The sequence below is a fragment of the Camelus ferus genome, chromosome 1 (assembly GCF_009834535.1).
Source record: "Camelus ferus isolate YT-003-E chromosome 1, BCGSAC_Cfer_1.0, whole genome shotgun sequence".
In the NCBI taxonomy this organism is placed as follows: domain Eukaryota; kingdom Metazoa; phylum Chordata; class Mammalia; order Artiodactyla; family Camelidae; genus Camelus; species Camelus ferus.
Window position 1 is genome coordinate 61,702,902 of NC_045696.1, and position 576,716 is coordinate 62,279,617.

Genomic DNA, 576,716 nt, shown 5'->3' on the forward strand with positions numbered 1-576,716 from the left:
TGTGAAGTACTAGCTCATTGTAGTTTTAATTTACATTTCCCTAGTGGCTGAGATGTTGAGCATCTTTTCATTGCTTATTAACATTTGCAAGGGGGAGGGTATATAGCTCAGTGGTAAGAGTGTGTACTTAGTATGCACAAGGTCCTGAGTTCAATCCCCAGTACCTCCACTTACAAAAAAAATACATAAATAAAACCTAACACCCCCCCACTAAAATTTGCATATCTTCTTTAGTGAAATGTCTGTGCAAATGTTTTGCTCATTTAAAAACGGGTTGCTTCTCTTGTTATTGAGTTGTTAAGGGTTCTTTATATATACTGGATACAAGTCCTTTATCAGATATATGATTTGATGTTTTTTTCTCAGTCTGTGGATTGTCCTTTTATGTTCTCAATGTTGTCTTTGAAGTACAAAATTTTAAAAATTTTTATGAAGTCCAATATATATCAATTTTTTTTCTTTTATAGATCATGCTTTTGGTGTCAATTCGAAGAACTCTTTGCCTAACCCAACTGTTATGGGCTGAATATTTCTGTATTTCCAAAATTAATTTGTTGAAACCCTACTCCCCAATGTGGTATTAGGAGGTGGGACTTTTGGGACGTGATTAGGATGAAATCATAGGGGTAGGGCTCTCATGAATGGGATTAGTGCCCTTAAAGGAGTCAGGAGAGAGTTTGCTTGCTCTGCTCTGCTCTCTACCACGTGAAGATACAACTAGAAGTCCATAGTCTGCACCTTTGAAGAAGGTTCTCACCAGAAACTGACCATGCTGTCACTCCGATCTCAGACTTTCAGTCCCCAGAACCGTGAGAAATAAAATTCTGATTTTTATAGGCCATCCAGTTTATAGCATTTTGTTATAGCAGCCTGAGCTGGCTGTCTTAACCAAGGTCATGAAGATTTTCTCTTTTATTTTCTTCTAAAAGTTGTATAGTTTTAGCTTCTTCATTTAAACAAAGGAGATAGATCTGATGAACCTCTCAGGACATAATGTTTAACATGACTACTCATAGTCTTTCAACCTAGAGGGTGCTTGATACATACTTGCTTAATGGGTAAATAGGAAAAAACCCTTTAGCTCAATTCTTGGGCTGATCCAGAGTTTCATATACAATCTTTAGTCAAGAATACAGTACACTAAGAGGTCCAAAATGAATTGCATTTCTAGGCTCACGTGTGAACAAACCTTCACCCTCAATGAGCCAGAGATTCTTAGGGATTCAGCAGAAACAGAGGATAACCTAGAGCCAAATGAACTTTCAGGGCAGCTCTTGAAGTATTTAGCTTCATAGTCTGAACATACATCTCTACAATTGGATTAGAGCTAGATCAGTTCTAAAGGGGACTGGAGGGTTAGATTTATCTAACAAACTAAATGAGCTAAAATTTGGTTAGATATAGTATTAGGTAAAGAAAGACAAAGCAATGTATTTTCTTGTTTTAATGCGGAAGTCTTACTAAGTTTACAGACTGCAGAGAAAGCCAGCAGAGAATGTAGCTGAAAATGAGAAAGACAGGGGCAGAGAGAGAGCAAGAATAATTGATGAAGTCGAGTCACAAGAGAATCCAGAACCCTCTAGGGAAGCCAATTACTCTGCAGAGAGGGAATCAAGAGAAGGGGAGGGAAGAATATTCCCATTTCACTTTTATAACCTGGTATTTATCTAAAATTTTAAGGTAACAAATAGGTATTAACTTTATAATGCAAAAACTTTTAAAAGAGCCCAGCAGAATTAGCGAATTAGCTTTGACATGATACATGGAAGGAAAAACTCCATTAACTGTTCAGCTCACATGATCTCCCCCTTCTGCTCTAGACTGTGAACCTTGAAAGGAAAGGACTGGTGCACACTGCCATATCCCAGACTCTACAGCAGTACAGGCTCAGCATGCAGTAGGTGCTTGTTAATATATTACTGAAGGAATGAATGAATAAATGAAACTCTTTGGAGGCCAATCCCGCAGTATCTATTAAAATTCACAATGCACATACCTCGCAGTTCCCCTCCAGGCTTCGTTTATAGTCCTGCACACGTGCAAAATAGGGAATGTACAAGGTTTACCGTGGCCCTGTTTGTAATAGTGAAAGGGGAAAACCACCTAAGGTCAACCTTTAAAATATATCATCTATATTTATACAATGAAATACTATGTAGTTATGGAAGGATCTTTCATTCTGAAAATTCTTTTGCTACCTTTGGCAAATACACATATGAGACATGACTATCTTAATTCCTTGGTAATATCACTAGAAGAATGATCTCTTTAATGAGGCTTTTTTTCCCCAGCTCTGAACCTTCTGCTTTTTCTTTCTTTAAGAAAATTACTTTATTGCGTGTGTTAAAATATTACTGAATTCTTATAGGCAGCTTTCTAAGGGGTTTTGAAATGTTTTACCCCTATTTCTCTTACAGTGCTTCACCTCACTTTCCATGTTTGTACCTGTGTATTTATTTGTGTTGATCTGCTCAGCAGCTGTCTGTCCCTTCTGACTGTCCAGGTGACATTTTGAAAGTTCACTATTTTGCACCTAGTCTCAAAATAGTGTGTCTTGGCAAAGATGTGAAACGATGAAGATGCTCATACACGATTGGTGAGAGTGTCAGTGGACAGCATCTCTCCTTTTTATCTAATAAAGTTAAAATGTGCATCATGGGCAGTGACTCCACCTCAGATTATCAGCCCCAGAGGAATCTTAAAAGATATATTTAGCCACTGCATACATCTTAGCAGAGTCATGGCAGAGCGATACCTTTCTTAGCCCTGGGGAGCTGTGAACCTTCTGCTTTAATTTTTTTTTTATTGAAGTATTGTTAATTTACAATGTGTTAGTTTCTGGTGTACAGCAAAGTGATTCAGTTATATATATACACATATTTTCCTTTTCATATTTTTTCATTTTAGGTTATTACAAGATATTGAATATAATTTCCTGTGCTGTACTGTAGGACCTTCTTGTTTATCTATTTTATATATAGTTAGTACCTACAAATCTCTAACTCCCAGTTTATCCCTTGCTACCCTCTTCCCCACAGATTCACAGACACAGAAAACAAACTTTAATGAGGCTTCTGATGGTAAAGAGAGTAGGGATTGACAGGTAGAAAGAATGAATAGCTTTTACAGTTTTATTTAATGAGTATTAATTTCCTTGCAGGAAAAGAGGATTTCTAGCAATTAAATAATATTCTAATATGAAGAAAGATGTATCTGTACACACATAACCTTGTTTAATATAGATCTTCTCTTTGTAGATACCAATTCATGAATAGGCCTAAACTGATAGTACCTATTTCATTTATTACGGGTAGAGATTTCCCATTTTACAAACAAACCTTAGTTATAGGAAGAGGTTCAGGTTTTCAGAATGTCTTTAGTATACGTCTGCTGCTACTGGAGGGGCAGAATTCCCTTGCCATCCGTCAGGTGACACCCACTTGCAGCTGCAGGGCACTCTGCAGGAGTACTCTTCTACGCTAGATTTAAGTACAAACAGCGGGGAGGGAAATAGCTCAGTGGTAGAGCATGAGGTCCTAGGTTCAATCCCAGTACCTCCATTAAAAAAAAAAGCATATAAAGATGATGTATACGGGATAATCCCCTGGTAACTATATATGCCCTCTGTTCTTATCAAACTATAATTTGCTTATTTTTCCTCAAATAAAATTTTCTCATTCCTATCTCTTTACCAGTCTCCCCCACCATCACCACCACCACCTTTTTTTCTCCCAGTTTCTCTAATCTGGAATCCTATATAAGCTTCTATGCAAATATAACGTTTTCAAGGGTCAAAGTACTATCTTGCCCTTAAAGGACTTAGATTAAAGACTTAGGAAGATTAAAGTCTTCCCTGCCTATTCTACCCTACAGTAATCTAGGTAGGTTCTGACCTTTTTTAGTCTTTATCAAACATTTGGATCTAGTATTTTTGCTACCTAATACCACTAATTAGCTCTTCACAAACTTTTTTACCTTCCAATTAGATTGTAAGCTCCTTCAAGGCAGATTCCTATCTTCTGTTTTTCCTGTATTCCACACGCACCTACATAGTAGATGCTCTACATATCCTGGTTTTGAAAAGTAACATGGTCAACCCCAACATGACTCAACATAGTGTTCTTTACAGATTTTTCTAGAGCCAAAATATGTTCTTTGTATAAACATGGATTTTCTGCTACCCAATCTTTTTCTCTTTTTTTTAGTTTTTGGTATCAGAATTCGTCAGCTGACTCTGTGTCCCAGCCACAGGACTGCAGTTGTTCATCCTGTGGGAAATCAACTTCAATGTCATAAACAAAATTTGGATCATCCTTCTTCTTCTGATTTTTCTCAAAAAGTTCATCCATGATGCTCTTCCTTTTGGCAAGTTCCTTGTCATCTAGTTTGTTCAGGTCTTCCTCAGGATCAATGGTTGTTTCCCGCTGAATTTGTTCCATTGTTTCTGCCAAACTCTGCCCCAACAAGTAACCTCGTAAAAAACTGAATAACTTCTCTAGCTGCCTCAGGGATACTTGTTCCAGGTAGCCCTTGTGTCGCGGATTATTCTTTAGTTGTTCAGCAGCTCTGCCACAATCTAGGAGGGAGGAATAAAACTATCATACCACACACACCACCACAAACTACTGAGGCACCACAATTACTGAAAGCATTGCCAGCCATTAAAGTCAAGTAGCTATTTGGCTTTTGGGGAATGAATTATTTTGCAGAACTATTTCTTTATCTCAAGCTTTGAGTGCAGTGAGGGAAGGAGGGATATATTTTTTATTTCCTTAACTTAAAATTACTTTGAGGAGATGTTAAATGCTTTTAACTGGAGAAAAGGTATGAGAAGAAATAGTATTACAGCTTTAGATATTAGTATTGGTACTAAGAAAATATCAGGACTATAAATAAAAAACACATTTGGAGGGAGAGAAGAGAGTTAATATTATTTGAAAAATGTTATCTCATTTAATTCACACTGCAGTTCTGAAAGGTTGGGTTTATCAATTTACTTTTACAGATTAGGAAACTCATGCTCACTGAGTAATTTAGCCAAGATCATACACCTACCCTGACTGTCATGACTTGAACCTAGGCCTATTTAACTATGAAGGCCACGTCACTCCATTACCTGAGACTCTAATCGTTCTTATTAAGTGGCTCAGAGAATATTTAAGGTAGGAGGCAAGATAAAACAAGGTACCTGAAAACTTTGAAAAGTTTCGGACTGGCATGATGCGCTGGCGATTTTTCCCCTTCATTTCATTCTCATAGATTAAGATAATAGCCGGAGGCTGGAACCTAACTCCACATTTCTTGGCAGTGCACATCATTCTCACATACACTTCAGGGTAAATCAGAGGAAGTCTGATGAAAATGTGTTAGTCACACAATGACTTCCTGCTAAAGGGGAAAAAAAATTAAGTGTTGGATAAACCACATTCCCTCCTACTCTTCCTCCCCAGCAGATCTGGCTCTAGTCCAGTCTAGAGATGCATGTGCTGTCTGTCAAGCTCTGTATTTCAAGGGCTACCTTGAAAGTTCAATTTGGCCCTGGGTTATCCTTAGTCTGTAGAATCTCTGGTTCACTGAGGAGTGTAGGTTTGTTCACAAGTGAGCCTAGAAATGCAGTTCAGTTTGGATCTCTTAGTGTATTGTACTCTTAACTAAAGATTGTATATGAACCCCTGCGTCAGCCTAAGAATCAACTTACAGAATCTTTTTTATTCACCAATTAAATAAGTGTGTATAAGCTCCCTCTATGTCAAAGTACTAAGAGTTTTTTAACCTTATACATTATGTCCTGAGAGGTTCACCAGACATCTCCTTTGTACTTTCCCAATCATTTTACTCATTGAAATTTTTTGTAATTACTTATTTAATTAAAAAACTTACCTTCCCTTCTATTCTTTATGCTCCACAAGGTCAGGGAATATATTCATTGTTCACCACAATATGCCCAGCACAGTAACTGCACTGTAGCAGGCATTCCATTGTTTAAGTCAATGTATTAATATAAGACACAGTCCCTGTACATCCTCTAAGTATTGACAGTCTAGAATTCTGATCAAAAAGACAGACTCAACACAGAATCAGCCACTATATATACAAGGCAATAAAGCTTACATGGCTTTTATTCCAATTTATGTCTCATTACATGATGTTTTTCAGTTACAAGAAACAGCCATTTTGCAGGTTAATACTTTTTTACTCCCCCTTCGTTTCCCTGCTCTCAGTGCCAAAATACATTTAATTATAGGAACTGCTTTAGATGTGACTTATATTCCCGGGAAGATTTGCAAATGTCAAAGCACCTAGAGGTAAAGCAGCATAGGGATGATATCTTCATAAACACAGTTCTGTTACAGAATCACTATAAGAACATAGTTATTTAACACATGTTTATTGTAGAAAACTGGGGTGGGGTGGGGGAGGGGGAGAAGAAACATAAAATTATCACCCTTGATTCCTTCCAGTCTTTTCTCTAGTATGTTTCATCTTTTTAAACTATAGTATGTTTCTTGTATTATACATACTATTTCCTGCCTTTTAAATTTAACAACCTATGTAATTTTGTCATTAAATGTCTTTCTAAAAATGCAAATTTTTATGACTGCAAATGTTTTGTCCTGTGGATATACCACAATCTGTATTATCTACCCCTTACTGTTGAATGTGAGAATTTTTACTCTTAGGAAATGAATCATTTATTAAAAAATGCTTTTTCAAATTATTGTGCTCTGCCTCTGATCTGATGCAATGACCCCACCCCAGCCCTTCTTTGTTCTTTTCCCTCTTTTTTTTTTTTTAAACAAATATCCTTGCAGTTCACCTCATTAAAATTTGTTAACACAGTTCTTAACTGCATGCTTATACTGCTATTTTCAGTTTCAGGTAGTATCTTCTGACATTTTTCCTCTTTAGGACATCCGTCCTAGAGCCCTCTGTTCTGCTCTAATTTGCATTTAATACTCTCTAAGTTTGCTTACAGATTCAATTCATAAAGACTGAGGACACATTTACCTAGCTCTTCTTCCTACACATTTAAATTTTTCTCCGCAGGGATCAGTGACCAGCGAAATCTTGCCAAGCATCCCCACAGCACCTAAAAGTGTACGGATTTGATCATCAGGTAGACGATCCTTTCCCTACTTAAGTCAGGACACGGCTGACTAGATGGGGCTGTGGTTTCTTACCCATAGAGAAGTACAGAAAGAGCATCTTCTGCAGGCCAATGTCTAAAGCTTCCGTGAGGCGGCTGTTTCCAGCAGTGCACAGAGGAACACAACTTGACTTTGAGGCCGGGCAGAGCCTGGCGCTGCATAAAGAGGCGACAGCTACAGGCCCGCAGACGTGACTGAATGAATTCCCCGGTAGGAGGCCCGCATTGGCAAATACCTGGAAGTGGAGGTGGACACTGGGAGTTCAGCCAGCCGTATCCCAGGACAGCTTACGGAGCTCAGGGTCAGGCTGGGGGCCCAGGGACCCGTCCCCAGGGACCCGTCCCCAGAGTAACAGCCCCTGCATACGCCACGCGCTTGCGCACTCCTCGCCCCGCCCCCGACCGGGCCGGTGAGGGGCTAGGCGCTGCGGCGAAGGGGTGGGACTGTTTCCCGCGACGCCGGAACCTTTGGGGGCCGGGACTGTGGGGAGCCGGGAACGGCAGGACCGCAGGCATGCGCACAGCCATTCTTCCGTCCCGGTCGCTAACTCCGTGACAGTGCTCTCTAAGAGCGGTGTGAGGCGTGTGCAGGTTCCTCCGACCGCATTTTGTCCCCGCGCGCTCTTCTCGGGCGCGCGTTCTCTGGCGTCCTGGCTGCCCGGGCCGTGGCTTGGCTGCTCCTCTGGGGGGCAGCTGGGCTTGCCTGCTTACCAGTTACAGCCTTTGACACCTCCGGGACCCACGCCGGTAAAGGGAGGGGCGGGGCTTCGGCGGTGGGGGCGGGGTTTAGAGTCGAGGGGCTGGGGAGCAGGTCCCGGGTCCTCCCCGTCCTGCGTTTTGCGAAGGTACTTCACAGTACCTTGGCGCGCGACTCTAAACCTGTAAGGTGAGCTAGAGGAGGTTAAACACAAAGGCCACAAGCCTCCGGCCCCCATTCCCCCAGCCTTCGCAGCTTTGTGGCCGCTCCTGGTTATCTGGGGAGTCGGGCTTTGTCGTTCTGAGGCGAGACTGGCCGCACTATTACTAAAATATTGCAAAGGAAATACAGCAGTGAAGCGTTTTGGGATGCTCTTAAGATGCATGAAACTTCGGACTACCAAGGAGCTAACAAAGCCTAAGCACCCTGTGAGAACCCTAATCTAGAATACAGCGACTTTGTGGGAGTGGGAAGAGGAAGACGACTGGTTTTATTTACAAACATTTTTGATAATAGACTAGATTCGGCTGTGGTTTCTTTATGACTGTGGGCTGGGCAAGTGAGTTGATTCATTTCTTTGGGCCAGAGTCCGTGGGCTGGAGTTCTGTGCTAGATGCTGTGGATCCAACCCTCGTTGAGCTTGCAGTGTAGTAGGACAGAGGGATACGTCAGTAGTAATTAGAACAAAGTGATAATGTTTGAGAGGGAAAGGAAGGCCAGTACAAACCAGGTGAGTTTCTCCATCTGTAAAACGAGGATATTAGATTACTATCAGTGCAGTTCTGCTTTTGTGTGTTTACATATTAGCTTCTCAAATTTATTTGAGGAAAGGATTATTAGGCCAAGAAGAATTTTAAAATAGACTAATTGTTATCTGAAGAGTTCTCCAGCCCTGGCATTTTACGATTAAAAAGGGGCCAATTTCCAGAGCCATTTCAGGCCACAGTAACCAAGTAAAGTAATATTTAAGAGGAAAAATCTCGGTGAATTCAGATACAACAAATTCGTTTTAAAAATGGTACTTTTGCTTTAAAAACCATAATAATCTAGTATTTGCTATACTGTTTGTAAATTAGCCTTTCTACCATCTCAAGATGAATGGGATTTACTGTTCTCTGGTGTATATCTCAATAGAATTTAAGCCTATTAATCTGGCCTTTTTTCTAATTTAATTTATTGGTAGACATAAACCCTTACTCCCTACCTCCATTAGAATTAAACATTGAAGAAACATCTGGATTTATACAAGACATATTCTATAAGTTATTTGGGAAAAGATGACATAGGCTTTTCCAAAGCAATTAAGGATTTCTTTAAATAGCTGGGAGAGTGGAAATACCTTAGGCTTTAAAAGTTAGGCAAATCTTGCTTCTAATAACTTACTTAGTTGTATGACCTAGACAGTAACTGTTTATAAGTCAGAGTTTCCTTCTGTGTACAAATGGCATTAATTGTGTTTGTCTATTTTGATGGTTGTGAAAGTTAAAATATATGTGAAAGCCCCAAGTAGAGGATCTGTCATATAGATATTATTAACAAATGTTATTTTTTCCATACTTTTTTCCTTCCTTCCCTTGTATTTTTCAGATGTTTCCATCAACACTCATATTTTTTTTTAATCTCCTCCGGATTACGTCTAATGGACTTAACAACATAAGGCAGTATATGGTTTTCTGTGTGTTTGTTTTAATATTCTTCCCACACATTTTCAGTCTTTGAAATGAAGTAAAATTCCATTGCAAGGTGCCTGGACAGAGTTGGTGATCATTAGGAGCTGAATTTTTAACTTTAGAAGGCAAACATCAAGTAATAGTTTTAATGTCTGAATTCTGCATGAAGTCAGTATAGTCAGATTTCTGGTTATTCTAAGTTTATAAAGGAACCCTTTGAACGTTTGAAAAGCCTCCAGTTCTTGTTTTTTCTTTAAACTCTCCCAGCGTCTCCACAAGGTATAAATGTACCATCTTTTCAGTTTTCTATGTGTGGATGGTAGAATATAGAAGTTGCCAGTTTGTATCTGATACTCAGTTTCAGTGAGCTAGGATTAAAACAGATTTCCTGGCTCTTTGGCCATTCTGGTTTTCTTTGTGTCCTAGGATCACCTGAATAAAGTAATATAAATAACCATTTATATAGAGTGCTTGCTCTGTGGTATGCCCTCTTCTAAGTGCTTCTACATATATTAAATTCTCATGACAACTAGCAGAGAGATAAACTATCTTGCCCAAAGTCACACAGCTGTTAAGTGACAGACTGGGATTTGAAACTAGCCGATCTAACTCCAAAGTCAGTGTTTTTAACCCTAATGCTCTTCTAGGAGTAGATTTATGTGTAGCTCAAATTGCTTAACTTTTAAAAGTTTTTGTTTTGTTTTTGGGTTGGTTAGATTTTCCAGGTAAATAAAGCCTTTTCAAACAATTATTTTATAATTATTTAAATATTCTTTCATTGAATACTTATTTTATTTAAAAAAATCTTTTGCTTGTTATAGGCATAAGGGCCACTTGTTCTGAAATTATTTTGAGGCAAGAAGTTTTGAAAGATGGTTTCCACAGGTAAGTTTCCCATTGACTTATGCTTAAATCAGACTACTGTTTAATATAATTTAGAGCAAAAAAATAGAGCAACTGTTGAGCTGAAAAATGGATAAACTGAAAAAGTCACTTGTTTTCTTAAAGTTATAAGTGACAGATGTGTGGTTCATAGTTTGAAATACTGATTAAAATAACAGTGGAGAAAAGAAGGAGAAAACCAACATTTATTATTTATTATGCATATTTACTATGCATATATTTACATAGCTAGGGGCTATATATACAGCATTCCATTTAATCTTCACAATGGTTGTGAGATAGATGATACTTTTCTTGTATTTCCGATGAAGGAACTAGTGTTCAGAGAATTTAAATAATTTGGTATAGGGTAGGGTGGTAGAGCTCTGAATCAAATTTAGGACTATCATATCCCAAAGCCACACTCTCAAGTACTGAGATATTATACCACCCAAACTCACTATTTCTGATTTACAGGACTTGGTTCCAAAGACCAAGCTGTTTCCAAAATAGAAATTATCCTCAAAAATGAATATTTGCCAGTATTGAAGGTATTAAAAAGACTGATAAAAAGTTGTGTTAACTGTTCTATAAGAAGTTCCCAAACTTTAAAGCTTCTCAAGGTGATGACTTTGAAATTATTCTCAGATGTTTGATTTATGAGTTCTAATACATTTATTTTTTAAATCCTTTCATTTTATAAGTCACCTTAAACTAAAATAACTCACTTTCCTTCCTCTTCAAGGTTAGCCTATGTGTGAATGGCTAGGAGGTATTGTAGAAAGAACTTTGGGTTTTTTTTGTTTGTTTTTAATTTAGATCAATTTGGGCTCAAAGTGTAGCTCTATTATTTAGTATCTGTGTGGCCTTAGTCAAGTTACTTAAGTCTTTGCTACCCTTACTGGTACAATTAAACCATGATTGTATTTCTTTATTAGGGTTGTGAGGATTAAATTGGAGAATATAAGGAAAGCTCCTTAATGTAGTGCTTGTCACACAGTACATACCCAGGAAATGTTAGCTATTATTAATAATGAGATAGGTGATCAATCTGCGCAGTGCAGTTTCAAAGAGGAGATGTGACTGTAAAGTAATAAAACTGATTTGGGGAGGGAAGGCACTTCTGAAGGGAGTTTTTGACAGAGTTCCAGACACATTTTAAGCAATATCAGGGTAATTATGCCAGTTATGTAGCTTCTCTCTTTAACGTTAATTGGAATGTATTTTTAAGAGGAATGGGAGATAACTGATTCCAATAAAGAAGAAAGAAGTGCCCAAAGAGGCTTTTGTGACAACAAAAGTGGCTCAAAACTTGTCCAATTGCAAGTACTGAGGATAAAAAGCAGGACATAAAACCAAAAATGAAGAGTTGCAGAATCCACAAGAATAGCTTCACAAACTAGAAATGTCAGAGTTACTTGAGACCTTCAGAAAATGCCAACAGTAATTTTTTTTTTCAGGCTTCCTAGTTATATTTGGAGCAGGTGTAGTCTTGCTGAGAGGGTGGATGAGAAAATACTAGCATATTATAGAATGTAGAATTTGTTAGCTCCTCTTATTTCTATCTTCTTAGTCAAGAATTACTTCCACTCTCGAAAGGGCCAAGCAGTTGCGGGTAGTAGGAAACTGTGAAGTGCAGGAAAGGTAAGGGAATTGTACTAAAGGGCCTTAGTACTGTAAATGAGTTTAGAGTCTCCCCTCTCTGATGAACTATATCTCACTGCAGTAGGAGAACTTGCTTAAACGATTGCTGAACTTTTGTTGGTAATCTTTGGATAATCTGGAAGCTAGTTAGTTGATGTCGATTTTGGGCAAAATTCTGGACCGATTATTAAAAGGGTGCTTGTGAACACAGAAAAGGAATTGTTGGCCTCTAGGAATTAGCATGAATTTATTACAAGCTTATTTCTTTTATAGAGCTACTAGATAAATGAAGCAGAGAAATGCTATAGCTTTAGTATATCGGATTTTCTGCAAGACTTTTGATAAAATTTTATGTCATGTTTGTGAACAAGATGAATAATGTGAACTGGAGGGTAATACAGGTGAATAACTTCAGAAAGATGAACAAATACATCCAACATGTTCTGATTAATTGATTGTCATCTCCAAGAGATGTCCTGTCTTTTTAGAAGGGTCTCTGTCTCTGTCTGTGTTTTTTCTGATGATAAAATATTGCATGTTCATAAATACTTAGATAGTACCCAGAAGAAAAAAGATGATTGATATATTCCACTTTTGTAGAGGCAGAATGAAATGGTAGCTAAGAATTTGGGTTTTAGAGTAAAACTACAGAGTTTGAATCTTGGCTCTTGGATGATTTATTTAGTCTCTTTGTGCTTTCCTTTCCTTTCTTTTTTCTTTTTTGAAAAAGGGAAAATATTTTTGTTTACTCATATGTGTATAGAGAACTTTTGGATTTAATTGATTTCCTTATTGTGTGATTAGCTTTTACATTACTAGAAATGATATTTGGGGGCAAAAATAGACTAGAACAATGCTACAGATATATTCAAAATTCTTTCAATGAATGCAAATTATTAGGAAAATGAAATGCTATATGTAAAATTACATCAGACTACTTTAAAGAATAAAAGCTAATATATATAGATAGATAGCTGCTCTTGATATTTAATTCTTGAAATTTCTGCTGTGTTCCTGGAGCAATGAGTTCATATAAATTTATTGATTATCTGTAAACAAAAAACTATCATACGTTTATGTAAAGGCTGAAAGTGTTTCCCCATACTTTTTGAGTTGGAGGTGACAATTTTTCTATGAAGAGGGTGACATGGATATTTTAACCCCAGTGCTTTGTTTTCTTACAGGTAAAAATAGGAAGTATAATAGTACTATTTCATAGTGTTTTTTTAATCAGCTTCATTGAGTTTGGCAATTATATACACCCATGTAACCACTACCCCAATCAAAATATAGAACATTTCCATCATCTCCAAAAATACTCATACGCTAGTTGCAGTTATTCTCCTTATCCATACCCACACTCAGCCAACCAATAATCTACTTTCTATCATTCAATAGATTTTCTAGAATTTTATATAAATGAAATCGCATGGTATGTACTTCTTGATATCTGGCTCCTTTCATTCAGCATTATATCAATAAGATTCAACCATGTTTTGTGTGGCGTTAATTTGTTCTTTTTGTTGCAGAGTATTGAAATTTGTTTATTCATTCATGTATCTAAGGCATTGGAGTCATTTCTAGGCTTGGGGTTGTGATAAGTAAAACTGTAATGAACATTTGTGTACAAGTCTTTGTGTGGACATATTTTCATTAATTTTGGGTAAATATCGATAGACAGAATTTCTGGATATATGGTAGATAAATGCTGAATTTTTTAAGAAACTGCCAGACTCTTTTCCAAAGCATTCATACTGTTTCACATTCAGCATCAACATCTCATACACCAAAAATGTATGAGAGTTCTATTTCTGTCACATCCTTACCAACACATGGTATGGTTAGTCTTCTTAATTTTAGACATTCTGGTGGAGATGTAGTGGTATCTCGTAGTTTTAATTTGTATTTCCCTGATGACCGATGACATCGAGCATCTTTTCATGTGCTTATGGGCTGCTGGTGTATCTTCCTTTGTGAAGTGTCTTAGTGTTTTGTCCATTTTTAAACTGGGTTGTTTGTCATTTTATTATTGCGTTTTAAGAATTCTAATTTTGATGGAGTATAGTTTATCAATTTTTTTTTGTTTGTAGTTCATGGGTTTTGTGTCCTGTGAAAGAAATCCTTGCCTATTCCAGGATAGTGGAAATTTTCTTTTAGAAGTGTTATATGGGATATGATCCTTTTTTTTTTTTGTATGGAGGTACTGGGGATTGAACTCAGGAGCTTGTGCATGCGAAGCACATGCTCTGCCACTGAGCCATACCCACCCCCTACCCTGTGTATGGTCCATTTTGAATTAATTTTTGTGTATACTGTTAGGTAAGGGTTAAGGTTAATTTTCCATAAGGATAGCCAGTTGATCCAGCATCATTTGGTGAAAAGTCTGTTCTTTCCTCATCAAATTACTTCTACACCTTTGTTAAAAATTTGATTACCTTGTATGTGAACATCTGTTTGTATATTGTATTCAGACTGTGGCCCATGGGCCAAATCCTGCTCATTTTGTATTGCCCTTGAGCTAAAGATGATTTTTACAATTTTAAAGGTTGTTTTAAAAAAAAAGCAAAGAAAAATATTCAACAGAAACTTTATGTGGCTCACAAAGCCTCAATTATTTTACTATTAGGGCCTTCACAGAAAAAGTTTGCCAACCCCTGATCTGTATGTCCATCCATATGTCAGTAATGTACTCTTTTGATAACCGTAACTTGATATTACATCTTCAAATCACAGTCCTTCACCTTTTTTTTTTTCAAAGTTGTTTTGGTTATTCTAGATGTTTTGCATTTTCATATAACTTTTACAATCAGCTTGTAGATTTTTTCAAAAAAGCTTCAGGAAATTTTGATTGGGATTCTATTAAAGAACTTCAGAGGCAAGTTCTTTGACTCAGATTTTCGTTCTTGCAAAGGACTCCTCATTTGTGGTATCATATGCAACTAATGGCTGCCTGTACTCCTCTGTAGTACATTGCTGCTAAGATACCGTTCTTGACCAGCTGTATCACATATCCCAAATTTCACATGGCTTTAAAAAACAGCCCCAGTGGTACTCTCATGAAATTGGCTCCTCACAAAGAGAAACACTAGGTTTCATTTGCTAATAGCAGGCTCTCCCAGAAGTATTAGTTTGAACTGGCATATTTTATTTCCAGTGTTTGGCCGTTTGGATCTTGTTACTCGTTGATTAGCCATGTTCAAATTTGAAAGAAGTCCTTAATTTTAGTCTCTTAGATGAATTTCAAGGATGCAAGGGGTCAATTTTTCTCTTTCTGGAGGTGAGGAAACCTGAGACCACACATGGAAGGCTGTGAGGCTGAATCTTTCTGGCAGCAGATCCCAGGCATAGTCTGAAGAACAAGGCAGTCTGAGGCTGTGGCTTTGGTGGAGGCAGTCTCCTCCTCCTGTTGATTTCCAATTTAATTTCATGTGGTTGGAGACCATATTCTGCATGATTTCAGTTCTTTTAAACTTCTAGAGACTTCTTTTATTGCCCACCATATAGTTTTTCTTATGTACTTAAAAATGTGCTTTTGTTTGGTAGAATGTTCTATAATTCTCAGATCAAGTAAATTGAAGGTTGTTCATGCCTTCTATATCTTTCCTGATTTTCTATTTGTTCTATCCATTACTGAGAAAAGAGGATCAAAATCTTTTGTTGTAATTGTGGATTTGTCTGTTTATCCTTGTAGTTCTACCAGTTTTTGCTATTAAGTAAACTAAATGAACACTTTGAAGCTGCTTTTCAGGGCATATAGTACATTTAGAATTGCTAAATTTTCCTGATGAATTGATCCATTTATTTTTGTGTAATGTCCTTCTTTATCCCTGACAATGCTCCTTGTCCTGAAGTCTACTTTTTAAATCGTAGTATAGCTACTCCATATTTATTGTTATTAATATTTGCATATATTTTCTATCCTTTTACTTTTAACTTATCTGTGTGTTTATATTTAATGTGTTTCTTGTAGACAGCATGTAGTTAAGCGTTGCTATTTTATCCATTTTGTCAGTCCCTATATTCTATTTGGAGTCATTAGACCATTTACTTTTAATGTAAATATTGACTTGATTGGTTTGTTTTAAGTCTATCCATCTTGCTACTTTTTTTTCTGTATTTTTTTCTATTTGTTCCGTGGAATCTTTTCTCTCTTTTCTTGCCTTGCTTTGGACTAAATGGAGTATTTTTTAAGCACTTCCATTTTATCTCCATTTTTGGCTTATTAACTATACTTCTCTCTCTCTTTTTAATTGGTTACTTTTAGAGTTTGCAATTTTAACTTATCACAGTCTACCTTCATATAATATTATTCCAACCATGAATAATGTATGACTCTTATATCAGAATAGTTCATTTACTTCTCCTCCTTTTTATGCTATTCTTACCATACATTTATTAACTATGTATTTTTTACTTATGTTTAAAACCTCACCATATATTTTTTATTTTTGCTTTGAACAGTCATTTTTTTTGCATTGTTTACTTTAATTATGGTAAAATATCCATAACGTAAAATTTGCCATCTTAACCATTTTTAACTGTATACTTCAGTGGCATTAAGGACATTCACATTGTTGTGTTACCATGACCACCATCCACCCACAGAACTCTCTTCATCTTGCAAAACTGAAACACTGTACCTTTTAAACAATAACTCCTCACTCATCCCTTCCCCCAGTCCCTGGCAACCACCATTCTACTTTCTATCTCTTTGGGAATCTCCACTGAACACTGGTCTGTAGGCTTTGGTTGGTTGGAATGCAGATGTCTCCCAACCCTATGTAAAATTTCAGAATTTCTCATCTTTCAGTTCCCAGGTCATTCTTTGTCCAGTATTGTGGAGTTACACCTTACTCATACTTATCTTAGTATTCAACAAAAACTTAAGGGGACTCCAATTCAGACCTCTAGAACTCTTTCTACAAAGTTCTCTCCTCTCTGGAACTTAGTGCTGTGATTTCTAGCTGCTTAAGCCTCCCTTATCTTCTATCTCTATTTTCTCACTTAAGCAAAACCACTGTGCTTTGGACTGCCTTCCCTGCACTTGGTCCAAAATGGGCCTTCAGATAGAAAGCTGGGACAATTATACATTTAGGTTTATAATCTACTTCAAATTAATATTTGTATATACTATGATGTAGAGGTCAAAGTTTAATTTTTTCTATATAGATATACAGTTGTTTGAGTACTATTTGCTGAAAAGATGACCCTTTCCCCCATCAAATTATATTGGCACCTTTCTTTTAAAAAAGTGTGTGCCCATTTCTGGACTCTATTCCTTTCCACTGATCTTTGTTTTCACACTAATACTATTATGAAAGAGCTAATGAGTGATGTGATATAAATATTTTTTATAATCTAATTTTGAAAAGCTAATTTGAAATGTAGTATTTCTACTAATTTGAATGTAATGTTATACTATCTCATTTAACAATTGAATGAAGAGATTTACTTTAAGCATACTTGTTTTGCAGAGAACTGTTAATAAAAGTGAAATTTGGAGAGAGCATTGAGGACTTACAGACTTGCCGACTCTTACTTAGACAGTACATCCCGACAGGACTTTTTGTGGATCCTTATGAGTTGGCTTCATTACAAGAGAGAAACATAACAGAGGTACAACTGTTAGAGGATGTTTTTGAGAGAGAAGTTATCTTAGGAATGCTATAATTTGGATTAAGACAAAATAGTAGATAAGATAACATTGTAGTATTTTTTATTCATTTTTGTTTAAGTGTGTAAAAGTAATTATTCTTAGATAGGATGGGACTATTCTTTAAAAAGTAAGTGACACTTGTCATACTTGTCAGTAATAAGCCAACTAAACTGAATTAGTTAAAGCTTGTCTTTGAGAAGATTAATGATTAATACTGCTTCAACAGAAACTTTGTTAAATTGATGTATAACCCAACATGTGTATCACTTGGGTATGGGAGGAAATGAAATGAATATTGGATATCTATATACCAGATATCTTCATATTTTTTAAAGGAAACAAGGTGAAATTAAGCATTCTAAGAAAGATTATGTCCCACACCCTTTACATAAATTAATCTTTATAACAACCTTGGAAGTATTCCATTTTGTAGATAAAGATACAGGCACAAAGAATCTAAATAGTTTATCTAAGAACTTACAGGTAAATAGAAGAGCCAAGAAATGAATGAAGGATTGTCTAATTGCAAAGTTGTTGTTCTTTCTGGAAATGAATCATGCTTCTTAGTTAGTTTCTCTAACTTTGATAAGAATCATCTGGGAACACTTTTTGTACAGATCATTGTCTTCTTGAGAGAGCTTAACTCAGCAGGTCATATTGGACCCAAAAATCTGTTAATGACTCAGTGATTCCTATAAAGAAATTTTGGGAAACATGGTCTTAGTTCATAATTCTATATATGAATTTTAAAAAGGCAAAATGGATACACTTGGAGTCCATGATGGCAGTTTATTTCTAATTGTGGTTTAGGCCAGTTTCTTCACCTGTTTTATTTGTTCACATTTCGTTTTGACTAGGTAATTACATTCTCATGGTTGAAAATTCAGGAGGTATAAAAAGGTATACAATGATAAGCTTTCACCTATTTTAACTCCCAGTCACCAAGTTTCTTTCTGTGTTTTGTTTTTTTGTGTGTACATATGACAGTTTAGATACATATGTTCACATATATAGAGTTTAGATACGTTTACACATGTGGGAAGATGCCATTGCTTTTTTTTCTCATTTGTTTCTTTTTTTCACTGAGCCATGAATTCAGAATGAGGGTTTTTAATTTTTAAATAATATGTTTCAAATTTGGCTTGTAGTGACATGGATTAGAAACATACTTAAACCTACTTAATAAAATTGCTTACCATGTTTTAATAAAATTGAATTTTTTTGCATTATGAGTACCCAAAAAGAGGTCATATACTCACACCTTTGACTGGGATGAGGTAAGGATATATGCAGGTAGATTGTAACAAAAAAATAGAGTGGGTAAAGGGTATGACTATAGATTGATTGACAAGTTTATCTTGATTTTCTGCTTCCTAATTGTCTAATCCCTAATTATAATCTCTGAAGTACATTTACTCTTTCATTTTGGAAGTTTCTAGAAAAGTAGGTGTCTCATTTGTATAACTGGAAGTTGATTGCTTAATGTACTAGATGTTATTTCCTTCTGCCTACCTGAATTGACACTGTGGCCCAGTTCTTTCTGAGGAGAAGTGATATTCTATGGTGAGTTTAACTAGATAGAAGGGAATTTATACATAGGGAATGATTATTGGTTATGTATTTAGATTGATATCTTGACTATGTTAGATGAGATAAAATTTTTGGCTGTAGTACATATGGGTCCAAATTAAGTGGGGAGTAAGGCAGCAAAATATTTTGTAGGGAATTCGTGTTGGCTTGTGAGCAATTTGAAAATAAAAACAAGTCTTAAATAGGTTCAACATGGCACCTCAAATGAACTTCATTTCATTTTTAGGTAGGACGGATAAATTTAATCAAAATATCTCACATTCTTTGGAAACAGCATAATGTTAGGTTGAAACATATGAAATTGCTGTTTTGTAGGTCAGAATGGAAATGTGTTTGAAATCATAAGTTTCACTCAATTAAAATGTGTAGTCTAAGGATTTCTACTTTGGTCAAGTTGGAGAACAGGGACCAGATTTACTTTCCCACTTAAAACAACCAAGAAATAGACAAAATATATTAATAATGGAAAAAATAAGTGAATATCAGGCAGCGAAGGCAGTGATATCTGAGACGTGGGAAATAGATAAGGTGAACCTTTTGATTGTCCCAGCTTACTGCATGAGAGAGTTTTCAGGCTGTAATGCAGGAAGAGGGAACCTAAGCAGAGCCAGGTGGATTTCATGAGTTGAGGAGATGAAAGTGAGATTTTGGGAGGACCATGGTCTCTAGAATTCATGAGACAGTGTACCAGAGCGGGGAGAACTGCACAGAGAGAAACTTCAGAGATCCATGCAAGATTCTTCTTAAGCATGTAGTTAAGTATTGATTAATGCATGCATGTGAGCAAAGTGCTTGATGCTAGGAAAAGAACCATATGAAAAAATTAGAGGTGACAGTATCTCACACAGGCCCAGTAGTAGTGCCTGTTCCCACCAGCCAGACTAGGAAATCCGTGTAATTCACTGGGAATTGGATAGAGTCAACAGAAGAACTTTTACTCAGTAGTGGGGAATACTCAGTCCTAGACTGAACATTGCTTCAGTCCTACTTAACACATTTTAAAACCAAGAACTTCCAAAAATCAGACTGTTTGCAAGTACCTTTACTGCATTCCAAACAAAGCTCAAGAATATTTATAGGAATACAGAAATATCTAGCACCCAACAAGATGAAAATCACAATGTCTTGACTGTAATAAAAAATTAACAGGTATGCAAGGATGTGGGAAAATATAACCTGTAATGAGGAGATAAATGGACCAATCAAAACTAATCCAGACTGACCCAGATACCAAAATAAACAGGCTAAGAAAACAGTATGACTGTATTCCATATGTTCAAAAAGTTAAGTACAGAAATAGAAGATATGTAAAAGAACAATTGAACTTTTAAAGTTTAAGATACGAAGTGTGAGGTAGAAAATATTCTGGATGAAACTCGTGGCAGATAAACGCAGAAGAAAAGATCAATGAACTTGAAATCATAGCAACAGAAACTACCAAAAATGTAAAATAGATAAGATAAAAAAAGAAATGTAAGAAGTGAGTGGAGCATTAATGAGTTGTGGGACAACTTCAATTGGCCTACCATATGTATAACTGGGCTATTTCTAAGAGATAGGTGCACCCCCATGTTCATCACAGCATTATTAACAATAGCCAGGGTATGGAAACAACCTAAGTGTCCATTGATGGATGAGTAGACAAGAAAACAGAGCAGCACCATCTTTAAAGTATTGAAAGAAAAAAACCCAGAATTTAGAATTCCGTATCCAGTGAAAATACCTTTCAAAGTGAAGGTGAAATAAAAGACTTTTTCAGACATACAGGCTGAAAGAATTCATCACCATCAGACCTTCAATATAAGAAATGTTAAAAGAGGCCCTTCAGGCAGAAAGAAAATGATAATATCTCTCAATATTTGATATAAAAAGTAGACAAAATTGGTATGGATATGGAAGATTTGAACAAAACTATCATCCAACTTGACCTAATTGGCATTTATAGAACACTCCATCCAACAACAGCAGAATACACATTCTTTTACGGTGTAAATGGAACATTTACAAAAATAGATCATTCTAGGCCATAAAACAAGCCTCAATAAATTTAGAAGAATTCATGTCTTACAAAGAATATTCTCACACTACAAAGGAATTGTATTAGAAATCAAAAACAAAAAGATCTCTAGAAAAGCAATTAAATTAGAATTTAAGTTAAAAATCAAGGACAGAAAGATCTCCAGAAAAGCGTCAAACATTTGGGAACTAATTTACATACTTCTAAGTAATCCATGGATCAAAAAAGAAATAAAAAAGGAAATAAAGTATTTCAAACTGACTAAAAATGAAAACACAATATATCAAAATCGGGTACTGCTAAGGCTGTGTTTAGGGGGAAATTTGTAGTTCTAAAATGCATGTTTTAGAAACAAGAAAAGTCTCAATCAGTATTCTCAGCTAAGCCTCCATAACCTATGAAAAGAAGAGCACATGAAACCAAAGTAGAAGAATGGAAAAACGTGAAGATTGTAGCAGAAATCAATTAACTAGAAAACAGAAACACAGTAGGGAAAATCAGTGAAACCAAAAGCTGGTTTTTTAGATGAATAAAATTGATAAACCCTTAGCCAGACTGATTATAAAAAAAAAAATGTACTATTAGAATCAATACCCCAATGCTAGAAAAGTATTATATATTTCATTTTTATAAAGATTTACATTTTTAGATTATACAAGTTATTCAGACACCAATTACTATGTCTTAATTGGGGAGTGTTTTTTTTTTTTTTTTTTTTTAAGAGCTCTAGTCTATATGAGAAAGACCTGTCGAATGTTACAGATATGGTACAAAAATTTCATAGTTTAATTCATTTAACTTTGCTGTGGTAGTTTATGACATGTGTAGTTGAATATTGTCAAGAAACAGTATAGATCCTTGTCTGTTTACCAGTGCATGTTGCTTTAGGAATAATTTTTGATGCATAATTTCAATTTCTTGGTAACATTCATTGCTATTGTTTTATCATAGTAAAAATGGAATAATGAAATAATGAATTATGATTTTTGCAAATCAGCATACAATCACTGGACTTTTAGGAGTTGCATTGACAGTTTGGCACATGTTTGGAAGATTTGCCAGCAGCCAGCTATTGTCTAGACCACTTTTGATTGTCAGGTTATGATTTTCAAAACTGTTTTTCTATTGTTTTGAATCAAAGTGATACCCATACCTCCAACTATCTTGAGATTATGATCACTTGTCAATTGGTGTGGCTACTTGTACATTTTTGCCCTTCCCTATTGTAGCTAGGTTTCAAGAAATTTATAACCGAAACTCCTGAGTCATCTCTAGGATCTCAGACTGTTGTTTATGGGCTCGCTTCTGCTAGTTCTTATTTGATCTTGCTTTAAAGTAGATTTGGGTCTCTGTTGAGGTTCATTTTTAAAAATTACCCTCATTTTAAAAATTGAGGTATAATTCATAAGTCACCCTTTTGAAATGTATAATTTAGTAGTTTTTAGCATATTCATAAAGTTATACAACCATCACCACTATCTAATTCCAGAATATTCTCATCACCTGCAAAAGAAAACTCCTGTAATGCTGATTTTTGAGATTCAGATACCCAGAATAAAAATTTTTGAACCATCACCAAATAATCCTTTGACCAACAGAGCCCTTTCTGAAGGCCAAAATTCCATTTACAGCAGTCTGCCTCATTTTCATTATATCCCAATTTAAATTCATATTTTAAATATTCTCAATTTTGGGAAGTTGCCATATTTTTATTTCTATAGAAAAAATAAACAAAACAACTCAATAATTAGAGAAGCTGAAGATCATAGTACCATCATAAATTCTAAATAGCAGAATTAGGAATATACTTTATACTTAATTTTCAACTAGATAAATATTGGCTATTTTATATTATTTAACCTAATTGAATAGGGGAGTCAGTTTGATCTGGCTTTGACTCTTGGCTCCTCTACTTACTGGCTGTAGTATATTGTTTATCCACCCTGATACTTTGTTTGCTCATTTATATAATGGAGCTAAGAGTTCCTACTTGATAGTGTTCTTGTGAAAATTAAAGGAAACAATGTATATAAACCACTTAGTGAAATACCTAGCTACATAGTAAGTACTCAAAGAAAGTTATCTTTATTATTATCGGGTCATTATATACGTCCTTGTTGACAAGATAGAAAATTTGGGTTACATGTTATTTTGATTTGTTATCTAGTTGTACCCAAAGAGAATTAGTTCATTAATAAATTTCTAGCAGGAGTTCTTTAGTAAAATTCCTTACGGCTTTGCTCTTGTGAGCCTTCTGATTAACATTTTTATCCTTAGATAAAAATACAGAAGACATTCATAACATTCATAAATGTTACATATATGTTGGTTAACAGATTGGGATTTCAATTAAATCTCAACAGCCTAGAAAAAGATGGATTATAGCCAGAAAGATAAAATTTAATAGAGATAAATCTAAAGTCAGCTACTTGAAAAAATAGGATAGGGGTTACTTAAAGTTTTCTGCAAAAAGTTCCAATGAAAAATGTAGGGATGAATAGGTGGAGCACAGGGTCAGTGAAACTATTCTGTATGATGCTGTAATGGTGGATACATATCATTTTACATTTGTCAAAATCCATAGAATGTACAACATGAAGAGTGAACCTTAACTTAAGCTTGGACTTTAGTTAGTAATGTATCAACATTGGCTTATCAATTGTAACAAATGTAGGACACTGATGTTAATGATAGAGAAAAATATGAGAGGTGTGTGGGGGTGTCTGTGGGAATGCTGTGTATTCTGCTCAGTTTTTCTGTAAACCTAAAACAGCTCTAAAAAATGAAGTCTATTAATTTTTAAAAATAACATATAGTTAGAGAGATAGATATGTATCACACTGAAATGAGGCTGCTAAAAAGCGAATGCAATTTTTGCCAAAGAAGGTAATATTGCTCCTATTTTCTGAGTATTTCAAAAGGCAACTGATATGGTGAATGGTTTGGAAACCATGTCATGAGAAACTGGGAAAACTGTGAATATTTCTTTGAAGAGGAGAAAACTTCGTGGAGGCAGCATGGTGAAATAAAGAACATATTTATCGCAGATATTGTAAGCAAGGACAATTGGTGAATTGTTATGGGTCAGAGCATTAAGTTTCTACTCATAAAAAAGGAATAATTTTAACAGTACATAAAGTGAGATGACTCAAAGTAATGAACTCCTTTCCAGTCACAGAAAGTATTAAAGCAGTGGCTGGATACCTGAAAAATACCCTCAATGGCACAGTGGTTTAATTTGATCACCTCTGAGGTTCCTTATGACTCATAAGATGATATAATTCCTCGACCTTTGCCAATGAGTTCTGTTACTCTTATAATGAATATGTGAAAATACAGCACTTGGTCACTATCAAATAGGAGAATTAGGATGCTTGCTGTGGTGGGTAGAAGTTAATGCTGGTTTTTTCTCTGAGATACCTTAGGGCTTTGCATAGAGAATCTAGAGAAAACTTGTGTATGTATATTCACCATACACACACACACACACACACACGCACACACACAGATTATGTATATGTCGATATACATGTGTATATGTATGTGTATGCGTGTGTAAATTTGGTTTCATAGATAAATATGTACATATTTATACAGATATATTATGTATACACATGCACACGTTATAATTTAGGACTGATTTCTGCCACATGTGCATTTTTACTTTTGGTGTAGAATACTTACTTTAAAATGTTTTTTTACCATATTATTTTTTAAAAGAATCATTTACCATTTTTTCCATTAACTTTTTATACCCAGTATAGAAAGAGTGCTGACCTTTGCTTTGACTTCCTGACCACAATGCTCTATCTTATTCACTACCGTCTTACTTGCTTCTCTGAAGAACAGGAAATTACCAGAAAGATACCAATCATTTTAACCTAATACTGAGTTAACTGTTTTTGTCATAGTTTTCATACTTGTTGAATAATGCTATATTATTCACAAAATTTCTTTTCTTGGTACCTGTTTTTTTACCTAAACAAAGGTTGAAAAGAAAATTACAGAGAAGTCTTTATTATGGGGAAATTTCACACTCCAGTGTGTAATTTTCTCAGTTTACTTTTGGTAAACTTTTATTAAACACAGATCACATCTTGTGTTTTCTACATAAAACTGAAGATGAAAGGGCAATGGAAATTGTTTATAAGGGGAGTGTGTTTGACATTGTTGTTCATCTGTATAGCGTTCTTCTGGTTTTATTTTTGTTTTTTAAATGTTCCTTATTCATTTCTTCTTTTGGATTAATGTTTGTTTTCCTTTTGACAGGCAATGATGGTTTCAGAAAATTTTAATATAGAGGCACCCAACTATTTGTCCAAAGAATCTGAAGTTCTCATTTATGTGAGACAAGATTCACAGTGCATTGATTGTTTCCAAGCTTTTTTGCCTGTGCACTATCGCTATCATCGGCCACATAGTAAAGATGGAGAAACCTTTATTGTGGTCAATAACCCTGAGTTATTGATGTATTGTGACCAAGGTAAGGGTTGCAAGTCTTTTTGGAGGGTTGAAAATAAAAATAAAGGTATAGTGGTAAGTCTGAAAGTCAAGGACAGTACTAACAAAATCGTATTTCTTTTTTTTTCTTTTTAACTCTGTAACATAAAGCACAGATATAGAAAAACTTTACAAATACATAGGCTAGTGAATTATTAGAAGGCAAATACTCTTGTAGCTACCACCCAGGTCAAGAAACAGGACTTTGCCAGCCACCGTAGCAGCAGCCCTGTGTGTCCTGTCCAAATCATAGCCCCCTCCCTTCCTCTAAGAGTAACCCACTCTGCTGACTTTTAATCACATCCTTATGTTTCTTTATACTTTTGTCACCAAAGTGAGCATTCTTAGACACTATAGCTTAGTCTTGCCCATTAAAAAAATTATTTCCATTAAGTGTCTTAATTTACAGGTTTCCCCTCTATCTCTTTTAAAAAAATTATCTGTTGAAGAACTTGGGTCATTTGACCTGCAGTTTGTCATTGTTGGGGTTTGGGTAATTACACTCATGCAGTTCATCTGAGTTCTTTATTACCTGGAAATTGGTAACTGGTTCCAGAGGTGTGATCAGATTCAGGTTTGATTCTTTTGGCAAGACTATAGGTGGTGCTGTCTTCTTTTATGAGTGGGTGTGTAATGTCTGGTGCGTTTCTTTTTTCAGCCATTGATCCTCATTGCCCCTTTGCTGCTTTCTGTTTTTTCATATTGATATTGTAGCATTTTAACTATTAGTGTTTTATCTCTACTTGCATGTATTTTGGGGTTTAAGGGGATACTTTATCACCTAGTTTTGTTGTAAAAGTTGTCTAATGAGTTTTTGGTTTTGTGTGTAATTGTTCTTTCTGTTTTATGTGTGGATTTAACTATATTAAAAAACTATGCTTTCACCATTTTCAGTCTTCCTAGAATCAAGACTTTAAGAAGCCCCCTTCAGATTCAGATCTTTTTGTCTCTAAATTTGGGGAAATTAAAATGTTTACAAAAGTCAATAGCACTGTTACTAAAGACTGGCAGATAGGAAGTTTTTAACTATACATTTGCTACTGTCATATATTTTATGATGAGAAAATAAAAAAGTATTCAACCATGTGGGGTTTGTTTATCTAACCTAGTTTTCTGTTTCTTTTAGTGGTAGCTTTTACTTACCCTATATAAAGTTTGGAAAAGTGCCCCATCCTGAGAGAGCAAATGGGGTTCTGGAATTGTTTGTTTTTTTGGTCTGAGAGTTCTTTACTTGGGTGTGTTTTCTCTATGGAAACTTACTGAGTTATAGGCTTAGGATCTGTTCAGTTTTCTGAGTATATATTATAGTTTTAAAAAGTTTAAATTTAAAAAAAAAAAGGTCCCTGGAGTAATGGGATTTGTTAAGAAGTCATGCTCAACTTCTGTACAGTTTTTATAACTTTATAATTTCTTAAGCATCCACTTGGAACAAGCTGTTAAAATAAAACAGCATGTGATAGATGGGTCCAAATCACGTACATTGTGTATTAAAATGTTTTGAATATTCATATCCCAACATGAGAGATGGCCTAGACTCTAGTCCAGATATAGCTTTTCTGATATGATGTTCTACCACTTTTTCTCAGAGTTTCCAATTTTGAAATGCTGGGCTCAGTCAGAAGTGACAGCTGCTTGTGCTTTGAACAGTAAGGATATCTGCCAGTGGAACAATATGAAATATAAATCAGTAAGTTAACATTTTATGTTGTTTTCGGTCATGCAGCCTCATTTAAAACTCTTTTTAATGGTATCACTTATATGTGGAATCTGAAACAAAAGACAAATAAACTTATCTGCAAAACAGAAACAGTCTCTCATAGAGGACAAACTTGTAGTTATAGGTTGGGGGAGCGTGGAGAGGGGATAAATTGGGAGCTAGAGATTTGCAGATACTAACTGATATATATAGAATAGATAAATAACAAGTTCATGCTGTATAGTGCAGGGAACTATGTTCTATATCTTATAGTAACTTATGGTGAAAAAGAATATGAAAATGAATATATGTACATCCATGTATGACAGGCATTGTGCTGTACACCAGAAATTGACACATTGTAAACTGACTATACTTCAATAAAAAAAAATATATAAACACAAAAAAACCTCTTTTTGTAATGTTTCTGCCACATTTAAGGGATTAGCGTTTTATATTCTACCATAGGAAGCTGTCTTTTGTTTGCTTTTAATGTTGTTTCTCTGTCACTAATGGCAATAGTGGTTTCGCATTTATATAGAGTCATAGAATCATTTAATTTGGGGGGTGAAGATTTAAAGTTAGTCCCATGCTTCATTGATCCAGAGCTTGAGTATAGCTGATACACTTTTTTTAAAAAACTGATTTTACTGAATAAAACTTCAATTTGTTTAGAACTTTTTATTCATTTTCAAACAACAAATTAGTTTACTTATATTACACAGAATAAGTGAAAGAAGGGAAATAAAACTCTATAAAGTTGTATCATTTCAACTGTGATGAAGTTTCTAGGCAGTTGTATTCTTATTATAATTCTAAATCTAGGCTATGTCAGGACATTTGTATAGTTTGTACCTCCCAACTTGTTTTCAGTTATTAAATAGATAAGTGTTAGTACTTCATTAACACTGGCTTTGTCTGAGAAGTCTACACTTTTCTACTTACCTTCTTTAGTTAACATGGTCTACCTCTTTCTTCTCTTCAGAGTGGTAAGTCTTTGTACAACACATTTCTTTTCTTTCCCTCTTTTTTTCTGTCCTTTTTTCCTCTTTTAAGAGCTGCCTTTTAAGTGATGCTTGTAGTATCTGAGTTTCTCTTTGTTCCTAATTCTATTTAAGGCCTGCTTTCTTTGGTTGAATGGCACAATCTGTGTCATTATTTTTACAATTTATTTTTACAAGGAGTCAAATGAGTTTGCAACAAAAGTAAAATAAATTTAAAAAGTAGCAGACAACATAACTGTTTATCAGATAAACATAAAGCAGATTTATTCATATGTACTAATGTGAATAGATAGATTTGAACTGTTTTCCTCATAGTTACTTAGAAGTCTGTCTATCAGCTAGCTCAGGAAACTACTACTGATGGTAAAGGCTTACTACAAAGCACTACTATTTTGTAGAGGAGAACCTACTTTGAACTGATAGTTGGAAAGATGTATGATTACTTTATGCAACATAGAATTGCTTTTGAGATTTCCATTGCCATAGGGTACCTGAATTTTTTTCAAACTCTAAAATACATCTGGAGAATTGCATTTGATTTTCTTATGTGAATGAAGAGTGTGATTAGTGTTTGTTCATGATTTATTGGTTTAAAAAATTGGTGGTATATGTTGCTACAAAATAAATCACCATATTAAAACATTTTAATTCAGTTCTCTTTAAGACCATGTAAATTGAAGTAAGCGGTCATAATTAAGTACTTTGATTTATTTCTTTGTTACATTTCTTGTGTGTGTACATGTATATATACATACATACACATACATACATACCAGAAAAATAGGTGACCATTACTAAGATGGTAATCTGTATACTAAGGCTCATTTTGTTTGAGATGCCATTATTTGAAAGATAGTTTCAGATGGCACTTTGTTACAGATTGTGTCAGTAACACTTTTGTGGGGGGAGGGATGTGAAAGTAGAATCCATGCATTTATAAAAAGAAACCAAAAATAAAAGTATTCCCAAGTTACCTAAATTCTAATGTTTTTAAAAATCTATTTTTAAACAATAAAATTTCCCAAAGTTTCTAATTTCTCAAAGTTTCTAAATTTCCCAGAGTTTCTAGGTCTAATTGAAACCCTTTATCTTCAAAACTGAATAGAAAATAGGAAGAAAATTGAACATAGGAAAACTTTTGCATTGCTAGTCAGTATCACAACTAATTGATGTTGTAATAACAGTAAAGGACACATTCAGTTGTGTAATTTGTGAATAACAAACTTTTAAAAAGCTGAGGAGAGAAACAGCAGAATAGGAATGAATGGATGCTTTAGTTTTATTGTTGTTTTAGGGCTTCAACTTATAGAGAATTCTGTATTCTAATATGAAACATAGTAAGAGGAAATAAATGTTTCTATTGATTACAGAAGTGACAGAATATAGTTAGAATTTTTTTTAACAGTATACTCAACTCTATGTAAGAAGCAGAAAATGTCAAAAGTAATGAGAATTTAAGAATTATTGTGGGAATTGAGTCTGATTCTGTTACATTAACTGATATACTGAATCTAAAAGAATCATTTAAACAGTAATGTTACAGGTAGTGTAGCATTGGCTGAGAGATATTTAGAAGAAAAAGTTAAATTAAAAATCAAAGAAGTAGTGGTCTCACCTTAGAACATTGATCTTAGATGTCTCTAACTTCTCTATCCATTTCTCTCCATAGGTTTATAAGAATGTGACTCTACAGGCTCCAGTGGGACTGACCATACATACCTCTTTAGTATGTTCTGTGACTCTGCTCATTACCATCTTGTGTTCTACTCTGATCCTTGTGGCTGTTTTCAAATATGGCCATTTTTCCCTCTAAGTTTTATGCAGTTAAATGCGTTCCAGAAACCTAAGTAAGACCTATTCATTTGCGACTAGAAGCGTTCTTCTAGAATTACATCATTACTTTTGTCTTTTGTCTTCATTTATGGCTAATATTATGTTTACTAGAGGAAATTCTGGATCATTCTCAACTAATTTCAAAATTCAGTGTTCTGTAGTATAGACCTTTGATAATCCTCAAGCATCAAGTGCCAACAGAGGAAACTTAATTCTGTTAAATTAATATTTATTTTGTGAGAAGTGACTTTATCTTCATTTAGGTTATAAGTGAGTACTTTAGTAGAGACAAATTATTGCTAAAAATTGAGAAAATTGTTTTGAGTAAGAATAATTTGGATGAATCAGACTTTATTTAACTGTTTATCTTAACGAGAATATTAGAGTAATTTATCCAGGATTTCAAAGAAAATCATTAAAGTAGGACAGCTAAGAAGTTATGAAAATTGGTTATTTCTTAAAGCATTTCCATTCTCCTTTTATAGTTTATAGTACTTCTTTTGAATATATGAATTGGCAAAGGGCTTATGAAATTACGTACTAAGATTTAGTTCTGATTTAATTCTGAATTTGTCAGGAACACAATTCAGATTGTCATTTTAAAGAGTATATTTTATTAAGTTGTACAGCTACAAAACTTTTTTTGTATTTTCAGGTGATTTTAAAAAAAAAAAAAGGTCTGATTGACTCTTTTTCTTTGGAAAAAATTAGAAAATAAAGTAAGTGCCATAAGCTAATTAAAAAATAAAAGGATAAGCATGTTTCAAAACAGAAACCAATGAACTGGGGTATGTTTGACACTGTTTGTTTTGTATGGCATAATGGGATATGATATACTTTATACATACTATCATTCTTAATTTCCTAAAACTTTCTGGTGTTTTTATGGGAATAAATCTTTTATAATTTGCCATGTACAGCTTGACCTAGTAAAAAGAGTTCTTTTTAAGGTGTGTTTGAGAACATTTATTTTGGAAAAGGCAAGCCAGTGCCATAAAGCATAAATATTAGAGATCTTTAAAATGATGAAAATTTCAGCCTAGTCTTGTTTCATAGCTGTTTATTGTTTTCTTATAAGAAAGAATTCCACGTTTTCCAGGCATTTTTTTTTCACAATAGGATTAAGTATAGTGGCACTGAAATAGAATTATATGCCAGTTAAAATTCAGTAACATCAACAACCTTTTGGAATATGGCTAGACTAGGTGGAGGAATACAGTACTGTTTAACCTCTGAAGAGCTTTGGGATGTGTGTGTGTGTGTGTGAGAGTGTGAGTGTGATCTTTATTTTCTTTTGTACATCAAAGCCAAGATTCATCAGTATTTAAATGTTTTCAAGTTAATATTCAAGATTGTGGCTTGGAACATGATTCAGCCATTTTCTCATTTATACAGGTGTTCAGAAGTGTAATAAAAATGTGAACGTGACTAAAGATACTTTGATATGACTTTTCTTGCCTGATAAATGTTGCAGATGACATTACTATTGGTATAACAGAACATTTCTGGTTTTGAATCTTTACATTATCTTCTTTGGATACTTAAAAAGTGAATAAGCACTTTATTTTTTAAAAACTTTAAATTTTTTAAAGTTTCATAATTCTGTGTATGGTCTTTTTTGTTTATAGCCAAGAAAATGGGTACTGTTCTCCTGGTCATTGTATTCCAGTATTTGTTCCACTTTTATGGTTTATTTTTCTCAAAGTATTCTGTAATTTTTTTGGAAAATAAAAGAGACACAGGTTACCTCAACTAAGGGTGGAGGTGGGGCAGAGATTGTTGTGTGTGTATCTCAGCCATTCTACCAGGAACTTAGATTATTCAGCCAGATCTCCTGGAGGGTGGTGCATACATGGCTTAGGAACTGGGAAGATATATTTCCACTCTAGTGATTTCAGAATATAATGAGTATAAGGATTATTCTAGTCAGGTAGTCTACTCATTTTGTGCTACTCATCTATATTTTGATGATTGATGTTAATTGACATGATATGGAGATAAAGAACTTAGGGTGAAGTGACTATCCTTTCAGGCCTGGGCTGAGAGTCAATCTGTTCAATGAGGATTTGTATTTGTTCCTTCTAGGCCCCCCAGCACCACCAGCCTGGGACATTTTCTTGACTTGAGGTTTCCTGGACAGTGTAGGTATTATAATTTGAACTTTCAAACCCACATGAGGGAAAGTGTGTGTTCATGAATTCTAAAGGGAATGTTTTTTCCCCCTCAATGCCAAGTCCAGGCTAAAACATGCAAATATCTTCATGTCTCCCTGGGCTGGTACAGGTGATTTTTATTTTTCCAGGCTGTTTTTGGAGGGTATAGCCTTTTGAGTTTTCCAGCCTTGTACAGGATTACAGTCCCAACCTCTTTTACAGGCCCAAGGCCTTGTGTTTGGTCTCTTGCCTCCTGTGCAGCCAGTAAAACCACAGATTTCTGAAATAAGTAGCTTTTCTCAGTACAAGTATGGCTTCATTGACCTGTTTACCACTCTGGTTTCTTGCTCCCTCTTTGGGTTAGTGTGGAGTTTGGAAGACTATCAGAGGTATTCCTCTTTCTTTCTTGAAAGCTTAGTTATGCCTTTGAAAGGATGTTCTTTTTTATCGAGCAGACTGTGTGTTTAAGAGCTGACAGTTTTTCAAGTTATCTAATACTGTGCCATATTGCTCCTTGAATCCTTTCTCTTGTAATCATACCAATTGAATTTTTTGCTCTACATCTATCAATAAGAACAATCTGGCTACCCAGATCTACTTCCCCTGCTGCCTCCCTAGTATCAATCATGATTACTGCCTCCCTAGTTCGTTCCCTTTAGAAAGAGGGGACAGGGAGGGGGAGAGAGGGAGAGGGAGAGGGAGAGGTTGTACACATTTCAAAACTACAGTTCCCAGCAGCCACCGCGTGGGCCCGCCCTCTGGGAGGTGGTGCCCGTCTCCGCCCAGTGGAGCTCCCGGCTTCGGCCCCGCCCCTCCCCGCTCCCTGCCGTCGCCCTCCCCTAGGGTTGTGGCCACGCGCGGCGGCGGCGGTTGTTCCGCTTCCCCTCTGGCCTGGGCCGTCGCCATTGCCGAAGGCTCTCTGCCCTCCCCTCCCGGCGCCCACGGGGCTCGGCTGCCGCTCGGCCTAGCAGTAGCAGCGGCTGCGCTCCAGCGCGGCTCCTCTTCCCGCCCCGCTTCCCCTTCCCTCCCCTCCCCGTCCCGCGTCGCGCGCTTGCTCGGGGCGGCTCCTGAGCCCGCTGGGAGCTCGGCCGGAGGCTCCTCGCTGGGGCGGGGACCTTTCCTCGCCTGGGGTAAGTGTGCAGACAGGCCGGGACGCGGGCCGTCGCTTTCCTTCCTCCTTCCTTCTCCGCGGCCTGGCCGGCGCGAGCGACCCGGGGCAGCCGACCTGGCCCGCGCAGGGCCGGGAAGCCGCCACCTGCGTGCCTCGAGCCGCAGCTCTTGGGGCGGTGGCTCATTGTCTGCGCCCGTGGGCTGTTTTCTTCTCCAGCTTTAGCCTGAAATGGGAAGCTTGCTGGGCTGGTGAGATCTAACTCTTCCTGGACCCGGCCCTGCCCTGAACCTTGTCGCGCCACAGCCTCTGCCCTCTGTTGGTCTCCCTTCCCTCACGTTTCAAACCTCCTTGTTTTCTCCATTTACCTCACTGTTCGACAAAACGTTTCGGGTTTTGTTCCTCGATTTTTCGCCTCTTACCGAGTCCCAGCCCCTCCTTGCTACCTCTCTGGTCATCCCAGTTTCATTGCTTAGGCAAGTTGTCTGGAGTCACTTTACTCTTTTCTAAACTGCAACCTGTGATCTCTTCCATATTCCTCATTAGTAGAAACGTATCGTTTCCCGAGGGTTTGAGGGCCTCCGCTTAAGAACAGAACTTTCGGATCTTCTCGTGATTCTTGTTTGATCTTCAGCCAGAAGGTGAATATTTGCTTCTTTAGGTAATTCGGGTGAAGATTGGCTTTTCACCATGTTTGACTTCCTTTAAAATAACAGACACTAAACGTTGCCGAAAATTCCTCAGTGGACTCAAACTTTTGACTAATTCTTTAAAGATAGAGTCATCCAAGAACTGAAGAGTGGGAAGTAATTGCCATTATCGTCGATTGTGGGGTTGGTATCCGTCCTTGTCTCTTATCTTTAATGGGAATACTCTGAGCAGTGTGAGCGTGATTTCTGCCCTCCTAGGTAAACAACTCCCATTGGTATAATTATCTCAACTCTGTTTTACAAGTGATTTATAGTTTTTTGTCGTCTTTTTTAACCTTTGTAAAAAAGACAATCAAAGTGGTTAGGCCTAAAATTAGACTACGACGAGCAGTGTTTTGGATCAAGGTTGTGCACGTCACGTTTTTTCCCCTGCTCTGTTTGACTCTTCCGCTCTTATAAGTAGGCAGGATATTGAAATGTAGAAGAATTTGCTCTGGGGGTTTTGTTTTCTTGGGGTTATTCAAAGAATAACATTAAATAAAGTTAGATTGGAATGAAGGCAGTGAGTAGTAATTTTTAAAAGCAGGTTAGAACTTGTCAACTTTGCAAGAAACTGGCATTTATAGAAAACTCATAATCACTTCTGTATATAATATATGTATGAAAAAAATATGTAAAAATGAAAAGCTTTGTTCATGTTCTCCTGTTAAAGGTGTTAATTTAAGGCAGCTCCTTCATCCTTGGCTTTTATTTTTATTCATTTATTTATCGAAAGTATAGTCAATTACAATGTGTCAATTTCTGGTATACAACACAATGTCCCAGTCATACATATACATACATATATTCATTTTCATATTCTTTTTCATTAAAGGTTATTGCAAGATGTTGAATCTAGTTCCCTATGCTATACAGAATAAATCTGGTTTTTAAAATCTATTTTTACATCCTTGGCTTTTAAATCTGGTTATTAATTAGCCAAGAACACTGACTTACATTTTGAAAAATGAACCTTAAAATGTTTCTGACCTGTAATATATATGGGTCTTAAACCCACTTTTTAGGTTTTGGTGAAAGAGTTTGACCTAAATTCAGTGAATTTTATATTTTCACTAAATAGTTTATCGTTACCTAAATGACTTAGTACTGAGCTTCAATACCGTCATTTTTGTAGTGTGAGTTGTCCTTAATTCAGTGAGATGTCTACTTTGCCTAAGGGGTTAAGGTATAGAAATGCTTGAGTGTGAAACTAAGTCTGTTGATGTCAGCTTCTCTGCCAGTTCTTTCTATAAGCAGATACTTTTATTGAGGAAAAGTTCTAGGTGTTCTGCTTCCCTTAGGGCCTTAATTCCTGGTTTACAGTTATTCAAAGAGAGAATTATTCTTCTGGACTTTGTGACATTAAATACTAACCTTGCAAACCCAAATTCATAAAGTAAGTTTGTAGTTGAGTCTATCTACTAAACAAATGAATAGAGGTTCCTATGATTCTCTATCTTTAGATAGGCAGGTTTCCAAGTAGACATGGTTAACAGTGGCTGTATATATCTTTTCAGTTGTAGTTTTTTAAAGAGAAAACTTAGAACTTGCTCAGGTAGCTAAGGATTAAACATTCTTTTTAAAAGAGAGACCTTGTTCAAATAGCTAGGGATGAAATAAGTAGGTATTGTTAAATACTTCCTATGTTTAATCTGTCAATATTGATTATTCTGATATTTGAGTATAACATTTCTCTTGGCTTTTTAAATTTTCCACCTTTGAATAAAATGTGAAACTTCACCTTGTTCAAGTCTTTAAGGCTTTGGCGTTCTGATCAGTTTTCAAAAGCCCTTCCAGTTATTTAGAGGGCTAATTCCAGACTAGTCAGAGGGAGGGTATTAAGTTACTTGCAAATCTGAGTTGTCCTTTATATCCTTCTTGTACCTTGGTAGAAGCAGAAAGAGATGGAACAAAATAGCCCCTGTTGCCTTGAAGAAATACGTATTGTTTTCCTCTGTGATCAGAATTGAGTTTCACTACTTCTTCATTTTAGGATCACTAACCTGAATATGATAGTCAGTCTGGACATTCATGCTGGATTTCAGACGTCTAGCCTATTATCTCTGGGGTACATTAGTACTTATCATTCCATGTATCACAAGTGGTTAGGAGCTGAAGACCTGGGTTTGAATCCTGCCTCTTCTGCTTCACCCTGGGCAAGATACGCATTCTTCTCAAGACTTGTTTTTTTCATCTGTAAAATGAGAATTAATAATAATAACAATATAATACAAATTTCATAGGGGTATTTAGAGCAAATGAAATAATGCAGCACAAGTACTTAGCAAATTCAGTGTCCACATGCTTAATAAGTGTTAGTTAATATTCCATTCTAAAATAGGTTTTATATTTAATTGCTTCTACAGCAGATGTTATACTTCCAAACTTAGACTGCTTTCTGAAAGTGGTTGGAATTTCAGAGCCAATTTTCAGGGACCATAATTGTTAAATTAAAATTTACTTTTCAGGGAAGAAAAAATAGTTTCACCACTGAAAGAAAATACAGGTTTTTTTGAATACACATTTCTCAGATTTTAAAATATGCATACTTCTCATAGAAAATTTAGAAAGTAGTGACAGTTATTAAGAAACAGGACAAAAATTACTGTACAAAAATCACTCAGCCCCAAAGATAACCATCATAACTAGAATAGAAGTGTGTTTTTCCTTATTTTTAAATTACATTCCAAAAGCAGTCAGTACATGCTTATTACAAAAGAGTCTAGCAAGTCAGTTATATAGAGTGAAAAGTGAAAATTACTTTCCTTACCTTCTAGTCGCTTTCCTTACAGATATCCACTGTTAACAATTTTGTTTTCTCTATGCAATTAGAAATGAGCACTGTGTGGGTGTAGTTTTACCTTTTTTTTTTTTAATGAAAAAAATCTAATTATAAATTTTTTTCCATCTCAGTATGTATAGTTCTGCTTCATCTTTTTCATGGTTGTACTTTACTTAATTATTCATGGTTGTTATTTCCACTTTTGAGCAACTAAAACTGGAGCTTTAATGAAGTTTCTTATACCTTTGTGCCCATGCATATGTATACAAGTATTTCCATAAAAAGGATTTTTAAGTGTATATTTTAAGTGTTTTTTTTTAATTGAAATATAGTCAGTTACAGTGTGTCAGTTTCTGGTGTACAGCACAGTGTCTCAGTCGTACACATAAATACATATATTCAGTTTCATATTCTTTTTCACTAAAGGTTATTACAAGATATTGAGTCTGGTTCCCTGTGCTAAACAGAAGAAATTCGGGGTTTTTTAAATTCTGTTTTTATATATAGTGGCGAACATTTGCAAATCTCAAACTCCCAGATTTATCCCTTCCCACTCCCTGGTAACCATAAGATTGTTTACTATGTCTGCGAGTCTGTTTCTGTTTTGTAGATGAGTTCATTAGGTTCTCTTACTAAGTTTTGATAGATGCCAAATTGCTTCCTAAAAGGCTATATTAACCTGTATTTCCTTACTGAATTGTAGAAGCTCTTTACATATAGTAGATATTAATCCTTTCCTTTCTGTTTAAGAAGATCTTTCCCATTTTACCTTTATCAAAAAAACGATCTTCTATATTTTCTTCTGGTACTTTAATTCTTGTTCTAGTTGAATCTTAAACTTCTGTTTTGTGTGTGTGTGTGTGTATGTGTGGTGGAGTAAGAGTTTTTGAAGTATGAAGTAGTTTGGCTACTGAAATAAAATATAGGTATAAAAATATTGCAGGAGTTTGAGGTTTGTTTGAAAATCAGTCACATTATAGAGATTCAGAGAGGAATATTTTCATGGTTTTATTGTAAGCAGCACACCTGTAAATGGGGGAGAAATACCCCTTGTTGGCCCCTATTTCTTGTCATCTACCTAATTCATCCTCATCCTTCAAATTTCAGCTTTTGAGTATAGCTTTGGGAGTCTTTTTTGATCTCCACTATGACTCAGGTATTCTTACTGCTCTTATATATTTTCTTAACATGTTGATCCATAATCTCTATTTGCAGTGTGCTGAAAGAATGAGTTATTCATCTGGAAATGAGAATTATTTCTCAATTTTTGTCAGTTGAAACTAATCAAAAGGGAGATGAAAGGAAGAACTTAGTGATGTTGGTTAAAAGAGACACACATATATACATTTGCATACAGGGCCCTTTTAACCTGGATTACTGAGTTCTTCCTTACATCTTTCTGATCCAGCTGTTCTGTTACCTTGCAGGTAATATTTTTTCATGGGAATATTTAATAGGTTCTGGAAAAATAGAAGGTTTTATTTTGATCTTGCATTTATTTTGTAAGACTAAGGTGTATTTTAAGGTATAATCTCAGGTTTAAAAAATTAATTCCTGCATTAGTTTTGAGATTATTTAGTAATTTATAGGCTTATGAAGCAAAATTTTTATATAATAAACACATGAATTTCAAGAATTGAGGTAAAACTTTTAGACACAATTTCAGTTACTATAAAGAGCAAATTACTAAAGGATAAAAAGTCACAATGGCAGATATAATAGTAGAAATATAGCCAGATGTTTAAGTATTTCTGTTGTAAATTCTTCCTGAACTTTTTTCACTTTCCTGATTAAATATTTGAAAAGAATGAAGTTTAAAAAAAAACCTTATTTCAGTACCTATGAGTAACTACGGTTAGTATTTTGATATGTTTCTTTGTGTATGTACATACTTTACCCTTCTAAAATTGGAATCATGTTCTATATAATTTGCTATCTTGCTTTTTTTTTTTACTTAGCATTAAGTCTTGAAAGTTTCCCTGTGTTCTCCTTAAAAATTCTTTTAAAAAATGATTTTTTAATGTTTGCCTAACATTTCATTGTACAGTTATACCTTAGTTTCACTATTTTCCTATTGGTGAATATGTAACTTATTTTCAGTATTTTATATAAATAATGCTATAGCAAATATCTTTTTATTCATTCCTGATTATTACTTTAGAATATTTTCCCAGAAGTGGAATTACTGAATGAAAGGGTATAAGCATTTAAAAGTGTTAAATTACCCTTCAGAAAGTTTTGATGTGTACCATCACTAGCATTGTGAATCTCACTTTGTTGCTATTCTCATTGAAGTAACCATCATTCTTAATGAAATTATTAATTTTGTATATTGCTAGGCAAATAAAAATACAGTTTAATTTGCATTTCTTGTTTAAATTATAACAAATTTTGTTTTTGTGAACTTGATTTTGTTCCATTGTTTCTGATAAATATACAGAAGTAACTAGAATTTTTTTTAGTAAGTTCACTTTTCTCCCCTTCTAAACTTTTTATACAATTTTAAAAGTTACTTTCCATTTACAGTTATTACAAAATATTAGCTATATTCCTCATGTTGTACAGTACGTCCTTGGGCTTATTTTACACCCAATAGTTTGTGTCTCTAGAAGTAACCAGATTTTTGTGTTCACTATTATTTTTATTGTCTTACTGCACTTCAGTAAAATTTTATTTACTTTTGTTGTCCAGGTTCATCTTCTTATCTGAAAATAATAGTAACTTTTACTTCCTTACCAATAGTTATAATATTTGTTTTTTATTTTAGGTCTTTATCACATTGGTAAGAATCTCAGAGACAGTTAAATAAGAGAAGTGATAATTGTCTTGGAATGTCTCTGGTATTTTTACAATTAAAGATGAATTCAGCTTTTAGTTTAAGAGAGAAATTCTTTATTATTTTATTCTTTTTTTTTAATTAAAAAAAGGAATGACTTCTGAATTTTATCAGATGTTTTTGTAACACTTATTTAGGGGGTGATAGGGTTTTTCTTCTTTTAACTACTGATAAGAGTATATAAATAAATTATTGCTGATAACCCAAAGGTACCCTAAGGCATATATTACGAGGAACCAAAACCTCACTCGTGTTAGTTAAGTGTACAGGATTTATTGAAAGGATAAAAGAGAATCTCATAGAAATTTAATAAGAGTATGTACTCTGTATAGTAACTTCTCTAGTTCCTTCTGTAGTCTGTTGAGAAGTCCTTACTTACTCATGAGTCAGTTTTGATAAATTTATATTTCCCAGATTCTGTTTTTTAAATTTTTCAAATTTATTATTATACTGGTGTATATGATTTTTTTTAAAGCAAATCACTTTATAATCACTTAATTCATATACAGCTTATGGTTTTCCTCCATTTCTGAGGTCCAAAGGAATTGTCCCTATTAGCAAATATGCCCTGGCTATACCAGCATTTTCCAGTGGCTTTTCTTCTTCACCATGCCATCTTAGTCCCAAGAAAAGAAAAACCAAAATGAACAGATAGGAGAAGCTGGGATTTCTACTTTCTCTCACATAGTCACAGCTAACATGTGTTTTTTTTTTTATAATTAAAACCTGTTGTGTTCATTCCATCTTTTATTAGTGATTTCATTATTTTTCTTGATTTGATTTGCCAACTGTTTATGTTTGTCTACTTAGTGGTTTTCAATAAGCAGCTTTGAGATTTATTTTGTTGGTTTTCTGTTTTCTGATTTCCTAATTTCTACTTTTCTCTTAATTTTTTTCTTTCTTTTCTTCTCCTTTTTTGTTATACTTTTCTTAACTCAGTAAATTCTTTGTTCCCCACCCTTTTTTAAAAAATGAAAACACTCAGTGGCCTTAATTTGCCTCTGAGTACAGCTTTGGCTGCACTCTAAAATTTATATGAATGATATTCTTATAGTTATTGCTTTCCAAATAGTTGGTACTTCTAGTTTGATTACCTCTTTGACTTAGAAGCTTAGTATAGTTCTATTCACTCAATTTTCTTTCATTGTTAGTGACTGTGGTCTTTTAAAATATCTTTTAAATTTATTGAGTTTCTTTGTGACTTAAAGCATAATCCAATTAGCTAAATGTTCTGTGAAAACTTAAAAAGAATATTGTTTGCATGTACAGTTTTATATACACATGTATGTCTGTTAATTAAACTTTATTCAAATATTTTATTTGATTTATTATTCCTTATGAATAGTTTTTATTAACTATAAGATTTAGTTCCTATTAATTTTTTAATCTTAACCTGTCAAAGACTGAGAGGTAGCATTGTTACTGAGAAGCTTGTTCTTACACTGGGGACTTTACATTTTTGTTTCTTCTGCCTGAATCCTGTCTTCCTTTCGTATTTCACTGTTTTAAAGAGGCCTTTCCTGATCAGTCATCTAAAATAGCCTCCACCTAACCCCACTCACTATCTCACTTCTGTGTTTTTCTTTATAGCACTTCTGTCTGAAATTATTTTTTTTATTTACTAGTTACTTTATTTCTTTGCTATTATTCTGTTCAGAACTTAGAACAAGTAGGTATGCAGTAAGTACTGTGTTTACTGAGTAGAGTGTCTTTTTTAATGTCTAATGATTTTTATTTTTCTTTAATTAATAGACTTTATTTTGTACTATTTTAGATTCACAGCAAAATTGAGCAAAAAGTACAGAATTCTGATATACCCTGATTTCACTCCTCCCCCACCTTCCCCTACGGTCAACTTTCTGTGGTGTGTGGTACATTTGTTGTGATTGATGAACCAACACTGACACATCATTATCAAAGTCCATGGTTTACATTAGGGCTCACTCTTGATATTATACACCGTATGGGTGTGGACAAATGGTGGATAGTGACATGTATCCACCATCACAGTATTGTACACAATAGTTTCTCAGCCCCAAAATTCCCTGTGCTCCACTTATTCATCCCTCCCTTCTCCCTAATGCCTGGCAACCAACCGCTGGTACTTCAACTGTCTCCATAGTTTTGTCTTTTCCAGAATGCCATATAGTTGGGATTATACAGTATGTAATCTTTTAAACTTGACTTCTTTCACTTAGGAATATGTATTTGAGTTTCCTTCTTACCTTTTCATGGCTTGATATCTCATTGCTTTTTTGTGCTGAATAATATTCTATTGTTGGGATACACCATTTACCCTCTGCAGGACATCTTGGTTGCGTCCACGTTTGACACTTACGAATAAAGCTTCTATAAATATCCATGTTTGGGTTTTGTATGGACATAAGTTTTCAGCTGATTTGAGTAAATAGCAAAAAATATGGTTGCTGGGAATTTATGCTAAGAATATATTTAGTTTTGTAAGAATCTGCTAAAACTCTCTTTCAAAGTGGTTGAACCATTTTGCTTTCCCAACAGCAATGAATGAGAGTCACTCAAATCCTCATCAGCATTTGATGTTGTTAGTGTTTTGGATTTTAGCCATTCTGGTAGGAGTGTAGTGGTATCTCATTGTTTTGATTTGCAGTTCCCCAATGAAGTATGATGCTAAGAATCTCATTTCTCTTTGCCATCTGTATATCATCTTTGGTGAGGTATCTCTTCAAATCTTATGCTCATAATTTTTTTTTAATGGAGGCTAGGTACTGCACCCAGGATCCTCATGCATGCTAAGCATGAGCTCTACCATCAAACTATACCCACCTCCCCTCTTATTTTTCAATTGGGTTCTTTATTTTCCTATTGTTGAGTTTTAAGAGTTCTTTGTATATTTTGTATCTTTATATTAGATACCTCTTTTGCAAATATTTCTCTCGCCCTGTGGCTTGTCTTCTTGTTCTCTCCACTCTAATTATTTTTATCATGTTTTTGCTGCAATATTATGGATGCATGTGTAAATTCTGTACTGCTAAAGATCTACATTATACCTAATCAATAAAAATAATTGTCATATTTAATCTTGAGTCTTACATTTTACTTACCTTAGATTTATATCTGTACTATACTTTGTTCAGTAAATTTTATCCAACTTTGTCTTTACATACCATTTTTCGTTGTCTCTTAAATTACATATAGCTTATTTTTGTTTTAATCCAAAATGAATACTGAAAACATTTATGTGTATTGTCATAATTAATTTTGTTAGGAATGTTTCTGTCATTTTATTTAATGCTTTTGGGTTTTTAATGATTTATTGCTACTATTTTTACATTTTTGTAAGATATACATAATGTAAAGTTACCATCTTAACCATTTTTAAATAGAGTTGACCTTTGAACAACCCAGGTTTGAACTGCACAGGTCCACTTATATGTGGGTTTTTTCAATAGTAAATACTATAGTACTACACTACTTGAGGTTGATTGAATTCTGGGATGCAGAGCCATACATACAGAGGAACTTTGGACTTGGAGGAACCATCTATACAGAGGGCCAGACTATAAATTATACTCAGATTTTTTACTGTGTGAAGGGTTGCATCCCTAACCCCTAAGCTGTTCAGTGTCAGCTGCATACAGTTCTTTACCATTAGGTACATTTACATTGTTGTACAACCATCATCACCACCCATCTCTAGAATTTTTCATCTTCCTCAGCTGAACCTCTGCACTCATTAAACACTAACTCCCTATTCCTCCCTACTCACAAAGCGTAGTGACTGTCTCTAATCTACTTTTCTCTATTTTGCCTATTGCTAGATGATTAATATAAGTGGAATCATGCAGTATCTTGTCCTTTTGTGTCTGGCTTATTTCATGTAGCATGTTTTCAAGGTTTGTCCATGTTATAGCATGTATTAGTACTTAATTCCTTTTTTAAGGCTGAGTAATATTCCATACTATACACATTTTGTTTATCCTGCTATCTGTCTGTTTTCTGTTTTAAAGCTCACTTATCTATAATTTAAATGTGTTTAACTGTAAATCTAAAATTTAAAAAAAATTTGATTTGTCAGTTAAAAAAGACAATCATACTTTGACTTCCCCTATGTTTGAAGACTGGCTTATTCTCTTCACTCATCCTCACTTTAGTCCTTGTCATTTTCTCAATCTTACATTTAAATTGATTAATCACGTGTGTCAGCTAACGTACATTTTCAGCTAATATATTTAGTAGGAGTAACTAGAAGGCATATTTAATAATTATTAGGTCACTAATAGTCTCAGAAATTCTGTAGATATATTGTGTCATCTTGTAGCAGTCATTTTGTTTCGGAGCATCCTGTGCCTGATGGTGGTAGGAATTTTCCCTTTTCTTGAAATATTTTGACAGACTGTGTCTTGTCCATGTTAATTAATGTTGCCTGGTACACTGACTCCTTATGATCTTCACACTTGGGGTTTTTTTCATTTCCAAAAATATTTTTGTTTATTTTTAGTTGTTTTCTTCCTACAGAATGCTTGTAATAATTAGATTGGCTTATGATTTCTGTCTTTTGTATGAGCTTCTCAAATGTTTGTCCTTATCGCTCATTTGATTTTCCTTTATCACCTTCAGTGTAGGCTTTACTTCTGCCATTGAAATTTTAGTGTCTTTGCATCCTTTAAAAATTTACTCCACGCCTAGGAAACTAGTAAAGAGACCAGAGATAGAAAGAAACCAATTTCCTAGAAATTTGTATGTTTTGCATCCTACTGGCTGTGAACTCCAGAAAAAGTGTCAACCCTGAGGTATAGAGTTTATTATCTTTCTTTCTACCTCATTATTTTTTTCCCAGTATTTTTAATCAGTATATCAAAATAATTTTAAAATGTTAAAAATTATTGACAATATTGTCAAGAAAAGTAAAAGTAGCTACTAGTAGGATATAAATATATGGCAGTTTCCATTTTATGAAAGGAAAAAAAGAAACAAGAAAAATCATCAGTTCACCAAATGTAAAGAAAGGAACCAAGAAAGCATAATAACCATAAAGCATTAAATAACCAGAAGAAAGCTTGATACGTGTATAACAACAAATGTAAACAGGTTGACTTTATCTATTAAAAAACAAAAACAGTAAAAAGAAATTTTTTTTTTTACTTCACTCCCTTTTCTTCTTAAATTACTCTCATTTCATCTTGGTCTTTTCTCTCCATGTATGCCTGTTTTAGGGAGTTTGCCAAACAGTGTTTGGAAGTTAATTCTGTGTTCTTGAAGCAATTCACCTTCGAAGTTAGACTTTGCTTCCATGTGAAGGTAATTTTCTCTCTTCCCTATGCTGCATTATTTTTTTGTTGGGATCTATGCTTGATTTTTTTCTGCTTATTCATCTTTAAATGGTAACTGTTATCTGTTATCTAATATGCATTTGTGAGGAACGTTTCTGGGATTGATTGCCCTTGCCTCTACAGTTGATTGGGATTCTGGTTGAAACCTTTTCTTCTAAATACCCAGCTCCTAGCCTGAGTTCCAGTGATTAATTGGCATTCATCTAAAAAGACAGTTCTAGACTAGGATGATGGGATCTTACCCTACCCTGGTTTCTAGCATGTGCTGCTGTTAGGGCACTTCCTGATTCTAACCTTGTACCCACAACACAGCAGTTGGCTTGTATGACTACACCTCCCAGGAAGTCACGTGCCAGTCCAGGTTTTGCTGCCCTTTCACAGCTTCACCTGCATCTTATGTATGCACAGGCATATGGAAAGACACTTGCTTGTTCTCTGGAACTTACCTGGTAGTCTTCTATGTACCAAGAGGGTAGTCTGTATGTACAAAGAGCAGAAAAGAAGATAAGGAGCTCTAGCTGCCACAGATCTGCCTCTATATAGCAAGAAATCAGTTACCGAGGATAACTGACTAGCTTGTTTCTTTGAGGCGGACTTTGGGTCTCCAAATAAAAGGATGGCTAGCAGAGAGGGACAAGCTATCTTTATATCTTCTTTTAGGTAGATGGTTGAACTTTCTTGTATGAAGCAGATAAGAATGGTGGGAATCTTTTCTCTTGAGTGACCTTGTAGCTAATGGAAAGCCTTCAGAGATTTGATAAAATTGTCTTCATGGAAATTTGGGATAGATTACATGGTGACTTCTGATTTGATACTATTTTTTACTAGAATAAACGGGTTCCAGTTTTTGTTTAACCTATGTCACCACCTAAGGAATCAAGTAATCAGTCTGCAGTTGACCTTCATTTTTCATTGTAAAGCCTTAGGTTGATTTACACTTTGATTGTAGGAAGATGGTGCCCTGTTTCAGTTTGCATCTTTTTGATGTCTAGTTGAACAGTTTTCATATACGTACAGTCCCCCTACTTATGATTTTTTTTGACTTTACTAGGGTGCAAAAGTGATATGCATTTAGTAGAAACCATACTTTGAATTTTGACCTTTTCCTGGACTAGCTATACAGGGTTCCATAGTCTGGTGGTGCTGGACACAGGTAGCAAGCTGCAGCTCCCAGTCAAGCCACACGATCACAAGGGTATAACCAATACACTTAACAACTATTCTGTTTTTCACTTTAAGTACAGTATTCAGTAAATTACATGAGATATTCAGTGCTTTATTAGAAGATAGGCTTTGTGTTAGATGATTTTGCCCAACTGTCAGCAAATGTGTTTTGAGCATGTTTAAGGTATGCTAGGCTAAGCTATGATGTTCTTTGATAGGTTTATGTGTATTAAATGCATTTCAATTCAAGAATATTTTTAACGTACAATGGATTTATGGGTATGTAACCCCATCTTAAGTCAAGAAAGATCTGTGTTTGTTCCCCCTCCCCTCTTTTTCATTTTGAATTGCTGTTTGGAGTTTTTGGCCAAACTTGAGAAAAGCTTGACTTCATACTGTTGAGTAGCCTTCTTCTTAACTACTTTTTTATATTTTTAATTTGTTATTGTTACTTCCCCATTCACTACCTTATAGGCAATTTTGAAGCATTTTCTGTCTCACCTCTTTACTTCTTTCATGCTTAGTCATAGTTTCACTTTTTTAGTGTAGTGATTGGGTGAAGGCTAAGGGGAAGTAAAAAAAAAAAAAAGGAATCACATTTAAATTACAAAGTTTCTTTAACATACTGCTTCCTCTGTTTATGGAGACCTTCTCTTTTTGCTTGGCAGATTCTCGTCCTTCAAAAGCCAGTTCTGATTTCTTTGCCTGATTACTCTCATATAAGTAGGAGCCTCTTTTCTATTGCATTCCACTCATCTGTATCAGCTCTTATCTCATTGCACAGTAGTTATTAGTTACTTTTTTTCCACTGATGGTGAGCTCAAAACTGAGACTAAATCTTAGTTTTTGATTTCTAGCATCTGACATATTGTAGACACAAAATAAATACTTAAATGACCTAGAAAAGACTTACTAAGAGTTTTCCTTTTTTTCCCCCCCTTCAGCCATGTCATTTCCTTGCTTCTAGATTAAAATATAAAAAACAGGTCTTTCTGGGAAGTGTGATTGTGAATATTCTGTTTTTCTTAAGCTTTTATCCTGGTTTGGATTTCTTTGTAATGACCTTGTACTACTTTTATTATGAGAATAAAAAAAACATAACCAGACCTCTCAAATATCCAGGTTCTCCCCATTGCCCAGCCCCTGCCACTTTCTGGCCCACTCAACAGTCTTATTTCCCACTACTTGCTGCTGTATGTCCTTTTGTCTCCTTCTGTCTTCTGTCTTCTGAACCAGATCATTCGTATAGTTCCCACTGCCTAGACTCCCATCTTCTGGGTAGGAAATTGTTGTAAATTGAGAAGTGCTTGTGATAGGGATTAAATATTAATGTCTTGCTGACTTTATCCTGAATATGTGGTGGTTAAAGTGAGGTTCTTGGATAAGTTTTATCAGTTGTAAGGATCAGGATAAATGGAGCATTTAATTGCCTTAGCTTTGTGGAGTGGTGACCTTAAAGAAGATAGTATGGTGAAAGTGTCTTCAAATTTTCCTGGGTCTCCCCTAGCCTAAAAGAGAAAAACAAAACAAAACAAAACTTTTCTTGACTCTGATGCCATCACGGACACACCTTTCTTTGATTGATTTATTCTTTCAACAAGTACTTATCTCCAAGACACATGAACTAGACACAGTGCTCTGCATTAGTGATATAATGGTCAACAGAATACTCACTGGATTCATGCTTCTGGAGTTTATAATGTAGTTAGGGTAGACAGATATTTAAAAAGCAAATCCAGTGTGATGAATGTTAAGACAGAATAAACTAATGAGTATCGGATGGCAGTGAGGAGGCATCAGAGGTTTCCTGAATACTTGAAGTAGGTGTTTGACAGGTGGAGGTGGTGGACAGAAAGTAGGGTGGCTGACTCAATCCCAGTTTGCCCAGGACTTTCCTGGGTTTAGCACTGAAAGTCTTGTGTCCCAGGATAACTCTCTCAGTTTCAGGAAAACTGAATGATTGATCACTGAACAGAAAATCTTCCAGAAAGGTCATGTGTGAAGGCCTGAGATGGCTAATAGTGACAAAACTTAAAGGCTGTATAGGGAAAGTCTACAGAGAGATGAGTCTGGTAAAGTAGGAGTCTGATCACGCATGGACTATGGGATGGGGCTTCATCGTAAATACTCTACTTAAAGGCTTTAAGTAGGGAACTGAAGTGATAAAGTTTAATATATTTTAAAGTTGCTCTCTGTGGTGTGAAGAATAGACTGGAAGGACTGAGAATGGATTTAGGACAGTAAATAACAATGGTTAAGTTATAAGCTACAGCCACATAGAAATTGAGGAAACTGTTTTGGGAAGCATGGATACTTTTCAGAATTAGGTTATGATAGAGGTGTGAAAGCTTGAAGCAAATGATTTTCAAAAATCGCTTTCCTCCAAGACTGCTAATTTCTTAAAAATGGAAAACCTAACATTTTTACTTCTTTCTAGATAAAAACTTTACTAGCAGAGTAAATTCAGACAGCAGTTTTTTTTTTTAAACTGTCAGCCTTTTTTTTTTTTCTCTAAATTTGAAGAACAGCAGTATAGAATGTAGGAGACATGAAGTTTGAAAGTGATTATTTTCCTGAATACGGCAAAAAATGTAACTTTAAATAGTTTTGTCAACTTCAAAGTAGTCCTGTTGAAAGACGGTGTGATTATTCCAGTGATGTGTGTGTTCTTCAGATCATTTTTTAGAGCTGTTCTCTTTGAAATACTCTAGGAGACTGCCACCTAGTCTTTAGAGTATCTTCTTCACTAGAGGCAAACCCCTCCATCTTTGCCTGTTCCTATTTCCATCTGTCCCTCTTGCCTTCTCCATCTCCATCTGCCCCATCATGGTTTCTTCCTTTTCCCTTAAATTAAAAAAAAAAAAAAGATATAATTCGTATATGATAAAACCTACCCTTTAAAAGATCTACAGTTAAGTGGGGTTTTGTCATTGTTTTTTTATTGTATTCACAGGTTGTACAACCATCACCACTGTCTAATTCCAGAATATTTGCATTACTGTATGGAGAAATCTTGCATCCAGTAACAGTCACTCATTTTACCCTAAACTGTACCCTTGCCTCAGGCAGCTAATCTATTTTCTGTCTATAAATTAGTCTATTCTGTACATATAAGCAGATTTATATAATACACATAATACACATGGTCTTTTGTGATTGGTTTCTTTCATTTAGCACAAGGTTTTCAAGGTTCATCCATATTGTAGCATGTTTGAGTACTTCATATCTTTTTATGACTGAATAACATTCCATTTTATGGATAAACCACATTTTATTTGTCCATTCATGAGTTAATGGAAATCTGGGTTGCTTTCACTTTTTGACTTCTATGAATAGTGCTTCTGTGAACGTTTGTATATAGGTTTCTGTGGGGACATATTTTCACTTATTTTGAGTTTATACATAGGAGTAGAATTGCTGAGTCATATAGTAACTCTATGTTTGACCTTTTGAGGAGCCACCAGACTGTTTTGCAAAGCAGCTGCACCATTTTGCAATCCTGCCAGCAGTGTATGGGGATTCCAGTTTCTCTACTTCCTCACTAACACTTGCAATTTTCTGTCTTTTGAGTATAGCCACCCTAATGGGTGTGAAATGTTATTTCATGTGGTTTTAATTTGCATTTCTCTGGTCACTAATGATGTTGAGTATCTTTCCATGTGCTTATTGCCCATTTGTGTATTTTCAAATCCTTTGGGAAAACATTTTATGTTCAGAATTGAGTGCCTTAGATCAGTGCTTCTTAGGAACTTTCTGTAATGGACTAATTGTAAAATATCATAAAATGGAAATGAAAGGAAAGCCAGACGTGTAAAATGTAAATGTAAGTCCCGTTTGTTGTTGTTGTTTTTAGAGTCAATAGCAAATTATTCTGTCAGATTGCTCTAAAAGTTTCTAAACACTTATTCTCAAATTTTTGTATTTCATTGAGTAACAGTAATAAATAGCCAGCCCACATAACACTCTTCCTGGGGCATTGCTTTAAATGACTAAAAGGCATTTGAAAAGTAGTTCAACTTTTCCCATTTTTAAACTCAAAGCAATTGCTTGGTTCTTGTATTTTCTCACTTCTGACTATGGCTACCAATTCTAATTTGCTGTTGAATTAATCCTACAGACAGCTGGTTTTGAGGCTTGTAAACAAGCACTTTATTACAGATTTTATACAAGCTAGTTACATTTTGTTGGGATAAGTCGGAGGGGACAGTTTTAGCAAAAGATAACAAGGCAAGTTGGGTTTGGGGCCAATGAGGGTAGCTTTCTCACCCTCTCCTAGTTTTCCTCATGAGAGATGCCCTTGGTGCTGATGATGTTCTTGTTGAAGGGGTTTCTGCTATAGGTTCAGAAGTGCTGAGGAGAAGCTTACCTTAAAGCCTCTTAGACTTCCAGCCATGACCCCCTAAAATCCCAACATCATTACCTTGTTTGTAAATAATTTCTCACTTGGCTGTAACATCCTCATTCTGAGTAATTTTTTACCTTATTGTTCACATTTATATAAAAATAAGCATTAGTCATGCTCAGCCCTTTTATTACCCTGTAGCCATGAACAGTCTGTGAGCAAGAGCAGTTCATTATCTCATGTCTTACAAGGTCTAAAAATTCTTAAGTCCACAGAACAAAACGTTATAGTCTAGGAACACTGAGGGATGTATTCCTATACTATCTGAATTACTTATGCTTTTGGTGGTGAAAATTCTTGAAAAAAGTGGGTTATTAGAACATTTTTTTTATAAAGGCCTTAAACTAATGAAGGGGTATAGAGTATTTATGAATCATTTGAAGTGTGTGGGGGTTTTTTCCAATTTTTTATTTTATTTATTTTTGGGGAAAAGCAATTAGGTTTGTTTGTTTGTTTGTTTGTTTGTTTTTAATGGAGGGACTGGGGATTGAACCCAGGACCTCGTGCATGCTAAGCATGCTCTCTGCCACTGAGCTATACCCTCCCCGCTGAAGTGTGATTTTAAACATCTGTTGGTGCCTTTGTATTAAAAAGTGTTGTGTTACACAATGTCAGATTGGTACAGAGAAGTATGAAAGGTGTTCCTTGGCAGCCAGGAATTTATAATCATGTAGAAAGAAAAAAAGTTAGAAGTCAGTTGGCTGAAATTCAAGGAAGTGTGTAAGTGTCAAATTAATGAAAGGACTGTATCACTCTGGGTCCAATCAAGAGAGAAGCCACAGTAATTTGAACATGGAAAGAATTATTAACTAACAGGAGAATGGAGTAATGAGGGATTAGCTAGTAATAAGTAAATAGAATTCTAAAGAACATAAGAATAACAGAAATAAGGAGCAGCTGCTACCCCTAGCACAGCACCTAGGGAAGAGCCCTCCTCCCCCCCAGAAGGTGGAGGTTCAGCCTTGCTGGAGAGAGCATAGCTGTGGCTCATCGAATGGCAGAGAAGCTGAAGTGGTGCTGTGTTGGTGGAATGTGCTGGACATCTGCTCTTTAGGGTGCTAGGGAAGCTGCTCATGGGGAGGTGTTAACTGCACTGCAAACCTCCTAAGAAGGAAGCGTGAGGAAGCTGCTGGCTGCTGGGTATGCTACTGGCCACCTTGCCATATAGGAGCCTGATAAGCAAGCACACCAGATCCAGGAAGCAAAACTTTTCTCCTGCAGTATCTCTCCTGCGCCCTCTACTGATAAAGCTCAACACCATGCCAGATGGCCATGGAAAAATACCTAAAGATCCCAGATCATTTTCAGAGTAGACAAAAAGGATGAATTTGGAATTGAGAGACACTGTATCAGTAATCAGCATGGGAGTGGCATTAGTGCTGTTGGAGTTCAGAGGAGTAGAGATCATGTGACAGTTAAGGAAGAAGTACTATTTGAAAGAGCTCTTGTAGCATGAGTAGAGTTTTTTTTAAGTTGAAAGTGACATTGTTTTTTCCTCATTGCAAGAACAGTACATACTCATTTCTAAAAATCAGAATATAGACAAGTATTTTTTGTCTGTAGTCTATGAAGAAGGGGAAAGCACTCAGCTCTCTTACCCATAAAGAGAACCAGTGTTAAGTGCTTGATAAAATATGGCTAGGTAGTGGATATAGTAGGGAAGAAAAGCTTTCTATGATGGTGCTTGGTGCTGCTTTTGTATCTTTGTTTACAGGGGATAAAATTGGCTTTGAGATATAATAATGCCAAATTATATAAACTAACATTTTGAGGAACTTTCTATATTTGGTGTTTATGTGAGATTTATTTATGTAACTTCTTTAAGAAGTTTTCAAATAGACAATCACTAGACAACACTTTCTTGCTCTTTAAGTGACTATTAGGAAGAAGGGATTTTTTGTTGTAATCACACTGAATGTTGTGTCTTAGAAGTCCATTGTGCTTTTCTCTCCTCTTTGCTCAAAGATTGTCATGTGAATGCTCATCTTTGGAACAGGGTTCTAGCAGATTTAATCTGAGAAGACAAATTGAAAACTGAATCTTGCCCTCACTGAGATATGGGGATTAATCCCCCCCCAGATAGCAAAGACTGTAAGATTCTCATGAAAGAGAAAGACTTTATATCACTATTTATTAACATTTGTACTTTAAAAGTTAGAAAGTAATTCTAGAGAATGAAAACAAAGTTCCTGTGTATTATTAACAACCAGCTCATGAGTGATTAGAATATATAATGTTAGGCCTGTTTTCAGAAAAATATGCTACTAAATTCAGACTAGTTCGTGTTGACTTAGTCTTTTAACCAAGTTGGTATAAAAGTGAACTGTTTGCTTTCCTATTTTTCATAAAATTAAGAAAATATTAAAGCTCTAGTATAAGTTTAGTTTTTAAACCTTTCAGTTACAATATTTGACTTAGAAATATGTGACTTAAAAATAACCACTTGTCCTCTGTGAGCAGTTGAATAGAAAGATTTAGAACTGTCCAGTTTGAACTTGTTGCAGTGATAGATATGTTCTGTATCTGTGGTATCCAGTATGGCTAGTGTGACTAAGAAACAATTTTGTTTTTATTTCATTTAAATTTAAATAGCCATATATGGCTAGTATGGCCCTCTCATATTGGTTAGCACAGATTACAGAATGGTGTGTTCACAGGGGAAAAAATTTTAAAGGCAAATAATTTGAAGATGATTTTAAGAGCAAATTCCCATCGGTGAAAAGTAAGAAGCAGAAATTAGCAGAGCCTAGCCAAAGCATAGTGTTGGGTAGAGTGCTGACCTCAGTATGAGGATTAGCCTTTAACTTGTATACCAAGATGTGCAAGTTAAAAAATCCCATAGGAGCCTAGAGGGTAAAATAAACTAACTCTGTTCTCTACCTGGCAACCACTTGTTCATCTTTCAAGGGCATCTCTAAAAAAATCTGTGCTCACTTCTGTATCACCCAAGGTACTGCTCCCTGTTTCCTTAGAAAATGGGAACAAAGCTTCCCTGTAATCCCAGCTCTCATTTTGTTTCTCAAAAAAACTTCGCATATAGCTAGATTAATGAATAGAACAAGGCCAAATGTATTAAAGAGTATTTTGATGCAAAGAACAAACATGGGATCCTAGGTGACCATCTGTAAGAGCCTTACAGTAAGAAAAATGGACCAATAGAGATGATTTATTTTAAAATAAAATATGTAAGTTTCATTGAAAAAAATTCCCTTTCAGGGTTGGCCTGTCTACATAACAGCACGTCATTTTCCTCATTTGGGACTTTGATTAGAATTGCTTTGACTACACACCAGAAATTGACACACAACATTATAAACTGACCATACTTCAATAAAATATATATATATATATATATATATATGTATATGTAGTTTAAAAAAAGAATTGCTTTGAATCTATAGATTAGTTTGAGGAAATTTGGCATTTGTAGATTTTTGAGTCTTCAAATTCATGAACATTAGTATCTCTCCATTTATTTAGGTCTTTTTAATGTTTTTCAGTATATTTTTCCCTGATGTAAAGATTCTAGTCCATAGTTCTCGAACTGCCATAGCATCCTGGAGTACCCCATTGAGCTCAAAGGCACCATGGGACATTTTAAATTTTAAAGAGAAACAGTGGCATAGATGGAATTAGTGGACATCTGTTAGACACCATGTGGACTTCTAGCTCTAGGAAGTTCCACAGTTTCAGCATTAGGTTGTGATACATTTGATAAAATCTGTCTTTGTGAAGTGATTGCTGAAATTAGAAGTATGGAAATCAATGTGGAATAGGAAATGAGGGTGGGTGGGGTCTGAAGTTTCAGAGACTGCAGTACCCATCAGGTACATGTTTCCCTATGTACGTGATTAAGAAAGAAATAGAAAAGGTTTGGTTTTTCTTCCAGTTGATGGGTATTGCTTTTTCAAATAGTTACTGAGTTTTTAGGATATGAATACTAATGAAGTTGTGTGGACCTAACTGCTAAATAAATGAAACTCTTACGAATTTCTTTTGACCTAAGGCACTGAAATGATTACTGAGGCACTGTGGACTGAGCAGGTTTGGGAACTACTGTCCTAGGAACTTCAGTTTTTATGATACTATTAATGGTATCCTTTCCCGTCCCATTTCATTTTCTGTTTAGTATACAAAAATGCAGTTGAATTTTGTATGGTCCTCTTTATCCTGCAAATTTGCTAAAGTTATGTTTATCCTAATTCATCATAGTTTTGTTTGCATTTTGTAGACAGTCTTATCATTTGCAGTTAATGACACTTGTTTCTTCTAGTATAGGAGAACATTGGGAAAAAAAGAATAAATGATAATAAAAAATTGGGGTAAATTTTTTTTCAAGCACTTTTTACATCCTGCAGTTTCCCATTCCCACTCACTGTGAGAATAGTAATTCAGGTGTGAGTCCATTCTACAGGTGATTGATTTGAGGGACTAAAAATTAAAAGATAAATTATTTGGCTTTCAGTATACAACTTGATTAGTGGCAGTACTTTATTTGCCTTAACTGGCTAACATTTTTTATTTGAAAAACACATTTTGAGTTTCTGTGCACTTTGCTAGATGCTATTAGGGAATAAAAGGAGATATAAAATTAGTACCTTCTCACAATGAGTAGAGTTCAGTAGAGGAAATTGATATATTATAATAGGTAATATTAGAGGCAATGTCATAATGTAGTTGAGTACTTGCTAAATATGTAATACATATAATAATGTAGAAAGTTCACATTGTAGATGTCTCATTCCCTGAAGATGTCAGAAAGAAGAAAATGTGAATTTTCAATCACTGCCAGTTTACATTTAATTCTGTTCAGTATTTTGGCCTCTGTTTAGTTTAATTGTAAAGCTAAATAAATTTCATGTGTTGTCTGCAAAGTGAAAATCAAGGATATTCTTAGTGTGCAGTGTATTGTTAGATTAGGTCTCTGTGGTGTCTTATTGTATTATTCTACTTCTGCTGGTGATTTTATATAATTAACAAAATTCCCAAATCAAACATAGAAAGCAAGATATATTCAGAGAAGTCTGGCTTTTATTTTGGTCTCTTCCATTTTTTTCTTTCCCTTTCCCAAAAGAAGATTTAAAGAATTAATGGTTTATCCTTCCATTAAAAATAATAATAAGCATGTGTGTGTGTATATGTGTTTTTTTTCTCCCCTTAGGTAAATAATAGCATACCATAATATTTTTTTCCTTCATCTTGCATTTTCATCAGTAGTATATCCTGAGATTACTCCGGGGCAGAATATACATTGATTTCCTCCTTCATTTTTATAGCTTCATAATACTTTAGTGTGTGATGTACCATAGTTAGTTCAATCAGTCCCCTTTTTGTGGCCATTTGAGATGCTTCTGGTCTTTTGCTGTTATAGATAATGCTACAGTAACAGCCTAGTGTATATATTTACTTGTATTTTTGCCAGTGTGTCTTTGGGATAGATTCCTAGAAATGGAATATCCGGGTCTATACTTTTTAAACACTGTTTCACTGTTTTCTTACAAAGTAAAAGTCATAGATTATTTAACATATCCTCTTTTCAGGGGAAAAATTAGCATAATGCCCTAACTCAATTCCAAAAATCAATTTTGGGAGGAAAATTAATATATAATGGAAAAAATAAGAACTAAAAGAACTCTAATAAAATATGTACTTCAATTTATAAATACTTAATCACAGCAACTTGAAATGTACAAAATGATCGTAGGCCTGTATCTAATATACATGGGCTCAGCCATAGTGCAGTCTCTTGCAGGAGTGCTGCTCTGGTGATTTAACTAACATGAGTGCATTGCTTTCAGTGACACAGTGTTCCAAATGATGAGTGGATTTAGTAAAACTAAGCAAGGCAAAGATAAGCTCTTGATTTCATAGTGGTTGCATACGTGGAAAATTCAGTGTGTATTAAAACTGTAAAAAGTATCTTTTATATGTAAAATAGAACTATGCTCTAGGTTCACATAATTATATGTAAATTTTAAGAAATTATAAGCCAGTAAATAGTAAAACAACTCTTGAACGTTCAAGTAAAAATTCAGAACTGTAAGTGTCCTTAAGTGCTTTAATCATACCCTGCAAGGGTTTTTGTGTGTGTGTTAAAATATACATAATATAAAATTTATCATTTTTTAAGGTGTACAGTTCATTGGCATTAAGTACATTGGCATTAAGTTGAGCAACCATTACCATCATCAATTTCCAAAATATTTCATCATCCCAAACACAAACCCTGTACCCCTTAAACGGTAACTCCCTATTTCACAATCCCCTGCCCCAGGCCCTGGTTATCTCTATTCTATTTTCTGTCTCTATTGAATTTGACCACTCTAAATACCTTATATAAGTGAAATTCCCCTTTTGTCTGTCTTATTTCACTTAATGTTTTCATAGTTCATCCTTGTTAGAGCATGTACCAAATTTAATTTCTTAAAGCTATATAATACTCTATGGTATATATACACCACATTTTATTTATCATAATCCTGCAAGTTTTGATACATAGTTTTTTCATTCTCACTTAATTCTAAGTATCTTCTAATTTCCATTATGATATCTTTGTTTAACCATAGGTTTTTTAGAGGTGTTTTAAAATTTCCAAACTCATGGAGTTTTTTCCTAGTTACCTTTTTGTTGTTGATTTCCAACTTAATTGATTATGGTTGAGTATGTAGTGATTCCAGTCTTTTGGAAATTTTTTTTCTCTCAAAACGTCTTTATTTTGACCTTATTCTTAAAAGATAGTTTTGTTAAATCTGTGCTTTATGTTGGCAGCTTTTTCTTCCAGTACATTGAGGATATTCCAATGTCTTCTTGCTTTCATTGATGGTATCAGAAGGTAAGCTCAGAGTCCAACTGGCACTTCTGTGAAGTTTATCCCTTTTTTCTCCTTTGGCTGATATTAAGAACTCTTTGATCTTACTTTCACTATGATGTGCCTTCACTTTGATGTGCATAGATTACATTTTATCCTGCTTTTGATTTCTTTAACTTACAGATTTGTGTCCTTCATTGGTTCTAGAAATTTTCTCAGCCCTAATTTATCTAGTGAATGAGTCCTTCATTCTATCATCATCTTCTGGAACTCCACATAGTTGTATCTTAGATCATCTGGCCTACTCATCTTACTATTGTTTTATATTTTCTCTTTGTCATTCTGTGCTGCATTCTAGGTACTTCCTTCACATATATCTTCCAGTTCACTAATTCTCTCTTCTGCTGAGTCCATGCTGCTCTTTACTTCAAATATTGAGTTTTGATTTTCAGGTATTGTATTTTTTTCTTACTGAAAGTTCTGTATGGCTGTTTTTCATATTTTTTTCTGCTTTTATATTTGAGATTCTTACACATGTTCTATATCAGATTATTTCACATCTGTTTCACCAGCCTGTTTTGATTAGTTCTCAATTATGGTGCATTGTTTGTTTTCTTTCTTTCTTTTCTTTTCTTTTTTTTTTTTTTTGTAGCAGCTTTATTCATAATTGTCAAAACTTAGAAGCAACCAAGATGTCCTTCATTTTTTTTTAACTTTTTTTATTGAGTTATAATCATTTTACAATGTTGTGCATTGTTTGTTTTCTGAACTTTCCCTATGAGCTGTTCTTTTTCCTTAGAATTTGATCTTTGGTTATTTTTTGAGACCTGTGTTGAATTTGTTTTGTCCCAGGGAGGCTTTGTATTTATATTTGATTCTGTCATTCACTAGGGAATGCTACCAACGTGGCCACATTCGATAAACCTGTTTAGGAATTGGGGGGAACCTGATAGATGGGATGAATTCAGACCACAAACATGCTTTCTGTTGTTAGTATTTCTCAGAGGTTCCCTGCTGCCCTGCACCCATTGTTATTAGTGGGCTCAAAATACTTAAGGGAAAGGTTTTATTTTTCCCCTTCTGCACAGAGGTATTTATTTCTGATTTACTCTTATACAGATTATAGCTTTTAGATCCTAGCCTTATATGGGAGGGACTTCAATTTAGGCAGACCCTGGGTTTTATCACCTGTCCCCTGTGACAGCCATCAAAGTACAAGTTTAAGGTCTACAGGGTTTAGTCAAAAATCCCTCGAGAATAACTGGATTACTAAATTGCTTACTCTCTTGTTCCTGGTTTCACTTTGCTTTGCACTTTATGGAAACATCCCTTTTATCTTAACTAGCTTATCCATGCATATTTAAAGATTTGATATGCTTTCCAATCCTTTATTTATTTGTGTTCAAAGCAAAATTTTTTATTTTCCTTTATTCTTTACCAGTGCCTCAGTTGTTTTCTACATCTCTTTTCTTCCTCATTTGCCTCTTTTCCTTTCTGGCTTTGCTACAGTAGGCCTGATATTATAGCCATTGCTTCCAAATGAACACACTCCTTTCTTTCTGATTTGTGAACTTTCCTTTCATAGTGTGTGTTTTCCATCTAAGGTGATCTGGGATATTTTCATTGATGCTTTTGCTCTCAGGGGCATTTGAAGCTTTTTTAGAGGGGGATGGGATAAAAAAAGCCAGTGATGTTGGGGCTCTTAGACCTTATTGAGAGATTGTTAGATGTCTTATCAGATAGTGATGTATTATTATATTCATAAGGTACTAAAAAATTAAGGTATGTTATGTATAAAACGTAAGTAAAAATACAAAGCAAAATTGTGCTTTTAAAATCATGTTTTTCAGTAGTATATGGTTTTTACTTGCAGTAACTTAAATGGTCTGAGTAAATTATAATAAATTTAGTAATTTCTCCTAGTTGGACTGACTGGTTCCAGACACCACTTCTTTTTTTATTTCTGTTGTGTATTTAGCCTTCCCCTCATCTCCTTCAGTGGACAATTGATGAATTGTTTGTCTTTGAGTTGTGTCACAATTAAACAATGGTCCTGTTAGAAAAGTACAGTGTGTTTTGGGCATGCTTTTTATTTAGCCTACTTGTTTTTCACTGAAAAGTAGCAAAAAGTGTTTAAACAGATTTGGAGAGAGGCATTACTTACCATTTTGCCCTTTCTTATAAAACATTTTTGAGTAATGGTGGAGCAAAATATTGGTAAATCAGTATTTTATAATGAATTGTTCTTATATTCTTTGTTTCTCCTAAAATATAAGATGTAAAGAACCTTATCACATATTCATTTGGCATGTTTTAGGCATTTGACACCATCAGTAGAAGCAGTAAACAAAAAACTACACTGCTTCATGGAAAAGGACTGAAGACTAAGGCCATGAGTCAGCTGTTGGGGGGAAAGTATAAAACTTTCCAAAGATATTTTTCATATAGGGTAGTTTATATGTTGTCTTGTGAAATCCTGTTTGATTCAGGAAGAACAATATTTCATCCAGGGACAGAGTGTAGTGCCATAAATCAGTGAACTTTATTGTTAGATAAACACAATGATCTGTGTTGAGGTAGTAAAATAATGTAGTAGCAGTAGTAGTAGTATAATTCCTGCTTTTGAATTGTTTGAAGTCTTGGGCAGGAGAAACACCTAAAATAATAATTACTCATCCACAGTTATAATTCATTGCCAAAGAATGGTCTGATATATTAATATAATTAAGAAAAAAACATGAGATGAAGAGTTGTTAGTAAACTTGAATTCTGGTCCTAGTTCTGTTAGTAATTAGATTTGTGTGACTTTAGGCAAAACTGCTTACTCTTTGGTAAGTCAGATTCTTCACAAATCAAGTAAGGAAGGTGGACCAGATGAATTCTAGTCCAATTTTAATACTCTCTGTATTTATTTTCCTATATAACTCACGTTCAGAGGGTATGAAGGATCATTTTGAACAGGGACAGACGGGCATGACCTTACATAGGAAATAAGTTTTACTAAGCATTGAAAGATTTGGTTGGGCAGAGAAACGGATAAAGAAAATTTGAGAATGGAGACATGTATACCCAAAGATGGTTTAGGCCAGGAAAGTCTTTGGTATATTTGTGGAACATGAAGCACAGGATTTATGTGGTGTGTTCATGTGAGATCAGTTTGATTTAGTAGTAAATGGCCCTAAATGGCAGAGTTTAGTAGCTGCTGAGGAAAGTATAGCCAGGGAGATTGTTATCATGTATTATTTTTAGTCAATCAATTCTAATTTCTTTCTCTAAACAAAAATTGAATGTATAGAAACTCTTTGAGAAGCTAATGGGCTTCTTCTAACCTCTTTTTCTGAACAGCAGCTGAAAACATTTCATTATAGAAATCCTGAAAGGAAGTGAGCAAGTCCCCGGCTAAGCTGGTGGCAGAGTCATCAATGTTGTATCAAGGGTCATGCTTATATTCACTGCGAGCAATTGCTTATGAGTCATATTACTTAGAATTATTGCCATCATATTTGTCATCTTGAGTAATTTCATTAGGGACATCTGTGACTCATAAAATTTGAGTTTTTTTAGACGTGTGTTGCCTAACAGTACTTCATGTTAACTGGGATTTCCTTGAGACAAAGCTAATTTAACTTTATAATGTAGAAAAAGAAGAAAGTTCTGAAACAGTGTATTCGCTCCTCTTTAGTTTTATTGGGCTGAATTTGTGCAGAAAATTTAAAAAGTTGCTACATGGTATATTAAAATAGAGCTGAAAAGAAATTTTTTTTGAATAACCTAAGTATAAGGAAAGGCTATGTTCTGAAGATTGCCTTGTTAATGTTGTTTGCTTTAGAATTTGGTGGTGGTATTTTCATATAAATAAATGACAGTCTCTCTGGCTAACGCATTAAAGTTACTGATCTTTCTGGGCTTTGTTACAAAAAACAGTATAGTAAATCTCATTGCATATGTATAGATTTTGAACTATATTCAAGATTTGATTAGGTTTCTGTGCCCTAGCTTAGAAATCTAGCCAATGATTACCTTTTCCTATGTTAAAATGTGTTCTGTAGAGTATAGGAGGAAATACAGGTCTTCTGCCTCCTCAGTAACACATCAGAAAGAATTGGGGATATGAGAGTGAAGTACAGAGCTGGGGTACACACTAAAGCAGCAGTTCTCAAAGAGTGTTCGGTGGTACCCTTAGAGTCCATGAGTCAAAACCTATTTTCATAATAATGCTAAGACATTCTTTGCCTTTTACACTGTGTTGACATTTGCATTGAAGATGCAAAAGCAATGGTGAATAATACTAACTACTATATATAAAATAGATAAACAACAAGTTCATACTATGTAGCACAGGTAACTATATTCAGTATCTTATAGTAACTTATGGTGAAAAAGAATATGAAAACAAATATATGTATGTTCATGGGTGACTGAAGCATTATGCTGTGCACCAGAAATTGACACAACATTGTAAACTGACTATACTTGAATAAAAATAATATATATACAAAAACAAAAAAGCAATGGTGGGTAAAATTGCCTGTACTTTAACACAATTCAAGGCAGTAGCTATGTTTTTTTTAAAAGCCAGTTTCACTTAAGAATGTATTTGATGAAAAAATAAAATTATTAATCTTACTATATCTCTCCTTTTGAGTTTACTTTTAAAGTATTTTATATAGAAAAATGAGAAGTACTCATAAGGTACCGAGGAAGTGTGAAATGGTTGTCTTACAAAAACCATTTATGTGACTGAACTTGAAAAGGCCTTTCTTCCTGGATCCATTTATTTGAAACGACGACTGGCTCACTGAAAAACTCTGATTGTTGAGACTTAGGTATTTGGCAGATGTTTTCTTGAAAATGAATGAATGAAAGAATTGGTTGTTAATTGATTAAATTTTCAAATGAAAATTAGAATTTTAGAAAACTTATATCCACTTTCTTGAGTTTGATGATTTCCTAATACTTAGACTTTTCTGATGAGATTAGTGGTGATATTGAATGTGATTTTATTTTTATTCTATAATAAAATATGTCAATGTTGGAATATCTTAATATTTGAACAAGGCAGTAATTTCCAAGTAATGAATTCATGACATTATAAAATTCATGCATAGGTAAAAGATCGATTCAAAGTACAAAAGAAATCAATGGGTTTAATGTAACAGAGTACAAAAGATGTATTGCTCTGGTTTCAGATTCCATAGCTAACCTTATGAAGGTTGAGTTTGGTGTAGTATCAAAGAACAATATCCACAATTATCTGAAAGCTGTTAAAATACTCCTTTCAGCTACATATGTGTATAAGACCAGATTTTCTTCATACACTTTAACCAAAACAGAACACAATAAATTGAATGCAGAAGCAGATATGAGAATCCAACTGTCTTCTACTAAGCCAGACATTTAAAAGATTTGCAGAAATATAAAATAATGCCACTCTTCTCACTATACTCTGTTTTGAAAAATATTATTTTTCATAAAAATGTAATTTATACTAACATGTAATGGGTTTATTATTTTTTAATGAAATAAATATTTAAATAACTTATTTAAATTTCTTATAGTGAATATAGATAGATATAACTCACATAAACAAAAATTGAGATCCTTGGTAATTTTTAAGCATGTGAAGGAATCTTGAGGCCAAAATGTTTTGCATGTGTTGAGAACAGTTGTTGATAAAGGGCATAACCTAACTTAAACACATATGTGTTGGTCTCTCCCAGTAGATTATGAACTCTTGGAGAAGAATTAAGTCCTTGTATTCTCCAACTTCTAGCATAGAATCTTATGAATAATAATACTGTGATAGTAATAGCAGCAGCATTCAGTTACTAGCTCATTTAATCTTTATTCTATGAGGTAAATGTTATTAATTCCTTTTTTAAATTGAGATATAATTCACATAGCTGAAATTTACCATTTTAAAGCATGCAACTCAGTGGTTTTAATATATTCACAAGATTGTACAACCATTACTGATGTCTAATACCAGAACATTTTTATTCCCCACAAAGCATCAGCAGTCACATGTCATTCATCTCATCCACTAGCAACCTCTAATCTACTCTACTCTCAGTCTCTGTGGATTTGCCTGTTCTGGACATTTCATATAAATGGAGTCATATAATTTGTTGTCTTTTAGTATCTTGACTGTTTTCACCTGTGTTTTCAAGGTTTATTTCATGTTGTAGCATGTGTCAGTACTTCACTCCTTTTTGTAGTCAAACAATATTCCATTGTATAGATATGACATAATTTGTCTATCTGTTCATCCATTGATATTTTGATTTTCATTTTTTGACTATGAATAATGATGCTGTGAGCATTCATATGCAAGTTTTGGTGCAAACATTTTCAATTCTTTTAGGCATATACTGGAAGTGGAATTGCTAGGTCATATGGTAGGTTACTCTGTACTTAACTTTTTGAGGAACTTATTTATTCCTTTTTTTTTAATAGACTTTTATTTTGGAATAGTTTTAGATTAATAGAGAAGTTTCAGATACAGTAGATTTCCTGTATAACTGTCACCCCTCTTCAAAATGGAAGAGAATAGAGAGCCCAGAAATAAATCCACAAACTTTTGGTCAATTAATCTTTGACAAAGGAGACAAGAACATACAATGGAATAAAGACAGTCTCTTCAGCAAATGGTGTTGGGAAAACTGGACAGCTGCATATAAATCAATGAAGTTAGAAAACTCCTTCACACTATACACAAAAATAAACTCAAAATGGCTTAAAGACTTAAATATAAGATAAGACACAATAAACCTCCTAGAAGAAAACATAGGCAAAACATAAGACAAGACACTATAAACCTCTTAGAAGAAAATGTAGACAAAACATTCTCTGACAGAAATCTCAGCAATGGGCAGTCTACCCGGGCAATAGAAATAAAAGCAAAAATAAGAAAATGGGACCTAATAAGCTTTTGCACAGCGAAGGAAACCATAAGCAAAACAAAAACACAACCTATGGAATGGGAGAAAATATTTGCAAAAGATGAGACTGAGAAGGGGTGAATCTCCAGAATATATAAACAACTCATACAGCTTAATAAGAAAAAAAAACCCATTCCAAAAATGGGCAGAAGACCTAAACAAGCAATTCTCCAATGAAGACATACAAATGGCCAACAGGCACATGAAGAAATGCTCAGTATCGCTAATTATCAGAGAAATGCAAATCGAAACTACAATAAGGTATCATCTCACACCACTCAGAATGGCCATCATTGAAAAGTCCACAAATGATAAATGCTGGAGAGGGTGTGGAGAAAAGGAAACCCTCTTACACTGCTGGTGGGAATGCAGTTTGGCGCAGCCTAGTATGGAGATTCCCCAGAAAAGTAAAAATAGACTTACCATATGATCCAGCAATCCCACTCCTGGGCATATATCGAGAGGGAACCTTAATTCAAAAAGATACATGCACCCCAATGTTCATAGCAGCATTGTACACAATAGCCAAGACATGGAAACAATGTAACTGTCCACTGACAGATGAATGGATAAAGAAGCTGTGGTATATTTATACAGTGGAATACTACTCAGCCATAAAAAATAATAATGTCATTTGCAGCAACATGGATGGACCTGGAGACTGTCATTCTAAGTGAAGTAAGCCATAAAGGGAAAAAAAAATACCATATAATATCACTTATATGTGGAATCTAAAAAAAGAAAAAGATAAACAAGCTTATTTGCAAAACAGAAATCACTTATATGTGGGATCTAAAAAAAAAAAAGACAAACTAATTTATTTGCAAAACAGAAAAAGACTCTCAGAAAACAAACTTGTGGTTACCAGAGGGGAAAGGGATGGGAGGGGATAAATTGGGAGTTAACAGATTTGCAGATACTAACTTATACATATATAATAGATAAACAAGAAGTTCATGCTGTATAGTGCAGGAAACTATATATTCAATATCTTGTAGTAACTTACGGTGAAAAAGAATATGAAAAGGAATGTATGTATGTTCATATAGAACTGAAGCATTGTGGTGTACACCAGAAATTGACACAACATTGTAAACTGACTATACTTCAATAAAAATATGCATATTAAAAAAAAAACCTGGACGTTCACCAAGGCAGCCCTCAAGTGTTCAGTGGCAGTTGCGCAGCTGGAGCCTGCTGGAAGTGGAAGTGCAGAGGATCTGAGCATCTTACATTAAACTGCATGGCTGCATTCAAGATTGTAACAGGGCTGTGGAACTTCATCTGTTCTCAGTCAAGCCTCTTCTTCAATGAGCAATGGCCTATGAAACTTCAGAGCAGTATGAGAAAGCTTATGTGGATTATAAAACCGTGTTGCACACAGACTGCAGAATCCAGATAGCAAATGACAGTATTAACAGAATAACAAGAATTTTAATGGCTCTGGGTGGACCAAGCTAGCAGGAGAAACTGCTGCGCAGTTGCGAGCCTGGCAGCCTGCAGCAGAGTCGCCCCTAGAACAAGTGGGAAACTGCTGCAGCCATCACCAGCCAGGCATCACAGATGAAAATCATGTTTAAAACCCTTAAAGAAGAAGGAAATCAATGTGTAAAGGACAAAAACTATAAAGATGCCCTTCACAAATACAGTGAATGCTTAAAGATTAACAAGGAATGTGCTATTTATACCAACAGAGCTCTGTGTTACTTGAAGCTGTGTCGATTCGAAGAGGCAAAGCAGGACTGTTAATCAGGCGCTTCGGACAGATAACAAGAATGTGAAAGTGTGCTGTAGATGAGCCCTTGCTTGTAAAGGATTCAAGAATTATCAAAAAAGTTTAAACGATCTCAGTAAAGTTCTCCTGCTAGACCCAAGTTTGTTGAGGCAAAGATGGAACTGGACACGGTAACTAGAATCCTTAATATTCAGGATAATGCAGCATCATTCAACAAAGAAAAGAAGAGAAGGAAAATTGAAATTCAAGAAGTGAATGAAGGCCATAAGGAAGAGCCTGAAAGGACCTCGGAGGAGATCTCTACTGACTGCCTTGCTTCTGAGAAGGGGAACACGAGCAGAGGGGCTGAGAATTCCCATGAACAACTGCTGATCATCAAGCCTAACAACGCCTACGCATTTGGTCAGGTTATAAATGCCATCAGTATTCGGAAAGATAAGCCTGTGCACACCTTTTAGCCATCATGGAACCAAAAGATTTGCCAATGTTGTTGAGTAACAAACATGAAGGGGATACCTTCCTACTCCTCATTTAGTCTCTGAAAAATAGTCTTATTGATAAAGATCTCTCTTTGGTGTATCAGCATCTTTTGTATCTGAATAAAGTAGAAAGGTTTAAGATGATGTTAACACTGATTAGCATGGGTCAAAAGGAACAAATTAAACAGCTCTTTGATGACCTCTCATACACCAAGCAAAAATTTTACTTTAGGAGATGTACAGGCCCTCAAAAGGCAGTATGAACTTAAAATTGAGATTATTGTTAGATTTCTTCCATGCATCTATGTGTTCCAGTAATGCTAATGAGACAGTATTATAATAGTGTAATAGTGTTGCATGGATAAAACCTGACTAAGAAAAGAAAAAAAGAAGATAAACATCTGTCTTGATTTATCACTTCATGAAGTAATACACATGATGTGACCAGCTGGTTTGGAAGAATCATCTGACTATATGTCTTCTGCACCACCTTCTTAGATCCCACCCCCATTCCTTTTTTTGACCACCAGTAGTTTTTTCACTTCAGGCAGTCTTTCTCATACACACATAATGAACTTTTTTTACACTCTTCTCCAACTAGGTGCCCCCCAAAATGTTTATTTTCCCCCTTTACCTTCTCTCATTCTTCCTCTTTTGTAGGTTGAAAAATAAATCGTGGGATATAAAATATACAGTAGTGCTGTGACATACTCCCATCAAGGAAGACAAAAAGCTGTAAGATTTAGAATGGAATTTGATAAAATTCTTTACTCCTCAAGTCTTCTCAAATTATACCTACTTTTCTTCAACTACTATCATTCTAAATAAATTTTTTAAGTTATTTTTAATTTTATCTAAAAACAGTTGCCATTCTTTCCATTGTACATATGCAAAGTTTTATTCACTTACATGTATTAAATAACTTCATAATCAAATCAGGATCTAATTACCAATCAAAACTTTGTTTAGTGAGGTGTTATTTCCTAACATATATACTTCTTTTTTAATTGAAGTATAGTCAGTTACAATGTGTCAGTTTCCTGTATACAGCATAATGTTTCAGTCATGCATATACATACATATATTCCTTTTCATATTTTTCATTATAGGTTACTACAAGATATTAAATATAGTTCCCTGTGCTATACGGAAGAAATTTATTTTTTTATCTATTTTATATATAGTAGTTAATATTTGCAAATCTCAAACTCCCATAGTCTTCGTCTTAGAATTCTCTTTTTTAAGACCATGTTGTCTGTTTACTGGAACATTTACTCCTAGAATCAATTGATTCAGTGGATATACTTTGATATGTTAGTGTTACCATGCTTTCCAAAATGTACCATAGTCCTCTTAATAGGATGTGACTTTTCAAAGATGCCCTCAGCTAGCCATTTACCAACTTTGTTAGGGAAGGTTGCCTATATTGGTAACCAATTTTGTCTCTTTAAGTTTTACAAATTTCGCAGATTTAACTTTATCATCTGCAAAATTTGTAACGTTTTCTAATTTGAAGTTGGAGAGGGGATTATTACTGTTTTGTACTTGTCCATACTATGTTTTACTTTGTTATTAACGCTATGTTTTTGTCTATTTCAGGCCATATCATAATTCAGAATCATGTCTGATAACGGAGAACTGGAAGACAAGCCTCCAGCGCCCCCTGTGCGAATGAGCAGTACCATTTTTAGCACTGGAGGCAAAGACCCTCTGTCGGCCAATCACAGTTTGAAACCGTTGCCCTCTGTTCCAGAGGAAAAAAAGCCCAGGAATAAAATCATCTCTATATTCTCAAGCACAGAGAAAGGTAATTAGCTACTGTGGTTTCAGGAGTCTCAATTATTATTTTGTATTACTGGTTTTGATATCTTTTTAATTAAAGTATAAGAAGTTATCTTTTACGGTGATAAACATACAATTGGTGATATATAAACACTATTAGAAAGGCTAATTTATTTTAAACTGTGGTAGAAAAGAATAAAGTTGTTGCTCATCCTACTCTTGTTACATCCAATGAATTTCTGTACTTCTTTCCTTCATTTTCTAAGACTTGGGCCATAATTTATGACTTCCCAACATTAATGACATTTGTGATATTTGAGAGAGACTATTAAAGTATGGTAATATAGTCTACAGTATCTTGAATGAAATCTCTGAAGCCAGCTGTGTTTTGGAATTAAGAGTTTTTCTGACTTTTGAGTAGTAGTAATACTATCTTTTTATCATGTATTCTGTAATCTCCTCAGATTCATCTGAGGCAACACTCAGTAATCAACACATTAATGTATCTTCTATAAGCAAGAGTCTAGTCCAGGGTTTATCAACCTCAGTAAGAATGACATTTGAGGGCCAAATAATGTCTTGTTGCAGGGATCTGTCCCAAGCACTATAGGATGTTAAGCATCATTCCTAGCTTTTACCTGCTAGATATTAGTGGCACCTCCTACCCAGTTGTGACAATTGAAAATGTCTTCAAACGTTGCTAGATGTTCCCAGAGCAAAATTGCCTCCAGTTGAGAACCACTGATCTAATTACACAAAGTGGGGTAAAGACTGTAAATAGTCTTAACGTTAGTTGAATTCACATTTGTTTTGGTGCCAAACCTAAGGAAAGAACTTTTGTTTTTCGGAGCTTTATAGATTTTAGAATTGGATAAGGGATTATGGACTGTAATGGATTTTAGAATAAAGGCTAGGGGTTGATTTATTTTATTATGTTAAGCATGGTAGTATGGCTCTGATAGCTAGTAATAGATAAAAGTGGAGATAAAGATATATTTCCACTTAGATATCTAAGTTTACATGGAGAGGTAAACCCAAGTGGAAGAAAACAGTGCTTTGTATATAACAACAAATACACATTTAATTTGAGAGTTAAAAATACATAATCAGTAAAAATTTGAAGGAGGTAATAGTATAGTTAATACTAATAGAGAATCTAGATTTGCAGACAGGATATAATTATTGAACAGTTGAAAACCTGGGCATTTTAATCTGTATCTCTTATTTCTAATTTTCCTTTTATTTTTAAAATTTCATATTAGGTTGTAACTGAAAAGCCCCCTGGAAGTATGTTTTTTAAGTTTATTAACAGAAGTGGTAGCATGTGTATTTGGCATGTTTGAGAATGAAAAATGTATGTGCTTAGACAGGATTAAGCAAAAGATAAAGGGGGAAATTAGGAAATGAACCTAAAAGTATGTGTGTAAAGAAGGCAAATAAAGTTTATACGTTGTAGAGCACTAAATCCTCATCTTTCCTCATCATAGTAGTAAGTCAGTGTATTGTAAACCTAAAAAATGTCAGTGTAAACATGGTATTTGTAATTATGAAAGCCAGAAAAAAAATTTATGGAGGTTAATACCAGAAGAAATTGCTCAAAGGGTAGAAATTATTTGCCTGTGGAGAGCAGAATGCAAAATGGGGTAAGGGAATGCCCAAGATAGGATAAAATGTACTTGGGGACAGCCTTGGAAAGAGGAAAAGAAGAGCACAAAAGAGAAAGTACGGACAGTCCAGTACTTTGGGTAAATTGGTGGGGTTTGTGAGCAATTTGAACATGCTTTTCCGTAGATGCAGAAAAGCATGCCTGCCTCTCTGATCATAATTGAGAATCTTCCAGTTTTACCCTCCTTCATTAACTTCCTTTTCTTTTCCTTTCTCCCAGAAATACTTATCAGCTGTAACTAACTCATGGTCACCCCCAACAAAGGGAAACTGAGGGTCCTGGAGTCCTAGGGATGGCTTTGATTACCTTTAGTTTTATCAGCTTTTGAGGGCTGTAATTGACATCCATTAAAATTTTTTTTGGAGATTTGTTTTCTTGTGCTTCTTGTATTCAATACATAATAACTTTTTAGTGCTAGTCTTAAAAATTTACAAGCTCTTAAAAAAAAAAAACTTTGCCTTTCTTATCCAATACCTTTTCTTCTTTCTCTTAAAAAGTAGAAAATGTCGAACATATACAAAGTATAACAGTCTAACAAACCTTGTAACCCAGATTCAACAATTATTCTTTCTCCACTTACTCTTTAGGTAAAATTTACCTATGTTGAAATACAATTTTGACAAATGGATACACCTGTGTAAGCCATTACCATTCTCCCCATATCACATCATGCACCATATCCATCTCCCCAGAAAGCTCTTTCACATCCTGTCCCAAACAGTCTACTCCTCCCCCCTCTTTAGGCAACCTCTGTCTGACTTTTTACCTTTGATCAGTTTAGCCTGTTATAGAATTTTGTATAAATAGAATTTTTCCTTAATTTTTTAGTTTTGTAGTAACATCATACACATGGGAGTATAGTGTACATAATGTATATATTTTAATAAACACTCTTGTAGTGACCACCCAGCCTAGAATTTTTATCAGTATGCCCTGAAATCCCCATCTGCCGTGTCCCGTCTTTTCCTTCCCCTCCTCCTCTTCTGCAATATCCACCACCCTGAATTTTGCATTTTTAATTTCTTGCTTCTTACTATAATCTTATGACATAATATCCCCAAATAATTATGACTTAAGTTTGCCTATTTGGGAACATTTTATAAATGGAGTTATACTACAGCATATGCATATTTTCAGGATGTATGTTTTCCATTGAACTTTATGTTTTTGAGATTTATGTTGATATTTATAACTGTAGTTCACTTTCACTGGTGATGTTGACATATGTAGCTGTAGTTTGTTCATTTTCACTGCTTATACTAGTACGCTGTATAAATATATGGCAATTTATTTACCTGGTCTCCTATCAATAGACATTTGGATTGTTTTCATGAACAATGCTGCTATGTGTACTTTTGAACATATCTCTTGGTGGCTATGTGCAAGTATTCTTCTAGGGCAGTGTTTTTCAAACCTCAGGTTGTTTTGATTCTAATTGCTTATTAGAATCTCTTGGGAAGCTTAATTAAATAAATCTGTGTCCATGCTCGTCGCAGACCAATTGTATCAGTCTTCAGAAGCTTACCTGGGCATCAGTTTTGGTTTTACTTTTGATTTTTTTTTAATACCTCAGGTGATTCTAATGTGCGTCTAATGTTAAAAACCACTGCATTGTGGTTTATGAAATCTATATAGTGGATAACACTAAATGAAATAGAACATAAATAAGAGTATATAGAACACAGTGAGTCTTGTTTCAGTTGTATGTGTGTGGTTGGGTCAGGATATAAAATGTATTGATGTGGATCCTGGCCAAAGACTTAAAGGTTGCTATGAGGTATATACTTAGTAGTAAAATTGTTGGGTTACAGGGTATTCCCATGTTTGACTTGACAAGGTTTATCAAATTGCTTTCTAAAGCGTTTGTTTGTTTGTTTGTTTGTTTGTTTGTTTCAATGTTCATTCTCACCCACAGAACATGTTCCCACTGCTGAACATCCTTGCAAATTCTTGTATTATGGGACTTTAATGTTTGCCAATTTGAGAGTTGTGAAATGATATCTCTTTGCAGTTTTAATTCCAGTTTCCCTGATGACTTGGGATTAGATGTCTTTTCACATGTTAATTTACTATTCATTTGTGTTTTCTGTGACAAATCTGTTTTTTAATCCATTTTTCTATTCAGTTGTTTTTCCTTGTCTGTTATTAATAAACATTCCTTATAGTCTATATACTAATCCTTTGTCAGCTGTATGTTATTAAATACAGTTTTCCAGGTTGCACTATACCTTTTCACCCTTTTAGTGGTATCTGTTGATGAATAAAAGTTACTAATTTTGGTGTAGTTGAGTTGATCAGTTCCTTTCCTTTGTCTAAAGTTTGAGCTTTTTGTAATTTAAGAAATTTTTGCCAAACTAGGGATCAAAGATATTGTCTTACGTTTTTCTAAAAGTTTTACGGTTTGGGTTTTACAGTTTAAACCTTTAACTATCTGGATTTGGTTTTTGTGTATTTGTTAAGAGAGATTCATTTTCACCTTTTAAAAAAAATACCTTTATTGTGGTATGGGTCCTGTACAGTAAACCACACATGTTTCCAATGTACAGTTTGATCATTTTCACCTTTTTTTTAAACCAATGTTCCAGACCATTTATTGAAACTTTTATCATTTCACCACTGACCTGCAAATACTAGCTATTATCTGTCAGGTTTCTGTGTGTGCCAGGATCCGTTTCTGTGTTTTCTGTTTTATTGTGTTGGCTTACTTGTCTGTACCTGCACTAATACTATACTGCCTTAATTGTTATAGCTTCTAATTCTTAATAACTAATAGAGCAAATCTGGGGCCCGGTGGTTCTTCAGGATCTTTCAACCTTTGCTCTTCTCTGTAAATTTTAGAATTTGTTTCTCGTGTACTTTTTTTTTATTATTGAAGTACAGTCAATTACAATGTGTCAATCTCTAGTACACAGCACAGTGTCCCAGTCATACATATTGTTTCTCACGTACTTAAAAAAGAAACCAACCTGTAGATGCTTTGATTAGAATTGCACTGAATTTGTAAGTTGGTAAGTTGGGGAGAATTGCATTCAACTTTGTAGTTGAGAGTAGAACATTGGCAGAGTCTATGTAATCTGCTTGGAGGGAGATATTTAGGAGTGTGCAATTTTCATTTGGACTGAGAGAAAAAGATGGAATGTTTGGAGGGTAGGCTGCTGTTTAATTCCCCCTATTCCTGGGGCTCTTCTCTCTCTTTCCAACCCATTCTCCCACTCTTAACAGTTCCTTTCTGAAAGCTAACACCTCTCACAAGACCTGAACCTTAAGGGTTAGGAATGAGGTTTAGGAATGTGGATGTATGTGCACATTCATGCTTATATGAATACAGAAATATACCTGCAGTTGCATTCTCCTGCCTGCATCCTGAGCTGCTGTTTCTCTCTCTAGTTTTATCCTAATGGCTTTTCATCTTTGGGCGTTCCTTACAGATTTATGATGAATAAAGAGGTTTGGTGTAGAAGGGGAGGGCTACATTATATGCTTGCTCTATCATCTTGAAACAGAAGTATAAAAGGGAAAAAATTCTATTTTTAAAAAATTATCATGACCCTAAGATCTTTGCCATCTCTAATGTAATGATCTAGAGATATTAATTTTATTGTACTCAACCTTATATCCCTTATTGTTGTCCTTACTAATAGACAGCTCATATTTTCATTAAAAAAGAGAAAGACTCTAGAGTATCTTTAGTTACTCATTATTGGTTTTAATCAATGTCATTGGAAAATAAATAAATAAATCTTTTTCACATTTCTGCTAACTATGTATCATGTGCACTCTGTGAGTCATCAGAGATTCCATGACAAGCAAAGCAGATAGTATCCCTACCCTCATGGCACTAATCAAAAACTACAGCATGTAATTACAAACTGTGAAAAGTGATAGTAGAGATAGAGTAAGATGTCTGTTGTATCTGGGAAGGCTTCCTAAAAAACTAACATTAGAGCTGAAGACTAAAGAATTAGTAAGTGAAAACAGGATTTTGATAGTTAAAAATTATGTTCCATGCCTGGAAAAGAGTTTCAGTGGCCCTGCTGCAGGAGGGCTCAAAGCACATTCGTGGAGCTGAGTACGGTCCAGTGTGATTTGAAAGCAGAGAGGAGAAGAGAATAATAGTGTATGATGCATGTAGAAAGCTACAGACAGCAGAAGAGGCTAAAGAGGTAGGCAGGGAGCAGGTCACAAAGGGCCTTGTATTCCATGCTACAGAGCTCAGATTTTACCCTGTTTCCTGGGAAACCATTACAGAATTTTACTCAGGGGAAAGACCTGGTTACGTTTCTGTCTTAAATAGGCAAGACTGGTAGCTGTATAGAAAATAGGTTTTGTTGGAGGTCTAAGACTGAAGTTGGAAACTAGTTAGGAGGATTTTGCAGTAGTCCAGGTGAGAAGTGGGCTTAACAAGTCTAGTAGTGTTGATAATGAAAATGGCAATAAGCCATTGTCTTGGCTTATTTTTAAAAGCTATTCAGTTAGCTAGTGTTGAGTGGTGTGTGTTTATAAACTAAAGCAATTTTCACATCTAATTATTCAACCTATATGCACCTTCACCTATGAAGATGATAGAATTAGAACTGTAAATATCCCTTCAGGTCTAAAAATCTAATTCTGAAATTAATAATAGTAGCCCAGACTCCACTGCCTGTTTCCTAGAGAATACTCTTCTGTGTGATGGAACAAGTTTAGTTCACCCAATTTGAAGCTGTTTTTGGTCAGAAGAACAAAGGAGTAATCACTGATTCTATTAAACCAAAAGAAAAGTGTTCCTTTGAAAGATATAGGGGCTTTTTTTAGCCTTAGACTCTAACTCAAATGCAGTCTAAAAGGTGGTGGTCTTAAAGAATGTGGTAGTGGCATACTTAGGATTCTTTTAAGTACCTTTTGTGTAGCACATCACTCAGGGTCCCCACTTCTTAGCTGTTGCTGTCTGCCTGCTTGTTTTGTTGTGTCATGAAGTTGAAAAATAACTAAGAATCTTTTATTCCCCCTGTACACGAACGAAAGTAAACTATTAGTTTTGTGCATTTTTATTAAAAGAAGTTTCTTCCCCTAGTCCATTACTTCCCATCAAGTGATCCAGTTGCTGTGTGGACATCCTGTAGAAAGATGATTGTGGTTTTTTTGTTGTTATTGGTCCTTGTAGTTCTTGGATTCCAGAGTTATAAAGCAGTGATTCTGTTTACATAGCAATATCCTTCCAGCACATTGTTTGATTTGAGACATGCTTCAGTATCTTTTTGTTTTAGATACCATTTTTAATATCGCTTTCTCCTACTACCAGAACTACTGAAATACAGGGAATATTTGTGTGTGTGTGTGTTATATAAAACAAATGAAATTAAACAGATTTTTAGGGTATTGTGTCTCAAGTTCTGCTTAATCGTTTTCACTTCTTTCCTTTAACTTTTTATTCTATACTCCTAAGATATATGAAACTTTCTATTAAATGTCTGTAAATTTTTCAGCATTTCCAAGTTCAAAAATATGACAGGGCCTTAGACACAGCAGGGACCAGGAATTCTCTTGCTGTGTGTCTTGTTTTCCCCCTTTCTGTGTATCTCATCATATTTCTTTCTTATATCAGACTGATTTTTTTTTTCTCTATGTGTTAGGAAATATAGCCCTCAACAGTTCCTGGACTTTGTTCCTTATAACTTCATTCACTGGTGAGAGACTGAGTCTCGATGCTAAGTCTGGCTTAGTTTAGGTATTCACTCCTGAGCCAGTCTAATTGGGAGTGTGTGGATAACTATGGTTGATGTGGCTTGAATTAGATGCATACCTAGGACCAGTCCATCTATAATCAGGGTCTTAGAAGAAAATAGCATCTTTTCCAACTAGATACATATCAGAAGTGAATGCTGAGTAGATTTTTTAAAAAGATGAAACAAGTACTTTTATATAGTACATGAAATTGTATGTTTTTCTGTTAGCAGTTCAGAGCCATGTAAAAAGTAAGCTATTAGTTTATAGTTGATTAATAAATATTTCCTCCTATATGCAAGATACCAAGCACAAGTGCCTGTGTGCATGCACACACACATATAGCAGTGGGAGTTGCGTGTAGTACGCAAGCTGAAAAGAGGGGGAATTAGTTGAAAATCTATATATAGGATGTGTTGAAAGCCCTCAGGGCCCCTCCTTTATCCCATAGCCGTGCAAATATAATTCCCATCCTTTGGGAGAACAAAAGAAAAAAAATGTTATTTATGTTTATTTCAGGAGAACTAAATCTGAGAAGCTCCTTATTCTTGTCAGGGGAGTCAGAAAAAGGTGTAGCACCATAATAAAACAAGGCAGATTAAAAAAAGTTAACATACTGAACTCCTTTCTAATGTCCTGCTTTTAGAGCACTTGTACCTTGGGTCAAAGCCCTCAGACAAGTGATTGAAAGGTTTTTCTCTGGATAAACAGAATGTCCTGGGAAAAAATATCTTAGATACCCCACACCCTATCCCCATCTTTAATGACAAGGCTGACTTATCTCCCAGTTAACTTTTTAATACTTTTCTGTATGAGTAGACAGCAAAGGATCACCGGATGTTTGAGAAAAACCTTTAACATTAGAGAGTCTGAAACAACAGAGGATAAAAAAGGAATGAAGAAGAAATAGGGGATAAAACCCAGCCACTACACACACATAAACTATATAATTTTCAAAGAGAGGCGATAAAGTGCATCCATGAAACAAGAAAAGTATTCTCAGAGGAAAAATGATCAGACAACAATGAGAAATAATTATTAGAATATCAGCATTTAAGATTACCAACAAAAACAAGAGATTTCAATAGGCAAAGGATTGGAAGACAGTTAAGAAAATTTCCCTAGACTGTTAAAAATACAAAGATGGAAAATATGAGAGAAAAAGTTAACTGTTACAAGATCAGACCAAAACGAATTGATCTAACTGATAAGAACAAAGAAAAATAATCAAATAATAGGAAAAAAACCTCCCAGATCTGAAGAATATGATTTCCAGGTGGAAGGAGCTCACAGAGTACTCAACACAGTGAATCACATCATCCTGAAATTTCATTATACCAGAGATAAGACAGCAAAATCTATTATACTTCCAATCAGGATGGAGTAACAGGGAACAGATTTACTTCCCCACTTAAGAAAACTAAAGCACTGGGGAAAAAATATGCAAAACAGCGGTTTTCAGGATGTTGGACATCAGACTAAAGGAAAGTGATCCCTAAGAGATGGGAAACAAATGAGATGAGTCCTACAGTTGATCCTACTGTTGCTTGCAGAGTTTCCAGCATAGGAAGGGACAATTGAGTGGTCTCCTAAAGTTGAAAAACAGGGCTGGGAATTGGGGGATGCCAAGGCTGCTAGTTTGTAGTCAGAGTACCAGAGAGTGAAGAGCTGAATGGAAAGAGAGAGAAAGATCTGCAGAGAGTCCCCTTTGAGTCTTCAGTAGCACATCCATGTGAGGAAACTTCCCAAAGCTGGAGGAAAAAAAAAACAACACTGGAAATTATTAGAGGGAACAGCCCTTAGAGCTTACACAAGGCCCAGAATATTTCCTGTTCCCAGCATTAAGAGAAGAAAACATTGGATAGAGGTCTTGCCTCACTAGTGGGACAGAATTAGCCCTAGATTAAATGCTACTTCAGTCTTGCCTAACAAAAAAAAATTTTTTTTTAGAAAATTTAAAAAATAATACGTAAAAGGATCAACTGTTTCTAAAATTGTTTCTCTCCTATATGAGTAGACAGCTGAGAATCACCTTTCTATGTCCCAGAAGTTCACAAATATTTTTAGGAATACAAAAATTTCAGTGCCTGGTATCCAGTCAATATCATCCAGGCATTCAAAGACCCATAATGAGTAAAATCCATCAACTGGAATCAATCCGAAAGTGACACAGATGATAGAATTAGTAGGCACGGACATTAAAATAGTTAAATGACTGTATCCCGCATGTTGAAGACCCCAAAGGAAAGATTCAGCACATTAAGAAGAAGGGAAGGAAGATATAAAAAGGAAATAAAATAAAAATTCTGGAGTTGGAAAATACAATGGACAGCACTAACAGTAGATTAGACATTGCAGAATAAAAGATCAGTGAATTTGAAGACCATGGCAATAGAAACCATCCAAAATGAATCTTAGAAAAAAAAAGGCTTAAACAAAAGTGAACAGACATATAAAACAAACTTATGGTTACCAGGGGAGGAAGGGGCTGAGAAGGGATAAATTGGGAGTTCGAGATTTGCAGATACTAATATATATAAAATAGCTGAACAACAAGTTCATACTGTATAGCACAGGGAACTATATTCAATATCTTATAGTAACATATAGTGAAAAAGAATATGAAAACAAATATATGTATGTTCCTGTATGACTGAAGCATTATGCTGTACACCAGAAACTGACACAACATTGTAAACTGACTGTACTTCAATAAATAAATATATATATATATACACATACACACACAAAAAAAGTAAACAGCTGTGGGACAACTTCAGGCAGACTAATGTAAGTGTAACTGAAGTCTCCAAAGGAAGGGATGGAAGACACTAAAAAAATACTTTAAAAGAAAAAAACAACCTTTAAAAAAATGGCTGATTTTTTTTCCCGAAATTTAATGGAAACTATAAACCCACAGATTGAAGAAATTTAATGGGTTCTGAGCATAGGAAACATGATGAACACTACACCAAAGCACATAATCAAAACCAATGATAGAGAGAAAATCTTAAAAATGTCCAGATCTTACACTCAATTTTCTGTGAACCTAAAACTGCTCTAAAAAATAGTCTGTTTTAAAAAAATACTTAGTGTTATAAACCAAAAAATAAAAAAAAAAGCTGTCAGAAAGAAAAGACACATTACATATAGAGGAAAAAAATGACAAGACTTTATGTAAGCGACAATGCAGCCAGAAAACAAGGATCAACATCTTTAAAGTACTTAAATTTAAAAAATTTTTTTTCAAAAAATAAAAACTTTAAATTAAAAAGAAAATTGTCAGGTTAAAATTCTATATCCTTTGAAAATATGCTTCAAAAATGAAGGGAAAACAGAACTTTTTTTTAACATAAGCTGGAAGAAGTTACACCAGCACAGCTGCATTATAAGAAATGGTTAAACTAAATCCTTCAGGCTGAAAGGAAATGATGTCAGATGGAGGTGTGGATCTACATAAAGAAATGAAAATCACTGGAAATGGTAAATGTTTTTTCTTACCTAAATCTCTTAAATGATAATTTAGTTTTTTAAGAAATGAAGCACTGATACGTGCTCTCACATGGATAAACCTCAAAAACTAAACTAAGTGAAAAGAGCCATTTACAAAAGACCACATGTTATATGATACCATTTATGTGAAATGGCCAGATTAAGCAAATCTGTGGAGACAGAAAGTAGATTAGTAGTTGTTTAGAGCTGAGGGAGGAGCAGAGGGAGCAACTGGAAGTGATTGCTAATGGGTACAAGGAGGTTTCTTTTGGGAATGATGAAAATGTCCCAGAGTTATGTTGTAGTGACTCTGTAAATGTACTAAATGCGTAATTCTATAAATGTACTAAAACCCATTGGATTGTCCAATTTAAAACAGGTGAACTTTATGGTATGCAGAGAGGTAGTTAATACATAGTTAAGAAAAAAAAAGGGAAGCAGAAATGAAGAATAGATGTCATTAGAAAACAAATGTAAGTAGGATGATCGGTTTAAACCCAACTGTATCAATCAGATTGCTAAAGCAGACCTAAATATATACTTCCTGTAAGAAATCCACTTAACAAATATAAAGCCGTAAAATAGGTTAAAATAAAATACTTTTTAGAAGTATGCTAAAAAAGACACCTGGACTGGCTAGGTTATTATCAGAAAAAGTAGATTTTAGAGCAAGAAGTTCTCCTCTAAATAGTTAAGGGATAAGGAATAAGTTATTTCATATACCAGACGGTATAGCAGAACTAAATATTTATGCACTTAATAGCAAAGCTTCAAGATACACAAAGCAAAAACAGAATTTCAAGAAGAAATATACAATGATAGTTGCAGATTGCGGTACACTGGTTGCAATAATTGTTAGAACAAGTAGACAAAAAATTGCTAAAACTAACAACCAACTTGATCAATTGACATTTATAGAAGAATACTCTATTCTTTTTAAGTGAACACGAAATGTTTACTAAGACATCATATTCTGGGACGATTTTTTAAAGTCTCAATGAATTTTAGGAAGATTCAAGTCACAAAGTATATATTCTGTGACAACAATGTAATTAAGTTAGAAATCAGTGGAAAGATCTCTGGAAATATTTGGAAAATAAATAAAAACACTTCCAAATAAATGAAGAAATTAAGAGGATATTTGGGAAGTACAGTAAACTGAATGAAAATGAAAATTCAGGACATCAGTATCTATGATGCTGCTAACACAGTACTTAGAGGAACTTTACAGTTTTAAATGTCCATATTAGAAAAGAAAAGAGAGATCAAATCCATGATTTTAGCTAAGCTATTTTACTACACTAGAAGAGAAGAGCAGGCGAGATCCAACGTAAGCAGATGAAAAGAAAAAAATAATTCAAAGTGAAAAATCAGTGAAATTTTTTAAAAATACAGAAAAATCAATGAAACCAAAAGCTGATTTGTTGCGAGTATCAGTAAAATAGACAAACCTTTACCAAGACTGATGGGATGGTAGGGAGGCAGAGAAGACACAAATTGCCAATGTTGAGAGTGACAGAGATGGCATCTCTGTAGATTTTACAGATATTAAAAAGATACGGTAATATTAAGAACAAATACATACAAATAAGTTCAACAAATTAGATAAACTGGAAAAATTTCTTGAAAGACTCAAAGAAAAATAGGTAACCTGAAAACCCTAAATTAGGAAAGTTTAGTTTATAGTTACTAGCCTTCCCACAAAGAAAATAGCAGACTCAGATGGCTTCATCAGTGAATTTTACCAAACATTTGAGGAAGAAATATTACCAATTCTATATAAAATTCTAGAAAATTGAATAGGAAGGAATAATTCTCAAGTCACTTTTATGAGGCCAGCATTACTCATGTACCAAAGACATTACAAGAGGAGAAGGGTATATTTACTAATCTTTATTTAAATAATCTTGTTTAAATAGGCTCTTTTTTTAATGCCCTCTAGGAAGTAAGAAGAAAGAGAAGGAAAGGCCAGAAATTTCTCCTCCATCTGATTTTGAGCACACCATCCATGTTGGCTTTGATGCTGTTACTGGAGAATTCACTGTAAGTTTACCGATTTGGGACTCATTTATAAAGCGGCATTCAGACCTCCTTTCAGTATTAAGTTTGAAGTTAACTTTTGTATCCACATACTACCTGTGAATTCTTAGTGCTTTTCTCTTCTTATAAAAGTGTTTGTGGCTGAATGTATTCTTTTCCGAGGGAGCTGGGCCTATTGCTTATAATTATGCAAAATAGATTCAGAAAACTAGACTTTTTAGAATTTACAATTGTGTAGATTGATTTATTTATATATTTTGTCACTTAGCTCTGGAAATTGATCTTATTGGAGCAATTCAAAACAACTAATTTCTGAATATCTTTTTGTTAGGGCATGCCAGAACAGTGGGCTCGATTATTACAGACCTCCAATATCACCAAACTAGAGCAAAAGAAGAATCCTCAGGCCGTGCTGGATGTCTTAAAGTTCTATGACTCCAACACAGTGAAGCAGAAATATCTGAGCTTTACTCCTCCTGGTAAGATATCAGACCGTGGTAAAAGATTGACTTAAAGAGGACTGCAGAGTTGTGGAGCACTTCTAGATAAAAAGATTGCTTAAATAAAAAGCTGAGCTATGGTAGTTGTCTCTGCTTTTCCCCCTGCATAGATTTACCTTTTGTAAACTGATTGGAGCAGCTCTTATGCATAATTTGGAGTTTGGGGATTATATTAATCTCTTAGTTTTGCCCAAATAGATTTTTTCTGCCTTTTATTTGTTTTCCCTCTTCACAGGTTTTGGATGAGTTCCAGCAATAGAAGGGAAAGAGCCTAATTTATAGGCATGCTCATACTAGAAACGTTATTTATTGTTAGTGGGACAGGAGGAGGGATGTTTTGGATGTTTTACTGTATATAAACACAGACTTTGAAGTAAAAAAAAGTTTTTGTCTCCTCAAAAATTGAAGCTCATCTAATATAAAAACATAAAATAAGCATTAGAACTAAAAGAATTGGAATATCATTAGGTAAGAATTGGAGAATAGTGGGTTTTTTAAGTTTACTCGTTCAAGTAAGGATCAGAATAAAGTCCACACATTACAGTGGAGTACTGTATGTCTTGAACCTCTTTGGATATTTAGGCTTCCCCTCCCTCACACTGATTCTCAGGCCTCTTTTTCTTGCAACTTATTTGTTGAGGAAACAGGATCATTTGTCCTGTCTCCCTCAGGGTGGATTTTGCTAATTACATACCAGATTGTCATTTTATGTTTCTCTGTCCCCTCAAGTCATACATGTAGTTCTTAAAAAACAATATGATTGAGCTAAAATTATACATGTAGTTTTAATTAGTTGTACTTACTTGGTTGCATCCTTGCAGAAATAAAAGGTGTGTCAAAGGAAGAAATAGAGACCACTTGGCAAATGATCTTGACCTTTTTTATGTAATCTGGTACATCTTTAGCAAAAGGTCAGATTTGTCCCTAGAAATTTTGTCAACTACTCAAGTGTGTAAATTAGTAATCTTTTTTAAAGTCAAATGTTTAAACAGAAAATGGTATATTTATATATATGTTCATATATGTGTTGAGATGGGGGCATTTTAAAAAGTAAAACAACAAAACTTGCTCTTCTAAACTCCAGAATGAATATGTTCATATTTAGTCTTCATGAACTGTGTTTTGCCTTCAGGGGTTTGCTTTCATATTGATCAAAATTTTTGTCAATAATTTTCCTTTTACATAGTTACTTGGTCCAAATGATCAGTTGCTTTAAGTTCTTCGATTAGCAGTTTGGTGGAGAAAATATCGTTGTGAATAAACTTCTGATTTATTTTAATAAATGCAGATTGACAGGTACATTTTCAAGTAAACTTTTAACAGCTATAAAATTCACCCACTTGAAGTGTACAATTCAGTGATTTTTAGCAAGAGTTCCATTAAGATTTGAGGCTTGTTAGCTCAATCTTACATAAATTTTTATTTGAATACTGATACTATTTTTCTCAAAATGTAATTCAACTTAAAATGAAATCAGTCTAAGAACATTTTACTTGCTCTGCTTTATCTTTTCTTTCTTTCGTTGTATAGAAATTGTTTTATTTTTTTGAATTGTTAACTTAGCATTATTTTCTGTTTTGTATTCAGAGAAAGATGGCTTCACTTCTGGAACACCAGCAGTAAGTTAATATGTTGTCTTATAGCTCTTGTTCTAATTTATTAGTTACCCAAACAAATCTAGTTTTTATTTTACTTTCTAAAATAAATTACAGCCATCAGAAATAACCACTTAATGTTTGTTTTTAGCTAGCCACTTGATTAGTTGAGGAAGCTATATTAAACAAATAGAATTTCCTCAGATGATGCTTAAAGTAACTAAAACTTATGATCTTTAGAGCAGTTTAGCTACTTTTAATAATATTTCCATATATAAACATGAATGCAAAGAACTAGCCAGCATTTTCCTCTGGCCCCATTCTACTGAATATAGACTGTGGAAATATACTGAACAGTAGAAGTCTGTCAGAATCTTCAGAGTTGTTTGAAACTCTTATGTTTTCATGTAAGCACAAATACCTCCTGCAGTCACTGTTTTATTTTCAATTCCTCAATTAGGAGAACATGATCTCCTGAATTTATTTGAAGACTAAATGTAATAACATATAAAGTACACAGCTAGCACACACCTGGCATATAATAAGCTTGGTATAAAGGATAATGCCTTCCTCTTTTGCTTCACTAGCCGCCACTTTTTCTGGTGAATCTGAGTGTTTTAAATAACTGAAAGTGGGGAGGGAGGTTATAGCTCAGTGGTAGAGTGCGTGCTTAGCATGCACAAGGTCCTGGGTTCAATCCCCAGTACCTCCATCAAAATAAATAATAAAGTAAATAAAAACCTAATTACCTTACCCACACCCCACTCCCTCCAACAAAATAATAACTGAAAATGACTCTGACTTACACAAAGCCCAGAGGATTTTTGGTTTTGGTCTTAACAAATGAAGGGATTGTCTACTTTGGGGGCTTGTTTAAAGGGTATACAATTCTCTATAAAGTGTATAAATTCCCTCTTAAAGAATACTTGGTATTTACTGTATACATTTATTTTATGAATTTACTTTTCTATAGTGTATAGAGTCACCTTTACTTTTTCAAGTGTTTATATTAGAACCTGTGAGGTTTTACCATTTTAAAATGAGCTACTAAAGAAATACTTTTTCAAGTATGTTTTAAAAAAAAGAAAGTCATATTTTAATGTATTGTTATATTTGACTTGTCTTCCTTACTTCGGTCATGTGATAAATGCAGCTGAACACCAAGGGATCGGAGACGTCAGCAGTAGTAGCAGAGGAAGATGACGATGATGAAGAGACCGCTCCTCCTGTTATTGCCCCACGACCAGATCATACAAAATCAGTGAGTTTCTGATTAGTGAATTGGGTTGTGTGTGTATGCATTTATGTTTTTAAAAACAGAGGTCTTTATTTTACTTCCAGTGATTAATTTTAAAAACCTTCAGGCTTAAAATATTTTAGAATGGGAAGTTTGATTTTTACCTAAACACCACTCATCAAAAATCTAGTGTTTTGAAAATTAAAATCAAATGGCTTCTTTAAAAGTTAAAATACCTATCTCATTGTTTTTTCTTTCTCTATTATACCATCTCTTCCAGAGAATTCATCTGTTTATCTGCCTTTTCTCTGTTTGTCTCAGTGCAGATAACTACTATATCTAAAACTGTATCTTACCTCTTTCCCAAAGTATGTATTTTATCTTCGATTGTACATTTCTCTCAAAGCCTTGGTGTCATTCAGGAGGCTGCTAAGAGTGAAGTTTCTAACAGATATGGGAAATTTTAATAATAACTTTAGATAGGGACAGAAAGAGTCCTGTCCCTCTCCCTGTACTAATACGAATAAAGTCAGTGGAGTATGACGAAGTGTTGGCACGGTAGGCAGGGGAGGCTCTAAGGACTGCCGTTGGCTCCTCACCTAATGATAGAGAGCTCTGTCTTTTTTACCACCTAGAACTGGCTGTTTGCAATGAAATGGTGGAAATTATATTTGTGTGAATATTTTGTGGGAATTAATAATAGTTATTTCAACATCAAGGTTTCCACTATTTTTGCTCTTTATTTCTCTCTTGTAGAGAAAACATGATTTTTAAACTTGTACTTCTTTTTGCTTCATTGTTATTTTATAATTTTAGATCTGGTTAACACTATCATTTCGTTCAAGAATCTGCTGTTTTGTTAGACAGATTTTTAAAATATATACATGATGTGCCAAAGAAAAATGTCTCACATTTATTCCTTAGTTACCAGTCTTTTATAAGACAAGTCTGAAAATATTATTCTCATTCTTTATAATACCAGAGACAACTTAGTTTTTGTCAAAAATGAGAGAACTGAATGGTGTGCAAGTAAGAATACCTAAAAATATTTTTTCCTCAAGCCTCAGTAATTAACTGTTTCTCTGCAGATTTATACACGGTCTGTTATTGATCCTATTCCTGCACCAGTTGGCGATTCTAATGTTGATAGTGGTGCCAAGTCTTCAGACAAACAGAAAAAGAAGGCCAAAATGACAGATGAAGAGATTATGGAGAAATTAAGTATGTTACCTACATTTCACATCATTCTTAAATTGCTAACATCTCTTGAGACATTGGGCCCAGATGGATTTTAATTTATATCTTAGATTTTGGCTTATAAATTATGAATTATTTTCTTCTAGGAACAACAGCTTTAATTAAAATGTAGTAAAGCTAAAATAATACTCTTCTTTGCTTGTTTATTATTATATGCTGACTGGTAAGCAGCATCTTTGCAAGTCATTACTTTGGGGAGTAATACTTTTTCCCAAAGGGCCAAATTTAAAGGTCATAGTTGGAAACTTTATCAAAGGAATATTTATGCACACCCATAGTTCTCAATATGAGAATACAAAATGGCCTATATAGATATATGCGTGAGCATAAAATGTTTTTTTCCCCTCTTCTCCCTTTTCATCCGTCAGCTATTATTGCCTGGATCAAGCACTGGAAACAATACACACAGTGCAAAGAAAAGGAGCAATAATGTCTCTTTACAACTATACAGCAACTATAGTCACAAAGGACACTGACGTAGAGGGATCAAGGAAAAATACTATGTATTGGTTGTAGGCTTGAGGTTGGGTACTTACGTAAAATTGGATTATTTCTGTGAATTTCTGAAATATGCTCCTCTCTCCTTTCACCTTGTAAAAGTTTAAGTGAAAATTTAGTGTGGTTTTCTCATGTTTTGACCTACTAGTAATAAGAATATAAGCTATACTTCTATGTACAACAACATAATTTTAAAACCTTTCTTAGTTGCGACTTTGTGAACTTTCCTAAAATAGATATATGATTGGTTTGTGCGTGTTTCACATTAGAGTAACCATTATAGTAATAAGTTGTTTCCTAAATATGTTGGACAATAGAAGGTATATAAGAAGAGTTAGAAAAGCTATTTAGGGTTTTTCATTTGGATATTGTATATATTTATTTTTTCATAGTAAGTAGTTTCATAACTTATCATTAGTTTAATACATTTCAATGGAGTCTAAAAAGTAAGATGCCAAACTTGTCATTTCCCCAGGAATTTCCCAATTTTAAGACTGAACATGCCACATCCTGAAAACCCCCTTAGTCTCTGGAAAACTAGTACAATTGGTCAGTCTAAAAAGGGGTCATTTTTAAGAAAATGATAATCAAGACATTAGTTAGGAGGTCTAGCCTTATGGAAATAATTTATCCTCTTGTTTCTGATACTTTTTTACTTATATTACTTGTTTCTTTAGTGTTTGTGTTTGAAACATATATTACTTTTGAAACTTAGTGTTGTGTTTGAAAACTACTGTTCTAAAATCAGTGGAGTTTATTAAAAGAAATAGTTACCAGAAATTGTTTACAGTTTTAAAATTCTTGACTTAGATTCTAACTTTTTGTTGTTTTTTATTTGAAATAGGAACTATTGTAAGCATAGGTGACCCTAAGAAAAAATATACAAGATATGAAAAAATTGGGCAAGGGTAAGTATTTGTGACTATATTCCCAGAATATTCATTCTTTCCTAGGTGTCCAGCATGACATCTTGTTTGCCTGACATTGAGCACTTATGATATTCAAGAGTGGTTTCCCTGGATTTGTGTAAATAAGCAATGCATTTATTTCTAGATGCTATTAAAATACTGTACTGCTTTGCAATGATTATACATCATTTCTTCTTAAGTGTTATTTTCCACTGGTGGTAAGAGATTAGATGGGTGGGGAAATTGTCCAGCAAATATTTAAAAAACAGAAAGAAAATTTACAACAAGATCACACTTAAAAAAAAAAAAATACAACCCTGCATTTTAATCACATCACTGAGTATGGATCTTTAGTTCTACTGATCTGATTTTTTTCAGAAATTTGTATTTTTAAACTATACTAACTGAACTCTTTTTTCCTGGTACTTGGGGGCAAATAAACATCTTGAGTTTTTAATGTTACTAACCTCTGGAAAGTGTTCTGTGAGTTTAGAAAGTGAGCTTAAGTCTTTTTTTAAAAACTTACTTAATGAATTTTTTTTTTAAAAACCAAATTCAATTACAATGCTAGTTTCAATAATAAAAAATTGAAAATCATGTTAATAATCTTGAGCATGATAATAGATAAACTACAGTATACTGAGCAATGTATACAATAATTATGAATGAACAAGAATAACACCTGTTCATATGGATGACCATCTGAAATCAGTGTTGAGTTAAAAAACAAATAACAGGAAAATATATAAAATGAAACCATTTCTATGAAATTGTAAATTATGTTAAATATCTTCTGTAGTAGTACATACCTATGTCCTTGATAGTTAAAATATAGAGAAATACATGGAAATGATGCACATCAAATACAGAATTAATACCCAATACAGATTACTTTTGGGATGAGGGAGGATGCTTTTGGAAAGGGTAGACAAGAACCTTCAAATTTATTTGTAGTTTTTTGTTTCTTAAGTAGGGAAGTGGATCCATGAGTATATGTTACTGTTTTTTTTCTTTTCTTTATCTTTTTCTTGTATTTTTAGAGGTCTGAAATTTATGACAAATTTTTAACATAAGTTTTGGCCACAGAGATTGCCTCTTTTTCTCATTTTTCCCCCCTTTACTTTTACTTCTTTTAAAGATGTTCAGTTTTAAATGTTCTTTAATCCCTTTTCAGTTGTTCTAAGTATAAAATCTTTGAATGCCATTAATGAGTGATTTAGAAACCCTAAATCTGGTTGTGTCTTTTTTCCCTAGGGCTTCCGGCACAGTTTTCACTGCTACTGATGTAGCATTGGGACAAGAGGTAGCTACTTTCTCATTCTTCTGGATGTTACCATTAGCTTTTTTTTTTTTTTTTTTTTAACCATTAGCTTTTAATATAGGGAGAAACTAGATATGTCTGTGAATAATCAGTAGGAATCTCTTTTTCACTTGACTATGTTGAAAGAATTAGCCTACACAATGTTATAGCACTTCCCTTAGTAGAGGGAAAAAAAGAAGTAATTATGTGTTTAGTTTCATATGTTAAAAAATATTTTAAAAATTATTTTCCCAGATTAGGATGAAAAGATTAATTCCTGGCACTGGGCTGACCTTGGGTTGGTTAATCAGCTTCAAGAGAAATCTAAAAATATTTAGGCTCTTTGTACTACAAAGCATTGTGCATAGGCAGTGTGGAAGTAAAAGTACTGCCTGTGAGTAAATTGTAATCTTATTGTATAATATGTATATAATAAATTAAATGATTAACTGATTGGTGTTTGTAAATTTTCTAAGAGAATTGGGAAACTGGTTCTCATTTTTTTTTTTCTGTTTCCATCATAGGTTGCTATCAAACAGATTAATTTACAGAAGCAGCCAAAGAAAGAATTGATCATTAATGAGATCCTGGTGATGAAAGAATTGAAGAATCCTAACATAGTTAACTTCCTGGACAGGTAAATATAAATATTTCTTAAACACTGGGAGGAGAAGTAGAAATTTTACATCTCATGGGTTTGGGGACTAGCCACTTTAGTTAGGCTAGAGTCGAATGTCAATACTGAAAAATAAACTTGAAGATGGAGGAGAGGTAAAATAGCATATTACAGTTTGGAAGGTCCTTTTTCTACATAGATATCACTTGGCAAGCAAGAGGAGGCAGTTAAATGAAGGACATTGCTGTTGATGGTCATATTAATTACAAATGATCAGAAGCAGAAACATTAAGGGAAGGTTGGCTGTGATTCATGCCTTGAATGACAAAGGTGACTGGCCACACAGTTTTTAAACTTTCAGGCCAATTTTTATTTCACATTTTGTCTTTCATGGGCAAGTAGTATGTCTATCTAAACCTCATTTAATTTAGGAATTGATGTTAAATAGCAAAACAAAAAACAGAATAGATAATTATGTATCTTACAACTTTTTTTAAGCAGTTACATGTATATGAATGAAAGAAGAATAGTAGAAAAATAAATGAAAATTATGGTAGTGATTGTATTGGAGATAGAGGATTATAGATGGTTTATTTATTTCCCATATTTAAATTTATTTTGAATGGGTTAAAATAAAACACAGTTTTAGACTTTAATGCTAACTCTGGGGACCATGTTCATAGAATTAAACTTTCCAGATACATTTCCCCACTTTTTAAAATAGTGTTTCAAGTCAGTAAAACATGGTGGTTAAGATAAGCCATAAGCTTTGGAATCAGCTAAACCTGGCTTCAGATTCTAGTTCTGTCACCTAATGGCCACGTGACCTTGAATGAGTTACTTAGCCTTACCAAGCCTCTATCTCTTCATCTGTAAAAGAGGACGGATAGTTCCTACCTTATGGGATTATTTTAATTGAAATAATCTATGTACACACTCAAGTTACAATTATGGGCAAACTTTAAAGTGATTCAGGAAAATCATAATGACTTTCGGTTATTTTTCTGTGCTGTTACATAGAAGCTTTTCAGTTTTTTTCCTAGCTATCAAAGCTACCAGCTTTCTGGTTTTTTAATTAGGGTGCCTAGTATTTAAGTTCTTCAACACAGAGTGACATGTGTTTTAAAAAAAGTAAAAATGTGGATGTATTTTGTATGTTCTTTTTTTAGTTACCTGGTGGGAGATGAATTGTTTGTGGTAATGGAGTACCTCGCTGGGGGATCACTAACTGATGTTGTAACAGAAACCTGCATGGATGAGGCACAGATAGCTGCTGTATGCAGAGAGGTGAGTGTGTTCACTTTTTGATAAGTTATGGTAATATATGGTTAACAGGAGGTGAAGGAAAAAGGGAAAGTTTTTTTGTGCAGGTTACTTTCATTGTATGAGATACTTTGTACAAACCTTCTACAAGTTATTTTCATATCAGTTCATGCTACAGGAGAGTTTCAATCCTTTCCTTCATTTATAGGATAATTCTGGAATGAATCATGCACCTTTGAAAAGCCCAGCTCACCAGTAAATTTCAGTGGGATGATCACTATAATTTATTATCTAAGCAGGGTACTTTTCAAGAGTGAGAAGGGGGGTGCCATTAAAAATATACCACTCAACAGTGGACACAAGAACAGGGTGGTAAATATCTTTACCTTAAGTATTAATTAGTCTATTTATGGCTTTATTGAGCTCATTGAAGGTGATCAGTGAGATGATATTCGTTAAATGAATTTCTAGACCTACTGTTTGTTTAAACCAGTAGAATTCTGCCAAATTGCCTGTCCTTCTTCCATCTAATCTTTTCCTACAGATTAGACTTAGGTTAATGACTTGCTTATTGTCATTAAAATTGTGACACTACTTTCTTCAAATATCCTAGGAACCATTGTCACAAGGGACAAAATTATAGAAGTTCTTACAATTATTATGTTCCCTATGATCTGTCTTTGAATTTTTACAGTGAATTATAAGTAAATTATGAACTTTGTTTATATAGGAACAGTATATATGATTTTTTCTCTTTTTCAGCTTTTATTAGGTATTTCTTGAAAAAGTTTCTTTGAAAATTTTAACTCTAGGATAATTATGCTCTACCTCCTGGTTGTTTCAGGAGAAAAGGAAATAACTTTTTAATAGTTATGAATATGATAGTTTAATAATATCCCTTAACAAAGAATGTCTGGTCACTTAAAAGCTAATAAAAACTTAGTAAGAATTATCTATTTATACTTAATTTGTTTTTCATTTTTTTTCATAGTTCATGTAAAATTATTTTAGGAGTTCCTCTAATTGTGATAGTTTTTTTTTTTAATTCAATTATTTTTCTGGGGTTTCTTCTTTTTGGGAATCTGCTTAAATGCTTGGTAAATGTAGTACAGTAATACACTGTTAATCTGATTTTTTTTCTTTGAATATTGGAGTATTTTGAATGAGATTTTTTAGTTGTTATTTAGTTGTACAGACTATGTGTTCTACTTTAATGGGGTAAGAAATAAAAACACAACTTTTTCCAGCTTCCAGTTTATACTCAGGTTACATTAAAAACATAGCAAGCAGATTTTTAAAATTTAATCTCATACTCGTTTGTAAGGAAGTAAGAATAGTTTTGCTGCACTTTTGACTCAGTGCTTTTTAAAATATGGCATAAGAGGAAAGTTATTCTTTCATCACTGGTGTCTAGGGTGTGTATGTAGCTTTATGTAAAACCTACCATAAGAAAAAAGGAAGAAAACATTGTACGTCACATTCAGTAACTGGAGAGAACCAGACCACCCAATGGCTTGCATTGATTAGATTTCTGAGTATCTTAAATTCAAATGGGAATGGTCAAAAGTTTATCCTTTACTGAATGATTTCTAAAAGGCCTTGCGTATGTTTACCAAGTGCTCTATACCTTTAGGTGTTTAAACCTAATAGGCCTAGAAATCATGTAAACCCACCCATCATTTCATGAATGACACATTGAAGATTGAATGATATTCTTACGGTTTTCAATAATCTGTGTCTGACATAGGACTAAATATGACATTAATAATTATCTCTGGGTAAGATCAGAGGATGGGAAGAGGAGATTCTGATTAAGGAATTTTATTTTGATAACTTTGCTCATGAGAGAGTTGTTTTCTTTGTAAATGTATGTATTAAAGTGTCTTCTGCTGGATACTAGAGGCAGTGCCCAGACCATAAGTAGTGTATGTGAACTTCCCTTAGACTTTTCAGGGACTGTTTCATTGATAGGTGTTTTTCTCCTGCTCAGTGTTTACAGGCATTGGAGTTTTTACATGCTAATCAAGTGATCCACAGAGACATCAAAAGTGACAATGTGCTTTTGGGCATGGAAGGATCAGTTAAACTCAGTGAGTAACAAATGAACAAATAACATTTATGTGTTACTTATAATTTTCTACCTTTTGTTTAAGTAAAATCCCTCTTCTGCTGTTAATATTTTTATGACAGTAAATGGATGGAGGAGAGAGAACAGTGGTTAAAAAAAATATGAACTCTCAGCTGGACAGCTTGATTCTAAATATCAGATCCACTACAACTTGCTGAATAATTTTGAATGAGTTCCATAATCTTTGTGTTCATTTTCTCATTTGTGTGATAAGGAAAATAATACTACCTATCTTAGAGAATTCTTCTGAGGATTAAAAATGTAAAAAACTGAAAACAGCCCCGGGACTGTTGTAATGTTGGTGCTGTCTTCTAACATAAACTTGGATTTGTCCCTGCCACTATTGGGGTAGATTTTTCTCATTATGCTGTTCTTCTTTCTTTGCTGGTAGCATGTGGCCTGATTGGGGGAGGCTGTATGACCCTGCATCAGAGATGATACGTTTTAAAAAAATAAATGTGTAAACGTCTTTCCCTAATTATCTTCTGTATCAGATATGGTGGAGTCAGGGGGAAAAAAACCCTTTCTCTCTGCTGGCTCTAATCTCAGTTCCAACCATGCCCTCTAGAGGATTCAAAAAGAGCTACTACTGAGGTTTCTCCAACTGTGCAGAATTCAAGGCATTTCTTTGATCAGGAGACCAAAAACTTTTTCTTGTTTGCCTAGAGAGTTTGGCTCCTTTTTCAACTTTTTTTTTTTTTTTTAAGATAGATCCTCCAAAGGTTATTCAATCACAAAAAAGGAGATTTAAGTTCTATCAGATGGTCAATATATATGATTACTATTTGTAAATTTAGTGAGAAAGCTAGAAATTAACATTCTCAGACATTTTTGGTGGATACACAGATAAACTAAATTTGACTTTTTTGAATAATATTTTATCCTGGCCCTGCCACTTACTGGATGAATGATCTTGGGTAAGTTATCTAAAAATATGTATGCCAGTTTCCCCACTTGTAAAATGGGAATTATAATAATAATAAACATACCTGTCTCATAAAGTTATCACGAGGTATGTTAATTCTTATGAGGTACTTGAACCAGTTATAAATACTCGTTTTAGCTATAAATGTTATGATCTGGACTAACTGTTGCTCTTCTAGGACTCTCTCTTGTAGAATTACTGAACATAAATGCACCACAATAAGTACAAAGCTGTTCTCTGCAGAGAAAACCCAACAATATCTTAAATGTCTAGTAGTACAGAAATGGTTAAATAAATTACAGTGTTTTTATGTTCTGTAAAGTTGTGTAGTTTGAATAATTCTTCTAATTACAGAGATCTCTAAAAATAAATTAGGTTTTAAAAAGCAGCTTACAGAATATCCTAATTAGGTTAAATAAACCAGGCAGTTCATGGATATTATTTGTAAATGCATAACAGAAAGTGTAAACCTTACAAACCTGAATGTTAAGAGTGTTATGTATGGAGTAGAATGGGTTTAACAGTAGAAGGAAGGAAAAAATTCTAGATTCTCAGCTTGACTTTTCCACTAAATTAACACTGAGTACTAAATTAGGCATTCTGTCCCACATTTACAAAATGAGGTGGACGGACTAGAGTAATGCTGGCTGAGACCTTGTAGGTACAGTTGCAGCTAATTGTGTTCTTTTCCTAGGCTCTCTGCTGAGTCAGAGTTATTGATTCTAACTTCTGTTTATTTCCTTCAGAAGTAGTTCCCACTCTCTGACCTTTGCCTGATCCACAGTTGACACAGTTTGCTGTCCACTTTTGGTGACTTTTTCTTTTAGAACTTTTTTAACTTTATTAAAACTTTTAGGGTAGATTTGTTTAGGATAAAAGGCCTCCTGATAATCTCCCCTCTACTTGTGGGAAGTAAAAGTTGAAAAGTGAGAATACATAACATCATCAGAATATTCTTAAGCCCATTTAGGTTTACTTTATTAATGCATTCTTTAAAAATAAGAGGCCGAAAAAAAAAAATAAGAGGCCGAATTTATAAATGTAATTAGTTAAGTCATATGAAGTGAACTCTTAGATAAAACAATCCATGGGCACCATTAACTTAAGATGTTTTGTTTTGTTTTATAGCTGACTTTGGTTTCTGTGCTCAGATCACCCCTGAGCAGAGCAAGCGAAGTACTATGGTTGGAACGCCATACTGGATGGCACCAGAGGTGGTTACACGGAAAGCTTATGGCCCTAAAGTGGACATATGGTCTCTGGGTATTATGGCTATTGAGATGGTAGAAGGAGAGCCTCCATACCTCAATGAAAATCCCTTGAGGGTAAGACCAATTAAACAGCAGCCTTATTTTATGAAAAATAATTTTCTTTAAAACATTTATTTATAACCTGCTTGTGCCAGGCACTGGCCAAGTATTTAGGATACAAAGTTGATAAAATCTAGTCTCTGTCCACACTCTGCATCTAAAAATCATTTGCTTCTGGGTTATGGGTTGAATGTGTTAGGTAAAGAATTTGTATTGAAAATGGCACTCTTAATTCTGATCTTCTTCCCCAAAACCCATAATGTCAGTCTAATCATAGAAAAAAATCATAAAAATTCCAATAGAGAGGCATTGTACAATATAATACCTGACCATTACTCCTCCAAACTATCAATTTCATCAAAAGGAAAGGAAAGTCTGAAAAATTGTTATAGCCGAGAGGAGCCTTAGAAGACATGACAACTAAATGTCCTGGAGCAGAAACAGGAGCCAGTGAAATAGGGAAATCTACTGTGAATGCTGGAAGCCTGAAGGGCCCCTGTGAGGTTAGGGATGCCAGTCAGCAGGGATGTATCTTCTTCTTCCACAATACTTAGCTGCACAGGTAGAGAGGCAAAGAGTAGACAAATGAGTGCTATGAAGGGTAAAAGGATCAAAGAAGTGATTATGTGAAAGGAATGCTCGACACTTGAGATCAGTCAGGATTTACTTAGATTCATTGGTGTCAAAGGATTGCTGGCATTGGGGTACTAGGAGTGAAAAGATAGGAAGTGGAGCACAACTGAGATTTAAGAGTTGCAGTTATTGGTATTGATAAAGGCATAGGATATGACCTTGGGTGTGTGTGGCTGAGGTAGGCCAAAGGACAAGAAGTGTAACCAAATGTTGAAGGGGAAGGGGGAGTGGTTGTATGAAGAAATTCAGGCCAGAAGGGGGAATGTGCCGAACCACATGGGTGTTTGAATGGAGGAGCTGAGGGAATGACCAGGAGTCCTCGGCTCCTTAAGTCACTAACATAAATGAAGATAAACAGTATAATAAGATTTATCCCCAAGTAGAGAAAAGGTTATTAAGTGCTTAGAGAGGAGGAGTACTTGGCACACGTGTTTGTCTTTATGGGCTTCCCCCCTAATCCCTTTTGATGGAAGTGTGGAAACTCAGAACAATCTTATGATCTTAAATTGATACTAATTGCTATGTCAGAGATAATTTTTTAGAATAGAATTTTTAAATGAAAATTTGGGAGAAAATGTCATGTAAAGAGAAGTGAACTTAGGTGACAAGGAAATAGGCACAATAATATACTGATGATTTGAGTGTCAATTGGTAGCCTTTTTTGATGGCATTATGGTAATGTGGCAGAACCTTTAAATAATTCAGTAAAATATCTAGGTGACCTAGGGGTCAGCAGTGTTTTTAGATACATTATCAAAAGCATTATCCATGAAATAATAATCTGGGCTTCATTAAAATTGGACTCACTTTCTCTAGGAAAACATTATTAAGAGAATGAAATGACAAGTCACATATCAGGAGAAATTATTTCCAAAACACCTATCTGATAAAGAAATGTTATTCAAAATATGCAAAGAACTCTTAAAATTCAACAATAAGAAAGATAACTTAATGTAAAAATGGCAAAAGATTTGAACGGACAGCTCACCAAAGAAGATACACAGATGGCAAATAAGCACATAAAAAGATGTTCAACATCGTGTCACTAGGGAATTGCTAAAGTAAAACAGCAATGAAATGCCACTGCAGGGGGAGGATATAGCTCAATGGTACAGTGCATGCTCAGCATGCATGAAGTCCTGGGTTCCGTCCCCAGTACCTCCATTTAAATAAACAAACAAACTTAATCCCACTCAAAAAAATTTTTTTAATGAGTTTGGCTTTAAAAAAAAGAAAGAAAGCCACTACGTATCTATTAGAATGGCCTAAAATCCAGAAAAGCTGAAATACCAAATGCTAGTGAGGATGTGGAGCTCTCATTCATGCTGATGAGAATACAAAATGGTACAGCTACTTTGGAAGACAATTTGGCACTTTCCTACAAAACTAGACATGTTCTTATCATACAGTCTAGGATTGTGTTCTTATTAAAGTTGAAAACTTATGTCTGCGTAAAAACCTGCACACAATGTTTATAGCATCTTTATTCATAATTTCCCAAAATTGGAAGCAGCCAAGATGTGAAATATATAAATATACTGTCTTTTTAATGGAGGTACTGGGGATTGAACCCAAGACCTCATGCATGTTAAGCATGCACTCTACCACTAAGCTATACTCCTCCCCAATATATTGTACTTTTTAAAGTGAATGAAATAGACTAGAAATAGTGCATCCATATGATGGAATATTATTCCATAACATTAAAAAGATAAAAAGGTATGAGCTATCAAACCACAAAAGATGTGGAAGAACCTTAAATGCATACTTCTTAGGAAAGAATCTATCTGAAAAGGGTACATAATGTATGATTCCAACTGTGGAGACTAAAAAAAGATCATTGGTTGCTAGGGGCTTAGTGGGGTAGTGAGGATGAATAGGTGGAGCGCAGGGAATTTTAGGACAGTGAAATTATTCTGTATAATACTATAATGGAGGTAGATACATGACAATAAACATTTGTCTAACTAAACCCATAGACCTGCACAATACAAAGCGTGAACCCTAATGTAAACTAATAGACTTCTAGGGTTGGTTTTTTTTTTTTTTTTTGCGAGGGTGGAGGAATTAGGTTTATATTTATTTTTAGAGGATGTAGTGGGGATTGAATCCAGGACCTTGTGAATGCCAAGCATGCACTCTACTACTTGAGCTATACAGTCCCCCTATAGACTTCTGTTTAATGAAAGTGTACCAGTATTGGCTGATCACTTATAACAAGTGTACCATACTAATATAAGATTTTAATAATAGGGGAAACTGCGTGTGTTGGAGAGGTTCGGTATATGGGAGCTCTGTACTATTTGCTCAATTTTCTGTATGTCTAAAACGTCTAGAAAAGTCTATTGAGTGCTTTTTTAAAAATTATTTAATTTCTAGGAATTTAAAATCAGAGAAGTACATGAAGAATACTAAAGAATGCAAGGATTTTCCAAAAGGGATTAACTAAATTATGACACATCCATATAATAAGGCACTATTCAATTCAGCCATTAAAATAATTTAGTGGATCTAATCTGTTATTAGTAATGACGAGGCTAGCTTTGTTTGGGGTTTTTAAGACTTTGGTTTTTTTAAAAAGCAGTTTTACGTTCACAGCAAAATTGAGAGGAAGGTACAGAGATTTCCCATATACCCTCTTCCCCCACATGTGCATAACCTCCCCAATTACCAACATTCCTAACCAGAGGGTACATTTCTTGGAATCAGTGAACCTACATTGACACATCATTATCATCCAGAGTCCATAGTTAACATTAGAGTTCACTTTTTTTTCTCCTACCCCTATATTACCCTTCTCCCCTTTACTCTCCCCACTGGTAAACCTCTAGTTTGTTCTTTATATCTGTGAGTCTGCTTCTTTTTTGTTTTATTCACTAGTTTGTTGTATTATTTAGATTCCACATAGAAGTGACATCATACAGTATTTGTCTTTCTCTGTCTGACTTACTTCACTTAGCATAATGCCCTCCAAGTCAGTCCATGTTGCTGCAAATAGCAACATTTTATTCCTTTTTATGGCTGAGTAGTATTGATGTCATATAGTCTATGGGTTTGGACAAATGTATAATGAATAACATGTGTCCCATTATTAAAGTATATTAAAAAGTATTTGCACTGCCTTAAAGATCCTGTATGCTCATCTTTTTCATCTGTAGATATATAGATATAGCTAATTTAATTTTTTTTAAAAAGGGTTTCAACAAATCCCATTGTTCTGAAATGTGATATGACTTGAAAGAAATCTAAGAAAGATAAATGGGATACTGTATGTTGATGGTGGGGTTGTGGTCATTTTTCTTTATACTCTTATGTATTATAGTAGTTTTTGTATCAGTATGTATTGCATTTATAATCCAAAAAACCAAGTAAAATTAATTTTGAAAAAGAAGTCAGGGAAATGTAACATCTAAAAATAAAGGGAAAAATATTTAATCAAAGTGGGTAGAAATAAGAACCTCTCTTAAGTATGTATGGCAATTACCTTTAAAGAAGTGGGAAAAAAAATCCATAAAGTTTAAAGTGCTCTCTCACTTTGTTGAGCTACCTTAAGTATGTGAAAGTTGTTCTTCTATTTTTAGGCCTTATACCTGATAGCAACTAATGGAACCCCAGAACTTCAGAATCCAGAAAAACTTTCCCCAATATTTCGGGATTTCTTAAATCGATGTTTGGAGATGGATGTGGAGAAAAGAGGTTCAGCCAAAGAATTGTTACAGGTGAATCTGGAAATGATACTATTTCTGGAAAAAGTTGACTTTGTTGAGTAACCAACAAAAAATTTACATAGTGTTAATAATTACATTTCACTGTTCATTCATTACCAGCAGCATGGCAGCTGCTGCAGTTTAGGATTTTCTCTGCTGGGAATAAAATACCCACAATGCTGTAATACATAAGTAGGTGAATTTTTGCTTATGATCAGTTCTCACACCAGTTCATTGCTGGCATAGTTATCTGGGTCATTTAACTGAGATTTTACAGTATTAAAAAAACTAAAAAAGACTATGCTTTCAACCATAAAAGTTATATATCAATTATGTTGATTTTACATAGGTATTGAAATATGTGTTTATTAAATAAGTTGTGATCCGTAAAGTAGTCTTTAGGGCTTAATTGAAAGGAAATATTTAGCTTCTAAATTGGTGACATTTACACATTTTATTTTTCACCCCTCTTTCTGGCAGCATCCCTTCCTGAAACTGGCCAAACCATTATCCAGCTTGACACCACTGATCATGGCAGCTAAAGAAGCAATGAAGAGTAACCGTTAACATCATTGCCGTGGCCTCAATTCTTTTTTCCATTTTCTAAAAGAAGTCTTTTAATATATGAAAATTATTACTCTTTGGGGGTTTAAAGAAATGGTCTGCATAACATGGAGGAATAAAAGCAAACTACTACTTTCTGAAGACAACCAAGAGAAAAATGGCAAAACCAAATGACAACTTTCTATTGAATCCCTTCTTTAGGGTCCAAAAGGACTTGTGGACTGAATCACTAGCCTTACGTCTTTCAGCAGAAAGCCCATCAGGGCCATGTATCATGCTTGAGATTTGCATTTTAATTTGCTGACTTCATTAAAATAGAGCCCATTCATTGTCCCTTTGAGGGTATTTTCAATACTTGAATGGCAGATTTGAGTTTTTCAGAGTATTTGTTTCATCTGCTAGTCTTCTTTCCTCTCTTCATAGCTTCCTTTTTCCTTGACTTGCTCCTTTTGAGTTGTTTTGAGAAATCTTTCTTATGCCTAAACTAGAGGCAAGTGTGATAGAAATTATGTAGCTCCTTATATTGGCAAAGGAGCCCTATAATAGGTTTAACTTTGTATAGAAGTTAGGACCAGCTATTGTTACATGTACTATTTCAGTTCAGAATTTGAACTGAAGGAAGGGAAGAAAAGTATGTGATTTTTACCTTTTTTAACAAATGTGAAAGAGTCAATTTTAGAAATTTCATGGTAGTGAGCTGTTTGGCATTTGTTACATGTATAGAGAGAAGACTAATAATCTATATTTATAACTAAATCATTGAGGCAGAAAAAGAATCCCATTGATTATACCTTCTTACAGTTTTGTTTTCCCTTCTGACTATGTCCTCTTCAGATTTGGCTTCAGGACTTTGTGCCGCTACTTTCCCCTTCCCTCTTTTTTCCCTTCATTTTGGAAATAAGTTTCTGTATATGTTGTAATTTTAGCTAGTTTGTTTTTTAATTAACCCTCTCTCACTCTACTCCTCCCCCCTTCCCATGGTAAATAATATAATAACCATTGAATTTTCAGAATAAAGTTAACCTTTTTTTTCCATTTAAAGGAGAAAAATATTTGGAGCTAGCAGAGACAAAGAGGGAGACTTAAATCTTGGTGAGCTCTAAAATAATTAGATAAGATTATATTCATGAAAGAGAAATGTCAGTTATATAGATACGCAGCTTCTGACCAGTAAACTGTAGAGATTTGTTATAAATGTTGTTTCCCACCCATTACCAAAAAATTACTGTCTATGAGAACTTAAGTGACAAAATACATTTTGATAAATTCATGGGTCATTTGAAATGTTGAGTTACTTTAGATTTTTTCAAATAAGTAAATAATATTCATGTAAAAAACTGGGGAAAGGAAGAAAAATGAAATGTACTTGTTGATGGCAATACTTTTTATTTTAAAGATTTTAAAAAGGTCTGTGACCTATAGCATTATTAGAGTGCCCTCTCTTCTCCCCTCTCCTCCTCTCCTCTTCAAGACTTTCTCTCTTTTTCTCTCATTTTTTTAAATTGTTTTGACTGATGGAGGCAGCATTGTCTGTTCTGACATGCCAGGAGCCATGTAAAAGAGTCTGTGGTTTGGTTCTGGCAGTTGTTCCCACCGTTCACTTCTAGTTGACTTCACACCTACCTGCCATCCTGCAATAGTACAAATCATCAATAGAAATAGTTTTGATGTTTTGGAGTACATTAGGAGAACTAATAGAGTTTTATTTCCTGTCATTCCCATCATATCTGTGTTAGGATATAGGTATAAGGGTAGAAGTGGCTGGTTTTTTATTGATAATGCAGGAAGATTTTCACAAAAATGAGTAAAATAATTAATGAAACTTAAATCTAGAGCACTTAATGGTCTCTTTTCAGTTTGATTATTGACTTCATTTTTCTCTGGATTACATTGGCCTTCTACAGCTGTTACTAAATTACAGAAACAAGCTGGTTTATTTCTGGTGGAAAGCTACAGTGTCTCTTGAGTTCCAGATTTGAACATTCTTTGTAAATAGTTGTCTGGATGGATTATGATGAAGAAGATGCAACCAATGAAATAGAAAATCAACTAGATGATGTAAGACTGATCATTATGACCACTCTAGAAGGCACTTCCATACATAAGTCATAAAGACTGTATTCATTTAATGCAGTGCCAGTGCTCCATTTTTATGCCTGTGACTCATCAAAGGTCTTTTCAGTTTATAGAAGCAGTTTGGAATTTGTATTTACAGCTTCTTTGATGGTTACTGTATGTCCATTGCTGGCAACGGACTTTTGTCATTAAAACCTGACTCCTAGGTTAAGGGAGCTACACTGTGGTTTATTCTTTACTTACTTGGATAAACTAACTTGTAATAGAAATATGCTTCGGTTAATACTGAAATGTGTCAGTTTTTAATAATCTTAATCTTAAAAGCAATACAGAATTGTGATTTATTAATTTTAAATTAAAATGGTCAGATCTTGTTGCAAGAAAAATTATATTTGAATCAAAATTCATGTTTTTTTAAATAACTACCTTTTCTATTCACCCTTTTTGTCATTACTTGAGAATGAAAATTCCTGTTGAAATCTAAGTTACCTTAGTAGTCCTCTGGTATTATTAGGACAGTATTACTTACAGTATTTATTGTATTTCAGACTCTCTGGCAGTCTAAAAGTTTCCTTCGCCTCTTGTTCCTTTTGCTGCTTTTAGGGACAGTTAAAACTGGGAAACCATGAAACTATCGAACATTTTATCCCACCTAGAATAGTGAACGAGTAGAGGGATTGTACTAGCATAAGAAACCAAGGCTACCACAACTCTGTCTTCATGAGTGCATGGCATGTAGTATCAATTCTCTTTCCCTCAACATATAAATATTAAGCTGCTTAAAATGTGTCTAGTTACCACCAGTCCTGAATGAACCGGTGCTTTTAATATGCAATTTAAAACTACCTATGAGTATTTCTTTGTAGGGCTCACATAAATACATGTTTGTTTATATATTACTGTATTCTAGCCAGAATAATTTTAGATCTGATCAGGCAGTAGCTATAATTAGAAAAAAAATGGGTGCTTTAAAAATGTGTATGAGTTTTTTAATCTGAAAGTAAAAGTTTAAAAATATACTGAGATCCATATCCAGTGAACTGTCCAAATCATTTATAGAATATAGTAAAATACAGATTAATACTCGGGGTTTTTTAATAGTGAAATTTCATAGTAATATAAAAAGCAGATTGTCTTCCTTATCTCAACTGCTCCCACAATAGATAAACAATTAAAGTCAGTTTTTCCACAGTGCGTGTACATGAGTATGTGTAAGAAAGGAAAAAATACACACACACAGATTTTATTCTTCACTAACACGTTTATTGACCACTTGGGCAGAGACACTGTGGTGGTAGATATTGTGGGAATTACAGAGGAGAACCAAGCACTGGCCTGGCTTTGAGTGAACTGAAGTCTTTCTCATTCACCATTCTAGAATGTTGCCAAATGAGAGAAAAAGAAATTATGATAATTCTGTCAAACACATTTCCATTCTATATTAAACAGAGAACTATATTTGGAATTGAACATCTTTGGTAGGACTATCTTGCTTTTTTTTTTTTTGGTAGATGGAATTAAGTGAAAGTAACTTGTCTTTTCTGTTTTGTCTTCAAATTTTATATTGACTTTTATTTTTAATTTAATCCCATTCAATTATTTAATTGTTACATTGACATTAACTGCTGTATTTGATGACCTTGTTCAATAATTTTGTTCTTTCAGGGCTAGAAATAAACTTTTTTTTAATGTTCATTTTTTCTTTTCCTAAACTTTAATTCTTCCTTTAGATCAGAATAGCTTAAAAAGTAAATGCAATAGGTTTTCAGAGAACATTCTAGTATTTTTAAAGATAAATGTTTTTTAAACATGTCATGGCACCATTTTGAATGTATTACAAAGCTCCAAATTGGAAAGATTTTCAGAAATTTATGAGTAATAAGCATGAGCCTTCCCTCTTTTAATCAGGTTCAGAAAGTTTATTCAAAATGTTCTGGCTTTCAGACCCAGGACAATACTTCTGATCTGTTGGAATACCTTCAGTAACTTGGCCTGAAACTGTTAATGCTTACTTAACTGAAGTAGTAAGAATCTTACTAGAATTTCTGTGTTAAATGCACTAAATATCTTTGAAAGTGCAATACTTTAAGGCATTACTTTATTATATGCATTTAATTTGAATACTGGATATCCTGACATGAAGAACAGCTGAATTATATAGAGTTCACCATGAAAAAACAAAATTTGACATTTATAGCCTGGGGTGCAGTCTGTAGACAATGACTGCTTAAAGTATATTTGTTACACTATAAAACTGTTCAGTGCTATTCTAACATTTATATTTCTTTGAACTAAAGCAAATGCTCAAAACATTTGCCTAAGAAAAGTTCAGAAATTCCTGGACAATTGATTTGAAAAGCACTATTTGTAGGAGATTAATACATGCTTTACTACTACTTTGATATTTGTGGCTTTTTTTAGACTAGGGAATTATTTTTTATGCAAATTATTTAACAAATTTTATCTTTCAAAAGAGGAGGAGGAGTAGAACAATGAAGGGAAAGGCCTTTTTTAAGCCTAGTTGTTTAAGGTTTTTAACAATGTAATGTACATAGATTAAAAATTCAAATAATCTTAAAAGAGTCACAATAAAGGGTGCCAGTCCCCAGCTGTAAACTTCCTCACCACAGAGTTCTGCTCCACAGAGGCATCTGCTTCTAACTTGGAGCTGTTTTTAGCATGCATTAATCTTCACATTTCTAAATTATGTATGTACACAGGTATTTCTTAACAGTTCAATATTTTACTTTATCTAGAAACTTCATATTATAACAGTTGAGAATTTGGTTACTGTTAAACCATCCCGTTCTCCCATTTCTACTTCCTCTAGTCTCCCAATTAAGAAAAGTGGCAATGTTTTATTCCATTAGTGGTCAGTTTTTACCTTACAACTTTCGGGGAGTGTTGTTCACTTGAGTCAAGTAATTTATTATCATTACATGTCACGTCTTATACAACTCTTTGCTTTTCCTGTTGTTAACTTTTGTCTTTTTGTTTCGTTTGAAACTTTCTATGTTCCTATCACTGAGTTATTCCAAACTCACCACAAAGGCCCTGTGAAGACTATTTTCTATAGAATTATTGTCTTAGATTATGACAGTTCCTTCTTCTTTCCTGGAACTTGATTGGGCTACAGTTTGGATTCTTTCTCTCGAGGCCTTCTGCCACTCTGACACCTGAAACTCAATTTCACTTTCCTTGTGAGTTAGATCCTTTGTTTCTTCCTCATTTTGGAGAAGAACATCTTTCATGAGTGTCCTGAGAGGGGTGCATTATAGGTAAGATTTTTAAGAACTTACATCTGAAAATGTCTCATTTAATTGATAATGAAGGATTTTAGGTTGGAAATCATTTTCCTTGAGAATTCTGAAGTCCCCGCTTCGCTGTCTTAAAACTTGCCATTTCTGATAACACCTTTATATGTAACCCATTTTTCTGCCTCTCTAGAGCTTTTGTGCTGAAAGTTTACCATGAAATGCCTTGGTGAGGATCTCTGTTTAGCTTTTGACAGCCCTTCGTGGTAACAGACTAATTTTCTTCAGTTCTGGTAAATTCTTATATTATTTCTGTAATAATTGCCACTTTTCCCCCTGTTATTTATTTCTGGAATTTTAACATTGGTCTTCTGTTTTTCTTATCTTTCTCTCCTGTTTTCTATCTCTTTGCCTTTTAACTTTCTAGGAGAATTTCCTCAATTTTATCTCTGGCACTTCTCTGAACATGTATCAACAATCACATTTTTAATTTCCAAAAGGTCATTCTTGTTTTCCGATCTCCCTTTTTATAGCCTTCCATTCTTGTTTCGTAAATTCATTCTCTTTCCTAGTGTATTAATTGTGAGAGTTTTTTTCTTAGCCCAATGCCATAACAAAATACCATAGACTGAGTGGTTTAAACAACAGAAGTTTATTTCTCACAGTCACGGAAGGCTTGAAAGTCCAAGATCAAGATGCTGGCAAAGTAGTTTTCATTCTGAGGACTTTTGGTTTGTAGGGGGCGGCCACCATCTTGGCTTTCACATAAAGACTTTTTTACAGATGTCTGGTGAATACCTGCAGATCAGTGCTGTTTCTGTAACACTAGTCTAGCACTGTCTGGCAGTGCACTGAACAAATACTCACGTACATGCTGGTTATTCTCAGTTCTCAGCAGAGCTTAGTGCTCTCCACCACTCATTCATTTCACTCCTAGATCTCTTTCCTCTCTCTTTTTCTCCAGACTTTCTCATGACTCCCAAGCCCTTTATTCCACCATCTCAACACTTTCTTGAACCTTACTGCCAGAATTTTCTGGCTTTTAGTCTTTGTCGCCTTTTGGTCCAAGTGAAAGATATTCTTCCCATCAATGGCTAACTTCACCAAGGACCCGTTCTCTGTATTTTACCACCTCCTAGGTCTTCTGGCCGCTCTGACATATCCTGACTCTCCTAGACCTTTTGGCTGTCCCTCCACTCTTTCTAACCCTCAGCAAAACAAGCATACTCACCTATCTTTTTTTTTTTTTTTTAACTATTTCCTTTGACTTTTCTCAGGTAAACTTGTGGAAAGAGGAGACCAAACTTCCTGTTTTTCTCTTCATTATCATATTGCGTCTACCCTCAGCATGTCATCGAAACTACCCCTATCAACATCTCCCAATCAGAGTTTCCAGGAGAGCCTCAAAACATCAAAAAGATGACTTCCCTCGACTATTTACTAGTGTGTTCACTAGTTTGTTTGAGAATTCCTAAGATTCTACTTGTTATCAGACTTCCTTGGTGTGAAATAGAGGACTTTTATTCCTAACTTTTTTAAAATGCTATGACCAGATATTTATTTTGGGCAAAGGTCTAGAATGTGACGTAGGTGTGGATTTGGTCAGACTTTAGTCGGTAGGATTCTGTTTTCACCATTGCAGATAAAATATACAAGCAGCTCTTGGCAATTGAGAGGGAAGAGTGGTGAGGATTAATAAAGCAAATTCTTGAAAATTTCTTAAGAACTTAATTTGTAATGTACGTTATTTGAATAACAGATTTGCCTTCCTGATAATTTTGTTTAGTCTTACAATGTGTTTTCGTTCGTTAAGTATGTTAATGTGGGCACCCAGAGGAGAAAGTCTTGTCTAAGTATGTGCAGAGTGGCGGAGGAAGGCCACCCCAGCCTTAATTGTAGATTCTTGGTCAGAAATTAAGAGTTGATGAGTACCTATGTCTTTATAATGAGATTTTTATGGCCTCTATATTTCTGATTAAAACTTATTATCCATGCATTTTAGTTTTTATTTAGGGAAAAAGGTAAAAATACTGATTTTCCAGAAGACAAAATATGTTCAGTATATGGTGGCGGGATTTCTATAAATTTGTAACTCAAGAAGTTGATTATTTTGAAAGCAACAATACTCATGTGGATGTCTAATTTCTTGTGTACTTGTTAAAAGGTATCTGTCACATTAACTTTTATCCACAGATCCCAGTTTGTGTTCTGTAACAGGTGAAAATATCTCACACTGTGCCGCCTTTTTTTTTTTTTAAGCAAACAAAATGGAGTAACAGTGCCACATACATTCCTGTCTTTCATTCTTAGATCTGTAGGTATATACAGAGTTGCCATGGATACATTGCCAAAAAATGTTTTTCTCTATTTCTTAATGAATTACTTTGCTTTGACTTCTCCTATATTTAAAAACAGAAATGCACCATTTTCAAAAACTATTTGATCTGGGCCATAAGATTCAGGAATGTCTAACAGTACAATCTGATTCTGATTGCTTTAATATATTGTCATTAAAATCTTTAAGGAGTTTTGTGGTTGAAGCTAGAAGACATCTAAATCACATTCAGTATTCTTTACACTTTAGAATACTTTAAGTTTTGCTGCTAGTAACTTTGTTGAAGAGCTCTGTTTTTCAATAAATTCTAAAAAAAAAAAAAAAACTTAACCATGTGAGTTTTTACTATAGACATTGCCACTATTTTGATCACACTCTTCTTGGTGATATGAGAAGTGTTTAAATGTTTTACCTTTTTTGTTGTTGTTGTTCATCTATAGATCTTTTGGAGTATGTTCCTAAGACCAGGGCGTCATTGAAAAAATAAGTGTAAGCCATGGGCTGTGACTATATGGACAACTGCTTTCATATGACTTGCACTGTCAGCCTAGCAAATACTTTTCTACTTCCTTTCATCTATGCATATTTTACTACTAATAGTCTCCACTGTGTGCCCACTATGTCCTGTTTGAGTTTTGTTTTAATGACAAAGCACAGTTGACCATGGTATTGACACAAGAAGTCTAAGTACTTGAGTAGTTATTGATGCACATGTTTTCATCACTAAGCACTGTAAAAACAGCTTTATTAAACCTTTTTTTTTTTTTTGGCTCGGTTTCATCATATAGTCATGTTTGAACTTGTAAGTTTCTTCTGAATAAAAAATAGTGTAAATTTTGCTGGCAGTGAGAGAACCAGTTATGCTTTTAGTTAGTAACAATATTATTCTAGTAGACCGTGCACTAAAATTTGTTACTGTGAATTGGTTTTTTGTTTATTTGTTCTGTTTTGGGTGATAATAAAAATGCCTACATTGTAGGGGTTTTTTTTTAGGGTCAGATGAGTTAATTTCACATAAAATGCTTAGAATGGTGCCTAGCACATAGTAAGCATTTGATAAATATGATCTTCTATCGTTGCTTTTTTAAAAACTATAATCATTGGACAGTGCTTTATGATAATGCAGTAGCAGATGGGGGCCTAATTCACTGAGAATGCTGCACAGAGCTATTTGCCCTTTTCCCCTACCTCATCTTTTGAAAAATATATGCATGGGGGCAGGGTATAGCTCAAGTGGTAGAGCATAGGCTTAGCATGCATGAGGTCCTGGGTTCAAACCCCCATACCTCCTCTAAAAATATAAACCTAAATACCTCCTCCCCCTTCCAAAAAAAGTATGCATAATATAGCTTAAGGAATTATATTGCATATATACAAAGTCAGCCCCAAACATCCTTGTTTGGTAACATACTATGAAGTTACATATTTTATTTTATAGTATTGCAATATGAGACACTGTATTATAGTTTAGAAAGTCATTTTCTTGAAGGGGATTAAATAGGAAAAATATAAACCAATTTCCAAAGTACATTTTTCTATCTATTTTTAATAAGTTTGACTTTTAAGTCACAGGTACCCAAGAATGACTGTAAACAAGCAAGACTTATTTAAGTTGCACAAAAGAAGTCCCCTGGTAGTTAGTTTGGGGTTGTCATGGAGTCCAGCGATGCCACCAGGAAGCTTTGTCCATATTTTCACTACACCATTCTTAACATGGGGGCCTGTATCCTTATGCTTGTTGCCACATGGATACGAACTGGCTGCTCCACCTCCAGCTTCATGTCGGGCAGGAGGGAGAGAGGATGGGCAAAAGGCAACGAGAAGAAAGATGGAAGGAATAGTCCCTTTATCAATAAAGTATAAATTTTCCCAGAAACCTTCAGCTTCTGTCCCATTGGCCATGACTGTCATTTGATACTTCATAGCTGCAAGAGATTCTAGGGAAGAGTGTTTTTAAAAACCACACATTGCTTCCCCAGACGAATAGTTAGTAGTTGTTAGTAGAGAAGGGAGGATGGATGTGGGATACCGCAGTGGACACCATAGCTTGCAGGTGAAAACTGCACAATTTCAACTTTTCATAGTTCCTCCCCTGTCTTAGTATGTTCAGGCTGCTGTAATGGAATATCATACACCATGTGGCTTATAAACAAAGGGAACATTTTTCACAGTGTGGAGGCTAGGAAGTCCAAGATCAAGGCACCAGCAGATTGGATATCTGGTGAGGGCCCATTTCCTGGCTCCACAGATATCACATAACTGATTAATTGATACACTCATTTTCAGACAGGAGGAAAAGGGCCAGAGAGGCTTAATTGCTCAATATTACCCAACTAGAATTTCAGCGTTTCCACTACCCATCAATTCAGAGTTAATTGGAAGCAACTTTCAGCTCTCTAGGTCTCACCTCAGCTGTATAGCTGATTTTGAAGGAATATAATTTACATAGCTTATGAAAACATAAATGCAATTTTAATGCAATTTAAATATAGTTGCAGTGTTACACATTTAGTAATTGATCAGTGGGAAGGGACCACAAATAGCTGCTACACATTTTTGATGGAGTGAGTGATGTAGCTTAACTGAGGAAAGGCAGCCGCCCAGAACAGGAGCGGAGATGACCCGCTTGCTGAAAGCAAATGGTCTTTCTCTGCTTGCCTTGCTCCTGGATATCCTCTAGGGGGCGCTGCTGCCACTGACAGTCTCAAAGATTCTACTACACGTGAAAAAAAAAATCCAATGCCTCTCACTGCCGTGCTATACTCAAGTTTACACCACTATCCTGGAAGAATTTGGATGTAACAATTTGACTGTTTAGAAGAAAGGGACCCTCTTGGTTCTTGAGTCAAAATCGGTATCAGCAAAGCCACATTCTTGTGGGGAGAAAACTAATCATCTCCAACTCCCCAGTGCTCCAGAAAGCCCATTTCCTGTAATCATATTTATTCTTTAAAAAACATTTAACTACATAAGTAATACAGGAGTACATTATCGTTTTGTAAGTTCCAGCATAAAGGGAAGGCTTCCCAACCCCTACCAAGTACCTTTCCCAAAGGAAATCTTACTGGTTTCTGTCTTTTCAGACCTTTCTCTATGCATTACCTCTAGATATTTACAGTTATGTAGACCAAGCAGTTCTTGAAGGGTGCAATCAAAGAACATTTGTTTTTGTTTCTCTCTCTTCTAGTCCATTTTATGAGGCTAGCTCTTCCCCATTCCCTAGATGAAATTTACAGCAAAGACCCAGACAGTTTACCACCAAGTTCTACAAAACATTCAAGGAGAAATAATTCCGATCCTGCAGGACCTAGTCCAAGATGTAAAAAACACCTCCCAAATTCTATTATGAGGATAGCATAAAAGTGATACCAAAATATGTGAAAGGGAAAATTACAAGGCAGTCTCATTCATGAAAAAGCAAAGCTAGTGATGTGTAACAAAGTACATCCTAATCAGGTAGTTATGCAAGGTTAGTAAAACTTCAAATCAATTTAATACACCATATTAGTATATTAAGTGAACATCTCAATAGATGAAAAAGCACTTAGTAAAATTCAATATCAACTCAAAAAATCAATCAACTCAATAAAAAATATATTTTAGCAAATTTGTAGTGAACTTCTTTAACCTGAAAGAATATGCATGCAAAAAATCTGCAGCAAGAAATCATACTCAGTGGTGGAGCACTGAAGGCATTCTTTAAGGATCAGAATAAGACGAGATTTCACCACTTTGATTTAAATTTGAAGTTGAAGATCCTAGTTAGTGCACTAAGAAAAAGAAAAGATGTAAGTAAGAATTGGAAAGTAAGATAAGCAACCATCATTGGCAGATAAGGTTGACAATGCCCAAAAGAATATGGGATAAATTATTAGGATTAATAAGAAATTTAGCAAGTTTACTGGAGATGAAACCTGTGTGTAAAAGTCAATTGTATTGCTAAACACTCGCAACAAACAGAAAATGTAATCTTAAAAATCATCATTTATAATAGATAAAAAACAAAGTACCTAGTAATAAGTAATACCACAAAAAAGTATAAGAATTTTTTAAAGAAAATGTGAAGATTCTATTGAAAGATTTAAATTTTTGGATTGGGAACCGCTTTATGGATAGGATAGTTTGAATTGTGCATGTTGAAAAGAAAATTCAGATTGTGAAACAATTCCATTTAACCCAGATAAATGAAACATTGGTTCAAAATAAGAAGTATATAGTCCCTTGAATTTTGGTATGAGGAGGCACTCCCTAGAGGCCATGACGTGGCTTATGTACTAATCTAGCCCCTTTGGGTAGTTTTTGTTTGTATGAGCCATACAGCCAACAGGAGTGTACCACCCACTTGCTATTCCCAGTTCTTTGGGGGAACTGGTTTCTACAGAGCTACATCTTCTTGTTGGCTGCTAACCATCCTGCCAGTCAAGAAGCTTCTTTAAATTCTAGAAGCCTCTTCTCACTTGTAATTAAAGTTTTGTTGTGAAAGTTAAAATTTTATGATGCCCATAAAATGTTTAGCGCCTGGTAAGAGCTCAATAAATAGCTATTTGTTTAATTTTTAAAATCTTCCAGAGGACAAATTTAGGGCAACCAAATGATAACTGGAAAAATTATGGAAAAAAAGGTTTTCAGTGAGCAATGGATCTAAATATAATTTAACTATAATTCTGATATAAATGTCAGAATTATAGTTAAACAGAAAGTATCATTTATACACTTGGGTATTGTAACATGATGACAGAAGTGAGTTTTACAAGTCACTTTTCTTCCAAATAGGATGTAGTAGACTGCAGCAGGACACTGTTCTTGCCACAACCGCCTAAAAAATGCAGAATAAGTTAAAAACATCATATTTTAAAATATACTAGAGGGCTGTCAAGTGACTAGAACTTGTCACCTTATTTTAGGTAAACAAAAATTTCAGAGAGAGGGCCCTTTATAGGTGAATTGACAATCACTAGCTGTTTTCTTTTGTGGAAACATTTGCTGATTCTAGTTATAGGCTGAGGATCGGTGTTAATCTAGGCAGAGGGAATCTACTGGGGCAAAGAAAACCCAGAGGAACTTCTGGTGGTCATTTGGGAGTACTGGGACAGATTGGAAACCAGGAGAGCCTCAATGCATGGCTGATTTTCCATGTGCGGCATTTGGTTGCTCAAGACCTGCTTGGGAGGCTTTGGGGATGGACGAAAACTTTTTAAAAGTCATGGTACTTAGGAAACCATGTCCCATGAGAGAAAAATGGCCTCCTCAAACACATGGCTAACCTCTCCCTGGAAACATTTCTCATATTTTGAAGCTGAATAACTGGAGGCAAAAAAGCAAAACTCAAAGTCTCTAAAGAAACAAACTGAAAGTATTCTAGTCTTTCAGGGGTGAGGAGAAAAGTTTTCTACCAAAAGCCTGGGCTACCCCTGAGGAACAGGGATGAACCAGAGATGGAATGATTCTAAGTAAGAGAACAACCTTGCCAAGACCCAGCTCAATTTGATTATGACAATTAGACCCTCACTCTATCAGCCTAATGGAGGGAAAGGGGAACTCTCACTGAAACATATCATGTGGTGGCTCTACAGTTCTTTTATACACACTGTCTGGCATAGATGAAAACATTACCAAGCATATGAAGAGGCAGGAAAATGTGACTGATAATCAAAAGAGAAAAATGAACCATTGAGCCAGACCAACAAATAATCAAACGTTGAAGTTAGCAAGCAAAGACTAAAAAAAAAAAACAAAAACAAAAAAACCCCAAAAACTATGATAAATAAGATAAAGAAAGTAGAGGGAAAGATAAAATAGATGAAAAGATGGAGACTTTTTATGGAAAACTGGAATCTATAAAAAAAAACATTAAATTCTAAAACTAAAAATACAGTATTAAAAATTAAGAACACTGCATAGATTTGACAGCAGACTGGACGTCATGAAAGAGAATTAGTAAAGTCAAAAACAGGTCCATAGGCACAGCAAAGGAAACCATAAGCCAAACAAAACAACAACCTACGGAATGGGAGAAAATTTTTGCAAACGATGAAACCAACAAAGGCTTGATCTCCAGAATATATAAGCAGCTCATATGACTTAATAAGAAAAAAACAAACAACCCAATCCAAAAATGGGCAGAAGACCTAAACAAGCAATTCTCCAAGGAAGACATACAAATGATCAATAGGCACATGAAAAAATGCTCAGTATCACTAATTATCAGAGAAATGCAAATCAAAACTACAATGAGGTACAACCTCACACCAGTCAGAATGGCCATCCTTCAAAAGTCCACAAATGACAAGTGCTGGGGAGGCTGTAGAGAAAAGGAAACTCTCCTACACTGCTGGTGGGAATGCAGTTTGGTGTAGTCACTGTGGAAAACAGTACGAAGATTCCTCAAAAGACTAGGAATAGACTTATCATATGACCCAGGAATCCCACTCCCGGGCATATATCAAGAAGGAACCCTACTTCAAAATGACATCTGTGCCCCAATGTTCATAGCAGTACTATTTACAATAGCCAAGACATGGAAACAGCTTAAATTTCCATCAACAGATGACTGGATAAAGAAGCTGTGGTATATTTATACAATGGAATACTACACAGCCATAAAAATGACAGCATAATGCCATTTGCAGCAACATGGATGCTCCTGGAGAATGTCATTCTAAGTGAAGTAAGCCAGAAAGAGAAAGAAAAATACCGTATGAGATTGCTCATATGTGGAAGAAGAAGAAGAAGAAGAAGAAGAAGAAGAAGAAGAAGAAGAAGAAGAAGAAGGAGAAGGAGAAGGAGAAGGAGAAGGAGAAGGAGAAGGAGAAGGAGAAGGAGAAGGAGAAGGAGAAGGAGAAGAAGAAGAAGAAGAAGAAGAAGAAGAAGAAGAAGAAGAAGAAGAAGAAGAAGAAGAAGAAGAAGAAGAAGAAGAAGAAGAAGAAGAAGAAAAATACAAAACAGAAACAGACTCAGAGACATAGAATACAAACTTGTGGTTGCCAAGGGGGAGGGGGGTGGAAAGGGACAGACTGGGAGTTCGAAATTTGTAGATACTGACAGGAATGTGTAGAATAGATAAACAAGATTATACTGTATAGCACAGGGTAATATATACAAGATCTTGTAGTAGCTCACAGTGAAAAAAAAAGTGACAATGAATATATGTATGTTCATGTATAACTGAAAAATTGTGCTCTACACTGGAAATTGACACAACTATTGTAAACTGACTATAACTCAAGAAAAAAATGTTAAAAAAAACAGGTCAATAGAGGGAGGGTGTAGTTCAGTGACAGAGTGTGTGCTTAGCATGTACGAGGTCCTCGGTTCAGTCCACAGTACTTCCATTAAAAAAAAATTTAAATAAACCTAATTACCTACCCCCCCCCAAAAAAAAACAGATCAATAAAAAAACATTCAAACTGAAGCATCAAGAGAGAGAAAAAAAAAAAGATGATACAAAGTGTAAAGCACATAGTGAACAAGTTCAACTAATCTTACACATGTACTCGGACTCCCAGAGGAACAGAGACAAGACAATGGAGCAAAAATAATACTTGAAGAAACAATGGCTGATTATTTCCCAAAACTGATAAAAGACATCAGTCTATACATCAGAGAAATTTAGTGAAATCCAGGCCTAATAAATACAAAGAAAACCACAGTAGGGCACAAAATAGTCAAATGTCTATTTCATGTCAAATGTCAAATTCAAATCAACAACAAAGAAAAAACACTTAAAAGCAGCTAGAGCTTTCTCTTCAGCAGCTCCCTCTTCATGGGAGACTCTCTCCTGTGAACTCTGTGTGCTTTGGACTTCCCAGTCTCCCTCCTTTTTCCCCCTCTACTCAGGGAGACCAGGATCCTCCTGGTTTCCCTACCTGTGATTGTCCTGGAGACTCTTGCTGGGCAGTAAACTGGTGCATTTGAGGGTCTCATCCCATTTATTGTCTATCTCTTTGGGATCAGTATTCTTCCTGTGCCTTATGTCAAATGTCTTTAACTATTGTTTCATATTTTTGTCTGGTTTTTTAGTTGTTTCAGTTGGAAGGGTAAATCTGATCTCGTTATTCACTCTTGACTGGAAGCGGAAATCTTTAAGATTCAAGATTTACTTTTAAACTGAAGAAATATTCCAATCTGAGCTTACAGATCTATTATTAAAACTCAGTAATAACTACAGCAATTGTTTATAAAGAAGACTAAGAAAAGCTTTTGTTTGGGAAGGAGTGTCAGTGACATTGGTTAGGATTTGCTGACACGCGTATTAAAAGCAAACCACATTATAGTCGGTTTTACTATTTTTAAAATCGCTGCAGTCAATACACACCCTTATTGCTGGTACCTGGGGCACAAGTCTCCCAGCACCCCACCCTTGGTGTTCCATTGTATCCATCTGCACTCTATTTCAAATCGAATATGGCCAAAATTGAATTCATCTTCCACCATAAATCTATTATTTTATTTTCTACCTATCAGGATATTGCATTATAATTACTTATATCTCTTCCCCCCAATTAGATTGAGGGCTTGCAAGAGAAAGACTACTTCATGTTCATATTCAAATAAATGCTTGTTGAAAGAAGGGCGCTTCAACTTATCAGGCTGAAGTCAATTTTCCTCTCTTCAGAAAGAGAATGACACATTTACTGCAGACTTACTAAGCACTTGTAGGCCTGTCACTATTTGGTGGGGGCTGGGGCTACAGCGGTGAGTAAGACCGGGCTCTTGCCCTCCTGGGGAAGTGTTCTCAGTTGAGGAGAGGCGGGAAAAGGCATATCACAATTCTTAGGATTAAGATCATCATGGGAAAACCAGAGAAGAAAAACCCGGGCCAGGCCTCAAAGTGCATCCAGAACAGGAAGGTCGTCTTTCGCTTTTGGAAGCGAAAAGAGAAAAAGGATTAGTGGAGGGAAGCTCCATATAGTAGCTGTGGTCTGCCTTAGACCTTTGTGGGTTAAAAGATTGAGAGCAGGCGGAAAAGAAGTCTCAAACCCACTTTGCAATTTCTCGATCACTGTTTCTACCATCCTCACGTGCTCGGAGCAGGGCGCGAGGTGGGGGCTGCTGGAGTGGACCAAGTGCTACCCCCGACGCGGGCGCCGCGACGCGTCAGAAAGACGTCCAGGGACTGGAGAAGAGCGCGCCGCCGGAAGCGGAGGGAAGGCGGAGCCACTCCCCTAGACCCGGGCCTCGGCTCACTCTCCCGCCCCCTGCACGGGGCGCGGGTGGGGCTAAGGCGGAAGGGTTCGGAAGGAGATGACGATGTAAGTGAGCGCCGGCGTCGCGGCAGCGGCTCCAGAGGAAGCTCGGCGGCCGTGGCCGCTGTGAGCAGGCCGGACGCCGCCTGGCCAACGGGACTTACCCTAAAGCTGGCGAAGGCGGGGCCGCAGTCCAAGCTGCCGCAGTATCTGGACCCACAGTCGGGCAGGTGCCGGCAGCGAGGGACGTAGGTAAGCTGGAGCCCGAGTGTCAGATCCGGCGAATGCCTTACGGAGCGGGGTGGCTGGCCATTCCCGCGCCAGTGCGCGCCAGCTCAGCACCCGGGCCTGGAGGCCTCGAGGGCTGCTTTCCCCTCACGCTCGTACCAGAGGCAGCGGATTTCTCCCCGGGCGCTGCTGGGCCTTTCTGGGGGCGGGAGGGAGCTCGTTCTGAGGGACCGCTGTCCTCCCCTCTTTCTCTCTAATCTGAGCTGTACGACGTAGAAGCGGAGAGGGCTAGCGCCCCCGCCTCTCCTGCTGAAGCCGGGGGAAGCTTTGAGAGGAAGCGCTGTCGGTAGAGGTCCTCCAGCTTCTGCTGTATTGGTAGTGAAGGGGTTTTACTTGTTCGGTTAGTTCTGCTTCCTTCGTGCCTTTGGTTCTTTCTTCCACACTCCTGGGACCCTGTTCTAGTGAATAGGTCTTGCACAATTGAACATTACGGTGGTGGCAAGTCTGTTTTTCTGTTGTCTGTGCTAGACAGTGTCAACCCAGGCTAGACTGTTTGACCACTCTTTTGGAAGAGGAGGGATGCGAAGAGGATATGGGAGATAAGGGTTTTGGACTTGGAGTCAGAGGAGCTGAGTTTAAATCTAGCCTGCCATTTGGTAGTGGCTTTAAATCTCGTGTAGACATTGTTAACCCATGTAAAATGGAGCTTTCTTTTACTTATAAAAGTTGGGGGAATTAAATGAAATGAAGAAAGCAGAACATTAATCATGATATGTTTGGGGAATCCGGTTAAACTCGACTTCAGAATATCCAGGACACTTACTAGTAGGTTCTTAACTAATTCCGGTTTTTTACCCGAAATAACTAAGCTCGGTATGGAGAAGGGTGCCAGAGGAGATAGTGGAATCTTGCGTGGTTAAAACCTAACTGCAGTCTCTGCTTTGAGTTGGGCAGCATTAGGAAAAAACCAGCCTCTTCCTACTCACCCAGATGTCTCATGCTGATTGATAACACATTTTTGGTATTCGAGGGATGCTCTAAATTAGTTTTGCTCTTATTTGACGTAGTTAGTGGACCCTTTCTAGGAGGAAAGCTGGAAGGCGCCTTCCTTACACGTTGGCCCACTTTAGAAGGAATTCTCTGCCCAATTTTGAGGACTCCTCACTCTGCCTCTAAAACATTTCATGTTAATTGAAAATGTGCGGAGAATAAATACAGGAATTTGAATCCTTTGAGTGGCTGGACATTACCATTCTAAATTAATCCGAGGGGATGACTTTCTCTGTATTGGAGGAAGAAGAACATTCACCACTCTGAAGTTTGTGGGGTTTTTTTTTTTTAGTATTTTATTTTATTTATTTGTTATTATTTAATTATTTTATTTTGGTAGTGGTGGGTCATTAGGTTTATTTATTTTTAGAGGAGGTACTGGGAATTGAACCCAGGACCTCATGCTAAGCATGCTCTCTACCACTGAGCTATACCCTCCCCCCACTCTGAAGTTTAATAGACCCTAAGTTAGAGAAGTGTTTAGGGAGGAGGAAGAGGGATGCAATCAGTGACTTGAGTGAGTAGCACCTGTTCTTAAAATTGCTTGTTCAGACAAATTAAGGATACTTTCCTCATTGGAGCATGATGATGTCAGTGGAGCCTGATGAAGTGCAGTCTTCAGTTCCTTTGACACAGAATTGTCAGTTTGGAATTTTAAGTCATGAATATGAACGAGACCTTGAAGGTCATCTAATCCAATGGTTCCAAAACCTTGGGGGACATTAGAATCATTTGGAGAATTAAAACAAAACCCCAAATGCCCACACACTACCTTAATAGATCTAAAGTGGGACCTGGGTATTTGAGGTTTTTAAAAAGCTTCTCAGGTGATACTCATGGTTTGAGAACGCAGATGTAGATCTTAATTTATAAACAGGCTCAGAGAGAGAGTGTCGTGCTTATCTAGTTGCCTTCTATGCCTTCTCATTTTTTTTTCTCTTCCTTTCCTTAACAAATAACATTACTTGAATCAATAGTACTGTTTCAGGTTTTGTAGTGCCTTGAGCCCAGAAGGGAAAAAAAAATTTGTCAGTAGCTCTGTGTAATTCTGTTTTCAGTTTCCTCTGCAGTTAGACTCCTTAATGCTCTTTGATGGAAGTATTAGATTTTACAGTAAAATTTCTTACTGAATGTTGCTTAGGTTTTTGTTGTTGCTTGCAGAATTATATAGAGATCATATCACTTTATAAATCAGTTTTTAGTAGGCTATAAAAGCATAAAGTCAAGTCTTCATAAACCAGGGGGAAATTTCAATTTAAGAATATTTAGCTTTTGTTCAAACTGGCTTGTCATAAACCCACTGTACTATACACAGGCTCCCCCCGACCCTTCCTCCATCCTGGTATGCATAACCTCTTACTTTGTATCAACTAGCCAGCTTACTATGGAACTTAGTTTAGGAACTGTTAGAGTTCTATGTCTCTAATTGCCTTATAAACACCTGATTGAACTAGAGGCTCTCAGCATTTGCTTTAAGCTTGTCCTTGAATTTTTAGCCCCTTTTTCTTTCTTAGTTAAATTGTACTATGCTACTAACTTAAAAGAATTTGGTAGCTACCTAGAAAGGATCAACTGATGGAGCAATAACAGTGCCTCATGTATCTTTCTTACCCATTTTAGTGAAAATGTCCTGACTTTTTTTTTTTTTTCCCTTAACGAAGGCACTGGGGATTGAACCTAGGACCTTGTGCATGCAAAGCATGTGCTCTGCCACTGAGCTACAGCCCCCAAACCCCGTGACTCTTTTTTGGGGGAGTAATATTTTCAGAATTATTAAGGTAATTACAGGCCATCAGGCAGAGTTGAACATTCTCTTTTTTGAGAGATATATTCATTATCAAATAATTCTTTGATAGCCTTTTCATTGCTTCAGTCATTCTCTTTTTTTTTTTAAGATATCACACTTCAGTGATTATTATTTTGTGTTAGTAGTAGAGCCTGAAATGGACCCTACATCACAGATTCTTTAAAGGAAGATGCTGAATTATTTTCTTTTAAAAATGACCCTATTTATAGCATGTTAACTTCCTACAACCAGATGACAAAAGGTATTCTGAATTTGCTGATTTAAAAAGCCATGTTAACAGAGAAGCAGTCTATAAATTCAGAATCTAGAGAGATACATAGTAGGTGTATGAAATGAAAAAAACAAGTTGCTGAGTCTCGTTTTTTATTTTTGTCTGAAATAGCTTAATTTTGAAGTTTAAAAATTATTGAATTTCAGATTCTGACAGAGCGCAGTTTTCAAGTAGAGGTATTTAGAAAGATAAATATGAACCCAGGGTCACAATTTTAGTCTAAACTGGTACATGTTAAACATAGAAACCAAGTCAGGGTGGGATAGGAACAACTTGAAGACCAGTGAAAAGTGGAGTTTAGAAGTCACTTGCTCATTCTTGAGGCAGTCTTCTCTGTCTATAAGGACTTAGACCAGGGTTGTATACTTAACTAAATCCACTTTATATCTGGTGGCTGAGTGTGGTGAGACTATCATGAGAGGTACCATAAATGTGCAAGTCTCCAGTTCTCAGTCAGTCTTTTTATGGTTCTTTCATACCCTCTGATACCAGTGGGCAAATTTTCTTTTAATTTTTATTTTGTTTTTAATCTTGTTTCTTACTACAAACTATTGTCTCATTTTTCTGGGGTGGGTAACCCCTCCCCTGTTTATTTACTACACAACGGCTATTCTCATTACTGTCTTATTACCTCCAGGAGAAAGAACTTTTTCATAGTGTTGCTTGAGTTAACCTGTACAGTGGCAGCATGCAAACTTTTACCCAAATATTGGGCCTCTTAAGGATTGTTCAGAGTTCAGGCTGTCCCAGGGTCAGTGAGTATCTAATCTAGTAAGAGTTGAAAGCCCAGTTCTGTTTCCCTTGTGTGTATGTTTTATCTTTGAAGGAATATTGGTATTTGGTGAACATGAGCACACAACAGCATGATGGAGAATACAGGGGCAGAAATGTAAAAGGACCCCATGTGGAGGTTGCTTTTAATTTTAATCACTTGTACTCTGAGTTGATGCTTGGGATTTATTGATTTTAGGGTACACTGGCTAGACTTTTACTGGAGAGCCTTCAATGGTAGTATCTTTATCTTTTTTCTTGGGCTAGTTGGATTTCCCAAAGAAGAGTCTTTAAGTCTCCTGCTTGGAGTTTATAAGCTGGGCTATCAACAATCTGGTAGCTAAACTGAGGAAAATGGTAGAGGTCTTAGAATTCAGTATATAAACAGTCATTTATGTACACTTAACTATTTTCAGTATGATACCCTCATTCTCAACTGGACCGGATGTTTTCCAGTCTCATAATCCTTTGTTTTATCCTTTAGATCTGTGCTACCAATATGTAGCCACTAGCCATGTGTAACAACTTAAAAAATTAAAATTAAATAAAATTAAAGATTTGGTTCCTCTGTTGCACTAGACACATTTCAAGTGGTTGGTAACCACATGTGTCCGGAGGCTACCAAATGGAACAGAGCAGATACAGAATATTTCTATCATTGCATAAGTTTTGTTGACCAGTGCTGTTCTACTCTAGGAAAGAACACACCAGGCTTCTGCACAGATGGGGAAGGGGCAGTTGGCTGGATTTTGTGGAGAGTAGGAGGGTATCTAAATGATTGACCTATCCTCTTGTTTTTTAGCATCATGTTCACATCACTCGTATAGAACCTGCTGTTGCCAATTCCTGACCTGTTTTGAGGCACTGTTGTATAAATTGGATTGCTTTCCTCGTTGCAAGCTTGACATTTTACTTTCTTACGTCTTTAAGTCAATCCACATTCCAGCTTCCTCTCTTCTCTCTTACATATGCTTAAAAAAGAAAACCCCTGAAGATTTCTGCTTTTCATTGTATGTATATTATATTTTAGAAAAAACTTTAAATTTATTTTAAAAAATAATTTACTTATTTTGTTTTTTGTTGGGGGAGGTAATTAGGTTTATTTATTTATTTAATGGAGGTACTGGGTATAGAACTCAGAACCTCATGCCTGCTAAGCATGTGCTCTACCACTTGAGCTAAGCCTCCTCACTCCCAAAAATTCTTTATTCTCATCTTAATAAGGTTTTAGGAGGGAGTGAAAGTAAAATGTCTCTTCAGTCTGCTGTCTTTTTTTTTTTTTAATTTTTTTTGACACAGTGTGTCAATTTCTGGTCTACAGCATAATGCTTTAGTCATACATGAATATACACATTCGTTTTCATATTTTTTCACCATAAGTTACTGAGATATTGAATATAGTTCCCTGTGCTGTATAGTATGAACTTCTTGTTTATTGGGTTTTGTGAGAATCCTCCTGTATTTCAAAACAAGACACTGCCAGAGTTCAGTAGGTGTTCTGTGCGATTCAGTGAATTTGTAGATGTAATTCTTGGTGTATTTGTGGGAGAGGGTGAGTTGTGAGTCTCTACTCCACCATCTTGGCACCTCCCTCCCAGTCTGCCGTCTTTATCCATAAATAAAGTACTCCCTCAGCATTTAAACATGTACAGATATCTCTGTTTAAAAAAAGTCCGCCCTCTCTCATTTACTCAGGCTTCTTGAGCAGTTTTACATATTGTCTTCTGTACTCCTTCTTGGGTTTTGTCCTCTCCATTCTACTAAAATTTCTTTTGCAAATGTTGTAAGAATCAGATGGACACTTTTTAATTCTTACCTTGCTTGACCTCTCAGCAGCCTTTGACTGACCATTTCCCTCCTTCTAGAAACTTTCCCTAGCTTTCCTAACACCACACTTACCTGATTTTCCACTTTATTTCCCGGTCATTCCTTTTCTTTACCTTACTTTTACATGCTAGAGTTCCTCAGGACACTGTCCTCAGGTGCATTCCCTTCTACCATTTACAAATTGTCCCGAGGTGAGCTTATCATTTTCTGTAGCTTTGGTTACTATAATCTGATGACTTAAACTGGGATTTCTGTGCTATCTTCTTTTCAGAGTTCCTGACCTGTATGTCCAACAATATGCATCCACTTGGATTTCTTACAGTCACCTCACATCTAACATGTCTAAAACTAAAGAGATAGCCAGTATAATCTTCCTCCCATCTTTCTCCATTGTTCTGTATAAACTATACCACCATCTCCCCAGTAACTCATACTGAAATTCTTACCCTCTCACCCCCACAGGCTTTCTCTCAGTCTTGACATTTCTGACCTGAAAAATCTCAAGGTCGATTCACTTTGCTACTTCTCCCAGTTTTCCTTTAATCCAAGCAGCTATTGCACTTTGCCAGCATTTACCTGTAATAGCCTCCTAACAGGTTTCCTTTGCTGTGGCTTTCTTCCTACTGTTCTGCACACTGCAGACAAAATTATCTTTTTAGCCATACTAATCAGATCTTATACACCTCTTTGTCTTTCAGTGGCTTCACACTACCTTTATGTTAAGTAGCAGCATTATTAATTTAGCTTTTCTATTCCTTGCCTACCTCTCCAGCTCCTCCTTTAAGTGATATTGAAGTTTTTTTAGTTCCTTGGCATACTACATTCCCCCTCCTGGGCTTCTGTTTATCTGTTCCCTTTGCCTAGGTACGTTCTCATCCTTTGTCTCAGCTTAAATATCTTATTGATGATTTCTCAGCAATTATATTACCTTTAAGTATTATGAAGAGTAAATTCCAAATCTCCTTTTATATTGGTAGTATACAAAGAGAACATGTTTGAATTTCATATTAAGAAGTTTATTTGTGGGGGAGGGTATAGCTCAGTGGTAGAATGCATGCTTAGCATACAAGAGGTCCTGGGTTCAATCCCCAGTACTGCCACTTAAAAAACAAATAAATACATAGCCTAATTACTCCCCCCAAAAAAAGTTTGTTTATTTTTAAGTGTTTTTTTCCCATTAATAAAGAAATAGACTAAAATACAATACTCTAAAGCAGAGGTTCCCAAACTTTCTCTGTTCACAAACCCTTAATGTCTTTTTCGTAGTGCCTTTAGGCTTAACAGTTTAATTTATTCAGTAATTAGGTCTAAATAACTTATTAAGTACTTATGATCTAGCAACTTAATAGTTGGTTTTTAAAAAAAATACATAAATTGAAAGACAAAATAGTAGTATTATTTCATTCTTAAATAATAAATAACCACGGTTACTTACTGTATGCACTTATTGGGTACTATAAACTTCACAAACCTTGGAATCGTTAGACACCACCCACATTTCCTGTTCCAAATTGATTTTTGCACAGTATTTTTTTTAAATCATAGCAATCAGCAAAAAGCCAGCTTTGCAAAGATATGTCATCAAAAGGAAGATAGCATATATAGCATGATCTGATTTGAAACTGAACTGTCTTGAACTGGCAGTTTGCAGGGTGTTTGACAGAATATCACTTTCCCCCTCTAATTTAAACAATTATGACATCCTTGTGAATTCACTGCAGAAGCCAGGTGCTCAGTTTAGGAACTGTGGGCCTAAACTGTTGATAGCTTGGTATAAATTTTTTCAAACATTTTTTCCTCTGTAAATTTTCAAAATATACATACATTTTTTCCTTTTAACAAAAGTGGGTTCATACATATTGTTGAGCAACTTTTTTTTATTCAACAATATATTATGGTAAAGCTATTGGGTTGAATATACACATTTTTAAAAAATTAAAGTATAGTTGGTTATATATATTCTTTTTTATTATAGGTTATTACCAGCTATTGAATACAGTTCCCTGTGCTGTACAGTGGGACTTGTTATGTATCAGTTCTGTGTATAGTAGTGTGTATCTGCTAATCCCAAACTCCTAATTTATCCCTCCCCACTGACCTTTCCCCTTTGGTAGCCATAAATTTATTTTCTAGAGTATACACATCTAATTCCAATCCAGCCTGAAAACTCCATTAAAACAGTAGAGAAGTCTTTTTTTTTTTTTTTTTTAAATCAAATGACTAAGAACAAGAGCAGTGAGAATAGCAACAATATTCTGGAAGCTGAAAAGCAGAAAAGGTGAGCAGTAACTGATTAGCAGACTAGAGAAAGCTGAATCCTAAACCAGCAAGTGGAGAAAGCCAACAAATAGTCATATTTGTGTTTCATAACCTTTTGAAAGTTTCAAGATTTAGTGGTGTCATGTACTGTGGAAATGGAGATGAAGGTAGGACCAAAAAAAATGTGATTGTGTGAAAGTCTGTTCAAGAAAATTACCTCCAAATCTGACTTTGTTCCCATACATATAAACAGAATTAACTAGAGACTTAGTATCTGGAGTGGAGAGGATAAAACAGTCCCTGGACTGGGGGATACCTGCATAATTAAGGGTGGGGTACAGTGATTTATAAGGGGACTAAGTGGAAATTTACATACTGAAGGCAGAAACCTCTAGCCTTTTTTCCCCAACTTAGTTCCCAGAATCCTGCCCCTTTCCAGCATTGCCCGTTACCCAAAGACTGCCTCTTTTTCTTTGTCTTTGAGCTTTTCTTTTGGTATAAACAGCATGTCTCTAAATGCCTTCTTATAATGTTACTTTTGATTTCCTAGTTTTAGGCTTTATCTGTTAACTGTAGAAGATGAAGATTTAGTTCTTTCACATCTGCTCCTCACTTCTATATATGTGTGCACTTTTTATCTACCCTCCCACCTATCCTAATATAGCAATACCATAATTTTGACTAGAATCAGTTTTTCTCAATAGGGGCACTACTGTCATTTTGAATGAGGCAGTTCTTCATTATCATGTCCATTACATGATGTTTAGTATTACTGGTCCTGAGGCACTAAGTATCAATACCAGCCTGAATTCATTGCTATAACCAGCAATTTCCCATACATTTCCAAATGTTGGGCTGGAATGACTGGTGGAGAACCATTGGGTTAGATCAGTGTTTACTTTATTACAATTAAGTGGTAGTCACAGCTAAAGCTGTGTAGTATACAGTGATTTACAGTGACCTTTTCCTTTCTTATACAACTCTTTGTTTCCTCTGAAATTAATTATCCTTTTTGTTTAGTGTTCTATGTACTAATTAATCTTCCGGCTCTCTTCCAGTTGTCTATATCTCCTGTCTTTTCATTCAGACACTTTAGAAATTCTGTCAATTTCACATTTTCAGAGACTTCTCTTCTAGAGCCTTCTGACCTCTTCCTTCTGGATTGGTGGCCCTCTCAGTCTGAGGCACAGTTGTCACTGTTATCTTTCTTTAGTATTCTTTAGTATTCCTCTTGCCTGTCTCTTGTTTTGTTTTGTAAAAGTTTAGTGTATTTTAAAAGAATAATATTGCCATCTAAGAATTTTGATTAACATAAAGCTTTAGGAGAGTCCATTGCATACAGCAGGCAAGTGTATTTTGTTTCCAGTTCCCAATTCTAATATATTTTGTCCTCATTTTTCTCTGTTGCAGAAATATAGATCATGTTGCCTATATTTTGCTACTTGAATACGTTTTTCTTCCATCAGAAAGGCAGTTATTGATTGGGCCTGTCTCTAGTTTTAGATCTCATTTCCTGGATCTCATGACTTCTTTCTTGATTTTCTCCTTCATTCTGAGTACCTCATGCGGCTCCCTGAAAAAGGGATACATGGTGGTGTATATTTAGATAAACTTTTTTGTATCCTCAATTTTGATAGTTTGGCTAAGTCTTAAATTCTGTGTTGAAAATAATTTTCCCTCAGAACTTTGAAAGCATTAGTATATTTTCTTCTTTCAGTCTTGCTGTTTAAGAAGTTTATTGCCATTCTTATTTCTGATTTTATTTGTATATGTAATATGACATATATAAATTACACAAATATAGTTATATAAATCTCCATTTTACATATAAATGTTTTTATATATTTTGTTTTTATGTTATGGATCCTTTTTTTATTACCTGCCTACCCCCACCCTCAAGCTTATAGCGTTGTTTTGCTCCCAGTGTTCTGAAATTTCATAATTGATATGTCTTGGTATGAGTCTGTTTTCATTCGTTAGCAGATTCTTTCCTTGTACAAAATCAGATGTCTTTTAATTCTGAGAATTTTCTTGAATCTTATTTGACACCTCCCTCCTTTTGTAATTTCTTAGTTTATTTTCTGTAACTTTTATTTGGATATTTGATATCCTGACCTGATCCTTTAATTTTCTTATCTTTCTTCATGATTTTCCAATCTGTCATTTTATGGTACTTTCTGGGAGATTTCCTAAAGTTTTTAAATGTTTAAGAAAAATTTTAACTTTGTACTTTGAAATAACTTCAGATTTATAATTTTTAAAAACTTCACCCAACTTTTCCCCAATGTTACATTATGTAACTATAGTATATTATCAAAACTGGGAAATTAAGATAATACTATTAACTGATCTAAAAACCTTATTCAGATTTTGTCATTGTCCCACCAGTTTCCTTTTCCTGGACTAAAACCCAATCCAGGATTACATGTTGTTTGTCTTCTTAGTCTTCTAATCTGGGACAGTTCCTCAGTCTGTTTTATCTTTTATGACCTTGACACTTTTGAAGAGTATTAGCCAGTTATCCTATAGAGTGTCCCTCAATGTGGGTCTGTCTGTTGTTTCCTTAGGATTAAATTCAGGTTGTTTTTAACAAGCATACCACATAAGTGATGGTGCCACATCAGGAAGCATACAATGTCCACATGTCTCATTACTAGTGATAGTAACCTCAGTCACCTGATTAAGGTGATGTGTGCTGGGTTTTTCCATTGAAAAGCACAATTTTTCCCTTTGTAATCTGAAGTATCTTGTGGGAGATACTTTGAGACTATTAAATACCTTGTTTCTTATTATACTTTTACTCTCTAATTTTAGCATCCATTGATGATTCTTGCCTGAGTCATTTCTGAGAGGAGTTGCAAATTGTAACTTTCTATTTCCATCATTCCTTCTGTATTTATTAATTTGAAATTCTCTATAAGGAAGAGCTATCCCTTCTCCCATTTATTTATTTAATCAGTTGTTTATATCACTATAGACTCAGGATGTTTTATTCTTGAGTTATAATCCATTACTATCATTATATATTCAGTTGCTCAGGTTTTTTGGCTGTTGTGAGTCCCTTCAGGTTGGCTTCTGTGTCCTTTTGACATGTCTTTTTTTTTTTTTTTTTTTTTTGAGCACTTGTCTACTTTTTGGCGCTACACTGATGTTTTAGGCTCCACCTTCTACTTCTGCTCCATCTCTGGAATCAGCTATTTCTTTTAAGTGGACAGTAATATTTAGAAACCAAGATCTGAGTGCTAGTGGTGCTCATTGCTACTGGGATGTAATTACTTCAAGGCCCTCTAAGCAGACAGAGCTAGGAAGTAAATGTCTTGTGTATGTGATCTCTAGATCTGTATTTGTGTGTGTGTATAAAACACACGATGAGTTCATATGGATACCACCAGTTTCATTCTGTCACTACAGATTTAAAGCTATCTCACTGTCTTTTTCATTATGTGTAATTCCTTTCACCAACAGTGTGAAATCTAGCTCTAATTATCTATAGCATATTTACTTATTTGCTCAATTTTGGATAATTTACAGAGTAGTTTCAGAATTAACTCATTCCTCTGTGAAAAATAAATTTGCTAACTAAAGAACAATATTTGTATACAGTCCTTTTGTTTCTAGTCTTACTCAGTCAAAATAATGTTTTCCAAAGTTGCTTTGGCTAATTCTTCTCTGCTCTAGTCCTTTTGGTGCAATTATGTTCTTTGTAATATAGTCATGTTCATCTGTTATTGTTTGTATTTCATTTTAATTATTTGTATATTTTTAAAGTATATGAAGCATTGACATAGGCCATAAAAGTCAGAATTTTACAAAAGCATCTTCTGAGAAGTGCCATTCCCCTCTCATCCCTTCTACCATTTTCCTATTCCTCATTCTTTTCACCCCATTCCCTACCATGCCCTAGGTAACTATTCTCATTAGTTTCTGGTTTATCCTTCCTGTGTTTTGATTTTTCTATTATGAGTTTATTTTATGGGGTGCACAAAGAGGCAGAAAATGTGTATTTTCTTATTTTTTTATTTTATGAAATATGGCTATAGTAAAGAATTTAACCTTGTCTCAAAAGAAAGCCTTTATCCTTGGCTTTTAGGAGGTGACCTCTAAACACTTGGAATGTCATGCCTGATTGGGGTATCTTTATTTGCCTGGGAGCCTTGGGTCACCCTCAGTATAACAGTATGATTTAGGATGGGGGTTGGCCACACCAGAAAAAACAACAGCATGATTTAGGGTGATGACTTTGGTATCAGTGGATCTCCAGAGGGGCTGAAGACTGAGCTCAGTCTATGTGGTCCATCAGTTAGGCCTATAAGCCCCAATAAAACCTCTGGACATCGAAGCTCAGGTGAGCTTCCTTGGCTGGCAGTCCTTGTCACAAATTGTCACACATTGGTGTTGGGAGAATAATCTGTCTTGGCTCCATGGGGACAGGACAGCAGGAAGCTCCTCATTTATTACCTCTTCTGGACTCTGCACTGTGTACTTCTTCACTTGCCTGATTTTAATCCATATTCTTAAGCTATAATAAACCATAGCTATTAATTTAATAGCTTTCAGTGAGTTCTGTGAGTCTTTCTGACAAATTATCAAACCTAAGGTTGATTTTGGAAACTCCTCGACCTTGCAGTTGTTGTCGGAGGTGAGAGTGATCTTGGGTGGACTGTTCTAACTGTATGCTTGGCTGAATTATACCATACCATTGATACTCACTTGAACTTTGTGTTTTTCACTTAATCTGGGAATCACTCCATTTTAATTCATAGACCACATCCTTATGCTTTTATAGCTTCATTCATTGTGCAGATGAATCATAGTTTATGTAACCACTATCCTATGTATGGGCATTTAGGTTGTTTCCAGTGTTTTGTGATTACAAACAGTGTTGCAGTGAATAACCTTGTACTATGTATTTTCATTATTACTGAAAGTATATCTTCAAGGTAAATTTCTAAAAGTTGAGTTGCTGGATTAATACTTCTATAGTTTTGTTAAATATTGACATATTTCCCTGAAATGATTTTATCAATTTATGTTTCCACCAGCAAAGAATGAAAGTTCCTTTTCTCCCACCAACAGAATGTGTTGCATAATTTTTGCCGATTTTTTTTTTTTACTGAGGTAAAATTGACATATAATATTATATTAGTTCCAGGTGTACAACATAATGATTTAATATTTGTACAATTGAGAAATGATTACACAGTAAGTCTAGTTAAATCCATCACCATACACAGTTCTAGTTCCCTCTAATAGTTTTTTTTTTTTTTTGTGATGAGGACTTTTAAGATTTACATTCTTAGCATCTTCTAAATATACAATAGAGTGCTGTTAATGATAGTCACCATGCTGCACATTTACATCCCACAACTGACTTATTTATGGAAGTTTGTACCTTTTGACCCCCTTCACCCATTCTATCCACCCCCTCAAGCCCCCTTGACGGTTTTTTAATGAGTGAGATTGAACATCTTTTCTTATGTTTAAGGGCTATTTAAAAATCTTTATTTGTGAATTATCTTCTTATGTCTTTTCTCCATTTTTCCATCAGCCTTTTTGTTCTTTATCCCTTAATTTAAGATATTAAATATTAGAGATATTAGCCCTTTACTTTCTATTGAGTTTTTCATTTTTGCTATTTTTAATTTCCAAGGCCTCCTTATAATTTTTTATTGTTCATTTAAAAAAAAATAATAACATCCTATTTTTTTCCACCCAATGGATGTAATATTTTCTTCTTAGAGGATAGTGTTAGTTTTTTTTTTCCTTCCCTCTTTTGTTTCATTGTGGTAAAATATACATAACATAAAATTTACCATTTTAATCATTTTTAGGTATAAAGTTCAGTGGCATTAAATATAATCACATTGTTGTGCAACCATCACCACCATCCATCTCCCAGATCCTTTTTTATCTTCCTAAACTGAAGCTCTACTCATTAAACAATAACTTTCCTTCTCTCCCCTCTTCAGTATTTTAAAATTGACTTCTCTAAATAAGCTTTTGCTTTAATCTGTTTTAGTCTACTTTTTACCTTTAGAAATCTAGTGATTCTTAGTTATCCAGTCATTTTAAAGGATGACCACTAAGAAGTTGCTTGAAAATTCTGAGCATGTGGTGTGACTTGTTAACTGTGGGTCATGCTGGGCCATTTTGGGGGGGATATCTGTCTTTTTTTTGTGGACGAATCAGATTCTTAGGGAAGAATCTTCCAAGCTCCTACTTGGCTGGGTAAGACAGATTGCCAGGGTTTGAGGAGATGAGTGGGAAGGTGTTAGGGGTCTTGTATTCAATATATTATTTCATCTTCAAACTGTGCTTGGGACCCCCTGTCTGCAGAACTTCCGTTTTATTCTTTCTAAAGGAGAACTTTCCAGTCTTGGGTAGGGGAGGGACAATTAATTAACTGCTGTGTAGAGTTAAAGAGAGGTTTGGGGTCTGATTGCTTCTTAAATTTGGGAGTAATTATTATGGCCTGTTTAATTGAGGCATCCCCTAATATCAGTATCTGTTGGTCTTTTCTCTTTGAATTATCTGTCCCTACTCCCAGGACTGATCTTCCCCTTAGGGGTATAAACCTTTCTGGGAGCTGAGTGGGGAAAGAGGTTAGGGAGGAATTCCCTATGTAAACTAATTTATCCTCCTACTGTGCCCCTGCCCTGAGTTGTGCATGATGTGCTTGACTGTTCTGATTCATCCTCCTCAGAAAGCGAAACTTTGGTTATCTGTTTTGTCACGGTAGGAGAAGGGATCTTGCTTCTGTTTCAGACTTCCAACCAGTCCTTACTTTTTCAGTCTCCTCATACCCTGACCTTCATAAGTGTTGCTGCTTCTGCTTCCAGAGCCTTGCCAAAGTCCTGTAACTTGCTTCTTGGCTTCCCCTGCTGCTGGCTTAGATTTCAGCTCTTTTGACCTTCTAAGTCTGTTATCACTCATTCATCTGCTTTCTTCTTTCAAAATTTTTATTGCTCTAGTCTACTTTTTGGTTGTCTTTGCCCTTGAGAGTTTTTGCCTTTTTAAAAACTCTTGTTTCTGAATTCTTAATGGGTTTGGGAGAGGGAACAGAGGTAAACACGTGTACAGTCCTCTTCCCACTCCCCACCCCCCTGCAGAGGAAACCGATGCACAGAAAGGTAGTACAACTTTTCTTAGTATATTATTAGTAAGCTGAAATTAGAATATTGAATTTTTGATTCATAGTTTTGCATTTCTTCTGCTCCACCTGCAGTGGCTCATGCCTTTCTTTCTAGGCTAAAGAACCTTCAGTAGTGTTAGATCTCATTAAATCTGAGGGGAAATCATGTTTGGTTTTTGACTATCATTTTCATCTACCATTTCTTGTAAGTGTGTTCCTGAAGTTTATATTTGTATGTATGTATGTGTGTGTGTGTGTGTGTGTGTGTGTGTATATATATATATATATATACACATATATATATATATGAAATTTGTGTTGGTTCTTTTATCTTATATTCACTTGAGAGCCAGACTACAACTGGATGAGAGCACCTGATAGAGTCCTGAGTCCTGTCTCCACATAGTCACTCAAAAAGTTTTTGACCGATGGACAGAGGGGAGACTGGTCCCCCTTTTGAGATACTGATATTTCATGAATGTATTGAATTTATGCCTGTGGATGACTAGACAGAGCAAAAGTACTTGCCCACCCTTTCTAAAATTTGCTGTATGGAACAAATTGTTTTCATATGGACTCAGTCTTAAATGGTGTCTAGTCCCCTGTCCTTTCTCTTTCATTTTACAAATGAGAACACAGAATTTGAGTGCCTCACTTAAAGTCACTTAGCTATTGAGAAGCAAGGCCAACACTTAAAAATTCTCTCCTGATCCGTGCCCTGCCTACGACATCAGAAACTGGCTGCATATTGGAAAATGATCCTTGAAACTTACTTCTGTCAGAGGCAGGTACAGTAAATGCAGTCATGTTGGAATACTCATGTCTTCCCTCTTTAATTTTCACTGTGAGGAAATCTTGATCAGGTGGAATCTCACTAGGTCTGATAGTGTAAATTGGACTTCATGTGCTTTTCTCCAATTTTCTAACTCATACTGTGGTGAATAATATGACCTTATTTTTAGGGTAGAAATGTAACTTTTCTTTCTCTTCTTTCCAGCTGCTTCCAGGTCTCATTATGCATCAGAAAAATGAAAAAACAGAAGAAAAGTCTATGGAGGAAAAGAATCCACTTAGCCTTTTCTGAGAAATGGAATACTGGGTTTGGAGGCTTTAAGAAGTTCTACTTTCACCAACACTTGTGCATTCTGAAAGCTAAGTTGCGAAGGCCAGTTACTTGGAGCAGGCAGTTGAGGCATTTCCAGTGCAGAAAGAGGGCCCTTCAAAACCAGAAAACGTGGAACCAGGATGAACCCCTTATTGCTAAGGCAAAGTCCAGTGTGGCTGCTCAGAATCTTAGTACTTTGTCCTCTAAAGTGAAGAGAAAAGACACTAAACACTTCATTTCCTCCTCAAGGACACTCCTGAAATTTCAAGCAGAGAAGTTGCTGTCATCAGCAAAGAATTCTGACCATGAATACTGCGGAGAGAAAAATCTCTTGAAGGCAGTTGCTGACTTACCAGCAAATTGTGTGTTAAGTCAGGCCAATGGTCACAGACCTAGGACGGAGTCACAGGCTTCTGACTTTCCTATGAAGTTCAATGGGGAGAGCCAAAGTCCAGGTGAGAGCGGCACAGTTGTGGTCACCTTGAGCAACCATAAGAGAAAGCGCTTTTATTACGGCTGCTGCCAAGGGCTGGAGCGCCACAGGAATGGGGGACCCCTGATTCCAAAAAATTTCCAACTTAAGCAACATAGAAGAATAAAAGTATCTCTTCATATGATGTATGAGAAATTATCGATGATTAGATTTCGGTACAGGATTCTCAGATCCCAGCACTTCAGAACAAAAAGCAAAGTTTGCAAGCTAAAAAAAGCTCAGCGAAGCTGGGTGCAGGTCACTGGGGACCATCAAGAGACCCTTAGGGAGAACCGTGAGGGTGGCAGTTGCAGCCCATTCCCTTCCCCAGAACCTAAAGACCTTTCTTGTCAGCATCAACCATACCTTTCAGATATGGACAGCAATGCTGTGGTGAAGGGAAAGAACTCTCATGTGCCTGATGGCCACGCTAAAGGAAGCCCTCTCGTGGGCAAGGAGCTTAGTTTAGACGAAGCATTCCCTGACCAGCAGAATGGCAGTGCCACATATACCTGGGAACAGTCACCCTGTTCCTCTCCTAAGTGGGAGTGTGCAGAGCTGATTCATGATTTCCCCTTACCAGAACATCGTTCTAGTAGTGTGTTTATCTCGGAAACTGAGAGAGAAGCTATGGCTCTGGGTCAGGAAAATCGGACAAGTACTGTCAATGATGACAGAATAAAACTGTCAGAGTCTGGGGCAGATCAGTCTGTAAGTAGTGTAGATGGGCCTGTGTCTGAAGAGACTGTTCAAAATGAGAGCTCATGCCAGATGGATGAGGATGGATCATTCAAGCAGAACATTCTTAGTTCTAAGTTGCTGGACCACCCTTACTGTAAAAGTCCACTGGAGGCTCCTCTGACGTGCAGTGGACTCAAACTAGAAAATCAAGTGGGAGGTGGGAAGAACAGTCAAAAAGCCTCTCCAGTGGATGATGAACAGCTGTCAATCTGCCTTTCTGGTATGCACTCTTCCTTTATTCTCCCCAGTCTCCAGCCACACTTGCTGTCCATTGTCCTATCTAGGAGAGTCCTGTTGTTTCCTTCCACACATGGATTTCCCTTTAAGCAAGTAGACATTCTTTTTGAAGCCTTTGATATTGCTGTATTATATAGATGTTCCATAACTTACTTAATTCTTGACTGACGGACACTTGTGTTGCTTCCAGTTGTTTCCTTCTATAAACAATGGTGCAGTGAAATTACTTCTTTATACTTATACAGTTGTTTCTGTAAGTTAAATTCCTAGTAGTAGAATTGATGGTAAAAGAATACTCACACTTAAATTTTTAAGTTAATTGCTAAGTTACCCTCCGAAAAGTTAAACGAGTTTGCACTTGTTAAACTTTGCTAGTCTCATAGATTGCATGAGAATTCTTTGTTTTAATTCTTTGTGTTTTTAGGTTTAAAGTTTGAACATCTTTTTCTATGTTGGCCATTTTTTATTTGTACATAATTTTCCTTTGCCTATTTTTCTGTTGAATTGTTTATATTTTATTTAATATATAAAAAGCTCCTATGTACCAGGCACTGTACTAGTTCTAAGAATGTAGCAACAAACAGGATACACTGATTCCTACCTTCATGTTCCTTAGCATCATTATAGTTTTAAAGATGTTAAATTAAATTTTGGTAAAAGCCTTCAGTATCCTGACTTTGTAACTGATATTTTTGCTCAACAGAAAACTTCAGTTCTTACATAGTACAATTTATATGTCTTTACTTTATGGTTTCAAGTTTCTACATCATGCTTTCAAGTCTTCTTGTCAAAATCTACCTCCATGAAGTCAGTTAGTATAAACATTCTTGGAAGACAGTAGAGCAGTATCAGTCTTCAGCTCATTCCTTTCCTTGTAATTTGTCCAAGATATAAAAGAGTACAAATATATTTGTACAGGGACATTACGTATAGTATAGTCTTGGTAGTAAAAACTGAAGACAGCAACAAGTGTTTCTATGGACATATAAATTACAGCACATCCAGACACTAGTATACCATGAAACTGTTAAAGAAAAAATTCAATCTTTATTTTGATACTAACCATTGTCTATGTAAAGTCAAAAAAGCAAGTTGCAAAACAGAAGGATGCCGTTTTGTTAAAAGATATATGTGGACATATGTAGGATGAGTACATATATGTACGTGTGATGTGCATTTGTATAGGACAAATCTGGACAGATATATCAAAGTGTTATAAATGTCTTATTCTGGGGAGTTAGGAGAGTTCTTAGTGGTTTAAACAATTCTAACACTTTGTTTTCTTAACTATTAAGTATGTATAAAAAAGCTTTTCCCACAAAAAAGACAATACAGAGTCCTAGGAAATCTTTAAAAAGATAATTTGTTGTTTATTCTGTCCTAGAATGAAGATAGATTTTCCTACTATGAGGTTAGCAGAACCATGATTCATAAACCTGAAAAAGTTAACATTTACCCACAAATACCAGTTAACTTATAAATATAGATGTAGCACTTCCAAAAACAGTTATTAAATTGAATATATCCTATAGTAAAACTGCAGCATGACATGAAGACATAGGAATTGTCATAGAATTCGTAGTTCATGATCTGTACTGTAATTATTTTAATAGGCTAAGGGAGAAAAACCATGGCACCTCAGCAAGTACTGTAGGCTTGTTTCCCTTATGTTTAAATCTCTTAGAAAACTAGAAATAAAGAAAACTTCCTTCACTTGGTAAAGAATATCTGTCAGAAACCAATAGCAGTTCCAGGTTTAAGAGGATGAAATAAGCCCATGGAATCTTTTCCTCTCCTATGAAATCTATAAAATTGTAGAAAATATGTTAAAAACATGTGTGTCTCTGTAGTCAAAAACAAGAAGAGTTTTGGTGGATCACAAACAGAAACTCCTACATGGCAGCAAGTAGAGACAGGGTCCAGAGAGGAACCCCAGCAGCAGAAGGAAGATTAGTGCAGGAAAATGGTGCAACACTGGGAGTGTCCCATTTCTGGAGATAGTGGAGGTGAGGAGGAAAGGGGAGACTTATTGTAAAAGGTTGAGGAGTTGGAGAATCTCCACAAAAGCATCTCTCCCTGCCTGTGCCACATCCCAGCAGAGAGGATATCTCTTATCAAGCTGAAATCCCTCCCCTCAATTTTACTGAAATATAATTGACATACAGCGCTGAAATTCTAAGGATAGGTGGGGAGACACAGGACATTTCCCTCTCCCCCTGCTCCATTACTTGTAACACCTGACAAGAATGAAGAACAACCCTTTCCAGAACAGTGTTGGAGGTTCTTAGCATCCCCACATTGAAAACAGTTCCAAGACATAGCAAAAGCTCCTGTCCATTACAGCCCTCCCTCCACCCAGCAAGTTACTCAAGTAGTGATGAGCCTACATCTACCACCAGACATCTGAGGAAAGCCAACACAATGGACGAGACAAAACAAATAAGAGAACTAAACCTGAGTAATAAGAATGAATAGAGCAATCAGAATAAGAATCAATATAGGACAATCAGTATGGTAGATACTCCTTTGACTGACTGACAGCATTGTTGCATGGTATGCTGAATGCTGGCTCTTCTCTAATATAACTGCATGTTATGCTCATTTTGTATTTATATATTTATTAAGATCCCATTTTACTTATTAAAATTTACTTTTTGTTTCATGTTTTTATCAAATACTGCATCAGCTGATGAAATATGAATTCAGAAAGTTACTCCCTTCAAATCAAGTTGAATGCTTTGCAGTGACAGTAAGTTGCAGAAAAATAATACTGGGTTATATTTGTACAAGACAACTTTAAAAGATTTGAGGGAGGATAGAAAAATCTAGATTGTATTCAGATTAGCTATCTGTTTTGGAAGGATAAGAAATAGATTCCTATATCACAATATATTCCAGATGGATTAAAAATTTAGTTAGAAACAGACACAAAAACTTGAACACAAATGTTCGTAGCATTGTTATTCATAATAGCCAAAAAGGGGAAACTACCTAAGTGTCCACCGAAGAATAGATAAATAAAATTTGGTATATCTATACAATGGGATATTATTCTGCCATAAAAAGGAGTGAAGAACTGATATGTTTCAGTGTGGGTGAACCTTGAAAACATGCCAAGTGAAAGAAATCAGACATAAAATGTTACATACTATATGATTCTGTTGATTTGAAATGTTCAGAGTAGGCATATAGAAAAGTAGATTAATGGTTGCCTGGGGGTGGGGAGAGCAAGGAATGAGGAGTGACTGCTAACAGGTGCAGAGATTCTTTGTGGGGTAATGCAGATGTTCTGAAATTAGATAGTGGTGATGGTTGTACAACTCAAAATATACAAAGAAATCTCTGAACTGTAAACTTTAAAAGGGTGAATTTTGTGGTACATGAATCATAGCTCAAGCTGTTAAAAAGCAACACAAGAGACCATTTTTTTAAATCTCATGTTGATAAGACATTTTAAGCATGGTGGGAAACTCAAAAGTAATAAAAATGTACTAATTTGATTCCATAAATGTTAAATGAATTAAAGGTCATCAGTAGGGAATTGATTAAAATGTGGCAAATCAACTTAATGGACTACTAGATTGTTTTGAATTGACTTAGGAAAAATAAAATTCATGTATTGAATGGAAAAAAGTGGCTTCAAGAAGAGTGAGTATAGTTTGCTGTTTACATGTTTCAGACATACATGTTCATAAGGGCAAAAAATTTCTAAAGGAATTACGGATTGACTGCCATTTTATTTTAAAATGTTTATGGTCCTATGTTAGGAAAAAAACTACTTAAAGCTTGTTCCCATTTCAAGTTTATAAGAGTATTCAATCCTATTTTCTTCTCGACTGTTAATGTGTTATTTTTACATTTAGCTGTTTGGTAAAAGGAAAGACGGATCCTCACCTCATTCTTTACACCAAGATGAATTTCAACTGTGAATAAAATGTTTAGTCAGTAATTCTAATACTGTTTACTGATTAATTCATCTTTTCCCCATGATTGCCGCTTGCCATTTGGATCCCTTTCTAGTTGGTTTCTCTCCATAATAACACTGTTGTGCTTTAATTACTGTAGTTGGTTTTATAGTTCAACGGACTTGGCCCTCCTCCTCTTCTCTCTTGCTCCTATTCACCTCTTTCCTTAAAATCCTTACCAAAAATTTCTAGGAATTTCCTACATTTTTGTTGCACAATGAATTTGGGGTTTATTTTTAAATTAAACGAACAATGGTGTTTGATTTATTGCATTATATTAATAGATTAATCTAGGGAAAATTGCATTCATTTCAATCTGGAGTTTTCCTGTTCAAAAAACAATTACTCCATTTATTGACCTATGTCCCTTACTAAAATTTGGTAGTGTTTTACACATTCCTTAAGTTTATTCTTCGATATCTTACACCTTTGTCATTTGTGGTGGGACCTTTCTGATGTGTATTGTATGTTTTAGGAGAACCAAATGGCTGCATTTCTTGTGTGCACAACACAATGAACACCTTTCCACTTATAGGGTGGGATGTGACCCAAGTCAGTTGTCTAAAGAAAAAACTGTCCACTACAGTTGATTTAACATGATGAGTAATTTAACTTCTAAAATAACATCTCAGTTTTTGTTTTTCATATTATTACTTTTTGTACTTTCAGGATAGAATATAATTCAAACTCTAGTTGTTGTTTTGTTTTTTCCTAACATTTTATCCTTTGTTTCTTGGTCATATTGAAATTTTAGTACTTTTGGAGTAAAAGAAATTGTGTGTTCCAAATGTTTTTTCCTTTTTGGTTCCTTGGTTTGGTAAAAGCAAGTGGATAAAGAATAATGAATTTAACTCTTTTTAAGAAGTCTGTGTTCTGGCCCACGGATATTAAAAGGGAAAGGTAAAGTGAAGAACTAAGTTGTTTATGTAGAGAAAAGATAATAGGTATTTCCTGCTTAGGAGGTGGCACAGCATAGTAGTTAATGGCTCAGTTTCTGTTGTCGCATAACCTACAATCATCTTAGTTCTGCCGTGTGTTCGTTAAGGGTCCTTGGGGAAGTTACTTAACCTCCTGTCTCCATTTGTAAAGTAGGGATGCTTTCTAACACATAGGATAGTTAAAAGGATGAAATGAGATATGCTAGTGCTCGTCTTATGAGTGCTTTTTAACTGTTGTTTTACTTCTGGTCCTAGTGAGATAATGGTGTGCATCAGAGAGACGTCGTTAGGGTTCTCTTTGAAGATCAGGTAGGGTCTTTCTACTGCGTTAGGAGTCCATGTTTATCATCTGAAAATGAAAACAAAAATATAGATTAAGAGGAAAAATATAACAACTTAACCCCCTCCCCTCCCCCAGATACTACCATCCAGAAATAACATTGTTAGTGAGGACACTCTTGTTACATGTTTGGAATTGGAGTCCATGTCCCTTTGATAGAGGAGACTGCTTTCATATTTGGAGGGTCTCAATTAAGGTTGCTGGACCTAAAGTTTAATTTTTTGTTATTAGGGGCATTACTTTTTATAAAATTTATTCCTTAAATGCAGTTTCTCAAATGTTAGGATTCCTTATCGTCTGTTGAGGTCCATTCTCCCATGTAGACACAAGGCTCTGCTTGGATAACTATAAGGTATGATACAGTAAACACTACACGGAAACATAGGCTCTGTTCCTAGTTTGGAAGTCCCAAATCTTCACCTCCTACTCTGGCTAAACTGGAGCACAGAACTCCCTTTCTGTTTTCCTTATGCGTAAAGCCTAGACCAGAACCATACATAAGCAAGCACCTTTTTCCTGCTTACTACATCCTACCTTTGCTCTTGTCTTAAGCCTTTCAAATTGAGAGCCACTCTGGTGGGAGACTGACAGGAGGAAAAAAAGGTTTTTCACACTTTTCTCTGTCCTCTCCCTTAACAAAACACTCCATTCCCAGTCACTCTGTTGTGATTATTCCTGTTCATTCTGTATTGATGCATAGCAGGGGCCATTCTTCAAGTTAGAAAGGGGGCTGGATGTGAATATATGTGTATATATATGCATGACTGGGACATTGTGCTGTACACCAGAAATGGACACATTTTAACTGACTGTACTTTAATAAAAAAATTTTTTTAAAGGGAAGGCAGATAAAATAAGTGGCTAACAGTCTTTATTTTTTCCATCTTAACTCAGTGGACTTAAATGTGGGACTGATGGTTAGCCAGACTGTTGCTCTCCCCACTCAGCATCAGTGAACAGCCTAAGTCATACACTTCTCTGAACCTCTAAGCCTTCCCTCAGCTTCTTTATATTTACTTAGAAGTAATGGCCTGGTTTTATTTCCTAGGGTATTTTTAGGTATATTTCTTCAGTGGATCCTCTTGGAAGCCATTAAAATGCATATACATATTTAAATTGACCTGAAGACTATCCTATATACTGACCAAGAAGTCATCCTTTAATTCTGTTTCCTCTTTTAAAATGTGCCTCACCAGCTGTTATCCAGTTAAGTTCACCTCACAGGGTTACGCAGTATCATGAGTATAATAACTGTCAAATTGTATGTTACTAAAAATGCTTTAGAATTTGTCCCTTGTTATTAATAAGATGTGAAATTACACACCTTTGTCAAATAATACAGTGACAGTGATCTCAATTAATTCCCTTGTTATTTTTAAAAAGATAACTTCTTTCGTTACTAAATGTGATAGACATATTTAACCAGGTGATTAAGCCCTTTAGATTTTACTCTTTAGGAGAAAGGATTCTTCTCCAAGGTTAAGCTACTAAAAAATGTCAATCTTTAGTTTCAGGTAGCCATTCTCTTTCTAACAATGCATCAGTAACTTAAAACTCCAATGTGAAATCATGACCTAGAGTATTTCTAGATTGGAATGGTGAGGGCCTGATCCATTTCCTTTTTTTAAAAAAGATAACTTTAAAAATTTTTTATACAGTATAATACATGTAGCAGTGCTGGTTAAATGTATATTAAGTGTTGTGTATAGGTTAAGTATAGAGAGAATGACTTTACTGAAAATGGCTTTTCCATCTTAATTTTTCTTCCTTCCTTTATTTAAGGATTCCTAGATGAGGTTATGAAGAAGTATGGCAGTTTGGTCCCACTCAGTGAAAAAGATGTCCTTGGAAGATTAAAAGATGTCTTTAATGAAGACTTTTCAAATAGGTTTGTTAATGATGCTTAAGTTAAGCCCTTGAAAATAAAATTGTTGACATATATGACTTTTCTCTTGATTAAAGAAAAAGATACTTAGCAATAAATCGAGTTGAACTTATGTGTTTTTTTTTTTTTTCCTTTTCTTTCAAAATATTTGTTTCAGAAAACCATTTATCAATAGGGAAATAACAAACTATAGGGCCAGACATCAAAAGTGCAACTTCCGCATCTTCTACAATAAACACATGCTGGATATGGATGATCTGGCAACCCTGGATGGTCAGAATTGGCTGAATGACCAGGTTAGTGTATTGTAGATTCTCAAAGTGGAAAAGTTGCAGAGGATGTTGGACAATAAAATATAATTGATAACCTCTGGGTTGGTCTCACAATTATCTTTTGGAATCAAGGATTCTTTATTGCTTACTGAAGTGACTTATTCATTAATCCCAGTATCCAAAAGGCTTGATTACTATTAGCAGTATCAATATGTTATTCATTCTGAATGGGGCATTCTGAATTGGATAGGGGTTAGTGAGCTGGTTTTATGTTGACTTTTTGTAGGTCATTAATATGTACGGTGAGCTGATAATGGATGCAGTCCCAGAAAAAGTAAGTGAAAATTTTCTCTTAATTCAGGAGGGTCCTTGTATATTAAAGGACTTTTGTTTTGTTTTGTTTTTTAACTATATAATTATTTGATATTTCTTAGATTTTTAGAAAACATTAGGTTTTGTCTTTGTCTTGTGCTAGGGTTGGGCATAAGTTCTGTAAAGTCATGTCAGCATAAGAAAGTCATGATCCCAGTGTTTTCCTGCTTATTTGTTTCGGAGTGGATTTTTTTTGATATCTTGAGGAGGCTTTTTTTTTAAGTAGGGAGATGCACAAAAGGGATTATTTGATTTACGGTTTTAAATTTAGCTTAATGTCTTACTCCCTTTAAAAATGTAGTAAAGTAGTATTCATTTTCATTTTTTCTTGGATTAGTCTTTGATAGTTCAAATACAGACCACCCCCCTTAAACTCTAAAATTCCCTTAAGACCTTAATTACGCATCAGAACTTTTAAAAAATTTAATATGTTAATTTTTCTTTCTGAGTGTTTAAATTCCCTGATGGGCAGCCTTTGATTTCAACAAGCAAAACCTTTCAAGTTCTTCCTTTTTCAAGGTCTGTCTTCCCTCGATCCCTCCCTCCCTCCCTCGCTTCCTCCTCCCCCCACCACCTTCCCTTCTTGTAGGTACTGGGGATTGAACCCAGGACCTTGTGCATGCAGAGCACGTGCTCTGCCACTGAGCTATACCCTCCTCCCTCCAAGTACTTTATAAACTTTTATAAATCTAATAATTTAGACAGGCAAATATAATGAATCTCAGATTCCAACACTACTTTATGAATATAGACAAAATGTCTGACATTCCACTTAAAAATCACAAATTTGTTATGCATTTTAAATTGAAATGAGGGTAGTCTGTCAGATTCTTTAATATGTCTAATTCTCTTAATCATCAGTTTAAATCTAAACACATACAGATGATTTTTAATATAAAGTATTAATTTCAGGGGTATAATTTCCCTTCATAACTGCTACATTTAATTCTAAACCTTCATTGGATTAAAAGGACACTTAATAAGGCAGTGGTTTTCCAAGTGTAGTCCCCAGACCAGCAGCATCAGTATTACCTGGGAATTTACTAGGGATGCAGATTTTTGGACTCTAGCCCACATCTACTGAATCAGAAACTGGAGGTAGGGCCCAGCAATCTATGTTTTGACAAGCCTTTCAGATTCTGAAGCCCTCGAAGTTTGAGAATCACTGCTCTAGAGATAGCCAGAATCACTACACCCTTTTTATTGATATGTAGAGGTGCGTGGTTCTCAAAACAAATGTGTAACAGAATCGTCAGAAACCAGATTGCTGAGCCTCACTTCAGCCTCACCTCAGAGTTTCTGCTTTATTAGGTCTGGAGTGGAGCCTGAGAATTACATTTTAACATGTTCCCAGGTGATGCTGATACTGCTGGTCTGGTGACACATCCTGAGCACCTCAGCACTAAGGGATCAGTTTTACCATCTCAAGAGAGTCAGTTACTGAGTGAATACTTTAAGACCACAGTATGTTTACTCTCAGGTGAGCTGATACTAATTTATAAGTCAGAAGTTTGAAAAAGCCAAGGATGCAGGCTGTGATGCCGTATGACCAAGTAATTCTTTCAGTGCTAGAAATGATCACGCTAAGGCCTTTTTATAGTTGTGACTACAGAGTCTCCAAATCCACATCCTTCAGTTGGGGTTAGTTTTGGAATCCACATCCCTTGAGTTCAAGGTATTATTACCTCATTCTTTCATAGCCTCTTTCAAATTTATCACCTAATTTGAAGAGATTTATCAGGTTGCTTTTTTACATGATTGGATTCAGGTAATCTATTTACTTCCCCATTCCACTTCTGACTACACCCCACAGCTGTAAGGTCATTCTAATGAAAATTTGAAAGTCTTCTGTGAACTGAGTAATACATTTTGGTCATTATTCTTAAGAAGAAGCTTTTCCTCATTTTTATGTTTATCTTACATTGAGAGATTTTTAAAATTTCCGTTTCTTTTGACGTTAAATCTGGGTACAGCTTAATCTGAGTGCTTGTATTTGATATCTCTTCTAGGTTCACTTCTTCAACAGCTTTTTTCATAGACAGCTGGTAACCAAAGGATATAATGGAGTAAAAAGATGGACTAAAAAGGTATTCTATTTCTTTTTTATTCTAAATTTGAAATGCAGATGATAAGCCACTTTGAGTGGAAGGACAACTTTAATGCCAATATGATGTTAATTAGAAACAGACTCTAATGTAAGTTTTTTATTGTTTCTTTTAAATCTTTTTGTTTGAAAGACAAGACACTTGAGTCTTGAGCCTACCCAGTTGACTGGAATATGCTATAACAGAAAGCCTGGGCTGGAAGTAAATAGTTCTGACAATGCTATTAGCTTGCTGTGCAACTTGGAAAAGACACTTAATTTGGGCTTTAGATTGCTTATTTATAAAACAAAATGATAAATCACAGTAATCCCTAAGGTTCCTTCCAACCTTAATTTCTCTCTATATTCATTGATTTGTCAGAGACATTTTAAAAGCCACCTTATATTCTGTTTTTGATATTTTGGAAAAAATTACCAGCAGATTCAAATTCCACAATCATTGTTCTAGAGATATTGTAACTTCGCCTTTTACACTGAATGGGTTAGTGAAATTAAGAGTAAGTCTTGGGGCAGGGGAAATAGCTCAGGGATAGAGTGCCTGCTTAGCATGCACAAGGTCCTGGGTTCAATCCCCTGCACCTTCATTTAAAAAAAGAAAAAGGAAAAAAAAGAGTAAGACTTACATTGTGGGTGGAAATAATTTTTTGCAAAGTTCGAATACCTGATTGAGCATTGCTTTGTAGCTAATATGTGCAAGGTGTCATCAGTAGTGCCAAGATAAATGAAATGTGGTTTAAGGGCGCAAATCTGGGGAAATAGATATAATGAACTCAGGAGTCAGACCTGGTTCAGAGCCTAGTTCAGCTACTTACCAGTTGTAAGACCTTGGGCAAATTACTTAATTTCTTTAAGCTTCAGTTTCCTCATCTTTAAAATAGGAATATTAATGGTATTTACCTTGTTATGGGAATTAAATGAGATAATGCATGTAAACTACTAAGCACATGGTAAACAGTAAGTGGTGATCTTTTTCATATTATGATGGTAGAAGCATGGGAGACTAGTGTAGCTGGAATGCAGAGAGCAAAGAAGAGAGTGGCATGAAGTAGTCTGATTGAGACATGTAGGGCCTTAAGGTCTATGTGTTGAATTTTATCCTAAATGTGTAAGAATCTCTTGAAGGGTTCTAGGTAACAATAGCCAACTTGTAGTCTGCTCTAGCGGCACTGAAGATGATGGATGACTGTGGAAGCAAAGTTGTTGTGGGTAGAATAGGAGGCCACTGAAGATTTTAGAATGGTAGCAGGAGAGATGAGTGATGTACACAATTATGAGTGTGATCTAGGAAGTAAAACTAACAGGCTTGGTGGAGTTTGTTATGAGGATGAAGGAAAAAGAAGTGTCAAAGATGACTTCCAGTTATGGGTTTGTGCCACTGGATGGGCTGTGGTGGTGTTTATATTAGAAAAATTGAGGACAACTAATTAGTAGGGGACTGGTCAAATTAAGATTATACACTCATATAGTAGTATGTAGCTGAGGAAAGATAAATACATATAGTATGGAGTAGAGAAAAGAAATATTATTATGGGTTTGGTTCCAGACCACCACAATAAAGTAAGTCACCGAATTTTTTGATTTCCCAGTGCATGTAAAAGTTATATTTATACTGTATTGTATTAAGTTTGCAATAGCATTATGTCTGAAAAAATAACATACATACCTTAATTAAGAAGTATTTTATTGCTGAAAAATGCTAACCATCATCTGAGCCTTTGGTGAGTTATAGTAGTAGTATCAAAGATCACTGATCCAGATCACCATAACAAATATAATAATAATGAAAAAATTTGAAATATTGTGAGATCTACCAAAATGTGACACAGATATGAAATAAAGAAATGTTGGAAAAATGGCACCAATAGACTTGCTCAGTGCAGGGTTGCCAAAAACCTTCAATTTGTAAAATAAAAACACAATATCTGCAAAGTGCAGTAAAACAAAGTATGTCCTGTAAATAGCATGGAAAAATATATACTCATGGAATAATATCTGAATAATAAACATAAGAATGAAGGAATAAAGTCAAGTATAAATTTATGAGTCATTTCATTAAATAGAATTAAATTGTTCCATTCTCTGGATCCTCTCAGACTGGATTAAATCACAAAATCCAACTATATGCTGTATATAAGAAATAAACATAAGATAATATAAAAAAGAAAGCTTGAAAACAAGGTGACAGGTGAAGAGGTACAAGGCAAATACAAACTAAAAGAAAGAAGTGGCAGACAGAAAAAGGAATAGCAGTATTAACAGCAGATGAGGTAGAATTTAAGGTGAAAAGTACACTGATAAAACTTCTGTACATAGAAGATATAACAGTATTAAAGAAACAAGGAGACCTTGATAAACAGGTCTTGATAGTGGAAGGCCTCTCATAGTTGAACAATCTAGTAGACAAAAAATAAGATCATAAATAAAAATTATACAACTAACATATTTGGATTAATAGATATTTACTAGATCTCTATACCCCTCAAAAAGAGAATAAATATACATTTATACCTGCATCTAAGGAACATTTGTAAAAATTGATCATGTAAGCTGGCCACAAAGAAAATTACACACACACTTTCTTGAGCACAATTAAGTCAAATTAAAAATAAATAATAAAAGATGACTAAAAAACCTTAACTGCAAAATTTTACATATGATATAACCCTTGGACCTAAAAGAAAATAAAAAAGGAAATTATATACAAACTTTCTAGGAAGGGATGGAAAGGGGAACACATCTTACCAAACAACTATGGAACGTAATAAAGCTGTTTTGAGGAAAAAATAATGGCCATAAATGCCATTATTATTAAAAGATGAAAAATAGAAGAATTAAGTACTCACTAAATTAGATTACATTGAGATAAATTACAGAATGACCAAGGATTTGAATGCAACAAAACTTACACAATGAAAGTACTAAGAAAATCCATAACAAACTTTTAGAAACTACTCTGAGAGTAGCAAATTCCATTCTAAGTATAGCTTAAAACTCAGATGGTATAAAAGAAAAACAAATTAATTCAAATTTACATAAAAAGACAAACAGGAAACTAGGGAAAATATTTACAGCTCATATATTTCTTAATATATAAAGGGCTTCTACAATCAATAAGAAAAAGACCTCACCAACTCAATAGAATAATGGGTTAAATGACATGAATGAAAAATTTGAGGGTGGGGGGTGTAGCACAGAGGTAGAACGCATGCTTGGCATACATGAGGTCCTGGGTTCAACCCCCAGTGTCTCTGTTAATGAGGAAAAAAATAAAAGTAAAAAAATTAATAAATAAAAAAGTTTGTAGTAAAGAAAGGCTTATTATTGAGTTGTTCTGGATATAAGTCCTTTGTCAGATCTGTGTTTTGTGATTATTTTCTCTGTCTGTGGCTTTTCTTATTTCTTAAACATGCCTTCTGATGGAGATTTTTAATTTTGATGGAATCTAATTTACCATACTTTTTTTTTTAATAGTTCTTTCTTTCCATATCCAGTCTAAAAATATTTGCCCTATATGTTTTCTTCTAATAGCTTTATAATTCTAGGTTTACATCTCGGCTACATCTCAATTTTTGTGTAAGACATAAAGTAGGGATCAAGGTTCTTTTTTTTTTTTTTTCTTCCTCCTCCATATGGATATCCAGTGTCATTTGTTGAAAAAGCTTCTCTTTCCCAGTTTAATTGTTTTGGCATCTTTGTAGAAAGTCGATTGACCATATATGTGTTGGTCTATTTCTGAACTTTATGTTCTCTTACACTGATCTCTTTGTTTTTACCATACTGGCTTGATAACTGTATTTTTATAGTATGTCTTAAAATCGGTGTAAGTGGCCAGCTTTAACCTTTTTCCAGATTGCTTTGGCAATTCTTGGCCCTTTGTATTTTCATATTCATTTTAGAATCAGCTTGTCAATCTGTGTTTTTAAAAAACTTGCTGGATTATGATTGGGATTGTGTTTAATCTATATATTCATTTGGGGAGAATGGACATTTTAACAATATGAAGCCTTCCAGTCCACAAATTTAGTATATTTTCCATTTATTGTGTCTTTAATTTTTCTCCGCAACGTGTCATAATTCCTAGTGTACAGATCTTGCATGTATTTTTAAAAGTGTATCCCTAAGAATTTTCTACTTCTGAAGCTGCTATAAACAGAATTTTTAAAATACTATCTTCCAGTTGTTTGCTGTTAGTATATAAAAATACAATAGATTTCTGTATATTGACCTTGTATTCTGTGACTTGCCAAACTCACTCACTGGCTCTAGCTAGTGAGTTTTAATTCTTCCTTTCTAAACTGTATGCCATTTTTTTCTTGGCTTACTGCACTGGGTAGGACTGGCTAGTACATTGTTGAATAAAAGTAATGAGAGAGGACACCTTTGCCTTGTTCTTAATCTTAGGAGGAAAGCATTCAGTTTTTCACTATTATTTATGAGGTCAGCAGTAGGTTTTTTGTAGATGTTCTTTATCAGGTTAAGGAAGTTCCTTCCCATATATGGTTTGCTGAGAGTTTTTAATCATAGATGGATGTCGTTTTACCAAATACTCTTCCTGTGTCTAAGGAGATGATCGTATGTTTTTTTCCTCTTTATTCCTTTAATGGGACCCAGACTGAAGGAGCAGCACCTAATCTAGAGACATGCCAGTCTCAGGGCCACATGATGGCTCTTGAAGCTTCAGCTTGGTCTTGACATAACTTCATTTCTCTTTACATTGCATTGGTTAAAGCAAATCATATGACTGCTTTTCTCCCCACCGCGAGGGGCAGTAGGCAGTTGTGTATAATTCTTTTATAGGGAGGACAGACAGCAAATAATTGGGGTCAGTAATACAGTCAATCACACACATCATTCTTAATTATATGGATACGGTTGTGTGAGTGTTTGTGTGTGTGTGTGTGTGTGTGTGTGAAAATATATTAAAAAGAAGAAAAAGATCTGGAAAGATACATACTTAACTGTATCTTTTCATCTGTATTTTCTAATTTTTATTTTTAAATTGTTTTTATAATTTAAGTTTCTTTTTGAGGAAAATATAAATTTGTTCTCATTTAATACTGTATTTTAAACATGATTCTTGGTTTAGATACTCAGAATTTTTGAGTTGGAAAGGACCAATTGTCTGTCCTATTTAATATTTCCTTCTGTTTACCTCACCTCCCAGGTTTATGGATGCTGAAACCAAAAAACAGAAGTGCTAATGTGCTTTGTACCAAAGCCATGTAGACTAGTAGAAGGTTCATCTAGAGCAGGACATTATCTGAATGTAAGAAAGCAAGGAAAGCTTGAGAAATAGTTTCTAAGAATCTGTTATAGTTTAAAATAGCCTTGTAATTGTTTTAACCCAAAGAATCACCAAGATACAAAAAACATCTGAAAAAAAGAAATCCATTCACTCTTTTATGAATGTTTATTGAGTACCTACTACTTCATATCCAATCCACAACTTGGTTTTTGACTGGTACAGTGAATATTTCTAGATTTTAAAGAATATGTATTAGGATATGAAGGATGAGTTAGGATGTAAAGGATGTATAAAGAATTAAGTATACTCAACATCTGAGAGACCCATGGTAGTAATAATGATCTAAGATTTATTGGCTACAAATAATGCACCAAGCACACTTTTGTGCATTTTACATGTATTATCACTCTCACCAACTTCATAAGCTGGGTACTATTGTTATCTATATTTTATAGTTGAGGAAATCAAGCACAAAGAAGCTATGAAAAATGCTAAAGTTATCTAGTCAATAACTGAAAGAGCCACAATTTGAACTTGACCAGACTCACTTCAGAACCCATGATCTTAACTACTACACCACATCTGTGGAAAGATAGAAGGCGAATAGATGGCTGTGCTGTTTTCTAATACCATGATTCCTTCCTAATTAAGAATTGATTCTAGGTCAAATATGTATGTAAGAAAATTAGTTAAGCTTAAAAATAAGGGGCTAGATCATATTATGTAATTGATAAGCACAGGTTTAGCGGGTTAAATGAAAAACAGTGCTTTCTGTATCTTCAGTTTTCTTATTGTTATGTGTTACAGCTTAGTAGTTATAAACAGGGCTTTAGACTAAGATCTGGGCTCATATTCTGGCTTCATCACTTCCTAGTTTTATGACTGAGTAGGTCAAAGGTCAGTAAATGTAAGCTGCTGTTTATTGTTACTGGTTTTGAAAACCTGTGGTGATGACTCCATTTTTTCCCCTTTTCTTGATCAGGTGGATTTGTTTAAAAAGAGTCTTCTGTTGATTCCTATTCACCTGGAAGTCCACTGGTCTCTCATTACTGTGACACTCTCCAATCGAATTATTTCATTTTATGATTCCCAAGGCATTCATTTTAAGTTTTGTGTAGAGGTAAGTTAATATACTGCACTTTTTTTCCATTTATCTTGTGATTAACCAAATGGTATCTTAGCTCTGGACAGAACAGCATAAGTCAGTACCATGGATGATCAGTTTCTGTCATGTCATGCCAAAATGTTGGCAGAGAAAAGGACTACAAGAGGAATCTCCAGGTGGGAAGAGGTAGTGGTCTATGATCTGGATCCTTCTCTGAGATACATGCTGTTTGGATTCTGTCAGATTTTTGTTCTTTTCTTTCCCTTAAAACTACATTTTGAACGTGGATAGAAGTCATTTTCTTTGGTTTCTCTTAGAGCCAAAATTGGCTTGTATCTTCAAAATAACTTCTGTAGAATGAGAATCAGCTGGCAGTATTAGAATTCAACTAAAAGAGTTCAACAAGATGGTGGGATATAAAGCAAAAAAAATCAGTATATGTTTCCTGATTTTCCTGCACTAGCAAGAACCAGTTAGAAAATGTAACTGAAAACAGAAAGATTCCATTTTCAAAAGCAACCAAGATGTGAATTATCCAGGAATATACCCTAGCAAAATTGGGGACATTCTTTGAGATGAAAACTCTTGAAGTATTTAAAGGAAATCTGAATAGATGGAAAGATAGGCAGACTCAATATTGGAAGGACATTAATTCTCCCCAAACTAATATAAACCAATTTCTGTCCTAATCAATTTCCCAACAGGATTTTGAATGAAACCTGATAAGCTCATTCTAGAATTCAAATTGCAGAATTCATGTGAATGAACAGCTAAAATAGTTTTAAAGTAGAATAAAACTAAAGGAATACTTGTCAAACCATATCACAAAGTTTTAATAATTGAAACTATTATACTTGTATTGGCTTTGGAATAGACATGTAGATTGGTGGAAAAGCATAGAGAATCTAGAAGTAATTCATGTATATGTAGGAACTTTGTATATGATAAAGTTGGGAAAGTACAGGCTATTCAATATATGCCATTGGGAAAATCAGCTATTTGGAAAAGTTAGATATAGATCCTACTTCATACTGTTTATAAGAACAAATTCCAGATAGAATAATGACCTAAATATAATACACAAAACTATAAAATTAGACTAAAATATAGATTTTATGCTTTAAGAGTAGGGAAGGCCTTCTTATACAGAACCAAAAAGCAAAAGACAAAGGGACAGACTGATAAATTTGACCATCTCATAATTTAAAGCTTCTGTTATGTCATAAAGTTAAAAGGGACAGACTTGGAGAAAATGTTTGTGACATATATAATAGATAGTCCCTATCAAAAATATATAAAGAACACCTACAAATGAATAAGAAAAATAAGGATCTAATAGAAATGGACAGAGGATAAAATAAGTAATTTTTAGGAAAAATGCATATATCTGTTAAACACATGGAGGGATGCTCAGCCTCACCAGAATTAAGGGAAATGCAAATGAATACTTCCTCAGAATTTTTTTAGGAAAAGTTTGATGGTATTAAAGTGGGTATAAGGAAAAGTTTGCAAAAGTTTGATGATATTAAGGTGGGTATAAGGAAATAGTTATTCTTGTATTTTCTGGTGGAGTATATACATTAATACAGCCACTTGGGGAACAGCTGCAATTCCTAATCAGTTTTAAGTGCCTTATAAAGTAAAAAGATGCATATCCTTTTACATTCTAGTTCTGTTTCTTGGTATCCACTCAATGAAAATGCTTGTATTTGCAGCACAGGGATGGGGCACACAGCAGGATGTTCATTGCAGCATTACTGATAATAGTGAAAAATCAAAACCACCTAAATTTAACTCTACCAGCAGAATAGCTAAATACATACACTGTAGTATATTCACACTGTTGAACCAACCATAGCAGTTAAAAAGAATATAGATCTACATGTCCTAACATGGAGGGATCTCCAAGACTACTGATTTTGAAAAAGAAAGTTGCAGAATGATACGGTACGTGGAAAGAAAATAATATATGCAGACATATATATGTATGAATGTACATACCCATACAAACCCATGTGTATATACACGTACATACATCTACTCCACCTTCAGAGGAGTTAATTTCATTCATGTGACCTTTGACATAACCCTTAGAAAAGATAGGCAGAGAAGGATATGCACAAAGAGGTAGAAGGCATAAAGGAAATTTTGAAACTCTAATAGGCTTTAGTTACCTTGGTAGAGGTTCCAGCAGTGGACTTGACTGTATTTAGTATCCAGAATGGGTTAAGTGTAACTTACTAGAAACTGAATAATACTTTTAACCTGCAGCCCTCACAAATATAGACTATATCTAAGGCTACAGTGTTTTTTTTTTTTTAACTTAGTTTTCATTATTAATGATTTCTGCCATGGGTTCCTTCCCTCTGTTGAGCATTGGCAGTAGTTAAGACTTTTTGTTTTGCCAGTATTTATTTAAGCTTCAAATTCAGCAACTTGACTTACTGCTACAAAAAGCCGACCATCTCATAAAAAGTTCTAATTAAACCATATACCATTGTCTACAGTCTGAGTGCATACCTGAGTACAGGAGGTCTGAGTCCTTCACACTATAAAGTGTAAAGGTCTGAAATCAAGTTCTAGCTTTAAACTCTTTAATGCATTCTCTGCCCAATGGTGGGGCCACAGCCTCCTCCTTTGCTTCTGTCTGCTGTGGGCAGGTTCCATTTTTCACCAACTGATGGAACACAGCATCTGTGTTGTGGTTTCTTTTTAACCAGAATATAAGAAAGTATTTGCTGACTGAAGCCAGAGAAAAAAATAGACCTGAATTTCTTCAGGGTTGGCAGACTGCTGTTACAAAGGTAAGTATGTGATAAAAATGAAAACCCAGGCATGTCAAGGGGATGGAATTATCTAAGGGGTGGGTGTCTTTAAAAGCATTTGAAGAGTGGTCACGAAGATGCCAACAGAGAGTCTGGAGGCTGCAGGGAGGTAGCTCAGAATAAATCTCAGTTCAGTATTCATCATCTGGCTGCCCAATTTCTCACTGCTTGCTGGAAACAAGTAAATTCAGTCATTTCATCCCAAGGGCAGCTGCTAATGATATGGCTGCCCTATTGAAAAAAAAAAAAAAAAAGAAAAATTTTTTGTTGGTACCTGCCTCTTGCCTCATGGCTCTTTATTTCTGAATGACTCATACAGACCCAGAGAAATACTGTAATGAGTCTTTGGATTCACTAAGGGAGCAAGTGCTCTGGGCTACTTTCCAGGCATTTGGGGAAGACAGTGGTATGAGTGCTTCAGTCTGAACACAGTCTAGAAGCAACACTGTGTTTGGCTATAGATATTAAATAAGCTGTATGTGGGGCAGAGCAGCAGACCTAGCCTCTCAACCTTGTCGCAAATACCAGTGTCTTACATTATGGTCACTACTTTGTTTTCAAAATGTTTTTGCATGTATTATCTCATTTGATCCTTACAGTCTATGAGGCAGGCAAGTCATTCAGGGATAAGAATCCTCTTTATTCTACTATAGATGAGAAAACTGCAGTCTAGGTGTGACCTTCCTCAAAGGCCATCAAAACTACTGGCAGTCGGGTCCTTGAACTTAGATCTATCTGGATCATTGACACAGCGTTAAAGAGGCAGAGTCTTGAAATAAACCTTTAACCCAGACCCAAAGGGACAAGGTTTATTTGTTCATCCTTGAACTGAACTAAACGCTAACTTTTAAACTTTGGTTTTGTGTTTTAAATAACCTGCCATGTTAGTTCAAAGCAGAATTGAACTTGTAAATTTTCTGAATTTACCCACCTGTCATATTCAGGTTTTCTCCTAAATTCAGTCAGGATCTGTCATATCCCAATATGCCTACCACCTGAGGCAGAATGCAGTAACCAGTACTTTGGAAAATGTAACTGCTTACCTTTACGATTTCTTTAAAAGAACAGGACAGAGTTGTGTCACGTGTGATAAAAAGTGAAGACTGCCAAGCAGGATTGTTACTGTCTTGAGTATTCAGAGTCTGGGCGTGCATTCTCTCATCCACAAATCCATTTTGATTCCATTGTCAGTAAGTTGATAGCAAAACTGATTATTCAAATGGAAGTTTTAAAATAGGATTTTGATTTCCCATTTCTCATATTTAGACAAAATGTTCTGTAAGTTGTGGTCTTTTCATGTGGTCAGATGCCTCAAACACTTTAAATACCAGAAGTATCCACCAGCTGTCCTGGATACAGATGGGTTTCCCGTCTCTTGCTCATTTTTCCATAAAAACAGCTTTTCTTATCTGAAGAGGAATACTTGGACTTACTTTAATGATCATTTTGTTTTTCCCTTTAGTGTATTCCACAACAGAAAAATGACAGTGACTGTGGAGTATTTGTGCTCCAGGTAAAGAAATACCCTTTTCACTATTTATAATGTGTAAATTAAATTTGTTGGGCTTAGAAGTGAAATCCCTGTGATGTGTACATGGTACTAGGTACAAGTAACCGAGTATGTTTCCTCCCTCTCTTCCTTTGTTGCTGGGAAGCAGTCATTTCTGCATTTTCAAATATTACCACTAGGAAGAACAATCTTCTAAGGCTGAAGATGAATAATTGGTATCATCTGTGTCTTAGAGGTTATTAGTAAGCCACATTGGAGACTGACTGAATTTGACCATATCATAGACCCTTGGCATCTGCAGAATTAACTTTTTTTTCTAGCCATTAGCAGGTGGTCTTTAACCACAGAGTAAAAACTAATTAGATTTTAAACAAGTGCCACATTCAGATACTGTGCTTTTCTCATGCTGTAGGTTCCCTTAGTAGTCCCAAAGGGCTACTGAAAAATGTGTTACACATTACATTTATGAAGGGAATTAGTTTGTCATCCATGAATTTAGAGACTGCAAAGATCTTGGAAGATGTGCTTATTCATATGACTAATGAATATCTGGGGTTTGTGAACAAATTCAAGTTTAAATGGCCATGTTAAGTCTAGCTGCATTCTCAGCAGATTGCATCTTGAGAAAAATCAGAGCCCCCTTTTCACAATATTGAGTGAGGAGGGAGGGAGAATCCCAGGCCATTTCCTTGCCTGGAAATAGACCAAAATTTGGAGGTAAATGTTTTAAAACAATGTGAATTACAACAAGTTTAAACAGACTTTGACATTCACCTAAGAGCCTATTCTATGAGATCTGCATCTGGTAAAGTACACTGGGCTGGTACTAACTCCACATGCCACTTAAGTGTTTCTGGGACCTTTGCAGTACTGCAAGTGCCTCGCCTTAGAGCAGCCTTTCCAGTTTTCTCAAGAAGACATGCCCCGAGTGCGGAAGAGGATTTACAAGGAGCTGTGTGAGTGCCGGCTCATGGACTGAAACTCAGCAGGGACTCTGGGAAGTCTGACCAAGTTGGAGCAGATGGTTTGTTACTTGAATCTCCAAACACTTATTTGAATTTTTACAGATATTTCAGATCAGTGGTGTTGGGCCACTCTTGTTACCTCAAATTTATTTTTTGCCCTTATTCATTTCTCCAGCTACCATGTACTATTTTTTAATGTTCAGTTTGGTTTCATTTTTAATTTTATGGATTCTGTGTGTCTCTCCCCTCCCCCATATTTAATATTTATTATCCAAACGCATGCATATAGACAGAGCATGCAGTGCAGAGTATTAAAAAAAAAAACAACAAAAAAAAACGCCTAGTAGATTTGGTGCAGCTTTTGAAACTTAGCTAGATGTGAACTGAATACAGGTTCAAATTTTAATTCCAGAACCTAAAAATGCAGGATGTTTTTGATACAACATAACTGAGAATAGTAGATGTTCCCTGGGGCATAAAGAGTAGCTAGGAGGGGTTTTGACAAAGCCAGTCGTTTTGTCTTTACCAGCAGGACCTTTCACTGACTTCCCTCTCCAGGAGAGTCGCTTTCCTTTTGAAGGGTGAAAAGGAAGTGGCCATAAACTGACTGGAGTGTTTACGTAGGCACACTTGTAAGCGCAGTACCTGCTGTGGGAAGAGTTGATTAAGGTATGAGAAAAAGACAGTGACCTTGGGGGTCCAGTCAATCTTCACACAAGAGAGATTTCAATCCTGGTTTTAAAAAGAACAATAATAAATGCTTTAATCTTATAAAGGCTTTTGCTGGAAGGCTGAATTCCGTGGATTTCTTGTTTTTGACCCATTAAAAAAAAAATCTGTCAAACTAGTGGTCAAACAAATGAGAACCCAGCCTTTCTAAGAGTAATTTACAAGTTGTCACTTTCCTTGTATTGTTTCCTTTATGGAAGAAATTAAGATTTGCCAAATATCTTTCTATTTCAAGGATATTTAAAATATAGACATTCAAAACCGAAGATTGACTTCATGTCTTTTGCAGGTGGATGGGAAGGGGAAAACAAGAAAGGTAATTAGGAAGACTTGATTCTGCCAGGAGTACAGCAAATGTTTTGACTTTTTCCCCCTCTTATTTCTTTAGTGATCTCAGAGACGTGCAGGGCTCATTTGGCCTCCACTTGACCAACCCTGAGATTCCAGCACAGGGGTCCTTTTTTTTTTTTTTTGCTTCCATGAACCTCATCTTCTGGGGAAAGGCATTAGTGGCCCTGTCCTCAACCTTAATTGCCTTAGGATTAAAGTAATGGATCTTGCATCTTTAGCTTTTTGTAGTATTGGAAAATATAAATAAGGAAAGATGCATGTTAAACTAACCAATTATCTTTTCTGAACTAGGACAGTTTTGAAAAACAAATATAAGAAACTCAGTAGCTTATACAGAAAAATACCAAGTAAATGGCAGAAGATACTTGGATTTATGCCTAGTTAGGTGTGGGGTGTTGAAACTAAAAAGCTCTAATTAAGGGTGGCGTCAGAACATGTTTACATGCAGGGTTCCTTCCCCAGACATTCCAAGCACCAGTACCAGTGTTTACATTGTAAACAGCCCAGCACTTTTCTAGTCCCCTAGACTAAAACTCCTTAGTACAAAACCAGGTCAGTATTTATTGTGCTTCAACTCATTAAAAAGACTGAGATTAGAGGCATTTTGTGCTGCTACAGGTAGGTTTGTGTCAGCATTAGTCAAGGTGACAAAGTGAGTTGGGTGTCTTCTTGAGGTTTTCAGGCATAGTTATGCAAACATGAGATTTTTCAAATCTGTATGCAAGATATTTGCCTAGTTTTCTTTCTTGGTAACTAAGCTATCAATTAAAAATGTCTTATACTTTAGAGCTCCGTATCTCACTTCCTGACAGAACCACGCATGCAGAAGAGACAGAATTATGTTCTGGCAAGAATCTTAAGGCCCAAAGCTCGACTTAACCATTTCCTGTAATCTGAGAGTGGTCATGCTGTCAGCAGGGAGGCATGCAAGGATGAGCAGAACCTACAGTGAGCTGTCCCAACTCTAGGGTCTCTCTCTATGTCCAGTTTCACAGGGCACCTTGAGGTGCACCGTCCAGCATGCTTCAGCCTAAATGTCAAATATTTTAAGTCTGGTTCAAATGTTTCTGTTCATAAAACTTGGTTTTAGCACACATAGTTGGTTTTCCTCCTTCTTGTAATTAGGTATAAAACTTCTATTTAGGCCAAGTCCTACGTTAGAATAGCATTTGTCCTGATGTTTGCAATAATTGCTTCCTTGCAACGTTTTTGAAATTATAGTCTGGGCTGTTGGTATAGACAGTTATTGTTTTACTGTCACTAGCTTGGCACTGAATTGTCTTGAGTGCCCACAAGGTGGGCAGACCTTATGCTTTTGGGGTTGAGGGCAGGCCTTGTACAAACTGAAAGCTGCTTATGATGTGCCTTCAACAAGCTGCTCAGTCCTCTCCGTCAGCAAACTTACTAGTCTAGTTGCTTTTTTCCTTTTGTTAAATCTTTAGCAGTGAGTGTAGATTTTAGTTCAACTTTTAGTTAAATTCTCTCAAAAATCATAGAGAACCAACCTTCTCTTAAGGAAGGGAGCCTCTTAAGGAAAGGAAAAGCAGCAGTTGCTGCCAGTAGTCCCTGAATCTTTTTTTTTTTTTTGGGCTTTGCATTTTATTTTCTACTTATCATTGAATATTATTAACACTGGTCATCTTGAATTCATAATTGGAACAAAACAATAACAGACCTAACAGGGACACAGCCAGCACTAGCCTAAGTTGAGCTGCCCTTTCTCTCTGTAGTTGTGGTTCATGACTTCCCTGGGTTAGAAGAAATAACTGGGAGCTCTGGGTGGATCAGACCCTTCAGGCGAGAACCAGTGTGTTAATAGTGTGAATTAGATATACTGACTACCTGCTCTGCTTGTTATGAAACTGAACTAATCAGCAGTTATAAAGCGCATACTTTATGTGCTAGGCTCTGCCTCCCAGCCTGTAGATAATTAAGATGACCTAGGGAATACCACCAGAAGTGCTAAATGTATTTGGACTTTAAGCAGACCTAGACAAGCTGTCCACTTAAATGGTACCTTTTGGTCAGAAAAAGAATTTATTTAAAGATTGTGATCATGTAAAATTACTCAAACCTTCTAGCAAAAATATTTTTTTGAAAAATAAACTAAACACCTTTATAAATGTGTGTTCTCTCGTGTTGAATAACATGAACTGTTTGGTGAGTAACAATTTTTTCCCAGTGACATTCTAGTCATGACAAGGCTTATCTATGAACAGTGACCAGTGTAGGCTGTAAGCAGCCTGCCCTAAAACAACAGTGTCCAGTAGCATTCTCTGCAGGGATGGAGATGGTCTACATTTGCACCTATTACAACAGCCATTAATCCCAGGTGGCTGTTGAGCATTTGAATAATGTGATTGAGGAACTGAGTGTTTTATTTAACTAGCTACATGTGGCTGGTGGCTACCATATTAGGTAACTGTCAAATCCAAATGGACATACAAATTCTGCACATTATTCATAGATTTCCCAAAAAAGAGTGCATTATTATTCCACAGTAGGAGCATTTCAATGTCTTATTGGTGAGGAAACACAGGCAATGATAAGTTGGTCCAATTTTATTGAAATCTGTTACAGAAGACAATTCAAATAGGAACCACTGTCTGGTTTTAAGGCCTATAGAAATCTGAGTTATATTTTAGTGCAAAAGAATATAAAATACATTACTTTAAACTACAGTGTAAAAAGATTTTAAAAATGAATTTATGTCCTCATTAAATATTTGCAAATGGTTTGTTCCTAAGTACTTACAACTAATTTATAGATAGCACTTTTAAAGTTCAAATAGCCAGTTTAAATTTGAGAAAATATACACTTACTGTAACATGAAAGAGGTTCACATTGAGATACTTCAGCCCCAACTTCAAACTACTGGAAATTAGGAGATACTTAGTTGCTGGATGAAAAAATTTCACTTTTATCAGGGAAAATTATACAGATTAGCAGTCTAAAATGAGCATAATATATTAGAAAAATTGTCTCTTGCTTACAAATGCAAAATAAATCCTCTAGACTCCCTCATCTGTAGAGATCATCAGTTCACTAGCAAGGCTCTGAAACTTAGCACAATTAGAGAAAAAAAGACTTCAAATGAGAATTGGCCAAAACATTTCCAGAGGGAAGCATTTCTGATTGTTTTTGTGAAGCTTTCTCCCGTATCTTCAATCTTTTTTAAAAAACCCACTCTCTCCCAAGATCAGTCCGAAAATGGAGGGGAAAAAAAAATCTGAGGGCTGTCACAGCGACCTTTATCATATCAAGGCAGTGTTTTAACTCACAGCTCCTGATATTTCATCTGTTTCTTATTGACAGTGTCCCCCTGCCCTCAGACTTAAGGTTCCCTATAATACAGACCCTTGGTTTTTTATAGGTAAAACACATCTTTTGAAAAATATGTTTAGTAAATACCCTCCAATTCCTGTACCTAATTTCCTGATACATCTAAAGCATGTAAGCAGCGGTGTCCCCTAGGACTGTCTGAGGCTTACTTTTGTAACAACTATTTAGGAGGTTCCCTTGACTCTTGTTTGTAGTGATTAGAATTCCACATAGAAAGAAATTCAGTTGTCAAACATCTGTTTCTAATTTACAGCAGAGCTATAGAGCAAAACTCCATTTATTAAACTTCAGCTCATGCAGACTTAAAATTTTTTAAACAATAATTCCAGGCCCCGATGTAGACCATGAACATACTTAGATGTAAAACATGGTACACTCTTTAAAACTTTTTTCCAACTGTTTAAAAAGAAGTGTGCAGTTTTTGGCTGATAGATCAACATTATACATTAAATCTGCTGCTAAGGAGCACAATTTTTGACCTGGTAACAAATCATTCTGATAATCTGACACACAGCCAAGATTCTAAGACTACAGAATTAAAGGCATTCTTTCGGATTCTGTCCTTTTAATAATTTTAAGAGGAAGACCAGGAAGAAGCTTCCACCTCAGTAGAGACATTGATTAAAGCTTGGTAAAAATGGGCAGGTTTGCAGACCTTGGGTAACGCACGTCAAATTCAAAAGGCCAAAGGAGTGAGTTTTTCATGATGGGGCTCTCACCACTCACTGGTTTTGGGCCAGTTTTCCGTAGCCGCCTCTCCCAGCATCATAGTCCTGCCGGTACTCATCTCGTACCTTAATTGAGAAGAACACATTACAGTATAGAGAAGACTGATGTAATAGATATGCCCCCCACAAATATGTCAGCCAGCTGAGCTTTTTCAGGTGTCATAATGTGAACATTGAAGCAGAGCATAATTTTTGAGCAACTGATATAAAGCTCAACTGTTCTGCAAAATTATTTAAGACTATCTCATGGTTTTTTAACCAGACACCAGGCTCATACCAGCATTCAAAAATAGCACATTCCAAAGAATATTAACATACTTAAAATAAAAATGTAAAAGTCATTTCAGTGTATTTTTGCTTTTGTTCTAGATACTCTTGCAGGTGGGGATATTAGCCCCTAGCAGAAGTCCAATAATGGTTGTATGGATCATACTATTTAATGGTTTTAAAAAATAATTTACCAGCCCCAGTGGGTGGCTTTCAGATTCACTTCAAGCCAAGGTTATAGCCACAAAGTCATTTTCAAAAGAGCAAATGCAAACTGACAAAACACTTGTCATTTAGGACCAGAATCCCAGGTAAAGGCTGAGCCCGGAGAACCTTCCTGCATACCTGGCCCCCAGATCGCCCACGGCCATACTGCCTGCCCTCTTTAAAGCCCGCATCCCAGTCTGTGCGAATGATCCGGTCATCCAGACGAGTTCCATTTATGTACCGCATGGCATTTTCCGCATCTGCTCTTGAATAGTATCTTAAGTATAATTATTAAGGAATTAGCATTTCTCCAGACGTTTTTATAAACAGAGGAAAAAACATCGAAATGAAACTGAGTTAAGAAAAAGTACAAAAACCAATCCAACCTGATGGAGTTCAAAGACAATAATGTGGCTTGCACAGGCCTGTTTGAGGTTGGTCCAGGAGCACTTAGTCAGATATGACATTTATCCATGGCTACACTGATCATGATTTTCTGGATAATCCTATTAATTATCTGGTCCTATATTTTGGTTTGCAGAATATAAAATATGTTCAGTGCAGGCTTAAACCACGGACTATTATCCAAGGAAACAGTAGCATCCAAATTAGGAGCTATATATTCAAGAACAACCTTAAAAAGAGGTCACAGTACCTACGAGTTGCCATTATATTTCATTAGAAGGGAAGTATCACTCAGATTAATGGTTCCAAACCTATTTCATCAGATCTACTAAATCTATGGGGTGGTATTCAAGAAAAAAATCTCTATGCAATTATGTTTATTAACTGGGTTTAGAAAATACTGATCTGGGCTTTTTCCCCTTGTCTTTAATTACACAGGTAGGGAAACACTTGTTGAAATCCCAATGTCCAGTATCTACACAATGCCTAGCACATAGAGGGCATTCAATAATTTTTTGTTGAATAAAATGAATGCTAAAGGGCACACAGAAAAAAACACTAGCAGTGAATGGCAGCCTCTTTCTGGTATTTGCCTTTAAGATCGTTGATCTTTGAACTTCAAGGCAAATGCAAAAACACCCCAGTTCTTAGAGCCTGGTTATTATCTAAGAGTTTCTTTGCCTTTTTGTCCCCTGTGAACTATTTTACACTATTGTCACCATCGGTGAAACTCATACCTTGTGGAAGAGGCTTGCAGAACCCAGAAATCAGATTCCAAAATCAAAAGTGCAAAACAGGTTCAAAGTGGGTCTTCTGGTTTAAGTTGATAGAATGAGCACACTTTTCCTTCGTTCCTTCTCAAGGCCCCCATTAAAACAACAGAAAAGAAACACAGACTCAAAGAGTAGAAGAGGCCATCAGCAGACTAGAGATTGGGTAAAAGCTGAAGAGTGCTAATGGATGAAGTAGTCACAGTACAAAGTACTCTTGAAGGGCCTTAAAGAAGAGACAGCAAATTCAGGAGGCTTTTAATTCAAAGTTGAATAAGGAGTGAGGCTGCAAATAGGGTCTAATTAAAGGTTTTTATGTGGGAAGACGACCTGCTGGCAGGAAGGCATTTAATCCAAGGCAAATAAAAATAAAATGACAGGGTTCTGAACTAACTGTCTGGAGGAACTAGGGCATTGTCTTTGATGTTAGCATGCCAAAATAAAATCCCTTTTCAAGCTAGCATTTGAGAAACCCGTATGTCCCAAAGGCAAGGCAGCAACTTAAGCAGCCCTACCTGGTTCCACTAAGTCAGCCTTCTTTCCCCTGATTATGACCAGAAACCCAGGGATCACCAGAATAAAGAGATTTACAGCATAAACACAACCGAAAGAAACGATTCAGGGTACAGTAAAGAAAACTCAAAAGACATGTTATGTCTGATCAGGTCTAGGAAATTTCTCACACAAAATGACCAAAAATAAAAATATTAGTTAAAAAACAAAACATCAGGATAAATCCAGACGGTCCAGTATTTGGAGAGTTTCCAGGGAGAGAACAGTCACACATAAATACAGTTTTGATTTTGACTTATAAGATCAAACTACATACATCTACATAATAAAATACTACGTAGCTACCTTAAAAAGAGGTAGATCTATGTGAACATGGAGCAATCTCTAAGATGAGTGGGGAAAAAAAAAGTCCATGCAGTACACTACCACACATCCATAGGATTACTTCTGGAAAGAACCATGAGACTCGTAACTGATTGTTTCTGGGCTTAAAAGAGTTCTTTTTGAAACACCATGAACATATACATTCTCAAAAGCCTTTTTCTTAATCAACTACAAACGAAGTGTGGATTTCAGAACAGGATGTAAATGTTACCAGCTTTCCCAGTGTAGGTGTAGACGACAGGACGGTACAGCTCAGTGGTAGAGCATGTGCTTAGTATGCATGAGGTCCTAGGTTCAATCCCCAGTACCTCCATTACAAGAAAACTTTTTCAATTAAAAAAAAAAAAAGATTAAGGAAGGAGAGGTAGTAAGTGTAAGGACACTCATGAGCGAATAGCCTCAGTCATTTTTCAAAACAGGTAACCAGCCACTCTCAGCCCCACCCTTCGCCAACAGCTGCATCAGACAAGGATACTCCACAAAGCAGAACCCACATGCTGTTTTCTTCATCTTATCCAGGCCCATAATGATTTTCTTTATGTCACCACTTTTGCTGAAGAGTTCATAGATTTGTTCTTCAGTTGTATAAAAGGAAAGATTTCCAACATACAATGTACAGCTTTTCTTTAGTAATTTTTCCTGTTCTTCATTGTCACCCTAGAGTTTCAAATAGAGAAAAAATCTAAGCAACACAATCTTAAAAGCTGTGCTTAAATAGAATCCCTAAGTATGGGAAAAACTTTCATTAATTCTGACCTAGGAATTAGTTTCTCTAATCATCCCAATCCACCACAAACCCCTTGCCAAGAGAGGTGTTCAGATTCTATGAAGAATTTATACAAGGACCAGACTCCTTTTAGTAGAGGGCAGAGAAAGGGATACAGTGATATCCAAACGCCCTTTCAGCATCCATTCCTCTGCAGGCACCGAGGCCTCCCTAAGAGTTTCGGGAAACCAGACAATGCAAGACGACACAATGAGACAAGAGCAAACCGATTCTTGGCGTTCTGGCCCGGGGCCTCCCCTTCTCGTGGCCCTGCTTTTCTCACCCGGAAGTGCTGGTCCCGGTACTGGCTCAGCTCGACGTAGGAGTCGCTACGCAGCGCCTTCAGGAGGCCACCCGACATACCGCAGAGAAGTGGCCGAGGATGCCTCCACTCTAGGAATAACGAGGCCACCCAGGCGCTGCCGGAACCGGAAACGCGGAGGCAGCTGCTGAAAGTGGCTATCTCTCGGTCCAATCCCAGCGCGGCTGTGTCGTCACCGGGCGGCGCCGGCGCAAACGTGGTCCGTAGTCGGGAAGTCGCCGATCAGAAGCGAGAGCTGCGTGCTACGGGTTCCGGGTCGCTTCAAGGATGGTTCTGCGGCGGCTATTAGCCGCATTGCTGCACAGTCCGCAGTTGGTGGAGCGTCTATCCGAGTCGCGGCCCATCCGGCGTGCGGCGCAGCTCACTGCCTTCGCACTGCTGCAGGCCCAGCTGCGCGGCCAAGACGCGGCCCGGCGCCTGCGAGCCCTTGCAGCTGGGCCCGGGGCCTCCCTGGGCCGCCGCGCTGCCCGCTTCAGAGACACTTTTACTCGAGAGCTACGCCGCGGACTCCAGGAACGCCCGCGGCCACCACCAGGTAGCCAGAAGGGCCCGGATGCCAATCCCTAAACCCAGGCTGGGCGGGGCCGAGGTCGCCTGCTTTCGTTCTGGGCTCGACCCCGACCTCCGCGCTACGGAGTCATCCAGGACACTGGGCACGGCTTCGAATCCTGACTCAGATTGTCCGCCTACAGTCCCACCCATCAGAGAGCCCAGGTCTAACCGACATCCCTGGTGAAGTTCTGCAACTGGACAGAGCACAGTGTGTGAAGAAAACCCCCGAAGCCTGACGGAAGTAAAAGCAGTCTGGGCCCTGGTACACCATGAGCAGAGATCCATGGACCAAAGTACAGCCAGAAAGAGAGTCTGCCCTCTGCGAATAGGACTAAAACTGGTAACAGATGATACTGCCTCCGAACTGATGTCGCAGGGGCTACTTCCAGGGGAGATCCTGGATAGAAAGACAATCTTGCAGTTGCCAAAGTCCTGTGATTAAATGTGTGAGCTGAGTAATGGGTATTGTTACTGGACCAGATTCTTTTCCCCACTTATCAAGCCAAATGCTGCGATGCAGAGGTTTACAGCAAAGAGAGTTTATTCACAAGGCAGCCGAGCAAGGAGAGGGGAGAACTAATCTCAGACTCTTCCCCAAGGCAAGGTTATTTATAAAGAAGCAAGGCCGTCTGAGGGGGTGGGGGGTGTGGGGAAAGGTAATTGGAGAAAGGTGTGGTTATCTAGTTCTACACAGTTGTAACTAAGCTACAGGCTTCTGCACATTGAAAATGGAGACTCAGCACCAGCTGAGGGTGGAGTTTTCAGCCCTCTGATGTCAAAAGGTCAGAGCAGACTCTGGCGCATGCCTAGTTGGAGGGTCAGTGGTCCTATCCAGTCTTAACTAGTTCAGCTTGAATTAGACACAGCTGACTGCAAGTTCCTGGAAAACAACTCCAGCAAACATTGTTTAGGCTTCATGCTGCTTGAAGGACGTGCAAGTCTTAAAATGACCTTGATTGGTGGAGGCAGGTAAAATGGATGGGACTCATTACCCATGGTTTCAGTATGAGTGGAACTTAGCGGGCAAGGTGGATTATGATTCTGGGGACTGTAGGCCTCTGATAATACTAGTTTAACACATATTGAGTACTTCTGTGCTGGCATTTGCTAATTGCACTTTGTGTGGGTTATCTCACTGCTTCCAACCACTTTCACATGAGGAAGTGCAGGCTACTTCTTAAGTTTCCCAAGGCCTTACCGAGTGGGATATGATACAGGTTTAACTCCAGAGCCCAAGTCCTTAATCATAGCTCGCTGCAGCATTTACCCTGGCCTTCACTGCCTCCTTTCCCTGCCACTGGGCGTTAGGACTATTGCCTAACCTGGAACAAGCTACCTGGATTCCTAGTCCCTATTTTAGAGGGTCTGGGATCCAATCTAAAGACTGGTACAGCTAATAGACCCATGATTAGGAAATCCATTGTATACAAATGCTGTCATTTGAGGCTTCCTCCTGAATTTCTGATCCCCTTTAATCAGGCTACACAATCATGCAGTCTAGAAAGCTCAAAGCCACAGGAGAAGCTTTTAGGCTGGTGAGCATTAGAACTTATACTCTAACTTCTCCACCAGTCACAGAGGGAGCCGGATAGAGCCAGAGACACCCCCTCCCCAGGGATAGAAAAGTAAAAGTAGCTTTTCTTCCACTTTCCTAACGGTGAAAGTTCTGATTTGATAGCCCGTTCTCCAGTCTTCCCATCAGAGGTGCTTCTATTTAATATCCTCTTTGAGGCCAGTGTCCTACTCTTCTCATGACCAAAGTTCTAGTTTAGTATCCTCCCTCTCCCAGACCAAAGGCAATTCCCTGGATTCTCTTGTGAGCTTGGCAGTGAGGAGCCCTAGGAGCTTGTTCATTCTACTGCCTTGTTTGCCTCATTGGTGTCAATCTGACTCTCTGGAACTGGGTGTCAGCGGCAGAATGTTCACAGTCCCCAGCCAGACCCCCTACCCTCAATATAAACAGTGCAGGAAATAATGAAGCTTCTAGACAAACTGACCATTTGGTAAGAAAGGAAGGAAAGCAGGAGATGGAGGCAGTTGTTTATATTTTTGTGGAAGAAGTAAGGACTAAGTTCTCTCCATTTTTGTAGAAGTCTGAGAGCAGAGACAGAAAACTGGGCATTTTCTGCTCCAGCTAGAGGTGATTTGGATGCCTCCCTGCTTCATTGGGGAAGCCTCCACTGTAGTCACTGGCTTGTCATCTCAGCAGTTACCCTGTTATCAAAGAAACAGGACAAATTCTTCCCACCATCCCCAGTGGCAGCAATCTCCCAGCATGCCTTTCAAGCTCTTCTAAGCTTTGCCAGAAAGTGAAGCAGAGAAGCAACAAACTCCGCTACCCTGCAGGGCAATTCTAAATCACCCCTTAATGCCACACAAATCTAGATATCAACACTTTATAGATCAATTTGATAGAGCTCAGACCACTGCAATCTATGTGGACTGCTATGCCAGCTGTTCCTCCAGGGAATTCTGAGGCTGTGAACCCAGCTTGGGGAGGGAAGAGACAGAAGTCCCAAGAATCCCAGAGGAATTTGGGACTTTTAGAGTCTAGGATGTCTCCAAGTGGCACTTGGTTTTTAAGTGTTAGTCAGAAAAGCCATCTTTGGCTTCAAAGTAAACAAGTAAGTGCTTATCAGGTGCCCAGTAGCAGTAGGAAGACAATCTAAGGGTCAAAACAGAAACATAAACCACAAGAACAAGGAACTACCATGAACGGGTACTAGAGAGTCTAAAAGAGGGAACTCTCCAGAGTGTGCTACAGCCAGCTTACACTGACTCAGGAGAGAGGCCCTTGGCATCTCCTCCCAACTCAGAGTTCGGTAATATAATTTTAGTAGTTTGAAAGTGGCCATGGTGAGGGTATTGACAGCACAGAAACTGACAAGTGCTACAAATTGGGGCTGTTCTGCCCCAGAGAAGGGGCTGCTAAACATTTACCAGCATACCACTGACTCCTCTCCCTAGGGGCTGGAGTCCTGAGGAACGTGTGGCACTAAGACCCCAGCAGCAGCATCAGGGCAGCTTACTTGTGGGAGTGGAACTTTCAGGTGACACAGGCTTCAGGCAGCAGAAGTAAGGGCTAGAAAAGTGCTCAGGTTTGGTCATTCGTACAGGTTTGGTCTCCTGCTCTGTGCTGACCTCCAGCACACTACTGTCTGGCCTGGGCATCTCTTCTCACGAGATGTCAAGGCTGTGAGGAGGCAGAATGAGGACAGGCTTGGTGCCACAGTCCCTGAGGGTCCCAGTTGGGGTGCCCTGTGTCAGAGGGAGCAGCGTGCCCAGGTGTGATGGCTTCCACCAGGGCAGCAGGGGTTGTTTGCTCTCCATCTTATGAAGAGGAGCTTCAGACAGGGGCTTGGAAAGTAACAAGACCACACTTAAGGATTTGTGCTCAAGGGCCACCGATGCTGACTGAGCCTGGTGTCTCCATTTCCCCTGGGGCTGGCAGAGGAGGGAGAACATCTGGGTTCCCCGATCTCTGAAAGGTGAGATGGAGAAGTGTTCCACTACTTCTCTCAGGACAGGAGTAGAGGAGACTGGGTGTGGAGAAAAGTTCCAGAGACAGCGATGAGACAGCAGGCACAGAAGTGCCATAAAATACACCACCACACCTACTTCTATACTTAAAGAGCTTTGAGAGAGACATGCCTTTCTAGCCAGGGGACACATGCTGCAGGCTAAGGAACGACACAGTGTTCCTGTGCTGGCAGACACTTCAGAGACGCTCTGATCCATCCTACAGATTGGAAGACTAAGGCTGGGTGAAGGAAAGGGGCTTTCTTAAGCTCACATAACCAGTGTAAGCAGACCAGGGACTAGAAGTAGGTGCCCTGAATCTGAGCTACCTGCTCTTTCTACGTCACTACACTGCCTCCTTCCAGTTACCTAGGAGGCCTAAGGGTTGTCATGCCAGCAAGAGGTAAGGCATCCTGGAAGGTATGGGAGAGGTCGTTCAGGAATGTCATTAGGAGATCATTGTCTCCTTTCACACCCAGGTACTATTTATATATTTAAAACATCACAGTGGCTGGAAGGAATAGGGCAGGGACAGACATTTGGCATTGTTGATTATATCAATTCTTTGGGGACCTTGGCATCAGGACTGTGGTTGGTCAGATCTTTGGTCTTTGAGGGAAAATGGGTGTCAGTTTACTCAGAAGGTGAAGCAGCTGAAGACTGTGCACAGGAGAGACAGCGGTGGGAATTCTGGAAAGGAAAAGAGTCAGGGCTCTGTCCTCATCCAGCTACCCATGTAGACAGAGTGGTACCTTCACCTATGGCTGAATCTTGGGCAGTGGACTTCCTGTCATATTGTCAGGCTTCTCCCCCAGCTCCAGGATGTGAAGGCTGAGAAGGTCCCTCCAAGCCCCACTCAGCAGGGAGGACAGGGATGGTGGGTCCTCAAGGGTCACGTGAGGAAAGATGAGTGTCTCATTCTTGAGGGGGAAGCTGCACTTCTTCACAGCGGGCCTGGCGGTGCCAGGGGTCACCACAAAAAGACGGCAGAGCCATGGCCCACCAGCCACCTGGCAGGCCGGCTGTCTGATGAAGCTGTTCAGGGCTTGGCACAGGACCCGGTCCTCAGTCCCACCCATGTCCACCACCTCCACAGGCGACCCCAGGCCTGGGAGGTGTAGGAGGTGCCGGGGGGGCATGTAGGTGTGGGTGAAGAGGAGCGTGTAGTGGGTAGGTACCTGCGGGAGCATGGGAGTGTGAACCACCTGCTCCAAGTGCCCCAGGCCAGGCAGTAGGCCCCCCTGGTGCAGGCAGCCAAAGAAGAGGGCACCCAGGGCATTGAAGAGGACCAGAGTGCCCTTGTGGGGCACGAGCTGGCTCTGTGGACTACAAAGCAGAACTAGGGGGACCAGGAGAGGGATCAGGAACCGAGCCTCCTGGTGGCTAAAGGCAGACAGCAGGGCCAGGGGCATGAAGTAGAGGAGCAGGAGGTGAGACCTGGGGCAGGACCAAAGGCTCCGGGCGCCCAGCATCCTCGGGAAGCCTGTTGGTGCGAAGGCCTGGAGGCAGGCTTGTAGCTGTTGCCACGCAGCCTGCAGGGCCTGGGCGTGCAGCACCCCAAAGAGCAGGAAGCCATTGACTGCCAGGTGAGTGAGCCGCATATGCGTGCCGTGCCTCGCCAGGTTTACAGGATCCAGGTTGTAGTGCAAGAAGTTGGCAGGTGTAAGGACAAGGGTACTGGATCTAGATGGACTGGAGAAATACCAGCTGTCCACAGCCACAAACACTGCTGCTGTGAGGGTCGCCCCTGGGAGCAACACCAGGGCTTCCTTGGTCAGTGACTTCAAGCTGGAGTTTGTGGCTCCATAAGTTCCCCAGAGGAAGAGGGGGACTAGAGCAAAGGCCAGAAAGGTGGGCCGGTTGAAGAAGCCAGCAGCCACAATGCCCCCAAGAAGCCAGCTCTGCCACCACGGTCCTGGAGCAGGCTTCATGGGTATAGGGGTCCAGGCTGCACGGGGGGATACCAGTACCAGCAGCCACGCAAAGAGCAGTCCCTCGATGGCATTGGAGAAGGTCCTTGTGTAGAAGACCAAGGTGACATAGGAACCAGACAGCAGGACCAGGGCGTTCCAGCGCTCCGCCCCCCAGCATGGGGCCAGGTGGTACACAGCCATGTCCAGGGCAAAGGAGAGGGCAGTAAGGAGGAGTCGGGGCCCCACCAGCAGCACGTAGCCACTCACTGGGCCAGGCCATGCCCCCGACTCTTCCCAGAGCCTGAGCAGCCAGAAGGCAGAGCCAGAGGTCAGCAGTGGGAAGACCACCGTGCGGCAGGGGCTGCTGGGGTGAAACTCCCATGGCCGTGCAGCCTCTATGCCCAGGACGTCCTCTGCAGAGAGAGAAGCAGGGGTGAGCCAGGTCCAAGCTCAGAGAATGTGATAGACAAAATTCTAGGATGGCCATCATGGTTTCCCAGCCCTCTACTGTCCAAGCCCCAACATAATTCCTGGGACTGGGAAGATGATGGATTTTACTCCTGTGATTAGGTCACGTTGCCGGGGACAGCTGATCCTAAGATAGGGAGATAACCTGGGTGCGCGTGACAAAATCTCAGGAGCCCTTTAAATCAGTTTTCTCCACCTGGTGGCAGAAGAGGACATCAAAGACGAGAAGGATTTGCTGGCTTAAAGATGGAGGGGGCCATTGTTCATAGCAGCACTATATACCATAGCCAAGACATGGAAACAACCTAAATGTCCATCAACAGATGACTGGATAAAAAAGACATGTGGTATATATACACCATGGAATATCATTCAGCCATAAAAAGAGTGAAATAATGCCATTTGCAGCAACATAGATGGTCCTAGAGATGATCATACTAAGTTAATCAGACAAAGACATATCAAATGGTATCACTTGTATGTGGCATCTAAAAAAATGATGCAAATGAACTTATTTACAAGCCAGAAATAGACCCACAGACAAAGAAAACAAACTATGGTTACCAAAGGGAAAAGGGGGGGTGGGGATAAATTTGGAGTTTGGGATTAACATACACATACTATTATATGTAAAACAGATAAATAACAAGGACCTACTGTATAGCACAAGGGGTTATATTCAATATCTTGTAATAACCCTTAATAGAAAAGAATCGGCAGTATATATATATATATATGTGTGTATGTATGTGTGTATATATATATATATACACACATACATACACACACATACACATACATACATATATATTCAGATACATATATATATCTGAATCACTTTGCTATACACCTGAAACTAATGTTGTAAATCAACTAAAACAAACAACCCCCTCAAAGATGAAGGGGGCCATTGGCAAGGAATGTGGGTGGCCTCTATGAGCTGAGAGCAGCCGTTGGCTGACAGCAAACAAGGAAATGGGACTTAGTTCTATAGCCTCAATAAACTAAAATTGTCCAGCAGCCAGAATGAGCTTAGAAGCAGACTTCCCCCAGAACTTCCAGACAAGAAATCAGCCCATACCTTGTGATACCCTGAACAGAGAGCCCAGGCTGGACTTCTGATTTACGGAAATGTGAGCTAAGAGTTTTAAGCTCTAGATTTCTGATGGTTTGTTACGCAGCAGAAATGAATCAGGGGAGCTCTGCCCTTCCAAGGCCCCACACCTGGGAAGTGAGGTGAGAACGTGCCCTGGACAAGATGGCTGGGGAGGAGCAGTGGGAGGCTGCATTCCTCTTCTAGGAGTTCTAAAGTTCCAAAGTCAGAGTTAAACATGCACCTCTGTGATTGTGACTGCCTGATTGGACAGGCAGCACGAGGATGGGGGAGGAGAATGAGCAACTGTGGTTATGGTCACAAGTGACTTTAGTTTTATAGACAAAACAATTCTTAGGATTTTTTTTTTAATAAGAAGAGTGTATTCAAGCAGTAAAATTATATTAAAATTACTTGCTGCCTGGGGCTAGTCATGACCCTGTGCCCCACTGTCCCAGAGCTCTGAAGGGTAAGGGTGAGGGAGATAAACTCTTAATTTCTGCATCTTAGCTCCAAGCCCCACAGCATCGCACACTTGATAACACTGCTGATTGTTTAAGGCTCTTTACATCTCCATCTTACTCCTCCAGCCTTTTGGCAGTTTTCTCTATGTCAGAAGGTGAAAGGGAAATAGAAAATCTAAGATCAGATCAATCTGGCTGCTTTTTACTGGCTCAGGTTAAAAAAACAGCAACAAAAAAACAGGGGTAGAAAAGAAGACTGGGCCTTTCAGCTTTAAAACCAAATCCACCTGTTGAGCCCTGTGGCAGAGATAGCTGATGTCTCCCCAGTATCCATTTGCTCCTTCTTCCTTGGTCTCTTTAGCTGGGCATTTGGTCACATATAAAGACTATATTTTTCAGCTTCCCTTTGCAGCTAGGTGTGGTCACATGATACATTCTGACCAATGGGATGGAAATGGGCAAAAAGTATGACTTTCAAAATAAGCCCTTAAAGAGAGCAGGCATGCCCATCTCTTCTCTGGTGGCTGGAAAGACTTAGTTTTAGACTTGATGGCTGGAGCTCAAGCAGCCATCTTGAACCATGAGGAGGAAGCCTCGTGATCACAGTATCTGAAAAGCCTCAAGGTATCTGGCAACCAACTTCATGATATGTCCTATACCACGTAGAAGATAAGTTCTAACAAGTGAGCATTCTAGGTCTGGGTTCCGCCAGCCATCACATGAACGTATGGAAGAAAAGTTTCATTATTTTATATTACATCCCTGTGTAAGCTTCTGCAACCACTGGGGAAGCCCAACTCCAAAATCCTTCCACTGAGAAGCCCAAATCACCTTTCATTCTGAATGACCTGTACTGTTGGTATCAGCAGGAAAACATCAAAGAGGCTGGCATTTCACTGGTATCATTTAGAAGGTCAATGTCACCATTCAGGAAGGAGATGTGAAGCCCCACTCCTAAGTTCTTATGCCAGAGAGGCTGGTGGATTTACTGCTTACCTGCATTTTTTTCTCCCTCCACACTAAATATCCAATCAGCTCTTCAATCAGACTTTGTTGCAACTTATCTTAACCACACATGGGGAACTTTACCTGCCATGACCTCGGGTGACTGGAAGAACTCATCGGGGTGCACATAGCCTGTCTGCGGAAGGAGACACCACAGCCAGGCGGAGGAGGCTGAGGCTGCCCCACAGCACCCTGGCTGCCATCTTCATCTCAAATGGCTCCCAAGACACTGGGCCAAGAGCCTAGGATGACTTCAGCTGCTACAGATGCTATTCTGGTTCCACAGATCTGCATCTGCTGAGGATAACATTTGTTAGTCATTATAATGTAAATTATATGTTTAATTGTCTGAACAAACTCAAAATGTTGATAAAAATAGCAGCTATTTACTAAGCCCTGCTAAATGCCAGGAACTTTACATACAGATCTCATTTAACCCTTTCCACAGTCTGGGACAGTGAGCCTTATTATCTCCATTTTACAGATGGGGAAACTGAGGCGTCTGTTGAGTAACCCAGTTGCTTGCTAACCATGTTGGCTAAGTGTTTAAATTTGACATTTGCTAAATACATTTGCTAATATGACATTTTGTTAAGTGTCTATATATGACATGTGCAAGTAGGATGAGGGTACCTTCCATATCTGGGTCTCACAGCCCCATCCTATTCACCAGCTCCTATCCACAAACCAGCATTGCAGCCTGGTTCTTACACTTCTGAAAACTTAGGAACCTCAACAGCTTCCATCCATTTCTCTGCAAAAATGAACTACATTTGACCCCACTGTCTCCAGTCACTCCCTCCAAGTTTCCAACATCCTGGAACCTCCCTTTTGGAAGGTGATGGAAACTTACCGCTATGGTTTGAATGTTTGTGCCCAACCCCTTCCCAAATGTATATGTTGAAATCCTAATGTGATGGTACCAGGAGGTGGGACTTTTGGGAGCTGCTTAGGTCATGAGGGTGGTTCCCTCACGAATGGGATTGGTGTTCTTGAAAAAGAGACACCAGCCATTTGTAAAAGAGCTCCCTCACCCCTGCCACCATGTGAGGACACAGTGAGAAAGTGCGGGCTCTGAGCTAGGGAGAGGGCCCTCATCATGCTGGCACCCTGATCTTAGACGTCCAGCCTCCAGAACCGTGAGAAATAAAGCTCTGTTGTTTATAAGCCACCCAGCCTGGGGTATCCTGTTACAGCAGCCTCAGCAGACTCCTCCTGATGGGGATTCTCACTCCTATAACTCAAAGACCAGTAGGAACACGAGCCCACTGCATGATGGACATTTTTTATCAACACCAATGTATTATCTCGGGTGAACGGAAAAACAAGGCTGACTGTGTTTGCTGCTCCCCCAGAGACACACGGCAACTGTTCCCTGACTTCTCAACTTTGATATTTTAAAGGCTGACCTTAAACAGCTTTTGTTCGCAGGCATGATATCAGGTCATAACAGAGGAGACACGACAGAGTGAAGCAACAGAATAGGAATCTGGCAGATGCTGAAAAGGAGCCTCTTGATACTAAAACCTCATGGAGCTGAAAAGATAAATTTTGCAGCCTCTGCTCTAACGTTGCAACTGAATCATACGGACTATTTTTCCAGAGCCAGTGAATATCCTGAATTTTAGAGTAGAGTTTTCAGATAGAAGATGAGGTAAAACTTAGCACTAGGTTGCAAAGGTTGAATCTGAATTTTTTTTTCATTAATAGCCAATATGCAGGCTGCAGGATGGGGTGGGGGTGTGGGTTGGGGTTAGGGGTAGGGGGAAAGCATGGTACCCATCACAGAGAACAAACTTCACAGTCCAGCAGGCCTGGTTCAGAGCCCAGCTCTGCCATTATTAGCTGTGTTAGCTCGGGCAAGCTGCCTGTATCCCCAAACCTCGGGTTCCTTGTCGGGAAAGTCAGATGATATCAAGCTCATAGGGTTGAGGGAGGTTTAGAGCTGATGCGTGGAGGGCACTTAGTATACAGAGCTTGCCTGTACAGGTGATCAGTGGGAGGTTGCTGTTACCACTTCTAGTTGAGGCACAAATAATAAAATCAAGTTGCTCCAGACACTCTAGGTATTAGTTCACAACCTCATTGGGAGCTTCTGAACTGGCCCCAAAGGCAAAAGGCAGGGAGAGACTGAAGAAAGAGGCAGACTACTGCAGATTGGTGGGTGGCAGGTTTAATAAGCAAGAGAACATACTTACCAAGCTTGTCTTGGGTGGCCGCTACAAGATGAACAGATCTCCGCACCCGCCTGCCAGAATCTTAAAGTTTATATAGAGCCCTTAACTGGGCTTCATCCTGTATGCCATCCAGATGGTCTCAACACCACACGACTGTCTCAAAGCTGTGTCCTTGGGCAGCTTCTGGCCTCAGGAAGGCAAGCGGAGCACACATTCCAAGGATGGGGTTGGGGATGGGCTTTCAGTTTCCTGGGTCCAGCTTGGAGTCAACCAGCGACCACATCCCCTCCTCCAGCACTAGGACAGCCTCCAAATCAGCACTTTGACTGGCTATAAAAATAAACGGGATTTGGTTTAGTCCAACTGTCTAGATACATTTATGCATGTGTTTGAAATGTTTCTATAAGTACAGAGCTTTTACATGGTTAGAATAAAATATCAAATCCATTACACTGATTGAGAACACAGAAACCCAGCCTGCCCTGCCCTGATGTGAGTCATTACAGAACAAGCCTGGATCCTAAGTCTGCACTGCTTTCCCTCTGCAGCAACAGGAAATTCAGCCAGGGGACATCTGTTTAGTGCCCACCATCTATTCCCTTTCCAGGTAACAGCACACCGAATTCCTCCTGAGAACTGTACTTCTCACCCTCTACCACCAATTTTCAGCTATGCAGCTTGGGATCTGATCCTATCCCCAGACCCAGGTATCGACCCTCAATGGTTTAAGCCAAATAACATTTCTCATTCCATTGGCCACACTGATTGGTTCAGGGCTGGGCATATGACAAGCTGGTCTGATCCAGGGAACTAGGAAAAGTACTGGTAAAGGTGGGTCATGGTCCTTCTCTTCTCTTCCAGGATGGGTGGGGTGAGGCTGCAAGGGTGGGAGGGATGTGTCATGGTGAGAACTGTGTGCTTTGCACCTTCCTGCGGCTGGTGAGCGGGTTTTACATAACACTCCACTCTAACATTCCAATCTCATATTCCCCAGCTCACTGTCTGTATAAACTGGGAAAATCATGCAGTTTTTTGGTGTGTAGCACATGTCCTTGTGGGTTATACCTCACCTTTAGGGACCTGTGGGGACTTGAGTCTAATTATATGCCTGGAAGCAAAAGGAGTGGTGGGGGTGGCCCTGAAGAGAATCAGCACAGTCTTGTCTTGCAAGACAGCTGCTTCAGGGGAGTTTTCCATTACAGTTTCCGGTGCAGGGTTAATCCTCTCAGATGCATAGCCTTTCACTGCAATGTGTTATTTCATTGGATGAATATACTAAAACTTATTTACCCTTTTACTGTTGTTTATCAGCTAGGTCCATGAGCCTACCCTCATATAGGTTTCTCAGCCTGAATTCACATAATTAGGCACCACTTCCCCCCAAAAATAAAAGAAAAGCCTGAAGCCAATGATATGATTAAAAATGGTCCCAGACTTAAATGCACATACAATAATAACACAGGATAGAGTATTTATATACATATGTATATATGTATAAATATCATATATACATACACTCATATGGTTGGCATAATAAATTGTCATGTTGAGAGATAATATGGAGTTTGAGAAAAGCTAAGTTAGTTTAAGCCATATCAAGTTATTTTCAAGGAAGTCTTGTACTTATGAGACAGCCTTGGTCAGTGAAACTTTGTGGCCATGATTTGGGGGTAACAGGACACATCAGGGGACTGTACTGCAATCACATCAGTGCCTTTTCGGGATGTGGCCCCAGACTACTATGGAAACCTGGATGTCTCCAGGATTGTTGAGGGTGGATGGGATGGGGAGATGCTATGCCTAGGCTTCTGAAGCTGGTTCAAGAACTGTCGGCAGCCTGCTTGGAAAGGTGGCTGAGTTGAGATCATGACTTGAGTGTGAGGCCTATGGAGCGAGCCAGTCTGTGGCCAAATGGAGAGTACAAGTCAGCCATCCTCCATCCCACCCTCTCCCACTCTTATCCTGCCCAAGCCAATGCCATTGGCTGTGCTGCTCCAGCTCAGTGGTGCCGCCCTTGCAACAATGGAATTGAGTTTTGTCTCTATGAAGGCTATCCAACAATTCAGTGAGTGTTTTTAAAGTATCACATATTTTTAAACCAGAAAAGGAATCATACAATGTTTGCTTTATAATATTCTTTTGTCACTTAGCAAAATATCATGAACATCTTTCTATGGAAAGCAAGCATCCCTTCCACCAGCTGCAAGCTCTCCGTCCTTTATGTATCTACTTGCTCTCTCTGTTCTCTTCAGTTGGAACTTCCCCTTCCATCCATAAACGTGTTTGATTCTCTACCATTCTCAGAGAAAGATCCAGCCCAAACTCTCCTTGAGACTGGATGTGCCCTCTAGCCACTGCCTCCGTCTCCTCTTCCCTTCACAGGAAACCTCAAGCCATCCACATTCACAGAATTCAGTCCTCATGCCTTGTTAACTGTTCTACGCAATACAGTTTGGCTTTTCTCACCACCACTGCCCTCTCTAGAGCCTTGTTGTTTTTCTAATTGTCAAACCAGTGGCCACTTCAGGCCCCTACACTGCCTGCCATTTGACAACAGGGATCTCTCCACGATTCTGATCTCCTTCCAGAGTCTCTTTGCATACTATAAAAGGCTGGGAAACAAAAAGCTACATTTTGTAGATCCCTTGAAGTTGGGTTATGCACATTAGATTTAAAGAATTTAGAAAGCAGATGTGACACAAGCCCTATTCCTGCAGTTTTCATTGTTTCCTCCTGGCAAACAAGAGCATGGATTCATGGGGTTTCCTGCAGCAGCTTTCCAGTGTCCAGTCCAGCTTTGGGGGCAACTGCAGTTATGGTGGCATCCTGATTCATCCTGATTCTCAGCAATATTGCTGTGTCACTAAATCCGACTGAGTTCTAAGGTAGCCTTTACACTTGCCTAACTGCCACACAAATGGTAACTCCTCCGGTGAGTCACTTCTGGGTGTTCAGAGTCCTCCCTGGAAGACCGAACTATAGCCCATCTTTCCAGTTCACCTGATGACTTAGTATCGGATTCCCTGTTTAGATTCTTTTTCTGCGGGCTTCTATTTCCCATTCTAAACTCTGATAATTTGGTATCAGAAGCAGCTGTAGGCAACAGGCCTTCATGGATAACAAGATTCATATGCTAAAAGGAAATCACTACAGGTCAGTCGGACAGGGGATGTGTGGTCACTGCTTGTGCCTCCCTAGGGGGCAGGGGCATTTCTGGGCTGTGGCCTGAGAAGCGTACCCTCCCCTTGTCCTCGTCCCCGAGGCCTTCCAGAGCTTCTTGACAAATGACCAACTCTGCCACACCAGCAAAACTCCACGCCACACTCACCTGCTTTTCCACCTTGACCATGTGTCCCATCGTTCTGATTTCTTCCACTGTCTCCGTGATGGGAGGTCTTCTAGGCCCTGGCTGTGGCCCACGATCTCATCCACCCTGTGGGGAAAGGGAACTATCAAATGACCCAGACACATGCTGCCCTCTTTCCCACAGAAACTAAAACAAACACAAGAGAAAAAGAAGAGAAAATAACTAACAGTCTATCTTCTATGTCTAAGGAAAACAATCCAAGAATGAGGGCAAAACAAAGATATTTTCAGGTAAACTAAGCGTGAAAGGCCTTCACAAGCAGACCCCCAGAACACTCAAAAGGAGATACATATGTATATACACATGTAGACATGTACACAAATACGTAGCAGGCAGGAGGAAAAGTGGTTCCAGATAGAAGAGCAGAGATGCAAGCGGGAATAGAGAGCAAAGGGCATGGGCATTGGGGGGAGATATCTGGAAGGATGGAAGTCAGGAAAGCCATCCTCCTGCTGCCTTGTTTTCTGCTGGCAAGTAAGGTCAAGGAGATGGGTGAGTTTCCTGAAGCAGAGTTCCAGGTTCATTCACCAGCTTCGTGGTTGCTGAAGGCAGCTATGATGGTTTGACTACGGCTTTCCGATCCTTGGAACACAAGTAATGTACCATGTTCTTGAATTCAGTAGTTCCAGGGGTGGCCTGCTGTGTCCCCGACTCCTGACACGGGGGGGAGAGGTGGTAGCTCCCATAGTGGGTCAGTTTTGCTGCTTCTAAGAGTCATTCCTGGAGGGTCAGCTTGAGCCTGACCATCTAGCACCCTTGAGGTTTTCATAAGAAGCCACTTTCCTATATTAAACCTCTTGGTGATTAAAGTACTTAGTTATTTGGAAATAACATCAACAACAAAAACTCTGATTCAGTCTGGCATAAACAATTCATCCTGCCACGTAACAAGACAAGCAGAGCTTGCTACTGCCAGGGCTCCTCTGCTGCTTCTCCGTGATCCTCGCGACTCTGCCGGTCTCCTTGTGCAGACATCTCCCTCATGCTGGTAGCAAGATGGCTGGTACACTCCCCGCATCCCAACCAAACAACGTTGAGAAGAAGAGTCTGTATTTTTTACATATGTCTTTTTTTGTTGTTACTTCTTTTTTAACAGTTTTATTGAGATATAATTAACGTATCATATAATTCACTAATTTGTACAGTGCACTGGTTTTTAGTCTATTCACAGATATGTGCAACCATCACCATCAGCAATTTTAGAACATTTTCATCACTTCAAGAAGAAACCTCATATCCTTTACTTATCACTCCCCATCCCCCTGCTACCACCCCAGTCCTAAGGGACCACTAATCTACTTTCTGTCTTTATCAATTTCCCTGTTCTGGACTTTCATATGAATGGGATCATACAGTATGTGGTCTTTTGTGGCTGGCTTCTCTCACTTAGAATAATGTTTCCAAGGTTTATCCATGTCGTAGTATGTATCAGTACTGCATCCTTTTTTATGGCCAAATACTATTCCATTTTATGGACAGACGACATTTGTGTATCCAGTCAACTGTTGATGGACATTTGAGTTGAACCTTCTGGCTATTATGAATAATGCTGCTATAAGCATTTGTGTAGAAGTTTCTGTGTGGACGTAACATTTCCACTCCCCTTGGCACATACGTAGGAATGGAACTCCTGGGTCATATGGTAACTCTGTGTTTAATCATTTGAAGAACTGCCAGATTGTTTTCCAAGTGGCTTCCCACCAGCAGTATGAAGGTTCTGAGTTTCCTATATCCTGATCAACATTCATTATTAGTCTGGCTTTTTGACTCCAGTCATCCTAGTGGGTGTGAAGTGGTTTCTTATCATGGTTTTGATTTGCATGTGCATTTCTTTAAATCAAAGGAATCTTTTCCAGAAGTCCCCCAGCAGACTTTCCACTCAGTCCCATTGGCCAGAAAGGTATCAAATACACCTTCCTAAACCAATCACTGGCAAGGGAAATGGGATTTCCAGTGGGGACTCACTTCCTGATTTGGAGTTGGGGCTGTGGGCTACTTTGAGGCACACAGACATCCAGAGAGTGCTTATCCTCACAACATCAGGTTCTCTTAGGGAGGAGGAAGTGAGAAAGAAGATCAGCTGTGTAGCTGTGACATGTGGCTTCCATGACGTCAGGCTCTGATGGTCTTCCTCCTTCTTCTCTATATCTTCTTAGGCACCCCTTCCTCTGTTCACCCCTGAAATGTCAGTGCTCCTGGTCTTCAACTTCCTCCCTTCTCATCATCCACACTCTTTGGGTCATCTCATTTATTCTCACGGTTTCAATTTCCTTTCGATGATTTTTGAAATTATTTCTTTTCTGAGCTTCAGATTTACTGATAATAATAAATAATAACAAATAGAATTGCCATTTTTAGATACTTATGATGTTCCAGGCACTGTACATTATTTCATTTTATTCTCATAACAAACCTATAATTCTATTCTTATCCCTATCTTGTAGATGAATGGATAGGTTTAGAGAGATCAAGTTTTTTGCTCAAAGCAACAGAACCAGGAGGCTGATGAAAGCAGTAGTTGGACTCAGTCTGACTCCAGAGCCTGATCCACTGCGTGTTGGGCTTCTGCACGTCCCTCAAACACAGGGCAGCTAGAAAGAAGGCATAATTTCCCTATCAACCAGCCCTGGCCCCATATTTCCTGCAGCAGTGAGAGAACTAGTTTATCCAGTTATTCAGTCCAGAGACCCAAGTGTTATCTTCCATCTTCATGCCTCATGATGTGATACTAACTTAGCTCTCTAATCATCCTTTGAATCCAGGATTGTTCTTCATCCTTCACTGTTACTGAGTCCAGGTCCACTGTGACTGGGGTACATGTTGCCCGAGAGTCTTCAGCCCTAGGGGTGGCTGTGCAGGGTCTTCAGGTGTCTGGAGCCCCTGGATTGATTGCCTCTAGTTGCAAACAGCCCCCTTTATTACCCCAGTGTGTCATACAAAAGTAATCATTTTCTATGTGTGTATAATGAGAAACACCTTGAGAAGCTAGATCTAAAGTAGACTGCAGTTACCTCTCTGCTTTCCCTCCCCAACCTGCACCCACCCTCCTAACTGCAGCCAGAAAGAGTGCATTACTCTCCTGTATAAAACCTCGGGGGGGGGGGTTGGTCCTCATCACCCTCAGGACCAAGTCCCCTTTCCTGTTTTGGCTTACAAGGCTCTCCAGGGTCCCCAGCATCCTCTCCAGCCTCACTCCTGCCTCTTTGTGGACAGAGCTGGGTGCTCCAGAAACTACGTTTTTGTTGGTTTTTTTTTTTTTTCGGTAGTCTCCTCCTCTATTCTGCATTCTTTCTCATCTCAGCATCTTTGCTCACATGGCTTCTTTTGCAGGATATGCTTATAATAAGGAGGTTAAGACAAGCTTCGGCATTGGGTAGACCTGGTTTCAAATTCTTGCTCTGTCATGGTGAAAGAACACTTAATCTCTCTGTAAAATGAGGATAAGAATAGTGCCTACTTCAGGGTACTTCACTACAGTGAAGACAGACTTTAAAAACTGCCTGGATCCCCAAGACACCCTCCCAAATCCCATTTTCAGAGCACCCTGTGCCAGGCCTTGTGCTGCGCCCTGCACTGGCCGCTGGTGCTCTGACTCCTTCTCTGTCCTGTCTGGCTTAAGTCCCCCAGGTCTGGGATCCATTCAGATTCATCCAGTCCACTTGGATGCGCCCACTGCGGGGCCAGGGTCAAGGACAGATTCAGAGATCCCCGGAGGAGGTGGCGACATAGCGGGCACTGGAATTAAGTGCGGGAGTTCTCCAGAAAGAGGCCCACCTGCTGCTCATCCAGCAAGGCTGAGGCCTCGTGGCCGCCTCTCGCCAGCGTTCCAGGGGGTGGAGCCCACACCATGGGGCGTGGCAACTACTCACCTAAACCCAGTCAGAATGCGAACCTGCTATTTATGCATATAAGCGCACAGAATGAGCCCCGCGAGGGTCCAAATCCTGCAAGTCCCACAGCCCAGCGAGGGTGGGGGAGCAGGGGGCTTTAGAATTAAGGGGTAGCGCCCAGGTCTGCGGAGACAGGACTGGGGCAGGGGAGTGCGTACTGATAACCACAGACAGGGGCATCCTGCGCGTGTGCCGGGGGATGTCTGACGGCAGGCAGCAGGGACAGACCATCTTAGTGGCAGGGATACAGCGAAGCGGAAACCACTACGGCCGGGAGCGGGGGGAGCTGGGGAAGACATGGTATCCGTGGGACGAGAGGATGGGAAGAGACACTTTACTTTCTCGCTGAATCAGTGATTGGCTCTCGGTGGTCCACCTTTCTCTGGCGCCCTTTGTACGCGGAGCACCGTGCTCTGGGGACACAACTGAATGAGCATGGTCCAGAATGGCAGCCATCGCTGTGGCTCATTCCAAAAAACCCCCATAAAATTAAAAAACAAACAAACAAAAAAAACCCGTCTTTACCTTCAAACGTAAACTTCCTGACAAGACCACCGGGTCGCTGCTTACGGGAAAAGGCGGCAGGCCCAAGATTCAGTTCCTTCTCCGGATCCGGCATTCGGAGGAGGCTTTAAAGACTGCGTAGGCGGGAGTGTTGGAGAAGGGGGACCCTGCGCAACAGCCAAAGGCGTCTTCTTCAGCTCGAAAAGCGCAAGGACCATTTCCCTCAAGAGCAAGATCTTGTTCCAAACTCCAGGGTCCATTCCAGGGGCAGAGGGTGAGAGTGGCTTTCCTGAATTTGGTGTCGTATTTCTTCCTTACGTCAACCCTGGGGGCCGCAGTAAACCCTGTAGGGCGCCCCATCCTGAAAGCATTGCAATGTCTGACCCTGGTGCCTCCTTCTCTGGCTGCCCAAACGGGCCTATGTTTACTCTCTGATTAACAGAGAATGCAACACACAGCATTAAACACACATAAGGGAGAGTGGAAGAGACTAAGTTATCTCCATTAACTGGGATACATCACGTAACCATCTGTGACCTCACAGTTCCCACCTGCAAAATGGGAACTCTGCTCTGTAGCAGGGAGTCTTCAGGTGTTAATAATTTTGACAGCTGCTCCCACTTTTATGAGGCGAAGGTGTCTGGGGGTTAAAAATAACGCTTAAGAAGGAAGGGTGAAGGATGTCCTTAAGGAAACCTGCAATTGTCCTTGCCATATCGTGGTACCAAGCAAAGGCCAGGGCAGCCACCAACCAGAGCGCCGCAAGGTCGCCAGGATCATCCTTGGCCACAGGGCTTTTGCTCTTGTACGTGCTCCCATGTGACTCCTGGGCAGGAAAGCCATCCTGTCACCCTTGAGAGGGCAGGCCTGGCCCAAAGTGCACCGCGCAAGGATAGAAGTGGCGATTCTTCTCTGCTAAATGCGGACCTATGTGTACTCACAGTTCCGTGCTCAGCATTTTGCAGCGTCTTTTGGTTTCATTCTCACAGGAACCCTGGGAGGTAGCATTATATACCCATTTAATAGATGGGAAAACTGAGGCTCAGTAAAGAAAAGGGACCACCCAAGAACAGCAGTCGGTAGTAGGAGAAGATTCAAATATAGGCCTCTGGGCCCAAAGCTAGCGCTCTGAAGTGGAGTATACCCACAACCTCCCTTCCCCTTCCCAAGAAAACGTCACCACCAGCCTCCTGTCTCCCCTAGAGAGGCAAGTGGGTCCTCAGAGCCGGCGGACCCTAATTTGGGGAAAGTTGCCAGCTAGAATGTGCACGGCCACAGCTCCCCGGCCTGCCTCCACAGTCTCCAGCAGCTAGCAAATGTAGGAATGGAAACAACTGTCCTCTCTGCCCTTAGCTTCCTCCCCACCCTGGACCCCCCAGCAACTCTTCCCGAGCTGCTCCGCCCGACTCACCGCGCGCTGCTCTGGGCTGCACCTGCCCCGCCGGCGGCTTCCGGCCCTGCGAGAGCCCCCAAAGAGGGTGGATCCCGAGCCGCCCCGACCAGAAGGCAGGAGCCGGGCGGCGTGTCCTCAGCGCGGCCGCCTCGCTGCCCCAGCCAGGGAATTGCGCAGGCGGGGCGGAGGTGCGGCGGAGAGGGCCGGAGACCAGCGCATCCGCGGGCGGGGCCGCTGAAGGCGTCCCCTGAGGCCCCGGCTGTGGCCTCGGTTAGGGGATGACGGAGGGCCCCCGGTGGCCCCTAGGCCATGGCAAGCCGAGCAGTGGCTGGTCTTTCCCCTCCCCGCATTCCGGGTCATTCCCCTAGCAGCCCCCTCCCTGGCGAGCCACGCCTGGTGAGCTGCCTTTTTAGTACGAGGGACGGTTAAGCAGAACATTTCTAGGCCATACTTCTTTTGTCATTCAAAAGGAAAATTTCTGAGTTCTACGTGTGTGTTGGGGACATGTGGAGTGGAGCAGGTCCGGGAGGAAAGGCGCTGCGGCGAGGATCTGCCGGCCTTGTTTGGGAATTGGCGCTGGAGAGGCGGGTTCGGTTTCAGCCCGAAGCAGCTCCTTCCGGGCAGCGGCCGGCCGCCGCGCATTTGGTCCTGGAAACAGTCCAGCGGCGGGTGCTGCCTCCCCTCCTCTGCATTCCGCAAGTCGGGGGCGGGTGACTGGCCCAGAGTTGCCTGCGAGCCGGGGCCAGAGGAGGTCACCGTGTGCCCGAGAGCCCAGGCTCCCTTCCCCGACGCCGCGCCCGCAAGTGCGGGCAGCCAAGCCCGCCGCTGGGATGTGGCGCTGGAACCACCCCTCCTGGTCCCTCCGCAGGTGAACGCCTCCCACTCGCGGGCTCCAGGGCGTAGCTCGGCGCGCTACTGCGGGGCTCCTCGCCTCCCACGCCCACGCCCGAGACTGCAGAACGAGCGTGGTGGCCGGCCGACTCGACACTGCCCCCTGGCGGAGGAGTGTTTTACTAAGCTTCCCGGGGGAGGCTGACCTGGCCTAGAGAGCCTCTCGCCCTTCATTCCAAGTCAGATGTTTTTTGGAACGTCTTGAGCAGAAACGCTTCACCTGTATTCCCTTTCATGCTTCACAGCAGCCCTCACACAAAACAAAAAGCAAGCAAGCAAGCAAACAAACAAACCCAATACCTACTTTGTTGAGATATTATTTATATACTGTAAGTACCATAAATTTTAAGTACTGAGTGCAGCACAGAAAAAGGCTCATTTCCCCCGCTCTGGCCCAGGGGGAAGGTGCTGTCTGCCCCGCCCTCAGGCCCCCTGATCCCTGGGGATCTTCGTCTCTAGTTGCCAAATTGAACTCTTTACTGCTTTAATCTACATTTTAAATCAAAGTAATACTTGTGTACCTCTGAAAAACTCAGATGGATACACAGATCTTACATGAGAGAGAGAAGCCTGGTATGAGAGCCTAAGCCTCAAGATGTAACCAAGTAACCCTGCGGCCTTCTCATCACTGGTCAGGGCGCAGCTTCCCTTCCTCCGGTCACCCCTCCTCTTTCATCTTCCTCCTCCTCATTGCCAACATCTGTAATCAGGACTAGACCCTGTAGGAAACGGGAAGACAGATGTGGAGCCTGTGCTGGAACCAGCTTCATTTCCTCCTTTCTCTGCCCTCCGCCTGCGTGGAGAGGGACTAAGTTCTCAGTTGGTACAGGCTCAGGAAGAGCTGAGGTCCTAGCCCAAGTCCTCCTGTGGTTTTCCTGGCTCACAAGTTACAGATCAGTTGTAGCAGCAGTGTTTCCCTTCTCACTGAGTGGCCAGAAGTAGCTGGGATGGGGTGTTGGCATGACCTGACTCTGCCACCAGCTAGATAGAGCAGGCTGATTCCTTTCTCTGTGCTCCAGCTTCTCCATCTGTAAAATGACACTGTGATCTCTAGAAAGCCACACAGCTCTAATGTCTTGGAGGTTAGTCACCTGAAAGAGCTTCGCTATCTCCAGCCAGGATGGCTCTGACCAGTGTCCCATGGACTGGCCATTGCCGTATCCTCCTGGCTCATTGTGCCCAGCTCAGGAACCTTTGGTGGTAGGGGGCATCCTGCCTGCTTTACCACTTCCTCAGCCTGCCTAACAAAGCAGCTTCTTCTCTTGGCCCCCAGGCAAAGGATGGGAGGAAGCTGCTGTGGCATCACAGGAGGGAGTTCTTGGACCTTGCCATTTGGATACACCATTTGATTCAAAGGACTCCCAAAGAAGATTTGAATAAAAACATTTAATTTAAATTACACGAATACTGATTAATTTTTGGACAAAATTTTCCAGAGTGAACTTCACTAAGCCAACAGTTACTTGTTCAGTTTTTAAAGTGTATATATATATATACACACACACACTATTAATTTAATGGCCTACCTTAGTGGTTCTACTGTTCCTGTATGGCATGAAGTGCTCAGACATCAGGTGTGTCAGCCTTGGCTGTTACTTCTGAGGGTTTTGATCTCCAGCTCATCTTCTCCCTACAGCAGGAAGGGAAGCCAGTAGATGTGAAAGTATGACTCTGAGTCAGACCTCAGTCTGCTTCCCTCAGCTGTGTGATCCTGCATCATTTGCTTAAAATTCCCTGAGCCTCAATTTTCTCACCTATAAAATGGGGATAATAATAATACTTACCTGCCTGCCTCAGAAGATCTGTTTATAGTTTATAAAAATAGTTATTACCATAAACCACAATAGCATTAAATATTCACTTGTGTAAAGCTCTTAATCCCCAGCACATAGTGGGAGCTCCAGAAAGGTTATTCTGTCATCACCATCACAGTTAATGATACAAGCGCCATTTGCGTGCTCTGACCACTGGGTGGCACTGCAGATTCGGTTCTGTGACTGTTTTGGTCTCAAAGGCAAATCATGTTTGAACCTTTTAACAGTGTCATTTTTTGAAGGTCAAAATTAGTTGATTGTCAATAGGTTTATATAGTTCTACCTACATTTTGCAGTGCCACCTGTCTAGGGCTTTTCTTTTGGCTTTGTCTCAGCAAACCCTGCCCCATTCCAGGGACTCACCAGCTGAAGCCTTTAGGAAGCCTGGGCTGTGTCTACGATGGGGCCAGCCTGAGGCTGCTGCAGTACACTCAGGGCACAGCCAGGAGTCACCACTAGAGACTCGGGGGCAAGGGCCCATCCATACTGGGATGAGAGAGCTAGAAGGACAGTATCAGAGTTAAGGACAGAGCCAGAAACACAGAGAAACAGTAGGCTGGTGATCACAGGAATTTGATTTGTGGAAGCAGAGGTCTCCCATTTTCCTAGAGAACAGATTTCCCTGCTGAGCCCGGAAAACCACTTCCTAAGAAACTCAAAGTACACACCAAGCCCAGGTGACCCTGATCTCTGTTCCTTGCTTCCTGTTCCCTCACTCCCTCACGAGGCGTGCTGGCCTTGGGCCCCCAGCATTGTGAAAGAAGTTGAGAAACAGATCTCAGATCATTAACAGAATTGACTGGTGACCCTAAGAGGTAGGATTGACTCATGTGAAGGCTGGGTGGGGCTCTGGGCCCCACAGCTCCCTGAGCCCGGGGATGGTCCTCAGGCAAAGAACCCACCTTGTCCACTTAAATCTAAGCAAAGCTTCATATTTGTTTTGGCTGGCAGAGATTCACTTTGGGCCATTTTCTGTTCCTCTCTAGCCAAAGGGGCCCTGGTTTTTCATATATAGATCAACTTGGATCTATTAGAGGAATAGGAGAACTTGATGAGTAGCTTTTTCACATTTGTACATCTAATTTTTTCAAAGACAAGGGTTCAGATAAGAAAGTTTTTGTGTGTGTACGAAGAATTCAAGTAATTTTCTAAAAATGGCTATCTTCTGGAAATAGAATCATTTAATATTAGGAAATCTATCAATATAATTTACCATATTAATAGATCAAAAGATAATTATATGATTACTTCTAAAAAGGCTGAAAAATTCAACAGTTTAATCTTGGTAGGAATAGGTATAGACTTCCTTAACATGATAAAATATATTTATCTCAATATCAAAGGCAGCATCGTGCTTAATAGGGACAAGCTCTCTCCAACTCACAGTCAGGAATATTGACACAACATTGTAAACTGACTATAATGCAATTAAAAAAAAGTTTTAATGGTGTAAATATGACATCAAAAAAAAAGTCAGGAACAAGAAAGATTTATCCATTTTTGCAGCTATTTAACATTTTTCTGAAAGTAGTGTCCATTTTTCTAGATGTGATTTGACAAGAGTAGAACATAGAGGTATGGAAGTCAGAAAGGAAGAAAAATTATTTCTAGGTGACATAATTTTATACCTGGAAAACCCAAAAGATTTGACTCAAAATGGACTAACCACCAAATGCTGGTGAGGATGTGGAGCAACAGGAACTCTCATTCATTGTTCATGGGAATGCAAAATAGCACAGCTACTTTGGAAGATAGTTTAGTGGTTCCTTAAAAAGCTAAACATATTCTTACTATATAATCCAGCAACTGTATCCCTTAGTGTTTACCCACATGGGTTGAAAACTTATGTCCACACAAAAACCTGCACACAAATGTTAATAGAAACTTTGTTCATAATTGCCAAAATGTGGTAGCCACCAAGATGCCCTTCAGTAGGTGAATGGATAAATAAACTGTTGTAAAGACAGACAATGGACTATTATTCAGCGCTAAAAAGAAATGAGCTATCAAACCACAAAAAGACTTGGAGGACACTTAGATGCATATTTCTAAGTGAAAGAAGCCAATCTAAAAGTTTACATACGGTAGCCAACTGTATGGTGATCCCAACTGCATAATATTCTGGAAAAGGCAAACTACAGAGATGGTAAATAGATCAGTGATTGCCAGGGGTTCATGAGGTGGGAGGGATGAACAGGTGGAGTACAGGAAACTATTCTGTATGTTACTACAGTGATGGAGACATGTCATTATGCATTTGTCAAAACACACAGCATGTGCAAAACAGAGAGTGAACTCTAATGTAAACTATGGATTTTGTTTGGTAATATGTCAATGTTGGTTCACTGATAGTAATAAATGTACCACTGTGATGTAGACCACTAATGGTGAGGGAGCTTGAGTATGTGGTGGGGGGAGGGAAAGAGCAGGGGGTATGTGGGGACACTTTATATTTTCCATTTAATTTTGCTGTGAGCTTAAAACTGCTTTAAAATAGCCTATTAATTAAAAAGAACGTATTACAAACAGCAAAATAATAGAGTAAGATTTCTGATTTAAAATTAATATTCAGAAACTATAGATTTCACACAAACAACAACTACTTAGAAAAACTAATGGAAAAAATAATCTGTTTACGATAAAACACAAAATGAAATAACAAGGAATAAATTTAATGAGGTTTATGTAATATATGTATTAATAAAACTTTAAAATTCTACTAAGGGATACAAAAGATGATCTGAACAAATGCCACATTTTTAGAAAGTCCATTTACTCTAGGTTGTATACATTTAATGAGACTCCAATAAAAATACCAACAGGTTAAATATTATAAATCAATGTTACCTCAATTAAAAAAAAATACCAACAAGATTGTTTTTTAACCAAACAAGTAGAAATATCTAGGACAAAATGAGAGGGGACCAGACTTATCAGCGATTAAAGTGTCTTATCTTATCATGCTATTATAATTAAACTAGCACTGGCACAGGGAGAGACAGAAGAATGGAACAGAATAGAAAGTACAGGAATAGATTCAAATATCAGAGAACTTAGGATATGATAAAGTCAAAACTCCAAATCAGTGGTAGAAAACTATTCAGTATAAAACTGCTAGGCAAACAGGGTAGTCACTGGGAAAAAAATAAGACTTTTATCAATACTTCATCCTTCACAGCAAGAGCATCTGAGATGGACAAATATGAAAATATTTTAAAAATGAAACCACAAAATACTGAGGAAACAATAGAAGAATTAAAAAATAGTTTTGCTGATGAGAAAGCACTTCTAAATATGGCTTTAAACACTCAGAAGCCTTAAAAAAAAAAAAAGGAGAAAATGAAAGTAAACAAATTCTCTGGGGCAAAAGATACCATAATCACAGACAAATAAAAAAATTAGGAAAGAATAACTATAACATGTCAACAGATACATACTAAAAGACATATAAACTAAAACTCACTGAGATACCATTTTTACCCATTTATTTAGGAAATTATAGAGTCTGGTGACAGATTACTAGAGATTTACACCATTAAATTATTAAAGAGATGGAGAAATGGGTATTTTCTTGTGTTGCTGGTGGCCATGTAAACTGGCACAACCTCTGAGGGTGGTAATATCTATACAAATTACTATTATTTTTAAAGACAGTGGTTGTTTGGTTTATATATATAATTTCCATTTTCTTACTCAGCATTCCTTCCTTCATCTTACAGCTTAATCTGCTCTTGTGAGGTCATTTTTTCACTCTATAGTGTAGGTTTCTTGATGGTAAACTCGATTTTTACCACCCTCAATCTTGGAAGATAATTTCACAGGGTTCATAATTCTAGGCTGATCTTTTTTTTTTCTATCGGCATTTGCAAGATTGTATTCACGAACTTCTGACTTCTGTCATTACTGCTGAGGAGTTCATTGTCTTTCTAATTGCGGATTCTTTGTCCTTTCTCTCTGGCATCTTTAAAGTCTTATCTTTGTCTTTTGTGTCTTCAGTTTTACTGAGCTGTGTCTAAATATGGATTTATTTTTACTTATCCTGCTAAGTATGCATTTTTGTTCCTGGCCCTCTGATACCATGTTTTTTACTAGTTCTAAAAATTTCACAGCCATTATCCCTTTAAGTACTTTCTTTCCTTCATTCTCTCTATTCTCCATTTTTGAGGATCTGATTATATACACATGCTTATATTAGAGCTTTTTATCCTAACCTCTGTATCTGTCAATTAGTGCTTCCTTTAGGGTCTCCCTTTACTTATCTCTCAGTGTTGCACCTTTGGTAGTTTATTAACTTCCAATTCCCTTATCTGTGCCTAATTGATACTTTAAGAATTATATTTTTCATTTCAAAAAAATATTAACTTCATACATCTCTGATTGCTTTATTATTTCTCATTTCTGTGGCTGCTTTATTATTTCTTTATGCTTTTCATATATAGCTGTACTTTTAAAACTTCTATTTAGAAATAATTTTAGATTTGCAGAAGAATTGTAAAGATAGCCCAGGTGGCACAGCTTCCCTTCATGTTAACATCTTAGATAACCTTGGTACATTCACTAAAACTAAGAAATTAACATTGGTATGACACTATTAACTAACCTGCAGACTTTATTCAGATTTCACGTTTTTCCACTAATGCACCCTTTGTGTTCCAGGATCCCATAAGGACAGTGTGATGTACTTAGTCATCATTACACCTTAGATTTCTACAATTTGCCGTTGTATCTGTCTTTGCTTGTTTCTCATGACCTTAAGTTTTGAAGAACACTGGTCAGGAATTTCATAGAACCTCTCTCAGTTTGGGTTTGTCTGATATCTCTCATGATTAGACTGGGATCGTGGATGTGGGGGGAGAATGCCAGAGGGTACATTTGCACAATCTTCTGATTCCTCATCAAATCGTATAGGACTGGTATCAATGTGATTTATTACTGGTAACATTAATCTTGTTCATTTGGTCAGCGTGGTGTCTGTCAGGCTTCTCTCCTGTAATATTACTGTTTTTCTCTTTCCATTTCTATTCTTGAGAAGCCAGTCACTAAGTCTAGCCCATCTCAAGGGGAGAGGAGTTAAACTCCTTATCCCTGAGGGAGGAGTATCCAAGAAAACTGTTAAAACCAGTGCAGTAATTAACAATATTTCAGAAGAAATACTTTGAATCTATGCAAATATTCTGCTGCTTCTTACAGTTTTCACTAATTTTAGCATTTACTTGTTGGTCTTACCTGCGGGAATGACTATGCAGTATTCTAATGGTGATTTTCTATTTCACTCATTCCTTCTGCATTTATTATTTAAATTCTCCTGTAAGGGAGATTTATCCCTTTCCTCCCATTTATTTATTCAGTCATTCACAGATACGTATTTTATATGGTTAAAAAAACACTTTCAAACTGGCAGAAGAAAATTGGACTATTTAGTTGAAGGCAGGAAAGGAAAAAGCAACAATAAGATGTATGGTAAATAGAATATATAAAATAAGCCAGAGATAAGTCCTAATATAACAGTATTAATAATAATTATAAATAAAATGTCACTAATTATACACAAGGGCAGTAGAAATCTAGACAGAAACTCTTAGTGTTGATACCGCAAATGTAAGGGATACGCTTGAAAATAAAATGATATAGACTGAAAAGAAACAGAAAAAAAGATGTACCAGGTAAATATGAACCAAAGAATGCAGAGTAAAAATATTAATAACCAACAAAACATAACTAAGGTAAAAACAATCATATTATCAAACATATGGTAAAATGACCATGAACAGATGCATCTAACAGTAGCCTTAAAATACATAAAGCAACAACCGACAGACCTGCAGGAAGAAACAGCTCAACAACTGTAGTTGGAGATTTTAATGAAGCCATTGCCTTAGGAAGAGAGAGTTTAAAAAAAAGAAGGAGAAACCCTCAAAAAGCAAAGATACAGATGATTTGATTGACTCACTTAACCAGCTTAAGAGTGAAGGTGTATCAAGAGATGGAGGCACCTAGCTGGCCATCTCCCAGAGGCGAAAGCTGGGGCGGCATCCTCTATGAGTTAGAAGTGTATGATGGAAGCTGGATTAGTTTTTAAAACATGGCGTTAAGCGGTAGATAAAGTGAGAAGGCGAATGAGATTTATTAGCACAGGACGATGTATAGTTAAAGACACGTACCCATGAAAACACACTCGCTTTACACAAAAGTAAGGATACACATCAAACACAGTAGAATGGATGACCATGGTGGGGTTGGGGAGAAATGGGGGCAGGAATTGGGCCCAGAGATAAAAGGGGATAGTAAATAAATAAAACAAGAGAAGGACCTTGTAGGTTGATAATGATGATAAACTCTGAATTGAGGTGGATGATAAACTCAGTCCTGAAGTACCAACTTCTGGATACAAACCTGATTGCAATCTTTACTATCAGCAGAAAGGTCTGAGACTGTGCTGAGTGACCCGAGCTGTCATGGGATCTGTGGGTAGCAAATTCTCCCGAGAAAATCTCAAGTGACTGGGAGCCCAAAGGCTGCTCTGGAGGCGGGCACTGCCCATTCCCAGTTCCAGGCCCTGGGTCAGCTGCCCTCCCAGCCCAGGCAAAACCCCGTCAAACCTGACATCCCTGAGCTGAGCCATCCAGAAACTGGCTCAGTTCAACCCGAGTTTCTAGCCTTCTCGAGGTTTGAATTCTTGAGACCACAAGTTCTCCAGGCCAGGTTCCAGGCTGGCTGAAAGTTCTCCCGTTCCCACAGGAATGTCTGGATGGGGAGGAAGTCTTGCCCCAGGATGGGCTGTGAGAAATCTCAAAGAGAAATAGTCCCAATGACAACCTTCAGAGCATCAAAAAGAGGAGTTTCAAAAAAAAATCTTACGTTGTCTAAGGACTTGGATAGATATTTCTCTAAAGAAGATATATCAATGGCCAGTAAACACATGAAAAGATGCTCAGCATCACTAATCATTAGGGAAATGCAAACCAAAACCACAATGAGATACCTGTTCACATCCATTAGGATGGCTGTTACAAAAAAGAAAAATAAAATGAATGCTGGAGAGGATATGGAGAAATCAGAACCCTTGTGCATTGTTGGTGGGAATGTAAAATGGTGCAGCCTCTGTGGAAAACAATATGGCAATTCCTTAAAAAATTAAACATGAAGTTACCATGTGATCGAGCAATTCCATTTCTGGGTATATACACAAAAGAATCGAAAGCAGCAACTCGAGAAGTTAGTTGTGCACATAGCATTAAAAAGATGGAAGCAACCCAAGTGTCCATCAACAGATGAATATATAAACAAAATGTGGTATAGACATATGACGGAATATTATTTAGCCTTAAAAAGGAATGAAATTCTGACATACACAACATGAATGAATCTTGAAATATTATTCTAAGTGAAATATGAAATAAGCCAGTCACAAAAAATGACAATGATTCCACTTATATGAGATATCTAAAGTAGTCAAATTCATAGAGACAGAAAGTAGAATGGTTGTTGCCAGGGTCTGGGGGCAGGGGTTGGGGAGGAATGAGCGGTTAGTGTGTAATGTGTACAGAGTTTCAGTTGGGGATGATAAAAAAGTTCTGGAGACGGATGGATGGTAGTGATGGTTGCAGAACAATGTGAATGCACTTATTGCCAGAGAACTATACACTTAAAGCTGGTTAAAACGGTAAATGTTTATGTTATGTATATTTTACCACAATTAAAAAAATGCATAAAGTTGCCTAAGAGGAGGCTCTGCAAAGAAGCTGCATTTCAATTAAAGCAACCTCCACCCCACCTCTTGCAGGGTTCTTCTCAGTCTCAGAAGAAACTCAAGGTTAGGGTGGGGAGGGAGGAAGCCTGGTGTTTTAAAAAGTTCTTTAGACTTTGAAGGGAACAGAAATAGGAAGAGAAGAGTTAAGGACTTCAAAAGGTTGGAGTCCTAAGTCATCTCTGGGTGAGGACATTTCCCGTCATTCTCTCCTGAGCGGGAACCAGCACCTGGGTCCTTTTGCAGGAGGAAAGGTCTGGAAACAGGTGTACAGGCTGACATGGGTGTACACACATCCATCACGCACAAATGAATACATGCACATGCACTCACACAGGGTTGGTGTCTCTTACTGAAAAGGTAAGTTAATTAAACCATCCCCCAAGCCTTAGTAGCTGGGGCAGGTGGCCCTTGTCAGTCTGCATGTCCCTCCTCCCTAGTCAAACCCACTCTTTGCTGTGGGACCAGAGACCCCTCAGCCAGGAGGGCTGATAGCACAGATCTGCAGGCAGAAACTGCTCTCAGCTCTTGGAAGCCCTTCAAAAGGAGGGACTTCATGCCCTGACTGAGGCTCAGCTGAGCAACCAGTGGCTGACAAGCTTATCAAATTCAAAGATAAACTCAGTCCCCAACTTGTCTTTAACCTGAGCAGGGCCAGCACTTCTGTTATCAGTGTGGAGCCCATGCTCCCACAAACGCTGACCCAGGCCTCCCGCCCTGGCTTGGGGGCCCGCCTGACCAGGGCCCTGAGATGATCGCGGAGATCTGGAGCACAGGAGATAAGGGCAATTGCACCTGGACTTTGGCTAGGGTGTCCTGGAGGATGCAGGCAGGCTGCCCATCCCGAGTGGAGGCAGGCGTGCCGACTTGCCACCACCACACGCCAGGGCTGGCTCTGCCTGAGTTCAAACCCCGGTGAATCCCTTGATTTTCATCACCTCACTTGACCATCCTATAGAATAGGAGTGATACAAAGAGCTCCCCAGTGGGGGTGTCGGGAGGGAGAGATGGAATGACCATGAATGTGGTGATCGACAGTACAAAAGGCAATATCTTTGGAAAATGCCACTGTCTATTTGCTTCCTTTCCAGCCCACAACGGGTGAAGCTAATTTTGAGAAACCAGCAGCCAATACCCTAGGACAGCTGGAGCTGAGAGGGTAAAAAGGAGGTGGAGGAAGAGAAACAAATGTGAGGAAACTGGGGTGTGAGCACACCCCAGGGGCACTAAGTCTGGGGCTCAGAGCCCTGGCATTGGGAGAGCCAGCTGCCTCTCTCTCCCAGATGTGCCAAAGCTGTGGAGAGAATGCCTCTGAGCCAGTCCAGTCTATCTGCAGGTCAGACCTGTCTGTGTTTGCTCCTTTGCCTCTTCAATGAGGGAAGTTAAGTGAAGGCTCAGAGCACATCTCAGGGCTGGGGGAGTGCTGCCCAGGTGGTCTGATCCGGGTCGACATCTCATTCAAACATCATCTGTCTCAATAGTTTAGCACTGGTGAGGGTTGGGTGGAGAGACTGAGCCCTTCTCAGCCCATCTCTAACCAACAGAATAGCAGCAAACTGTCTTGGGTTGAACTGTGTCCTCTCAAATTCATATGTTGAAGTCCTAACCTCAGAATGTGACCTTATTTGAATATTAGTTAAGATGAGGTCATTGAGAAAGGCCTGAATCCATGTAGCTGATGTCACATATAAAAAGTGGACATAGAGACACATGCACACGTGGAGAATGGCATATGAAAGTACCGGCAGAGATTGGGGTGAAACAAGTCAAGGAACCAACGCTGCTGACATCCTGATCTTGGACTTCTAGCATCCAAAACTGAGACAATAGATTTCTGTTGTTTAAGCTGTCCAGCAAACTATACACACACTCTAGGAAAGGGGTCAGCCTCAGGACCAGGGATAGGGACTGGCCAGCCCTGACGCCAACAATAATGCTTTCTTTATCGGCTCCACAGTTTGGGAGTTGCTAAGGAGGACAAGGCCACTTGGGGTTCTGGAACTCTCTGGGGAGCAGCCCACTTCCAGAATGTAAAACTACCATTTTCTCTTGTTTGTTCATTCATTCATTCAGCAAACACCTTGTTGTTCTCAGCTATGTTCTGGTGAAGCCTGGCCGTGGGAATGCAGTGGGCTGAGGGCAGGCTCAGTCTCCGCCCTTAAAGAACCAGGGGCAGGGGGAGGTCGACCTTTCCAAACACAGGCCGTTAATTGAGTGGGACAGAGAAGAGCCTGGGAGAACACAGCAAGGGGACCCCTGGTCTGTAACTCCCTGTCAGACTCCCCCATGCAGCTGCCAGGCCTTGGGGCACACAGATCTGGGGTCCCAGGACAGCCTGTCACAGGTGGAGAGCCCCCCACCCCGGGAGGAAACACACTATTTCTGAGGAATGTGGGGTGGCTGGCTGTCCAAGGTCAATTTCTACTGGGGCTGGTGATGCTGCAGAACACAGCCAGCACTTGTGGTTTGCAATGTGTATTATAATTGCTTTTCCCCCTCTTTGAAGGTTCTCTCAAAGAGACCTGCTGGAGCAATTCAAGGGTGATAATGGGGATGACCTGTTGGTTACCACTGTGTAAACTGAGCCTCACAGAGTCCTAGGACTGGAGCTCTGTGGGGATCATGAGGCTGAAGCCTAGGGCACCTGCCTGGTGTCAGCACCAGCCGCTCTGCACAGACTTGAGCTGTGAGCAGGGGTGGGGCATGGACTCCCCCAGCCAGGCTCAGAGCAGGGAGCCTGCAGGGCTACCCAGACCCCAGGCAGGCTCAGCCTCCTAAGCGGGCTGTCAGTCTGCAGACCAGTAGGCAGTCTGCGGAGGTCAAGTTCACCACGTTCCCCTCTTACCCCCCCAGAAATATTCAAAAAATGCACGTTATCCACAGGCTACTGGGCAAGTGTCCCATTTGTCAGTATGGGCTTATCATGTAGTGGCTCTTGGGGTCAAACTGCCTGGGCTCAAATCCTGGCTTATTAGCTGAGTGACCTTAGGCAAGTTACTTATCACCAGGCCTCAGGCTCTTCCTCTGTAAAATGTGGCTGTAATACCAATACCTGCTTTTGAGGATTGTTTTCAGAGATAAGTGATAAAATTTAGTGTCTGGTACAATGCCCAGCACAGAACGTACACCCTTTAAGCATTAGACATTCATGTCAGTATCGAGATTCAGATGTGGGCTTTGGCCATCATTTGGATTTGACTTCAACTTCTTTATTTTCTGGCTGTGTGGTCTCAGGCAAGTTTCTTCCCCTCTTTGTAGTGGAGCCTTTGGTCCGCTGCTCAGAGCCCCTTCAGGACTGAGGCTCTCATTCCCCCTCTGGTGAGAGTGTTGGTGGTTGATTGGTCCCAGATGGGTTTCTCTCTGGGACTTGCCCTCAGCTGAAGAGAGCCACTCTGCTCAAGGTCACGTATGCCCCCGCCCATCCGTCAAACCTGCATCCGCTGGAGGGTTGAGGTAGGAGTAAAAAGGCCAGAACCTCCTGCTGCAAGATGGGATAACCGTGAAGGGACATCAGAGCTCCCTGTAGGATCACCTGGGGTCTCCCTTGCTACAGCACTGCATTTCAACTCCTCTCTGCCCTTTCCAAGAATCCTTACCTCCTTGTGGGTGCTGTGCCTGAGAGTACCCCCGAACAAATCTGTACACACATCTGTCTCAGAGCATGTTTTCTGGAGAACCTAACCTGTGACAGTGGTGCCAGGAGAGATCCTAGGAACAGACTTCAAAATGGGGTTTGGGTGCCGGATCACCTGTGGTCCAGTGGGCAATGAAGATCTCAGGCACATAGTCATGGTATGATTGTTAAAACTTTCCCAGGTGGTGAACTGGGTTGGGATTCTGGTGGAAGGGAATGCACTGGTGCGTGCTAGTTTCTGTGCACTGTGTTCTGTTACCCCAGAGCTGGGAACCAGACTGAGTTTTAGCCTGGAGCTATAATCCCATCAGCAGGAAGTCCTGCCCTCGTAGGTCTTGGTTTCCTGAAAGATGAGGGGGTGGGGTGCACCCATTGGCCAAGCTGATTCATTGAGGTCCCTTCCAGCTTTAGCATCTTCTGTGAGCCATGAATTAGTGAGGGAGGTAGGGGCCGAATCGGATGGAACTGCCCTGGAGCCAAGAGTGTGGATAAGCAAGGGGGTGGTGGGTGGAGGGGCCTGGAGGGGATTTTCTGTGTCCTCACCTTGCCTGAAGCAGCCTGTTTTATCCTGGGCTCGGGCCTCTGGCTCAAGTCCTTCCCTTCCTCCCCCCACCATCCCCCAGGCTGGTGGGTTCTAGTGCTGGGGCACCTGCAGCTGTCCCCACTGAGCTTGGCTTCTTCCCTCAGGATGAGCTTGTCCTCATAGATTTCTCTTTCTTCCTCTCACATCTGCCCACAACCTGGCAGGAAGAGGTGGGCTCAGGACCACTCCGTTGCAGAAGTCAGAGGTCAGAACCGCAGGCATGGGTCCCTGGTCCAGGGGGCCTTAAGTTTGAGAGCCTGGACTGGCCTGGGCAGGCAGGGCCTCACTCCATCCCCTCCAAAAGACCATATGGGCCCTTGACCCACTCTTATTGTCTCCCTACCAGCCCATGAGGCAGACACTCAGGAAGAAATGGAGGCTCTGAAGGGCTCACTGGCTTCTTGAAGGTCCCACAGGTCGTGGTAGAGCCACATCCACATCCAGCACAGAGTAGCTCCAACCCTGGTCCTCCTGCCGCCCTGCTCTGCTCGTCGCTGCGGCTGACTCAGAATTGCTTGGCAGGTGTGAGATATTGGGACTGTGATCAGGACATTGGAAGGTTTTGTATTATTTTTTTGTTTGCTTGTTTATTTATTCATTCAAAATGAACACGATTAGTTACTTAAAATGCTTTAAAATCCAAAATGTAGAATTTAAAGAACAAAGTAAAAATTACCCTTAAATTCCACCAACTGGAGATAGTTACTGTTACCAGTTTGGTGAACAGATTTCCAGATAGGTGTGTGTGTGTGTGTGTGTGTGTGTGTGTGTGTGTGTGAGATATTTTATGATAATGGAATCATATACTGTTTCATAACCTGCTCTTTTTATTCAACAATATGTCATGGAAACCTTCCCACATGGGTAAATATAGCTCTGTCCACTTGCTGCTGCAGATCATCCATTATATTCCACTGTGAGTGAAAATATGCATCATCTTTCATTTCATTTCATAAAATGCTGGGCATTTAGGTTGTTTCCAGGATTTTGCTGTCACAGAGACTCTTGAACGAACATTATTACATCTTGGTCATTTGTCCACCTGCTGTCTCCAGGCACATTCTAGCAGGCTGATCTTAGAGGAAAACCCCACAGCAGTGGTGGGATCCCACTCTGCTGCCTCATCCCTCTTGCAGATTCTTGTTTTCCAGGAGCTCCTTTCTGAGGGGCCAGTGGCCTTCATTCCAGGAGCTCAGCAGAGATGCTCTCAGAAAGGAGTTTTTCCCTTGGGCAGCTTTGGGTGGCGGAGCAGGAATGAGCCCTTGCCCCCAGAGCTGCAAAATTTCCATGTCCAAGTCCAAAAACATGACCAGTTCACATAATCAGTCCTGTGGCGTCTGGTGGGGCTGCAGGTGGCCTGCAACTCAATGAGGGGCTCGGCTTTGCCTTCTAGCAGACCAGTGGGCCTGGTGGGGCCTAAAGAAACTTGGGCGGAAGGCTGCCAGTGGGCCAGGATGGAAGCCTGGGCTTGGTGCCTCATTGCTCCTTTCATTGATTAGTGCTTTTATCCAGCAAGCTGGGTTTCTGGTAGGGCTGGGAGTGCAGAACTGAGGAAGACAAGGCTCACAGTGGGGAGAGGAGAGCCCACAGGCTGGTGGAGTGACTGACAATTCTCAGGCACTTGCGGGGAGAAAGGCTGAGGGTTTGAGGGGTTGATAGAGGTAGTCACCTCATTATCAGACTGTAGTCTATACCTCAGCCAGGAAAGGCCAATTTAAAAAAAAAAACAAAGTGAAGGTAACTTTCATCAGCATGATTACAACTCTCCCTCTTCTCTCAACACTCACATGTAGCTTTTTCCCAAGGGGAGAGACATAGGTGAATCTGCCCATTTAACATTTTCAAAAGGCAGGGTTTCCTCTGTGCCCCTGCAGTGTGTCCCAAAGTCACAGGCTGGTTTACTGGGGTACAGTGATTCCATCAAGGGCTGGGCTTGGGGCCTGGAGGAGACTTTCCAAAGAAGGTGGGGAAAATGGGGGTGGAGAGGACAGAAGAGTCCCATAGTCTTGGTGGTGGGATCCTGTGTATGAGGCCCCAAGGTTGTTTCCAGGGAGGTTAGCTTTCTGGAGCTGACTCCCACCAACGTGACCATGAACTTGGCTGTCATGGTTGCCATTTGTCTCTGCCCAGGAGATGGCCTTAAAAGGTGCTTTTGGTGTATTCTTCCTCTTGCTGAGAATAAGGCCTCACCCCTGCTCTTACTCAGGATGCTTAGAGCATTGGCAAGGGCCTTAAGGAATCCATTTCAGGACAGGGCCGTGGCTGGGCCAATGTCGGAGACGGTGTGGTTTTGAGCAGCTTCTATCCATCTCCCAACCTTTAATAATAGCACTCTGATTTTCCCCTTCCTTCCACAATCTCAGGCCTTGTACTTCTAAGGGGGGATGGCCCTGCCCCTCAGAACCTCAGCCAATCCACACATCACAGAGGACAATTCATGACCTATCCGACATCAGTCAGGAGGGTCTTGGGCTTCTCTCCTGCAGTGGCACTAGGCTCTGTCCTTCCCAGGAGCAGCGAGAGCTCCAACTGGCCATCCATGTGACGACACAGGCCGTGGTGCAGGGCATAGGTCTGCCAAGCTGCCTTGGGGCTTCTTTCAGGGACAAATGTGAACCCCTCCGGGGATGCTCAAGGGCTTATGACAACTGAATTATTGCTGACACTTCTAGGATCACCCTTCCACTGAACCCTGATACGATACTGACCCCAGGATGTAACCTATTCCCAAGGTGACCTCCTGCCTCATCACTGAAATCCCCCCTTACACCCAGGCCTGGCACTCTCAGCTGGGACCAGCTCTGGTTCTTGATTATGAACCACAAAAAGGCATCAAGAGACCCTGGAGACTGTTTCATCCCCACAGGTGAAGAAACAGGGGCCCAGAGAGGCGCCATCACTTTCCCTGAGTCACACAGCCTGCTGCAAAGCCAGGACAGAACCCAAGGACCCCCTCAGGCCCTTTCCACTGTTGGCACTGTATCTGTTAGGCATACATTCAGCTGAAACAATATAAAACAGGATTAGCCATCAGGGAATCAGATTAGAACAGTCCCAGTCTGGGCTGGACCCCAACATGTCCCTCTTTTGGCTCTGCTCACCTGTGTCCTCTTCCGTGGGCTTGTTGCCTGGCACAGCAAGATGGCTGCTGCATTTTCCAGCTCTCGTGTCTGGCTTCTGGGCCGGAGAAGAGAGAGGGTGAAGGGCTACGCTAGCCCAGTTGGTTCCTGTGAAAACGCCTTCCTGAAATCCATACCCTGTAACTTCCACTTGTCTCATTAGCCAGCACTGGGTTGCCTGGCCATCCAAAGTGAATATTTTCAGCTGGGCACATTGCCATTCTGAAGCAAACTGAGGTGTGCTAGGAAGGAAGAAGGGGAGAGGGTATTGGATGGTCACAGGCAGAGTCTGCCAAGAAGCTGCCTGGATTGGGGTTTTCGAGAAGAACGCCCCACCCAGCAAGTCACCAGGCCCTTCTCTTCATCCCCAAATATCTTAAAGGCTGGCCACAGTAGAGAATATAAAGTGGATTTTTCGGCCAAGTTGGAGGTTTCTGGGGACATCCGAGCTAGGAAAGTGGAAGAGGGTTATTCTGACCACACATGCTACTCTTTGAGTGCTTTCTCTTCCTGAAAGCCCTCAATCAGAAACGTGCGGTGGGGAACGCAGGGGCACGGGACCAGCAGGAGCGAGAGCCACGTGCTGGGGGGACGTCAGGATGCCACGCCCACCCTCAGCTACCTTGTTGGGACCCAGGGGCTCTGCACTTCGCGTCATCCTGCACATCCCACTCTCCCCATGGAGAGCACGGAGCGTGGTTACAGGTCTGCCCCTCCTTCCAGGCTGGGCCCAGCTCCCTCCCTGAGGACCTCCTAACCACTGGCCCTTCTCCTCAGACCCCTGAGCCCGCTGGGGTAGCACCAGCCACACTCTCAGGGTGTGCACTGTCCTAACAGTGGTCTTCAAAGTGAGGTGGCCTGACACGCAACATCAGCATCACCTGGGAATTTGCCAGAAATGCACATTTTGGGGCCCCACCCCACCCCGGTGAAATCAGAGACTCTGGGTGGGCCCAGCACTCTGTTTAATAAGCCCTCAGTGGTTCTGATGCATCCGTAAGTTCGAGACTCATTAACAAATAATAATGTGCAGGCTGTGAAATAGCTCCTGGGCTGTTAGCGCCAACTCAAATCAGCTGGGAAAGACAGACATAAATAGAGCCCACCTGGCCCTTCTGCACTTCAGCACCAACCAGGCAATAATCCTGGGAAGGCAGATTTTTGAGTCTAAGAATAATTGTTAGAGATAGGAACCACAGAGGGACCATCCAAATCTCTATTTTATAGACTTGGGAACTGAGATTGAGACAGGAGAAAGTATTTGCCTGAGGTGAACAGCAAAAGTGGAACTAGAATTCAAGTTTCCTGAATCCCAGGTGAGTGGTTTATTTATTTTTTCCAAATTGAAATATCTTCTAAAAAAATTATAGCATGTATACCTATCGTGTGAATCTTGTACAAGAACATGGTCCAAAAGAATCCATCCTCGACGCAAATGTGTAAAGAAAGCCCTGGGGAGGGATCTGAAGGTGGGGGTGACCCCATCCTTCATGTGCTATGGAGCCAGGAGGACCTGCCCGTCCTTGTTGAAGGTCACTCAACTTCTCACTATCTCTTCTTCCACACACCAGCCCAGTGGCCTCACTAAATGAGCCCAGGAGCAGGGGCAGTAGGCTTTAACTGAACTCCTTGTGTCTTCCAGAGCCCTAAGAAGAGGGCTGCCAGAGCTGGACAGTTGTCCACATAGCAGGCTGGCGCAACCCAATCATTTTTGGGGTCCAGGACAAGAGCACCCATGGAGGCCCACCTAGCACGTGGCTGCAAATTTAAAACTTACAAATCAAGTTAACAAACTTAAATGTGTCCTGTCTTCCTACTTTGACAAATAAACTGTTATAAAGACTCGGCAGACTGGAATATGAGGTTCAGAGGGAACAGGCTCCAACCCATACTTGCAGGGCCTGTGCGCATGCAAGAGGACACTGCCTGTTCATCTAGCTCCAGCTACACCTCCTCACAAGGGCCACATTTTGACCACAGTTTGGAGGCAGGCCCTGGAGAAGAGACCTGTTCAGACCCTGAAAGCTCAGGACTGCTTGAGATAAGAATTCCAGGAGCATGGTCTAAAAGATGGGGTATGGGCTTCGGGTGAACAGGTCCCTTTTCCTCGCAGCTCCTCCCACTGTGGGGTTGCTGTGGTCAGAGAAGAGCTCCAGCAGAGGCCTCCGAGGGCTCGCTTCTCAAAATGTGGTCCTTGGACTGGCAGCACAGGCACCACCTGGGAGCTGGTTAGAACGGCAGCCTTACTTCAGACCTACTGAATCAGAACCAGCAATCTAACAAGATCCCCAGGGGATTCAGGTGCACATCAAGGTTGGAAAAGCACTGTTCTAAAGCACAAAACCTAACACCAAGGTCCCTCTTGCCCAGTTCTAGGAATATTAACAGTAAGCATTAATAAATATTTGCTCAGTGAATGTCCACTATCACCTACATCCGCTGGGTGGCTGCCTGACTCATGATGCTTTCATCTCTTTCTCTGGGGCCTCAGTGGCCAAGTTTCAGCTCTAGGTCCCGCTGATGGCCTGCGCTGATTGTCACAGGAGGACTCACCTGACCCACATTAGGTCAGGAAGATGCTCTCTCCCAGGAACCTGGAACCCAAATTAAGCCGAACAATAAAGCTCTGAGAGTAACAGCAGTGGTAATAGCCAGTGTCTTCCTGCACCTGTTGGGCACTAAGAACAGTGCTAAGTGTTTTACATACAGTATAACCCGATCTTCACCACAGTCTCACTAGGTTGGTATTATTATTCTGCTTAATTTTTAGATGAGAAGATGTGGCTCAGATGTTAAGTAACTCTCCCGAAGGTTTAAGGAGGGCAGGTGCAGCACCAGCAGAGCTGATTGGCTCAAACTGAGCCATGTGGTGCTGAGACAATGTCATCAACTTCCGCTGCCAGGTTATCAGGGTTCCCAGCTTCATGGTGATGGGGTGCTGTGGTGAGCAAGAGACCCTGCTCCGAGACCCTGCAGGGAGCAAGGGAGGCCTTGGGGCAGAATGAAGGGCAGGAGCCATGGGAGAGGGGAACACAGAGAACCTCCACTCCCTGAGCGAGAGCAGGACACCAGCCAAGCCCAGCCCGCCCACCACACTTCAGAGAGCTCCCACTGCGTGGACCTGACCCCTCCTTTCCTTCTTCCAGTGAGTTAGAAGCCAACTTGCCAAAGAAAGGATGTGGGCGACTTACTTTGGAGACATAGGGTTGGCGGGATGGTGAGGAAGTCTGCATCCTCCTCTGTATCCCATCCCCAGAGGAGAAGACACCTAAGAGGCCGAGGGGATCAAGGTGGCTAGAATGTGCTGGGATGGCTGAGGCCCTGCACGGGCCAGAGAACCGGCCAGATTGGAAAAGGGAGTTGGGGGCCTCACTGGCTGGAGGCACAGACTGTTTCCTGACTCTGGCTCTGAGTGGCATCTACCATTCTGGGTGGCAGAAGGGTGGCCTGAGGCATGTAGGCCTCTGACCACCTAAGAAGAAAAAATCAATTAGCAGCAGCAGGTTTCTATCAGGTTTCTATCCTGGTGCAGGGTTGTTTGGCTTTATTTGAAAAACAAACCAACATCCTTCATTAACACTAACACAGGGGTGGCCTTCTGCTGTCACCTGACAATTAAACATCACACAGCACTCACACAGGTCACACCCTTGGTAGGTTCACAGTACAGTGTCACACCCTGGGCAGCACACTGGCCCACGGTGGCCACACAGAAGTATACTTCTTACTGCACAAATCTCCCTTAAAAAAATCAAACAATCATCAGGTCAGAGAAGACTTGTTGGCTCCTCCAGTGAAGAGGGTACAAACTTGGTAGCTGAGGCTGGCTCCTTCTGGCCCCTCACAGTGGGGGCTGAGGCCAGGACTCCTCAGGATGGTGTCTGACTATGGCCAGGACACTGCCAGTGGCCTCCTTCCCCACCGAGGATGGAAGGGATCCAACGCCCACAGGTGGGGGCGAAGCACTGGGAACCAGCCTGTCATCAGCGTCCCCAAGGCCCCCGCAGACTGAGATGCAAATAGCTCCAGGCCCACGCGGCTCCCAGTCTGCTGACGAGGGTGGCTTGCTCCTGTTTCTTCTCTTTCTTTTCACTTTTTTCAGAGACCAAATCTCAGAGTAAGAGCTGGCAGTTCTGGAAACTTTTTCTGGCTTCTCAGACAACTGTGGTAATGATGGAGACCCTCTCCAGGCACTTTCTGCTGACTTGCAGGGGAGGGGAAGGAGGGACTCTTCCTCTGGAGTGAGTGGTCCTCAGGCCCAGGCAGTACAGGGCTGGGTGAGGAGACCCCGTGCTCACACTTGGGGAGATGGGGCTCCCTTCAGCACCCCACCCAGCCTGTGGCATCTCTGACAAAGAGAAAGGCAAATCCCCATTTCTAGCTCTTCAGAGGGCCTGTGCTGACTTAGAGACCTTCGCCACCTCCTGCTTCATGGGCTGGACACCACTGGGCAGCCCTGGAGGCCAAACTCTTCAGTCCGGAGGCAACTCCTGCAGCTAGAGGTACAAGAGTAGCTCCAGAGTGGTGGACATCACACCGGGGTAGAAGGGGATGATCTGAGATGAAGCCTAAGAGGAGGAAACGCAGGAGTGGGCATTCCTGCTGACTGGGCTTAACTCCAGAAAAGAGCCCGGTGCAGCTGAATTCACCACAGGGCAGGGCACACAGAGCAAGTCCAGTTCTGAGGCCTGCTCTTCTTACCACAGACAAGATTTTAGACCCTCAATCCTGCATCAAGCCCCCTGCCTTGTAAAAATTCTGAGATGCATTTCCTTTGTCTGAGGAGCCCTTGAGGGCTTCATTCCTAGGGTCCAGCCCTGGCCTCCCTGTCCTTCCCAGCCCGGCACAATCAGGGGTCCAGTGGTCTGCACCACGCCAAGCTGCAGAAGACAAGGACAAAGGGCTTCATGGGCCCAGAAGCTTCGCATACTTGGGGGCCTGGCTCCAGTCTCATATGGCGACGCCTCAGTGGGCAGCTCAGTGTCCTCTGGAGAAAGGCCGACACAGGGAGTCCAGAGGACAGACGGAGCGGGGGCTGAGGGGAGGTGCTGGGTGCGTTGTCCATTCTCCAGAGGGGGAGGTGGGAACCAGCAAGGAAGGGCCGGCTGGCCTGTCATCTCACCAGGCCCCCTGGGTGGCTCCGCAGGACAAGCTCCAGCTGAGAGGGCCGTGTGGGAAGCTCGGGTTCAGACTGTTTCCTTGGTAACGGTCTTTTCCAAACCCAAGCCTGGTGAGGATCCATGTGGTGGGAGCCTGCAGATCTGCAGGGAAGCGGCTATGCCAGCCTGTGGGTGGGGTGTGACTGGGAGGCTGGCCAGCGCACCACCTCAGGTAGCAGAGGGACAGGTGGTGCCTGGGAGGCAGAGGCTGGGTTCCAGCAGGAGAGACCTGCTCAGTCCAGTTGGGGGATTTTTCTTTAACAGTCACAGTCATCTTTATTCCACTTGGAAGGAATCACTGAAACTTCAGTGTCAGAATCGCAGCCCTAAGGAGGTCTATGGTTTCTCACGCTTCGTCTCCCATCACACGTTTCCCTCTGAGCAGTGTTAACCAGATTTACTGAGAAGAACAGCCTTATTTAGAGAGATTTCTGAACAGGTTTCCATCCCCAGGGAGGGCGAGGCTTGCTTCAGAGGGAGGGCTGGAGGAGGCCGACAGCGAGGGCCAGTGGGAGAAGCAGCAGGAGTGGGAACACCCTGGAGGCAGTGACCCCTGTGGGATTGAACAAATGCAGTTAAGGCCTCGCTTGAAGCTTGGAGAGTCGAGTTTGTGGCTGGCTGGCACTTGTGTGCAGGACTAGGTGGAGCATATTTCTGTGTACTAACCTCTCTCCAGGCTCCCTCTTGCTATCCCATTACAATTTTTCTTTCTCCTGATTTCTTTACATATTCATTCCTTTCAAAATGACAGTACATGTATATTTATGCAGTTGCCTGAATCCTCTTTGAACGATTATTTTTAGCACTTATATTCATTATCCAGGTCTGTCTGGGTTCCACAGCCAGTGTTTCTGCTATAATTGTTCAGACCCTCCCAGGACAATTTACCTTGATCATTTGCAAAGACCCAGAGTGCCCTTCAGTTTACTAAAGGTTTTGGGTGAAGGGTTCCGAATGATGCCTGGGGAATGTGCCCACTCTTCCTCTGTAGGGTGTGGACCCGCCTGTCCAGGGCTCTTGCACCTGCCCTACCTGTGCCAGAGCACTGCTGAGACAGCATCCCTTCCAGAGCCGCCACATAGTCCTGGCCCAGCCAGTCATGGTACGTGGTTTTCTCTCCCACAGGCACTGCCCGGATGGTAGCATCCTTGAAAAGCAGGTCCTGGCCATGATAGTTGGAGGAGTCGAACATTTTGAACCCATTCTTATTGTGGTCATCTCCAAACAGGTCCTGGAAGCACACAGCAGAACTGCTTTGCATCTGGGCTCACAAATGGTCACCCAGGTGCCACTTGCCATTAACTGCTTTACACACCGTGAACCAAGGCGCAAGGAAAGTCAGGTGCCAAGACTCTGCTTGGAAATCATAAGGTTGACAACTCATTGACCTCTGTCACCAAAGGGGATTTGGAGTAAGAGATGACCATAGCCACCACTGTATGACAGCCACTCAGAAATATCACACCAAACTAGCTCTTGGATACAGAACTGAAGCCTGAGACTTACATGAAGAAAGACCTGTAAATAAGAGATGATGTGGATGAGATTACTGAGGGCTTTGCTAGGCCTGCCCAGCATTAGGCAGCCTTTTCTACCAGGCTTCCTCACTCTGTCTTACAGGTGTCCTTTACTCCAAACCAAAATGATTTCATAAGAGAGCCTTTTGTTCTGTCACTAGTACTAAGAAAGTCCTAGACGAGTTGAATATCCTTTATTAACCCACTCAGCTAGTGCGCAAGACATTCTTGCAAGAGCTATTCTCTTCCCTGTGGAGGGTCCTCAGGATAGGTGTGCTCTGGCTCCACCCTGAGAGAGCCAGTAAAAAGACCAGAAGGGGCGTGAGAAATTATAAATACATAAAGGACATCCAGAGCACAGGGACAAATGACTGTGTCAGCTTTTCAATACTGACCAAGGGGGAAAGAAAGAGTAAGGTGGCTATTAATCTCTCTGGGGCGACTCATGAATCCTCTTGAGGAGCTAATGAAAACTCTGAGTCTTCCCTCCAGAAAAGTACACAACCACACAGGGTTCTTCTCCCATATCACTTTGGAGGGTTTGGGGATCCCTGGGGAACCCAGGGACCCAGAGTCAAGAACTCCTGGGACAGAGGGACTCCACGTGGGAACATGAGAGTAAACATAATTTCAACTTTTAGAAACTGGCCTGGAGAGCCAACTGGCTCTGCAAATCTGCAGTGCTTTATGGGTGGAGGGAAAGGTCAACTTCAGCCTACATCAGGTTGAGGGTGGGTAGAGGGGGAGGTTGGGAACCAGGGGCTATGTTGTCAGACAGCCTGAGTTCAAACTGTAGATGTGTTTAAAAGTGTGACCAATAGGATTTGCTGATGGACTGGAAATAGAGCATGAGAGGAAGACGAGCCCGAGCTGATTCCTGAGGAAATGGAAAGGCTAAAGCTGCTGTTCCCTGAAGTGGGGGAGATGGAGGAGAAAGAGGAGTCCAAGATAGATTTGTTCAGTTGGAGAGGCCTTAGAAATATCGGTCAAAATTTCAAGCAGGCAGTTGTTAAAGATGCAAGTGTGAGTCTGAAGGGTGGGTCTGAAGCAGGGCTGAAGATGTACATTTAGGAGGCATCAGTGTGTAGACAGCAGTTAATGACCTGGGGCTGGATGAGATCAGCAGGGGTGTAGGTGCTGACAGAGGAGAGGATTTAGGATTGCACCCCAGGGCACTCCAGTGGTTACTGGCCCAGGAAAGGAGGAAGAACCAGCAAAGGAGACTGGGAGGAGTGCCCAGAGAGGCAGGAGGAGAGCCAGGACAGTGTGCGGCTCTGGGAGCCAAGGGGGAAACTGCTTCCAGGAGGGAGGTGAACTTCAGGAAGAGGGAGCTGCAGCCAATGCTGCTGAGAGGTCAGGGAGAGGCAGGCTGCGAAACAGCCACTGGATTTAGCAACATGGGTCACTGTGACCTTGACCAGGACAGTTTCATGGTCCTGGTGAGGCCCATCTATAGTATCCATCCTTAAGAGAGAGACCAGAGGAGAGGAACTGATGACCCCAGAGTAGAGACAGCTCTTTGAAGGAGTTTTGCTGTAAAGGGGAGTGGGGTTATGGCCAAGCAGGAGGGTTCATTTGTTTTTACAAGATGGTAGAAATAACATGTTTGTATGTTGATGAGAATAGTCCAACTGGGAAAGGAAAATTAATGATGTAGGAGACCAACCAAGGGGATAGTGGTTGGAGGCATGGCCCTGGCTAAGTGAAAATCACAGAATTTCCCCTCAGGCTTCCTCAGCTTCTCCTGAGGTCTGCTCCAGGTAAACTGAGGCATCCCGTGGGCTTGGCCCACCTCTGTCGCCCTCCCCATAGTGAGGTAGCCCCTGCCCTGGCTCACCTGGGCCTTGTCCAGCAGTCCATACACAGTGAAGATGTTGGTGTCTGGCCGGACCATGACGGCATGGGACGGTATCTGTGCCAGGTTGCAGGCTGCGAACTGGGACACCTCGGCCCGGGCCCCATTGGGACACAGGAGCTCATAGTCCTCCAACCTGAGCTCAGCAGCCCAGGGCTCAGCATTGTGGCCTGAGGGGATGGAGCAGAGGGAGAGGCAGGGAGGGAGGAAGGAATAGAGAGACGGTGCTCTCCTCCAGGACCCCCAAATCCTCAACTGGGCAGAGGTGGTGATATCTGGCCAGCTCCCCAACCCCTTTCCATTCTTCAATTGCTCCGCTCTATTGCCAGGGTGAGAGAACCCAGCTGGGCTAACAATGTTATTCATAGGAAATAAGTATCCACTATGTAACAGTTTACAAGCACTGCAGGCAGGTATGATGGCTCCCATTTTACAGGTGGAGAAACTGAAGCTCTTAATCACTCCCAGGCAAAGAACTCCATTTGTGTGTTAATAGGTCTCAGGCCTGAGGGTGGGATGGGTTCCTGAAGGTGGTGGTTGACCTTCTCCCCTAATGGCTGAACTTCTCAAAGCAGAGGGAGTATAATATCACATGTTGATCTGTAAGAGGAAGTTTCAAAGGCCCCTCCTTGCAAAGATTCTTGTCATGTAGATCTAGGGGGGTCCCAGGAGTCTGCATTTTAAACTAGCAACCCAGTGATTCTGAAGCAGGTGGGTAGTTCAAAGGCTCCCTGGGAAACACACTGTTCTTGGTAATCACGTTATTTTTGTGCCTTCATTCATTCACTTAGTATCTGCTCTTCCTATTTCCAGAAGGAACTCCAGGTGGGCCTACTAGCAGACATAAAAAAAATTTGAGTGGCCCTAGGTGGTTGCCTGCAAGTGAACCTCTCAAAGGTGTCTCCAGCCCTGCCTCTTCCCCTGACCCTCATTCCAGGACCACAGAGGGCACAAGGCTGGGATCAGGCAGGGCTCATAGCTCCTGCAGGAGCACACAGCTCCTTACTCCTGGGGGAAGATCCCCAATGTTCTTGGTGGAAGGTTGGCAGGGGATAAAGGTTGTGGCAACAGGGCCTGGAACTCTGTTGGGGTAACTGTTCTACAGCCTCGGTGACCTTCGTAGGTAGGATGGGATCTGAGTTTTGAAATACTGATTGATGTGATGTTTTCTCCCTGCATGTCTTGCTTTCCCTCACCACCAATCTCCTCCTCCTCTTCCGGCCTTATTCCTTTCTGCCCTGAGTTTCTGGGAAGGGATGGGTTAAGACAGAGTGGAGAAGACTGAGCCGCCAGCGTTTGGGGTTTCAAAGCCTGGGGTGTAGCCAGGGTATATAGAAAATGCAAACAATAAGAAGGGAAACAGCTTCCAGTCTTTAAAACCGACAGATTCCCTGAGGAAGGAGAACAGGACTGGGAGGGGAGGGATGCATGGTAAGGGGCTGCACTCCATAGGACCTCAAGAGGGGGTGTAGAGGTCCTGGAGCAGAGTTCCTCAGCTCTTCTTCCCAGGTGGAGCCCAGGAAAGTGACTCCAGATTAAAAATCGCCTGTATGATGTGAATGGGGGTGTGCTGTGCCTTATGCGGGCTTGGGGCTGCAGAGTGATTTCCCTGTTCGTGGCATTGACCTGCTCGGGTAAAAGATCAGATGCTGATGTGAACTGATGACCCTGTGGAAAGAGTCCCCTGCCACCCACACACCTTGGTGCCACATAAATACCCTTGGAGGGGTCTCTTTAAATTGACTGAGTTTCTACTATTTTGTGGAATGGGGATTTGGATTCCAGACCAGTAAAGACCGTATGTGACCTGTGCACCTGAATATGTGGCCTGGGATCTGTTCTTAACATTTGGCCCTTGGGGCCCCCAGGATGCCCAAGGGGCAGAGCCTTCTAGGCTCAGCATCTCTCAGCTGCTGCTTGGCCCGCAATCCCAGCCACATCCAGTGCCTGGATTGTGTTGGAGTTGGGGAACAGCCCCGCCAGAATCTGGCCCTGCTCTGGCCCCAGCCCTGTCACATACCATTTGTGTTGTCGAAGACAGGTCGTGTGCTTGACAAAAGCGACGTCCCCTGCATTCTCAACCAGGCACCTGCCACACAAGAAGCCAAGGCAGGTGTTGGCAGAAGGGTCCCACCCCTGCACCCGGCCCCAGGCCCACCTGCCTGGCCCATCGAGTACCTGAAAGCACCACTGTAGCCGTAGTACCTCTCCTGGCTGTTGCCCACACACTTGTTGCGGCCCTGCTCATCCCCCACACAGAGAGCACACAGCGAGGATGGGTAGTTCTTGGGGTTGTTCACAGGCACACAGCTGGCGCTGAAGAACTCACTCACCGCTGGGGTGGAGGGGAAGGGCTGTGTTAAGGGGCTGGCAGCAGAAAGGGCAGCCAGGGAGGAGATGGGTGGGCTGCTCCCCTACGGATATGCCCACTGCCTGGCTCAATGGCTCAAGGCCACCCATCTGCTCCACTGCCCACCCAGCTCAGAGCGGCACGTCTCCTCCTGTGAGGATCACAGGGATGGGGGGAATGCAGAGGTTGTCTAGATATAGGAACCCCACTGACAACCTCTGGTAAGTGTTCTCCCAGCCTTGCCTTGAACTCCCTCAGGGACAGGGAACTCACTACTTCATAATCTCTTCTGTTCCAGTCAGGGTAACTGCCCAGCTGTCTGGAAGTGAGAGCAGCCAACCCTAACACCTTACATGTGCTCGTGTAGGTGGTTAGAAAAAATGTGTTTTTTTCTTCCTGAGGTGCCAGCCAGGACAGCGGTGTGTGTGCAGCCTTCCTTTCACCATGAATGTGCATGATTTAACACCCAGAGATGGCCCTGCTATGGCATATGGTGGGTGCTTGGTAAACGTGTCTTCTTCAGCACTTACACAGAGGGCTGGCCTCTTTCCAGCAAGGTCCCCTAGATATCCAGGGGGACAGCCCATGTCTGGACAGTGATACTGCCAGGCCCAGAGCCAATGCACTTGCCTTTCTCCCTGTGCCCACTGGAACTATTCCACTCTCAGTGAGTGGGCAGGGACACTGGCAGCCTCCACAGAACTAGACACCCATGACTGTCACGATTGTGGCCAAGAATATTCCCTAACCTTCCCAAGCGTAAGGGACATGTGAAGGAGGAAGAGGAAACCTCTCTGGGGCTGCCTTCTGTCGGGTCCTGCTGGGAGAGGACCCCGACCCTCAGAGCTGGCCCTGACCCCAGCCAACCCCAAAGAAGTTTGCACATCTGTGTGTCTGTGGAGGGTGTACCTGTGAGGACATCACAGTGCCTGGGCCGGATGAAGCCTTTCTGCACGAGGGCGCCCACGGGGATGTCCCAGCCAGTGGGGTTGCCGAAGGCCGGGTGGCAGGAGCGCTTGCCCCGCAGCTCGTCCAGCGTGAAGGCGTAGGAGCTGTTCCGCTTCACCACGGCCACCACGAAGTACGAGTTGCTCCTGTCTTCCGCTGGGGGAGGGGACACCAGTGAAGCCCCTCATCTGTGCTCGCCTGGCCTTGGTAGGGCAAGAGCCAGGGCCAGATCCTGACAGAGCCCTTCTTCCCTCAAATCTTCTCTCCTGTTGCTGGTCAGTGCTGTGGTCCTGGTCCCGACAGTGTCGGCCCTGGTTGCCGGGGCTCAGGAGCGCCCGGGTCCGAGGGCCGGGTAGGTGTTTAGCAGGCACATCCAGCAGCAGGACCCCTACATGTCCCCACATTGCGGATAAGCAGCCTGTGGGGCTCCACTTTTCAGCATTCTGTGTCTCAACACCACCCTCCAACAGTCCTCACACAGAGGGATTTCGTCCCTTACAATCAGGTGGTATTTTTCTCACCTCCTGGGAAAACAGTGGAGGCACAGCTGAGGCTGCAGAAGCACTTTCCCTAAGTGGAGAGAGTTTTCACATCCAAGTGGAGGGAACCTGAGGTCACCACTCAAGAGGACAGAGCACCAAGCCACTGGCCCAAGCTGCTGGGAAGGTGTACATGAGCTGACAGGAAGGAGGGTACCAGGGACACCTTCCATGAGCCACACGGGTGGGATGGAGGAGGCAGAGGAGGCTCCCTAATCCAGGGCTCAGCTAACAACTTTAGCCTGTTTTTGTACAGCCTGGGTTGCAAGCTAAAAATAATTTTTATATTTTCAAAGTGTTGCTAAGAAAAAAAGAAGAAAGAACAACATGCAGCAGAGTCTGTATGTGGCCTGAAAAGCCTGAAGTGTTTACTCTCTGACCCTTTGCAGAAAGTTTACCAAACTTTCCGGTGACTGGGTATGCACATTGTGCGTGGAGGGGTTTGCCTGTGACAGACACCAAGGGAGAGAGACTCTGAGGGAGAAGTTTTTATAAATATAAAAATATCAACCACCTCCCAGCGATACAGGCGGCGGGCACCTGCACTTACGGGCATAGTGCTCCCCGGCTGCCGGAATCAGGCCGTACGTCTTCCCCGCTGTGTAGATGTCCTCGCCCCTCAGGGTCACAGCGTCAATTTGGCCAGCCTGCAGGGGGACAGAAAGAGCAGTTGGGCTAGAGAGGGCCCCAGGCAGGGTCTCTCAGGGGACTTTGGCCTCAGGCTCCCTTCCAGTGGGAACCCCATCCTACCCCATCCTGCTCCTTTCTCTCCTTGTGAAGATGTGTGGGCAAGAGAGGTGCTTGGAGGAACACAGACTTGAAACAAACCACCATCAGCACTCCCATTCATGGGTGTCTTTCAATCTTTCAACAAATGTTTTCTGAAGGTCTCCTGTTGCCAGGCCCTGTTCTGAGCAGAACCCAGAATGGGGCCTGCTCTAGTTCTCGGTGTGGGTCTCCCCATGGACTGCCAGCCTCAGAGGTCTGGGGCACTGTACTGCACCCCTACACCTGGCCAAGGGCTGGCACACATCATGGATACAATACACATTTCTCAAATGTGTGTGTGGATGGATGAAGAGCCGGGTCTGAGAAGGTGGCAGTCTCCGGGTCTGTGGGAGGAGGTTCCAGGGCTGATGGACGAAGTCTTGCCTCAGGAGGCAGCAGGAGATGCCCAGAATCCTCTTCCTTCAGACCCTCTAGAGCCTTCCAGGTCACCTGTACCCCACCCCTACTTGTCCATTCTGAAGCCTCTGGACAGGTAGCCCCATGGACCCTGTAAAAGGGTTAACTGATAATCTAGCCGTAGTAGTATGACAAACCCCAAGGGAAGGAGGTAGGGCCCGGGGAGAGAGGAGACACTTGTACCCCAGGAAAGTGCCCCACACGATTCAGGGCCAGAGGCATGAAGTTCTGATGATAGAATACTAGGCAGTGGCCCTGATGTTTTGAGCCTGGAGGTTATGTCTCTGGAGGCCTTCCCTCCTACCCACTGTGATGTCAGGGAAGAACTCACACTTTGGACCCACAACCCAGGGGCTGGGCCAGATGATCCTCTGTTGCCTGGGTCACCGTGGCCAGGCACGAAACACGTTAGAGCTACACTGGACACCATCTCCAAGAGCCTTAGGAGTTAGAACTGAGGATCTCTGAGCCTTTTGCTGGGGTTCTCAGGAAACCTTGAAATCCACTTGTCTCCCCACAGGCCCTTGGCCAGCCCCTTGGCCCTCTGTGATGTGAGCTCAGATGGAGAGAAGGATCTTGCCTGGAGAGAGCTGAAACTTCACTCCCTGCATCTCTCCCTGCTCTGAGGCTCCTGGAACCAACCACTCCTTCACAGGACAGCCTGCCCAGCATCAGGAAATGAAGAGTTCCCACCCCTAAGTCTCCTTGATTCCAGCTGAACTCCTCCGCCCGCAGCACCATGAGGTTGAGACAGGCTCCCTGCCCCTTGAGCTGGGTGACCTTGGGCAAGTTATTCTTCATCCTCTCCTGGCCCCAGTTTCCACATCTGATAGTAATCATTCCCACCCCATAATGCTATTGGGTGGATTAACTAAGGTAACCCACGTGAAGGCTTAGCACAGTGTGAGGTACACAGGAAGTGTGTGCTTATGAGATCACGATCCTGGCCCCCTGTTATTCCTGTCCACTCACCTCAAGTTAGGGTGTTGCCTAGCTGGGGCAGCGTGGACATGTCTGAGGGGCTCTGGCTTGGTCTACACTAGGGGACTACCCTGAAAAAAGCTCCTCACCATCAGGCCCCAGCTAGTTGCTCTTAAAAAAACAGGAGGGACACCTGTGACCACAGAAGGATGTCATCCTTGACTGCAGGGCCTTGGAGCTGGCTCCGAGTCCTGGCCTCAGTCTCTAGTTGGAGAAGCAAAACAGAACAGAGCTGAATGGGCCTCAGAGCCCAGGGCCAGTGCTTTTAATTACAGGTGGCAGGCATATTAATGGATGCTTAATCAATTTAATGGTCCATGACAAGATTAAAAAAAAAAAAAGACTAGGAGAGAATACAACAGAAATTATCAGCACACATTGTACTTAGTAAGGGTAAGTATTGTTTTGTTTTGTATCTCTACGTAAGTGATATATATTTTTACATATTTATATCTGAAAGAAAAGTTTTTGTGTACTAGGCTGTGATTGATGTAAAATGTATTTTTGACTGGGTTGCAGTTTAATAAATGATGATCCGAGCCCACTCTCTATTGTGTACAGAGAAACTGAGACTGAGAAAGGGGAAGGGGCTTGCCCAAGGCCACAGGGTCATCAGTGCCAAGCTGTGTCAGTCTCACACTCCTTCTTCTTGGGGCCCACCTGCTCAGTGGGGAGGAGTCCCTGAGCTCCCTCAGGGGAAACAGACCCCCTCTGCCCTGCCCACAGGCAGGGTAGCTCCTTCCTGCAGCAACTTCCTCCTTCCCTTTCTCTATGGGAATTGTCACAGGAGACCTTCTCCTCCTCTGTATCCTCCAGACCAGGTGGGACAGAGGGAGGGTCAGTAAGGACTATCGCAGGCATTGCCCCACCTGCCCACCTGGCCCACTATGCCCCTCTGGAGTTGGCTCCCACCTGGATCTCCTCTATGCAGTGCTGGGGGGACTCAGCTGACACACACTGGATCTCCGGCTTGAGCCTCTGCCGGCTGAAGGCCACAGCCATGTCTCCACACTTCTGGATCTCGGGCGTGGACAGCACACACCAGCGCAGGTAGTGGGGCAGCCCTGTGTGGGTGTGAGCACGTGGTCACCTCCACATTGGCCTGCTTCAGGGGCTGTCCCTCAGCAGGAAGAGCTCAGAGTCAGACCCAAGGAAATTCTGGCCCATTCCCTGGTTATTTCACCGTCTGACCTTGTTTCCTTACACAGGAAGGGGACAAGCGACCTCTTTCATGGGGCTGTGAGGAAAATCATGGCGGTCATGTATCTAACTTAGATGTGGCACACCATTTTCCTGACTGTAGGCGGAGGAATACGGAGGTTAGGGCTGGAGGCAGGCAGCCATTTGTAGACTCCTGTAAGGGTCCAGGGCAGAGAATGCCGGAGGCAAGGCCCTAGCCAAGCGGTGGGGAGGAGGAGCGAGGCATGGTGAGAAGAAGGAGGTGTGATGGGAGGAGCGAGGCCTTTTGGGAGGAGTGAGGCACAGTGATGGAGGATTACAGGGCTTGACAACTTCTGTGTGGAGGGGCGAGGAGACCCTTCCCAAGACAGACCTGGAGGGCCTGGATTTCACCCCCTGGAGCAGATGGGGCTTCCAGGGTACAGCAGGCTATGCAACTCCAGAGATGCTTACTCCCCAACCCCTAGAGGCAGGGAGGCGGGATCGACAGGTTCTCAGGGAGGCCAAGAGGCACACACACCTCCTGCGGTGAGTGTCCTTCTCTGGCCACCTCTCCAGAAAGGCTGGCCATGGCTACGGTCAGGCTGGGGCCAGTGGGAGAAGAGACAGGTGGACTTACGGTTGGGGTCACAGAGGAGACCCTTCATGGCATGCAGGTACTCGCGGCCCAGCCATGCCTCGTAGGTCTGCGTGGCAATGGGCACTAGCTCGGAGGTGGCGTCTTTGAACAGCAGGTTCTTCTGGCCATAGGCTTCAGAGCTGAACATTTGGAAGCTGCTGCCCTCATGGCTGAACAGAAGCTGTGTGTCAAGGGGTAGGGATGAGGGCTGGTAAGATGCTGCCCAGAGGCATCCTTTCCTCCCAGTTCAGCCACCACTTCCTTCTTCTTGCGCCCTCAGGCTGTCACCCACTCTGAGGACCAAGTGAGGCTCCACCTCCCTCCTGGGTCCCCTGTGCTTCACCAGTGCATTCTGCTTTGTCACACTTAGCTGACTGAACACATGGCTCATGGCCCAGGTGTGTGATGGTACTGAGCACAAGCAACAGGGCTGAGCATTGGTGGTTCAGATGCGCAAAAGTAAAGCTGATGTGGCTCACAGTCAGAAACTTGCTGCTCTTGTAAGCAGTGGCTTCAGGAAAACATTATTTACCACATTTAATGGTGTACTTTGGCATTTATTGGTTTTGCCATTTTGTTTATTTGCTCATATGTTCTGGTTTTGGTTTTAAGAGCCACAAGTACCAGGAGCTTTCTCTGAGGGGTGCGTGGGTCCCCTGGTCTCCCCGCTCTGGCCAGTCCTCCTCACTGCCAGCCGGCATAGTGGGTCTCTGCTTCACACTCTTGGCCTGAGGTTGAACACCCCAGTGGCCTGGATACCCAGGGGAGGGTCTCTGGGTCCTGCCCCTCCTGGTCTGGCTGGCTAAGCCCCAGGAGGCTCTGGCTCTGAGCTTCCATACTGGTGAATGACAAGAAGGTCCAGCAACACCCCAAGAAGCTGTGTGGGGTGCCCTGAACTCACCTGGCCTTCGTTGAGCAGCCGGAAGATGAGGCCCCCATCTGTGTCGGCCCGGACCACCACGGCATGAGCAGGCACACGAGCCAGGTGGCATCGCCTCCATTCAGTGACATCAGCCCGGCTGCCATCCCGGCACAGCAGCTCGAAGTCTTTTGACAGCAGTGCCTGGCCCCAGGAGGCAAGGGTTTTCCCTGGGAAGATGGGAATCCTGTGATGAGCCAACGCTTGTCCTGGGAGGGGTTTGGGGAGGGTGTCAGGGAGGGCCCTTGAGAGGGAGCCTGGGGAGAGCCTGAGGTGTTATGGGCATCAGACCCACAGTGAAAAGAAACTCTTATGGGAGGTGAGAATCAGAACCACATCAGGAGGTGAGAATCAGAACTACACCAGGAAGTAAGAGCCCAGAACCACACCAGCAGACAAGAACCAGAACCACACTGGTGGTTGCACCCTACAGTGTCTCTGTAGGTTGTGTCTGTTTACTTACGTTTTCTATTTCTCACCAATTTCTACTAATAAAATGGATTTGAGATATCTAACAATAATATAACATATAAACATAACTGCTCGTTAAAGATAAAAAAAGGAAGAAAGAGACGCTTAGGATGAGAGAGAGGAATGTATCAGGAGTTCACCCCTGCCATCTGGCACTAAATTTAGCTCTGAGCAGAGGGCAAGGAACAGGGAGCCATGTTGAAAACAAACCCTGACAGAATCGACCAGAACGGTGGCACAGAGAGAAGAGAGTAAATCTCCAAAGCTTCACCCACAACTCCAGCTATTAATGTTTTGGTATATTTCCTCCGTGCCCTTTTTTTTCTTTTTTTAATTTATTATTAAAAAAAGTTTTTTTTAATAGAGGTTCTGGGGATTGAACCCAGGACCTCATGCATGTGCTCTACCACTGAGCTATATCCCCCTCCTCCTCCATGTCCTTTTTTCTATTCTATTTTCTAACCATTTTTAATATTGTTAAGGACGTACATGATAGGCAATTTTGCTTTTTCTTCACTGATTTAAAAATATTTTCCCACATTACTGGAAATTTTCTATAAAACTCATTTATGATAAAAAAAATAAGATTTATTTGAAAGAGTGAATACTGACACCAAATAGGAATACTAAGGAGACTAATTTTAAGGATTGTAACTCATGCAATAAAATATACCACAGATGGTCCTACATAACAATATTTTAATGACTTTTAAATTTTAAAATGAGGAGGATAAACCTCTGCTAGAAAATAGGAGGGGAAAAGATCATTTGTGGGATCATGAACATTCTATTCGTTCCGAAGCTATTTAAAAACAAAACCCAAAAACCAAGAGAGTAATAGTTTGGAAAACTCCATAAAGGTCATTTTTAATGACTGCATGATAATTTATAGCATTCTCAACAATTACTCAGTGTCATTCTCTCCCCACTCCCCAACTTTCCTCTATTTTTAAACTGCTGTAAAGCCTTTGTATAGAACTCTGGGGGATCATTTGGCCTTCCCCTGAGACAAATGCATCATTAGGTTTCAATCTGCCACTCCTGTTTTCCATCACTAGGGACAATTAAAGCCATATTACATCACTACTTTTGCACATTTATGTCAATTCCATACTTTAGCTCTTACCAATCTTTTTGTAGGAAGATACTCTTTAAAAAATTACTTCATTAGATTTTTTTCAATTATCCATCAAAATTTTAAGAGCTGATTTTAACCCAATACATCCCTAATTGTTTCTCCACCTTCCAAATTCTGATTTGCTTGACTCATCTTGGGGCCCAAGTCTTGGCCATCTATTTTTATAAGATTGTCCTGCTCTGGAGACAATCCTATGTCCTCCTTTTTCAGATCAGTTGTTTTCTCAAATCTAGTGCATGTTGTTTGCCTTCATGAATGCCAGGTTACATGGTGGACCTTCTGATTTAAAGGGAAAGACTGACAACAACAAAAAGAGATAATGATTTAAAAAAAAATGATCAGACATTATAGAACAGGCAAAACTGGAGAGACAGAAGTCTGACTGTGGTCACCAGAGAGGGGGTCAGAAAGGACTGACCAGAATGGGGCATGAAGAAACTTTTGGGGTGAAAGGTCTGTTATGGTTACTGTCTCAATTGTGGTGGTGGTTATACAACTGCATGCTTTTGGCAAAACTCATAGAACAGCAGTTCGAAAGGAGTGCATTTTGCCGTATAAAAATTATACTTCAAAAAAAAAAAAAAGGATTCTTTGGCAAATCCTAATTAGTCTGTAAAATAACTGGCCTGACTCTTCAAAAATGTCAGTGTCAACACAAAGAAGATTGAGAGACTGTTCAAAGTTACAGGAAACTAAAGAGACAACAACTCGGATGAGGAAGAGGAATGTATCAGGAGTTCACCACTGCCATCTGGCACTAAATTTAGCTCTGAGCAGAGGACAGGGGTCAGGGGGCCATGGTGAAAACAAACCCTGACAGAATCAGCCAGAATGAAAGAAGAGAGTAAATCCCCAAAGCTTCACCCACAACTCCAGCCATTAGTATTTTGGTATATTTCCTCCATGTCCTTTTTTCTATTCTATTTTCTAACCATTTTTGCTACTCCCAGGCAAAAATGTGTGTTGATAGATAAGGTCTGGCCTGATAAAACTGCTACAAAGGACAGCACTGGGGAAATTAGTGAATCTGGAATATGGACTGTGGGTTAGATATTGTCGATGTTACATTTGATGAATTAGGAAACTGTATTGTGGTGAAGTCCACATCACTTTGTTATTAGGAGACACACACTAAAGTCTTTTAAAGGGTGTGACGTGGGCAAACATATTCTCAAATTGTTAGGAAAGACACACACGTAGAAAGAATGATCAATTCCACGTGGCAAACGCTAAAAGCTGGAATTGGGGTAACGAATAAATGGGAGTTCTTTGAATTATTCTTGCAACTTTTCTGAAGTTCATTATTTCAAAATCTACAAATTTATAAATGACAACAATATAATGGATCAGTCCCTAACACCAACCCATCTTTAGTAAGTCCTCGTCCAGGGATAAGGGGTGGCTTCTTCAGGAACAGGAGCAAATGCAGAGCGGAAGACAGATGAGAGCTAGTGCAGAGGTTTGCAAACTTTTTTTAAAAAGCAGAACCCAGTCTTCACATGGAAAATGGAACCCAGTGCCAGATACATATCAGAGCAGGGGCAGGGCCGCTCACACCGCAGAGCCGCTGAGCTCCACCACCTCTTTCTTTCCTTCAGAGAACATTACCCGGCCTGAGACCTGGGGCCAGCCCCACCACTCACCGTCTGTGTTCTCCAGCACCGTGCTGTGCTTCACAAAGGCCACGTCCCCGGCCCCTTCCGCCAGGCACCTGCGCAGGAGGAACCAGTGAGCCTGGAGGTCTGGCCTGGACCCCGGGGCGTTACAAGGGGCACAGGGTTCACAGTCATGGAATCCTGGGTTCTAACTCCCCAATTTGTTGCTGTGGGGCTTTTGCAAGTTGTGGAGCCTTCCCATCCTCTATCGCCTGTAAAGTGGGAGTGGGAAAGCAGCTCCCGGTAGGGAGACATCCTGTATAATCTGTGTAGATTCTGCACAGCAGGGCTCGGGGCCGGTGCTCATACGGCGGTTGCTTCATCAGCACCCTTAATGCTTAGGGTGTTTTGAAGATGACTCTATCCTGCAGCATGGAGTTGGACTAGACCTTCTCATGCCACAGCAAAAACCCTTTGTGGAAGGGACCAGGACTTTTAAGGATCCTCTGTCTGTGACTCCCAGTGAGGGAGGCAGTTCAGGGCAAAGGGGCAGCCTGGGTCCCCACAGCCGGCAAACAAGTGGGAATGGACTGGGGGGACAACACCAGTAGAGGCCGGGTGGGCGAGAGGACTGAGGACTGCTGTTCTGTCTGTGCCCCAAACTGCATTTCCCCAGATCACACCCTGCAGCGTGGGGCAACAGCACACTCTCCGGTTCCAGGTGGAAACACTGCGGCCAGGGCAGTTAGAGGGACTCAGCCCCACCAAGCACGTTTCCTCCTCTGTGGACAGAAGGAAGGGCACCACCAGCCACAGTGGCTCTGTTGGCTCCATTCAGGGCTGATCTAAAGGGCCAGCCTGAACAGGGCAGAGAGAGGCCAGCCCTGACCGTCAAGCCTCTGGCCCACCCCAGCGCCCTCCCTGCTCTCACAGACACCAGAATGGAGAATGGGAGCGGCAACGGGCTGTTTTTGCCATTTTCTTCTCTCTGAGCCCTCACCTCTCTAAATATACCAAACATGTTGATTTTATGAGCAGATCCTGTCTGGCATATTCCAGTTTGAGGTTTTTAAACTAACCAGGCACATGAACTATATAAAGGGTGCTTTGATGAGCTGCAGCCAACACCGCCACCCCTCCCAGGGGCCCTCTCTGTGCCGAGGTGTTTTTCCCCAGCTCTGCAGCCTTGACCGCGCCCCTCTCACCGGAAGGCCCCGCTGTAGTCGTAGTATCTCTCCAGGGGGCTCTTGTCACACACCCCTTCCCCAGCGGCGTTGCCCCGGCAGAGGCGGCAGAGGGACTGGGAGTGACTGGTTTCTCCTGCCCCAGGGACACAGCTGCCCCCAAAATAGTCGCTGACAGCTGCAGAAAAAGGCAGAAGGAAGTCAAGTGCACAAAGTCGGGTCCCCTCCAGGTGCCCCGGGGAGGGCTCAGGCCACTGGAGTCAGGGGGGCTGGGCTCCCCAGGGACTCAACTAAACTCTCCACGCTTCAGTCTGAGCAAAAACGGGGAACTGGATCTGATCAGTGATTCCCAAACTGGGGCCACAAAAGTGTGGGCCTTGAGAAAGACTGTTGTTATTTTAAAATGGCTCAGGGGAATGACACATTTACCCCAAAATGGCCACATAGGACAACTATGAACCAGATACTGTTCTCAGTGAGGGTTTCATTTCAAAATCAGTAATGTGTAATCAATGGAAGTGGGGAAATGATTACTTAAAGAGTATAGCTAATTTGACAGACGTCACTTCTCAAAACACAGGGAGGAGAGGGAAACCACTCTCTTGGCAAATATTTATCCTATGCCCGAGGACACCTGAGTGCCACGTAGTGGGAGCTAGATGCTGGCCCTACTCGTAAGCCAGCTGCATCGTGCTCAGCTGAACAGCTCTTCCAGGGCTCCTTTCTTGGTCTTTTTGTATCCTCACAGGGAAGTAGATATTTGTAAATGTGCCAAGTGACTGAGAAATCTCACACACCTGGTTGCCATCTGAGAGGATATGGCTTCCAGGCTCTTGTGGGTGGTGCTGTATGGGGCAGAGTATCCATGTGGACGCGTGTATGCACGTGGGGATAGCATGCATGTGGTCACACCACAGTGAGGTGCCCACCAAGAAGGATGGAAGTTGAGCTCATAATAGCAACCACTTCCTGCAGTGAGCACACACCTGGTGCCATGCATTGTGCAAGGACATCGTGTGAATTATCTCAGTCTTCCCAGTGCCACAGCATTGTAGTCAGTGTTAATTTTCCCATGTTACAGAGGAGGAAACTGAAGTTTAATGTGTAGAGTAATCTATCTGAGGGCAGGTCATACTGAGCCTGGGTTTAAACCCCCATGTATCCACAGCAAAGCCTGCTTGAGGAGCAGACCAGAAGGCAGCACACTCAGGGACAGGGGATATGGGGATACCCCAAACCCTATTCGAGGTGTGGTATGATCCCAAGAGGGCAGTTCGAGAATGTGGTTGGCATGTGTCAGGGACCTCCTCAGACTAACACAGCTGGGTGGCCAGTGGGTGACTGGAAAAAGAAGGCCAGAGCATGAGAAGCAATGCTTCTGCCCAGGCTGCCAGAACGAGGGCCCCTGGCCAGGCCCCTTCGGTCCTGAAAAAACAGTTTCTGACCCCGTAAAGCCAAGGACACATTTCTAAAAATAGCAACCTATACTGTGTCTATACCAGGTGAGAGGCGCCTCCCAGCTGTGGGTGGGCCCTGGGCTTGGCTGTGCTTTGGGGCCCTGGGATGAGTGAGGGAGGGCTGAGTGCCTAGAGGGAGCCAACCAACTAGAAATGTAAATGGTGGCAACAGCTCGGCAGGAGGGAGTGATGCCATCCCCGAGGCCTCCGGGAGGGCCCCGGGGGTAGGTGGGACTGTGCTGTTCCTTACAGGAGGCTCAAGATGAAGGGGAGCCCTGAGGGTGGCTCAAGAAGGAAGGGAAACGCAGAGTCCCTGCAGGAGAAGCCCTGAGTGGCCAAAGCCCTCACCTTTGAGCACGTCACAGCCCATCACTGAGAGGCGGCCGCTGTCTACCAGGTAGCCCACGGGCACATTCCAGCCCACCGTCCGGTTGATGCCTGTGTGGCAGGACTTCACGCCTTTCAGGGTGTTGATGGTCACGTGGGAGCCCCTCTTGACCACAGCGACGGCATAATAGGAGGTACCGACCTCTAGAAGGAAGGGAGAGGAGTGGAGTGACGGGGGCAAGGGAGAAGCCACAAGAGAGGCTTGGGACCCTGCTGGGGAAGGCGGTGGGAGAAAGGAGTGCGCGCGCGCGTGGTGTGTGTGTGTGTGTGTGTGTGTGTGCATGTGTGCGTGTGCACACCTGTGCATGGATGCATGTGCGTACATGGGTTCATGTGTGCCTGGTGTTCTAGTTACTGAGAGAGCAAATGGGTGTGATCCACACGTCTTACCACAAGACCCTGCCCCCTCCAGCCTTACGTGATAGGTATTATGCTGAGGTGTTCATTCATTCACTCATTTCTCCCTTTTCCTTCCCAAGCCAGCTCGCACTCAGCTGGGTCTACATTTGCACCTGTCAAGGGAACTCTGTAGTCAGACCAAAGCAGAAGTAGCTGGCAAGTCTTTTGTTTTCCAAAAGGATAGGCCCTAAGGAGAACTTAGAGGATTTGAGGGAATAGTACTGTGTTATGGAAGAAGAGTGGTTGAGAGGCGGTAGGGAGCAGGGCAGGGGCCTCCCCCATATTAGAAAAAGCGATTTCTCAGTGTTGGAGCAGGAGTGGAGGAGTAGAGCTAGAGAAAGAGACAGAGAGAGCGAGAAATACTAGCAGTGTGGTCCCAAATCACTCAGACCCAGAATGGGGTGCATGTGGGTAGGTGGGGGTCTACAGCCTTGCAAAAGATTCCCCTGGTCCAGATGTTGCCTGGAAGGGGCCATCAGATAAGACCTGGGTGACTCATCTATGGGGACTGATGACCAGAGGGCAACTCATCACACACACAGACATGCACACGACTACCTGGTGGCTGTGAGATGCCTATGACCAGAACAAAGCTGAGTTCTAGAAAACCAAGCCAGTGTTTCTTGCACACCTGAGCCTGGCCTCTGCCAATCTAAGCAGCCCCGTCTGGTTCCACCCTCTGCCTCCCCATCGTGCCTTTTCTTTCTAGTTCCTCGAACACACCAACCTCTTACCTGGGACCCTTCTCAGAGCACAATTTAAATGTTGCCTCTCCAGAGAAGCCCTCCTGTCTGCTCTGTTTCAGCAGGTCTCCCACACTCCGTATCTCTTCCCTCATGGCCTTTACTTCCTTCACGGCTCCCAGCACATTAATGACTACGGTTTTGGGTGTTTGTTTGTTTACTATGTAACTCCTGCTCTCTGAGGGCAGGAATAGGTTCTCTGCTTTCTGCTCTATGCTCATGACTGGCACACAGCAGGTGCTCAATGAGTGTGTTAAATCAATTAAAGAGGAAGAGCTATTTCTGGGGCCCACAAGGCAGGGCTGTTCCTGGTCATTGAGTGAAAAGGCTGGCTGGCTTGCAGGGTTGGACTGTGTTCTGTGTCATCTGACTGCCATCAGTTTAACAAGTGACCAAGCGAGACCCTGTGCTGGGTCCCTGGCACTGAGAGTCTGCAAAGATGAGGACCAGGTCTGCCTCAGGGGACTCACTGTGGTAAAGACAAAGAAAACAGAAGGGACAGGACCTTGTGGAGTGAGTCATTTCTCTGGAAAGCAGGAAACAGAGGCCTTTTGCAGCAGTGGGAGGGCCCAGCGGAGCTGCTTGGAGGTGACAGCTGAGCTGGGCTGTGACAGGTGCTAGGCATTGGACAAGCAGAGGTGCTGGGGGAGAGCCAAAGGGCAGACTAGGCCAGAGGCATGCCTGGTGTGAGGTGCAGGACCGGGGCAAAGCACATTCCATGTGTCAGGTGCGCACGGACCGGCTCCTTTAATCTGTGTGAAGGGGCAGGGATCACTATCCCGATTTTATGGTCAAGGAAGTGGAGGTTGTCCAAGGTCATGGAAGATGACAGGAAGGGGCAGAACTGGGCTTCCTTCTCGGTCTGTGGGCTGTGCAGCTCCTACTCACCACTTCTTGCCCGGCCCCATCCCCACTCCATGCTGCCTCTGACAGAGGGCCACGGAAGTACCCGGATAGCTGGGCATTACTGATGCCTTGTTCACCCCAGCAATTGTGCCCAGCACTACAACAGGCTCGGTGGGAGCTGCTGGATGTCAGCTAGGGGCTGCTGGGCTCCCCACGATGAAGAACAGACTGCAGTCAGCCCTCTGTGTCTCCGGCACCCCTGGCTCTCTGCGGGGGTGTCAAGTGAGACGTAGGGGGCTCTGAGGATCTATTTGGTTGGGGCTTCAGGATGCTCTGAGGACAGGACTACTGACCAGCTTGGGGGCTGCAGGGTCGGGCCAGGCCCAGCAAGGACACTGCTGAGCGACCTCCTCTCTCCTTCCACCCCAACTCCCACTCGGCCCCCTGACCTTGATCATACACTTCGCCCACCACGGGCTTCAGGCCGTGCTCCTTCCCCGCCTCGTAAATGGCTCCTCCATCCAGAGTGATGGCATCAGCCTCCTGGGCCTGCTGAGAACATGTGGGTCAGCACAGTCTGGCCCCAGGACCCACTCAGCCAGGAGCTCAGGGACACCAACCAGTCTTCTGAAGGCCCCTTGAAAAGCCCTGGAGGTCCACGTGGTCCTCTTCGTCTGGCCCGGGAGCCCCATCCCGGCTCAGCCTCGCAGGCCCCTCCCCTGCCAAGGCCTACAGGTCTCCCCTGACCAGGACCAAGACTTGCCTTGTTTTTCGAATTATGTTATTTAAAAAATATTAGTAATTTTATAGGACTCATAATAGCTATACATAGTTTTAAAAAATCAGCACAAAACGAAAAGTCTCCCTGACTTTCTTGTTTCTCAGCCCCCTGCCTATACTGCTAACCTGTTCCTTAGCTTTTCTCTTTAAGATGCAGACTAAATCCTACAAATGCCTTTGTCAATGTTTTCCTTTTTGTTTTAAAACACAAATGGGGCCCATGGATAAAACAGTATTTCAACATAGTTGGTTTCCACCCTCATAGCGGACCCTGGCACAAGCCCTTGGCCACACAGACTCTGGATTAGCTCTTGGGGGCACATCAGGGGCTGCACTGAAATGAAAACCCAGGTCCCCTTGCGCCTGACACTTCCCTCTATGCCTTGTCTTATATTGGAGTCCTGCCTCTTAATGTCGTCAGTGCCAGTTTAGCAGATCTCAGCCTCTCAGAACAGCTCTCCCACCCACCACTCACCCACCCAGGACCGCTGGCCCAGCTCTTCCTGCCCCAGAAACCACACATGCCCCGTTCTGGAAAACTCCAGGGCAGAGTGAGTAACCGCCATGGGCCACTGAGGGGTCTGCTGTCTGTGCTCCCCTGGGTGAGGCAGGTCATGTCCCCCACGTAGAGGCCCTCTGTGTAAGGAAACTGCCTCTCAGTCACCTTTCCCCACTGGCGTCCTGAGCAGGGCCGTCCCTGGGCCTCTCAGCGCCTGGCCCCCGCCTGGGTAGGAAACAAGCTGGCCCTTGTTGCCAAGGAAACTCAGGAGATCCTATCACCAGGCCCTGGCAGGGGGACCTCGGAGCCTCTCCCAGTGAATGAGGCTGTTGTGCGCTCCCTCCTGAGTCAGAGCCCTCTTGTCTGGGCAGAGCGGAAGGGAGAGGACTCACCGAGATGAGCTGGATGCAGTGGTCAGCTGAGGTTCCCTGGACGCACAGGAGGGAGGGCTGGATGCCGGCTTCCTGGAAGGCCTTGCTCATGTCACTGCATTTCTGCTGCTCTGGGTCTGAGATGGTGCACCACCGCACCTCCATCCCGCCAAGCGCTGGGGACAGGGGACAGTGAGGCCCAGCTCCTGCAGCCCCAGTCCACTGTGTGACCCATCAGCACGTATAGCCAGTTCTCTGCAACAGCTCTGCCCTCTCACTGGGAGGTACTGGGGCACAAAGAGATGTCACGGACTGCCTCACCAGCAAAGCTGCGTGTGGACCATGTATTCCCTGCCCTTCCCAGGGGCAGAAGGTGTGGCTCAGAGCTTGGCCCTCAGGGAGGGTCTCCCAGCGTAGCAGCTAAGCTTCCCCCATCCCTCCCTGGCCTGGAGCACAGCCTGGTGGGTGGAAGGAGCACTTGCTGGCTCTGTGACTAGGCAAATTCTTGCCCCTCTTGGGTTTTTGTGTCATCCAACAAGAAAGTGCTAGACTGAGTTCTCTCACTCAGTGGTGCCCCTGGGCCCTCCCCATGAACTGGGACATGAGACTGGGAAGTGGTTATGTCTGCCCTTGAGGAGCCTGGCACCCTTTGGAGTATCTGTGATTACGCCCCCTGCAGACCCACCCTCTGTGGACACAGTGCCAGGCCCCTGACAAGGGGAGGTGGAGGAGTCAGCCGGTTGAGTTCAACTTCCTGCTCCTTTGGCTGGTGACTTCAGGCAACTTACTGACCTCTCTGAGCCTGTGCAGATGAGAAAACCACCTTTTGCATTGTAAGTAAACCTCTGGAGGAGTTAGGACACAAGGTACTCAGTGGTGGGGACCCTATTGGGGTCACATGATCTGACCAGGTCAGAGTCCCAGAGAGTTCTCAGCCTGGAGGCCCAGCAGAAGTGGTAAGGATTTTCTGAGTTTGCTGCCTTTGCAGACCTGAGCTCTTCCATCACTCATCCTGCCCAGCCAGCCCTGCCAGGGAGGCCTGTGCTCTTGGGAAACGTGTGGCTTTGGGCCCAGTTTCCGCCCACTAGGGGCCAGGTAACCCTCTCAAGGCAGCCTGTGCTTCCCATCCCCAGCCCAACGGTCAAGAACAGCCTCCCTCCCGTCCGCTTTGCCTCCCCCAACTCCGGGGGCACCCTGGAACGTGGAAGTGCCCTCGCCCTCTCCAGTGCTCCAAGACTGCACCCTGTTAGGCCTGGCAATTGCTGGCTTCAGACCGGGGTGGCGGATCCATTTTTTGTATTGATGAGGTCAGAGCGGTGGCATGAAGCCATCCTTTTAGCAGCCTCTGCCCGCGATCCCTAAGAGCAGCTCCCCGAGGTCCCGCCTCAAGTCTCAGCGTCCGGGGCCCTGACTTCCGTACGAGCGGCGGGTGCTGATGCGAGGAGACTCAGTCTGCGCCCCATCCTCTATCCAAGCACGGCTTCCCGTGATTCGGCCCGGCAGGCCGCTCCTCTCTCCTCCTCCCCTCCAGTCTCTCCAGATCTTTTCCCGCGTCCCTCCCCGCAGAGGCTCGGGAGAAGTAGAGCCGCTCTGGCTCCCAAACCTTCCTCGGGCTTCCACTCCCATTAAGAGCGTTTACCCTTCCCGGACCTCCCCCCGCCCCCCGACGCCCCTCCCCCCCATCGCCCCCCTCCCCCCGTCACTCCAAGGCTCTCCCCTCCACGCTTCTGCCCGCGCCTCTACTTGGCGGGTCAGAAGGTAGGTTTTCTCAAGGTGCAGCTCAATGCCGCTTCCTCCAAGAAGCCCTCCAGACACACAGGTCTGCCAGGGTCAGTGCTATTTCCCTCCCCCGTCCTTCTTCGCGCCTCGCGCCTTTCTGCGCCTTTCCCCTTTCCTGGGAGACGCAGGCTCAGGACACACTTTCCCGCCCCCTGGGACCCCACTCGGGAGGCGGGAGAGCTCCTGCTTCCAGGGTTGGGCGGCGGTGCCTCACCAGTGCGCAGAGCCAGGAAGAGCCACAGAGCCGCGCTGGGGCCCCGCATGGCGCAGTCTATAGCTAGCTGGGGCCGGGATGGGCTCGGGTTGGGTCTAGGTCTGGGTCCAAGTGCGTCAGCAGCAGCCGGGCCTTTCTCTCTCCTTCCTGCCTGGCACTGGCTTTTAGCTACTTAAGTGCTGCCAGGGCGCGCCTTGGCGGTGTCCACGCCCCTAGGGTGCACCCGCCCACCGCGGACTGGACACCTGGGCTTGACCAGACTGCCCTTGGCCTTCTCTTTGGCGCCCCCCGCTGGAGCCTCTGCCGGCGCGGGGCGGGGGGCCGAGTCTAACCTTAGGTCTCTTGATCCCGACACATAGGCCTGAATGCGCATCCTCAGCTACTGAGCGTCAGGTGCCGAGTATCTGGGGCCTGATTCCCCCAGCCCACGGGTTTTCCAAGGTTCTCGCCCCTCAACAATCTGCCCCGCATTCCACAGCATCCTCCCCTCTTCTTGTCTTAGAAAGACCCCAAACATCATGTCCAACTGGAAAGGGGAAATGTTCGGATTTGGAAGGAAGAAGTCAGAATCCTAGGGCCTGAGCAGGAAGGAAGCTCGAAGGCAATTGAATTCGTTCACCAGCATCTCTTCAAGCAAATATTGCATAAAGGATCTGGGGGTACAAAGATGAACCCAGGTTGATGTGGTCCTGGCTGGGGAGGAGCTGGCAGTGGGGGTCTCTCACTGCCCCTTCTTGGCCCTAGAGAGGGAAAGTGACTTGCCTTGGGTCACACATTTAGTCAGTAACAGTGCTGGACCTAAAACCCAGGTGTCTGGCAGAGCTTGGCTCATTCCATCATACTTTGGAAGATGGGAAGGAGACCAAAGATGGGGAGGAAGAGGAAGCAGAAAATGACAAAGAGGGGGATGAGAGGAGGAAAAGAGTGAAGAAGGTGAGGGATGAAAGGGTTTTCTATTTGTCTAGGCCAGAGAGTCTCAAAGTGTGGTCCCCAAATGAGCAGCATCAGTATCACCTGGAACTTGTCAGATATGTAGATTCTTAGGCCCATGTCCAACCTACTGAGTCAAAAATTCTAGGGGTAGACAATCAACAATCTATTTTTGATTCTGGTGCATGGCAGGATTTGAGAAAGCACCACTCTAGAAGACCAGAATTGCAGTTCTCTATGTATACTGTGGCTGTGGGGAATGGACTGCAGAAACTGTTACTCAGTGATCCAGCTCCATCAATGTCCTCATCTTTTGTCATCACCCTCCTTCCCCATGAGTACCTGGGAATGAGATCCTCCCTGTTTGGCTAGAGAATGTGTAAGGAGAACACTGAGTGAGAGACAGAGGACCCCTGGGTCTGAGTTTGTCAGTCCTTGAGCCTGCTCTGTTCCCTGGGGAAGGAAGCCCTGCTCCTCCGATTGGGCTATGAACCTGTTGCTTATCAGACAAGATGATCAGTGGAAGTTCCATGGGCTTCAGGAGCTGTACTCTTTTGTTATCATTGACTCCCTGTGTGACCTCAGGCAAGTTTCGCTCTCCTCTCTGGACTTCAGTTTCCGTTGTAAAAGGCAGATCATGGTGGCTCTGATATGCCATTCTTCTTCCCTCAGTTGCTATCTGCTCTGGAGAATATCAGGGGGGCTTGTCTGGTGGAAGCATTTTTTTCATCCCCAACTGGATCCATGGAGGAGGGGGCACCTCTGTAATTCACACAAATAGACTAGCAGGTGGCCCTGGCAGAGGGGCTATGGCTTGAACTAAGGGATGGAATAAATAAGTTTCCTTAGCAAGCCTCACCCTGTGAGGATGAACAGGCTCACTCTGTCACACTCTAGGAGCAACCAGAAGTTATTGGTGGAATTTGTGTTCATTAAGTCATTCCTTTAGTGAAACTCCAGGTGACACTGATAAGGTATCAATCAGCTACAAGCTAACAGCTTGGGTGAGCTCATTCACAGTGGGTCCTTTCCTAGTCTCTCAGGAGTCATTCCTCAACTGTGACTCATATGGGACCTTGCTGTTGCTGGGCTCCAGGGGCTTCTACATCAGACCCATTTGCCTGGCCTTAGCATGGACATAGCTTTGTATTGATACCTGTGTGTAATGGGGAACTCTGTCTCAGTTTGAGCCCTGATCTTCCTGTTTCTGGGGTGCAGACATACCTGGGTGTATCAGAGGAATCGGTGGGATGCAATGAGGGAATAATGAGACAGTAACTTAACACAGGAATAGCCTTACAGAGGAGCAGAAGCACTGAGGACCATTTGATTCCCATTCTGGATTCATACTGAAGTTAGAGGGAGAGTATGAAATATGAGAGCTGGCTTCACTAATAATTCTGTAAGGTGCTGGGCTGAAGCAACACTGCTTTGGGACCCCCTGACCCTATACCATAATACGAACTACAGAGAGTCTTTCTCTGCCAGAAACACAGTCCTGGTTCTCCAAGGATTCAGGAGTTTGCTTGTCATGCAATTGACGGAGAGTAGGAGACGCTATCTAAATATAGCCTCTGGGGACTCAGAAAGAAGAGGGTGACGGGGAGCAGAGAACCTGTATTGGCAGATGGGGGCTAATGAACCAGCAAAACAGATGAACAATTCTTTTACCTAAAATCTTAGGAAAATTCATATTTTTATTCAACAAACAAACCATAATTTGTATCTTTCTATTTCTATGGGCTGTCATGTCTATGACTAACGAAAAGTCCAATTTTATTCTGGGGGACACTTGGAAGGGCTGGTGTGCACAGGGTAATCAGGAATGGTGAATATTTGCAGCAGTAAAAGTGTTATCAAAGGACATTACATTCTTACTCCTGAAGTCACTTCCTGAGTATTTGCTGTTTAATACATCTGAATTTGTTTGTTGAGATCAATGGTAGACATACTGAACAAGTTTTGTGAATAAAAGCCTCTTTAAAAGTATTTTTCCAATGAAACTGAACTTAGGGGAAGCCATGTGTATTTGGGCTACATAATATTCTATGTGTAAGCTTTTCAAAGGCAGATTCTCTGTACTCATCACAGGGCCTTGGACAAGGAGGATGATTTCTAAGTGTGAACTATTAGGTTTCACGATGTTACCATCGTTAAGGTGTCTCATATTGGTGAGAGGGGATGCTGAGAAGAGCCACAGAATTTGGGGACTGGGAGTCCCCCAGAAGCTTTGTCTGAGCCGTTTCAGTGTCATGGCAAGGGCTGAGGCTTGACCAGGAGGCTGAACTCCACAGGGCTGGTGTGACGTCTTGTCTGCCACCGTTCCCAATGTCTAGCATCGTCTGGAGTAAGTGGGCACTCAGTGAATATTATTATAAGTGAAAAGTAGACAGTGTGTCTCTTTCAAGATATCTGACTAAGAAAGGAGGAGATTTGCGGCTAAGGGAAAGTTTTTATAGGATAGGAGAGATTTGATCGTATAGTTAGAGCACAAGTAGCCTACCTAACAAAAAGAAGGTAATTGAAGAAGATGTGAGGAATAAGAGCAGAAGGACAAGCAGAGGGTGATCTTGAAAGGAAAAGAGAAAATTATTCTTCCTTGAAGATGGGTAAGAAGAGGGGTGGGAAACGTTCCAACTCAGTCAGACCTGCATTCAAGGGTAAGTCTCTCCTCCTGGAGCTCAGTATATTGGTAACCAATCCACAAAAGATTTTTCCCCCCTGAAAATTCTCCCTGCAATCCAGACTTTAAAATTTATAAGATTAAAAGTCTTCAAGATTAACTCGAAGATAGGGTTTTAAAGCCATTAATAAATCTCCATCTATTTCATTCATATAAGATTTAATCTGAGTGGAAATTAGTGTAAAGGAGGCTAAAGAGTAAAGAAGTACAATCAAGAATACTATATTTGGCTCTATCACTAAGACTTTCAGAGAAATTATTCATATCCCAGCTACTTCCGAGGAGGGTTTCAGATGACTTAAAATGAAAACATATGTACAAGGAAGATAAAATTGATATAAAAAGAAAAAAGTCACAAAGCATGCTCAGGAAGGAAGATTATTATACTAGGAACCAGAAAGAAAGGACTGTAATTAAAAATTTTAGCTAATTTAGAGACTTATAGTCAGAACTTTTTATGTACTCCCAGCCCCTTCTCCATGCCCCCAACTCTACTAGCTTGTAAATAAAGTCATTGCCCTTCAAACTTATACAAGACTGTTTTCATCCCATTAAAAACCACAGCATTGAAGATGACCATGCTGTATGGAGACCTGCAGGTAGAAGAGCTGTGTGCTGTCATCACCTGCCATGGGCACTTCACTGGGGCAGAGGAATACAAGGAGAAGGCCACCTAATCTGTAAAGGCAGCACATGCTCAGTATTAAGTGGATACCCAGTAAGCACTGCAGGAATTCAGGCATCAAGAGCTATAACTGGGAAGGCTTCTGCAGGAGGGAATAAGGGTGGTCCTTGAAGAAATGTAGAGCCTTGATAAGAGGACTTGGGTAAGGGGGACAGCAGTTAGTACAGTAGGAATTTGCATGACCACCAGCCACAAGACAAGCCCTACAGAGGGTGTGTGAGTAAGAAGGATGGCTGGGGACGTAGGTGATGGTAGGTGATTTGTTAACCACATATTCCAGGAACTATACTATACAGGTAAGTTGATTAGTTTGGATTTAGAACTCATGAAGGTCACTGAGGAGAGGAGTCACACAATTCAGGTTGCATTTGAGGAAAAGTCATCTGATGGATGACTGGATAACAAGGAAGCAATCAGAGGTTGGGAGATGGTTTAAGGGGCCACTGCAATAATCCAGGCCTAGGGGTGAGGGTGGGTTAAGGACCTGGATTAGAGTGACGACAACAGAAATAATAGCAATAAAGATATGATGTTAAGGAATAATCAACAGTATCTAGTGACTAGATATTTGAGGAAGAGAAATGTCAAGTAGCACTAAGGTTAAAAACTTAAGTGATGGAGAGAATATTCTATTAAGTACAACTATTATTAGCCATAGGTAGAAAAAGTTAGGTTAATAAAGCTTTTTCCTAATGAGGAAGTAGTGAGGAAAGTCAGGTAAACCAGATCTGAACAAAGCACTAAACTTTCAGAGAAAGAAATGGATCTATCATTAAGAGATAGCTTTCCTAGTCTTAAACACCACTAGGAAAGTAGATATTTTTGATCAAATGACTCTCACAAGATTTAGAAGATCTTTTTGTAGAGATTTATAGTGTGGAACATATGGGACTTTCCTCTTGTTTTTAGTTCTTCCATCTGTGAGGTAAATGAACCCAATTTTAGACATCCTCAAGAAAGATTACATCACTGGTTCTAATCTTTCCTTCCACCAGAAAATTCACTATATCTTGTTTCACATGCTAGTTGCTTTTTGCACTAACTTCTATATAATTAAAAAAAATTATTCTACTGTAGTGAAAAACTGTCCAAATGAAATTTGTCATCAACAGCTGATTAGCAGAAGTAGGGATGATATGTTGGACTACTTTATTCCTACCTTGGGTAAACACCAGGTAGTTCCTAAGGTTTAACCTAGAACCAGTTTAAGAGAATGACCAGTTTAAAGGATTTTTTTTTAAACACACTTGTGAGAAATCAAGTCATATCGTGATAAGAATGGAAAAGATCTGCAAGGCTGAGTGTGCTATGTGCATGCAAAAAGGTTGAGAGTCAAACCAATTAATCAGGGGGCCAGCTCTGGTTCAAAGATTGGAATCTAAGTACACTACACTAGAATTAGATTTCTTCTAATTACATAATATTAGCCATATTTAATAAGATGCAGAGAGGTTATCACCTAAAGAAAATTGGTAGTTAATAATTTTAAAAAACAAACCACAGTCCTTTGATGTTCAATGAACTAGATTTTCTTAAAAGATTAGGGCTGTCTCCATGGTCTGTTTTCTAAATTACAAGGCTATCAGATGATTTCACATTTGACAAATAGCTGTTTTCATCTTTTGCTCAGATTACTTTCTCCTCATTTACTACTATCCTAAACAGACTATACTTCCCTTAGGACACTCGCAATGAGAATCTGGCACATCCAGCTACTGAATCATCTGAGTGTTATTCCTGGGAATTTGAAATTCTACAAATTCTGAACTGCTTATTCTAGCAGTCTCCTACATTAGGCGTAAGTCTGTTTTGTAAACAGCCTCCTAGGATCTATTATTCTGCATTTAAAGTTTGTTTTAGGATGATAGGCTCCTGTGCAACTACCATGGCGGTGCTCACGGTGGAGATGAAGGGGAGGTGGGGGAAGGCCTGTCATGGCTGTCGGATCAGAGACCCATTTCTGGCTTTGATCCTTGTTCCTGCAGGCCTGTGGTTGTAATGAAGTACAAGGACATAGTGGGAAAAACTGGAAACAATCTGAAAGTCCTTCAGTCAGTGAATGGATAAGTGTATTGCAGTATATTCATAAAATGGAATCCTACTCAGTAATGAAAATTAACTACTGGTATGTGCAGTAACAGATGAATCTTGGATGCATCTGGCTAAATGAAAGAAAGCACACCCAAAATGCTACATATGATATCATTCCATTTATATGACATTCTGGGAAAGGCAAAACTAGTTTAGGCAGAGAAAAGATCAGTGATTGTCAGAAGTTGGGGTTTGGAGGAGTTATTGACTACATAGGGGTAAGAATGAGAGACGTCTTGGGGATAATGAAACTGTTCTGTATTCTTGATTGTGGGGGTGGTTACATGACTCTATGCATGTGTCAAAACTTACAGAATTGTACACCGTAATTTTACTGTAAATAAAAAAAAAATAAAAAGTGTATATAGTAAGAAAGCTAGGATAGTAGCTTCCCTTGCAGTAGGAAGTAGTGACTGGGAGTGAGCTGAGGGGGGTTGCCTGGGGTGCTGGTCATGCTTTGTTTTTTTGAGCTTCATGCTGGTTATTACATGGGCAATGTTGGTTGTAAAAATTCACTGAGGTATATGTACACTTATGATACTAATGCCTTATATATATATATACTTCAATAAAAAGTAAACTGAAGAGATGGTGAGAGAATTCCAGTCTTCTCTATCCTCTGGTCTCCTCCCCCTAATTCTTCCCACATCTGTTTACTACTATCATCGTAATAGAAACTGCTAGAAAAATCCTAGTGTGAAATCTTCCCTTGTAAGGTTTAGAACCTGTTCCTAAAAGTCTCAAACAATACCAGTTCACCTGACAACCAATTATGCTCACAATGCTGTTTAGCAGACTAGGATTCGTTTTGCCAGCTCTCAGGTAACCACATTTGGGGGTGCAATGGAGAAAGAGGTGGTACTAGTGGAAAATCAATGAGAAACTAGTCAGTGAATAAGTAGTGACTATTTTATTTTTAGTTAAGTTGAATGAAAGAAAATGTATCTTATCTGGGCAATTTAAGTAATTTTTTCCAGGCCTGCTTGTAGACTCTCAATAATTAATGTTCTGGAGAATTGCTAGGGACTGTAGGGCCTAACACTGTGCACAGACTTAAGAATGGCTTTATGAAAGCTTGATGTCTCCTAGTTCCATGTTTAAGGCTGAGTTACAGTAGGTCACAGTCACAGCATCTCTGACAAAGAGTAGGAATCCTTAGAAGAGATGAGTAAACATGATTCTAAGGACAGAAATGTAATTTCTTAACTAAAACTCTGTCAAAATTTCTCTATAGGTGATGAAGAATGGTGGACCATATTCTTTTTCAGTCTTCCGAGAAAAGACCATAAATACACTCCAGAGCAAGGGGAAGAACAGATACTGAGAGTCAAGTATCAGACGCTGTGGTCGGTGTTGTGTACACACTGCTTTATTTCATCCTTACTAACAATCCTGCAAGGTAGTCAGTCAAGTCTCATTTAAAATATGGCAAAATGAAGGCTCAGGTTAATTTGTACAAGGGGAGTTAGAACAATTCCAGGCTTCTGATTCCAAAGGAAAAAGGAATTAACTTTTGGAGTGCTCCCCTTTATTTGTATCCTTACTGATTCTCAAAATATCTCCATTTTACAGGTAAGTAAACAGAAAGAGGGATGACATGACTTGCCCAACTAATGTTATATAACCAGTAAGTGGCAAAGTTGGCATTCAAATCAAGCTCTGATTCCATAGCCCACATTCTTCACATTATAGTACTCTGCAGCCAAAGCCAATGAGAACTACGCTGTGCAATTCAAGATAAATGGAATCTTCAACATTGGCCTAACATTTGTGTTCTTCCCTGATGTCTTTCAAATTGGACCACTTCAATAAAATCTCTGAAGTTCACTAAAATTTACTTTCTTTTAATCAGTAATTCAAATCTTGAGGAACTGAACTGCCCACTAAATTCAGCTTGCAACATGGGAGGAGAAGGAACTGGAATAGTAGAAAAAACACTGTTCCAGGAGCCAAGTGTTAAAAGCTCTACTCCCGGCCCTGCTCCTGATTCACAGAGCAACTTCTACAAGGACACAGGGATCCCTGGGCTCGTTCTACCACCTGTGAATCGAGTATTCAAGGCAGAATCTTAGAAGGTAACTGCCTAACACTTTAGAAAACAAATTATCTTCATTATTAAAGTCCTCAAATTGCCACCTTCGGCATTTAAATACTAGGTAGTGTTTCAGCAGGTATTTGTTGACCAGAGTGTACGCTGCTGGAATGAACCTGTCAAATTCACGTCCATCATTTTTTGAAGAGCTCCATGCAGATATGGAGTAGGAAAGCAACCAGAGATGTGTATTTACATTTTTGCCAACTTAAGAGTATTAAGAAGCATGTTAAAAATATACAGTATTTCATAAAACATTCAAAATAGTATTATTCCCTGTGACTCAGAATAGTGGACTTTTCCCCCCTAATGAATAGTGTCCCATTTTTGGTTCTAAAGAGGTTCTTTCCTTGTATGTCACTGTGACAGTGTTAGGCTAACTTGTTTCCTAGAAATAGTACTTCGAGCTGTGATGGGAGTGACTTGTTCTGTGGGTCTGTCCTTACTTATTGCGTGACTCTGGGCAAGGACCTTCATCTAAGTCTATCCTTATATGTAAAGGGGCACTAACATGACAGTAAGTCACAGCACCTTACATAGTTGGGGCTGAAAAATGAGGCAGCATAGTATATTAGAAAGAACTTGGGGCAGAGAGATTTTGATACCAATACCCAGTACTGCCATTTACTAGCTAAGTAATCTTGGCCAAGTGATTGTGTTTAAGCCTTACAGTGGGGCTAGTCACTCTTATTTCTTTTGAAAAAATAAGTGATAATATACTAAAGTGGCTGTTGCATAGCAGTACTAAGCAATTAGTACTTTTATTAATAATTCTATACAATCTAGAAAGGTGCACAAATGTTAGTATTTTCTTACAAAAAATTACTTAACAAGGACATTCAGAAAGCAATGTAATATACATTTTAACACATAAATGGTATCATTTTATAACCTCTTGATATTTTAAAACATTTGATCAATAAATATTTCAAAATGACTTATGCCACTTTGCTATAAGGTGATTTCTGGGGCTCCTGAGATCATTTTACAGTAATTTTCTTCTAATATGTTTATGTTTGGTAACAACTTATATTTGGCATATAACAGCTATGGTATATATGTCAATGTGTTAACATACTCAATTCTAAAACCTACAGAAGAAATTTGATTAGGTTGCTTAATGACTATTGAATTCAGTTTACAGATTATGTGATGCACCAAACTTCCAAGAAAATGCTAGCTTGTTAAAATAGTTTTTTTTTTCAGAATACAAGACACATTTAACATACAGATTTTACAATAAAGTTTATTAGCTGTTCTCCTCTTTCTCATAAATGGAATGGATAATATTGATAATTCTTTACAAAGCAGTACTCATTTGTTTAAGAAACTGTAATGAAGAGGCTGTCAAAAACATATATTTAATAAACAACTCCAAAAAAGCAATGGGAAGCCAAACAATATTATTAATATATAAAAAGACCAGAGAAATTGAATTCTGAAATTATCTACTTTTCACTAAAATTTCTTAGTTGCTCACCATGAGGATCTGTGCAACTCTACTGCAGAGCAGCTACGAGAGATGAAAGGTGTGCAGTCTGAGGGGAAAACACTCATACACATGAGGCTTTTGCCTATTTGCCTATTAATGAAAGAAAAACTGGAAAGAGAAGCGGAGACCAAATCCAAACCAATGACAAGAACAACGGTAACAACAACCCCCCTCCAAAAAACAAAAAACAAAAAACCCCACAAAAAACCAACCAGGAACCAATTGAAAACTTTTGTAGAAAAGAGGAGAACATGCCTGTATTTTTACTTATAACCTAATTTCCCTAAAGGTTTCTTTCCGCAACCACCATACCCCTATTTTCATTTCACATGATTAAGGAAGATAAAGTCTAATCAATTAATATTTAATTTAAAAACCAAACGAAAAGTTAAGAGTAGGTGGCAAAAGAAAAAAAATATATCTTAAATATATGTTTGTGTGTGCAACTATGTAAAGAAAATAATTCCCATAGTTACAGAGTTTAAAGAAAGTTTATATATATTTATATATATATATATTTATTATAACAAAATAGTTATTGTGGGTAAAATATTCATTAAAATCTGACCCCTAAGAATACATTTAAAGTTTTAGACTATGAATTGGACTCCTTTCCCTTTGTCATAATGATTACTACATCACCACTGTAATGACTGTTCTGTATTTGTATCTATGAAATTTTCTCAACCTTATGTGTAAAAGGTGAGCTCCCCTAGCACCTAAACATGGCCTCAATTCAGAAAATGTGATGATCATTATATATGAACTTAGGTAAGACACTATAAATAGTGTTGCACAAGAAAATTAAAAACATTTAAACATTGTTATTCCTAGCAAATCTATTGGGGGGAAAAAACCCTCAAACAATAAAAGACTTTAAGAAGAACTCTTATGAAAAATGAATATCCCTTGTGAAATTACGGAAGTTAAACCAGATATTAATTGTGAAATTAAAAAACATATGCTTGCCTTATTTGTTTCTAATGAAATATTTGCTTTGATAACAGAAGTCAATTGAGAAAAGGACTTGAGAGCTAATATATTGGCCAAACCATGCTATTAAAGCTAAGCGTGCATCGTTGCTCAAAGTTTACTAAATCACTGATTAAAACCACTTTTCTTTCATTTATATTGAAATTTGAAAAGAATGTATATAAAGCTGTTCCGAAAATCTCTTAAAGTTACTTTCCCTTAAACATTAAGGAATTTTACCACAATTTCCCCATCTCCCCAAAAGCTATTAATAGCTGGTCAGGCCATTCTGTCTTCAGTTATGAAAAATGGCCACAAACGAATGGTGACACAAAATAATACAGATGCTACAATTTGAAGGAGACAGTAAGATGTTAAAAATAAGTGCAACTGCAGACCATGATGAGTGGAATATGATTCAACACAGAAGTACTGAAGACAGACTCCAGAAGAAAAGGGCAAAGAAGTGTCAAAGAAAGTGAGATTGTGGAAAAGAGAAACAGAGAAACATCAAGTCCTCATAACTTTTCTTTTGCTGGAACCCAAATGTAAGGACCAGACTGTTCTTCTATAATCTGCTTCACTTGGTTGTAAATGTCTTCCAGCGTATCTCCCTGTACAATAGCTGCAATGACAGAAACAAAATCAGAAACCTCCATTAATTGTCTATCTTCACCATTACAATTACTGGTGAAAGAGTGGAAGCTATTTCTTAGAAATATATACTCAATCAGGAAGAGATATCATTTCATGTACTGTTTGATTAGTAAAAACGTTCATTAATTTTTCTATTTATAAAATAGAAAAAATTTTCTTTTTGTAAAATAGAAAAATATTTTACAAATAGAAAAATTTTACTTTAAAAATTTATCAGAAGGCAAGATTTGGTGATTTTTTACTTTGTTTTGTGTATCTGGGAAATACACACTGAAGTATTTAGATGTAAAAAGAGTTAACTGCAACTTTCACTTAAATATTTCAGAGAAAAATTGTAAATGTGGTAAAATGTTAACATCTGGGGAATATGGGTAAAGAGTATATGAGAATTGCTGGTTCTATTCCTGTGATTTTTCTGTAAGTCTGAAATTATTAAAAAAAAAAAACCACACAGGTTACAACACCATGACACTTAATAATACTTAATATGAATGATACAAATATAAACTAATCATTATTTCAAACAAATAAATAATAACAAAAACTTGTCCAAAAGAATAATTTAAAGAATAAGTAAGGGAAGATTATTTGGGAATTTCTACCCCCTTTTTCTTTTTAAATGAATAACATCTTAAAATGGATCAAAACTTATGTAGTATAAGAGAAAAGTTAGTTTCATAGAAGAAATCAGGTCTGAATGCTTTCTTCTAGTCAAGTATGAATTATTCCTGTACACTCCTGTCTTTATCATCAACCTAAGAAACATTAAATTTCAATATTCCTCATCACCACAGCCTAGATTAGGTGAATTATTCTGAAAATGGTAACACTTATTATTACTACTGGTAAATGTGGGCATAGTTCAAAATCTTTTGTAATGGGTCAGTTCATATGGCTCCAAAGCAAGATTCTATCATAAAGGGCATTACTACACTGATGCCAACCTGTGAAATGTTCAGTAAATTCTTGTTCCAGTTTCATGGCTCTCTCAAACGTCTTTCTGGCTTGTTCTTCTGTTAGACGTTTATTCATTTCCCTATGCAAATAAATTTAGAAATTGGTGATTACTACATTATAATACTTCTGAATAAAGATGATAAAGGAGAGAAGATACGTATAAAATCACGAAAAGTTGAGCTCTGTTGAGAATCTTAATGTCATTAAAAACTATATTTAGTCACTGAATATGTAGTTTTAAACTTGGAATGACAGAAGGATTCCATACATTTTTGCATTAATGATCATAAGGAATATTGGTCTGCAGTTTTCTTTTCCTGTAGTGTCTTTGTATGGCTTTTGTATCAAAGTAATGCTAGTCATATCACATAGAGTTAGGAAGGACTGACATTAGTTCTTCTTTTAAATGTTAAAATTTACCAGGGAAGCCATCAGATCAGGAGCTTTTCTTTGTTGGAAGTTTTTGATTACTGATTCAATTTCCTTAGTACAGAATGATATATATGTATAAAATACATATAACTTACTATAGTTATTGGTCTATTTAGATTTTCTGTTTCTTTGTGATTTAGTCTTGGTAGGTTTTGTGTTTCCAGGAATTTGTCCATCTAGGTTATTCATTTTTTTGTTGCCCAATTGTTCACAGTATTCTTATAATCTTCTTTATTTCTGTAGAATCAGTAATAATGTCTCTACTTTCATTTCAGATTTTAGTAATCTGAGTCTTCTTTTTTCCCCCTTATTCTAATTCTGTTTACCTAAAGGTTTGTTATTTTTGTTGATCTTTTTGAAGATCAACTTTTGCAGCCTAACATACGGTCTATCCTGGAAAATGCCCGTGTGCATTACTTCTTAGCTTTTGGTAGAATTCAGTAAGTCCTCTTAGCTTAATGTTTTACTTATGAGAAGACTTTTCATAACAGAGTCAAGTTCTTTGGTAGGCATGAGCCTAGATTTTCTATTTCTTTTTTTCCTATTCTATTTCTTCAGATTGTTTTGAAGTATAACTTTCAAACATAAAAGAGGAATATCATAAATGTACATCTTGATGAGTTTTCTGAAACTTACGCTTACCTGTATATCTAGTACCTAGATCAAGATCTAGAATATTACACCAGCACCTCAGAATCTGGGTGTGTTCACTTCAGTTACCAATCTACCTTTCAAAGAGTATCCCCTATCTGATTTCCATAAGCAACGATGAAATTTGGGATCATGGAGTACATATACTTTTAAGTCTGGGTTTTTAAAAAAAACTCAAATTATGTTTGTGATATTCTTCTATACTTTTGTGTGTAGTTGGAGATTGCTCATTCTCATTACTGTAGAGTATTTCATTGTGTGAACATGTCATAATTTATCTACACACTGATAGGTATTTGGATAACTTCAAGTTTTTGATTATTTAGTACAGTATTTCTGTCTAATCCAGTACATGTTTTTGGTAAACATAAGTAAATATTTCTATTTAGTATTTAAGTTATATGCATGTTCAGCTTTAGGAGATACTGTAAACAGTTTACCAATGTGGATGTACCAATTTATATTCTTATTAGTACTATGAGTTTCAGTTACTCCATATCCTTGCCAACATTTATTTTTTCATCTTAGCTCTTTTGGCATATGGGTGTTAGTATACGACACTGTGGTTTTCACTTGCATTTCTATGAGAACTATCTAAAGTGTTGATTGACTGTTTGGATCCTCTTTTGTGCAGTATCTAAGTTCTTTACTCATTTTTCTATGGGTTGCTTGTGTTAACATTTTTAATGTCTACTATATGTGTAGTGATAGTCCCATTTTCATTTCTAATATTAGATATGCCTTTTAAACTTTCTTTTCTTGATCTTTCTTATTAACAGTTTATAGTATTTTCAAAGTAAGTATTTTTCGTTTTGTTAATCCTCTCTACCATATGTTTATTTTATATGCTACTACATCCTCCTAATTTATTTACTTGACAATTTTATTACCACTGAGTTCAAAACATTTGTTAACATGGTGAGATTTCTTCTGACCCATTAAGAATTTCCAAATATTTGGGATTTTCTAGTGATCTTTTTATTATTTACTACTATTTTAATTTCATCATGGTCAGAGAATATTTGTTTTTAATAACTTTAAATCTGTGGCTTAGCATATAGTTTTGGTAATTGTTCTAACTGCATTTGAAATTAAGGTATAAATTATACAGACGTTGAGGGCAGTGGTCTACATGTGTCAGTTAGGTAAAGTTCCTAATTTCTGTTGTTCTATACCCTTACTGATTTTTTGTCTGTTTTCTTATTCTATTATTTTGTGATTGGTAAGTTCACCATGATTGCAGAATTAGTATTATTTTTCCCGTGTTGTTGTCAATTTGTGCTTTAGGTATTTTGAAACTGTGCTTTTAAAAGTACAAAGAAATGTATAAACATATCTTCCTGATAGAGAGAACCTTTCACTTTTATCAATGTCCCTCTTTATATCTGGTAATACTTTTTTTACCTTGAAGTATACTGTGAAAGCAATATAAACCAGCTTAATTTGTTTAATATTTGCATAGTATATACTTTTTTTCTATTCTCTTTCAGCCTTTCCACAGAGTAACATTTAAAATGTGTCTTATGAAGCAACAGATAGTTGATGGGTTTTATAGCACACTATCCAAAATATGGCACCTTGACATATTGAATATTTTAAGCTGAAGGAATCTGAAAAATGGCAGGTGCAGGAAGGAGACTCTGGCCTTTCCCTGAAGCAGGTCAATAAGATCTTCATATGAGAAGTGACTTCCTTATATCTGAAGAAAAGGAGCATTTGTATCTCTGAAGATGGAGGGAAGCTGCATGAATAAGCTTTGCTAAGTTTCCACTAGTTTACTATTATGTAATATCCTCTGGTCCTATCATATTTTCCTATCACTTCCACTCTTCATCTAACCTAGTATAAAAATGCTCAGGTTTAACCATTTCTTTGGGTCTTCATTTTTTATGAAGGGTTCCATGTTATGTAAAACTTAAATAAATATGCATGCTTTTCTCTTGTTAATTGGTCTTTTGTTACAGAGGCCCAGCTGAGAACCTAGAGGAGTAGAAGGTAAAGTTTCTTCCTCTTCTACGAAAGCTACAAATAGTTGTTTTTTAATTCCTCTATTCTGACAATTTTTGTCTTTTAATTGGACCATTTCGTCTAGCATTTAACTGATGAAACATTTGGGTTAATTTATACTATCTTACTACCCATATCCTTTTTGACAAACCTGTACTATGTTTCTACTTGCTCATTCCTCTCTTCTTTTAGTATTTAAATTCTACTTTTTGCTATTAGGCAAGCAGTTATACATTATTTTATTCTCTTAATGGTTACTCAGAGCTGCATTGCCCAGTTAAGTAGGTACTAGACACATGTGACTATTTAAACTCAAATTTCTAATATGTTACTTTATACTTTAGTATATTAATGCTGATGATTATGATAGTTAATATTAAGGGTACTTATTTAATCCTTACAATACCCTCTGAGGTGGGTATACTATTACTATCTCCATTTTACATATAAAGGAACTGAGATGCTAGAAGGGTAATTAAATTACCCAATCTCATAAGTGACAGACTGGATGTGTACTTAGAGGCTGTGCCTTAGGCATTTACACTTACATGATATTTTCCATGGATTTGGGTTTAATAAAAATGGAGATTGGGTAAAGCTGTGCAATCTGCAATCTCTTTATGGCATTTCCAGACACATCAAGGATACAGTGTTTGCCCTAAAATAGAGGGAACAGAAAAGAAAAACAAGTGAACCAAGTATTTTCAATTGTATCAAAGGTACATTTCTTACAGGTACAAAATTTGATTTATATTTTTGGATCCTGTTCACTTTAAGCAAACAGGTCATTTCTGTTTTGAAAACAATGAATACTGACTATGGATAGTTAATTTTCCATTCTCAAATTTTACATTTAAAAAGGAATGAAAATACAGTTCCCTTATTCCTAGCTTTCATAGACCAGTAATCTCTCCAAATGGAACCAATATGGGGTTCCCATCTTATTTTGCTGAGAATGGGCATAAAAAATATCTTAAGCTACCATTTTATCATAACTATCATTTCACAAAAGAATATGTATGATCAAACAAGAAAGTAAAAGCCCAAAATAAAAGAGAATCTTTAAAACTGAATAAATTTAAATTTATAAAATCCCACTATCTCTATTCTATCCTTTTTTTTTTTTCATTTTATTGGGGACCAGCAAAAACTTTACCACAAACTGTAGCATTTGGAAACTCCAGTTCTGAATTTAAGACACTTCCCTGACATGCTTAAATTCACTGCCAAAGGCCATTTAGGTTTTTAATAAAGATGAGTATTTCCATGTTAAATAGGGTAGTACTTCTAATTTATCAGATTTTATTACAACATTTAAAATCAGGTACTCCCCCTAAATGCACTTTGTAATCTAAAGACTTGAGTCTACTTCAATGAATGGTAATTTCAACTTAGTAGGAATATTTAAAATAAAAATTTTAATATTATATGAATACTTCAAATATATAGAAAAGTAAAGAAAATAATACATACACAGACCCACCATCCACTTTTATCAGGTATTACTATTTTACCTGATAGCTTAGAAATTTAAAAAACCTTAACATTGAAATATTAACATTCTATATTTTATCCCCCTCTCCACAGGTGTACACTATAGTTTGATGCTCATTTGCAGACGTAATATTTCTTTATCCCTTATTTCCTAAAAACAATGACATCTCTTACATAGCTACAGTATAATTTCAGTTGATTACCTAGTATCCTTTACTGCAAAAGAAAAAAAAAATTTCTTGGTCCAGAATCCAATCCAGGCTTACATATTGCATTTAGTTGTAATGTCTCTTTAGTCTCTGTCAATCTGACATAGTTCTTTAGTCTTTGTCCTTTATGATTTTGATATTTTTGAAGAGTACAGAACTTTTTTTTTTTTAAATGAGTATGTCTCAATCTGGGTTTGCCTGATGTTTCCCATCAGATGGCAGGATATACATTTTGGGCAAGAATACCACAGAAGTGATGCTGTATCCTTCTTACATCACATCAGGAAGCATATGATGTCCATTTGTCCCATTACTAGCAATGTTAATTTTGATCACTTGTTAAAGGTTTTGTCTGCTGGATTTCGCCACCATAAGATTACTATTTTCCCTTCGTAACTGGTAAGTATTTTGGGGAAGGATATGTTGAAGCTACATAAATATCCTTCTTCTTATCAGATATTAATTCACTAATTAATTTTAGCACACACTGATGATTCTTGCCTGAAACAATCATGGTGGTCATCAAGAGAGATTTCCTAATTCATCATTCCTTCTAATTTTATTAGTAGACATTCTAATAAGGTAAGGCAAAGCTTTCCCTTCTAACCATTTATTTATTTATTCATATATTTATTTATACCATTATGGACTCTTGGATTCTTATTCTCCATGTTATAATCAGTTATTATCATCATTTATTTTAATATTCAAATTATCCCAGACTTGGCCACTGGGGGACTTTATAGATTGGCTTTGGTGTCTTTTTGACATATTTTTATCATTCTTTAAGCCCTTCCCTAGTTTTCTGGCATAACAAAATGTTATAGGTCCATCTTGTACTGTCCCAATGGGATGAGCCATCACTCCAGCGAGTTCTGAATCTTTTTAATGAAGGATGGTATTTAAAGGCCAAGATACAGGCACTAGATATTCTCACTATTTACTGAGGAGTCATCATTTGTAGACCTTTTTTGTGGACAGAGCAAGAAAACATATGCACCTATTTCTATCCTATCTATATTAAGATGCATGGATTTATATTCATATCTCTAATTCCAATCCAATTATCACAGTTTATTCTACCATATCCCCTTTGACATTTCTAAAATCTCTTTTTTGACAGTGAGAAACCTACTCCCATTGTCAATGTATTAATTTGCTCAACTCTGAAACACACATTAGTTTCAGACCTGTTAGCTCCTGCCACTCTGAAAAACCTAATTAGAGTTCAGTATTTATTCACAGGTTTTCTGTCTAGTCTATCTTTAAGGATTACTGAGATTAAGACTAATCCTCTCCCTTCCCCTCTTCAATGCAGTTATTTGAAAATTAATGTGGAAAAAACTATTTGAAATGCAGTTAGATTAGATTTACTGTTTGTATATCATTCAGACTAGACTAGACTAATTAATTTACTGTTGGTGTATCATTTAGCTTTTCCCTCATCCTTTCTATTTTTTGAATATACAAAATGTTAATATAGTTCTAAAAATAAAAATTATATAAAAAGGTATATTTGGAGAAATGCCACACTTCCATCCCTTCTACCTTATCCCCAATCTCCCGTACTTTCTACTCCTCCCTCTGTAGGTGACCAATCTCATTTGTTTCTGATCTATCACTTTTATATCTTATTTTTGTAGGGATTGTGTATTTATATCTTTTGTTCATTTTCTATTAGATTTTTGGTCTCTGTTCCCTTAATTCTTAAGGGTTCTTTATATTTCAGGAATATCAGCCCTTTGCAAATTTTTCTGTCAGCTGTTTTTTAACATTGGTAGTGGTATTTTCTAATAGTTTTTGGAAAAGTTTTTTTGGCCAAGCAAAGGCCTTTTTCTTCCATGTGTTCAAATTTGTCAATCTTTTATTGCATCTGAATTTTGATTCATGGTTAAAAAACTTTCCCCACACCCAAGTTATGTTTTCTTCTGTCAATTGTATTAGAGCCAATTTTTGTGTATGGTATGAAGTATGGTTCTTTTTTTTTTTTTTTTTTCATTGTCACATTTTTTTCTCTGTGAGTTATCATAACATTTTGTGTATATTCCCTGTGCTATACAGTGTAATCTTGTTTATCTATTCTACAATTTTGAAATCCCAGTCTATCCCTTCCCACCCTCCACCCCCCGGTAACCACAAGTCTGTATTCTCTGTCTGTGAGTCTATTTCTGTCATGTATTTACGCTTTGTTTTTGTTTGCTTGTTTTTGTTTTTGTTTTTTAGATTCCACATATAAGCGATCTCATATGGTATTTTTCTTTCTCTTTCTGGCTTACTTCACTTAGAATGACATTCTCCAGGAGCATCCATGTTGCTGCAAATGGCATTATGTTGTCGGTTTTTATGGTGGGAATGCAGTTTGGTGCAGCCACTATGGAAAACAGTGTGGAGATTCCTCAAAAGACTAGGAATAGACTTACCATATGACCCAAGAATCCCACTCCTGGGCTTGTATCCAGAAGGAAATCTACTTCAGGATGACACCTGCACCCCAATGTTCATAGCAGCACTATTTACAATAGCCAAAACATGGAAACAGCCTAAATGTCCATCAACAGGTGACTGGATAAAGTATGGTTCTAATTTATCTTTTCTCCAGTTGTTTCAGCATTATTAAAAGCCCTAGTGATTTGAGATTGTACATTTATCATATACTGTATTTTCATATACATTTGGGTCTTTCCTGGATTCTTTTTTTTATTCTGCTGGCTTGTTTGTCCCATTCATGGGCCTGTAGCACATTGTTTTAATTAAGAAAACTTTATAGTATGCTTTAATATCCGGTAGGGCTAGAATCTCTTGTAGCCTTTCCTTTTGCATTGTCCTGCTTCTCATATGAACTTCAATTTGACTTGTCTAAACCCATAAAAAGCTGGCAGTTATTTTTATCAGGAGTCTGTTCATATATAAACTAGCTTAGATAGGACTGGCAGCTTTACAATGCTGAATTGTCACAGCTAAGAGCAAGGAGTGTCTCTCAATTTGTTCAAGTATAGTATTTTGTCTTTCAGGAGTGTTTTACAGATTTCCTTATGTAAGCCTGAATATTTCTTACTAGGTTTATTAAGTATTTTATTTTCTATTTCTTATATTATAAATGAGGTTTTCTCTATCATTAACTTCTAACTGGCTGTTTTTCATATAAATGAAAGCTATTAATCTCTGCGTATTAATTTTATATGCTGCCTGACTCTAGCTTTTTGTTTTATGTCTTTGATTTTATAAAAGTCTTTAATTTTATAATGAATTTGTATTTTAAAAAATAAATTTTATAATAGTTTTTTTTTATGGTTTCCAGGTATACTACATTATCTGGAAACAGAGATAGGTAAATTTTACTTCTTTCCCTATTCTGCCTCTAACTGATTTCTACTGTCTAACAGCATTGACTAATATCTTGAGCAGCAGTAGTAGAGGTAATGGACATCTTTGCCTTGTTCCTCATCATAATGGAACTGCTTCAATGTTTCTCCCATTAAGGATTTAAAATGAATTATATTTATCCATCCATTCATCTCAATCTCTCTCTTTCTCTTTAAAAAATAACAACAATCTCTGTATTTTTGAGTCTTTTCCCCCTGAGAAAGGTACTGAATTTTATCAAAAGCTTTTGAGGCGTCTACGCACATGTAACTTTTCTCTTTAGATCTGTTAATGTGGTAGATTATATTAGTGGATTTCCGCATATTAAGCTGACTTTAAATTCCTTTAATCCCATTTGGTCATGGTGTATTATTTTTGCAATGTGGTATTGGATTCTGTTTATTAAAATATTTAACACTTTTGTATTAATATTTATAAGTGATATTGGTCTATAATTTTCGCTGTTTTCGACGGGTTTAGATATCAATATTAGACTTGCTTTATAAAGTGAATGCTCTTGAGCAGTATTTATGGAGCTTCAAGATGATCTAACCTTTCAAGATTTGGTAGAGTTCCCCCATGGAGTTATCTGGGCCTGGTCCTTCTTTTGGGATAGTTCCTTGGTAACTTGCTCCATTTCTTCTAAAGATTTCTTCTTCTATAGAAATCTTTCCATTTCTAATAGGTCAATTTTGGTAAACTGTATTTTTCTAGGAAATTATCCATCTCAACCAAGTTTTGAATTTTATTTATATAAAGATATACAATGTAGTCTTTTACGATTTCATAATATTTCAACGGTTATGTCCCGTCATTTCCTGTGTTTATTATCTGTGACTTTCCCTTAAAAAAATCAGATCAGCTAGTAGTTTGTCTATTATGTTATTTCTTTTTAAATCTTCTGTTTTTCTATTCTCTACCTTAATACCTTAAAAAATCTTATTTTACTAATTGTTATTATTATAAAGAATATGTGCAAGTGACAAAAACTTAAGTAGTTGAGAAAACATATAAAGTTAAAAGTGTAAGTTTTGTTTTCCCCCAAAGCACAAGGAGGACTATCAGTTAAAACAAACAAACGAACAAACAGCTTGATTAAGCATAAATGACATACAATAAACTGCAGGTATTTTAAGTATACAATTTGCTAAGTTTTGACATGTATGTACACCTTCAAATCATGACCATAATCAACATACTAAATACATCCATCACTCCCAAGTTTCATGCCTCTCTGAAACCTCTCCTTCCCTCCTCACCAACCACTAGTCTGCTTTTTGTTACTATAGATCAGTTTGAAATTTCTAAAACCTTACATAAATACAATAATTCAATGTGTAGTCCTTTATTATCTGGCTTCTTTCACTTAGCATAACTACTCTGGGATTCATCTATGTTGTTGTGTATATCAATAATTTATTACTTTTTAATGTTGAATAGTATTCCATTACATGACTATATCACACTTTGTTTATCCATTCATCAGTTGAGGGACATTTGAGTTGCTTCCAGTTTCTGCCCATTATAAATAGATCTGTTATGACTATTTATGTACAAGTCTTTCTATGGACATATGTTTTCTTTTCTCCTATTTCTGTCAAAACTTGGTAATGATCAGTTTAAAAAAACTTAGCCATTCCAATGGGTATGTAGTGGCTCCTCATTATGGTTTCAATCTGCATTTATCTAATGACTGTGTTCAGTTAATTTTTCATCCGTTTATTGGCCATTTGTATATCTTCTTTACGGAAATGTCTTTTCAAATCTTTTGTCCATTTAAAAATTGGGTTGTCTTTAGTACTGTGTTGAAAGAGTTCTTTACATATTCTAGATACAAGTCTTTTACAAAATATATGGTTTGAAAATATTTTCTCCTAGTATATAGCTAGTCTTTTTATTCCCCTAACAGTGCTTTTCTCCCCCCAAGAGCAGAAGTTCGAACTTTGGTGAAGTCCAATATACCATTTTTTCTTTTTTTGGTCAGATTTCTAAGTATTTAATATTTTTAATGATACTATAATATTTTTCAAAATTTCATTTTGTGATTAGTCTAAGTATACAGAAATACAACTGGTTTTTGTATATTGATCAATACTGTATCCTTTAATCTTGCTAAATGTATTTATTTGTAATAGTAGCATTTTTCTGGGTAGATTTTATCAGATATTTTACATAGACAATCATGTTGTCTGCAAATAAAGACAATTTTACTTCTTCCTTTTAATCTTGATGACTTTTATTTCTTTTTCTTGCCTTACTGCACTGGCTAGGACCTCTATTATAATACTGAAAACAAGTGGTGAGAGTGGATATCCTTGATGTGTTTCTGATTTAAGGGGAAAAACATGGAGGTTTTTAAAAATAATTAAGTATGATGATACATGTAGGGTTTTTGGAATGTTATTTATGAGTCTGAGGAAGTTCTTTTCCATTCCTAGTTTGCAGAAAGTTTTAGTCAAAAATGGATGTTGGATTTTGTCAAATGCTTTTCCTAAACTATGGAGATAATCATATGGTTTTCCTTTTTTACTTCAGTATCATCAGTTACACTGACTGATTTTCTCATGCTTAAATTTACCTTACAGTCATTGGATAAATCCTACTTGGTGGTCATGACATATTATCTTTTTAAATGTTGTTAGATCCAACTCATGAAAATTTTGTTTAGAAATTTTGACCTATGTTCATCAGGGAAATTGGTCTGCAGTTTTTTGGTAATGTGTTGTCAGGTTTTGAAATCTAGGTAATGCTGGACTCAGAAAAAAACTGTAAAGTACTCCCTCCTTTTAAATTTTATGGTAGAAAAAGGGCATTATTTCTTCCTTAAGTGTCTGGTAGAATTTATTAGTGAAGCCATCTGGGTCTAGAGTTTTCTTTGTGGAAAGGTTTTTAAACACAAATCAATTTCTTTACTAAATATAGGGCTATTCAAATAATCTATTTCTTTGTGAATGAGCTTAAGTAGTTTATATCTTTCAAGGAATCCTTTTCACCTAAATTGTTGAACTCAGTGGTATAAAGTTGTCTCTCAATTTCAGACTTTCCTTTAAATATTTGTAGATTCTGTAACCTCTCTCATTCCTGATATTGGTAATTTCTATCATCACTTGTTTTTTTCTCATCAGGCTGGTTAAAGGCTTATCAAGGACTCTGAGATCTTCTCAAAGAACCATTTTTTGGTTTCACTGATTTCATCTATTATTTTCCTGTTTTCTTTTTTATTAGTTTCCTCTCTGATCTTCATTGTTTTCTTCCTTCTGCTTACCACATAATTTCCACTTTTATGTGTATTGTGTCCTTCCTTTATCTTTTTCTAGCCTTTTACACTAGGGATTTAGTTTATCTATTTCCATTCATTTTTGTTTGGAAATGTTCTTAAGGCTATGAAATTTCCTCTGATCATTGTTTTAAATATATCCCATGGATTCTGATATGTACTATTTTCATTATTATTTTTAAGAAATTCTATAATTTCATCTTCCATTTTCTCTTTCACATATGAGTTAAGAAGTTGTTTTAAATTTTCCAGTTGGGAAAGAGATTAGCCAAGATGGTGGAGTAGAAAGACCCTGAGCTCACCTCTCATGAGCACATCAAAATCACAACTATCTGCAGAACATTGATGAAAAAGATCAGAACCTACCAGAAAAGATCTACAAGTGAAGTCATAAAGAAGGAACCACGAGATGGGTAGGAGGGGCAGACTCATGATATAATCAAGTCCCACACCCCTGAATGGGAAACGCATAAACTAGAGAATAATTTTATCATAGAGGTTCTCCCACAGGAGTGAGAGTTCTGAGCCTGCTTGGCTCCCAGTCTAGGGGTTGTGCACCGGGAGGATGAGTTCCTAGAGCATTTGGTTCTGAAGGTCAGTGGAGCTTAATTTTGTGAGTCCCAAGGGACTGGGGGAAAATAGAGACTTCACTTTAAAGGGCAAACACAAAATCTCACATACATCAGGACCCAGGGCAGAAGCAGTAATCTGATAAGAGCCTGGGCCAGACCTACCTGCTGGTCTTGGAGAGTCTCCCGGAGAGGTGGGAAGTTGACTACTGCTCAGCCTGGGGACACACACACTGGTGGCAGACACACTTGGGAGTTTTCTACTGTATGGACACTGGCGTGAGTAGTCATTATAGGTGGGCTCCTCCCTCTAGCTCATTACCACCAAGAGATGGCCTCACCCAACAACCTACAGATACCTAGGTTGGGAAGCCTCAGGCCAAACAACTAACTAGGTGGGGAAGAGCTGCACCCATCAGCAGACCACCTGTCTAAAGACTTCCTGAGCCCACAGTCACCTCTAGACATGGCCCTGCCCACCAGAGGGCCAAGACCCAGCTTCACCCACCAATAAGTAGGCACTGACCCTGCCCTCCAGAAGTCTGCACTAGCTTCTAGATCAGCCTCACCCACCAGGAGGCAGACACCAGACACAAGAAAACCACAGTCCTGCAGACTACAGACCCAGCCTGCCCACAGCAGGCCAGACCTTGCCCGTGGACCAGCTGGGCCCTGACACTGCCCACTAGCAGGCCAAAACATGATTCGGGACAACACAAGCTTGGACCTCGTACCCAACTGTGTCAGAAACTGTACCTCCCAACTCCCCTACAGTGATCTGACACCACCTCTAGGATCCCTGGGCTTTGCAGCTGGACTTTAGGACCCAGCTCTGCCTGCTAGTAGTCTGGCACTAACCCTGGGATCTGGCTTCATTCTCCAGTGGGTGGGCAACAGCCTCAAGTCTTTTGGACCCTAACTCTACCCCCAATGAGCCACCATAAGCCCCAGGGGGCTTCCTGAAGTTCTGCAGTCAGGTACCTTGAGACGAGGCCCCACTAACCAGCAGCTGACAGCCTCAGCACAGCAGAGGGCCTAGCAACTAACTGGACTAGGGGCTAACTAAGCCTACTCAGCTGCACAAGTAGTTAGCCTGCCACATTAGAAGGACCTAATACCCACCACAAGGGAACCCCCTAGAGCATATAGTTTGGGTGAGAGGGAGTATGCTGTTGGGATGCACAGAACATCTCCTACAGAGGGCCACTTCTCTAAGGTCGGGTAATATAACTAATCTACCAGATATATAAAAATACAAATAGCAATTTAGACAAAATGAGGCAGTAGAAGAACATGTTGCAGACAAAGGAACAAGATAAAAATCCCAGAAGAAGAATTAAGTGAAGTGGAGATAGGTAATCAACCCAAGAAAGAATTCAGGGTAATGATTGTAAAGATGATTAAAGAACTCAGGAGAAGAATGGATGCACAGAATGAGATGTTCAAAGTTTTAACAAAGAGTTAAAAAATATAAAGAACAACCAGACAGAGATGAAGAATACAATAACTGAAATGAAAAATACACTAGAAGGAATGAAGGGGTCCCAGAAGAAGAAGAGAGAGAAAGGGGCTAAGTACATGTTTGAAGACATAATAGTTGAAAACTTCCTTAACCTGGGAAAGAAAACAGTCACCTAAGTCTAGGAAGTGTAGAGTCCCACACAGAATTAATCCAAACAGGAACATACCAAGACACAGTGTTAATTAAAAGAACAAACATTAACGATAAAGATAAAGTATTAAAAGAAGCAAGGGAAAAGAAACAAATAACATGCAAGGGTATGCCCATAAGACTATCAGCTGACTTTTTAAGCAGCAATTCTGCAGGCCAGAAGGAAGTAATGTAATATACTTAAAGTGATGAAAGAGAAAAAACTACAACCAAGAATATTTTACCTAGCAAAGATCTTGTTCAGATTTGATGGAGAAATCAAAAGCTTTACAGACAAGCAAAAGCTAAAAGAATTCAGCACCACCAAACCAGCTTTATTTATTTTTAAAATTTTTTGGGGTGGGGGAAGTGGGAGGATGATTAGGTTTGTTTATCTTAATAGAGGTACTGGGGATTGAACCAAGGACCTCATGCATGCTAAGCATGCACTCTACCCCGAGCCATACCGCCACTGCCCCCCAACCCCCAAAGTAGCTTTACAACAAATGTTAAAGAAACTTCTCTAGCGGAAAAGAAAAGGCCACAACTAGAAACAAGAAAACTACAGGAGGAAAAAGCTCACTGGTAAAGGCAAACACACAGTAAAGACAGGAAATCATCCACACACAAAACTAGCTGGGAAATTAGAAGACAAAAGTAGTAAAATCATTTGTAGCCACAATAAGTAGTTATGGATTATACAAAACAATTAGATGTAAAATATGGTATCAAAAACAGTAATCATGAGGGGAAGAGAGAACAAATGCACTGAAAATGCATTTGAAATGAAGAAAGACCAGTAACTTACAAGAATCATATATACAGACTGCTATACAAAAGCCTCATGGTAACCACAAACCAAAAATCTATTATAGATGTACACACATACACACACACGAAAGGAATCCAAATGTAACACTAAAGATAGATAGTCATCAAATCACAAGAGAACAAAAGAGGAAAAAGGGGGAAAAAAAGACCTATAGAAACAACCAAAAGCAATTAACAAACTGGCAATGAGAACATACATAGTGACAATTACCTTAAATGTAAATGGACTGAACACTGGAATCAAAAGACAGAGTGGATGAATGGATACAAAAACATGACTTGTACATACACTGCCTACAAGAGACTCACTTCAGGTCTAAACACACACAGACTGAAAGTGATGGGATGAAAAAGGTATTCCATGCAAATGGAAATCAAAATAAAGCGAGTAGCAATACTTACATCAGATAAAATAGACTTTAAAGACTGTTACAAGAGACAAAGGACTAATGATCAAGGAGCAAATCCAAGAAGATACAACAACTGTACATAAATATGCACCCAACATAGGAGCACCTAGATATATAAGGCCAATTTTAAGAAGATAAAAGGAGAAATAGACAGTAACACAACAGTAGTAGAGAACTTTATCACCCCACTTACATCCAGACATAAAATCAATAAGGAAACACTGGCCTTAAATGACACAACAGATCAGATGAACTTAAATGCTATATATAGAGCATTCCATCTGAAAGCAGAATATACATTCTTTTCAAGGGCACGTGGAACATTCTCTAGGAGAGATTACATGCTCGAACGCAAGGCATGCCTTGGTAAATTTAAGAAACCTGAAATCATATCATGCATTTTTTCTTCCAACCACAATGCTATGATACTAGAAGTCAATTATAAGAAAAAAACTAAAAAACACAAACATATGGAGGCTAAACAATATTCTACTAAAGACCCAATGGATGACTGAAGGAATCAATGAGGAAATAAAAAATACCTAGAGAGAAATGAAAACGAAAACATGACAATCCAAAGCCTTTGGGATGCAGCAAAAACAGTTCTAAGAGGGAAGTTTATAGTGATACAAACTTACCTCAGGAAAAGAGAAAAATCTCAAATAAACAATCTAACCTTACATCTAAAGGAAACAGGAAAAAAAAAAAAACAACCAAAGTCAGTAGAATGAAAGCAATAATAAAGATCAGAGCAGAAATAAATGAAAGAGACTAAAAAAATCCAAAAAACCCCCCAAAAACCCAAAACAAAAAATAAACCAAAAGAAAAAAAAAAAGAAAGGTCAATGAAACTAAAAGCTGGTTCTTTGAAAAGATTAACAAAATCAATAAACTTTAAGGTAGACTCATAAAAAAAATAAAGGGAGAGGGTCCAAATCAATAAAATCTGAAATGAAAAAGAAGTTACAATTGACACCACAGAAATACAACAGATCATAAGAGACTACCACAAGCAACTATACACCAATAAAATAGTCAACCTGGAAGAAACAAATTCTTTGAAAGGTACAATCCCCCAAGACTGAAATAGGAATAGAAAGTATGAACAGACCAATTACTAGTAATAAAATGGAATGAGTAATTAAAAAACTCTCAACAAACAAAAGTCTAGGACCAGATGGCTTCACAGATGAATTCTACCAAATATTCAGAGAAGAGTTAAATACTTATCTGTCTCAAACTATTCCAAAAGACTGCAGAGGAAGGAATGCCTTTCAACTCATTCTATGAGGCCAACATCACCCTGATACCAAAACCAGACAAACATATCACTAGCAAAGAAAATTACAAGCCAGTATCACTGATTAACATACATGCAAAAATCCTCAAAAAAATATTAGCAAACTGAACCCAACAATACATTAAATGGATCATACACCATGATCAAGTGAGATTTATCCCAGGAATGCAAGGATTTTTCATACCCACAAATCAATCAATGTGATACACCACATTAACAAATTGAAGAATAAAAACTGTATTATCATCTCAGAAGATGCAGAAAAAGCTTTTTATAAAATTCAACATCCATTGACGATAAACTCTCCAGAAAGTGGGCACAGAGAGAACTTACCTCAACGTAATAAAGGCCAAATATGACAAACCCATAGCTAACATTACACTCAGTGGTGAAAAGCTGAAAGCCTTTCCTTTAAGATCAGTAACTAGACAAGGATGCCTACTCTCACCACTTTATTCAATATATAGTATTGGAAGTCCTATGCACAACAATCAGACAAGAAAAAAAAAATCAATCCTAATTGGAATGGAAGAAGTAAAATTGCTACTGTCTGCAGATGACATGATACTGTACACAGAAAAATCCTAAAGACACCACCAGAAAACTACTAAAGCTCATCAATGAGTTTGGTAAAGTTGCAGAATTTAAAATTTACACACAGAAATGTGCTGCATTTCTACACACTAACAATGAACTATCAGGAAGAGCTATTAAGGAAATAATCCCATTTACCACTGCATCAAAAAGAATAAAATACTGAGGAATAAACCTTCCTAAGGAGGTAAAAGACCTTTTGGAGGAGGTACTCCAAAAGTTATAAGACACTGATGAAAGAAACTGAAGATGACACTAACAGATGGAAAGATATACCATGTTCTTGGATTGGAAGAATTAATATTGCTAAAATTCAAGGTAATCTACAGATTGAATGCAAGCCCTATTAAAATGCCAACTGTATTTTTCACACAATTAGAACAAATAATTTAAAAATTTGTGTGGAAACACAAAAGGCCCTGAATAGCCAAAATAATTTTGAGAAACAACAAAGCTGGAGGAATCATGGTCCCTGACTTCAGACTATACTACAAAGCTACCATAATCAAAATAATACGGTGCTGACACAAAAACAGACACACAGATCAATGGAATAGAATAGAGAGAGCTCAGAAATAAACCTATGCACTTATGGTCAATTAATCTATGACAAAGGAGGCAAGAATATATAATGAAGAAAAGACAATCTCTTCAACAGTTGGTGCTGGGAAAAGTGGACAGCTACATGTAAAGAATGAAATTAGAACATTCTCTAACACCACATACAAAAATAAACTTAGAATGGATTGAAGACCTAAGTATAAGACTGGAATTCATAAAACTCTTAGTGGAAAATAAAGGCAGCATACTCTTTGACATAAGTTGTAGCAATTTTTTTTTGGATCTGTCTCCTAAAGCAAAGGAAATAAAAGCAAAAATAAACAAACAGGACCTAATTAAACAAAAAAGCTTTTGCACAGCAAAGGAAATCATCGACAAAATGAAATGACAACCTACTGAGTGGGAGAAAATATTTGCAAATGATACAACTGATAAGGAGTTAATATCCAACATATATAAACAGCTCATACAACTTACCATCAAATTAAAAAAAACCCATTTAAAAAATGGGCAAGAGATTGAACAGACATTTTTCAATAGAGGAAATGCAGTCAGCCAATAGGCACATGAAAAATGCTCAACACTGTTAATTATCAGGGAAATGCAAATCAAAACCATGAGATAACACCTCACACCTGTCAGAATGCCTATTATCAAAAAGAGCACAAATAACATGTTGGCAAGGATATGGACAAAATGGAATTCTCATACACTGTTGGTGGGAATGTAAACTGGTGCAGTCACTATGGAAAACAGCATGGAGGTTTCTCAAAAAACTAAAAATAGAACTACCATATGATCCAGTAATTCCACTCCTGGGTATATACCTGAAAAAACAAAAGCACTAATTCAAGAAAGACAGATGCACCCCAATTTTCACAGCAGTATTATTTACAGTTGCCAAGATGCGGAAGCAACCTAAATGTTCATCAACAGATGAATGGATAAAGAAGATATATATATATATATATATATACACACACACAAACACAATGGAATACTACTCAGACACAAAAATGAAATTTTCCCACTTGTAGTGACATGGATGGACTTGGAGGGTATTACGTTAAGTGGAATAAATCAGACAGAAAAAGACAAATACTATATGACATCACTGATAAGTGGAATCTAAAAAATACAACAGACTAGTTAATACAATACAATAAAATACAATAAAAAAGCAGACTCACAGATACAGAGAATAAACTAGTGATGACCAGTGGGGAGAGGGAAGTAGGGAGGGGCAATGCAGGGATAGGGAAGTAAGAGGTACAAACTATCATGTATAAAATAAGCTATAAGGATATATTGTACAATCTGGGACATACAGCCAATATTTATAATAACTATAAATGGAGTATAACTTTTAAAACCTGTGAATCACTATATTGTACACTTGTAACTTACAGAATACTGTATATCAATTATACTTCAATATAAATAAATAATTTTTTCCAGTTGGCTGAGCCTTTTAGTTGTTGATTTCCTAATAACACAATATTGCATTCTGATCAGAGTATTATTTGCAGTATTTCTACTTTGTGGAACTTCCTGATAGTTTCTTCTCCACAAGGTTTGAACGTGAAATAGCTTGCTATGATTTGCTGTTTACTTTCCTATTTATCAGTAATCTGAAGCTTGGATAATACCTTTCAGTTAGGCTGAGGGTGTGTTTGTAAAATTTTTAAAAAACTTAAGCAAAGTAAAACATTACAAATAAAGCTAAAGCTACAATTTCCTTCCTTCTCCTCCCAAAGGAAAACTACTGGATAGCTGCTACATATACTCCTCAAGTAGATGTGTATCACTCCCATGCATTTTTTTTTTCTGGTGATTTTTTTTTTTAGTAGAGGTATAGGTGATGTACGATATAAGTTTCAGGTATACAACACAGTGATTAACATTTTTTAAGGTTATATTCTATTTACAGTTATTATATTCCCTGTGCTGTACTATATATCCTCATAGCTTATTTTATATCCTTGTATGTTTTTATGTTTATGAAATATGTATCAATAAACTATATATGCTGTTTTATGTTAATTAAAGTTTATATAAATAGTGTCATCCTGTATATATCCTTTGCAACTTCATTCATTCACCATTATAATTTTGAGATTTATTAGTATGGCTATACCTAATTAGTGAATATTCTAGTTTTACTCTAGCTGCTATATCCCAATGTATGAATAAATAACAGTTAATTATTCACTCCCCTTTGCTGATTCCAATTTTTCACTACTATAAAGTGCTACTATGAATATCCTTATACAAAATCCTTATGTGTGAATATGTATTTACATACCAAGAAGTAGAATTTTTGAGTCACAGGTTATGTGCATTTACTGGATACTGCCAAATTATTCTCAAATTAAGTTCTATTAATTTCTATACCTATTAACAACATCTAATAAGATTTTCTATTTTCCCAAAATTCTTGTCATCACTGAACATTTTCATTTTTTCTATTTTTAAAACTAATCAGAATTAACCAAACCTCTTATTAAAAAAGGAGCAGTTATAGATGGAAAACTGAGAGGCTGAATTACTGCTTTATATTTTGTAGGTATTTCATGACTAAGTTTTAAACTACTATAGTTTTGAAGGTAAAAGAATAATTTGTTGATGTTTATTTTCTAGGCCCCAAGAGTGATATAAGCATAGCAGCACATCTGGAGTACAAGGTTTTGGTTCTACCATAAAGCTGCTTTAGCTCAATGTCAATATATCACCAGACCGCTTTAAAAAAATCTGTTGCTGTTACATTGTTACTGAGTATTTTTTATACTATCTTTTATTAAATGACTATTCAGGAGAGATTATTGTCTAGTCTCAGTATCAGGAGCAACTTACAGTTATCTTGAACACCTGGTTCATTTTTATTGATGGACAGTGCTGATCTTAGCTTCTTAATTATGCTAGATGTTGGAAAGCTAGAGCTAAACATAAAGTCTATCTCTAGCAAATGTATAGGACCTCAAAATAATAATCTCCCCTCTCAGATTCACATTATCATTCCTATTATTTTCTTTGTTGATCTTCTTAATCTACTCCATTGTGTATGCTTCTAAGCCACTTAGAAGTAAATATTTAGTTGAATAAATTCATAACATTAACATAATCAATGTTAGAGCATTTATTTTTTTCAAAAATATGAATTATAAGCTTCTATCCCATCATTCTTTCATAGTGTGAAAGGTGCAGTTGATTAGAAACTGTATTCTGGGATCACTTTGATGCTTACCTTTTCTGCTACTTCTCGCACAGACTGAACACTTGTTCCATACAGATGATTGTTATACTGGCCAGCTTCAATGAATTTATGTTCCTGGATATCTTTTTCCATTTGCTCTCTTGAAGTCACAAAATGATAATCTCTTCCATCTACCTCATAATCTCGTTTTGGTCTAGTTGTATCTTTAACAGAAAAAAACTTGAGGAAGTGTTTAATATTAAAAAGCACAACAAATCCATTTGCTACTTAAAGAATTGTTTTATAAAGTTCAATACAACAGAGATTGATTTAAATTTGAAAAAGGACAATAATATAGAGGATGGAGGAATAACTGATAGAATAAGTAAAACCATTAAAAAATGGTAATGTTTACTTTTACCACACACAATAACAAAATGTTAAGAACAAGAATTAATAATTTTTATGCGGGTTACTCACGAGGAACACATGATCCAAATTTGTCAGGAAATTCTGAGATCAAGTCATCATTTATCCTGTCTTTCATCGGTCCCAATATGATCACTGGTCGAGTATAATTAACTATAAAAATACACTCCATGTTAAGAGGAATAAATGCTCAACAAACATGAATACATTTTATTTCATTAGAAAACAAAAGTACCCTTAACTGTTAATTTCTTTCTTTTTTCTTTCTCCACCAATGATGGCTAGCTTGATAATTTACAAACCTTTTTATTAAGATCTTAAACCTTAGTCAGTCTTCTTTTGGAAGTCATACACTTAGATAATTCAACCAAGTTACGTTCAGCATTTTAGCAGATAATGTTTATATATATTGCTACTATCATCAAACACTGCTCCTTTTTGAAGTAGAAATTGTAAGGAAGCAGATCAGAAAATGGCAAAAGAGAAACTGGGTATAAGAAGTGATGTGGGGGGAGGGTATAGTTCAGTGGTAGAGTGTGTGCTTAGCATGCACGATGCCCTGGGTTCAGTTTCCAGTGGCTTCTCGAAAAATAAATAAACCTAATTACCACCCCCCAAAGGTGATATAATAAGATTGTAAAACATCAACAGGCTTCACAAACCTTCTTGTTGATTCACTGGTTCATATGATAAGACATATTCTTCTTGACCACCTATTAGAAAGTTAAAATACAGATAAGAAAATCTATAAAGATAACTACTACTAATTTAATTCTTATATAACATATAACTTACTAGAACTTTCCTGAGAAAATAGGAAAGATATAAAAAAGGTACTCTACAAACTAATTATGGCAGGATTTAGGGAAAAAGGTGACAAATTATAAAGTTTGATAAATATAAAAACAAAATATAAATGTGCTATTTAATAACTACCTTTCTGTTATTCTGTATTTTACAGATTATATCTATTTAAAATATATATTTCTCATTATATCTATTTAAAATCTTCACTTGTGATGCCAAGTATATGCTATTAATTTTTTACTTAGACTCTAAGAACTATTAAGTCTTTTAATGATTCATGCTTTAGCAAGCAGTTCTATATATATGCATATTAGGTAATTTACTGTTATTAAAAATATGATGCTTTTCTGATCGTACCAGGTATATTTAATACCACACATGTATTTTTATAATTACAACCAACTTCCAACCAAAAACTTCTAATGCAAAGGTAAAACTAGTGTCACTATTTCACTGATAAAGACTTCTGATTATTATAATAATTCATTTATTCAATTAAAAAATATTTTGGGTCAAAAAAAGCTTTGGATAAAACTAAATCCTTCCCTTTTAACAAAATGAATCACACAGATAGTAAAGGAGAAAAAATACATTTTACTTTGATCTTGAAAGTACTTTAGAGGTTAAATTAAATCCTCTAAGAGGGTTAGAGCTTAAGAGTATCTTAAATAGAAAAGTCTACAAATTATATCTCGATTCAATGAAAATAACTAAAAAAGGGTTAAAAATTTCAATTCTTAACACACATACACACACACACACGTGTAAAAAAACAAGCCAGGAACAATTGTTCAATTCAAGTGGTTCAATGAACTCAATCAATGTTGGATAACATATTGGAAGACTTTCTCCTCGATTATGATGATTCTATAACAATATTTTCACTAAATTTGTTGCTAGTTTATATTATATGTATGCAGCTGTAAACCTTTTACATTCATATAATGGTACAAATATTCTTTTCTGCTTTAAAAGTATATTTTGTTGTTTTCAAATTTAATACATAAAATACATATATTTACAAGCTGCTTTTTAAAGTACTGCATGTAAAACATGTTTTAAATATTGGCAAAAACATGCAATTTGAATATTCCACACGTAATAATTCATGCAAATGGTGAGACAGACAGTATATACTTTCATTACCTCTTTTTAGTCTAGAAAGCTACTTAACTACTCTCTAGTGAGTTCTGATTGTAAGTTAACAGAATGCTAAAATACAAGAAATCACATTCCCACAGCAAAAAAGAAAATCATCAAGCAACTATTACGCAGAAAAATAACAACCAATCAAATGAATGAGGGTTAAAAGTATATATTGTCAACATGGAAAATATTAGAGACTGATATTAACAGGATGGACCTTTTGAGCAGCCATACTCATCTGTAATCAAGATTACTTTCATATTAGACAGCAGTAAAAAAAAAAAAAGTTAGAAAAGCAATTTTAATTTTTAAAGCGTTACAACTGATAATATTCATATACCCTCCCCTCCACCCATGCCCAAATATATTTAAAAACTTCACACGCTTATACAGTTCACTTAATAATATAATATTAAGACTGTAACATAGGAACCAAAAAAGAAATCAGTAATCCTATTTGAGCAACTGTTGAAAATTTTCCCTTCATTGTTTCTTATGTTCACCAAAAGGTGTTGATAAACAATAACTTGACCCACACTAGTACTAGTAACACAGAATAAAAAAAGGAAATAAAACTAATTATAAGGGAGGGGGGTATAGCTTAGTGGTAGAGTGTGTGCTTAGCACATACGAGGTCCTGGGTTCAATCTCTAGTACCTCCATTAAGTAAACAAACAAACAAACAAACAAACAAGCCTAAATATCACACCTCAAAATAATTTTAAAAAAAGAAAAATTTGTGTTAAAAATTAATCATGAAAAAAACTATAATTTAGCACTACTGAAAACTATTTTAATGCTCATGTTAGAAAATAGAATTACTAAATAAATGGCAAAATACAAGTTTACACCTCATTTAAATAGATATTTGCATCTTATAAAAGATACAAACACACACACATAGCGTGTATACAAACAGCCTAGTCTGTAAAATGAATTTTTGTATTTTATTACAATTTTGGAAATTAAATTTGTACAAAAACCTCAAAGGATTTATTACTAGAGATAACAGAAGAACAAATAAAACACTTACGGTAACTACTTTCGCTATCGCTGGCATTAGAAGTTACATGTTCTGAAATTACAGCACAATGGAAGAAATAAAGAAAATAGTGTCATGAGTTTAAAAAAAGCAAATTACCAAAATAAACACAAGGTGACATAACAAAACGTCGAAATATAAACCACACATACCTGAAGAGTTTTTAAAAACATTTTGATTATCTTTGAAAATTTAATTATTTCAAATAAATGAATATGAATTAGCAAGGAAAAAATTTGATCTGTAGTCAAGGACAATGCCTCATTTCTGTTCAATACAGTTTATGAACAAAAATCCATCACAAATAATAAGTAGAATATGACAAAGAGGGCAAAGTAATCCTAAATTAGTGCAACTGTAGACTTAAAACCCCAAAGAGAAAATGTCATCGGCACCATTTAATTTGGATTCTGAGACTAACAAAAGAAAACAAGTTATATCTGAGCAAACAGATGCCCATTTTAATGAAGAGATATCTTAAAAAGTAAATAGATATCTTGCTTTTAGTTCAGCTTCTTTCTTGTTCCTGAAGAGAAATGAGAATCCATGTCTGAGATCATACAGATAAAGCATTTCGGATGCCATAGATTCAGATGACTCAAAAAAAAAAAAAAGTCAAATGGAATGGAATTCTAGAAGGTGGGATTGTATTTTAAAGTAGACTAATATTTCTGAGAAACTGTGCTTCAATACAATTGACAAAGGTTGCTTTGTAAAACAAAAACACACCCATTTGCCTGGCCCCTCCTTCAAAGTGGCCCCCATTTCATAACTTGATTGTTCAGTAAATACCCAGCACTCTTCTCATGTAAATGTAATCTCTTGTGTTCCCACAATAAGTGTCTCCTTCGAATTAAAAAAATGGGTCATTTTATCTATAAAGACCAAATAACAAAATTTTCCACAGGAGAGAGGTGAATCTGAATTTCTTATGTCAGGCAAAGGAAAAAGGAATTTAAAGGATAAAGTTTGAGGAGGAATATCTGCTGTACCATACCACCCACAGTCTCCTATAATCAAGTAGTACTACTGAAAAGTTCAGAGAATGGCAGAACTTAAGATTTCACATAAAGATCACAGTTCTTGAATTGCTGTCATAGTGAAAAATAAGTCTGTTATTCTAACCTGCAAAGACAAGATACACATTTCTTAATCATCTTATGTATATTTTAAATATATCAGGAACATCGAAAATTCTAAGACTGATGACAAGCACATGTAAAATGGTGTTTTTTTAAAGTTTATATTTAAAAATTTCCCATGTTACCACATGGACTTCAAAAGGATCATTTAAAATTATTGTATAATATTCTGACTGTTAAATCACGATTTGCCTTAATACTAATTACCTAGACATTTTAGTTTGCTTTAAATGGTCTTCTACAAACATCAACAAATTATTATGACTGTTTTCATTTATATGGCTTTCACCTTCTGTCCTATTTCCTTAAAATTCATTCCCAGAAGTAGGAATGCCAAAAAGAAAAAAAAGTTCTTAAATTTATACTAGAATTGGTATTACACTCTGCAATCTCTAATATGTAAGAGAAAGAAACATTAATTATTGCAACGGAGTGAGTGGAGGGGGAAGAGTAGAAGTACAGAAGAAACAAAATTAACCATGAGATGACAATTATAGAAGTTGGGTAAATGAATATTTGTGGGGTTTATTTTACTATTTCTCTATTATTGAAAGTCTGACATGTTATATAATAAAAAGTTAAAGTTACTGCAATCTCTTTTCTGGGGATTTCTCCTACTTGAGTTCGCTAAGATCATCGATAGCTATGAAGCAATCAAATTCTTCAAGTTTATTTAACGTATCCGGTAACTCCTCTACAATAAAATCTTACTACTTAAAGTACTGCCCTTGGAACACCATCATCATCCTTGCCTGGGAGCTTATTAGAAAGGTAAAATGCTTTTCCCCTCAAAATTAAAAATAGTCTTTTTCATGGTGGTTCATCAAAGATGACATTAAAATACTCAATAAACATATAAAAAAAGAGTTCAATCCTATTACTTATCAGGCAAATACAAATTAAAACTACAACAGATATCTCTATCATTCAGCAGAATGACCAAAATGATAAAACAAAACCAAAACCTATTTGTCAAGTATCTGTTCCAGTAGCAACTGGAACTCATATACTTCTGGGGGTAGGGGTGGTACAAATTGGCATAACCACTTTAGAACACTACTTGGGCAATACCTACTACAGTCTAACATATTTATAGATCTGTGACCCAGCAATTCATTTCCTAAGTATTTTCCGAACAGAAAGGCATATGTATGCTCACAAAAAGTATAAAAATGTTCAAGCAACAATATTCAAAATAGCCCTTAATGTTTATTTACAAATGTAAGAAATATTGTACAGTTTCATAGTTTACTTTTTTCACTTACACTGTGAACATTTTTTCTGTATCTTTATGTTTTAATATGATTTTCAATGGTTATAAAATATATAATATGTGGATAAATCATACTTCATTAACCATTTCTCAATTGTAAGACACTTTAGGATTATTTCAGCTTTTTTGTGGGGGGCTATAATTTCTAAATAATATTAGACAAAACATCCTGACATATACACCTTTGTTTCCATCTCTGATTACATCCTTAGGATAAATTCCTTGAAGAGGATTTAGCAGGTCAAAAGATACGCTTTTCAAAAAAAAATTGTACCAATTTACACTCCCAATAGTAATATGTTAAAATTAGCCATTCCACAGAACCCTCTTCATCACTGGGTTCTCCTTTAAAAGAAAAGTTTGCCAAAATGATGCATAAAACATGTCATTTTGTATATTAAACTACTAAAGATGTTAAACACTTTTTTAGATGCTTATTTCATTTGCTTATCTTTTCAGCACTCTTCTCATATCCTTTGTCCAGTTTTCTAAGGGAGAGTTAGTCTGTTTCTTATTGATCTGTTAGAAATTTATAGTTTAAGGATATTGTCATTTTGACACAGATGATATAAACAGATTCTTAAAGTTTTAATTTTTGTTTATAATGTTTGATGATCACAACTATTTCAAATCTTTCTAAGTCTCACCTTTCTAGTCAAACATTTCTTTCTGAGACTATATCATGTGTTATCTCTTTGCTCTCATTAAATACTACACATCATCAGTCTCAAACAATACGACTACTCTTAACGCTTATTCCTAACACAAATGAAAATAAGTCTGGTTCAGAATCTAACAGCTCTGCACAACTCTCCTTAAATAAGTCTTTAAGATGTAACAGGAAACCTGGAAGTTTTTGAGGTGTTCTACAAAATGGAAAGCTATAAAAATAAACTGCATACAAAAGGCAGGTACAAACCTTGTCTGAAACTGTATGTCATGATTTCATTTCTGAGCACCTTATATAAGTGCTACCGAACCATGCGTACTTTTAGTTTCTGTTAAAGTAATCTTCAGTTTTTCTCTTGAATTTTTTCAAAATTGCCTTCTCAAAGAATAAAAGAACACAGGTTTCTATTTCTAGATTTTTTCACAAGCTATTATGATTTAGCTGCATCCTCCCAGAATTCCATCATACTCTTAACTAAATCTGTTAGTCAAAATTAGGTTTGGAAATGCAGTTTCTCCTATTGTTTCCTCTACCGTCAACAGGGCAAATCAACAATTTATTTGATTCTCTTCTTGGTAGAATCACTGAATTCATGTCTATGAAAAGTATTCTAGGGAATCACTTTTGTTTGTCTGCTCTTTTAATTAAATACCCTATTTTTCATAGGTTGTGTGAAATTACATACAGATGTACGTATTTCTTTATATTCAGTGTTATTCCACATCTCTTTAACAGGTTTATCTGGAATAACTTGTCTTGTTCTCAATCCCTTCATGAGTCCTGTTCCAAAAGGCTTAATAGATACCAATATGAGGGCACATTTATTTTCTTATATTAAAATCTCACAGGATTTTGCTTAGTTTATTCCCTGTATCCTGAACCTCAGAATACAGATAACTGAGTCCATAAATAATGCTCTTGACCCACTCTTCTTTCTAGCATTTTCCACTATATAATAAAAGCCTTTTGTCAGCAGCTAGTAATTTTAAGTGATAACCTCAATCCCAGTTTTAGAATTTTAGTGATATTTTTCTGTCCCCATCAACATTTTCTACGTAAAATCTTGACCTGATCAAGTTACCAGGTTTCAAGTCTTTCAGTTCCTGTGAGATGAAGCACAGAAACCTACCATTCAAGAGATCTTAAATCACTGATTAGAAAAATTAAATCAATGACATTGGTAATCAGTTATCATTTTTGTGTCTCCTCCCAAGTCACAAATCTCAATTAAAATGAGAGATGAAAATATGGTGTAGTCAAGGTGTAATTATCTATTATACAAATATCAATATATGAACCAAATTCTTCATTTAGTTCCTTTTTTCATGAGTTTTCCATAGGTCTCTGATGACCCATCAGACAACAAAAATCTTTGGGTTCATTTGCTGATCCATACCACCTCATGATCATTCTTAAATTCTATAGCATTAGGAATCTGCAGAAACAGGGTGGGATACAGGTCAGTGGCAGAGTGCATGCTTAGCATGCATTAGGTCCTGGGTTCAATTCCCAGTACTTCCATTAACAACAACAACAACAAAAGAATCAGTAGAAATATTTCCCAGTTTTTGAAGATTTTCACTGATAATTTTTCCCAGAGGCAAGAGATTGAAGAAGTGTACCACTAGTTGACAGTAAATTTGTGGTTCTTAACAAATCCTAAAAAAAATCCTATTATATTCTGTATAATATAAATAATTACATATAAAACATTGTCTTTAATCTAATATAAATCTTTAACATTTAAAGCTGAAATAAAACTCAAGTATCTATAGCTGAGATTAAAAGTGCAGTATAAAGTTAATATAAATCAGGAGAAAAATCTATGAAATTTAATGTTTATTAACGTAAATCTTGGAAAGTTAAGATACTGACTATATCCTTAATGATCAATGAATTATAAAGAAGTTTTCAAAATGCTTAATAATGCAAATAGAAAGAACTATTTAGAAAAAAACTTTAGCCTAAAAGGTTACTCCTGTGAGTCACTGTCACCTAAAAAAAATTCGTAATATTTGGTAAAATTTTACATTTAATCAATTTGAAAGCACCCATATTCAAAATTTTGTTTCTTAAAATGACTTTTTATTTCATTCATAATTCCAACATTTATTGAATGACTCCTACATATCAGACTGTATAAAGCTTTATATGAAGATTAAACACTAGCTAGAAAATTAAACAGGAACATAACAAAAACAAAAAACAGAGACAACATCCTGGTTAAAGGAAAGACAAAGGATAATATTTCTTATAATTCTTAACTTAAAACTTACTTAAAAAATATAGTTTTCCTACTACAAAGACTGCTACTTGAACTTGAGTTCCACAATTCTCTAATATTTAAGATCTGTTGTGTTTTATAGTTTCACATTATAGCAAGGCTTTTCTAACAAAGACTCAAGGCAATTTAAACATGTTTTAACAAAAAAAAGGGGGGAAGATAAAACTGCAAGGAAGATTATTGTCTATCTTCTAATAATAAGGGCAGGTAGTACTATTTTAAAAAACATTTAAAAAGTCTTTCTTTATACTGAAAAAAATTCCTAGAGAAAGTAATTGCCATAAAAATTACAAAAAGGAAAATGCGATTATAAGCAGAGAGTTTTTCAAATGACATGTGAAAAATGGAGCATTGGAAATATAAAAGGTGTGTATTACAGAAATAAAAATCCCAAGCATATTATTAACATGAAAAATCTAAAAGCAATCTAAATCATATACCTCCTCATGCCAGAAGGGCACTACCATGAATCTCAAAATGTATCTGAAAAAGGTAGGTCTGTAGACGGAGGTTAAAAAATAACTTGGGAGTATTTTGATCACTTACTCAGGCCTTTTGATCCCATGTCGTCAGGGATCTCCTGTAGAGAGTAGTTCCCAGAGAGCAAGCAATAAAAAGATAATCAAAGAAAATAGTTGTCAGTAATGCATAAAATTGGTGCTACAATTAGAGACAGTTCCAAGACCATTACAGGTACATATATCTTACAGAGCATTTTTGTAGATTTCTGAAAGTTTAAAACAAGCTAGTACTGAATGTAATCTACTAAAATAATGGAAGTTTTATCCGGGAGGCTGATTAAGGTAGAGAAGCAAGATTTTAGACTATTTCTTGCTATCTTAAAAGTAAAATTCAGAATGCCTACATATAATAAAGAAATAGGATAAAATGGAATAATTTGAGAAGATTTATTACCAAAGACTGGCAATGCTATACCTAGAAATCAGTAAGTAGCTTTTCAGGTATTCATGTTTTTCCTCTAAAATATTCTTTGATAGTATGTTAAGTGTTTCTTATAAGAATTTTTACATAGAATAATTCTATTTTAAACATGTACCTTAAAAATACTGTTTACTTTAAGTTAGGAATTCCTAAGGTGCCAGAAAAAGTTAAGATTGGTATACAGATTAATTTATGTCTGTCCTTGGTTAAGATAATTAGTAACCTGTTGCAGCTCTTGAAACTGTCTCCATGGTAACAACCAACTGCAGGGCAGTAGGTCCCTCTACATTTATCTTCAGTTGACCACTGGATCCACATACTTACGGTCAGCATCACTTGTTTCCTGTTCACTCTGGTCCTTGTTCTTGTAGAAGGGGAATTTTCGGGAAAAGAGGTTCTTTTTACGCTTGTCATTGAATGACTGCTGAAGAAGAGAAGGAGGGGCAAAACAAAGGGATGTCTACTGTCTGTGTGTACAAAGGCCCAGCCTAGTAGCTCTGTGAAAGCTGACTCTGGTGACCACAGCGTGCAGTTTGTATATGAATTCTGCTTTAATCACATGTACAGTGAATTTCTAATTTAGTATTGACTTCCTAATTCTAACATTTTATAACTGAAAGTACTCAAAAATTTAAAGTGTGTAATTCAATGATAGCTAGAAATAATGAGAAAGTGCTACTTGATAAAAAAGGGAAGAGTAAATCAGGTTAGCAACTACTATCGTCTGAACCAAGTTCACATCTGTTCGTATCAATCCATATTTTTCTAGATTTCCAGGTATTAAGTGCTCTATAGCAAAAGTTATTTTAAAAGTTACTTTAGCTGCTCAAATATTTTTGATGCATTAGGAATAATTTTCATTTCCCTTTGGCTTTAACACATTTTTTTTCCTTTTTTTCTTTCTTTTCTTTTTTGTGGCTCCAACAAACTAACAAGAAAGCCACTATTAAAAAAGAGAACCAAAACAACTGAAAAAGTTGTTAGTGCTGAATATTTAAAAACAATCTTTTTTTTTTTTTTAAAGAAGAGAATTAGGATAACTAAATACTTATGGCATGAATCAGAAAATGGGAAGAGAACTAATAAGACGTGTCCATAAGTACAGAGACCAACAAAAGAATTATCAATGCTATCTAACCAAGGAAGAAGAGTCAACTCTCCTGGCCAACTTAAATGCCATCATAACTGATTTATTAGCCTTTAAGCTTTACCATATTATCTCCTTTAAAAGTATACATAAGTAAAATAGAACAAGATTCAATCCACTGGCACCATATCCTGAATAGGGAATAAAAAGTTTGGTGCCCATAATGGCAAAAAGGCAACTGGAATTCTAATAGTTTATACATAATTGCTATGACAGCTGACCTGATGTCCCTATTGCACAGACGCTTGAAACTTGTTTTCTTCCACAATTTCCTTCTTGAATGTCCCATTTGTGCATTTATAGTTTTAAAAGTATGTAGCACAAAGAAAGATGAGTCTATTAAAGAGGAACAGATTCTTTTATAATTTGTCACAGGCATCCATGTCTTGAATGAAATGGTCTTGGCTACTAGTGACACTATGAATTATTATTTTTTATTATTTTTTGAAGTGGAAACAATATAAAGGATAGAAAACTTGGTTTGATTTTTCTTAAGTTTATCCATGTCACAAGATGCTATCAATATTTTGAAGCGTATCAACACCAGGCATTATTTTTTTGGCACGCCTATATTTTTAAGCATGTGATGACAGGTGATTAAGAAGCTGAAGTGGATTAAAGTGATATTTCGCTCAAATTCTATTACTTGAAAAGATTTATTTTGGTAAGAATCTTTATAAAAACATGGTTGAACTTTCATTTTTACCTTTTCATATCAATAATTAAGGGTTAGTTAAGTTCATAGTTCATTAGTCAAGCAGATTGTCTTGATAATCAACCTTAAAATTTAAAGGCTCTGTTAAGTCTAAGCAGAAGTTAAAATACTGGGGGAGGCTACAGCTCAGTGGTAGAGTGTGTGATTAGCATGCATGAGGTCCTGGGTTAAATTCCCAGTATCTCCATTAAACTAACAAACAAACAAACCTGATTACCCTCCCTCCCAAAAAATTAAAGAAAAAAAAAAAAAAAAAAAAAGGAGAAGTGAAAAACTAAGTTGAGAAAAAAATACTGTGGAGAAATCTAAGCTTACAATTGTTTTATAAACTGGCAATTAGCATTTGAATAAAAACCCTTGCTTGAATCCAAATTTTAGAAAAGACAGAGAAGAAAACAGGTTTCAATAGAGAAAAATTTATGGTAATCTAATTTAGGGAAGGACTAAATCTTTTTGCTCATGACAATCACTGATTTTGAATTTAGTAATAATTTTTATACTATCTGATAAAACGGGTATGTTTTTAATAAAAGGTCATTTACCCCTCCTACTGCATATACAGTGGTCAGAGTCAGTTTCACAATAAACAACCAAAAGAAACATGAAGTTTAAAATGTTTTGATTTTTGATAACTTTGAAGTTAGCCAAAATGAGATATCATAAAGATATCATTAAATAGAAGAGAAAGAAATGCTTGTTAGTTAAAGAAATGTATTAATTGTATTACATCTAAAATTCTGCATGTGAAGAATTTGTTAAAAGTGAAAAATAGCACAAGCAAACAAGATAAAATTGTGTAGGGAAAACACAAAACTGAAGAAACACACTACCTCTAGTTTCTCTATATTTTCAATATAAAACAATCTGTTTAATTACTTATTGTTATTAATGCTATATTGTGAGAAACAGTGTAATACATAAAGAACTGAAAAAATATAAATTCATAATACATATATCAAATATCTAAATATATAATTTCCATATTTAGTACTTCAGAATAGCTAAATGAATGTTAAAAATGTTAATGAGAAACTGAAATGCTTTAAAAAAGTCTGCATTGGAAATAAAGTCCACAATCAACCATGTAAGGAAAGGAAAAGAAGAACTTAGAATGGGAAATGGTATTACAGAGAGAAATGCAGTTCTGTATCAATGGCAAGCGTATTTTTTTACCCCACTCAGTATCATGCATACTTTTGGTGCTGTGTTAGAACACAGTGACTGGGTATAAAGTTGGTTATAGTCAACAAACAAGACTAAGATTTAAATATGTCGTTAATTCAGTTAACTTCTTACAGTATGAAAGAAAAGTTACAACATGCAACCTCTTTCAATACACTGACAGTGTATTTTACTACAATATTTTAAAAGACATATAAAAAACAAGCACAAAAACCACTTTGTGTATTTCAGTTTTGAGCATTTACTTGAGAATTTTTCCTCCAAAGATTTTCTATTTTAAGTATTGCTTCAGATCACACTATATAATTCTGTATTTTCTGAAAGGTATAAATACATTTTAAAGGAATTTATTATTTCTAAAATAACTGTATGCATTATACAATTTACTCAGATTTAATTTCTTTGACCAAGGGTCATATTCCTTGTCTTTATGTAAAGCTTTGAGTGCTTAGTGATATTAGAGATGTACAAAGAGTACAGTTAATTTATCTGCTGAGTTAACTTTCCACATTCATTTGAAATATGATCAAAAGATACATAAAACTTTTGCTTTAGGTTAAAAAAAATCCTAAAACATAAAACATTGCTACAAATAGTATTTCAACACAACATGTGTTTAGCTCTTTCTTCAGGCTTATTATTAGAGTATTCCATTGCAGTAATCACACACATACTACAGGATGGAGCCTGTGATATCCAATCACTAAATTCAAGAAGGACTTGAAGTTAATGGAAACAAAAACAAGTCTAAAATGCACATAAAAGAATTTTGATGTAGTTCTTGCCCATCTACAAACTCTTCCTCTTGACTGACTTGTCTTTGTTCCCTCAAGATAAAAATTCATATTGATTCAACATGGATTCTATTAATAAATGATATTAGGAATAAAGGTAGGAAAAATAACATTTCCATAAATTCACTTGTAAAAACTCATAAACTTACATTATGACCTAGTGAATAATTTTGGGGGGAACCTATTTTCTCAGATGTGTTATTTATTAGCTATCACGATTAACACTGGTGACACAAGTTTCTAATTAACCATTTGTCTGAGTAAAGGCTGAATTCATTTCATTTATAAAAATAATGACCAAAAGCACATTTTAAGAATATATCAAATGACAGTTTTGATAATTTGGAAAGGTCTGTGAAATGGGTGCTTTATTTAATAAATGGTTTACTTTGGTATATCTCCTACTGTAAGCCAACATGGCAAGAGCTGTTGATAGTTAATTCTTTTGGCAAAATCCTTCTCATTTTAATAATGTAACTCAAACAGGAATCATAAAAAGGTCTACCACCTTCAATTATTAATTTCTAGAAATAAAAGATTTCATATACTCACCCCTTTATCTCCTCTTGCTTTAGAATTAAATTTCACTGTTTTTAATCGGGCTCGTTCTTTCTTTTCAACTCTGGCAATGCAAAGATGATTTTTTAAGTACACCAAACATATCTAAAGGTCTAATTAGAAATTATCAAAACTGATATTTGAATATAGAGCATTTTTATATTCTAAAGCCTTTAGAAGCCATTTACGTTTGCATCCCTCAACTAATAATTTCTGAAAAATGAAATGCAGGGCTCATTTTATTATGAAACAAAACTACTTGTGAAGTATCAAAATACAATACATATATGTGTGCTTCTGTATGCACTGAATTCCATAATTATACTTGAAATTATTATGAGGCACCACTTCTGAGTTAAGCAATTTTTCACATTTTCCACTTGTTTTGCTGTTTAAATATTATCTTAGCATGGACATCTATGTTAAAAATTGTTGAGAGAAAAAAATTGTTAAGAGAGAGAAAGCAAATGGGTTAAAATGTTAACAACTGATGAAAGTAGGTAAAGGGTATGTGGGTGTTCCACAGACTATATTCTTGAATTTCTCTTATACTTATTTTTTCTGTAGCTCTAAAGTTTTTAAAAATAAAAAGGAAAAAAATTAAGCTTACTCCAATGATACTATTTGTGTAAATACATAAAGTAACCAATTATAGTGTATAAAATAGAGTTTTAAAGTATCTTTGGAAGAATACAGAAGAACAGGTAACCTCAGTTATCCTTAAGAAGGTGAAACGGATGCTTGGGGAACAGGGTTAAGAGGGAGCCTGTATAGCTTTTAGATTTTTTGAATTTTAAACTTTGTTAAAAGTGTTACCTTCAAAATAAGCAAGCAAACAGAACTACAACAAAAATCTTTTGTGTAGATTGTAACACCAATCAATATGAATCTTACAAAATTTCATGTAAATTAAGCTTTATAAATCCTTGATTTTAATACAGCAATTATGTTAGTATGAAATAGAAAAAACAGCCCATGAATAAATGCATATTCCTTATTTTTTTCTTTATTACCTAGCTATATAGTTTTACCATGGGTACAGAAGAACCTTAGCAGTCATGAATTTAAAACTTGGGTTTTTACTATTCCAGAGCAATCCTGAGGGTCCAGGACATGAATAATTAATTTATAATTTTGCCTAGGCACTTACCGAGGGCACTGCAAAACTAACATTTAGTGAGTGAATATATATGACTGAAACTGGCTTTGTTTCCTAATCATTATCTTGTTCACTAAATAGGTGAGTGACTTCAACTGTGTTTATCTGTCAATACTGTTACTGAAAGAAAGCTAAGAATTGTAGGAACTGTAATTCCTTGTGCTATTATTAGACATAAAGAGGTCTAAGAAAGATATAGTTCTATTTAAGAAAATATGAGTTTTGAATACACTGAAGAAATGAAATGGCATAATTAGTTGTGGTTTTATATAGTATTTTATGAGAGAAAAACTGTATTCTATAATATTATTCATGAATTTGGAGATTTGTAGAGATCTCAAGGTATATCTCTTTTATCACTTCTGGCTTCAAAAATCCAACCTTATAGAACTTTTATACAAAATGAAAAATTTCTCTTTCCACCAAAGTCAGCTATATTTCTCATTTGTTGCAGGTGAATGTAAAGCCTTTGCAAGATATAAGGCTCCAACGGATAAAGACAATTTTTAGGAACTCTGACCTTGATATTAAGATGTGAGGTTTCTACTAACTCAACAAGGCACAGAGGAAGCATTTCTGAATTTAAAGCATACTATGTTCTATTTCAGGAAAAAACTTATGCTGAGGGCTGCACTGCTAAAAAAGAGGAGTTGCCACCAAATATAAGATCTAGCCAAACAGTTGGATCTTGCAAAAAATATGTATCTAGCCAACAACAGTCATAAATTCCAAAACCACAATGACAAATCTTGGCAATATTTTACCATTTCTACTCTTTAATGTCTACACATATACAAATGCATATATAGATAGAGGTCTGTAAGTGGGTATATGATTCGTCATAAGTATCACTTTTAGAGACTCTCAACAAAACAAGTCCAACTCATTAATAAGAACAAATTTACTACAGTATAAGCTTGACTTGAAGTGAATTAACCAGCTACCATAAACATTTATGTCTCATTGACAATTTTTACTGGCTATCTTAAAATAAGTTTTAGGCAATGATATGGATGAATCAGGTCTCATAAATAAGCTCTTCTGGGGGAATTATGAACTGATGTTTTAAAATCTTTCCCACAAAAGCAGAGACATTCAACAGCATTTCATTGACCTTAGAGGGGGTTCTCTAAGTTGGGATCACCCTTTTCAAAGACAATATGCATTCAACCACTTTTGCCACTAGGTGGTAAATATGCACCCAGTGAATCACTACAATAAATAGTTAAAAGCAAAAAGGAAAGACCAGTGAATGCATGGATACTTCTAAATCAAGCAAGAAAAAAAGAGAAGTGAAGTATATTAGATATTTCCGAAACTTTTGCATTTATTTAAAATGTTTTCATTTTTTTAAGTCTAGAAAAGGCAATTCACACAATCAAAACCCCTGAGAAATTAGGTTTATCACCATCTACATGGGAAAACTACAGAGGCTTTTAATTCTCTCTCCCTCCATTGGTATAGATTCATGGCACAGTGGCTTAAAATATACTTATTTTGTTTTAAGCAACTAGCAGGAGCTTTAGAGAAATTTCTATTAGGGGGCATAATATTTTCTTATTATGTCACTGGTTACAATATAAGGTGAATAAAATTAAACAGTTGTGAAACACAATGGGAAAAATCAAGCATAAAATCATTTCAGTAAAAGAAATGTAAAGAAACAGCAATTATTTGTTTATGCTGTCCAATTTTCAAGTGGTAAGACTGTAACAGACATATTTACCTGCGTTTACTGGGAATCACCCCAACTTCATCACTCTCACCATCTGGTGTAACCTGCCTGGCTTGCCACCACTCATCATCAGAAGCATTAATAACATGGAGGATATCTCCAAATTTGAAGTTCAGTCCTTGACTAGGAAGGCCACTGTCTTTAGTCTTGTCATAATCAAAAAGGGCTCTTGGTCAAGAAGAAAAAAATTTATAATTATTTGTTATAATGATATTATAAATATTAAATAAACAGGATTCTGCAAATATATGTAATCTAGGTAGATAATTAAACAATATACCATACTAGGCAAAATAATGCCCAGCTCAATTTTGTACTATATACAAGAAGACAATGAGACCAAAAAAAAAAAAAAAAAAAAAAAAAAAGAAACAGCAAAATTAACTTGTTATGGTAATAGTTTATTATATACATATTACTTTATTTCTCTCAATATTATATGAGCAATTAAAAAAATACTTTTAGTACAATCCAAAGGCAACCTGTATTGAATTCTAAAATGAAGACAAATCTGTAAAGGTCTAAATTAATAAAGTAAATATTAAAAGAGAATTCTCTTTGTTTTGGCTAGACACACTTGGGAAAACAAATTCCCTGATCGATCTAATTCATCATTTGTGAAATGTAAGACTAGATCAACAGAGTGATTATTCTCCCAGTTAATTATTCATTTGTTCATAAAACTAGAGTTAACAGAGTTTTCAGAGTCTATGACAATGAAAACTAACTACAGATGACTATGATGACTTTAACAGCTCCCAAATATTTTGGAAAAAATACTGTATTAATTTAATGTAGTAATTGAGAAATGTTGGGCATATTTAAAATTTTTATAACAATAGTATCCTACTACTTGATTAATTAGTATACAATACTTAAACAAATTAAATTCTTACATTCAAAAAACCTCTCTCAAGAATACAGGAAGGATCTCAGCAATTACATTATAATACAATTTATTCATTCTTTTTTTCGAATTTGGCAATGAGGAATAGGATACAAATCATATTCCTTTTCACGCCACCCAACTTTTATGAACCTATCTCTTAAAACTGAAGAGGGGTGAATTTACTCGACGGCTAAATGAATGAACTGGTTACTGGTTTTCAGATGTGTTCTTTCAAGTATTTCAGTAGCTAACAGTGTGAAGGAAGTAGGTGACAATCAAAAGTGGGAAGGCTTACTTAAACATATATTAAAAAGTACACAATACACTGGATTTTATTTGCAGAATTCTACAGCTGTAAAATAAAGATTGTAAATGATATAAATGCTATGTCATTACTTCAATAAATTCTGAATACTAAGGAAGCATCTTTCTACTGGAAAGATACAGCTAACCTCAAAAAACACAAAGGTTTGATATAGTCAGTAATTTACTAAATATTTATTTTAAATAGTAATGAAATAGATATGGCAAAGATAAAGATGACAAAGATGATGAGGATACAAATAAACATAATATAAAATAGCAAATCAAATACCTGAAGAGATAGAACAAATGCCAAAGACATTCAGAAAAGGGAAAATATTATATCTTAACATTTTTATTATCATAAATTAACCTTATGAATTACAAAAGCAATACAACTATATTACTGATAAGCAATGGAGAAATCACTCACAACCTCTACTTCTTATGTTAGCATTTAAGCTTTGTCTTTTAATACTTTGATACATTTAAAACAGGAACTCATGGAATACTTACGAGTTATGAATCACAAGAATACAATGAACACCTGTTAATCTAGTATCCAACCTAAGACTATACACAAAACTTTTATCAATAACTCACATTACCTATGTATTTCTCCCCTTGATCCTACTTCCCTCACATTAGGAGTTAAGCACTATTAGAAGGTAACCATAATTTCGAACAGTGTTTATTACTTCCTCGATCCTTACCCGTTTTTGGTTTGGTTTGGCTTTATCACACAAATACAGATGACTAAGTAATTATATATGATTTTACTAGTTACAGAGCTTTATAAAAAGGTATCATACTGTATGTAATCTTTCGTGGCCTTAACTTTTTTTTTTGAAATTAAAACTACATCTTCTAACAAGAATCATTAAGACATCTGGTTAACTACAGCAGATTGGCTACATGTGTCTACAGGCATACCTCAGTTTATTTGTGCTTTTCTTTACTGCACTTGGAAGATACTGTGTGTGTGTTGGGTTGTTTTTTTTTTTTTAAAACAAATTGAAGGTTTTGTGGCCACCCTGCATTGTGTTGGCACAACCCTGTTGTAACCCCAAGTCTACTGGCATCATTTTTCCAACAGCATTTGCTAACTTCATGTCTGTGTGTCACATTTTGGTAATTCTCCCAATTACCGAACCTCTCATTATTTCAAACTTTTTCATTATTATTATATTTATTATGGTGATATGTGATCTTTGATGTTACTACTGTAACTGTTTTAGGGCATCACGAATCGTGCTTTTATAAGATGATGAACTTAACTGATAAATGCTGTGTGTTCTGACTGCTCTGCCAATTGGCCCTTCCCTGATCTCCGTCCCTTTCCTTGGGCCTCTGTATTCCCTGACACACAATATTGAAATCAGGCCAATTAATAGCCCTACAATGGCCTCTAAGTGTTCATGTGAAAGAAAGAGTCTTATGGCACTCTAAATCAGCTAGAAAAGATTAAGCTTAGTGAGGAAGGCTCGTTGTAAGCAAAGACACGCCAAAAGCTAGGCCTCTTGCACCAGTTAGCCAAGTTGAAAAAAACTGAAAGTGCTACTTGAGTGAACACATGAATGATAAGAAAGTGAAATAGCCTTATTGCAGATACGCAGACAGTTTTAATGGTTTGAACAGATCAAACCAGCCATAACATTCCCTTAAGCCAAAGTGTAACCCAAAGCAAGGCTCAAACTCTTTTTAATTCTATGAAGGCTGAGAGAGGTGAGGAAGCTGCAGAAGAAAAGTTTGAAACTAGCGGAGGTTGGTTCATAATATTTAAATAAGGCAAGAAGTCACCTCTATAAAATAAAAGTACACGGTAAAGCAGCAAGTAGTGATGTACAAGTTGCAGTAAGTTATCCAGAAGATCTAGGCTAAGTAATGAAGTTGGTTACATTGAGCAACAGATTTTCAGTGTAGATGGGACAGCCTTATATTGCAAGAAGATACACTTAGAATTTTCATAGCTAGAGAGAAGTCAGTGCCTAGCTTCAAAGCTTCAAAGGGCAGGTTGACTCCCTTGTTAGGGGTTAATGCAGCTGGTGAATATAAGTTAAGCCAATGCTCATTTACCATTCTGAAAATCCTAGGGTGCTTAAGAATTATGCTGAATTTACTCTGTCTGTGCTCTAGAAATGGAACAACAAAGCCTGGATGCAAGCACACTCTGGTTACAACATGGTTTACAGAATATTTTAAAAGCACACTTTTGAGACCTACTGCTCAAAAAAAAAAAAGAATTCTTTCAAAATATTACTATTGCTTATTGACGATGTACTTGGTCACCCAAAAGTTTTGATGGAAACATACAATGAAGTTAATGCTGTTTACATGCCTGCTAACACAATATCCACTCTGTAGCCCACGGATCGAGGACTAATTTTGACTTCCAAGACTTATTAGTTAAGAAACACATTTTGTAAGGTTAAAACTGCCATAGATAGTGATTCCTCTGAGGGTGTTGGGCAAAGTAAACTGAAAACCTTCTGGAAAGGATTCACCACTCTAGATGTCATTAACATTTGTGATTCATTGGTTGAGGTCAAAATATCAGTATTAATTGGAGTTTGGAAAAAGTTGATTCTAACCCTAATGAGTGACTTTGAGGGGTTGAAGACTTCAGCAGAGGAAATAACTACAGATGTGGTAGAAATAGCCCGAGAACCAGAAGTGGAGCCTAAAGATGTGACTGAACTGCTGCAATCTCACAACAAAACTTGAACAGATGTTCAAACTTCTCAACAGGTGAGGAGCTGTTTCTTCTGGATGAGCAAAGAAAGCAGTTTCTTGAGATAGAATCTACTCTTGGTGAAGATGCTATGAAGATTATTGAAATGAAAAGGGATATAATATATTATGTCAACTTAGCTGATAAAGCAGTGGCAGGGTTTCAGAGGACTGACTGCAATTTTGAAAGAAGTTCTACCGAGGGTAAAATGCTATCATATAGCATTATATGCTTCAAAGAAATCACAAATGAAAGGAAGATTTTAATTAATGTGGCAAACTTCATTGTTGTCTTAAACTTTAAGAAATTGCCACAGCCACCCCAAACCTCCAGCTCCCTGATCAGTCAGCAGTCATCAACATGGAGGCAGGATCTTCCATTAGCAAAAGATTATGACTCACTGAAGGCTCAGATGATGGTTAGCATTTTTTAGCAATAAAGTATTTTTTAAATTGAGGTATGTATTTTTTTAAGACATAATGCTATTATTGTACACTCAGTAGACTATAGTACAGTGTTAAATATAACCTTTTATGCACTGGGAAACCAAAAAATGTGTGTCTTGCTTTATTGTGCTATTCACCATGTTGTAGTGGTGTGGAACTGAACCTGCAACATCTCTGAGGTAATTCTTGCATTTCTTTTCCATCCTGAAACTCATAAAATAACAACAACAAAAAAGACAAATACAAAAAAGAGATGGCAACAGGAGAAAAGAGAGTTTAAACATGTTTTTGGATGATGGTAAATAAATCTGGCAGAGCAAAGGAAGCTCTAAATGGGGTGCCTGAAGAGAGGGATACTGAAGTAAGATTTACTCCACAAGACCCTAGAAATGCTTACAAATTAAAGTGTACGGTATCCATGTAGGTAGAGATAACTTAGAGCAGTGAAAACAGAAGAACTGGGGGAAATTATTGTAGTAATTAAATGTTACTCAAATGGAGAATATTTTATTATAAAAGGAAACAGGTAAATAGAAGTGCTGGATGATAGGACACATCAAACTATACTAGCCACTCAGTAAAATATCAACTTAAAAAAATTTTTGGCCCATATTTATTTTGTCTTTCTTTACTATATTGTAATTATTCAAGAGGTAATATAACTCTCATTGATAAAATTATAATACTATTCCTGAAAGATAGATTATCAGGAAATCAGTCATAAAGAAACATTTCCATGGTTTGCAATACACTTTTCTATAGTAAAACTAAGTCATACTGAAAAACCGGGAAGAATTTGCATGCATAAATAAAGACTGCTATAACTAGAAATAAAAAAATTTACCTGACATAGAGGGATCGCTTCTGGCTAGTTCGAAGAGAACCTGATCCTGAACTAATGCTACTATTCATCATCTGTTCCCGTAAGTCATGTATTTTGGCTTCAAAACGACTGTACTCTGATGGAAGAAAAAAGAGAAATAAATTTATACTTTATTTTCTAAAAATATAAGTCACTTGAAGATAAAAGTATTATATATGTAGGCTGTCTTATAATTGGTTAAATGTAGTCAGAACCTTAAAAGAGTAGTCTACACAAGATTTTGCCCAATATGCAAATATCAAAAATTAATCTTAATGTACCATGATTAAGAATTGACTGAAAACAGAATTTTCTCATATGCTATTTTAAATTTCCTATGACATTTAATAAGTTAAAAGACAACTTCCGTGCATCAAATAGCAGTATCAATCTTACTTTATTGTTGAATTTAACTGTAAATTTTGAAAAGTGAAAATCAGGATGTGTTCTAATTTTTATACTTTAAAAAAAAGAATCCTATAGTAATTTATACTAGACACTTTGCTTACTGACTTTTTCCCTGTTAAGAAATCAGCTGATCTTATATCCTCAGATTTTACCCTTGTGCAGGGTAAAATAATATGGGAGAAATATGTCTTAAAAAAACTAATAAATAAAATCAAATTTATTTCAATTCATTTTATAATTTATAAATTTTCAAAGACACACAAAAAAGCAATCTGAAGGAATAAACACTTTATTTAAGATACCTTTTATAGAAAAACAAATGTGATTCTGAATATGGACTATTTTAAACTCATACATAAAATCTTTAAGCACTTTTTCAAAAATATTGCAATTACATGGTTACATATACTTATATAATTTTCTCTATTTACAATAAATAACTGTCTTATAGACAAGTCAGATTCTACCAGATTTTTTAAAATAAAACCAATCCTATAGCAAGAGCAAATAACTTGTCTGGAGTTTGTATAGTTTAAAAAGACAGAGTAAGAGTAAGCATGCTTACTTAGATGTTTATGTTGTTGAGTTACTCTTGCTTTCATCATAGTCATCAAGTTTGTTTTATGGCTACTGAGATTAACTGAAGCAACAATTCATCAAAAAATTCAGAAACATTTAAATGCTCACATTAATATGTAATAAAATCTCCTTTTATTGCCCTTTAAAATGTAATAGAAAATTTAAAGTATAAACATTAAGAGACTGACTAGTATAGCTATATCCATTATAATTCAACAATTATCAACTCATGTCAAGTTTTTTGTTTGTATGGACATATCTACGATACAGACTGACTGATGGATGAAGATAAAGATGAAAACAAGAAGTGAACCATAAGTTTATACTGGTTCTTTAATTAAAAATTAGGACCATTACGTTTTTACTTATTCTTGTATCTTTATATGCTTTCCTGCATATGAAGAATCCTGGTTCTCAAGACACTGAGGATAACAGAATCAGATACCACAGATGACTTACTTGTTTTAGCCAATATTACATTCACAACAGTCTTAAAATAACAAGAAAGCTATAACCATGACATGATTACTGTAAACAGTTAACTATCTTCCCTAGTTCTTTTTATCCTTAGAGTATGGCCTATTATAAGGGATATACAGTTGAATACTGTTTTAAAGTCACTTGGAATAGTTCCTTCCTAGGTGCCATACTGCCAGTTGGATATACACCTAGGTTCATTTGTTCCTTTTTATTTTCAACTTTAACTTTTAGGGGTTGCTTTTAAAAATTTTCATTGTTTTTACAGGTAGGTAAAATAATTCCAAAGTCAATTGTTTCATAAAATAAGGATATTAAAAAGAAGTCTAATTTCTATCCCTCTCTCCCTTCTCCACTTTGTCCTGTTCATAAACATTTAAAGAAAGCTTTATCCTTCCATTTTTAATAAGTAAACATATATACACATGCAAATATTTATATAAATGTATTCTATATTAATATATGTATATTTAAATTATACATATACTTTATAATTATGTGTGTATGTGTACACATGTATGTATTGCTTCTCCTTCTTAAACAGTAACATACACATTTTCCCATCTTGCTTATGTTATTTAATAGGATTTAAAGTAATAGTCTTACTGTAGTAATAATAAGAATGCTCCATAGCAGCATATACAGATGTCCCTCATTCTTTTTTTATAGCTATATGGTTCTTTTACCTCTAACCTCTCTTTGTTACAAGAAGATACTGTATAGGGTTAGATTTTGCTGTACTAGCAAATCTGAAAATTGTTTTCTTTTAATAATCAAGTGAGCTAACTTTTGATATGATTAAAGTTGTGTGATTTCCAGTTCTATTCTTAATATTTTGTTTTATATTTTGTTTATATGTTGAATATATATATATAGTCAAGCCTTTTATATAGCTTGTGGCAGATTATATTTTCCAAAGATGCCCGGCATCCCACATGTTCTTGTACTATGTGACCAGGCTCCAACTCATCACACATCAGGGCAGTTACCTGTGTAGGAGCCCTCCTCATGGTTAAGTCCTAACAGGCCACCATAACTAATCCTGACCTCCTCAGCCCTGCAATGCAGATAACTACCTTGCTATGCTCCACCTAATGGCTTAATACAAAATTGATCAGGATGTGGAAGGGAAAGAGCTCTTTATTTTTGGATTTTAAAAATTTAAAGGTAAGATGTTCATTATAGTTCACATAGCATTATTAGTTGTTTTCAGCCATTTTGCCAAGCAAATTAACCAAAGTCCTAGTGACTTAAAATATTCTACATTTGAGAAATCTAAAAACTTTCTGTAAAAAGGTCACATTATCTTTTATAGTGAGGTGGAAAATGTACTTTCCTAAGAAGTAACTAAGTTACCATAAAGCAGTTAAAGTCTCAGATATTCAACATTTAAGATACTGGAGAACTAAAGTCAATTCCTGATAATTTCTTAAATTTGTGCCTTACTTATTTTGTTAACTCTGTTCAGATTTTCATATTTATGGTCTTTACTTACTATTAACAACTCCTTATAACCATCTGTCTGTCTGTCTCAAACATACTTCAATACTTTCCTCAAAGTAACATTTCCCTTAAACTTCCATTTAATTTACCTAGCTAACATTCCTATCTTTTCCTTTTATTTCAATCAATTCATCCTTTCAGCTCTAACAGTTTCATTCTTATACCCATTCTGTGTACCTTTTCTTTATATTCTCCATTCTGTGTACCTTTACTTTATATTTTATTTTGGAGGAAGAATCTCATTTCTTATCTTCAGTTAAGTCATTTGCATCCCTTTTCCAGAAATTATACCACCACTCATTTCAGGAAAGCTACTATTGGAGAGAGCTAAAATGTTACCTGGGAGATAATCTCCATTAAACATTGTTGTTATGAAATATATTAGGAAGTCTTTGAACAGCTGGCCATAAGTTAAATAATATGTGTACGCTTATAGGAGCAGACACAATGTTTAATGGCCAACTTTCTGCATTTTATTCCCCTTTTCAACTTCTAATCTTTATTTCCACCCCCACACTATAAGTAAAAAGATGGAAGCAAGGGGAAAGAGAATGGGGAGAAATTTTACCTCCCCCAATTTCCTTGAAACTTGCAGTCCTAATTATGAAGGATGAAACTCACTTAATACTCTATGATGAAATATATTAATTAAACACAGAGCTTTAACACCTGAGAGCAACAACTATCAGAGAATGGATATTATGATTGATCTAGAAAAGAAAAAGGAAAAGTTTTTGAGTAAAAAGGCAAGCTGGTTGTTTTAAGTAGTTAGGAAGGGGTAGAAAGATACAGGAAGGAAAGTAAGATACTAAAAAAAAAAAAAAATAACTAGGAAGGTGGTACAGAAAATACTAAACAGATGACATATGCTTGCAAAGAAATGCCACTAATCCAATACAACCTCTCCGTTCAGCCTCCACTTCTCCCCTCTTTGGTTATTATCAGAAGTAGTTATGAAAATAAAATGAGAAGACAGGTTAAACTCTACCTCTGCAACTCAGATTTAAATCAAACCTTTGAAACTCAGAAAAGGGGCTCTGGTCAAACCTCTCAGCTTTTCTAGACTTTAGTCATTTGAAGATTAGGAATAGTAACACCAATCTCAAAGATTCTTTTTCTTATGAAAATGAAATAAAATGCCTCACAAATTTAAGACATAAACAATGGGAAAGAGAAAATACATTTAATATAAGTTTAAGTCTATCCCTTTGATCTCTTTTTCATTTATAATACCATTGTAATATAATTAATATTTTCTGAACCAAAAATAGACATTTAAAGCCTGGAAGTTGCTATAGTATACTTGAGGAACAATGAGATAAAGTATTTGTGTTTAGGGCTTTTTGTGAAGACAGGCAGCTTTAGTGTGTGGTTGAGAGAGTAAGTGCAAGGTGTGGGGACCACTTGGAACCCCAAGGTTGTCACAGAGATTATTTTAAGCTGAAGACATTTGAGGTTCAATAAATGCAGAAAAAAGCCTTATCGGAGCTTTCCTTATCTAACTCAAAGCATCAACTTCTGGGAAATGAGGTTACTCTAAATCTCCTCTTTTGGGGAGCTCTACAGCCCTGAAGAAGATGGAAACACCACTCATACCTGTAGAGACAAACATTATCACAAACTTCCTCCTAAAGAGGTACTTTTCTCCCCACTCCCTTTTCCATACTATGTTAGGAATATAAGCCTTTAATCTTAACCATTTAATGAGCCAGTTACTTTTGTTGGCTCCCTGGATGCATACTTCTGTTAATCTGTCTTCCGTCAGTTTAATTCACAGGCGCCAACTAATGAAACTAAATGGGCAGAGGAAAAGTTTTTCCTCCTCTACAAAGGGCTATCAGAAATCTTAGCCACTTGCCAGCTGTGTAACTGGCAAGTTACTTAACCTTTCTCTGCCTTAGCTTACACAACTGTAATGTAAAATGACAATTAACAGTGCCCACTCTATAGGGTTTTATGGGAATTAAGAGAGTTAATGTGGGGAGGGTATAGCTCAGTGGGCAGGGAGTGTGCTTAGGGTGCATGAGGTCCTGGGTTCAATCCCTAATCCGTCCATTAAAAAAAAAAAGTTAGTAAATGTAACATGGTTAGATGCCTGGCACATTTTTTTGTTTCCTATTATAGTCTATCACCCAACCCAAAGGAGATTCTTTAACTATAGACCAGGAATTATTTGTTAAATTTTTGTTAACTTCTGGATATGGAATAAAAAACTAGAATAGTAATTCCAGTGCCCATGTTTGATTTCTGATTATGATTCCCAAAAATGATTAGTAGTAAAGTTCTAAAAAATGAATTGTTGCTTGTCTTTGGAGTTAGCAAAACTGAGGGAAGCTAAGTGATAAAGTCCTTTTAAATGTTTTATAGATTGTTTTTTCAAACTTAGAGTCTAAGTGATTAAAGTTCAAAGTTCACAAGCTGAAAAACTCGTAACACTATTTCATGGAAGGCTAATAGGAAAGCCATAAATTCTGAAAGATAAAAACTTTCTCCTACCAAAAAGCTTACCTTCACTCTTTGTCTGTTTTATAGTATGTATGTATGTCAGATTATCAATGAAGCAAAGAATCCCAAGGAATTTGTTATTAGTAAAGTGAAGATACTAACTGCAAGGAGATGACTGATTATCAGAGTGTCATGTGACTCCTTTTGTACTTCGTAAAATAGCCAGCTCACTGAGAAATAAAACCTGAGTCTTATCTTTAATCGATATCCTTGGTCCTCTTAACAGTTACACACTGATGACGTGAAATGTTATTTTTTTAAAAAGTGCTGTACAACAAAAATACATTTGTTAAAAACATAATTAGTATTAAAACAAAACATAAAGCCATTGTGTCAGTGCCTAATAAACAAACATAAGGTAAGTAGCAATACAGCAAGGAGGACAGGTCAGTTTTCAAAGTACTCAAAACCTGCTTTTAAATTTTAACTTTCTCATCTTTGGTCTTCTGTTATTCTTTCTAGAATGTCATTTCTTCTCTCTGCCTATCTAAAGCCTACCCATTCTTTAGGTTTCCAGTTAATTCCCAATCCTACCTGATGGCATTATTTTCCCCTCATACCAGGCAATATGATTTACCTTCTTCTGAATTCCTAAGACAATGTCTGTCTTCTATGTTCTACTGGTACTTACCTTGTGTTTATTAGGCAATCACAGCATAGCTGTGGTAAAAGAATACAGTATAAATCAATATTGCCAGACTGAACACTCACTAAAATATTCCCAGTGAAAAGTATCTAGACTTTGAAGGCAACAGACCTATCACTGAATCCCCGCTATTACTACCAGCATTATTGTTTGCGTGTATACCATCATCTGTATGTAGGGATACAGCTATGTGTTTCATAAGCCTCTAGAGCAAGGCTTAAATAAATAGAAAATAGGCACCTAAATAAACATACAATTATAAACCATGTCAAGCGTTATAAAGGAAAAATACCACAGTGCTGTGAGAAATGAAATCATGAGAAGGAGCCAATCATATAAAGAATAGGGGGAAAGAATATTCTAAGAACAAACAGAATGAACAGAGAATTAGGAAAATATCTGGTATAATGAAGTGTTGAAGGAAGGTCAGTATGGTTAGTGCTTCAGGAGTAAAAGAAGGAGTAGAGAGCTTGCAGTGAAGTCATATGCATTGTGTGTGCTCAATTATACAGAGCCTTGCAGGTCCTATTAAAGGGTTTGAATCTTATTCAGAGTATAATGGGAAGTGTTTTAAATGGGAACTGATACAGCCCAATCTTTGTATTTACAAAAATCACTGTGGCTGATGAATAGACTGGAGAAAGTCAAGAAAGAAGGAGACTTGCTAGAGGCTATTAGAATAGTTTAGGTAAGATCTGATAGTGGGTTTGGTTAGGGTAGTGGCCAAGACACAGAGGTTGAGAAAAGGGAAGGGAGATCAAGGATGACTCCTAGGCTCTGGCTTAAACATCAGTGGAAGTGCCATTTAAGGAGAGAGTGAAAGAATTGTTTCAGATAAGCTCAATTTCAAACATTAGGGAGAAATAAAGCTGGAGAAACCAAACAGGAAATTATCTGGTCCATTATTAGGAAATGTTTGGAAAAAAGATAGATACACAAGAGTAATTAACATAAGGGTCTAATCTTGAAACGTAGAAGACATATGTTAAATAGTAGCTACTTGAATAATCCAAGTAGAATGCAAATTCTCCTTGATACAAAAATGGCTCCATCAAGACTAGAATAGTTAAAAGTTTTAAATACAACTAAAGTTTCATTCAGAAAGGTTCATACGAGAGAAAAGCACAGAAATTAAAAAAAGAACAACAACAAAAAAACCCCGAGTACAAGTACAGAAAAAGATAATCTGAAAGGGAGATTCCTAGGACCATTCAGTAACTACTGTAGGAAAAGGGTAGCCCACCCTTCCCAGTCCTTGCCAGTCATCAGTGGCAAGTATACTTACTGCATATATATATAGGCTTAGTTAAGCTTAGTTAAGAGTCACTAAACATGAAAATGGTAAAATTAATGATCCTTGTTCTGATATATGCTCATCAAGCATTACAGCAGTTCTTTATCAATCTATTTTTACCTCCTTATTAATAACTTAATATTTTCATCTCGGTCCCAGAAGATTCTTTCTTGATAAACATTAACTAGAATATGTCTGAATTTTGACCATTCTGAGTCAATTTTCATGCTATGTCTTTTCAGTATAAAGACTCACATCGTATAAATTCAGGAACATTTTCTTGACTACTATAATTTCAAACATTTAATCTCTTCTTTTTAAAAAATTTACTTTTTCCAGAAAGTCTAATTATGTTTATGTTGTATATACATAATTCCCTGTCTTTTCACTCTAATCTTAAATTCTCTTTGTTTCTACTTAATGTTGTTTACTTTTCCTACTGTATCCTTTATGTCCCCTATTGATTTTTCTGCAGTGTCTCTGCCTTTCTGTTCCAAGTTAAGAAACTAGTTTGCTTTCTTCTTTTCTGGGTTCTCCTAGCTCAAAGTTAATCTCTTCTGGTTGTTAAGCCTCTTTTCCTACAGTTCTTTACATATCTACTTTGTGGTCTTCTTTCAAAGAAGTGAATGCATAAATTGTTTCAGAACATTAAAATCAAATTTTCATCTGATTTGTGCCAATGTTGTGTGTGTGTGTGTGCGCGCGCGCGTGTTGCTAAGTTTTGTTCTTTGTTTCTATCTCTTCTTATTAATATCTTTGTATGAATGCTAGGCCAGTTCTTTTTAAATTGCTTACTACTGAATGAGTTCGCTGGACCAGAAAGTTTTGGGGTATAGGGTGAGTAAGGAACCATGGGTTACCTTTAGAGCATTTAAAACCAAGACTGTCACATTATTTGATGCTATCAAGACAGACTGTTTAAATCAAATATGGGTTCTCTATTCTCTAAATGAAATCACATCAAGGATGGCTTTTGCTCTAGCATCCTCACTCCAATTTCCACATGGCTTGCCATAAACAACGGATAATGTTTTCATACCTCAAAAACAAGTCCCTTACCATTAGGAAGTATAATTTCCTGTCATATTTTAAGTTCTGCTACCACTGAGCATTCTCAAAATTTCATGTTTTCACTCTTTCCTTCTTTCCATGTAGTTTTTGCCAGATCTCAATCTGCTTAAGCAGCCTTTGCCTGTATTTTGTTGTCTAGGTATTATATCTGACTTCTTAGTTTTGCTTAATGTGAGGTCAAGCTGTATGGGTACAAGCATGCGTTTATGTTTTATTTTCCTTGCTGTTTTTGTGTGTTTTCTGGGGAGGTTAAGGAGCAGATACTGACTTTCCCTTAATCTTATCTAAAGTCATTATTCTTCATAAACATATAAATGAGAGGCTTTCCATAATACTAAGTAACCAGTGATTATAATGTGGTTTCCATACAGTATACCTATAGGGCAAGAAGGTGCTGACCAGATGATAAAAGCATGTGTACTCTCACTGGTAGTTTTGTTTCTCACAAAAATTAATAAATTGTCATTCTGACTTCTTAATATTAGTCCTTATTTGCTTGATTAATGTGACTTATTTGGAACTTACCCCTTACACAAATGAATTTATTCTTGTTCAGTTACTAAACCTAAAATGCTGAGTTGTCAAGAAATATTATATTATGAAATAGCAAGCGATGTCCAACATACTGCTTTGAGCAGGTAAATACATACTAGGTAAATTCCACTCCAGGAAAAGAATAGTAAATGTAACAATTGCTAAATTATAGAATATTTCACCTGGCTCCTTTAGTCACATCATTCTTTCCTTCTTCACCTTGTTTATGAACATTAACTAGTATGCTATGTATTCTTTTGGGTGTTTAAGCTTTTTAAATTCCACTGAGGTTTTATTGAAATGGTTATGTTGATGTACACTAGAGTCTTGTGTATGTTTAAAATGGCATGACCTCAAATTTTCCATTACCACCTTCTTCCATTAGGAACTTGGTAAGGTCATGTCCATGATACTTCACCACTTAGAAATATATTACATCCCCAATGTGTATTCTTTCTCTTTATTTTAAGTAACAACAAAGGTTTAGAAACATGTCTGAAACCTTGATATTAATAAATATAATCTAATTAAAAAGTTAGAAAAAATTGGGATAACCTTATTTTCTTTGGCAAAATTACTATCTTTGCCTTTTAATCACTGGGTTAGTATAAGGTATGTTAAGAGGTATGTGTTTGGTCAGATGACAAATTTTAAAAAATGAACACCTGAAAATTAATCCAAATAATGGTGAAATAAAGAGTTGACAGATACAAGTTCCTACATTATATTAAAAACTCTTTGATAAGATAGTGAATTAGGTTCATAGTAAACAAATAATAGATTAATAAATCAGACAAAAACATGAAAAGAAAGTTAAGCTTGGGAAGCTAAACTTTTTAAGACAAAGATTTTAAAAAACTGAAATAAAAAAAGTACAGACAACAAGAATTTATTACCTTCAGGTCGATACTGTGCAACAATTGTGACAGCTTGACCAGCATTTTTTAAAGCAGCTGCTGCCTGCTCATGGCTGGCAGTTCTGAGGTCAACACTGTTTACCTGTAAATCAAACCAAATCTTAAATTTGAAAGAAAATCATCACATTGATTAGAAAGCACAATAGCCTGTTCTTTGAGCAGACATAGATTAAAAAAAATTACTTGCAACTACCTTATCACTAAAATATTTTCTTGTTTTGAGCTACTAAAAATATACAGTAAAACAAAAGATTACTATCAATCAAAACATTTTTAGTCACTAAAAATACTTTGCTTACTGTCAAGTGAACAAAATTGAAATAGTTTCCCCTAGGTTTTCCAGAAGATTGTCTATCAGTCTCTTGAGAAATGTACCTTAATTTGACAACCAAAAAAATCAACAAGTGACATTTTGTACATTTCATTTCACTAGTAACTCAATCAATTGGAGGGAGATTCATTTCATTTGTAGCATCCTCTCAACTCCTGCCACATTTTCACTACTACTCATTTCAGTTTCAATTCTCTTCCTTCCTTATCCAAACTAAAATTTCCGTTCTTTTCCAGTAACAGGAAAGCAATTACTTAAAAGTAATTAAAATAACTCTGATTTCAAGGACTGACATTTAAATAAGGTAAATGTTATTAAATGAACAAGGAGACATTTTTTTCAACACAGGGTCCTTCCTTGGGTGAAATAATTACTGAGGGGCTCATTCACACTCCAGAAGAATAAGAAACTTAATTCTTATTTCTGAAAAGCTGCCAAAACCAAGCATACTGCAAGATAGATTAATCTTTAGAGACTGAACACTTTCATTACAAGAAAAACTTAATATGATATTAATGCGAGCATTAGACTTAAATGTAATAAACTTTAAATATTTACATTTCTTTTTTCCCATAAGAACAATCAATGAATAAAATACAGCAATGTTTGGGACCTTCACTGAATATTTTTGGAAAAGAATAAGATCTGTCATGCAATTTTTATACGAAAGCCTGTTTTGTTGACATCTAGTCTAAAACCTATTAAAGATTACAAACCAATTTTGGAAAATGTGACTACAGAAATTCCTGGGATCACAAAACTTCTATAAAAGAACATTTTAAACAGATAAATACCTGAAGTTTTATATTATCTATAAAGGATATCATCATGCAATTAAGTTAAAATATGCACATACCTTTGGAATGGAAACTAAGATTCAAAAATCTTAATCCAAACAAATGTAACATAATGTGGTTGTATTAGAAAACATCTCTAGCTGAAGGCTAAAAAAAACTCAACCCAATGTATAAACAGTTCTATACTGAACATAAAGAAAATCCTCCTAATTCTCAGGAGAACAATTTAGAGAAGAAATACAAAGATAAACTGTCATATATTATTGTAGATAAGATCATAATTTTTAATGAATTATTCCCGAGTATCAAATCCTTCTGCTACAGAAAAGATCTGAAGACAACCTATATAGATTGAAAAGAGAGTAATTTGTTAAAAAGATTACAAATTACAAATGCTCCTAAATAACACCAAACATTTTAATGGAATACACTATCAAAATCCTAGTATGAATGCATACTGTGTAAACAGACTTAGAGTCATTTTAATTTAAATTAACACTTAAAAAGTGGAGATGTAATTTACATAAACTCCACACTTTTAATGGGGACAGTTTAGTGTTTGATATATTCACAAGCATGTGTAACCACTACCATACTCTAATTCCAAAACATTTTCATCAGCCCCCGCCAAAACCCACAACCCATTAGCATTCATTTCCTTCTTCCTTCTCTCCTTTGACCCTGGCAACCCCTATTTTACTTTCTGACTCTAAGGATTTGTCTATTTTGTACATTTTAAATGAATGGGATATTATAAATATGTGGCTATTTGGGTATGGCTTCTTTCACTTAGCTTGTTTTCACGGTTCATCCTGCTTGTAGCCTGTTTCAGTACTTCATTACTTATGATGGCTGAGTAATACTCCATTATATAGATACTCCATATTTTATCTACTATGCTGAATTTATTCTTTTTGATACTACTGTAAATTGAATTGTTTTCTTAATTTCACTCTAAGGTTGTTCAATGCTTGTATATAGAAACACAACTGTTTCTTGTGTAGTGATTCTCTGTCCCACAAACTTGCTGAGCTTGTTTATTAAATTATTAACTCTGACAGTTCTTTTGGATTTCCTAAGATTTTCTATATGTAAGATCATGGCATCTATAGAGACAATTTTGCTTCTTCCTTTTTAATCTAGAAAGAGTTTGTTTCTTTTTCTTGTCTAACTGCCTACCTAGAAACTCCAGTACAATGTCAAATACAAGTGGCAAGAATGGACACCCTTGCCTTGTTCCTGATCTTAGAGGGAAAGCTTTCACTATTTCAGCATTTAGTGTGACATAAGCTATCGGTTTTTCAGTCACCCTTTATCAGGCAGAGGAAGTTCTCTACTATTCCTAATTTGTTTGGTGTTTTTATGATGTAAAGTGTTGGTGTTTGACAAAAGCTTTTTCTATTGAGATAAGTGGTCATGTGGTTTATGTCCTTAACTCTATTAATATGGTGTCTTACTTCTATTGGTATTCCTATGTTGAACCAGCCATGCACTCCTTGGATAAATTCCACTTGGTTATGGTGTACAATCCTTTTTATGCTAGTGTATAATCCTCTTTTATGCTGTTGAATCCAGCTAGCTATTTTGTTGAGGATTTTTACATATAAATTTATAAGGGATTTTACAGTCTTCTCTTCTTGTCATATCTTTGTCTGGTTTGATATAATAACAATATTGACCCTGTAGAATGAGTTGGGAAGTGTTATTCATACCTATCCCTTTTTTGGGAAGAGTTTGGGAACAACAGGTGTTATTTAAATATTCTATAGACTACACTAGTGAGGCTGTCTCATCCTGGGCTTTTTCCTTTGTGCGAAGTTTTGATAATCTATTCAATCTCCTTAATTGTTATAGTTAGTTTCTATTTCTTCTTGAATCAGTTTCAATAGTTTATGTCTTTCTAGGAACTTATCAACAATTGTACAATATATGCAACTATATATCATATACAAGCTATATATAACATATATTATAAAATGTTCTTTGGTTTTTAACAACAATTTTTGTTTTAAAGTCTACTTTGTTTGATCTTTGTATAGCCATTCTGTATGTTTCTTGGTTACTCTCTGCATGGTATATCTTTCCCAATATTTTAGTTTCAACAAAGATTGAATCTATTTTTAATGGATTTTCTAGTATGAATATTATTAATACAAATATTCCAGAAATTATATGAAATTCCAGAAAATCTGGTATGTATGTCATCATCCATAATTATCATTATCATCTTAACATGTTGTATGTCACAGAAATAACTAAATTTTCTTGTCACTGCATTATAATTACTTCTCATTAGATATTTAACCATGGCCATTTTTAAGTCTTGCCATATACAGTTATTGCTTTACTCTGTTTTTGTAATGTGTTTCATTTTCAGAGACTCATGGGAAGGGCTCTGACATGTACTCAAGAATACAGGCTTCTGATAACTTTCAGATCATACCACTGAACTGGGTAGAAAGTTACATGACACTAACAGAAAAACTGATGGCTTCATAAAATTGCTAATAAAAGATCACAATCAACAAGAATTAATTACATGGGAGTGGATGAACTGGTCAGGGTAATTATAATTTTGTGATTTTGTTTGAAACTGTTGGTTCTCTAGTCTTTCATTTTTTCCAGATTTAAGGAAACTTCTTCTCTTAAGCTGTCTATGATGTACAACAATTTGGTAAGGTATATCTTTGTGGAAAAAGATGAAATATTTATCGTTTCCTCCCTACCACGATCCCTCCAGAATTAGAAAACTCTCAGTGAGTATGCCTCTTTTCACGGTAATATAGTTATTTGTTCATGGCAATATAGTTATCTCTTCAATAGGAATCTGTTCTCCTTGTAACAGGACACAGTTGGAAACATTGTTTGTATCACCAGAGTTTTGACTGGAACATCATATTTGAGAATGTGCAGGCTCAGATATAACCAGACCAACTTGGAAAACCAGCTTGGTAGCTTGCTTATAGGATTCCTAGCATTGTTGTCAGATGAGTAAGGGAGGTCACTTCCTGGCATGTGCAGGAAACTCGGAATATTTTGAGGACCTCAAGAAGAGAGGGATTAACCCAAATCCATGGCTATTGTAGATGAAATCTGATGGCAAGTCCTTGGCTTGCAAAAGTGTTTCATTTTCAGAGACTCATGGGAAGGGCTCTGACATGTACTCAAGATGTTCAGAGAACTCAAGAGGAGTATAGATGCACAGAGTGAAGTTTTTAGCAAAGAGCTGGAAAATATAAAGAATACCCAAACAGAGTTAAAGAATAAAATCGCTGAAATGAATAACACAGTAGAAGGAACCAAGAATAGACTAAAAGAGGCAGAAGAATGGATCAACGAGCTAGAAGACAGATAGATTAGTGGAAATCTCTACTGCAGAACAGAAAAAAAGAAAAAGAATGAAAAGAAATGAGGACAGTTTAAAGACATGAGGATAGAACTCTGGGACAATATGAAGTGCACCAATATTTGCATTACTGGGGTCCCAGAAAGAGAAGAGAGAGAAGAACCTGAGAACATTTTTGGAGAGATAATCACTGAAAACTTCCCCAGCTTGGGAAAGGAAACAGTCACCCAAGTTCAGGAAGCACAGAGAATTCCACACAGGATCAACCCAAAGAAGAATGTACCAAGGCACATAGTAATCAAATTGATAAAAACTAAGAATAAGGAGAAAATATTAAAATTTGTTGCAAGAGAACAGCAACAAATAACACATACAAGGGAACTCCCGTGTGGTTATCAGCTGATTTTTCAGCAGAAACTCTATAGGCCAGAAGGGAGTGGCAAGATATATTTAAAGTGATGAAAGGGAAAACTTACAACCAAGAATACTCTATCCAGCAAGGCTCTCATTCAGATTTGATGGAGAAATCAAAAGCTTCACAGATAGCTCGCAGTGAAAAAAAATGTGACAATGAATATATGCATGTTTACGTATAACTGAAAAATTGTGCTCTACACAGGAATTTGATGCAACATTGTAAAATGACTATAACTCAATAAAAAAATGTTTAAAAAAAAAAGCTTCACAGATAAACAAAAGCTAAAAGAATTCAGCACCACCAAACCAGCTTTACAACAAATGTTAAAGAAACTTCTCTAGTCATCAAACCGTATGAAAAGAGAACAGAAAGAAGAGAGAGAGAGAAAAAAAGACCTACAAAAGATTGCTTTGGCAGTTTGGGGTCTTTTATGATTCCATACAAATTTTGGAATTGTTTGTTCCACTTCCTTGGAAAATGTTGTGAGTACTTTGACAGGGGTTCCACTGGATCTGTAGATTGCTTTGGGTAGTACAGTACAATCCAAGAGCACAAGATACCTTTCCATTTCTTTGTATCATCTTCAATTTCCTTCATTAATATTTTACAGTTTTCAGAGTATAGGTAACCTCTTTGATGCAAAGTTTGAATCTAAAATGTCTGTTGTAGAAAGTTAGATCTTTTTTATCTACCCTGTTGATACCTGTCTTTTAATTGGTGTTTTTAACCAATTTACCTTCAAAGTAATTACTGAAAAAAAGATTCACGCTATCCTTTTTTTTTTAAACAGGCTGGGGTTAGATACCCAAACAAAATGGAAAATTTTACAAAGAGAATAATTTGGCAAAGTATGGTAAGATAAGCAAATGTCTACCACACTGGTTTCTCATATGTGTAACTGGAAAATAACTTAAAAATTTCACTTTATCTTGCAACTATTAGTAATAATTGGTTCAGGCAAGAATTACCATGCTAAACCAGTGAATGAAAGCCTGAAGATAAAGACATTTACATACATCAAAGTACGTCCCCACAAATGATTCACTAATTTTAAAGGGGAAAACAGTCACTTGTCCATGAGGAAGCCTGCCAGACATTGCTTTAACCAAGTGATCAAAGATAACATCACTATAATGGAACATATTGATATCATATACCTTTGGATAAACAGCAATGAGGACACAACATCTCTTTCATAGCATTTCTGCCAAAAACATATAACCTAAGTCCAATCCTAAGGAAAATATCGGAGAAACTCATTTAAGGGGCATTCTACAAAATAACTAGTCTGCACTTTTCATTGATGTGCATTGATATGAGAGACACAGAAAGGCAGAGGAACCATTCCAAACTGATGGAGATTAAAGACAAATGAAAACTAAATGAAATGTGTGATGCAGGACCAAAAACAATTGTTATAAAGGACTAGAGGTCTGTACCATAGATAATAGTATTGCATCGCTGTTGACTGTCCTGATTTTGAAAACTGTCCTGTGGTTATGTAAATGAATGTCTTTGTTCTTAGCAGATACACACTGAAGTATTTAGCAAAGGGGTATGAGATCCGCATCCTTCTCTCAAATAGTTTGGGGGAAATATGTGTATGTACACACATACATATAGATATACACAGAGAAAAAAGTAAAAGTGAATGTGGCAAAATGTTAATAACTGGTGAATCTGGGTAAAAGATTATGTGGCACTTCTTTGTACTATTTTTTTGCAGCTTTGCTTTACATTTGAAATTATTTCAAACTAAAAAGTTTTAAATTTTAAGGTAATACGAGACAGAAATATATGAAATTGTTCAATAAATGAAACATTCTAATCAGTGTTATTATTTAGCTAGAGAAGCACTAAAGAACTGTGGCTTAGTCCTTGAGTGACTGTACTAAAGCAGAGCCTACCCTGATTAAGACAGTATATATAGTACCAAAGAGATAACCTTAGGATTTCTGGTAGATGAAATACATGACCTAGGACCAGAGTGGTATCAGATCCGACTCTAATAAAAAAACTCTGGCTACCATTTACTCCCAAAACCACTAGAGGGGCTCAGGAATATCTGTAGAGATAATTGGCAGGTGACTGAGAAAGAAAGGTTCTAGGGTGACTATTCAGTGTCTGTACTCAAAGAGTAGTGCAGTAGGTCTATCAGTCCATCTACCTGCACTACCCATATTCTCTTCTTAGGGAATCTACTCCAGCGTGGAACCTCTGAAGATGAAATTAGAGATGGAGCATTTGCATGCCATCCATTTGGCTATTTGTTTTCTTTATGCCTTTATGCCTTTTGTTCCTCTATTACTAACTGTTGTTAAAGATTATCTTTTCTCATGTTTTTCTCTTGTCCTAAGGTCTTTCCTATTGCTTTCAGGGTATTTCCCAAGAGAAGCTTAGAAACCTTTAAAATTTTTAAGTTTACCGATACATACTGCCAAATAGAAGGCTGTATTTAACTTACAATAACATTAGGGTGAGCAATTGTTTGGGACTTTCCATTTTAAAACTGAGCCTACAGGGGTTTCCAGCCTGGAGCTGTCAGTGCTAAACCTGGGAAAGTTTTGGGTGAACCAGGGTGCTGGTCAGTCTAACATATCCTAGCAGTGTGTCAGTGACCCATATAAAGTGGTCCCACATGGACAATTTAAAAAATATCTATTTTTGTTTTGTTTTTCACACCTAACTCTAAGCTGACTGAACATTTATTTTGACATGAGGTGTGAAGTGAGGTTATAAGCTAATTTTATTCCTCTAAATAACTAGCTAATTCATCCAACACTTATTTTTAAAAATCCATTCCTTACCTCTAATTTGCCCTTATCATACTCTGAATTATTTTTAAAATTTAAATTACAGTGTAACTCACAAGCAATAAAAATGTACAAATTTTAACAGTTCAGTTGGAAGGATTTTTGACAACTGTGTATGTCCACTGAAACTACAACCCCAAACACACCTTTTCCATCAACCAACCTAGAAATCTCCATTGTGCCTCTTTATAATAGTACAATTGCCAGCAACCACTTTCTGACTTTTATCAACACAAATTAATGCTGTCTGCTCATGATTATCTTGTAACTGGAATCACAAAGTATGTATTTTTTGGGTGCGTTCTGTTTTACCCAACATGATGTTTTTTAGTGTCATTTATGTTGTTTTGAGTTTTATTATTTATTTATTATCATTCCTGTTGAAGCGTTTTTGTAAATGTAAGATTCCTTGGGTAAAATCTGGGTAATAAAGTTAGATGTATGTTTAATTTCTTTAAAACTTCCCCAAAAGTCCTTGTAGTGGTTGTACAATTTTACATGCCTACCAGTAATGAGTAAGACTTATAACTGCTCCATATTCTCGCCAATGTTTGTTATCATTTTTTTCTCTGTAGCCATACAACTGGGTAGGATATGGTACTTCATTATGACTTTAAAAATGTTTTTTATTTAGGCATAATTTACACTGAATAAGGTAATCTTTTTTAGTTTACAGGTAAGAGTTTTGACAATTGTGTATGTTGTATAGCCAATGCCACAATCAAGATATGGAAAAGTTGTATCACTCCCACCCAAATTCCTCTAAACCCATTTATTTAATGTGTTGTTTGCACTGCCCTGATGCCTAATGTTAAGTACCTTTTCATGTGTTTATAGGCCATTCATAAATCTTGTTTTGAGAAATATCTGTCTAAGTCTTTTGCTCATTTTTAAATTGAGTCACTCATCTTTTCATTGTTGCTTTGTGGGGAAATGTTTATATACTCTGGATATGTCTTTTGTGAGATACACGTACTGAGAATATTTTTTCCCACTGTATGACTCATCTATTTGGTTTCTTAATGGCATCATTTTTTATGGTCAGTGTTTAACATGTTTTGTTCAAGAAACTTGTCTACCTCAGGGTTGCAAAGATATCCTCCATTGTTTTCTTCTACGATGATTATTGCTCTGGGCTTTACATTTAGATTTGTAACCCATCTAGAATTAATTTTACATCTGGAGTAAGACTGACTTCAGGTTTGTATTTTCCCATACAGATAACCAGCTGTTTCAGCATCATTTATTAAAAAGACTTTTCTTTCACCTATGAACTGACTTGATACAGTCCTGGGTACCATTTAAGAAATTTTTGCCTAATCCAGGTTCACTAAGATTTTTTTATGTTTTCTTCTAGAAATTTAGCTTTAGAATCCATTTCAAGTTAATTTTTGCAGATGATGAGTGGTAAGGCTAGAGTTATATTATTCTTCTTTCATCTACTTATACTATCAATTATAGAAGAGGGTGTTTAAATCCTGAACTGTGACTGTAGATTTATCCATTTCTCTCCCTAGTTCTGGCAATTTTTGCTTCACGTACTTTGAAAGGATCATTAGGTACATACACACTGAGGACTGTTACGTCTTTTTGATGAAAAGATGCATTTATTATTGTGAAATCTCTAAGTAATACCACTTGTCTTGAAGTCTTTTCCTGTCTTATATAAATATAGTCACATCATCTTTCATATGTTGTTTATATGGTACAATTTCTTCCACTCTTTTACTTACAACATATTAATCTTTATTTCTAACGTGAATTTCTGACAAAGGGTCTGTTTGGGTCTTGGTTTTTTGAACCAAGCTGAAAATTTCTGCATCTTAACTGGAGTGCTAACTATCATGTAGATATAGTTGGATTTTAATCTCACATCTTGGCATTGCTTTTTTTTTTTAACCTTGTCTTTTCATCCTTCCCTGCCTTTGTTTGGAAAAAAAGGATGTGTTTTATCTTATTTCATTTTAGCTCCTTTATTGACTTTCAAAAACTGTACATTTTTGTAGTATTATTAGTGCTTCCTCTAGAGATTATAACATGCAAGTATAAGTTATCACAGGCTCTTTCAAATAATTTTGTACTGGAAGAAGGTAGAACTCAGTGGTAGAGTGGATGCTTAGCAGGCACAAGGTCCTGAGTTCAATACCCAGTATCTCCATCAATAAACAAACAAACCTAATTACCTCCCTCATCCAAAAAAAAAAAAGAACTCACAAATAATTCTGTATCACTTCACAAACGTATAAGAACCAAGAGGATAATTCCATCCTCCCTTTCAATTTGTGCTCTAGTGCTCTTATATTTTACTTTTCCTTATGTCGTAACTCACACAATACAATGCAGTTATATTGTGCTCTTATATTTTACTTTTCCTTATGTCGTAACTCACACAATACAATGCAGTTATTTTGTTTTAAACAGTCAATAGTCTTATGTGAAGTCATCTTCTAAAAATGTATTTTTATATTTATCCAGGTATTTACTCTTTCTATTATTCTTAATTTCTTTCTGCAGATCTAAGTTCCATCTGATACAATTTTTCTTTAACCAGAACAACTTCTAGTATTTCTTTTAAGTCTATCAGAAACAGATTCTCTAAGATAGTGTCTATCTGAAAATGTCTTGATTTCAATGTCATTTCTGATGACTAATTTCACCAGATATATATCGGATTCTAGATTGTCAGTTTTTTCTTTCACCACTTTAAAAATACTGTTCAATTGTTTTATGTCTTCTATTATTTCCAGTGAGAAGCCAGCTGTCACTTGTATTGTTCCTATATATGTAACGTGTTTCTATGTTTGCTTTTAACATGTGCTCCTTAACACAGCTTTCTAGCCTTTGGGACATATCTGGGTCTGGTTTGCTTTTTATGTATTCTGCTTTGGGTTTGTTGAGCTTCACAGATTTGTGAGTTGGTATCTTTCATCAGTTTTTGAAAGTTCTCTGGCATTATATCTTCAAAGATTCTATCTGCTCTTTGTTTTCTGATATTATTGTCCAATATCTCCTCTTAATTTTCATAGATCTCAGATGCTCTGGTGTTTTTCCTTCCCAATCTTTTTTCTTCTCTAGCTTTATGTTTCAGTTTGGAAACTTTCTCTGACATATGTTTAAGTTCACTGATTCTTCCCTCTGCTGAGTCCAGTGTGCTGTTATGCCTTTCAAGCAAAATTTTTATTTGTGATAGTTTAAAAATTTTTTTCTACCAATTCCATGATTCATCTTTTGTAGTTTCTATGTCTTTGCTGAAATTCTCCATTATTTTCATCTATATTGTCTACCTTTACTCTTACATGCTTTAGTATTTTTATCATCATCATGATTTTACCTTATTTAAAACCACCTGTTTGATGAAACCAGTATCTGAGCCTTTTCTCAAGTTACTTATATTGACTGCTTATCATCTTGACAACTAGCTTTCCTTTTTCATGTGTTTTGCAATTTTTAATTATAAAGTAGACATTTTAGAGAAAATAACAGTAAAGGCTGAAATAAATACTATTTAATTCCAGAATAGGGAATAACCCTTGTATTAGGCCACTAAAGTGATGCAACTGCAACTATATGATCTGTAGTTGAGATGTTACTGGATTTTGTTGCAGCTTTGGGTTTAGTTTCAAATGTTGAGAAGAGGATTAAGACTTTTCCTTCTGAGAGCCTTAGGAATATGAGGACTAGTAAAATGCTCAAGATCTCATCTCATCTCACACACACACACACAGCTTCATAACCCTGCTGTTAACTTACTGAGGTTGCTGGTAACTTCTCTTTACCCTCAAGACCTGTCCCAGGTTTGCTGTGTCTTGGAGATATTTGTTGGTCCACATTGCCTCATAGGGCTTTTTCTCAGCTCTCTTGCTCACTTTCATCCCTTAGCAGCTAAGTAGTTAGTTTTCACAGATCTGCCCAAGGTTCCCCTATTTATTGGCAGATGTCTTGTATTTTGGGATGCCCTGGATGACTCAGTAATAATTTTCTCTTCTCTGCTGGTTCACAACCTTTGATTACCTCCAAGCACTCAGTGAAGACCCATGGAAAAGAGCTGGCCGGTAGATACAGACTTGCTCTGTGGCTTTCCAGAGTTTTTATCAGTTTCATCAGTCCACTGAGGCCATTACACGTTGGGTAAAGTTTTGGCTGGTTTCTTCCTGTCTCTGTCTAATCTTTCTGTTCCTCCAATCACTCTACCAAGGAGGAGCTTCCCCTTCCATGGGTGTTTTCTTGTCTATGAAGGGCTAGTTACAATCAGGAAGTTAGTTTATTTAGGTTACTTTGAATCCTCAGTTCTCTAATGAGTTTAGTTTTTCTAAACTTATCCAGATTGTTTCGGTTGTCACAGTAAGAGTGATGGTCTCTTAAGACCTACATTCTAACATTGTAACTAAGGTGTATTTCTGCTTTACAAATCTGTTCCAATAATCACTATTCTTGGGTAGTACTATGCTATTTCAGTTGCTGTAGCCTGAGGTATGAGTGCAGTTTCTATTTACTAGAACTGCATATTAATAATTTCCTTTATTTTCTAAGATTGTAGTACTGTAATCCTTAACAAAGTACTTTTGCATATTTGAAGACTCAAATTCCCAAAATTTTCATTCAAACACCAGTTGGTTTCATTCAAACACCATGATCTCAGAAGAACTAAAACAAAAAAGAGCTCTATTTCTTTTGCAAATGATCAATCATCTTTTTGTTTCGGATTCAGTCTATCTTGAACTATAAAGGATCCTCAAAAAGATAGGCTGTAGGAATATGTTGATGTATCTCAGTATGTGCAGGGAAGGGTCAGGTAGCAAGAGGGACTGATCTGAAAACGGCAATAAAAGATCCAATTTTTGGAATGCTTTCCCTATCATGTTCCAGTAACAAAACTCTTTGGTTTGAAGAATATTTTCCTTTACTTTATATCTTGTAGTTGAGAAGCTCTTTATTGATTTACACTGAAGAAATGATTTAAAATAATTATCTGTACTGAATAGCATTGTTGACACAGGATATAGTTTTTTTCTATAACTCAGATTCTAAAATATCAGAAAGTGTTACCCAAATTTTTAATTAAAAACAAAACAGCATAGCATAATATAATTTAAGGTGAATCCTGGCTATACCATTTATTAGATATTATTAGCTACTATGGGTAATTAACCTCTTAAGTTCAGTTTTCTTATTGGAAAAATGATGGTAAGAATGTGATGCTCCTGAGTTTACCACAAGCAATGTAAGATATTTTTCAAAGAATACCACTCCCCAATTCAAGCAGAACTGGATATCCACATATAAAGTAAATAAAGTACTACTGACATTAAATTCACAATGCCAAATTTAGAACGTAAGAAAACCATGTACTATATAAGTTACCATAACGTAACATTAGATACCTACAAACTTCAGAAAACAGAACTATTATTTATAGAATACAGGCATATCTCATTTTATTGTGCTTCACAGATACTGCATTTTTTACAAATGGAAGGTTGGCAACCCTGCTTTGAGCAAGTCTATTGGTGCCATTTTACCTCACTTTGTGTATTTGCATTTGCTCACTTCATGCCTCTGTGTCACATTTTAGAAATTCTTGCAATATTTCAAACCCCACACCAGCAAAAAAGATTATAACTTTCTGAAGGCTCAGATGATGGTTAGCATTTTTCAGCAGTAAAATATCCTTTACACTGTTTTTTTTTTGACATAATTCTAATAGAGTACCATATAGTATAATCATAAGTTTAGCGTGCACTAGGAAGCCAAAATATTTATTTGACTTGCTTTATTGCAACATTTGCTTTATTGTAGTGGTCTGGAACTAAACCTGTAATATCTCTGAAGTATGCCTGTATATAATAAATAGGTTTAAAAGAAAAACCTGAAAGACCGTAAGAAACTTTACCAGTACCTCTGTTAAGATAAATAAACTTAATTACCTCCCCCCCACAAAAAAAGAAACTTTAAATAATCAAGACCACCAAGGCAGATTTGAAAAAGAATCAGAAAAAAGTTCTAGAAAGAAAACGGCACTTTGAAATGAAAAAGTTATTTTTGGCTTAAAGAGCAGATTAGACACAAATGAACAGAATTTATGAACTAGAAAACAAATCTAACTGAAATTAAGTACAAGGAGATAGAGTTGACAAATAAGACATTGGGATTAAAAGACATGGAGAACAGAATGACAATGTTCTCTCACAGTAGTTCAAGAAGGACACAGCACACACAATGTAGGAAAGGAAAATTTAAAAAGATAATGGCTAAGATTCCAGAATTGATGAGATAGGACTCCTCTAATTCAGGAGGTATAAAAAACCCCAAGCATTATAAATGAAATGCTAGGCATAGATACATTTTAGTAAAACTGCAGAACACTAAAGACTAAGAGACTTAAAAGCAACCTGAAAAAAAAAAATCAACTACAAACACAATAGGGTGATCTTTTTTGTTAAACAGCAACAAAAGAAGCCAGATAGTATAAAGTAACATATTCATAGTACTGAGAGACAACATTTGTCAACCTAGAGTTCTAGATTGAATTATATTTGTAAGTAAGAGTAAATTAAAAATATTTTCCAGCAAACCTCAAGAATATTTACCATCAGAAAGTCACTGCTGAAAGAACAATCCAAGAGTTCTCACTAAGGTGCATTTGGGTATCTGAGGGACATTTTTGCTTCCTGGAATGACTAGGGAGTTCTACTAGTATGAGAATGGGAGCTAGAAAAGCTAAATTTTCTACAATGACCAAGATAGTCCTTGTTTGGAACAACAAATCCTATCCCAGTGCTGTTAGTGACTTACTGAGAAACACTCTAGAAGAAAGAAAAACAGAAGAAAGGATGATGAACAAAAAAATTACAAAACACATGGATTAACTGTTAAAAAACAAAAAGAAAAATGACTAAGTTTGGGAGACATAAAGATGAAACAGAAGTAAAAACCTAGAAACAGTACAATTATAGATTTCCCTAAGTCTGAGTCATTAGGGAGAACAGTAAAACGACTGATCAGTTTTAGTCGACGATTATATGGGTAATAACCACATAAGCACACAAACTGAAAATAAAACATGGAGAAAAGAAGAGGTAAAAACCAAGCAAAAAAAGTCAGCATAGCCATATTAATATCAGGCATTATAGGTTCTAGTGTAAAAACCATTATTACAAATAAAGAGGATCATTACATAATGATAAAAATTTTCAACTCACCAGGAAGGAATGCTGATTTTAAACTTAGATGCATCTAATAACATAGTTTCAAAGATATAAAGAAAAAATATTGCTCCCAGGGCAAACTGGTAAACCAACTATTCATATAAGCTTAAAAAGTTTCTTTTAATAACAGATAAGGTAGACAACAGATTTAAGTATAAAGAAGATATGAACTATGCAAACAACAAGGTTGAGTTAATAGGCATATTAACCTTGCAGTCAACAGAGAATACTTTCTTCAAGCACATTTTTAAAGACTGACCTCTAATAAGTGAGTCCATACCAAAAGAAAGTCTATCACACCAAACGTGTTCTCTGTCAACACTGTAGTTCTACAACTAAGTTGAAAAATGTTAGGACGACAGCCAAAATGTATTCTTTAACTTTAGGATATAAAAAACAAAACTTTTAATAATTAATAGATCATAGTTAAAATAATAAAAACATTATTTTGATTAACATAGCCTACCGATATAATACGATCTCCTTTTCTGAGCTCTCCACTAAGATCAGCAGGTCCTCCAGCCAAAATAAAGGAAATAAATATTCCTTCTCCATCTTCACCTCCTACAATGTTGAAACCCAGGCCTGTTGAGCCACGATGAAGAACAACTCTTCTAGGTTCCCTGAAAATTAAAAAAATGCTGAGTACCTTAAATTTTATAAATAACTTGACATTTTATCAATGAGAATCCCTATTGATAAATCATATTACCAAACTATAAAGAAAATTAGGTTAAATTTAAAAGGGTTTTCTAAACTCTGGGTAAAGAGATTCTTTCTAAGCCTAGAAATTAAAAGGAAAAGCCCTAATCTTATATAAAAGCTAAAAACTCACGTTAACAAACACAAAAACAAACTTGAAACTAAAATAAAAAGAAGAAAGCAATGCGGAAACTAAAAAAAGTGCTATAAAGAGCCCACTCAAAAATAATAGTTATGAAAACTTTATGATGCACACATTTTATTGCCTATGAAGCAGTCACTGGCTCTTACATGTTGTACAAGGTGGGTATCTCTTTGTCTTAGAGAAGGTAGGTCCCTTTTTCAGTTCCAAAGGTATGAATCATGAATAACCTATGCCAGGCACTGCAATTCTACTACCCTTTGCTAAGGTGAGGCTATGACCCTATTCTGGCCTCTGAGAAATGAAGGAAAATTTTATTGTCACTTCCTAAAGAAAGACAGATTCTACCAAGGACAAAGCACATTCTGTCTCCATACAAAGCACATTTGCCCCCCTCCTCAGCCCAAATCTATAATAGTTTATTATAGAATAAACTATAAAATCCCAATACTGATTTGGACATATTATAATCATGAAGATAAGACCAAGAGAATCCCAGAGCCACCATGGACCTAGGGTTGCTACACAAACGTTGGAATTGCCCATTTCTAGACTTTTTATATAAAATAATTAAATATTTTTATTTCTTAAGTCACGTTCCTCCATCCATTTATCTATCTCTGCTTTTCATCTATTCTAAGATGTATCTTTCTTGCTCCCCCAATCCCTGATTTAAAATTCCTGAAATCAGAATATATCTTACCACTAATAATGTTTCATAATTGCTGCCAGTTGTACATAGTTATGTGAAAACCATTTACATCTTCTGGTAAGACCATGAAAATTCTAACAGCAGATCATTTTAGATATGATGAATTACAGAATACTATTTGAGATTAGAATGTATCATATTTGGTAAATATTTTAAAAATTTAATCTGCTTTTTCTAAAACATTGCAGAAAGCTATTGGTAACAAAAGACTTAACAGAAGTAAATACTTTTAAAAACTGAACTTTAGGAATCCTTCCATATAATGTGGAATTAATCTTAAATATTTGTCTTCTCAAAACTTAAAAGTCTTCTTGTCATACATAGATATTCATTATTAATCAGTTTTGTTAGTTCATTTACAGGATTAGCAAAATTATATTTTGTCAAAAGTAGCAAAACTAAACAATATGCTGTTTAGGAAATATAAACAAACAATATATGAAAGAAAAAAGAGAACAATAAACTCAAAATTTGGGAAAGAAGTTAACTTGGGGCAGTGTAGGAGAAGCAGGGTAGGATCAGGGGCACAGGACAGGTTTCACTATATTGGTGATGTCTTATTTCTTTGTTAGATTGTGGACTCATGCTTAGGGTTTATAGTACGTTAGAACATATGTATGAAGTACATTTTTGCATTAGCAAATAATAATTTAAAAATATCCTGCTGAAATCAAACAGTATTTCCAGAGGAAAATAAATTCTGATTTTTCAAATAAGATAAGCATATGAAGAGATTCTCAACATCGCTATTCCTTAGGGAAATGTATCAAAATCACAATGAGATACAATCTACCTACTACAATGGTCATAAAACAAAACAAAGCAGAAAAAACAAATGTTGATGAGGATGTGGAGAAACTGGAATCCTCACGAACTGATGGAAGGAATGTACAGTGATGTGACTGCTACAGAAAGCAGTTAGATGGTTCCTCATAAACCTAAACATATAGTATGACCCAATAATTCTGCTTCCAGATATGTATCCAAAGGAACTGTAAGTAGGTACACAAGCAGATAAGTGCACGCCAATGTTTATCACAGCATTATTCACAATATCCAAAAGGCAGAAACAACCCAATATGAAAATGGTTACAATAGCAAATTTTATTTTATATATATTTTATCATAATTTAAAAACTTTATAATGTAATATAATAAAAATCATTGAATTGAACATTTTAATGAATAAACTGTATGGTATGTAAATCATATCTCAACAAGACTATTAAAAATGAACTTTAGAATCATTAACTATGTATGTTGAGATTTATTTTCCTTTTTTAATCAGTAATGTGAGACAATCTGCGAAAAATTGCTTAGGGTCAAGTTATGGAGAACTTCTAACGTGAAGTAAAGATTTTTCTACTTCATTATCTGGGCAAAGTAGTATAATCACCATAAGGAAGTAATAAAACACACACCATTTTAGGAAGACATATCCAGTAATCAATCACCTGATTTTTACAGAAAAAGAAAATAGGTAGGCCTGCTGTGTAATACCTACCACAAAGACTAACACAATATTCTAGACAAGAGATATGTAGTGAAAAAAGATGGGGACAGCAATCAAGATGTTAATATAACATATTTTTATTTGAAAAATATGCAGATTAAAGACTAGATAAGCCCTTAACCCTTATCTCCCTACATAACATCCCTATCTGACATTTAAGAGATCATTGCCTAGAGTCAGGAGTCTGACAAATAAAGAACAATTTTAATTATAAATTAATAATGCTAATAAAAATGTATTAATAAAAACATGAAATGACATTAATTGGCATACACTTATCATTAAATGCTAGCATCAATATAAAATATTTCTATAAAATTTCTACAAAAATTATAAAGCAAACTGTACAAACATAATGTTTCATTACTATATTAAATAATGTGAAAAAGATCTAAAATATTTTTTCACTTATTTTTTCCCACTAAGATAAGAGTTCTTTGGGAATAAAAAGGCAGTTAATCTGCCAACTCTAGTGAGGTTAGTAGTGTTATATGAAAGTAAATTTTAGGTGTCAGAATATCAAGGATATATATCAAAGAAACTCTTAAACATGAATCAAATAACTGCCACAATATTTCATGCTATATATTTGAAAAGGAATATATAAAAAGTTAGTTTTAAATACGTATACATCCTTATCCTAGTTTTACCTAAGTTAATTTCTTAGGACAACATACCAATCCTTAAAAAAAAAAAAAAAAGCGGTGATTTATTTGTAATATAAAGTATTTTTACACTTCAGGCCCTTCAATAAACACTCTAATGAAAAAAATTAAGATTTAAGTTCATTACCTACTACTAAAATTATTTAGGTCTTAAAACTGTGACTATGATACTTGGATTATAACTCCATTTAATAGTTTGCTTTATGTAAGAAGGATGAATGTTCAGTTCCTTACCTTGTAATTTCATCATCCCCAAGCACTGCTTTGGAAACAGGCGAATATCTGGCTGGTGATGCTGGTGTCTGGCCCAAATAGGAAGATGGGCTAACATGGTTATCAACAGGCTGAGAAGCAGCTTCAAAATAAAGTAAAAAACACTTGAAAAATGAAACAAACCATTCAGTACCACATGTCTGAATGATCAATTTCAAAGTGAGTTAATGTATAATTCATATTCACTCACTTATGTAGTAGGATTTCACACAGAAAATTAATTTATTAGGTAAAAAAAATTAGAGAAGCTCAAGTTTCTGGGTAAAAACTAGGTTAGAAATTTAGATCAGTAAAGCAAACTTATCCATCTGGTTTCTTTTGAGAAAACAGAACTAAAAAGGAGTTTTACAGTAACTGATTTGCAGAATGTAATCCAGGAAAGGTTATTTAAAAGACTGTCACAGAAAAGAGTAAACTAAATTAATCTTAAGTACAGTAACTTTTTTTTTCTAAGAAGTTATTTTGTAGATCACTATTTTCAAAAAATATATATAGCTGATCCTTGAATAACATGGTGGTTGGAAGCACCAGTTCACACAGTTGAAAATCCACATAAAAAGTTGAGTTGGGCCTCCATATCCATGGTTCTGAATTCATGAATTCAGCTAACTGCAGGTCGGTAGCATGTAGGGAAAAAAATCCACGTATAAGTGGACTCGTGTAGTTCAAATCCATGTTGTTCAATGATCAAATGTATACTCAAAATTTGATTATAAATAACAAAACCCAAAAGCTTAAAAATAGGTGCAAAAAGACTATGCTTGACAAAGTTTTAAAACAGACTGAGGCACTTCTAGTTTCCAGTTTGGCTTGTGAGAAGATTTGAGTCCTTACTCTGTCCTAATAACAACTAAAAAGCTGAACAAACTGAAAAATCAACAACCCTTCTTAGATCCTTAAGAGAGAGGTCACAGGGCAAAAAACTCCCCTAATCAGAGAGACTGATAGGTGAACACAGAGAATCGCAACATATCAGAACAGAAACCTCTGTGGGAACAAGGGCTGGGATAGAGTAACCTGAACTGTAATCGACAAACTGCTAGAGGCTCAGTGTGCACAACTCTGAGACTCAAAAACTCCAGGGGCTACATGGTCATCAGGGACCCCACACTTTTGAGAGTTTTACCTCCTGGATCTCTACCAGGTTCTCACAGTGAATACTGGAGAAAAATCTCCCCATGGTTCTGGCAGGAAAAGGAACTATTTTGAAATACACAAGAGCATTTTGTTCTTGTCAGCCCTCAGGGGAAACTTTTTAACCAGAGCTTCACCTGCTGGGGTTTTATCAGATCCCAACTGACCTGGGGGAAGGGAAATAACCAACTCTAGCCCATCTAGCCATTCTGTCCCAGAAGGGAAGAGGGGAGAATACTGAGAAGTGCTATGAAGTTCACATTCTAGAGGCACAAGCTCACTAGGAGACTGAGACTTAATCACAGGACTATATAACACTTTTCTAACCCCACACCTTATCAATCACATTACTAAAGGCCTATTTACAACAGTTCATTTTACACAGTACATCATGCCTGGCTATCAAGAAAAAAATTACAAGACATACCAAAAGGCAAAAATACAGTTTGAAGAGACAGAGAAAGCATCAGAACCAAACTCATATACGGCAATTTGAATCAGCATACCAGGAATTTGAAACAGTAATGATGAACATACTAATGGCTCTAATGGATAAAGCAGACAGTATGCAAGAACAGATGGGCAGTATAAGCAGAGAGATGCAAATACTAAGGAAGAAAGAAAAATAATACTAGAGATCAAAGATACTGTAACAGAAATGAATGTCTTTGACGCGCTTACTAGTAGTCTGGAAATGGCTGAGGAAATAATCTCTGAGCTTGAGGATATCTCAATGGCAACTTCTAAAACTGAAAAGCAAAGAGAAAAAAATAACTCGGAAAAAAAAAAAAAAAACCAGAACAGAATATCCAAAAACTTGTGTTAACTACAAAAAGTGTAACATACACATAATGAGAGTACCAAAAGGAGGAAGAGATAAAGGAATAGAAGAAATATCTGAAGCAATAATGATGAGAATTTCCCAATTAATGTTAGACACCAAATAATAGATCTAGGAAGCTCAAGGAACACTAAACAGGATAAATGCAAAGAAAGTCACACCTAGGTGTATAATTTTCAAACTACAGGAAAAAAAGAAAAAGAAAGAAAAACCCTAAAAGAAGCCACAGGGGAAAAAAAACCCCTCACCCTACTATACAAGGTAAGAATTACACCTGACTTCTCAGAAACCATTTAAGCAAGACAGTAGAGTGAAATATTCAGTGTTAAGAGAAAAAAAAAAAATCCACCTTATACCCTGTAAAGTTATCCTTCTAAAATGAAGAAGAAATCAAGACTTTCTTATATAAACAAAAACTGAGGGAATTTATTGCTAGTAGACCTGCCTTTTGAAATGTCAAAAGTTCTTCAGGGAGAAGGAAAGTTAGTAGTTCAAAAACTCAGTTATACAGAAAGTTATATGGAAAGAAAGGAAGAGCACTGAAGAAGGAATAAGTAAGGATAAAATAAAACTTACTTTTCTTATTCTTGATTGATCTGACAAGTAATACTTTGCTCAAAATAAGAGCAGTACTGTATTCAACTATCTTTGTTTATGTGTATATATATAATTATGTATAAATGAAATGAATGTCAGCAATTATACAAAGGATGGGAGGGAGGAAAATAGAATTATTTTGTTATTATCAGCAACTGATACTACCCACGAAGGTGTGCAACTGTTATCTGAAAGTGGAATTAGATTAGTTGTAATCTATATTGCAAACTCTAGGGCAAGCACTAAAAAAAGTAAAAGAGAATATAACTAATATACTTTTAAGAAAGGAGAAAAAATAGAATCAAATAAAATGCTTAATTAAAAACATAAAAGGCAGGAAAAATGGATGACAAATATAGGAACAAAGAACAAGGGTAACAAATAGAAAAGAATAGCAAATACAGACATTAATCCAACTATATCAATAATCACCTTGAACAACGATGGTCTAAATGCACCAATCAGAAGACAGATATTGTCAGAGTCAACCGAAAAAACAAGATCCAATTATGTATTATCTATAAGAAAGCCACTTTAAGTATGAAGGCCTATACAGATTAAAAGGAAAAGGATGGCTCAGGATATACCACACCAACACTAATCAAAAGAAAGCAGGAGTAGCTATTATTAATTTCAGACAGAGAAGATCTCAAAATAAGGAAAATTATCAGGGTTAAAGGAGAGCACTACTTAATGATAAAGTGGGCAATTCTCCAAGAAGACTTAACAATCCTTAACATGTACACATCTAACTCCAGAGTGTCAAACTATGTGAGGCCAAAACCGACAGAAATAAAAGGAAAAGCAGATTAATCCATACCTCTTTATCAGAAATGACCAGATTCAGCAGGCAGAAAATCAGGAAAGACACAGTTGAACTCAACAATATCACTAATTAATGGGATATGATGGACACCTATAGATTACTTCATCCAACAACAGCAGAACACATATTCTTAAGCTCACACCTAACATTCACCAAGACAGCATGTCCTGGACTATAAAACACATCTTAATAAATTAAAAAAAAATAGAAATCATACAATGTTCGCTCTCAGACCACAATGAAATTAAATTAGAAATCAGTAACAAAATGATATGTAAAAAGTCCCCAAATACATGGAGATTTAATAACACACTCCTAAATAACACTTAGGTCAAAGAAAAAATCTTTAGAGAAATTAAGAAATGTTTTGAACTAAATGAAAATGAAAACACAACTTATAAAAACTTGTGGGATGCAGCAAAAACAGTGCTTAGAAGGAAACTGACAGTACTGAATGCATATATTAGAAAAAAACAAAAGATCTAAAATGAATCTTCATAGCTTCCACATTTTAAAACTAGAAAAAGAAGAGCAAATTAAATTCAAAGAAAGCAGAAGGAAAAACGGAAAAAAAAAAAGAGCAGAAATCAATGAAATTCAAAATAGTTAATCAACAGACATAATCAACAAAACCAAAGGCTGGGTCTTTGAACAGACCAATAAAACCGATAAGCCTCTAGCCAGGCTAACTAAGAATAAAACAGAGAAGACAGAAATGAAAGAGGGCATATCACTACAGATTCCATGTACTTTAAAATAGTAATAAAGAAATACTATGAAACTTTATGCCCAAAGATTTGATAACCTAGGTGAAATGGATCAATTCCTTGAAAGACACAATCTGCCCAAACTCACACAAAAGAAATAAACAATATGAAAAAGGCTATAAACCTATTAAAGAAACTGAATAAATAATTGATAACCTTCCAAAAAGAAAGCACCAGTCCCAGATGGGTTTAGTTTTGTGTTCTACCAAACATTTAACCAAGAAATTATATCAAGTATCTATAATGTCTTCCAGCAGACAGAAGGTAACAGAATATTTCCTAACTCATTCTCTGAGGCCAGCATTATCCTAACAAAACCAGATAAAGAAATTACAAGGAAAAAACCTATAGAACAATCTCTCTCATGAACATAGATGGAAAAATTTTCAACAAAGTATTAGCAAGTCAAATCCAACAACGTATAAAAAGAACTATACAGTACAAGCATCTAGGATTTATTACAGGCATGCAAGGTAGGTTCCACCTTTAGAGGACAATATGATCCATCACACCAAAAGACTAAAGAAAAGTCACATAATCATATCAGGAGAAAGCATTTGATAAAATCTAATATCGATTCATAATAAAGACTCTCAGTTGACTAGAATAGAAAGGGGTTTTGTCAACCTGATGAAGGATATTCTACAAAAATTCTACTGCTAACATAACACTTAATGGTGAGAAGCTTGAAACTTTACTACTAAAATTAGAGCAAGTGAAGGATGTCCTAGTTAATGCGTTAAGATAGGAAAAGGAAATAAAAGGTATATAGATTGAGAAGGAAGCAATAAAACTCTTTGCAGATGTGTTAGATAGTCTATGTAAGAAATCTGAAAGAACTGACAAAAAAACTCAAGGAACTAATAAGCAATTATAGCAAGGCTGCAAAATATAAGGTTAATATATAAATGTCGATGGCTTTCCTATATGCTAGCAATGAACAAGTGTAATCTGAAATTAAAAACGCAGGACCATTTATATTAGCAGCCCCCCAAAATGATACTAAGGTATAAATTTAACAAAATATATAGAAGATCTATGTGAAGAAAACTACAGAACTCCGATGAAACATATCAAAGAAGAATTAAATAAATGGAGAGATACAAATGGAGAGATATTCTATGTTCACTGATATTGGAGGCCACAATACTGTCAAGGTATTAGTTCTCCCCAGCTTGATCTATAGATTCAATGCGATCCTAATTAAAATACCAGGATGTTATTTTGTGGATATTGTCAAACTGATTCTAAAGTTTATATAGAGAGGCAAGACACCTAGAATAGCCAATACAATATTGAAGCAGAAGAACAAAGCTGGAGGGTTGATACGTCCTGAGTTCTAAAAAGCTACAGTAATCAAGACAGTGTGATACTGGCAAAAGAAAAAACAGATCAGTAGAATGTAACAGAATGCAGAAATAGACCCAAATATAGTCAACTGATCTTTGAAAAAGGAGCAAAGGCAATACAATGGAGTAAAGACAGTCTTTTCAACAGATGTTGTTAAAACAACTGGACATCCACACTTTTGAAAAAAAAGAATCTAGATATAAACTTTATGAAAATTAACTCAAAATGGATCACAGACCTAACAAAACCCCAAACTATAAAAAACCTAGAAGATAACATAAGATAAAATCTAGATGATGCTGGGGCTGGCAATGATTTTTTAGAGACAACACCAAAGGCATAAATCGTAAAGAAAATTGACAAGGTAGACTTCATTAAAATTAAACATTTCTGCTCTGTGAAAGACTTGTCTAAAGAATGAAAGACAAGCCACAGACTGGGAGGAAATAGCCACAAAAAATACATGTGATAAGGGACTGTTAGCCAAAATATACAAAAAACTCTTACATGCAACAAGACAATAAACAATCCAATTAAAAAATGTGCCAAAGACTCTTAACAGACACTTCTCCAAAGAAGATATACAGATGGCAAATAAGCATATGAACAGATGCTCCACATGATATATCATCAAGGAAATGCTAATTAAATCAATGTGATACTGCTGTATAACTATTAGAATGGCCAAAAAATAGAACACTGATAACACCAAATGCTCATGAGAATGTGGAGCAACAGAACTCTCATAACATTGCTGGTGAGAATGAAAAATGGGCACAGCCACTCTGGAAGACAGTTTGGCAATTCCTTATAAAAGTAAACATATTCTTACCACATAATTCAGCAGTCACACTCCTGGTTATTTACCTAAAGGAGCTGAAAACTAACGTCTACACAAAAACCTGCTCACATATGTTTAACAACAGCTTTGTCCATAACTGCCAAAACTTAGAAGAAACCAAGATATTCTTCTGTAGGTGAATGGATAAATAAACTGGTACATACAGACAAAGAGTTATTCAGCACTAAAAAGAAAGGAGCTATCAAACCATGAAAACATATGGTGGAAACTTAGACATATATTACTATGTGAAAGAAGCCAACCTTAAAAGACTACATACTATATGATATAATATCTGGAAAAGGCAAAACTATGGAGGCAGTAAAAAGATCAGTGACTGACAGAGCTTAGAGGGGAGATAAGGATGAACAGGCAGAGCACAGGATTTTCAGGGCAGTGAAACTACTCTGCATGATACTGACGGTGAGTACATGCCATTATATACTTGTCTAAACCCATAGAATGTACATCATCAAGAGTGAACCCTAATGTAAACCATGTTGGTTCACTGATTGTACCAAATATGTCACACTGATGAGGAATGTTGAGGGTAGGGGAGTATGTATGTGTGGGTAGGGAGGGCTATGTGCAAACTCTCTGTACTTTCTGTTCAATTCTGCTGTGAACCTAAACTGCTCTAAAAGAATAAAGTCTATTAAAAAAAAAAAAGTGAACCCTAATGTATACTATGGGCTTTAGGTAATGATGTAGGGTCATCAATTGTAACAAATATACTACTCTGGTGGGAGATGTTGACAATAGGAGAGGCTATGCAGGTGGGACATTTCCAAACCTTCACTTAATTTTGCTGTGAACCTAAAATTGCTCTAAAATATAAAGTCTTGTTTGTTAAAAAAAAAAAAAAAGATATTCCCTGACACCAGCTCAGATCTGTCAATCTAGTTTATAATTACTTTTTTTAATACACTCATAAAAGAATGGAAACCTGCTAAAAAGCAAAAATAAAAAATAAGCTAAAATTATTTTCCTGGTTCATTTCAATAATAATAAACATTACAGATAGCTTGTAATTCTAGCAAGAGCTAAGAACAGAAAATTATAAAGCTATTCCTCATCCAGGTAAGCAACACATTTCAGGTTTAACTTCCAAAAGCACAACACATCTGAATTTTGTATTATTACTGAAGCACACAGAAAGCAGTATTTAACTTTTTTGAGGCATTAACTATGATAAAGTTATAAAGAAGTTCAAAATCTAGCTGTAATATTTATTATTTAATCATCAATCTCTTCTTTCATTACATGACCAAGTGTCTTCTATGCACAAAACATCAAAATACACATTGAAAATGCAAAAATGCAAGGATCATTACTTCAAATTACCACAGTGGCCAAATAGGTAATTAACTTATATGAGTGAAGTAACCTTAGTGAAAGACAATAGGTAATGACTGGAACTATGGTGTACTGGAAAGAATGTATGCTCTAGCAAAAGCAGATAGCATCTCTATCTCTCAGTAATCATTCAAAAAGGAAAAAAATCTATGTCTATTGATAATTCCAATACTGATAATTGGAAATCTGGTGTATCTTTGATTTTACAAGTTTACAGTTTCCAATAGTAACTATTTCCCGTTCAGTTTACATATAAGATGATCTTTTGCATTTGAGCCAAAGGATTTTCTACCAATGGCTCTTGACTTCTAAAGTCCAAAGTTTTCCCTGGGTGATTTTCAAGGGAGCCGGCACATTGCCTTAAAGCAACAGACATTCATGTGAACCACTACAATCACTGGCCTTTTAAAGTCCAGAGTTTACTAATTTTGACTCAAATTTCTTTGCTGCATTATCAAGCCTGGCTGAAACTAAAAAAAAAAAAAAAAAACAAAACAACAACAACAACAAAAAAAAAACAAAACAAACAAACAAAAAACAAAACAACTGGACAAAAAATTAAGTCAACTGCCCAAGCCAGAAGATGTACCTTTTTCTAACCATATCCAGACTGTGCCTTTATTCAATGAACTCTTTCTGGAGGAGTCATTTTCACAGGTAAGGAATAGTATCTCACATGGCAGGAACTAAAAATTAATGTTCCTATCAAAGAAATGACAGCACAAAGAACGGTCAGATAAAACAGTGCTCTTTCCTATACCAAAAAAGATTCCTCAGAGAACTACAAAACAAAGGAACCTAAAAACTACAATGAGGTATCACCTCACGCTTGTCAGAATGGCCATCATTAAAAAGCCTACAAACAATAAATGCAATAAATAAAAAGGGTGTGGAGGAAAGGGAACCCTCCTATACTGTTGGTTGAGATGTAATTTAGTGCAGCCACTATGAAAAACAGTATGGAAGGTCCTTAAAAAACTAAAAATAGAACTACTGTATGATCCAGCAATCCTACTCTTGGGCATATATCCAAAGAAAACTCTAATTCAAAAAGATACATGCACCCCAATGTTCACAGCAGCACTATTTACAATAGCCAAGACATGGCAGCAACCTAAATGTGCATCAACAGATGAATGGATAAAGAAGATGTGGTATATATACACAATGGAATACTACTCAGCCATAAAAAAGAATGAAATAATGTCATTTCCAGCAATCTGGGTGGATCTAGAGATTATCATACTAAGTGAAGTAAGTCAGACAGAGAAAGACAAATACCATATGATATCAGGTGTACGTGGAATCTAAAAAAATGATACAAATGAACTTATTTATAAAACAGAAACAGACATAGAAAACAAACTTATGGTTACCAAAGAGGAAAGAAGGAGGAAGGATAAATTAGGAGTTTGAGATTAGCAACTATAAACTACTATATATAAAACAGATAAACAACAAGGTCCTACTGTATATATAGCACAAGGAACTATACTCAATATCTTATAATAACCCATAATAAAAAGGAATATATATGTGTAACTGAATCACTATGCTGTACACCAGAAACTAATACAACATTGTTAAATCAACTGTACTTTAATTAATAAATAAATTAACAAACCCAAGGGAGCCTAATTTATTGTCCTTAGATATCAAGATTAATGACCCAAACTCTCCAAAGTTTAGGAGAAAAGCAAGTAAGTGGAAGAGCTTAAAGTTAAAGTAGGAAGAGATCAGTGGCCAAATCAGAAGTTTAACAAGGACTTCGAGCTGAAGGGAATATAAATTAAAAGTGAAAAGATACATAACGCAAAAGCAAGAGCACTTTACTTGCATTGTTTGTTTTTTTATGAGGGGGAGGTAATTAGATTGATTCCTTGATTTCCGCTTGGAGGAGGTGCTGGGGATCAAACCCAGGACCTCTTGGGTGCTGAGCATGTGCTCTCCCACTTAGCTATACCCTTCCCCCAGCATGAGCATTTTAATGTCAGCAAACAAACTATGTTCTCTTTCAGATCAAACTTTTCTTTTTCAGTAATAAACCTACTTTTATTCTTGGGTACCATATTTTGGCTATTATCCATATTTTGATTATAATCACAAGAGTGTGACCCCATCTGAGACTTATGGTCATAAGTTAAACTACAATTCTTTGCTTGTCTCCAGTCATATTCTTCTTTTTAGGGAGCAGGAATGGATGAAGGTAGCAGGTTGAACAAAGGCTGGGATTTTGCCAGTGAAGATGGAGAGGGCACGAAAGGAGACAATACATTCAAGGAAGTGACTACCATGACAAACCATAGAGGCTAAGCTAAAAAAAGTAGATAAGTAGAGGTACAAGGGGACAACCAAGTGATGGTGTCAAGTGATTGACGGTCAAAATCAGGATGAACTGTTAGAATAGGAGTAAATAAACTGATAGATGTAGTCAGAGAATGGGATGATTTAAATCAAGATTTGGGAGATCTAAATTAGTATCTTGGAAGCAAGCACCTGAGTTGGAGTGGAGGGCAGGATGGTTAGAAAAAAAGAGATTAAGAAAGAAGCCACGTTGTTGAATCAGTGTGGATTTTGGCTGGATATCACTAAGAATGACAACATGAATAACAGTATCAAGGACAATGAGCCTGACACTAAAATCTTCAGTGACTAAACCAGACTGATGAGGACACTAGATTACTAACAGCATAAGGCATAGGCACTAAATTGAATAGTCTGATGGCAAGGGCTTCAGGAGCGCTGACAGGTAAAAATTATTTATGTAAAATGTTTTCAAAAACAAATGCTTTTTAAAAAAATGCATAAATAAGTTATTTATGAATGGCATATGTAGTAGGAACATGAACTAAAAGTGTGAAACAAAAGTCATAATTGTAGTTGCCTAAAAAGAGAGGAGAATGGAAACAGAACATTATGATAAAGTTGAACTAGCAAGGTAAAACACTGTGAGAAAGTTGAAGTTTAATAGTTTAATGACAGATGTTAAAAAAAAAAAAAATAAAGAAGGAAAGAAAGAGAGAAAAAGGAAGAAAAAAGCACACTACATATGCCCACAGGGAGAAAAGTCAATCATTAGTTAATTATTACTCTTTAGGACTAGCTCTTTCATTTTCATTTTTAAGTTTCATATTATTTTATATAAACAGATTTAAATAATTAGATTTAAATAAATCTAATAATTTAAATAAATTAAATAAAAGTAACATTTTTTCCACTCCTCATATTTATTAGAAGCAGCCTGGCTATTTGTGCATTTGGCCATAATCAGGACGCCAATTCTCAATTTGTGGAACTGGCACATAAGGCAGCATAATAAATAAATAAGATTGATACTTAAATTAGTGAATAAAATAGCTTATCATTGAATTTCGTATCTAATAACAGATAAACATACATAAAGCCCTTCTATAAAGTTTCTGTGTAAGACCAACTGTATGGAAGAATTTCGAATAAGTAATAAAGTTCTTTTCTGACACTAATGCAGTATAAGACATCATCTCTGTCCATTATTATAGAGACTGAATACTATTAAGAAAATAGTTGTTATACTTGAGTAATTAATGAATCAAAGAGCAGAAGATGAAAGTGTATCACTAGAGGACAGTATATACATTTCAAAATATGAGTATTTAGCTTATAGAGATTAGTGATGGTAATGAAGTTGGACATTTTAAGACTGGAAACACTGCCATCTTAAATCACAAATATCTCTAAAATTCTACAACTTAAAAAGGCAAACTTGGAAAAGCACATTACAGAGTACATTTAAGATCTTACTACACATGGGTGTTTCTAATATTGATTCAACATACCAAACAAATAAGTCTTTTCATTTTCCAACCAGCACAAATACATTAAAAATATATTTAAATCTCATCTCAGCTTGTACATCAAAAAAAGAAAATCAAATAGGAAACTTAAAATTATATAAGTACTTTCATTACAATTCAATTCTAGGCAATACAACTGTATTGTGCACAAACATAGTTAGGCAATACACTAGGAGCTTGAAGTACACAGATAACATCTGTGCTCATGCAGTTCAGAGTATGGAAAAGCCCAAGTTTTAGAAATATTTTAAGTTATTGTTTCTCAAAGTACAGCCCGTGAACCAGCAGCACCAGAAGCATAAGAATTATCTTGCTTGTTAAAAAAATTAATTGCTTGTTAAAGTATACTTCTGTGCTCCATCTCAAAACTATTAAAACAAAGTAAGAATCTGTATTACTTGCAAATACCTCTGGTGACTTATTTACATAAAAGTTTGAGAATCAATGCCTTAAATATTAATTACTGCTATAAAACAGTAAAGATGAAAAAGATCAACCCCCCTTCTAATTATGAAGATTCTGACATAAAGTTGATTTTTTAAACTTTAGGTTAAAATGCTTAATAGTTCTTTTTAAAATATTTGTATAACATTTAAACTTTATATCGGGAAACTTTCATTAAAATAAACACCCTAAGGAAATAAAATAGATTTAAGCAAACAAACTTACGGTTAGTGATATCAGGTGGTGCATAGCCATCGTTCATATACATACTTGTGGGTTTTGCCACTTTCAAATAAACAAAATCAGATGTGTTCTTTAAGGCAGTTACTGCTTCTTCATGAGTAACTTCTTCTAAACACACACTATTCACCTAAAAGAAAAGAAAATCCCAAAAGTTTTACTTCTGCCTTTCCAAACTGAATGTCTGTTGTTTTTTTTTTTTCTTATTGTCTTGGGTAGAATCTTTGGTACAATGTTGAATAGGAGTGATTGTGTCTTTCTAGGAATTTGTCCATTTCATCTAAGTTACCTAATGTGTTGACACTGAGTTATTCATAAATAAAAGTATTCCCTTATGTTCTCTCTTTTATTGCTACTTTTAGAATTTGAGTCATCTATTTTTCCTTGGTCAGTCTAGCTAAAGGTTTGTTAATTTTGTTGATCTTTTCAAAGACCCAAGTTTTGGTTTTGTTGATCTCTATGGCTGTCCTATTTCCTATTTCATTAATATCTGCTCTAATCCTTCCTTCTGCTAGAGTTAAGTTTAGACTGCTCTTCTTTTTTGTAAACATTTTTTTTTCTGCAAAGAAATAAAACACTATAAATGTTTCTAGTTTTTAAAATTACAATGTATTAAACAAATGCTCACTTTAGTATAATTTTTGATTCTATAATCAACTAGAGAAAATATTTTAATATTTTGACAAAAATTTCTAAAGGTCACAGAACAATCCTAACTTTCCCCATTGATTATTCATAGTGCTTTGCAGGGTCATTTTTATGGTCCTACCCTACAGTGTATTGTGAAGACTGCTTGCGTTTTGAATTATACAGCTGTGGTATACTGTTCTTTTGGTGGCCTACAGTGAGGTATTAGTAACTGTGATGCAAAGAGAGGATTAATAAATGCCACACATTAGAGCTGTCTTCTTGGGAAGCTCACTCTTGGTATGTCCCTCTTGGAACTTAGTCACCATCTTGCGAGAAGCCCAACTTAGCCATGTGGAGAGGCCACTGGAGAATTAAATACCTGGCTATCAGCCCCAGTTGAGCTTCCAGCTGACAGCCAAAACCAACCTGTCCACTGTGTGTGAGCCAACTTGGAAGTGGGCTCTTGGCGTTAGCTGAGCCACCCCAGTAGACATTATCTGAAGTAAAGACAGGCTGTCCTGGCCAAACCGTACCCAGACTGTAGAAGTGTAAGCAAATAAATGATTGTTGTCATTTTAGTCACTAATTTTCATGTTTTCTTATGCAGCATTAGATAGCTAATAAAAGAAGTGACAAGATTTGCTGAGGGATTCAATGTGCAGTGGGAAATAAACTGATTCTAAAGTTTTAGACCTGGGCAGATGGAAGGATAAAGTTCCCATTTAGTGAGATACAAAGATTATGCAAAAAGCAGGATTTGGGGTGTGGGGTGTTACTGGTGCTGGGGGGTGTTGTTGTGACTTGGAGATTCATTTTTAGACATAGTTGTCCTCTGGTATCTATGGGGGAATGATTCTATGAACCCACTGCCTCCTTCACTTTCTGCGAGGTTACCAAATCTGCGAACTTTCAAGTTCTTTATGTACAATAGTATAGTATTTGCATATAACTTATGCATTCTCTTTAAATCATCTTTAGATTACTTATAATACCTAATATAATGTAAATGCTATGTAAATAGTTGCCAGCCTACAGCAAATTCAAATTTTGCTTTCTGGAATTTTCCCCTCCAAATATTCTCGATTCTCAGTTGGTTGAATTTGCAGATATGGAACCCACAGATACACAGGGCCAACTGTATATTAAATTTGAGATGACTCTTGAGACATACAAAAGGAGACTAAGGTTCAGAAAACAATACCTATCTCTATCAAGAACAATGAAACGCAGTAAGTTATTTGACCACCTATCAAAGAGAGAACACAAAACATAGAAGTACTGAATCCTGGATCACTTCAATACTTAGAGGTAAGGGAGAAGATGCATCAAAAAGAAGAATGAGGAGTGGCTAATGAGATAAGAAGAATAGCAAGACAGAGGGTGATTATTAGGCAAACTGGAAAAAGTGTTTTAAGAAGGAAGAAGGTGTGTCAAATGCTTGATATAACACTTAAGGTGAAAATCAGGAATTAAATAATTTCAGTGGAATTATGGCAACAAAAGCTTCACTAAATGGTAAATCAGCATAAATTGCTGGCTCCCTACCCTAAAATTGATTCTGGAGAAACGATAAAGGAAAACATGGTATCTAAGAGATTAAAAATAAAAATGAGAAACCTAGTGGAGAAAGAAGGCTGTCTTGAACTGGTGTACGTGTGTAGGGTATGTGTGTGTGTGTACGTGATGATGAGGGGGTGCTGGCTGCACCTTGGAGAAAAGAGTAGCAAGTCACAGATGTGAGAGGGTAGGTTAGAGAAAAGCAGTTGAAGGACAGCTCCTTCCTCTTCCCTGTCATTAACTCAAAAAATAATCAGCTCCTCTTCCTAGCAGAACTATTCAAATGTCAAAAAATAAAAAATAAAAAAGAAGAAATAACTCAAATCACTACTGTACCAGATTTAGATTATATGCCTTTTCAGATTCACTTGAGCCTACCTGCCTACTAGAGGCCTTGGTTGCTTGCTTAGTGGCGAGTCCTGGCTACTGCTACTCTCTACCATTACCTCCTCTTCTGGAGTAAGGACTGGGCCTGGGCATGGCTGATATGTTCCACATATTGAGAGCTGTAACATATTAGAAGACCATGTCTGACCTGTCTAGACCATTGAGGCTCTAGCCCACCACTTCTGGATTCAGGGTAAGTGCTATGCCAGAATATGGGAGCTGGCTTCCCTAGCATTTGCCCAGAGGAGCTGGGTAACATAGTTCAGAAATCTGGGACAGTTAACCCCTGGGGAGTAGACTCTAACTAACAAGAGATAGGAGACTAAAAGGGGCCAGCAGATAAATCCTTTCTTTTCCTTGGCTGGATCTAAGGTTTAGTGGTTCTACACTGACTGCCTGGAAGACTGTCCTACGTGACAAGCAATCAGCTACATTTTCTTATGAAATTACAGCCAGCTCAGAAACATAATACCTTGTATTGGCTTTCTCTCATTCTCTGCCTCATTTTTCATTTCACTCACTCTAGCTTCTCTGAAGTCATACCTCCCTATAATACCTTAGCACAGTAGTTTTTTCTTCAGGTTTTGTTTTCCCAGGGAACATGTAAGATAATTATTGATGAAGTTTGAATAAATAAATTGTGATACAGTCTATAGTACCAGAACAGAATATTACATAGAGGTGAATGAATACATTTCAGCTCTAGGCAATAATATGGCTAAGTCTCAGTAAAATAATACTGAGTGAAAAAAGTATTAAAAGACTATATACAGGACAAGAGCCTTTAAAATTTTTTCAGAACAAATAATACTAAACAAACATGTAGGCATATGTATGTGATTAAACACTCTTTAAAAACAAAAGAATGAGAAACATAAATTGTTGATATTCTAGTTCTTGGGATGGGTAATGACTAGCAGTTTTTTTTTTTACTATATTATAAAGAAAAAAAGAAAGAAAAAAGGTCACACATGAACAAAGAATGACACTGTTATGAACCTAAGGATTATGATTAAACAATTTTGTGCATCCAAGCCTCTAACTCTTCAATAAACAAGAGAAAAAGAAAAGGAAAAAAAAGAAAAAAGAGGGGAGCTGGTAGAGGAAATGGAATTGGTAAGTGAAGATAGTAAAGAATTATTTTTCAGGTTTTGACTACTGACTCATCTAAATATCATTTAAACATTTTTGACATGCAGAAATTCCAGAGTCTGTCAGAAAAAAACATTAAAATGATTTTTAAAACAATGGATTTCTTATACTTACTGCTAAAAGTTTATCTCCAATCTGAAGTTTACCGTCTTTATGTGCGGCACCTCCTTCAATTATTTTGGTTACATAGATGCTATTATCTCCAGGAATATGTTGATTTCCAACACCTCCAGCAATGCTGAATCCAAGACCTGTTTGGAATACACTAGTTTCAGAATTTCACCAATAAACGTAAACTTAAGTCCAGAAAGAAATGGCTGAAAACTAGAAGGTGATAATTTTACTGAACTAATGTTTTTCAAAGTAGAAAAGAATCTATTTACCTACTTTTAAAACCCGAAGTATTTTGTAACCAGGGGATAATCCCAAATATATGGGCCCCTAGAGTCACAAGTAAATTCCTTTTCTTCCACCCTCCAAGTTACATCTTACAGTTTCTTTGTAAATGAATTTGTTAGTGCAAAGAGATACTGTAAAATTGTTTCACTTTTGTTTCCATCATAATTGTGTTTCTTAACTAACATTTTCAATACTTCCACAAGATTAAAACAATTGGGGGACACAGGGAACTATATTCAGTATTTGTAGTAATTTTTAATGGAAAAGGATATGAAAACGAATATATGTATGTATATGCATGACTGGGACATTGTGCTGCACATCAGGAATTGACACACTGTAACTGTACTTCAGTTAAAAAACTGGGGGAAAAATTTGTGGTGGTGGGCAGAACTAACAGCTTCAGGAATGTAGATGCTTCTGTTGTTTTTCAATATTCTATGAATTAATTTTAAATAAGGAATTTCAATAATTCATAAATCCCATAGCTTCAATGCCAGACAAACTTATAGCTCTCTATTCCTTTTCCATGAAGCCACAAATTAAAAACAGTATTTCAATTTATCCTCAATCCTATCCATGCTTTCAAAATTCAGAAATCACATCCTAACATTCCTTATTATAGATGTAACTACTGACACCCTAAAAAATATTTTCTTCTTTTAACTTATTTAGCCTGTGTACCTGCATTTAATTTACTTTGTAGATTAATGATTACAAGTTAATATCAACACTTGTATCAATGACTTCAAAGTGTTTACAAAGAATTCTACTCAAGACAAAAATCAGTAGAAATAAGAGAAATTCTAAAAATTCACTCAAGTTTTGCAGATTACCAGTATTGTTAGTTAGAATGTGTCATAAATAACTTCATAGTTACATCTTATTCAGCGATTTCTTACTTAGTAATTTGTTTTAGTTGGATTTACTTCATACCTTTAGGACCTTTAATGAGCTTTATTTCCATTATTTTTTCTGATACTGGTTTCCGTCTTTTTACATACAAGCGTACAATAGACCCTGCTTCTTTCAAAGCTTCAACTGCTTTGCTATGTGTTACATCACGAACATCTACTTCATTTACTCGCAATATACAGTCATTGACCCTGAGGAAAAAAGTATTCAAAATAAAAATTAAATATTAACAATTTAAATATCATTTCTTCACTCTGACAATTTTTCTTGTCATTTTCATTTTTTAAAATAGAGATTTATTAGAATTATTTATTAGAATAAACTGTATGTTCAATTCCAATGTATCAAATACTCATAGAAATACAAACATTCCCAAAGGGCCAGCAAAAGTAACAGTGCAAATAGATTATTATTCAAAATATTAATGACATTGTATGATTATGTATAGAAATTATGTATAGAAATTAAGATACTTTACCAAAACAGTAAATATTTACTTAGCATTAAACACATGCCAGGAACTTCTTTGAGTGTTTTAAGCCTTAAAACAACTTGTAAGGTAGATACATATTTATATCCCTATTTTACAGATGGAGAAAATGAGGCACAAAGAGTTAAAATAACTTTCTCAAGGCCACCCAGATAATGACTAACAGAGCAGTGATTCAAAGATAAGAAAACTGAGGCTAAGACTGAATAACTAGCTTATGGTCACAGAGATAGTAAGTGGCAAAACTGAGATTAATCCACTGATTTAACCCAAAATAAACCGATCTCAGTTTCAACTCCATGGTATTCCATCAGAAAACAAATTAAAAAATGGTCATTTCAAATTGGGCAGAGAAGGGGAACAAAACACAATTAAAATATTTAAATTGATGATGATAAACTTCTATATCCAATTAACTTTCTTTAGAGGAAAGAAATTCTGTATCTAAAGACAGTGATACCTTAGAGTTAGTACTATAGGTATGTTCTCCAGTGAAACAAATAGAGTATGTTAATTTTCACACAAGAATTACAAATAAAAGGCCAATAACAGAATCAGGAAGTAAATGTTTACATTTACATGAGTGGACAAATTATTAATTTTATATCTAATTTCATTAATATGCCACCTGTCATATCCAGTGATAAGTAAAGTTTAGAAACTGAAAAGCTGCATAAGGTACCAGCAGCCTTAAAATCAGAGGTTCTTTTTAACAGACTATACAAAAATCCGTAGTCCTAAAACTTCAGGAAACTCTCACCATGTATTAAAAAAACAAACAAGGGAATAGGAAAAGTGCCACAATCTATGGCATAAGGAAGTAATAAAGTATGCTGAAGATATCCTCTGTAATGGAAGGTTAAATTTAAACAAGAGAGCAATGTACATTTATTAAATTAAGAAAATATATTAATTTATTTAAAGTTTGCATAATCTTTACTCTTTGTGGTATGGGATTCAAACTCAGATATATATGATTGCTTGTATCTCAAATAAGTTTATATACCTGTTTCCCACCCAGAAAATACATGGAAAACATTTTGTGAAAGTATTTGAAAATATAACAGGAAAATCTATGATTTTTATAAATTTGCTCACAAATATTTAAACTATCAAACTTATTATTCAAAATGTTTAATTTCTAAGATAAAACTGAATTCCTAACTGAAAAGAGGAAAACAATGCTTAAAGCACAATGATTTCATTCATTCGATATTTGAGCATCTACCTTATGTTGGTTATTATGACAGTGTTTCTTATTTGTATTTATTCATTGTTCAGTCTGCCACAAGAAAAATATACAAAGTGGATTTAGTATCACAACATAAACTGCAAAACATACCGCAACCTTCCATCTTGGGCAGCTGCTCCCCCTGCAATAATTTTGGTAATGAAAATACTTGAGTCATCTCCAATGTGTGGGTTGTCTGTACCTCCTGCAATGCTGAAACCAAGCCCTGAATTTCCCTGGGGACAGAGGGAAAAAAATTTGAGACTGAATAAGAATTATCTTTATTGATAGGTTCCTGTCATTACGGGACCTAGAAACTGTACTAATACAGGGAACATACATCATAAAGGCATATGCATAGGGAATATGGTGATTCTAAAAATAAGAAATACAAGGAAAGCTCTTTTTTCTCTATGAATTAAGAGGTATTACTGCTAGGCAGGTAAGGTCGAAGAACAGGTACTAAGTACTTTTGGAGTCTGATCTACAGTTCTTTCTTGAAAAGTATGTGTGCAATTTGTCCTTGCAGAGGTGTCACTATTAGATCTCTTTCTTTTAGACTGCATCTTGCTCATGTTTGGTAAGGCAAATTGTTCCTAAGGAAAAAAAAACTGATGTGATCCTTCTGCTGCTATTAGTTCTATGTAGGCAATACCAATACATTATTTCAGCCTTTTACAAAAGGGATACTGGATGGTGCTTTTCTTCCGCTAACTCTGTCATCAGCTTATTTTAAAATGTATCAGCTAAGTAACACAGCCACCATCCTTGATGTGTTTAACCAAAGCACCTGACTAGCAAAAGGCTTTTTTTTTTTTTTTAAATATTGAAAACCCAACTGCAGAACATAACTTTGGTGAACTTTCTTGTCAGCAAAGTCAGTTTTGCCAAAACAGTGCTACTTCTTGCTTGTTTTTTGTACTGGATTTTTGAATAATATTTTCTTTGAAGAAAGGGTTCTACTGCTACAAAAAGGACAAGTGATCTAAGCAAAGGTATTAAATGTTTATTTTGCAAGAATGTTCTAACTCTGGCTTTCAGGAAGCTCAAATAAGCTGGCATACGTGAATCTATTACTTAACCGTTAGTATTAAATAGCTTAAACATTCACTGTACTATGATATGTCCTAAAACTCTATTTTAACTTTTTTTTAGTCTGAACTCTACAAGAGTTACTAGAGTATCAATAACTGTATGAATAAATTGTGTGGGGCTACCAATTTACTCAGGTATTCAAGTTCTGCTTTTTAAAAAATTGAGATATAATTACAAATAACTGTGTAAGTTTAAGGTATAAAACACATGCTGATTTGATACATTTAAATAGTACAGTAATGATTACCACTGTTATCAGCTAACAACTCTATGAGGTCACATGATTGTCATTTTTTGTGGTGGGAACATTTAAGATCTAGTCTCTTAGCAATTTTGAAATATGTAATACAGAACTGATGACCATATTTGCTATGCTATGCACTAGATCTCTGAAACTTACTCATCTTCTAGCTGCAGGTTTGTACCCTTTAACAACATTTCCCCAATTCTCGGAACTCAAGGTCTTTAGTCAGTGAAAAATACAATGTTCGGTTCTGACTAAATAAAGGAATTTAAAAGGTACTAGGAAAAAATTAAAAATGAGTAAGATAAAAGGGATAAGAGTCAAGAGATTTCAATAAAACTGGAAAAAACCAAAATGCCACATTAAAATGTGACATTAATACTGTTTACTTGTAAGATTCAGTCATCCACCTCACTTGAACAGGTGACCTAAATTCAGGAGTAGGCAATAAAAATCTATTATACATGTAAAAGATTCTTTCAGGTCTATTTTCACTCAGTCTATTCTGGCTTCAAACATAAATAAATCTAATTATACAGGATTTTAGTCTTAAACCTACATTCAGTTGCTTAGAAAATTTACTTGTATGGAACACTTCACCCCCAAAAATGCTGGTCAGACAAGGTGGTATTGCTAAAGTACAGTATAAATTGAGCAGATATTCTTAAGGAGAAAAATATATTAAGAAAATTTAAACATCTGAATTGTATCCTTATTTTCTGACTGGGGGAATTCATGAGAAGTTTTCAACAAAGTCTTTTCCATTAAATCTACGATTATTATTTTGCTGGGAAAGAAAACTGACAGAATGACCATGTTACTAGGATACTAAATACTTATTTAAAATAAATAATATTTTATTGTATGAAAAATAAATAAAAATAAAAACTGAGAAAAATCTGAGAAACTGTCAGCCTAGAGGAGCCTAAGGAGACATAATAACTAAATGTAATATGGTATTCTAGATGGGACCCTGGGAGAGAAAACCATAAAAACTAAGCAAATTCAAATGAAGCATAGACTTCAGTTAATAATAATGTATCAATATCGGTTCATTAGTTGAAATAAATGTATTCTAGTAACGCAAAATGTTAACAATAGGTGAGACTGAGTCCAGGGTAAATGGAGACTGACTGTACAACTTTTCTATAAATCTAAAAGTATGTTAAATAAAAAGTTTATTTTTAAAAAGATGTTATTAAAGAAAAGCAACATGTTCTGAAAAATGCCACAGCTAATTTTATGACATGTGGACTTATTAAAGAAATGAATACTATATGGTTCTGTTTTTGAACGATGATCTTCCTTGGATTCTATATGAAAGAGCAGTATATTTAATGAGTTCTTTAAAGCAACAAATTTATGCATAAAAACAAGATAATTAACAGTTTTTACCCTTTCAAGTGTGATTTCTTCATATTCATAATCTGCATCAGTGCCGTTAACCTAATGGGGGAAAAAGAAGTAGCACAGAAATTTAGAGTAAAATGTAAAATGGCAAGATATAATTTTGCACGACTTCTTAACGAAAAACGTTAAATATGATAGTAATCAAATAATACAGTTTCATTTTAATAATTTAAGGAAAGATTTCAAGGAATGCAAAAGTACAAATGTGATTAAAGAGTTGACATTCATGGTACTATGACTTTCAAATGCAGAAAGGGTACAGTTAGCTTTTAATACTAGTTGAATTCCTATTCTCATCTCTGCCTTAATCCATACATCTAATCAGTTGCCAATTCTTACTGATTTAAATACTTCATTTTTTGTTGGAAAGCCACCATCTCTTCATTTGCATTTCTATTACCTTTGTTCAAGCCTTTGTTAATCTCTTCTGGATTACTACAAATGTAATCTACCCCATCTCTTAGACTGGTATTCTACACTGCTCAAATCATTCTAATGTGTTTTACGCAGATGGATCTTTATGGAGCCCATATATAGTAACATACTTCCCCTAAAACGTTCAGAAACTCTCATACAAGACTGTATGAACTGACCCCAATCTATCACTCAACTTCATTCCTAACGTATGTTTCTCATGAGCTTATACACCATCAGATTTGAATGACTTGCTCCTTCCTTTACATATCCTGCAAGTTCCTACCTCCACATCTGTTACTTTAGTGCTTCCTGTCATAAATTTCAGTTATGTATTTCATGTTCAAGTTTGATTCACCATTCAAATTCCTGCTCACATCACAAAGACCAAGAATTTTCTCTCATTCCTTCTAATTTATTCCTTATACCCTCCTGGAAGAAGTAATTCCCACAGTGAGAGCCAATGGTGAAGGCTGAATAGTCCTTGGAATCAGATTAACTTGGATTCAAATCATTGCTTTAACATTTCTGGTGATATGAAGCCAGGGAAAATAATCTAGTCAGTCAAACAGGGACTGTGATAAACTGCATTCTCTAGATGCTACCTATCTTCCATGCTAACATGCTCTTTTGCAATATGGTTAAACCATCCTACCATCAAGCGATGTTATCTATTTCCCCTTCCTTTGGATCTAGGCAGATCCTAAATGAGCTCTGTTAAAAAGAATGTGGCACAAAAAATGCTGTGTGGTTTCTGAATCTAGGTCATGTGATGCCCTTGTATTGTTTGCCTTCGTCTTAGAATGCACTTTCTTAGAATCCAGAAGCTATAATGTGAGGAAGTTCAAGTACCTATGAGGAGATTCAAATGAAGGAGCAACAAGACCCCTGACCAATAACCCCAGGTGCACTTCTAACCAGCAGCTAGCACCAACTGCTAGCCATGTGAATGAGGCTATTTTATTTTGGATCTTCCAGTCTTTTCCAGTGCCCCACTCAAGATCATGTAAAGCAGAGCTATCCACTTAACCCAGAAAATCATCAGAAATAATGAATTAATTTTAAGCCACTAAGTTTCAGGGTGATTTGTTATACAGCAACAGAATAATGAAACAACAGAATAATGAAATCTATGTAAGCTACTTTGTTTTCTTTACCATACTATAAGAAAGCAACCTCTAATTCAGATCCAATTCAGGAGCAAGGGGTTCTTTTCTTGAGGGCTTTTGAAACTCATCTCTACTACTTTTTTGGGTTCTTAATTCTTATGGCTCTAATGGATTCAGACCTAATTGCTACTTTGTTTTATTTTCTTTTTAACCTGAAGAGATTTTCTTGTTTTTGAAATGATGTGTTATAAATAAACAAATAAACATATTAATCTATGCTTTCTGTGCCTGTACAGTGCAGCAGGATTATACATATGCATATCCTGCCAACTTTACTGGAAGTTCCTTTTTATGAGTAAAAATAAAACCCTTATCTGCAGTTCCTGTTCTAAAGGTTATTTGTACCATTTTTAATTTTTTTTTTGCTAAAAGTCTACCAGTCTTTATCAAAGAAGTAGTTTTAACATCGTTAATTTATTAAATTTTATGTTATTTTTCTGCTTTTATTTTTATCAATTCTTTCTTTAGACTTTTTAAAGCTTCCTAAGTTGAATGCCCAGTTATTTATGCTTATTACTTTTTTCTATTTTTAAAAACACCCATTAAAGTTAATAAATTTTTCTCAGCATATGGCTTGGCCAAATCCCAAAACTGCCACATTGGCCTCTATATTTGTTCATTTGTTTATTTCTAAAAAGCCTGAAATTTTATTCTGGAAAACATTTTCAAGTCTGTACTTATACAGCTCTTCTGGTGTTAATATGCAAAATTTTTGGTTGTGACCTCATAATTTCTGCTTTAAGGAATTTAAGATTTCCACCATTAAGCTTTCTCAAAAGCTAGGTATTTAGTAAATGTCCCTGACACTTAATGTCAACTCATGATTTACTGATATCTGGTAAGGATTACAGGTAGCATGGAGTGATTTTAAAAAGGTAAAAAGTTAGAGGGCCATATGAACCCCAAATGACTTTATTCCTAAACCTTCAATAACTTGCAACTGATAATTTCATGTATAGAGAAAATTCAATAACATCATTAAACACATTCAAACTGGGCTTCTAAATGCCAAGAGCACATTACCAAACCCACAAATTATCACTTCATTAAAGCAAAAGTAAAAAAAAAAAATAATAAAAAGAGCCAATGTTGGTGTAATATTTTGAAAAACAATACGGCTTCCAGCAAAACCACAAAATGGTTGGTTTGCTTAGTTTTCCTTTTATAGTATCTTTACAAAATGTGGCTTCCAAAAGGAAAGAAATGCTTGGCTATTGGGTTTATTACTCTCAATTAACAGGATAAAGTGAAAGATAAAATTAGAGAAGAAAGAACAATTTTTAGATAAAATATTACAGATAAGACATCTGAGTTTTTTTCCCTTTAAAAACAGAAAATAGATTTAGAACACTTCTTGAGAACTGTCATTGCTATTACTTCCTAGTTTTGTAGTCCTATTAACAAATCAGTATTGTGTATGGGGGGGAAGGGTGAAAGCTGTAGAAGAAACTAGAAGTGGACTGGGGCCTGATTGTGAAAGGTCTTGAATGCTTTCCTGATGAATGAAAAACATTCTCGAAAGTTTTGAGCATCAAGTAAGTTTACTAGATTTTCCAGAAAAAGAACCGTGGCAGTATAACAGAAATAGAGAGAAACCAGAGAAAAGTAAACTGGTAAAGAAGTTATGGCAACACTTTGGGTAAAAGGCAAAAATTCCAAAGACATTTAAGAATAGCTGGTAAATTCCTCAATATTTAAAAAAAAAAAATCTTAATCTTAGTGGGGAAAAAGCTTCATAAAGCCATAACTAAGAACTAAGAACAGCTGATCTATATAAACTTGATCAGAGAAAAAAAAAAAACAGATTATATAACATATAGCAAAGGTGAGTTTTATTCCACTTATCTAATCTGGTTTGGGACCAGAACTGAGCTACCTTAACTAAATTATGTTTTATAATATGTCTTATTATCTGGTAGGGAAATCACCCACAATACTTTTCTTTTAAATTTTACTTAGTTATTCTTGAGTTTTTAACTTTTCTATATGAACACTGTCCAAAAGAAGTTTCTGTGATGATGAAAATGTAATATAATCTACCTTGTCTAATGTAGGAGTTACTATCTACATATGGTTACTGACTGCTTAAATTGTGACCAGTGCAACAGAGAAACTATATTTTAAATTTTATTGAATTTTAATCAATTTAAATTAAATTTAAACACCAACATGTGGCTAGTGGCTACTATTTTTGGATGGCACAGCTCTAGATGAATCATTAAGTCCAACTCTATCCCTCCAAAACACACACACACATTCTCTCTCCTCCTTCTGCCTCCCTTTCCTCTCTCCTCCCCTGACCTGAAACACACATTCTCTTTTTTGGTGCTATGCTTGGCACTATACCAAATTTATACATTAATCTTGGAAAAATTATGACCTCAACTTTATCTTCCTGTTCAGCAACAAATTCTCTTCTGTACTTACTCAGGTATTCTCTTACGCCATCAGTAAAGCTGTGTAGTTTTCTTACTACAAACTCTATACATTTCCTATTAAGCTAATTGCTAGGTATTTTGTATTTTTGTTGATAGAATTAATGGACTCATTTTCAAATGGTTGTTGCTAGTATATTGGAATAGCATTTATTGTGTAACTTTCAAGTTGTATAAGCTTTCTAAAAAATATGATTTGCTTTAGTTATGGATAACATGCCATAAAGAAGCAGAAGAAAATTTATAATACATATATCCTCAGTCCCTTATTCCCAAAGATTTTAATTTTCTAAACAGCCTGCACTAATATATCCAAACAGGACACACAGATCCTAATACATAATAGGTATAAGATTGTTTAAAGGAAGATAAAAAGAAGTCTAATTTATTAATTCCCTGTCATTTAGGTGCAATTTAGGTTCTAACTATAGAGTAATATAATGAAATTCAAGATTTTATTTATCAACATTCATATGACTATTAATGCATAATCTCAGGCAATTAAAAACCTCAAAGTCTATATCACCATAAGGTAAGAATCTAAAAATAAAAATGTATTTGAGAGAAGAAAATTTTCTTCCTAATGAAATACGAACATTACTAAATATAAAGTATTAACCCCCAAAGAATTAAAAAATTTCCCTAAATAATGAACAGCCATTAAGCTAAATTTTAAAATACTGCAGTCATCAATTACACTACACATGCTGAAGCTTTCAGTATATAGAAAGTTTCCAAAGCAAAATTAAATTTTCCTAACCATCACTCTTCATGGTCTGTCATAAAGAAAATAAGGATAGAGGAACAGATGGGAATTATTTCAACAAATTACTTCATTTCTATCTCATTACTGGACCAGTAAGAACTCTAGAATTTTTGCTTTTAATTTTGCCTTCCCTTAACATTCTACTGTTTAGGAAAGGAACAGGCCTGAACAGAGAGAGATTCAAATCCAATGACAATGAAGTTATAACCTCAATTAATACTTTATTATTATTATTTTTTAACTGAAGTATAGTTGATTTACAATGTTGTGTTAGTTTCTGGTGTACAGCGTAGTGGATTAATACTTAAAATTGAGTATAATATATCATACTTAATGGTAAAAGACTGAATGTTTTCTCCCAAGGATCAGGAACAAAACTAGTTGCAAAAGCAACTTCTATTAAACATTTTAATGGAGGTTCAAGCCAGGGGAATTAGGCAAGAAAAATAACTAAAAGGCATCCTGATTGGAAAAGAATAAGTAAAACTATCTTTGTTTGTAGAACATGATCTTACATAGAAAATCCAAAGGAATGTACACACAAAAAACCATTAGAGCTAAAAGAGTTTATTAACATTGCAGGATAGAAGGTCATACCCCCAAATTCATTATATTCCTATACACTAGTAATGAAAAATCCCTAATAAAATCATGAAAAGAACTCCATTTACAATAGCATTAAAAGAATAAAATACTTAGGAATAAATTTAACAGAAGAAGTGTAAGACATGTACACTGAAAATTATAAAACATTATTAACAGAATTAAAGATGTAAATGAATGGAAAGACAGTCTGTGTTTGTGGACTGAAAGACATAATATTGATAATATGACATTAATCCCCATATACTTGTCTACCAATGCTTACCACAGCATTATTCATAATATCCAAAAGTGGAAATGACCCAAGAGTCTGTCAAGAGAAGGATGAATAAACAAAATGTGGTGTGTACATATAATGAAAAATAATTCAGCCATAAAAAGGAATGAAGTTCTGACATGCTACAACATAGGTGAACCTTGAAAACATTATGCTAAGTGAAAGAAGCCAGACACAAAAGGCCACATATTGTATAATTCCATTTACATGAATGGACAAAGCCAAAGAGACAGAAAGTAGATAGTGGTTGCCAGGGGATGAGGTAAGGGCAGAATGAGGAGTGACTACTAATGGGTACAGGGTTTCCTTACAAGGTGATGAAAATGTTCTGGAAATTTGAAAGTGGTGGTGATGGCACAATGATGTGAATAACTAAAATCACTGAATTGCACACTTTAAAAGAGTAGATTTTGTGGTATGTAAATATCTCAAGAAAAAAATTTTTCTAAGGTGAAACAGCTGAAAAAGGAAAGATATAATACAAATTCAAGTTGAAACAATGAGCTAATCCATTTTAAACATTATGCCAACAAAAGATAAAAAGTTTATTAACACATCATGCTAGTGGGGGGTAAAAATATTGATAATTTTTGTTGAAGTATAAATGGGTATAACTCTATGAAGTGTGACTTAGCAATAATGATCAAATCTAAAACTTGACACACTGAGCAATCTATGCATATGAATATATTCTGATTATACAGCTGCATATACACAGAAAAGTATACAAAAATTATCAGTAGGGCATTGATTTTTATATGGTAAAAGTTTAAAAACAACACATATGCTTGCATTTGCACAGAATGTTTATAGAAGGATATAAATATATACACAAAATTACTAATACTTAACGCCTTGGGCAAGACGAACTGGAAGACTGGGAGCAGGGGTGGAAGAAAGATTCACTTTTCACCAGATACACTTTTATCTATTTAAAATTTTGTACAATGTATATGCATTACCTTGTTCAATAATTACTTAATTTTGGGAAGTGTGGTGATGACAGTCAGGAAAAAAAAACGTGTTCTAAGGCAACAGCTGCAATTTTTATTTTTATTCATTGATACATAGCTAGTATTAAATGATCAGGAATTAACAAAGGAATAGTAAGTTTGAAAACCATTCAGGGATATATTTTAAGTTTCAGAATTAAACTAAATAGTCATAAAGAATAGTTACTACTTAAATATTTTACAAAGTGTTCTTTAAGAATGATAAAGTAGCACACTCTGACAAACCTTGCTTAAAGTAATTGGAATTTATCTTATTTCCTTATGTAAAGAAAAGGGTTAATACATCAGGCCTAAGGCTCTATCTCTAGAAGAGTTTAAGCAGGCATTTGGGAAATTGATTTTGGCAGTGTTCCTATCATTCCCTAACTGAAAAGGTTATTTACTATAGCTAGATTTTGCAGAGACAATGCATTTTTTGCTGAACACCTGCTTTCCTTCTGAGAGCTTGGAAATTTGGTATGTGCTGGACAGAGGGTGCCTATGTGACCAACAGCCAATAAACAACTTCAACTGGAGTCCATAATGGGCTTCCTTGGGCAGAAAAACTGCATACATGTTGTTGCATTTTCATTGCTGGGGAAAAGAGCATTTGGTGTGACCCATCTTGGGAGGAAGAAAGTGGAAGGAAACCTAAACATGGATTCCTCTAGACATACAGCCCTGTAATCTGACTGTAGATCCCAACTTATCCGTGACTTATCACATGGCTGTAATAAATCTTATCCATGAGTACTATATTCTGAGCCTTGTGAGTCTTAGCAAATCTCCCAATATGGATAGTGGCCCCAGCATATCTTGCTCAGCAGGAACATTTTTTTTTTAATAACATGTCATACAAACCTGAAATTAAACAACTTTTACTCTAAGTTGGCTGCTTCTATGGAAATCTTGCTTTTAATTTGTTGATATTTCTGCTAAAATGCATGTGTATTTATTTTCTTTGATATCATTTTCTTCTATATTAACCTTTCAGTTGAAAGGGTTTTAAAATCAAAATATTTAATGACCGACTCTGCCCTTAAGCAAAACATAAGTCAACAGAAGAAAACAGTGAGAGAGAAAGAAATGTGAAGAAGAAAATATTGACAGAAGAACGAACAAAATTCTGCTTAAGTATTCTGTATCAGTGTGAAAGGTGACATTGCCTGCAAAGAGTATTTTTGGTTCGTATTACGTATTATTATTTGAAGTTTTCAAAAATCCCCCCAATTTCTTGTAGTGAGCTGTAATGGAAAAGAATCTGAAAAAAAATATGTATGTGTAAGTATAACTGAATTGCTTGCTGTACACATGAAACTGATATTGTAAATAGACTATACTTCAGTAAAAAATAAGAATATAAAAAGTTCCCCCAAATTTGATATATCATATAAATAAAACAGAATAAAAAGCCAAGTAAAATGTTTTAAAGCACAGACTGAAATTAACTACAATTCGAAAATAGAAGAAAAAGATTTTTACAGTCTACCATATTATGTACCATTTGACTTTTTAAAACAGTGCAGGCACTACTTCTAAAACATCTCCAAAGATATTTTACCTTGGGGTGAAAAATGTTAGATTCTGTTGTTCTGGCTACTTACTTTAAGGGAGGAAGTTTTGTTTTGTTTTTTTAAACAAAATAAGTTTAGAGACAAGCACTAATCAACTTAAAGTCATAAAATTATAACTAATTATTTTAACATGTGAACACACATATAAACCTGGTCACTAAATCTAGTCACCCAATTAGACTTCAAAAATGATTCTGAACATATGGCATTGTGTAAATGACCACTGGCCAGAGACAGCCTTTAGTGAAAGTTATTCATTTTAATTTAAAAATAAAACCATAAATCTCTATTTCAACATTTCTGCTTTGTACAAGTATAGAAAAAACCAACCAAAAATGGACAAAATTGCTTCATTTACTTTAGTAATTACAGCTCAGTGATAGAATATTATATTTATAATGCATTAGAGAAAATAATTCTGTGATCTTTGTACCTGTTTCAAAACCTAAACAGGAAAAACAGAATTATTTAAATGTGGGGAGGAGTGGAACTTACGTAAGTTGATGTTTCCAAGCTATCTGTGTTGACCAGTACTGGAGGAGGATTTGCCTTAAAGAAAGAATTGTAAATGTGTTAGGCTTAATATGAGAATTCACATATTACACATTAACATTCACAAATGTTAGAAACATATGAAAGATCTGCTATTTCTTAAAATTATAATTTTACATAAATTCCACATGTTAAACAATGCATACGGTTTCTAGCACCAATGGAAGAATTAGGTATAGGCAGTTAAGTGATACTTGCTTTTGAGAAATAAATGATTACTTCTGCTAAATCAGACACAATTTTCTTAAGATTTGCAAAGAAGTTTACCAAGCCTTCTCAGAAAATCCACAAATATTCTCTAGTATAACAAATAACTGCAAATTGCTTAGAATTCATTTGCTATTCTAGTGTCAAGGATCCCATGAAGAGTCCAATCATTTTATCATCCAGAAAAAAAAAATTCTGACCCACACCGAACTCTGTTTAAACACCCACACACCCCCACACACAAAAGCCATACAAAGAAATCAATTCCAAACTTAACAGAATACTGGAAACATACTCAATGTAAAAGCCATCAATTATGATCAACTACAATGACTGCTTTCCATCTGTTATTCTAGACCACTCACAAATCAATAATGGTCAAAAAGCAAAACAAAACAAAAAACCAAGTAGAATAACATAGGTCTAATTCGACTGAAAACAGCTTGGTCTATTAAGTAGGTGCAATTAAGTTTAAAGAATAAAACACAATTAATACCAAATAAAAAACATACCAGACCATACCAGAAGACTGATGTTATTCCTTTTAAAATTATCTTTCTTCTGTATATTTAAGAGCATAAAAGTACAAAGTCAAATGACATTTTCAGAGAATCAAAAAGATGATTATCCTTTAAGTAAAGTTTAAGATATGTTTATAAGCATTAACACTTCTTCTATTCCATTAACTAAATAAATAATCAGACATAAAAGTTGCATGAAAGAAACATTATATACAAAATAACCATTTTCTTCCAAGCATAAGGGCTTTTCTAACAGATGGATATTCAAATGTTTTATATTATTTTCAGCAAGTACTAGATCTGTATGATCAAATGATAAAATGCTAAAGACAATACGTTTACATGCTTAAATAATTGTACAGTATGCATCTGAGCTACAGGAAGCAGCAAGTTAAAAATGAGTAGGAACAAGGATATACTGTATAACACAGGGAACTATATTCAGTATCTTTTAATAAACTATAGTGGAAAATAATCTGAAAAAAAAATATATAACTGAATCACTGCTGTACAGCTGAAACAATTAAAAAACCTGAAAAAACAAACAAAAGTGAATAGGGAATATTTTATTAAATATAAACATGACATTAACTACTTTATGTGCATAACTACTATATATACCTTTGAATATAATAGTCTATTTTCAAACAACTCAGTGAAAACCAAACCTAATAGGTAAAAATACCATTTGTGAGATAGCTATTTAAGTATAGCGAGTCAAAACGTTTGAGATTTTACAAATATTTGAAATTGTTCCTTTTCCAATGACATATTGAGATTCTGCAAATTGATAATATTTTAATTCATTAAAAAATTAATGGTACAACTTCATCTTATTTTGCTTAAGCAATTACAGAGGTGGGCAAGAAAGAATAAGGCTATTTAAAGTTACAAAGAAGTTACATTCTTCAAAAATTATGGCAAGAAAACCATTTGGTCCCCTCTGCTCATTTATTACCAAAAATAGTGGAAAAAGTTGGTTTTTTATCAAAATCAAATTTATACTAAAATTATCACAATATAGCTCTGCTCATGATCACGAACTCATCATCACTGTATACAAGTTATCTTGATTTTAGTCATAGAAAGATCTATGTGATATTTGAAATACATAGAAATGAAATGATACAAAGTGTTAAATCTACTTCAAACTAAAACAATGACAATGAGAGGTTAGAAGGAGGGGTTATGGTTCATAAAAGAGTGCATGAGTTGAAGGCTTTTGTACTTGGGTGATAAGTATACATGGGAATTCAATGTACTACTCCCTTTACATTTGAGGATTTTTGAATTTTTTCATAAAATACAGCAATCATAAAATACGGCAAAACAATTATATTGAGTCAAGTACTTAGTGTGAGAGGTTAATAACTAAGGCAGTTGTGAAATACAGGTTAGAGTTGCTATTAAGATATTAGCATTCATGTCATAAAATTAATTTCAGTTTTAAAGTTCAGTTCTGAATAAAGAATAATACAGACTAATAAAAAGAATTTATAATTCTGACTTAATAGATATGATGAGGTAACTAACATATGTACAATAAGTTAATTTGTAGATGTATGTTGGAATTAATATGAGTGAATGATCATACTTGAAGAGAAACCATGGGATTAAAGGACTTGAAATTGAACAAAAACTAGGAATGTTCACATTGGGGATTAAGTAAGAATTTCAGTTAAAATTAATGTCAGGAGGAATTCAGCTCTTTTGAGCACAAGCAGGCCCATTTTCTTTGCTTGGCCCTGCAATAAACCTTTCTCTGCTACAGAAAAACACAACCACACACATACACAAAAACAAAAACCCCTAAAGTCAGGATAAGACAACCTAGCAATTTTTAAAAGACATGTCACAAAATACGGCCTAAAATAACAGCCTATATAAGTGAAGCTCAAGAGGTATGATGTGATGACCTCAAGTTTAGCCACCCAAAATGATAAAAGTATTTAAGACTGTTAGCAGGTAGAAAATTAAAACATTTACTGTGGAATACATTACACCCTGACTTACTAACTTGAGATCTTCCAAATTCTTTTATTACAGCATACAGAAATGGTATCTGACAAAGTAGTACTCCATTCCCCTTAAATTCGGAGGTGGCAGGAATGGGGCAACACAAAAGGCTTGGAGGGTATGATGCACAACTCAGAAAGAGACAATACTCTAGCACCAAATCTGAAGAATAGGCTACTTCTGAAGGAAGAGATACATAAAAGTTTGGCCATGGAATCTGCTACTTTCAGACAGCTGAAGTAAAGGACACTAAAAATCAGTAGCAAATCTGGCTAGCTTACTACCTTGGGATCTGTAACCAGGACAGAGGGCAGCAGAACAGGTAACACAGAATTATCTGCTTTACTTAGGGAAGAATTTAAACAACAGCAACAAGACTTGAGAAGAATCTACGTGAAAGTTATTTCCAATGAAGAAAAACCCTTCTCTGCACCTCAGTTTAAATGACACTTATGAAATAGTTCTAGATCTCTCTACCTCACTCTATCATTCAGTGGCTTTGAATGTACAAGTAAATCACAAGGGTTATTGAAATTTATTTTCTCCATCTATAAAGAGACTGCAAAACATGCCTTTAGCCATGAGGACTGTGTGAGGACCCAGTAAAGTAACATAAAAGAAAATACGTTGTAAACCACAGAAATCTACTGCTAATCTATTATTTACTAACAATACATAACATTGTATATGTTTTAACTTAGAAAATAATGAAGTCCTATATTTCACTTAGAAATGGGGGGTAGTTAGTAAAGGGGAGGGATATACCTGAAAGAGAAGCTAACAAATCTCTAAAGAATCTGACCAAAGTATTAGTAACAAGACGTAAACATAATTCTGCTCATCCAACTTTTACTACTTTATTTAGTTAATAAAAGGCCTCACAGGGTCTGCTGCTGTAACATACTGCAACGTTCTTATATCATTTCAGAGGGCAATATTATATTTTAAAACATTTGTGTTAAAATAATTCTAAGATCTAGTTATTTAATAGGCCAAAATTAGGAGTTCAGAAAATGCTTTTAGGCTGTACACTGTATTTCTCCTTCTTAGCATTTATCAAAGTTTCATTATGTTATTGGTTTACTGTCTTGCTCTTTCTCCCCTACTAAATTATAAACAAGCGTTTTTCAAATGCAGAACTCACAAACCCCAGAAAGTACATCTTGGATTCTAATTTGAGACACACTGCATTAAAAGTTAAATGCTATCACTTAGGTGAACGCTGCAAGTTAAAATGACTGTAAAAACAAATAGGATGAATTCTGGGAAGATGGCAGAACAAGACCCACAAATTTGTCTCTTCACCTAGGTAACAACTGCACTGGCAGAATGCAACTGCCAGTGTGATGTAACTATTTTGGAATTCTGTAGTCTGTTGAAGGCCTGGAACTTCCAAGGGAAGTATTAGGCGGCAAATTGTGGTTCATCCAGTCAATTTCAGCTCTTAGCACAGTAGCAGCTACTCAATTCCCACCCCTCAGCCCTGTTACCAATAGCTGTGCAAGTGTTTCTGGAGCAGCTGGCACAAAGCTTGCACAAGCCAGGAGTGGGGAAAGGGGTGGGTGGAAAAAAAAGATTCTGTCCTCCAAATATAGGGAATCTGTGCTTTGATTGCTGCTTCTGATCATGGAGGTGCAAAGAGGCAGTAGCCACTGTTGTTGAACCTCCCTCAATTGATGTAATCCCTCCCCCTCTGGCTAAAGTGACTTCCAGGAGATTTAAAGAGCAAGCACCTCCTCCCACAATTTCATTTTTTCTCTTTTTCCCCTTTTGAGAGCCAGACACTGAAGATTAGAATATTCAAAAGCAACCACATATATGAGGGAAATTAGAAAGTCACTGTGTATGCCTGGAGAAGGTGCAGGCACAGAAAAAAACTTGAGAAGACCTTAAGGTTATATCATAGGCTGATTTTCAGCAGAGAAATAGCCTACAGCAATCAAAAAACCAAAACCAAACCAAACCAAAACAAAAACCCCCCAAACCCCAGTAAACTCTAGGAAAGAAGAGAATCTGATTTCCAGAGAACTCATAAGATTCAAACTTTTCATTTTCAATAACAACAACAAAAATCACAAGGCATGCAAAGAAACAGGAACATATGACCAATTCAAAACAGCAGGAAAAAAATACTCTCAAAAAGAGCTGCTGGCATATCCACTAGAAAAATTATTTAAAACTATATTAAAGATATCCAAAGAACTAAAAGACAAGAGGAACAAAGTGAAGAAAAATGACATAAGAACAAAATGGAAAAAACAACAGAAGATAAAAAGCCTAAAGAGAAAACAAGAAAATTCTGAAAAGTATTAATAACTGAAATGAAAAATTCGTTGGAGTGATTCAAAGGCAGATTTGAGCAGGGAAAAGAATCAGGGAATTTTTTAAGACGGACAACATAAATTATTAAGTCTGAGAACAGAAAGAAAAGGCAGAAGAAAAGTGAGCAGAGTCTAATGACTTGTGGGTCATTATTAAGCAGACCAACATACACACTGTGGGAGTCCAAGAAAAAGGAGAGCGTGATCAAGGGGCAGAGAGAATATGTGAAGAAATAATGACTATAACATTCCCAAATTTGATGAAAGATATGACTATAAACATCTAAAAAAGTTTAACAAACTCAAGGTAGGGTGAACTCAAAGAGATTCACACTCAGACATATAATCAAACTGCTGAAAGACAAAGGAAATTATGAAAGCAGCAAGAAAAAGTGGCTCAGTATGTAAGTCATCCTCAATAAGACTAACAACAGATTTCTCATTAGAAACTCTAGAGATAAGAAAGCAGTGGGGTGGTATATTCAAAGTGCTAAAAGAAAAACACTGTCAACTAAGAACCCTGTACCTGGCAAAATTATCCTTCAACTATGAGGGAGAAATTAAGACATTCCCAGATAAACAAAAGCTAAAGGAGATCATTACCAATAGACTGGCCATGAAAGAAATACTAAAGGGAACCCTGCAGGTTGAAATGAAAGGAGACAAGACAATAACTCAAGATGTTTGAAGAAATAAAGATTTTGATAAAGATATATACAAAAAAGCTAGTATTATTGTAACAATGGTTTGTAACAATTTTTTTGTCATCTACATGATTTAAGAGACTAATATTTTAAATTATATTTTAAAAATTAGTCTAAAAGCTAATTACTAGTAGAGAAGTAAAGCCAACATTAGTAAATAACTAAAATCAATTATCAGTCCAAAAGCTAGTATTGTAGTAACTTTGCTTTGTAATTCTACACTTGTTTTCTACATAATTTAAAAGACAAATGCATTTAAAATTTATTAGCTTATGTTCTTCTACCTACAATGTATAAAGATGTAATTTTGTGACATTAACAACCGAAAGGGGTGGGGATGGAACTGTTAAAAAGAGCAGAGTTTTTGTATATTATTGAAGTTAAGCTGGTATAAATTCAAATTAGAGTGTTACAATTTTGGGATAGTCAATATAATCTCTATAGTAACCACAGAAAAAATAGCCAAAGAATATACACAAAAGGAAATGATAAAGGAATTTAAACATTCCACTACAAAAAAATTTATTTTACAAATAAAAACCAAGACAGTAATTTAGGAAGGAATTTATAATTTATAAGGAATACAGAAAACAAATAGCAAAATGAAAGAAGCCCCTCCTTATCAGGAATTACTTTAAAAGTAAATGGATTAAACTCCTCAATCAAAAAAAATTGAAAGAATGGATAAAAACACATGTCCCAATCATATGATGCCTACAAGAGACTCCCTTGTGATCCAAAGACACAAGCAGGTTAAAAGTGAAAGAATGGAAAAACATATTCCATGCAAATGGTAAACAAAAGCCAGGAGTGACTACACTAATATTAGACAAAATAGAATTTAAATGAAAAAAGTTACAAGAGACATTCAATACCTTGCAATAACCTATAATGAAAAAGAATATGAAAAAGACTATGTATACATGTGTGTATGATTCAATTGTTGTGCTGTATACCAGAAACTAGCACATTGTAAATCAACTATACTTCAATAAAAAAAGTTATGAGACAAAGGACATTACATATTAATAAAAAGTTCAATGTAGCAAGAAGATATAACAATTACAAACATTTGTATGCCTAATGACAAGCCATCAAAATCTATGAAACAAAAAATGACAGCATTAAAGAGAATAGATACTTCTACAACAACAGTTGGAGATTTCAATGACCCACTCAAAATAATGTGTAAAATAACCAGACAAAACATACGTAAGGAAGTAGAAGACTTAAAGGACACAATAAACCAACCAGAACAGACATATTTAGAACACTCTGCCCAACAACAGGATACATTTTTCTCAAGTGCCTTGGAGTTATCTTCCAGAATAGACCATATGTTAGGTCACAAATTATGCCTCAATAGATTTAGAAAGAAAGACATCTAATAAAGTATCTCCTATAACCAAAACGGGATGAAGAGAATAAGCAATAACAGAAGCAAAAATGGAAAATCTGCCAAGTTCTGGAAATTAAACAACACACTCGTAACCAATGAATCAAAGAAGAAACTGCAAAGGAAATTAGAAGACTTAAAAGATGAATGAGAATGAAAACACAACATACCAAAACTCATGAGACACAGCAAAAGCAGTGCTAAGGGGGAAGTTTACAACTACAAATGCTTAGCTTAAAAAACAAGAAAGATCTCAAATCAATAACCTAACTTTACAACTTAAGGAACTAGAAAAGGAACAAACTAAACCCAAAGTTACTACAAAGAATGAAGTAATGAACACTACAGCAAAGATAAATAAAAGAGAAAAGAAAAATAACAGAGAAACTGAATGAGATCAACAGTTGCTTTTTAGAAAAGATAAACAAATTGACAAACTTTTAGTTAGATGGACTAAGGAAAAAAGAGAGAAAACTAAATTACTAAATTCAGAAGCAAGTCAGGACATTATTGGTAATTATACAGAAATAAAAAGGATTATAAGAATATTATAAGTCTAAACCAACAAATTGGATAACCTACACAAAATGGACAAAGTCCTAACCAAGACTGAATTATGAATAGAAAATTTAAATAGTCTTGTGGGCAATGATAAATCCTGGAGAGGATGTGGAGAAAAGGGAACCTTCCGACACTGTTGGTAGGAATGCAGTTTGGTGCAGCCATTGTGGAAAACAGTATGGAGATTCATCAAGAAACTAAAAATAGATTTAGCATATGATCCAGCAATCCCACTCCTGGGCATATATCCAGAGGGATCCTTAATTCAAAGACACCTGCACCAATGTTCATAGTAGCATTATTTACAATAGCCAAGATATGGAAGCAACCTAAATGTCCACTGACAGATGACTGAATAAATAAGTTGTGTTATATTTATACAATGGAATACTACTTAGCCATAAAAAATTAAATAATGCCATTTGCAGCAACATGGATGGCCCTGGGGAATGTCATTCTAAGTGAAGTGAGCCAGAAAGTGAAAGAAAAATACCATATAATATCACTCATATGTGGAATCTAAAAAAAAACAACAAAAAACAAATGAACTTATATATATAACAGAAATAGACTCACAGACATAGAAAACAAACTCATGGTTACCAGAGGGGAAGAGATAAACTGGGAGTTTGAGATTTGTAGATGTTGACTGGTATATATAAAATAAACAAGTTTATACTTTATAGCACAGGGAACTATATTCGATATCTTGTAGTAGCTATCAGTGATAAAGAATATGAAAACAAATATATGTATATTCATGTATGACTGAAACATTGTGCTGTACACCAGAAATTGACACATTATAAACTGACTATACTTCAATTAAAAAAAAAAAAGAAGTGGAATGAGTAGTCTTGTGGGGGAGGGTATAGCTCAGTGGTTAGAGTACATGCTTAGCATGCACGAGGTCCTGGGTTCAATCCCTGGTACCTCCATTAAAAACTAACTAACTATCTAAATAAAGCTAATTACCACCCCCAAACAAAAACAAAAAAATTGCACAAAGTAAATAAAATATTTAAAAAATAGTTATAATTAATAAGGAGATTGAATCAGTAGTCAAAAATCTTCTGACAAAAAAAAGCTCTTGAGATCTGATGGCTTTCTTGCTGAATTCCACCAAACATCTGAAGAACTAACATCAATTTTTCTCAAACTTTGCTCAAAAATTGAAGAGGAAGGTGTGCTCCCAAACTTATTCTATGAGGCCAGCATTACACTGATACTAAAGTGAAAGGCAAGGGTTCTATAAGAAAACTGCAGACCAACATCCCTTGTGAATACTGATGCAATAATCTCAACAAATACTAGCAAACTGAATTCAGCAGCATATTAAAAGGATTATACACCATGACCAAGTGGGATTTACTCCTAGAATGCAAGAATAATTTAACATGTGAAAAATCAATGTAATACACCATGTCAACAGAATGAAGGCAAAAAACAACATGATCATCTCAATCAAAGCAGGAACGAAGTATCTAACAACATTCAACATTCTTTCCTGATAAAAACACTTAAACAAGAATATAAGGAAACTACAACAGCATAATAAAAGTCATACATGAAAAACCTACAATGAACATCATACTTTTTCTTGGTGAAAGACTGAAAACTTCTCCTTTAATAAGATCAGGAACAAGGCAAGCAGGCCTACTTTCACCATGTCTATCTAGTATAGTATTGAAAGTCATGGTCAATTAGGCAAATGAGAAAAATAAATAACATTCAAACAAAAAGGAAAATTATCTGTTTGCAGACAGTATGATCATAAATGCATAAAACTCTAAAGTATCACACAAAAATTTGTTCAAACTAATAAACAAACTTAGCAAAGTAGCAGGGTACAGTCAACACACAAAAAGCAGTTGCATTCCTATACACAAATAATCTGGAAAGAAAATGACATAAACAATTCCATTTACAACAGCATCAAAAAGAATAAAATAATTAGGAATAAACTCAGCCAACTAGGTGAAAGACTTATGCAATGAAAACTATAACACTGCTAAGAGAAACTGAAGACAACAAAAATAAATGGAAACACATACCACGTTCATAGATAGGAAGACTTAATACTGCTAAGATATCAATACTACTGAAAGCAATTTACAGATTTCATCCAATCCCTATCAAAATCCCAGTGATTTTTTTTTTTAAGAAATAGAAAAACCCATCCTAAAATTCATATGGAATCACAAGGAATCTGAATAGCCAAAATAATCCTGAAAAGAAGGACAAAGCTGCATGACTCAACACTTTCTTATTTCAAAACTTAATACAAAGCTACAGTAATCAAAACAGATTGGGACTGGCATAAAGACAGACATAAACCAATGGAGTCAAACAGAGTGCAGAAATGAACCCTTACATATACAGGAAAATTATTTCAACAAGGGAGCTAAGACCATTCAATGGGGACAAGGTAGTCTTTTCAGCAAATGATGCTGGGAAAACGGATGTGGATATGGATACATACAGACACATGCAAAAGAATGAAGCTGAACCCCTACTTAACATCACATACAAAAACTAATTTAAAGTACGCCCATGACTAAAACAAAATATCTAAAACTATAAAATCCTAAGAAGAAAATAAAAGCTTCATGACACTGCATTTGGGAATGAGTCATTGGATATAAAACCAAAGGCACAGGCAACAAAAGAAAATACAAACAAGGTGGACTTCTGAAAGCTAAAAATTTTGCACATAAAATCACACTATCCAGAGTAAAAAGGCAACCCACAGAGCGGGAGAAAATACTTGCAAATCATGTATCTGATAAGGAACTAATATCTAGAATATATAGAGAACTCCTAAAACTCAGTAACAAAAAAAACCAACAGCTTAATTCAAAAATGGGTAAAGGACTTCAACAGATATTTCTTCAGAGAAGATATACAAATGGCCAGTAAGTACATGAAAAGATGCTCAACATCACTAATCATTAGTGAGCTGCAAATCAAAACTACAATGAGCTACCACCTCATACCTATTAGGCTAGCTACTATTATGAAAACAGAATATAAGGAGTGTTGGTGAGGAATGTGGAGAAACTGGAACCACTGCGTACTGTTGGTGGGAATACACAATGATATACCAATGTGAAAAATAGTATGATTAACCTAAAAATTAAAAATTACCATATGATCCAGTAATTCCACTTTCAGGTATACACTTAAAAGAACTGAAAGTGGAGTCTTGAAGAGGTATTTGTACACCTGTGTAAATAGCTAAAATGTGGAAGCAACCCAAGTTGTTCATTGACAGATGAATGGATAAGCAATGCTTGATACATACATAAAATGGGATATTATTTAGTTTTTAAAAGAAAGGAAATTCTGATGCTACATATGCTATAGCATGGGTTAACTTTAAGGACACTATGCTAAGTGAAATAAACTAGCTACAAAAAGACAAGTACTGTTATGATTCCACTCATATGAAGTACTTGAGTTAAAATCTGAGACAGAAAGTAGAATGGCACTTGCCAGGGGGGAGGAAGGAGGAATGGGAAATTAGTGTGGGTACAGAGTTTCAATTTTCCAAGATGAAAAGAGTTCTACAGGTGGATGATGATGATGTTCCTATGACAATAGGAATGCACTTAATACCACTGAACTTTAAACTTAAAAATAGTTAAGGTGGTACATTTTACATTATGTGTATTGTACCACAAAAAAAAAAAAACTGGGAAAAAATATATGACTTCAATATAATTAAGAAAATGCATCAAACACAGACTGCAGGATATTCTATAAAACAACTAGCCTGTTCTCCTGTAAAAGTGCACAAGCATAAAAGATAGACTATGGAGCTACTTCAGATTAAAGCAGACTCATGAAAATTAACTGTAGTTTTGGACTGGCCAAAGGACCTGTTTTTGTTTTTCTTATAAAGAACATTATTGGGGCAACTGGCAAAATATAATTAAGGTCTGCAGTATTATATTAATGTTAATTTTCTGGCTTAGTTCATTATATTATGGTAATATTTTTCTTCTTAGGAAAAATATTTAGTATTGTAAAGAATTACTATTCACGGGTAAGAGGGGAATGAGTAAAACTTCCTTTTAACTGGTTTACAAAAAATAAAATCATAATCGTATAAGAAGAGGAATGATAAAGCAGATGTGGCAGGTAAAAATGTTAACAATTGGGAGATACATGTGAAGGTATATAGCATTTCTTTGTACTATTCTTGCAACTTTCTGTAAGTCTGAAATGATTTGAAAATAATACAAAACCAACACAAAAACAAAAACAAAACCCAAAACACAAACAGAATAGGGGCACTGCAGTGAGATATTAGTGTATGGTTAAAAAAGGCTCACCAAAGTAACCCAAGTATGCTATTTTTTAAAGATTATCAATAAAATAAAAATGTATCAAGTCATGCTTTAGATTATACTAATGATCAAATCATTTAAGAGTCAACATTCAGATCTTTTGTGAAACTTGAATGGTCCAGAAGCAACAAAATGCTCTACAGTGGATCTACCTCTAATGTTAACTACTCTAATGTCATGTGGGAGCTATCTGTCAAGTTGTCTTTTGCGTACACAAAAGTTATATTCATCTCAGTAACTACATGATTGAAACAATAATGAAAAACTGAACAAAATCAATCCCTCCAAAGCATCTATTTGAGTATGAACAGAGACTTTTACACAAATACATAAAATTAGTTATAAAGCATTTTCGACAATACTTTAATTACATGATAGCTAAAGAATCTGGTTTTAGAGAAGAGTATTTACTCTGGGATGGAAATAAGCTTACATATTAAAATAGGCCAGTATCATAGAGATTATATGATTGTATCTCCATTAGGACTAGTATCTGTTATACACCTATATGCGCTCAGTTTCTATGTGGAGAAACGGAGGCTGTGAGAAACTGAGTAATTTCCCCATCACACATCCAGGAAGGGGTAAGGCCAGAAAGTGGTAAAGCCAGGTCTCACTATAAAGTCCAGGCTCTTTCTGCAGCTTCAAACAGCCATTCAATGTATCTTTCCCTGTACCACTCTGAATAATAAGCATAATTCCTACTGCAGGTTTCTATAAAATTTAAATGACAAGATCAATATAAAAGTACTCTAAAAAGTTTAAAGTTCTACAAGTAATGAAAAATAATATTTAAAAAATTTTCATCTACTTAGCTATCTATCTGTCCTCAAATGCATTCTGAAGTAATTAGGGAGGAGTTAGTCCTCCCTGCCCCAATGCTCCCTTTAATAGATGAAGGGAGTATAAAACTTAGAGGTTAAGTAACCTGCCTGGGTCACAAGTCAGGACTAGACTCTATATCTTGTATCTCCCATTTCTATTTCTATTACATCCTGACTCATCTAAAATGTAAATCTTCAGGAAAAAAAATTAGTAGACCTTTAGAAGAAAAATTATACCTATGTATAAAGTTAAAATCAGGTTATATACTAGGTGTGGATTTCAAAATTTATTTTGAGACAAATTTTTATATCACTTTTATTAATTTTATAATGTACATGTTACACTCAATCAGGCACATACTTACTCTGGAAAATGAGGTACACTCACCAGAAGCTTCTCATATAAAACAACATAAATTATTAAACTACTCTACATGGACTTATAAATATATTTAAAACCTAAAATGAGGCTAGGTAGTATAAATAAGGTTCTTGTTCACATATCCTCATTTGTTTTTTAAACTTGTTCCTTGGTTTACTATCTTAAGGAAATGTGAAATAACACTAATAATACGAATAACCAAGATCTTGTGCCAGCTGCACATACATTATTATTCTTTCAGTCACTATGAAATATCTCAAGTAAGTACTGTTATCATCTTCAGTGTTACAGATAAGTAAAAAGAGAAGATTAGCATGGCTAAGTAAGCTGCTTGGTTACACAGCTAGTAAATGGTAGGATGGGAATTCCAAACCAGATCAATCTGACTCTAAATTCTTTATTTATAACTACAAGGCTTTGCAATGTCTCAACAATTTCCAAGTGTAGTGTGATGCTAAGTTAGAGACACTTGGAGTAAGTAAGTCAGAGAACTTTAAACAGGAAAAAATTGGTTCCCTATTGAATATAAGAATAGAAACTACTACAAAATTTCCAATGATTCCAGAAAAGTATTTAAACATCAAAAGACAAGTTAAAGCGACGAGTAAAATAAACTTTCAAATCTCCTACTTAAAAAAAAATTAGTTACTTGAAACTACTTAAAAAAAAATCCTAGTTACTTGGAAAGATGTTACATTATTACAATATTACAATAACCCTTTGGCTACTTATTTAGAATTATATTTTATTTATAAATTCAATTTCTTCTCTGCAATATAAAGAAAATATCCATCTGGACTCACCTATTTAACTCTTGGTAGTTTTACAATTATTTAACTTTTAATGATTTTTATAAAGGGTCAAAGACTATGGAGGTAGTAACATAACACAGATTAAAGTCTTAGTAATACCTTATATTTCCCCTAGAATCCTATTTTGTATAATGTTCCTACCGATTTTCACTTTTAAGGAGAGGGGAAGGGCACTGAGATGAGAATAATCACAGCTGATACTCCATATTTCCCCCAATAGGACTAATTTTGACACTGCCTTTATACAGTAAACACACCATTTTTACTAGATTTTATGCTACAGATCAATAACAGTAAAAATATCTAAAGATGCACTTATTCACACTTTAAATGAGATTGAGATCTTTCACACCAAAGATCATTATTATTATACTTAATAATACTACCATTATTTTAACTTTGGATAATTCTGTTGGTAGGGTAATTCATGTCTTAATAAGCCATCCCTTGGGACTACTAGAGCTCTGAAAACTAAAAATGTTCAGATTCTCTGACATTTGGCTATTATTTCATTTTATTTTTTGACTGTTATATGTTAACTTTTAAAAAATAAACTTATGATATTAGAATAGTTTTACATTTATAGAAAAGTTACAAAGATACCACAAAGAGTTCCCATACATTTTATATATATATCAGCTATTACTTTTAAATAATAAATGTAAAGTATGTTATCCTACCAAATGACAGAAAGATGAATATTTCAAAAGAAGATAAATATACACTGGAAAATAAAATGCTATATATAAAATGATACATCCAATACAAGATCAGGAGGACAATAATTCTTATTATCTTTAGAAAATAAACAAAATTCCCCAAAGCAAAATATTTAAAAACTGTTTTGTACAGATTTACAAGTGCAAAAAGCATGATATTAAATTTAAGAAGGATCAATATTATGAAGTTTAGAATGTATCTTATTTCATAGACAACCTAATAAAATGGCAAATATTGAACCCATTTTATATTAAATTCTAGATATTTCATTGCCTAAAAATACCATTTGAAGCTCAAAGTGAATTACCAAATCTAACAAAGAAACAGTTAAAACAATCTGAAAAGAATACAAATGAAACATTAAAAACAAATAAAAATTTTATAAAGAAAAAAGAAACTAATAAAAACCTGTGGTATGGTGGGTAGGATGACAGTACTCTCAGCAGGGACTGGCAGGACAGGGATCACAGGGACAGTGGGAGAAGAGGGAGGTACAGCTTCTGTTGGCTAAAAATCATCAACGACAAAAAATCAGGAAAAATACCAAATAAAAGGGAAACATATAACAGAAAGTTTTGTCATAAAGATAAGTTATAGTTTCCAGGAATAACTGAAGCAGGTAAAATATTACTTAAATTTAAATGAGAAAATGCTCCCCAGAAATTATTTTAGAATTATTTTAGAAATAATTATACCACCAATAATAATTTTAACGATTATGTAATTAAAATGAATGACTACTCTTTAGATGTTTAAACAAAAATAATAAAAGATAATGACTTAACAATATTCCTCAACTGGGAGACAAGACACTCACTTCATAGACTACAAAAATATCTTCCTAGCATTCAGGATATATCTGACTATTTTCTTCTTTGCATTCAAAGAATCAAAGTAATTTTATTGCCCATGAGGCAGGCAATTGAGGCTTACAAATCCACAGACAAAATATTCAAAGGACTGAATTTATATCATTTTAAACAATCTATGCCATTAACCCCTACTATCAAGAAGTGTAATAATCTGCCTTACATCTGCCTGTAAAGTCATTAATTCAATTTACATTCACTGATTACCTATTATGTGCCAAATACCGGAAAAAACAAAAAAGGAAGTGGGAACACTGTGACATAATTTAAACTAAGAAGTTTTGATATTTGTACTCAATTACTCTATCTGGCTTAATTAAATTATTTTTAGAAAAATGTAGCTGGAACATAGAAAAGATGTTTTGTAACAAGTCCCAATCCCTATAAACTGTATTAATTCATAAATATTTGCTATACCAATGACATCCTACATAAATAAAAAAAAATTAAAATCAAATCAGTAAGAGGACAATGTACTTTGAGAGAGAATTACAACAGGAAGAACAAATTGCTAAACTTGAAACTATGCTTTTCCTCATCAATAAAAGAAACACAAAATAAAATTACAATGTTGACCTTCTGTTGCAAATCAAATCAGTCCATCTAGATTTATCAAAAATGTATAGTCTCTTCAGTAGTGGTGCTGGGACTATTGCATATCCACATCCAAAAGAATGAAGTTAAATCACTACCTCACATCCTATATAAAAACTAACTGGAAATTACTCAATGGCCTAAATATAAGCCCTAAAACCATCAGCTTTTAGAAGAAAACATAGAGGTAAACCCTCAAGACCTTGGATTTGAGAATGGATTCTTAAATATGATATCAAAAGCGTAAGTGGCAAAAAGAAATAAATAAACAAATTAGACTTCATCAGAATTAATGCTATTTGGTACACAAAAGATTTTATCAAGAAAGGGAAAAGACAACCTATAGAATGGGAGAAAATCTTGCAAATCATACATCTGATGATGGTTTAATATGCAGACTATATAAAGAACTCCTACAACTCATCACAAAAAGACAATTTAAAAATAGGCAAAGGACTTGAATAGACACTCCTCCAAAGTGTAGATACACAAATGACCAACACGCACATGAAAATATACTCAACATTATTCATTAGGGAAATGTAAATCAAAGTTAAAATGATATATCACTTCATACCTACTAGGGGGATGTAATTTTAAAAAGTGAAAACAAACCCAGAAAATAACAAGCGTTGACATGGATGTGCAGAAACTGGAATCCTCAAAAACTGCTGGTGGGAATGGAAAATGGTGCCACCGCTGTGGGAAACAGTTTGGTTTGGCAGTTCCTCAAAAAACTAACCCTAGGATTACCATATGACTCCTACCATTCTACTCCTAGGTAAATACTCAAAAGAACTGAAAAGAGGGACTTGGATATACTACACCAGTGTTCAGTGATGCATTATTCATAACAGCCAAAAGGTGGAAACAACCCAAGTGTCCATTAACAGATGAAGAAATACATAAAATGTGGTATATGCATATAATGAATATTAATTCAGTCATAAAAAGGGATGAAATTCTGATACATGCTACAACATGGATAAATCTTGAAGACATTATACTAAGTGAAATTAACCAGATACAAAAGGTCAATATCGTGTGATTACACTTACACAAAATATTTAGAGTAGGTAAATTCATAGAAAGCAGATTAGAAGTTATCAGTGTCCAGGGAGAGAGGAGCATAGGGAGTTTCCTGCATAATGGTTACAAAGAAAGTTTTAGTAATGAAAAGGTTTTGGAAATAGTGGTAATGGTTGTACAACACTGGGAATATAATTAATACCACAGAATTGTGCAGTTAAAGCTGGTTAAAATGGTAAATTTTGTTATATATATTTTATCACAACAAAAAAAACTCAAAAAAATCTAATGCACAGAAACAGATCCTCTCAGACTGCTGTTGGATCTATAAATTCATACAAACTTTATGAAAAGCTATTTAAGTAATTATCTATAACTTTAAAAATGTTTGAACTCTGACTTAGTAATTCTAGAAATCTATCCTAAGGGAATAAATAAAAAAAAACAAATGTTTTAATATTCAATATTCTCTTGAGCATTGTTTATAGTTGGGGAAATGCAGAATATCTTAAATATAAAGTTGGACAAATAATGGTAATTTTGTAAGATTAAATACTATGCATCAATAAACAATCATCTGTAAGAACAGCCTGTAAGTCATATGAGATACTGCCTGTGACATGACACGACATTAAATAAAAAAGGGAAGATAAAACTTTTTATTTTAAAAATGGAAAAAATGTTTGAAAAGTTGATTTCTAGGGGAAGGATTATGAGTAGCTTTTCTCCCCTGCCTCTATATTACAAATTCTACTTTTCCAACTGTCAACAATGAATACACAGTGATGCTACAATGCAGGGTGAGGAATGGGAGATCTATTCATATTAAGAGAAAAACAATTAGTATGATCTTTTACCATCTTATGCTCAAGAAAATAAACTAAAAATGCATTCCAAATTATTCTAAAAGATGATAACAAATTTCTATGATTTTATAAGACCATTAGAATTGAAGAAGCTAGAGATCAAGTTTAACCCTTCATTTTACAACTGAGTTAAGCTCATATAAAGTAAACTGTAAGGAATCAGGAAAAGATTTGCTGGACTATTGCTACCTGGATTTCTTGTATCTTGTAGAAAGACTTTAAGTCATTAGATTCTGATTCCTTCCTCTTTTTTTAATGTCCCAGTCTAAACCAGTTCCTTGTTTGAGATGATGGAAAAAGTTATGGAGATGGACAGTGGTGATGGCTGTGAATGTAGTTAACAATACTGAATTAATTATATAGTTAAAAATTGTTAAAATAGTAAAAATTTTATGTTACGTATATTTTACCACAATTTTTTAAAAGGACATTAGGAATGAAGCCTTTGTGGGTCTTACTTGGGGCTCCTGTCACCGTTTATATATTGTTCCTATAAAAAAAAAACTGAATTCCAGATTATAAGGCTAAAACAAATAATTTAAATGTCAACCAACTTTCAGTGGAATACTTACGACTTTTTAAAAACGCCTGAAAAAGCCAGAGGTTCTGACTCCTAATTTATGACAAAGTATGAGAAAAAGTTTTAAAAGAGTTTATACTAAGTGAAGTAAGTCAGAGAAAGACAAATACCACATGATCTCACTTACATGTGGAACAAAACAAACAAAACAAAAAACAGACTCATAGACAAAGAGAACAAATGGGTGGTTGCCAAAATGGGGCAGGTGGATGAAACAGGTGAAGGGAATTAAGAGGTATAAACCTCCAGTTATTTAAGTCATGAGGAATGCAATATATAGAACAGGAAATATGGTCAATAATATAATAATTTAGACTAGATTTGGTGGTACTGGTATGACTGCATGATTTTCAAAGTATATAAACACAGAAATAAATGTGTGTGTACATGTACATATATACCATACCCTAGCTGTGCCCACAGAGAAGACCTGGGAGGACTAACACCTCAATAGCATGAAAATACCCAGCACTTGGATCATGGTTTCTAAATATCCAGTCTCTAACTTAAAAACAAACAAACAAACAAAAGCAAAAACAAAAGAGGAATCTTTGCAGAAATGGCTGATTTCAGTGCTAGAGCCTAGCAAGTGCAGTATGAGCCTGGAACATTCTGCTGTGTCAGAAAATAAGGAAGTGCTCAAAGAATAATGAGGGCATTACAAAGGACACAGAAGTCAGCTTGAAGGGCTCTTATCAGTCAAACTGGGAATAACTTGAGACTCAAAATAAATAATGATAATGATGGTATAAAATTCCACTGAATAAAAACAGGACTCCAAGAATTCATACTGATATATAAATAATTACAATCATAGAGGGAAGAGAAAGCATTTCTTATAGTAGAATACCAATTAAAAATGTAGAAGGAATGATGAAGCTACAAAATTGTCATTTGGCAACTATCATATTAATAACTCATTCAAGAAACATCAAAAGTAACAGACATACCTATCATCTATAAAAGTTTTCTTATGCCTTTTTAAGAGTGTCAGATATTAGCTAACTAACAATCCACTTAAACATAAAAAAAGGCAAACCTATATGCTTATGTCAAATTTCAAGGCCAAGCACAAAAATTTCCTCCATTAGGCAGCTGCTCTCCAAAACCCTTTATGATAGACTATAAATTCTTTAATACTACATTTAAACCTCACTGTAACACTGGCTCTGAGCCTACTCTAAATCTCCTTTCAATAGGATCCTTTAGAGGATGTGAATGCCATTTTTTAAAAAATCCTAAAAAAAAAAAAAAAAGTACACCATCTCAATCTACCCCATTCTGTATGGCACTGAGCAAGTACTCTGAAAAAGAACATATGCCTCTGCCTCTTCCCTAACAAAGGCAAACACTGCTGAGAAGGTCTTCAAAAACACATACACAACAACACACACAATTTCAAGAACCAATTTAGGTAACAAAGTATTACAGAACAACAAAATAACTCATTTAATTCATATAAAAAAAAAACACCCTAAACAAATAATATATAATCAAATGAAGGTTGAGTGATGAGGAATAGCACAGACATTAGATCTAATAACAGAGTAAAATGAAGAGACAAGAGGATATTATGAGCTCAGGACTGAGAGCATGGGAGAATTCTGGGTAGCTGTACAAAATGATTCTAAATTGGAAAATGACAAACTTTAGACTCTAATATAAATAATGAGACAGCAATGCACAGTAAGCATTATATTTGGGGTTATTACAGAAAAGAAGAATTCAGCATAAGCATTTTAAACTCGAAAAATCTTGTATACATATTTTATTAGACAGTATGACTATTATGGCATCATCCTTTTCCTGCTCCATTTGTATCACTCAGATCAGCTCCAAAGAGTTTTGTTGCTTTTTTAAAAATCTTGACCATGTGACTAACAACAGTCTCAGCTGTTTCTATCCATAGCAACACCATGGAATCATCAGCCTCTGAGGCTGCCTTCAGAGACTTGTTTCCATGACAACAGAGGCTATACTATTAACACTGTCTCAAAGAACACTGCAGAAAATGGTAAATTCCTATAATATAATTGGATTGTACATTTTTAAAAGCACTTTTTAAATACCAATATCAAATTGACAGCTTTCTGGAAAATGTTTTAACTGATTCATTTTAGAAATTCTTGTTATTTACTCACAACTTTACATTTTAAATTTAATGTAAGATCTTAAAACTATAAAATCAGCTTTTAAAACAGATTTTCATAAAAAGAGGTCTGAAGTCTCAGTAGGTATAGCCACATGCTTAATGTGTACTGCATATCTACAGTTATGACCATGTACCACCCTCTTTCACACCCACGCATTCAATAAATGGGAAGATACATATATATTGAATTCACTTAACCTTTACTAAATTCTTTTCTGCTTAAAATAACTAAAGTGGTCTTTATATGTGCATATGAATCCTGACTGATATAGGAAGAGACAAAAGGGACAATTAGGAGGGCTGCTATGATAATCCAGCTGAGAGGTCATCAGTGGCTTTAACCAAATGATGCTGATGAGGAAAATGGACAATGAGTAGTCAAATAAAGATAAATTTTGAATGCAGAATTGGTATTTCTGGTGACTGATGGGAAGTCAGGAAGAAGGACTATTAAGAATAACACCCACAAGACCACAAAAATTTATCTTTTATACATCATTCTAGACCCACTCATAAAAGATTTGCAAGGCTTTCTGAACTTTTTCTCATTTATTTTCTTATTTATTAAAAAGATTATCATAGAATAAAATGAAACTGAAAAAAGATAACTGATACCATACTAACATGCAATTAATAACTGTTTATATTTTACATTAATATGTTACATGAATTGGGCAAATTGAGCTTAGAGCATACATAAAGATTCAATAAGGTCTAAATAAATTTACAACATATTTAGGGAAAGTTAAATATATGAATTAGCAAATCTTTTGTTATCAGTATCTTAGGTATAACAAGGAAAAATAGTTATCCCCATGCCACTGTTGGTCTAGTAAGGACCTTATTTTGTTTTTGTATGGCACGGTTAAATATTCTTAATCCAAATTCCTTTGTTTAAAGATATACTATGTGATAATGAGACATGTTTCTCTGAATAAATGTCAAAGAAGCTACCTAAGAGGCAAAGAGAAACCAGGAATAAAAAAAAAAAAAACCTGCAAGCCTTTTGCATGTTTATAGAAGGCTAAAATACAGCACAGTAGATTTACCAAAACTGGGAATCACTGTACTCAACAGGCATCCAGTATCTTCAGAATAAAGGTATTTTTCATTGCTTAGATCTGATTCTTATTTGATCCAAATGCCCTTTTTGCCACAGTTACTGCAAACAGGTACCTTCCATATAAATCCCAAAACATGTTATTTGAACCAGCTGCATATGACATCCATGTCATAATTATCTCAGAAGCAAACAGCAATAAAACTAGATATATTTCTAAACAAATCACTAAGGGATTAAATACAAATCTTTGAATTTAAAATAACAAGGGAAGATAGGAAAATAGACCTAATGATTTACAATCCTAGTATAGAAACATGGATGCAAATTTGTTAGTTCACACAGACAGATCGTCTAGTTCTTCAATTTTTTTCTGCTTGCAAGATTCATGCTATTTAGTTAAGGTATATCTTCCCTTCATTATAAAAAGATGGTATTCTATCAGCATTCAGCTGATCACTTTGCATTGGTAGAAGGATGAGACAACAATCACTAAAAATTTAAATTAAACAGAGATCTAAAACTTGGATTTAAAGATATGGTTACATAATTAACAAATAGGTATGAAATTACCAACTGCAATATGCTTTCCCCCTAGTTTATATGCTTTCCCCCTAGTTTTATCAGAATAGGGCTATAGAAACAGGTACGACCATGGACGTCATAATTACTAACCTAAAATGGGCCCTTAATGGTTGCTAGTAATCACACATTTACCCTAGTCTATTCATTCTTGTACAAGTCCCAAATGATTCAGGCCCCTGTCACCTTTCTGAAGTCGTCTTCTACTATTCTGCTTCCACTTAGCCTTTCAGTCACATTGACCTCCCTTTTGTTCTCCAAATACTCTAAATATGTTCTGGCCTCAGAGTCTTTTCCTCTGACTAGAATGCTCTTGCCCCAGATATCTACATGACCCAATTCCGTAACTTCTTTCATACCTTTACTCAAGTATCATCCTCCAGTCGAAGCCCTTCTGAGTTATCCTATTAAACCCACCCCTGCTCCTACCTCATATGCACAAATAGACACATTTCCTATTGTCTTCTCTTTTTACCTTTTCTCTAGCATACTACATATTTTAGTTAATTAGTTTATCATCTGTCGTCTCCCCCTTTAATATAAGCTCTTATAAGAGCAGGAATTCTTGTTCTACTTAGTCTTGTATGCCCAGAGCCTAGAACAGTATCTAGTACACAGGAAGTATTTAATACATATTTGTTGGATGAATGAAACCATGTGACTGCCAAAAGAGACTCAGGGAATACTGTCCATCCCTCTCCGCCCTTTCATGCTATATACACAGCAGATAATGCTAAAGATTCTGTGTGCTTGGGTAGCCACTACCAATCAAAAGGTGTTAAAGGTGTTTCTACCATTTGATGACCTTAGAACAGAAGTTTCAAAATAAAAAAATGCCCCCCAAATTGCCAGTTTCAAATTGTTGTCTATCTAGCAATATCTAATTGTCTATTTTTTAATCTGAAAAAACATGTTTTATTCAAGAAAATTTGCTCAAAAGATTTTCATCTCTTTCCTTTTCAAACTGTATTAGGAAGTAAATCTCACTGCCAGCTGATATTTAAAACCAGTGGTGCCCTTCCTCCAAACTTTTGGGTTCTACTAGCCTCAACTTGGTCTCTAGGTCCCACCCAGTGGTAGCTGCTTCCTGTTTTAGTATCTATGTTTTACCTTGGTGTTCCTATTTTTCCTTTTCAGTTCTCCAATTCCTTTTGAACACCCCCCTCCCAATATTACATTTTACCTCTTAAAATAATTACTGTGATTTCTGTTTTCCTGGCTGGACCCAGTCAAGGTTACTAATATTCTTGTTAAAATATAGTTTTTTATCATTCTCTAATAAGGTTGCTTCTCCTTATCTCCAGATCCCTCACTTAAAAGGCCAGAATATTTTGTGGGACTAAGAATGACAGTGGTAGTAAAAGTGGTGATAAAGACTATAATGATGATGATGGTGACAACAAGTACTTTACTGATGTCGGGTATTATAATAAAGGCTTCACATGGATTCTCTCATTTAATTCTCACTAAATCTTGATGCAGATAACATTTTCATCCATGTTTTCTGCAGATGGAAGAAAGAGACTCAGAATTTAGGTAATTTGTCCAAGATGACACAGCTAATAAATAGAACAGAGATTTCAATCCAGGCCATCATCCTCTAAAGATGGTGTGCTCAACCACTATACTACACTCTCTCTTCAAAATAGTTCAAAAAGAGTTTTATTTTGTCTTTATTTTTGCTACTGCATTTTACTGCAACAATCCCAGAAAAGAAATAGAATACTTCACCAATTCTTAGACCAAGGGTTCGCAAACTTTTTCTGAAAAAGGCTAGGTAATAAATATTTTAGACTTTACAGGCCATGTAGTTTCCGTTGTAACTACCCAACTGTGCCGAAGTAGCCTGAAAGTAGCCATAAGCAATACTCAAATAGGCATGGCTGTGTTCCAATAAAACTTTACTCATAAAAACAGGTGGCAGTTTGGATTTGGCCTACAGGCTATAGTGTGCTGACTCCTGCTTTAGGTGATTTTTAAGAAGAAAAAAATGCTGATTAGGTCATGAAGAAAACAGAATATGACTTCAAGACATCTACGCTAGTTTTTACTAACTGCAATTCATTAAATTTTGTTGCAATGCTTAATCTATAATAAAAATAAGTAACTCCTTCCTAAAAAAGTGAACGTGAGAATTAAAAAAACAAATACGTATGAGAATTTCAAGTTTCATCAGAATTCTTTAAAATATTTTTACAAAAAAGGTCTATATAATAAAGCTGTGTTCTTACAACTGAAACTTTAGGATCTATACTGTATGTAGCCTTTCAGTTTGGAAAAAGTGATTTAAGTGATATATTTGTTCTCTTTCCCCCTCCAAAATCCTGTTATGGTATTTAGTATCACTGAAGCTATTAATTCCTAAGGTTGGTATGCGTCCTGGTTTGTTTTCCCTTTATCTATCAAAATACTTTCAAACTGATTATTTTTCAAATTTATAATTCTCTGATACATTAGATGGTTCTACCAAGATTAGTCAGAGTTAAATGTAGAGAAATGAGACTGGGATACATTTTGATTCAAATTGCAGATTATAGTCCCCAGTTATTTTTCTCAGGACCAACAAAACTTTTGTAAGGCAATCAATTGGTCTCATTCTGTCATAACAATAATTCCTTCACTCTCCAGAGCTGGCTGAGTCAATAGTCACAGATTAGATTTCACAAATACTGAAAATATTGTTCAGAAATAGGAATGAAACTGGGGTTTACTCATGGACAATGAATGAGTATGCAGGGCTCCTGTTAAGGTGTAAGGGGGACAAATCTTTTAAATAAATTTATCTAGGGGCAGAAGAAGTTGTATTTAGGCTTCTCCTAAAACCACTACTTCCAGATGTCATAGCCAGTTGGTTTACACTTGCACAAAATAGGTCCAGCCTCTGTTGACTGATTCACATGTGCCTGTAAAATTGTCACATCAGCTGGCTTATTTAAAGTTTATTAAATAAGGTGATAATTGTAGGCTACTGTTCTCCACATGGTATTAACAACTATTTCTACCTTTATCAAAATTCTAAATTTTGATATAAAAATGGAGGACTGAAAATGTTATTTAAATAACAGTGCCAGGAAGTACAAAGAATGACATAGTGAAAGATCTTTAAAAGAAAATGATAGTCAGATTTTAACAGTAAGAAATTAAATTCTTCATATGCTAAGAATGTCTATGCCTCAATTTTTTTCACAGAGGGTTTTGAATTACATGATTTTATAATCCTATAATGTAGAGTTGCTAATTTTGAAGCCATACTTCTATATAAAAATGGCTTGGGAAATTTACAGTGGCCAAATCACATTTAGAAGTTCCAAACTTCCTTGCAGCCATCACTAAATTAAATGAAAATATTATATATATACATAAATGTTATATACTAACATTCATTCATTCAACAGTCATCATGTGCATTCACCATGCTAGGTTCTGGGGATACAAGAGAAGAAAACATACATCTGTACTACCTGCTCTTGTAAAGTTTATGGTTTAGCAGCTGGTATTAAACAAATCATTACCCAGTTGATTACTGTATGGAGTGTAATTTTCATGAAAACAAACACTGCTTGAAATAAACAAAGGGCAAAAATGTGCAGACTGAATCTCCTATCCTGACCCCAGAGTGTGTGGGCCATTTTTCAGCACCATTATTAATATATTACTTAAAAGTTAAATATAAAACTATATATATATAACATATAAATTGCAGCTTGTGAAATTTTTTTTACCTATTTGTCCTTGACAAAAGGATAGTCTAACAATCATGACACCATATAGAAGCTACAAAGATGAATGCAACACACTTCTTATTTATAAAGAGCTTATATAACAAATTTCACTTATTTTGTTCTTTGAACTACAGCCAATCTAATCCACCTTAAAATATCAATGTTGTTCTTTTAATCGGCTTTATTTTTTACAGCAGTTTTAAGTTCACAGCAAAACTGAGCAAAAAGTACATAGTTCTCATATACCTTCTGTCCACACACATGCATTGCCTCTCCATTATCAACATTCCTCACCTGAGTTGTACAATGTACAGTTGAGAACACCACTGTACACTGACACATCATTATTACCCAAAGTTCATAGCTTATACTAGGGTTCACTCTTGGTGTTATATATTCTAGGGGTTTGAACAAATCTATCATGTCAAGTATCCACCATTATAGTACCATACAGAATAGTGTCACTGGCCTAAAAATCCTCTGTGCTCTATTTGTCCCTCCCTCTTTTCTAACCCTTGGCAACCACTAATCTTTTTATTGTCTCCGTAGTTTTGCTTTTCCACAATGTCATATAGTTGGAAGCATACAGTATGTAGCCTTTTCAGATTGGTGTCTTTCACTTAGTAATATGCATTTAAAGTTCCTCCAGATCTTTCTATTTTTTAAAATACTGAATAACATTTCATTGTCTGGCTGTACCACAGTTTATCTATCCATTTACCTACTGAAGGTCATCTTGGTTGCTTCCAAGTTTTGGCAATCATGAAAAAACCTGCTATAAACACCTGGGTGTAGGTTTTCATGTGGGCATTAGTATTCAACTCATTTGGGTGAACACCAAGGAGTACAACTGCTGGATTGTATGGTCAATTTGGTGTTTTTTAAAAGCTTATATAACCATTGTAAACTATTACTTTTTGTTTAATGTTCATCTTTATGCTTTTCTAAAATGTCTGACTGTACAAATGCCTGCTTCTCAAACACCATTTAAACAAACTTTTGAGTAGGTATTCTTTGGGTGACAAGGGAAACAATTTCCAAATCTTGAGTAACGGTATTAATCTTACAAAATTAGTGGCCTTTTGGGTGGGAAATTAAACTTTGCCAAGAGGCAGGATTTCACAACCAGTATTAATAGAATTTTTATCCTAAATTTGACTACTTGATTAGTAAATACTCAAAGAAACTATCCTACTATCAGACTCAGCATTTCCAAAGTATTTTAAAAGAATTGTCTACTTACTCCCTATATATTCTAGTTTAATACAGAGGCATTATACTGCTGAATATAAGCAATATCATTCCTTACAGGTGAAGAAAAAAATATATATTTGATCTATCACTTCAAAACACAACTATCATTAGGCATAAGGCCAAATGTTTAAAATGCTTAAAATATGTATAGATGAAAAGGTTAGGCCAATCCATGTTGGTCTAAGGTGCAAATGTCTTGGTGTGAGTATTCAGACCTGCTGCCTGCTGGGAACAGTCAGAAGAGAAATGGGTTACAAATGATGTACCATATGCCTCTATTTGCCTGGGAAGCTTATATTTATGCCTGTTGTCCCACTTTAATTATTAATAGTTCCCTTTTCCATCAAAAGTACTCCAAGTTTGGTTGATGAGTTACATAGTCATCCTAGTTATAAAGAAACTGAATGGTTTCTTTCCTCCTTTCTCCCTGCCTCACCTCCCCATGGGTATTTCTTTCCACAAGGGTAAATAAGAAAAGAATTATCAGTTAGAGGATTAGTGTAACACTAGATAAAGTGTGATATATGCTTCAAAGAAGGTCTAAGAGAGAATTCAGACAGATTAAAAATTTATAATAATAAAGAATCAGGCAGTATTAAATGCCATGAGGAAAAATATTTAAAAAGGCAAAAAGCCAGTGATGTTTGGAGTGAAGAAGTGCCTCCTACCTTAGATAAGAATCTAGGAAGGCCCTCTGAGAAGGTAATAGATGAGCAGAAACCTGGAGGATATGAGGAAATGAACCATGAGAACATCTGAGGAAAGAATGTTCCAGGCAGAATGAACAGCAAGATTAAAGCTCTGAGACAACCACATGCTCGATGTATATGAGGAACAGGAACAAGGCCAATATAGCTGGAGCAAAGTAAGTGAGGGAACAGTGAGAAATGGGATTAGAGACACTGCCAGGGGCTAGACAATAAAGGGCCTTTTGGGCTATGGTAAATAAGGATTTTACTATAAATTGAACTGGAGGCCATGGGAGGAGTAAAATCAAGATACTGAAATGAAGTGACATTCTGTAAGGATGACTCTAGCTGCTGGGTGAAGAACAGATTGTGAGAGTAAAGAATGGAGACAGGGCGACCAGTCAGATATCTACTGCTGTAATTTAGGCAACCAATTAAATAATCTGAATTAGCAGCTGTAGAAGACACGAGAAATGGTCAGGTCATAAATATATTCTAAACACAAAACCAACAGAATTTGCTATTAAATTGCGTGTGGAGCGAACAAAAAAGGAAGAGAAGATGATTCCAAGAGTTTTCAATCTTCAGCATCTCAATGACTAGCACACTGAGTGAATAAGATGGGGCTGGGCAACAAAATTAGAAACTCTGTTTCTGACATGTTAACTTTCAGATACTCAATCCAAGTGGAGATACCAAGTAGGAAAGCTAAATATACAATTCTACTATACAGGGATTAGCTCTGGACTAAAGACATAAATACTGATGTCATTTAAAGGCACATGATTGGATGAGATCACCTGAAATGTGAGTATAAAAAGAGAGAATTTAAAGGATTGATGCCCTGCGTTACTCTAACAATTACTGGTAAGAAGAGGAAGAGGCTACTGCAAAGGAAAGTGAGGCTGGAAGAATATCAGAAGAATGGTATTCAAGAGTTAAAGGAGAAAAAAATGTAAAGGAGGACCAGTCAGTTGCGTAAAAAGCTGCTTGTGGGGTCAAGTAAAATGAAGACTGAAGACTGAAAACTGACCACTGGATATGACAGTCTATACTCCAAGAGGTTTTTTGGTTGGTTATTTTAATGGGAGGTATTATAGTGCGTATGTATGCTGATGGGAATAATCCAGTATAGAGGGAAAGACAGATAATGCAATGAAGAGAAGAGAGAATTTCAGACGTCTCTGAATAGTCAAAAGGACTGAGATCTAGTACAGAAGTGAAGGGTGAGATTTAAGAACACAGGTGGATCATTTATTTTAAAAAGCTGAAATACACAGTAAGACCATCAATTGAGAATGAGGGCCAGGAAACAGATATCAGAAGTTTAATGTGCAGCTTTGGAGCTGATGTGAAGGAGACAGAGTTGCAACTAACCACAGTTGGATCTTATCAATGAAGTCACAGAGGAGCAAGAGAGTTAAGATTATGAAAGGCAGAGTTTACAGTCATGGACCAAGGAATTTGAACAAGGCAAGGAGGGAAGTTAAGAGCACAAGAGAAGTGATAGATAATAAAAAGTTGGACTGGAAGTGTTCAGAGGGTTAAAAAAAAAAAAAAAAGGAACTGAGCTCAAAAGAAAGGGAGTGCTAGTCAGTTTAAAATGCTTGCAACTGAGATTGTATAAGTGGTACAAGTTAATGGTAATGACATCTTGAATAAAACTACTTAAGCAGGTCACTCAAGTGAAAGAAAAAAACCCTAGAGGTAAGGAGATCAAAGAACTGAGAAGTCAAGATTTTGGATGGATCACACCAGGATATTGAAAATCAGTAAGAATGATTACATGAATAGTAGGCAGAGAAAAGATAATATACCAGGTGTTTCAAATCATTGAGTAGAAGTGATTAGGAAAGATGCACGTAACTATAGACAAGGAGGGGAATTAAATATACTGTCTGTCAGATGATATCTACATTTTTAAAAGAGAGGAGGTACAATTATCTATAAATATCAATAATAAGCAAGGAAGACATCAATTCCATATGTTGGTTCCAGAGTGTATGGGGCGTGACAGATAAAAAATTCACTTTTTTGTGAGGGTATAGAAAAAAACAGTGTTCTCAAGGGAACGCCAGGTTTCTATGAAAGAAAAACAGTGAGATGAACCATCAAAGAAGAGTTAAAGGATAAAGGATATTTTACTGATGACAAACTGGGAATTTCAAAGGGCAGAGTTAGAAAAACTGGGATGGGAGTTCAAAACAGATTAGCAATATACCAGAGTTAAACATGGATAAGGAAATAAGGAAGAGTAATCTGGAAAGCTTAAGACTTTTTGGAGTGATTAAGGTTAAAGAGATGAAGAGTATAAATCTAGTCCTAATGGTATGCGTGGGGAGCTTGGTAAAAGGTGGATAATCAGTTAAACTTAGTTGCCTACTACTGACTGGTTTAGCATTTACATAAGGAAGTGTTAGCAGAGGAGTCAAGGTTAGGGAATAATTGGCAGTCTCACCAACAATTTGAGGTGCTCTTTGGGGCCCCTCCCTTAAATCCTGCTATTGAAGGTGTTGAGATATGTGATTCTTTAAAAAGTATAGTTTGCACTTATTCAGTCAACACTATTTACTGAATGATTGGATGAACTACACTATCCCAGGTACTATTATTCCTATCTAATCTGAATCTGTCCAAAGACTATTAAAATTAAACAATATAAAAATAAAATAATAATATAACAAAATAATAATAGCTGCCATGCTGTGTTCTAAATATGTTACATAAATTTAACCATTTAATACAATTAACTCAATGACGTTGATGCTATTATCTTCATTTTGGGGACAACATACCCAGTGCATAGCTCTAAAAACTAAATCCTTTATAATCCAGAATTATAAACAATTACAAAATAAACCTTTTAGGACAAATAGTATTCTTTTTATACAAATTTAGCCTATTTATTTTTCTGGCATCTGAACACTAGGCATTTACCTGAACAGTGTTTTCCTGTATTTTAACTACAACAGAGTTTTTCCTCTAAAAAGTGTATTATTCAATTCATGTGACTAATGTCACTCTTGTTAAAATTTCATTGTTCTACTTCAATTATGGTAAGTCATCATGTCTGTTCCATTCACTCCTAGGAAGAGAATTTTGCTGTTTTCAGCTTAATGTGACACGTCAATTGTCTGGCAGAGGGGGAGGTCCTATTTGAATATTTATAATGATCCGTGTTAGGGATTTTGAAATAGTTCAAAATATGGAAACAGATGCTAAATACACATTCAATGTGACCCACCACATTACAGCTGTTCAAAGTTAATATTACTGCCATTCTCATTAATAAATACTGACATCACCAAGGAGATAATCAAGTAGCAAAGCCTAGAAGTACAATGCTAGAGTTCTTCAAAACCCTGCTGAACATCAAAATTGGTCTTAAGATTGCAAAAGAGCTGCAAAAGAGCTGCACTAAACAGGACAGGGCAGATTGGCAACATATGATCCTAAATGCAAGAATAGGCATGATAATAAGTAGACCACATTTTCTATATTATAATGACTATTCAAAATTAAGAACATTAGTATGAAGCCCAAAATAGAAAAACTTACACCAAAGTAAAATAATTCACAAGAAACTCATTTTAACTTAACACCGAAAACAAACAAAAAACCTCACAATGTAAACTTTTGGGGATACAGCGAAATGACAAAAATTAGAGATAGTTTGTAAGCTGCATGGTTATCATCACAGAATGAAGATTCAAAGGGGTGAGGAAATCAGGTACATGAGGGATTTGTGTGGCTTAAGGAAAATATGATGAACGGAGGGGAAGAAAAGGGAAGTGGAGGAAGAAATGGCTACTGTGAGGAATTAAAGGCACTTATCATGGCAACAGAATGGATTAAATAAACGTAGGTACCCAAGAGAGTTCAGATTAGGTGCCATAAATTAACAAGGTTCCATGTGACTGAAATGGAAATTAATTAATCAATTCCATAAATAATTCACTATGCACCAAGTATACAGCAAGCCCTATCCTAGAAGCTGGGAGTCTTGTGTAAGTTTATAATCACTTGACTTCCTTAACATCTTAAAAAACATTGATTACTTCCTACTAAGTTCCACATATTACAGTAGAATCTGACACAAAATCTTAGTAATGAACACAAATATCTCAAATACATGAACAATTTAAGTGAATCTATAAAGTTAAATTTTCTTTTATTTATAGAGAATATTTGGTGTGATATTAAATCAGAGTAGTTACTTTCAAATTAGTAAAATTGTATTTAATAAAAACTCTAAATTGCTAAAAGTATCATGCATCATGGTTATAAGGAATTAGATTCAAAGTTAATCTTGCTATCAAATCTTTGAAAAGAATATTTCTGACAGTAGAGAGATAGGTACCTGGTAACCACTGATTCTATTTATCAATCATGGAATAAAACACTATCATACATATATATTCATAGGTATACAGCATATGCTCAATAAATTATGAAATTTCATTAATCTACTTTGTTTTTTTAACAATATACAAAAATCCTTTGGTGCTATAAAATAAAACTGCCAGCCACGAGTCCGTAGATGAAACAGAAAAATATATCTAGCATCAAGTAAACTCTATGTCTAACATTCTTTCTCAGTCCTGTTGCATTTTATCCTGTAAGATGAATTCCAATAGTTACAACAAAAGACGTGACTATACAGAATTTCCAACTCATCAGTGAAAAAAGTAACACGGAATGGGAAAATGACACGTTAATATCCCAGAACAGGAGTAATAAAAGCTAAGATCTCTGACCTAATGTCTACATTTACAAAGAAATACAAAGGTAATGAAAAAGCAAAAGTAAGTAATGGGAAGAGGTCTGAAAGAAATAAAAACCAAGTCATTTGTCAATGTACACAAGTGATCTGAACCAAATGGGAGGAAGATAAAATTTTAAATGGCCTTGCAGGATCAACTGCAAATAGAGTTTTTAATAAAATTCTATTTTAGTACAACACAATAGCAACTTTTTTGGTCCAACTCCTAAGTAACTATTATGTAATTCCATAGTTTCAGTAGTTTTATATGTAAACTATTTTGCTTGTCGTTCATTTGTATGCCCTTTATAAAATGAATTATATATCAATGGTTGTGTGTGTGTGTGTGTGTGTGTGTGTGTGTGTGTGTGTGTATATACATATGTATTAGTGTGTATTTAAAGTTTTTAACATATCTTTCTTATTGACAATGAAAAATATCACTTAATCTACAATGAATAACAATGCCAAGTTTTACTCTCTGTGTCCCTTTTTGGTATATGTAATTGTAGTCAAAATCAAGTTAGTTAGATTCTTGAGGCAGCATTCATTCTAAGAGTTAAATCAGTTGTTGCCTCTGAATAAGTTTTGATTTTAAGTAACCCGCACTGCCTACATGAAATCAATAAATGACTCTTTTTCGCCCAGTAATTCCATTTCTCTCAAACATGTAAGAAAAACAAGTAGAATATTTTCACATAAGAAATTTGACAGTATTTAAAAATAAAAACTATTGAAAGACAATTCTAGTAATCAAAAACAAGAAAGAAGCTGTTGACAGTTACTTTATACTTATAGTGCTGCTTCTAATTATTAAAAAAACAAAAGAATAGTTTTAAATGAATTTGTTTTTAAAAGGCCCCATTAGTTTAAATGCTATTGATGTCAAAGGATTACAGCATTGTCACCTTGTTTTTAAATTAGACTATTTCTTTCATTTTTTAGTAAAGTTGAATGAACATCTACTAAAACCATGTTTTAAAATGCAGAATTTCCCAACCCTCTTTTAATACCACACAGGTATTGCACTCAAATTTTTATTAACTCTGTATTTTCCTCATAGTTTCAGACTCATCTCCTCAAAAAGAAGTGGTTTTATGTGATTTTTGTCTTTTTAATTTGGGAGACTTTTAGTGTTTGTTCATCTTCTTAAACTGTCAATTGAATATTTGAAAAACATTCCTATAATCATGTAATTACACAAGTTTACTGCTTTCAAATTAACCCTAGATAATATATTTACAGAAATGGAAGGATTCACTGAATTCCTTGAATAAACCATAATTTAATAACCTTAAGATATCAGTATATACAATAATAGACAATTGTATTCAATTAAATCTATTCTCAAAACACTAGAAAATAAAAATATTTCAAAATACCTTGTTTCTTTACTATAACAATCTCCCTCAGGTTATCTAATGACATATAAAAGCTAAACAAACAAGTATTTTCTTTGGTCAGATAGCATACTTTATTTAACACAGTCTGAAAATAAGGAGACAAGCATTATTAATTTACTTTAATTTATGTATCAATGGCTTTATATTTTTAGAGAAGTCATTCAACAGAATCTGAGACTGTTTTGTTTGGCATTACATAAGAGCAAAAGGGAAAATACTTTTGTTTCCCCTTTCGTGCTAAAGACCTGCATAGATGGGATGAAAACATACATATCTGCGCATCCAAGGTTTTAGTGCGTAAGACTATATATTTTAATAATAAGAAATCTATACTAATACATTTTTGCAAAGCAAACATGAACCAAAAATATACTGAAAATAATTTCAACAAGTGGTATGTTACCTGGGTGGAGCTGGTGGCTACCGAGATGCAGTCAATAAAGCTGTGTCTTCGAGTGAAAAATGCAACTATCTGCTGCCAGCGTGAAGGTTCTGGCTCAGCTTGCAGTTCATCTGATGAGCCCTTTTTTGCCCAGTGTTTCTGCTTTGGGCCTACTGAGCCATGGCTAGAGCTAGTATTGCCTCCTCGACTGGCGCGAGAGTACAGAAGTGTGTTGTTCCCGAAAATGTAATTCATCTCTGCAGCCCTGCAGGTGGTTGCCAAGCAGTCTTACTTCTCTACCAGCTGCTGAGTGGTGAATGATCGGTAAAAACTGCAGCTAGAATTACAGCAGCATCAATTGTAGATCAGGGAAAATAAAAACCTTGAGAAATGATGCTCATTTTCTCTGTAACTTCTTCCCATGAAAAAGCTTGTATCTTCCCTCTGTACCTGTTAGCTGTATGATGGCTGAGTTTATATTTGCAGACAAAAAAGACGGCATAAGGTGGATTTCTTTCTCATGATTATTTTTTCACCAGCGTCTGCAGGAACCAAAAGCTGTTTCTTTTGTTGGCTGATAACTAGACGGACTGAAATCCAGGAAGTGAGGTCGATTAGCAGGTAAAGAAGGATATTATATACACTAGACTACCAAGACCCTTTGGGGCTGCCTGATTTAATGCACTGGGTGGAAAACTCTGGATTACCAAGTTTCAATCACAGTCTGAAGTAAAATCCAATGGCATCTTCACTGCTTAAATAAATTATAAATATGAACTGAATAAAATACAAGAGGATTTTCTCTGCTAACAGTTCTGTTTAAAATAATTTTATTAAAGGAGACTTTCATTTACATATTAATTTCTACATCAGAAAGGCACTTATATTAAATAGAACTATGGTTTAAAAGGTACTGTTTACATTAAACTGAGGATCTAATGATAGAAATCCATTTGAAATGTAGCATGATCACTTTATGTATGTATTGGTTTTAAATGCTTTAATTGAGTCTGAAGACAAAAACAGAGTAATTAGCAAAATAAGTATTTGGCTTCTGGAACTTTTGTGATAAAAAAGAACTATTATCAGCATCAGCTCTCTCACTATAAACATTAAATTAGGAACTGGTAAAAATGTAAAAGAATTAAATGTAAATTTTTTGTTTTACAGCCAGTGAAACATGTTTTATCCAACACTACATAAATAATACTCTGGTTCACAAAATAATACTGTATGATTGCTAAACAGGTATCTTCTAACATCTAATATCTAGGTCTGTTTTTCTCAACACAGTAGTCCATCTCAGAATCACCTAGGGTGCTGGTTAAAAAAATGCAGACTGGTAACCCTCTCCATCAGACTTTTTAGAGATAAGGGAGATCTGGGAATGTTCATTTTTAAAAAGCCCCCTAAGAGACTCTTAAGTACCCTCAAGTTTGAGAACTACAGACTCCTAAGTCTGTCCTCTTAACACTATGCTACATTAGTATATAATACAATATATGGTAACTTAAAAATAATATATGAATAAAAATGCTACTTAATAATTTACTAATAGTTGAGTAATTCAATTTTTAAGTTGATATAAGTACATAATTCCCAACCTCAGTCATGAATATTTTTTCAGATGTGGACGGACAAAATCATGCTATTTTTTGCTTACCAGCATCAACTAAATGCAGCCTACTAGAAAGCAGCATTGGCAAACTACAATCTCCAGGTCTACTGCAAATCCTGATTCAGCAAGAAAAGATGCTAATGCTGTCTCTATGATTCCATCTCTAAGATACAAACAGAAGCCCAATAAGGGTTGAGAGTCATGTGGGATTCTTGGGAGCAAGATATTTTCTGACAGATTATAGCAAAATTTGGTGCTTCTTCCCAAGGACTGTGCAGGCAGTGTTTGGCAGTTTTACCTACACAGATTGGTCTTATCTATTTGGAGTGGGAGAATAGACGAAAACACTGACAGCAGAGAGAGAACTAAGAATCCTCTCTGAAGGAAAGAAAATGAAACCTACTGAAAATAAAAAAATAAAGATTTACTATGGACCAGATACTTAATAAAAAACTGATTAGTATGGTTTATACAATGTTGTAGTAATTGGTTTGGCCCCCAAGTATGTGCCTTGATCCACAGCTGATGAAAACCTGGGGTGGGAGGAACCCTAAAATTGATATAGATTCTGTTACTCTGAATTGGTATGGATGAGGATATTGAACAAATGTGAATGCAAATATCCTACTCAAGCTGCAAACAGTACCAACACATATGGAATAGTAGCCATTCGTGTACAATAATTTCTTACGCTAGAGAGCCAAAGAGCTTGAGAACAATCAAAAGTTGATAGAACACTCCAGGCCACATATCCTGAAGACAGGGAAGAAATACTTCCCCATGTGTAAATTGCCTGTTCAAATCCACTGACATCAAGAAAGCAACTTTGAGATTTGCGAAAGGTTTCTTTATGAAAATGTCCCATTACCTGAGCTACGGAAACCTAGGATCATCTCATCAATTGCCTAGTAGTCAATAACACATACAAAACCATGAATGTAGTATATTACGATTGGTTTCATATAATTTGACTGGGAGGCAGAAGGCAACCAACTCCTCACCTATCTCTGCTTTAAAATAACCCTTCTCATGTAGCAGAGCTGAAGGATCAATTCTATTCCATTCAAACAAAATTTAAATTCATTACAAAACCTGAGAAATCTATTTAAAATAATGAATTTTAAAAAATACTACAAATGTTTAAATCACAAAAACACAGTAAGATTTTAATGATACATAAAGAAGTAACATTTTTTCTGCAGTCAAATGCTCTAAAACTGAGCTATATTTCCATACCTAACATTCTTTTTTTCTGTATTTTAATTTTTCTTTTTCACAGAAAGATAATAATATCATCTACAGCAGAACTCTAAAGAGGAGAAAGTGTAAGTAAACTAAATATATCCATTTCATGGATTATTACATAAAGTATGATTATGAAAAATTTATGACTGCGAGAAATGTTTATTTTATAACATTAATGGAAGTAAAGACAGTTAAAAAATTTATATGGGATAGGCCCTCAATTATTTGTATACTTTCTAAACTCTCAGATAAACCCAGAAGTCCTCAGGTATAGTAACAAAGGCAATGATTAAATAATTTTAGTGAAAAATTTTAAAAGGTTGAAAGATGAGAGGAAAAACAATACTGAAACTCTAAAATACTAAGAGAAAAAAAAAATACTAAGTAACCACAGAGCCAACGTACTATAAATGCAATGTAACAAGCATTTTCTGTATCTTTTATCTTTGTAATTTGGCCTGTTAAATTTCAAAACATGCAACTGTACTAAGTTAAGACAAGACTAACCTAAGAAGATGGTTAACACAGATTTGTTATGTACCTAGTAAAACTGATTATACACATACAAATCCCTTCTGTATGAGCACCACCTAGTGGTCACATTGTATGCAAACTGTGTGCTCAACTTTGTACACCAGACCATACAAAAAAGATAAAATTCAACGATATTTTAGTATGTTCCAGAGATGTGAAGACAAAGCTGATTTCAAGAAGTACCCATTATGTACTCAAAATGGGAAAGATTCTATTCCTGTAGCATTTAGTTCAACAAGCAAATGTTTGCTTACATCCATTCTTTTGCTACCCCCATTTCTCCCAATATTTGAAAAACTACCAATTGCTGCTGCTGATTTCATTTGATAGTATTCTCAGTACTACTGAAATGAAATATGCCCAGGCTAGATGATACACTTATTTAAAATAATTATCTGCTCACATGCCCTGTTCTATCTTCAATTTCAAGTCCCTCTTAACTATGTTTACTTTGCACATATTAATTTAAACATAATTTTCCTAGCCGTTGAAGACCAAAGCAAAATATGAACTATTTTATTTATTCAATGATCACTGCAACCATAACCCATTAAAGCCATGCCACTCTTGTCACTTCAACTATATTTAAATCTATACTGAAAAAACCTGAGGTTTTATTTGTTTATTTGTTCAAGTTATTGTTCTGACCATTTTTCCTAATTCTTCGATCATTTTCAGCTTTAGGAATCTTGACACTGTTATTAGTACCATACTACTGTATTTAGAATTGTTTAAAATCTAAACTTACTTTAAAGATTCTTATATACCACAAAAATTTACCCACTATGTCCTTTTCTTCCACATTAGGATTTTTCACCATATCACCAATTTCTTTCTTGACACTGTCCAGCACTGCCAAGAAACTTTCCCTTTAGAGTCTTAAATCATAATTATTTTTAGGCCAAGTCCTGAATAAAGTAACTCTCAATCACTATCTTATTTCATTCATTATTTCAGTAATGAGAATCAGCACCAGCGCCACAAAAAACTAATGGATTATTTCATAGCATGTTTCATGGTGGGAAACCCTTCATAGAGCCACTCATCAGCTGAGGATCAAGGTCCTTTACACCTTGTCCTCGTTCCCTAATGAGCAGCCTAAACATCAGCTACAGTATCGTGAACTTTCCTGCATTTTTATGTTTTCCTCATACTATCACCCTCCTACTGTACTTATTTTCTCCAGTAACTGCCTTCTCTGAACTGGCACCTTGTACACATCCTTCAACACCTTGTCCAAATGTCAACTTTCTTTCTTCAGAATACATCAAGAATTTAATTTCTCTCTTGATTTTTCATGTTACATCATACTGTGTAATAACTCTCCATAAAAAATAACAATCACTGAAGTCTAACAAACTTACTGGCATAGAACAGATGTTTAATAAATGCTAAATGTATATTTGATGAACAAAACTAATATTCTAACAGTTCATTTTAACGCAATCATCTATTAATATTATTAACCATTGGCGTTTATAAGAATTACGAAGAATAAAGCAGGGCCTGATTTACATTCTACTCAGCAAACTGCTGCTATTCAAAGATAATTTTCAAATTACAAAAATAATTCATATACTGAGTTCTATGTATAGTACAATACTTACTTGTTTCACTCCAAACCACAATACTATGAAAGTGGGAAAGCTCTCTAAATTGGTTTTCTTAAAAAGTAATCTTATTTATATTTTAAGTAAAATATACTTCATTGCTGACCTTCCTAAAACATATGCAGTTATTTGTAAAAATTTGAAAGCATTCTCATATAAAAACAGCATTCTTATGTATAACTTGCCTTCTTATGTAAAAACAACTTTTTTTTTTTAAATTTGGTTTTCTAACAGAAAGATAAGGAACCCTAACCATTCTGCTAGTATGATATTCCACTCCTAACTATTTCACTCCTCAAATTTTAACCAATGCATGAAATAGGAGAAGCAGGAAGAATTATCACAAATGGGGCAGCTTTAATAATTCTTAAATTACATTGTATCAGAATATAGTCTGTCAAAAATCCACCTATCAAGATTTCTGATCCAGTAATTTGACTTCTGAAAATCTGCCCTAAGAAACCAAACATACTTTTTATGCCCCAAGGTTATTCACTGAAGCCTTCTTTACAAAATGCAGTAAAAATGGAAATAACAGATAGCAAAGACCAGAAATGTTCATCAAATTATTCTAGGTAATATTATGCATCAAGTTTTAAAAAAATTAACATGGGAAAATGTGTAAAACAAGTTTATAATAGGAAAAGACTCAGTTAAAAAAAAAGTTAAGACATAAAGTATGATTTAGACATAGATGAAAGGAAGTCACATAATTTCTTCTCCTGGAAATGAAAATCCTTATCTCTTCAGTCCCTAAATATAAATCAGAGAGACAGCAAGCCAAATGGGGAATACAATGAAGACACCCAACTACCTAACCTAATTGCACCAGAAGCAATTTTATAAATATATATATAACTGTTTCAGAGATTAATGCTATTAATATCTAATAAAATAAAACAAAATGAAAAAGAACAAGAGAATGGAGTGTAAGGATGGACAACTCAACTACTTTTCAATGAGATCAGCTGAATTATTACCAAATACACTAAGATGCTTTGATACTTTCTCGATTTTACCAAAATCTGTTAACAAAGATTTATATACAAATACTCAAAACTGCCACTTCACTTAGGCAACAGTAAAACACCAGCAATTGTAAAATGTATGACAATGTCAGAAAAGATAAAATGTGAAAAAGATGTGTTTTTATAACTGATGGTGGATATTTATTCTCAATAATGTACTCCTTTAAATAAGCCTCTGTCAAATCTGCCTTTAAAAAGCTGTGGGGTTATTATGCAGTAATTAACTGCATGCAAAGGACAAGAGCATTTTTAAAGCAGATACCAAAAGAATCAGGCAAAACTGACTTCATTCTCTTTTGGTGAGGAAATCAGGGGAAAAAAAGTCAGATCAAGGAAGCAAGTAAGAATCTTACAGAAGTTTCTTTTTCAATAGTTGAAAATATTTAAGTCCCAATGCAGAGTGAGGATTAAATAAAGAGATATCAGAAATTTAATTTAAAATATCTCAGACAGTAAATAAATATGTGTATAGTGGTTCAGTTAAGCTACATTCTAGCAGAGTGCTTCTCAATAGTGGCTATCCACTAGAAACACCTGGAGAACTTGTAAAAATCCCAAAGGCCAGACTGTACCCCAGACTAATTAAATCACAGTCTCTGAGGTAGCACTCAGATAGCAATTTTAAAACCTTCTTAATGATTCCAATGTCCAGCCACAGCGGAGAACCATTACTCTATGGGCAATCAGTGTCCTAATCAGGAATCTACATTTCTAGGTCCGCTAACATTTAATTATAAAGTAAATGGCTGCAAGAAGATTTCTGTTATATTAATCTTTGATCAACATCAAAAGTTTTCCCAATGATCATAATGAATGAAATGGGCTGTCACTGGTGAAACTCATTATATTTCAGTTATATGGACTGGCTAAATCAATTTAGGGACACAATCCACCCCTGAATAAGGGAAAGAAAAGTCTCTGAAGGGGCTTATATCCTTAGGGATAGCATTTTAGATTTAATCTCTAAAATGTCTGGAAATTCTGGGTAACAAAATCTTGTCTCTGGTATATTCTTTTATTTGCCAAGAGTGAGAATCATACACAACACAGAGAGTTGAGGCTTCATCATATTTAAAGAGTCTATATAAAATACTTTATACATAACCTGGCTGTTTAAAAGTCAGCTTGTGTCAGAATCTGCATACATACAGAAGTAACTGCCAAACTCTCACCAGAAGACTAAGGAGCTGGGTTTGTACAAACTGGTTTTGGGTAATTTGTAACAATAATAATCAATCAAAATTCAAAACATCACCAACAAAAGAATTATACATACCTAGGAGGGTTTTGTGACTAAAGTAAGAAATAGGTTATATTAATTCAGTCAAGAAAAAACAGGCATAGGCTTATAAGAATAGCATAAAAGCAGGAGGGAGTGCTTAGAACTCAAATGTTCTAAGGTTCTTATGAGTTGTTCAGAATGAGGGGGAAATATATTTACTGAGTTTAGATTTTTGTAAGCTAAATATATATATTAAAATTTCTAGGATAACCATTAAAGGAAGAGAAACAGAGTAACTTCCAAACTAATAAGGAGAAATGCGATGAGAAAATAAAATCTAAAAGAAGACACAGAAGGAATAAATGCTTTCCATGTTTAGAAAGTAAGAAACATGCTTCTAAACAACTCATGGGACAAAGAAAAAAATCATAATGGAAATAAAAGAAAACATTTGAGTGATGAAAAACACTGCATATTAAAACCTATGGGATACAGCTAAAGTGTTATTTAAAGGAAAATTTACAAACTCAAATACCACTAGAAAAGGCTGATAACGCAATAGGCAACCAACTTGAGAAACCAGGGGAAAAAAATCTGCACAGAATAAACTCAAAGAAGGCAAAATAAAGTAAAATAATAATGATAAGAGAAAGGGGAAAAGGTAAAAAGGAAAACTGTCTCTGTCACTAACAGCCAACCGATGTTTTTCCCCTGTGTATGTATCATTTAGCCTCCCGAGGGAAGATTGGACTGCTTCTGCCAAACACAATCTTTAATTGATATGTAGGCTATCCACACACTTATATGAACATGTGTGTATGAAGGGGGATGGAGGTGACAGCACATGGGGGAGGGACACAGGAGATCTTTTAAAAAGACGTGGGTTCTTCGAAATTGACCATCCTTTGGCAAGAACGATCAAGGAGGGGGAGTCATAAATAAACAATATTAGGCATGAAAAGGGGGTTACACCTAAATATGCGACAGACATAAAAAAATAATAGGATGTTGAGGCTACTTTGAAGTTAAGTATGAAATGGACAAATTCCTAGAAAAACTATCAATAGAAAATCTGAATGGTACTAAATAACCATTAAAATTTTTAACCAGTAATATGATATCACCCTTCAAAGAGAATTACAAAACCCATTTTAAGGTTTACTAGTAAGAAATGATCCTTATACACAATACATACAACTAACAAAGGATTAGTATCCAGAATATATAGAGAACTTGTACAAATCAGTAAAAAAGACAATCCAATACAAAAATGAGAAAAAAAGTCTTGAGAGGGTATGTCATAGAACAAGAAGCCTGAATGACCAATTTTATCAGTGAAATGGACACTAAAATCACAATGAGATACTACTTCAATGGCAAAACAATACCAAGTATTGCTGAAAATATAGGTCAATTAAAGCTGTTACACGTTGCTGTTGAAAATGTAAGTTAAACAACCATTTGGAAAATAATCTGGTGTTATCCACAAAATGTGTATACATAACCAAAGTTTTGAATAGCACTTTTCATACTAGTACTAATCTGAAAATAACTCAATATCCATCAAAAATAAGATAAATTATATCTTTATTTATCTTATAAAAATAAGATAAATAGAAAACTCTAGAGCAATGAAAATAATGAATCTTGGGAATATAATGTTGAGTAAAAAATGCAATTAGAGATTATATACAGTATAATTCCAATTATATAAAATTCAAAACAGGCAAAAGAAATATATTAATTAGAAATCTAAATACATGAAACCAGGATTGTGGTTATTTCTGAGGGGAGAGACAAGGTGATGGGATCAGGTAAGGCCACATACTGGACTCCAAAGATACTGTTAATGCTCTTTTTCTGTACTGTACCTACTAATTTTTTTTGAAGTTTAAAAATATTTTAATGTGGGTATTTGAAATACAAAAGTTATTTCCTTCATGAAAAATTTTAGAGTTCAAGACAATGTCACTGAATAAAATTCACTTATAAAATATATATTTTTAAAATGTTTTCAAATGCTAATAATTATGAAATTTAACTACAAAACCAGAAACAATCAAGGGGGGAAAATCCTACATGAAAGAATCATTCTCTCTGAGCATGAGCTATATTAGTAACAAAAGTAATATATAATTCATAGCAACCAAATAAAGTTATTATCTTACCTTTATTGGTGAAATATGAGAGTGAGAAACAAATCCATGGACATTCTCAATTTCTGACAGGTTCTTCTCTGAGACATGAACCAATTCTGGACCTATCACCTCATTAGTGATTTGTGGAGAAATGTGCTCTTGAGGAGGTGTATCTTCATCCTGATACCGGTATTTCTGTAAAGTATAGGAAATTATTAAATGATGAAGCTTTGAAAAGCAGTATGAGTTCAATTCAAATCATGATTTTCATAACTACCCTAATACTCAATACTATTTAACTGTATGCCAAGTGTATTTTATGGTTTAATACATAAAGTCTGAGAGAAATGGTTCTCCATTTTAAAGTCATGTCAATATTTTTAAAAATTTATCTAATTACTAAAAATAATTCAGATTCTGGGAAGATGGTGAAGTAGGAAACACAAGGAATCTGTCTCCCTACCTAAACAATAATTGCATAGGCATAATCTGTCTGATGTGATTTTGGAATTCTGGAGTCTGTTGAAGGCTTGCAACTTAAGGGGAAAACTTGGACATATACTGTGTCTAATTTGGATCAGTTTTACCACTTGTATTCAACATGGTATTGGCAGTCATAGCCAGAACAATTAGACAAGAAGAAATAAAAGGGATCCAATTAGAAAGGAAGAAGTAGTATTACCTCTGTCTTATACTGTAAAGATTCAGCATAAAAGCAGTCAGAACTACTGAACTTAGCAAAGCAGTGGGATACAAAGTCAACACACTGATGTCAGTTGCATTTCTAAACAGAAACAATCTGAAAATTATAAAAACAATTCCATTTACAATAGCATCAAAAAGAATAAAATGATTAGGAATGAACTTAGCCAACAAGATGAAAGACTTGTGTAATGAAAACTCCAAAACACTGCTGAAAAAAATTAAAGACAACAGAAATAAATGGAAACACATCCCATGTTCATGGACTGGAAGATTTATTACTATGTGAAGATGTCAATACTACTTAAAGCAATTTACAGATGTAATCCAATTCCTATCAAAACCCCAATGATATTTATTGCAGAAACAGAAAAACCCATCCTAAAATTCATGTGGATCTCAAGGGATTCAAATAGCCAAAATAACCATGAAAGAAAGAAAAAAAAAAAGATGGAGGACTCACTCTATCTTATTTCAAAGCTTACAACAAAGCCACAATAATCAAAAGTTTGGTACTGGCATAAAGACAGACATATAAACCAATGGAATGAAATAGAGAGTCCAGAAATAAACCCTCACATACAAAGTCAAGTTATTTTTCATAAGGGTGCCAAGACCATTTAACAGAGAAAGACAGTCTTTTCAGTAAATGGTGCTGGGAAAACTGGATATCCACATATAAAAGAATGAAGTTGGACCCTTATCTAATACTATATACAAAAATTAACTCAAGGTGGATCAAGGACCTAAATGTAAGACCTAAAACAATAAAACTTCTAGAAGAAAATATAGCACAAAAAGCTTCATGACATTCCATTTGGCCATGATTTCTTGGATATGACACCAAAGGCAAGAAGTAACAACAGAAAAAAATAGACAAATCTGGCCTCATAAAAACTGAAAAAAAATCTGTGCATCAAATGACACTATTCACAGAATAAAAAGGCAACCCATAGAATGGGAACAATGTTTACAAATCATATGCCTGATAAGGTATTAATATCCAGAATATATAGAAAACTCCTAAAATTCAACAAAAAATCCCAAACAACTCAATTCAAAAATAGGCAAAGAACTTAAATAGATATTCCTCCAAAGATGATATACAAATGGCCAACAAGCACATGAGAAGATACTCAACACCATTAACCATTAGGGAAATGCAAATCAAAATTATGAGATACCACCTCACAACCACTGGAATGGCTACTATCAATAAGGGTGCTTCCAGGGTTTCAACCCTGAGTTGCCACTCCTCCCAGGCACACCTTGGAACCTAGCTGCCCAGAGACAAGATCCACACAACCCTCTGAGGCGTAGGCGCTATTGCAAACCTAATTCTATAGATGAGGAGACTGAGGTTCAGAGGTTACAAGACAAGCCAAAGGACCCAGCTAGGAAGCGGCAGCGCCAGGCTTAGAACCCGAGTGTAACTGATGCCAACACCATTGCTTCTCATGATAAGGAAACTGAGGCTCAGAGAGGCGAGGAAATGACTCATCCAAGGTCACATAGGTTACTACAAGATACTGAATATAGTCCCTGTGCCATACAGAACAAACTTGTTGTTTATCTATTTTATATATATTAGTTAGTATCTGGGGGAAAAGAAAAAAACAAAGTAAGTGTTGGTAAGGATATAGAGGAAATTGTACACCATTGATGGGAATATAAAATGGTACAGCTACTGTGGAAAACAGTATGGTGTTTCCTCAAAAAACTGAAAATACAATTACCATAGACCCAGCAATTCCACTTCTGGGCATATACCCAAAACAATTGGAAGCAGAGTCTTGAAGAGATATTTGTACACCAGGGTTCACAGGAGCATTATTCACAGTAGATAAAACATGGAAGAAGCCCAAGTATGTCAATGGATGAATGGATAAGCAAAATGAGGTATATACATACAATGGAATATTATTCAGCCTTAAGGAAGGAAATTTTGCAATATGTTATGTGGATGAGCCTTGCAGACATTATGTTAAGTGAAATAAACCAATCACAAAAAGACAAATACTGTATAATTCCACTTTCATGAGGTACTTACAGTGGTCAAAATCATAAATACAGAAAGTAGAATGGTGGTTGCCATGGGCTGGTAGGAGAGGAAAATTGTGAGTTACTGTTTAATAGGTCTAGAATTTCAGTTTTACTAGATTAAAAGTTATAGGGATGGATGCTGTTGATGGTTGCACAACAATGTGGATGTATTTAATACCACTGAATCAGAAACTCAAAAATGGTTAAGGTAATAAATTATGTTATTTGTATTTTATGCCACAATAAAAAAAATACAAATAAGAAATCAAAACTAGGTGAAAAAAAAATCTGAATACTGATTTGTCCATTTTTAACCTAATGTTAGCTGAACACTGTATCTCTAAAGATATAGTTGTTTAAGTGAAGTCAACATGAAAAGCCAAAGTTGCTCAGCTAAATTAGTCTGGTCTTATTCAATTAACTTGTTCAAAAATTGGAAAAAAAAATCATCCTTTTTAAATTTTAACTTGAAATTAGTCCATTAGATAACAATTTTTTTTCTTTTACCTATAAAAGAACCCTTGTCTCTTTCTCTCTGTTGTGCACATACCCAAGTATTCTATTTTTAAAAGATTAACATAATTTTAAGAAAACCAAATCTACCTCACACCATACACAAAAGTAAAGGAAATCATAATTATAGGAACTGGGAGAAAATAAAACTTCATGTTTCTCAATCCAGGCTGGGAACGTGTATGCACATAAACAAAACCAAAACAAACAGATACCACCCTTGCCCCAAATTAAACACACTTATAAAGAAAAGACACAAACGACGCAACAGAAAAAAAATGTTTATAACTACAAATAGGATTATTAGCCACTATAAGCTGGCTTTTATAAATCATTAAAAAGAAAGAATCAGCAAACATAATAAAGGGATACTCACAAAAGGCATATAAATGGATCAGCAAACTTAAAGAAAAACATGTTCAACTTCTTTAATAAGTAAAAATTACAGAGCGAACATTCAGAGAAACAGGCATAAATCATCACATTTCTGGTAGAGGTCTTTTTCTAGTGGGCAGTCTGGCAACATGTTTCAAAAGCCCTGAAAATGTTTCTGCTCCTTCTAGTAATTCCACATCTAGGAAATAACCTTAGAAGATACAGCATTACTGAGGAGTATAAATAGTTGTTGTATACAAACATGAAGATTGTAAAATATATTTTAAAAAATTTAACTATGAATTTGACTCATGAAAGTTACTACACAACTTCTAGCATCACTTTTTAAACAACATCCTTCTGTGAAATAGTACAATTACATGGAAAACAACAATCAAGCCCACATCAACATCAGCCAGTTTATTTAACATGATATGAGAAATCTGTTTTTACATGTAAGACTTCAATTATTTTTCAAAACAAATGAAAAGAATTCACTAACTTTCTCCTGAGTAAGGCTGAAGTTAATATAAATACTTATAAAACTTAACACAGTTTATATACTCAATTGAGTGGAAGCACAATTTAACTATTCTTATTATACTTTAGTATTAGATACAATATAAAGAAGGAAACACGATAACCATCTTTTCAAACTTTAAGGATACTCCACAACTTCAAGAAGAGAAACATGCAGAAGGATATTCACTATACTATGGTCTGGAATAAAGAAAAATTGGAAACAAGCTGCCTATAAATAGATTTTTTAAAAGGCTAAATAAATTATGGTACAGTCATCCTAGGAAATATTATGTAGAAGTTAAATTAGGTAAAGAACTACTACTTCTAACAGGAAAAGATGAAGACACAATTACTGAATGAGGAAAGCACGTTTCAAAGCTAACACATGCAGAGTTTGAACATTTTAAAACAAAGCAATAGTGTATTTTTATATGTGTCTGTATGTATAAGCATTATATGCATATGCATTATGCGTGTGTGAGGCATATCCATGAATGTACATATGTAATTTGGGATGGTTGAAAAAATTTCAAACGAGAAATGGTTCATTCTGAAAAGGAAAGAAATGAATTACTAAAAATTTTATGTCTTTTAAATATCTTTTAAAGTGTTTAAGTTGCCCCTTAATCCTTTTTTATTCCTTATAATTACTGAGAAACTCAAGGCATTTAACCTGTAGGTTTCCCAGTAAAATCAGTCCATATTCATGGGGCCATTATGTGGTCCTTTGGCTCTGTACTTCCTGCAAATTGGCAGCTGAATGCAAAGGCTTGATCATTCTCATGATCAGTCCTTTTAGCAAGACTTTTGATAGTACTGTGTTCTTCTATCAAGAAGTACATAATGTCTGGTTATATTCTTTTGTGCTATTAGCAGCTCTTGATACTCAATGCCTAAATCAATTCATTCACTGAGGGTTGCAAAATGGTAACAGTGTAATTTTATTATTTCTTTTTCATTTATTAAATGGCATTAAATGGTATACACGCCCACACACACACACACTTGGAAAAAATACTTGACTTTCTTCTTTTATCTGCCAGTTTTCAGGATAGATGAAAAACTGCTTCCATATCATCCTCCTGAAGGAATTAGGAGATTTTTTTATTTATCACTCAATGCAATCGCAATCAAAATCCCATCTGGCTTTTTCCAGAAATCGACAGGCTGACCCTAATATCCATAAAGAGTTGCAAAAGACTCAGAATAGTCAAAACAGTCTTGAAACAGAGTAACGTGGAGGAACCACACTTTCCAACTGCAAAACTTCCTTCAAAGCTCTATGAATCAAGACTGTGATACTGGCGTAAGAATAGACATAGGCAGTGCAATAGAATTAAGAGTCTAGAAATATATCCTTAGATTTATGGTCAATTGGTTTTTAACATGAGTACCAAGACAATTTAAGGGGGAAACAACAACTTTTCAATAAAATGATATGGAGACACCTGGATGCAAGAGTTAAATGAGACCTCTTTCTCATACCATATATAAAATTTAATTCAAAATGGACCTAAATACAAGAACTAAAGCTATAAAACTCTTAGAAGAAGACTTAAGTGTAAATCTTTGTGACCCTAGATTAAGCCAAAGGTTTCTTAGGTATAACATATAAAACAGAAACAACCAAAGGGGGATTAAAAAAAAAAAACAGGTAAGTTTGACTTCATACAAATAAAAAAAATTTGTTCATCAAAGGACACTACCAAAAAAGTGACAAGATAACCCATAGATTAGGAGAAAATATTTGCAAATCGTATTTTTGATAAGGATATCCACAATACAGTATATAAGGTTAAGTATCTGATAAATATACAGAATACAGAAGGAACTCTTTCAACTCAACAATAAAGACAATCCAATTATAAAATGGGCAAAGGATTTAAACAGACATTTCTCCAAAGATGGCATACAAATGGCCAATAGGTACATGAAGCGATGTTCAACATCATTAGTCACTGCAGAAATGCAAATCAAAACCACAATGAGATATTACTTCACAGCCGCCAGGATGGCTATAATCAAAAAGACTGACAATAATACATGTTGGTAAGTATTTAAAGAAATGGGAACCCTCAGACAGTGCTGGGAGGAATATAAAACAGTGCAAGTACCCTAGAAAGCAGTTTGGCAGTTCCTCAAAGGGTAAAAAGAGTTACCGTATGACTGAGCAATTCTATTCCTAGGTATATACTCAAGAGACTTGAAAACGTGCATCCACGCAAAAACTTGTACACAAATGTTCATGGTATCACTATTTATAATAGCCCCAAGGTAGAAACAATCCAAATGTGTATCAATTTGTGAATGAATACACAAAATATGGTATACCCATATAATGGAATATTATTCAGATATGAAAAGGAATTAAGTATTTATACATCCTACAACATGGAACTTTGATAACATTATGCTAAGTGAAAGAAGCCAGATGCAAAAGGTCACATACTGTATAATTCCATTTATATGAATATATGTTCAGAACAGGCAGTTTTTTAAAGCAATCAATCAGATGATATAATGAAATAAAAGACTGTATTTGCAATAGAAGCAAAAAAGATATGCTCAGGAATTAATAAACCTAAAATATACAAATATCCAACTTAACCAAACACAAAGATATACCATGTTCTTGGCAAAGAAAGCTAAGAAGTAAATAATTAACTTAAAAGAGAGTATTTTTAAAAATTCAAACTCCAAAAAGAGGCAAGAAAAAGAGAACAAAGCAGCCAAAGAGAAAGTACAAAGAGAAAACAAATAATTTTTCAAAATAATAAATAAAAAGAGCAGGGGGAAGGGTATATAGCTCAGTGGTAGAGTACGTGCCTAGCACGCATGAGGTCCTGGATTCAGTCCCCAGTACCTCCATTAAATAAACAAATAAATCCAATCACCCTCCCCCAATTTAAATAAATAAATAAGGCAGATCTTAATCTAATCTTATTGATAACTACAGTAAATGTAAGTAGATTTAAAACACTATAATTAAAAAGTAGAGTTTATCAGAATGAAGAAGAAAGCAAGAGATGTACTTTATAAAGACAGACAAGGTGAAAATACATGAATTAAAAAAAGATATCCTATAAATTGTAAGCATAAGAAAACTGGAGTGGCTACACTAATATCTGATAAGACAGTTCAAGACAAAGAGTACTACCTAAAGAGACAGTGATATATCAAAATGATAGAATTTAATTCACCAGGAAGATAAAACCACCATAAATGTGTGCACCTAATCACAGGGCCTTAAAAAACACAAGCAAAAACAAAAATAATTAAAGGGAGAAACAGACAATTCCATAATCTTAGGAAGAGATCCTTGATCAGCAGTTGACAGAACTATATAAATATCAGTAAACACAGATAACCTGAATAAACTATCAACCATCTTGATCTAATTGATATTTATAGCACACTATACTCAACAACTAAAGAAAACACATTCTTTTTGTTGTACATGATACGTTTGCCAAGACAGACCATATGCTAACTCATGTAACAAGTCACAAATTTAAAAGGATTTTAATCATAAAGAATTTTTTTCTTTGATTACAACAGAACTAACCTGGGAACAAATTATAAGATACTTAGTTAAAACTTCCGTATGTCAAAAAAGAACTCAATAAGGACATTTGAAACATTTTGGAACTGAATGATAATGAAAATAAAACAGATTAAAACTTGTAGAATGACACTAAAGCAGTGCTGTGTAGTAAAGAATTTAACTTTGCCCGAAGAGGTTTGGCCTCTGTCCTCAGCTCCTGGAATCTGTAAACCCTTGGAATGTCCTGCCTGATACGAACGTCTTTGTCAATCTGGGGGCTCTGTGACATGTCAGATAGTACAACAATGTAATTTATGGTGGAGGGTTTGGATCACACATTATCAGTTTAACAACTTTAGGAGGGGCTGGAGACAAGTAAACATCATGAGCAGACACCTACATAGATGTGATCTGGCTCCAATAAAAACTTGAGACACCAAGGCTTTGGTGAGTTTCTCTGGTTAGAAATATTCAGTGTGTGTTACCACACATTGTTGCCAGAAGAGTTTAAATTGTCCATTACTCCACACAGAGAGAACAACTGGAAACTCATTTATAACTCTCTCTGACTCTACCCCATGTATCTCTCCCCTTGCTGATTTTAATCTATATCCTTCATTATAATAAATCACAATCACAAGTATAACTGCTTTCAATTAGTTCTTTGAGTCTTCTATTGAATTACTGAACATAAGAGTGGTCTTGGGAACCTTAAACCTGCAACTCATGTCAAAAGTAAGCATGGTCTTGTGGACTGTTCCTTAAGTTTACAAGTACTTTGAAGGAAATTTGTAGCTTTAAATGTTTACACTAGGGAAGAAAGTCTAAAAGCAGTGACCTAAGAATTCACCTCAAGAGGCTACAAAAAGAAGATTAAAGTAAACCCCAAAAAGAAGAGAACGAAGAAAATAATAAAGGACACACAAATAAATGAAGTAGAAAACAGACAATTGAGAATATTTCGAAAGTCAAATATCAACAAAATGAATAAACCCTTTTTCTAGACTGATAAAGGAAAAAGAATGCAATCGCCTACATCAAGAATTAAAGAGAAATTCTCACTAAAAACACCTATATACTTTAAAAAGACAAGAAAATAATTACGAACAACTTTAGGCCAAATAATTCAACAGGTTACATGAAATCAAGAAATTCCTTAGGGAAAAAAAAAAGAAATTCCTTGAAAAATACTTCTTACCACACACAATATTCTGACACAATACGAAAACAGTAAATCTGAGGGCCCCATATCTATTTAAGAAATTGAATTTGTTATCAAAATTCTTCTACAGAGAAGACTCCAGGCCTAAATGTGACTTCTACCAAACATTTAAGAAAGAAGTAACATTTTTACACAAATTCTTATAAAAAAGAGAACATTTCCCAACCAGCATAAGACCAGCATAGCCTTAATACTAAACTCTGACAAAGACATTATAGAAGAAAATGATGAACCAATATCCCTCACGAACACATGCAAAATTCTTTTTAAAAATTAGCAAATTGAATATGAAAGTGATAATCCAAACAACATATCATGACTAAATAAAATTTATCATGAAGACAAGGTTAGCTTAACATCTGAAAAAAACAGTGAAATTCTCCATGTTAACAGAATAAGAGAAAAACCATACGATCATTTCAAGACATATGGAAAAAATATGACTCAATTTAACATTAATTCATGATAAAATTCTCGGCAAACCAAAAGTCCAGAACAATCTCAATCCAAAGAGCATATACAAAACCCCCACAGCTAACACATCTAATGGTGAAATGCTGAACATTCCCCTCATTAAGATAGGGAACAAAACAGAATTCTCATGCTTCTTATTTCTACCAACATTATTGCTGAATATCCTAACCATGGCTAGAAGACAAGTAAAAGAAATAAAAAGCATAAAAGCCAGTAAAGAAGAAATAAAATTGTCTCTATTTACAAATGACATGATTGTTTACACTAAATATTTATAAAGAATTTACGAAACTACTAAAACCAATAGTCAAATTTAACAAGGTTGCAGGACACTAGGTTAATCAATCAAATTGTATTTTTATACCAAAAGCAAATAACTGAAAATCAAAAACTTTCTAAAAATTCCACTTACATCAACACCAAAAAAGATAAAAAATTTAGGAATAAATTAATAAAAGATGTCCAAGACACTTCACTGCAAATTATAGAGTACTGCTAAAAGAAATTAAGACCTAAAGAAAGAGAGAGACGTAATATGTTTCTGGGTTGGAAGACTCAATTGTTAATTTTCTTCAAATAATCTATAGATTCAATGGAATTTCAATAGTAATTCCAGCACTCTTTTTGTAGAAACTGATAAACTGACTGCAAAATGTTAAAATGTAGATGACTTGGAATAGCCAAACCAAATTTTAAAAAGAACAAAGTTGAAAGGCTTACAATACCTGATGTCAACATAGTGTGGTACTGGCTAAAAGGTGGACAGATTTATCAATGGAACAGAATACAGAGTTCGAAAATAAATTCACACATATATGATTCATTCATTTTTGACGAAGTGCAACAGCAATTCATGAGGGATGGAAAAGGCTTTTCAACAAACGATGCAACAACTGGATATTCATATAGAAAGACACTAACACTGACCCTTACCTCACCTCACATGCAAATTAATTCAAAATGGACCACAGACCTAAAAGTAAAATCTAAAATCATAAAACTTCTAGAAGAAATGTTCTCCATATAAGAAAAAAATTGCAAACTTTGGGTAGAAAAAGACTTACTATATAGAACACAAATAACACAATAATAAAAACATCTGACAAACCGGGCTTTATTAAAATGTTTGCTCTTCAAAATCATCAGTAAGGAAAGTAAAAGGCAAACTACAAAATGAAAGAAAAGATTTGCAATAAATAAATCTGACAAAGGATTCAGATCTGAATATATAAAGATCTTTAAAACTCAATAGGAAAACAAACAATTCAGGTTTTTAAACTGGGGACAAGTTTATATAACACTTCATGTATTAGTTTGCTAAGGCTACTATAACAAAGTACCAAAAGACGGGTGGCTTGAACAACTTAAACAACAGAAATTTATTATCTCACAGTGCTGGAGCCTAGAAGTCTGAGATCAAGATGTCAGCACATCCAGTTCCTTATGAGAATTGTAAAGAAGAATCTATTCTATGCTTCTTTCCTGCTTCTGGTGGCTTGCCGGCACTCTCTGGCATTCCTTAGCTGTGGATGCATCACCCAGATCTCTGCCTTGATCTTCACATGGCATTCTTGCTGTGTGCCTGTCTCTATGTCCAAAATTTCCCTTGTTATAAGAACACCAGCCATATTGGATTAGTGCCCACCCTAGTCAATTTGATTACATCTGTAGAGACTCTATCTCCAAATTAAGGTCACATTCTGAGGTCACAGGGGCTAGGACTCCAACATATCTGTTTCTCTGAGAAGACACAGAAAACTTCGCAAAAGAATAGATACTAACGTCAAACATGAAAATATGCTCAACATCTTAAGTCGTAAGGAAATGTAAAATAAAACCACAATGAGATACTACTGCGTACCCACTAAAATGGCTGAAGTTTTTTTAGAAAAGACAAATATTGGTGAGAATGTGACACAACTGGGACTCCCACACACTGCTAGAATATGAACTCACCATTCTTATACCTAGGAAATGAAAACAACCACTAGATATCCAACAGAAATAAAAAGATATGTCCACACAAAAAACTCGTACATGAAGCTTCAGACTATTCAAAATTGCCCCAAACTGGTACCAATGTAAATGTCGATCAACAGATATGAATAAACAAAATGTAATAAATCCATATAATGGAATATACCTTTGCAATAAAAAGAAAACTACTGACACAAGCAACCACCTCAATGACTCTCAAAAGCATTATGCTGAGTTAAAGAAGCCAGAAACAAAACAGTACTTACTATATGAATTCATTTATATAAAATTTTTGAAAATAAATATTATTTATAGTGACAAAAGGTGTATCAGTGGTATCTGGTAGGGAATAGAAAGTTAGATGGAATGCAAAAGAGCAAAAAGAATAGTTTTGGAATGAGGGAAATACTCTGTAACTTGATCACGGCAGTGGTTTCACAGGACTTTATAGCTGTCAAAACTAATCAAATTGTACATTTTATGAAGATGCAGTTTACTGAACAAAATTATACTTCAAAAATGATTAAATAAAACAGTAAATTTCTGTGTATCTGTTGGAATAGATCCCATCCTCAGGAGCAAAAGTAACACAGAGAGAATGTGAATTAAAATTTAAAGGACTCTATAAAGAAAACAAAATTTTACCGAAGTGAATAAAGTAACACCGAATAAATGGGAAAACATAGTCATTCTTGGATAAAGGTCTGATACTTTAATAGTTCGAATTTGCCAAGAAAATAATCAATAAACTGAGTGTGTTTACAATCAAAACTATAATGCTAGCTTTATCTGTGTAAGAGTGCTTGGCAGGGTATTGGTAATCATCATTTGAAAAAACTAGCATGTGAGAAGGCAAGAAAATTATGAACTAAAAAGTCATGAAAGGCAACTATTCTATCAAGTATAAAGAAGTGTTAGAAGTCCTCAATAATTAAAAGCTTGATAACAGCACAAACATAAGCAAACAAATCGACTGAACAGAGTCCAACAACAAAACAAAATACATATGATTATTCAGTAATGTGATAAGAAGATTTTAAATCAGTGGGGGAATTACAGATTACTGATTGAATAGTGTTTAGTAAATGGACATCTGGAAAAAAAAATCAGGATTTTTTACAGCATAACTTTAAAAAAGAAAAAATTACATGTTAGATCACAGATCTAAATGTAAAGAATTGAGCCAAACACTTAAACAAAACATTGATGAATTTGTTTACACACTTGGAACGGCAAAATCTAAGTAAGAAACAATATCTAGAAACAAACAAAAAACCCCTAATAAACTTGAATACACAAAGTTTAAAACCTCTGTATCACTAATTTAGAAAGAAAACTCTGGTTGTAGGATAAGAGTAGAATTATATTACAAAAAGGCTAGTTTTCTAATGTATACTAAAGTCTCATTACTCAATTAAAAAAATTACTATGTCATAAATTAGCAATTCATTTCAAAAGGAATTACAAACAGCCAAAAATCAATATGAAAAGATGTTCACCCTTCCACTCATAAAGAAATACACTTACTATCTGGGCAGATCTGAGACAGGAAGGAAGAGGGCAGGGCACAGTCATTAAAATAATGACACAGCCCCTAAGAAAAAAAACAGGATATGATAGAAACTGGTCAGAACCAACTAGGCCCAAGATGGCGGAAGATTTGACTTCCAGTAGACCTTGAGATTCATTGTATGCTCACTGTAATACATTAGCTTGCTAAATGACACATCCACAGGCACCATGACAGTTCCAAGGCTGGTCATAAAAGGCCAAAAAGTGGATGGTGGCCCAATTCCTGGAAATTCCCACACCTTCCCCCAAATAGTTGGAATAATCCTCCCACTTGTTAGCCTATGAAATTACCCATCCCATAGAAATTTAACAACCCCTGCACCTCTGGGCCACTCTCACTTTCCCAGATGACCCCATACCCTGGAGCAGCTCTCCTTTCTGAGACAGACCACACTCTGCCTATGGGATGTGTACCTCCTAGGGCATCTCTTGCGCTCGTACTCTGTCTATGGAGTGTGTAACTCTCTGAATAAATCTACGTTCACTTTACTGTGGCTTACTCTTGAGTTCTTCCCCGCCCGAAGCCAAGGACCCTTACTTGGCAGGGAGCATCCCAGGGACTCGCTTGAGACCTGGGACACGACCATCCTCTAGTGCCCCATTTTCCTGCAACACATGAACAAAAACATAAATGCCTGGTAATACCTAGTGTTGGTGAGGGTATGGAAAAACAGAAACTCTTAACAAATGAGTGGAAATGTAAATGAGGATAACTTTTTCTTGCCAGCAATTTAACACTACCAAAATATAAAACACACATCACCCTTGACCCAGGAAGTCCTTTTTCATAATATCAGCTAAGTTGTCATGAGTCACAAATGATATTACTTTATAGAGAAAATACAAAATAGTATGTAAGTCAACAGTCAGAACTGGTAGTATTTTAAAGCTGTAGTGATTAAGACAATGAGTAACTGCTGTGTGGAACAAAAGAAAGAACCCAGAAATGGACTCACATATGGGAATTTATGACACAGTACAGATCACTGGGAAGATGGAAAGAACTTGTCAGTAAGTGAGACTAGGACAACTGGGTAGCCATTAGAAAAATTGAAATGGGATTTCTACATCTCATACAAAAAAAAATTAATTTCAGGCAGATGTGAAAGTCAAAACTATAAAACTTTCAGAATATAATACGGCAGATTTCTCTTTATGACTTCTGGCTCTGGAAGAATATTCAAAACAAGACATGAAATGTATAAAACAACAAAAAAAGACTGGTAGTCTGACATTAAAATTATGTGATCTAATGATCAAAAAATATCAAAAAGGGCTGGTTAAAAACATCATAAGCCATAGAATGGGAGAAGGCATTTCTGATCCTTACAACCACAACAAATTTAAATTCAGAATGTTTTAAAAATCCCCACAAATCAGTAAGAAAAAGAAAAGCAATCCAACAGAAAGAAAAGTAGGTGAAAGAAATGAATAGTCACACTATCCAGTGGTTCAAAAATGTGCAAAACAATACAATACTGTTTAGAAGTTATAGAGAAAAGCAAGCAATCCCAAATACAGAATTATAATTATTGAATATGAAAGGAATGGGATGGGATCTGAGGCAGGCAAAAAGGAGACTTCTAAATAACTAGGTAGTAATTTTTGATTATTCTTAATGTTACATAGAGATTCTTTACAATTCAACATATTTCTTACATATTAGTTTGTATTTACTCAATATTTAATAAATGCAAATTTTAAATAGTTGCAAATGATTAAGAAACTACCATTTACTAAACCTTTGGTAGACCATCAGGGTTTAATGAACCCAATTCTAGTCTGATGTGTGTGTTTTAAGCAATTCTATCTGTAAGGATTGCTCTTCCCTAATTTTTGTTCTTTTGTAAGGGCTTCCATATAACAAAAAGGAAATGTACTTTCTTATATATAGAATAAAATTCATTCTATCTTGAAATAAATCATCACTATTGCATCATCCTTCAGATATCACCTTTGCAGAAGGGAGTGATCAGCATAAACCATACTGTTTGCATAAACAGTTTAGGCACAATGAACCACTTTTATCAGTCAGTGGAGGGTATCCTCTTGAAATCTAAGTTCCCAGATACCAGCCAAGGACCAGCTTTGCAAGCAGACCTTTTCAAGAACAGCAATTTATGTTACGTTAACTCTTTTCTGCACACCAACAACAACGGGAAAGAGAAAAATAAACTGACATTTTCCAATTACTAGCTGATCAGAAGAACAGAATGAATGAATGAAAACAGAGCAGCACTGTAAACTAATGATGATGGTGAATCTGGTTATATAAGTAAAATCTAAGACTACAAATCTTCAGATGACAATATTCTAAATGAATCTTCTTAATTTCAAGAACAGATGAGTGAAAAACTAAAGACAAAAATCTGCTTTTCATCCACTTAGTCAAGGACTTTATTATGCAACATTTTTTGACAAGAACTTGGACCATACTGCTAACCTAAAGGAAAGTGTAACAGTATACTATTATTTTTTACTATTTATGCACCACGACTTTCTCCATGCAGTTCATAAGTAGACAACTGTTCAAGCTAGCTGTGTATACAAAGGTGAACTGAAGGAAACAGATGGTGCAGAAATGAAAAAATTCACTAAGTTGATCATTCTAATTGGTGTTGATAAATTTAAAAATGAAAATGCTTAGCAATTATGGATCAAAGACAAACGAATGTTTTCTCTACAACAAAATTATGAATCATCAAAGCTTATAAAAAAACAGAAATTGATATCTTGAATCAGCATGTACCAAATGGATATATATTGCATGTTCATGCATGTTAGCTTATGAGTGGTTAGTTACAATCAAAAGACACTGCACATTTTTGACATAAATATCTTCAAAACCAAATGTGTTATATACATATAATGGAATATTATTCATCAACTAAAAAGAATGTATTACTGATTTGGGCAATGATGTCAGTGAAACTTAAAATAATCTGAAAGAAGCCCGGTTAAAAAAATAGAACATATATTATTATTTCATTTATGTAAAACTCTAGAAAGTTCAAACTAATCTATAATGACAAAAATTAAACCAGTAGTAGTCTGGGAGAAATACAAGAAGGAATTGAAAAGAAGCTTGAGGAAACTTATAGGAGTGATGGACATGTTCACTATCTTGACTGTAGTGATGGTTTCACAAGTGTGTGTGTGTGTGTATACATATATATGTCAAATCTTGTAAAACTGCAACCTTTTTAATATGTATAGTTTATTGTGTGTCAATTATACCTTAGTAAAGCTGATTTTAAAAACTGGATTTGTTATGTTTAGGTTCTAATTAAAATTTCTAAATGCAGTTTTAAAAATTATTCCTCTGCAAATTATTTATAAAGTGACTTAAAATATTCAAAAATAAAAAGAATAGCAATTAAAAATAAAAGGCTCACAAAGAATGATGAATAATTTTCCAGGTACACTGAAGGTTAAGTGATTATTAACTAAGAGAAATAATCAAGGCAGTGTGTATAGCAGGTATCTTTATGCAAATAATGAAAAGAACATAATGGAATTAATGACAATCACAACTTACTTTACATTTGAGGTACAAACTACTAAGTATAAAATAAATAAGCTACAAGGATTACTGTACAGCACAGGGAATATAGCCCATATTTTATAATAACTTAAAATAGAGTACAGTCTATAAAAATACTGAATCACTGTGTTGTACACCTGAAACAAACATAATATTGTAAGTCAACTATACTTCAAATTAAAAAGAAAGAAAAAATTGTGAAATTCGTCAAACTTGCATTGCTTTTTTCCCTCTAAAACCAACTGAGGATCCCTTAAAAAAATCTGCCAGGAGGTCCCAGTGGCCTGGGTACCACATTTCTTAATGGCTATGAAATTCAGGGAAAGATTTCTTTTACATATATTTTAATTTCAGAAAATGCCAAGGATAGTTTAAAACGGATTTATTTTTTCTTAAAAAAAAAAACAAAACACACAGCTGTACTGTCAGAACAAACCCACTCCTGGACCTTAAGTCCAGAAAATGAATTTGTTTCACTCCTCAAAACATACTGTCAAACTAAAGTTACCATTATTTTCTACTTCTGCAGGATGAATCAGGAACTACAACTTCTGCTGCTGCCCAGGATGTTTTTATACAGGCAGTTTCCAATTGATAAGTTACAGTTCAAAAATCAGCACTTTTTGAGTATTTGAAACAACCTGAAATCCTTACAATATAAATTATGATTAGGTTCCTAAAGCCAACCCATAAAAAGTCCTCGTCACATAATGTACCTGAGGCATATATTAGTTCAAACATAGGCAGCCATCAAACACACACACATACACATATATGTGTATATATAATCCTGTTTTGAAATTAAAATTCAGATTACCAAAACATTCTTTGTCTTTTTTCCTACCTCCCATTCCGAAATATAAACTCAAGAAATGTCTTCTTCTACCTATTTGGTAGTAAATAGGAATATGGTAGCCAAATTGGGAAGCAGAGGCTGCTCTGACTTTCTTCATCTGAAAACTCAAGTAATTTTTTAAGTAAATATTTAAAAATCACATCACCTGCAATCACCACTGATGGGATATGTTCAAACCAAGTTTATAAATGCTCAGTAAACTTTATAATAAAATGCACTCCAAGAATGTGATATATCATAAATGTTTTACATTCAAAACTTCCCTCACATGTTTGTGGAACTTTGAAGTCCTAATTCTTCCTTAATTAATACGGTCCTTGTTTTGGGTTGAATTGTGCACCCCAAAATTCATCTGTTGAATCCCTAAGTCCTAGTACCTCAGAATATGACTGCATTTGGAGATAGGGCTTTTAAAGACATGATGATGTTAAAATGAAGCCATTAGGGTATGATAATCTAATCTGACTGGTGTCCTTATAAGAGGAAATGTGAACACACTGAGAGACACACAAGGGGGAGACAGTGCACAAAGGAAACAGACTGAGAAAAGGCAGCAAAAGGATGGCCCTCTGCAATCCAAGGAGAAAGATCTGAGAGAAAAAATCAACTCTGCCAGATTCTTGGACTTCAGCTTCAAGAACAAAGAGAAAATAGAACTTTGCTGTTTAAGCCTTTCAGTCTGCGGTATTTTATTATGAAAGTCCTAGTAAACTAACACAAAGCTTAAAAAGCAATCACTAATCATGTACACTGCGTTTTCTTACCGGGTTTTTATTCCAACATTCTCACCAAATTTCTAAATTAGAGCAGGATTTCCTTTGTTCACTGCTATATCCCCCTAGTACAGATGCTCAATAAATAATTACTGAATGAATGTTAAATGAATGCATACATGAATGAATGAGTCAATCAAATAATTGTGATTTTCTTCATAAAAATTATAGTAGACGTATCTCCTGTTGTAAATTCCTTAAATAATACCAGTTTCAATGTTATATAATCAAACAGGTGGTGTTTGTTTTAAAGTGAAATATTCTTTCAAAATTTGTCAAGTTTTCCACTTGTAACTCAATTGTGAAAAAGAAAATTTCATGCATACACATATAAATACATTCTTAAAGGAATACAAGAAAAACTACATTCAAAAGTAACAGATTTTCAAATAAAGTAAAAGACTAATTATTAATATATCATAGTATATGGTTTTAAATGGATATGAGGGAAAACAAATAAGCAGCTATTTCTACCTGTAGACTTACAGGCCTAGTGCTATCAGCAAGTGCTACCAGAAACTATTTACCATACATCGAAGAATTATTTACTTTAATACATTTACTTTAAGGAAGGAATTTAATACAGTATCCTGAAGGACTGAGGAATTAACTGAAGACCCAAAGTTACTGAAGAATAACTTTTCTCATTTGGAGAAACCAAGCAGTCAATAAAAAAGAATTCCACACAACATTGTAACCTGACTATAACCGCCCCCCCCTCAAAAGAATCCAAAACAGAACAGTACACTAAAGATATTGGTTCACTGTCAAAGTTGGGAACACAGCCAAGACAAAGTATATTCAATCTTAGAAAAAGGAGGAAGATATTAGAGGAAGCTTGTGCTTTAACATAAGGCATTTAACATTATTGTTAAAAATTATTCTAATCCAATTATCTAATTAGAATGAGCAGTCTGATATTGGTCATTATTCATTACAGAGTATTTCCCAATTTGTAATCTATTTTGAAACTATTCTTTTTTTTTAATTGAAGTATAGTCAGTTACAATGTGTCAATTTCTGGTATATAGCACAATGTTCCAGTCATGCATATACATACATATATTTGTTTTCATATGAAACTGTATTCTTAAATAAGAATATGTGAAGTCACCTATTAATGCTTATTAGTAAACTGGTCTGAGGGAAGCCCTAGGTACCATATACCATAATCCCAGGCTAAAGGGACACGCTTCTTATACCTCAGTGTGTATAGAACTAATCCAAAGGTAGGTTTTTGCAATGTTTACTTTCACTTCTGAAGGTTAGAGCAAAGAAGTGAAAGAAGTGAAAAGAGCTCCAACTGGACTTCACTGTTTTATTTCAACTAAATAGATAATATCATTTAATTAGCCATATCTATTAGCATGTCTGCAATTGATCAGATTTCAGTAAAAAAAAAATTACTGCGCTTATACACGAAGTCAGACTCTGTAGGTTGCTTCACCTAATACTACAATTTATTTTCTTTACTCTTCTCTAATAAAAAGGCTATAAAAGCTAAATGCTAGGTGTCCTACTCTCCCTTACTACTACTAGAGCCTATATGTCATGGTTCTAATCAGTGAACTATAAGCAGATGCCTTTTAGCTTTATAAACTACACTCCTTTCCCTTTCCCATCTCTTCCTGTTTTCAGGGCTAGAGCTCCAACAGTCATCTTTAAACGAGGCAAAGGCCAAGAGAAAGGCAGAGATGTCACCAGCTATAGTGGCTGCATACTTCCAAGCTGATTATAATTAGGATAAAAAATAAAGGCCCACTTGCTCCAAGCCATTGTCAGTTTAGAATTTAATTACTTGCAAACACAATCTTTAAGCCTGAATGAACTAAGTGAAGTAAATGGGCCATACAGGTCAAAGCTATGCTGTTAAGACTTTTCCCTTCAGGGAAGGGGTAGGGAGCTGGGAGGGCTGGTGAGAAGGGAAGGCAATTACATAACAGTTAGACAGTGCTTCTCAAACTTTTCCACCAAATTTCTAATAACAAAAAACAAATCATCAAGGATATGAGGAGATAGAGCAAGGAATCATAGCTATACATACAATATTTCTTCAAAACCTTATCTTTCATCTTATACAAATACCACATATATAATTACACTTACACAGATTATCCATTAACCTACTCAAATGATATATCACAAGTTTCAATATGAAAATAAGATTTTAAAGTCTTTTTCTTATTAAAAATATACTCAATAAAAAATATATATATACACACACACACTTTTTGATACCCACCAATATACCATGCTTGTTCCTGAAGCTACCTATATCCTAGGCCAAGAACCATAGCTGTAAGGTAACTACATCACTTCTAATAAAAACAGAATCACCAAAATTTAGCACCTTGGAATATCTTCCTGTGAGAAGACACTCACAAAAACATTCCTGACTTTTACTGGGTGTGCTGACTTCTCTCTGGGATTCTCTCACTTTAATAACTGCTGCCACCAAGTACACTTTAACGTTCTATTACAAAAAGCTTTATAATGGCTTCCCTTAGGGAACAGTTAGTAAAAGCATGAACTCATAAGAGCTTCTAGTCTTATATTATGGAAGAATAAAAAAATGTAATTTCCTTTACAAAATATAAGTTTCTGATCTTAACACAGCTCATTTCCTCCCAGGGAATCTTAGGCTCTGGTCTTATTGCACCTACTATTTTGAAATAGCTAATTCTAATCTAAAGAGTTGGCATACCCTGGCACAATAAGTTTGCTCAGTCTGTCAACAGCCAGCCTCAAGGAAATGCATCCTAGACAGTCTTGTAATCTAGATTAAGAATTCCAAGTACCCTCTACATTCTCTCTACATTCCCCAGGGTCTATTCTCTGAGTTCTAATACTAGAGATGAGAGATAAGCAAGCCTCCTTCTGGAGACTGACACCAGAAAGTAACTCACCTTTTAGTGTTACTACTCCACCTATCTACCTACCACCTACATTCACACACACACATGCATGCATACACGCATGCAAAAAGGCTTTAACAGATGACTCCTTCCTCATGATAACCTATTATTGGAACTGCCTTGGATGGATGTCTCATCAAGAATAGTACAGTCAGAGGTTAGCTTCAGTCACACAGAGAGCTGACTTTTAAAAAATACATTTTCAACAAACTAGGTGGTGCTTTTATTATTTTTCAAAAGTTCACAGCCACAAATGAAAACTCTAAGTTTATTTTAAAATGTGATTCAGAATTTGCATGCATAGATTACTTGCTATTTACCTATAAATTAAGTAAGCAGTGACTGATACTAAAGTACCAGTAGTATTAGAAAATAAAGCTTATGCTCATGTACAGTACTGGTATTATGCTTATGCATTAGAAAAATTTGTTTACCCTTATTGTTGCAAGCTGTTTTTAATACGCGTTAATCAAAAGTTGCAGGATAATTTGACCTTTTGTTAATATTTTCCCCCGTCTTCCCAAAAAGTGCTCTGCTTTAATTACATGTTAAAAATTTTCATCTAAATTTAGTTGTATTTAAATGCAAAGCTTTAAATGGTAAATTCTGAACATACATAAATACATGCATTAATGAAAAACGCCACTAGGACACCTGTACTCTTTGAAGCTATATTTCTGTATACAGGCACCCCCTTCACCTCGCTTTTTGAAAGTTTGCTTTAGGCCAGTTCCCTTTTACGAAAAGACATACATTATTACTTGTTTTCCCTAAATGACAGAAATCCAAAGAGGATTTTGGCTTTTATGGAGAAAGGCGGAAAGTGAAAATAGTGTTCAGCATTTGTTTTGCAATGAGCCATTACAGAGGCAGAGTGCACCTCAAGCAGCAAGAGTGGCATCGCCAAGCTCCTTCCCGAGGAACTGCACTCAGCATCAAGCTGTCATAGCTTTGAACTGTTCTGTAAGTACCTGAGCTTTATCTCGATTTATTTTCTACATCCACTTAGCAAGATACATCCTAAGGTAATTGCTTCCTTGCTTTATGCCATTTTCGCTTTCAAAGGATGCTCTACTTTCAGATAGTGGAAGAAACCTGTATAGTCTGTTACCAATGCTATCTGCTGTGTAATTCAATTTGGAAAAACAGTCTTTAAAAATTCTATCCACAAAAGTTTAAGCAAAGAAAAAACATTCTTTTAATACAAATTCAACTATCTAATTATTTCCTAAGTAGATAAGTACAGTGACTTAGATTCCCTTTTAACTATCTAAAATTACCTAGTAGGATCACAGCAAGACATTTTCAATAAAAATTTTTCCGAATTTTCCCACCAGGGGGCAAACAAGCACCTCAAGTGGTAATTTATGATGAATACCAGAGGATCTAAAGTGGTTTAAGAAGTGTTGGTGTGGTGGTGGTAGTCAAAGTTTACAGAGATTATTAGACAAATTATGAGCAATGGTATGCTACTTTCTTAAAAACTGATTCTATAAGGACAGCATTCTTAAAACACCTTATAATACCTCATGAGGTATTTAATTTGCCTAAATACAAAAGAAGGAAAAATATTAGTGTTAACTTTATAAAAATATTATTTAAAAAATTAAAAAACCTTTTCCCAAGATGGGCTTAAACAAGTACACTCGACTTAATGCTATGATATTTCAGAAAGACTCTGAAGCTTAGCAGAAGAAACACTTTAATAATAAGCATTCAAGTTAGTTTAAGCAGGTCATATAAATTATTCTGCCTCAGTTTATTTAACTGTCAGCTGAATATTAAATACACTTGCCAACACTTCTTTAAGATTCTGCTAAGAATTGAGAATCACATACAATAAATAAACTTTTAAAAATAAAAAGATTGAAAAAACCTTTTCCTAGACATCCTGCTGTGGACACTACCTGAAAAAAGCAGGCTTAACACTCAAGGGAAAACAAAAATGTAGCTTGAGCTATTTAAACCATACATATGAATTTTACACTGGTTCAGTTTAACAACCAATAAAAATATTAAAACAAACTCTTAAAAAAAACTGTTCCCATAAGCAGCATATTTTTAATGCACAACCATTCTATGTTATGCTTCATAAGATGTTTCAGAAAATTTCTAAAATATCACTAGGAAAATAAGAACTCTCTGACACTGCAAAGAGTTTAAAATGGGGAGAAATGAAAGACTTAGGTGACCAGAAAAGCAATATATTCTCTAATAAATGAGTGAAAAACACTTTCGGTATAATTTTTTAGTCAATTAGCCATTTGGAGATCTTTTCACATCATCAACTTGAAAGTTTCAGTCCTACAAAAACCAAGAAAAAGGTTTCATTTAAAACCATACTTCAGAGTAAGTAATTATTCCCCAAATAAATTTTCATTAGAAAGCTCTTCCGGCTTTCAACTTGGTTTTGAATCACATGCTGTTTTTGATCACAGAAATGAAGTAAAAATACATCACTTCCTTATGTCATTTAATATTTTATATAAAGAAACCAAATCATTTATCTTTAAGGCAAACTTTACATTTATTTTCTTTCAATAAGTCATATCTCTAATTAATATAACCAATGTTTCACTTACAGGATGTTTCTTTTGTTGTTTGTACTGTTCAAAAGACTTTTTCCCCTCTACACAATCTAAATACCAACATTTGATTTAGTACCAAAATTACAAAGCTGATGACATGAGTTTAAACATAAAACCTGCCATTAATAATTTCTTCCATCAGAATGATATCAGAAGGCATTTCCAGTCCTGCATATCAATGTTGTTTCCTGTATACTGAATTTTCCACAGTAGCAAAACATAAAAATCAAGTCAATGATCAATCTTTATTAATGGAGAATGACAATATTTTACGTACAGCTTTCATAAAACAATTTTCCCATTACACTTTCACTGTACACAAGCCAATTGTTTACTTGTATCATACACACAAAAGACAGGGAATTATACCCTGAATTAAAGTCAATCAAACCATTAAATCTGAATTATAATTATTTCTTTGTTGAAATAACTACTGAATTTTAAAACCAATCTTTTTTTAGAAGTATTATTCAAACCCATCTTACATCCAAAGAAAAAGGATACTGTGCTGTTGGTGCATGCTACTTTATAGTAGCCTAACATTAGAAAAAAGCAATCCAAGTTTTTGATGCTAGGAGACATTTTTTCAGACCCTGAGCATTTCAGCTGATCCAAGATTGAAATTCCAGAAAAATGCCTTGGTAAATGTTGCTTGCTGACTGTCTTGAACACTTAATTTAGATCCAAGGCACTCTTTAAAAAAATTTATATTAGAATATTGCATTTTTCCACCATTTCCAACCGCACAGCAGATACCAGATCAGCTTATTACAAATGGAATTAAAATGCTGTTACTTTTTCTTATACAATAAAACTGTTTCAAATTCCCAGAATGAGGTTAATCATTCAGCACCACTTTGTAAGGGCCCAGAGCCTTCTAATATCTTTAAAATTTAATCCAGGATCAGATTCATCATAGAAGCTCCACCCGCTGCAATGTAAGCACTGCTACCTCCTCCTTGAGAATAAGATACAACAGAAGCAGAGCCACTATGCTCAAATATATGCTAGCTGCTTTGGGGGGAGGGGCAAGATGTTCAGGAAGGGACTTGTTACAGAATTCCATAGATGAGCCCCGAACAACCGGACATGATGCTTTCTTACCAACATGAAACATTCCATGCTAATTTAAATATAGTTTAATGGTAAAAACAGTGCCTCAATCATTTATATTTTGTGGTTTGATTCCTCTCTACATCATTCAAGCAATTAAAAAATCAGTTATCTGGCAAAATTAAACAGAATAATAACTGAATTAAACTCTGACAGTGAAAAAGTTGAGTGAGATAAAAATATTTTTAACACATCAAAATAATTTACAATTTGGGGAAATGTTACAGAACCAATTCTGATGTATATCCATACCATGTAGACAGTTTAAAGGCAAAACGTCAAGCAACTTGTTTCCTGATATATCACTGATTTATTTGCTCTTTCAAAGATTTTTTTCTGTGCTTTGGATTTTTAATCAATCCGTTAGCAGAAAAGTATCATAACCCAACTACATCTGAAATAACGAATAAAACACTGTGAAAGTGTTGGTCTCAGAGTATTTCATATTTAAAATCTTGCACGTTACATTTTATGCCATAGCTTCGCTATAATTAAATGGTATTTTTTTTTAAACTTGAAAGTTGTATTAACCAATGACAGCAAAAAGCTGGATAACAGTGAAAGGGAAACTTTCTTCTTCATCTACAGAATTATCTTGTCTTTCTTCCACTATATTTGGGGCTTTCTAAGCACTGTATGTGTACTGCAATTAGAAAATGACCAGGATAGTTGCTAATGAAGTCTGTTGAATTTTACAAAACTAAAGTTAACAATTCATGTACTTATATTCAAAGACCTACATCTCTAATTTAATAAACAAAGCTTTGTGTGGAAAAGTATACTGTGCTATATCCCAGAGACAGTGAGCCAAAAGACAACTCCCTTATCAACAATTACTACTCTTAATTCCAAATCTGCCCAAAGTTACTTTTAATTTTAATTTCCTAAACTATTCCCTATTCTGTCTCATTCCTCTTGAGCAATTTTATCAGAAGAGAGAGGAGCTAAAACTAGGTTACATTTCTAAAACAGCACAGAAAATGGCTGGCTGTCCAGTAAAATTACCCTGATAAGAAAACGCCTGCAAGTCAAAGTCACATGAACTTTATGAAACTTAAATGAAAGGTCAAGTGTCAAAGGTAACTAGGAAAAGAACAAGTAAACTATGCTCCTTAAAAGACTATATATAAAAAAATAAATTTACCAAATCAGAACTGAATAGTTCTTAGGATATTTCACTACAGTGCTTCACAGGTCCCACTGATGTTCTTTCATCTTAAAACTTTCATATTCATGGTTTTAGACATTTTAATTTTAAAAATCCACAAGCACAAATGTGTAACAAGTTTTAATACTGGCATTTATAACAACTTATTTACATATATACTATCAGCTAAAATTGGTAGATCTCAAAATACAACTTCTCCAGTTTCTGAACACACGTGGGATTTGTCTCATTAATTATGTATTTGTCGTTCTGCACTGGGCCTTAATGAAAATTCAGCAAATTAATTTACGTACACTTCTGTTCACCTAAAAATATATAAGTAAGTACATTACTTTGGCATGTGTCTCACTAAACAAAATGCCAGGCAAAGTTCAAACACATCTACTCAACCTACCTTTAACATGGTTTAGCTTAAAGGGCTGGCTACACAATAAATGTTAACATGTAATATATTCAGGTATAATAATACCATATTATGTTTGTTTTAATTATCATTAGGAATTTATGAGTAGTTCTTGTTCAATTTTTAAACAAAGTGAATGAGTTCAAGCTACTTATTTTTGATTAAAATTTATGGCACCTAAAACTGCAGAAAGAATGTGAGAAGTGTGAATTTGGGGCTTTACATGCAAAACTTAATTTTGACTGTTTTGAAACTGCGCAAATATGACAGGTAAGCACTGAAGTATCTTAGGATTTTTTTGTTTGCTTTTAAATGATGTTGTTTAATAAATCAGTATCAGAAATACATTCTACAAAAGACTTTCAAACTGCTCAAGGAACATGATATTAGTAGTAATCATAATATCATCAACATTATTAATAACAATTATTTAATAATTATCTCCTACTTATCAGGCATTGTATAAAGTGCTTTACAGATGTAAGAAAAATTATCAAATACTTACAAAAAAAGTGGGAAATTAGGCGGCATACTCTTACAATGCTATATGGGTTAAAAAAAAAAAAAAAGATTATGTAGGGCAACAGTTCTCAACCAGGGACTTTTGTCCCCTCAGGGAACATTTGACAATGTCTGGAGACATTTTTGTTCCCACACTAGAGGAGGGAGGGTCTACTGCTATCTAGTGGGTAGAAAAGTCAAGGATGCTACTGAAAGTCCTACAATTTACAGGACAGCACCCTACCACCAAGAATTATCTAGTCCTAAATGTCAACAGTGCCAAGGTTAAGAAAAGCCCGATTTAAAGGGAATGTACTTAAATTCACTATTTGTTACTGATTAAAAATCCCGGATTTGGTAAAGTTACACAATTACCTGTAGATTTTTATCCAGTAGAGAAGTAAACAATTAGCAGCACCCAGTTGAAAAGTGATTAGGTGCCTTGTTGGACATGAGCCAGTTTCTATCTAACTCAGCAATCTTGTATTAACATTGTCTATACATACCTAGTTTACAAACATACTCTAGGCGTGTTTAGCATCTTACTGGTTTACCTCATTAATGAGTGGAATGCAATTTGTTCATTTTCTATTTGCTTAGTAATAACTTTCCTTTTTTGAAAACTACGCATTAACACATGCATTTAGCCTATTTAATCCAAGTACCTCATGAGGTAAAAATTATAATGTCCATTCAGTAAATGAGGAACCCAAGGCCTTGAGAGGTTAAATGATTAATCTAAGTTGTTGTAGCTAGCAGAAAAGAGAATCACGTTTGACTCCATTTCTAACAGTTAGTAAATTAAAGTAGTGAACAGATATTTAGTGAGTCAACTTTAAAATTCAAAGTCCTTATTACTCTTTCTAGCTGCTAGAATGACAAATTAGGTCTATAAGGCAAGCTTTAAAACACTGTGAGCAATTAGTTATCTGTTTAAGTCAGAGTTTTCTCAATACTGTGTAACAAAATTAGAAAAAAAATATGCTGAGTCTAACAATATTGAAATGTTTTACGTTATCGAAACTGCCTTACTGTTCATATTTATAATAAGCAAATGTTATAAATCTGAACTTGTAAGTAAGTGTATGGTAATAAAATAATACCTGTATTACATATGACAGTTCCATGCATAAGATTTCGCTTCCACTTAAAATCTTATAAAAAGGGGTGAAGGGTTAAAACACCAGAGGAATATCGAACCAAACCTTTTTACCTATCACATTGTCAAGAGATCAGAGTTTAAAACTGTGGAAAAATTAGATTATTTACTTAGTAATAAAAATGGTCCATTATATAAAAACTCCAGGTACTAAAAATGCTGAATTATTAAGTTACTATACAATTAAGATGAACTAACAATTTTTTTTATTAAGTCCTTAAGAAGCAGCTAAATTTGTGGATTCAGCAGCCGTTAAAAATAATCAGGATTGTGCATTTTTTTCAGACCCCCTTCATGAATCTGACAAGTCCCTGTCCCCCAACCTACTCACTTTGAAAACACTAAGATCTATCAATAAATATCTGAATTCAGTACTAAGAACTCACTACCATCTATTTTTTAATAAACAATTATAATTCCTGAAAAGAGATATTACATCTAAAGACCAAGGCTTTAAATCTTAAAGAATATCTGAATTTAATTTTCACACTCACCAAAAAAACAATAAAACTGCTAAGTAATAACCGCTAAAATATGGCACTATTTGCCAGGACTCTTCCAGTTGCTTTATACATAGTAATTTACTTAATAATTATAATACTAAGTTTAAATAAATATGTTATAGATTGTAACTGATGTAACATTTGAGTTTCCATGGTAATGGCTCAATGAAGAATTAACATTCACTGATAATTTCCACATTAGAAACTATTCCCAATAGAATCTCCTAATAATTCTTACAATGAAGAAAATGCAGTAACAGCACAACACTGTAAGAGGGTCAGAGGGAATTCAAATAGTTAATGGAGTTAGAGAAAGACTTTTTCTTAAGTCATATGAAGGAAGGATTAATGCTAGGGTTCTGTTTTATTAGCTTCTTTTTTAAACAGTAGGAATACAGCAATAACATCATATACCTATGAATTTGCTATCAATTTTTCTGGTAAAGCGTAGCCCAAGATAATGTGGACACTTTTGTTTTAAGTAGGCTTAAAAAGTTGACTTAGTAAAGGTACCATAAAACTGATTAAATAGGTGGCCAAGTTGGTAGAGTAGGAAGATCCTAAGTTCACCTCCTCCCATGGGCACAACAAAATTACAATTAATTACATAGTAACTATGGATGCGAATGAGCTGGAGGTCAGCAGAAAAGATTTTCCATAACTAAATATATAAAGAAAGAACCACAAGATGGGTAAGAGGGGCAGAAATGCAGTACAGTCAAGATGCATACCTCTGGGTAGGCAACTCACGAATGGGAGGATAAACACAATCGCAAAGGTTCTTCCTAAGAAGGAAGGGGTCTGAGCCCTACATCAGGATCCCAATCCTGGGGGACCTATCCTGGAAAGATGAGTCCCCAGAATGTCTGGCTTTGAAGGTCAGTAGCACTTATGTATTCAAGAGCAGGAGACAGGAAACAGACTGATCTTAAAGGGCACATGCAAAATCTCACATGCTCTGAGACCCAGCACAAAGGCAGTAACTTGAGAGGTTACTGGCTCAGGCCCACTTACTGATCTTGGAGAAGCCTCTCAGAGAGGTAGGAGGGACTCCCACTAGGGATGCTGGTGACAGCCATTTTGGGAGCCAGTTCTACCACAAGGACGCTGGTGCTGGGAAGTGCCATTTTGAAGTCCTCTCTCTGACTATTAGTGCTGGGATCCAGCTCTGACCACCAGTAGGCCAGCATCAGCACAGGGATCCAGGTACTAGCAGCCAGATGCCATAGGAGCCACCAACACTCACCAGCTGGCCAGGAACATGACTCTTTGGCAGTGTAGCTACCGCATCAGGACTTAGCCTTACCCTGGCCCTGCACGAGGTGGGGCCTCGCAGCAAACCTATCTAATACATACAAATAAACACGGAGAATTAGCCTAAGTGTGGTAAACAAAGAATATGTTCCAAACGAAGGAACAAGATAAAACGCTAGAAGAACTAAATAAAGAGGAGATAAGCAATCTACCCAAAAAGAGTTCAAGATAGTGATCATAAAGATTCTGAACAAACTCAGGAGAAAAATGGATAAACACGGTGAGAAATTTAACAAAGAGTCAGAAAAATATAAAGAACCAGAGCTGAAGAATACAATTACTGAAATAAAAAATACACTAGAAAGAGTCAACAGCAGATTAGACGGTACAGAGGAACAGATCAGTGAAATGTAAGACAGTGAAATGGAAATCACCCAAGTTGAACAGAAAAAAAAAAAAATTTTTTAAAAGGAGGACAGTTTAAGGGACTTTGGCAAAGTATCAAGCATACCAACAAATTACAGGGGCTCCAGAAAAGGAGAGAGGGAAAAAAGGGCAGAGAACTTATTTGAAGAGATAGTAGCCAAAAACTTCCCTAACCTGGAAAGGAAACAGACGTCCAGGTCCAGGAAACACAGAGTCCCAAACAAGATCAACCCAAAAAGGTCTACACAAACACATGTAATTAAAATGGCAAAAATTAAAGATAAAGAGAGAATATTTAAAGCAGCAAGGGAAAAGCAACTAATTACATTCAAGGGAATTTCTGTAAGACTGTCAGCTGACTTTTCAGCAGAAATTTTGCAGGCCAGAAGGGAGTGGCATGATATATTTTAAATGATGAAAGGAAAAAACCCTACAACCAAGAATACTCCACTCAGCAAGACTATCATTCAGGTACAGACAAGGATATGCTAAAACAGTTCAGCACCACTAAACTGGCCTTAAAAAAATGTTAAAGAGACTTCACTGAGTGGAAAAGAAGACGCCACAACTAGAAATATAAAAACTATGAAAGGAAAAATCTCATTGGTAAAGGCAAACATTCAGTAAAGGTAGATCAACCATTTAAAATCATCTATATCCACAATAAGTATTTAAGGGATATACAAAACACAAAGATGTAAAATATAATGTCAAAAACATTAAATGTAGGTGGAAGGAGTAAAAATGCAGGGTTGTTAGAATATGTTTGAACTTAAGTGACCATTAACTTAAGATATATATAAATCACCAACCAAAAATCCTAATGGTACACACACACAAAAGAGAAAGAAATCCAAATGGAACACTAAAGATAAAGATCAAATCAAAGGGAAAAAAGCAAAAGAAAGGAACAAAAAAGAAGTACAAAACAACCCCCAATTAACAAAATGGCAATAAGTACATAACTATCAATAATTACCTTAAATGTAAACAGACTAAATGCTCCAATCATAAGACATAGAATGGCTGAAAGGATACAAAAATAAGACCTATATATGCTTCCTAGAAGACACTCACTTGAGATCTAAAGGCACACACAGAATGAGAGTGAAGAGATGGAAAAAGGAATTCCATGCAAATAGAGATGAAAAGAAAGCTGGAGTATCAAGTTATACCAGACAATATACCTTTAAAACAAAGATTGTAATTAGACAAAAAAGAGCATTAGATAATGAAAATCTTCCAACAAGATACAACAATTGTAACATATATGCACACAACAAAGGAGCACCTAAATATATAAAGCAAATATTAATAAACATAAAGAAAGAAACTGATGTAACAAAATAGTAGTAGGGGACTTTACCACCCCACTTGCATCATTGGACATATCATCCAGACAGAAAATCAATAAAGAAACACTGGCCTTAAATGAACAACAGACCAGATGGACTTAATTGCTATATACAGAACATTCCATCTGAAAGCAGAATATACATTCTTTTCAAGGACACATGGAACATTCTCCAGAACAGATTACATACTGACCACAAAACAGGCCTTGATAAATTTAAGAAAACTGAAGTCATATCAAACATTTTTTTCCAACCACAATGACACTAGAAATCAATGACAAGAAAAAACCGTGAAAAACACAAACATGTGGAGGCTAAATAATATCTACTAAACAACCAATTAGTCACTGACGAAATTAAAGAGGATATTAAAAATACCTGGAGATGACGAAAATGGAAACACAATCTAAAAATCTATGGGACATAGCAAAAGTGCTCTAAGAGGGAAGTTTATCATGATACAAGCCTACCTAAGGAAACAAGAAAAATCTCAAACAACCTAACCTTACACCTAAAGGAACTAGAAAAAGAACAAACAAAATCCAAAGTTAGTAGGATGAAAGAAATGATAAAGATCAGAGAAGAAATAAATGAAGTTTACTTTTCCTAAAAGAAAATAGATAATAAAACTAATAGTTGGTTCTTTGAAAAGATAAACAAAATTGACAAATCTTTAGCCAGACTCATCAAGAAAAAAAGGGAAAAGACACAAATAAATAAAATAAGAAATGAAAAAGAAGTTACAACCAATAGTGCAGAAATATAAAGAATAAGCTACTATGAACAATAATATGGAAATAAAATGGACAACCTAGGAGAAATGAGAACGTCATAGAAATGTAAAATCTCCAAGACTGAATCAGGAAGAAACAGAATATACGAACAGAACAATTACCAGTAATGAAAATGAACCAGTAATTTAAAAAACACCCAACAAACAAAAATGCAGGACCAGACAGCTTCATGTATGAATTCTACCAAACTTTTAAGGAGGAATTAATGCCTATCTTTCTCAAACCATTCCCAAAAACTGTAGAGGAAGGAATGCTTCTGAACTCATTCTATGAGCCCAGCACCCCCCGACACCAAAATCAGACAAGGACACAACAATAAAAGAAAATTACAGGCCAATATCACTGATGAACATAGGTCCAAAACCCCAACAAAATAGCAAAGTGAATTCAACATTACATTAAAAGGGTCATATACCATGATCAAGTGGGATTTATCTCAGAAACAAAAAGTATTGTTCACTATCTGCAAATCAGTCAATGTGATACACCACATTAACAAACTGAAGAATAAAATTCGTATGATCATCTCAATAGATTCAGAAAAAGCTTTTGACAAAATTCAACATCCATCTGTAACAAAATCTCTCAACAAAGTGATTACAGAGGGAACATACCTCAATATGATAAAGGCCACATATGACTAGCCCACAGGTAACATCATAATCAGTGGTGAAAAGCTTTTCCTCTAAGATCAGGAACAAGACAAAAATTCCTGCTCTTGCCACTTTTATCCAATATAGTATTGGAAGTCCTAGCCATAGCAATCAGACATGAAAAAGAAAAGGAATTCAAATTGGAAAGGAAGTAAAACCATCATTGTTTGAAGATGACATGATATTGCATACAGAAAATCCTACAGATGCCACCAAAAAACTAGTACAAGTCATCAATGAATTTGGTAAAGTTTGAGAATACAAAATTAATACAGACATCTGCTGCATTTCTATATACTAACAATGAACTATCAGAAATAGAAACAAAGAAAACAATCCTATTTACAATTGCATCAAAAAGAGTAATATATCTAGGAATAAATCTAACTAAGGATGTAAAAAAGCCTGTACTTGGAAAACTAACACACTGATGAAAAATTGAGGATGAAACAAACAGATGGAAAGATATACCATGCTCATGGCCTGGAAGAATTAATATTGTTAAAATGACCATACTACCCATGGCAATCTACAGATTCAATGCAATCCCTATCAAAATACCAATGGCATTTCTCAAAGAACTAGAACAAATAATTGTAAAATCTTTATGGAAACATTAAAAACCCCAAATAGCCAAAAGAATCTTAAGAACAGAGAACAAACCTGGAGGTATCATGCTCCCCGATTTCAAACTATACTACAAAGCTACAGTAAACGTAACAGTATGGAATTGGCACTAACAGCCACAAAAATCAATGAAACAGAACTGCGAGCCCAGAAATTATCCCACACTTATGGTCAATCCATCTATGACAAAGGAGACAAGAATATACAATGGGGAAAACACAATCTTTTCAATAAATGGTGTTGGGGAAATTGGACAGCTAAATGCAAAAGAATCAGATTGGTCTATGTTCTCATACCATATACAAAAATAAACTCAAAATGGATTGAAGACTTAGATGTAAGACTTGAAGCCATAAAAACCCTAGAAGAAAATATAGGCAATATGCTCTCTGACATCAGTCTCAGAAGTATTTTTTTGGAATGTCTTCTCAAGCAAGGGAAACAAAAGCAAAAATACATGGGACTACATCAAACTAAAAAGCTTTTGCACAGCAAAGGAAACTATCAACAAAAGGCCACCTACTGGATGGGAGAAGGTATTTGCAAATGATACATTTGATAAGAAGTTAATGTCTAAAACATACAAAAAACTCATACAACTCAACTTCGAAAAAACAAACAACATGATTAAAAAATTGGTAGAGGACCGGAATAGACATTTTTCAAGAGAAGACATACAGATGCCCAACAGATACATGAAAAGATGCTCAACATAAGGGAAATGTAAATCAAAACCACAGTGAGTTAGTACCTCACACCTGTCAAAATGGCTATTATTAAAATGACAACAAACAAGTGCTGGCAAGTATATGAAGAAAACGGAACCCTAGTACACTGTTGGTGGGAATGTACGTTGGTGCAGCCACTGTGGAAAACAGTATGGAAGATTTCTCAAAAAATTAAAAATAGAGCTACCATATGATCCACTTCAGGTATTTCTCCAAAGAAAACAAAAAGCTAATTTGAAAAAATATATGCATTGCTATGTTCATTACACCTATTCACAACAGCCAAGATATGGAAGCCACTTAAGTGCCCACTAATAGATGAATAGGATAAAAATGTGGCATGTGTCTGTGTGTTTATATGTGTGTGTGACTGTGTATAATGGAATATTACTCAGCCATAAAAAAGAATGAAATCTTGCCATCTGCAACAACATGGATGGAACTAGAGGGGATTATTGTAAGTGATATAAGTCAGACAAAAAAGACAAATACCATGAGATTTCACTTATATGTGGAATCTAAAACACAAATGAACAAACATAATAAAACAAAAACAGACTCAGATACAGAGAACAAAGAAGTGGCTGCCAGAGTGTGGGGGGGGTGGTGGTGGTAATGAGTGAAATAGGTAAGGGAGATAAGGAGATATAAACTTCCAGTTACAAAATGAGACACAGGGATGAAATGTGCAGAGTGGGGAATATAGTCAATAATAATGTACTATCTTTGTATGGTGACAGATGGTTAACTAGGCTTATTGTAGTGATCATTTTATAACACACAGAAATATCAAATACTATATTGTGCACCAAGAACTAACATGGTGTTGTAGATCTGTTATACTTCAAAACAAACAAACAAACTCATAGAAAAAGATCCAATTTGTGATTACCAGAGGTGGCTGGTGGTGGGAGAAGGAATTAGATGAAGGTGGTCAAAAGGAACAAACTTCCAATTAAAGAATAAAGAAGTACTAGAGATGTATTGTACAAAATTTAACAGTACTGGTACACAATATATGAAAATTGTTAAGAGAGCAAATCCTAAGAGTTGTCATCTCAAGGAAAACATTATTTTCTTTTTCTTTTATTCTGTGTCTATATGAGATGATGGATGGTCACTAACCTTATTATGTAATCATTTCATGATGTTCGTAAGTCAAATCATTATGCTGTACACCTTAAACTTATACAGTGCTGCATAACAATTATATTTCAATAAAACTGGAAGGAAAAAAACGATTAAATTCTACTGTCAAATAAAATGTTGAGTACTTAAAATTAAAACTAATGTTAAATCAAACACTATACTCATTTTTTTTTAACTGAAGTACAGTCAGTTACAATGTGTCAATTTCTGGCATACAGCACAATGTCCCAGTCACGCATATATATACATATATTTGTTTTCATATTCGCTATATTCATTCTTGATCAAGTTGCACTACCTTAACTGATTTCAACTAACTATAGAATTTCAGCTGCTTTCATAGCTGGAGAGACAATCAGAAAAAAAAAGGAACAAATTCAACTGTGACTATATACAATTTTAAATAATGGGGCAAATCTGTATGCTGCAAACTGTACCATGAAACCTTATGTATATGGCCAAAGTAGAGACTATGATATGGAACTACAGGAGCATCAACAAATCAGCGCAATCTGTTTTGTGCTATAAATAATATGGCTATTATTCATCAAGTAGTTCTAAAGGGAAACCTAGCACCATCTCACCCATCCTAATCCGAACACAAGAAAAAAATGTGTAAGAGGAGCCCTGCTAAATGATACTGCTCATGGAAACAAAAAGACAAGCTATTATTTTAGAAAGAGGTAGAACTGGGTTATTATTGCTTAGGTTTTATAGCTATATATTTAGATGTTTTAAAACTGCTCTTAAAACGCAAGTTCATGGAAGAAATAAAACTTTGTTATGAGTCTGAAACTCTAACTTAGTAAATCTAAATCCTTACTATTCATCAGAATCTAGTGCATTAGTCAGAAACACAAATTGCAGGCCCTTCGTGAATATCTGTTGAATGAAAGACAGCAAATTATCTTCCATGGTCCTCATTTAAGGCTACATGATATGCAACGCACAGTTGATCCTAAACACGTGAAAACCTTTGTGCCGAATGAAACATCTTTTTAAGAACTTCCAAATGTTTCGACACAGAAGAAGCATGTGACAAACTCCAACATCCATTCATGATGACAACTCTCAACAAACTTGGAAAATAAAGAAAATTCCTCAACCTGATAAAGGACACCTATAGAAAACCTACATCTGACGCCATGTTTAATGGTAAAAGACTGAATGTTTTCTCCATAAGATCCTTAAAACAAGTGAAGAACATACAATTTAGTCACTCCTATTCAAACTGTACTGGAGTTTTTAATCAGTGCAATCAGGCAAGAAACATAAAAGGTATCCAGATTGGAAAGGAAAAAGTAAAACTGCTTTTATTTGCAAATGACATGATCCTCCATGTAGAAAATCCTAAGAAATCTACACACACACACACACACACACAAAATCTATTAGAACTAATGAAGTTCAGTAAGGATGTAGACTAGAATAGCAATATACAAAAATTAATGTAACCTTTGTAACAATGAACAATCTGAAAATGATATTAAGAACATAATTCCATTAACATCAAAAAGCACTAAATATTTAGAAAAATTTTTAATAAGAGTACAATACACATACACTGAAAATTACAAAACATTATTAGTGTAAACTAAAGAAGATTTGAATGAGATACACTCCATATTCACAGATTGGAAGAACTATCATGTATATAGGTAGCAACTATCATTTTTCAACTTCTTTTACTTAAATATTTTAAAAACTGGATTAAAAAGTGTGTTCAATATATTCAATCATAAAGTGAAAATTATAACTTGAGTATATTATTTGAAAGAGATATCATATGATATCACTTACATGTGGGCCCCCCCCCAAATGAGACAAATTCTATTTAAAAACCAAAAACAGACTCACAAACATAGAAAACCAACTATGGTTACCAAAGGGGAAAGGGCTGGGAGGCAAAAATTAGGGGTTGGGGATTAACAGACATACATTACTATACATAAAATAGATAAACAACAAGGACCTACTTTATAGCACAGGGAGTTATATTCAATTTCTTATAATAACATATAATGGAAAATAATCTGAAAATAAAATATACATATGTATGTATATGTATAACTGAATCACTTTGCTGTATACCTTTAACACTGTAAATCAACTACACTTCAATAAGAAATTTTTAAGAAAAGAGAACATTATTTGAGAAACATCATATTTACATAACCATTTAAATAGCTTTATATAAGCTTTAACAAGCCATAACTCTGATGCAGTTTGCAGAGGCTTCTCCATATTTAAAGAGATAAACCCATCACACATAAGAGGCAGAGCTCTGATAAGCTATTTCTGTGGTAAACACATTGGCTTTTACTGTAAAAATTCTTTGAAACCATATCTTAAGAGGGTGTCCCAAAAAAACCAAAACAGATAAAAGCAGAGAAGCTCTGGCTGAGGGCCAATGAGTCTCATCATATGTTCTTATATATACTCCTGAACCAATCAACACATACATCTTTAAGTAATCCTAGAGTACCCAGAAATCATGTTTTTGAATAGTGTTCCCAAATGGTGCCATCTGAGTAAGATTCCTGGGTATTCAGACTAATTCAAGCCTAAGAATCTTTATTTTTAACAAGTTTCCTGTGTAATTCTTACACAGAGATAGGCTTACAAACATAGGTGATCCAATAAAAGAAAAGCACAGTTCTCAAACTGAACTGGTCCAAAATTTCAACACAGAACACTTTCCTCAGAAAGGAGAAAACGGATGAAATGAGGACAAAATACCACCAAAAAAGTATATAAGATGAAATTAAGAGTACAGTCTTTACTGACTAAAGACCATACATTTGGAAATAATAGATGTTTAACCATAATCAATCCCATGTTGTCTGAATAAATGACTATACATTACTGTGATAAAATTCTAAACTGCCATTGTAATACACACAAATAGACATACACCTTTTTTGATATATATTTTTTAATTGAAGTATAGTCAGTTTACAATGTTGTATCAATTTCTGGTGTACAGCATAATGCTTCAGTCATACATGAACATACATATATTCGTCTTCATATTCTTTTTCACCGTAGTTACTATAAGATATTGAATATAGTTCCCTGTGCTATACAATAGAAACTTGTTGTTTACCTATTTTTTATATATTAGTTAGTATCTGCAATTCTCCAACTCCCAATTTTTCCCTTCCCACTCCCTTCCTCCCCCAGTAACCATAAGTTTGTTTTCTATGTCTGTGAGTCTGTTTCTGTTTTGTAAATAAGTTCGTTTGTCTCTCTCTCTCTCTTTTTTTTTAGATTCCACATATAAGTGATATCATATGGTATTTTTCTTTCTCTTTCTGGCTTACTTCACTTAGAATAACAATTGACAGGTCTATCCATATTGCTGCAAGTGGCATTATTTTATTCTTTTTTATTGCTAAGTAGTATTCCATTGTATAAATATACCATAGCTTCTTTATTCAGTCATCTGTCGATGGACATTTAGGTCGTTCCCATGTCTTGGCTATTGTATATACTGCTGCTATGAACACTGGGGTGCACATATCTTTTCAAATTAAGGTTCCCTCAGGATAATCCAAAAAGCATGGTACTGGTACAAAAACACATATGGATCAATGGAACAGAACAGAGAGCCCAGAAATAAACCCACAAACTTTTGGTCAATCAATCTTTGACAAAGGAGGCAAGTACATACAATGGAGTAAAGACAGTCTCTTCAGTAAATGGTGTTGGGAAAACTGGACAGCTGCATGTAAATCAATGAAGTTAGAATACTCCCTCACACCATATACAAAAATAAACTCAAAATGGCTTAAAGACTTAAACATAAGACAAGACACTATAAACCTCTTAGAAGAAAATATTCACAAAACATTATCTGACTTAAATCTCAGCAATGTTCTCCTAGGCAAGCTACCCAAGCAAAGAAATAAAAGCAAAATTAAATAAATGGGACCTAATTAAACTTAAAAGCTTCTTACAGCAAAGGAAGCCATAAGCAAAACAAAAAGACAACCTAAGGAATGGGAGAAAATATTTGCAAAAGATGAGACTGACAAGGGCTTAGTCTCCAGAATATACACAGCTCATACAACTTAAGAAAAAAACCCAACAACCCAGTCCAAAAATGGGCAGAAGACCAAGCAATTCTCCAATGAAGACACACAAATGGCCAACAGGCACATGAAAAAAATGCTCAATATCGCTAATTATCATACAAATGCAAATCAAAACTACAATGAGGTATCACCTCACACCAATCAGAATGGCCATCATTAAAAAGTCCACAAATGATAAATACTGGAGAAGCTGTGGAGAAAAGAGAATCCTCTTACACTGCTGGTGGAATGTAGTTTGGTACAGCCATTATGCAAAACAGTATGGAGATTCCTTAAAAAACTAAAAACAGACTTACCATATGATCCAGTAATACCACTCCACTTTTTAGTTTAGTTTTTTTTTTTTTTTTTTTTTGAGGGAGGGAATTAGGTTTGTTTGTATATTTGTTCGTTTTTTAAATGGAGGTACTGGGGACTGAATCCAGGACCTAGTGAATGTTAAGCACGTACTCTACCACTGAACTATACTCTCCCCTCCTCAAGCTTTCTCTATAAAGGATCAGATAGTAAATATCTTCAGCTTTGCAGCCCATATGGTCTCTGCTGCAACTACTCAAACTCTGCCTTTATAGCATGAAAACAGCCATGACAGTAAGTTAATGAATGTGACCTGATATGGCCCACTGGCTGACCCCTGATCTAAAGCAAGGACTATACTAATCATCTTTGTTTTTCCGTTTCTATTTTACATACAGTAGACTACTTCATATACAATAGGTACTCAAAAAACAAAACTTAAGGTAATCTTAAAAGTTATCTTTGCTAATCCCTTCATTTTATAGTGAAAAACCTAAAATTCAGAAGCCAAATTTTGCTCAATATCACCACTGTTTACACAGTGCTTCCTTTTAGTAAACATATGAAGATCTTACATCCATATTTAATACTGTTTAGAATTTCAAATAGATTAAATAACATAAGATAGTAAAGCAATGATTACTTTAGAAAAAGTATCTTTACCTGTAGAACTTATTTTTAGTTTACTTATAAGCTATGAATACAAACCCTCTGAATCACACAACCACATGGAATCAATGTAGCAACAACTTAAAGCTCACTATGTATAAGAAGCTATTAAGACTTTCATCCCAGGACCCAACTTTTTCTAAAAGCCAAAAAATGACAGCAGTAAACATATTTAATGGGAGTTAGCATGAAGTAACAAATATAATTTAACTACTATGTTGTCCGAATAATATTTTAAATAGTTATATTCCAACCTAACAGTATATATACTTAAAAAAAACTTATACAGATTATTGAACATCTTTACACGGCAGTAAAACAATCAGGCAACAGTAGAGGGCAGCATTTCCATTCATTATTAAATGTCAACTTTCAAAAATCTAAGAAAACTGAAATCTCTACACTAGGACTTTCTTTTAAAAGGTCTCACATTCCTTTCAAAGCTGCTGGCTAACACACAATTTTAATACAACCTAGCACAAGTAAAAGTGCCCTGACATATAAATATGAACATTTAAACAAAAGACATTTCTATTCATAACTCTTAAACTATTAAGCCAAAACAATTCAACACTTCTCTGGTGATTTATTACCTACCATTATCAGTTATCTACTTAAAACAAATAGTTGTTGAGTATCCACTGGAATCAAAGATAAATATTCCCACATACGGACAATCCTTTTACTTTATCCTTATTAGATGGTTACACATTAATCACTAAAAAAAGGATCATAGTTATTATAGTCATAAACTTTTGACAATCTGAGATTCAGGAAGCTGTCTCCAAAGACAGTATTAGCATAACTCTAAAACCCAAATTAAAAGCAACAAAAGAAGAGGTAGATAAAGCAGAAACAGGCATGTGTAGCAGTATCTTTAAATGTCATCCTTTTTCATTTTCCTTTTATTCCAAATTCCAGCTTGCCTTAATACAGAGCTGTACCTAAACAATCCACCATCCTTCATAAAGAAAGAGAACCAGTACAGTAGTCGTAAAAGGCAAGGAACAAGAATTATATAAAAGAGGGAAAACCAACAGTGTAAAGGCAGAGACAATGATTCAGAAAAGTCTGTTCTGTCCATCAAGAAGGCTACATATTTTATTACCATTTAATAAAAATTACTCAAAATATCTTCTAACATTACTTAAGTCTTACTATATAGTAGTCAACATTTGACACACTCGACAATTAATCTTTAACAATCCTGTAAAGTAGATACTATTATTTCCCCAATTTTAGAGATGAGGAAACAAAACACAAAAGGAACAAGTGACTTGTCCAGGAATCAAGTGTTGGGACTAGAACCTCAAAGGTCTCCAGAGCCTAACTACTATCCTTTACTCTGCTCAGACTAAGCTGCACAATTTCCGTTGTGACTGCTGCAGAATGCAGACTCTAAAGAACTGTAAAAGCGAGAGAGTGACAAAATGAGAGAAACAGAAACCTTAGTTATCCTCATTCATTTCAAAGTCCAATTGTAAAAGGATAAGCAGAAATAGGGTAGTACTTGAAAGCAACCTCTACTATTCCAATTCAGTGGTTCCCAAATAAGGTGAACCCCAGGTGAACATTAATTGGATATTAAAAATTAACCAAAAAAAATGAAATAGTCAAGAAACTCAATTGTTATAGGTAAGATCAGAAGCTACAATGAAACTTTCTAGATGTAAGTGGAGAACAATTCAGTGCAAACATGTTTAATATAAAATAGGGTACTTTAAACTGGGAAAAGTGTCTGAAAGTGATTAAAGTTTAGAAACTGTGGCAATATTTATCAGAACATTAAAAATGTTCATATTTTTTATACTAGAAATTCTTCACCTAAAGAATCATGGTTACACTCAGAGATTAAGCATCAAGTACATCAGTTTTCAAAGAAAAAATAGAAATAATCCAAATGTTGACTGATTAAATAAATTATAAAACACACAACCAATGGAATCATTTAAAATGCTATAAGTGATAACATGTAAGGATTTCCAAAACATATTAAGTACAAATGATCTCACTGTTCTGCCAAGGCCTCCACCCTTCTCCAATTTCTCAGCCATGGCAAAGCCTACGAATTGATGATAACACTTTTCCTTCAGCCTGCTAGAATTCTCAATACAGCCCTCTAGGCAACCAACACAAACCAGAAATAAACGTATTTCATTTAGTCAAAAGGCAATTTAAGTCAACTGGTAAACTTGGACAAAACTTATTAAACAGTATTATTAAATGAGTCTTTGATTAAACAAAAATCAGCTGATAAGAACTCTAAGAGATGAATTTAAAATCCTGCTCCTCAGGCTAGGGAATCAAAAAGATTACTGCCTATCCTTTTGTTGGCAGATTGTAAGAGTTGTTGGGAAGGTATGCAACAGGATCCCCACAAATACCAAAATCCACAGATGTCAAGTTCCTTATATAAAATGGTGCAGTATAGACATTCCTCTGTATCCACAAATGCAGAACCTGAGAATATGGAGGGGCAACAGTACTTATGTAGAGGATGTTCCCAATACTGAAACACTTTCTCAGACCATATAAGTTGATTCTAAAGTCTATATGGAAAAACAAATGAGAAAGAATTGTCTTTTATTTTTTTAAAGAAAAAACTCAAGAACAGAGAATCAAAGAGAAAGAATAACTGTTTAGATGTTAAGGCATACTAAAAAGCTTCAGTAAAGTTCTTGAATGGACAGACCAAAGAAACAGAATTCAATGTCCAGAATAGACCCAAATACATACAGGAGTTTGTCAGAAAGTGGCATCTCAATTCAGTGGGGGTAAATACAGATTTTTTAATAAATGACTCTGGAACAAATGGGTAGCCACATGGAAAAATATTACACTAGTTCCACGACTAACACTATACATCAAGATAATCTTCAAATGGTCCTAAGATTTAAAAATGAAATCCTACATAAAGCACCAAAAGAGCCCTTGGGTGAATTCCTTGTAACATCTGGGTGGAATTCTTTGTAACTCTGGAATGTGAATGTGGAAGGTCTTACTAAGACTCAAAATTCATAAGCCAGAGAAGCAAAATGAAGAGACAAAAAACACCATAACAAGGTATGAGAAAAAAATCTTCAACTCATTTCATAGACAAAGGTTAAGCTGGTATATAGAGTTCCTAGAAATTGAGAAGAAAAAAACGAACAACCCAAAAGAAAAGCAGTATAAAATATAATAATATAATAAATTTTGCTTAAATATATGAGAAGTGCAAATTAAAACTACCTTTGTACACCATTTCTCACCCAAGAAACTAACAAAAATATGAAAATTTGAAAATACATTCTGTTGACAAAGTTGCAGGGAAACAACCACTCTCATGTCATGCATTGCTAGTGGTAATGCAAAATGGTACAACTCCAATGGAGAAGAATCTGGTTAATAGCTACCTAAATTATAGCCCATTTACTCTGTAAACCAGCAATCCCACATGATACAGATATACCTGCACAAATATAAAAATGATATATACAAGTTTTTTTTCACTAAAGCACCATTTACAGTAGTAAAGAGGTTAGAAAGAACTTTACTGCCTGGCAAAAATATATTTAGAACTTTTGAAAATTTGTCATTTTTCATATATACAGTATTAGGTCTGGATCCAACTTTCATCTTTGTCCAGCTAGAACCAGTTGTTACAGGTCATTTATTAAAAAGCCTATGTTTGGCTAAGGAAATCATGATATATCAACACAACTAAATATTGTTATTTCTGTAAAAAGGAACAAGAAAAAGCCATGTGCACTAAAATGGAGAGACTTTCAGGATATTACAAGTAAAACTATCAAGAGACAAAAGATTGCATAAATATAAAACACACTATCTGTTGTATAAGGAAAGGGAGAAACAAAACATTCTTAATTCTTCTATAAGCATAAACAATGGAAAGAAATAGAAAATAAAAATAGTTTCCTATGGGGGCCAGGGAAAGAAGGGATAGAAGTGAGACACACCTATATAAATGTTTTAATGATTTTTGATTCTTGAGTTTATTTTGAATAATATTTGAGTTTACTACCCACTGAAAAAATGTTTAAATAATTCAGGAGTAAACAAATGAAGGGTGGGCTGGTGTACAGGAATGGTTGTTACAGATCAATAATCTAAGTCTACTTAAATTAATTAAAATTCAGTTCCTCTAAACTAGCCATATTTCATGTGTTAGTGGATAGAAGAGTAAAGATGTACATTTCCATCACTGCATCAAGCTCTACTGGATAGTGCTTAAGTTGTTAGTCAACATTTTGCAGCCTATAGATGGAAGCCCTATAAAATGAAAAAGGATCGGACTTTGCCAAATTAAGTATAAGCCAAAAAACAAAAACAAAAACATTTTACATACACAACCAGTCAACAAATCAGTCAAATATTTAAGTGAATAGTAGACAAGAAAATAGTAGACAGTCAACAAATCAGTCAAATATTTAAGTGAATAGTAGACAAGAAAAGATACACAACCAGTCAACAAATCAGTCAAATATTTAAGTGAATAGTAGACAAGTAGACATCCCTACCATAAACTAAGAAAGAGGTGGAAAACACTGGGAAGATGGGCCATTTTCTGGATCCTTTTGAATTCATAATAAATACTGAAAGATACATAAATTTTAGTGGCAATTTTCCAGGATATCAACATATAATAATATTCAAAATTGGACTTAAAATGCATTATAAAGTAAAATATTCATTTTTTTTTAATTTACAAATTTGGAACATCTGTGTCAAAGCTTCATTTGTTCAACAATTGTTCACTGAGTATCCACTCTGTGACACTCAGACACTTGGACAGGCATTGGGGATACTGAGAGAATAAAACAGTCTTATTTTGTAAAGTCTGTAGTCCACTGAAATAAGAATCACACAAATGGATGACATACTGTGTGCTACAAAGGAAAAGTAAAGTATACTTATAGAAGGATCTTATTTAATCTTGGGCCTTAAGAAACGCTTCCCTGAGGAAATAATCTAAATGCTAGAATCTGAAGCGTAAGATTTAGGGGCAAGGACTTGCAAACAGGAAACCATTATGTATGAAGATCTCAAAGAAGGAACCACCTCACAAGAGTTGAAAAAAAAGACCTGTTAATAAAAATAATGAAAAAAAACCTGGTCTGCAACTCCTAAAACATATGTATGGGCAATTCCTTAAATGGAAGAGACTCCCCTAGACTGCACAGACTTCAAATATTGCCCTAACCGCATTTAGTATGGACCCAAGTTTTCACAAACAAGTTAAATAATAAAAATAATAACAACTGGTACTAAGTGAAAGAGAATCTCCTGAAATATGAAAGCTCCTCTTCTTCTTTCTAATAAGCTTAATCAAGAACACACAGGAAATTTTTTTTCTCTCCAGGTCTTTCTCCTGCCACCTAAACTTCTGCTAAATAACCCTAAAATGAATAGAGACAAAGAACATCCCTTTTCTACTTGATCAACAAACAGTATAACAAAAAATGGAGAAAGACATGATTCCACTGTAAGAAATTCTGGTTCAAAAGTAATGCAACTCCCTTTCTCAGAAGTTAACAGACAAGTGGGAAACCCCTATACTAAAGAGTATGAATGCCCTTAGCTGATGCTGCAGTTTACACATAATGCTTACTGCTAACAAAAGAAAACATACTGTATACCACACTCCCAAATCACTCTTGTTGGACCCCATATACTTTAACTTAATTTTCCTACAGTAATAATGAGCCTGAAAAAACTGCACATCTCTGCCTGGCCCCCTAACAATATTAACTCCACCTCAGTTGACATATATTTACAAAGGAGCTAAGAACACAAGGAATTACAAACACAAAAACAAATATCTCTTAGAAAAACATTATGTGGAAAAGTACAAAATAAAATACTACATTCAAGCTGATTAAACTACATAAAGGTCTATGTAGGTATACTAATAGTAACTAGAAATACTGCCACAAGAGAAATGCTCATGAGGATCTTTTCCCCTGCAAAATATTTAAATTCAGAACAATATTTTAAAAAAAAATTATTATTATTTTTTCCCTTAAAGGGGGTACTGGGGAATGAACCTAGGACCTCATGCACACCAAGCACACACTCTACCACTGAATTATACCCCCTACCCTCCCCAGAACTATATTTTTAAAAATTCAATTTGAGAGGAAATACATTTTCATTTTAATTTCCATTACGAGGCAAAACAAACATTACATTCGTGTTTAAAATATATTAATCAGAAAAGGAATGTAGAGCTATTTATGACTGTCTTAACTTAGTAAATGGCATTAATACTATTGTAATTGGAGGCCAAAATTTTGTAGTTCTGTAACAGTGATGATTTAGTCATCAAATCTCACAACCTAATCATTTGCAAACGTTTTAAAATAAATCTTCATTGTGAGGAACATATAGTTATGGGGAGGGGGGAGTCCAGAAAACTAATCATCATTGCTTTAGCTCAACCCACATGCCCGTTCTTAAGGGTATCCATGGTAGCAGTGATGCAACATGCCTACCTAGCTCACCGTGCCTACACAAGTGGGAGAGAGGGGAGGCGGATGATGAAAAAAATTTCACTTGGAAAGGTGTTTTAGTATTAACATGATAAAATTACATCAACTGTATTGTCAGACTTTAAAAACACATATAAAACCATAAAGCTCTCTAAAGATCAGAAAAGCAAGAAAAGACTCAAGGGGGAGAAAACATTTTAACACTTTAGTTGAAAAGAAAATTAAGATTTTTGCTTTTCTTGCTGTAGCGACTGGTTAAATATGTGCAAAGGGTTTTATTTCTAATAATAGAAGAAATTATTTTAATTTAGCTCTTTCAAAAGTAACTACAAATGTTTTAGGCTTCCTAATTTCCAACCTACATCTTTTCTATTTTTGCTTTAACAGTTACATAATAAAAATTTGTAAAAACTTTAGATATTGATTCACACAATTTTTTTTTTTACAGTGGTTGCTCCCTTATGCTTAAAAAAGGCCAAATGCAATTTTTAAAAATCTGTCAAGGACAGGGCAGAAAAAATTAGATCATTTCAAATGATCTTACTATAATATCAGAAATAAAAACTAAACTGAACAAAGTGATAAAAGGCAAATGACAGACATCCATGAAAAGAACTTACAGAGGGAAAAAAACCTAAACTAAACCTGTGTTCCAGGCTTACTGCTCTTTAAACATTCTTTAAGAATATTTTGACAAGACAGTTTACACACAGGTACGTGGAAGACATCCCTTATAAACAGAATGGGACCAGATAATGGGCATGTTAGTATCTGATCAAAATTCCTATTGTTTAAACTACAACTCTGTGAGCGACAAGCATACAAAACTAATTTCGATCAGTCTTCTTGCTTTTCTCTTGTTGTGGAAAATAATTCACTATAAAAGAAGAGCCTACTTTCAGAATTCACAAATTTACTTATTCTTTTATTACTGAACATAATTTTAAAATCTCAACAATTTTGTCTAACAACCACTATGTGTCATCATAAGTTTATAGAAATAAAAACCAAAAAAAATTATCCCGTATTTTAAAAACAAATGTATAAATTTTAAATGTAAGCATACTGAATTTTCCAGTCACACAATGCCCACAAACTGGTGCTCAGAAATAAAAGAAACCAAACTTAGAGCTTAAGCGAAGTAACACTTTGAGGATAATGAACAAAACAGACTTTAAAACAAATACTTTAGGATACTCTTACACACGTTTAATCATTTTAAAGCCTATCAACACCTTTCCAAAGGCAACACAATCAGTACTTGACTATTCTTCTTTTAAAAATTAATTTGCAATAAATAAATAAGAGTCCAGAAAATGTTCTCAAAATGAGTTATACTTTCAACCAGCATGACATTTGAGGACAGAAAATAAAGTAGAAGGGGAGAACTTTAAGAATATATTTGTAAGATTCAAATATAATCAGGGCCCTATAAACCTTTGCTGTTGGGAGAAATGCTTCCTGTAAGTCTGAGGGAAAAAAAATATCCATTCAATACACTATATTTAGCTATATGAAACACATTTCAGAATATTACCTTTCCTAAAGAATATAAACTAAGCATCACATGGATTCAAATATCTATTTTCAAATATATAACAATGGTTACACTTTATTTTTAAAATATATTATAAGCAATAAGGTTCCTCACATTCTGTCACTAACAAATGCAGAAAGCATACTGTATCTTACCTTTGTGGTTACAATGCACAGGCAATCCATTACTCTACCATTACAATATTTAATACATAAAGCAGTTTATTGCAAACTACTTTAAGTTGCCTATATGAATAAAAAATAAAAATAAAGTTATGAGATAAAACCACTGATGAAAAGTTATAACTGTGGCAAGATCTTGCCAGGATGCATTCTTAGAGGTAGCAATTTTCCTACTACCTGAAATACAAGAAACCAGAACGTGTCACGTGTCCTACAATCTTCTTTATGTAATCTGTATCTGAAGAACTTGAAATTATCCCACAAAACACTTGGAAGATGTCAGGGTTTATTCCATAAGAGTTCACTGCTGCTTCAGATGCTATTTCATTAATCCCTCTTTTCAAGATACGAGGTTGACAAGGAGTCATCTGATGAAATGCTCCACAAAGAAATTCCCCCGATTTAATTTAAATCTCCTTCTCCTTGCCTGCTACAGTTTGAATATTCAAAAAACAACTACCAAAAGGAAAAAAAATCAGTTTAAAAAAAGGCAAGCAAACATTTCTTCCACTAAACCATTTCAGCAACTGCAGCTTGCAAAGTAATGACTTTCTCAGGCAGTAATGAATGGAATATTCCATGTGGTATTTTTGAGAAGGGGAGAAAGAAGAACAAAATGCAACAATTTAAAATATTATCTTTAAAACTCACCTCTTTTCCCTTTATTAAAAATGGTAATAGTAACATTTTACCAATGAAGCTAGCTTATAACTTTAGTGCCTTTACTAAATCCATTTCATCTAATCCCTTAAAAAAAAAAACACCACAAAATGATAGTAACTATGTACCATTTCAAACTCCTCAAGAAGACTAGTTTTTAACCCACAAGTAGCCTAACTTCGAATTCACGTGCTGTCCTCAAAATCATCGGAAACAAAGCTAGACAGGCCAACAGGGGACAAAGCATAGGGATGCAACTGGCTTTCAGTCTCATAGCTTACAGCCACATTCCTCTGTAAAAAATGTGTCTTATGGGAGAGTATTACCTGTAATTTCTGTCCACAAGGTTTCCTCATAGTCTACAGATACTACAAATGGCCTCAAATTCAAACAACTGAACTGTTCCCATTTGCTTCTTATACCCTACTCCTATTCATAATGTTTCAAACATCATGGGCTGCATCAGCAACTCTCATACTAAACTACGCTTCACTCTAAAGGGTGATGCAAAAGAGTTAATACACGTATATCACTTAGTACCTATCACATAGTAAGTATCATCATTATTGTTATTACTATTATTGATTGGTTATCAGGTGACAGCCTTTTGTTTCAAGTCTAATAGGATATATGCAAGACAGATCCAGTAGGATTTTATCTTGAACAGAGTCTAATGTGACTGTTAAAGATTAAATGAAGTAATAAATGCACAGCACTTAAAACAATACTCAACAATAATGCTTTAAGTGCTCAACACAAGCCAGTCACAGCTATGTATCTATATATATACATATGTAGCTATAAGATTTGAAGGGTGGGCAGAAGTAAATGTCATCATTGGCCAACACATCCTTTCCTCCACACAGAACAGATAGCCTGGGCATTACATACTTGGTTTAAGACTGAGAGCATCTCCTTCTTCCCATCCACCCCAACAATCATTTGCTCCCAACATGAAAGAGTGAAACCCAATCAAGGCTCATGACTCCTTAAACAAAGTTTATTATTTTTAGAAGAATACTGAAAACAATGTAAGTAATAGGTAAGTACTGACTAGGCACTCTATTCTGCATGGGAAAATAAAGAGGTATGCAGAACTCTTTAGCTGGTTTCTCCCTTAGAGTTCTGTGTTTATGTGTAACTTTCATTATATCTAAAACAGTCTACCCCAGAGAGAGAAGGCATTCTTAAGTCTGGCAAACCTCGTAACAGCTGAAGTTGAAAATCACTACACGAAGAGTCAGAAATAGCGTTTCAGCCCATTAACAGGGTTGAAACTGTGTAATATTTTAGTAGTCATACTCTTCTGGCGGGGGCTAAGGGGTGGGGAGTAGGGGGGGGTCCCAATTTCCCCTTGACCAAAATTTTATAACCCAGTGGCTTCTAAGAGTCCTTCCACTTTTAACATTCATATGTTTCAATTTCTAAATTCATTAGATTCTAAACTCCAATAGGGCAAGACTAACGAATGTCCCATGTATTTATTTCTTTATCCCCAGCACTTGGGAAGTGGCATGGTGACCAGAATGCAAGAGGGGCTCAATAAATATTTGTTGAATCAATGAATAGCCTTTCTAATAGCTAAACTATAGGTGATCACAAAATTTTTAAAAGTCTGAAATGACTCTAAACACTGGCTACCCCATTTTCCCAGTAAAAAACTATTTAAAATAGTTTTGCCAACTCAAAAATAATCAAATATCTACTTTAAATGGACTCAATTAACATATAAATATTTAACAACATATTATTAAAATATTATTTTATCCCACTCATATTCAGAAAGCAATTTTAGTCAAATTTCACATTCACCTTAAATATTAGGGTCATGATAGTAACTACAGCCATTTTTTCAATTAACTCATCATTTTGATCTCAAACATCAATTTCACTTCCATCTAAGTTATTTAGATGCTGCACTTTTTAAATCCATGCATTCAGATTATCACCTGACATTTTATCCCAAAACACTGCTAATACCTATTCACATAATAGACAATTTTTCCTGTTTGTTTTTTTTTAATCTCAATAATATAATCACTTACTATATTACTCTTTAGTACACTTTTTAATTTTTCCAAAAAAATCCTTGCATATAATACCCAATGCTTATAATTTTCAAGGTCATACTCAGGAATGATGATTTAATCTGTGTTAAATTCGACACTCATTGCATCTTTTATAAAACCATCCAAACTGGCACTAAGGACATTTCGATCCAATGTATTCTTCTCAAACAGTCACTTGCTATGCAAAATAATTTACAAATTACTCTGTAATATGAGCAACTTTAGAGGTCCCAAATATACGCCTTTTGGGATGGCCATACCTCATCTAATATTCAGACACATAAGATAATTAACAGTATTTTAGAATATCGTGGCTTTTTATATACAGACAATTGTTTCCAACCATGATAGAATAGGTACAGACTGACTCTCCCACCTTAAAACAATTAAAAAAACAGAACAAATAAAAAACAATGATTTTCAGATATTGGACAGTGTTCTCATAAATGCCCAGGTAACTGCCTGGAAAAAGGTTCCAGGCTGCAGAACAGAGAGAGGGGGAAACTAAACAAATCCAGCAATCTAAGGTAACGAGACAGAGTTGAGAATTCAAGAAGGCCAAGGTATCTAAAATTCACAGGTAAGAGCACCAGAGAGGAGAGCAGCATAGCAAGAGCTCCACAGATCTACAGCGTTCCTCTCAAGTCTTCATTAGTTCTGATCAGTCATGCATATAAGGAAACTTGGGGCTGGGGAAAGAAGCCTAGAAAGAAACAGGTGGAACAATCCCCAGAGTTCACATAGGGCCAAGAATAATAGAAAAACTAGTAATATACAGGCGCTGGGTGGAGTACCCAGAAGAGTTCTGGGACAAAATTAACCCTGTATTAAAGGACGCTTCATCCACTTAAAAAGCTTAAAAGCAAGCTTCCAAAGGATCAAGCTTCTTCCAAGTAATTTAACTGCATCTAGAAACAAAGCTGAAGAATATTTAAAGGAATACAAAAATATTTAGGCCCCCAAAAGGTAAAATTCATAGTATCTGCCAAATCCAGTAAAAAAAAAAATTACCAGATATGTAAAGAAGAGGTAAATATAACTCAAAGAGGAGAAAAAACAATCAACAAAAAACCCCAGATCCCCAGAAACAGACTCTCAGACATAGAAAACAAACTTATCGTTACCAAGGGGAGAGGGAAAAGAGAGGGACAAATTAGGGTACAAGATTAACAGATATAAACTATTATACATAAAATAGATATGCAACAAAGGGTACAAGATTAACAGATATAAACTATTACACATAAAATAGATATGCAACAAAGATAGCACAGGAAATTATACCCAATATCTTACAATAACTTATAATGAAATATAATCTAGAAAAAACCTGAATTACTGTGCTGTATACCTGAAACTAACACAATACTGTAAATCAACTATACTTCAATAAAAATAAAAAATAGACCCCAGAATGACTGATGACAGAATTAGTACCCAAGGACATTTTAAAAATTATTATAAATCTATCGCATATATTCATGAATACAAAGGAAAGCAAGAACATGTTAATGAGACATAGAAAATAAAAGAGGAACCAAATCAAACTTCTAGAGCAAAAAATTAAAATGTCTGAAAAGAAAAACTGAATGAGATTAACAATAGATTCAATACTTCAGAAGATTAATGAAATGAAAATATAGCAATAGAAACTGTCCAAAATATAGGGGAAAAAAGACTGAAAAAAATGAATCACATAAGTGAGCTATGGGACAAATTCAATCAATCTAGTATAAATGTATTTAGAGTCCCTAAAGAAAAGTAGAGGGAACAGAAAAAATACCTAGAAATAATGGAGAAAAAAATTTCCAAATTTGGCAAAAACTGTAAACTCACAGATCAAGAAACTCAATAAACCCTCAGCCCATGAAGAAGATTATAACAATGTAAAGTATATGGGAATGATAAGCAGCAAACTCAGGAAAATGGTTAATTCTGGGCGATAAGGCAGAGAGTGTAATCAGGGTGGAAAATAAAGGGTTCTCAACCACATTTTGTTTTCTTAAGCTAGGTAATAGGTACACAGTTATGCAAAATATTGTCTTTAATTTCTGTATAACTAAAATCTTTTTTTTTCCTAATTAACACTCACACAAAAAGAAGACAATTCAACAGGACAAGATGACAAACAATTTTCAAAAGCAGAAAGCAGACTGTAGCAAACACCACCAAAAACAAATCAGGGAAGGTAAAAAGCTAAAATGATATTGAAAAGAGATTAATGTCCTTTAACCTTTGCTACACTGATAAATTACTGAGTATGTAACATTTTAACAAAAATATTTTTATTTAAAATTTACCATTTATTGAGCAATTAATATGTGTGTCAGAGTCTGATCTAAGTTTTATATAACTTTTCCCATTTCATACTTACAAGCACCACGAGAGGTGAGTTTTGTTATCATCTCCACTGCATAGATGATGAAACTAAAAGAAGAGAAATTAAGCAATTTGCCCTACATTATACAATGTAGCGCAGTGGATCTAAATGTACAGACATGGAGAGAAAGTTATAGAATAATACATATATGGCTCTCATTTTAAATATACATGTATGAGCTAAATAATATATTCATGAACATGTAGGATAAGCTGAATAAATATATACCAAAATGGTTAACAGTGGTTGTCTCAGTGAAAGAATATTTTTAAAAAGACTTGACTTTTGACAATGTACATGTCTCTGTATATATGTTGTAATATATGCCTAAATTATCTCTGTAATCAGAGTTGGTTTTTTATTGTTTTGTTTTGTTTTGTTTTGTTTTGAGGTAGATAACTGAGAAAGAGCAAGCAGTTACTGTGAAAAAGAAGCATCAGAAGTGAGGTTACAGTATATTGGGAATGAGAAAAAAAGAGAAGAAAAGAATAAAAAAATGTAAATTCCTTTTTTCAAGAAGTTTAGTTAGGAAGAGGAGTGCTACAGGGTCCTACTGAAAAGAACTTTTTCCTGTCTGTTTTTTTTTTTAATGGAATCTGTGAACATACTTTATGGATAAAGGAAAGAAGGGAGCAAAGGCCCAAGAGAATGAAGTTACAGATATAACATGAGGAGTGGAGAGAATGCGGTTCCAAAAGAGAAAAAGATCAAAAGCACAATAGAGCTGTAGTATTTATTTGAGATGGTGACTTTCACATAATTGAAAACATATTTCTATATATAAAGTTAGGAATTTTTGCAATATGTATCCCTTTGGCAATCCAACCAAAGGGGGGAGGGTTTAAGAGCACATGAGAAGATATTAGTGTTCTAATACTGAAGACAGTAACAGATGCAGATATGAATATATAACAATCAAAATTATTTAAATGAGTTACTGAAAACATCTTATAATCAAAATTCATTAACTTAAGACTGATTGAGGATGCCTTCTTGCAGCACATAAGTCTACAACCACTGTGGCATACTTAGGCTTTAACACAGATCTTTATTTTCTTAGTAACTATAGTATTTTGCCAAGTTTTCTCCTAGATTAACAGCTTGGCACATTATGGCAGTTGTTTCATTTCTCTCATAGTATTTCACTATATTTCATTTCCATTTCAAAGTTACCGATTTAGGGGTATGTCCTTCAGTTCCAGCACTGGCAACTAACATTTAAACACTGGGATAAGACTAACATAGATATAAACTTAAAAATTACACAATAGTGAATGTAAAAATAACAGCTCAATGGTCATCAAAATCACTTGCACAGACATCTAATGTATAATTCACTTAATACACCTGTCTGTTTTGGTCTTGGTGAAAAATTTCAATTACAGGGTCTTTGCATAAGGACTGTGCATTATTCCAAATTCTGTACATTTTCTTTCTTTATAACACATAACTTAAAAACTGGAATTAAATGAGACAACACTATAAATTTGGTGCTGTGGAGAGAGTGTTCAAACTGTGTCTCTGGGATGTACTGTCTGAGAGAGAGAGAGACATTCTGCTAGAGGGAAAAAAGCATCAGGAAGAAGGATAAAAACCTTAAGGACATTGATAAATGAAACAAGAAAAGGAGCTGACCTCCAGTACATAGGATGGTCAATTATTCTGAAGGCAGGAATTCAAAACTGACAATTCACGAAGCTGTACTATAAAATCTGGTCAGCTGTCTCCCAAAGTTCTTAAGAACTGAAGTGGAGGTCTGCATTAAGGATATAGAATTATAGATAGTTGGTACCAAAGATAAGAAAGTACTGAATTTGAACATGGTCTGGTAATAGCACTGTGTAGGTAATAGCACCATTATCTATTTTAAATTTCCTCAGTCTGATAACTGTATACTTGATATTTTTTAAAATGTTCATATAAAATAAAATAATTTTTTTTAAGGAGAATAACCTTGTTCATAGGAGATACATGCTGAAGTACTTAAGGGTAAAAGATCATGATATCTGCCATTTGCTCTCAAATGGGTCAGCAAAAATAAAAAGTGTGTATGTGTACAGAGAGCAAGCAAATATGACAAAAAGGCAGTTTATTTTACTAGTCATGTAACTTTTCTGTAGATACACCCTTTTTTCCAAAATAATAAATATTTTGAAAGAGAGAGATTGGAAAAGGGTCCAGAATAATAGTAAAATTTAAGTCCCATAATTAAAGTGCAAAGTGGTATAGGCATTCAGAAGGGACTCATTTCAGAGAAAAGATGAGTGAAAACCACACAGAAGGTTTCTGAGCTGGGCCATGCAAGATGGATAATGTACAGACATTCCAGTTGGGATATATATACCAAAACATTTTTGGCAGCCATTATTGCAGGGAGAGATTTTATGTTCTTAGGTTAAATGTTTTCTTTTCTTTTTTTTTTTTTTTTTAAACAAACTCGACTGTTACGTTTCTATCTCTTTTAAAACAGTTCTTTTCTCTTCTCATTTTATTAACTTTATTGTGATATTCTCATTTCTTTAGGTAACAAGTCCAATTACCAAGAAAGTTATTAAATAAAGTAAGATAAAAAGGTCTGCTTTGAAGCCTAAAGTTCTGAGTTCTAATTTCAGTTTCTCTACATGGTAATAACATAAGTTTGGGCAGTCACAACATTCCTAAACTACAGTTTGCTGAATTCTACAGTATCAGCTCCAAGCACTGAGGACCAATATCTGGCTTACCTCATTTATGTTAGGAGACATTGCAAGAATCCACTGTCCTATAACATCTCAAAATATAATAACATATGTGAATGTACCCTTTAAAACTATGCAATTTGAAAACAATAAGATTATTTTTATAATCCTTTCCTATGGAACACATGAACATTTTTTAAGAAAGGAATAAAGAACATAATGTATTGTTTTTAATTTTTTTTTTAAGTTTCCTTTTGGGGGGGGATTAGGTTTATTTATTTATGTATTTACTTTTTTTTTTTTTAGAGGAGGTACTGGGAATTGAACCCAGGACCTCGTGTGTGCTAAGCTATACTCTCCCCACTAATGTATTGATTTTTAAAATTATTACCATAATATTTTTAGACCAGTAATGTTTCTCAAATTGTATTTTACTAGTTCTGAGGCAACAGGCTAAAGTTAAGACTCTGTCACTTGCTTCTATACTGTCTCACTTCTCAAAGAAAACACCTCAAAGAAAAGGCAATCGCATGGAACAGAGAAACAGAAGCCATTATCCCTGGCAGATTCTAGTCCTCGGGCAGTGAAAATTCAAAATGAACTTGGGAAAACTGTGCCAGAATGCAAGGATGTGCTCAAAGACTAATGTGGGCATGTCAAAGGACATGGAGAGATCTCTTCAAGGGCTCTCCCAAATTTGAAGTAATTTGAGTACCCAAAGAACAACAACTGAAATGGACTGTAAACACTAAATACATAAAATCTTTCAGTCCATAGTGATAGCTTTTATTTTTAAGAGCAAGAAATAGGGGGAAAACTTATTAGTCACCTTTGAAGGGAATTATCACACAAACTCTACTCCAAAAACTAGTCATTTAAAAAAATATAGAAGTTTAACCATGTCTTTTTAGGTGAAACAAAGGTTCATCCCTAGTTGATGGGGAAAAGTACTTTTTACAGAAGAAAACCAACTAATAAATACAAATGGAATGATAAAATTAGAAGAGAAAATCAATGTTTTAAAACCTCTAATGAAATAAGTAATTCAGGCAAGGATCATTAATGGGTGAATCAGGTGAAAATTTACTCAATACAAGGTACTAAAATACTATCTCTATAAATACTTCATAACTACAAGGAGAAAAACATACCTATACAATGGAGGATCTGGAGGTCAACGCCTTTAAGTAATCAAACTTACCATCACAAGTGCAACGACCTGATATTGTGTGCTTCCTGATGTGATGCAATATGAAGTACGATATACCACTATGAAGTCTGCTTATCAAAAATAAGTCTAGCAACCTTTATATCTAACTTCCTGTTATCAGAAATATGGGACTCAGTAGAATGACCAACAACGTGAAGAAACAAACTACTGAACACACACAGAATGTGTGGTAGTCTATAAAACAACTGAGAGGGTCTTTTTAAAAAGTTAGCTATTTAAACGGGGGAAAAGAAAGATGGGAGGTCTATTGTCTAGATTATGAGAGAGTAAAGACACTGTACCAGATTCAGTATGTGCCCTCCTGACTCGTTTCAATGTTTGCCCCCAGATCTTCACATTTGCTTTTCACCCTGAGGAGCCCTAGCAACACCTTGTGCCCCTGGCCTCCTGTCCACATTGCATCCTCTCACCTCCTCACTTGGGCTTTCCTGTAAACCTCAAAACCAAATACCATATCCCCTGCACCCACAAATCCACAACCCTGAAATGTATGGGAACTGTTGCTCACTAGAAGTCAGTAGACAAATTCTTTTCCTTTCCTTCCTTGAATATAGTATATACAGCTTCTCAGGGATGCAATACCCAGGATCCAACAATCGGTTACACTTAGTGGCAGGAAGAATCCTTGAATTAAGTTATTCCTTATTCCCAGTTTATTCACCTTTTCCCTCACTTGTGCTCCCAAGGAGTGAATGAACTCCTAAAATACGGAACAGCACATAAGCCCTCTGCCTCATGATCTGTTATCAGGGAAACCCAGATAAAAAATAAAGACTTAACAATCAAATGCAGTACCTGAGTCTTAACTGAATTCTTAATTTTTTTAAGTCCTAAAAGATAGATCAGAAATAATGGTAAATATGGATTGGAGAGAAAATTTAATAATTATTGTTAATATTCTTAGGTGTGATAATAGTTCTAAGGTTACACAGAAGAATGTTTGACTATTCTTACTCATAGGAGATATGAGCTGACCTTTTTACGTGCATGATGTGCATGGTATCTGCAACTGATTTGCAAATAGTTTCTCCAAAATACACGTATAGAGATGAGGCAAATATGATAAAATGTTAGTAACTGCTGCCTTTCTATTGATGTTTGTTGGTCTATTCTTCCAATTTTACTGGACTTGGAAACTTTTTATGATAAAAAGTTACAGAAAAATAAAATCACCTTTAGCCTATCACTCAATTATAATATGGAAAGAACCACAATTCTCACTTCATTCAAAAAATATTTACTGAGTGACTTCTATGTGCAATTACTAATATATTTCAGTAAATAAGACAGTCCCTAACCTCAGAGACTTACACTCAGGTAGAGAGACCAAAATACACACAAAATAGTGTACATTTGAGCATTTAATTACAACAGTGATGAATACCATCGAGCAGAGATAGAAAGTGCAACAACAGGAGCTCTGACAATCTAAGGGGTAAAGGAAGTTTCTATCAGGAAGTGACTTTGTAGTGATCTCTGATTCTATCTTATCTTACAACTCATTTCCAATCTGTCCTCAAACCCTTGAGATTACATTCAAAACATCTCATAATTCAGCCACTTAGCACCTCTATTATCACATTGGTTCAAGCCTGTATGTATCCTTAACTGGGTTACTGAAACTGATGCCTAACAGGTCTCCTGCTTCCACCCTTATTACTACAGCGCATTTTCAACAAAACAGCCTGAATGATCCTTTCAAAGGTTAGGTTAAATAGTGTCACTCCTCTGCTCCAAAACTCTACAAAAGCTTAACATGATCTGCCCCTATCTTACCTTCTGACCTCATCTCACACTAGTCTTTCCCTTACTCATTCTGCTCTAACCACATTGGCCATCTTGCTATTTCTCATATATTCCAGCCTTCCTTCTGCCTTAGTCTTTGCACTGATTATTCCTCCAAATAGCTGCATCAACTTACAACTCTTTGAATAAGTATCACAAAAATGAGGGCTTTCATAAATACCCTATTTAAAACTGCAAAGCACAACCCCCATCTCACATCCCTGCTCCCCTTAATCTGCTGCAGATTTTTTCCTCCCATATCACTTATCACCTTCTAACGTACTAGATTATGTATTAACTTATTGTTTATTACTTGCTTTCCCACTAAAATGTAAGCTCTATGAGGACAAGGATCATCTTTGCTTTGTTTAAGACCCTTGGTCAATGCATGATATACAACAGGTGCTCAATATTTGTTGAATAAATGAGTGAACTGACATTTGAAATGAATGCTATAAATGAGCAGGAGTTGGTAAAAGACAAAATAAAAATCTTCTATGCACAAGGAACATTATGTGGGGACCCTGAGCTAAGAGGAACCAGTGGCCAAAGAAGGAAAGAGTACTAAAAGATAAGTGGGGAAACAGACAGTGGGTCAAATAATTTACGATTTCTGAGTCTCATTAGGGATTTCCTACTTCATTCTGGGAGGAATGGAAAGCCAATGAAAGGTAATGACATAATTTGCATTTATAAAGATAATCTTGTAAGCAAAAGTGGTTATAAATTTGAAAGGTGAAAGTGTGAATGCAGATAGGCCAAGAAATCTAGGCAAGAAATGAGGGTGGTTTAGACTAGAGAGGCAAAAATGGGGACACACTGGAATGTTGATTCATGTGAAATTTTGCAAACTGCAGTACAAATTAGACATAAATGTGAAAAGCAAAATAAAATTTCTTACAAATAGTATAGAATATCTTTATGACCTTGGAAAACATTTCAGTAGGCACAAAAAGAACTAATCATAAACTGAACAATATTGGGGGCGAGGGTACAGCTCAGTGGTAGATTGCATGCTGAGCATGCACAAGTTCCTGTGTTCAATCCCCAGTACCTCCATTAAAATAAATAAATAAACGTAATTACCCCTCCCCCAATTTTTTTTTTCAAAATTCGACTATATTAAATTTCAGAAATCTGGTCATTAAATGATTTCACTAAGAAAAGCATGCTTCAGAGTGGGAGAAAATATATATTGCACATACATCTGACAAAGGAATCATATCCAGATAGAGACGTACGAATCAGTAAGATGGAAGACATAACTCAACAAATATATAAAAAACTTAGACACTTCACAAAAGATAGCAAAATGAACAATAAACATATAAAAAGGTGTTTGTTAACTGTTAATCTTGTTAATGATAGGGAAAGTGCAAATACAATATGAAGTACCAGTACGTATCTACCATCCGGAATGGCTGTTACTAACAAAAAGACTGACAAGTATTGACAATTATGTGAAAACAACTGAAACTTGCACATACTGGTGGTAATTATAAAAACAGGCATAATCACTCCACAAAAGTTTCCATTAGGTTCTAAAACTAAACATATCATTTTCACAACTGAGCATCTACACAAAAGACATGCACACAGGTGCATCAAAAAAACATGCACACTCATTTCTGCTATACTGTTCTAAAAATGCAAATTTGTTCCAGTGCGACTGATATATTAGGGAATAATATAAAGAAAGCACAGATTTCATGTTTGCTTATGCTTAATCCTGTCCATGAGAAACACTAGGTAATGGCAGAAAATTGAACCCAGATGAAATGAGCCACACAGGAAAATATAAAAGGTAGATATTTCAGGCTTTAGTTTGAGTGTTACGAGTCACATTCATCCACAATTGGTGTAATAACCTTTTGTCCGATTTCAGATAACTCTCCCTGCCAGTGCTTAACAATAACTCACAAGTTGCAACCCTGACACATTCCCATAGCAAACAAGATTTTTTTCAAGGTAAAATGCCATATTTATTGTAATATTATGTATTTCCTAGCCATTTAGCATGTGTGGAACTGTGCTGCCATTTTTATTAGGTTCTTACCTTTTTTACACGTGGCATTAACCAACTTCTAAGTTTTGAGTGCCCCATTTTCTCAAGACATAAGCTCTGTGGTTTTTATTGCACAACTCTGCATAGTATCATGATTTTTAAGAATTTACACATTATGCTATGGCAGAAATAACTGTAAAAGAATGTTGAAAGCAGCACTAACCCAAAACTGGAAACAAACCAAATATCCATCAACAGAATGGGTAAATATAGTGGTGGTATATCATATAATGGATTATACAACAGTAATATTGAAAAAAACTTCAAATCATGGATGAAATTCATAAATGTAAGAAAAAAGCTAGGCGTAAGAAGCTAGAGTACATACTGTATGGATCTTTTAATATATAGTTTTAAAAGAGGCAAAACTAAAGGATAGTGTTAGAAATCAGGATGGTCTTTCGAGGAAAAGGGAGTAGTCAGTGAATAGGAAAGGTACAAGGGAGATTTTGGGGATATTGGTTTATTTCTTTGTTTTAATTGAGATATAATGGACATAACATAAAATTCACCAAACTTTAAAGTATACAACAATTCAGTTGTTTTCAGTATATTCACAGAGTTGTGCAACCATCATTACTATCGAATTCCAGAACCCATTAGCAGTCCTTCCATTTTTTTCTCCCTGACCTGATGTATTCACAATGCAGTAATTCATCAAGCTATACATTTAAAATTTGTGGACCTTTATGTATGAGTATTATACAGTATGGCAATAAATTTTTAAAAGTCAGTGTTGACAAGACTTCAGATTAAACCTGGTAGACTGAATACATGCTTTAACTCTACTCTCTTGTAACTCTACTTAAATTAAAGCAGATGGATTGTTTTAAAAAATTAAATCACAACAAAGTCAAAGAGAAAAGGAAAAGAGATGTCTTCCCTATACCAGAGTCAGATAATTTCCCTTCCACAAAGATGAACTCAGAAGGGCTGATACAAGGGAACTTGAGATAGCAGAGACATTTGAAAACAAGAGCACATTACTGAAAGTGGACTAAGCGTGTATTCTTCTTAACCTACCTAAACTCGTATTTTTTTTTCTTTTCATAGAGTCATACTCTACCTCCTGATGTGCAACTTGCTTCAAGCACTTAATAACATACACTAGTTATAGAGACTGTATTTTTATGCCTGCCATTTTATATTCCATTAAGTGGCTGTATGGCCGTACGAAACTAACAATCACTTAGATTGTTTTCCCGTTGTTTTTTATTAACATTACAAATAATATGTCAATAAGCATGCATACTTATTTTTAAATATGTATTAATAATTTGTGTGAGTACATCTGTGACAGACGCTGGATCAAAAGATGAATATATACTGTCAAGCTGTCTTTCAAAACTGTTGCACCACTGTATGCTCCCAACAACAGCACAAGAATTTGTTTCCTCACATTTAATTAATTTTTGACAATCAAGTAAGTTGAAAACTGTCAATTTAATTTGCATTAAAAAATTTTTTTTGTTGGGGGGAGGTAATTAGGTTTATTTATTTAATTATTTTTTAAGTGGCAGTACTGGGGATGGAACTCAGGACCTCGTGCATGCTAATCATGCATTCCACACTGAACTATACCCTCTCCCCCTAACTTGAATTTTTTAAGTGAGGTTGAACATCTCTCATAGACTTACTGGCCCATTTGTATTTCTTTTTCTCCAAACTCCTTGTTCATGTCCTTTGGTTATTTTCCTATTGAAAATGGCCTTTTAGTTTTTATTGATCTGTAGCAGGTTTTTTGAGTTGAAAGGGTTGGAAATTAATTCCTTTTCATAAATGTGGCAAAACTTTTTCCTGGTGTATCATTTATTTGTTCACAGTATCTTTCAAGATACAGAAATTCTATAATCAAAGTTCAAACTTTATGCAATCCACAAAGAATGTCACAAAGTCAGCATTCTTAAACTTTTCTTCGAATTTTTCAGTCTTCTTTGTTGCTGTGTTTAGAAAAGCTTTCCATATAGAAAACCATTAAAAGCTTATTTTTATGGTTTCATTATTTTTTAACCTTTGAATCTTTGATCCATTTGAAATGTACTGTATCATCAGGAATAGTATTGTCATAGACTAAATGTTTGTGTCCCCCTCCAAATTCATAGGTTGAAATTTTAATCCCCAATGTGATGGCATTAGGAAATGGGGCCTCTGGGAATTGATTAGGTCATGAGAGTAGAAGCTTCATAAATGGGATTAGTGCCCTTAGAAAAGAGACCCCAGAGAGCTCCCTCACATCTTCCTCAATGTTGAGGACACAGGAGGAAAATGACAATCTATGAACTGGGAAGTGAGACCTCACTAGTGATTTGATCTTGGACTTCCAGCATCCAGAACTGTGAGGAATAAACCTGTCTTGTTTATAAGCCATCTAGGCTATGGTATTCTGTTATAGCAGCCCAAGAGAACTAAGACAGGATGTTGGAATTTCTCATTAAAACAGGCAATTTCTCCTACTCCTGCATTTTGCTTCCTTTCAAATATTCTTCCTTACAATCTTTAAAAGTAATTGCCCTTATTTTAAAATAGATTTTTTAATAAAAATGACACATGCTCATTATTTTTAAAAAGTAACAGAAAAGTACTAAAAAATCTCCATTATCCAAAAACAGTCATCATTATTAAGCAAACATTTCCAAACATCTCACTAGGCATATGTTCAAAGTAGAGACGTATCAAAACCAAAAAAAGTTTCAAGAAAATGGAATACTAATTATTCCACTTTAAAAATAAATTGGTATTAATTTTCATTTTACTACATCAGAAGAAATAGAAGAAATACAGTCACAAAGCCACAAATTAAATGACAAATGAGAATCTGGCAAGAGTTAGATCAGTTACCAACTGTTAAAAAAAAAAAGACAAGAAATAAAGCGGACAGATGCTTTATAGGACAAAGATTTTTACTTTAAGAAAATAAAAGAGCCAAGTGTTGGTAGAAATTGATCAATCTCAAATATTTCTTGCAAAAATAACCCTCTTTAAACAAAGTCCTGCAAAAATGAACAAAAAGTAAAAGAGACAAGATCATGCTGCATGCAATTTTGTGAGAAAAAGATTACCTTACTTTTTAAATCCAAGAATACACAATGTGATGATAATCTAAATTTTGTACAAGACAAAATATTTTTATGATTTTCACTTCTTTTAAGTTATAGTTTAATAAAAACTTTTCTGCACTTGTTTTAATTTGGGTGGGTGCAGTCTATAAAACATATGAGGTGAATTAAATGATCCAATTCTCTTTTCAGTCGTAACACATGGGCCCCTAAAAGTCTAAAGTAGAAACTGAAATGAGAGATCAAGTTAAGGTCACTCAGACAAGTTTTCTGTCCAAATGATGGATAAATGAATGAGTTGAACAGGGGAATATACTTTCCTTCTTCCTCTCAAAAAAAAAAAAAAAACCAGAAATCAAACCTTCAAATATTTCTGGCTTTTTTTTTTAAAGTCTTATAACTGTCATCCACCAGTGTGTTTCAAAACTATTCACATTTTCAGACTAACATCTTCAGGGCAGTCTGTCCTCTCTGCAAAACCAGTACTTTCCTTTAATTGACCTAAGCTCACAGATTTTTCCCCCTTTATAAAAATCTAGGACTTGATAGACATAGGGATCCCTATATTCCCCTTACTAATAAGTCCATCTAAGAATGGGTACAGATTTCAAACATTACTACAGCATTCTCCATGTGCCAAGCCTTATGCAACATTTTGTAATCATACTCCCTTCTCCTCCATATTTCTAACTAATAAAATCTGATATTTGCAGTCTGAAAGGTCAGATACTACTATTCACTTTAAGCACATTTATCATGTCCATAATATACTTTTCAGGAGATACAGAAACTAGAAATGCAAAAAAGCATTCTAGGTACCAGTGCTTCATAATTTTATAAAAGTTGAAATATTTCCATTACAATTCTTAATGGAATTTAAAGCACTGTTGATCTTTCAGACTGAAATCTATAAGGAAGTCAACTTCCAACTTGCACAACTATTCACTTATTTAGCTTAATAAATATTTACTTTTACTGATTACATTAAGCCAGCCATTATTTGAACAATCTCATGTAAAAACAGACAAATATACTTCAAGAACACTATGCTTTATAATCATAGTTGAGTATCATAAATCAGACAATAGAAAATATAATTTAAGTTACTAAACAAGAAAGCCAATTCTCTTAAAATTTAACATGTTTCCTACATAATCAAATTTTTTAACCTAGGACCACAATAAATGTGAAATGGAAACTGTATTACTGATTAATATTTTAAAAATCTATTTGAAATGGACTAATGTAAGTGCGAATGACAAAAGGGGATGGAAACTGATATTAACTAAGAGAAAATGATGAAAAACTAATAAAACAGAAAAATAGGGCTACACAGGCAGTGTAACACTAGAATCTCTAACCAAAGAGAAATGTAAGTACATCCCATGGTTAACAGAGAACTGTGAAGTGGGTTTTAAGATGTCTGACATCCAAAGACAGACTTGCCTAAATTAGCTGAATAAGTGGGTCAAGTCATTAATTTTCTTCTGGATCTCAGTTTCCTTATCTTTAGGATGAAGGAAAGGAATCAGATGTTCTCTGATTCTTCCTGCTCTAAAATTCCATACTTCTGTGTTACTTAACACCAGAGAAAACTAAGAATCTGTCTACTTCATTACCAAAGGGCTGCCTGGTTGCTGTCTACCATTACTTTTCCCTGATTCAATTTTCCAGGCACTTCTCCAGTAGTAACTGGAAGGCACTGGAATCAAATTCAGTCTGACAACCACCTTCAAATGACTCATGTTCCTCAGACAGACTCCTCATTACAAACCATTTTGTATCTCTGTTATGTAGTATCTAACTCTACCAGCAAAGTAGATCACAACAAAAGAAAGAACATTACTAACCAGTTATGAAAACTCAAACAGACAGCTTTAACTATAAGCCGGAACCAATGCTGTCCTTTTATTATTATCTGATTTATTGATTAGGCTCTAGTGAGATTTAACAATGCAATCCTACAAGCCAATAAACAGAGAACTCTTGGGATAAATGTAGCAACTGCCCAGGACCAAAAAACTGTATTTCTGAGAAAAAATACCAGAGCAAAACCATCTTTTCAAAGTAGTTTCCATGTAATTATCACACAGATGGAACCTCACTGAGGTCTATCATGCAAAGTATTTTTTAATAGTCTAAATCAGACCTTAAACATTTACATTTTAAGACAGGACACCAGAAATTCTGAGGTTTTCCTTTCAAAAATATTTTTAATGTCACCCTTTTTATTCCATTATAAAAGATATTTCCAAAAAATATCCATTTTAATAAAATAAAAAAATTAGTAGCCCCAATTAATTGATCACTGAAAAGCAGCTTAAGAAAAAAATTTTTTTATCTTACCTCTACACTAGGGCTAAGGCTGCTTGGTAGTGTTTCTGAAGTCACAGTAGTACTTGGAAGGCTGGAAATTTCCCAAGTATTCACAGGTTGTATTGGTTCAGACTGCTTTGAACGATCTATACATTTTGGATTATCCAATAAGGTCACTTCATAAAATTCTTGAATATCTGGAGGTAAGGAAAGGAAAAGAAAAATTCAAAAGTATATTTTCTAATTAAACATTACTAAAACAACATAACTCAAGTGCAAAATTTTTACTCTAGCTTAGTAAAATAAATCCAATCTTAAAATGTACTTAAACAGTGAGTATTTTCTCATTTTATTATGCCACAGTCATTTCAGAACTTTCAGGGCACAGTGTAAAAGTCATAGGCTTTTTATACTTCAAAGTCAGTACTGAGTTCAACTCCCTATTCCTTCATCAATTAGCTACATACACAGGCAAATTACTTAACCTCTGATAACTTGCCTCTTATCACTGTGAATTGTTACAAGAATTCAGTGTAATACATACAAAGTACACAACAGCATACATTCAGCTCCTAACAGACAGTAGTTAATACTATTATTGTGAATTCTGTAGATGTAAGTCATTACTGATATTTTATATATTTGTACCATCAATATCCAGGCTGGGAATGTAAACCCCTCAAGTGGTTTTAACTGCCCTTATAAACAAAGTAAAACAACAAAAAAAGAATATTATGTTTAAATAAAATCAAAGAACTAGGAAGTATTTTTAGATACCCTCTAGTTTAAATATTTAGAAATAGTTTAAATATTTTATGTTATTTTAGAAACACTCAGTTAAAGGTAAGACAAAACTCTAAAAGAAACCATAAAGGTACTTATAGCAGCAAAGGATTATTTGGAAGATCAAGTTACTTTGCTATCAGTTGGAATTATATGAACTTAGCATATTAACACTTGTTATTCATGCTACTCAGAAGCTTTGAGTGGTAGTCTATATAATGTTTAAGTACATCACTATTAGTTTTTTATTCACCTCCTGGTATAATTTTGAGTCAATTTGTTAAAGGAGGGAAATTATTATTTAATAGCAAAGGTGGGTTATTACCCTGTATAGAATCATAAACAGTAACTAAATAACATTTATACAGAATAACTTTGTTTCTCAAAATGATGAAAAGATTAGTATCTCCTTTAAAAAACAATGTTCTTTAAAAAACAATGCTACAGAGACAAAGTAATTCCCTTTTTAGTTTTGACTGATAACCACTGGAATTGTACAACTTTCTAGGCAAAGGGCTAATAAAAACTAAGGTCTGACAGTGAGAATAATACCAACCTACTTCACAGGATGTTAATATTACTGGAGAAAACTATATGTGAAAACATTTTATAAACCATAAATCACTAATTAAAACTGTTCACATAATCATCACAAAAAATTAGAAACTAAAATTCAGAGTATTAGTTACAAAGCATTTTTACCAAACAAAAATTGTTTAACCTAAACCTAAATCAAGTCTTTGGAACCAACTTCTAGTTCAGAGGAAATACAGGGGACAGAGGAATAAGTTAAAGGACACCAGAAAAGCAAACAACAAAACAGATCCAGAGGGAGACATTCTACAACTGACCTGGTTTCTTTAGAAAGTCAATGTCATGAAAGGGAAAAATAAATTGTTTGAAAGTAAGGATTTTCCTGAATAAAGGAAGTAAAAGACATAGCAACTAACTTCAGTGTTAGAGCCTTAACTGGTATATGTGTTTGGGGGAGGGGGGGTGAACTATAAAAGACATTGTGACATTAATTAGGGAAATTTAAACACAGATCATTTTCCAGAATATATTAGGGGAAAAAATTTTAGTATAAGATATATACATGTGTGAGAGTATGTATATATTTATGTAGTAGAACAAATATTTCTATATATATGTAAGAGATGTATTTTATATACACAGGAGATAAATATTTGTACACCTATCTACTTACCTACCTGTCTATATACAGAGAGATCGATTTCCTACCCTCCTCCCACCAAAAAAACAAACACACAAAAAAATAGCTCCTAGTACAGTATCATGCCCTCCAAGAGTACTAATTGAGTGCTGAGCAACTGGTTACCAACCCCAAGATAAACGGCCCACATCACTACATAAAATTTTTATTGTATCTTCCATATTTTGTAAGTTAACTTTCAAACCTTAAATTTCTGTGACCTTTTTATTTTGTAACTGACTAGCAGAAATACTGATGTATTGCCATTTAATAACATCTCTTAACAAAAACTCTAGACCAATGCTGTCCAAAAGTCACTTTCTGTAATGATGAATGTTCTACAGCTGCACTGTCCAATATGTAGCCACTAGCTATATATGGCTATTGAGCATTTAAAATGTGATTAGTGTGACTGAGAAACTGAATTTCTAATTTTATTTAGGTTTAATTAATTTAAACAGCCACATGCAGCTAGTGGCCACAGTACAGAACAACAGAGATCTAAACTAATATAATGCAGAGTAACATTTTACTATCTAGCATGGTCACAGAAGAAAGTGTTCCCTACATGAGTTTTTCAAAAGTTCATTTGCAACTTGCTACTATCAATTAAAATGTCTCAATTTCAGGTCTTACATTCATTTATTAAACAGTCGTTCTTAATTTGCTGTTCTGAGCTCCTATGGACTAGAGAACCAAATATCCACATTTTATATCCCATGCACTTTACTCATTTAAGCTCCCCTAGACTCTCATTCATCTTATTTTTTTTATTGTGGCACAATATGTATAACATAAAATTTATCATTTTTAGGCGTGCAGTTCAGTGACATTAAGGACATTTACATTGTTATCCAACTATTGCCACTATCCAACTCCAGAACTTTTTCATCATCCCAAACTGAATTTCTGTGCCCATTAAACAATAACTCCCCATTCTGTCCTTACCCTAGTCCCTGGTAACAACTTTTCTTACTGTCTCTATGAATTTGACTATTCTAGGTGGTTCATGTAAGTGGAATCATACAATATTTATCCTTTTCTGTCTGGCTGATTCCACTTACCATCATGTTCAAGATTTATCCATCCATGTTATAGAATGTACCAGAATTTCATTCCTTTTAAAGGCTGAATAATATTACATTGTTTACATATACCACATTTTGTTTAGTAACCATTCATCTATTGATGAACATTTGGGTGGTTTTCACCTTTTGGATGATGTGAATAATGCTGCTATGAACACGGGTATATAAATACCTCTTTGAGTCCCTACTTTCAGTTCTTTTGGCTATTACCCAGAAGTGGAATTACTAGATGAAATGGTGACTTTAAGTTTCAATATTTTGAGAAACCATCATACTGCTTTCCATTGTGACTGCATCATTTTATATTCCTACCATCAGTGCACAGGGTTTAATTTCTCCATATCTTCATTAACCCTTGTTATTTACTGTTTTGTTGATACTAGCCATCCTAATGGGAGTTTACTCAACGTATTTTGTCTTAAGTGTGATATAGTTAATAATGTGGTTATTTATTCAAAGAAATACATAATAAAACACCAAAATGACTAAAGGTACATCCATGTATCAGAACAGAAAATATTAAAAAGACAGATAATACTCTGTAGTGTTTAAGGAATAGTGAATTAGTCAGTCCTGCACATAATGTCTAAAAAATTAATTGCTATAACATTCTAATGGTAATTTTAAAAATTATATCACAAGCCTTTTGAATTGCACATCCCCTTTTACTAAGTAATTCATTTCTAGGAACTTACCCAAAGGATATATTAAAAGATGTAGAACAACAAAGAGGCTGGGACATTATGTTGTACACCAGAGACTGACACACTGTAACTGAATATACTTAAATTAAAAAAAAAAAAGAGGCATATACAAGTGCAATGTTGTTTATAATTCAGAAAAATTATATACCTAAATGTTCCAGGAAATTATTAATGAAACTAGAACAAATCCATACAATGAAATAGTCATTTAAATGGTAAAAATCTATTGATATGTAAAGGCACATAATGATAAATTTTGTGGGATAAAAATAGTTAAAGGTAAAGCACAGAGAAGCCACACTGTATACACTTAAGCAAATTCAACCATAGCACCTCCTTCCACCTAAAAAGGGGTAATTCTACCTATCAGTCTATCCAGTAAGTGAGTATCAGCAAATAAAAAGTGAGACAGAAGACTTCCCTCAGGTAGTCTCCATTTTCACAGCATCTCTCCATGTATCACTGGGCTGAGTGTGATTCTAGAATTATATGCTTTTTGTACAAGAGGTCACTTAAATACAAGCCAACCACTTCACCTGTTGCTCAACTGAAGAAACAATTTCTTTCTACTAGAAGAAACAAACAATTGTATTGTAGTTAATAAGAGACAATGTTAAATTCCTAAAGGAATTTCGAGGATAATTTTAATCTGACATTTTTCACTTTACACACTGATTTTTAAGAATCAACTCCCACTGAGTTGTAGAAACAATTATACTGTGTTTTACTTGCGTAGGGAGTTTGTTTTGCAAAATGGAAGTGTATACACGCGCGCACATACACACACACAAGGATAATATCCTAAAAGGATATTCACATTATGGAAAAAGTAGGAGTTTATTTTTGGTGTGAGAATTTTCTCACTTACAATATTTTATATAAAGTACATTTATCTAATCTCAAATGTTTTACATGGAACATAATTCCATTTTGGAGGGTTAGAGAGAAGTCATCTAGAAACCTGAAAAACAATGAAATATAAACCCACCATTTTGGAGGGAAAAACTTTGTCAGTTAATTGACTAAAATAAACTAAAATATACAACAGTCAAATCTACTCAGGCACAGATATTCTGCCATCTTCTAAACCAAAGTACGCTGAAAAAGCCATTTTGATTCCTGAAGAGAAAAGTATATAAAATTTTAAAGTGTGTATTACAATTTGTTGTTTCACACACTAGGAAAAGAAAAAAAGTCAAGCTGGTGTCCAAAACAAATTATTCCAACACTTAAATACTGTATGACTAACAGTCATAGCGTATTCCTTAAAACAAGGTGTGTATCAAAACAAACCAAAGCTTCTCAAAGAAATGGTTGATTCTAAGGCTAGGGCAGGATGTGTACAAGATGAACCTGAAATACCTTGTTTTGACAAAAAGTAAGAAAGTGCTTAAAAAAAAAAAAAAAAGATAAGGGCATGTCATAAGGACCAAGAACAAGTTTGAGAAGGCTTCCACTAGGTAAATCTGAGACAATATAAACACCAAAGTCATTAAGGATGGTAATAAATTATCAACCACTGAAGAAATATGATAGCTAGCTAGGCAGATAGACAGACAGACAGGTGGGAAAGGAGGGGTCTTAATTACAATAAAATACCAAGTGTTAGTTGGAGACTACAGAGAAGTGCTGCTGTTTAAAAAACTGTCATTTTTCAACTGCTATTTCCAACATAGTAAAAACTGGTTCAGGCAAGCATCATCAATGTATGCTAAGTCTAGAAGGAAATTTTGCTAAAGAGCAGGGTATGTACAAGGTGTTAAACTGTCTCCCTCACATGTTGCTTATAAGATACAAAGGGAAAAAAGGTAACTTTAGAGTGGAGAAACAACACCTTAATTGGGTGATCAAAATTAACATTACCAATGAAGGGCAGAAGACATTATGTAACTCTAGATGTACAGAACCATATAAAATACATAACCTGAGTCTAATCACAAGCAAAATGAGAAACAGTATATAAAAAATAAGAGCAGAGGGGAACTGTATTCTTCAAAAATATCAGTATCATAAAAGACAAAGGATGAAAATGTGCCCAAATTAAAGGAGACTAAAGAGACATGACAAATAAATGCAATAGCTGAATAGTGTACTGGAAAAATAATTTGAAAAGGCAAAATTTAGTGGGAAAAAATCTGTCCCTACAAAGATGAAATAGCTTAGACTAGAAGAAATATTTACAGATGCTTTTACAGCTCTGTGATAAGGTTCTAAAGACAATTGAACTAGATTCAACATAATCAAAGCACCACTTCAGAATAGTAGTAAGCAAAACTACTAACAAACAAATAACAATCCAATTCAATCAAAGCCACCAACTAAATAGTTAAAATTCCTTCCAATTCCAAAAAGTTTTAGCCAATAGTCTGATCCACATCCTGTTGTAAATGTTTTCCTCTCAAATCTAGCCTGCAAGTTACACGCACACGCACATATGCATAAAGTTAGCAATAGACTAAAGTATAACATCACTGGGACCAAAAATAAACAAAAAAAAATCTAAGAAATTTTGACATTTAACCATCATAGGTGGAAGTTTGTAAACTTTGATTACTAAGTAAATACGCTTTTCAAAATGTGTAAATTCTACCATAAACATCATTCTATCATTATAAACATTCTCCAAGTAAACACTATTTTTAAAGTAGTGCTTTAAAAACACTGACCCTACAGATCGACATCTACGTTAAACATGCTTGTTGTTAGTGTTCCTTATTGTGTTAAAATATTCAACTTACCATAGCGAACATTCTAATGGTTGAATGTGAGGAGAGGCTCTGGATTCAGATTAGTTGAATCCTATTTCTGGCTCCATAATTTACTATTTGAGGGTCCTTGGGCAAGATACATAACCTCTCATTGCCTCTGTTTTCTAATTTATAAAATGGTATAATCACCTCATAGGTGAATATACACCTCATAGGATTATGATGACCAAATAAGATACTTTTATTAGCACAAAGAAAGAGTTCAATAAATGTTAGCCATCATTACTTTTTACATAGTTAAAAAAGCCATACTTTCACAACCATTAGGATGGCTACTATCAAAAACTGAAAATAGCAAGTGCTGACAAGGATGTGGAGAAATTGGAACCCTTGTGCACTGTTGTTAGGATTATAAAATGGTGCAACCACTATGGAAAACATTATGGTAGTTCCTCAAAAAATTAAAAATATAACTACCACATGATCCCACATTCCTACTCAGGGTATATATCCAAAAGAACTGAAAGCAGGTTCTCAAAGAGATAGTTGCACACTCACATTCATAGCAACACAGCTCACAATAGCCAAGAGGTAGAACAACCCAAATGTCTATCAATGGATGAATGGATAAACAAAAATTTGACACATATATACATCTACATATGTGCACACACACACACATATACACACAAGAGAATATTATTCAGCCTTAATAAGGAAGGAAATCCTATCACATGATACCACATGAATGAACCTTAAGGACATTATGCTAAGTAAAATAAGACAATCACAAAAAGACAATACTTTATATGAGTTCTCTTATATAAGGTATTTACAGTAGTCAAAATGAGAGACAGAAAGTAGAATGGTGGCTACTAAGAGCTGGAGGGAGGAGGAAAAGGGGAGCTGTTGTTTAATAGATATTGAGCTTCAGTTTTGCAAGATGAAAAAGTTCCAAATTGTTTCACAACAATATGAATATACTTAACACTACTGACCTTAAGAAAACATTTTTAATGTTTAAAAATGGTTAAGATGATAGATTTTATGTTTTTTACAATTAAAAAGAGTCGCACTTTTAAAACCCAGTATTTCCAAACTTAAATGTCCTTTACCATGTTTATAAGGGAAATTATCATTTAACAAAGTAGCAACAAATGAATCAGAAGCCAAAAAAACCTCAGAAATTGACAGTGTTATTATATAACCCATCTTCATTCTGAAATACCTGCAGAACTATGATAAAACAGTGCATTAAAATAAGCTTGCTATTTATCACGGACAAAATACACAAATCATGTGACTCAACTCACTAAAGTCTCTAAGGCCAACCTGATACTGAGTCCAGCGTTTCTTCCTGTGCAGAAGGAAAGTAGATGAGTTCTCTGATCCCATAAATAAACCCAGGAGGTCTAGACTGATACGAAATCTTTGAGGACTACCAAGGAAGGCCCTGTCAGACTGCAGACAAACCTAAGAATCAGAAATGACCTTAAACCACTAAGACCTGAACACCAGAGCTTTGACTGTTATCAAACCATATCCAATCTACTTTACTCATAAAATTTTCAAATATAAGTATAGAAAATGAGAATACAAAGTCAAATATAAGAACTTTTCAATTCAGGGATTAAAATTAGGAAGACTTTATCTCCCATTTACACAAAAATAATCACCAATTTGGGAATAAATTTTAAACAAATATATAGCTCATGGACCCTTTTAAAGCTACAATTTAAATATTCAGCTCTAAATAAACAACTTAGCTGAAACTCAAAAGTTAGTAAAAAATTCATTGCTTTCAACAATTTTTCAATCTTCAAGCCATCCTTCAAGGATACCACCAAGCATCAGAGCTAGAACAATGATTGTCTTATTTCACTGAGGATACTGACATTCAGAATATCAATTATAAAATGCACCATTATTTCTCATGCCACTAAGAATGTAACACCAATGCCAATATACATGTTATAAAATGAATCCCAAATTCAGAGGTATTAAAATATTTAAATATTAGTATCTTAAAACAGATGTAATGCAGTATGTGCATGCTTGTTCCTTCCTCTGAATATCCTCAAGGTACCAGGAACCTTATCTTAGTAATATAGCAACTACAAAGGGAGGGAGAAAAAAAATCATCTCTATAACACCAAAAGTTCTAGGGCCTTACACAGTTTTTTTAAACGCAGGAAAACAGTCGATACAAACTACCAATTCAAGGAATCAATCAATAAATAATTGATGCAGACTGCAAATCCAAAGAAGTAATTAGATAATTCACTATAGCCTAAGGAAATGATTTTCAAACTCTGCAAGTCAAGAACCTAAGCACCACATGCCTTTCAAACAATCAGATGGCCAAGACCCATGTTTCCTTTAATCCAATGGTCCACAGACATCAGCTCAGAGGATAAAATGTTACCTACTAAAGGAAAAAACGGTTAACCCAGAATTTTTCAGTACATACTATGAACAATGGACTATAGTTTAGCTTAGGCTAATTTACGAGCTTAAGTACATTACCACGCTGTTTCAAAACAATGCAAAGCAAAAAAATCTTACTGACCTAAAGATTTTCAAAGAAAAGCAATAAAGGTTAATAAATTAACCCAATTTCAGCACACACAAAAAATGCATTTATTATTTAGTAGTGTCAACAATTAATTCAATTATAGTATGAAAACACACAAAAAAAACTCTACTAAATTTACCCGTTTCAAAATTTCTAAAATCTATTACTTTTCTTACACCAAAATCTGACACCACCAATCTATAAAACTTTAAATCTAAATATCAAAGTAAATTCACAATCAATAAAATTATACAGAACAAAGAAGATTCACAAATATAACTCAGAATTAGAAAACTCTATCAGAATTTAATTATGAATAAGAATAAACACATTCAAAACAGGCAAGACAGACTACATTACAAAAAAAAATCCTCCCAAACTCAGCAAAACTACCTCCAATCTATGAAGAAATCTAAGTGTAGATTCTGTGTGGTTACTTCACTAATTTAATTTTCTTACGTCACAGATTCCACACAGAGGAGTCCATCTATTTAAGTCTATGTCTATATGTAAAAGATGTACAAGTCACACTATTTTTTTCCTAAACAGTAACCCTTCTAAATAAAACATTTCTAGCTTTAATGTTGATTTAGAAAACTAAATAATTAAAAATGATTTTTCCTTTCATTCTTGTTTTTTCAGAGGAATCCAATTTGATCATCCATTTGGACCTTAAACCTCGAGCTTAAAAATTCAGGTTTAAAAAACGTCCAAAAGTTTAAACAAAAAATTACCACAAAATGTTGGTAATTTCTGAAGATGGGTGACATATATAGCAGTTCATTATACTGTTCTCTCTATTGTATATGTTTCTAAAAGTCTATAATAATACTAAATTTTTAAAAATTATTCAGGTGTATTGAGTGATCTTCTTTAAGGTTTTCTTTAATTCTAAAACTAATTTAGTAGAGTACCAATTTACCAGTAAGTTATTTGACATGATACACTAACTTGAATGTAGTCCTCAAATCACATCAAAAGTTACTCTATCAACAGAAATAAGGCTGTAACTACTAGGAAGTGACTAAGGAAAAAACTGTAATGCAATGAAGTGTATGTCCCATTTTAATATGTTATACAGTCAATGACTAATAAAAATACATTTCATTCTTAGAATTGAAAGGGACAAATTTTCCAGTTCATTAGTTTGTACACTTTTCAAGGTACGTAGGGGAGACGGCCAGAGACAGATTACCCTTTTTTATATACTGGGGATTGTGTACAAATTTTAAGATTTTGCTTAAAAAAGGATCTTGCTACTTTTTAGAAAAATGCTTAAAAACCACTGTTCCATTGCACCCACATGCTACAGCTAATAAAGTGACTTAGAAAAGATTAAATTACTTGTACTATATCATTTAATCAATGGCACTATTAGGAACAGAATTCAGCACTCTTCAATTTTTGTCAAGTTCTCCTTTAAAACAACGCACCATCTCAAATTTAAGTTACAGTTAAGAATAAAATTCTGTATCAATATTTTTCTCTGTAAAATAAGATTTGACAAGATCATCTCTAAGATCATTTTCCAGGTCTAAAATTCTGACTCCACAAATGCCAAGTTCAAACAGAGATCTATATTAAGGGAATGAATCCATAGCAGAACTCTTCAAACATTTTTAGGGACTCTAGAGAAATACAAGTCAAATACAGAAACAAGCTAACAGTTATTCAGTCATTACTTTTTGGGTCCTAAAACATTTTTGTAACTTCATCTTTTAATGCTAGGATGGGAAACTCTTATCAAAGACCACGGAAATAATCATACTGAAAGTTTTTTGGTTTTTTTTTTTTTGTTATTTGATACTTTTGGAAAGGAAACTGGCCTAAGTATCAAAATACACAACTCCCTGGATGTTCAAGTTACTGAATGCCTCACAGAGTACCAAGTATAACACTCTCTTAAGTTTAAAATAAATGAATTCAGAGAAGCATAAGGCCTAACTGACACACAATGGTCACAAAGTTTTAATTCCCACCTATTAAAGCCTGAAAGAGGTTGCTCTGAAATATGTTAATGACTCGTTCTATGGAACTTCTGAGCTGTCTGTCTTCAGTTTGGCTTAGTTTTGAACGATAATCTTCCAAAAGGTGCAATGCTCTCTGGGTATCTGAAGAAGAAAAAAAAAAAAGTCTGATTAAAATTACATATATACAAGAAAGTACTACACACTAGCTATGCAGCAAATGATTCTGCAAGATATCTAAACAGCTCCCAAATCCTCCGTATCAATCCATGCTACTCTGTTCATATACACATATATATTCCCTAGAATGATCCAAAAAATTGTAAACACATCACAGTAGATAAAGGTGAACAGTTCGTAATAAGCATGTACTAGTAGTCTACTACAAAAAAGATCATTTTATCAAAGTATTAGTAACAGTTCCAGCTGATACTGATATACAAAAGCAGATTATCTACAACCTGTCATTATAATCCAAATATTAAGTGTTCCAAAACGACTAATTCTTAGCCAGTATCCCACATTCACTTACAAAATAGTATTTAGTAAGAATGATAAAGTGAAATACTGAAACACCAATACAGAATTTTTAAAAAGACATTTCAGAGGAAAAAAGTTAACTGCCTCTCCAGTCACCAGAGAGACGTCAAGAAAAAAAGTTTGACAAACATTTAGGTGTTTCCATCTTTTGAAATGATGGAAGGCTGATTCCCTAAGTACTAAGGCTAGGGCTGTGCTATCTCATCAGTTACACAAACATCTTTAGAACAAAACACACAGAAAAACAAATGACACAAAAGAATTCCTACATAAATTCTCACCTTGCTTCCGGACCGGCATTTTTCTTCAGAATCAGGAAGAGGGCACACACCTTTACGAACATAAAACAGAAAGGAAACAGAACTCAAGAAAATAATAGAATGGTGGTTAAACTAGTCATTCCCCTAACTCTCAAATCGAAAAACCCCCAGCCCTATTTGAAAAGCCCACCTGGCAAAGTTTTCCTAAGTAAAAGGAAGAGCCTCAAAACCCAGCAGTGTCAATCAATCTAGAAAGCTTTTACCTAGGGGGAGGTACGCCTGCAAATTAAGAGCAGACAGAAGAAAGATTCCAAATTCTCCTCGAAAGCCGCCCCCTCTCCAAAAGGGCACTAAATGTCTAGACGTGGGGCCACCCCTCCCCCGGCGTAAGTATCCATACTCCCCACCTGCTACGGGGGGGATGAAAAGGCGCTCCGATCCTTGGCCCCTAAGTCAGCAGCGGCTGTAGAGCGCTAGAAGGGACCAAGTGGACTTATCACCCCGCCCTGCCTGGGCCCCCTCCTCTCGCTTGCCTGTCTCCTTGCTCGCTTCCTCCGAGCTACTCCAGCGGGGGCCGGACGGGGCAGCGGCCGCTCTCCGCGACGCCCTCGCGCCCCACATGCACACCTCCGCGGGCCCCCACACCTGCGGCGCCGCCACAAAGTTCCTGCGAGTGGTGTGCGCTCGGAGCTGGGGTGCGCCCCGGACCGTCTCCGGGCGGCTCCCCCTCCCTACCCAGCTCCACGTCCCCCCGCCCTGGCCGGGGCTCGAGGAGCTGAGCTGAGGGGGGTGAGGGAACGGGGGAGGAGCGCCCCTCGGCTGCCGCACCCCCGCTGCCGCTGCCTCTTCCTCGTCCTCGGCCACCGCCGCCTCCTCACTCGCCGAAGCCCGCAAGCCCGCTAGCCCCCTCTCCTAGCCTAGCCGCCCCACCCCCAGAACCTCGCCTCCTTCCGCGCCCCCAACCGCTCTCCCTCTAAACTTTCCGCCAAGATGGCGGCCCTGGAGCTGGACTGCCGCGCCCCCACGTGACCGCTTTCCCGGCGCTCTCAGCCAATGGGAAGTGAGGAGGCGGCTCGCTCCGAGCCCCGGGCTCTCAGCGCTGCTACCTTTGGGTTGGAAGGAGGAGGAGGACCAGGAGGGGGGTTGGGGAACGCGAAGAGGAAACCAGGGAGCACCCAAGTGAACCTCCTCGCTTAAATGGGCGGCTACCGAAGTGGCTCTGAGGACAAAGGACTTGACACTCAGACTCTACAGGTGGTCCGAGGGGCCCTGGAAGAGCCCGCTTTTACCTTGCCCTAGCCCACCGGTGTGTCCCCCGGTTCTGAGCGAGTAGCGCGCCAGGCCTGGTAGGGTCAGGGTGTCGAGAGACGTGACCTCACCTACACCAGATCCAGGACACTCATCCCAACACACCCTTTAACCCCACTAAACACGTGCTGTTTTCAACTCCACGGCATAAGTGTGCCCCCGGGGCTGGATCCCCAATCTGGAAAAGCGTTCTCAGGGAGGAGTCGACTGTGCCACCCACGATAAGGGGCGGGAAAGGGCGGAGCCTGGAGGGGGGAAGAGGGAGGAGTGTGGGCCTGGGGGTAGGGGGAGTGCCGTCTCTGCACTCTTACACTTTGTACTAATTTTTTTAAACTGACTGTTAGCCCCTCAGTAAAAGTTTGGAGGGGGGCTGGGATTGAATTAAAGAAGGGTAGGTAAAATAGGAAGAATTGGTTAATTTGATAAAAGTTTGAGGGTTTTACTAGAGGATTTTTAGGTCTAAGTGATTAATTCCAAGTGTGAATGCATTTGAGGACGGGAAGAGAAAAATCTGTTCCTTCTTTCAGTCACTCATACATTCCTCCTTGCCTGCAACCCCCGTCCAGTCATCAGCCTCAAGTATTACCCAAGCCCTAGCGGCCTCTTTAAGAACTCACCTGTAGCTTCCACCACCCAAACTCAAGCCGAGCCGTAACTCAGCTGGCAAGGCTAGTTTTAAGTTTTGATTGCACCTGGGAGCGGACTACTGGCCGGCCAGGACCCTGCTCCAGGACTGAGCCGCCCAGGTTGACGAAAGAGAATCGGGAAAAGCTCTCCAAGTAACTGCCCAGGTTCAATTCTCTTCTGTGTAACAGGGACCTCCCTGTTCTGAGCTTCAGAGAAAATTTGCCTAAGGTCACCCAGAGTTAGTAATAAAACTGGAAACACAGAGATCGTGTCTTTCAAAACCAGAAGTCTCTTCCTAGTAAACCAGCCTTTCACCAAGACAGTTTCCTTGAGCTAATAAAGGGACGTCCTGGGAACCTTGTACTGTAACTGTAACAGTTGCTGAGAGGTGTGCTGACCACTGGGTTTCACTTTTGCATTGCACCTTGGAATCCTGACTTGTGAGAACCCAGAGACTTTACAGAGTTCGTCTAGACCCACTCGCAGTTTAAGGTAAAGCGAGGTCCAGGAGAAGCAACTTGTCCAAGGATATAAAGGCTAATCAGTGACAGTAACCCAGAATTAGGTTTCCTGGCTTCAGTCCAGGGCTCCTTCCACTGTGATTTTGGACAACTTGACAGTAGCATGTTGGTATATTAGCAGCATATCTCTTTATGCTCTCCTGCATCATGGGAGCATTAGCAACAGTTAAGCGACATTTCAGAGAATTGGGATGGAAAAGTAGAAGAAAGCTCTTAAAGGTGAGGAGCTTAAATAGAGAGATGTTTTAAAATAGTGAAATGAGGGGTGGTGGATAACAGTGAAAATGGCTGATGACATAGCATGCTATTAGTATCAAGACTTCATTGATGAACTGTGAATGAAATGGTTCTGCTTAAGGGACCATTCTGAGAATAGAATCTTCAGAATTTAGGAGAAGGAGGGAGAGATTTCACCTGCCCCCTACTATCATTCATTGCTCATGTATGTTCACTTGCCAGGGAATGGGATAGAAATAAAGATCCAAGACCTGCTCTCAAGAACCTGCAGTAACAAATGGATAAAGTCCAGTGCAGCTTTTCCCAGGGGCCACTGAAAGTCAAAAACAAACTTGTATGAATTCTCAATGTCATCCTAGTCCTTCCCTAAAAACAAAGAGAAGGGGGAGGAGGAAAGGGAGACAAGAGGACATGAAGCCCTTCCTTCTTATCATTTTCTAGCCCTATGTGGTCATCAGTGCACAGATAGGAGTGAAGCTAGCATTTGTTTTAAACTTGGGGGCCAGGACAAGTCCAGGCCCAGGATGAGGGGCCTTTACTCTTCGTTCCTCTCTTCTATCCATCTGTATTAGTTACCTATAGCTGCATAACAATTTCCTCAAAGCTTAGTAGCTTAAAACTCAGTAGCTTAGTAATTAAAACAGCAATAAGCATTATCTCACAGTTTCTGTGAGTCAGAAATTCAGAAGAACCTTAGCTGGATGGTTCTGCCTTGGGGAGATTGCACTCAAGATGTCTACAAGGGCTGCGGTCATCTGAAGGCTTAACTAGGATTAAAGGAGGCTCTTTCAACATGGCTCCCTCCTATGGCTAGTAAGTCGATTCTGACTGTTGGCAGGAGACCTCAATTTCTCACCAAGAAGTTCTATCTATAGGGCTGCTTGATTGTCTTCATGCATGGTGGCTGACTTCCTCCAGAGCAAGTGTTCCAAAAGAGCAAGGCCGCAGCCACAACATCTTTGATGACCTAATCTCGGAAGTAATATTCTATCATTTCCACAATATCCTATTAGTTACTTAGGTCAGCCTCAAGGGGATAGGAGGTAAGAATCATTAGGGGCCCTCTTAGAGGCTGGCTACCATATCACCACAACATACAAATCAATGACATCTGGATTTTTCCAAACAACTTTTATTTCCTTGAAGCCTTCCTTACTATATGCAGGTAGCAGCTGCCATCGACTAAGAACCAATATGGGATCTGATTACTTTTCCAACCTCCTCATTAAAAATAAAAATAATAATAATAATAAAATAATAATAAAGGTATAAATTTTCCAGCCGTAAGTTCATTTTCCTTTCAAATAGCTTAAAAGGCTTAGGAGTCAAAGGACCACAGGGAAAGGCTCAAATCTCCCATTCTACTGAGATGTCAGAGATTTCATTCTCAAAAAATACTGTCTCTCAGTTTTAAACCTTCCGTTCCCAATAATCCTTCTATGCAAGCCACTCTTATTGCTCCTCATCTCCGTCTTTGTTCTCTCCACCATCCAGATCCCCAGCCTATCTTCTGTAAAGGTACTTGGGTCCTGCCAGACTCTACTGCATCTTTAATTCTCAGACTGGCAGAGTGGCAGTGTGCTTCCTCTGCCAAGGGAATCACTAAAAGGAAAGGACTTGATGCTGTCAAAAACACTTATGTCAGCTTAGGCTGCAAGAAGAGGAACAGTGTTGAGAATTATTGAAGTGACCAAGCTTGTTTACACCTCCAGGAAGAGCTCAGGGGGCATTTCCTCAGGGGGCAGCACACTTTAAGAGGTATCTAGACAAACCAGCGTCCGGAAAGAGGAGAGTAACCAGAGCAATCAGGGATATGAAACCTTACCCCAGGGAGAACAACTGTAGAATCTAGGGTCATATATTTCAGAAAAGAGAGGAGTTTAGGGAGCTTGACTTTAATCTTCAAACAGGCTTATCCTGTGTATCCAGCGGGCAGGACTAAAACTAATGGATGAAAGCTACAGGGGCACAAGAAGTTCTTCTTTAATGCAATGTGTCAGAACTGTCCAAAATTCCAAAGAACTGCCCCATGGTGGTAGGCGTTTCCCATCAAGAAGCTAAAAGAATCTAGCAAGGTGTCCTTATCAGAGGGAGGTAGATACCCCAGACAGAAGACTGGACTAAGTAACCTTTGAGACCACAATTCTAAGTGCTTGGAACTTCTGTCCCTGCTGTGGTATTAGTACCTTTTTATCTACGTCAGGAATCCATTCTATCCAGCTTAAGTGGTACTGAGACTGACCTCCTTCTGCAAAGATAATTCTTACCAGAATAAAAAGTACAAATTGAAACCAATTCCCTTTAAAATGTGGAGAGTTGCCCACCTCCCTGATAATTAAGCACTGACCTCATGTCTTTTAACAGATGATCCACCCTCAGATTTCTTTATTATGCCGTAATGGGTTCCTAAGTGGGTATGGGACAAATAACAGCCTCCCATTTAAACTGGTATACTCGTACACGGCCACAGACCTTCGTATATTGTCCAAAGGCAGCTTTAATTCATTGTAGTCTCACAGCAACCTCTGAGAGAAACTTATGATCTCCCACTTGGCAGAGGAGGACACTGAGGAAGAAGGAAATAAATAACCCAGTCTAGGAAGCCTCATCTAGCTGGTAATGGAGCTGGTGCTGATGGTTAGTTTGTTTGTTTTTTTCCATTAGACTATGTTGCCTTTTCTCTACTTGACTCCTTTCTAAAATAACAAACCAACTAACCAACCATTGTGTGTGTGTGTTGGAGCAGGGGGCGGGTGTATGAAAGACAGATTGGAGATAGAGTCAGAAAGACAGAGAGATACTAAGAGAGAGAGAAGAGAGACACTGAGAGAGATTCTGATAAAATAAAGCACAAGCAATAGGCTAGTCTGTTACTCGTTTATCATATATTTGAATGCTTTTAACAGTGTAGACAATTTTAAGGGAAATATGAATGTCGGCTCTGACCACAAAGAAATAAATATCCACACCAAACAGAATTGCCTGAGAAATAAAAGACCAGTAAGTATAGTTGAGCAGTTCACAATGAAAGTTAGACTGAGCCATCAGGAAAATGTAAATCAAAACCACAATGAGATCAATGAGATACAACTTCACACCCACTGTTATGACTAAATGAGGTGGTTGGGTTTTTTTTTTTTTTTTAATGCAAAAGTGTTTATTTAGAGCACTCTGTAGCTTCCTTCTCTCCTTCCTTTACCTTGACTAGTATCCTTGAGTATTAACAAGAGGTTTCACAGATGTATGGGACATGCGGCATGGAAGGGCCCTTAACCACCCACTAGTGCCATCCTCTCACTTGACAGATAGAAGGACTCCCAGACAGTATCAGCACACAATTATCAAAAGACTTTTCCCTGATAGCAGAATGCTACTGGCATTTCAGGAATAATCAATCCTCATCTTGGCGGGGAGAGGGAGTGGGAATTAGTAATATTTTCTAAAGATATATTTCTAAGTTTAACCAAATTTGCCTTTCTGCTTATAAAGAATTGACAGGTATTGGCAAAAATTGTAGGATCTCATATTGAAATCCTTAGGATTATACTCAGATCTCTTTATGTGTGAGACAGACTCCTCACCCCACTCCCTGCCAAGAGGACTACCAGGGTCTATTCAAAGAAGGCTCTGGGTAGGGTAGGGCCCCTTGGTCAGATTATCCTTTCATAGGAAACTTAATTGGAATTTGAAGAAACACTACTAGAATTTTAGGAAGTCATTTGTATTCCATTTCTGAGAGGTGGCTTGTCTAATAGAATTCTGATAAGCAAAAGAATCCAAAAGATTCTTCATAATTGGACATGGACTGATTCCCAGTGACCAATCTCCTTTAGCATAAAAAACTGCCACATTCTTCCAAAAGCTTTCTGTGCCAGTCTTTCATTTTTGGGAAATGACACTTGCTAGAGCTGTAATTTTCCTGTTCCCCATGTAGTATAACCTCAAATTCCTTTCTTATTTCCTTTTATTTTAAACTCACCAGAAGAACGATAAAGACAAAGAATCATTTCAATCTTAATTTCAATTTCCTTTAAATTGGATTAATTTCTTCCAAAAGATAAGTTTTTCAACTGAGATTAGTTATTTGTGGTCGAAATAGTCTTTATAAATATTTGGGCTACAGTTGAGGAAACTTCCAAACATGGTTTTTAAAAACTCTGCAAAAATTCCCCGAGTTGGAAATCATTTCAGATTGCAAATCACCATATGAATAAAGAAAGCCAAGCCCAAAGTAGGTGGGGGATAACAAAATAATAGCTACAAAACAGAAATTAAAAGTGGGAGGACATTATCAATTGCTAATAAAGTTGACTTAAGTAACTTAAGAATAAGGAAAAAGCATGAATAAGAAATGCTACCGTAATAATTTAGAGAAGCTTAGATTCAGGGGAGTAGAATAAAAGTATATTGATTTTCCTTTTTCTCTCAGAAAATCACTCCCCAAAAATTAGAACAAAAAGAAACTTGTTTCTCCATCCTCAGTGAAAATAAGAGTGCTTAGTAACCCCAAACAAGACAGAAAGTAGTTGGAGAATTGGTTAAATTCAAGTGCCTGAGCTGGGGGTTAGGGGAGTGGGGGAAAAAAAGGTACAAAGGAAAAACAAGCAGGAGGAAAAATATGTGTGTGTGTGTGCGCACGCAATGTATTAAGATATTCTGTATGGTAAATACAAGATTGTTCTATTTGTCCTCTATATTTTTGTAAATATTTGAAATACTTCTTAGTTAACAATTTAAATCTAAAAAAAGCAGGTACACTTGTCTTGAAGAACCCTAAAAAAACTATAAAGAAATAGAGGCTCCAGATACCACTGAAGACGAGGTGCAGTTAGGTACGGTGAAGTAGGAGCTGAAAAAAGGAGAATGATTAAATACTTATGTAAGAAGTTAGATGCTTGGTTCCCACACATTCAGACAGATGATCACCTTCCCCTACTACTCCAAAAGACAAGAATTTTATTTATTGGAGAAAAAGAGAGGTTTTAGATTTGGGGACTCTAGACACAGAAGAAGGTGGTAGTGAGTTATAGTAGTAAAAACAGGAGACTAAGGGAAAATTGGCACATTAAACATAGAGATTCTCCCTCACCAGTCCACTTCCTCCTTCTAGATCCAGGAGCTATAGCTGGGCAGATATCCTTCAGACAAAACAAACAAACAGAAAGACAAACAACAACAACAACAACAAAAACAAACAAAAACCAGAATTGCCCAAGGAATGTAAATCAAAACCACAATGAGATACAACTTCACACCCACTGGATGATTATAATCAAAAAGACACATCTGTTAAGACATAGCTATTATTACAACAAATGCTACTTAGGATGTAGAGTGATCAGAACCCACATACATTACTGGTGGGAATGTAAAATGGTGCAGCCACTTTGGAAAACAGTCTGGAAGTTTCTCAAATGGGTAAATACACAGTTACTATATGATACAACAACTTCACACTTGAGTATACACCAAAGAGAATTGAAAACATATGTCCACACAAAAATTGTACACAAATATTCATAGCAGCAGTATCCATAATAGCCAAAAAGTGGAAACAAAATGAAAGTCCATGAACTGATGAATGGATTAATAAAGTGTGATGCATCCATATAATGAATTATTATTCAGCAATAAAAATAAATTGTAATAAAAAGTATTGATATATATTCTATGATGTATGTATGGTCTTTGAAAATATTATATTAAGTGAAAGAAGGCAGTTACAAAGGACCACATATTGTGTGTTTCCATTTACATGAAGTATCCAGAATAGGCAAATCCATAGACACAGAAACTAGATTAATGGTTGCCTGGGGCTGAGGGGCATGGTTGGTGGTAGATGGCTAGGGGGTAAGGAGTTTTTGTTTTTGTTTTTATTTTTTTGAGGTTAGTGAAAATGTTCTAAGACTGGTTGTGGTGCTGGATGTGCAACTCTGTGAATATACTAAAAGCCATTGAATTGTACACTTTAAATGGGTGAATTGTATGGTATGTGAATTGTATCTCAATAGAGCTGTTTCTTAAAAAGTCAGATTGGCCACTTTACTGCCTTTTAAGAATGCTAATCAGTGAAAAATCCCCTCCCATGTATACAGAACTTCTAATTAGTTCAGTTTTCACCAGGAAAAGAGAACCGAGGATCACCAGACATTTAGGTAAATGCCTCCATTATAAAGGATAGAGACCAAAAATAAATAAACTAGGGGAAAAAACTGAAAGAAAATAAGAGTCAATGCAAGGAATATAGGGAAAATCAAGAAGTTATAATTAATATCCTCAGAGAAGATAATTGAATTCATGAAATAGACACTATAAACAAAAAGGAAGAAAAGAGTTCTTTAGAACTAAAAATTTGAAAACAAAACATAAAATTCAGTAAAATTTGGAAGATAAAGTCAAGGAAATTTTCAGAAAGAAAGATAGAAGAAAGAAAGACAATGATAAAGAAAATATAGGAAAATGAGAGATTTGGTAAATAAGGAACATGAACTAAAAATATTCTGGAAGAGCAATCAAGTGAGAAAATTAAGTAAATAATGCAAGAAATTAACAAAATAAAGGGAGGAAGTTAATAAGTAGACAGTGCAAGAAATATATCAGAACTCAAAGAGTCTACAAATCAAAAAAGGTCCACTGACCCATGAGTTTAATGAGTGTAAAGAGACCCACACCAAAATACATCACCGTGATATTTTAGAACACTAAAACTGCAATGTAGATCCCAAATGCTTCCAGAGAGAAAAAACAGTTCACACACAAAGAACTGGAAATCCTAATGGCATCAGAATTCTCAGTAGCTTTAGAAGTTAGAAGATAGTTAAACAATGCATTTAAAATGCTAAGGAAAAATTAATTTTCCTCAGGATTATATGTCTAACCAGGTTACTAATTTGGGTAAAATTAAAAAAAAATTTTTTTCCAGTTTCTCAAAAAGTTAATCTCCCCTAAATGCTTTTCTCTAGGTGGATGTACTTCAGCAAAACAAGGGCATAAACCAAAATAGGAAATGTGGGATCCAAGAAACAGGATCCAACATGGAACAGGTGAAGGAAATTCCCAGGAAGCTCATTTAAGGCAGTTTAGTATTACAACTGTGGAGTACGGCTTTGAGAGGAACCAGAACAGATTGGAAGGTTGGAGGCCTTCAGGATAAGCGTATCCAAGACAGATATGAAATCAGTAAGTTAATTGATAGTTTTGATTACATAGAAAATTTTATCAAGGAAAGGTTTTCAGAGCTACTGAAGGGGGTGAGAAAACTTAAGGTGTTGAAAGAAAACTAAACAAATGAAAAACATCTATTAACTCCAGGAAAATAAATTGTATAAGAAAGAAAATACCACTACATACTATTTGGCTCAAGAGTACAATATTTTTGTAGTCCTAGTAATGAAAACATAATATAGTAATGAAAACTAATTTAACAACAATAAAAAAGAGAGATACAATTGTAAAGGGGGGATGAGAATTAGTAAATTAATAGTTTCAGATAGATCATACATAGACAATAGAAAGTCAACTGATGCTTTCAACTGCTTAACAAAAGTATTAATCTTCTACTATATTATTTAGTAATATAGAAGTAAGTTTCAGAAGAAACAGCTAAAAGAATTGAAGATTTTTCTCTAGAGTGGGGTAGGAGCAGTGGAGAGGTAGGGAGAGGGCAAGGAACTAGTATTTTTAAATTATTACTGTAAGACTTATAGTACTCTTTGACCCTTAAAAGCTATTTGCATGAAATAATTTGGTTAAAAATAAAGATTATCTTTGGATGGACCTAGAGATTATCATATTAAGTGAACTAAATCAGACAGAGAAAGACAAATATCACATGACATCACTTATTTGTGGAATCTAAAAGAAAATAATACAAATGGATTTATTTATAAAACAGAAACAGATTCACATAGAAAACAATCTTATGGTTACCAAAGGGGAAGGTGTGGAGAGGGAAAAATTAGGAGTTTGGGATTAACAGATACTCACTACTATCTATAAAATAGATAAACAACAAGGACCTACTGTATAACATAGGGAACTGTATTCAACAACTTGTAATAACCTGTAATGGAGAAGACTCTGAAAAAGAACATATATATATGTATAACTGAATCACTTTGCTGTCCACCTGAAACTAACACAGCATTGTAAATCAACTATATTTCAACTGTTAAAAACATTCTTAAAAATTTTAAATAAAGATTATTTTAAAATTTATATGAAGAGAAGTTAGGTGATTCACAGTGACTTCCATGCCACATTGAATCCTTAAGCGGAATTCCATTTCTAAATGTAAGTGTAAAGAATATGATAACTCCACTGCTGCTGCCACAGCCATCCCTCCTGAAGACTGAGGCAGCTGGAGGAATGGGCATAACAGGGCCAGAATGACAAGAGTACACAATCTCCTTTTCTGGAGGATCTGTGATATTTCCTCCAGGGAGGTTTAAATATGGTTCTGCTTGTAGACAAGTTTAGAATTACTTCTCAGAACCTTTCCAACTTAATGTGTGCCCGAGTCTCTAAGATTTCTAGGACCAAACAGAACACCCTTTGAGAGTGAAATGTCATTTTCTCCCTCACCTAAATCATAAGAGCCCCAAGTAAGATCACTCTTTATTAGCATCCAATATTAAAATATTTTTATACCTTAGATTATATTCTGACGCTTTCTTTAATGGTATATTTTGAACCAAATATACCATTTTAAATTGTGTAACTAGTATTGTTTATGGTTAAAAAATAAAACTCTGAAAAGTAGAAGCATGTATACTTAAAAGTAAAATTCATCCTCCATTCCCATCTTTGGCCCCCTGCTCTGACGCTCTCCTTAAGAGTGGATTTTAATAGCCTGGTAAATCACATTATAGGCCACCACAATTTGATTTTTCAAAGGCAATGAAGGTGAGAAAGCAATTCAAGAAACTGACTCCTGTATATGATGAGAGACTGACATATACACAGATGTTGGCTAGACTATATATGACAATAGATCTCTGATCCACAGCCTCTGTAGCAGCCAACCCAGGGGGCCAACCACAACCTCTGCAGCAATTGGCCCAGAAAGATCTGCCAGCTTCCTAGGTTTTGCCCTTGCTTCTAACTCAGGACTAACCAGAGAAAACCAAATATGCTCCCCAAATCAATCAAGTAAAATGTCCTGCTGGTTATCCCACCTCCAGCTTTCCTGTGTCAACAACCTCCAATCAGAGTTTACCCAATGCGTTTTCTTTTTCTTTCTTTCTTTTTTTTTTTAAACTGTAAAGCTTTCTCAATCTTCTGACTGCCTTTGAGCCTCTGCCAAACACAAGAGATGGTAGCAGATTCTGAGCGATAGCAAGCTCTGAATAAATAGCCACTGTTCTCAGTCAGGTGGTCATCACTTATTTCCACAATGACAAGAAAACGTTCCTACAAGGAGCAAAAATGATATCCGAATAACTGTTTAGTCTACTACTTCAATAAAAGCTTCATTTATGAGGTTCAGCTAATATGTGTTATGCTAGTATGAGCCAGCCACTAAAATAAATTGTATTTCTCTAGGGCAGACTTGTTTAAAAAGGAAACTACCTAGCTGAAGCCTTGGGAGTTGGAAAGTTGAATCTGAGTCACTATTTATGGTCAGTCACAGGCAAACTATTTATTTCAAAATTCTTAAAGTTCCTTGGTTAAACATGAATGAAGAGAAGGACTCTTCAATTAACATAATAGCATAAAAAGAACTACTACTAATAATGTTTTTTCATGCTAATTGTATTTTAAAAAGATCTCTTAGTACCCCTGAAGGTTTGTAATACTATTGTTAGTCATTTTTTTAAATTATATAAATAATTACTTGTCTAAGGATGATTGCTCCTCTCTTTCTCTCAATTATGTTCTATTTACCAAACCAGACCACAAAGTTTTTCATTACTAAAGTTGGCAAACAGAGCATCTGAAAACATTTTGCTCCAGGGAATGATATTCTGGTAAGTCTTACTGAAGATGTCATTTTCATTAGCACTGCTAATGAACTATGCTTATTCCTTTGGGAATCCATGCTTTATTAAAAGAATTAAAATTTGAAAAATCACCAAAAGAATTACACTCATTCATTTTGAATATGACTATGGTATTTGCAATAGAAAAACTAGAGAGTATTCCTTAACATTGTGGTGGCTTTTAAATACTGCATAATTCTGGGTATTGCCACCAGGAAAACATTGCACCATTGCTCATTAGAAGGATATTGTCATTATAATAACTTTACTCTGAGGCATAAACTAGTTAAATGAAGCACCAGAAAAAGAAGGCAAAGTTTGGTGAATCACTCTTGTTCTATAGTTTGGTGGCTCTACATTGAGCCAGAAAGAAATGCAGCAAGTGGCTAATTTGAAGCATTTTCCAAGGAAACACTACAAGAGTATACAATTCTTATAATTGGTCTCTAGGCTTCGTTATTTCTGTTTATGAAGCTATTTCTTCACATGTATCTTTGCAAGTTAATTGTGAACAAATCAGGAAGGAATAAACACTCAAATAATACAGCATTTAGGAAGCTCTCTTGGGATCAGTGCTTTTGATTCCCTTCTTTGCATTGTGTCCTTATACTGCAAACTTGGCTGTTCTGGTCCAAAGTGCCAGGAAGTTCAGATCAGGTTAAGTTCCAACTCAATCCAGGCTGACTCTGAGGTCAGCCTATTGGCATTTCCCTTTTCAGGCTGGTATCACTTGAGGAACCCAGGTTATTGGTGGCCAGTAGAGCTATTCTCCAAAGCTGAACCAGTTGGCTAGTCAGCAAAACTGAACTGTGTTGGATCTGGGCTCTGAGCACAGAATCTCATTGAATGCCTTTTAAATTTGGTCATGGAGAGGAGACAGTGCAGGAGTGAACAAGGGCAACTCCTCTTGAAAGAAAACTCTTATCCCAGAATCCTCCATACTCACGGAGGAAATTGCTTTAAAATTCATGGCTATAGTCTTCCTAAATATCAAAGACAGGTTTCTGAAGAAGTGATGAGGTCAGGGGTTTTATTATAGGATAACAGAGACCTTAGCCAGTCCAGAGCTAGTGCTGGCAGCTGGAGAACTGCATTAGTCTTTCTGCACATCCTGTCCAGAGGGCCTGGTACAGGATGCTCTTGGGGATGTTGCCAGTGGATAGTGCCTTTGGTGGCTCTAGAAGGAGGCTGGGTCCCTCGAGATCCTAGAAGTTGGTCAATGCATCAAATTCTGTTGTTAATAAAAAGGTTGCTCACCTTCAAGTAGGAAATGTGAAAGTATTAGCAATAAGAATGTCTTAATTCTTCAAAAGGTGATTCCAGTTCAAGCAATATTTAATAGCACCTATAGATTCCAGGCCCTGTGACTATACAGATGAAAATGACCAAGTTCTTACCCTCAAGGAATTTTGGTTAATCGAAGGAAGTCAATATAGATAACTGAAGTATAATGTGATATGTGATAAGAAAGCAAACCCTGGGCTGAGCCCTGAAGGATAAATTAGCTGAAGGTAAAAAGGTGGAACTAATTTCCAGGCTGAAAAGAGGAGGATGAAAGGCAGCAAAGAAGCCTGGGAAATTCAGAGGCAATTGTGAGGTGCAGTGAGGGTCCTTCCTATTATTACAGATTGAGGATTCTAGACTCCTCTGTTTTCTGAGAAGAGGAGCCTGAGTCTGTCCAGGTACATGTGATACCATGATGACCTTCACAGTCAGAAGCCATATCCAGGACTTACTGAAGTTGCTGCTGAAGTGGGTACTACGTCCTCCTGCACAGAAGACTAGGATTTAGCCTTCACCCTTCCCTCGTCCCGCCTTTCCGCCCCAATGAGCTTCTCACATCTTCTGACATTCCTTTGTCAATCTTATATCCCTCCTTTTTCTTTGCTTTCCCCTTGAGTTTCTTGAAAAAAATGCCTCAGTTGGTAAGGCAGAGAATTGTGAGCTGAATTCAGGTCTCTATCATGGCCCCACTGGTGAGATACCTTGGAGTTCCCAGCATCCTTTGCTCCCAGGATGCTTAAGTGCCCTGCTATCAGGCTATTTGGGAAGTGATCTCATCAAGCCTGTGTCTTTTAGAAAGATAGCCTAATTAAATAGGAGACTGAAAGGAATAGAAGGCACAGGGAGGGTGGGAGTGAGGGAAAGAAGCGGGGCACTGAGGGCTGGGATCTTCCTAGGTTAGCAGCTGCTTTCTCACATTCCTGACTCCTTCTGTAGACCCAAGCTGACCTGCAGGGGAATTATTAGCTCCTGACTCAGAAGAACAGATTGACATAGTTACCAAAGTATTCTTGAAAAATTTACCATCTAATAGAGTGAACCCTAGAATTACTTTTTCTTCGTTAACATTGTCTTCTAGTTTATGTGCTCACTAAGAAACATTAGAAAACAGAAAAGCACCAGGAAAATGACAAAAAGTAACCAAAATTGCATACCCCAAAGATAACTACTAACATTTGTTGTAGATATTTCCAGTATTTTCCATGCATATATATTTTTCTCACAAAAATAGTATCCTACGTGTTATTTTGTAGCCTCTTTTTTAAGAGGGAATTTACATTTATTTTTCAAATTCAAAAAGGCTTAATGATTTTCCTTCAAAGGGGAGTAATCCTTGGAAAGTGTGTGGTGCAATTCAGTTAATGGGTTAAACATTAGACATTTCAGTATTAGCTTTTCATAAAGATGTTTACCCATTTAAGATGGTCATTAAATATACATCATACGTCTACACAAACATACATCTTCTAACAGGGGTATCAGGAGATCTGAGTGATACTATCAATATTCTGCCCTCGACTCAATAAGCAATCTTAAGCAAATCAACTCACTGTTGCTTTTCTAGATAAAATCCAAATTCTTAAACATGGTCTATGAGGTCCTGCATTGTCTGGTCCATCCAGCTATATAGAATCACATGCAGTTCCCAGAATGTACCATGCCCTCCCATGCTTGTATTTTTTGTTTTGTTTTGTTGTGGTTCTTTTGCCTGAAACACTTCTTTCCATATGCCTCGTTAACTCCTCCTTGCCATTTAAAATACACATAACATAAAAACGATCATTTTAACCACTTTAAAGTGTACAGTTCAGTAGTGTTAAGTACATTTGCATCACTGTTCAACCAAATTCCAGAATTCTTTTCATCTTGCAAAACAGAAACTCTCTACCAATTGAACAACTCTCCCTTCCCTCCTCTCCCCAGCCCCTGGCAACCATCATGCTACTTTCTGGCTCTATGAATCTGACTACCCTCGGTACCTCTTGTAAGTTGAATCATACAGCATTTGTCTTTTTGTGACTGGCTTATTTCATTTAGCATAATGTTCTCAGGCTCACTCATATTATAGCATGTGTCAAGATTGCCTTCCTTTTTAAGGCTGCATAATATTTCATTGTATGTCTACACCACATTTTATTTATCTGTTCATCTGCCAATGGACATGTGGGTGGCTTCCACTTTTTTGGCTGTTGTTAACAATGCTGCTATGAACATGGGTGTACAAATGGCTCTTTAGTATTCTACTTTCAATTTGGGGGGCTATACATCCCAATGTCAAATTGCTGGATTATATGGTAATTCTATTTTTATAGCCTCCTTTATAAACCTTGCTTTTTTATACTTCTTTTCCCCATATTAATAATAAGCCACTGTTTTACAGAGTGGCTTTTATTATCCAGAGGATTTTTTTCATTTGACTTGCTTATTTAATTGGTTGCTTCCAATTCTCCATTAGTAATAACAATGATAGATGGGTCAGTATTCATTCATACGGTGAATTCTTAGAAGTGTAACAACTAGGTTAGGGGAGTATACACTTTAAGGTTTTGATGCATAGGGTTAACAGCACATGCACAAACTTCTAGAGGCTTTTTTAATGTCTTATCAGCCTCTGTTGCCAGCCCTGTGCCAGCAGGGCAAGGGCCAGCAGCTTGAGGATCTCATGGCATGTTTAAACTTTACCCCTAAGGAAAATAATCTTTATATCAAAATTGTTATTCAGAAGTGAAAGGTGTTGTGTAAGTCATCAGTCACAAGAAACAAGATGAATGATCAGATCTTGCTGCTTAAATTTTCAATTTATATAAGTGATATCAATTCCACTTTAGAATGGTACTCCTAAATAAACATAAGTCCCTTCAAGTTTGTATATGTTACTTTTCAGTTTACAAACCACTTCCAGTTACATTCCTCAAAATTATTCATTACTTTCCCTGGTTTACACATGAAGAAATTGAGGCCCAAAGAAGTGACTTGCCTGAGGTCACAGAGCTGATAACCAGTTTCTTCTGGTTCCAAGTTCATTACTTTTCAAATTACAGATGATTCATTTACCAGTCCTTGAGAGCTAATCACAATGAGTAAGCATAGTACAGGCTTTTCTAAGACTGTCCTTTTTTTCAAGCTGAAAAGAGGTGGTAATGGTTCGGGGAAAGCATCTGAAAGCTGTGATTTAATAAGGAGCCATTTTGTGGCTGATTCATAGTATGGAAATACAAATAGCATTTCTTCGTTCCCCTAGAATTGTGCGACATGCTGGTACAGTGTGGTGTCAAGCATGGTGGGCTCTGGGGTCAGCCTGCTTGGATTTGAACCTTGGCTCCACATCACAAGTTATGTGATCTGAACAAGGTAACCTCTCTGTGTTTATGTTTCTTCACCTATAAAGTAGACGATAACAACTCCCAGCTCACTAGATTATTGTGAAGATTAGATGAGATAATGTGAGTGCCCGGCACACGCTAATTGCCTGACGCATAACAGCTTGTATTGCTAGTGATGAGGACCTGGGTAATACTGTTCCTCTGTTTTATCCTGGGGAGTAGGGGACATGGAAAGGGCCAGTGCAGAACAAGGTAAGAGTGAAAATAGCCTTCTCTGATGCCAGCTGATTAAAAAACATAATTAAAAGTCTTCACTAGTAGACTATTACTGGTTTTCAGAAATTTGGTTACAATACGGTCTGGTATAGTTTACTTTATGTTTATTGTGTCCTGTGGTTTGTTGAGCTTCTTATATCTGTAGGCTTATAGTTTTCATCAAATTTGAAATACATTTGGCCATGATTTTTTCCAATGATTTTCTACCTTCCTTTCTGGGACTCTAATTACAAGTATGTTTAACAGCTTGATATCGTTCAACAGATCACTAAGACCTTGTTCAATATTTTCCTGCCTTTTTTTCTCTCTGCGCATCATTTTGGAGAATTTGCATTGCTATGTTTCTGAGTTTATAGACCCTTTATTTTGCAGTGTCTAATCTGCTATGAATCACATGAAAGCATAATCATTTCATTTCAGATTTGTATTTTTTAACTCTACAAATTTCCACTTGGTTCTTTATGGTATCTTCCATTTCTCTCCTCATGATACTCATTTTCCATTTAATCTTTGAGCATATTTATGCTAGCTATTTTAAAGTCCTTGCCTGTTAGTTCTACCCCCCGTCATTTATGGGCCTGTCTCTATTTCCTGTTTTTTCCCCTTGTTGTAGGTTGTATTCTCCTGCTTCTTCTTATGCCAGGTGAATCTGCTCAGGAGTGGACTGCTTCTCCAGAATCTGAGGCAAAAAGATAGAGAAGGGAAAACACATAAAGAGGAGTGACACTGGCTCCTGTCAGAGAAAGGTCCAAAACAAAAAGATTCTACCTGCATAGAAGCAATGGCAATAGCTCCTTTCATTTATACAGCACATTGAGGTTCACAAAGCACTTTCCCCTCCATTATCCTCCATCATGTACATGACATCCTTTCTTGGTAACTGGGACAGGTATTATTAACACCAGGTTACAGATGAGAAAACTGATGCTCAGACATACTTATGTGACTTGGCCAAAGTCATATTCACTCAGAAGTCTAAGGGCCGTTGTTAACATTCTTACTGACCTATAACCTTTTCTATTTAGGTGTTTTGGAAAAAAGCTTAGATTCTCTGCCTCAAGAAAATTTGATGCACACAAAAACCTGATAGAATTTTAGAGTTCTTTAACCTGCTCCCATCTCTTTGTTAGATTATTTATGGAAGACTAAAAGATATTTGCCACCACTACCAATTTGTTAGTTCCTCCCAGAGTATAAAAGACATTGTGTAGTGGCTTGGGAGAATTCAATAGTGCTTTCCTCATAAACATACTGGTATTTACCAGCAGGGAGTCCACTGATGTCTTCCAATAATCCTGGGACATCTAACTGACCTTCAGTCATTAATTAGCCCTTGCATTATTGCTATACTGCAGCCCTTGTTTTCAATTTAGGAGAATCTAGTCTGAAAATGGTTGAATGATTTATACCTAGTGTAGTATAAATTAGACTAGGATTCATTCCCCCCCCCCCTTTTCAGTGAATTATATCAGCAAATCAGGATTTACATTAGTAGTTGTAGAACTTTTTCTTTTTAGCAAAAGAATACCTTTAAAAAATAAAATCTTAAGTGGAGCCCGACTGCATAACACAAATAAAAGTGGAACTGATCTGGTTGAAGATGCGTAGGACTGGGAGAGGCACAGTGCCACCAGAGTCCTGCCCTCATGGAAAGCCCTTTAGATCCCGCATGGTAAACTTAAGTCCCTTCTGCTGAACCCCAGAGCTCCAAAGAATTTGGAAAAAACATTGACCTGTATAATAAAATTAAAACATCCATTCATCCATCTATTCATCCTTCCTTCTATCCAAACAACATTTACTGAGTCCTCACGGAGTGAGATCCTGTGTTAGATATTGGGAAAGCAGTGGTAAAGGATATGGGGAGAATACAAAGGTGAGACCACATCTCAAGGAATTCACAACCTAGGAGGAATAAGTCCACAAAGTACTATAATACGGGGTAGAAAAGCTACATGCCCCGAGAGAGGTTCAGATCGAGGGCCGTGGAGACATTCTCCTGACTTGAAGGCACTACATAAAGTTCAGAAAATTCAACAATAATGATAAAAACCATAAGTGGAAGTCTTTGTCCTGTGAAACTTAAAAAAAAGATTTCAACATGTAGAAATTATCTCTGAGAGAAAGGATTATGGTTAGTTTCTGTCATCATGCTTTAAAAATGTTTTTTTTTCAAGTTTCTACACATTATATGTATTACTTTAGCATTCAGAGAAAATCTTAAGAAAAAGAAAGACTATCAATACAAAATGCATGAAATGATATTATCTTTAATGTTGCAGAAAAACAGAAGATGAAATACTATTTTAAACTTTACTTGTATTATTTTAGTTTGGGTGAGCTTGAAAGGAATAAACAGAAAGGAGCAAGGACTGAAGTATTAAACTCCTGTTTAGAGACCTCCCATGGCACATTTGTTGGGCATTCTAGATGCTGTATCATCAGCCCCCACTTAACTTACCCCTTACAACCTCCTCTCTAAACCTAGAAGGATGCTTTGCTCTTCTCTGTTATCATACGTGTTATTTATTCCTCTATTATTGAAATTTTCACAGTCTGCTTTGCAATGTGTTTGTGGACATCCCTGTCATCAGTACCGAGCTAAGAGCTCTTTGAGGGCATAGATAGTTCTCTTTTCATTAGTTTCCCCAGAAGCCTTAGCACAGCTTCAGGCACCTAGTAGGTATTTGATAAATATTACAGAGAATGAGGAAAAAGAAGCCTGAGATGCTGAGGCTGAATACAATAAGAATAATTCTGAGACTAAAACAAAAAAAAGGGGATCAAGAAAGCAGGTGGAATAGGAAGGGACAAAACTTTCCCCAGGTATCGCTTCCTCAAGGAAGACATCTTGTTGACCTCCCTTTGTGCCAAGATCTGTTGCTACCTCATTTCCTGGGTTCCTATAAGTCTATTTCTCTTCACTTCACAAGGTGTGGTCAAAATTAATTGGGGGGGGGGTGCTACTTTCCTTTAAAGTAACAGAAGCTTAATCTGTCAATAAAAATATAAAATAAAAAGAGTGGGGAGAACTTTCATTGGAAGGATGCTTGGGAAACTCTTACAACTTAATAATGAGAAAATAAACACCCCAATTTAGAAAGAGCAAATGCTAGAACAGACGCTTCACCAAAGAAGATATATAGAATATATATATGATATAGATACATATAGATATATTTTTTCATATATGTGAAATAAAGGAAATGAAAATTAAAACCACAATGGAATACCATGCCTACTAGCGTGTCATGTCTACAATTAAAGACAGACTAAACCAAGTATTGGCAAAGATGTGGAACAAGTGGAACTCTCATACACTTCTGATGAAAAGTGAAAATGATACGATGACTTTCCTAAGAAGTTTAATACACATCTACCACATAATCTAACTGTTAGGCATTTACACTAGAGAAATAAAAACATACATCTATACCCAGACTTTTCACATCAATGTTCATAACAGCTTTGCTTGTAATGTCCAAAACTGCAGACCACACAAATTTCCATCAGCAGAAGAATGGATAAACAAATTGTATATCCATAGAATGGAATACTATTTGGCAATGAAAAGGAATTAATTATTGATACATATGGATGAATATGAAAATAATTATGCTGAGTGAAAGAAGCCAGACATTCTCTGAAAAGAGCATGATCTCATTTATATAAAATTCTAGAAAGTGAAAACTAAACTATCATAATGGAAAGCAGATCAGTGGTTGCCTTGGGATGGGTTGAGGGGGAAGGTAGGGCAGGAAGGAGGAGTCAGGAATTACCAAGAGTCCTGAAGAAACTTTTAGGGGGCAAAGGATGCATTCATTATCTTTATTGTGGTGATGGTTTCAGGATATGTACTTTTGTCAAAACATAAAATCACACAGAGTCAATACATGCAGTTTATTGTATGTCAGTTATACTTCAGTAAAGCTTTTTTTTTTTTTAAACGCTAACAAACAAGAATTTCTCTTAAAGTGAAACATGCAATTAACATATCCAGCAATTGCACTCTTGGGCATTTAAGCCAGAAAAATGAAAACTTATGTTTACATAAAAAACTATGGTTGTGTTCACAGCAGCTCGATTCATATTAGTAAACAAAACTGGAAACAAAAGAAATGATCTTCAACTGGGTGAGTGGCTAAACTCTGGTACATTCATACAATGGCATACTACTCAGCAATAAAAAGGAACAAGTTATTGATAAATACGAACACTTGGAAGATCTTAAGACTATTATTTGTGATGAAAGACAATCTGCAAAGGTTACATACTGTATGGTTCCATTTATAATCACAAATGACAAAACTACAGAGATACAGAGCAGATTCATGGTTGCCAGGGGCCAGGGATGGGTTAGGGAGGTGTGACCCTAAAAGGTAGCACAAGGGAGTGCCTTTGTGGTGATGGAACTAATCTGTATCCTGATTGTTCTGGTGGTTACACAATTTATGTGGGGTCAAATTGAGGAGAAAGACACACAACACATTCATACACACAGATGAGCACACGTGAAAACTGCTGAAAATTAAATGAGGTCTGTACTCTACCTAACATCAATTTCCTGGTTTTGTTATTGTACCATAGTCATATAAGATGTCACCATTGGGAGAAGTTGGGTTCAAGGGACCCTATGAGCTATTTTTGCAAATTCCTATGAACTATAATGATTTCAAAATGAAGTTTACAAACATGCATAGCGAAGATTTTTTTAAAAATTATTCTGCAGAGTTGGGCTGGTGAAGTTAAAGCTAAGATACACTTCCTCCCCAAAGCCCTACCTAATGCCTTTAAGTAGCTAGTATGAGCCAAAGAACAAATTAATTCCTGTTCCTTCTCATGTTAAACAAAGGCAAAACCCCCAAACTGTTGAACAAGTCTGGGAACATGTAGTCTTGATTGGTCTTATTTCTTTAAGGCAGAAGGCGCGAGAATGTGAGTTTTTAGAAGGTAGGGACAGCGTCTTCATGATTCTAGCATCCTAGCACAGGGCTTGGCTCATAGGAGCCCAGCAAAGGCTTTTGAAAGGAAGGAAGATAGGGAGAGTGGGAAAAAGAAGAGTAAAGTGAGGGAAGAGACCTTAGGTAGACCTTGGACTGTCTTCTCTTCTGTGTTGGTGCAGAAAGATCATGTTAATTAATGACAGACCAGTGTATAGGACTGATTCCATGTATGGGGGCAGGGCGGGCAAGAAGGAAAAGGTCCATTGTGTGAACCTCCATATCCTTAGTGAAAATCATAACTCCTGCTGGACTTCCCTTTCACCGGGGCAAGGGTGCCCTATATAGATGAGGCTGTGTCTCTACAGACTAGAGTCAGATTGGTAATGGGAGGGCCTGAGAGTCACTGTAACAGTCTGTAGTGGAAGATTTTAAGGATGAATATGAGCTGAGGCCTTGACAGAGAGCCCAGACTCAGCCAAAGATGAACAAATTCCAAACCCATTTCAGAAGTTGGGAGTGAATCCCAAGGGGAACCTATAATCAGGAGTCAGATGAAGCAGGCCTGGCGTGATCAGAGACAAGCCTGCACCTAAGCCACAGGGGAGGTGCTCCCTGCCCTCGTCTGTCCTGGTGCCCACCTGATGGCAGACTTACAGACACAGCCAGAACTGACTACTTCATTGTGACTTATTTCATAAAGGAGTTACCAGAATATGAAGCTTTCTAGAATATCTTGGGTTCCTCAAAATGTTAGGAAAATAGCTAACATTTATTAGGATTCTCAGGACTTCTTTCCTTAACACTATTTTGAAGACTATGTAATTCAGCTTTGGTAGGCTGTCTGGGTTCAACGTCATATGACCAGATTGTCCGCTTGTTCTAGTTCTTACCTCCTTCTCCTCCAGGACTCCAAGGTTTTGTGTTTTAAATAGTGCCAGTCTGTTTGGGGCCTGTTTACATTTCATGATTTGCTTACCCGCCTTCCCCTGTGCCCATGCTACTTCAAGTTCCCCATTTTCTCTCATAGTCCTTTACACTAGGGCATAGCTGCGCAATTTTCCAGGGCTCAAGGATACAGATTTGGCAGAAATCTGGATATCTAGTTTTTCTGAGAAATCCATTGAACATAATACTGTGAGGATACATTTTCCTTCATGACAGCTCTTGACTTACATTTCTCATCCATCTTCTTAACCTTTCACATCATTTCCTGAAGCCATTTCATCTTCCTTCTAAAATGCCAACCTAAAAATAAGTAATCACACTGAAAAGGATCCAGATGGAAACAGAAAAACATGGACACACTCATTCGGTATGCAAAACATTTTCTATATTTGTCAGTAGACTTAAGTTTGCTTCTCATTTTCATGTTTGCCTCATCACAGAGGTGTATTTGAGATGAAAAGAAATGTTTCAAACCATCAATTCAGTCTATATGGCTTTTGACTTCCAGTGGTAGTAGTTTATTTTGGCATGGTAAAAACTTAAGAAAATATCCAGAGATAAATATGACTAACTTATATTTTTATTTAATCAAACTAAGTCTTCAGATTATTGTACACACTCTTAAGAAGTATATTTTTGTTCCAGTCAGTTGGGAAAAGAAGGCTGTGTCAAGCTCAGAACTTGGCAAACCTCATAATTTTTCTTGGTGTAAGAAGACTTTCTAAGGGCTGTCTTTGGTTTCTCAGACACAGACAATTATTAAGACATGAGAGTCATGAAGACAGATGAGCGCCACAGATTACAAGTGAAGCCATAAATGTAAAACAGACTAATCAGGATCCCTAATGAGCTATTATTTTTAGAACGCTCTTGTTTTCTCCTCTTTTTGAAAGAAAGAAGAGCAACACACATATGCATGCTTTTACCAGAGTGGATTTCATCAGTAAACTTTTTTTCAAAGTGAATCGTCTGGGGCCAGTACACATTTATCTAAAAAACTACACTTTCGGTATCTACAGTTTACCAGTAGTTTCAGAATTCAGAATGAGAAATTTGAGATGCCATAAGATATTGAATCACCCAAGAGAAAAATAACATATTCATTACCAAAATGAGCTATCATTCAACACCATATTAAAACAATGATCAGGATAAAGACTTAAAACAAAAAGTGTTTACTGAATAACTATCTTTCAGCCAGGAGAAGTCTCATTCCCTAGGCAGCATGATGAATCTGTGAGATTATATTAGAGGGTTGTAAATTTTAGAACCAAATTAATGATCTAAGCCACTGAAGTCTGCAAATTATTCCCCCACAATTGGAACAAACATTAGCTCTTAAATAGTGTGGCTTTAGCAAATGGCCCATGTGTGAGACAGACCTTCTACTGTTAAGTTTAATTGTACATGAATTATTGGTCATGATCTGATTATCTTTTAGGCTCCAAAATGCTGCTAAATTTCAAAGTATGGGTGCTGCAAAGGCAACCAAATGGTTGGCATGCATATTTTCCTGAAGATGTTGAGCCTTAAAACCAAGCGAGCACACTTTAAATATCTTCAAGGCGACCAAATTACAGCCACTCTAGCCAGCATACTCGCACATCCAAATTCCACCATGCAGGTCCTGTCTAGACACAGCCCCGACACAAAGCTGAATGTGGTCTCTCCTCTTTTCAAACTCTCTGAACTGTGAAAGTGCTACCTCGTGACTACAGGATAGCTGTTCGTTCCCTGGCTGGGAACTTGCTTTTTCTCTTGTGACATGTATTCTATTCTGTAAGGTAGTAATTTATCTACTTTATGCTTTATCTCCCCTACTGGATTATAAACTTTTTGAGTGCAAGGACCATATCTGTTTTATCTTCTTTGACATAACAGAGATGAACAGGTAAATTATGAAATACTCTCCCAGGTCTAAGTTTCTATTTTTGTGAAATTATTTGCATCTACTAGCGCCTAACACATTGCAGGTACCCAAGAAAGATTTGTGGACTGACTGATCTACTGAAAGAATGAACACCTTCAATTATTTCCAAAATTATTACCAGAATTCCACATGGTATCTGGTAGAGAGAGGGCCAAAAAACAGAAGGTCAACTCTCTAAAGGGCATTCACTGGAATGGAGCCTGGTAGGCTGACCTGCCATCCTCAGTTCACTGTCCATCAGACACCAGTGCCGTCACCATTCCTCCATTTCACACTATAGGATTTGGTTGCACCCCGTGGCGTCCTGGCAAGCTGTTCCCTGGGAATGTGGCTGTCTGACCCCACGCTAAAAAGGTATTTCAGGGCTGGAGAGTGCAGAGATTGCCAAAAACTACCCACATCGTTTGGATGTGCGAATAGCAAGCATTAGCACAACTCTCCTCTCCCAAGAAGCAAGGGAAACTAAAAACAACTAAACCCAAGTGAGGATCTAATGGAAAGAAACCAAATCGAGCACTGTGTTGCTCTCTCTATGCCAAATGCACAGGACTGAATACGTGGAGAAAACTGTTCTGCTTTCAAAATGCTTCCAAATTTTGCAAGATTTTCTCAGTTTTAATGTTTCATCAATTGTAATCTGTCTGAAAAAGAAATGTCACCTTTAGAAAAACACAGTCTTGTTTTAGTAGTATATGCAGGAAACCTCTAAATAAATCACTTTCTCACTATGAAATACTTCTTCTGTTTTAAAATCCAGAAGGGAAAAAAAATTAAGAAGGAAAACAAACTGAGGTTTCAGAATGGTCATTTTCTGTGTTGAACTGGATTTCTAGAGGCCCACTGGCCACCTGCTCATCCTTCATCCTTAGCCAACCACAGGTGAAGTCAGAAGCACCCAGCTTCAGTGACATGTTTGCAATGCCTCACTTAGAACATTTACCAACTGCTGTTTTTTTCCCACAGAGTCTCACTATTTCACTATAAATACTAAAAGAACAGGCCCCTTGTTCTCAGGCAAGAAAACACAGAAGCTTCATTTGTTTATTATTTTTAGCCACTATGCATTTTGTGTGCTTTATAGCTTCTTGAATGATTGTTTAATTGTGAATATATTGGCATGTGATTTGAGGTCAGCTGTTTGTTCCCTGGGTGGTACAGTCAGTCCATAATCATGACAGGGAGAAATCTCATTAAAGTTCAAGCTTCAGATTTGAGGCTATCAGCATATAATCTCTTGCTCTTCAAATCCTCTATGTGTCTTATGAAAAAAAATCAAATTATTTAATTTTCCTTGAATATAGTTTTTAAAGCAGTCTCCCTGTTCTTCATTGCTCTAAAAAATGCACATTGGCAAACCGAAAAACTAAAAGCCTCCAATTTTGCTCCCAAAGACAATCACAATTAGTATTTTGGTGCACAGTCTTTTCACCTGGTTGAGGGAGTTCTTTGAATATGCACCAGAACAAACTCAAAGTAAGCTTCACCAGGACTTGAAGTGTTGCCATGTTCTTCAAAATCTCTCTCTTTTTTTTTTTTAAAGCTAAAACCACATAAAGCAAGATTTTCTTTCATTTAATGTTTTCAGTTTGCCACCAGTTTAGAGCTCAAGTGCTCTGTCAGTCATTGGGAAAATAGCATTTTTAAGAAAAAGGTAGATTTCTGCTATTTCAAAGCCCATTATAAAAATGCCTTGGCTGATTACATTTCATCCTTTCCTGTTCCTCCCAGATTACCCTGCACCCCACCCCAGCACTTCTTAAACACCTACTCTAGGATTCCTTTGTCTGATTCCTTTGCTTCCAATTTTGCCTCTGAAGGGTGAGAGGAGGATCAAAAGGATAATATTGGAAGTAAACTCCCTCACACCATACACAAAAATAAACTTGGCTTAAAAAAAATGGCTTAAAGACTTAAATATAAGATAAGACACAATAAACCTCCTAGAAGAAAACGTAGGCAAAACATTCTTTGATATAAATCTTAGCAATGTTCTTTCAGGACAATCTACCTAGGCACTAGAAATAAAAGCAAAAATAAACAAATAGGACCTAATTAAACTCATAAACTTTTCCACAGCAAAGAAAACCATAAGCAAAACCTATGGATTGGGAGAAAATGTTTGCAGATGATGCAACTGACAAAGGCTTATTTATAGAATATATAAACAGCTCATAAAACTTAATAAGAAAAACATAAACAACCCCATCCAAAAATGGTCAGAAGACTTAAATAAGCAATTCTCCATTGAAGACATACAAGTGGCCAATAGGCACATGAAAAAATGCTCAATATCGCTAATTATCAGACAAATGCAAATCAAAACTACAATGAGGTATCACCTCACACCAGTCAGCATGGCCATCATTCAGAAGTTCACAAATGACAAATGCTGGAGCGGGTGTGGACAGAAGAGACATCTCCTACACTGCTGGTAGGAACGTAGTTTGGTGCAGTCACTGTGGAAAACAGTATGGAGAGTCCTCAAAAAACTAAAAATAGACTTTCCATATGATCCAGCAATTCCACTACTCGGCATATATCTAGAGGGAACTCTAATTTGAAAAGATACATGCACCCCAATGTTCATAGTAGCACTACATACAATAGGCAAGGCATGGAAGCAACCTAAATGTCCATCAACAGATGACTGGATAAGTAAGTTGTGGTATATTTATACAATGGAATACTACTAGCCACAAAAAAAGAATAATGTCATTTACAGCAATGTGGATGGACCTGGAAATCATCATTCTAAGTGAAGATAGAGAAGGAAAATACCATAGGCTATTACTCATTTGTGGAATTTAAAGATAGAAAAAAGAAAAAAGAGAACACTAATGAACTCACCTACAAAAGAAACAGACTCACAGACATAGTAAACAGTCTTATGGTTACCAGGGAAAGAGGGTGGGAAGAGATAAATTTGGGAGTTTGAGATTTGCAAATGTTAACCACTATATATAAAAATAGATTAAAAAAAACAAATTTCTTCTATATAGCACAGGGAACTAAATCTTGTAATAACCTTTAATGAAAAAGAATATGAAAATGAATATATGTATGTATATGTACAGCTGGGACATTATGCTATATATCAGAAATTGACACATTGTAACTGACTATATTTCAATTTAAAAATATATTGGAAGTAAATAAAACAATACTAATAGTGGTCAACTCTGGAAAATTGAAACACAGGCATTGTTTGTATTAGTTTCTATATTCTTAAAGATATTTTTAAAGTTCTAAATATTAATAAAACTAAACAAAATATATGGTCCTTGCGTTCAAGGAGTTCAGGGTCTGGTACAATGTGCAAACAATTACAGGGCATTCAAGACTTGCAAACAAATCATCATTCTAGAGAGCTTTCTAACAGAGGTTAATACAAAGTGTTAGCCTCTAGCAGCTGGAGGAACACAGAGCAGGGAGCATCCCATCCTTCCCCGGCGATGTAGGAAGGCTTCTGAAGGAGGCAAAGCTTGACCTTGAGGCTGGGAGGATGAGTAGTTTTCTGTGGTTTCAAGTGTGAGGAAGAGTACACTGCAGAAAAAACCATGACGTGTGTGAAGTGCCTGGGAAAGAGAGTATATTTTCAGCATGGCTGTGATTTTCAGCAGATGAGCTTGGCGAGGTGAACATTTACCAGGTGGTGAAGAGTTCCATATGACAAGCTACCCAATGGTTGATGAGGAAGCAGTGAAGCAAGTGAAGGGCATAATGCAACTTTTGTGTTGGCAAAAATCCTTCTGGAGACAGTGTGGAAGACATATGGGAGGGTATTGGAAGGGAAGCAGAGAGATCAATTAAGAGGCTACTGCAATGATCTAGGTGAGAGATGATGAGGGCCTGTAATAGGGCAATGGACAGAGGGGAAGTGCAGGATGGATGGGAGATCTTTAGAAGATAGAATCCATCATGGAGACAAATTGGATGTTGGGGGAGGGAGAGGACAGAATTGAGAGTCACTGCAGGGTTTCTGACTTGGGAGTGGGTTGGGTGATGGTATAAAATCATTGAGATTGGGAGGAGCAGAAATGGAGGACAGATGAGTAAAATTTGAAATGTACAGAGTTTGGGGAACTGTGATACATCTTGGAGTTGCCTAAAGGACCATGAGGTACAGAGATTTGGAGTGAGTACAGCAAGTGTGCTCTCTAGGCTAGAAGTAGACCCACCCATGTGGAACCACAGGGCTGAGGCCATGACTCTGTTGAAGGCGCCCTGGGAAGAGTGAGGGAGAGAGAACAGAGGCTGCAGCTCTGAGGCAGCAACATGAGAGACTGAGGGGTGGTCCAAGGGGAAGAAAGAAGATCAGGAGTGAGTGATGTCAGTCAATGTCACATCTGCTAAAGGACTTCAAGAAGGAAGGAACAATCTCTAGGTTACAAGTGGCAGACAAGTCCTATGAGATATGTTTCCAAATAAAAATACAGAGTGCCCAATTAAATTTGAATTTCAGATTGAAACAAATTTTTTTAGTGTAAGTATATCCTCTACTTTTATCTGCTAAATATGGCAACCCTAGTAAGATAAAGACTAAAATGTGCACATAAATGTGATAGTTAAAGCAGGATCAGAGGACTGCGGGGAGCAGAAGGAGGAGGGGACTTAGAGGCAGTGCATGTGAACCAATCTTTGTACAAATCAGGCTGTGAAGCAGTCGGGTAAGGGGCAGGGTTAAGGCACAGGATTTTCCTAAGGGGAGCAAGGCACTATATGCTGAATCACCCTCACCTGCCCCCACCAGCCAGAAAACACGTGAGGTTCAAGACAATATCTTCTTTGTCTTTGTAATCAAAGTGCTGATCTGCCCAGACCCTTTCTCTTGTGCATCAGAAACTCAGTAAGTGGTTGCTAAATTAAATTCTTAGACTGGGTTTCTCCAAGCCTGTAGAAAAGAACTGAGATAATCCAGGAGATGCCTCACTTCTGCCTCTATGTAAAAATTATGACCCAGCATATTTTGGGTAAATACAGTTAATGTGTATCAGAATAATCTGGGAAATTGCCTCACTTCTCCACCTCTACTTACCAGCAAAGGCACATCTGAGAGGCCAACAGTCCTTTCTCCCTCCCTGAGAATACATAGTAGCAGCAGGAGCAGCTGGGAATCTCTTAATTGCCTTGTGCTTGTCAAGACTATGCAACTTTCCAGGTGAGTGAAACAGATTCTGAATATCTGGCTGAGGGGAAAACAAAATAAAACAAAGCTTGCACCAAACCAGCAGAGTAAGCTTCTCAAGAGGGTTTTTGAGGCCGGTGGGAAACATCATCATCCTTCGGCCTGGTCTGATGTTTGCTGCTTCGCTTGGCTTACACACCGCCTCTCCTCCTTTACACAGCTAAGTGAAATCTACTCACCCTGTCAGAGGAATAAACCGACCACAAAACAAACCTATTAAAAGGCCGCTCAGGCTTACTTTAAGTGAGCCAAAGCAAGCAAGCAAAAGCACAGGTGCTTCTGAAGACAGGTCTTCTGCATTTCTGCTCCTAACTCCCTCTTGAGTCAACACTAGAGATCCCATGGACTCTGCTCGGGCGGGAGGAAGCGGGTGCAGACACTGAAGTGAGGGCTCAGGGGCTCTGCACCTGCTATGGTACAGAATAGAGGCCCCAGGATATGTCTGGAGGGGACAGGGTCTGGGGTTGCTTTCTGTTGGTGGAAGGAGAAAGGAAAAATGGTTTAATGGAAAAGCTTGGATTTTGAAGTTGCATTAGACCTGAGTTCAATCCCAGATCTACCCTACTCTAGTTTAGTAGTTTGGGGATCTATAACATGGTGGTTGACAACAAAGCTTTTGAGTTGGACACGTTTGGATTTAATTTTTAGTGCTACCAGAGGAATAAGGATAATACTTTTCTAAATACCTTCCTTATATTGTCTTCTTGCAGTCATTCTGCTTTTGTGGCTCTAAGAAAGAGAAAAGATGAACAGCACTCCAGGAAGGAGGAGGACCTGATACAGGGAACGTCCCTGTCAAACAGCTGGGGGGGAAGAAAGCCCTTTCAATGTGGGGAGGAGGATGGGGAGGCAAGAGGGAAGGGAAGAAGGGCACAGAAGTGGAGGATTGAAGACCATCAGTTCAGTTGAGGAAGATTCTAGAGCAGTAGTCTGTGCTCCTCTTCTTAGATTGCCTTAGAGGACCCCACACTGACCTGGGGTGGGCTCATGGAGCAGAGAGCAGGCCCGAGGCAGAACTGTCCCCCAGCGTGGTGTTCCCCAGTCTGAGCAAGGAGCTGCTGGAGGCCCCCAGTGGGGAACACAGAAGGTCAGCTGAGGCCAACAGGCCCACCACAGTGGGGAGTGACCCAAAGCAGAGACTGTGAGGAGGGCTGCCCATGACACAAGGGACAGGCTGAGACCCAGGCCTGCTGCACCAGTGAGACCAGGGGCGCCACTGAGTCAGCAGCAGGGAGGAGAGGGGAGGGGACATCACATCTGGCAGCCAGGCCTAGAGACCAGGCCGAGAGCTTCTGCAGCGTGGACTTGCAGGTGTGAATAGGGACCTGCGAGCAGGCGCAGTAGGGACTTAGGGTGTGAGAACCTAGAGGACAAGGACCAAACTTCTCAGGAGGAGAGGAGGAGCAAAACCGAGAGAAGGAGACAGCCTGGGAAGAAGTTTGAGCTCTGAGTTATTTAAATACTTGTTCAAAAGAAACTGTGATAACTGGAAAAAACAAATAAAACAACATCTCCTTTACTCCCATCCTCCCTCAAAAAAAACCTCCCTGAGATCTTTGGCTTGATGAATTTATTTTTTTCCTGCTCCTTAGTGGGATTTGGGGCTCTAGAGGTCAAAATCATCAGTTATGGAAAGTAAAGGACCCCACTAATTATGCATATTGGAGGTACAGTGTATAAATTTACAGCTCTCTCTTCCTCTAGAGGAGCTTTGTAAACTTGGACTATCTACTTAACTTCTTTGAGCCTCAGTTTCCTCATCTACAAAATGGGAATAATACAACTTCCAAAGGGTTGTTGGGTGTATTAAATGAAATGATGCCTGTGAAGCACTGGGTACAGCACTCCGCACATAGTTGCACCTATTAATGGTTACATAACATTATTACTTAGCTTCCATGAGCTTTATTTTCTACCTCTGTAAGCTGGGATTGCAATATCCATCTTATGCAATAGATTTTCAAATAGTGTTAATTTCCCTTTACGCTCTGTTCCCTTTTCTGAAGAGCTACCGTTTACCTTATCTCATCTGCTACCTCAAATAAATACATCAACCAAGAGTGTTCTGCTCTCTGCAGATCTCTCCTGAGTGTTTCCGAGATGATACATGCACAGTATTTATCACTTACAGTCTGCTGGTTGAGCGGGGAGGGGGCAAATGTTTATGTCTTTATCATAGAAGGGGAAAATGATGAGTGGATAACAAAAGTACTGCAGTAATTCAGAAGAGGCAGTGTTGATTTCTAGTTAGAAGTCAGGGAGTACTTCCTGCATCACATGGTATTTGAACCACAGCTTGAAAAAAGAGAAATACTTAGGCATGTGAAGACTGGGGAAGGCAGTCTAGGTAGAGAACTATGAAAGCAAAGGCACAATTTGGAATATATCTTGAGATGGGTGGGTGGTTCTGTGTGACCAGAACAGAGAATATGAAAGGTAGAGGGGAAAACGTAGGCTGGAGAGCTGGGTACAGGCCTGATACGATGGGCCTATGATACTACCAAGCTAATAGTTGTCAACTTTTCACTTTCTCATAATGTTTCATGAAACTAAAATGTATTGAGCTCCAGATACATGTGAACCACTGCATTTAGACCATTGTTCTATGTATAGTATGTCTAAACCTCATGGCCATGCTGGAACATAGGTATTCACAGAGGAGGAAACTGGGATTTGGAGAGGTTAAATAACTTACTTAAGATCACACAGCCAGAAAGTAATCCACTGAGAATAAAATCTGGGCTTCCCTGATGCAAAACTGTTGCCATGAGACCAGGCTTTTAGGCCTTACCTGTTCTACCTGTTTCCTTGTGAAAGGACCACTTCTTTCCAGTTCCTATGTATAAGGAAGTTCACTTATCAATAAATTAGCAGGAAGGGTGAGCTGGAAGCAGTCTGAGGAACTGAGACCCAATGGGAGATGTTTTTGGTTCTAGGATTCAGGGTCCTGGAAAGCTGCCAGAAGGAACCTCCTCCAAATGGTCCCAGGACTGTCCTGGCAATCTTGAACCACCCAGGATACACACCCAGCTTAAGAAGGTAATGGGAGCCTAAATAAGGGAAACCCCAAGATACTTTCATCTTCTGTGTACTTATGTTCCATTTAAGTCCCAAGGGATTACATTTTGAGGTGGGTCTTAAGTCAGGATATATGAGATTAATGTTTATTTGAGAAGGATCAGAAATACCCATTTCCTCAGCTGGAACCGACAGTGAGACTCAAGACATTTTTAGTTTTGTACCACAAAGCTTCTCTCTGACCCTGTGAGCCCTGGGGAAGTGACTGAGGCTCTGAGAGACAGGTTGAATTCTCCAAGCTCACACCGACAGGAAGAGGCAGAGTCAAGATGAGAGCCCAGGGACTGTGATCCTGGCTTTGTACCTGCACTGCTCAAAGGAAAATAAACTCACCTAATCAGAGGACTAAAAAACAGTTTATACTCTCGATGGCCTGTGACTGGTTTTACGAGAATCACAGAATTTTTACAGCTAGAGAAGACAGTAAGGTCATTTCGTCCAATTAACTCATTTTATAGATGATAACACTGAGCTTCAGAATAGGAAACTGACTTGCCCAAGAACACAACACGTTTGGTGGTGGAACTTGGTCTAGATCACAGATCCACTGACTGTGGTCAGTGCTCTTTCCATTAATGCTTAATAATATGTTCCACAGACTATTAACTACCCCGACTCCCATATCCCCACCCCACACACTCACATGTGGAGAGTCAAGAGGTCATCAATCACTGCCTTCTATTTAGACAGGCATACATTTCCAAGTTCATGAAGATAAAAATGTGTCCTAATTTCAAATCAATTCCCCAGACATCTGGTACTTTTCTGGTTTGAAAGCCCCTACATTTTTTCAGCATAAGTCTTAGAAAGTCAAAGCAGAGAATTGGCTCCCATGCTCCAGCCCATTTTTTCACGAAGCTCCCAAATGCTAAACAGATTCCCTTCACTCTCTATGACAAGAACCATCTCTCTGGCCCAGCTTCTACCCCGATTTCTCACTCCAGGAGGATGCATGGCCCCACAGCCATCTCCTGCAGGGGCAGCCAGCAAGCATTCCCGGCTGTTCCAACCTCTGGAAGAAAAGGCCTGGAGCCCCTCTCTTTCCTAGTATCATTTTTCTAGGAGGGGGCCATGACTTGCTCCCATTAACTCAGGAAGAGGCTGTTTCCTGTCACTTCTTGCAATGAGGTATTTCCTGGAGCCTGAGAAGGAACCTAGGTCTCTGCTCCCCTGGGAATAGTGCCACTCTCTTGTCCGTTTTCCCAGAAGCCCCTTTCTCTAGGTCTGACATGACTTTCTCCTCCAAGACAGATCTGGGGAGGATCCATTTGTATTCCTGCCCTGCATTCCAGCAGTCTCTGGGGTACTGTGGCTGGAAATGATTTGCACAGGGAACTCAGCCAGCTTCCCTTTTAATCACTCGCATACTCAGAGGCAGGGAATCCTGCCCCGCTCACCTGGGGGATGGAAGGATCCTCCCTCGCTTTGTTGGAGTCTCCCTAAGTGCTGTGATAAACAGTGAGTCCAGTCTCCAGGAAAGATGCTGTAAAAAGCCTCCTTCTCCAAGGGTTAATTATGAAATCAATATCTTCAGGAGCCCCTCCCCTACCCCAGAGCTTCTGCAAAGCAGACACTGCTCAGATAATATCCAAACATCCATTCACCCCGCAGTGCTTCCTGAGCACCACTCTGACTGAGGAGGAGGGGGATTGAGCTGGGCCTGGAATAACAGGCAGGATTTGCTGAGGACTTTCAGGCAGGGAGATGGTATAAGCCAAGGCTTGGGAGAATGAATGACCTGGGGGGTGGGGGTGGGGTGTGAGGGAGCAGGAGTCAGGGGGTAGCTGGAGGGCAACAGAGATCTTGTTGGGCAGGAGGGAGTGATGACTAGTCACGGTCCTAGCAGGAAACAGAGGATACACCCAAAATGGTATAATTTGAAAATGAGTTTATTTGCAAAGGTGTGGTTGTATGAGAACCATAAAGAATAGTGCAGTAAGCAGGGCTCAGTAAGAGCCAAGGCATTACCACTTTTAGGCACAGAGAGACAGTGACTGGAGCAGAGAGAGGCAGGTAGAACTGAGCTGCCTTAGAAGAACAGAGGCCTCAGTCAAGCACATAGCCGGCTTGAGGCAACCTTGCGGGGAGAGAGCCAGGCAGAGGCAGATTTACAGTGAAGCTGGTCAAGTTTGAGCTGACCAGGTTCACAGTTGCCGGGCCCCTTCCTAGGCCTAGGGAAGACCCCTAGCCACGTGTTCATATGTCCCATGTTTCTGTGAACTTTGGGGGGAAATTTTGTAAAGATGAGGTATTTTTGATCTCAGTTCCCCTCTACCACACACATCCTATGTTGGGTGGCTTTGGAGGCGTTGTGGGCATTTTTAGGATCGTGTTAAAGAGAAGATGAGTTTGGGTTTGGTGAGATATATTTAAGTTGCTCACAGTCACTTTGTATATATTTAATTCACTGCTAGCTGTCCTCATGTAGGGATGGCTTCCAGGAATACTCTTACTGCCAACTCATCTGATGCCATGTCTTAAAGGTAGGTAGAGGTCATGTTGTAATACGAATGTGTCCTTTGGTGCCCAGCATGGATGTTTGTGAGTAGTGAAGAGAACAGAAGTTTGTGTGAGGAATGAGAAGCTGGTCTGTGGCCCATCATCAGGCATAAAATTTCAAGTGTAAATTCAGTTCGCATTGTCAGAAATACAATACAGCACATGCAACTATAAATGCACCATACTATTTTCTTTTTAAATAGCATTTCACATGTTCTCAGATTCTGTGTTTATAGCCTATAAGCATATAAAAATTTCAGATCCTATCAAAATTAGCAATTTATTAAGACAAAGAAAATGCAAATAGAAATAAAGGACCTTGGATTCTTTGATAATCTTATTGACAAAGGGGAGTAAAGCATACGAACTCATTGGGAAAAGATTTACATTTCTTGCTGCTTTGATACGAAATCCTGACATCTATGAAGATGTCCTAGATCAGGTTTCCTGGAAACGGCCTATGAAGTGGAAAGTTGCATGCAACTTCCTTACTGTGGAGAGCTCCCAGGAGATACACCTGTAAGGAAATGAGGATGGCAGGACTGGGAGAAGCTGACAAGCATGTGGCCTCAGCAGATCCAATATTCCAGCAGCTGAGGGATGGCTCAGTGCCCCCATGAGGGAATCTGGGCAAAACCACACAGCACCCTGTATGAAAGACAACAGCAAACTCATGATATGCCACAGTAATGGGGCCCAAAGACAAGCTGGTTTATACATGTTAGCAATTCAAAGAGTATTTAAGATTAGTTCCTGCACAAGAAAATTTGAAATGCCCTAAATCTTCATTGTATGTGGAAGAAAATGATAGAAGTCTTCCCAAACTGGACAGCAATCTCAAATTCTTACATGATATTACAATGAGTTGTAGAACTAAAACGGTCTACGTTACCAATTAAAAACCCCCAAATTCTAATCAAACAACTAGAAGAAGGACTGGATTGTATTTCTGGTCTTTCTGTAGAAAATTTTATTACGAAGTTGTCAGATGAAGAGGCAAAGAGTATGCTGCCAAGAAGAGAAAAAGAAAAAAGAAAAAGAAAAATACTGTTATTTTTCTGCATCTAGTGATATCTTTGATATTTGTAGACCAATAAAAAAAGAAAAATACTGTTATTTTTTTCTGTATTTCATAGTATCTTTGGTATTTGTGGACCAATAAAATTGTAAGCTTCGGTCTCATAAAAATCAAATCACAGATCTAGAGGAATAAATACCCTGTTATTCACACTCCTCACTCCCTCAGATATCCCTCTGGGGTGCCCCAATAGCTGAACCCAACAAAAGCCAGAGGCTACCATAGGATAGCCCCAAACTCAGCTTGTATTTTAGTCATTTTAGTCATGAAAAATGAAGTCTGAGTGACATGAAACAAAAGCATATATGGAAGGAGCCTTTAATCTGGGGTTGTAAAACATGCCTGCACTCACCACTCACCAGCAGCCCACTAAGGCAAAGCCCTGCAGCCACGTACAGGCGGGAAGACTGCCTGCTCCTCTCCTCCTCTCTGTGGCCTGGGCAGAGGGGGCTCCTCTGTGAGGAGAACACTGTGAGGGCAAGGGGCACAGCACCATCTCCTTGGACATGACCCCTAATCAGAGGCTGTGGTTGCTCCTTTCACTATTTACAGCCCTTTTATCCTGAACGTCTGATTCATGCCCCTCCGTCCTCCAAGCTGTAAGTGAGGCCCTTTCTGCTGGTCTCTGCCTCATCCAGTCAACTCCCAGCTGCAGCTCTGCACAGCCAGTGCCAGCTGCACACACAGAATCAGAGGGGCCTCTGCCCTTGGAGGGTAGGAGCACAGGTTTGAGGTAGAAATGCCAGAACCCGCTTCCTCTGTTGGCTCCTTTGTGACCTTCTTGGGTAACTGAAGTCCTGGTATCTTTCCCTAGATCTTTCCCTGGTTTGCTGAGATCCCAAGAGATTCCATAATGACCCTCTCCTTTCCTCATCCCACACCAAGTGCTCTCCTTGACGGATCCCTCCCATGCTTTGTCCTCCACCCAGAAACAAGGAGTCCTAAATCTGCTATCTCCCACCAGCTGGCCTTCCCCAGGTCCTTTGATCCAACTCCCTCTCTTATCCAATATACCCCTGCTTGAGTGTCCCCATATACGTCAGGGGCAATATATTCAAAACCAAACTTGCTAAATTCTAACAATTCTTCCTACATAATATTGCCCAGATCTGTCCTTTCCTTTTCTTTCTCCCTGTCACTCCCTTACATAGGCTCTGGTTACCTCGGGTCCAGATTATTGTAACCACCTGTCAGAATCCGCCCTCACAGTGCCATGATGAGATTCCAAAAACTGATCGTGTCACTCCTCTCCTCCAAAACCTTCTGTGGCTCCCTGTGGCTTTATAAATTGAATCCAGATCCCTCAGTCTGGCCATCTTTATACTGTAACCAAGCATGCATCTGACATTGGAGTTATTTTTAAATATATAATCATGTATTTATTGTTTGCCCCAGACTACCTCTCCCCACTCCCCGTGTTAGACAGTGAAATTTGTTGGCACTCAGGGAGCACTAGCTAAATAAATGAATGCCTTCACCTTGGTTTCCCTTTCTAGCTCACGACTAGACTAGGCTAGACCACCCACGACTCTCCCCGACTTCCCTTCCCACCCTCAGGCTTGTCAAACTCAAGTGCTTACTGTTCTCCCTCCTCTCCTGCCCAGCTTTTCTCCTCATCAGCACCTGCACACATCGGTTCTCCACTGGGGGGGTCTTTCCTAGCCCTCCGGCCCCTCCTTCCCAACCTCCGTCAACATACGTGTGTTTGGCACTTGTACACACACACACACACACACACACGCTCACACACACGACTGCTTTCTCCACGAAGCCTCTCTTGCTTCTTTCTCCTCCCCCCTTCTCTCTCCAGGAATTAATCTCCTCTCAGAACTCCGTTAGTATTCATTCGTCTGCCTCCTATGGCTTGCATCATATTTTGCTGACCTATTTCACTTACTGGTCTACAAGTCTTACCTCCTCTACCAGACAGAGAATACCTCCAGGACTCAGCTGTGTATGAGTCATTTTTCTCCCCAGCAGCAGCTGGCCTACAGTGGGCATTTATGAATGGATTAATGGACCCATCTGCCCTTCAAAGCATGAAGGTCTTTTTTCTTGTTGTGGGTTAAACATGTAATTTCATTACACATATATGATTCATGATTACATTCTTATTGTAAAACACTCTAACAATATAGATAAAACCAAACTCCTCTTGCTTATCTCTAATCCCAGTCACCTCCCGGTTTATATACCTATACGATGAGGGTGTAACATAGTTTTGTGGGATTTTTTTTCACGATAGAGGTATACTATATAAATTATTTTGCAGCCTGCTTCTTTCACTTTGCAATATGTCAAAAGTATCTCTTTATTTTTCTATACATTAGACACATGGGACTCAGTCTTTCTAACAGCTACAAGACTCCACAGTTTGGGTGTGCCGCCGCTCCCTTAACCATTCCCTTTATTGGTGGTTATTTGCATTACTTCCAGTATTTTGCTATGTACATGTCTCCTTGCCTTCTTCTAGAATAAAGATGAAGAGTAGAATTTCTCAGTAAAAAGAAATGCACTTTTTAAATCGTGTTAGATTCAAGACCAAAAAAATTGTATTAGGTGTTGTCAGATTGACTTCTCAAGAGACTGCATTTATATTCCCCAAACCCTTGCCATCACTTCATGTTATAAATCTTTAACACTTTGGCCAATCTGATGAGGGGAAAACTACATTGTGTTATATTAATGTGTATTTCCCCATTTGCTCCAGGTAAGACTGAGCATCACTTTATGGGTTTTTTGGCGATTTGGCTTTCTTTTTCTGTGAAATGTACGTATTCTTTGCCCATTGTTGCATTGGCTAGTTTGTCTTTTTCTTTGAAGATTTGTAGGATATCTTGACAAATTCTGCATATTAATTATTTGTCTATTATGAATAACATATATGTTGTAAATATTTTCTCTGAATCTGTGGCTTATCTTTTAATTTTCTTGAGAGTGCCTGGTTTGCTACAAATATTTTCCTTTTGGTCCAACTTTAAATTTTTCCAAATATAAATCTAATTGTCCCAACACTCTTTATGAAATCCATCCATTCCCTGATGATGTGAAATACCACTTTCATTAAATAGTAAAATTTCCTATCTACATGGACCTGTTCCTGGATTTTTAACTGTTCTTTATAATTTTGTTTAAGGTATGTTTCTTATAAACAGCATTAAGATAGCATTTTGGGGTGGGAGGTTAGCTCAATCTAAAAATTGTGTCTTTTAAAGAGAGAATTCAGTTCATTCACATTTAGTATAACAACTATTATACCTGATTTAATTCATTCTGGCTTAAGTTTGCTATATATTTTTTTCTTTTTCTTTTTCCTTAATTTTACCAGCTTGCTCACATTGCTATATCCCTTTCCACCCTTATTAATGTGGGAGTTTCCATGCAGGTCTTTCCATACCATTAGTGGTTATCTCCCCTTTCCTTTTCTTGTGCTTATCATCAAATTCTGTATCTTTACTCTTATAGGAAAATGAGATGTTATTTCTCCCACTCAGATATTCTATTCCTCTATTATTTTTTTCCACTTAGGTGCTTCTTCACTCTGCCAGTGAGGTATTTAGAATACTTTTACTTTCCCCATTTTTTTCTCCTTAGTCCAAGAGCCTTAGTGATGCTTTTACTCTGCATGCCCTGCCCCCAACACGTAGATTTTGCTGAAATAGCATAGTACTTTTCCTCCTAGATTTTGTTAGGATTTCCTTTGCAGTATTTCACCTCTATTCTAAGAATCCTTATTCAGCATTACACATTTCCAGGCTATTATTATCCATTTATATTGAACTATATGTGTGTGTATATATCTGTGCATGCATATACACACATGTGTATATGTGTATATAGGTAAGCATGTGTATATGTATAGGTAAGCATGTATATATGTATATATAATGAAACATGACTTATTGCTCACCTGTGTTTCCTCTCTTCTCTGTTACAACTCATTTGATTTTGGTTGGAGTCCTTTTGAAACTATTTTCTTCAGAGAGTGCTATAATTTTTGGATCCTTGCATATTTGTAAATATATATGTGTATAATATATATTTAAACTTCTGTGGATGGAGGGTGACTTGGCTAGGTATAGGACTGTTGAGCTTCTAAGAGATCAAGGAGGAAAAGTATCTTTTTATGCATTTCCTTTTCCTGATGAATATTAGAATCAGCTTATTGTTGTTTAGAACAGTTCCTTATTGACTTTTTGGAAAGGATTGAGCTAAATGTCTAGATAAATATGGAGAGATGCATATCACTCCAAACTACATCTATTCATCCAGGAGCAAGATAACTATTTATTCAAGAACTCTTTTATGTTGTTTAGTAAAGCTTTATAGTATTTTTAATGAGACTTTGCATATTTCCTTTTAAATTTATTTCTAGATGATTTTAATAGTTTTTATTGCTATTGTGTATTGAACATGTTAAACTTTTTATTATGGAGAATATCAAATGTGTTCAAAGTAGAGCGAATCACATAGTAAATACTGATGTGACTATCACTTACCTTTAAATTATTCTTTTAAATTTTTAATTGTGGCAAAATACACATAACATAAAAAAACCATCTTAACCATTTTAAGTGAACAGTTAGTAGTGTTAAGTCCATTCACGTTGTTCGAAAACCCATCTCAAGAACTTCTTTCATCTTGCAAAACTGAAACTCTATTCCTATTGAACAACAATTCTCCATCCTCCTTTCTGCCCCTAGCTGCTGGCAACCACCATTCTACTTTCTGCCTCTGTGAATTTGTCTACTATAGGCACCTCTTGTAAGTGGAATTATATAGCATTTGTCTTTTTGTGACTAGTTTATTTCACTTAACATAATGTCCTCAAAGTTCATCCATGTTGTAGCGTGTGTCAGGACTGCCCTCCTTTTTAAGGTGGAATGACATTCTGTTGTATGTATAGACCACATTTTGTTTGTCCATTCCTCTGTCGATGGACACTTGGGTTGTGTCCACCTTTGATCTATTGTGAATAATGCCATCACCCAGCTTTGATAATTATCAACTCAGAGGCAACCCTGTTTCCCCTATAACCCCACTACTTTCCCCTTCCATATTATTTCAAAGCAAATCTGAATGGGATATTTTACAAATTATATTTTGTATTTGGTTGAAGATCATTCCCAGGGAGAATCAGAGTCTGAAAACCAACAATATTTCACCCCAAATAGCTTAAATCTGTTTGGCATAAAGATAAAGTACAGATGAGGTGGGAAAGCTGGCACAGAAATGGAAGATGACAAAGAAGTGGGTCAGAGAGTGGCTAAGGCTGATCATACATACATGAGCTTCTGCTATCCCTACCAGTCACCTCCTTCCCCCTCAAACCTCTAGTCGTCGGGTCCCTGAGGCAAGAAAGACTTCAAATTTCACAGACCACTGCAAGATCCTGGCTTTGGGGGCCTCAGAAAAGGCTCTGCAAATCTCCGTCCACTTGCCTTCAGCCAGGGCATTTTGCTTTGGCAGCGCTAGGCCTGGAGTCAAGCTCTGCCTTGAACTCACTGACACTGCCTTGGGAGCCAAGGTCTATTCCTGGAGAAGAGATTAGTGGAAATTCTTCAGGAAGAAATTGGCTGCCTGTGAATGCCAAGAGGCGTCACTAAATAAACTACCCAGAAACAAGGGTTCTGATGTTTGTATCACTTTAAAATTATGCTGAGCACCTGAGCATGGCACGATTTAAGTACATTAACTTGGACCCAGTTGAGCCACTCTCCAGAGCACACACAGGCTCTCTGCTGGGACTCACCTTGGAGATGTCCTGTCCCTTTGCCTTTGTTACCTTGAGAAATGGAAACATGCTAAGGAACCATGTTAGTAGCCATTCTGGAAGGGCCTGGATTTATCTTCCAAGTGGCCTTGGAGAAAACAATCACAATCACTTTCACCCTCTCTTAAAAGTCCCTTTACTGATGGTCCCCTATTTTCTCCTCTGAACCCCATCAACATCATAAATATCCCCTTACCATGCCCATGGACACCTCAAAGCTGGGGTAGTTCACCTTCAAAGGAATCATTGCAGCAGAAAATCTTTTGGTCTTTTCCCAACCAGGCCAGTAGTCCTGTCTTCTCCTCTCTTTTACACTCCGCCGGTCTGAGATTTCTCTCCATCCTCAAAAGGAGCATAAAGTAAGTGTAGGTTAGTCCAGGGTTTGATTTGAACATTTTCCAACAGGAGCTGGGCCTGTTTGCACCCCAGACAATCAGTAGACATGTGTCTTGAGCTGCCGATGTGAAGTTGCTCTTGGTGGTCAGAGAGGCAGCTTCCCACACTGCAGACTCGGGCCCATTCTTCCACTAATTGTCTGATGAACATGCACCTATCATTTTTACTCCATCAGGCGTTACCCCATTTTCCACCATCTCTCTGATAAACATGGACCTATCACTTAAACTCCCTCCACTTCTGTTTTCTAGAGAAATCAGGGAATCGAACTAGATGATTCCAAAGGCCCCTTCTACCTTGGAGTCTGTGAAAAAAGTCACAAGCCCTAGAAATTGGAAGCACCTATGTGGCTCCAAGCCCTAACTCAAAGAAGCTTAGAGGCCACTTGGGCCAAAGATGGTGCTGGGAGGGAAGTGGGAGCTCCAGATGGGGCTTCCCAAGGTAAAATCTGGGAGGTCCTTTGTCATGTATGAAGAAGAGACTGGAGAGCCTGGAACAGCAAATGAGCTGATCCAGCCTAGGGTGGGGCTGGTCTGGGCTACCTGCCATAGAAACACTTGCTCCTGACATTGCATGGATGGGGTCTTGGAACACCACTGAATTTAGATGGCTATGGATCTGAGGCCCAAGGTGGACTTGGGGCCATAACAGCGAAGAATCCTATTTCTTCCTGCATAAAGGTAGCTGCAGTGATAAACCAGGACCCAGCATCAAAAAAGGACTCCAAGATTTAGAACCCAAGGTGGAGCCTGACAGGAGCAGCAACAAGGAGTGTGCAGAAGAGGACAACGGAGGTGCCCCACAAATTCCAGAGAGGGGTTCTCAAGCCTTAACATACATTGGAGTCCCCTTTAGGGCTTGTTGAAACAGAGTGCTGGCCCCACCCCCTAGATTTCTGATGCTGTAAGTCTAGGGTGGGGATTGAGGATCTGCATGTCTAACAAGTTCTCATGGGATGCTGATGCTGCAGGTCTGGGAAGCATCCTTTGAGAATGACTTCATCAAAGAGACTGGGAGGAGATGTCATGGGCAGGTGGTAAAGAGTCCTCATTCCAGGCAGGAAGGAGCGGCCATATGAAGGACAAAAAGGCAAACACTTTCTCCTTGTGATATTTGCTTTTATATTCTCAAAGGGAAGTTCTCCAGAGGACTTCTGCCAACATCTCACTGGTCTCATCTCATTCAGCTAGGGATGACCATCTCTTGTGACCATCCTTAGCTGCCAAGGAGGCTGGAAAGTTAGCTTTCCAGATTCTATGGTAGAGGTGGCAAGAAAAAGAGCTTAAAGTGGGCATCAAGAGAGCCAGTCAAGGTATCTGCCCTTTGATGGTTCGAAGCTTGAAAACTATGGCCAGTTCAGTGAGCCCTGGGAGTTTGAAGCCCACCATTCATCCTACGCCCTTAATTTACTCTGTGTGTGTGTGTGTGTGTGTGTGTGTGTGTGTGTGCGCGCACGCATATGTGTGTGAGAGAGACAGAGAAAGAGAGAGACTTGCTATTTCTCCTAGAAAACATCTCTCGCTCTGTCTTGCAGAATAATTTGCAAGCAGGCCCTCTGTTCCTCAACCCTTCTCCATCTCATGTCCTCCTCTACAGCCCAGGTGCTTCCCCAGGTTCATGATTTTCTTGACTACTCAGTAGACCAGACACTGTCTCAGCATTGGAGACACACTGTGTACAATGTATGTCTGTAGCCCAGCCCAATGAAGCTTACAGCCCAGCAGGAAAGACATTAAAAATTAAAAAGAAAAAGCATAAACATTATTTTTAAGTCCCTAAATAATAGGGACTTGTCCATGAAATTAAATCAAGTGTGGTTTATTTCATCAAAAAAAAGGAGTTAAGGAAGGAGGGAAATAGCTCAGTGGCAGGGTGTGTGCTTAGCATGCACGAGGTCCTGGGCTCAATCCCCAGTACCTCCATTAAATAAATGAATAAATAAATTTCCTTGCATATTAAAAAAAAGAGAGATAAAAAAGAGTCAAATTTGCCTTCAGACTTCCTCCCAAAAGCCTTTTTAGGAATTCCTAATTCTGAATGCCTGGCATTTAGTAGGCCCTCAAAAAATACTTGTTGACTGTTGAATGACCCTCCTTTGAGTACCTATATGATCTCCCTGCCTAGAGTTAATGAGCTCTTTTGGGTCAGAGCTCTGTGTTTAGTTCAGCACTGGCACACAGTAGGAACTCAGGAAGTATTTGTGGAATGAAACGGAATCAAGTTTATGTCAAATAAAGACCGACAAAGTGACGATTGGGCCCAAATCCAGTTTGGGTGTGTATTCTTTGGGTCACTGTTGTATTATCAGAGTAGTGAGTTCTTTTAAACCTCATAAATTTTTTTGCATGAAGGCACAGCCTCATCCTGGCACCAGACACACATATTTTGTCCCCGTGAGGTCACTGCAGGGAGAGATTAACTCCAAGAGCCTCAGCAGGTTTAAATATCCCTGAGTGTGTATGGCATGTTAGGCTCCCTGGCTTCCTTGCAAGCCACTCTTTTCTCCCCTCTTGTTTGCAGAAACAATGGCTGTGAATGGGACTCTTCTCTCCACTGAAGGAAGTAACCTGGAGTCTACAGACAGATCCACCAAATGTCTTTTTTTTTTATTTAATCTTTTTGTTTCTGAAGTTCTCTCTGACCTGAGAGCTGTCAGGCACATGCAGGCCTCCTAGTCACTGCTGATGGGTGGAGGAGCTACATTAGGGAGGAAGTCTCCAGGGAGCCCTTCCTTCCCTTCTGAGACCTTGGGGTCAAATCTAGGTGAAAAAGTATTCTGCCACAATAATGAAAATAAAGGTCAGTTTTATCTGAATTCAAAGAAAAGAAAAAAATACTAGAATTTTATCAACTGTGAATTTTTCTTCCATACATTTTTTCTTAAGCTTTTAATATCTGTTTTTTGTTTTTGTTTTGACCACTGGTTAGGATGAAGGTGCAGCAAGTGGAGTATTTCCTGAAGCTCCGCAGACATCACTGTGGGCCTTTGCTGCCTGGACTCATTGGAACAGCACTGCTCCCGGACATGCCCAGAAGCCACCGGCTGCCTGGAAGGCGGGGAGGAGAGGTCAGCTTGACCTAATGCTAATTGCATCCAAATGTTTCTATGTTCTGATCCACACACAGAGAGGACACTCTAATATGAAAAGAACCAGCTCTATTTGACTAAAAATTGGTCTTTGGTTAACAATGGGGCAAATATGCAGCTTGGAGTCTGACAGTCCTAGGTTCTAATCTCAGCTGTTCTACTCAGCTGTTGTATAACTTTAGGCAAGTTACTTAACCTCTCTGAGCCTCAGTTTCTCCATTTGTAAAATGGAGAGATGACTACTTACCTAGGACTTTTGGTAGGACTGAGCAAGATAATATACAAAGAGTGGCTGACAGTACCACGACACAAGAGAAATGGCCTTTGTTGTTCCTCTGATTCATACATTGTTTGCAGGGTGGCTATTTTTTGTGGGGTGGGGTGACTTGGCCACAGGTGTGTACAGTCAGAAGTGATGGGCCCAGGTGCCCTTTCAACAGCTTTGAGGTTGTGGGGCTCTGCATTGCTATACCTATTATAGCCTTAATTCTTTATCTCTCCCTCAGCCCAACTCCACTCCCTCCCACTCACTTAGAGAAAGCAGGAACCTGTGGTTTTCCAGCTGGCATTTTGTTCAGACACTGCTTTCGAAAGGTCTTTCCTGCCACTTGGAAGAACCAAAGGATACGAAGAATGAGAACACTGACTCCTGGGAGGGAGACACAGGGCTTCATAGATTTGCTGACACAGCATGTAATCGCCTTTCCGCATCTCCTAGGGTGAGAGGAGACACAGTACTGTTGCTTATTAAGTGAGCATGGACTGGAGCCTGCTTTGCATGCCCACAATGACCCCTGCACCATGCTTTTCTCCCGGACACTGGCTTCACGTGGCCAGACAACAAGTTTCAGCAAAACCGCTGTGCCGACCTGACACATGAGCCTGGCCCAGTGTCCACTTTGCTCTGTTCTGTGGAGCCCCTGGAAAGGCCTTGGTCCTGCTGGAGGTACTGTCCGGGCACCTTTATTCAAGGATGAAAGAGAGACAGAAACAGTGAAAGCTGATCAGAGAGAGGCTGAGGAAGACTGAGGATCAAAGAGACAAAGACTGAAAGGGAGACACAAAGACAGACAAAGAGGTATGAGAGGCAGAGAGAGAAAGAGATAAACACAGTGAGACAGAGAGAAACAGAGAGACACACAGAGGGAGAGATAGGAAAAGGAGAGACAGCCATGTGGAGAAAGACACAGAGAAAGGCTTGCAGAGGGATGGAGAGGGAGCAATAGCCAGAGACAAGAGACAGACGGGGAAGGACAGAATCACGGTTTGGAGGGAGATGAGGCTGAAGAGAGAAGTGGGCCTTGGGGGTAAGCAGGACCAGTGGGATCCTGGGGAGATGTGTGCACTTTGCATGCAGGAGTCTTGCTACTGAAGTGGTTTCTTAGTTCTCAGCTGCCAGCTGAGTGTCAGGTTCAGAGGAATCGCTTCAGAAGTGGGCTGGGCGGACTTACAGGGACAGCTGGGCTGTGGTTTACAGGGCCAGCTCTTTACTCCATGAGCTGGGGCTGCAGGCAAGTTCTGGGGCTCAGGGAGGACCTATGGCCCCAGGGGCCAGGGCTGATAGCTGAGGGAGAGGAGTGCCCGCCTGCACACCTGGGTATCCATTCATCAGTTAGGAGCCCGCAGGGGCTGACCCTGGCTGCGGTTGCAGGCCTCTGTTGTCATCTCAGCAATGTGGGGAGCAGCCTGTCCACTTCCTGAGCAAACCCCTCCCCCTCGGACATGCACATGCCCACAAAGACAAAAATGCTTTCCAGTCTGCTGGGGGAATGGCTCCTCTTAAGCAGAGAGGATTTAGTAATTGAAGTCGGCCATTGCAGAATCTCCCCATTTCCCAACACCATGGGGCCACATGCATCACCTAGGATATCCTGGCTGGTTCAGGTGTGGTACCTCCTGGAGGGCCCCAAAGGTGGGGGGTCTGGGCAGGGGATTCACCCTGAAACACCTAAGATGCTAAGAGATCATTTTGGATCTCTGTTCCCAGAGCCTCTCCCTCACTCCTTCCAAGTTCTCACTCCCTGACCTGTCCTGTGTTCCCCTAACCCCAGCCTGTTCCCCTTTGTGCTCCAAGCACTACTGAGGCTTCTCCTTCCCAACCCCTGCTCTCCTGCCCTCACGGGGATCGCTGGCTCCTAAGGCCCAGACTCTCTGGGAGCTTGTCTTTGTCCCTGGGACCCTTCTTCAGGTGGTTGGCTCTCTTGCTGGCCAGACCCAAACCCTGACAAGGGCACAAGGCATTGCCCCGAGGCTCCAGGAGATGAGCTACCATCTGCCTGTTAGAAACGATGGTGACACCCTTTGACCCTGGGATCTCGAAGTAGAAGTTGCAATACAAACCAACTCATCAGAAAAATCAAAGCACATCTGTGGATTAGGAAACTGGGCCCAGGTAATCGTGCAAGATAATTGCCTTCTATGCCTGGCCTCAGGGCATTTGAAGCAGCCAGTGCAGTCAGTTCACCAAACGGGAAGGAGGCCCATGCAGGACCTTGGTGTACTGTTACAGCTGGGTCAAATGCACCCTAGGGACCCTGGGGACCAGTCTGAGAGCTGGCACAGCATGTAGCTTTGTCAGCAGGCTGGCTCAAGCCCTCATCAATACCAGAAATTGACACATTGTAACTGACTGTACTTCAATAAAAAAATTTTTTTAATAAAAAGTAAAAAAATACTAGCAGTCTTATTTTCTGTTTCCATTGTATTTTAGTTGGCAAAGCTTCCCTGCTCATTATCATATTGCACTCTCCCCACAATACAAGAGAGAAGCAATCCCCTTTTTCCCACAGGCAAAGAAAGTGGGAATTGGAGAGATGCATAGCTTTTTCAGATGAATAGTGCCGAGCCATGATTCAACCTGGATCTTCAGGATTCAAAAACCAGAGGCACTTTCTACTCTGCTTGGCTGCTTTTATGGTGAGACACTGTCCAGCCCCTGCCAGCATCCTATCCCCCATCCTTTATTTTCCTCTACAAAGGAAAAGCCAAAGTGGTAGGAGAGGTCTTGCTCATCATTCCTCAGGGGGTTAGATAGTCCTAGAACCACGCAGAAAACTTCCAGCCTGAGGCAAAGTTGTGGCTGGGAGTACGCACAGTTGCTTCTGAGGGGGTTTGACTTCCTGGTGCAGGGGCACCAGAGTGAGGGGTAAAAGGAATTTCTTGTTTGTTCTGTGGAGGGGTGTCATTTGTTTCTCTTTCTATTCTTCTTACCTACAAATCTGTATGGCAGCAACGAGGGGGAGAACCAGAGCTAAGAGTGGAAGTTAAAGGGGTCAAATTGCAACAAACAAGAAGAAAAGACTGCTAAGGCAGCCAGGGCTCTCTCACAATGAGACCCGGCTATCTGGGGCTGGTGAGCTCTAAGTCATTTGAGATGCTCAGATGGAGAGAGGCCGGGTGGCCTCTGTCAGAGACGGTGTGTGCGGTGGGGGTAAGGATTGGGGAGTGATTTCTGCTGACTAGGGACTCTGTGGTGCTTCCAACTCTTACAACATATGAAGTGTCAAGTGCTGTGTTTGCCAAGTGCACCAGGAAAGTCAGGGGTCTGTTTAACAGTTTGAGGACAAGACTTGACCCAGGAGGTGCTTAGAGCATGAGTGTGGGTTCTTCTTGGTCTTTGGTATATTTGAACAAAGATTTTCTTCTGCCCTTTTCCAGATCTCCAGCCTCATAGGGCACAAAATGAGCTAGGGGTCCAGGCTGGAGAGCTGGGTGGCTGAGAGCCATCTCCGTGCTGGCACCTGGCCCAGGGTATCCAGCTGGAAGTGTTTTCATGTACCATGGTGGGAGGTAGGGGGCGGGGAATAAGGCTGGAAAGGATTATCTAGAGAAGCTGTTTGGCCAAATCCCTGTCAGAGCCACAAGCCCATAAAACACATTTGTGTGGATTAGAAAAAGGCACTCCTTGCTCCAGGAGGACACAGCCCCACAGTCTTCTGACTTGACAAGAGAAGGAAGTCTGGATTTTAGCTCCCACTTGCGCCCTTTTGTGCAGTGGTTAACATGCACCACCGTACTCAGTGGCCCTGATCCGTATCCTCTGCCTTTTCTAAGCTGTGTCTCCTGTGTGCTATGAGCTCAGGACTTGATGTAGAAGAGAACTGGCTCAATCAACAAGAATGAGTGGGAAGCTCAAGGAATCATTCCATATCAGAAATCAGCCAACTGGAAAACAAAACCACCACAAAGCCAATGTGGTATTAAGACTGATTTTGGTTCTTCTGGGCCTTTCCCAGGGTCGTAGAGCACAGGGAAGGCTGAGGACAGAGGGAGACCTTCCAGGAATAAATCCCCCGATGCTTTCTTCCCTCACCAGTTCATTAAATGCACTTACTCCTTTACTTGCACTTAAATACTTATGTGTTAAATAGTTTTTGATTTATGTATATGTTTAATATGTGCCTTCACTATCCATCCATAATTTCATTCTCTGTCTTGAATTCCAAGCTCCTAGAAAGTGCAGACTATGCATTACATGATTAACATTGCTCAGTAAAATGCTTGGCACGTTGCCACCCGGTGCTTTTGGATGATAACAATGATAATAAAGTTCAAATTCCTCACTCTGGTGGTCCAGACCTTCAATCATCTGACCCTCCCCCAACCTGCCCCTCGCCCATTTGGTTTTAGCATCCTATACAACAGCCAAACTGGCCTAGATTCCTTGGGCACCCCATCCTCATGGCTCATCTCAAGCTGTTTTCTTCATCTGTATACCCCTATGCCCCTTCTACTCCTGAGTGTCCAAATCCAACCCATCTCTGGAAGGTCAACTCGAATACTCCTCCTTACGGTATCTTTCCTGATTCCTGCTGCAGGAGTGATCCTGCATCTTTGCTCTCCCATACTTCACGTCAACTTTTTATGAATCTAATTACATACCACCTTGTGTCATTGGTCTCTGAGCAAATAACTGCTTCCCCTGATAATCTGGGATGCCTTGAGGGCAGAGGCTGTGTCTTATACATTGTCCTCTCCACAGGGCTAACCCCAAGGCTGACCACCTGGTTTTTATCTCTGTGACCTGGACAAGTCCGGTCCCTGCTCTGAGTCTTGATTTGCTTGTGAGTAAGTGAGGGGTTGGAGGAAATGATCTCTAAGGAGCGGCAGCTCCGAGGCTGATAGTCCATAGCCCACTAAAGGCTCACTGAGTGACTGGCAGGTTAGGAAGAGGGCATACCCCACCAGAAAAGCGAGAGCTTTAGGGACTTGTTTATGGAAGCGTAACAATTCCTGGATTGCCCAGAAGTTGGAAATTCAAACTGGTTAGTTGTGTGCACCAGATTTCTCTCTTCCCATGAATGGGAATGACATTAAGTGACTCAGAGAACAGTTGGCACAAAGATGCAATCTCTGTTCTTCGAAGTAGGTGCTAGGACTTCTGTGCTTCCCATTCTTCCCCTTAAGAAGCAAAGGTGGGGTCCATGACATTCTCCCTTGGTGGCTTGGGGTGCCCTACACACTGAAATCCAGCCCTCTCCCGTGGTGACGTGCAGACTGCACATGCGGTGTCCGGGTCTCCCCATCAAAGAGCTGCCTGCCTCAGCACTGGAGATCCTGAACTAATACCTATTTTTGGCAATAATTATCAAGCCTTTTGTAAGAGCCTAGGTACGCAAGCAGATCTTTTAAAAATAGGCCTATATTTTCTCCCCAGATTCCTGGTGGTGACTCAGCACAGTGTACAGTAGCTGTGATTCAGGGAGGGTGTAGGCACTGAGGGCCTGCAGGGGAGTCTTGGCAGCTGTTGAGTGCTCCCTACTAGAACCCATGGGGTCACAGCCAAGGAAAGGAGGCATGCACGCCCCACACCCCAGTCTTCCGGAATGCTACTATTGCCACCAAGCCACAGGCTTCTCTGTCTTCTAGATGCGGCCAACCATCAAGGCCAAGGGCATTTGGCCGAATAGCTCCAGAGCTGGAACAGGGCAGGCAAGGAGACACACTGGGACTCTGACAGCCCAGTGTGGGGGCAGATGCCTACCTGTGGCCTGGGGGAGTGAGGAGCAGGGGGCCACGGGAGAGACACTCAGAGGGGACAGGGAATGCCCTGGCTGATGGAGGCCCAGCCAGGAGTTTGGGGCTTTGAGCCCAGCTGGGTAGCTGACTCACTGTGGGCTCTTAATCCTCTGTGGTGGGCAGGCCCAGCTCTAGAGGCCTAGAGGGCTTAGTGGTGTTTGTGTAGCTACAAAAACGGGGCCTGTGGGCTGGCACGTAGCCCTGCTTGGTCATGCGCAGGAGGGCAGGAGAGCAGGGCGCGGTGGGGGACAGCGAGAGGCAGGATGAGCTGTTTGGAGAGAGAGTTGTGCACCAGCCTGTGACAGGAGTGTTTGCAGAGGGACTGACACAGGGACAGAATGTCGGGGTGGGGCCAGGAGTTGGGGCAGAGTCAGGTAAAGCTACACCCCTGGAGTCAGTCCAGACCATACACCAGGGTTAGGTAGAGATAGATTATGCATTTTTCAGTTTTCAGAGCTGAGTCAAAGACTTCAAATTTCTCACTAAAATATATTAGAGCTGCTCAGAGGTTTAAGGAACTCGATGAGTTAAGTACATTAGCAGAAACTCAAGACCCACTTCAGAGCTTTTGTTTCTCTCCTTCTGGCCCCTCTACCCAGCCCCCTGCCCTCTGAGGGCCCCAGTATTCACTTCATTCTCTCCCAGTCTCACTGTAGAAGTGTGACTTGGGGAGGAAAATGCGTCCCTTCTATCTGCCTCCTCAAATGCTCAGAGAGTGGTGAGTGGAGGCCCAGGAAGAGGCTGGGCATCACAAGGCTCTAGGTAAGATGCTGAATCTTGGCACAAAAATGTGGAGAGTATGTTGTTTCTGAAATATTTTAGGAGTGTTTCTATAGCCTATAAATTTGTCCTCCCATTCCCTATAGCAGGGAGCCTCACTGCTTCAGGGGAGGGCAGCCTCTGCCTTGGCTGAGGTGTCACTGTCAAGTTAGATTTTTGTGAATCCCAAGAATGACAATAGGCTTAAAAGTCAAGTGTGGAAGGAGAGAGGATTTTCTAAAGGTCTGGAGGATCTGATCATAGAATTTTATCAGTGGGTGGTCCCTGGGAGGCAAGGAGAGGAAGGAGGGAGCCCATCCCTTTATTTCCAACACATCATGGGGAATGGGAGACAGAGGGGGGTCAGATAGGCATGTGTCTCTATCTCCCTACCCTAGGTTCCAGGCCAGGGGAGGGAGGGGGAGACATGCTTGCTAAGTTGAGGAGAATGTTTTTCCTCTTTTCAGAGTCTGCAAGAAACACCAACACATTTCCTGCACCAACATGGGGATGTCTATGGCCGCATCAAAGGAGATGCAGCTTGGCTTGGGAATCTCTGTGGCTCCTAGAGGCTGGTAAGGAACTTAGCTAAAAGTGTGAGTGGGGAGCTGGGATTGGGGGTGCTTGGCACTGTAGCCAAGATCAAACAGCCTTTGTAAGTCTGACTGAAAGTCCAGCCAGGACTTGGGTCTTGTAGGGACCAGAAAAAGTCCTGGAGGAGCCAAGTCAGTGCTGAAACAACCAAGCCCTGGCTGGCCAAATTGCAGTAGACAGTGGCAGAATATCCATCTGTTGTTTGTGGCCCAATGTGAGCCCTCAGACCAGCAACCCTTGACCATGGCTGGATGACAGACTCACCTGTGATAAGTGAGCCCAGGGTCCACATCCACAGGTTTTGATTGAATTGGTCTGGAGTAATTTTTTTTTAAAGCATCAGGGGAGTGAACTGCCTCCTTCAGGGTTGGAAACACCCTCCACACCAAGGCTAGGACTAGGTCGATGCACAATTTAGGGAGGTGCTCACTGTCAAGGCCACAAAAGCACCTCCTTCCTTACATGTATGCCCCACCTGCTACCCTTGCCTCACTCACCTAGCCTGTTCCACCTCCTCTCCAGGTAGGTTTCTTCTCTGGCCCGATTTGAAGAGGTAGCTCAAAGCCATGAGTCCCTCTCCTTTAGAAGGCACCAGAAGGTTGCAGATGAAACCATGGGGCTAGGAAACATCTGGGGAGTGGGCTTGGGAAGAGTGTGGGCAGAAAACCAAAGAATGAACAGACCAAATCACTACCTTACATGCTTTGAGGGTTTCTGGGATAAGAATGACACAACATGACTATTGGCTGCAAAATATGACTTAGTCATTTCCACCAGGCCTCTGAAGCCAGGACATTTTGGTTTAAAACTCACTGTGGGGGAGGGCGGACGAGGCCCAGGGTTCTTCGGAAAGGGATTCAAGTTACACAAACCAATGTGTGCTCATGTTTTGTTCAGTCACAGAGACAAAGAGGGTGCGCCTGCCTCCCATGGTGCGTGGGAGAGCTCGGGGACCCCTGCCCAGCTCTTGGTTGCTCATCCTGTGTCTCACCCAGAAATCCGTCCCCGTGGCAGTGAATCAGAAATCGGCACCATGGAAGGCAGACTTTTGAGGAGCATTTGGAACCAATTAGTTGGTTAGTGTGAGCTCAGGGCTCCAGTGAATGGCCCAGTACTGTGTGAAAGCTCGGGGCTTTACACGCTGGGACAAATGCGTTCTTTGTCAGTAATAAGTGACCTTTGTTTCCTTCTGCCCGGCCTCCCCGCCTCCCTGCTCCATCCTGGCCTCAGCACAGATCCTGGGTCTTCCAGAAGGAAACCTGACCTGGCCTTGCCAATAAAATCAGGTACCCTGAGCATCCATACGGCAGGGGTGGAGGTGTCATTCTGTGTTTTAATCCAAAGTCCTTCTTACAGGGGGTAGGGACAAGAGCCCTAGACTTTAGGAGCAGAGCTTGCTCTGACCTGTGTTGGAGCACCTTTTAAAATCTGGTTCTGTCATCTCCTTTTTCTCAGCTTGGACAGCAGCGGGGAAAGTTGTCAGCAGAGGAAGAATAGGAAGGCAGAGACTAGTTCCCAATCACGTCGCTGACTCTCAGTCTTGCCAATCAGGGCCCTATCAGCAGCCTCTGATCCCAGGTCAAAACCCTCCAAACCTGAACCAATGTCCTTTAGAGTGAGAATTTGAGGTCTGACTTCCTTCAATTCTGATGGCTTGGCCAGATCTGCTGGCAGAGGGGATCTGTCTGCTCTCGGGGCTCGGGAGATGGTTAACATGTGAGCAGCAACTGAGGCTTTCTAATAAACTAGGCCACTTTCTCTCAGTCTTGATTTCTGCTGAGAGAAGCAGCATCAATGACCCATAAAACTTGAGAGCTTTTCCCTTACCCATTTGCTGGGATCTATTAATCTCTTCCAATAGCCAGCAGCTAACCCATCTGCAAGACACCTGGTCTTGATTTAATTAATGTGCAAAGCAAAAGAACATCAGGCAGGTAAAAATCTGTAATTAGTAATAGTCTCTCAAGATTTTCTTTGTTGGTTCTCCCTGCCTCCCCTTTCCAGGCCGTGGGAGGGGATGAGAAGGAGCCAAAGGCAAATACAGTTTAATTCCATCTTGAGTAATTACTCCGGAAAGCCCTCTAAAAATTGCTGGCTGTTTAACTCAGCAATTTGAACTTGCATTTGGGAACATCATCAAAACTGTAAATGCCTTGATCTTTTTTATGCTTCTGTACATAAGGAAAACCAAGTACACCTAATTCCTATGCCATGTTGTCATAAGCATTAGAAACTCTTGGCACATGGCCTTCAGTAGGAGGCTCGAGAAGGGCTGGCTTTTTCTTTGTTGCAGGAGGAAACATCTGGATGCCTTGGAGTGAACATCACAAGAGGAGCCAAGAGGCTGGAGCTCTGATCCCTGTCCCTCAGTGGCTCACAGGACGACACTGGGCAGGACATGTCCCCACCTGGCCTCTATTTTCTAGTCTTAAAATAGGGGTAATGTCAGATAATTTCTAGAGTTCAAAGTTCTCACCCCCACCCTCGAAGCTCTGCCATTCTTTGTTTCTAGGAAACACATTCTTCTCTCACATCACAAACCCAGAGGTGAGGAGGGTTAAGCAAGGCAAAGGTAACTAGGTACAGAAACTTGTTCTGCAGACGTGATTATCCAAAGGTTTGAGGAAAAGATAACCAATTGTGGACTATGAGATTCCTTTGAACACCTTGGATGTGGTGTAGAACCTGTAACCACAGAGGAGAAAAAAAAATTAACTGGCCTCTGGGGGTTTTGTGGGGCACCTGTGACCTCAGCCTTAATCAGCATCTCATGCTTTCCTACAACACTTGAAAACCACATGGGTTTTAGGCAATCACCCAATTTAAACCAATGCCATTGCCCTCTGTGGTTTTGCATGCTCTTCTACGAAGGAAGAAAAGCAGAACTGGGGCAACAGGGGCAGAGATCTATTCATTCACATCTTTATTCAGGCATTTATTTAAGAGAAGCTAAGTACCTATAATACATGGGGCCCTAGGGAGGAAATAGGAACTGGATAAACCACAACCCAGAAGCTACCAAAGTTCTTGAAACATCTACATTCATATCTTTGCACTTTGGGTTTAGGCAGTAGATCTGTAACAAGACAAAGTCATTCACAAGGAGACTTATCTTCTAGCTCTTAATGAGCCTGGTGGCCGCAGATCATTAACTAAGAATGCCCACCTGTCTGTTGCGTTCCTATCCTTCCTTCAAGGCTCAATTCCATGCCACCTCCCCTGGGAAGCCTCTCCTGATATCCTCAGGCAGATGTGATCTCTTTGTCTTCTGGTCGTCCGTGGCATTTGGTGGGTCCCACTCAAATGATTATCTTATACCCAAATTTGCACTATTTTTGATTCTGCCTGTGTCTTATTCTCTTTTAGACTGGTACCTCCTCAAGGGCAGGGGGTATTGAGGCACAAGCAGGACAGACTTTGTTGGAGTGGTCAATATCCTGACTGTGAGATTATAGTATAGCCTTGAAAGTCTCACCATTGAGGGAAACTGGGGAAGGGGTAAACAGGCTGTCTCTGTATTACATCTTATAACAGCATATGCATCCATAATGATCTCCAAATAAAAAATTTAATTAAAAACAAAACGCACGGAATCATAAGACCCCAAAGATGGAAGAAACTCATTAAGTCCCCTAGTCCTGTTTTTACCGAATGGGTGAATTTCTGCCACAGCATCCCACATACAGATTTACCAGCCTTTTTCAAACTCCAGCAATGGAGAATTCACGATCTCATGAGGGAGAGCATTCCATTTTCAGACAATTCCAATTCTATTCTGAAACCAACCGTCCAGGCTATAACTTCCCCTTGGAGCCCACACAGAAGAAGCTGCTTCCTCATCCCCATGACAACCCTTCAGCAACGTGAAGCTGGTCATTATGTCCACCTGGGTCTCCTCCAGGCAGCAGGATTTCTTTCCTCTTCTTGCTCCATCAGTTCTCTTAACTTATGTCCATAGTTTTGAGTTCTCATACCATTGCAGAGCCTTTTCTCTGAATGTACCTCATATGTTACTCTGATCTGAAACAGGATTAACAACTTCCTTTGTTTCAGACATTTCCACTGGCTCCAAAGCAGTTAAAGACTGCATTTGCATTTTTATGCTAACTCCATACCACTGGTTCATATTAAATGTAGATTCCACAACAACCTTCCATCTTTCTGTTCCTCCAGCTACATGTCAAGCTCCTCATCCCCTGTATTGGCAAGTATTGTTTAGTTTTAACTCAGAAGTAGGACTTTATATTTCTCTATATTTGGCTTCAGTTCAGGTGACAACTTGAAGGAGGTCTGAATCTGTGGATTCAGATGTAGAAGACTGGGAGTGAGAGGACATGTGCACTTGTGCATGCTGCCATGTGTTGGCCGGCATCCCGCAGCAGTGTGCCCAGAGACGGATGAGTACTTCCAGCTCTGGCAGCCCTAGGGTATTGCTCATTGTTGTTGAATAGCAAGATAGGTTTATTTTTATAACAAGTATTTACTGCAGAACAGCCTAGCAGAACCTCCTGGGTTTCACAACTCTTCCGGCTCTATGACGTGCACAGAATGATGCCAGCCCGCTCCTATCCTCATTCCCCGTCCCCATAGAGACGCTGACTGGGAACCAGAGCATCAGGGTAAGGCTCAGTGTCAAGAATCTGTGCCCAGGGCTCAGGGAGACAGACGAAATGCCTCTGTGCAGTATCAGAGGGCAGGGTCATCTCACTCCCAACTAAATGAGAGGAGAAGTCAAGGCTGCCAGGCTCTTTAGAGCAGAGTGGGACAGAGCACCTGCTTATATAAAATCAGTAAGTTCCAACTCTTCTTGGGGAGGGATAAACTCAGTCTACAGCCCAATGCCCAAACGCTTCAGTTTATCCTGTGTTCTCTTCCTTTGCCTGTCGTGGCATCAAGCATTGTTGCATTGGCCCCTGAGAGTCCTGGGGAAGCACATCTCCATCTCTTCTCCTATACATACACCTTCAGTGGCTCCTGTTGTCTTGGATTCTATTCCTGCTGCTCTCCTCACACGATTGACATGTCTTCTTGGTGTGTCCTTCCTCTCCATCTGCTGTCAATAGATGGGACTCCACTCAAGTGCACACGTGAAGACGTGCTTAGTTCTTCCAATGACTGCAATCTCACTCTTTTTTGTGCTTCTCTGTGCTTCTCTCTTCTCAGCATCCAAAGGGCCACAGTCCTGGCAGGGGGCTCACAGAGAAGCTGCTGTGCTTGGTATCTGGACTGGCCTTACAGGAACCCTATCTTGCCTTGCTTCCATCTAGTCTATGCCTGTGGCAAAGACTGTCTGATGTCCCCAGTACCTATTCTCCCCTTCTTCCATGGCAGTAGACATTTTATCAGAGCAAGTGGTTACCCAGAATAAAGACAACACTCCCCATTCTCCTTCTGTAGCTAGGCATTGTCATATGACCAAGTTCTGGCCAACGGGATGGGAGTGGAAATGGTGCAAGCAATCTCTCTGCCTTTAAAGGGAAGGAATCTCCCCCCCCCCATGGCTCCCTCCCCTTTCTATTGGTTGGAATGTGGATGTGGTGATGAGCTGTGGTGGTGAGCCATGTTGGCCCATGCAAATGAGAACAACCACCTAGAGATGATGGAGCAAGAAGAGAAAAGAAGCCTATGCCCCATGATTATTAGCTGAGCAGAACCATTTTACCAGCTCAGACTTCACTTGAGAAATCCACTTCTGTCTTGTTTAAACCACAGTTACTCTGGGTCTTTGTCCCATGTAGCCAAATCTGCATCCTAACTAACATAATGTCCCAACCCACTTAATTCTTGGCTTCTTGTTCTGCTTCTGCCCTCTCCCTGCCTCTCTGTTAGCCTCCTGCTTTGTCTCCCAGCCTCTTGGCTTGTCTTTACCCACTTGGCCTAACCTGACCTCTCAAGGTAGCCTTGAATCCATTCTCTGGTGCTGCCCTGAGAGGCGAGCATGGGGAAAAGGGTGGTGGTGGCCAAGCTGGGATTTTCAGACTGTTTTCATTCTGGTTCCAACCTCTGCTACTTGGGTGTTGAACACCAGGAACTTAGTGCCTCTGGAGCCTTTACCTTGGCCACTTGTCTTTGAGTTGAGTCTTTGCCTTATTTCCCTGTGACCAGACTGTGAGCTCCCTGAAGACAGGCATTGTACCTGCCTCCTCTTGAAAGGTCTTCTGGTAACTTGTCCATAGCAGGCCCTTAATCAATGTACAGGTTCGCGTCTCAGGATTCCTAGAACACCACACTGAGTCCTGGACGGTGCAGAGAGCTATGGGCTTGTGACTAGCTTTTCCCAGTTATTGAAGACTTCCCAGCTGGAAAAGGCAATTGGATCAATAAACCGATTCACCAGATGCTTCTCAGTTGGGGATCTTCCCAGAAGTTCTCTCTACACAAAAAAGGAGAGCTTAGCCCGACTCAATCCCCTAATGTCTCAGCCTCCTGAGACAAGCTACACCCACCCACCGTTGACCTTTAAGTGTTAAGCAACACACCCAGAGTGGGCTAACTCTTAGTCACTGACTTGAGAAGAAAGGATCGGTCTGTACTGTACTTCCCATAACACCTAAAAATAACTTCTCCCCATGGGCCTGAGTGGGGAAAATGAAATACAGTAGAACCCCTTAATTAAGTAGCTGAGAAGATGACAGTACACCCTCTGTACCAGATTTTCCAGGGCCGAGGGAGCTAGAAGACTCGCGCCTATGCTCTGGAGAGTTTAGGACCCCTGAGTAGTAGATCAAAGCTGAGAGAAAGGAGGCGCTCTGCATTGGGGCTTTACCCCTCCACCCTGTCCCTGGTGTGGAGAAAGTTCCATGGGAAATCGGAAGCCACTGGATGCCAAAGATGGAACCTTGGCTTAAAAATGAGAAAAGTGTCCCAAGCATCAGATCTGCCACTTCCTGCTTCCCCCAGTAAGTGGTCCTGAACAAGTCTCCAAAGCCTTCTGGACTCACTTTCCTCATCCTCTGATGGAAAGAGTGGACAAGATGCTCTCCAAGACCTTCCCTGCCACAGCATCCTGAGAGTTTGCTTGTTTCTCTGGTCATCTTCTTGGTAGCTGCCTTCAGCTCCTCTCTGCCTCCGCTCTGCCAGGCCACCCCACACACTGATGCCTTTCCTCACTCCTCCCTGCTGTCTGCTCCTCCTGACACTGGACTAAAGAAACAGGCACAATCGGAGTTTCCTGTAAACACAGACTCCCGTGAACACCAAACAGAGAGGGCCTAGGAGGAGGCCATGCATGAGCTGGGATCCGTGGACACCTCAGGTGTTTGGTGCTAACTGCCAGCTCTGTGCGCAGCTTGGGGCAGAAAGGAAGCAGGAAATGGTGGGTTGGACCCCTCCATATGTGTTAGTGATGTCTTTAGGGCTCTGACTTATTTTTATTTTACTTTTCTGGCCAGTTCCAAAGTCTTACCACACACACTCCCCACCTCATTCACTCATCAAAATATACCTTCTTTTATTCCCTCTTTTTTCCTGCCCAATTGAAGAACCATAAGCTACAACTGACTCCCAAAGGTAAGAGTACCAAAATAATCAATATTTGAATCCCAGCAGACTTTCTCAAACACTATGTGCTACTACAACAGCTTGGCCCTATTTAATTAAATTCCTGTTCACCCAAGCAGCAGATGGCAAAAATGGCCACAATCATTTGTAGCTCCTCTCATTAATAGGGGAGCCAATTTCCCCACTCCTTTTTTTGTTGTGGTAAGATGCACATAAACATAAAATTTACTGTTTTAACCATTTTAAAATGTACAGTTCTGTGGCATTAAGTACATTCACATTTTTGGGCAACCATTGTCACCATCTCTCTCCTGAACTTTGTCATCTTCCCCATCTGAAACGCTACACCCATGAAACATCCATACTCCAATCTCTCCCTCCAGCTCCTGGCAACCACCATTCTACTTTCTGTCTCTATTAAGTTGATTACTCGAGGAGGCTCATATAAGTGGACTCATAGTATTTTTCTTTTTGTGGCTGACTTTTTCAGTGAGCATAATGTCTTCAGGGTTCTTCCACGTTGTAGTACATGACAGAATTTCCTTCCTTTTTAAGAATGAATAATAATTCCATTGTATGCATGTACCACATTTTGTTTATCCATTCATACTTGGATTATCCATCAGACACTTTCACCTTTTGGCTATTGTGAATAATGCTGCAGTGTACATGGGTGTACAAATATCTGTTCAAGTCTCTACTTTCAATTCATTTGGCTAAATACCCAGAACTGGAATTGCTGGATCATATGGTAACTTCATGTTTAATTTTTTAAGGAATCACCACGGTTTCCACAGTGGCTGCATCATTTTACAATCCTACCAGCAATATACAAATGTTCCAATTTCTCCACATTTTCTCCAACTCCTTTTATTTTCTATTTTTTGGATAATAGCCATCCTAATGGGTGTGAAGTGGTATCTCATTGTGGTTTTGACTTGCATTTTCCTAATGGTTAGTGATGTTGCACATCCTTTTGTGTGTTTATTGGCCATTTTATACTTTCTTTGAAGAAATGTCAAATTCCTCATTCTTTGCACCTGGGCTGCCCATTAGAGTGACTAACTGTCCCAGTTTATTCAGAACTTTCCCAGTTTTTGTACGGGATGTCCTGAGTTTTGCCCTGAAACCCCTCTGTGCTGGGCAAACTGGGACAACAGTTTGTCACTCTAGCTGGCTTTGTGTCTTGCTTTGATCAATAGAATGCACTGGAATTGACAATATACAGGTTTCAGCCTAGGTCTCTAGGTGCTTTGCTGCCTCCTCTCATGCAGCTCTTGGAAACCTGTGGCCCCAGAAACAAGCCCATGCTAGCCCGCTGGGTGACAGGAGGCCTGTGGCCCAGTCACCTCCTAACTCTTGCTAACAGCCTGCTGGCCACAAAACCTGTGAGTGAGGCCATCCTCAGTCACTCAACTGCCAGCTGATTCGCTCGCTCACAGCAGAGGCACAGGAGCCCAGAAAAGCTCAGCAGAGCTCAGCCGAGCTGGCCCAGACTGGAAGAACCACCTAGCCAGCCCTCAGAGCTGTCATCTCAGTAAGCAGTGGCTGTTTTAAGCCACTAAGGCTGGGGATGATTTGTTACTCAGTGAAAACTAATCATACAACTTCACATAAAACATGTTATGTTATTTCTTTAAGATCTTTGCTGCAGAGAGGACACTTCTGCCCCCACAGCGCCCCTGTTCTTGGTGAGAAGAGCTTCACCTACTCTTGTATTTCAGGGTGGCCACAGAAGAAGCCAAGAGGCCGTTCTCTCTGCCAAAAGCAGACAGATTTTTCTCCTCTTCTCATCCTTTGTCCTCCCCTCATCATCCACTCACTGCACAGAGATGAGCTTATTAGATTCAAAGACTGAAGTGGCCACAGCCAGCTACTTCCTTACAGTTTCAAATTTTCACTCTCTAATCTTTTCCTTCTTGATCACAGTGCATCTGAAAGAATTCTGACTTGCTCCAAATGCTCTTTTTCCAGTTGGCTGAAGCTTCTGTGACTCCACCCCTGTTCCACTTGCTTGGTTCTCTGAACAGTCACAGTGAGAGGCGTTGTTTTGACACCAGAGTCTGGTCATTGTCATCCTGTAAGCTGTTTCAGAGCTGTTCAGAGGGTCTCATTCTGGGAACTTGAAGTCAAGCAGGACTAGCCCACTCTTCTAAAGGAGACCTGCTTCTTTCCAGAATTTTCTGGCTCTTAACCCTCTCCATTAATTGAATTATAATTAATTGTCTGATGATAAAGGCCCCAAACATGCAGACTGTTTTCTTTTCCTCTAATCAACTCTTGGTGAGCCCTTGCACCTGCAGTGAGAGGGATCTGGTCATGGTGCTACCCTGGCCTCCAGGGCTTGTAGGCAGCTAGCTGCAGATGGCAGAGTTGATTCTCAGCCCCAGAGTGATGAGAATTCCATTGCAAGGCTCTTTTCCCTAGTCTTGGGTCAATAAAGATAGAGCCATAGAAATGGCTTTAGAAATCACCTGGTCCAACACTGCCAGATGAGGAAACCAAGACCCAGACTTGCCCAAGTCTACCCAGCAAGATGATGGCAAAGCCAGGGCTAGAACCCTCGCCCTCTGACCTCTAGATTAGTGCCACCTCAACTAACCATTGCTGCTGACAAATGTAGGCTTGGGTTGATTTTTGAAAAATATGTTAGGAGAAGTGAAAGGAAGCCAAGGATTTTCTGCAGACCAAACTGCTGGGTGACAGAAACAGAGGGTGGAGGGCAGTGCTGCCAAGATGAGGGATCTTAGAAAGGCCCTGCCTGTCCTCCCCTTGAGCTGAGAATATCCACCGGACAGAAACAAAACTTAAAAAGGAGTCAAACCCCTTACCCTGGCCAAGCCAGCGTAGGAACAACTACCAAAAGGAGAATGCCTCATCCTCCCACCTTTCTATTCTATATAGGAAACACTTTTCTGACAAACTTAGACAACTTTTCCACAGGAAGACTTCATGGCATATTAAATATCGATGTTTCTACTAATTCCCTGCTTGTTAAATTTTCACATTGTGCAATCACCGTGAGGATACACTTCTCAGGGTGTTTTTTTCTAATATTATTTCATATTCAGATTTTTTTGTGTCAACGGAGTCATCATGTTTGTCAATTACAATTGTAATTCTGTGTCCACCATGTGGGTGCACCATAATTTGCTGTCCAATTTGCCTCAGGGTGAATATTTGTATCATTTCTAGTTCATTAGCATGAATAACATCACAGTGGTTAATTATGTACCAATAGTTCTTTTAGCCCTTTGGGTTCATTTATTCCGGGTGTGCCTCCCTAGATAGAATGATTGGCTCATGGCTAAGACTCAGCTCTTGCTATTGCCAGATTACTCTCTAGAAAGATGCAATCAATTTGTAGGGCCTTCAACTTCATTTAAAGCTGCCATTTCTCCTAGCACGGAACTTGTGCTCTCATTGAGTTTTGTCATTTATATTCATTTTTGCCATGTCAGATTGGGTCAGCTTAACAGTCAGGAATATAGGATATGAATCAAGGGAGACGATCTGAGATGAAGCCAAGAAGCCGAACTGGGCAGAATCTAAGACAAATGCTCCAAGTAGGATGAAGTGAATGAGGTTTATTCTTTTCAGCTACTCATCCCTGGGTGTGTGGTGGGCTGGCCTAGGCTGAAAATTCAGAGTTTGGGTGCACCCCAGTTTAACAAGTGTGTAGTGGAGCCTGAAATCTGTTTCCAGCTTTGCATTTCTTTCCCTTTTTCAGCTAGGCTATTTGTCTTTCTGTGGATAGTTTACCGTCTGCACTCCTTCTGTGCATTATCTGTGATTCCTTGGCCTGAGGTCTCTGTTCCCTACTTTCACCAGCAAAAATCAGAGTCCCTGAATCACAAAGGAGAGTAAGTACATATCCACACTGGCTTCTCCTCATGCTGGGCCCCTATGGCTCACAAGAAAACACCACAGTGTGGCTCCCAAGTGTCATTCCTGGGAAACAGCCCTTCCTGGTATTGTTAGATTTGGCCAAGATGATGATAACTGCATGGAGCACCTCAGAAGGGAACAGCTCTTTCTAGTGGTGTTTGATTTGGCCAAGATGACGATAACTGCACAGAGAGCCTCAGAAGCTCCAGGGAGAAAGCAGTGGCTCAGGAAGCAGAGAGATACCCAGCAACGTGGGCCCATCTCTGCTTTTGTCCACCCTTCCTCACCCACAATGCAACTTTTTTCAGAATGGTTTCGTACAGCCTAACATTCAGAGGTCTCCACAGGGACTGGGAGGCCAAGTTTTGAGCCCACACCAAGAATTCTGTTGACCACATGGTCTGCTCTGATGCCTGCAACATATGAAAAGTTATATTTAATATCCCTGGGAGAAACCAAATATAGGAAAGCCAGTTTGTAGTAGGCAACTGCTCTTGTTGTAAGAAGCATCTCTGCCTAAGTGTTTGGTGAACCCTCAGCCCTTTAGAGTTGGGCTATGGATTCTCTAGTCATAATTAGACACGTGGATAAACAGAGACTTTAAGAGAGAAAGTAACAATCCAAGGTCCTCGACAGACCTAAACAAGGCCATTGCTCTCCTGCTAGATCTGGTCAGCATCCGACTGCACCAGAGCAGACCATGTGACCAACTCTCTCAGTCAGCCCAGCATCCCATCCATTGGCCTGCCCATGGCCTGGCCTGTATTCTTTTCCTCCTGAAAGTCTGGGATTGATGGGGTAAGAGGGTGGGGGTGCAGAATAGATGATCTCATTTCCCCTGGGTTAGTCAACAACTTGATCCCTGCCACTGAGGTATCTCCTTATGTGAATATTTACCTACCTCTGGGCTGGGTCTCAAGGCTTCTGAATGGATGCTTCCTAGACAATCACACCAAGTATCTTAAAACATGGCACAGCCTGCTTCCTTTCCTCACTGACTGAAAAAAGAAGCCATCCCCAATCCCTTTCCTACCTCCTACCACTCCAGGCAGGCTAACACTGGACATGGCCCTCCTATATCCCTGAGTAAGGACCCCAAAAGTCCACTAAAAGGCCTTCAGCCAAGCTGCCTCTGTTCAAGACATAGCGGCTGGTTTTTGAAGCAGCTCCAAACACTGGCCATTACATTTAAAGAAGACTAGAGCAAATAGGAGCTAGTTAGTGGACTCCTTGAGCTCCCAGCATATACCTAGAGCCAAGGAAAATGGGGAGACTGGGGAGGAGGGGTTAAGGCCTTCTCCCCAGAGTGGTCCTGTGTGGTCCTGTTTCCTAGCTACAGAGGGACAACGCAATAAGGCTGTTGACCTCCAGCCTCCTGGGGTTCAGCAAAGCTACAGAGGTCAAAGGAGGGCAATTTCTAGGCCCTCTTGGACCCCAATCAGGATATGACCCTTCTCCAAAGGGAGCAGATGATACAGACCACCCTTTTCACAGTGTGGGACCCAGTGTGGGTACAGGACAGGGACACACACACTCAGGCTAGGCAGAGAGAGGCTCGGGGCCAAGCAGTCAGACTTGCTGGCCACTCTTGGGATAAACATGTGAAGACAACAACCAGAATTTTGCAGAGCCACTTGCAGGGGAGAAACACAATCCATACAAATCAATGGAAAAATATCTGTTCTCAAAGACTTGGAACTTAGAAGTTAGAGCTTGGAAAACAGGAAGAGGCACGAGCCTCATTTGGCAGCAGAGGAGGAGAAAGCACGGGGGTCAAGGGTGTGACGCGAACACCCAGCAGAAGTCAGTGGAACTGGGTCCAGGCCAGGACAGATGTGCGGGCTGGACCAAACCAAGTTGATTCTCTTCTCCTTACAGTCCTTGTTGAGGAGAAAACGGAAGTTAACAGCATAACTCGTGCCCGGGTGCAGCCTCAGCTCAATGAAAGAGCAGATTCTACACTTGGAAGCCTTGGCTCTCTCCTTGAACTTGGTTTTAAAGGTTTCAGCGGTGAGTCATCACACCCCCCTCTCAGCCCTGACGTGTCTGAACCTGTAAGCACCTCCAGAGCTGGAGCACCCGTCACCTTCACACTATGATGACTAACCACAGCCTTCTCGCAGTCTCCTAATTATTACAAAACAAAAATGCTACATGCCTCAAAGCTGAGGTTTGGGGAACAGCGGGTTTAAAATGCTGCAGAAGCAGCAGAGAGACAAAGTGGCAATGAGCTAACCCTTTGACAGGCCCTTGCAATGCTCAAGAGCATAGGCCAAGCTACCCAGGATCCAGATAGGATCCTCTCTTTGGCAGGACAGTGTTGTTAATATCATTCATTACCGCCTCTGATTAGGTTCCCAGGCTCATTAAGATCTCTGAGCCTTTGAATGTTTCTCTTGGATCAGATTGAATTCCACTTTGCAGAGAATTGTCAGGGCTTTCTAGAGTCCAGTGCAAGCCAGATATCATCTCTTGGCTTGACTTCTTCCTAAAGTTTCTCCCCTGTGCTCCTGTGTGTGCACTGCTGGTGACGCAAATCATCATTCAGGCATGCTGGCTAGCAGACCCATTGCTGCCAGATGAATTAGGGCTTCTAATCCAAACAAAGCCAACACGTCAAGTCCAAAATACTTGAACTAAACTTACTCTAAAAATTATGGAGGTATATGTTACCACTCCAGCTAGACACAGAGAAGCACAGCTAAGCCAATTTTAAGGAGAGTGAAGAGGGCTTTTACCCTCTCTGATATTGACACATTATAAAGTTATCATGATAAAAACAGCAATTTAAAAAATGTACAAATAGACCAACAGAAAAGAAGAGAGAGCTCAGATACAGACCCATGTATATGTCTGAACTTAAAACAGGACATAGGTGCTACCACAAATTGGTGGGAGATGGATAGATTGTTTAGTAAATAGTATTTGTAAATAGTAAACTGGCTTACTATATGGAGGAAAATAAAACTGAATCCCTACTTAACACCACATACAAAAGAGGGCTGTGGGTGGTTTTAAGAGCTAAGTGTGAAAGAAAAAGAAAGAAAAATTCATTTAAAGAAAAATAGTAGAAATAAAATAGAATGAAGTGCAGGAAGATATCTTTGTGATTCAGAAAAGCTCTTTTTAAATGAAATTTTAAAAGCATCAGCCATAAGGCAATAAGAATTTCTAAACAACAAAAGATCCTATGAACAAAGTTAACAGACTGATAGAAAAAAAAAATAGAAGATACTTGTAGCATCTAAAACCAATGGGAGTTGATATGGAGAATATGCAAGGATGTTGAACATTTGTGACTGCAATGGGAAAAATGGGGAAAGGATATAAACAGACGTTATATAGAAGATGAAACTCCAAGAGCTGACAAGTTGGTGCAGGGCAGTTTTCTCTGGAAGTAGATTCTGAGGTGGAGAGTCAGAATTTATTTGGGAGTGGTGAGAGAGTGAGGAAACAGCATTAGGTAGAGTCAGAATCCAAACTGTGATGCAGTTGTGGCTTAGGCTGTCCCTGTTGGGGAATGTGGAAACTGGGATATCTCTTCAGAGAGGTCCTGAATTTAGCCAGGGGATTAGGCTTTATTCCCCTGGAGGGACTAGTCATTGGATGGATGCTGCTCCCGAGGAGAGTTCATAACCTTGGGTGAAGCCGCTTCCTCTGGCTGAGGACAATTGCTGGGGAGGGGCTCACCTGTGAGTCATCAGCTGCCAGCACTCCTGGCAGCTGGGTTAATGAGAGCCTCAGTCTTAGAGCAGGCATCTGAACAGTACACCATGTATCCATGCAGATACGAAAGAAGACTCAAAAGCATTAGTAATATGCAAAATGCAAATTAAAGCAACAAAGAGATATCACTTTATGCCTTTTATATCAGCAAAATATAGAAGGAAGGGTAGTGCCAAGTATTGGCAGGGATCTGGGACATGACAACACTTATAGGCTGCTGGTGAGAAGATGAACAGCAGAAAAGTGCCTCAGCAAATGCTCAGGAAGTCTCTGGCATTATGAGTCAAATTCAGTGAGGGATACTAGCAATTTCTCCACTAGGTATATACCCCCGAGAAATTCTTATGTAATTCTGTAAGGAGACATGTATGCGAATGTTTTTTGCACAGTTATCTAAGGTGGGAGTTGGGGGCTACCTGATTTTCCATTACTGAGATTGAGAAATAAAATACAGTGAATACACACCCGGGAGTACTACATAGTAGGATGGAAGCAGATGATCAGATGTACACAGAGCAACACGGCTGGATCCTAAGAACAGTGAAAAGAAAAGGGTGGGGATGGGGGGAGGAAAAAAGGAAAGACACATAATGAGATAGAATGTTTACATAAATTAAAAATACTGCAAGCAAATACTGTTTGTATGGAACATGCAAACAAAAGGATGCACACTAAATACATAAGAATCACTGTGGTCAAGAGAGGGGAATGGAATTGCAGGATGGGGAGTAAAAGGAGAAAGGAAGTAAATAAACTCAAGAGAGGGGTCTGGCAAGGGCCAGTGATGCTAATATCCATGAACCAAGGAGTCAGATTAATTCAACTCCTGACACCTGATTTCTAAAACAAGTGGCAGCAGCAACCACAACTTGAACGCCGGGAAAGCAAGCTCATCTTCTCCCCTTCTCCCTCTCTGAGATCTCTCCTCAAAGGGCGCAGGCTGAGTCACTGGAAAATCACAGTCCCTGTGACACACCAGTCCCTGCTCTTACCTGCGAATGAAATGACATCCACCTCTAATCTTCAGTGGGATGAAAATGTTGGCACCTGGATAAAAGGTTCACGCCTCTCTCCAGCAGAAGGACTTTGCTCACAGGATGCCTTTTCATTTTCTACCCCTTGAACTTTCCCACCTGTGATTCTAATCAAAGTCATCACCTTAACTGAAATGCAATAGGCATAACCTCCACCGCCTGCCTTTGATCAGAGCTGGTATGAAAGATAGGGGAGACACAACCAATTCAGGTGATGTCTCAGATCTTGCCCACCTGGGAGGGGGCCCCAAATGGTGAGAAGATATCCCACTAGGAAATGGGCTTGCTTTTGCCCACTGGTCTGGCAAGCCCTCTGTTCATGGGAAATAGGTGAGGTGTGAGCTCCTCTTGTGAAATCTATCCTGCGTGACCCATCAGTCCCAGAAAAACTGGAGATCCCAAGAGAGCCAGAAGAATAATGAGGCTTATCAGTTGGCCTTGGGTCCCATTCCCCATGCTGGCTATTCCAAACCCCAACTGCTGTCCCTGAAGTCCCTAACTCTATCTCACAAGCAATTGAGAACCAAAGTCAGGTTACCTACCAGTCCAAAGGGAGGAATACAGAGATTAAAATCAAGGGATGCAAAAGAGAGCTGAGCCAGGAAGTCGGAGAGAAGCCCTTCCACTCAGGTTCAAAAGGTAGAACCAGAACGTCAAAGTGGCCATAAACACTGCTCTGAACCTCTCGACTGGCACCAGGCCCTGACTCCCAAGTTAACCCTTCCTTGCCCAGAGCATGCCCTCTTCAGTTATCACTATATAAAATGTTGCTTCTAGACACCAGCATTGTGTTCACAAACGCATCTCTGTAATAAATAGGATCCCTAGGCAAAATGAGAATCCTAGGATATATGGTGAGGGAGTTTGTGTGGGTACCATTTTTATCATGTTTTTTTCTGGGTCCAGAAAGTCAACCTCTGTGCCTGCTTTACAACTTTTAATTTAGGAAAGCTCAGGGTAAGATGGATTGTCTGGTGAATGTATAAAATGCCTGTGCAAGGAGGTCTTCTGCAAGTGTTAACTCCCTTCCCTACCACCCTTTTCTTTTCCCCTTATTGGTGTTGTTGAGGAGTCATGCTGGACCCCAAAAGGTCTGGCCTCTTGTCATGGCTCAGACATCTTTTTACAAAATGATCTCAAGCAAGAGGCTCTCCCTTCCCCCAGCCCTCTGCTTCCTTGACTCTAGTTTCTCATGTTGAGAATTGGAGCTAGTAAAATCTGTCTTGAGGGTGGCCAGGTTGGTCCCTGTCCCATTTTCTCTAGCCTCTAGGGGATTAAAAATATTATTAGATTTACTTTTTTTAATAGAAAACTATAAAGAAGAAGTAAAAACTTAGTCTAATCCCATGATCCTGGTAAAATCATTGGCATTAAGAAGGTGGGGTGTTAGAAAACAGACACAATATAGAAATACACAAAATGAAAATTGAAAGTCACCATCTCCCATTCCCTCTGTCCATAATAAATAACTACGCCCCTCAAAGTAAACAACTACTATTGTTTCTTATAATTCCATCCAGAAAAATTATGCGTATGTACTTACATATATTCTTTCTAAAAAAGTATGAAGTGATCATATGATATATGGTATTATCTAATTTGTTCTCTTGTAATTTGATATATCATATATATATACACACTTTATTCTTTATAACAGCTAAATAATATTCAATCAAATAGACTGTAACTCAGTTCAGGTGGATTGTGAATTTCTCTCCTTTTGTGAACACCAGGTCAGCCTCCTGCTCCTTGATTTCCTCCCAAGGGTCAGAGTTGGTGAGGAGCTGTGATTCAGGTGCCAGGTGAGACAAAAAAGTCCCCACACACCCAAAAGTTCTGGGTAAAGTTGCTGTGAAACTGTCTTGGTGACAGTGTTTGCTTGTTTCCCTTTCTGGAGAAAATGTCCACAAGTCAGTAGCCAATTTGCCACATATGTTGACAGCTGAACATTCTGGACAAACTTCAAGTGTTTTCAAATGATGACATTTCAGATTTGGAAAGGAATACAAGGTCATTTGGCTTAACCTCATTGAACCCAGTGTAGGAATCTCTTCTATAAGCTTCTATGTTATCATTTATTTACCATCAATGTATCTTACCATGAAACAGCTTTTACTAACAGAAAAGTTTTTCTAATTTTCCCAAACCAGTTCTCATGCAATGTACCTGCATCGGTCCTAGCTCTGTCCTTTGAAATATCCTTGAACACGTGTGTTTCTCTTCCCATGGCCACCCTCCAGAAATCTGACGACAGTGTTTGTATCATGTGGAATCCCCCCTCCATTCTTTTAACAAATATTCTTCCAGAGCCTGTGTAGGAACCAAGCACTGTGTTGGCATGTTGTAAACTCTATGAGGACAGAGAGTTTAGTCTGTATTTTTATGTGCGGTCTCCATAGCACCTAAAAGGCTCTTACATACAGTAGGCATTTAATAAATATTTGCTGAACAAATGACTACAAAGATGAACGGCATAGCCTCTGCCCTCAAGGACTGAGGTCTCGTGGGAGGAGCAGAACTACAGGCAACCATGATCCAGGGGCAGGGAGAGAACGTCGGTTAGGGGAACCTCGAAGGAGAGGTTCCAACATAGCGTTCACTACTCCCACCTCCCTCATCCACTAGCACTGATCACAGCATTTTGTTTTAGCTATCTGAGGACAGAGACTATCAGGTGTCACTTAGCTTCATATCCCCAGTGCCTAACACAGGGACTGGCATTTCATATTTGTTAAATGAATTGACTGATTAATGGGTAGCTAAATGAATTAATATATTAATATTCCCAGAGGAAAAACTTAAGGGAACTGCTTTTATTGGCCTAAACTGGTGTTAAGTTTCACCAATACAAAAAAAAAATGGTGGAATAGAAATAGAAAGATGAAATTCTTGGGAGAAAGTGACCATGGTGTCCTAGGGTTCCCCAAAGTCTCATTGTTGCAACATTTAATGAGCACCTACCCTGAGTTAGATATACTGCCAGACTGTAGGACAAAACAAATAAGACACAATTTCTGCCTTTCAGAAGCTCCCAGACTAGCTCACTAGCTAGTCATCAACATATGTGGCAAATTGGCCACTGGCTTGTAGACATTTTCTCCAGAAAGGGAAACAAGCAAACACTGTCACCATGACAGTTTCACAGCAACTTTATTCAGAACTTTTAGGTGTATGGGGACTTCTCTGTCTCACCTGGCACCTGAATCACAGCTCCTCACCAACTCTGACCCTTGGAAGGAAATCGAGAAGCAGGAGGCTGAGCTGGTGTTCACAATCCTCCTGAACTGAGCTACAACCCATTTGATGAAATATTTCACTGTTACAAAGTCACACGCTAGCATGAGTGCTCTGACAATGTGCTGAGGCCGCTGTGAGGCGCTGGGGGGTCAGGAAGGCTCCTGGAAAACAGAGATGCCTGAACTGAGGGCTGAGGAAATTGTCCAGGTCAGAAGATGGAGGAAGGCCATTCTATGCAGGGGGATGACACAGGCAGAAGCCCAGAGGTGTGAGAACACAGCAGTTCGGGGGTATCCTGTCTGGGGAGTGGGAGGGAAAGATAGAGCGGGAGACAAGGCCCTGCTAAGGAAATTGGATTTTACCTCGAGGGCAGGAGGGAGCCTTTGAAAGAATCCTAAAATCCCGCGATGATCAGAGTTGCATTGTAGAAGATTACTCTGACTTCAGTGTAGAAAATGGATTGGAGGAACAAGGATGCTACAAGAGAGATCAGTTAGGACACTATCTGGGACATATTTGGAAAGTAGATGGAGAGAATAGACATCAAAGATGTTAAAGAGTAGCTGCCAGAACTCAGTGACTGGATGTCTACACTGGCTTTCAGGTTTCAGATTTAGGTGACTGGGTGGGTGGAGATACCATCACCCCAGCCTGATAACAAGAACAGCCTAAGGAGCAGGCATGGGGGTGAAGACAATGAGTCACATCGGGGGCATGTGGAGTTTGAGGGCCTGTGGGCCATCCAGGCTGATCCACAAGGAAGATGGATGTGGGTCGGAAGCTCAAGGAAGGGAATTGGTCATGACACGGACCCAGGGGCCTCCAAGAGACCAAGGCAGAGGTCGAAACAGTGGAGTGTGCCCATCACCCAGGGAGAGGGTGTGGGGTGGGGAGAGGAAAGGGTTATCCGAGAGTCCCAACAGTCTTTTGTGAAGATTTCCAAAACATTTTAAGGAATCCTCTGGGTGCCTCAGAATTATTACCAACTTAGAGCAGCTGCCTGTCTCAAAGCAAATACAGCAATGCCAGAGAAAAGTAATTAGAGAGAAACAGCAGTACTAAGAGAGGAGCCTGATTTTCAGATGTCCCTGGTGGGTAGCAACAAAGGCCCATGAAGGGAGCTTCATGAAAGGAAAGAGGAAGGCATTGGATGAGGCCACTTTGAGCGATGTGGTTTTGGCTTATTTGAGATGACTCCCGGGGCCAGACCTGTACTCTACCCTCCCAGGTCCAGCACTAAGCAGTAGGCTTCCCAGGGCGCTGCATCCTGGCCTCCCCGGCTTTGGTCATGAAATCTTTGCAAGTTACAGGCATCTGAGGCACACGATGGCCCGATCGAGCCACATGCATATGTAAAGCTGACTCCTGGCTGTGAGGAATAAAAATCAATATTCAAAAATCTGAATTATTCAGATGCTGTACCTCGGAGGTGATTCATAACCCAAGGGGCGCCTCAGTAGGAAAACAGCGACTGAGGATTTGTGTGAACATGGCTTAGTCCACAATATCCCATACCATCAGTCAAAGGGCTGACAAAAGATAAAGTAACAGAATTGTTCTTACGCAGTGTCCCGAGGAGAGCCTGGAGGAGCAGGGCTGCTGCTGCTGAGACGTCTAGACCGTGGCAATAAGAAGAGAAGCAACTTGCCATCACGAAGGAGCAGAGGGTCCCCGGGCTCTCTATAAGGGCTAATGTCTTCCAGAACTCCTGGATCCTTTGCACAAAGGAAGGCAGTTTAAGCTGGGGGAGGGAGGATTATTCCAAGTATTCCCTTTTAGAAGAAAACTGAAGAGCTCCCCTAAGAAAAGTGGTAACAATCTTATATCCTTGACCCCAAATCACCATGTCATGTAGGTACAGAACCTAGTGCTGGGGCTGGTCAGGGCCTGTGCCAGCAAGACCATGAGCCGCGCCTGGACTGGCCTAGGGGAGGGGGAGGGGGAGGAAGACGTGGTGTGAATGGTCTGGTGACAACTCACCCCACAAAGGGAAGAAGCATCGAAAGCCATTCTAGAGAGAGGGAGGCAGCGCAGCCTACTGCACGTTCCAGAGCCTAGGAAGGATGAAGACCTGAGTTGTGAGTTCTTGGCTTCATGGCTTCACCACCATGGGACCTCGGACAAGACAGTTCTCTCTCAGCCTCAGATTCTGTTACAGCAAAATACTGATAATAATCCCCAACTTACTGGGTTCCTGGGACGATCAAATGAATCAAATGAAAAGAAACACCTTGCTGTTCCCTCACACTGTGTATTAGTTAGGATATTACTTTGGTTGTTGTAACAAAGGGACCAAAATAACAGCGGCTTAAACGAGATGGAAGCTCATTTCTCTCTCATGTAAAACTCCCAGCTGGATGGCAGCTCCGGTCTGAGAGGACATCCAAGGCCCAGGTACCTTCTATCTCATCACCAAGGGTGTTACCTTCCTTTGAATGCTTCTGAGAAGTCTCCCTGCCACTGCCATGTTGCAACTAGTAGAAGGGGTACAGGGGCCGAAGGCAGGCAAGACGCTTCCCCAAAGCCAGGAGTTTATACACCACATTTTCTCATTTTCCATAGGCCAGAATGTGGTCACATAGTCATATCTAGCTGTAAGAGGGGCTGGGAAATGTAGCTGTTTTCTGGGAAGTCACATACTCAACTGAAAACTCTGTGATTATAGAAGAGGAGGTAGCTATTGAGGGACAATTCACAGTCCTTGCCACCCCCAATTTGTCTAACTCCTTTTCATCCTCAGATCTCAGATTTATGTCCCTTCCCTCCGGAGGCCTTCCCTGACCCTCCAGGCCACTTAGACTCTCCCTTTGCTCCTTCACATCATTTTTGATTTGCTGTCTATTTTTCTCACTAGAATATAAACTCCTGGGGTGGGGGGCTGTGCCCGTCTTCCTCCCTGCTGTTTCCCTGTGGCACCCAGAGCTAGTCACAGAGCAGATGTGAGATACACCTGTGCTGACGGACTAATGAGATCTGTCACCAAAGGGCCCTGGGACTTCCTCAGGGTGGGACTTTACAGCTGTGAGGCCTCCAGTGCTCTTCAACTCAGGACTTGTGTGGAACGGAACTGGTACCTCCTGCTGCTGCGCAGGCAGTGGGGAGTGGTCACCGCCCCAAGGGCAGGCAGAACTTTCCTTTTGCCCCTTAGTCCTCTCTCTGTGTAGGTCTTCATAACAGTGCCCATCCTTCGTCCGGGTCCTTGAGAGGGTAACTGTGCCCTTTCATGTTAAATGCTGGCTCTACGGCTCTGTTTTTCAGATCTGGGAATGACTAGCAGGGGTGGGAGAGCTTTCCCTAGCACAGTGGCCAGAACTGAGGACCATTCCATTCCCAGTCTCTAGAATGTAGCTCTCAAGCCTGATGCCTGCTCTGGGATGGGGAGGAAGGGCCCTCAGTGAGGACATTCTGGGGCAGCTGACCTGAACCCACCATGGGGAAAAATGTCCATCAGAGTCCTGACCCATGCAAACCCACTGTTTTGTGTCTGAGCAGCTCCTTAGAACTCCACTTTGGTGACCTCCAACTCACTCCTGATTTGACATAAATCTCATTATTGTCTTAGAAATCTCCTTCTTAGCTCCTTTTCTTTGTTACCAAGATTTCATTAGGGATCTCATCAAACATGACTCTGGCTCCCATGTGGAGAAGGGGAGCAAGCCCCAGGCCCCACTTCTAGGACTTCAGACACAGTCTCGTCACCCTCCATGTCTTTCTTTGATTGGAACTAGAGGACACCCAGGCTTGGGCTCTCAGTGGCCAGCCCTTTTTGGCAGTCTCCAGAGCCATGGAAGGGGCAAGTCACCAGAGAACAAGCCCCGGGGGTTGCTGGGTGCTCACGTTATACTGATACACAAAATGAGCCTTTTCAAGAGCCAAGTTCAAACTTCCTTGCTTGTATTTTTCCGTAGTGGGAGAGACAGCCTGCCAGCAGCCCCTGAGAACTTTGCTCCCTGCCCCCCATGCCTGGCATCAAGGGCATCTTTTCCCTCCTGACCACGTCTCTGACTGAGCTGGGAATAGACACAACTGCAGTTTCATTCCTGCAGCCAGGTTTTTTTTTCCCCCCATAAAATGGCCATGTCCCTTTAAGTCCCTGCCGGTCTCCTCTCTTGGATCCGCTGTAGGTTAAATAAATCAACTGACCAGACTTTTCTCACTGGGGGTTCTGGGCTGGAAATTCCTCCTACTTGTGTTCAGAACAAAGAGCAGTTAAGAAGGGATTAACTTTTCCCTCTGTTGGTTTCTCCCTTCTTTCTCAGAATAATTCCCTTTCTAACTCAGGGATTTGGGTTCCTCTTGGAGTCATGCTTCTTTCCTGGCTCTTTATTGACTGTCTGTAGAGCTGCAGAAAGTTTCCCGGCTGCTTTGGTCTTCCCTGCACCCGAAGTGGGGGCAAGTGTCTCTCTGCATGGATTTCACAGCATGGCTTCTTGCACCCCTGACTCTTGGATTCATCCCTTTCTCTCTGGGACTGGCCCTCTGAAATCCCAAATAACATTCTATTGATAATGTTATTTCCCAAAGCAGTCTTCTCTTCTGGGAAAAGAATATGTTCCTCAACTTATACATATATTCTGGTTCTCATTAAAATCCGAAAGCAAAGGGTGGCAGAGAGCATCGTTTGGGAGTTAAGATTTCTGGGTTCTCATCCTACCTCTGACATTATTAACTAGTGTGTGATCTTGAGAAAGTCATTTCTCTTGGCTGAGTCTTACAGTCTCCTCTGTAACATAAGAGGTTCCTTCTAGTGCTAATGTTCTCATGTTTATATTAAATAGTCTTGCAATCCTCATGACACTTGATCATCATAAATATGCACAGATGAAGACTTAACCTGGTGACCAAGGTGATTATAACAATGAGCAGGATCCTGAAGCACCTGTCCTCAGCAGCCAGTTACCCGAGTCTAGATCTTGCTCTATCTGTGCCCTTTATGGGAAAGGATCTAACAGATTAATGGAGCCCAGTGATAACTTGGACCAGACTCAGAATCAGACCAGAGGCCTGTTATCCCAGGGTCTATGCTGTTCCATTTTTATTCCCAAAAGTGGCCCTGGGTTTTTCTGTGGTCTCATGCTAAATAGAGGTCTGAACTAGAATCAGCTTGTGCCTGGGATACAGTCAGGGTGGGGTGGGGGCAGGGCTCAAGACAGACCACCATAGGCCTCTTTCAGTTCTGTTAGGGCTCTGCAGACTGAGGTACTGCTCCCAGCAGCCCTGGGACTGTTCCACATCAGGCTCACTTTTCCCTGCCCCCAGCATGGCCTAAAAGGCAGGTTGGGCCGTGCTGGGAACGAGTGATGTTTGCACTCAGCCACAGTATCACTCAGCAGCCACGTGTCACTGACTTCAGCTTTCTAAAAACCTGGAAAGAAATCTGCTCTTCAAACAAATGTGAAATATTTGCAAGTTTTCAAAAAGGAGCTGGGTCTGTTTTCCAGAGGAGAAAAAAAGGGAGCTGTAAATGTGGTAATTAGAAACAGACATTTCTTCCATTCTTTTAAAGCAACAAAGAAGTTATAAGGCTTGCAGATCAGACCTATCAGACCTCTCTGTGAGAAGGACACTTTGGAGACACATGAAGTTGGCAAACAAATTCAGGAAAGCAGGCTCTGCCTCAGCAGGGAAGCTGCAGACCTGCAGCAGCCAAGATGTCTTTTCTGGAGCATGGTTGTGCCCAGTAAACACAGTTGCCTACAGGATTGGCCCAGGGCGCATGTTTTGGGGATGGGTAGGAAGGGTGGATGTGACGGAGGAGGAAAACAGCCTTGAGATGGACGCTTCAGGTTGTCATGGAATTCTCAAGAAGAAGATGCCACAGTCTTCTGTTGTCCCTATGTCGGTGTGAGAAGGTTGTGTCCTGGGTCTAATCTCAGTTGTCCCCACTCCCCAGTACTGCTGTCAGACTGTTCACTTTCATCTAGGCTCCCTCAATGGAGAGAATGAAGAGTGAATCATGACTGCCTCCCACAGTCACACAGCCCTGGCTCTACTAGAAATATGCCAAATGGGAAACTGGTTGCTAAAACTTACTTGGCCAGATTTGTTTGTATGTTATTGTTTTATGACCTCCAAAAATCTGATTAACCGAGGTAGCATTGGAACAAGTGTCTCTACTTTTCACCCTATAGATATAGCTTCCTTTTGGCTTTATTTGACTTAAAGTGTGACTATGTTAAGTTTTATCCAAATATTAAATTAATAGTTGTTATGCAAGCCAAACTTATACTCGTTAATTTTGCTCATGTTTAAAACATGATTCACATCCATGGCTGCATGTTGGTATAACCAGGGAAGCTTTATAAAAATTCCCATGCCTGAGGCCCACCTCCAGAAAATCTATTTTAATTGATTTGGAGTGGGGCCTGGGCATTGATTTTTTTTTTTTTTTTAAGCTCCCCAGATGATTCTAATTGCAGCCAGGATTGAGAACTATTGTTCTGAATGATGCCTGAGAAATGTGCTAATTTAGTGGAGGGAAAACAGTCAAATAAGATCTTAGTTTGAATTGGCTGGATTGTTTTGTCAGCGTTCAGCTCAGTATCTGGATAGGAACAAAGCCAAAATTTCAGTGCAATTATGTAAGTTTTGGAGGGTAAGCCACGTCTCCTAAAACTGACTTATTACTGTATCTATATCTCCTCTAGAGCAATAATTTGGAAATACAGTTTCAGAAAAATCTCATGTTTTGTGAATATAATTGGAGTCCCTTAATATTCAATAATAATCACTCCATGATCTGAATGGATAGGAGACAATAATAAAGAACTCTCATATTTAAAAAATAATCTGCACTGGAAATGTTTCTCGTAATAGCAATTAATAATGAGCCAAACAGCACAGATTTATATTGCCTTGAATTTTGAGACATCACTTTGGTGATTTACGATGACTAGAGGTTCAAGTTGCTATCTCTTGCCCCACAGATGAACTTCTGGTTCAATGTGTCTGAAGGCGGAGTGGGGAAGACAATTCAGATAGCAGAGCAGAATTAAACAAAGGACAATCACTGAATAGGCGAATTTGAGCTCATTAGTGGGCTGGGACTGATCACCTCCCAGCGGGATGATTCAGGAGCCACATGGTTGGAGCCTTTGTTTTCCCTTCTCTGGGAAAGACAGGTCCATTAGATCTCCTTCTGCCTTAGAGCTTAATTCGTTTTTTGTTTTTTTCTTGACACCGTGGAAGGGATAGTACATTCCAAAAGTTAGAGGACAGCTAAGGGAAATTTGTCCTCTTTATAGAATATCATTAAGCATATGGTGCCTCAGGGGAATGGGGAAGGCCACTAACAGACAGGAGCCAAGAGAGGAATTAGCTCATAGTAGAGAAGGCTTTTGAGAGCAGCTGGGCTAGATACAGGAAGAGCTGCCAGGTAGAGACTCAAGCTTGGGAATGAAAACTCAGGTCTCATCATGTTTTTAAAGATTTGTCATCTTTTGAATTGGTAAGTATAGAGTGAGGCCCTCAGAAAGGAGATGCATTAAATTCACTGAGGACCAAAACCCCCAAAGCTTCAGTACATGGGGCCATTCCCCTGGAACGATTCCAGGGCTGGTGTCTGGCTGCCCACAACCAACATCGGGGATCCCAAGCCTCGGTGTAAGAATACAGGCTGAAATACTCAGGGGGTTACCTGATCCCATATTTGCAGAGGCCAGAAGCTACCATTTAAGGCTTGAATAGTGCTCCCTTTACAAGTAAATGACAACCTGGAGAGAGGAATAGTAAGCTAAGGGCTTCACATTTTCTAACTGACTTTCTATTCAAAGAGACTCAGAGTAACTATCACCCCTATCAAGCTCTCACTCAGCCTCCTGGTGGAAAGGGACCCACTGTGGTCCCTGAATGATGCTCAGTCACGCCCCTGGCTTAGCCTGGTCTCCCTTCCGCAGGTCTCTGTCTTCAGTGGGATGAGAAAGACTTTGGCAGAGGATTTTAGGCTGTGAATAAGCCAAGTGCATCTGACTGGCAGGGTAGACAACAACAAAAAGATAAGGTGGAGAAAAGGCCTGCATAATTGTGGACTGAGGCAAAACTTTGAGACTGAATCCTGGGGAGGTCCTGTTACTCATGGCCCTTGCCTCATGGTTGTGGATTAGATATAAACATCTACCTGTACTGGAGGCTGAATTCAACTCCTTTACCAAATATGCAAAAGATCAGTATCTGTTACATAGATCTCTATCTGCCAGTCTGTCTCCTTCTACAACCCCTGACCTGCTCCATACAGGGCAAACCACCTCTCCTCCGGTGCTCCCTAAGTAGTGCCTTGCATTGGTGTTACTGAGCTTGTTCCTTGGACTATGTTGGCAGGGAAAGCAAATCTCCCAGGCTCTGATGGACCAGTGACTTACTTATTCAGCATCCTCATCAGTGGAAGGCTCACAGTGAATGTCTATTGAATGAACCTGTGTGTCTATGCATTCATTCCATCTATCATTTCTAATAAACATTGAAAGTCAAACAGAGAACTAGGTATCCAGTAATAATAAAGTAGAAGTATAAGGTTGAAACATACTATTAAACCCTTCACTGCAAGTTAAATTCTCTCTCTCTGCCTACATCACCTCACTCTCCACATCTGCAAAGGAGGAAGTACAGGGGACAGGTCTTGGCTGAGCACCCAGAGGACTTGGATCAAGAGTCAGGGGAGCTGTCTTCTGTCTAACTGACCGTGTGACCTGGGGCAAGTCCCCTCCTATGGAATGAAAAGTTTATGCTAGATGACCTCCCAAGGTCCTTAAACTTCTGTCATTTTGTCATTTTATGCAGCTAACACCATAATCCCAAGGTATGTCTTATGGCTGAATAATATTCCATTGTGTGTGTTTGTGTGTGTGTGTGTGTGTGTGTGTGTATGTATATATCCCACAACTTCTTTATTATTATTATTATTATTATTATTATTATTATTATTATTATTATTATTATTATTATTATTATTATAATACCTTTTGACTCCAAGGTATTGGAGGAAAGACTGTACCATGGTTTGAAGGGCAGAGGACACAGTAGAGAATGCACCAGCCCGGCCTTTACCCAGCAGCCCTCAGGCCTGGAGGACCCAAGTGAGGTTCAGCTTGAAAACACTCAGTGTCACACATGCCAGACCACAGTTGCACAAAATAGGAGAGATCTTGTTAGGAAATGACCACAGCCCCCTGGAACTGTGGAAAACATTGCCTCAGACAGAAAGGACATTTCTAGTGGGGGAAAAAAATCAGCAGCATTGTGTTTGCTAATGCAGTCTCCCAGGCAGTTCTCAGCGAATCCTGCCTACGCAGGTCCCTGGCTCTGGGGCAGTTCTTTTCCGCCCGACACTGGTCCTGATGATAAATGCAGGCTCTCTCCTCTTCTGGCCCCAGCTGTCCCAGGAATCAGACTTGGAAGTTATTTTCAAATTCATCTTCAGGCTGCCTTTCAAATGCTTCTTCCAGAGGCAAAAATCACAAAATGCGTTCATTAGAATGGGTTTCAGAGATCATCTCGTGATCCTAATTTAATTGCCTGTCCATGAAGAAGCATAATGTCTCAGCTAGGGAAGTGCCTTGCTCAAGGTCACACAGAGAAGTCCAGGAGGAAGGAGTCCTGATGCTCATTCCAGGCTCTTTTCATTTCCACACTGCCTCGAGCCACGGGGCCAGTTCTCTGCTACCTTCTCACAGCAGCTATTTCCAAACCAACCAACCTGCCAACCAGGTAGCCAACCTGCTTCCTATGAGCCTAGGACTGTGCACTCTGGGGCAAATTATTTTTTTTACTGTCCCAAAATGCAACAGTAAACACTCACCTTTTGGCATAGAGTAGGGCTGGTCTGCATGGTTGTGTCTTCTTTTGATCTCTGGAACTGAAACTTAGAGTTCCACTTATTCCTTGAAAAACTTCTAGAGTTAGTTAGAAAGAGTTGCACATTTTCAAGTGAGTCATATCCCAGTTCTGGGGCAGGGTGGCTTAGGCAGGGAGCAGCACCAGGCAGAGAGGAGGCCCCAGCCAGCACAGGTACAAACCCAGTGCCCGCCCTAGCCCAGCCTCCTCTGTCAGCCGCAGCCACGCCACTTCTTCCTGAGTTTCCTAGGCTGGACCAAGTGCAGCCCTTGCCCAGTCGATGCCCCTCCTGCTAACTCACTCAAGATGATAATAGCTCCTTTCCTTCTTAGGCCACCATAGACAAGACTAGAGTTTTTTTAATATAAATATATTAAATAATATAATGGACAACATAGACATTTATACATATATATACTTCATATGTTTATAAATGCACCATAAAGAGATTTAAGAAGACATTTTTTGAATTGCTTATTCACAGATATCTCTTGGAAGTTCTTTGCTGTTCATCTTATTGCAGTCCAGACAGATCTAGTGCAATCTGTTCTCTTTTAATTTGCTGCTACATCATAGGAAATGGTCTGTGGTCGGAAATGATCCATTTTAAGGGGAAATATTTACTAAAATAAAATAGAAAGTACACAAAACCAGATGTGATAACATTTATAGATTAGAGATTTATAAAATAAAATTTAAAACATATTTATGGTAGAAAACTTGAAAAATACTTTTTAAGAATCCTCAATCCCACCACTTAGCATGGTGCCATCTAATACGGCAGCACTAGCCACATGTTGCTATGAACATTTGAAATGAGAAAATCTGAATTGAGAGGTGCTGTAGGTGTAAAACACAGCTTGGATTTTAAAGATTTAGTACAAAGAAAAGGGATAAAACCTATCATTAATAACTGAAAAATACTTATGTACTTGAAAGTATATTTTGGACACATTAGATTAAATAAAAGATGTTATCGAAATTAATTTTACCTGTTTTTTTAATGTAGCTACTAAGAACCTTAAAATGACACATGTGACTCACATTATGCTTCTACCCGACAACTAGACCTAGAGAAGACCCTGCTAACATTTTGGTGTGTTTCCCCCATTGTGTGTGTGTATGTATTTGAGGAATCCAGCGTCTGGTTAAAAACCCATGTGTGATTTTCCAGGCCCAACCCTAGGTGAGGCTTTCCCTGGCAGGCCACCCCAGGAAAGCTGCCCTCCCTGCACTGGCTTCGGCATCCAGTCTCAGGAGAGAGTCGCAGCCTAGTCTCAGGCCCCCTGGCCAGTCATGCCCGTCACGTATGTACACCCCTAGCTCCCGAGTCTTCATCCCTAGGTCTCTTTATCTGAGTCCTTGGGCAGAGGGCTTCCAGGCACCTATGCTGAGACTTCCATATAGAGGAAGGAGGGAGAACCTTGATGCTTCTCCCTGCTGCTACCCAGTACCCAGCACCCTTCCACCCTCCGGCCTTCCCTCTCCCTATGCTAGGGTCTGTAAAGCTACCAGAGCCTCTTATTCAGGACCCCTCAACACTGAGATCACCCCACATCTGTGCTGACCCATCTGCCCTCCACCGAGGTGTCTTTTGACCAGGAAAATGGAACAGGAGGGAGTGGGCACCTTCTCCAGGTGTAGCCTCACGCTTATACTATCACAGCAAGTGAGTAGAGGCTTCTCTGTTACTTTCATTTTGGCTCATGGTTGCTTCAGTCAGCTCTCTGACACCTGACAGCTCAGCTCTATTCTAGCTTAGCTGAGCTCCTGACAGTAATTTTTTAAAAATAAAATGGGGATCTTACTGAAATACTGATTTTTTATCTGGGTCAGTCAGGGTCCCAACAGGAGACAAACAGCATTGTCAAATTGGGATAATTCAGGGAGGTCTTATTTGTAAGGGGGATTAAATAATAACAAAGACATGGTTGGCGTGTGAGAGAACCACAAAGGATAGTTCAGAAACCCAGGGTTAACAGAGCAGAGCTGCTACTATCCCTAAGTCTGATGGGCTAGGAGGGAGGGAGATTCCCAGAATCAGGCAAGAGAGAACTGTGCAGAGTTGGGATGCACTGAAAGGAAGGAAACAGCCAGAATAAGGCCATGTCATAGGATGGAGCTGGGGGAATAAGTACCCGACATCCCTCTCCTCCTTCCCTCTAGCTGAGGTTCTCCTTTGGCCGAAACCTATGAGAAGCCAGAAGACATGGAACCCCTGTGGCTGTGGTCCTCTCTCAGTGCAGAAAGCAGCATGGACAAGGGAGAGTGAATCTAGAGAGGCAAATCACTATGGCACTTTCCTCGAGTACCATTGCCTTGTGGCATAGCCTGTAAACCCGATTTCCTTCCTAATGTAACCAGTGTCTAGTCCTAATGCCTGCACTGACTGAGTGGGCACAATTTACAGGACACCCAACCCCAATACCTCAATCCTGCTTGGGTTTCTAGCCTGGGCTACCCCAGGCTACACACTCACACTGTACACTCAGAGTGTACCATTTGATGCTCTGTGTGTGTGCACACACACATGCATGCGCGTGCAAATGTGCATGTGATAGAATCTCAGTCCCTCCCAGAACATGCTTCCTTCAATATTAGCCCTGGGTAGGAACCCCCCAGGGCTTGCATGCCTATGGCTTTGCAGAGGTGACCCATCTCTGGTAGGCCAGTTCCTTTGAATCCTGCCCTGGTTCCCACTTCCTACCCTCAGCCTCTTCTTTCTTTACCTTGTCCCACATCTCTCACCCACTGACCCCTCTCCAGTACTATTACTTCTTGCTGGCCAAACACAAGTGACTGGTGCCCTCCTATATACCACTAAAAGAGGGGTCTCGGAAGAGTGGGAGATATTCCTAGGCTAAGATGTTCACAATGAAGTGAGTGCCCAGGGACAGTATGCAGAACTCTCCACTTTCTAATTGAATCTTCAATTGTCTAGTCCAAGTTTGCTGGGGAATTAGATGAAGAAGTTACCCAGGGTGAAAAATTCCAGAGCTGAGGGTCTGGGAACATGGCAGGGAGAGGACTGGACGCGAGAAGACAGGGTTGACCTTCTTTTATCATTTGTCTATAGAGCCAAGGGATGCTGAGTTGAAGCTGAGACCTGCCAGATGCCAGGCAAGGGTTTCTAGGGTCAGCTAGGGGAGCTGTGTCCAGGCTCATGGTCAAAGAGGATTATTTGAAGAGGAAGTGGGAGCCCAAGGGAAGACTGTAGAAAATATCGAGAGATGGTATTGTCACGGCAGGGATGTGGCAAGCAGAAGGGAGTCGTTTTCTAGAACAGGAAACAATCTGTTGCAGGGATTATTATACCTCCAAAGGAAGAAAAGACAATTTAAGTTTTGGGGGAGAAGGTAATTTGAATACAAATTGATGAGGATGACTTCTGAAGGAGCACTCATTCCATGCTTGTCAAGGCCCTAAAAATGCAGGAGGACCCACACCCAGCAGGAGCAAGCCCAAGGGGCAAAGATGCCTTTCTGGCTGGGGAGGAGGTGAGTGAGCAGCGGTGATGTCCTCTAAGCACTATGTGTGGCACAAAGAGGGCACACTGATGCCAGCTGACTGTCAGTGTCTGCACAGTCACCTGATGTCCACTTCAGATGCATTTTTATATGCTTTCATTCATCCCCTCATTCATTCACAGGTCAAAAAAAATGTTTAATGGAGCCCTTTGCTCTGTGCTGAGTGCAGCACTAGGCACTGAGAGACATGAAAGAAGAAATCAGGGTTTCCACTATCAGGGAGCCAACAGTGTAGTGGAGGAAGCAAGCCAACATTTCTGAGTTTCCAATGCATTAAAGGGCTGGGACTGGGAGGCGGTAAGTTTGACAGTATAAGGTTTAGGGAGGAGTGAAGAAGACTTCACTTAGAAGTGGAGGGCTGAGGGAAAGAAGCAGAGACTGGGAGAAGGAGGAGGAGAATGAGAAAATTTATCAGGCAGGCAAGTATTCCTTGACCCCCTCCCACTAAAAATGGAATGCAAGCATAAGGATGTACTAATTTGTCTTGTGAATCCTGACACAGAATTTTCCTCTTAGATTTACCTAGGAAGGTGGAATCTACACATTAGGTTTTCCATGGATAAGGATGAGGGGCCCTGAGATTCCTTTGTATTCCCAACTCCTCCAGGGCCTGGCTATTGGTCAGCTGCTGAAGAGTGGACAGATCTGAGGAATCGCTAATCATGGAAAGCTGTGAAAAGATGCCTGGGTGAGGAGTCACGTTTCCAAGTCAGAGAGACTGAGAAACTGCCAACGGCAGCTCAGGGCCTTTTTAAAATGTTCCTGGATGAGAACCAGAGAAGCTGATCCCATTGAGCCCCCAGGCTTGTGGGACCTCTTGGTTGGAAAGCCTTTGCTTCTGTCTCCCTTTGTCCAGCCTCACCCTCCGGTTTACACTCAGCTTTGTCTCCTGCACTTGGGAAGTCTGCTCCTCCAGAATGGGGCTCAGTGCACCTCCCATTCCTACCCTTCCATCCTGTCATGACCCATTTCCCAGATTTCTGGCAAAACACCTTCCTCTATGGCCAACCTAGAAGGGCTCCAGCTTCCACGTCGGTCAAGCCCAGGGGAGTCTGGACACAACAGGAAAAACAGCTTCTATAAAGCACTCACCTTTTCTAGCTTACCCTACTATTCTCTTCCTCACAGGACCGGACCCTCTGGCCCTCCTGTCAATCACTGCTGGCCCTTTGAGAGCCTGCCATTCCAGAACTCATTCTGTCAGCCACAGGCTTACTATAACCAGTAACCTCCAGCAGAAAGAATGTAAAATTATAACATGCACATGGAACCTGCTGTGATGAGAGTGAGCAGAGATGATGCTTAACCTGAGATCTCCCAAACGAACTGTGTACCAGGTACAGGCTGACAGCCTGAGAGCTGTAGCCAAACCAAGGACAAGGATAGAGGCTATTTAAGGAGCCAAAGCAATGCAAGAATGGGAGAGGACTGATTAATCTATCAAGGGCTCATCTACACATCATCAAACAACTGTCTGTGTCTTGTTCTCCTCTGTGTCCCCTGGATAGGTCCTGTTTTCCGCATGCAAGACACTCAGTACTTATTTGTTGGATAAACAAATGAATATGTGAATACTTAGACAGATTTGTCTCAAAGTGTCTGAGGTTTTGACTACCCTGATGAGATATTTGGGGGTCATAAAGACCCAGGCATTGAATATTTCAATATATATTTAAGCGTCTGGAGCTCACATATTTCCTTGTTATTTTCACTCTAGGAAACTATGCACTACTGGGCAGAGGCAAGAAAAAAAAATCTCTGCTGCTTGTTGATAAATGAGGAAAAGAAGAAATTGTGAGGGGTGTGTGTGCGTGCATGTGGCTGAGGACAGGGAAGAAGAAAAAGATCATTCATAAATGGAAAATCTCAAGTTTTAAAGATTTTTCTTCATGAAGACTCCCCTGATCAGCACTTCTGAGGAGAACCCTGTCCCTGCTGTTTGTACTAGCTACCAATCAGTCTTCAGGGGTCTGCTCTAAAGTTGTAGCTGGCGCCCACTTTCCCAGCACTAGGGCCTCCACGCAGACATCCTGGCCTCGTGCAGGAATGATGACAACATCTAATTCCGTGGCTCTCTCATTGCAAGAAAGAATGTCCTAACTGTCCACCAGATGCCTGCTGTCCCCTCTTAGGGATGAGGGTGTGTCAGGTAATTCTATAATTAGGCCTAGACCTGCTGCAGAAAAGGTAGAAACCTTGTCTGGGCCCCATGGCTTAGTACCAGCCAGTGGAGTAGTAGATCCCACTTCCATCCTAAGAGGGCAAGGGTGTTGGAAAAGGAGGTAGGTGGCTAGAGCTGTATAGCAAAGATGCTTATTTAGAAGGGAAGAGATTGTTCCCTGTGACTCCAGTGGGCTGGCATTGGGTCTGGGGAGCAGCTTAAGTGGGGTGAATGCCGGCAAATCTGCCAGCTTCACAGAGATAGGACTTCTGCCTCCCAGCTGATGCGCAAGCAGGGGAAGCCAGGACTGCCACAGGAAATGGGACGTTCCTGGGGTGTGGCCCCCAGTGTGGTTGGTGGGGCTCACAGTTATGCTGCCTGAGAGAGGGGGGGCTCAGGGAGCATGCAGGAAGGCCGTGGCTAATGGGCTTAGAACTGGCCACATTTGAAAAGTCTCTTATTTCCCCAAATCACAAACTTTCCCTAAACAGTGACATGAAGCTGTTTATATTTCCAAGCAAAATATGAAATCTCTTGCTGACCAGATTTGAAGACAGATTGTAGACTTTCCTTCTCTTCAAGTCGGGGTGGGAGGGGAGAGAGACATTCAGAGAAACACACACAGGCAGACACAGCCATGATGAATTAGTCTTTCTGTGAAGTATTTGACCAAACACATGAAATTAATTGGAAATCAGCCATCAGCCCTAATATCTGTTTATACCCAAGTGAAAAAAAAAAGGTCAGACTGTTAGGTTTCTGTTTTTCTGACATTTTAAATAGCATGAAATAAAAATCCAACAGTGAGACAGCAAATGCTTTGTTTCTCTTAGCTGGGGGGTGGGGAGTGGGGAATAAAAATCTATCTCATACCCTTGTCAGTTAATAGATTGTAGTCGAATTGCCAGGCCGGAGAGTATCCTATTACATGAAAAGAAGCAGACGGGGTTTCCAGTTTATTACTAACCCCAGGATCAACTTCATAGTTTGGCTGATGTTTTCTCTTTTCTTTTTTCTTTCTCCGTTGATGAAAATGAAAGTCCTTTGTGCACAATCTGCCTAAACTTTTAGAGTCATCTAATTGTTTTTAAGTCACATGGTTCCTGTGGGGACACAGGATGGCACTTCTAAACGCATAATCCTAGGGGTAATAAAAACCTAGGTCTACTGATCAAAGGTAAACTGCCTGTTTACAACCCTTCTTTCAAAGGCCTTTCCCATCTTCCTGACAGTTTTATAGAAGTCCTTCTCTTTTTCTTCAACCCAGATCAAAGATTTGGATGTGCAGGGTCTCCCCACCCCCAACCTGGCGCGGAAGGAAGGGATTACCCCAGGAATTAAAAACCTCAGTGAAGTGGGCTTACCCACCTCCCTAGGGGGTAGGGGCCATACCCGCAGCCTTTTCTTAATGATAGGAGCAGAGCCAAACAAAAGCAGGATAAACTCAGGGTGACTTCTCTCTGTTCTTGCCGCGCAGGAGATAATTTACTCCCTCTCCCAGTCTTCCAAGAGAAATTTCCTGATCTTTTGTGCACAGTTTTAATTAATATCTACAGGTTGCTAGAATCATGTTTGTTTATTGGTCAGTGATCTTCTGTTCCCTCCCACCCATGATAAACCCAGGCAACAGTCCCCATCCAGGGCACTGGAAGCTCCCCCTCAAACCCTGAGTCTGGGCATCAGTGAATAAGAGAGAGGTGGGAAGAAGCTTCAGGGTGTGTTGCATCCATTCAGTCCACAGCTTCATCCATTTGGTGATTTGTTTTCAATACCATCCTCTGCCCTTTCCTGGGCACACCTGGATCTACTGGAGACCTTAGTGGTCAAGGTAAATTTCCTGGAAATAGCTTGAGGGCTGGACCCGCCTCTGTCCCTGGGGACTCAGTGCCTAATCCTATAAAGAGACATCAAGAGTGGGAACAGGAGAGCCATGAAGCTCCTCTTTTTTTGAGAACCACCAGACCCACCTTCCTTGCTCCTGTGCCGCTCTGACCCCAAACACCAGGGTTTGGTTAGGACAGACCCTCATGGCAGAGGTGTTGATAGGGGTCGAAACACACAGGTTCCCAAAACCATGGAATCTTTTTGTGTAAAGGGATTTGAGAGATCATGTAAGACCCCTCTGTGGTCTAGAGGAATCCTACAGAGAAGCAGGACAAGTCTGGCTCACCCAGAGTCACCCACCTAAGCCAGATCCTGAAGCCAGATCTCCTGACTCAGGCCTCTGCTACCTTAAAGCTCAATTTAGGATACCCTTCAAAGGAATTAAACTCTTGGAGTGTTTGGTCCCTTGGGGACTACTAATTTGACTGGCTGTTCAGGATTTAATGACAGTGGGTATGGAGAATTGCATAGGGAGGTCTGTAACCCAGACATACTCTCTGAAACTGCCACTTCTAGAGAGAGAGGACCCTCTGCATTCTGGCCCCACCAGTCTCTCCACCCTCAGTTCCCTATTCCCAATAACTGCCTCTGCTCTGGCCAGATCCCTCTACTCACTGCTCCTGCTTCCTCTCTTTGCACAGTCCCCTTTGCCCTGCCTGGGTGGCATTCTGCCCTGGTCTTCACTTAAGCAATTCCTATCCATTCTGTAAAGCCCATTTCAAGTCCCAGTCCTTCTCCCTCCTTTAGTAGTACTCATTATCTACTCAAAATGCGGCCACAGACCTGCAGTATCAGCCCCACCCCAGAACTGCTTCATCAGAGCCTGCACTTTACAAGATACCCTGGTGATTGGTATGCACAAGCAGGTGTGAGACGTATGCTCTTAACTAGTGGTACTCCAAGTGTGTTCTCAGGACCAGGACCAGCAGCATCAGCATCACCTGGGAATGTGTTAGAAATGTGCATTCTTGAGCTCCACTGAATCAGAACCTCTGGGGGTGGTACCCAACAATCTGTGCTTTAACAAGCCCTGCACATGATTCTGTGCATGTTTAAGTTCAAGAAACCATACACAATCCTTATCTCACCCAGGGGCTCATGGGCATATGACCATGGTTTAATGTTCCTTATCACTGTCTTGAAATTCCTGACTTTATCTCTGAGCTTATGTTTTGCAAGTGAAATCTGATGAGGCACCAGAGCCCACGTGTGAACAGAGATGTCCACCACCATTCCTTGCCCCTCTGTTTGCATACAGTGTTCCCGAAGCCCGTGAGTGCAGAGCGCCAGTGGATCCATAACACACAGAGTTCAGCCAGACTCAGCCAGAGTGCAAGGAAGGCGTGCTACATCTACGACTGTGTGAGTGGGGTGATGACAGGTCTGAGAAGCCACCTTCTCCCTTGGAACCAGAACTTGCTTTGTAAGCAGAAGAAGGCAATTTAAGAAATACGGATGACCAAGGAACTCTGTCGTATCCTTTCTTACTCAAGTTACTTTCCTGTAGACAATCACGCTAAAAATTATGGCATAGAAGAAAAGGGAAAGAGAGGACAATCCATGGTTCCTTTTTCTTTCCATCTGTTCTTTGTCGACAATAAGCCAAAGGTAAAAAGTGTTGGTAGAAACGTGTGAGTGTCAAATGGCTAAATAAAAACAGTTGAGTCTGTTTTTTGCACCATTTCCTCTGTTTTGGTAAGAGTAGAATAAATACTAGAAAAATGTACAAACTGCAAAATGTGAATTGTGTAATTTTGGTGGTTCCACATACTAATTAAATGTTCTTATAGTGCATTTAAATGGGTATTACACAATGTAAAGATGAAAGGTAAAATTCATGTTAATAATTTTTAAAACCTTTAAATAGAACATCAAATAACAAATAAAAAACATGACAAGGTCAAGAGAAACTGCAGAAGAAAGGGAAAAGTTCTATATTTTACTACATTTGTTTTGAGGGAGGTGATCTGGTATTTATTTATCTTGATGGAGGTACTGGAGTTTGAGTCCAGTACCTTGTGCATGTTAGGCATGCATTCTATCACTCAGTTATACCCACCCCCCACCATTTTAGTACCTTTAACTGCACTTTTTTCCTGCTTTTTGAACAAAGGCCTCTACATTTTAATTTTCACAGGGTCACAGTAAATTATGCAGTAATCTCTGTCCTAGCTCTTCCAGTATTCAAACTGGAACACTTCTGAGAATGACATGGAAATATTATAACTATCGATAATTCCCCCTGGCCACAGGTACAAACTGGGCCTATCCTAAGCAACCTAGGACATATGGTTGTCCTCAATTCGAAACTCCGTAAAGGTGAAGGAGAAAGCAACATCGGAGTAAAGGCATTCCACTTTCTTTCTGTCAATTGTAGGAAATTTTACAAAATTATATTTCCTGTAAAGGTTTTCTAAGCGTGCATTGTGTTAACTAGTAGGCTAACTCTAGATGCTTTAACAGGTTATATGATGGGCTTGAAAATAGATCGTGCCTGCTTTTTCCCTGTTCTGCATGTAGTCAGAAGAATCTTCTTGGTTATTTATTACAGTTATTATAAAATATTTACTATATTCCCTGTGCTGTACATTACATCCTTACAACTTAAAATTTATTTTATACCTAGTAGTTTGTACCTCAGTCTTCTTCACTTATATTGCCCTTCCCTACTCTCCTCTTCCCTCTGATAACCACTAGTTCTCTGAATCTGTGAGTCTATTTGTTTTGTTATATTTGTTTGTTTAGTGTCCCCAAACCTTGAAACCTCAACTTTTTGTGTACTTTTGCTTTCCTCTGACATTCTTAAAAGTCTCTGACGTTCTTCTGTACACAGCCTTGATTTCGTGCCCCTCCTCCCCTCTTTGCGGGTGTGCCCTCTAAAAATAGGAGCTCATCAGCAGAAACGCTGTTTTCTTTAGACGTCTTCTCTTTTTCTTCCTCATCAGGATCATTCACAATTTTAGGTTCTGAATTTTATTTTTAGAACCATCCTTTTTTTTAGCCATACTCCTTTTCAGAGGTTCTCACCATGAGATCATCTGTTTTGAACTTTTCGAAGTCTGCTTTTTTCAAGTCTGTAAGTCTGAAGATACACATCTGACTCATCCTGCTTAAATGGGATGGGCACTTTCCTCAAAACTCTCATGAGTTTCCCATCACTAACAGCTCTTTGCCGGCAGAATCAAGTGTGGACCGTCATTTTCCCTTGCTGTCACTTGGTCCTTTAAGGTGCCGAAATTTTCAATCAAGCCACTTAAGAATTTACTAAACACCTTGCTTTTCAAAAAGCAGGGGACTTACAGACTTCCACAAAAAGTCTATTTAAAAAGTCAAAATTTGTCATTGTGTTTTGTCTCTGTGCTAGTTTTCAAAAAATGTCTGCAACAATATCTCCCATGCAATTTAATCTTCTTACAATGTGACTTTGATATTTCTCCCCTCAGTAGGTTGGATTTGTAGTCCCATCACTTAAACAGAACAGGCTTGTGTCTGTGGCAGAATGGATGCTATGTGACTTCCGAGGCTGGATCATAACGTGTGATCTATGTGGTTCTCACTAGGGATGCTCATTACTGGGATCCAACAGCCACACTGTGAGGAAGACCACACTAGATCATGTGGAGAAACCACATGGAGAAGTCACATGTAGGTGTTCTGGATGACAGCCCAGGTAAGGTTGCAGCCAAAAACCAGCAACAATGGCCAGACTTATGAGTGGAGAAGCCTCCCAAATCAGATTATTAGAACCTCCAGTTATACCAGACTTCACATCTTCCCAAATGAGGTTCTAGAGATTGTGGAGTAAAGACAAGCCATCTCTGCTTTGTCCTGTCTGAATTCCTGACTCACAGAAACTAAGAGAGAGAATGTGATGATGGTTTTTTAAGCCACTGAGTCTTGGGAGATGATTTATAATGCAGCAATAGCAAACTCACACAATAATTAAAAACACATTAACTAAGGAGCAAAAATTAAGACTAAGTAAGAATGCATTATCTATACCCTTCTGACTGATCAATCCTTGGTTTACTGCCATTCCAAAAAGCTATCCCTGTAATTTAAGTCCAGTTCCAGCAGGTGGAAGTGAAGTTATGATTGTACTAGTCCCCAGTCACTGGGCAAAGATTGCACTCCTTTTTCTAAACCATACTTTTGTATGACATTTAATCTTGGTTATTAAAGCAGTTAGATCATCCCTGCTTGGTATACTATGTGAATTTAATAAAGAGCAAAATTAAAGCATTTCTCACATCTCTAGCTGATTAACATAACACATCATTCTATCTAATTTCAGACCCCCTGCTGGAAAATGTTCCCTCCTATTTTAATTTATTGAGTCAGAGATCATTTGGTTGCAATGAACAGAACCTATTTAAACTGGCTTAAACAAAAAAGAAAATTGACTAGAAATAGAGGGATCTGGTGGAACCCAAAGGCAGGAAGTGAGGCCGGGCTTCACAAGGATTGATGCCAGAAATGGCAAAACTGATGGGACCAAGGCTGCTTGTCTCTTCAAATCTCTTTCTCTTTAGAGCTCCGTTGTCTCTTTTATCTAACTCTTTAGGGGCACATGCCTCATCTCTCTCTCCGTCACTTCCTTCCTTTCTCCAGACAGCAGTTTGACATATGGTTAAGGGCAATCTTTGAAATCAAAATGCCTGGATTCAAATACTAGTTCCACCATTTAGTTGCTCATAACTTTGGGCAAGTTCCTTAAGCCTCTATTCTTAGTTTCCTCATTTATAAAGAGGGGAATGAAGATAATAATGGTACTTACCTCACAGGATTGTTGTGAGATGAAGTGAATCAATATACATAAATGTTTTGAACAAGGCCTGGCACTTTGCAAGGGTCTGCTTTCATTATTATCTCTCCCTGCTCACTTAACCACATCTGAACATGGGTGCCCCAATCCCAGCTTCATATCCAATTTATAGTTCAAGTGTCTGGCAGAAACCTGCTAGGTTTCTAAGACCCAGTTCCACATCCCCAGGAGAGAGTATCTGATTGGTCCTGCTGGGGTCACATGTCTTCTCATGGTCAAATCAGCTATGGCAGAAGATTAGAGTGGGTGGTGAGAGGTCTTAGCAGGGACAGGTAAAGTAGATTCTCTGAGATGGGGATATGGGTCGGTTCTCAAGAGAGCGCTTGCACATCTGTACTCTCATATGTGCAACCTCCTCCATTTCCAATATGGCAGCTCTGGTACTTTGAGCCTCAGCTTTAGCTCTCTGCTCAGTAGGGGCTGTTCCTGTTACTGACTGATCCAAATGGCATTAAGAAGGTGTCTTCCTCCAGCCAACATGCACTCCCCTCTCTCCCACATAACTAGCTCTCTTCCTTCTGCTTGGCACTGAGGGCTCTAGTCCTCTGAGATGCCAAAATGCAAGTGTCTCTTCATACTAGACGAAGGCTTTTACAAATCCTCACCTGGATTTCCTCCTCCGAAGCCATAGTGAATTTTCCCTCTTTCAGAGAAAACAAAAAGGATGAGTCAGATCCCTCTCATCTAATATTGTGAGTTTAAGCTATTAAGCATGTGGTAGCTATTTGCTTGTTGAAGCTCTCGCTGGTAATGGAAACTTAGAGAAATAATACTTAAAATTATTGATTTCCTCATAGAAAAAAAAGAAAATTAAACAAAATGTTGAACAGAAAGCTAATTGGTTTATCAAAAAGATAATGAGATTTAAGGAATGCTCAAGTCTCCTTTCATTTCTGTGCATCACTCTAATCTCCATTGGACTTGGTCATTTGGGGTAAAATGCTCTGCAACTGCATATTTCAAAAATCTTAACCTAATCTTCAGAAATACTTGAATGTCATGGACAAATCGATAGTGCTTTAAATCATGGAGCAGAGCTGATTAGTGGTCCTCCCTGGGAGAGAGATGACCGCATCTGCCCACTCAGTGCCAGGCTAGCGTCCAAACTGGCATGAGCCGACCTGGGCTTGCTCTTCTCTTATTGGTGAGTCTTTCTGTAAAGTCTCAGAAACCTTACAATGGCTGATATTCTTATTGTTTTAGAGTGTTACCACTAGACTTTCTTTCTTAGTGTCTGAGCTTGTGCATTCTTAAGAGGATCCTTTCAGAGAAAACAAGAGGTTTTTGGGTGGAAATGACCCATGACTGATCATTAGCTCTGCGAAATGACCAGCTTGAAAGGAGGTATCATGTTCCCATCAACTATAAATGAGAAGATTGCTCACAACTTATGGTCCATATTCCCAGTGCCCATATTTCCTCTCCTCTGAGTCATCCTGTAATGAATTGATTGCTTCTCCCATTTTTTTCTTCATAGAAATTGCTCTCTATGCAAGATTGTCAGACTTACTTACCAAATAAGTTTGAGCCAAAAAAGCAACCTCTTTCACTCTATCCACTTCAACTAGAAGTAGACAGAATTAACTTAATCCAATTTAACAAAGCTTAGAAGAAAATGAGTGTGACCTGTTATTAAATTATTGCTTTATTTAATAAACTGTAGCTGTCATAAATAATACATATAAATTCTCCAGAGCATGTGAAGACAATTAACACAATTTACTCCAGTAATAATTATAGCATCATTTATGTTCAATTCAGATGCCCACAAGAAGTATTATACTTTATGCTGAACTTCCCTGGTTTGCTCTTCCAAAGAGGTCACCCCACTTCTTTTTAGCCTGTCACTCTAATTTAATATTTTTTAATATTTTGTGTAGCACTTATTAGTCCCTGATATTTTTATACTTCTTGTTTATAGTTTTTTTTTTACTTATTTATTATTTACATTCTCTATGACTGTTAGGAAGAGTAGAGCCCTTTCCTGCATCTGTCTCACCACTGTATTCTCAATGTCTAGGATGAAGTCTAGAATATAGAGGCACCCAAAAAATACTTGTTGCATTAATGTGCCCCCAAGGGCCCAGGACCTCCAAGCCTCATTATCAGCTCCTAAAGAGTGTATCATCTCCCTTCCTGGCTCCTGCTTGTTGTGGAACCCTGTTGGCTCTCCATAATCCACGTCTCGGGTGCTCTGGCTATAGTTGTAGCTATAGTTATTGCTGCTGCTGGCAATGATAAGGGTGGCTAGGTGACCAGTTTGCTGGGGAAAAGGAGAGGTAACCTCTGGAGACATTCCACAGGCTAGCTCCATTTTCAAAAGGCATTTTTTTCCTTTGGGCAAACTCTGAAAGATTCAAGTTGGGCTATAAACTTAGTCTCTCAGTAGGCACTGGTCAGGTACCTAGAGTACAAATCCATGCAGAAGCCCATAGGTGCACTGAACTCCAGGAAGCACCTGGAAACCAGGCCTAATGTGTGCTGAGTAATAGGAACTGTAATCCCAGTAGCAGAGGGTACAAAATGGAACCAGATCCTCCTCACAAACTTCCATATTCCTGATCTTGAGCTCTCAGTCACCCAAGACATCAACTCCCTCTCCACTTGCACCACCTCCAAAGCGCCCCTAGTCCTCCGTGAATCCCTCTTGCTTCCCGCATTGGCATCGGCATAGTGGCACCGCACCTCTCAAGGGCTTCCTGCTTGTTTCCGGTCAGTTACGTATTTACATTGAGTCACCTTGGAGTCAGAGACTACATCTTGTCATTTGTCTCCCCCTCCCCTAGCATGATGACTTTCACAGAGTAGGGATTTTAAAAATGTATTATCTACCTCCCCTTTATATCTTCCTAAGCAACAATGCTAATCTAGACAAAATCTAGGGCTTATACAAGGATATAAAATGTACTGGAGAAATTTAGGGGATGGTAAAAATGCATCATTGTCCTTAGTTCCTGATTGTCTGGCAGCTCCCATATCAAAGGCCAAGCCTGAGGGCCACAAACTCATAATTCCTTCCACAGTGTAGAGTAGAGAGCTACTTCTGCATGATGGCCAGGTTATGAGGGCAGCCCTGTGGAAGATGGAGATTCTAATACATGTTGAAGAGGTGGCCATCCTCCACTTCCCACTCAGTGGGTGCTGGGAGAAGAATAAGAGATAAGAACTGAAGAAGGAAATAATAAGGTCAGAAGTACAGCTTACCTCTCCCCCCAAGTTTGAAATCTGAGAAGGAGGGGATGCTAAGTAGCTTTTGAGGAAAGCCAAAAGCAAAGATTTTTCACGAGCCTTCCTATTCCATGGTGGCCCCTGTGAGAGAATCAGCTTGCAGCGTCCTATTACTAACAGGAGGAGGCCACATTAAGAGCTAAAAATGACCGCTTCAAAAAATGGCCAGCTTCAGTGCCTGCAGGCCTCACTCCAGGCTTATGTGCCATGAAAGGGCCCGTAAGTCCCCATATGCCCCTTGGTAGCTGAGGTACAGCAAGTGGGCCTAACAGGGGGCTCCGTGGTGACGGACAGAGTTAGTCCTTCTCAGAGGCCTTGGGGCAGATGGGGGAAGTGGCTGAGACACAGAGGGTGTCTCAGAAGTGGAGATCCTCCACCCCCTGCTCCAGTGGGCACTGAGAGAAGGAAAAGAGATACCCCAGTAGCCAGCAAGGTACCCCAGGCCCCGACTGACCACAACATCCCCTGTGGAAACTGGTCAGACATCTGGCTGTCAGTGGGAGCCCACAGGGCCCAGAGGCCAGCACGTGATAAGCAAGTGTTCCAAGGCCATTGCCACCATCTTGGGGTGGACAGGCGGATGGGAAAGAAAGCAGAACTTCTAAGCATTTACCCCAGTGAGCCTCTCAGAACTGGAAAAGACTGAGCTACTGTTAATTGGCAAGTTACCATTCTCTCCTCACTCCTGAGTAGTTGTGCATAGACCTGAGGCTGTACTGCACATATTTATCAAGTATTTGCTCTCTTTATCTGAAGCTTTACAATAGTATGGTCTAGTGTTATGACTGCCAGTGACATCAAAAAATTTCTGTGTCTTTAGAACACTTTTAAAAATTGATATCTATAGAGAATGGATATAGTTCCAACACCAAGTTTGAAAGAGCACTTAAATGGGTATCCTATTAAGAACAAAAGACATCTTTCTGCTTGGCTTGTACAAAGCTGCAGTAGGGTCCCCCTGTGTACTAAGATGAGTCCCTTCTGGCCTGTCTTCCAGCCTCCCACCCTCCCCTGTGAATTGCAGTGAAATTCAGGGGAAAGGAAGGCAAGGGGGAAATGCCGACAGAAGGGCAAGTTGATAAAAATTGCCTATTTATCACTGCACAATCTCTGCCCTTTTTTATCCGATTGATTTTCATTCTCTGCTGTGTATGCCGCTGTGTCTAGGAGAAAGAGTGTACTCGTAAGCAACCTTGCAGTTGAGTGATGATAGCTTAGGTAAATTAGAGCTTCAGTCAAACTCTCCCCAACCCCAATCTGTCCTCTGATCCCCACTCTTCAGGAAGAAGAGCTGTGTGTGGTAGAAAGGGGTGGGACCCGTCTGTGGGTCTCCATCCGTTACCATTTGTGTGTCCCCTCTGACTGTGAGCTCTGGAAGCCAGGTCTCTGCAGTGTATCCATCTCAGTGTACTTGACTATTTTCCTCAGTGTCGGATGAGTGAGTGATGCATGAAAGAATGCATGAATAATCTGAAGCAGAGATAGTGGCCCAACTTTCTCAGAAGACAGTAAATCCCTGTGGGCTTGACGTGACTGGGGTAAGGTCAAGAAGCATGTCAGTCCGCTGTGGGGGAGATCTGTTAGTCCTTGTCTTCTCCTTGCCTAAGAAACAGGTCTGGGGAAGCCACAGAGAACCTTAGGGTAGCCTGAGATGCTGGCATGACAATGAGAGCTCTAGGGTATCCCAGGTTACTCCTGACCAAGAGGAGCCTCAAGAACCTGTAGTGATTCTACAGCAAAGATTCTAGAGCCTTCAAAGCACACTTGGCTCCCACTTATGTGACAAGAACCCCTGGGGGAATTGTGGGATCGCAGGGAGGGTTGGGGAAAAAAGGGAAAGACCCCTCATGCCTGAAACTGTCATTTCAATGAGGGAGATTAGAGGGGGATGGGAATTCCTCGAGAAAAGCAATATAAGAATGAGCAAGGGGAAAGAGGTGAGAAATGGAGAGAGTCCTCAGAAAGGACTGGGGGCTAGAGAGGGCCCCAGGAGGGACTGATGGAGAATCTGAGTCACAAGGGATGTGGTCATAGCTGTTGGAAGGTTGGGAGTCATTGCTGATGTGGGGAGGGAGAAGGCAGAAGGAGCTACATCTTGGAAATGCCAAGAGATACTGAAGCCTTTTTAAAATAAGAAATATCAAGAGCCAGAAAGCCTCAACTCTCCAATACCCTCTTTTTTTCAACAAGAACACTGAGGCCTTGAGAGGTCAAGCCAGCATCAAGGCTACAGAAGCCAACAGCTCAGGGATATGCAGGCAGGGCTGGGGTCAAGTATCCCTGTACAGTGCCCCTTGAGTCCCATGCAGAACCTCGGGACCCCCAAGAAGAGGCAGTTTGACTGAGGAAGTAGCCAGCGTAAAGAAGGACAAAAAGGATTTTTAAAAAGTCAGGAAATCTATGAAACTTTGCCAAATACTAGTAGATACCCTTCAGTGAACAGTATTTAATCCTGTTAAAGCTTTGGAAGGAACTGGCAAATCACTGAGCCCTTCTTGACTAGAAAGGAATTATTGATGAAAAGAACTGGATTGAGGCCAATGCCCTTCCCTAGATGAGCCCAGAGCAGCCGTGAAAATCAAATGTAGCTCTTCTGAGATGCCAGCAAGACTCCCTGTGCCTCCCCCCAAACCCTACTCCCCGCAAAAGAAATCAAACTCTCCTCAACATAACCTCAAGGGCAGAATAAATGCATTTCTAATGAAGGATACATTTATTATAGGTTTAGACTCTACTGTTTCTGCGTTTTCTTTAATTAGTCAACCAATTGAAGGAAGAACTAGGTCTGATACGAAAACTCACGTAAGAGGCTCCTTCTGTCTAGGACCACAGATCTAGCGCCCCCTCCCCAAGGGCCCTATGAAAGAAAGGTCACAAATATCAAAGCTCATTTCTCTGCCACCTGGGTGTTACTGGAGTCTTCATGACTCAAGAAGGACCCAGGGAGAGAGCTCTTTATGAACTTTTGGACCCAGTGATTAAAGATGGCCCTGACAAATCTGAGAGTAGGTAAGTAGTGTTAGGAGAGGGAGAAAGTGCCGTCAGAGGACGCTTATTGCAGTGTTGTTATCTGCGGCAAGGAAGCTGAAGGTCATCCACAGTCCACTGTGGGGACAGGCGGGGGAATTCAGCTTGAAGTGCACAGAGCAACACACTTGGATCTTAAAGGCACAGTGCGGGGGGTGGCGGGGTGAAGAAGGGAGGAAAGGAATGTGCATGTGACACAGCACCATTTATATAAAATAAAAGCACATCACAGGAAATATACAAAGAGATATAGATTACATCCATGGTTGCCTACAGGGAAGGAGAATCGGGGTGGATGCATGGAGGAAAAAGGGAATGAATCACTAACACAGGAGCAAGGCCTTGCACAGACCAAAGCGGGGCAGTGTGCCTTGAGGTCCATGGGAGTGCGGGCCACAGCCAAGGGCCCTCCTTAGGAAGATTAAAGTCTTTCCTTGTGAGCCTCAAGAAAAATTCCAAATAAACTAGTGCTCTAGGTTCTGTTCCTGTTCTCTGAAGACACCCTAATCCTTCAGAAAGGAAACCTGCTGTGCCTGGTGAGTGACCTCATGGAAGGTGAAAAGCCAGTGGGCTGGGAGAAGAGGGGCCTCTTCCACTCAGTTGCCTCCTGGATGCTACAGCCTATCTAGGGGACTTTGACTCAGGATTCCAGGTGTCTTTGGGGGTACAGAAGTGTGGCCCACAAGGAGCTAGCAGCAGTAGAAAGAAGTACTACTATCCACCAGGAAGGAACATGTTCATGACACTGATGGAACCTTCTGATTAGCTCTGAAACAAATATTATACTCAGAGAAGGAAGTGGCCCCTAGCAAACTCTTGAGGTGCATATAATTATCAATCTGCAGATAAGTAAACTGAGGCTTGTAAAGTTTAGGCAGTTTGCTTCAGGTCATGCAGCTAATAAGTGATAGAGGCAGGATTTAAATCTTGGTGTGTGTGACACAAAGCCTGAGTTCTTAACCTCCATGTTCTAATGCCTCCAGCCTAAGTCTTTGTGCCACATGCTTGTAAACGTGCGCGAGCGCGCACGCACACACACACACACACACACACACACACACACACACACACACTTACATAGGCATGTTACCAAAGTTACATGTTATGAAACAAATTCATATTCCGGTTGCTTCTTTCAACCTGACCTCTCAAGGGCACCACGGAAAGGTATTTCTCAGGGGCAGACACAAGGGCAGTTGGTATGGACGCAGAGTTCCTTGTGTAAAACCAACAAGAATGGCAAGGAGAAGACAGGGGTGGGGAGTGGAGTGGATGGGAGAAAATGGGGAGGTTTCCCAGTGTGTAATGTGGCTTCAGAAATACTCGTGGAAGACAGATCAGAGAAATGCTTTGCAGCAGACATGTCCTTGTGTGTAATTCCATCAGAGGCCAAGAGAAGAGACGAAAAGAATGACTGTCATCCATGCACTAACTTACCTGAAGCACCTCTGACAGCAGATGATGGTGAGAGAAGAGGGGGTAGAACTTCAGGGTCTGAAGGGATATTTAGAGATCATCACAGCTAACTCCTTAGTGGGTGGTGGAGAGGACAGGGACCTGCGCCAGGCCATGCAAGAACAAGAGCAAGAATCTAGGCCTCTGGCTCTCCGGCCAGTGTTCGCCCACCTGTGCCACAGTGCTGCCCTCCTCAGATCAGCCTGGAGGGGTGACTGGCTCCGGTCCACCCACAGACCCTGCTCCTTCTTGCCAGCATTCTCACTCTCTCTGGGAGACGATAGACTCTCAAGAGAAGGGTGAGAGGCAGTGAAGTCAGGAGATGTCTCTTGGATTGGAGGACAAATGCTCAGGGGTGAAGTTCTGGACAGATGAGCACTTTGGCCATGGCTGACCTCCCTCCATGCACCTTCTTTTCCAGCCTCTTCTTCAGGCCCCCCTCCCCAACCCTTCTAAGCCTGCCCACTCTTTCTTTCTAAGCTGAGGATGGGGGCCATGACCTTAATTTTTGAAAATTCTGGTCAATTTATTTTTCAAAGAAAGACTCGGGCCCTGATACAACCATGCAGGGGGTTGGGGGTCAGGGGGCTCCCTCAGCAGAAGAATCAGAATCTGTCACAACAGATTTTCTTTCTTTCCACCAAAGCAAGAGACACTCCCAGAACACAAAAGACACTGAGAATCCTGTCTCCTTGGGGGATTTAATTATTGCCATTAGTTGTCCTCCTCTTCAGCAGTGGCATCTTTGCCTCACTGCTTCCGGAGAAGAGGGACACAGAATTTCAATTCTTCCCCAGGCCGGGTGGGAGACATCCCCTGACAGGCACCCAGTGGGAGGTTAGAGAAGTGGCCACCTACACAGTTTCTCAGAGGCTCTGAGTCCCCAGACACAGCTACCATTCATTGGCTGATCCCTGAAGTCTACCATCAGAGTTTTATTTGTTTAGCTTCGGCATTTATTTGACAGTCAAAATTCAAATATTCCTGGAAGGAGTGATAGTTATGACCAGCCATTTGCAAGTTAGTATAATTTTTTTTTAGAACTCACCCCAAAGGCATGTTTTAGAATGAGAGAGAAAATCAGATTGCCGAGAAAGGGAAGAAAGTGGAGGAAGAGAAGGGTCTGCATATTAGAGGGAAGGAAAGGGCCCAAGAGGAGGCTAGGGTGTAGAGGACAGACCCAACCTGCCCTCACCAGCTGGCTTAGAGCCCTGGATCTCAGTGTGAGTTAAGCAGCGGCAGCACCAGAGTCACCAGGATTCTGTCAGATGTGCAGATTCTGGGGCTACATCCCAGACCTACTGAATCAGAAAGTCTGGGAGTGGGGCCCAGAAATCTGTTTTAACAAGCCCACAAGGGACTTTGATTCTTCGTGAAGGTGGAGAACCACTGGCTTGCAGCGTCTGTCCTCTGCTGCAGGATCGTCCTGTACCCTACTGCTCACAAGCTCCCTTCTCTGATCTGCCTTCTCCTCTGCCCTGCAAGAGTGAGGCATGAGAAACCACCACTGCGTGTGGCTAGGAAAGTGTTCAGCACACTGTAAAGCTCTGCAGCCACAGGAGGAGGGATAGTGATGGAGGGCAGGGCCACCTTTGGTCAAGAGCACAAAGGCTTACAGTGGAGCCTGGGGAATTGCTGATAAAGGTTGAGTGAGTGAAAGTGAGGGATCAGCTGAAGGAAGTTCCCCAGGGCAGCCATCTGGGCATCTGAGAAACTTAAGCGGGGATTGTACTGAATGAAGAGGTAGAAATATGGAGACAGAAGCCTGCTTGAGCCCTGACTGAAGCCCCATAGTGTGCAGGTTCTGGGCCATAAGGCATCACTGGGTGAGTGAGCTCACCTCCTCCCTTCCCTTTGTATCCACTCTTTTTGGGTGAATTTGCTCAAGGTGCATCCTTTAGGCCAGTTCATCTCCTGGTTACCCCCACCATCCTTCAATTCCCAACCCCCATGCCCCACCCAGGCAACACTTGTGGCAGAGGCAAGGAGCAGCCCCAGGAATCAGATGGTGAAGCTTGAAGTGATTCTCTGCAAGCTGGACATGTCCTTCAAGTCCCCTTCCCTGCTCTATTTTTCTCCATAGCACTTGTCAGCATCTGACATTATGTTTTTTTCTTGTCTGTTTCATTCCACTAGAACGTGAGCCCCATGAGGGCAGTGATTTTTTTTTTTCTGTCTGTCTTTCAATCCTCACGGCCTAGGATAATGCCCGGCATACAGTAGGTATTCAATAAATTTTGGGGGGAAAATGAATGAATCTTAAATTTGTTCAAATCTTAAACTTCACTCCATGTTCTATCAATATTCATTTTAATATAAAAATTATCCCCTCTCCCAAATACTTGAGTGAAAACCAATGCCTCATATCTTCCACAAAGCTGGGGCTTCAGATGCCTGCATGCACCTCAGCTCCAGGCTCCACCACAGAGCAAAGCTTCACTTATGATCAGACAGCAGGAATGTGAGAGGGTAAGGCTGCAAGGGGCAGGGCCTCCTTGTAAAGGAAGGATCAGTTGACAAAGGCTTATGTCTCTGGCCTCAGCCAGAGCCATGTCTCTGACAGGAGGAAGTATAGGACAGTTATAACCAAGTGACAGACAATGCACACAAACTTGTCTACCCCGTGCCTGGCACACAGTGGACATCCAATAAGGTTGGCAGAATCTCTCTTTGCATCTGATCATCAGTGAAATCATGATGAACAAGACATTCAGGAAACAGCGTCATGAGATTTGCTCTCTTTGACCTCAGGAACCGGGTCTTAGCCCTTTTGTTTCTCTGGTGCTTGGCATCGTATGTGTCTAGAAGGCCCTAAATGAATGCTTGATGAATGAAAAATATTGTTTCCATTGATTTTTTTCCTGGATATTAAATTATATTTCAGGACTTGTGGCTGAAATCCATTCTAAGATACATTTAGCAATACTTCTACATTAGCAAGTAGAGAGTACTGAACCTCCTTGCATCTTGCTCTGGGAATACAGAATCTTGCAAATGGGCATCAGCAAGTACCCCAACTTCCCTGATCATGTGTCATTGTGGGAGGCTGTAGGGAGGGATGCAAAAAGGCTATATGAGATTGAATTTGTTTTAACACCAAGAAATCAAGGGGTACTAGAGTTCCCTGCTATCTTTTTCCTTGAATCTCAAATTTAGAGCTTATAAGGGACTGAGATCATCTACCCCAGTAGCCTAATTTGACAAATGGAGAAACCAAGGCCCAGAGAGGGGAAGGACACTCTCTGGGAGGATGTGAAGAGAATCATCAGAACTGGAAACTTGGTCTCTTGACCCCCAGTTCAACATTCTTGCCATTTTCTTGATTTGCCTCTATCTCTTATGAATAGAAAGTAGAGAACAATTCTAATTAATTCATGTTTAAATTCTATATTAAGGGAAAGATTTGTCTGTAAAGATATATTTATTGAGCTCTTCATACTTAGTACTGTCTTAGCTACTGCATGGGACAAAGCAGACACAAAATTGTCCCAATCTATTGCATAATGATGATCAAGATGATAATAGTTAAGTTTCCATTTTTGAGTCCCTGTTATATAAAAGCATTGGGTGCTTTACATGTATTACCACAAATAATTCTCCCAGCAGCCTTATAAAATAGATTTCTGTGTTAGGCCTCTTTGGGTCACTCATGACAGCAACCCAACTCAAACAAGCTCAGGAAAAAAGGGAATT

At 37.7% G+C, this 576,716-nt stretch overlaps 9 protein-coding genes, 3 long non-coding RNA genes, 2 other non-coding genes and 1 pseudogene across 32 annotated transcripts; 5 read left to right on the forward strand and 10 right to left on the reverse strand.

Moving 5' to 3' along the window:
* Window positions 1–3,113: 3,113 nt before the first annotated feature.
* On the reverse strand, window positions 3,114–7,729 carry CEP19 (centrosomal protein 19). 5 transcript variants are annotated; one of them, XM_014568363.2, is made up of 4 exons: window positions 7,384–7,729; window positions 7,182–7,303; window positions 5,189–5,329; window positions 3,114–4,576 (listed from the first exon to the last, which is right to left on the reverse strand). In XM_014568363.2, exons 2-4 carry the CDS (start codon window positions 7,204–7,206, stop codon window positions 4,215–4,217), a joined length of 528 nt encoding a protein of 175 aa, XP_014423849.1. In that variant the 5' UTR covers window positions 7,207–7,303; window positions 7,384–7,729; the 3' UTR covers window positions 3,114–4,214. The 5 variants fall into 5 exon arrangements, with proteins under 5 accessions (XP_014423849.1, XP_032337331.1, XP_032337323.1 ...); XM_032481440.1 differs by lacking the exon at window positions 7,182–7,303 and having other exon boundaries at window positions 5,189–5,385; XM_032481432.1 differs by lacking the exon at window positions 7,182–7,303 and having other exon boundaries at window positions 5,189–5,388.
* PIGX (phosphatidylinositol glycan anchor biosynthesis class X) lies at window positions 7,717–31,773 on the forward strand (the record flags this gene model as incomplete). The annotated part of the gene is made up of 6 exons (XM_032481454.1): window positions 7,717–7,894; window positions 10,336–10,399; window positions 17,515–17,656; window positions 25,573–25,786; window positions 27,390–27,490; window positions 30,173–31,773. Coding segments are annotated over 6 exons (843 nt in total), but the record flags the coding sequence as incomplete, so codon positions are not given.
* Window positions 14,236–14,307, reverse strand: TRNAA-CGC. Its single transcript has one exon. It is a non-coding gene; the product is annotated as a tRNA-Ala (tRNA).
* A 1,535-nt stretch (window positions 31,774–33,308) lies between the features above and the next one.
* Window positions 33,309–108,300, forward strand: PAK2 (p21 (RAC1) activated kinase 2). 4 transcript variants are annotated; one of them, XM_032481480.1, is made up of 16 exons: window positions 33,309–33,619; window positions 34,144–34,238; window positions 68,342–68,549; window positions 81,328–81,428; window positions 81,757–81,904; window positions 83,513–83,544; window positions 84,674–84,781; window positions 85,846–85,978; window positions 87,357–87,420; window positions 88,675–88,723; window positions 89,245–89,357; window positions 90,506–90,623; window positions 92,590–92,689; window positions 94,781–94,977; window positions 99,177–99,314; window positions 99,783–108,300. In XM_032481480.1, the coding sequence occupies exons 3-16, from the start codon at window positions 68,363–68,365 to the stop codon at window positions 99,867–99,869; spliced, it is 1,575 nt and encodes a 524-aa protein (XP_032337371.1). In that variant the 5' UTR covers window positions 33,309–33,619; window positions 34,144–34,238; window positions 68,342–68,362; the 3' UTR covers window positions 99,870–108,300. The 4 variants fall into 4 exon arrangements, with proteins under 4 accessions (XP_032337371.1, XP_032337367.1, XP_032337362.1 ...); XM_032481476.1 differs by lacking the exon at window positions 34,144–34,238 and adding an exon at window positions 57,548–57,611; XM_032481471.1 differs by lacking the exon at window positions 34,144–34,238 and adding an exon at window positions 67,403–67,477.
* LOC102506174 lies at window positions 65,554–67,389 on the forward strand (annotated as a pseudogene).
* Window positions 108,301–116,484: 8,184 nt separating the features above from the next.
* Window positions 116,485–159,345, forward strand: SENP5 (SUMO specific peptidase 5). 3 transcript variants are annotated; one of them, XM_014554441.2, is made up of 10 exons: window positions 116,485–116,968; window positions 133,059–133,621; window positions 141,642–141,747; window positions 141,902–142,040; window positions 142,303–142,350; window positions 144,398–144,475; window positions 150,720–150,857; window positions 153,563–153,646; window positions 155,130–155,180; window positions 156,046–156,245. In XM_014554441.2, exons 2-10 carry the CDS (start codon window positions 133,090–133,092, stop codon window positions 156,154–156,156), a joined length of 1,287 nt encoding a protein of 428 aa, XP_014409927.1. In that variant the 5' UTR covers window positions 116,485–116,968; window positions 133,059–133,089; the 3' UTR covers window positions 156,157–156,245. The 3 variants fall into 3 exon arrangements, with proteins under 3 accessions (XP_014409927.1, XP_014409926.1, XP_006179037.1); XM_006178975.3 differs by having other exon boundaries at window positions 116,823–116,968; window positions 133,059–134,599; window positions 156,046–159,345; XM_014554440.2 differs by lacking the exon at window positions 153,563–153,646 and having other exon boundaries at window positions 116,487–116,968; window positions 133,059–134,599; window positions 156,046–159,345.
* Window positions 138,334–147,414, reverse strand: LOC116664158. The gene is made up of 2 exons (XR_004320515.1): window positions 146,838–147,414; window positions 138,334–139,868 (listed from the first exon to the last, which is right to left on the reverse strand). It is a non-coding gene; the product is annotated as an uncharacterized LOC116664158 (long non-coding RNA).
* TRNAA-UGC lies at window positions 142,973–143,044 on the reverse strand. The gene has a single exon. It is a non-coding gene; the product is annotated as a tRNA-Ala (tRNA).
* Window positions 159,346–159,767: 422 nt separating the features above from the next.
* NCBP2 (nuclear cap binding protein subunit 2) lies at window positions 159,768–165,066 on the reverse strand. Its single transcript, XM_006178973.3, has 4 exons — window positions 164,888–165,066; window positions 164,314–164,495; window positions 161,905–162,043; window positions 159,768–161,358 (listed from the first exon to the last, which is right to left on the reverse strand). Exons 1-4 carry the CDS (start codon window positions 164,963–164,965, stop codon window positions 161,287–161,289), a joined length of 471 nt encoding a protein of 156 aa, XP_006179035.3. The 5' UTR covers window positions 164,966–165,066; the 3' UTR covers window positions 159,768–161,286.
* An 82-nt stretch (window positions 165,067–165,148) lies between these two features.
* On the forward strand, window positions 165,149–165,937 carry NCBP2AS2 (NCBP2 antisense 2 (head to head)). Its single transcript, XM_032481526.1, has one exon. The coding sequence runs from the start codon at window positions 165,194–165,196 to the stop codon at window positions 165,491–165,493; it is 300 nt and encodes a 99-aa protein (XP_032337417.1). The 5' UTR covers window positions 165,149–165,193; the 3' UTR covers window positions 165,494–165,937.
* Window positions 165,938–166,001: 64 nt separating this feature from the next.
* Window positions 166,002–186,177, reverse strand: PIGZ (phosphatidylinositol glycan anchor biosynthesis class Z). Of its 2 annotated transcripts, none has more exons than XM_032481507.1 (6): window positions 185,290–186,177; window positions 183,900–184,045; window positions 179,446–179,550; window positions 176,139–176,447; window positions 174,025–174,234; window positions 166,002–171,323 (listed from the first exon to the last, which is right to left on the reverse strand). In XM_032481507.1, exons 5-6 carry the CDS (start codon window positions 174,029–174,031, stop codon window positions 169,756–169,758), a joined length of 1,575 nt encoding a protein of 524 aa, XP_032337398.1. In that variant the 5' UTR covers window positions 174,032–174,234; window positions 176,139–176,447; window positions 179,446–179,550; window positions 183,900–184,045; window positions 185,290–186,177; the 3' UTR covers window positions 166,002–169,755. The 2 variants fall into 2 exon arrangements, with proteins under 2 accessions (XP_032337398.1, XP_032337393.1); XM_032481502.1 differs by having other exon boundaries at window positions 174,025–174,237.
* A 20,386-nt stretch (window positions 186,178–206,563) lies between these two features.
* Window positions 206,564–232,338, reverse strand: MELTF (melanotransferrin). The gene is given in 17 exon segments (XM_006178972.3): window positions 206,564–208,771; window positions 209,251–209,449; window positions 211,573–211,760; window positions 213,611–213,629; window positions 213,631–213,679; window positions 213,769–213,925; window positions 214,850–215,044; window positions 215,978–216,074; window positions 218,506–218,657; window positions 219,392–219,572; window positions 220,293–220,480; window positions 223,563–223,630; window positions 224,720–224,876; window positions 226,504–226,686; window positions 228,980–229,079; window positions 230,202–230,356; window positions 232,174–232,338. Coding segments are annotated over 17 exon segments (2,220 nt in total). The 5' UTR covers window positions 232,223–232,338; the 3' UTR covers window positions 206,564–208,688.
* A 9,541-nt stretch (window positions 232,339–241,879) lies between these two features.
* DLG1 (discs large MAGUK scaffold protein 1) lies at window positions 241,880–470,854 on the reverse strand. Of its 9 annotated transcripts, none has more exons than XM_032481563.1 (26): window positions 470,395–470,853; window positions 469,883–469,932; window positions 469,074–469,205; window positions 458,054–458,220; window positions 391,088–391,252; window positions 362,127–362,225; window positions 346,846–346,899; window positions 338,106–338,156; window positions 335,483–335,607; window positions 333,672–333,841; window positions 332,451–332,587; window positions 328,596–328,740; window positions 316,343–316,463; window positions 312,841–312,997; window positions 297,444–297,546; window positions 287,513–287,627; window positions 282,291–282,467; window positions 279,400–279,469; window positions 274,614–274,647; window positions 268,690–268,731; window positions 266,366–266,416; window positions 265,755–265,856; window positions 265,326–265,498; window positions 248,371–248,480; window positions 244,720–244,811; window positions 241,880–243,743 (listed from the first exon to the last, which is right to left on the reverse strand). In XM_032481563.1, the coding sequence occupies exons 2-26, from the start codon at window positions 469,899–469,901 to the stop codon at window positions 243,637–243,639; spliced, it is 2,718 nt and encodes a 905-aa protein (XP_032337454.1). In that variant the 5' UTR covers window positions 469,902–469,932; window positions 470,395–470,853; the 3' UTR covers window positions 241,880–243,636. The 9 variants fall into 9 exon arrangements, with proteins under 9 accessions (XP_032337454.1, XP_032337447.1, XP_032337440.1 ...); XM_032481556.1 differs by lacking the exon at window positions 274,614–274,647 and adding an exon at window positions 275,334–275,430; XM_032481549.1 differs by lacking the exon at window positions 274,614–274,647 and adding an exon at window positions 275,334–275,433.
* Window positions 436,360–449,521, reverse strand: LOC116664167. The gene is made up of 3 exons (XR_004320530.1): window positions 449,511–449,521; window positions 441,290–441,294; window positions 436,360–437,227 (listed from the first exon to the last, which is right to left on the reverse strand). It is a non-coding gene; the product is annotated as an uncharacterized LOC116664167 (long non-coding RNA).
* Window positions 470,855–506,401: 35,547 nt separating the features above from the next.
* On the reverse strand, window positions 506,402–516,989 carry LOC116664168. Its single transcript, XR_004320531.1, has 3 exons — window positions 516,864–516,989; window positions 513,045–513,190; window positions 506,402–506,645 (listed from the first exon to the last, which is right to left on the reverse strand). It is a non-coding gene; the product is annotated as an uncharacterized LOC116664168 (long non-coding RNA).
* Window positions 516,990–576,716: the final 59,727 nt, after the last annotated feature.

What these genes read in the sequence shown, in the direction of transcription:
- PAK2 (XM_032481480.1), top strand. Translation starts at nt 68,363, where the DNA reads ATGTCTGATAACGGAGAACTGGAAGACAAGCCTCCAGCGCCCCCTGTG. An exon ending in TATGAAAAAATTGGGCAAGG is followed by an intron (nt 87,421 to 88,674) that starts GTAAGTATTTGT and finishes TTTTTTCCCTAG; the next exon opens with GGCTTCCGGCACAGTTTTCA. An exon ending in TCAATGAAAATCCCTTGAGG is followed by an intron (nt 94,978 to 99,176) that starts GTAAGACCAATT and finishes TTCTATTTTTAG; the next exon opens with GCCTTATACCTGATAGCAAC.
- SENP5 (XM_006178975.3), top strand. Translation starts at nt 133,090, where the DNA reads ATGAAAAAACAGAAGAAAAGTCTATGGAGGAAAAGAATCCACTTAGCC. An exon ending in TAAAAAGATGGACTAAAAAG is followed by an intron (nt 144,476 to 150,719) that starts GTATTCTATTTC and finishes TTTCTTGATCAG; the next exon opens with GTGGATTTGTTTAAAAAGAG. An exon ending in GTGGAGTATTTGTGCTCCAG is followed by an intron (nt 155,181 to 156,045) that starts GTAAAGAAATAC and finishes GGACCTTTGCAG; the next exon opens with TACTGCAAGTGCCTCGCCTT.
- CEP19 (XM_014568363.2), bottom strand. Translation starts at nt 7,206, where the DNA reads ATGCTCTTTCTGTACTTCTCTATGG. An exon ending in CTTTCTGTACTTCTCTATGG is followed by an intron (nt 5,330 to 7,181) that starts GTAAGAAACCAC and finishes TTTACCCTGAAG; the next exon opens with TGTATGTGAGAATGATGTGC. An exon ending in AAACTTTTCAAAGTTTTCAG is followed by an intron (nt 4,577 to 5,188) that starts GTACCTTGTTTT and finishes CCTCCCTCCTAG; the next exon opens with ATTGTGGCAGAGCTGCTGAA.
- NCBP2 (XM_006178973.3), bottom strand. Translation starts at nt 164,965, where the DNA reads ATGTCGGGTGGCCTCCTGAAGGCGCTGCGTAGCGACTCCTACGTCGAG. An exon ending in ACCGGGACCAGCACTTCCGG is followed by an intron (nt 164,496 to 164,887) that starts GTGAGAAAAGCA and finishes TTGAAACTCTAG; the next exon opens with GGTGACAATGAAGAACAGGA. An exon ending in GTGGGCGATCTGGGGGCCAG is followed by an intron (nt 161,359 to 161,904) that starts GTATGCAGGAAG and finishes TTCTCAATTAAG; the next exon opens with GTACGAGATGAGTACCGGCA.
- NCBP2AS2 (XM_032481526.1), top strand. Translation starts at nt 165,194, where the DNA reads ATGGTTCTGCGGCGGCTATTAGCCGCATTGCTGCACAGTCCGCAGTTG.
- DLG1 (XM_032481549.1), bottom strand. An exon ending in GCCCAAGATGGAAGGTTGCG is followed by an intron (nt 333,842 to 335,482) that starts GTATGTTTTGCA and finishes TTTTTTCCTCAG; the next exon opens with GGTCAATGACTGTATATTGC. An exon ending in GGAAACAAGTGATGCTGACC is followed by an intron (nt 268,732 to 275,333) that starts GTAAGTATGTGG and finishes CTGTAATTTCAG; the next exon opens with AACATGTAACTTCTAATGCC.